We start from the raw sequence: 464,879 nt of genomic DNA on the forward strand, positions 1-464,879 counted from the left end.
ACCGATAGATCGGTGGTTGTGAAAATACCCGCTTTCTTCTACAATAATTATTCAGTACAACTTTTATTTTTCCATTAACTTTTCAACCACTGCCAAAACCAAAGCCATCGGCGCATCAACAATTTTTTCAGAAAAAATAAAAATAAATCCTGTTTTGGAATCATATTCGAGTTATTATCAGTTACCAGTCTCAGCGTTTGTGCGAGAACAGATACCTACCGATTGCGCGGTTTCATTCCAATGGGAAAAGAATCGGTTATCGGCTGTTTCGGGCAATAAAGTATTGGGTACAGCCAAGTATCTGTATCAAACTATGCCTGATACAACAAAGTCAGATATCAACTCCATCCCTACTACTTTTATTGCATCTCATTTCGAGTCATTTATCTAACTATGGTCAAAACGTCATCAAATGGCTCCCGCCTGCTTTAAAAAACGTGCCTGTGTGTAATTAGGCGGCTGTTGGCCGCTGTGTGAGGTTAGTATGCAGCGAAGATAATGGGAATGAAAAGAGGATGTCTTTCCGTTCATTGTTCTCTATGGTCGTAGATTAAAGAGGCCAGAGGCCTCGATTCTGTACCTTCCCGGTGACACGTCCTCTTTAACTGCATCGAGCGCATTTTTCCACTGTCAGTAGTGCAGAATACATAAGCATTTCTTTGCTCATTAAAATGGACGTTGATTTTAAAAATAAGGGGAGTGTTCTCCTCGACGCGTTTAGCGAAGTCATTTCAGAACCAAAATTTCATGTTGAGACAACATACCGAATTTCATATTTTCGAGGCATTGTGTTTTTTTGGATATCAACGCATTCACATTCAGATGGTCAACCCCTTTACTGATTTGATAAATATCTACAATTCTGATGAATTTCAATGATCTATCATTTTCCAAATTCAATTCATCCAAAATGTGATAGAAATATGCTATTTTATTGGGAAGATTGCATACCATGGTGCGTTCCTCTATATTTTTTTGAAGTGACAGAGAGTTAGTTCAAAAATGTGTATTTCAGTCTCGAGAATGTCCATGCGGTGTCTCAGATCTGTGTACTAGAAAAATAAGATTGCATCATGCTTTAGGAATTTCAACAGATTGTGGAAAGAAAAATGCGTGAATAATTAATATCGGTAGGAAAAATAGATTCAAAAATATTTCGGAAGGTCAGGAAAGAGAGAACGATTCATGTTTGTGTCTCCGGTAATCTGTTTCTGAAAACAAGAAAGGTGTTCTCGTGAATGACTTGTGTTGATTTCACTTGTTTTCCCTCTGAAATGAAGTGCGTTTTTTGCTGCAGCAGTCGCATTCTATTTGAACTCAGTTTTATGATTTGGCATAAATTTTATAATTTGCTTATATTGTTCTAATCATATCTCAACGATTACATATTGTACAAAATGATTCTTGTTTTACAAGACTTTCCCTTTAGATGCAGGTTGTCTCTCAGTTAACTGACGCGTTTCATCTCTTCCTTTCTTTCTTTCTTATTTTTTTTTTTTTTACGTGACCCATCCTGCATACGCCTTCAAGGAGAAAGGATAATAGAAGTTCTGAACTTCCAGTGCAGAAGTTTGGAAAGATTCTTCTCATTTTTATATTTCTTTATGTTCATGTTTTAAGTTGTACTCTGTCGCAATCGTTAGCAGAAAATGTGTTAGAAGGAATAAATCGGCGCGGCTGATGTTTAATATTTCATTTTGAGTTTGTGATTTAATGAAATCTAAGGCGTCTTTATCGATGCAGAATGATAAATAGATTTGACCTATTTAGTATAATAAATAGATTTGACATATTTAGCAATTAAAAAAAAGTGTGATGGCCGCGCAAAATATCTCTTGAACGAAGTATCAAATTACATTTTCTGATGACGATGATGATTTTTATGTTTTCCCGTTTTATGAGCTCCAGTGGAGGATGCCTTTAGCTCCGCTTCACTGTAGGATGGTCCGCCATTTTGGAAGGCCTCGAGATTAATCTTGTTTCTTCATTTAATTTACATAAGTTAACCCCGTGACTTAAAACTTACTTTTTCTTATTAATGGCTCGTCCTATTTGGGGCCATTTATTGTTATTTTAATTCTGATGATGATACAGTGGGCATTTAAGATATTGAAGCGTATCTAAATGATTTTTGCATTTTAAATTATATGACACTTATCTAGATAAGTTTCTAGATAATGTCAAAACAATTTTACAGCTATGTTATCATTTTGTTTAAATTTGTTTTAAATTTCATTCTTTTTCTCTTACCTACGAGATATTGAAATTCTTTTAAAGGTGATTTACAATTGAATGTTTTGTTATTTTAATTTTCCATACTACTTGTTATTTAAAAACTGTTCGCATAAAATTTATCAAAAAGCGATCAAATTTAGTCCAAGATAATAAATATGTAAAACATCTTATTAGGTTTCAGTATAGATGCCATATAAAAATTGCTTCAAATGGAAGGGCTGCCAACGTATTTCGGCTTGTTCTTGATAACCGTCGCACTTGTTATTCAGCGCAATGAATGAATGTCGCGATAGCATCGCTTCACGGTCCGCCACCTCTTCTGCGGGTCAAGGTCTCACACGAACGGAGACTCTTCACCTTCTTGCTTTTACTGTCCACTTTTGTAAATTGCCTTTTGACGTTCCCACCACCTCGCTTCTGTATGGAATGGGTTCGCGGGATGTAACTGTCAAGTCTTCTAATAGACAACATTTCGATTTTTTTTTTTTTTTGCTGCATTTTTAATGCAATTTAATGTTGTTCTTTCATTTGACTTGTAAATGCCGTGAATACGAATATTTTCAAATAAAAATTAAATGTTATTTAAATTTTAGAGCATTATTCTTCTGATATTTTTTCCTTGTCTTCCTTTAGTTAGCAAAATAAAATGGCTTTTTTAAATTTTAATTTGTGGAATTTTTACTTGGAAAAATTTGTGTTTGAATATGACAAATTCATTGAAAAATTGTATTTTTTAAAAATCATTTTAGTGATTTATTGATTTAGTAATAAGGAAGAAGAAACTGATGAGAAAGAAATTGAAATCTATTATTATAAAAGTAACCTGCAATGAACTGTTTTGTTATTTTATTTTGTTGTGGTATTTTTTTACTTAAAAACAGTTTGTATAAAATTTAATTTGAATTAATGGAAAGAAAATTATTGGAGAAAACTTGGGTGGAGAAATGGTAAGAGATTAAACTTTTTATTGCCACAATAATAACTAATCTGACCCTGATACTTTGTAATAAATAATTAACACATTTCGTAAGTTTCAAAATTTTTACTAAATTGCCTTCCAAAATATGCCAAAAGACTATTAATTTACTTTTTGTTTAATGGCCATTGTTTAAGGTTATGCTCTCTTATAATTAACGAATTTATCAACAAAGGTCCAACATACAAATTGATGAAATGACGTGAATGTTAAAAAACGAAATTTATTTCCATGTAGTTGCTATTCTTTGTTGACTTCGATTCTATACTTCATCTTTCGTATCATAAAATGGAACTGCTACTAATCAGTGAGTTAATTTTAGACTGAAATTGGAATTTATTGCTTTCTAAAATGGACCATTAGCTATCCTTTTTCTTTTTTTCAGTAAAACGTATTATTATAGTGTATCTTAATATTTGTTTTGTTTTGTTTTTAAGGCTGCAAAGTTTGATTAAAAAGTATCCGACCTGTATTCAAAAAAAAAAAAAAAAAAACTTGTATTGAAGGGAAATAATCTTATATTAATTTCATGTCAAGTCCCTTTGGACTGCTGTACATTTCTCCCAAATATTCTTGCCTCTTGAACAACTTCTAGAACAGTATGCTAAAAACAAAAAGAAAGTAATCGTAATCTGTATTATGTCTTATTTGGATTGACCGCTTTCGGGGAGGAGTCAGAAATCACACGGAAATATGTCGGAAGAGTAGAAGCCACGTTTGTAAGTTTGGTTTGGAAAACTTTGTGATAAATCAGTCAAACAAAGATTTTTTTTTGTGTATTTATCAAATGTATATATTAATTACGCTAAAAATAATCGGAATTAAGGGACGATGAAATCCCCTTTCAAATCTTAATTTCTAATAGTTGCAGATATCCAAAAACTTTTAGTACGAATGCTGATTTTTATAATGAGGCCCAATTCGTGTAATTTGATTTATTTTTCTATCCTCAACCGTAAGGAAGTTAAAGGGGAATGAAAATTTCTCCCTTCCCACCATTTATCTTCCCATGAGCACGATGATCCATCTGCAAAGCCAAAATTTTCAATCCTCCAACAACATACCGGTTCAAGTAGACTGTTGTATTTATGTAATTTTTGAGCGAATATTAATCATGATGACTGGTGAAGATGTGCAGAAATGTTATCGAAGTCGTCTTTTTAATTTGTAGCAGTCCCATAAGGAATGTCCCTAATTGACATCTTTGAAAGTTTTTTTTAAAGTAATGTAAAAATGGTTGTTGTAATGCCATTTAGAAACAGAGAATTTAATTTTTCTGAGTCAAAACGTCTAAACAGTCATAAAAACGAATTATAAAAATGGTGAAATGAAAAGTTTGTATTGAAATGTGTTTGAGTGTAAATAATTTAATTTGAATTTCTAAACAATATTATCACAAAATTATTTTTACCAATTGTGTTTAAAATTGATTAATCCAATACTTGTCTAATGTAGGCACGTTGCATTTGTATAACTGTAACTGTAAGGGCTCCTACGTGCAAGCGCCTTCCTCCTCCTCCTTTAATGACGATTGAAAAAAAAAATTTGTAAAAACTGACGCGAAATAATCAACTTGCCCGCTCACCCTTTTGAATGATCTATCATCAATCTGACAAAATTAGTTTGAATAAATTTTAATCTGAGAGGAAATCTCATTTTATAATGAGCCAGCACATTGAAGGGCCAACGGAAATATCATTATGACTTCTTAGTATGAGAATGTAGTACGGCGCGTTTCTTGTTTCTTAACCCTTTCTAGAGCCGTGGGAAGTATGCTTCCCACCAAATTTATCAATCTTTGTATGAAATTATGTAGGTTGGCAAAAGTTCTGACAAATTTTTTTAGAAAGACAGAAACTTAGAAGCTTCAGTTCTTTATCTTACACAAAATGATGTGTCTTTATTTGTTACTTAATTATTAATTAACCAAGTTAATTAATTAATCAAATTAAATTTATCTAATAAGCTAAATGAATCCCTTTTCTTATTCTAATTTCAAGCCTAAAAATATTTAAACATAATATGACTAGAAAAAATTGCCCTTTAAAAGGTTAATTAAATATCGATGCCCACTTTTTGATCGATTGGGTCCAATATATCTACTCGTCTTATCTCCAGACCACAAAAACACGAAACCATTGTTAACTGATTTCAAAGAAAAACGCAAAATGTACTCAAGCGGTTTGAAAGATTGTTTACTTTTAATGGTTATTTGAGAAAATATTTATTATTCTTTACAAATTCAATTCAAAGTTTCTATTGTTATGCGAAGAGTGTTGATTATTTAAAATTTGCATTTGTTGCACACAGTCTTTCTCGCACTGTAGTTTATTTTTAGAGAGAGAGAGAGATTATGACGTTAAACGAACGTCCCTTGTTTGTGTGTCCTCAGCGATTGTACTAAAAGAAGTGTCAAGAGAATTGCGTGATTCTTTTTGAAACAAAGAATTCTCCCCTCCCTATAATCGGAGGAATAATGTGGTCCGAAATTTCCCGGACTTCATTCTATCGCGTTCTACCAGGGTCGCGGCCTTGATTGTTTTCCCCGGTCACTCGAGCATGGCGAATTCGTTCTCATCACGCTATCAGAAGAGACTTGATGAATGCTTCATGATTTTGCGGACAAAATAAATTGCCGTATTTTGCCGTCAAAGCGAGAGTCTTGCCTCATGCTTTATCTTCGCCCGTCATCTGTAACTGTCTCTCTTTCCAACTATGCAGTCGTTTCCAGCTGTTTGGATTCAGACACCGCTTTCATTTTTTTTGTGTAAGTCGCTGGACCCCTTTAGTTCATCGAGGCAACTTAGGTTTTCCTCCAACCTGATCTTGGAACTGGTATGGAAGAGCTTAAATTGGTTTGTTCAGTCTCCTCATTCATGCAGTTTGGAGGCTCGACAACAGAAAAAAGACGAAGAAAATTCTTGATGAAACCTACGGCTTCCGAATTTTCCCTTGAAATCCCTTTTATGTATTATCAAACAGAGACTGTAGTTCAACAAATAAAATAATCAATTAATTTTTTTTTAATTAAAGATAAGATCCATCACTAAAATAAGTAAATTCCACAGAATTCTCTTGTAATATATCCAAAGGTGGTTTGCAAACAATATGACTGTTCGATTTCATCCTTTGCCTTCTTTTTAAATCTTTTATTTTAATCATCGGGCCATGACCTGATTTCAAATTACTCGAGGCAACCTATGTGTATCTGATGACCTAATCGTGAAACGGCGATATGTTTCTTTGACTGATCATTCTTGACATAAATTGGAAGTATTTTTTGAATCCGACCGAATTTGTTATTTTTTCAATTTGAATTCTGCTTTTTAATCTCAAGTATTTATCTTATTGGATGATGCGAAAAGTCATTTAGAAGTTAGTCTTTATTATTTCAGATAAACGATTGAAAAAACTGACTGTGTTGAGGAAATGCTTTTTAAGGGAAAACGGTAATTTTGCTCACTTTTGTAATTGAGTCAAGATTGAGATTGTGTGCTAAGAAAATTCAGTAAAAAATTAATTAATTTTTTTCACCCCTATAAGGAATCTTAACAAATTCATAATAGGGTTGAATTTTTTTTTTAATTCGATTTTTATGTTTTTGTGAATTAGACCACAAAACATTAGAATTTCCAAGATTCTACGTTTCTTAAGATACTTTTGAGAATGTTTATTAGGTGCTCTGCGAATTCATCTACAAAAATGGTATAAAAAGGGTTATTTCATTTTAACCTGTAATATTAGAATTACATTTCTTTTTAGAGAAATGCAGCGATGCAATCTTTTTCAAGTAAGCTTTGTTATATTTGTAGAGTCAATGAATTTAGATTGATGACTTTAGCCCACCTTCTTTTGACAAATATGACATTTAATACGCTTTTATTAGCTGTTTACAAATGAAAAAGCAGCTATGTTTTTATATTTAAAAAGTATTAGTTATAGGTCATGTATAATATGACACTTCCCAATTTTTGTCGCTTCCATTGTTGTACTGACTTTTACCATCCCTTTCTGAATGTTTTTGATTTCTGAAGTTCCAGTGTATCATGATGTTTTTCTCTTTCTTGTCTTAAATGAGCCATTAGCTTTTCAATGATTTTTTTTAAGGGACTGAAAATATCGAAGTCTTACTGAAAAATTTCAGGACTGTACGGAGAAGGTTTTACCTCGTTGAAATTTTGTGATTAGGTCGAACATATTTTTGGATACGCTTCCGAGAGGAACCTCATCTTTCCAAGTGCAAACCTCTTTTATTGTTCAGGATGGGCTATATAATACACAGCACTCTTCTGGTGCCCTTTTTAAAACCCTGTTCCCATCTTTTTCTGGCAGATTGAGATTTTAGATTTGGAAACAGGATCAGGCTGAAATGGAGATGCTCATTATTCTGAATGCCGCTAAGCACATCGATTGAAGACTGCGTTTTATTCTCTGTGAGATGATCCACGAAACGTTATTGCACTGACATCAATTAACTCTTGTGCTTGGGTGCAGTATTATTCATTGGATATAAGGGATCACTTTAAATAAATGTAAGTGTAAATGTTGATTTTTATTTTTGGAAAATGGTTTGCGAATGAAACTAAAATAATATACATTGTATATAGATTACTTCTTGTTGTAATTGAAAGATTTCTTGCATTCAGTGAATAATATTGCATTTAAAAAATTACAATGCAAAAATTACAATGCAAAGGGTTAATTAGTGTGGGTCTTCTTGCAGGTGATACAGTGTTGCCTTAAAAGGAGACATCTATCAGATTCCTTATTGGAAATGCCACTCTTGCATGATAAATTTGAAAAACCGATTATTTTCATTATATTAAAATAGTACATTCTCATCGAGAATTAACAAATGCATAGAATTCGAAAACTCAAGCTTATCTCGAAGCGACTGGAAATTCGATTATAAAATTTTATCTTACTACATGAAAAAACAAGAGCGCTTAAAAATGAATTCGTAAGAAATACGACATTAACTGTTTTTTTTTTTTTTTTTTTTCTTGCGCATGTGCTCTGCTGTCTCTAAGCTGCGCAGGAGTCATTTCTGCCGTCGTGGTGGGAGGCACTGATTGTTTGTCCCGAGCTTATTTTTAAGTGAGAGGAGAAGCTCCCCACAGAGTATTGTCTTTTTTAAAGATGCGCCTCTTCGTGAACCTCGGCCTTTTGCATGCCAGTGCTGCATTTCAACTTTTTTCAGTCAATGAGTGTTTGTAAATATGGATCGAGAATTCAAGCTATACATATCCAAAGCTAATAAATATTCACATTTCACTTACTAATATTGTGCTTGGTGGAGATTTTATTAAAAGTTTCTTGATAAATTATAAACATATTTTATATAAGAGGAAAACACTTTCATCCCGAATAATACTGACACATCAGTTATCTTTCAATGATCGAAATTTTATTAAATCGTCATATATTCATTCGCCGAAATACTTTTTCAATATTTCGCCTATATCGCTTTTCCTATCCTTCTCTGATCGCTGTACTACTTTGTGGTTGGTTACTAAAAGCTGAATGGCAGATTTTCCCATTCTTGTGCCAAGTTTTTATTTGACTATACTTTTATTCATGTCCCCAAACGCGAATCATGTCACGCTCTCTAATGAAGAAGCGCCGTAACCCCAGGCTATTAGATGCTTTCTCTTCGTCGTCGGTTTGTTTTCTAAAGCGTGTTTTGTTATTCTCCAACTGGCGCGGTCATTGCGCAACACTCCCCTCCCTTACCGGAAAGTGTGTGTCCCTATCCAAGGGTGTGGGGTCCGGCGAAGCGTGACGACTCGCCTTTCGCACGGGAAACGGTCTCCAATTAGGAGAGAAACAATGAAGTCTCTCACGAACAGAGTCATTTGTTGGGCCGGCGGCACTGCGATGACGCTCGACCAGTTCGGATGCGGCGACGTGCTCCTCAACTTCGCGTTCCCCGATTTCGTCATCGTGGAGGCGATCCCGGGACCCCTCATCCATTGTGAGTAGTTACTGCCCTTTGCTTTTTGTTGATTGAAAATCATATTGGATACCGATTCAACAAAGTGACGTCGTTATAAAATATTCTACAAGATTTTCCATTCACTGCAAAATGTCAGCATGTAGTAAAGTAGTACCATTCAAGTAATGATGTTAAATATTTATCATTGCATATTCATGTTCTTGAAGTTTTTGGTCGTTGAATAATCACGGAAATTAGACCGTCAATGTAAAAAGTGAGCCAAAAGTTAATTTTTACTGAAATCGTTGTCGATGATTGAAAAAGCGCAATGCGTGTGCGGTTTCACAAAACTAAATTAACCATCCAGATTCTAAAAGAATATAAACATTCTTTTTTTTTTTTTTTTTTTTGTCAAAGTACTGTATTGTCAAGACCCCCAAAGCACCCCGTCTGCGGGGATCTGCATTTCGTTATTTCCCGTTCGAAAAACTTCCTTCTAATTAGAGTGAAATGGATTTACCATGAACTCTATTGACTCTACTACTCTTGATCTCTTCTTCTTTTTGGATTATATAGAGAGCCTAGTTGTGAATTCAACAGTTGGTAAAATTGAAAGCTGGGATGCTGCCTTGTGTTCTTTAAGAAACGCTGCTCAGCATGTGGCGATTCATGTTTTTCAGTGTAATGGTTTTTGAGGAGTTGTAGTCAGGAAAGACTATGTACTCACCCTATGTAAAACTCGCCAAAAGAAGGTGGAATTTAATTCTAGCTATATTATTCTACATAACAGAATTTTGAAATGATTTTTTCAGAAGATATTTAGTGACGGGTTCAGTGCACTGTATTTAAATCTTCGTTCACTGAAGATTTAGATGCACTTGACATATGCAGTTCGTATGAGACTTACTATGTGCATCATAATAAAGTGACACGCTATGTGAACAAGGTAATCATACTTAATATTTGGTGCGAAATGTATGAATGATCTGCACCGTTATTTATTATTATAATTAATTATAATTTGATTTTGATGAGTATGTTTTGGAGAAGGAACTGTAAGCTCTAACGTTGATTGAATTTCATAACCTTAAAGCAGTTTCTACTCTTCATATAAAGCAACTCAGTGCGGAGTTGAGATGCTAATATTTAGATTTATTAAATCTTCCCGTAAAATTTTACAAACCTTACTTCTTAAAAATTTACAAAGCTTAAAATTTGGTTTATAATTACGAGTAAAAGAATCAGCACTGTTTACTCATATTTTAGTTTTCTAAACGACGAATGAAGTTAAAATCGTTCTTTTTACTCATCATTTAAATTAAGAAATTCATTGATGTGTACCTTTACTAGTTAACTTCTCTTTTTTCGCGAAATATATATATATAGTTATAAAAAACAGTCTTAAAGAATGTTAGTTAATGAATCAGTGCTGGTCTTCTTTCAATTCACGTATGAAGACTTTTTGATGAAAGCTCGTGCAGTGGAACCTGTGGATTTACTTCCTTCTTGTACAACTGATGATGGGAAGTGGCTTTTATCTTCTCGGTTCTGACTATCTTAACTCTCCGGCGTAATCACTTCGGTAAAGGAAACGTTTGTCCAGTCTAATGAGATAGATCTGAGAAATGTTATTCTACGCCTCCCCCGCCCTTCTTTTAATGATAGCCCTTTTCGAAACTGTCTAACGAATGGCTTTTTTTTTTTTTTTTTTTTCCCTTCGCGCGATTTCTTTGAGAGAACAAAGCGAAGCCAATTAGAGATTCTGAAATCTCTGAGGCCGCCCTGACATGTTTGTGAATTGATTTTTGTTCCTGACTGCAGATGGAAGTTAGGGTCGATAGAGTAGCAAAAGAATGACTGAATCCTTTGCATAATCGCGTTTAGATAATTAAAAAAAAAAAAAAAAGAAAAGAAAAGAAAGAAAGAATTGCATCGGATCAATGCTCTGAGCGCAGTGTAACGATTACCATAAAACGGAAACCCCAGCAACTTTATCTGCTCCAAATATATGTAATATCGGTAATATATGATTTTTCATAACGGTAAAGAATTATATTTGAAAAAATAATTATTTTACTTCTTAATACTATTTATTTACTTATTACTACTTTTTATTTGTTATTGCTACTATTTATTGCTATATTATTTTAGCTAGATTATTATATTGCTATTATTATTTTGCTAGATTATTTTAAATTCTTTTTGACTGCTTTTCAATCAGGAAAGTAGTTAAATGATTTTAGTATAAATTACAGCCAAATTATAAATAATATATGATAACAAATTATAATTTAGTATAAATAATAACCAAACAGACCAAGTAGTACTGAATGTCAATAAAAAGTCATATTTCCGCCAAAAAATACATTGATAAAAATCTTGGTAAAAGACTATTTACTTTAAAATAAAAATTTAATTTTTTAATATAATGACTAATTAAAAAAAGGTATTTAATTAGGTTGATTTATAAATAAGGCAATTGAAAGATTCTAGTTAAACGCATTTAGCATATTTTTGAACGCTGTCTTTCGTATATTTTTAATACGTGGATGTGGAGAGGAGAAACAAACCAGTCATTTTTTTATTTATAAGAAATAACTTCCTTTAAAAAAAAAGAGCTTCTATTTAAAATAAATATTCACAAACCGATAGGGGCCTTAAATAAGTCCATGGGCTGTTTCTTTAAGCAGATAACTGTCTATTTGTCCTTTTCTTTGTTTTTAAATTTTTAATTATTTATAGAAATTCTCATTTTGCATAAAATATCTGATTTTAAATTATATATATGCAAGATCTTACACTGTGATACATTTGATGCTTTTGATCTGAATTATCAATAATTATTTTATTTTGATTGCTAAAATTTCCGAACATTGATGATAATCCGACATTATTGTATTGCATTTAGAGATATAAAAAAGTTGTTTCACTTTCCATCGAAGACGGTACTTCTCAAATTGTAAAATTTTTTACGCAATTATTCAATTTATATTATGATTTCTATATTGGAAGCATTTTCTGCAATTGAATCTCTTAAGATAGAGATTTTTAAAAATGTGAATGGTATTTAAATTTATAATTTGCAATTTTTATAATTTGCCAAGCTTTATATCAAAAATTCGTATGCACTTTGAAAAAGAAGAGACATATCCTATTAATATATTTTTGAGAGGGATTCATCAGTCTCACGATTTCAGCTTTTAATTTTTGCTACATGTTTCTTGATGTCGAGCTTATCTTCATCTGGCTTACAAAAATGAATAATTTTAGGAAGAACACTGTCCTATTTTTTTCATATATTTCATTAAAGCAAGCAACGGTATCTAATTACATTCAAGATAATTACGATATTGTCTGTATTGGTATCTGTTATACATAGATGATGGCTTTAATTTTGATATTTCGAAATTTCCAATAGTATTATTCATATTTAAAACCATGTCAAAGCAACGGCGGAAAAAAAAAGCAAACACATCGAAAACCAGATCAAGAAGCAAAATTTCTAAGATTTTAAAGGGGACTAATTATTTTTACTATAGTAAAAAGATGATTATTCCAATAGGAATATTCTTCAGTCATCAATCATCTCTAATCAAAATGGGAAATACGCATTCTCTATAATTCCTCTAAATGCTCGCCAAGTTTCCCTGCCAAAGGTAAGTAAGCTCCAATAGAACCTACCTATAAGTAAGTGCAAATAACATTGTTTAATAAGAACAAATTTTCACAATGTATAGTCTATAGCTATGTAAAGCATTCCGGTGGAATTCACTTAGTAAATGTTAAAGAATTGAGAACACCATCAACTCATGCAAAATATCGCATGTTTTGGGGGGAACAGATGCCTAAAGAAATAGCTGCCATTACATAAAGAGTGTTAAAATCTGATTTCTCAGCGCCTTTGTGGAAAATGAAATTCCTTTTAGAAGAGAAAATTACTGAGATAAATGAAAGTTAATGCATTTGTTCAACAAAGAAGAGAACTTTTGTCAATTCTTTACGAACACAATCTAATGAATTGGGAAAAAATTTTTGTAAGAAAATTGAAAGATTTTGGAAAAAATTTTCAAAAAAGAGAACAACCTTTTTATTTACATGATTAATAAAATTAACATAATTTTTATGCTCGAACTTTATTTACTTATGTTGGTTTCCTTTTCTTTCAAGGAATTGAAATATTGATGAATTAGCGAGGCAATGTTCTTTCTTAATGTAATTATTAACTGTAATATAATAAAATAATTTTAGATATGGATGAAAGTGCTCTAATTTTAAACGAAACTTAAGTGTTTTGAATAATTTAAATGTTGGTGAAAAATATTGTGTAATTATTGATATTTTATAAATTTGGTTACTTATTTAGTTATTGCCCAATATAGTTCATTTCATCGGAACACGCACTTTGTAATCAATAAATACTAAATTAATGTTGGTTATTTTTCTTTAAACATCCTGATAAAGTAGTTATTTTTTAAGATAAAATTTGACTACGCACCCTGTGTATGCTATATAAGAAAATAGTTCTATAATGAGTAATTTGTCCAGATCTAACATTTACTGCTTGATTAAGTGTCAATTTTTTAAAAAAATATCTTATCTTTTGGAATTTCGATTGGCTTGTCGTCTGTTTCATATGAGAAACTATCCCTCCCCCACATTTCCATATTTCACAGTGTCGTGAATTCGAAATTTACCTTAACATCGATTTCGGTAACAAGTTCTTTTGCATCATTGAAGGGTTTTTTTTTTTTTTTTTTTTTTTTTTTGCATAAACTTGCTAATTAAATTAATGTAATTTTGAATTTTATACCAAGTAATTAATGAAAACAAAAACTTAAATTGTGGAATTTAATTTAATAAACCTGAAGCTTCCTCTCTTTTTAAATTATCAATGTCTTGTGTTTTTATAAATACTTTTATCCAGTCGTCTTATGCATCTCTCAAATAGAATCTTAGAAGCTTCGATTCTATTCTTTAAGCGAGCGACACTTAAAGATTTGAAAGATATTTCTTGAAGACATTTTTAAAGTTTTTCTCACCGAAAATTATATGTTCACAAAAATAAACTTTTTTTTTTTGTGTGCACTAAGTTGAAAAAAATTAGCGGCCATTAACAAAGAATAGTTACTACATGGAACACTGAATGTCTGCAGATAAAATGGTCAATTCTAGATAGTGCTTCTGCTTTATAGCCCCTCATATTGTAATATCCTTAACTTCTGATATCTTGCAATTAAGTTCTCCAATTATAATTTCAGATATTAGTTTCTCACTAGATCTTTAAACTTGTAAAAAGTCCAAAAAGCTTTTATTAATTTTGTATTCCGACCTTATTGGCAACAAATTTATTGAATGAAACATATCTAATTACATGAATTATTTGTTCTATCAAAATTCTAAATTTGAAATCATGAAAAAAAATGAGTTTAAAAAATAATCAATAATATGAGGTTTCACGCTTTGATATTGCAAGTCTATTATCACAATTTATATATTTTTTTCGAGAAAGTGACTTTGTCTTTTTTAGCACTCTATTTACATGCTGTTATTCCATAGTGGGATGAAATTCAGATAGTAAATAAATTATTTTTAAGAAATTACCTTTATTATTCTCAAGCAACTTGTACCTTTAAAAATAAGTTTTATCAAGCATTTTAGTGATTCTTAGAAGATCTTTCGGCAGTTAAAATTCTTTGGGTAACCGCAATTATAATTTTGCAGTACTTTAGTCTTTGGTTCACTTCTAGCCATGAATTATTGAAATTTCGTAACTTTAAGTGGGGAGTTTCCAACTTTTTAAACCTTCTTTTGAAATCCCACAGTCGGGAGAAAATTTTGAATCAGAAGTAATAAACGCAGCTTTTTGAAATAACGTTATACTATAAAGCTTTCTATCGTACACAAAGCAATTCCTATAGATGCTGTTCTATTCCTTATCAAGCTTCACCGTGCGTGCTGTTCTATGCATTATATTCTGCGATAATTTTTTAATAAAACAAATTATTTTATACAGTGCTTTTTTCGAAATTATGAAAATGTATTATATTTTAAATGTAATGCATTTTAAGTTTGTTCTAATGTAAATGTAAATTTATTTAGTAAATTTATAGTTTTAAATGTATTTATCTGTAAACAAACTAGATTCATTTATAAAACAAGAACTTAAAATACAAAATTCTTAAATATAAAAATTTCAAATAGATACATATTTATCCATGACGTTAAACATCTCTTGTCACGTCATCTTTCACAGGTTGTTTCGTTTTAAAGCAAGGGCCACCCTCCGTATACCTTTAAGCATTGTGATACACAAAATTGATACTGTGATCACCCGTCAAACATGCCACTCTTTTATAAATGTTTTTTTTAGACATGAAACAGTATAAATACGAACTATAATTTTTTAGCCAAGGAAGAATTTGATATGAATATATTATATATATAATAATTAATATATCAATATTTTTCTCACATTCACTGACAAAATGCTGCCTTCAGACAACTGCTCTGGGTACCCACTTCCTACTGTTTATTTTTACACCGCTTAGTCTTTTCATCCCATTGAATCTCAAAAATTATATGCAGTAATTCTGCAAGTGACGTTATAATTAATTCCTGGCAAAATGAATCAAGTCTTTGGATTTGTTGCACTGTTAAAAGCAGCCTCTGGGTCGATTTCCGTCGCTGCCATCTGCGGGGCCAACGGAAGGCTGGTGCATTTCCGCACCGCATCCGTCGGTCGCGAACTGGATCGATGTGTATAATAGATATCGAATATGCTAGTTACAGAAATTATTCAGTTTTTTTTAAAATATCATTTGGTAATTTTTTTCCACTTCAAAAGACCGATGGGCAATGAACATGGTTCCGTTTTCTTTATCTTGTGCAATAATAGCCGGTTTTCGCACGAAAGGCGAAATGTCCTATCGTTGGTTTGGTAGGCTTGATCCATGACCATCATGCGCACTCATAACTGTCTTCTTTCCTCTCCCCCACCCACTTATGGTTCCTGCCGAAATTTCCTTTGTTAAAAATCATGAATCGATTAAAAATATTTCGATGATTTTTCTATAGTATGATGCAGATAACTTCATTTAAAGGTTTTGTGGTAAAGCTGTACTTTGCAGCACTACTCGTTTCTGAACTGGCGAATTCGGTACTTGCTAATTTGCTTTTCCATTAATTAGCTTAGCAAAGTTTTGAAATATGTTTCAATGAAGTAGTCGGAAATTTAAATAACAACTATATAATTTATTTAGCTAAAGTTATTAATAAAGATGAATATGTGTTGACCTAACAGAAAGGTTGCGGGATATTATGATAATATTGTAAGAATAAATATTACAGAAGAGGAAGCATTGAAATTTGAAATGGACAAGGAATCTTTGTATTGGGCCTGGAGCACATTTGGCACAAATATACTTTGGAAAGTGAAAGTGGGCATCTTTGAACCATTTTTTGGAGATTTAATTAATTAAAAATTAAATGAAGTTTTGACGTTTTCTTCCTAAAACTACTGAAAATGTTATAAAACAAATACAAGCTCTATACTTACTTTTTCACATTTGAAATTCAAAAAAATTTTCTTATCAATAATATTAATTTAATTACCGTACAGTTGTTTGCCTGTTTTTAATTAATTTTTTAAAATATTTTTTAACTTATTTTACAACAATATACTTCATTGTTGTAAAGAAACTCGAATTGTTTTTACTGTTGCTACAAATGTTTCATGCTGGATTTTTCTTTCATTGTTGTTGATGACGATATTAAATCTGTTGTTTTTCCATAATGATTAGGTTTAAGTATGTTTTTAAAAAAACTTTTTGAGATTTTCTAATGCTTGCAATTTTAATTTAATTTAACTAAAAATTTAACTTTAATTAATTAACTTTATAATACTTTCATTTAACTTTAAAAGTAAGCAATGATGAAAGTGATGACAATGATGATTTTACAAGCTTCTTTCATGGCTTCTGCAAGAGCATTTTTGTGTTTGTTGAAGTTGAATTTACAGTTCAAATTTTAGATAAGATGATAGAAAAGTAAGAGATGCATAGCACAATAAACAAAATGATGTAAGGCTTCTAAAATATTACATGTTATACGTCTATCAAAATTTGGAATTTAAAAATTATTTTCTGAGGAAATCATTAAAAGGAAGCAGTATAAAATATTTCATTGAAAATTTTAGCTATCATCATTCCCGACCAATAGTAACAAATAAATGAATAACACCAGAAAAGTTTATTTTGATGCGAGGTTAAACGAAAATTAAAACTTTAAACTAAATCTATCAGAATAAAATAATCGATCTAAAAAGTGAATATGTTTTTAAAAAAAAAGAAAGAAAAAAACTACTACAAAATAAGGTTTTATATCGCAAGAATTAAAATCAATAAATCAATGATTTCCAATCATGTTTTTAACGGGAAAGATAAACTGGAATTACCGATTTGATAAACATCATATATGCATAATTTCACAAATAAATGTTCTATTCTGATAGATTTAAATTTTTAATTTTCGTTTTACCTCGCATCAAAATAAATGATTTGATGATATTGCAAAGCATCGTTAAAAAATTTCATTATTAATTTTTTTTAATTCCAAAATTGAGAACAAAACAATGCGACTTGTACCATTGGAAAATGTACCCATCAAGTAATGCTCGCCCCACCTTCCCTGTTGCTACATGGTCTCTATTTTCACTATTTTCAAACCTAGCCCAATTCTACTAACCAATTCAGAAAAACCTAGTCCGCCACTGCGTGTACTTATAATACCGCCCCCACTTCCCCTCATAAAGGGGGGAAAATAGATATAGTATAAATTTTTGTATAGTTTCCTCAACTGTTAATAAATATCACTTGTTACTGCTTGCATTTAAAATAAAATGTTTTTATTATATTTGTGGAATGATGCATATTTTAAAGGCATTCATTTATTTGCACTTGAAGTAATAAAAAGGAAGGGATTACGAATAGTGCGAGCGACAAGGAGCCTAATTCTACTAGCCAATTCAGAAAAAAATCTCGTTTCTTTTTTTAATCCGAATATACATATATTTGAACAATAATGTATGATTTTTGGAAGGGAAGACTAGATGCTTTTAATCTCACTACGCTTGTTGGTATTTAGCACTGACTATTTGTTTCTTGTCATAATCAAAATTATCATTATGTCTTTTAAGAAATGTTTCGAACATTTTAAAATAAAACTTAGAAAATGTTCACAAACCAGATGAAAACAATCTTTCCAAGAAAATATTGATTTTACGCTTTAATAAAATCAGAATTTGCTCTGTGGGATTACACTATTACGATATTTATTTAAAAATAATTTACTTGAATTATATCTAAATATTATAATTTATGTTACATTGGTTTTAACAACTACCATCGCAACTGCGAAAAGATCTTTTTCAGGATTGAAAATAGTAAAAAATTACTTGAGTGCGAGTATGATTCATATTTCCATAGTCATTTTATCTATCGGATCTGAATTAAACGAAATAAAAATTAAATTATAGTATGATATCATCAATAAATTTGCCTTAAATAATGAAGGAAAATCATGTAGTAATTCCCATATCAAGATATTTTATATTGGTTCTTGTGCCATAAAACCTCAAACCAAACCAAATCAAGATATTTTTTTCCATAATTTTATGAATCAATCAGTTTGTTTTTCAGATTTATTAATGGTACTTTTTACAACTGAAATATTAACTTTGATAAATAATTCAATTATTTTTATATTCTCATGTATTACTTTAATTCTTATTACACTTATTTGTGCAATATAATAAATTGTGAACTGCAATAAAATTATTATTTTATTAAACGGTGTTTGTTTCAAAGCCCTGAAAATCATTCAACATTTCCCCTGGGAAAGCTTTTGTTCGGACCTGCAATAATGTTCAATACCTTTCCATTAAATATAGAATGGAGGAACTGAAATGTAATGCCATTTAAGCGGATTGAACTGGGTATTTTATTTATCGTGAATTTTATTTATTTACTTCATATTCCGGAAATTGTTCACGCGTGTGTATGTGTGTGTGAGAGAGAGAGATTAAAGTAGGTTATGGCGAATGTATTCAAAGAAAAAAGCTGAACAAATGAATTTTTTTTCCTACATGACTTTGAATTTTATTTATTACATATTTGATTTGCAGATCATACATATGAAACTTATTTTGAAACTTTTTCCCTCCTGATCGAAGTAATAAGTTCTTAGCAGTTTAATTTTTATATACAATCTATTTCAATTAGTTTGTTCATATATATATATATAATATTATCCAGGCGTTGAAATAGCCCGAGTGTTGCTTTAAATTGAGACTTAAATATAACTAGATTAAAAAATTATCTAGGCTTTGATTTTTCCCATTTCCAAAATGTATCACACGAAGTGTTGGCGGTCGCCAAAGAACCCTTAGCAACCCTTTTCCCTTGGCGATGGAAGGTGTTTACAATTGATTCTGAGTTCCTGACGCGACGCATTGTTGATTAGCACTAATCGAGATAGTTGAGTAAAAAATTCGCACGCAGGACAGAGTTAATGGGTGAATAAAGCCCATCCGAATAATTTTTATTAATTTTATCTTTTATTTATATTGCTGCTTGAAACTTTTTTTAAAAAAACTTGTGTATACCAGACGGAAACAACAACTGACGTTGTTTCCGTGTATCTACAATGAGGTCATCGGAAACTTTTTAGGTCTTACTCGCTCTTATCATGGGTGTACAACCGGATTCTGGTGAGTAATGTACTGTTGTAAGAAGTACTTGATTAAATTCTTAACGAGTCATTTTTACATCTGAAAACTGAAGTAATCAGAAATGTACAAAACATGTTATCTGTTTATAAAAATACTATAAAATTTAAAATTGCATGCTTTGATCTGTTTTAGTTTTGTATTGAAAATATATGTTGTTTTTGATTAAAAAAATATGGCATACACATGTAAGGAACTGCCATATTAATTAATCAGAGTAAATTTAGTAATGATATACATTAGAATATTTAAAATTTATAGTAATATCTTATAAAGTGAAATTTGACCTGAATGAAGGCTTCTTGAAACAAATTCATTGATATAGATTTCTAATTCTGAAGTCATGTGTTTTGATACGAGGAATTTATAGAAATTTTAGTTAATTATTTTAATTTGTTATTCTCTGCATGTAAAATTTCTTTGTCCCAAATTGGCCATTTCATGAATACAGTGGCAGTTATTTACTAATTAAGCAGAATTTATATGTTTGTTATTGCTCTACAAGCTAGATCAATTGACTGAGAACTATGAAATTTGGTACAAATATACATTGGAAAAGGGAATGTGTATCTTGGAATGATTTTTTTATTGAAATTTTAATTAGGATAATTAAAAAAATGAGATTTTGGCATTTTCCTGTGATAACTTCCAATAATATTGCAAAAAAAATGATTCTGAATCATTTTAAAATTTAAAAAATTATTATTTCAATAATAACAATACAGCTTGTGCAATTATTTTTTTAAATTTTTATGTATATTTGCAAACAAAATAAGTTACATAATTTTAAGTAATGTTTTATAGTATTGTGATGAAATTGAAACCATTTTCTTTGTTTTATCAAATTTATTTTTGAGATGACTCTGTGGAAGAATTATCTGTGAGACTTGCGTGAGGAAAAGGAGATACAATACTGCAAGAAACAATTAAGAGATAAATTACCCAACTGGTATTGTTTTTAATAATACTCGAATGATTCTTTTATTGTGTACGTGAATCTTTCTAAACACGCAGGACTGTTAACATAACACAGACTTAATGTCTATCTCACCCTTATTGTCTAAAAATACTTTATTGTGGGAATTATAAGTGTTAAGTTATATATATGAATTGGATTTATATTAAATACAAGTAGTGTTATCAATAAAACTGTTAGTCATCAATGGCAACTGAAAGGAAGTAAAAGAAAAAAAATCTCATTCATATTTTTTATTTTATTTAAATCTAAATGTTTATCATTACATACTATTTAATAGTCAGTGCCATATGCTAAAAGGCTGTGTCATTCTTAATGACAAAATTATTTATCTGCTATTCTTTAAAGTTTTTAAAATTCATACCATATTTTTGAACACAGATAATATTTGCTTTTATGTACTATGGATGTATGTAGCTACTTTTTAATTTTATCTTACATTCAGTACTTGTTTGTGTAGCTGGACTAATTTATGTGAATAATCAGTTCATAAATAATATTTGTTTAATGAATAATATTTGTCTGCATGTATTACAATGATAGTCTTTTTTTAACTAATATATTTTTTTATAAAATCATAAAAGCTTAATTAATATATAAATTTCCCTAACTAATGTAGCATATACCAAGTGAAATATTAAAAATTAGCTGCATTTGGCAACTGATGATTGAAATGATTGTATAATTACCATAATATTATATCTTATCAGAAAAAAAGAAATTATTATTTTGAATTTTATTTACACAATATACATAAAGCATTATGATTCCTTAACTATGCTTGCAAGGTGATGAAATTAAGTGGTGAATGTCAAATCTAGTTTTTGAATCTGAGGTCTCTGTCAAAATCTCTGTTTGTTTTGTATTATCCTTTGAAGTGGTGGGAGCTAAGCCATCATTGATGACACATTTATGATTCATATGTTTTCATATGAAATTAGTCCCATGTTGAGGTTTGTGGACTCTTTTCTTTAAACAATTACATTGACAAAATCAGTTCTGATGTTGATACTGGGAATTCTGTTAGTCTTATTTTGTAGTATCTTTTAAAAATGAAATATTGTAGATAGCAAGTAACTATTGATGATAGATTTAAAGATCATGAGATTTTGCATGAAACAAAGATTAGTGAAATCTTACCAGTATGTGGTTCTGAGTCTTTGATTTCCCTGACTGTTTTCGATGTAGATAGTTGTAATATAAAAACATTTTTTATTAAAATTATTTATTATTTTTTAAATAAAAATATTAGTGATTGATTATCATATATAAAATATTTATTGCGAAATTCTTGCTATGTCATTTAACTTTTTTGTTATTAACCTGATTCAACTTGGCTATAATTACTAGATTTTCAGAAGTCAGATGGTTCATATATAAATTTCCTTTTCAGTTTCTTAATACAAATTACTTTGAGAATTCACTCTTTTTATTGCCAATTTGATCATTGTGTAGAGTTCATGGATATGGAATTCATTGCACACTTCAATTTTGGCAAATATTATAATTTATATTTCTTTATGTAACAAACAAGTTAACAATTATTTATATTGATTTTTTCTTTTACTTCAACTCCGAGATATTTTATTTCCTTTTTGATTTAGTAAAATGTTTTTATTAATTTTTATTGATTATTACTAAGACCAGATTAAGGTTAGTTGGGAACTGTAGACAGTTTAATTTCAGGGACCTGCCCTCTTCTATCCCTTTTCTCTTCCCAAGCCAGATATTTTTAATTGATTTTTATTTAATATTCTTTTAAGTAATTAAAACTTCTTATGCATTCTATATTTGTATTTAAAAAGATAGAATCAGTTAAAAATAATATTATGGCAAGTTGAGGTAACAAAACATTTTATTGTTTCAGTATTTTATGTATAAAAAAGTATATAACTTTTAAATGAAACAGTGTTAAAAATTACAGTGTATTTTAACATTATTTTTAGACTAGTAAAACATTATGGTTAATGAGCTAATAAACCAATTGCTAAGATTTGGATTACAATGAGTTGGAAGTGACTTACAAACATGAAATAAAAATCTAAGAAAAAGGTTTTGAAATTTTAAAGATTTATGATTTTTTATTTGAAGAAGTTTGATTATATAGCCATTGTAAATCAAACATGAAATTTATTTATCTTAAGTATCGCATACGTAATCAAGGTCTTGGAGCACTGTAACTTCTAGAGATCTTTATGCATTTGTCTACTTTATCTATTTAATATACCATTCTTGATTATATGCACATGTAGACTGATCAACACTTTTATAAAGTTTTATGTGTAAACAGATCTTGTTTTTTGCACCAACACATTACTTTCAAATCTTCTTGTTTCTCCTTAATAGTTTATCCCTAATTTAGTTCAGCACATTATAGAAATCCAAATCGTGGAACAAGTTTTAATCAAATTTTGCTGACAGGTACTGTGAAGTGCAGCAATGATCTTGTGACACTGAATTAAGTTATTTTTATGAATTAAAAACTGTTGCCATTTCAAAGATTAGGTAAGCCTTGTCATTAAAAAAAATTATTTCAACTTAAGGAAAAGATTAATTTTCAATAAGTTTCAAAAGTTGATTGATGTAACTGATATCTTATTTATAATGAATAATTAAGACATATATTTTTAAAGAATTTTATTTATAAGGTTTTTTTTTTTTTTTTTAAACTTTAAAAATATTGTATCCGTGTGCGCATATGTGCTTCAATTGGGTAAAAATTTCAGTTCTGCTTTTTTTAAATAATTATTCTCTAATGATATGAATTCAGACTTCACTTTAAAAGTTAGTATTTTTTCTTAACATCATAGAAAATAGAGAACTTGTAACTTGCTATCTTGACCAGAAAATTGATTATATATATATATATATATATATATATATATATATATATATATATATATATATATATATATATATATATATATATATATATATATATATATTTTCTAGCTTATAACATTTATACCATGTTGTTATTAATAATTGCTCTGCCATACAATACTAACAACCTTTGTTGCATTATACTATTTCACATTTTGCAAAAAAGTACTGAAGCATAAAAAAGATTTTATAACAATTAATCGCATTTTCAAGGAATATAGGTGTCTGCTTGTAAAACTTGCTCTAAAGAAACAGCCATGGGAGTTCTTTAATGATCTTTATTATTCATAATTTTAAGAATATAATCCAATGTTTATCTGGGTATCTTTGTCCAAACTATGACAAACATAGTATAGCATACCAAATTTTAAAAAAACGTTTTGAGAAACTATGCGCTTGTATTGTTTTTGAAAGGAATTTGTGGATACAGCATTTTCATTCCATGGGGAAAAAATAGACTGCACAAATCAGAAGTTAAAATAACAGCAAAGTATTTTTATTATTTCTAGCATGACACCTTTTTAGAGCATAGATTAATTAGTAAATATTAAATATTTATATCTTGAAAATAGTTTCATCTTTGGCAAAGCCATGTATATCAACTACAGCATAATAAATTTATATGCTTCTAATAAATAATGAAAAATTACTTTTTAAATCATATTCTATTTTTTTAGATTTGACTCCAGAAGAACAGCAGCTTTTGGCTGATATCAGACGAAGAAAAGAAGAGTTGCTTCGAGAAATCCAGGTGAGAGATTCGTAGCACAATTTTTTTTTCTTCTTAGCAATGGAAACCTCTTGATATAATCTTGATTGCTATCTGTTTCTTAATTTTATTGTGTTTGACTTTCTCAAATATCACAAATAATGTCTTATTTAAACAAGAATTTTTTAAAATTGATTTTGGGTGTTAATGTTGATTTCATAAAAGAAATTTGTTTAAATATATCAATCTGAGTTCAATATTTTTATGATTAAGGGTTTATGGTTACCTTTTAAGGTATGATTAGATTGCAGAAATCAATTTTATAATATAGCTATGGATTTTGTAGAGTTATGTTTCTATTTTCTTCCTCAGTTGAAAATTTCTACCTTCTACCTATTTCTGCCTACCTATAAGTTTTCAGACTTATTTGGGAGTGCAAAAAATAATATAGTTGATTTCTGTACAGTATATACTTTCATTTTTTTTAATGTTGATTTCATAAAAGAAATTTGTTTAAATATATCAATCTGAGTTCAATATTTTTATGATTAAGGGTTTATGGTTACCTTTTAAGGTATGATTAGATTGCAGAAATCAATTTTATAATATAGCTATGGATTTTGTAGAGTTATGTTTCTATTTTCTTCCTCAGTTGAAAATTTCTACCTTCTACCTATTTCTGCCTACCTATAAGTTTTCAGACTTATTTGGGAGTGCAAAAAATAATATAGTTGATTTCTGTACAGTATATACTTTCATTTTTTTTAATGTATATTTGCTACAAATACTCCAAAAGTATGTTTGACTGTTGTATGATTTGTTTTCCCAATTGTTGAAATAAAACATTAAAAATTTTCAAGCATAATACATTTTTTAAAACTCTAATGTGTGTTTTAGATCATCTTTTTGTTATTCTATGTGCCATAAAAATATAAATAACATTAATTTTCTGCTATTCTTCTGGTTAACATGACTTTCAGATATTCTTTCTTATATCCTTTATTTTCTGTATATAGTCAGTCCTTATCATTAATTTTTGTAGTTTGTAATGTGTACAGATTAAAATAGAAGTGAGAAAGTAAATTTTCTTTATTATTGATTTAGTAAGGAAAATATTACTCATAACATTATAAAAGGTTTAAGTATAATTTTTAGAATCTCCTTATTTCTTTTGTTGAAATTTCATTCTACATGGATTCTTAAAATGTTCTAGAATAAAAACTTGTTAAAGAATTGGAAGCCTTTGTTTGTGTTACAGGTAAGAAGACCCAAAGGAATTTGGAAGGTTTTTTGCCAATACATCAGAAATAATTTAGTTTTCAATTAAATACCTGCTTAAAATTTAAACTATTTCATAGCTATGATTTAATAGCCTTAACAAATCTAGTTTTATACCTTAGTTATATTTTTTGTTATCTAGTTTTATAATGAATATTTTTATTTACAACAAAGTCTTGTTGAAACAGTCATTGCTATTGAACTTTCAAACGAAAGAACATCTATTGTGTTAAGGATGAAATATCCTTTATTTTTATGGACTTGACCAAATTTAAATGTTCCTTCAAGATCTTTATCTATATCCTTATAAGACTGTTATATAGGGGGGGGGAGAAAGAGAGAGAGAGAGAGTAAGCCTGATTTATTAATTACTCAATATTTCTATAAACTTATTCTAGTTTGTTCTTTTTTGGTAGATTTTTATTTTCTCATTTGGCATTCTTAAAATGCAGTGTAAGATGGAACTCATGTATAACAGGGGGTAATGAATTCTTCAGAGTTTTGATAAAAAAGCCTAAATGTTGAAAATTAAATGAAATTTAAGGAGAATTAGAAGGGGGGAATTTTAATTTTAATGTAAAAAAAAAATTCTACATTCTTTTCTGCATTTATAGATTTTAGTTGATGATTAAAATGTCATAAATATCTCATTTTAATTACTTAAATAAATTGTATTACTATGTTCATTATGTTATATTAAGTCAATTTCTTTTTATTTCAAACTAAACAATTGATTTTCTTAATTGTAATGGAAGTTCAATAATCAGATATATCCATGATTTATGAATCTGATATATCTGTTGTGATCCTAACTTATGATATTTACAGTACCCTCTATCAGTGTTTCCTGTCTAGTTTATGTGTTAAGTATCAATTTGAGAATGAGCTCTCCGAACTCACTTGAATCATTAGTTTATGCTAATCATAAATATTTTATTTTAGAGTTATTAAATTAAGTATGCTATTCATTTTATTTTCATTAAGGAGTTCTGAGTAGTAATGATCAGATTTTTAAGACTTCATAGTAATATCCATTATTAACTTTTTCAAAACATATGATGGCTTCCTTCTTGTCAGAAATACTTAGAGGCGCATTTTATTTCAATTCATTAATTATTTAATCACTTTAAGGCGTTTCTTGCCATCTCAAGATAATTTTCTTCTGTTCATTGCTTTATTAAAATATTTAAAATATGCTTCATGTTGTCAGTTTTTTTGAATACTTACACTTTTTTTCCTTTGATTGCACCATTATTTAATAGTATTTATACAATATATATATAAACTGTAATTAAATTTTTTTAATTACAGTTTTTATAATGTAATTAATTTTTTTCAAATCTTTTGAATTTTTCCCAACATAATTTTAAAATATCCTCTGCCATATTAATTTATTTTGCCTAATTCCAAGTTAGAAGCAAGAATGAAGCATTTTCATTTCCATTTTTGTCATTTAAATATTTCTATACCTTGTATGTACGCTGAGTAATAGTAAGCAAATCATTCTTAAGACCCTCAAGGAATTTCTTGATGTTTGATGTATTCATTAAAAAAATTTTGTTTTTAATTATATAAAAATTGGACTGCAATTGTTTGATAAAAGTTCAAAATAATGAAACTTATTGCCTACCTATTCTATTCAAAGTGCATTAGATAATTTATTAAAATAATTTATAAATTGTAATTATTATTTTTAAATGTTTTAATTTTCATTACCTCAGCTATCAAATTTTTTTATAGGTATTGTAACTGAAGTGCCTTAAATAAATCTTTGCCCTTTTTAGTTTAAAAATTGCCAATTTATCTTGCAAAGTCAATCAATACAGGTTTCAAAAAAAAAAGGCTTAAAGCTGAATATTGTTTCTATTTATACAACACTGTTAGAGGAGCATTTTTATAAAAGTCTCTAAATTTCCTCTGCTAATAGCCATTATCTCTGTAAATAGTGATACGATTCTCAATGATCTACAAAAATAAAAAATGATTTACGTTAAACAACATAGTTTTTTTATTTTATTTTATTAATCTAGAGCATAATGAATCTGTGACTGAAAAAAAAGTAGGCCTTTTGCTTTCAAACTTTTATTTTACTTCCATATTTTTATATGCCATTTTATATAAGAATCATTTTTATGAAAGCTACATATTTTTAACCTACTTATAAATATTTTTGTGCTTTACTAATGGTGGAGAGAAAGCAAAAAACTTTGGTTTTTAACATAGCTGGCCAGTGACTAAAACTTGAATATCTGATTATCAAATTTGGGAATGAAGTAGATGTAATGGGGTTATATTTACCAGAAGACATAAGGTAGAGGAATGGCTTTATGTTATTAAATCTGCATCTTTAAACTGGATTTACTGAATGAAATAAAATAATTATTATGAAACTAAGACTTGTCCCAATTTTGATTCGAAGGATTTTTTCCTAACCCTTTTTCACTGGGACCATTTATTTTATATTCCCCCAATAAACATGCCATATCTCGGATCACAAAACCAGCAGTTGTTTAAAAGTAGCTACCATATGCCAGTTAGCACTTAATAGCAATGTAGACCACTCACCTACTACTAATGTACTATTATTTACCTTTTGTATGTTCTATCAATCAATTGTTTTTATATTTACATTTTATTTAAATTAGTTCCTTCCAAACATTCAATTTACATTTTATACAGCTTTATTTTACAGAAGATGAAAGCACACAATTTTTCTTTGTGTTAATAAGCGAGTTTAAGCATAACAATGCTTTCACATTGGGGAACAGAACAAATTGTCCTGATGCAGAAACTTTTGAAAATTTAAAACTTACATTTATTTCGTCCTGGGAAGCATAAAAAGCGGTAAGAGATATGTCAGTTTACATCGCGACACAAGAGTAGAAGAGACCGAAATTTTTCCCTTCGGTGATTTTTATTATGAGATTTTGTTAGAGATTTCTTTGACACATGTAGTCTTAGGAAAGAGAAATTTAGGTATCGCAAAAAGAATGTTGTAAGCATTAGATTTTTATCCTTTTGCTCAGAGTGTGAGAACCTGCTGAAATCAGCAGTTATTATAGAGTGCGTGTATAATTAATTAAATAAAAAAAGTGAGAATTGGAGCAGGAAATAAGAGAAGGTTTTAGAATGAAATTAACTGGGACTAATTTAGGACAAACATTTGGAAATCAATTAAGATTTAAATTAGATTTTAAAATATCATTACACACACACACACACACACACACACACACACACACACACACACATATATATATATATATATATATATATATATATATATATATATATATATATATATATATATATATATATATATATATATATATATATATATATATATACATGCGTCATTACATATAATAATACAAACATTTTTGCAAATGTGTGGCTGGAAAAAAGAAAACTTTGTGAGTAAAATTTAATTTATTCATATTTTATACACGTGGAAGAGCGATTAGACTCTTCTTTTTGCATCGCAATACGACCAAAAGCGACAATTTTTTTTCTTTTCAATGCTTTTACTAAGAATTTCGTTGACAAGTGTAGACTTAGAAAAGAGAATCTTGGAGATCTTTAAAAGTATGTCGTAATCGTGAGGGATATCCATCCCTTGGGGCCTGAGAACCAAAGAATCAGCAATTTTTTAAAGCATGTGTGTTAGAAATAATTAAATAAACACATGGGATTTGGTTCAGGAAATAAGAGAAAATTTTAGAATGAATTAATGTGGGCTGATTTAAAATAGAAATTTGGATTTAAATTAAGAGAAATCATTACATATATATGTATAGTAATGCTCTAGGAATAGTGCAAAACATAATGCAATTAAGTTTTATCTTTACCCACAATTGTAAAGTTGGAACAAGTGTTGTGGCTGTTATTACAATGTCTACATCTACTGTTATTATCCTTCATCAATGATTTCGATTTTCTGATCTCAGAGCTACAGGGAGGTTTTAATTTTATGGTCAGAGAAGACTTCTTTTGCTATAAAACTCTCTCTCATATATATATATATATATATATATATATATATATATATATATATATATATATATATATATATATATATTCTCGTATACGAAGTGCAGAGAAAGCATTGCTTCCCTAAAAAAAAAAAAAAAAAAATCTACAAGTTTTGACGAATCTGCACATCTTAGAGCTCTGAGTTTGAAAAACACATTTTTGACATTATGTTTCTCTTTGTCTGTGACAAAAATAACTCATAAACTTTTACACCAAATTTGTAAATTTCTGTCTTGTGCAAAATCCGTCTATAGGAAGTCCGACTGTGCGTCTAAAACACAAATTCGATTTTCGGATACTATTAACCGCTTGCCAGAGATGAGATTAATTGTCAAAAAACTGGTCAAGGGTTACACGTTGAATTCAGTAAAAATGCCTGTTAATATTCTGTAAATATGCAAAACATTCTCTGGGATAGCACACTGATTAGGAAGTATGCAAAAGGTTTTGGAAGGCCAAAACTTTCCCCCTGTTTTTTAAATGTAATATGGCGACCTCACTGTCGTGCTTTTAATTCTTTATTAAAGATATTTACTAAAACAATGACTGTATTTGCGACCATTCACATCAAGCTTCTCATCAACATCTCCGTGAATTGTTTTATTCATTTCGAAGAGAGATACACCATCAGATATTGATGCTGAAAATTCATGCTCTAGATTCAATTTTAATTTTTTGGAGTTTGCGCAGACACATAAAATGCAATTGAAGAACTCTTGGAAATTAACAATAATTTCTTTTAATTGGTACTAAAGGATTTTAACTGTACTTACGATATTTCCATGGGTAAGCCATTTCTTGAATCTCATAATTAACGTTTTGTTCATCGTATTGATATTCCAAGAAAAATTTCAACAGCATCATGTACTTTGAGGTATCCATTTTGAAAGCGTGTTATTGGCTGTGTCTTGTTCGTATATTAGATCTGCCACTGATTTCATAGAATGCTCGAAGAATGGTTTTATATACAGGCCAGATCACATTCCTGACTAACGTATATTTACACACTTACAGTAATTCTCCTTTCTTTAAAGATTGTCAAGTCTTGCTTGGTAATTTTGATTCAATTTTAATTATCTGTTCATTTTATAACTGAGCAAATTTCATATGGATTTGTGCCTGCTTGCCTGGAAATATGGATACGTTTTAATGCTTACATTTAAAAGGAAATCTCAGTTTCCGAGTTTGTCCCAAAAAATGAATCGCATTTAGAGGACAATGCACTTCAACATTTCACTCATAATTTAGATGTTTTACTCGAAGATTGAATATATTTTTAAAAATATTTACTCATTGCAAAGCGTCAATAATCTCAAATATTATTAGTCTAGGATTCAGACAAATCAGTGATGCATCGGATACGTGATTTCCAGCACATAATAATCTCGAAATGCTGAGTGAATGCTTGGATTTCAAAAGATTCCTTTGCAAAATATAATTTATTCAGATGACACCCGCTGTAAAAAGTAGTATACAAATGGCAATTTATAATATTATTTTTTTTTCTTTCGTATGTGCAATCGCTGTAAACGTCTGCGATAATGAATTGAAACGAAAGAAGCCACTGTGCTCAGTTATGCCTTCATAACTTGGTGATGTAACAGCATATGTGCTATATGCTTTATGTGCTTGTAAGCACATCGATGACCCCTGTTCCGTGCCTTTAGCCCCCGAATGAAATACGGTCATAAAGCAGTTCATGGTTGGTATTCGCGATTTCAAGAGAGAAGCTACATTTGCAAAGGAAAATCTTGGTTCAGATCCGTAAGAATTGTGTTGTACCTCAGTAAACTGTGTGAAAGGGGAAGTTAGAAAGAAGTTGTTCAGGAAGTATTGGTAGTAGATGCTATTATTTAAATGAGGAGATCTGTTATCTTTATGGGATATACTTTGTTATAACGTGTGAGATGATAGATTTTCTAAAAACTTATAAATTTAGATTCATTAATTATTTTCAGATTAATGAAAACCAGAAGAGAGTTACACTAACCCCATCCAAAGGATGCGGAGGAAATTTGAATGATCTATACGCCGCGATAGTATTGGCGGGGAACTATGGTTGAATTCTGCAAATCATCACCGGCCCGTTGTCTACTCTCTCCCATAGGAGATATGCAGTAAACAACTCTACACCGTTACTGTACCCATCAAGGTGACGAGAACCCATCATCATACCGGAAGTTCCTCTTTTTGTATTTGAAATGGCCCCCGATGGAGCAGTGAATAATGGTACATTGACTACTCCTAGCTGCCCTGAGGCATATGGTAAAATCTGAATGATTAGACCATTGAGTCGTAAGGGTCGTCACCGACCACGGAGTATTGGAATTCTTCCGTACTGGACATTTCCGTACGAGTCATAAACATCCAATAAACATTCGTAGCTCATTGAAAAAAGGGGCTAATGATTGATTAGTCTAGGTTTGCTAAAAACATATTAGCTGTTGACAAGAAAATGCATTGGTATTTTAACTAAACTGTGGTTCTTAATCCTAAGTAAAAGGAATACAGTTTGTATTGGATTAGATTATATTTTACCGTATTTGTATGACATTCTAATATCATCGGAAGCGGGGGATCAGTATACAAAACATGTTACGGAAGTATTTCGAAAAAAGTCAGGGAAAATCAAATAGCAGAAGTGCTGGCCTCTTTGATTATTGTTAATAAATTTTTATCGCCGCTCAAAGAAATATGACCTGCTGTCCTCGTCAAATTGTTGGTCTACTTGTATGTGGTTCCTCAAGGGTCTAATAAAACTTGCAGTTTAATTCAAAATGTTATTTATATATGTCCTAGAACTTAAAGAAATTCTTTGTACAAACAGAGAACGATTATCCAAAATTTTAATGATAACTGTTCTTTATTGTAGAAATGCTAAGTCCCACAATTTATGATTTTTTTTCCCCCTCTTATGTTTCGAGGTAAGGTATCTCTTTTACTGCTAAATTGCATTCTGTGATTCCTTGCATCTACGCTGCAGTATGAAAACGAAAATTGTCTTGCTGTTTGGACTAGAGTCCTCTATTTTTAACGAAATAGCCTTCATGTTTCACACAAGTTATGTGAATTATTATTAGTAATTATCTGTTTTGATAATTTCAACCAGATGCATTGGTTTAGTGCAAGTGTTTTCCATTCATTTCATTCAAGCCATTCACAGCTATTCCCAGACCAAAATGACAAGAGTCCGGCGAAAGTTGAAAAACTAATTGAAGCACTTATTATCGCTGAATTATTAGCAGAAAAAAATCTTTCTTTTATGCAAAGGAACCCATTTAGATTGGAATGTACTCTACTATAAATAAAACATTATTGAAATAAAGAAAATTGAACCTCGCCATAAAAATTTGGGAAGGAAGAAAGTCTGTTATTCCCTTTGTTAAAAAAATAATCCAAGTAAGTGCTAAGGTAAAGTATGAGTAAAAATCTGCTATATTATTTTCTCTATGGTTATAAATAGTATATGAAAAGTGAGATTTCGTATCTATTAGAAATTTTAAACAGTGAAAAAATATGTTTCACTAATATAAACAAGATTGATATTAGACTTATAATAGATCTTTTCTACTAAATGATAGAAATTTCAAAATTGCTCTATTTTTAGTACGATGTTATTCGACTAATATCCAAATCGAATACTCTGTATCGTTCTAATTGTTGTTAAGATGGGTATTTCATTCAGTGCCAAAAAAACGGTCACAATTCATTTTAACGAGCCACAAAAAGATAAAAGAAGGGGGCAAGATTACTAATATTTCATGTTTGGATAATAACTATTCTTTGAAGAATTCAGCCAGGAACAGTGAAAGTGGTTCTTTTCTTGCACTCCATTGCAGTAATTTAAGCGGGGCCCATGCTATATTCTAGCCTCTCAAATACAGGGCCAACTATTTTACTGCGGAATTACCTCGTTTCACGAAGAATCTTTAAAAAAAAAAGTACATTTGTTTGAAAAAAATAAAAACTGTTTGAGATTGCGAGAAGGAAAATAAGGCCAAATAAAATATTTAGAGCCAAAAAGCTTTGAAAAAATGCCAAAAAATTTGGCTTTAGAAAGGACTATGGAAAAGTCCACTCCGGAAGAGTGAACTCATGTTTTGATCAGCCTCGTCCCCACCCTTTCGCCCGCACTGCGATTGGGTCGCCGATGTCACGTGGTACTCTGTTTAGAGAGAGGGAGGTACAGCCAGATTGGGGAACAGTGGGGTAAATGCGGAGGGGGATCGGGGCATGTCACAAAGTTTCTTGAACAGTAAAGTATTTACCAATAAATAACCAGTTCAAAATAATACTGTAGTGTGATTTAATCGAAATCTTTGAATCGGGTCAGTCGTTAGATTTTGATAAGTCCGAAAGACAGAGATGTCTTCGAATTTAATGGTATCTTCCCTATCCTGCGTATGTAAGTCGAGGGGAGCACTTCTCGCTATCTCCATTGGAAGTGGGCGTTGTTAAGCATTATTGCGGAATTCTTTCGTGAGAAAGGACTTTTCCTCGACAATGTCAGAATAATTGAGTCATTTAATGTGGTTTTCTTTCCTCCGACTAACGGGATATGATGCGCCCTTTGCCCGATTCATGCAGTTTTGATTGTTCAAAATGTAATTGAATTTTCATGTGAAGATCACATACTAAATGTCTTTTATCAAACGCATTGCATTTTTTACATTCCCTCAAACAAACAGCACAACGGATGTTCGATTCATTGCCGGATTAGCTTAAAATTGTTACGGACGTCCTCAATATTTATATTAAATTCGGTGTGCGTAGCACCGTATGTTATGTTCGCTTACAATCGAACGTACGGACAGATGGACTGTGATTTAAAAAAAACAACAATTTTTGCGTGAGGATTCCAGGCCAAGTTCCATGCTTTGCTTGTTGCATTGTTGAGTTCACAAAAATATTTTCGGGCTCTGGAGATCTCGAAGTGGGGCGATTGCTGTGCGGGGGAATGCGCTTGAGATTCATTTCTGCACGAATAAAAGTAAAAAGGCACTAAAAGAATTTATCTCATCCATAATACCTTTCTATACGAATTTACTTTGTCGATTGTACTTTTTCTACGTGCGGGAGTCTCCAGGAATTGTGCGAAAATGGAGCGATTTGTACCAGACTAAATGTAGGGTGGGCCCCCTTCTTCTCATCTCCGAAAGAGAGCGCGGACTGGACGCTCTCTCACATCACAACGAAGAGGATGAGGCCGTGAAATTGACTCTCCTTTCGCTTACGCCACAAAGGACTTGGGTCCATCTTCCGAGACGTTACTCTGCCAGCTTTTCGTTTCCGTCAGGCATCTTCATGGGAAACAAAACGTCTTGTGGATTCGATTTTCGTATATCAGTGGGATTGTTTGGAACCCAACCTGTCTAGAAAAGATGAATAAGCGATTTATATTTTGGAAATCTTAACACATTTTTTGAAATAATATCTTTGTTCTTTAGAGAAGCGAAAATAGGGATCTGATTCTCTAAAGTATTCATTTTTGCTTGACATATCATCTTTGACTTCCACCAGTAATTGCACGATTTGTTCTTTTTTTCCTTTTGTTGATGGTATATTACATAGGAAAAAGAATAAAATAAAACGAATTATCATTCTTATTTTTGATATCATTGCTTTCATTGTCATTTTAAAATTTTTCCTGTTTATAAGGCATCACAATTATTTTGTGCCAAATGTTTATAAAGGGCTTAACTTTCTAAGGACTTGAAGCAATCAAGTAGAAAACTTTTAATTCCTGTGAAAAAATCAAAACTGTTATGCATATGTGTTGTATTGTGCCAGGTTATGAGAGACATACTTTGGATGATGATGATGAAGAAGAGGAGGTAAGAGCATATGTAGTAAAAGTGATCTAAATATGTGTTAGAAATATGAACATTGAATGATGTTGTGGAAAATATGTACTGTCATTCATATTTTGCTACTAGCACAAAATCGCAAAATTGAGTGATAAAGGGCTTTTTGGCATGATGGTTAATTCCCCAATTATTAATTTTGCAGCGAAAGTATTTTGCATTATAAAACTTGGAAAGAAATCCTTTGCTCAGTAAAGCTACAAAAAGAAATAAATTTTGGGATAGTGCTTTTAGGATGTATGTTGAATGTAATATACAGAGATTTAAAAAAAAAAAAAAAAAACTGTTATCTAAGTGTTGTTTGAATGTATATTTTCATAATGTTGAGACACAAAGATATGTTGTAAGTCCATAATTTTCAAGGATTGAATGGTTTTAAAATCTTTCTTGAAATTTTCTATGTATAATTATTTTGATGAAATGTAAGATAAAAACCATGGTAAACTTAGTCAGATATCAAAAGTGGTGAATACAGATTGATATTATTTTGAAAATAATTAAGTATCTTACATTATTTTTGCTATAAAAATCCGTGAATTGAAGGGTACATTTAGGCAAATATTATAAATATGGAAATCAGATTATTGAACATTCCTTTTAATATGTTCATTTTATTTAGTAGTAATATATTCTAAAAATAAATCTAATCTCTAATCAATTATAAAAATTTATCTGTATAACTAGGAGTCTGGACTTGAGTACATGTTTTAAATCTCTTATAAACTCTGCTTTTACTATATTGTATGATTTGAAAGTGATAATTTAATGTAGTACTAATGTATATTTATGTATGTATGTATTATAATTTATGTATTATAATTTAATGTATGTAGATAATTTAATGTAGTTTTAAAATAAATATTTTATTTTGGTATAAAGTGGAACTTTTTTCTTTTTCTATCCCTAATTTAGTAATTGAAATATTAAAGTCTTGTAACATACTTAATACACTTTTTTTAATATTTATACTAATAACTGATTTTTTAATTTGTTTTAGCAACTCAAAGATGAGATCACTGAAGTTACTGCAGAAATGGAAAGGCTGGAGGCACAAGATGAATGGTAATTTTTAAAATTCATTTTTGTTACAATTATTAAATGCAGTTCATTGTGGAAATGCTCTTATTTATTTATTTTTTTCATCTTCATAATGAGTTGGGTTAAAAGGATAATTAATATTATGATGACAAATCTCTCAATATTTAGGAATTATAATGCATACCCAAATAGAAGTAGGACTGTGTGTATAGTGATGTTATTCTAGATGGGAAACCTTTCAGATTTTTGTAGTAGATAGTTATAAAGATCAGAAGAAAAAAACTAGCATTAAAACCTTAATGCTTCATTGAGTAAATAAAAAACATTTATTGTCATGTCATAGATATTCCCAGCAGTTCAGCTGGCAGAATCCAAATTTAGTCGACAAAAGCTGTTAGTGGAATCAGTATTTACAACCAGATATATGCGAGACTGAGCGTATGGTATGAAGTGTGTTACTCCTAATGGCACTGCAATTTTTCATTAATGACCAAAGATTATTTATTTGCATGGATGTCTGCTGTGATAATAATTGATCAAACCTGACCATACTATGGTAATTTGCTGACATTGACATTTAAAATAATTTTCTGATATTAAATGTCTTTCAAAATGTGGTTCTGAAAAACTGGATATTTATTATCAGATGATCCTCATTATATGCAATTTTATTATTGATTTTGAGACTTTTTGTTTGTTTATTTGTTTTAGCAAAAGTAATACCAAGGCAAAACAACTTTCTACCGGAAAGAAGAAATTTAACATGGATCCTAAAAAGGTTAATAACTTTTCATATAGTTTATTGTATATATAAAAAAGAAGCAGTCATTGCAGTTTCTAATTAAAATAATTATTTTACAGGGTATTGAATATTTAATAGAACATGGGTTATTGAAAGATACACCTGAGGATGTGGCGCAATTTTTGTACAAAGGAGAAGGTTTAAATAAAACTGCTATTGGAGATTACTTAGGTGAAAGGTATGAATTAAATTCTATCAATTAATGCTCCTTTATTCAATGATCTTTTTATAAATAATTCTCTTGTGTTTATTTCAGGAATGATTTTAACATTAAAGTTCTCGATGCATTTGTTGAGTTACATGACTTCACAGACCTAATACTTGTTCAAGCATTGAGGTAATTTTTAATTTATAGTCATTTCTGTAATCTTCATTTGATACTTACTTTTGGTATATAAAAGACTGCTGGCAAATACTTAATTTTCAAAAAAGATATTAGAATTGTACTTTTAAACTATACACAAACTCATAAAAATAATTTGTGTTTAGTTTTTGAAACTAAAATATTATTAAATTTGCTAAAACAATTTATAAAAGACCTCTTTTTAAAGTTAAAAGTTCATTAAAATCCAAAATTAAATGGAATGGCAATAAAAAGTTTTTTAACATAAAAAAAAATTGTGAACATATTCTTGAACATTCTTTATGTAAATAAAATGGGCTTGGGTAAATAAAGTCATTTAAATTTCTTGGTAGTTTACTGCATTACAGGTATCTTGATTCTTCTGTGAATCTACAATTTTTGCCCCCCTCTCCCCCTTTTTGGATTTCTCATCCTTTTCCACTTTTTAAGAAATATGCAGTCCAGTTTTATAAAAAGGACAATCTTAAAAATAAAATGGAAAGAAATCTCAGCAAAACATGAATTCAACAATAAAGAATTACTAAGCAGAAGTATTTCTCAAAAAAAGTAGAAGTAGTTATTAATAGCTCTATTTTTTGAGAAATATAAAAACTTTTATTAAATTTCAAATTGTAATATTTGTTTGCCCTTGTCTGTAAGCTTGTATCTTAGTTATTAAATTAATGAAGTATATAGTTTTATCAAACATCTATTTTTAATAAAACTTCATGAATTATTTAAATGAAACTTAATATGGGTCAATACTAGCAGAGTTAGAACAATACTTGTAATGTTTTTTTCATTTGCTAAATTTGTTACTTTTTTATTTCTTATGCTTTATTCTTTATAAAGTAAGAATTATATGTATTGACAATTGCAGGCAGTTTTTGTGGAGTTTTCGGCTTCCAGGAGAGGCGCAAAAAATCGATCGTATGATGGAAAAGTTTGCTCAGCGATATTGTCAGTTAAATCCAGGCGTTTTCAGCAATACAGGTAAGTTTCAAGTGTTGAATATATATTTTTGCCATTATCTGTTGCTTCTCTGTTTCATCTAATATATACTCCTTCTTCAATAGATACTTGCTATGTTTTGTCTTTTGCCATTATCATGCTGAATACTTCTTTACATAATCCAAGTGTAAAAGAAAAACCAACTGTAGAAACGTTTATAACCATGAACCGAGGTATTAACAATGGAGGAGATCTTCCTAGGGAACTTCTGGAGGTAATACTTAAGACTTTAAGTAAACAAAGAACATGAAAAAATATTATTTTAAATTTATATTCCTGAAAATGCTTTAATTTGTAGTTAAATTCTAATGTTTTTAATTTCAGTTCATATACAGTGCAACTTGACTAGTTTGAAACTTTTTTTTTAAAAAAATTCATATTTGCTAGTGTTTTGGGATTTCCTTCCCCTACTCAGTCCATTGAATTATGTACTGATATGTTAACATATTCTCCAGTTTTTTTTTTTTGGGGGGGGGGGAGAAATAATTCAAATCAAAACTGAAAATTATAAAATCTTTAAAAATTATTCTCATATAAATATTTACTTTATGTTCTCAATGAGCATTAATAATTTATTGGCATAGTTTGCCCAGAGTATTCAATCAAAAATGCAATTAGAAAAATTCTCATTAAAAAAAAAAGCTTTGAAATCTTTAGATGTGAATTGTTTTATTTATTTTGACATTTTTAGTACAATTATTGTGCTCAAAATGTTGCATATTGTTAGTTTATTGGAATTATAATTATTTTTATAATTGTTAAAATGCTTTTAATCATGAATGCTGTCAATTTATTTATTAAAATGTTTCACTTTCTTATGTAAACTGTTAAGCATTAAAAAAAGTAAATTTTTATACCTAAATTTCAAAGTTTTGTCTTTTCTCTTGTACACATTTTTAGACCCAGTTCTTTATAATTTTTTGGGTTAAACAAATTTTTATTTGTTTCCGCCAACCTTGAATGATTATATGTTATATATATTATTTAAGTATTAATATGTTTCTTTTTAACAGCTAGATCTATTAAGATGCTTCTTTTGGTTTATTATTTTTAATTTCTTACTATTCATTATTATTATTGAAACAAAGAATACTTCTAGTAAATGAATATTTTATTCAAAGGTCTCATTCTGCTCTTAAAAACCTAATGAAATAAATTTCTGTTGTTTTCCCATTGATTTTTTTACTGTACATTTTAAGGATATCTATGAAAATGGGGAAGAGAGGATTGCAAGGAGTTTTTTTTCCCCTTCTTTAATACATATTTTAAGGATAATTAAGAAGAAGTTAAACCGTTATTTCTTTAAATTACATTTCCCCCCCCTCCCTTCTTTTTGACAGGGCTTATATGATAGCATAAAGCAAGAACCTTTTAAAATACCAGAAGATGACGGAAATGATCTAATGCATACATTTTTCAATCCTGATAGAGAAGGATGGCTATGGAAGCAAGGTAAATAATCCAGTTAAAACTTTTATTTTTGGTATTGACTTCAGTGGCAAATTTAATGTCATTTTTTTTTTCAATACTTTCAAAACTACTGTTTTTAAATATACTCTTTTATATAATGTATGAGAAAATGCTGTTTCTAATCTATATTATGATTAGCTGAAAATAGCTTTACAATTTAAATTTTTTTCAAATTAACAACTGCCATTTTAAATTCATGATGGGTGTTTTCTTCTTTACTGTAATTTTAGAAGGCATTCTTGGTGAATTCCAACTGAAGACCTCCACTTTACCATAATTCATTAAATTGTGAAGCTATATAATTTTGGAGGATTTTTATGGCCTTTGAAAATTACTTAAATTTTATTTTGTTGTGCTCAGAGGCCTATACAAGTACTTAATTTCACATTGGGTCCTTTGAAAATTCTTGAAAAATAGGCAGTATGTACAACCATTATTTTGGGAGAGAAGATGGAAAAGCCTGTTTGATTTAGTTTTGCTTTGAGAATTCCACCAATAGAAAAAAGATGTAGATGTAAATGAAGTAGTTAGTGAGAGGCTGTTATATTAAAAGATTTGAAAAATCTGTCCATCATTAGCCTTTTCTCTCTGTACAGTTCTGAAGAAGAGATAACAAGCAAGATTATCACTGCAACTTTCAAGGAATCTTCAACAGATTCAGTGGCTAGAAATAATGCTATTAATTGCATCTTCATAGTGCTTAGGTATAAAACTGAAATAGTCTTTGAAGTATGTGAAGATTTATTTCGCATTTAACTCTTACATAGAGATTTCAAACTTGTTCTCAAGTTACTTGATTGATTGTCAAAGAGCTATAATATGAGCCAATAAAGGCTTTAAATGTCTGATTCATCTAATATGCATGGCCTCATATTTGATGAAGCATTCAACAATCTTTACAAATGAAAATCTCATCAAAACTTTGTAAGCAAAGTACATTGGTTTACATGCTCACTTTTGGGGGGATAATGAAAAAAGAGTTTATAACCAGATGTGTGACTTGAACTTCCATAAGTCAATTTACAATTGAAGGTATCTAATGAGGTATTCAAAATTTTACTGAGAAATTGAATAAGATAAAGTTTTTATATATCTCAGTGCTTGACCCATCAGTAAATTGGTTCTCTGATTTAATAAAGGATAAAATGCAAAAGAATTTCTGGCATCTTTATTTGCAATAAAAATAAATGTGTGTGCATGTGTACGTGCATGCACTGGCACTCTACAAACTAGATTGTTTAACCTAAAGCTGCCAAATTTAGCACATACACTGACAGGAAAAAAAAAAATCCCTACACCAGGAAGGAGTTGTGCTAAATAAACAAAATTTGATAGGTATGTTTATATATCTAAAAGACATCTATTCAAATTTCACACTTCATGCATAAACTATGAACATGCAAATCAGGTTTGCTTTTAATGCATGCTGTAAAATTATTGAGCATTTTTTTTATTGTTGAGATTTGACATTGCGAGTTGAAATTAGTCAAGAATGCCTTTAAGAAGACAAAGAAGCCTTTATTTACACAGTTGAAAACCTTAGACCTATACCTGGTGATCTGGGGAGCAATTTTAAATGATAGCAAGAGTGCTCTCGTGGTTATCCCAGGCACCCTAAATGCAAATTTGTATGTCAGTCTGGTGATTCAACCTGTTGTGTTGTCCTTCATGAACACTATTTAAAGAATAGGATTTATCAACAGAATAACACTCTGAATAACTCAACAGAATAACACTCTGAATAACTCAACAGAATAACATCTAAAGTATGGATGTGTTAAAGCAGTGAACATCAGTAATAATTAGTTTGAACATTTTATTAATTAACAGTACAATTGTGTGCCTTTTGATCTTGAAATCCACTCTAAATTTTCAAGTTTTGGTTTGATGAACATAAGGAGGGTTCTTAATGCTCTCCACTTGATAATTATCTAAAAGTAAGAAGCAAGAAAATGCACATGGTCATTAACATTGAAAATATTTTATTTGATTTTATTTTCTTCATAATTTTATAGTCCTTGAATTTTCTTAAAAGGGTTCTTGAAAACTTGAGGAAAGGAGTCTATTAAGCCAAAAATATATAAATTCAGTGTTGTGTTTCAAATTTACTCATTAGATTCAAAAGGGAATGACACTTCTCCAAGTTACATTGTGATTAACTTAGATGAAAGTAAAATAATAATAAAAATTCATTTATTTATAAATTTTATTATCTTATCATGGATTCTATTTTTATACAAAAATAAGAATTGTGTCAGAATTCAGGAGTATTAGAATTTTCATTGAAGTAAAGGGGTTGCTATATTGAAGATTTCCTATTTGTTGATATTTCATAAATTATTTATATTTCAGCTCACTCCTACGTGCCCCTTTGGATACTTCCTCTTTTCACTGCACTTTAATACTTAGATTTTTATTGTGCACTAAAAGCTTTTTGTTTGCAGCCGCTCAGTACTTTATTTCTGAATAGTTGATGGCACATTTTGTTTTTATAGCAGGCACAAACTTTTGTTTATCCTGTAATGACATTTTTACATTGATTTCTAGTGCAATTTCCTTCCTTAATTCCTTGACTGTGCTGAACATTAACCATCTTTTCAGTTTTAGAATATATTGAATATTAGTATGTTTTTTAATTTGTAAGGGTATTTTAGTTTCCCATTCACAGTATTTGTTGCTTCAATAAGTGTGAATTTAAAAGGTGAAAAACTCACTAAAAATGTCAATTATGTGTTTATCATGTTGGTATTAGTTACATTTACTAATTATTTCAACAAGTTGAAGTAATAGAATCTTCAAAATATATTTCTCATAACTTTGTTTTTGAATATATTGTTTGTTTAAAAAGTAGGATATCTATAATGAAGACTAAATTAAAAAGTGGAGTAATTGTGTATGTATTATAGCAATTGCAGATTAAGAAGTATTTCTATTTTAACTGCCATTTAGTATATTGTTTAAATTATAAACAAACATTAATAGCATTTGCAAAATATGTGTAAATTGTAATTATCTGCAACTGTTAATCTCAAAATGTTGTTGAAAACTTTTAGCATGAAACAGTCAATGAAAGTTGGCTTTTTTGTTGTTCTGCAAAAACACCTCCTATAATCGCATGAAATTTTGTTTTTTAAGTCATAATTGTACATGTAATTCCCAATTGAAATAACTATTCAATGCCATTTTCATGTTGATTTATGAACTTCTTGTATTAATTCTGAAATTTCCTTATCCACAATTGCTACACTACATAATTACTTGCATAACTGGGAGCATAATATTTATTTATATAATTTACATAAATTTCTGTACTCTTTCAATTGATATTTATAAAGATATTACAAACAGGAGCAGATAATTTTTTCTATAATATTCTCTACTGCAATGTTATCATGTACAGCTTTGCTTTGAAATAAAATTTTAGAAACCAAAAATACACATGGCTATACTTACTGAATGATGTTTACTATATATATAATGATAGGTTGATAGATAGATTTAATAATATTTCCAGCAATAGATGAGATAACTATTTAAATGTTTTCTATAATTTTACAATACCCCTACTATTTGTTGGAAACTATTTTAGTATATATTAAATAATTTACAACTTTTTATATAATGTATATAAAGTATACTTTATATATGAAAATGTTTTAAAACTGTTTATAATTTCTCTCTAATTTTTGTTTGTTAATTTCATTTTAAAAACATTAAATTTTTGAATCTTGGTCATTACACACTCGCACACATAATACTGTTCAAGAATAAAAATTATAAAATTTAAATTAAATACTAATTTTTTTAATTGTAATCATAATGTGTGTATATTAACTAATTTTGTTGATAACTGATAAAGATCTCTTCATGCTTTGAAAAGAGATTTATTTTTATTTAATGAAAGATGTGTATATAGCTATACTAATATATGAAGGGAAAAGATGATTACATTTATAACTATTGCATCATATACATATTTATTCAACAGTTTTTGCTGGTATCATTTAATAAATATTTTCTTTTCAATAGAGTTGTAAAGGGAATTTTCAGATTCAAATTAGTCCACTGTTGGCCTTTTGTATTATTAATAAATAACATGTTTATCCTTTAAAAAAGCATTCATTTTAATTAAATATTTTTACTTGAATGTATAATAAAAAAAAATTCCCTTTCACTGCTCTTATTGATTTCATTTAATGTGTATATATCATTGTTTGAACCCTTGGTGCTCTCTCCATGCAAACTCAGGGAGTTCGAAAATCAGTAAGTTGATTGCAAAAAACTCTCACCTTGATGGCTGGCTGCTCTGCATTCATTTGCTTCTTTTGCTTTTATTCCTGATTTGGAGTTTTGTTTTGTCCTTTCTTCTCCCACATCCTCCATTGCTTTTGTTTTCTTAAACACCTAAGTGCAAATTGTATAGTGCATGTGCACAAAATATTTGAAAGCAGATGGACATACCATTTTTGTTTATAGATTGGCATTTTTCCCCTTCCTGATATTTATATGCCTTTAATCCAAAACATAAAATCTGAAAGCAAATTATTTTAGTATTATTTCTTGCAAGCATGCATTTTCAATATGAAGCATGCACTTTTGTACATTGATATTGTGTATATGCTTTAAATGTCATTCTTGGTGTGTGTGTTTTTTTATCATTATATGTCTGGTATTTATATTGTACTGTTAATTTGATTGGCATTAATGTATCATTTATTAGTAATTTGAAAATCATAAACAATTTTAATTATAATAAAGGATATAAGATCTTTATGAATAATAAGAATCTAAGATGGATCCAAAGGCTTTCAGAATTAATCAAATCCCAAGGAATTTGTTATGATTATTGGAATGCTTTTTTAAAATTCATATATTTGTCAGTTCTCACTAGGCATGCTCATCTTTTTTTGTCTCTATAAATTATATTTTCTCTTATATTTTAATACTTCATGAAATGAATTTAAAATTTCTTATTGAAAGTTTGTCATGTTGAAATTATGAAATGTTTTGAAATATAGCACACTAATCGAAATTCTGTCTCCATGGCTATTGTACTTATAAAATGCATTCCAAACCTAACAGTTAATTCTTCAGCTAATCTCTGGCATTTTCATCTCACCTTGGCAATTAAATCTGTTTCATATTTTTTGAAATGATGATTTATAAATATCTATTTTGAATTTGCAACAATTTTTGAAAAATATTATAAACCCATTTAATGCAGTGAATAAACGACACTTGCAAGAAATCAAAAATGATCTTCTAAATTATTAAGATCTTTGATTCCATCATTTTCTGCCAATTCAGTTTTATCTCACTCATAAAACTACTTTAAAATGCAATGAGAAAAATAAGTTTTCAAGAAATTAAAATTGAAATTGCCTTTTTTGAAAACTGCCTTTTGTAATTATTAAATTCTAAATTATTTGTATTACATATATCTTCTCTTATTTTATTTTTTATGTATGTTTATCATTTGGTTTATTTGTAAAAATAGGTTTTCTAATTTCTTTTAAAAACAACAGATGTCAGTGATAAGCATTATTTCCCCCCTCTCTGCACCTTCAGGATTTATGCACAAATTAACACTTTTCATGAAAATTAATCGTTTGTGTTCCTGAAAGGATTTTTAAAAATTGAACATAGTATCCATATTTAGCTTTACAGTAGTTATCAGCCACACTTATTCACATTTGTCCATATTGCATCTTAATTTTTGTACTCAAATTTACTGTTACACACAGTCTGTTTGGCAACTATTGCTGTCCCTTAAAATTTTTGAGTCACTGGACATTTTTTAAAATTATTTTACTATTATTTTAGTTTGAATATTTTTTATTTGAATTAAATATTTAATTGTTTTTGGAAATCAGAAATTTCCTAATCAAAGGATTAAGAAGCTTATTTCAAAATGTCTTTAAAATTACTCATTAGTTCATTTATCTTGAATATTATAAAATTTGGATGCTCTTTTAGGTGGCAGATATAAAAGCTGGAAGCGGAGGTGGTTCATTTTAAATGACAAATGCCTGTATTATTTTGAATATACAACAGTAAGTGCAGTTTGTTTTCATTAGGTTATTTGTTATTTAATTTTTATAACTGTACATTTTTAATGCATTTGGCATTTAAATTACAATGAAATATTTCTTGGGAATGTGTCATTGTGAAATAAGAAGCATTTTTACTTATTTCTGTTTATTAACAATGCTTGTTTCATGTTTGCAAAGCATTGATTTATAAAAAAAATTTTTCCCCACTTACTTTCTAACGTTAACTTATTTCTGTTAGAGTTTTAAAACGTATACTTTTTTTGTTTTTGATGACAGCATCTCGGACCTCATTTCATGTGATCCAAAAAAATTCATATTTCTCTATGTATGACTTCAACTATCGGGAATTTTTTTAGAACAAGGAATAGATTACAGCATTATATAATATTTATAATAATGAAACATGAATTGAGAACTAAAAAGTAGAAACTAATTAAAATAAAAATAAATCTACTTTTTAAAATTAGTTTCTATTTCAAAAAATGTCTGAAATTTAATTATTTTTATGTCAGAAAAAGTGTTGGTTTCAGTGTTTTAATATTTTGATGAAGAGTTGCTGTATTTATTATTTTATTGATTAAAAGTTACATATATTAAAATACAAGATATACTTTAATTGCTGTATATATTAAAAGTAATGGCTAAATCTTTTTAATTTTGAAATTTTCGTTAAAATATTTCAATTTCTCTCTTGGCAAATTTGTAGGAATATGAATTCTGTGAACTGCTTCTTTATAAAGCATACTTAATTTAAAATTTGATAGTGATAGTTAATTTACTTTCAAATCATGTTTTGAGAAGCAAATAATGGAAATAATTAATGAGAATTTTTTGAGAGGGGGTAATATCTAAAAGTATAAAAATTATTATAGCAGATTAATAATATTTAAAATAAATTTGAAATTTGGTTCTCTTTTGATCCAAGAATGTAGAAAAAATAATGAGCATCTCTGAAAGCAAAGTTTGAAATTCATTTAATAATTTAGGTAAGAACTTTTATTCATTAGAAACGATTCTAATATTCTTTACCATTCTGGTGTTTTATCGTTTTGAGGCAATCATTGTCCTTTCAAATAGTACTTGGTTGCAGTAGTTGTCTATTGATTGGCATACCATTGTTGATTTAAAAAAAAAAAAAAACTGTGCTTCATTTCCTACAGTCATCTAAAAAATTCATATATTTTGCTATAGTTTTAGCAGCAGTTTTTCATAATTACTCTAGTTACTTACTAATTTAGGCAGCTGAAATTAGCAATTCTCTTTAATTGAAAATTATTACACTAAAATAGACTTTTTTATTACTCTTATTCAGTGCTGTTTTTTAATTTTTGGAACTTCAGTTTATGAAGTGATAATTTTCTTATCTTTACAAAATGAAAATCTATGAAAACCTAGTACCCTAATTTGCAATCCTTTGTTAGTGAGCTTCCTGATAGTGGAAATATTAGTATCTACATTTTGTTGCAACTCATTCTTTAGATACCATGAGAAACTTATAAATAATACCAACTGTCCATAAGTTAAATTATATTTAATCTGAAATTAAAATATTAAAATTGTATTAATAAAATAACTATGCTTCAAATTTCATTGTGATCCTAATGATATTAAAATTTTGAGATGTTTTTAACTTGAGTGTAATTGAAGTTGGATCAATTGTGTGGCAATTGCAAGCCATCTCACTTGAGACAATTTTTTTTATAAACAATACCTGGTGATCTGTGCCCTAAAATAACTATACAACAATATCCATTAATAATTTGTACCCATACTATAAAATCATTGTTGACATTTTTCCTGTCCTTTTTTTTTAATTATTTATTTATTGACTATTAAATGCATAGTTGTTTAATATTTTGCTAATTGGTCTGAAGAATCCTTGAGGGCTAGTTTTTGGCCTTTCCAAATGCTTTAGAAAAGGTTCACTGCAGAGATTTTGTAATCTCCCTTTTCAGAAGGCATATAATGATTCCACTATATCCTGTATTAAAAGCAGTATCATTGCAACCAAACACTACAAGTTTATATCCTTTAGTTGAAGGAGTTTAGTATCATAGTTTTGATATTCTGTACTAACCAGGAAAGTGGTAATCCTACTTAAGATGCATGTTACCAAGTGTTTGAAAAATTAGAATGTATTCTGGACAATTATTTACCATCTTTTCCATCACCCAAGTGTTGGCTTTTCAGTCATGGTAATGAATATTTGGAGAATTTTTCTACCTTCCCTTAGTGATTGTTCTTGAAGGTCATGTCTAGATTTTGATTTCTCTTTTCAAACTTTAATTCTGTCAATCATTTGAAAATTTCATTATTTGTTTTTTCAATACTGAAATCATGTATTATTTCTGAAGTAAAAATGGTGGTTGAATGATCTGCATTCCATAACTTTTTCTATTCTTGCAAACTGTTAACTGTTGTAAGCTGTAGGCTCTTTTAGGGAGTGGATTATATTGAAGTAATTTTGCCTACAACAGCATTCAGAGCTCTTTAAGTTGTTAAAATGCTATTTCTTCAAAAGGTATAAGCAGAATGCTAATTCAGTTTCTAAAATTTGATCTTTCGCCTTCCTGGTTGCAGTTTAAAGTTATTCAGTAATTTTCAACTGCCATTGCTTTTTTCCCCTTTTTTTCCAGATCTCTGAACAATTATAAATTTTACTTTTTATGTCATTTTCTGTGATTTCTCACAATAGGTCAATTTAAATACATGCATTTGTATATAGAAATAACAAATGCTTTTAATATGGATAAATTTTAAATAGTTTCAATATTTATTTATGCTTTTTTATTATTAATTCCTACGTGATGAAGAATTAGAGCTGAATGTTTTTATTGATTTCCTTCAATTTTGATAGTGGTTTCTTCACTCAATTCAGACACTTTGTTTTGTAAATAATTTTAGACACTGTTTTTGCAACTTAATGAAATAATAGCATCTCAATACATTCTTATGTGTAAGCAGAACAAAGCAGCTAATTTTATTTTGGTTGCTTATAATAGATCGATCAATCTAGTTTTGAGTCTAAGCTATAATTCCAGATTTTAAATAAATTTGGATCATTGATGAAGAAAGAAAAGTTTAACTTAATAAAAACTGAAGAATCCTTTAAAAGTTTAAACTCACTAGAAATAAAAACATTAATAGAAGGCACAAAGTGTATATTCAGATGCAGATGAAACACACTCAAACAAATAGCCATGTTTTATACTTTCTGTCAAAACTATGATAATTAGGCATATTGTTTAAAAAAAGGAATTAGAATTTTAAAGCCACAGTTGGAAACATGTTTATTGCTGTGCTTATTGATAACAGATGACATAATGGGGGACTAGACTTGCATAGAATTCTTTCTACAGAGGCAAGAAAATCCCATTATCATGTGACCATAAGCTGAAGTTCCAGAATTGAAACTAATAATAATAATAATAATTCAGTGCTAAATAATAATTATAAGGAAATCTAGTTATATAATAGCCTATAATTGAAGTTAATTTTAAATTAGTAAGTAACCAGCATTATTACAGGAAACTGCTGTTAAATCTACTACCAAATGTATGTTTTTTTCAAGAAGTAAAATTTTGAGACTATTGCAGAGAATAAAGGTGATGTGCAAAAATTCAGCAGTGATATGCTAGTCAATAGTCAGCTTTTGCCACCTTGTATTATTTGATGCAGCAACTTTTTATTATTCAATCCACTCAAATGTGCACATTTTTTTTATAATGAAACACAATATTTTTGCAAATTTTATGAAAATTTTAAAAATTGATTAATTTTTTTTTAATATAATTATTTTATGAATTGCATTTTAGGATAAAGAACCTCGCGGAATTATTCCCTTGGAAAATGTGCAAGTGCGAGATGTGCAAGATCGCAACAAGCCAAATTGTTTTGAGCTTTTCTCTGTGGGCAGTGACGTCATCAAGGCCTGCAAGACAGATTCTGAGGGTAAAGTGGTAGAAGGGAAGCACACAGTTTACAGGATGTCTGCTGCAACACCGGAGGAAAAAGATGAGTGGATGAAAAGCATTAGGTAAGCTTTGTGGAATGCATAGCTCATTGTTTAAAATTTAAAAAGAAATTGTGATGTGAAATGAATTTGATTTTTTTTTTTTTTTTTTTTTTAATATGAGGATATTAATAAAGAAAGGTATAAAATACATAATTATTTGCCAGGAGAGAAAAAAAATGTTTTTTTTTTTTGTTGCATGTGCTTACATATAGCCAAAATTGACAACTACATTTCTAAATTTTATTAAATGATCCCTGATTTTGAGGTAGAAACAAATAGATATTTTACATGTGAATTGTTTCCCTAATAAATTATGGAGCATGTGATCTCATTTTTCATAATTCAGACTTTTTGCCATATACATTAGGCTCCATTGTCACTGCTTAAATCCTTCCTTTAAAAGTTATTTATTCAAACAGATCAGGCTTGAGATGTAAATGAGTGTAAAATACATGACCATCTGAAGTTCAGCTGTAAGAAAGGATTTAGGATGTATTATAGCTTATATGGAAATTTTATTATTATTATTTGAAAGGATGAGAAAATGAAAAAGCAGTACATAAAGGGTACATTGGGATATTAAAAACAAATATTGTAAATCTTGTGCCATTATTTGAAATTTTCTTGTGACCAAAGAAATATTCTCATTTGCATCCAAAATTATTCAAAAATCATTTTAAAAACACTAACTGCAGGAATTTTCTTAGAAAGAACCTTTCATTTATATATAACACCTGATCTATATTTTGATTTCAGAAGATGTAATCCTTTTCTAAATTGATCATTTTTAGTAACCATTTGGCTCACTGGGATTAATAGTTGCTATAAATTTCAAATAAATATTCTATGTAATTTGCATTAAAATTTCCATTAGCAACATATTTTTAATTTTAAAATTTTGATATGCAAAATAATATGCATATAAGTCATTCAATATTAGTAGTCTTACACTGTTTTGTTTATTTTACTATACTATATATTTTCCTTATTTTCTTTCTATTTTTTTAAATGCACCAAAGTATACATGTCTATCCTTCATAGTATATATGTGCCAAGTTTGATATCTCTAGGTCAAATGGTTGCCTATAGAGTGTCCACATACATAAACATATAGTCATTCATCTTTATAATTGATAGAGATGCCCTTCTGTACTTGTAACTCCACTTATGTTTATTTGTTCTGTCTCTCCTTCTCCCTCATTCTAAATATAAAGCATTTTTTTTTCATGTTGTTCAGTTTTTTTAATTCTTATATTCAATCCTTTAATATGCTTTAAAACTTTCAACCCTAATTTGGAGAATTGCACAAAAATTTTGTAAAATAAGAGAAATAGTCATACAGAGGTTAATTTAATGTGATTGAAAAGCTAATGCTTTAAATTTAAAAGTAGAAATAATATTTTTAATGTTGTACTCCAAAGTTATGGCAAGAAACCATAAAACCATTCCCCCTTCTCATTTCACTCTTTAGGAAATCATAGAAACTTTTTAATAATACAGTTAATCTTTTTAGGTGCTATGGAACATGTGTTCCTAATTTTGTTCTGTTGTAAGGTGTGGAATTGTATAATGCTAAACCAACTGAGAAGACATTAAATTATGTGTAGAAAGAGAGCGATAGATAATGATTAGTAATGTTCTTTTTATAGTATATTATATACATGTGTGCTAAGTACATATTAGAAGAAAAGGCTTCTAAGCATTAGATTTAAAATTAAAGATGTTCAGGTATAGAAGACAAAAACAGATTTAATATGGATAAAAGGATCTACTTGAAAGCAACATATTACTAGATGAGATATTACATTGACTCATACTAAAATAAAATTGGAACAATTAAAGTGCAAAACAAAGCAAGTTGCCATTTCTAGTATAAAATATATATAAAGTAGCTGGCATTTAAAAGTATCAGCATATAATACTAACACAGAAACTATTTGTTGATATATATGCCCATTTCAAGAAAGAGATTACAAATCAATCATTTTGAGTTTACACAAAGTTTGCTTCATAAGCATATAAGCAATATTGTCTTTGGGTAGGCTAAAATCAATCTGATATTCATAAATTAATAAAGCTTCAATTTTGTTTTTTGAAAAAATTTAAAGTCATATGATTTAAAGGTTTTGAAAGAAAACTTCAGTAAATCAATAATGCGTGTTTAATTTTTGTAGTCATACACCATATTCTGCATTTGATAAAGTGAGGGCAGCTCAATTCCACAATAGAAATTTCTAAAAAAGTTATGTGTATTTCAAGAATGATTGTCAGTAACTTATTTTTAAAATGTTAGAATGCACAATGAACAGATTTCCAGTGAATTATGCATTAGTAAGTGATGTTGTTTTGCGGAGAACAAGTAAGTGTGAAAAAATGAAATATGTTTTGTGTTGTGCTTTCATCAGAAAGGATAAAAAGATGAAGATGTTCTTTTCATGTAATTAATAGATTTTTTGGTCAAATCATCTTACTCAGTTTTGAGAATTTTAATGTCAAGAAAATGAAATTGGATGAGTTTTTTTTTTTTACACTTTATTTTAAAGCCATGAAAAAAAAACGGAAGACTTTTGAAAATTGTCATTTGTTCTTGAGAACAAGATCCATTGAAAGCATCTGTTTAATCTAAAAAAAAAAAAAGGAAAAGGAAAATTTTGAAACATTATTATTATTTTTTATTTATTTATTGATTCATTTTTTATTTTATTTATTTATTTATTTTGAAAAATATGTTTTACAATATGTAATCTGTGGTTACATAAAGCCATTTGATGGAATCCATTCAATAAACATTGCTAACATCAACCTGTTCAAAAAATTGGGAAAGAACAGATGGTGAAAAAAATAATTGCCTATGACATGAATAAACTTGGACTTTTGATTTCTTGATCAATTAGCAGGGAGGGGGGACATTTAGGAATAATTCCTCTTAATAAAGGAAATTGCTGAAATATAAAGCTAATGCACTTGTTCAACAAACCAGAAACATTTTCACGACTAATCAAATTTATTGAGTTGGGAATTTTTATGAATTTGAAGAATTTGGAAAAATCATTGACAAGAAATAAACTTTTATTTGCATATTCAATAAAATTAACATGTTTTTTTTTTTTTTTTTAATATTATTATGCGAGAACATGATATTGTTTTGGCTTGAGATTTTTGAAGCAGTTTGAAGGCAATAAATTGATGAAGTTTCAAAATGCCTAGGCAACAAAGTGGCGATTTATCCCTTTTTTTATTTTGGAATCAGCTTTCACTATATAGCTTTTCAATTATCTATTGTTTGCTGTTGTATTATTTTCCTTGGAAATCGCAGTGTTATTGCCTAACTCATGCAACGTTTTTTAAAAATAAACCAAACAAGCCAACTAAAGTTACAACTTGATTTCCAAATTATACATTACCTGAATTCTTACGAATTGTCTTAATTTAAGTCATTAACCAGTTTAAAGCAGTTTGAAACAATCACGAGACTATCAATTTATGCATACGTCGATATTTAGAAAAATCGGTCGAGCTCCAAAACTTTGTTTGCCAGCTAGAAAAATTAAAAAATTTTAAAAGTTATTTTATATATTTATATATATACAGAGAGAGGCCGATAAAGAAGTCTCGTGATTGTTTCAAACTGGTTAATGACTTAATTTGATTAAGACAAGTAATAATGTTCTCACATGATAAACTTGAAATTTGCGATAGTAGATTTCATTTTTTTTCTTTATTTTGAATTTGTTTGGTTATTTTCTAAACTTTTTTCTTTCAGGAAATAAGAATGTTAATGAGATTATTGTATAACTTTTTTTTTTCTTTATGCTACTGTAGTGTAAATTAAAAAATTTAAGATACACAATGACAGCTCTTTAATAAGATTTTTCAAATGGAACTTACATTAAAAGGCATTTTATATAGCATAGTTTTAATGTTCATGGAAAATTTTCAGCAATTACTAAGGATATTTTGTTTATATAAAATATGTCACTTACTTAGTTAATGCCCAGCTTACTTTATTTCTTAATTTTCCTCTATAGGTGCTTAAAAAGTACTTATAAAATGCTTATTCCTTTAAGATAAAATTTAATTACTCACTCTGAAAATGTATAGTCTTTATTTTATAGTATTTATTAGCAAAGCAATTAATTGGAATCATTAAATGTGGCTATCTCATTTTTAAAAAAAACATTTCAAACTTTTGCTACTCTTTAATACAAAATAAAATAATTTTAAAAAATGTGAATAATATAGAATTAGTAACTATATGTTTATAGCCGTTCTTAAATGGCTTGTCGATTGAATCGCATCCAGTATTTGTTAAAGATTATTACTATTTTGTTAATGTTTGCTATTCTTTATAACAGGGCTTCAGAAACTTTTCCACTCATGACTGTCATTCAGGAGAATAAACTTTTTACAACTTCAAAAGGAAAAATAATCTGAAAACCAAGCATTTTTTTTAATGGTAAATAAAATTAAACTTGAAATAGTTATTAAGGATATGCTTTTAATACGTCTGTTGTTTTCGTCTAATTTTATAAGCAAATACTGAAGAATTTGATAAGGCAATGCCAACATTTACATGCCTCAAATATCATTTTGTGCCTCCTCATCCAGGTTTCCAGTTTCAGAAGCTCTGCTTTATAGAATATTATATTTAAATTTTGACAGGAAATTTAGTCTTTATTTTCAAAAATTATACCAATTTTTCAACTTATTTTATCATCAAATGCTGATTATCAAAATAAAAGCTTTAATATTATATTTATTGGAAAGATATTTAAGTTTTGAATGGTGTTCTCAGTGTGTATTTGTTTTGTTAAATGGCCTGGATCAAGTCTGTAATGGAATTCTTCTATAAACATGTCTATATATACTACCAGAAACAAATGTTAAACTTTCAAATCAATCATCATTTATAGGAATGGAAGCATATGCATGCTGTCTTTTACAAACCCATATAAAAAGAAACTTCATCGATTGCAGTGTGTACCTCTATAACAAAAAAAGTTCTATTTTAGTGTTGTGGAAACCAAATTAATAGTTCTACATCATTGTGAACTTAGTGGCCAATCCATTAGAGTAATTACAAGTTATTGCGATTGTGCTCCCAATAGCCATCATTGTTTTGAAAGCCCCTGTAGCATCTGATATGCAGCATCAGTAAACCAAAGGTCTAGCAAGAATTACATTTCAAACTTGATGACAAAATGAGTGCACATTGGACATCTTGGCTTGCATTTAAAACTTCAATATTTTACTTCTTGAAATGTGTATATCTTTCAAATAAACATAATTTATATTTGTTACAGAAAAAAAGTTAAACTTTCATTTGATTTGTTTTCATTAAAATAAAAGTTTAGAAAGTGTTTAAAGAGACTGATCCACTTTAACTGTACCTCCTTTATTCTAGGCAAAGCATCAGTCACAATCCATTCTATGATATGCTTGCAGCCAGAAAGAAGAAAGCTCAACATGCCAAGTGAAGACCAGAAGGAGTTGATTGTTGGAATTTTGAAGAGGAGGGCTGCCACACATTGCTTTCGCTATCGGCCGAGAATCTGTCGGTTGTGTGTTGGTCTAGACCCTGCCTCTATTCATTATCTCTAGTGCAAAAACAGTCTTTCATTTAAACTTCCCCTTTTATTCAGTGGGATGAGTTTTATTTATCTTTCTTGAAGGGCTGCCTCTCTGCCTTCAGTGGATTGAATTAAAGAAACTGCATGCTTTAAAAGCAGGTCTTCCAAATCTTTTGACTTTGGAAGGTTTCTGTTTGGGATCCATGAGTGTGTATGTCCTGTAATCTATTTACAGAAAAATTCGTAATATGTGCAAATATTATCAGTCAAAAACATCTTGTTTTTATATTGTAAAGAAATGCTTTACTTTTGAGATGTATGTAATTATTTGTCATATAAATCAAATAAGTTGTAAATAATTTAATTTTATTTAAACTGTATATATATATATATATATATTTCTTTTCAAATTGAAAAATAAGGACTGTCGCTGATGTGTCTCACTGTATTTTGTACCAAAAAAATATTGATTAGTGTATTTTAAAGTGAGATCGTAAGCCTGTATGCTAAGTGTCTTGGCTCATCATTTACTACTATTATACAATATCAAGTGACTGTGAGTTATCTTTGTAAAAAATTAAAAGAAATTGTATTTTTAAATTATATTTATTATTAAAATGTTTCGTCTGTATTATGACAGTTATTCTTTGACTGCTTGTGTGATATTGTATTTGAAACAATTTGAGTCATTATAGTACTATTTAAGTCATAAACTAAAATAATTTGTTAATTGCAATATTTTAAACAAACCTAATTAGTGAAAATTTATTTGTTACAATAAATTCTGATTCCTTTATGTTGTTTATTTATTTGATCTTTTTTTAAAATTTTATTTTCAGATGGTTTGCATTATATTATTAGCAACAATATGTAAGATGCCATCTGTGTTATGAATTGTGATGCACATTTTTTGTAATTTTATTTTATGCATAGTTGATATCTCTTGAAATTATAATATAAAAATTCTATTTATTTTCTATCTACCTTTCTTCCAAAATTTGACTTTTTTTTCAACAACAGTTTTTATAAGACAAAAATTTGAAATCCTCTATATCGAAGAAAACAGAGGGAGATAAAAGTATTCCTGAACAGGAAAATAAGTATTAAAATGAAATATTAATGAAGCTTATAAACTGCAAATTTTAAACAGTATTTATAAAAATATCAGTAAATATATGAAGTAAATTTGAGGAAAATATTTTAAAATTTATTTGAATTGGAAAAGGGGAAAAAAGAGAAGAAAAAAACATTCTTACTTTGAGTCAAACTGGAAATAAATAAATTATTTAATTATTATAACAAATTTTAAAAGGATGTAAATGTGAGGGAACAAAATATACATCTGTGATTAGAAAAGTTTTTTTTTTTTTTTTTTTTAAGTTACTGTTTGTTACATTTTTATTTTTTGGTATTGCAGAATTTAATAGAACATGGAACTTCTAATACAAAATTAATTAATGCAACCTTATACAGAATATTTAAAGAGCAGTATAAGATATTGGTAGCCTTTAAGGTGAAATTATTTGAATTCCTCTTTTATTAAATATATTCCTCAAGTTTTATCCTCCAACAGCAAAATCTGAATGATTCAGATTTAGTTGTGCTGTCACTATACTTAACATGTAAAAGTAAATTATTTTTTTTTTTATTCTTACACTTTTTTTTTTTTTTTGTTTTTTTTTTTTTTGTTATTTTAAGCTTTATAACAGATACTTCAAGAAAGAATTGTTTGATTTCTAAATGGTGGAAGCTTTTTTTTTATAAGTATTTGGTCTTTATTAGTAATTTTGATTATAATGGTAACAAAAATTGCTATATTTGACAAAAATAATTAAAAATTCATACTGTTACTTACAAATGTTTTGAATTTCAAAATATAGGGATTGGACAAAATATGAACGCATCTTCATTAATGTTCTAAATTATAGTTTTTGCAGCTATGGCGGAAGATAGTCAAAAATAAGCAGATGCAATAAGCAGCAAAAATGCAACAGTCTAAAGGATACATATCGACTTCTACGAAAAAGTCACTTCTTGGAAATTGAAACTGATTGTGCAGTTTACCCTCTAAAATGTCTACAAAAGTTTCGATGCTATTCAGATCAATGGTTCACAACTAGTCATGTTTATTAAATCAGTCTTGGACAATTAAAGTCGTGTGAATGGAAGCATTACTGTATTCATACACTAGTTGTTTATTTGTGCCATTGGATGAAGATAGTGGATCAGAATATATACTTAATCCTATAATTTAGCCTGTCCAAAGTACAATAAGACATCGTGCCACCAAGGCCTTCTGAATTACTGCTGGCGCGCATTGCACTGGAGCAACGTCTAGACGGTATTCTCCCATTGTTATTGTGTCCAGTCAGAATATTCGGGACATTGTTATGGATACTTAAAGGCATTGTGGGAATTGCAGTAACTCTACCACTCACGCCAAAAACAACTTTCTGCAGATCACAGATGTTGCACTTTCTGGTCTGTTAGTCAGATTAGGCTGCCAATCACTGTTGTGTCTTTCCTTATTTAATTTAGATTGTTACCCGACAGCAATAAGGCTGGCCGGTTTCGTTATTGGGGATCGAGCTTTAAAGACCTCTTTTGAGAGGTCTGAAAAAAATAATTGTGGCTTGATGTATTTCACATCTGCCTGCTATCACTGCTAGTTATAGACTGGTGTGTGCAAATGCTTGGCCGCTAGGCTACTATTCTAAAAGGTGAGAACATGTTTCCCTCAATTATTATTGCTTTGTCGTTCATATTGTGTTATCCAATTCTTTTATCATTTAATTGGAAATTGATTCTGTTGTCAGATGAATTTTTTGATTAATGTGCATGACTTTGAAAGAGATTTCTCTATTGGCTGATTGTTAATATAAATGAATTGTATTCTCTATTGAGAACAAATAAATCTAACTTGTCAATATATATCTATCTGATGCTTTTAAAAATACACATAAATTAGTGTTAAAAAAGATACAATTTAAAAATCTATTTTCTTCTTTTGAGTCTTTAGCATATAATGAATTATTAAAATTATAATGGAATGAATTTATTATTATGGAATAATGATTTAAATAAATCTTATAACTTTAAATGAGCAATTCTTATGTATACACGCTTGTTTATTTATTTAATTCGTGCTTCTGGGAAACGACTCTAACGATTTTTATCATTTTTTTTTTTATTTAGATAAGATATTGTTTCTTAAGTTTATGGGTGTTTTTCTTGGAAAAACTCGATTTTGCACACACAAAAAATATTTTTTATATATAACTATTAGAATAAGTATACTCAACTTATGCTTCGAAGTATGAACATTGCAATGTAGTCGTCGGAACTATAAGAATGTCGCGTGTTTTATTTTATTGTGTATTTATATTTAATATTTTTGCTTTTTAAGTTTATCTATATAAGTGTCTTTCCTGGAAAAAAAACGCAACTTTACACACACAATATATATATAGTATAGGCATGATTGTTTTGTTCAAGCAGAAGCGACGAGCACAACACGAAATAAGGAAAAGCTAAAAGAGAGGGAGAGTTTTCTCAGTGCTTATATACAATAAGATTCTTATAGGGATTTCTCACACATGTCGACCACAAGCAAGGAAATCTCGGGGATCTTTTAGAAGAATGTGCTAAGCTTGCCATTTTTTATCCCTTCACTCGGAGCGTGTGAAAGCGCAACTTCAAGCATTTTTACAAATCTTGAATTAATTAAATAGAAAAAGTGGAATGGGACTTCCAGTTATTTAATGAGTTAATTGGCATCATTTATTTACAATATTATCAATCAGTACAAAATTTGAATGAAAAATCCATGTTAACAAAAATATATTTCTCTAAGTAAATATTAAAATTGCATTCTTTCCTTTATTCTTTTTTTTTTCTGCTTTCTAATAAACTTAATTCAAAAAATTTGTAAAAATTTTAATTATAGTTGATTTCCTTCAACTCAAAGCTATATCACAAGCGAAAAAAGGGAATGAAAAAATTTAAATACTTTTGCAGAGCAGAAGCGGCTGTAGCAATTTTCCGACGTCGGGTTTGCAAGTAACATTTCCCAAACTTAGCTTCCAGATATCACATAATAATTTTATATTTTAAAAATAATTAGAATATGTAATTAATATATTAGCTAATTATAATAAGCAGTAATTATTTGAAATATTTATCAAATAATTATTCTCAATATGTTTCAAGCAATTTTGATATCCAGACAGTAAGAATTTTCTTACGGTAAGAGGGGTAATAAAAGGAAATGTGGAATTTAAAGCATGGTTATAGTAATAAACATAATATACCGCTCTGATAGTGTAAATAATTTTGCATATTATTATTAAAATCTCATAACAAATTAAAGTAAATGCTGAAAGAACAGAAAATAACTATTGACTTATTATTTAACTCGTGTTACGATATAATACACCAAATATTTTGATAATCTTATCTAAGACAAGAATTTTCTTATGTGTGTGAATTCCTAATATCATTAGGCTTTTTAGCATTTTCTCTAACAGAGTAGTTCGTAAATACTTTTTTACCAGGTGCAGATTACTGAAACTCCTTTCGCATGTACTATAGAAATAGTACGAATACTGTTACTATAGTAATAATACTCGTAGAAATTAGAATAATACAGGCCACAAATAAATATTCCGCATTAAATTAAATTCTGTATATATATATATATATATATAACGAATGTTCCTTGTTTTAATATAAGTATCTTCTAGGAATTTATATTTACAGAGCTTTTTTAAGTGTGTTTATAAAAAAAATTATGTTTTTATAAATTAATAATTAGTACTACAAAAAATAAAATAATAAGAAAGGTCTTGCTCACCTCATTCAAAACAGGTTTAATTTATCTATACAAACTGTAGTATTTTTATTTCAATGTCTTGAAACTGTTTCGATTGAAGACGTTGGTTTTATTCTAACCCCTATCTTAAAGAACGTTGTCTTGAAGCCTTGGTAGCAGTTTGAGAATTTAACCGAGCTGAGGGAATAGGGTGATTTTACGTCTGCACTTGCCTCTACCAGAAATTTATGAAATAGTGTACTATCACTGATTGAGAACAAAGTACTTAACAATTTATACTAGAAACGCGCACATTTTACTTTGAAGAAAAGACACTCAGAAAACTTTATATTTTTTAACGTTAAAAAAATATAGATGTCTCTGAGTTACAGAACTATATATATTTATCCAGCTTAAGATACACAAAAAAAGTTGTCACGAAATGATTAAAAAATATATGTAGTTCTTCAAAAACATATTTAATCTTCTTTTTTAAAGATGAAATTCTTATGAACCATGCAGAATGCTTTTAAAATTTATAATGCTGACAAAAATCAAAAATTGCATTTTTTTAAAAGAAAAAAAAATTAAAGAAATGCTCTCAAAGATTAACATAATATTAATAATTTGTGTTATTATTGTAAGAATACGAGAGTACTTAAATTTCATGAAAGAACTTTTAACTGAATAATATAATATTCACTTATTTATGAAACATGTAACAATATATAAGGCACATATATATTTAAAGAGGCTAGATACTTCAGAATTTGAAGAATGAAGATATTTTATTGTTTAAATGGAATTTATTGAGCTTAATTGTTTGACAAGTTCCTTCCTGAAACTGAATATCTCTTACAAGAACTTCTTAATTGAGATGGAAATATCAAAAATCTAATTTTTTTTTTTTTTTTTTTTTTTTTTTTTTTTTAAGAAGCACAGCATAACAAATGGTTAAAATCTGCAACTGTTAAGCGCCAATCATTTGTTTTTAGTATTTGCTCTTTAATCACTTTTTTTCTATTATTATTCACTTCTTAATTCTTGTATTATAAATTACGTTGATTTAAAAAAAAAATTCTTTAAATATATTGAGAAAATGTACAACTGATGAATTCCCTTTAAATGATATAGAAATTAAAATTTTTAGAAAGGTAAATTTTTAATTTTAAAAATTGCATTTGTGTGTTCTCTACTCTTCAAAGGATGTTCGGAAACTGGCTATCTTCAAAAACTCGGTAAAAAAAATTACCACTATATTGAGGGAATTAAAAATTATAATCTTAATATAAATAAATGTCACTACAACTACGCATTATGGTTTGGATCTCCTAAAGAACTGAGTCGAAATAAACCTTGAGTACTTATTATTTTAATAACTGAAAGAATATTGTTAATTTTTCAAAATATAAATTAATTAAATATTGGTATAATATTGTAATTCATTTTTCAATTCATTTATAATTACTTTCCTCTTATGATTGCATTCATTTCCAAGTAATTTTCTTTTCCTTCGTCACTGGGAGAATACTTTGAAGTGAATGCCTATCATAAATCATATATCAATATGAATCTGTAAACTACAGACTCCGTCGAGGCTGTGTTGTGACCTAACTGGAACGCTGCCCATCATCCAGGTATTGACGCTCGCGATGCTTCTCTCCTTTTTCTTCAGAACGCTTGTGCACTCTCCTTGGTGAAGCTTGTAGTCAAAATCAATTGTTTCATTTCTTAAGTTTTAAATTATATTATTAGTAAATAAAATTATTTTTCTAACATTTCGCAATGATTGAAGACAAACACAACTACATGAAATCCTAATTACGACATTTCCAAATCTTTAGGAATGAATATTTTTTGGACAAATTTATCGGACATTTTTCTAAGTCCAATTTCTATCAATAATTTTTTTTTTTTTTTTTTTTTTAAGATGCTTGACAAAAATATCAGGTGGTGTAGGAGTTTTGCTATTTTGGAAGAATTCTACAGGTAAATGAATATTTTGTCCATAAACCATTTGAGCAATGGTGTATGCAGAATCTTCTTGCATAGCTGTGCTTAGGCCAAGAAGAACAGTTGAAAGTGTTTTAATCCGGGCTATATTGTTGTGTGCCATCAGTGCGGTCTTAAGACATCTATGGAGGCGCTCGACCTTCCATTAGCTTGGGGATCGTAAACAGTTGTATGTTGCAATTTTATCCCACATAGTGTTGATAGGTCGTTGAACAACTTTGACCTAATCTGCGCATCACGATGTGTGACTAGGCGACATGAAATACCAAATCTTGAAAGCTAATTAGAATAAAATGCTTTCTCAATTGTGTCTGCTCAAATGTTGTTAAGTGAAATCAGATCCATCCAATCCAGTCCTCATTGCAAGTAAGACAGTAAATATTCCCATTCGATGGTGTTAGGGGTCCAATGCGATCAATATGCACGTCTCTAAATTGTTCTGAAAGAAGTTGAAAATCACTGGAACTTGATTTGGGGGAAGATTAATTTTACTTTTTTGGCAAGTCATGCAAGATCGATTCCAAAGCTGTACATCATTACGGATACTTTGAAAAATAAATTAAAACGATAAGAACTTTACAGATGATTTAATGCCAGGATGGGCTTTGATGAAATATTTTCATACTATAATTTGCAAAAATATATGGTCTGATATTATTCGTCGAAGTTTCACACCACAAAGACTTCCCAGAAGGTAGCGGATATTGCTTGAAGTTCGGAAAAATTGCTGATGTCTTCAAATTCAGTAATTTTTTTATCCATAGTTTGTTCATCTGCTATTTTGTCGTAGTCAGTTAAAGAAATTTCTTCAATTTTAGATAAAGTATCTGCAACGATGTTATCAGGGCATTCAATATGCTGTAAATCAGTTACAATTTGAGAAATATATTGTAAATGTCCAACGACGAGGTGATGGCTTTTCTGGTTTTAGTTTAAATGCAAAGGTTATGGGTTTATGGTCCGTGAATATTTTAAATATTTTACCCTTTAGTAAAAATTTGAAGTATTTTATGGAAAGGTAAATTCGTAGTAATTCCTTATCATAAGTACTGTAATGTTTTTGTGCTTCGTTTAATTTTTTGGAATAAAATGCAATAGGTTTTCATTCATTATCTTCAAATTGCTGAAGTACTGCTTCAATCGCGGAATCTGAAGCATCTGCATATAGTGACCGAGTTAGTTCATATTGGGAAAAGATACGACTGCGGCATTGACTAAATCATTTTTGTATAATCTTTATTCCAACTCTTATAATCATACGCAATTTATATTTTCAAACACTAAATAAAGAAGGGAAAACGATATTAACTGTTATTTTAAAGTTGTGCATTTCAAGCCACAACATTGCTCACTTTATTTATCAATAAACAAATACAATATGATTTCTTTTCTGCTAATGTATTAATGAAGAAAATCAAGTAAGTATCTATCATTTATTTTCTTCGACAGTTTGGTCTAAAATTCGATATGTCTTTTTACGATTTAACAGAACACATGAGAAATTTTATGAATCTAAGTTGTTCTGCATTTGATTTATTCCATTTATATATTTGCTTAAAGACAACTACAGATCAAGACTTCTCACCCGGATTTAGCCCAATTTTGTCGTATCCACAATTCTGGTAACAAGATTATATGCTAAATTTCATCCATCCTGCTCTTTGAATTTCTTAGTAATGTGCTTCATATGCAAAAAAACAGACAAATGGATTTCCATAAATTTATTTCGTCGCAAGCTTGATTGCAGCCCGAAAATTTAGTGTAAAGGATTTTATTTATTATCTTCTGAATGCTAATAGTACTACAATCTTTAAATTTTATTTAAGAGGGAAACATTTGACCGGAAGTTATAGTGGTATCCGGAATAAGTAAATTAGCATAAAACGGAAGAGGGAAATAATTCCATTGATGTGACAGTATTGCGTAGTTGAAAAATACAGGCAGAAAAGCATGTGGTTTGATTGAAAGAAGTGTCAAATGTGTTTGAATCAATTTTAATCAGAAAACTCTGCGGGGAGGAATACTACAGTTTCACTAATGCACATGAATAATCGATCTTGTATAAATTATACTTTTTATTTTAGATTGCTGTTATCCACTTACTATTTATCACTGAATTATACTGAGGATTTTGAAAATTGCGCGCGTATTACTTTCAGATTTGAGAATTAATGCTTATTTATTACATTTAGCTAATCAAAATATACTTTTTGTATTTGAAGTAAGTTAATAGAATTACTAATTCTCTACAAATTTTCTGTGATATGTTTTTTTCTGTTTAATTTTCTGTGACGTTTAATGTTTAAATGGTAATATATACTTTAAAATGGTGCAATATTTAATAAAGTCTTTGTTTCAGATTCTGACTTTTTGAGAACATGTATGTACACAATCATGAAAAGATTTATTTCGTTACCTTCCTAGTAAAAGATGTCTTTTTTATTGAAATTGATATACAGTAGAAAATTAAGAAGAGTCAAAAATGCAAATAATTCTTTAAATGCACAAAACAACGAACTTTCCATTCCTTTTGAATAGTAAGCTTTATACTAAAAAGTTTCTTATCAGTAATAACACGAAATTAGATACATAATATTTTATTTCAAGCTTTTAATGGTGATAAAGAATAAAGATATGGATAAAAAAATGAGTGTAACAAGTTATTGGACCTTAACTTTAGTGCCTGAAAATTTTTTAGACATTTTATTTTGTTGTAACAAGTGTTATAAAAAAACAGTTCATGTAGATAGACCAATAAGTATTAATAATGTTTGCAATAAAAAGAAAACATGAGCAACTAACTTGATGTTCAAAATTGATTTCCATTTACTCATATATTGCAGTTTCACTTAAAAGTAAATTTTTTAATGGGTAATAAAAACATTTAATATTAAGTGATTCACTTTTGATTGCCCACTCCTACATGATGTATATGTATTATCACATTTACAATCCTATTCTAATAAAGAATATATTCCAAATAGGCCTCTGTTCCAACTCGTTGATTTTGTAGTGTCTAAAGCTGAAGGGCATAACTATATGATTTGCAACAAATTATATATGTGTGATAAAAATGCATTTATGTCCATAATATTTAAGACTTAAATTCCGCAATGTAATCTTTTACCAGTTAAAATACAAATAATTTTGATGAACTACTCTTTAGATATTAATAAGTCGCTTTGTTGCAGGTCATTGTTTCACATGTTCAATCTAATGGATCTGAAAAATTAACTTATTTTATTTTTACAAATAGTATTTTTTGTAATTTAAAGTTAAGTAATCTTTTATTCAATTAAATTTTATTTGTAGAATCATGACAGCATTGTCATAATTCTATAATAAATTTTGTGTTTCATAGGAATTGTTTTACAAGATTTAGTTATTAGTTTAATAATTTAATAATAGAAATAACAAAGTAATTAACAAGCACTTATCTCATTTCAGTATTGTATTTGAATTTTAATATCTAATATTGGATCTACTGTCAACTGTCTGCTTTTGAGGTAGTGCTAAAAATTCCTAATGCTTAATGGCATTAGGAATTTTTATTTTCTCGCACCCAAAATTTCTTTTTAAAACATAGAATTATTATATTTCTCAAATTTTCTGTTGGGATTACAGCATCATTCATCAAATAAATATATTGATATTATGATTGTATTATGAAAAAGTAAAAACAGAAAAAAAAAGAAAAAAACATTCTAATGTTACATTTTGAAAAATAGACTGATTCAAAAATTGATTGCAATTTTTATTGTTGATTGCAATTGTTGATTTTAGCTGCAAATTGTCTGAATTCGCACTCTTTTAATTCTATTTAATTAAATTCTATATCCAGTTATCTTTATAATAGATATAGAATTTTGAAACCAAATTTCAGTTGTAAAATATTTTAATAATTCTTGACTATTTATTGTATGATAATTATTATGGGCCCCCGATTTCATGCACTTGTTTTGATAACAGTAATTATCCATAATTTGCTTTTTTTATTAGTATTTTAATTATATTTTTTAAAAGTATAAATGCCTTTCCAGCGTGCATAGCGTCATAAAAAGGGCTTAAATTTGAAAACCATTTTAAAGTATCTTAAAAGTACTTAATTTTGGGAAAATGTCCTTAAAAAGGGCTTAATTTTCTGGTGAAGTATGAAGAAAGCTTTTTGTTTTGTCTTTTCCCCCCACAAATTGAATATGATAATTTGAAATCATGGTTGTAAAGGCTTGTTTACCAGATGTAACAAAAATGAAAACTAACAAAAAGGAAAGCATTTGAAGAAGAAATCCAGGGGTTCCAGCAAATCTTAAAATAATGCTTAGTGATTTTTTTTTCTTTTTTTTTTCTCCCTTTTTCTTCAACGATATTCATTGCCGTTTATTAAAATTCTAAAATAGTTATCCATAAAGGACAGTAGGAAATATGTACTGTGTCATACTTTTTGCGATTTGAAAAATGTTCGAACTTCAGTTTTTAATGTTTTAGACATTGAAGAATTTTTTAAGGTTATGCCTGGTAAGTAAGTATTTAAGCTTTAATGTGTTGTTAAAGAAGAATATGTAAATTTGTCCAAATAACGTAAATTAAGAAAACTGAAAGATGAATTTGGTGCACTGAAAAGATACATTGAACATTAGAGAAGCTTCTCTAAAAATACTTACGTATTTGATCATCATTTTCATTAATATGTTCTTTTGGAGCATTCACTTGAGCAACATGTTGCAGGTATTCAACTGCACTATATTGAATTGTAATTAATTTCGGTGTGTAATTACAGTACTCAATCATGTAACATCTAGTATGATAAAATTGAAGCCATAAATTTTCAATGATCCTGATATCTTTCATGGTGTTTTTTGAACGTCTCCATCCACCTGAAAATTTTTATTTATTGGACCAATCTCACCAAATTTTAATTTTAATTAATGAAAAGAAAAAAAAAAATGCAGGATCTGATACTTAAAAATTTTCAAAGAAATAAAAAAAAAGTTCTTTGAGTCTTTTATTTTCCACTGCTTAGGTTCTATACTTTTATAATGATTTTTTTTTCTTTTTATAATTCTTATAGAAATTTTTTTCTTCAATGACACCTTTCTTAATATATAAGCATTTGTCCTCAGCAATGCACAGCATAAGCCATTGATATTAAGAGCATGAAATATGGTAAGTTATTTTGGATGCATCAGAGGTCCACTATGAACAGATTTGGCAAACTTTTAATTTGAAGTTTAACTAAAAAATTAAAAACAGAATTTAATGCCATTTTAAAGGTTACAAAAATAGCTTTTTAATTATAAAAATTTTGAATGAATTAATTTTTTTCTATAGTTTTAATAATTTTTGAGAAATTAGTTTTGGATGGTTTATACATATGCATAGTTTAGAGATAGTATAGTAATTGAAAGAGAAATTCGAACTCGACAATTTGACGAATCTCCACATTTTAGACCTACCTAAGTTTAAAATAACACATTTTTGGAAAATATATGCCTCTTCATCTGTCTGTGACAAAGGTAACTCAAAAAAACATTTTGAACTAAATGATTGAAATTTGGTAAACAGCCTTTACACCAAATTTGCAGATTTCTATCAAATTTTGAGTAAAACTTGTTCAAAAGAAGTCCGGTTGTTCCAATATTAGTTAGCATGGTAAATATAAAATAAAGAGAGCTAAATATATTAAATTTGGTACACAGATTTTGTGTCTATAGTGTAGACACACATCAAATTTTGAGCCAAATCCAACAATGGGTTGAACGACTGTCTGTCTGTAGTTTCAGAATCAGGTAAACATGATACTTCACAAACATAAAGATTTAAATATATCAAATGTAATATGTGATTTTGGGGCTATAATTATAGTTCTGTGTTAAATTTTAGTTCCGATTGGTAGGAAAAAAATGCGTCTAAAACACAAATTGGATTTGCAGATACTACTAACAGTAAGCCAGTGGTTAATTGCCTATTACAGATTCAGTATCAATGATAGATTCAGTAAAAATAGCAAATTCAGTCCATAGGTTAATATTTCGTAATTATTGTGCACCAATGCCATGCATGGTATGTACACGCTAGAACAAAAACATAATGATTTAAATATATTAAATATAGTATGTGATTCTTTGGATATACATGTAGTTCTGTTTTAAATTCTGGTTCCGATTGGTATGAAAAAATGATTAAAACACAAATCCGATTTTCGGATACTATTAATGAATTCCAGGGATTGATCGCCAAATAACTTGACAAGGATGACAGAATAGATTCAGTAAAAATGCTAAATTCATGCCAAAAGTTAATATTTCTTAACTATTGTATGGCAATACCTTTAAGATGTTCTAAAGTTCAAGTTTATTAAAGAATATGCAAAAAAATTTTAGAGAACCCATTCCTACTTGTTGTTATAAAGAAATTCAAAATAATATCTTTGCTTCCTCAATTCATTAAATCACTTTATTCTGCAGGTGTTAAAGAGAAGGAAAAACGCTTCCTTTGCTTTTATTTAAATTTGGGAAATTTTTTAAAAAGTTCATTGAATAAAATTCTTTATTTTACGAGGTTTTTTTTAATTTTTGAAGCTATGAGATATATTGTCTCGCACTACCTTAAAAATAAATACTTTTTAAAAAATTTGCTCAACTTGCATTTTTACATTGTTGTATATGAAATATGGAGAAAGCTACGAGATTGTGACAAATCTCCATGTTTCAAACCTACTTGGGTTCGAAAAACACATTTTCGAAGATGTCTCTCACTCTATGAGAAGGATAACGCAAAAACATTTTCAGTTAGATGGATGAAATTTGGTATATATTTATAGTATAGACATTTGTCAAGTTTTGTGCCCAGTCATTAAAGGGCTCATCGTTTGTCGGTCTATATTTTCAGAAATATGTAAACGCAATAACTCAAAAATGCTTTGCCTTAAATATCAAATTTGGTATGTAATTTTGTGACTAAAAGTGTAGTTTTGAGTTAAATTTTTATTTTTCTCAAAACTGCTGTTTTAGTCACAAGATGTAATCAATTAAGAAGAATGCATCGAAAACCAAATTTGCTTTTTGGGAACATTCAACCACATGTCAGGGATTAATTGCCAAAACACTTGCCAAGGATCACATGACAGAATCAGCAAAATTGTTTTATTCATGCCTAAAGCTGATATTTTGCAACTTTTGTATGCCAATTGCATGCGGGGCATTTTCTGGTATGCAAGAATGTTTTGGCAAGACATTCCCAATTTTAATTTTACTTTTAACTGCAGAGCAGGTGTTTTTGACTTTATGAATTTGATTTTATTATTTAGGAAAACTATGGCTTATTTAAGCAGTTTTATTTCTTCATAAAACATATATAACATTTCTTCTGTAATTTTCTTTAAGTAAAAATTTTTGCTTATAGGTTAAAATGCAGATTTTCATTACATTTTAGGAATGTCAAAGATTTAAAAAAGGCTTTTATTAAACTTTAGAAGTAAGAGGTGATTAGACAATTTTTGTTTAGTCTGATTATTTGTGAATGCTTCTATTATTTTCTATTAAAAAATTATCTAAAAAACTAATTTAGAACATGACATTTTTCTATCATCAATTTCATGACAGTTTTGCCAGTTGTTTTTGATATCTACAGGGATGTTTTGGTTCTTAGTTTTATAAGATTGTAATTAATATTACTAAATAGAATGAGTTAGTGCAGGAAGAAATTTACTCTTTCCATCCCAGTCATGTTGAATCTTATTTGTTGTTGCCTATATAAATATCAGATACAAAATTTCCAATCATGCTATACTTCTACATCAGTACTGGCATTTTCAGAAATGTTTTATCTATCTAAATGAATTAGTAACTTATTAAATTTAATAAATGTTGAAAACAATCACACAGATTTTTATTATTAATCCTATAAAAATTGATTTAATTTTTTTTCTTATTGATAGTTTTTTTTTTCTTCAATTTAATTATCATTTTTATGTTTTTGTCAAAACTAAAATAGCATAATTTTGTAATAAAAGGCATTGTGCAAATACAGAAATAGATATTAAAATATAAAGAATAAGTGTTTCATATTAATAAAAAAATTTTTGTTTCCGTGAAAACTATGTATCATTATAAAATAGAAAAAAATCCTATGCTTAGAAAACGTATGAGTACTTATGCTAAAATGATTAATTTTTTTTTGGCTAAGGTGCTTAAAAGTGTTTAATTTTTGCAGCAGTTTTACGCTACACACCCTATTTTCAAAAGAACTATTATAATAAGTATATAATTCAAGTATATAAGTGCTTAATTTTTTAAATAATTTTATTGGAATATATGATGATTAAAATTGTGAAATTATACAATTTTACTGAACTCTGATTGATTTGTAAATTTTTCATTGCACTATCTTTTTTTATGCCTTGCAATTTTTTAGATTTTAAATTTCATAGAGTATAATTTAATGATCGCAAAATAACTTTTAAGATTAATACTTTGCAACTGTCTAGCAAATTTTAAAATTTATTTTGTTCATGTTATCAGATACCTTAATGTATTAATTTTGACATTCATTTGTATATTTAAGAAAACATTTCTTTTAATTAGCCATGGATGAATCTGATGAATTTGAAATTATCAAAATGGAAATTAGAGGTCTCCTCATATCAAATAAAGAAGGCTGCTGTCTTTCTGAATTCAAGAAACAATATCGAAGTATGCTGGGGCGAACATTACCTTTTGTACAATTTGGATATAAAAATGAAATTGAATTTTTGAGTGCCATGCCTGATGCTGTACAAATTAGTTCCACTGGGAGGGACTACTACTTATTTGGAATTGCAGATGAGAAGTCGAAGCATATACAGAAAATGGTTTCCAAGCAGAAGTCAACCAAGAAAAAGCCTTCGGGCCGCCTTAACCCAATGCTGCGATATGTTCCACCTCCTAAGAGATATGAATTGGTATTATCAACTTCTAGAAGATCAAAGGAATTGCTTCCCTCATCTGCTTCTAAAAGATCAAATGAATTGAAACCTTCATCTGCTCCTAAGTGGTCAAATGAATTGCAGCCATCATCCTCTTCTAGGAGATCTTATGAATTGCCTCCAAGGTTTCAAACAAAAATGAAAAAACAGTTACCACAATTAGTGATGAATGAAATTGTAGATCTTGTTTGTAAATATCCTACAGGTTTGAGCTTGCGGGACGTCTTAATTAAATATCGTCAAATTTACAATAAAGAACTATCTTTTAGAGATTATGGATTTTTTACATTACAAGATTGTTTAGAAGAAATTCCATCACTCTTCTTAAAGCCAAAAAATAATGATACCCTTGTCCTTTGCATACCTGAAATAGAAAGGCCATTCTCTGAGTCCTCAAAAATGAATAATTATAGAGGTCAGTTATAGAAATTTTTGTTCAATTTTTATTTATTGGTATATTTCTTTGTGGCTAGATTTGCTATTGATAATTTATTTTGATCAAGTAACAGTTATCCATTTCGTAAATAAACTTTTTTTTTAAACATATTCAACTTTCCTTAGTCTGAAAAAAATTCCTTGTCTATATATCTTAATATACAAATTTATTTATTATACTAACTCATTCTGTTTATTACATTTATTTTTATTTCAATTCTTATAAGAATTTAAAGAATACCTGTAAGCATGCCCATGATATTTTTATCTTTAAATTTAATTACTTTATTAACTTATTACAGACTTTGATATAAAAAATTCTGTAATTTAATGCTCAAATCAGATATGTCATTGTAATGGAAGTTAATAAAAAAAAAGGTGAATAAATACTTTAAAGCTAAACATTAAAAAAATAATAGGGTTTTCTGATATGATTACATTTTGAAAGTTGAAACAATTTTACATGTAGTTTTTTGAAAAATTCTTTGTGATTGCTATAAAAATTGAAACAAAGTTATGAAATGTCTACAGTTGATATAAATACATTGTTTAGTTAAATAGATTCCTTATAGAAATGCTACTTATTATAATGGTTCTTATTACCTGTCTCCAGAAAGATTTCTACTAATCTTCATTAATCTTCTTGAAGCCCAAACTCCATTCACCAAAAGATATATATATAATATGAAATATTTTTTTTTTTGTTCTTTTAAAAAGGCAGAAGATTTTTTAATTGAAATTTTTATTTTCTTTCATGATTATTAAGGAATAAATTTAAATTTTCAATTGAGATTAAATTGTCTTTGTTAAATCTATGACTTGTAAATGATATACTCTGATCAAAAAGGGAGAAACAAAGAAAAATAAAGAGTATAAATGCATTCAGGTATTTATTTTTGTAGCCCCAAGGTTTACTTGGTGATTTCCAGATTATGCTAATTATCAAGTTGGTGATGGTTTGTATTTTTTTTTTGCTGCTTTATTATGAGGACTTAAAAATGAGTAGGTGCCCATATTCAGGACTTATATTATTTCAAAAATTTTTTTTTCTGATTTTTGATTGAATTAACATTTATTTTATATCTGTGTGGATTGAAAAGTATGAGATAGAAAAATGCAGACAACTCAGAAGCGAAGTTGAAGTTTGAATTCATATGTTTAGAAAATAATTAATTTTAAAAATGCCATTAAATGGTAATTATTGCATTTATTTATTCATATAGGTGTATGTGTATATTTGTATAATACTTTGTTTGTATTATCTTGTAAAACAATGTCTAGAGCAATTTTGATTGCATTGAACCAGCATGGAATATATAAAGAAGATGATATAATTCTTAAAAGATAGCGAGTGTGTAATTTTCGTTTCCTTATAATTGAGGATAAAATGATAAATGGTGTTAGGTAAATTATTGTCACATCATTATGAACAATTTTTGTACGGAAAGTTTTTTCATAATTGAAATGGCTTAGAGGATGGAGCTGAGAAGTGATTTTAAAAGCAAACTTCTACACTTTTAACATGACATTGCTTTTAAATTGGATACTATCTATAAACTGTATGTTACACCATCATGCTGGTTAAAAAATCATTCATTGACAGTCCTGGAAAAACTCTTGGACCTATATCTACTAAATTTAAATTCTGATAATTGATACCCTTATGCATAATTGTGATACAATTATCACAAATAGGTATAAGGGTACAAATAAGCATTCACTCTACATTAAAGGTATGTACAGCACTCCCACAATTTCATTTCGGGAGCTGTCATTGTTATCAAATGTGTTAACTTATTATTTTTTCATAAAATCTATATACTTAAAATAATTGCAAAATGTAAGAATTGATTTACCAACTATTTATATTGCCAGTTTTTATATGAAAGTTTATGATCCCTAAATATGCCATCTATGATGGCCTGTTGCCCATCACTTTCCATTTTTGAGATATATTATGAAATAAAATTATAAGAAAAATCCCAGTCTCAAGAACTATTACATTCTCCATTTTACTTTGAAAGCACATAACTAACTAATCTAATTGCTCTATATGTATGTACACGTGTAATTAAATATAATTTGTTGTAATTTGGTCCATCAAAATTGGGAAGACATAACTGAATGAAATCTATTAATATGATAATTGAACTGCTGGTTTCCAAAGGTGTTCTACAATTATTAATTCTTTTAATGCTTAACCTTTTTTTTTTTTTTTTTTTTTTTTAAAGATAATGTATCTGCAACTTACGAAGTTCCTAAGATTTCTGAAGCTGTTTCTCCTGCTGTCCAGAGTTTTGAAGGTAATTAAGATTAGCGCTCTAATTCCTTTTTTTTTTTCATAAATGTTGACTTTATTGAATTTTTAAAAAAATTTTTTATAACTATATGAAGATGATTTTTTAAACCTTTGTTTTGTCATGTTTATTGTTTTCTTTATTTTCATAAATACTTGATTTTTATAACCTCCTGAACTATATATATATATATATATATATATATATATTTTAACTTGTATTGCCTGCATGCATGTCAGCTAATATTTTTTTTAAATGAAATATTTCCCTTAAAATTTGGTAGGTTTTTCTTTAACAAAAGCAGTAAAAAGGCCAAACTTTGAGTTACCCAGTTATGATCCTTTTTCAGTTTCGCATTATCCTTCAGGCAAATCATGTAGCTTGTGCTCGCAAGTATATAAACATTTGTACTCTCTTCTTTTACTAAACAGAAATAATTTATGTGACTTAAATTAATTATCTTATCATTTTTAATACCTTTGTTTTAAATGAAATATTCCTCTTAAAATTTGGTAGTTTTTTTTCTTTCTTCTTTTATGTTCATTTTAAACAGACAAAATTGCAAAATGTGCAGTTATTATCTTTTCCCATTCACAAATGTCCCATCAGGTAAATTGTATTTACTTGCAGATATACAAGCACTTACATATTTATTATTTTCAAAAATTGTTTTATAATGCTCAAAGTAAACAAATTGCAACTGTCACAGAATTATATTGCAATTATATGCGATATGTATATTTGGCTGCTCCCCCCACCAAAAAAAAAAAAAAAAAAAAAAATGAAGAAAAGAAAAAGAAAATCAAAAATTTCTTCATATTGTTATATTATGATAAATTTGTGAATTGCTGAGAAATAACATGGTGTAAAAGTTAATAGAATTAATTAATATCTTTCACTCTCGCATGTGATTTGAAAGTCATCAAATGTGATGAAATCATACAGATTTTAATTAGTTTTAAAATTTTTTTTGTCTGTTTATGTCATATAACATTAGCAGTTAAGTACACAAATTTTGTTTCATCAAATAACTTCCATTGCGCGCATGATCATTCTTTCCACACATTTTCTTGTTTATTAATTAAAATAGGCTAAAGCATTTTAAAAGGCTTGCCAAACTAATCTGCAAAACTAGAATATCATTTGTTAGCAATATGCAATATATAATCATAAAAATACAAAAACTAAGAGATCTTTAAAAAAAAATCACCATTAAAATGTCTTTATGTATTTTAAAACTTTTTCCATAGCTTTTCACTTTTTTTTTTCTGTTTCTCATCAAACAGAAGTTTAATTTACATTTACTTGAAAGAGAACTTGAGCATTCATCTAGACTTTACACAGTGACTAAAAAAATACTCTGCAAGAATGAATGGAATCACTAATCATCAATGGAATCCATTAGTTGGTTCTTTTTATTCCTTCATTTTCTTTGTTCCCCTTTTTTTTGAAGGAAAAAGTAAGGGTGAAAATTCTGTAAAAAAAGATTAGAATGTAGAACATTTTATATCAAATTAGCACTGCAATATACATTAAATAGATTTTGAGATCTCTGGAGGCATGAGTCAGCTGCCTCACAACATCTATATGGAAAACTGTCTCTAATGAGAAATTACTGATATATAGTTTCCTGTAAGTGGAAATGTTGATTCATACATTGTTCTGATTTTGTTTTTGTTTCTAAATATAAAAAAATTTCTTTATTTATGTAAGACTTTATATTTGTACATTGAGCCTCGAAATCAAAGGGGATAGTACTGATCAGAAATATTGCAAAAGAGTTGTGAAAAGTTTGTATGAACTGATTGTAAAATTGGCTCTGTTATCTACAATGCCGGAGTTCTGCCATAAATGAGACTTCCAAGTATCCTCAGATGAAAGCAAATATCACACAAATAAATAAATAAAACACACATTAAGTTGTTTTAATAACTAAATTATTTTAAGTTTTTTTTTTTTTTTTTTTTAAGTCTTTTGCATTTTCTACATTTTGCCCTTCACTCTTTGTTAACAAATTATATTCTAGTTTTGGGGAATTAATTTTGTGATGTGTTAACCTTAACAATGACATATTTTTTACCAGGCACCTGCTTAGGCCATAGGTAGGTCAATTAAGAAATGACTATTAGTCTAATAGCAAGCATAAATAAATTTGCCCAAATTATAAAATCTATGAATTGTAAGATATTTAATATTTTGTCAAATATAATTTTCTGGTTCCTATATGTTTCATTTTATTTGCTTATTTAATTGTTAGAGTATTTATAATCACTGTGAATATGGTTAAATAATATTGTACAAAAACATTAATACAGAGCAACCTTTAATTATAAGCAATTCATTTTTTCAAAATTACTGAGATAAATTAACCCCAGTTAAATTATTAACATGCTGAATTAGTTAAAAATATGTTGAAAGATGCAACTAAATTGTTTATTGAAAAAGCGATCTCATATACACAAGATCGCAAAATAACTAAATACGACACTGACCATAAACAAAGAGAATAAATGAAATTGATATTTTTTAGGCCTAAATAATCCATTATTATGCACATACATAAAACTAATGTAATTCATTGGCAATATCTTGATTGAAAATTACAATGATTATTTGGGGCCAAATATTTGACATTAAGCTTTTTTTGGGGGGAGGAGTCATTTTTGTTGTTTACATTGTGGGGTATGTACAGTTGAAAGTTATGAACTGATTTTAATAAAATAAATTTTATTAATCTTATTGAGCTTAATACTTAACTTCTAATCCTACAATATATATATATATATATATATATATATATATATATATATTAATGAAAAGCTTTCAATTTTTACCATATTTTATGAATTTTATTTTTCACCAATTTGAAATATTTCTGCATAGTAGTAGGATTGGGGGGGGGGATCCCAACTCATTCTAATATGCATGTCACTTTATGTTAATGGACCAAGCAGAGCTTTATGTTATAAACCACTGAAAGGTCCATTTTTTAAATTTATTTCTTGTTGTTCACTTCATTGTGTTATTGAAGCAAATCATTGTCTTAGAAAATGCATGTGATTAGTTATAAATGTCTAAATTCTATGCAGTTATAATAAATAAAATTAAAGTGATTGTAAAAGTTAAATTAAGAGAAGAAAATTATCCATGACATAGTAAAATTTCTGGAAAAATATGAGCAATTTTTCTTGTTTCCGAGACAGAACATTCAGAATTGTGTACTTTAAAATATAACAAAATATTTTATGCTTGTTATGAGAAAAAAACAATGGGAGAAGAGAGAATGGGGATTTAAATACTTTTATAAATTTCTTGAAATTTTTACTTGAACATTTTGATTTCTTGCTGAATATGTGCTAATTTTATTCTTGCTGTCTTTTGTTTTAATTCCATAAACATGAAACTATATATTAATGTGAGAAATTTGTTTATGTCTGATAACAAAGATTTACAAGCATGTATATTATAAAATAAGTGGTACTGTATAACTTTAATGTGATGTTTGAGTAAACCTTTAATATTGGCAGGCACCAATTAAGATTTAATAGGATTTTTTTTTTGGAAATCTGTTTTATGAAATTGTTATTACATTTGTTTCCTTCCATTTTGATCAGAATTTAACTGTGAACATTTGTTATAAAATATCTTAACATAATTAATTAACTGATAGAGGAACTTAACATTCAACTTAATGGGATCATATAGAACAGAATTGAATGGTATATCAAGCTTCATTTCAGAAGTAGAAGCAACTATAAGAACAAGAGTTTTTCTTCTTTTTTACACATTTTTTGATGCACTGGTGAAAAGATACAATGTTCATGAAGTCTTGCATAAATATTTTACTGACATTATATTTAAAGAAATATCATGGTTCTTGAATTGAGCTGAATGAATATAAAATTGAAGTATTTCTTAAATTCTAAGAATGCACATAAAAAATATATTTGAAATTTTATTTATTTCTTTATTAGTCTTAAATTTATCCTTGTGTATTCATGTATTTTTTTTCCACTGTTGTTGAATTACAGATTCATCAAACCATCTTCATCCTGAAAATCTATCTGGTATTCCTTCACCTCATGAAAATATTTCTAATTTTAATGAGTATGGTATGTATTCATTAAATTATTATTTTCTCATTTATAATCTCCTTGTAATTTGTTTATCACAAATGTTAAAATTTAACTCGCATATATTAATTTTTAAGCTTGCATGTACTGAAATTTACAGCCTCATGTTTTTACATGAAAACTGTATACATCTTTTAATAGTTTTGAAAAATAAAACCTACGTAAATTTTAATTTTTTAAATTTAAATTAGTTTCAAATGGCTTAGAACTAGACAAAGAATGCAAAAATCATAACAGTATATATGTGTGATAACATATTAATAACTACAAGTAATTATTGTTAGTAACTGATCAATGTGATGAATTAATTAATATCTTATGTGATAATTATTATAACTTAATCACTCTGTAACTATTAATCACACATCATATTGATAACAACATATTCATTATTTATATGCATTCATTTTTTTTTTAATAAATACAATTTAACATTGTTTTCTTTTGAAGAAAATCATTCTTCTGATTTCAAAATGAAAGTCAGCAGCTTGGATGATTTCAATTTTAATATGAGAAAAAGCCCTGAAGTTTCAATTATTTCTGAAAATATTAGGAGTAATCTTATAAGAGTATGTAGCCATATATTTTTTTTCTTCTAATTTATTTGTTTTGTATGTGTCATTGTTTATTTAATATTATTCCTGTTTTGGTATTCATCATTTTTAGTTTTCTTCACAAAATTGCCAAGTTTAAATATTGGCATAAATGTTATTTTCTCTTAGTACATCAACTGCAATGTTGCAATGTTTACAAATGTACCAAATATGATAAAGTTATTACTGATTCATCAAACCAATAATAAACGATTTCTATGCAACATACATTAGCATTATATATATATATATAATTAACCAATCTAAAGTAAGAAATATTTTGAAAACGAAAATGAATCGAAATAGTTTCGTAATCGCAACTAAAAATTATTTCTTATTCAAACTAAAAACAAAAAAGGAACAGGAAAAACATCATAGTATTTAGAGAACACAAATGCAGCTACTTCTAAAATTAGCTTCATTTGCAGATGAACTGAGACAAAAGTAATAAAACTCAAGTTAATAGGAAAATCAAATTAAACCAAATAATAAAAAAAAAGAATCCGGCTGAAGACTTTTTCAAGGGTCACCCTCAGGCAGGGATTAAAAAAAAAAGATTTTTTCTGTGAAGGAATGCAGGCTGAACAGTCTAATAATGATTGCTCGTGACCCGAAAATCCCCTGAAATTAGGCCCAAGAGATATACCATTTTAACAGAAAAGAAAATACAAAACAATGAAGTAGAAGAATACATCCACTAATAAGCAAAAATAACGATAATAACAAAAATACCATATAATAACACTCAAACCAGTAATGAAAGACAAAAAGGAAAGCACATACCAGCCGCATGCAAAGAAATTTTTAGCTATCGATTGTGGTTCCCGTTTTTTTAACACCTCCAAGCTAACACATTTAAGGTAAAAAAATAATTGTAGGGTCCCAGCGCCATCTATTGAGTTATCTAATATGCAAGGAAAGTTCTATTTTTATTTTAGGTAAAGGATTAATCCCAAATCATTCCTTGTTTAATCAAAAAGTTGATATTACAGTAGTTTCTGGGAAATTCATTATTAATTAAATTTTTAGTGAAGTTATTTGATGCTTCAATATAGGAATTTTTATTATTGCAAACCCTTTTAATCCGGTTCAATTGTGAGAAAATTAGATTTTTGGAAATTTTAGAGTTTAGATTGAATGATAATTACAAAGTTTTGTTATTTCAAAGTTGAATTCATCCCTTTTATCGTAGATACCAACTATTGTTTTATCATTAGCAATTTCAATTTTTAAATCCAGAAAGGTAGCCTCAAGTTGATTTTTATTTGTTTTTGTTAGAATTAAATCTTTTGGATAGCAAATAGTAACAACATTAGTATTGTTTAAGTTTATCAAAAGTAGGTCATTAATATACCTCCACCCATTTATTAAATTATATGTAATTATTTTTTTTCTCATAGTAATGTAGGAAAATATTAGCTAAAGCACTTGAGAAAGCTGTTCCCATTGGAATGCCCTTTACTTGTTTATTGATATATATATATATATTGTGAATATATTATACATATTATATATATATATATATATATATATATATATATATATATATATATATATATATATATTATGATCTTTTCAACTTGAGGTAATTATGGAAATGAGCATTATTATTTTTCAAAACTAGTTTAAAGTTAAGAACTGTTGCTTGTTGGCATAACTTGCTTAAGCATTTGGATAGAATAAGTAATTTTTCATGGATCTTTACTAATCTTCTTTTTGCATATTGAGATAGAAACTTTCTGAAACTTAATGTTAAGAAGATGTACATTTTTAATAAAGAATACCAACTTATTATTTTTCTAATTATTGCCTAGTCCTTTCAATGAAAATATTTTTTACAGGTTGTAGAAAATTGTCCCCATGGTATCTGGGCCAGAGAATTTCCAGCTTTATACAAAGTATGTTATTTCATGTTCATAATTATTTATTTACTGCAAGTAATTATAAATTAGTTATTGAAATATTTATTAATAAGAAAACATTGTTGCAGTTTTTTTCCCCTCTTTTTTTTGTATTTGTCTTAATTTTTAGTATCTTGATAATGTTTTATAAATATCTATATTTTTTCACAATTTTTTGTGACTTAAATTGAAAGCACTTATCAGGACTTCTCACTCATTTTTCAAAATAATCTGTTATTTTTGCAGGAAATAACAAAAACTGAATTTGACCTTCATGTCCTGGGATTCTATGATTTAGCCACTTTTATTGATTCTGTGCCTGATATTTTAACTCGAAGATCTCTTCCAAGCAGTAAAAAAGATTACCTGATTTATCCAGCTTGGACAATAAATGAAATGGGTAAATATTTTCCTCTTTTTTTTTTTTTTTTTTTTTTTTACGTAATAAAACTGTTATGACTAAGTGGTGAAATCTTGTTTTAAGAATCAAAATATTCCGTCAATGATCTAACTTGTAGGTGAGCCTAGTGTGTATTAAATTTGTCATTAAAAGGGAAGTATCCTCATTTTGATGTAGCTTGGTGATTTGGATTGTGGGATACAGACTTCGGAAAGTGAAAGAAGTTTATTATCTTTGTGTCTTCTTAGTGCTTTGCTGAAATAACTTGTGTTATTGAAAAATTATGCATTAGTCTGATTAATCTAATAAGAAAAAAAGTACAGAAAAAGATTTCAAAAATAGGGAAATGTTTTTAAAAAGTTAGTTGTATAATTATACGCTAGTTTTAATTTCGGATTTTTTTCTGTTTATCACGTAAACTGCTTTGCTACCAAAAAGTGTACCTTTTATTGAGAAATCATTTCCAATTTAAGTGCAGTTGATTGATAAGCATTATAGGCTAAAAGGTGTAATTTCCCTTTTTCTGTTCATTTCTTTCTCTCAATCTGACCCCCCCCCCTCCATATTCGAAGAGAATGTATTATAATCATAAAAAATTTGCATTCAAGATTTTGATGAATCTCCACATTTGAGATCTACCTGAGTCAGATAAACACAGTTTTGGAAAATCCCTGTCTGTCTGTGTCGAAGATAACAAAAAAAAAAGGCTTAAATTAGGTCAATAAAATTTGGTACAGATCTTTATATGAAATTTAGGTATTTAATTATAGGTATTTGTCGGTTTTAATGGTGAACAAAAAGCACTAAGACAAAATTTTGCCACTTTGGCGATTTCAATGATAAAACTATATATAGCATGTGATAAGCACATTCAAAATTTTTGATAATAAATAATAATTTACTTGATTATATTTTTATAATTTGATGAGATTTTTTCTTGTTGCTTCTTGGTTGCCATTAAAACAGCATTATACTGATTTCTATCAAATTTTGAGCAAAATTTGAGATTCAGAGGAAGTCTGCCCAGCAGTGTGGATATGTATTAACATAATAATTAAAAACAAAGAGAGCTAGATAGATAAAATTCAGTACATAGATTCTACATTTATTATGTAGACACCTATTAAATTTGAGCCAAGAGAGGGTCGTCTGTTGGTCTGTACTTTCAGAAACATGTAAACATGGTAATTCATAAATGTAATGATTTAAATGTACCAAATTTGGTGTGTGATTTCACAACTACAAGTGTAGTTCTGTGTTGAATATTTGTTTCAATCAGTTGTTAGAAACATGTCTAAACAACAGATTGGTTTTTCAAATATTATTAACTGCATGCCAGGGATTAATTGTCTAAAAACTCCAAGGATCACACAATAGATTCAGTAAAAATTCTAAATTCATGCCAAAAGTTTAACTATTGTGTATTAATGCCATGCAAGATGTTCTCTGGGATAACATCTTTATTAGAGAATGTATGAGAAAACTTTTGGAAGGCAACTCCCACTGATTTATTTTAAGAAAATTAATGTATTAGACTAAACATGACTCATTCATGCTTGTATTGTATTTATTTTTAGTAGTTTAGTTTTGATTAACATTTTTAATATAGGAAGACAAAGCACAAGAAATCATCTTCTCTTGAATACTTTAATATGAAGATACTTCAAAATTAACATAATTTTTTTTAAATGTATATCTGCATAAATGTTTCTCTTATAATGCTGTCAAAAAATGTATTATTCTGATATAGGATTTTCCAACAATGCAGCCATTACTCTTTCATAATGTAAATAAATGCAGTCTTCATTTTGACTATTTACTGTTATTATTTAAACATGAATCGCAGTCATGTTGTTAATTATTATAAAAAAAATTAAAAGACAAATTTAATGGGCAGTGAATCTATAGAAGAACATCTTGAAAGGTGTTGAAGAAGAAATAATGCATTCTTTCAAGACATTCAGCAGGCTTGCGTACTTGTATGTGAATTGCCAGATTAGTCCCCATAAGAAGTTGTTGAAGACAACTATCTTGGAATAATGACAGAAATTTGTGAGCTTTGTGGGGCCTATTTGTTAAAAAATGATTGGTAAGATGCATTTGTCGGCATTGTTGTGCAGTCAAGAATTGATGAAAAAGCCTTTTCACCTCTGATTCCCTTAACTACTGATTAAATATTTGCAAATATAATGCTGCATTAGCCTTTGCGTCTTTGGGGTCAGAAATAAGTATCCCTAATTTCATTCTGTGTTGAGGAAGGTGAAGACATGATAAGCAAATAAATTTAGGATTTTTTTTAATTCATAAAAATTTGCTTATTCATATATTTGCTTTTTTATATTTGTGCTAAGATGTTGCACAATGAATTGTTTACTATTAAATCCAAATAATCTGTTTTCAGGATTCTCTTAAAAAATAATCTTAACATTTTTATCTCATGTATTTTGCACTTTCATAATTTTCATTGTTATTTTGTTTTTAAAATGTTTCTTGATAAAACCATAAACTTGATTCAGTTCTGACTTGAACCTTCCAATAAACTAAATTAGGTTATAATTTGAAATAAGGCTATATAAGCAAATGAATTAAGCACAACCATAAATTTTTTTCACTTTTGCATGTGGACACACTATTTTCATTTTATCAGCCCAGTGAGTAAAGTTTATTTAGCATACCAGGGAAACCCTGGGGGTTTAGCAAATATCAACAAGCGGCAAAAACCTGTACTAAAAATTATTTTTCTTAATATTGTTGTCAAAATCTCATTGTCAGCTTCTTTTGGAGGATTTTTTGATTTAGCAAATAACAATTAATTAAGTATTTCATCTAGATATTTATCAGGAGTGGTTTCTTGAAATGCTCTGTTTTTTTGTATTGTGTAGTTAGACAAAGATATATTTTATCTTTCTTTAACCCTTTAAAGGGCCATTTTTTTCTAGTCATATTATGTTAAAATATTTTTAGGCTTGAAATTAGAATAAGAAAAGGGATTCTTTTAGCTTATTAGATAAATTTAATTTGATTAATTAATTAATTTGGTTAATTAATAATTAAGTAACAAAGCAAGACACATCATTTTGATTGAGATAAAAAACTGAAGTATCTAAATTTTTGTCTTTCTAAAAAAATTTGTCAGAACTTATGCCAACCTACAAAATTTCATACAAAGATTGATAAATTTGGTGAGAAGCATACTTCCCACGTCCCTAGAAAGGGTTAAAGTGGTTTTGGGTGGATCTTGAAATTAGTTTTAATGATTGTTGTAGTGGTGTTAAGAATGTTTGATTAAATGTGTTAATAATAGAAATAAAACCTTTTTTTTTATTTAGAATTATATTAATTTTGCATTGGGAAGTCAATATCTTACTTTTACGTATATTGAGTATATTTCATTACTTACAGAACAATTATTATAAGATTAAAAACTTTTTCTTTAGTTGGAAAAAAAAAAGCTAAAATTAACAAAACCATTTATATCCTATCAAAAAATTGACTTTGTGAAAGGAAAATTTTAGTTAAGGTATATTGGGGTTAACTTTGCTTTTAAAAAGATTGATGCGCATTGAATTCGATTCATTAATTTAGTATAGCTTTATAAACATTTTTTACATAGAAGAAAACTTAATTAAGTAGTAAAATTGTGTGTACATTTTTATATTTCTCTCAGCTTTTTCGTTGAGAATATAACAGTTATTTTATTACTGGAGTAGCAATTATTCAAGACTAGTCGCCCTTGGTAAAGAGTTGGTTTGCTGGAATTGATTGTTGCTAAAATTTTTAGTTAAATATTTTGTGTTGCTTGTCCTTGATGATTTCTTCATCAAAATATTTTTAAATTTCAAATTTGATAGATACACAGCACACACTATTTTAAAAGCCTTACACCATTCTACTCTTGTTCAGTGAATCTTCTTAACTTTCTGTCATTGCACCTAAGATATGAAATTTGATTTCAAAATCATTCATATGCTTTTCTGGGTGAAATTAAACATTTTTATTTAAGATACAAGAAGAGGAAATAGAAACATACAACATTAATGTTTTATGTATACCACAGAAAAATTTTAGTAATTTATGTAATGCATCAGAGGATTGTTCAAATTTGTCTAATTGAACAAATATTTTAGCACTATAAAATGAGAAAACTACTTTCAAGCAATAAGGACAATATATTTTCATACATTCAATTATGTTATAGAATAATACCATTTAAAAATCAAATCAGTTTTTTAAAATATTGTCATTGCTTACTTGTGCAGTTAAATCCTCAATGTAAGAAGTAATTGTAATACAAAAAGTATATTAAAAACATTCTTTTAAAACAATTTAAGAAGCATTTTAATAGTTACATATTCATAATGGAAAGATAAGAAATAACTTCATATTTACATCATCGACATTGAAGAAGAAGGCAAGCTGAAATATTAGTAGAAGTAATGAAAACGGTTTGGGTTTCACTTCAACAATGAAATATATTGTAAAATACATTATTATTATTATTATTATTTTTTCATGATTAAAAAATCGGAAGAAAAAATATATGTCAAAAGTATCATTGAAAAGATATTTTTGAATTTTAAGATGAGGTAAAAATCATTTTTGTTTTCTGTGAAATGCTTGGAAATTATTGCATAAAAAGGCAAAAATTTGCCTAATGTTTTATTAATTAACATTTCAAAACAAAAAAAAATCTTCCAGAGATGTGCAGTTGCATTCTCCAAAAAATATATGTGCCAAATTTGGTAGCTCTAAATCAAATGATCTGGAATGTAGAGTACCAAAACACACACACACACACACTTCTTTGTTAGTAGGGATTAATATATATTTAATTAATAAATTTTATCTGTGAAATGTTTAATGTGAAATTAAAACTACTGAAAATTTGCTAGAAAATTTAATAGAATAAAACTAGTCTGAATTTCAAGTACAAAAATTAATCTTGTAAATAGTGGACATGAAACAGAGAAGAAAATCTGTAATCTCATTGGAAAGCCTTATAATTGCAATGTTATATAAAAATATAGAATTACTATGTGTAAATTATGAATGACCTTAAAAAATTGTTCCTTTGTAAATAAGAAAGACGTAGAGATAAATGTGTATTTGTACTTAAAGCACATCATCCTCATTCATAAAACAGCATTTTTGAAAATTGTGGATGCATCTATTCTAAAAATTGTATGATTTAAGTTTCAAAGCAGATATTCCCTATCCCAAAATTCAGTCTATTTTCATTATAATTGTCTATTATATTCAGTCTATTTTTATTGATTGATAATTGTGAATGCTTCACTTATAAAGAGGAAAAGTGAAAAAAAAATTATGTAGCTATGCATCAATTTGATGTATGAATTTCATGTTTGCAAGTTCCATTGAATTAATTTAAATGATGATTTTGATTTTCATTAAAAATTTATGAGTTGGTTTTATTTCTTTCTTTTGATTTAAAATTAAGTTATTTTTTTTTTCATTGGACAGATCGTGAAGATCCCAAATCTGCTGCATTTGCCATTGAAATCATAATTGGTAATACTAGAAAAATTCTACAAGCTAATCAAGAAGGCATAACACTCAAAGATTTCCTGTATATTTATAGTGTAAGTATTAATCCATTGGATTCTTAATATGATAGTAATTTTTAAATACCTTTACATTTACATTTTGCATTTACATTACAAACCTTTTATTTTTTTATGGTAATAACATAAAATATTCATAATTAATTTTATGCAAATTGCACAAGAATATGGAAGACTTGTCAACTGGAAAAACCAGGAATGACTTGGGAGATTGAGGGTCATTCCTGGAATTTAAATTTAAGATGTGATATATTTTATTTTGATAATTCTTATTGGATTCGACAATTCAGTGGCCATTTTTCATCAGTCAAAAGTGATATTATTGGCAACCAATGAAAATCGATCATTTACTGATTGTTAGAAATTCAGGCTATCTAGATTTCTGCATATGCACCATGGGGCAAGATGTTTTCATTTAAATGTCTTAGAAACCAAAATTTTCTCTTTGTAGGATGGCATTTGAGAAATTCTTTCAGTTCTGAAATTCAGTAGTCATACACTTAGCTTATAATATATATGAAATACAAAAATAATTATAAATTATGCAAATGCAATAATAAATATTAAAATTAAACATATACATTAATAATATATACATTTTTCAATAAAAATTATACATTATTAAGAAACAGAAGACACCTACACTTAGAAAATGTGTGATTCTGCATTTGCTAGAAAATGCCAAATCACTAATGATTGCATGAATAAAAGATTGTAGTCTCAGCTGCCAAATATGAAACAGTACCATTTGTGATTGTCTAATGCAGAAACTCTCCCTTTTTCTAATCTTTCCCTTTTTTTTTTCTGTATAGATCATTTCAGCTAGGATTTGCAAGACTGTTTTTTTTTTCCCCAGTAGATTTCTGAATTGCAGTTTATGAGCATGTGCAAGACATCTGTAACTGTGTTAAAAAAAAGAAATATATTTCTCTGGCGGAAATAGAAATATTCAATCTGCGGTGGCAGCATCTTAACATACTTGAGTTTATTGAATGGTTTGTTTATTATTTGAGAAACTGTGAGCTTATTAAAAACAGATTAGAGAATTTATTTAAAACAATAACCTATTCAAAACCCATATTTAATATGAATTGGACAGATAAAAAAATCCTGATTTTGCTGGGTTTTAGAAGTTTTGTTGGTACAACTCACTTTGTTAGAAGATAATAGGCCTAAGTAATATGGGAAATTTATTAGTCATGCCAAAAGAAAAATATACAAGACTTTATGCCAGTTCAAAAGAGTCATCATTGATGTTAGTATATACAAGGAATAAAGAAGATGGCACATCAAATCCAAAAACATTAAATTTAATGTCTGAAAATAAGCCAATTTCAAACTTTTTTAAATTCAAGAACAATTATTTAAAGCAGAGCTTTTATGGATATTAAAACTTGTTGCGCCACTTTCATCCTTTATGCATTCAATGATATATCAGAAATATTTTAATATATGTTCACTAATAGTGAAATAGCTATTAAAAAATGTATATTAGTTTGTACAAAAATGTCGTACTTTATTTGTTAAGGATTAGCTCCATGAAACTGATGGCTGAAAAATTTGCAAAATTTGCATAAATTGTTGCCCAAATACATATATTGAATACAAAAGGAATAATTTTTTTTTTTTGAAAAGTATCTTGTTTTGTAACAATTTTTTACTGAGTAATCATTTAAATGATTTGTATAATGATAACAAAAATGTTTTGTGTTTTATTTCATCCAAATTCTTAATTTTGTATGATTTACAATTAAAGAATATGAAAGGGAATATATCCTACTCTTAATATATAAATTTTATCTTATTAAATTCTAGATAATAAATAAAAAGAAAATGTTTTTTTAATGTAAATATAATCTTTCTTTTAATATGCTATTATTTTGAATAATGTTAAATTGTAGCTTTCTTTCCTTGTTTTCTCCACTCCTTAAAATCATATTGCATTATAACTAGCATGAATGTTATTTGCGCATTTCCTTGTATCTTTAATATACGTGCACCAAAAACACTGGAAATTGTTTTTCCAGTTTTAAGGGACAACCTTGAATAAACTTACTTATCAAATAAATAAACAGGAATTGGATTTGATTAATCATTTTCCTTCCATAATTTCCACATTAATACTATTAATTTTATAAGTATGTTAAAAAGAATTATTTTATTATCTATTATAAAAATAGGATTTAAGATAAAATTTAGATTGAATGCTGGGAAAAGAAGATGTTCATCTCCATAAACTATATTCTTAAATTATGAATATTTTATTTTTCAGTTGAACTGCAGTGAACCTTTGTACTTTGTTAACCTTGGATTTGATAGCTTGGAAAATCTCTTGGTTGCTATAGCTGATCGTGTACCTCTTAAGTTTGAAGTGAAAGGAGGTATGGTTTAAATAATTTTTTATGCAGATCATGATAAAATTTACATTCTTGAATCTTCCATATTTTTATTTATTTATCACAAATGGTTTTTTTTCACTCTTTACTTATCTTAAATCATTTCTTTGATGGATATGGAAAGAATGCAACTCAAATAAAGAATTTCTTTTCATACTGAGCCAGTTGAAAAATTAATCAAACTTAAATAAAATTTAAAATATGCAGAATCTTGCATACAATTTAAATAATTTTGCTGTTAGATAGGCAGGGCTGTTGATGATATGAATAATATTGTATTTATAGTGTTATTTTTTTTTTTCATTTGTAAATCTTGTTGGCTTTAATTCCAGTATACCATTGTTATCACATCCATGTTTCAATGAGGAAAAGTTTTAAATGAATTTATAGAAATACTTGAATACTTAATATGTTTCAACAGTTTCATAGAAAACCTTTTAATATATATATGATAATTATGTGTATCTATATGTGATGTTGCATTCATCTTATTATTATTATTATTTGAAATCCTAAATGCATTATTTTCCCCCTCTAGGTGTAAAAAGTGTACATTTAGTCTCGTCTGAAGAGAAATCTACATTACAACTGCCTGGGAAATTAGAAGTAAGTATTCATTTGGTTGGTTGGCATAAAAATTGATTCAATAACAACTTTTATGAAATTCTTGAGAAGAAAATCTTACTTTTTTGAATTTATATCTTCTATTATCCTTAAAATATTCTGCTATATCTCAACAGTTGTAAAAGAAAAATAACTTGTCAAGGAATCATTAATTTATATTATTTATGCATTTTGTCTTAAAATTTTAAAGAAAGTGAATAATTTATATTAAATTCTTTTATTCATTTTATGAATAAGATGTTACTGTTGAAAAATAAATATATTTTAAAGTGTATATTTGTCTTATATTCCAATGTCAACCAGAAATGAGCACACTTCTGAATAGATTAGCTGTAGTTGCTTCTAATGGAGCTTTATAAAATGCTTATTTGCTATAATTTCAATAAAATAAACTTTCTCTATTATGATTTAATTATGTAAAAATGTTCCATTTTTTAAATATGTTTTGAGAGAAAAGAGAGAGAGAGAGAGAGATTGCTTTAATCCAAGAAACATTAATCCATTAAGATTAATTAATAAAGACATAAGGGTTTTAATCTGTTTTAGAAAGCTTTGGTTTTTCATGCAATATTTTTTTCAAATACCCCCCCCCCCCCCCTCCCCATTGAGCTATAATAAGTATTTGGAAAAAATTTGATATAGTGATTTCCATATGAAAACGTTTCATTATTATTTATTAGGAAATTGCTGAAAATCATGTACTCAAATTATTTTTATAATATTAAAAAATATTTAACCCATATTTTAAAATAGAATGTCTTTTTAAAATTGGATTTTTTTTGTTTTGTTGATAAACTGCAGAATATTATGAGGAGCAGATTAAAACCAGTAATCTTTGCACTTATTAATGAGCTCTCCTTTATCAAATCTATATTGTATTAATGTACTACAATTTAGTTGTGCATGTTGTATATATAATAAAGTTAATTAAAAAATGCATAGAATAATTAATAAAAATTAACTTTGGCAATTACATTTACTATTCTGGCTAGTATCATTTTCCGTTGAGGCAATTTTTAATACTTGTCATATTTTGGATTTAAATAAAAATGTATTTTTCATCAGTGTTCAGTTTCCCATGGCCCTTTAAAGGTTCTTGAATTTTATTTTGCTCTATTTAATTGCATATAGTTTAGTGTTTCATGAACATTCAGCCAATCCTTGAAACAAACCAAATGAATTTACACTTTCTGTTGTAAAACAAAACAAAAATCAAGGAGGGGGAGAGCCAATAAAAAAAATTTGACATGTGACTTCAATTTTAACGGACCAGTCCACTGTCAAACACATTTTATGAGACTTTTGTATTCTTTGGAAAAGTCGGATTTGACAAAGATTTTATCTAAGTTGATGAAAAGTCCATCAATAAATTGTAAATTCTTTCCATTCTTATGAAATGCAAGCATCTATAAAACACTATTTTGATAGAATTGAATAATTTTTTTAATGATACAGCTTGCAATTCAATAGATTTTAAAGTGTTTGAAATATCAAAAAATTGGAATTGACAAGTTTTCATCTAAATCTTGAAAAAGGCAAAAATCTTATATGTTATTGAAAGTAATTACGTTTCTGATGACACAATCCCATGGTCAGACATAGTTGAAAGGGAATTTTTCTTAATTTTTAAGTTGAAAAATTTTATAAATATATATATATTATTAAGCATTTGTTTCACCTGAACTGAAAAAATAAATAATAAGTAATGTTTGTTTAAATGTAAATAAAATTTTCTGAATTAGTATCTGTCTCTTGCATTCCCCTGCTCTCTACATTCTGTCAAGCTCTATTTCAAAGTAAGGTTAATAGATTCTTATGGAATGAATTTATTTTTAATGAGTTTTACTTCACCCAAATTGTGAATGTGTTTGTGAAGTCAGCACCCATTAATAGTTTCTGTGCTATTAGTGTCTAGCAATAGCTGTGTAATTGCTAGCCATAAAATCATTTGCATTGTGATCTCAAAGTTCATTTTGGGCTGCAAATATTAGCGTATTAACCGAAGATGAGCATAACAATTCTTCTTAGTGTTCTTTCTTTATGTATTTAGAAGTAGTAGGCAAGGAAGTAATTGCGCATTTAAAAGATAAGCAGTGAAAATATTTTATTTTTATTTATTATTTGCATTTCTAAAATATGAAAAAGAAGAAAGAAAAAAAAGAAGAAGAAATCTTTGAAATGTTTTTAATTTCCATCCTCTTCAACAAAGTGGGAGTCCTAGTGTTATTCCATTCTTATTTCTAATATACATATTTTTTGTGCTTTCAAATCAAAATGACTTGAAAGGCAGGAAAATACTTATTACTTTTAATGCATATATAATTTTAAAAAATAAAATGTTAATAATATAATTTTTTTTAAAAATAGGCAATGTTTTCTGTTATATTTAAAGTATACCAAAATCTTATATTTTTTCATTTAGAGCAAATATCTACATGTTTGAACAAAACTGCTAACATTTCACCTCATGAATTTTTATGTTGATTTAGGATTGCTTATTTTTATTGGATCTGATGCTACTCATATATCACTCATTACAAACTAGTAGGTTGTCTTAAGTTCTCTTTTGCAGATTTTGTATTTATGATTTTAATTCAGGATATTGCTTTCAGACTCTCCCTATCAACGCTGTCTCTCCATTCAAGCAATTTACTCAACAGACACTTCCTGCTGAAATGGATTTGAATCAATTCTTCCCTGTATTTGTCTCTTCAGTTAACAATGTAGATCATATTTATATTCAGCTTTTAGGTGAAGATACTAGTGATGTACTTATCAAGAAATATGAAGATTTGGAGTTAGTATTTCTTTCTTGAGTTGTATTTTTAATTGTATGCTAATGATATCCATAATAAGTTTTGAAAGAAATGCTTTTATATAGATATTCTCACCTCCAAGATTTCTTTTAATTAAGAAATAAAACTTTCTAATCAGTTTTCTATTATACATCAAAAGTTACTGCTGAAGTAATTTTGCCAAGAGAGTAATTGTTTTGAAAGGATATCAATTCTTAATGATATCAATGAGATAGGACATTTTTTTTTAATTTCAATATTTCTGGTTTCTTTTCAATAGAAAAGATCATGGGCTAATAAAAAATATTTTATCTTGGCTATAAACTATATTACAGGCTTGCTAAAGCGCCAGGAGAATACAGAGAATTTAAAAATCAAATAAAAAAAAATGGGCAAATGCAGGAAAATTTGAAAATTTCCATAAAAATCAGAAAAATACAGTGAATCAGTGAATTTCAAGTTTCTGAGTTCCTTTTATTATTTTTTCCCCCACCTAAAAAATAAATCTCTGATCAGTGCAAGAATAAAATATTGTAGCCATAGCACTAAAAATGGAATAACTGTGTGATCACGGAAATTTGGATCGCCCCCCCCTTTTTTCTGTATAGATAAGACTAATTGTGATTTAAGAGACTGTTATTCTCTTTCTACAAGATTCTTGAAGTGTAGCTAATGAGAATGCACGAAACTGCCATAATTGCATGAAAGTATAGAATAAATTTCTCTGGTGGGAATAGCAACATTCATCTGTGGCAGCATCACTGTGGTGTTTAGTCACTCTCATGTAAATTTATGGAATGGTTTGTATATTATTTGAGAAATTGTGAGCTTATTCATAGTAGAATAGATAATTTTTATAAAGCAATGAGCTACTCAAAATCTGTATTTAATGCAGATTGGACGGATAAAAATATGAATCCGGACTTTGCTGAATGGGTTAGAGAAGTTCTGCAAATCTGTTTGCTTGTGTACTGCTGGCTTTGTAAGAAGATAATAAGCTTAAGTAATATGGGAAAACAAATAATAGTCATGTCAAAAACGAAAAACACAAAATTGCATGCCAGTTCCAAAAAGTCAAAATTTGGTTTAGTATCTAAAAGGAATACAGGGGATATATGCTGTCTGAAAATAACAAATTTGATGCCCGAAAATAAGTCAATTTCAAACTTTTTAGTTCAAGAACAATCATTTCAATGATATATTGAAAATATTTTCAGATATGTTCACTGATAGTGAAATAGCCAAAAAAGTATACTGTAGGTCATACAAAAATGTACATTATTTATTAAGAATTAGCACCTTTTTTTCCCCCATCTCTTAAAAAGCATCAAGCAAGAAAAAATTTGTTATATTCTTTGATGAAGTTTTGAATTGTATTTGACAAAAATGCCAAATGGGTCTTATTGTAAAATATTTGTGTGAATCAACCAATAGCCTCCACAAGATATAGGAATTCAATAATTTTAAAGTACACCACTGCTTAAAAATTGTTTGAGAATTTTAAAAGAAGTTATATCAAGTTTGAATATACAATTCCTTTTACAAATTAGATGGACTAAATGTAAAATTAAAAATTTTAAAACATGTTGAATAAGAATTTCTGAATGAAAATGACCGTAAAATTTTAAATTTTGATACTTATAAACTACATATAATCCATTGAGCATTTCAGTATGAATATTATAAGAGCAATATCTGGGGGCACGGTAGTGCCCCCGCCAAGTCGAGCAAAAACAAGCGGCACGGCCGTACTATCCTTTTCTCGAAGCAGTTCAGGTTATTTTCAACCCCCTATAACTTCGTTGTGGATAAAACTAGAAGCCTGAATTTTCAGTAACCAAGCAGGCATTATATAAACACGGTATATTTCAAATTTCATTAAATTTGAACCAGTAGTTTAAGAATTATAACTAGTCAAAGTTTGTGAATTTTGTCACTGACTGACTGACTGACAGATCATCAAAACTCTAAGGCACTTCTAGCAGACATAGAAGCTTCAAATTTAGAATACAATTAGTGTTTAGTGTATAAATCAAGGAAAAACTAAAATATCCATGTAATAATGGACGGATCGATAAATTTTTCGAAGTTTCGAGCATTATCCATTTTGTCGGCAAATTCGTCGCCAAATGGTCGCCAAGTTTGTCACCAAGCTCTCGTATCACTGGCTCGGCATCCGGCAGCATCCAATACAGATTACTATAAAACGGTCTTTCATATGATGACAGTATTCTCGCTGGGAAAAATTAATTAAATCTCAAAATTACAGGTTTCTAACAATATCTAATTTGAAATAATTCAATTTGAAGCTGTGGAAGCTGCAAACGCAATGGGTGACTTTCAGAAAATCAAAAAAGAGTCTTCGATATGATCACAAATAAAATGGACACAACCGATAATAACGCTGACGTTTTACGCTGTTTTGTGAGTGGAACTGGTGGCACTGGAAAGAGCTTTTTAATAAAAACTCTGAAAATTTGGGTTAAGACTTATTTAAACAAAAAAAGTGGCAGTTAGTACTCCAACAGGAATAGCTGACTATACATAGAATAGATTGACTATACATAGACTATTGCAACTGCCTGTAAAACACAAGCAAATACCGAAGTACAAACAACTTTCTGATGAAGTGCTCCTTCTGAGATCAGATTTGAAAGAAGTAGTGTTGTTTATAATAGACGAAGTGTCGATGATATCCAATGTTTAACATATATTTACTTACGCTTATCTGAAATATTCGACACAAGAGACGATCAGAATGGGTAGTTTGGAAAAAAACATCTTGTAGTTTTCGGAGATCTCTTACATCGTCCGCCGGTAAGAGAAAAGTCACATTTTGAAAAACTCTCAACTGCTGAAACTAACAAGTTATTAGGTTCCCTCAGTGTACCGAATCTGTGGACTGAACTGTTCATATATGATGAACTTACAATTAACATGCGACAGCTCAATGATTTTGACTTTGTTGAAATGCTAAATAGAATAAGATTAGGTGTGACTACACAAAAAGACCGCGACTTACTCTCGACTAGATTAATAACTCTCAAATCCAATTCAAATGAAAACAGATTAATTGAAATAATTGAACCCCTCTTGAAACTTCCTGATGATATCGTTTGCTTATTATCTACAAAAAACCTGTGTCAACAATTAAATACTGCAATGCTTAAATCTCTTCTACATCCCAAAATAAAACTTACAGCTGTAGATAGCATAAATTTCCCCATATACCTAACAAAAAGAGCTCGTGAATGCATAAAAAAAATATGAAGACAATGCTTCTATGACTGCAGGCCTGGAAGAGAAAATAATTATAAAAATAGGAGCAAAAGTCATGTTAAGGCGAAATATTGACGTGAGTCTTGGTTTAGTTAATGATTCTATCGGTATAGTGCAAAGAGTAAAGGTTGATCAGAAAAATACAAAAAATAATTAAGAAAATATACATTGCATTTAATAAAGAACATGTTTACGAGCTTAGTCCGGTCAAAACTAAATTTGAAATTATTAATAGACCTTATGTTCATCGCGAACCGTTTCCCATATGTATAGCCTATGCTATAACTATACACAAAAGTCACGGTCTGAGTCTAAATAATGCACTGATGGATATTGGTTCTGCAGCGTTCACATCCGGTCAAGCTTACGTGGCACTTCCGAGAGTTACAAGTCTGGACGGCTTACATCTAATAAATGTCGACTTTGCAAGTATTAAAGCGCAAGAATCCTCAATTTGTGAATACAACAGACTAAGAAGCATTTACCGTCCAGACTTGTCAAAAATTGTGACATCAAAGCTTACGAGAAAAGCCCATAGAGACAGAGACTGGGCTTTGAGAAAAACTGTGGCTGAATCTCAAGAAGTAGTACCGGAAAAGAAAAAGGGGAAGACTACATACAAAAATAAGAAAAGGACTATCTACAAAAAGAAATGAGATGCCATCAAAAACATAACTTGTAAAAAAAACCAAGTCTCGCAACTCAGCTCTTCTATCGTAAAAAGTTGTGAGATCCATGTAATACCAAGTCGGTCTATTTATTCAGTCCCTACTTAAGGGTCCTTCTGTCTTAAGTTATTACGTAATTAGCTAACCTAACAACATCTTATGGCGACCATATCAATATTAAAAATCTTTTATGGTTTAAATAAATAGATTGACTTGGCAATCGCACTAAACAATCTAATTTAATATAATATGTTAATGTAAAGATACATTGTGTTTTCATGCGATGGCCAAGTCAATCTATTTATTTAAACCACAAAAGATTTTTTATATTGATATGGTCACTATAAGATGTTGTTAGGTTAGCTAATTACGTAATAACTTAAGACAGAAGGACCCTTAAGTAGGGACTGAATAAATAGACCGACTTGGTATTACATGGATCTCACAACTTTTTACGATAGAAGAGCTGAGTTGCGAGACTTGGTTTTTTTACAAGTTATGTTTTTGATGGCATATAGAATAGTCCAGTTAGATATGCTGATTTGCTGATTCTCCTGAATTTTCATTGAAGGTTTGTTCTAAAAATATTAGTGTTTGCAAAAGTATTCTAAAGATTTTCATAACATAAAGGACATGGATTTCAGTGGGGGGATGGGGACTTTTCCTGAATCTGCCACAAATGTTAATATTATAAATGCATGTCAGGATAAATTGAATCTAAAATTAGCTTATATCATATTTGCTAGTATTCTTCAGACATTTCTTTAAAAAATTCAGATATCTGAATCAATGGCACTTTTCTTTTATGAAAATCTTTTCAATTTGGTAAATAGTGAATGAAAACCATTATCAAAAGAAGCCAAATCGTAAAAGGAAAAACATTTGATACTTATTTTTGATAGAGCTTTGATGATCCTAAAAAAATCTAAGGCTGAGAAAAAATACCAATATTGGAATAGTGACAAGTTACTTGATTATTAGTTGAACTACTGGAACTGAAAGAAAAAAAACAACAAAAAAAAGAGGTTTTCTAGCAGAGTGTTTTATACTTGGGAAGAATTCTATAACAAATATTTTAATGCATGTTCAAAAATTTTATTGTTTTAAAAACTGCATCTTGTTTAAATCCTTACTTATTGAAGAATTTTGCTTTTTCTATTCACTAAAACTGTGTGGTATTGTTATTCCATTATTTCTAGCACATGAGTGCTGTTCGCACAATTCTTCTTTTAATGCATATACACGCAGGGAATTTTTTGTCTTCAGATTTTAGTGGCAATCCTGATGGTAAAAAAATTTTCTTTTAGCAGTTAAAAATTAATACAGAAAGCAGGTATGCATTCAGGAAGCAGGAAATTGAAACTGTAACTCACTATTTTTAAGGATATTATTTTTATTTTCCATTCAAAAATATTAAAATAAGAAATGTAATTTTTTTTTTCTGTGCCAAGATTTTTTTGTCTAATCCATACCAACACAATATAGCTAACCAAATGGAAAGATAGAAAACAGGGAAAAGAGAGAGTGTGAGGAATATTCTGGGCTCAAACTGTTTTTGAGAGGAATTTGCAACACGAGAAATAAATACAGCTTTTCTGCAAGTAGTAATTTTATAGAGACTTGAATTTTGAAAACTTGTTTTAAAAAAATAGTGTTAATTTCAAAATTTTTATTTTTTGCTGTAAAAGCCCAAATGCTTTCTTATATGGTTAGTAACAATACACATTCGTTTTTTGTAGTTATTGTTGAATTGTATTAGTTAAAAGGTCCAACAGTGTCAGATGTCTTCTAAAAATTTATTTGTGAAAGGCACCTGTTGTACTGAACCAATTTTTTCCCCATCTTTTTTATTAAGTTTACATGCAGTACAATGTTTAACTAATTCAGAAATGTCATAAATAATACTAAGCCCATAGTGTGAAGGGGTAATTGAACTAAACATTTTTTTTGAACACCAAAATGACCAAATTGATAATAAGTTTGATTTAATAATTTTTTTGGTGAAGGGGGAAAACTGTTTGATGCTAATTTTTCTTTTTAATTACAATGACATCTTTGACTTCATGATGATCACATAAATTATCATTCTTTTGTTGAATTTTGATTTATTAATATCAAATAATTGAATTGAATGTTGAAGTCAAGAAACTAAGTGTCTGGATTACATATCTGCTTCATTATTAATAGTCTTTTCGGCATTTAATTTCTTAGTAAACATACTTAACTTTAGGGACCAGTTAAATAATCTCTTAAGTTTATAGCATTTTTATGCCAAATCAGAGAACCACAAGTTTAGAAAGAATGATAAATTTTAGAGCATGAAAGGGTAATAGTAATATTTATCTAAAACATCAATTATGGTAAAATATTTTAATTCTATAATTGCACAATTGACTAAACATGTTACTTTAATGTTCTCTTAGTTCTAGATTTCTTAATGTTCTGGAATGATAGGCTATTAGGTGTGTCACATTATAGGATCAGGTTGTTGCAATAAGCTTCAGCACTGTTTTGTGATGCATCAGCAAAAATTTTGCAAGTTACATTAGGTTACATAATTTTCAAACAGGTTTTTTTCTTTTAACCTTCTAGTTCCCATTATGAGTCAAACAGCCCATCATATGAAATGCCATATGTTTGTCCTTGCCCCTTTTAATGAAAGTCAGAGTCGGACCCCTTTTTAATGAGTCAAGGTACAGAGCAATCTTATCTTTTTGAGAATGGTTACTTCTCCTTTGTTTTATTTCCATGAAAAATAAGGAGTAACTGGCGGTAGAGCAACAGGAAGGCCCTTCTGTTGATTGAGCATCTGCATTTAAATATGTATTTACGATTTCATAATGTCTTCTGAGGGCTAAAGGGATCCTTAGTCTTCAGAAGACATTCATAAAAAAAAAATGCAATGATTGCTGAATAACTGTACATACTGGAACACTAAGTCATTTTTTTTTTTTTTTTTCAGTTCTGATGGCTTCTAAGAATAACAAAAAAATAAGTTATTTTAAAAGTGAATTAAAAAAGAGAGGGAGAGAGAGAGAGAGAAACAGATGTGTAAAATGAGATTTTTTTGACATTGTAGTGAAATAATTAACATAAAAAATCAATGTACTTAATGGTGTTATGAGTGGAAATTTTATTTTAAATCCATATTAAAATAACTAGGATTTTGCAGATGCAACATTTTGATTCTGTGAAAAAAATATTTGCCTACACTTCCCAAAAATCACCATGAAACTGGAACTCGAATGATTGAGAAATTATTTTTAAATTTGTATTAAATAGAAATTATTACACATATATGTTTTTATTTGGAATAATTTATTTTTATTTAAAAAAATTATGCATTTATGGGACTAAATATAAAATGTATTTTTGATTTGGTTTGTGGGAATAATCTCCAATTCTTTTATTTTAGATAAAATATATTAATATATGTTTATTTGCAAATATTATCAAAATAAAACTATAAAATGACTTTAAGATTAGATGTTTTCAGAAATATTCTGTGTTTAACATAAATCTTAAGCTTATATGCAATCTTTGATTTTTGTAATGAATTCTTTTTCATAAGAGCATGATTTTTATGATGAATTATCAGTATTATTATTCAGAATTATATTTATTTATTTATTAGTTTGATTATTTCTTTCCTAATTCTAATTGTCATTTTTTGCTCCTCTATTGGAAATGGATTATCTAACCTATCCTTTTCAATTTATTGGTAGGTGTTTTTTTTTAATAGCTATGCAATCAACTATATTTAAATATTCATTAACATTTTGATGATGAATGGTGGAATCTCAAAATATTCATACAGAATTCTGTTGGAAAAAGAGGTTTGTTCAGATCGAGTTACTTTCAGCTGGCCATGGTAAATTGAACTGCTCTTATGTTTTCATTTGTAATGAATCCAGCCTTCACACATGGTGTGATATTAGTGATATTAAAAACGAATGAATAAAACACCATGGTGATTGTAGAAAAGATAAATTATTTCCATAGTGATAGGATATCCTAATGATATAATTGTTGAGGATTTGTACCAAACTAAGGCAAAATACATAATTCTATTGATTCAATGCCAGTTGGACCTTTTAAACAGTGTTTTCTCTACATAATAAATTATTTCTTTCGCCAGGAGATTTTATTCTTCTTCCCAAAGTAAAGACTATTTGATGAAAGATTTTCACATTGCTGCTGGATCTATTGGTGTTGCCCTGTGGCCTGTAGATATGCACTGGTATAGAATCAGAATTATGTCTGTGGTATCTTCTGAAACTGTTCAAGTAAGAATGATTGATTGGGATTTTTCTAAAAATTAATCTTTGTGATTTTTTTGATGAATTGATTGAAAAAAAAAAAGAGAGGGAATTGTTAGATAAAGATAAAATTGCTAAGAATAAAGATAAAATTGAAACGCAGCCTTCATTAAAGCAAATACTTTAAATACATGTTGTGAAGAAAATAATACATAATGTAATTTCACAATGCAGCTAACATGTAAATTATTCATATTATATTAATTTTGAAAAAAATTCAGTAAAATTAAATGTATTATTCTGTTTCTCAAAGCATATAAAAAAGAAAATGTTATTTCTCTAATTAAATGTTTAGTTCATGGATAACATTGTTTTTATGAAGACCACTTTGTTTATATAAAATGAAATACATTATAAAATTTAATATATATATAATTTATAGCATTATGCATTATTTTCTGATGTTCAAAAAATATTTTTATATTTCTCTGCCATAATAAGTATAAAATTAGCAGGTTAAAAATAATACCTTCATTGAAATTAAAATAGCATTTTACATAATTCTAATTGCAATATAATTACTAATAATTAATTACATAATTTTGTTTTGTTAATTAAAAACATCATTATTTTGCAAACAATTCTTTTTTTTTAGGTGTTTTATGTAGACTATGGCACTATTGAAATCATTTCTAAGAATTTACTGAGATATATTAGGTAATGTTGAATCACATGTTTTGAAATATTTTCTCAAATTATTATTTTATTATTTTTACAAGTGCTTCAATATTGTTTCAAATGTGCAATAGTTTAAATATCAATAATATATCTGTTGTTACTTTCTTTTATTTTTCATTTTCATCTAAAATGTCTTTTGTTACATTCAGTGACCTGTGTTCCACTCTTCTGCTAAATTTGTATTATGTGATCATTTATTATGTAAAAAGAATAAATGGAAAATTCAAGTGACTTACTTAATATTTCTGTATTAATGAAAATAGAATTTTTTTGAGGGATAAGAGGGGGAGGGGCATGATTATTTCCAAAGGTAAGAATAAAAAATATCTGTCATTTATAGAACCGTCTTTCAAATTCTTCAATATTTCTATGCAGAAATTTTTAGAAATTCATTTAGATTTAAAACAGTGACAATAAAAATTTATTACAATAATAAGGATTCATTCTCAAATATATATATGTAACATATTTTGACTGAAGTAGAATGCAGGTTCGAAACAGTGAAGAGACTTGGTATTTTAAATTTCGTTTTTATTCTATTCCGAGTGGCAGACATGATTTTATTCAAGAAAACGCAGCGTGGCACAAAGCAAAAGTAAAATGAGCGAAAAAAAAGGGACGAACCGATGATGACTTGCCTTATATAGTATAGGATTTCCGGCCACACACCGAGGGAATGACCTTTTCAAGGGTACCGAAGTATCACTCTCATTTGAAACGTAGCTCTCGATGGCACATTATTTTTACTAAGGAAAAATACTGAAAGTGGAATTGGATCACGAAATAAGAGAATATTTTAGAATGAAGTTAGGAAGGGTTAAATTAAGGTAAAGTTTTGGAAATTAATTTGGATTAAATTAAGAGTTTAAAATATCATTACACACACACACACACACACACATATATATATATTAGTGTCTTATTTATCATTAACTGAAGTGTCATTTTGTAATTTATTTTTATATTGGGGGGGGGGAAAGAATTATCAGAAACTTTTATGTGGTAGGGTGAGTCTTTTTAACATCTCTATATTGGAAAAATATTGTGAATAAAAAAGTTATTAAAGTTAGCTTTGGGAGGGTTTTTTAAGATGCAAAATATATTTGGGATATGAAGATGAATTAGAATTTTGCAACTGAGTTAAGATGAAATATTTAGATTTAAAATGTTATTTCTATATTAAAAATAACTTTTTAAACTTTGAATTAGTTATTAATATAACAAATATTTACATAGAAATTTAGGAAGGGATATTTCAGATTATAGATACATCTTTTTGGTATAGTTATTTAATTCTTAAGCAATTCTTTCACATCAAATGGAAGTCATGCACATTACTGTTATTATCTACATTATTTTTCCGTTTTTCTGAAAATGTGATTCAAGCTTTATATATAATATTAATGTTTCAGGGAAGAATTTTTTGATTTCCCAACTCAAGCGATAAAAGCTTCTTTAGCTTATGTGAAGCCATCCTTAACAGTAAGTACTTTGAAAAAGTAAATAAATATCCTTTTAATTTTTATTTGGACTTGTTATAAAATGTTTTATATGTTACTTTTTTTCCCCCCAGGATAGTAAACGGAACTCAGTTGCAAAAGCTAGAATTTTGGAATTGTGTACTGATATAACTGTCATGGCTAAAATACATCATATAAAAGTATGTATTTACTACAAATATTGTCTTCTATTCTATGTAAATTATTTGGGAAATGCCCCATCATTATGTTTACATCAATGATTTTCATTTTCCATTCTCAAATATCTTTTGTTTTCCATCTTGCATACCAAATTATTCCAAGTTTTGAGAAGCCTGATTGAAAACAGTGAAAAAGTAAATGTAATTCACAAAAAATAGTTACAAATTTCATATGAATTGAGTGAAAAGCAAGAAAATACAAAGCATAACAAATATCTGTAATTTTCTATTCAAATGATGTGTAATTTCGAATCTTCACAAATTATCTGACCAAACATTATAAGAGTAAGAAGAAGATGATTATCTTTTTATGGAAAAGTATACAATGTGATTGGATGACTTGTTACTGGTTTTTAGTTTTCAAGAAGGAAGTAATTTTCCTCATGATGGAAAATTTTCAGTATTATTAGATTAGTTATCACTAAAGCCTCATATTCATTATTTCTTTAAATGAATGCTAAAAGGATAAAATGCTTTTGATAAAATGGAAGTATTCAGTAATTCAATACCCCTCAGTCTTTCATAGCTTATTTTAACCTATTTCTGTCAGTCATGAATTCTCCTTTTAGTCATATAAGAATTTTCTTAAAAGATATTTTTCTTCCTTTGCCCCCCCCCCCTTTTTTAATCTAATGACTGTTCTGCAAGTAACTTATATAATTTTAGCAACACATCAGGCTTATTTTAATGTGTATAATTTGTTATTTATCTTACAGGGAAATTATTTAAGATTAACACTTTTGTTTTTGTCAAATGTTTCCACCTGAAGTGTTCATTATTTTGATCCTTTTAATTTTCATTTTTGAAAAATGCAGTTTTAATTTTGATATAATAAAACATTTTGTCATATAATTAAATCTTTAAAAATCCTAGAATTATTATTAGAGAATGAAATGTGCAAATAAATATACTTTAAGCTAATAATGCATATTTACTCACACATTTTCTTTGAATAATTAATAATAAAAATAAAATTTTAAAATGCTTTTATTTGTATTCTGGAAAGTTGAAAATATTGGTGTAAGGTTGAAATTTATGGAAACATGAGGTATTAATACACATACTCTTGTTTATTTTAATCACCTCATTGTATTAATTTTTTTCCAGTGTTTTGAAATTTTCTGGGATTTTTGTCATGACTTATTTTTCATATTATTTTGGTTGCAGTGCTTCATAACTTCTTTCTGTACTGACTCTAAGAATTTTCATTAAGAAAAATTATTATACTTTTCAGGCATTACTGTATTTTGTAGTTAATTATTATAATAATTAATTTATTATAAATATCTTTTCAAATTCCCTGTCAAATAGCCCTCTGTTAAATGCAATGAAAATTAAGGTAAAATCAATTGAGAATTGATATCTGAAAATGTTGAATTATTGTACTGTTATCTAAAATATGAAAGAAAATTCAATTTTAGAAAGGAATCAAACCAAATAAAGCATGTAAAAAAAGTTATTTGGTGGAATATTAATTTAATAAATAGAATGTTAATTAATTTAATGAATATAATGTTTATAATAATTTCACTAGATATAATAGTTCAATGTGTGGGTTTTAATTGATTCTCACCTTGAGTTATCACAATTTATAAATATCCTTTAAAAGAAAGAACTCTGTATTCTTTTGTTAATGAAATCATTTACCAGGTTTTATTTTAATAGCAGGATGGCTTGCTTTCTTTAGTGCTTTGTGATACTAATGGTAAAGAGGATGTGTACATCAATGATGTTCTTTTGATGGAAAACTTAGCTTGTTCATCTTCTGATAATGATAACAATTCTCAACTCAGAGGCCCTCAAGAATCTGCTCAGTGTCTTCCTGAAATACCACCACCTACTCTGCCTGCGATTCAAGTGAGAATTGAAATCTTGTTCTATATAATTTTAATTGCCAAAATATTCCATGAATAGTTTTCTGCACAACATTTTAAAAATTGATTTGATGTAATGTAAATGAAACACTGTTAGCAGATAATTTCATTTAATTGAAAAAAGATATATTGGCAAAAGTTGTTCCAATTAAATAAATTATATGCAAAATCAAACAATCATTTTATAGATTATTGAACATAAATGTAAGTTATAAAAAATTAATGGTGGTTTTGGTGCATCACCTATGAATTAAAAAAAAAAAATGTTTGTTTATAAGATATGTTTATAAAAAAAAATGTAATGATAAATGGAACCTTTTGCATTTCCCACAAGAGGCGAGTGAGGATTGATTAGCAAGATCTAATGAACGGTTTGAAAAAACAAAAATGTGTCCTCCATCCATGTAGCAACATCTTCAAAATCAAGTGAACTTCTTATATTTGGTAAGGCCTCTAGTGCTGTTCTGATTAAGGAGAATTTTACTACAAATGAGTAACTACGCCAGTTAACTGATGTTCTAAATAAGCAGAATTGACTTTATTTCAAATAATTCACTAGTTTCAAAATGTGCCCATTCTGTCAGATTTAGCATTGTTGGAAAAAACTGAAAACTATTTGACTGTAAATATAATTTTTTTTAACTCAAATCAAATCACTTTGTCTCTTAATCTTTTGGCTTCTGTAATTTTTTTCAATGAAAATTATTTCTTACCTTAATTCAATTAAATTCATTTTTTCTCAGATACTGCTTTAGTCGTAAGTTTATATTGCTGAATTTCATAACTGCTTCTGTAGTGTTACTACTTTTTTATTACTTATTATACTCTTTAGAGGTTACTTATATATTTTGTCTCAATTAACGCTCAAAGTAAATGATAACTGGTGTATTCTAATGTATAAACACCTTTCTGCTTGACTTTTTAATCTTTTGCGTCTTTAAAATGTATTTGAAGATGGGGTGCTTAATAGCTGAATGACATTTTCATAACTGCATAAATTGTAAGTTTTGTCCTTCATTCTATCACTTTTATTCAACTGCCCATAAAATCTTTTTGCAATTTTGAATGCTAGTAATATTATAAATATATGAATAAAAATTATATAGAAAAAGAAATATATATAGCTTTTTTTTTTAACACTTTTTTTCTTTTGAAATTCACTCCCCAAAAATTTCAGGACCAGTGTTGATTGATGTTTCATTAAAAGAGTAAATAAAGTATGATCTGTTTTGCTTTGAGTTTTTTATCTTCTTGCATGTTTATTCCTATGAAATAGAATCTTCTTATCTTCATTTATGTGCTGAGCTATTTTAGTGCATCAACCATGGTCTATGTTGACACAAAATATTGTACAATATCTTCTTGGTTTATTCGATGTTTTGAAAACTAGATATTATTGTGAAGTTATCCCAAAAATGTGACAGCATGTTAAATTTACTATTATTTTGTGTGAAATAAATTGTTGGGAAATATGCTTAGAATATTTTTTAAAGTTGATTTTAAAAAATGGAAATTTATATACTAAACAAATTGGTATCAATTGGCATTTGTTTTAATTTTAAGATGATGTAAAAATTATTTTTTCAAAATTTTTTATATAGTATTTTTTTTTAATGTTGTGCTTCATTTTTAATTAATTAAAATTTCCAAAAAATTTATCTGAGATGTTCATTTCTCTTTTCAAAGTATACATGCACTACGTTTAGTAACACTGGATAGGGAAAGCATGCCTGTAAAGTACTCAAAGATGCACAAGTGCTCATTCATTTTATTTTATTTTTTCTTTATAGTTGCCTTTGGTGACCAGCAGGTTCGCCGGAGATATTGGTTGTCTTTAATTTCATTTAAATCGTTTGAATATTATTTTATCCGTGATACCCTGGAATTGCCAGACATTAAAGACATGTTACTTCAATTGTATTACATATGGTAGGCTCATGAACCTTTCTAATGGAAACCAGTCCCATGTCATCATGATACTATTAAAAATGGGAATTTGTGGTTCATCTATCTTGTAAATTTCATGCTCTGATAATTTTAGTTTTTCTAAATGTCATGTAAGCTACACAGATATTAAATGGAATCCTTCCTTAACTTTCAACAATGGAAGAAAATCGTGTGATCAGCAAGTTGATGAAAACATTAAAAATAGTTTGAATTTCAGGATAACAGTATAATCTGTTGTTAGAGATTAGGCAAAAAAATAATTTTGAAAAATTGCTAAAATTCAACAGAAAATTGTTTGACTATTAAATTGGTGTCATTAAAAGGCTAGTTTTTTAAGATATTGCAGTGATATAAAATTCTTTTTTTTTTTTACGGTAATATTTTCGGAAGTTACTGTGAAAAAATGCTGGAATTTCGCTTAATTTTTAATTAAAATTTTTTTAAACTCATTCTGAGGTGCACATTTCTATTTTCCATGGTATACATGTGCCGAACTAGATAATATAGATTAAATAATCTGGACTATAAAGCACCAACATATGCGTGCACACATACATTCGTTTTTATTATTAATATAGATAATTTATCTGGAAAACAGATTTTTCTGTGTTGATTTGTAATAAATTGTGTTTTAAAAATTTCTATACATGGAGAGTGTATGTTCTCTTTAATGTTGCTCAATTTGTCTTGTGTTATATTTGAAAATCATCTGATAATTTTTTTAAAATTATTTGAGAAGACTTTGAGTGAAATATAATTTTATATACTCTGAAGTATAATTAAATATATTGTTATATATCTAATGAAATAATGCAGTGGTTTGGTTTAACAGTTCAAGGTTTCTGCAGGTTGTAATTTATGATATGGTTAATGGCTTAAAACTAATTTAAAACAATATTTTTATTGTTGTAAGTTTTTATATGATTTGAAATCTATTAAGAATACTAAAATGACTAGAGATTATGCATATTTAATCAGATTTAACATTAGATTGCAAAATAGTAAGTAACTTATAAATATTATGATTGGTATTCTGATTCTTACAGTGTAGATTGAGAATGATATTATTAATATAAATTGTGCATGTTTTAAATATTAATATATTTTTTATTTTTATTACATTTCTGCATTAGTTATTGCTTATATTTACATTTCCTTTATACATCATTCATCTCATTCCCTACTCCTACTCAAGGGGGGGGGAGAAAAAATTAATGATTCTCTGATGTTTATATGTACAGTTATTTTTATTTTCTGTGTGAATGAATGAAAATGCGTATTTTCTCTTTTTACAGGCAACCGATCCCACACAAGTTATTGGAATGCTTTTGCAGGCCTATTCTTCTCTGGCTGCATCCAAGACTTCACCAGTTGCCCCTTCTAACTTTCCAATGGATTCTACTGCCATCACTGCTGCTATAGCTCAGGCTGCTCAGAACCTCTCCCAAAACTCATCTGCATCTGGTGTAGATTTTTCTAAACTGTTTCAGGCTCCTTCTACGCACATTGTCCCCCCCATTCCATGTCCCAAACCTTCAGTTACTGATAGTTGGCAGCATCCGTCAACAGTATTGTCTCATCCTTCTTCTGAAGAAACTGCCTCTTGTTCCCTACCTTCTGAAGAGAAGTAAGTTCTTTGTGTGCTTTGTTTTGTTTATAGTTCAAACGTAATTTTTTCCTTTAAGGATAATTTTCATTCTTTTGCTACAATCAGGCCATCAGTTACTACTTTGCTGTAGAACTTTCACATTATTTCACTAATTAATGGCTTTATGTGCTTACATATCGCAGGGCTGAAGAAATTCGTTTAACTGCGCTTTAAACCAATATTATTTAAAAGCTGATTGGCTAATATATGCATGTCAGTTGCTGCAGATCACTATAAGGTTTATCACTAATTTTCATAAATCATGAAAGTGCATATAAAATAAAAATTTCTACAGAAACTTTTTTTTTTTTCATTCTTATACATTGAATCTTGATGTTGTTAGAAATCATTTATAGCATATTTGTTCTTCTCTTTACTATAAAGCAAACTATCTTGTCAACATGTTGATCAAATAAAAATGTGTTAAAATATGAAACTTAATTTATTGGTTTATCATAAGAAGAATTTCATAATGCACATGACATAAAATGCCTGGATCTGGATTTTCCTTGATATCTTTATCTATTGAATTATAAGTATATTTCTGGTTAAAACTTCTATATTTTTTATCTGTAATTTTTTTCTTTTTTATTTGCAATGTTAATTGCAAATTGAATCTTATTTTCATACGAAACATTTGTTTTCTGTAGTGAAGTTTTTGATGATGTTGATGATGCATTTTTTGATGAATTTTACCAGAAGGTGTCCATAGTTACAAAAAGATATGTAAAAAGGTATTTTTTTTCCTCATCCATTTCATTTTAGTATCGAATTAATATCCAATAAAGTTTCTGGAATTTCATTTAAAAATTAAATAAGGGTTTAGTTCCAGTTAAGTAATCATTTAACATTAAAATAGTCTTTAACTTGATTGTAAGCAAAAAGGTTTATAAGATAGTTATGTAAAGGATTTTTTTTTTTTTTTTAAGAATTAATGTGCCGGTGAGTGCAATTTTTAAAATTTAAATTATACTTATTGTGATAAAGTGTATATAAAACCGAATGAATGTGAATAAAACTAATGAAAATGAAACTTATAATGGTTACATAACTAAATAACTTTAAAATAGTAATCTTTTTACAATATATTACAATATATAAATAAGGCATTTAATTGTGATTGTAATACAACAAATCAAAGAAACTATTTACTTAATACATAGTGTACATACATTACATATTGAATGGTTGTCTTTCTGTCTGAAATATGAATTAAATCTAGTCATAGTTACTTCAGTTAAGCGTTAGTTGTCTCGATTGAATTCAGTCTTTATTTGTAAATTGCCAACATATTCTCAACACACTCCAAATAATTAAATTTATCATTGTAGTTTATTATAAAGGAAATTAAATTTGGTTAAATTATGTTGTAAATTTAAAAGAGATGAAGCTTTGCTTTTTGTGAGTAAAAGTAAATCTTATGCAAAATTGGTTTTATAGTTTGGTAATGATATTCAACTATTTGAATACAAATTCTTAAAGGTAATTTAATTAAATTTTAAATGCTGTTTGATAAAAAAAAAAAAAAAAAAACAGTGCATATTCAAATGAGAGAGCTTGTTATGATAATTTTAAAATGAATTTTAGCAAAGCCATCATATTGTAATTTATTTTAAAGTTTAATTCCTTGTGTTTATTTCATATTGATTATTAGTAGATGTTCATTACTTTGGTCTATTTCTAGAATAAGAACAGATGATGGTTACATGTTCCACATTTTGATCTATGAATCAAAACCATTTGTCTCCTGTGGAGACATTTGCAGTCTCATTTGGTACAACAAGAATTCTGATTATTTGCTTCAACGAGTAAGTCTTTTAAGCTTATTTCCAAGGTGGCTTAATGTTTCAAGTTTTATTATAAATTATATTTCTATTTTCACTTTTAGGAAACGTGTTTTTATCTTTAAGAATGATACTTATTCTTTCTCGCTACATATTTTGGAATTCTTTGCTTTATTTCTGGATTGCTATAAATTGTTATTTGGTTTAATTAATAAATTATTAAGTTTCCTTAATTATTCCTTTTTACAGGCATTTTAATTTATCATATAATGATTTTGCAATTTTTTAATTAACCAGTTCTTATAAAATTTCTTGTACAATATTATTTTTATAAAATCAATAGTTAAAAATGAATCAAAATCAGTTAATTACTGTAAATATTATGCTATATATTGTTTGATTATCCTGAAAGAAAGGGTCTTTAATAAAAAAGAAAGAAATCATCATTTCTTTAATAATAATTAAAAAAAAATGTTGTAAGAATTTGTTCTCTAACATGCTATCCAGTATTGTTTTCTGCCTATTTTAAAAATTTAGAAAACTCTTGTCTCTAAACAGTTAAAAAAACATTCAATAGTTTTTTTCCTTTTCACTTTTAGCTGCAGAATGGAGAATCTGTTTTGTCCAATACAGTGATATGGGAGAATCAAAATGAAGATATGTTTGATCAATTGAAAAGGTTTGAGTAACAATCGTTTTTAGTTTTGATTTAATAATTTGGCATATGTTGATTTATGAATTATCATGTTAGGCTTGAAAAGTTTTTACTTACTGTTATTGAAATTAGAAAGTTTCATGAATAAATTATTAGGTTAGTAAATCAACTACATTTCGTGTTTCTAAAATTGAATTAACTTCTTTCATTTTCTAAAAATGAAATTTTGGGCAATTGTATGTTGCTGATGACAACACAATAATTTCATAATTTAATTATCAATAATATTCCATTTAGTGTTCATTCCATATGAGAAAATACAATCTGATGATTTAATTGATTAGCTTTTTGATGTACTCAATACAGTTATTTTATCTCTAATTGTCCATATGCTATTATTAAGTTTTTATAAGTGAAACTTCTTTACTTTCTGGTGGGGGAAGAAAAAATAAAAGGACCATGATTCAACACTGAATAGGTCAGACATTTCATGATGATGATTGATTGCTTCTCAGAAGAAAAAGATCCAGTTGAATAAGAGTGGAGTGTATCCAGTTTTGTTTTTTTTTTCCCTTAAAATAATACTATTTTTTTGTATTTAGAATATTTTTTGTAAATGAATTGTATTTGAATTTTCTTGGTGAAAAAAGTAAGAGAAAAATGAATAATATTCTTAAAAATAAATTTACTTACTAAAAAATATTTGAAATGGTAGTTACTGTATTCTCTCTTACTATGATAATGAATTTTCAAATCATAATGGCTTAAAATTTTTGCAATTTGAAATCTTCAATTCTTTTCAATGTCAATTTACATATCAATATACTTTTTTGATAAAAGAAAATCATACAATTTTATAATGACTAAGGAAAAAAATATAAACAAAATTGCAAAATAACTATAATATTAAGTTGATATCTATATTAAAAACTAAAAGAGGGAAATTTATTTTTAAAAAATATGAAACATTCTTTTTAACATGTTTTGGTGTGAAAATCAATACTACAATAAGGAAATTAAGCCATGTAAATCAGAAAATGTTTAAAGTTTTATTGAAAATGAAAATATGAATGTAATTGGTGTTCCAATTTATTAAAAGTAATTTCATCCACATTTCAAATGTTTGTTATTTTTTGATCTGACATTTTGTTATGAATCTGTAATATTGGGTTTCTCTCATGTGAGTTTATCTTTGAAAAGAAAGATTTATAGATATTCTTATTACATGCACTAAATTCAGTGAACATTATATTTAGCAACAAAACTGAAATTGTAGAAAATGCATGATTTTTGGCAATATTTCTATCAGAATTTCAAATCTAGAGGTTCCTCTAAAAACTTCCATGTTTATTAGAACTTCTTTATAAATGTGAGTGAGGTAAAGTAATTCAGTCTAGTGAATTCTCATTGTAACATTGGTCGCAATTCATGATGTCTAGTTCTGTACTCTTAACATCATTACTATTTTCAATTTTTTTTTTTTTTTTTTTTTTTTTTTTTTTTTTTTTTTATGTCTACTTGCATTGTAAATTCCTACAAGAGCTATTCTTTGATTGCATTTTTGTTACTTATCTTGTAAGAAAAGACATTGTTTCCCGTTATCAAAATTTAACAATAATTGGACAATTTTTATCAAAATTTTGTTACATGTTAACATTACATAAATGACAAACATTATATAATGTTTGTCATTTTGTTTTATTATTTTTATTTGATTAATAATTTTATGATAAGCAAATTTAAAACTGATTCTAAAATTAATTTTTCTCTAATAAGTTTCTAAATATTAAATCAGTAATGAAAAGAATAAAATCTTCTGTTCTAAAAATTATTATTAAAAGATATTAAACATTCATCTAATGAAATTGGTCTATTTTTAGATTTCATGTCAAAGGATTTAAGGAACGAAATGAACAATTCTACATTTTAGTCTATCCCTTGAATACGTGAGTTAATCTTTTGATTGTTTTTTTTTAAAGATGCTTTTACTTAGATGACTTCTTAAAATTGTCGTAGAACAATTCTTTTGTCAATGGTATGAAAAATGTTAAAGATGTTTGCATTTATATATTTAAAGAAAAATCCACTTATGATGAACTATAAGTCTAATTCTTCGCCACTTTCTTTTTTTTTCTGCTTCCATATGATATCTGTATGTAAAATTGTGAAAATCTAAAATCCTGTATAAAAAGGTTATTACTTTCCTACATGCTATTTTCATTGTTTCCTTTCATCTACAGGAATTTTCAATATTTTATTAGGGCTACTAATCAAGCAATGGTGTTCCCTAAAAACATTTTTATAGATGTATTATTATTATTTTTTCAAATTCTTTTAAATTGAGATTGCTAGTCATTTAAAAAAGCAATAAAGAAAATTTTAATAACATTTATATAAATTGCAATTGATAATGGAAACATATTTAGCCCTTTGTGGTTCTGTATTCTACTATATGGAACACCTAATTTTGTTCACTTGTAAAATCATTAAATTCAATTATAAATGGAAAATAATAGGTGTAGACATCACTTTTAATTTTTTTTTTTTTAATATTAGATGACACTTTGAATCAAACAGACCCATAATTATTAGTTACAGTACACGTTGTAAAAGTCTATTTTTAGTTTAATTATTAGTTACAGTATTAGTTTAGTTTAATTATTAGTTACAGTACACGTTGTAAAAGTCTATATTTAGAGCATTATGCCAAACTTGTTACACAACGTAAAAAGATCATCTGTGACTTTGTTGCTTGTTTTTTTTCGTGAAAAATTGACTGAATTCAAGGAATGGGTGTGTTAAAATTCTTGGAAGTGTCCAATCCTTACCCTGGGTCTCTGAAGCTTTATGGTTTTTTTAAAAATATTCTTATTAATAATAGTAGTAGAAGTAGTTTTAATCATTTTTACTTAAAAGTTGCACAGAATTTTCTGTATTTTATTTTGAATTTCGCTACTTTTTGTTTTATATAATTGTGTAAATATTTTTAATTATATAGCCTATTTTTTTATTTAAAATAAAATAGTTAATTTTAAGATTTTCTTATAAATTAATTGTATTGAAAATGGAGCGTAGAGATCTTTTAAGTCTATCCGAATCTCTAAAGATATTTCAAGCTTTGCCCTCGAATATAGAGTTTTAGTATGCCTCCTTAAATTGCACCTTAAATCTTGCTAAATCTGCTACACTTTTTAAAATTCAAATGCAAGAGATTTTATTCAATTTCACATTTCACTGCAATGCTCACTTAGTCTAGCGGTGCAATGTCCTGATGGAATATCCCCAAATCAAAATGATAGAATATCCATCACAAAATTTAACCTGTGTACTCCTACAGGCCTAAATAGGTTACTTAAATCTTTTTTTTTTTACTTTAAAATTTAAAGGGTAGTGTGCCAGAAAAGTTTGAAGGATGTGGGGTAAAAAATCTGTGAACTAATTATATATCTTCTCCTTTTTGGTAAAAGATTTGCCTCCTTTTAAAATGTTCAAACATCAATTTTGCCAATCTGTCTTTATATAAAATAGACCATATTATAATCATGAGTGTAAATGGAAATATCCTTGTATTGACAATATAAGAATATAGATTTCATTTTCTAAATATTATGGAATAAAAATAAATTATTTCATTCATTAACTGTAATCAGATATTCTAAAAGATTTTTTTATTTTATTATTAATATGCATTTTTTTAAATATTTGTTTTTGCAGTTGATATTTGTTTTTTCGTTACTAAAATATTTTCAGTGAGACTTTTTTTGTAGAATCCATTAGTTTTACAAAATGTAGAAAAAGTTGTAAGAGAATTTGACTTGAACTATTGTGTTTAGATTGTAATATTTTTTGCTTATTTATAATCCCATTTTTTGTATTAAGAATAGTTATCATGCCAGTGAATATGTATATTGGTGGTAACAATTATTTAGTATAAAAAGATATTTCTATCTTTTTTATAGCAATTATTTGCAGCTATTATGTAATACTTTCATTTGATATATTTCATGCTATTAATTTGGATGCAGAATTGCATTTTATCCCTTTAATTTCTCTACTGATCTTTTTGTAGTCTTGTTCAAATCCTCAATGTATTTGGCCATCCATCATCTGAACTACGAAGTAGAATTCTAAATGAATTTTCTTCCTTCAATCCTGAGCACCCTATGTGGCTGGTAAAGAAAAATCTGATTCAATACTTTTCTCTAAAAGTTTATATTTCTAATTTCAATTAAAAAATTTTTTTAAATCAGAATTAATAAAATTCTCAGTATCTCTGGTCTGTGAATGTTTTAATAATTAGTAGATTTTCTAAGAAACTTCAACATTGATGAATTAAGAAATTAATTTGAGCAGATGGAATGAAAAGTTATTTTTTTACGAAAATAAGATAGTAGATGTAAATTTGTTTAAGTTTTTTGCAATTAATATATACAGTGTAAATAAATAAAAATAAGATAACTTAGTGTTATTTTATTTAAATGAAATTTTTACAGTTTGGGTAAATCCATATCTGGTATTAGAATTGAGATATTCTAGGCAGCATTTATCTGATAATAAATTTGCCTCCCCTCCCCCTTCCCCATCTGTTTCTTTTTTAATGAACTCATAATAAAAACTGACAAATGCAACTAAAAGATAGCTTATATTTTAGAAGAAAACTGCATAATAATTGTTAGTGCAAATATAAAGATATTCTATCAAATGCTAGAGTTTCGGTTTCAATGTAAATAATACCGAAAAACTCTCCTCTTTCTTTACAAAAATCTATTACCTTAAAACTTACTTTACCTGTCCCTAGCGCCCTTTTACTTTGAAAATTTTCAACAGCATGAAAATCTAGCTGATTTTTGCAGTATCTCAAAACTGTGCAAAATTAGATGAAGAAACCATTTCAACCAAAGCTTCTGGCTTGTAATTCTTGCTGAGGTTACAAAGAACACACTAGTAAAATTTCAATAGTATTTATTTCTTAAGTTTCCAAAGAACAAGAATTGCTAAAAGTATTTTTCAATTTTAAAGCATTTGCTGCATGAACCATTTTTAAATGAAATGCCCTTGTCATTATTATTAATTGGAATCTTCCAATTATTTTCAGGAACTGTCGGAAGTAGAAATTCCTGATGGGGAGGAAGAATTTGCAGGGAAGACTGATGATGATAAACTGAATCGCCTCTGTCTTTATGATCTTCAAACAATGAAGCAGGGCATACGTATACGACGCCAAAAGTAAAACCTGTTTTCAGTTCTGTATGTAGTATAGAGGAACTGGGATACTTGCAAAGTTGCAAGAACCATAATAAAAATTCAATTTAAAGGGTTATTTGAATTAGGGGATAAATAGGAGAATAGCAATAGAATTTTTAAGTGTAAAAAGATAACGAATTTTAAGAAATAGTGATTTTAAAAATAAACAAAAAATTGTGATAAATAAACGTTATACAGCATTTTCGTCACAACATTTATAAAATAAAGCATAAAGGAAAACAGTGTTTAAAGGTTTTTAAAAGTATAAAATTTATTGAGGAATTAAGACAGTCACTACAAACCCAAAATGTAGACACATTGAACCAACAAAAGCAATTAAAAAATGAAAAAAAAATGTCTTCTAATTATTAATATATTAACATTATATTAATCTAAAGTTTTAGAGACCGAAAGGTTTTAACGAGGAAAAATTAAAATTCTGGTTAATAATAATTTTAAAATTTTGAAGTAGCCAAGTTCAACTATATATAATTGTTTTTTTTTTTTTTTGTTATTTTATTTTAATTTATTTTGACAATGTGAAGTTTAGATTCTAAATTTTAGAAAAATCTTTCATGGTCATTGAATGTTCATGTGGACATTCCAAATTTACCTGCATCGGTTCAGTTGTGAAATCCATTGTACCTTTTGGAAGAAGTAAAATTTAAGACAACATACAGTTTTGCATTACAGAAAGTGTGCAATTATGTTGGTCATATAATTATAATGATTCCTTGAAATTATTTTTAGATAGTGGCTATTCTTGTATTTAAAAGTATTAGTAAAATTTTGTTTTTTATTTCTTTCTGGCTTGCAAAATGAAATGTGAATTTATTTCAGTAAATTTTCTTTTCTTTTTTTAATGTGCTTATTGTTTTCATTAAAGTTAATATTGTTTTGCTCTCTTCATGGCAATAAAAAAATCAGGTTTTATCTGTCCATTCTATGAATATATCAAAACTTGATTTTTTTTATTGCAATATTTTCTCTTTGTATACTGCATATATGAGAAAATTAAAGTGCAGCATTTTATATGGGTGAGTGGGTTAAAGTGTGTTTTATAAATGCTGGTTGTTCTTTTGTTCTTCAAATTAAAAATTGTTTAACATTTAAGTTTGGTAATGATTCTTTTTTTTTCCCCAGCCTGGAATCACAACGGTCTAAGAATCCTGAAGATGTGTCAGATGAAAAAGAGAAGCTTAAATTGTTATACAACAAAGTGATAAGAAGAATCAAAGAAATCGAGCAGATCTGCAGCAATTTCGCCTAGAAAGGAGATTACTATTCAATACAATTCAATGGAGAGGTGATATAAGTTTGTTTAGAATTTTCATTAGTAATTTTAATTCAATTTTTGCCTCTAATTTAATTTATTGTACATTAATTATCTTTGAAATTATAATGGATGCTTGTTTGAATTTTTTTTAATGTCAATCTGATCTTGTCTAAGAATACTTCATAAGATTTCAAAATATTTTCTCCAACATATATAATAGGTGGAATTAATTCATCATTTTTTTCATATAATCCTTTATTGAATTGTAATGTTGCATTCTGTATGCATTTTTGCTGAGTTAATAGTTTATCCTCAGATTTTAATTCATATTTTATGTAGTCCCCAAATCTTGTTTTCTTTTTTAACGCTTGCATCTATTGAGAACAATAAAATATTTTTAATATTTTCCTGCATCGTAACTTACCTTTCAACTTGAAGAAGTGCTTATACTTTTATGAATAAAGATCGTATATGAATATGAATCAAAAGCTTAGATGGCAAAAGATTAAACAATGCAAAAATAGCTTATATGCTTGAAAAATATATCAATAACTTTTTCTCCAAAAGATATGCAAATAAACTATATTCTAATTTGAAAGTAAAAATAAATAATTTGTTTCTAATTTCAGACCTTTTCTGTCATTTTGGATAAAATTGCAAAATAATTTATTTAATGATTCTGATATTATGCTGTTCATATGAATTATAAAAAAGTTTAGAATAATGCTATAGTTATTTCAAACTTTATAGGCTCACAAATTTCATTGTGATATGAACTAGGATAAAATTATGACATTGAAATAACTTTAATAATTGGAATTAATTTTTTTTTGAAAAATTGTGAGTAAAATTAAATTTTTTCAAATTAAACAAAAAAATTGGCATGTATATTTTTCCAAATTGAAAATAGAATACATATGTATTTATATATTCTTTTTTGCTTTACAGGTGTTACTTTTTTGTAAAATCATGGAACTACCAGTGTTTGTTTATCTTCATTTCTGCATTTCCTCTGAAGGTGATGAAGAAATAGAAATTATCTGTGATAAACAGAAATTGATGTTTGTGTTTAAAGGTGCTTTTTTGTATTGTAAAATTTAATGTTTGCTGTGTCTTAATGTTGTGTGATGGCCATTTTCTTTATCCTATAAAGACTTGCCTCCCAATTCATTACTTTGTTGCTGAAACCAGAATCAAATTTGCACATGCATGTATGTATGTATGTTTATGTTTATTTTATTTGTTTATGAATAAGAAGGCTTGAATCCATTGTGATAAAGGTATCCAACATATATTATTGATCTTCTGTTGTAGTATATATTTTTATACCAAAATTTTTGTTTTCATTTGAGTAAGTTTAATTGGTAACAGTTAAAATTATAAAAGTAACAAATAAAAAAAGAAAAGTAAATTTCTGATGATCATGTCTGTCAAATATCATTGGTAGTGAGAATTTAATTCTTCTAACAATGCATAATCATTTAACCAAAGAGCTTTAATTTTTATCTGTGACAATTGGCAACCAAATTGTCAGGCAATGCTGTTCTTTTTAATTTGACTATAGTTCAATGCAGAAAAATTTATAATTTTTTCCCACTGTTTAAGTGTTTAGTATTAAAGAGGATTTTTAAAATCTAAAGTAATGATGGTGCTGCTCATTTGAAATATCTGGCTAAAAATATCAAAATTTGGAATGAAAATTTTTTTTTAATTGTTTTTGTTTGTTTGTCTTATTCATTGAAATATAGTCATGTTAGTATTTTTTGTAAAAAAGTGTCAATAAAAAGTTAACTCCATTCCAACTTTTAAATACTTTTGTTTTATTGTTTTTTGTCTGTATTGTTTACTTAATTATCTTTGGTGACTAACTGGTTTAATATTGGTGCCTGTGAAGTTAAACCTTTATTGTTAGTACAACTAATTTTCAAAAAGTTTATTAACAAGTATGCATTAAGAAAAACCTACTAATCAGGAAAAAATAAATTGCGGCTTAATACCTTCATTATCATACCTGCATATTGATCAGATTTCTTTTTTTTTTTGTGGACATTTTCACTATCAATAATGGGAGAAAAATCTTTGGTGAAATAACAACAAAAGGAAACAAAACAGCTTTTAACAAAATAGAAAATTATTTGAATTTCTTTAAAAGAAGGAAATATATTGTTGTAAAATAACCTTGAAAATATTTTTGTAATTAAGTTTAAAATGGCAAAACTGCCCAGCAATTAATTTGGCATATATATATAATATTAATTTTAAGGTGATGTAACTTTTATTTTTATACTATAGTGTTTCCAATAATAATGGGGGAAGGCATTAAAATTTCATCTAATATTGTAATTAAAATTTTGAAGAAAATCTCCTGAGACATCTAGCATTTTTATTCAAATTAAAAAAAAATTATCCCTGCCAAATTTGGTAACTTTAAGTTAGTCCTATAAAATATCAGCAAACTGCATACATATATTCTCTTTAAAACTAACTAGCCATCTTTAACGTTTAGTTTGTCAAGATTAATGACTACTAAAAATTTTAATTAAATATTGTGTTTGAGTTTAATAACTAGCTTACTGATCAAAATAACTTGAAATTTAAATTCTTGATTGATATATAATCCATGCTATTTTTAGGGCCTTATTTTATTCTGTTATTTGTGTTGTACATTTCCCTAATTTTTAATTTATATTTTTATGCATCCAGTTATGTTACAAGAAGCTACAATTTAAAAAAAAATGTATGTACTTTAAAAAATTTTCACCATTTCTTTTTTCTGAAATTAAGCCTTAACTTTAAGTAAAATGAAATTTTAAAAGAAAATTTAGCTATGCCTTATACTGAAAAGTATGCTAAATCTTCACATCTTAATCTTCAACAGTAGAAAAAAACTAGGACGAAATGTTAGAAGCAGCAATTAAAATGATTTAAATTTCCACGATGAAATATATTGTTAGAGAATATTCTCAAAATATTTTTTTAAAAACTGATTAAAATTAGAAAAAGTATACACAGCAAAAGAATTGATGCCATTGGAAAATTAGTGTTTCAATTTTAAAATGATATAAAAATCAATCTTGAGCTGTATTATTTTTTGAAGTTATTATGGAAAAAACGCTAAAATTTCGTTCAATGTTTTAATTAGATTTTTTTTAATCGCTCTAATATGAACAACTCTTTTAGTCCTAATGAGCATATATGTTCTAGAGTTTAGATTTCTTTCCCTGTTGGGTAATTAAATTCACTTTTGTCTCTGATGGTCAAATACGTCAGAGATTAGACTTCATTCTCTATTGAGTCAGTAAATCTCACTTATACATGGGTTATCATAGAAGAAGTGTTTTTACATGAGCCAATTTTATCATTCGAAAATTGGGGCGACGAGTAATATAAATTTGCAAAGTTTAGTAGCTGTAGGTCAAATAACATGGCTTGTAGATTGACAATATATTCCCTCAATCATTTTAATTATTAATACAGTACACTCCCGATTCTACGAGGAATTCGGTGGCGCGGCCGCCGCGGATAACAAAAATCGCAGATAATCCGAAAAAAGCTAAAAACGGGTATAGCAAAAGAGAAAACAGTCATTCCAACTTTGAAAAATCGTTTTATGTACAATAAAACGTAAAATAAACAGCAGGAAATGTTTAACTAACGCTTAATATTTTAGTATATCACTCAAAACTAACCTAAAATGCATTTTGTTAATGAAAACAGAAAAGTGCTTTGTACTTACGAGAGGCGTCAAGGATACACAGAAAAATTAATACAATGTACTGTTTTAATACTGTAATGTATTATGTAATTACAAAAGCATAGCTGTAAAACGACACCTTTTTGAAAAAATCAGTCATTTGTGTTTGCTTCTTGCTTTGGAAGCATTTTCTCTTTCCTTGGAAGCAAAAAAAAAAAAAAAAAACTTAGTGCGGCAGGCGCGGATAATCAAGAGTCTACTGTAGATCAAAATGTAGTGCTTATTTTTCATTGTTATAAAATAATTTTGAAAAGGGGAACAGAAGTTTATGAACTTGCTTAAAGCATTTTTGCATTGTTAATATTTAATTTTTACATATATAATTTCCAATTGAAATTGACTGTCAGTTCAAATCATTTCTTATCAACAGAAGTAATTTTATAGGTTAAATACTATATTTCAATCCAATATATTTGCAATATGTTGCTATTTTAATAAAATTATTTTTTAGAGATTTTAAAATCATTGAATAAAAATTCAATGGTCCGAATTATTTATTATTTTTATTTTAATCTCAATTGCTATTTAATTTCAATTTTTCCTCCATCCTTTGCATCTCACTTTTATTAACTGAAGCATAATTGCGTAATTTTTCATGTAGTACAGATCATTTTTATGATATTAGAAAAAGTAAATCTTATATATATATATAAATTCTTTGAATTACGTTTCCTTGAACTTAAGCAAATATCTTGAAGATGATCGCCGCTTTGGACATTCAACATCAGCAGTTTTTGAAGGCAAACTGTTTAAAGTAAAATCAGAATAAATTTATTCAGTTACATTAATTTCCTCTTTAGCCAGAATCAAATCTCAGTCACAAATATATCATACGAAATAATATCTTTACAATCTTCAGTTTTTTTTTTTTTTTTTTTTAAATTTTAATTTGTTTATGCAATTGAATTTGCAATGGATAAATTATTTTAGAAATTACCCAAATCTTAAAAGTTTTGTTTTATCACTCTTTAGATGGTATTGTTATTATTTAATTATAGATATAAGGGAATGACAGTATGTCCAGTGTGAAAAACGAGGTCTTTACATCCAAATCATTTGTACAAAACATCGTGAGAGCGACTGTCTGGAGGATAATTTACTTGGTAAGATCTATCAGTAGATTATTTGTATTTGGTGACTATTTCATTTACCTAGAATCAGTTTTTCGTAGGTTCTTCTAGATTTAGTTTCTTTCTAAACTATTTAAAATTACACCTTTAGTGCTTGATAAAACTGAAAATATGAATTGAAAAACTAAAAATTAAGTAAACTAAAATTAATGCAAGATTTCTTTTTTGTATTGTTTTTGAAATAAAACGTAATGCATTGAAATAACCATTAAATCTTAATTGTGCCAATTCTATTGACAAATTTGGCAAGTTATTGCTTGAAATAGTTCAAATATTTTTATGTTACTCTTTCTTTCACGTAACTCTTTCTAGTTAAGATTGTTCTGTGTACAAATTTGGAAGAATTATGACTACTTATTTAGCAGTTGTGCATTCTTCAGTTAGTTGTTTAGAAAACGTTGAGAAAATGTCCTGCTTTTCAAGCTATGGCTTTTTTCATATTAAAATTATAATATTTATTTCAAAATTAGAATTTTTGATTTTGTTGTCAACTTACATAAAATTTTTTCAATAAGTAGAATAATAATATGCATCAGACGAAATAACTTTTACCAGCTTATTTTAAGAAATAATATTTGATGGACTAGTAATTTCCTTATTAAGTTCCAGCTATTCTGTGTGATTTCTTTTATGAAAGAACTATTTAAAAATTTAGTTAATAATTTGATTGCCTCTTATCTAAGAAAAAAGTCATTCCTTTATGGTCCTAATATCCATAGCATAAAAGAATGACATTTTCGAGAGTGACTCGTCCATAATGGATGCAGCATCCTTGCAATTATTTCAAGGCCCCTTTTATTGATTTGATTTTCTGTAATTGACGACCTATCCTTTTAAATGATTAATGGTCTTATAGAAATAAATCCGTTTGTTGATTATACCCAGTGACCAGAATATGCAAATATTTAATATAATTCTGCAAAATAACACAGCCAGGGCGAGTGCTTAAATTTAGGCTAACACACAGTCCTAAATAATTTGCACTCAGATTTATTTAGTATGCATGGCAAAATGCCCGTTAAGCAAAAGAAAAGCGATTTTTGCAGAACTAATAGTTCATCCCTAATCATAAGAATAATTACAACTTGATGACTTCCAACAATTTTTTTTGACATATTATTTATAGATTGATGTATAGTTTCAAAGCTCTCTAACACAGAATGTTCGATATAGAACTACCAAATGGGGCATATAATTCACTGAGAAAGGGCTTTTCAAAATTTTTTTATGTAATTAATCAAGATTGTAAATCTTTTCCTGGATTTCGTATCCTATCAATAATTTTTACATCATGGGACAAATATTTAATTTTGGAGTAACTATTTTTACACCACCATAAAATTTTGCATTTCATTTATACCATTTTTTTTTACTATTCAGTTTTAGTTTAATCTTAATGAATTCTTCAAAATAAGTTTAAAAAAATAATTTAGTAAAATTGCTTTTCCTATAAATATAATCATATGTGATGATACAGAGAGATTGGGAATATTCTAATAATTACTCTTAGTAGGCAAAATTCAATGTTAGCTTTTAAAGTTTACTAGCTGCTTCTTAAGTTAAGCAGTTTTGATCAATTATATTCTACCATACCAGAAAAAAGTTCCATTTTAAATAATATTTGCATAATAAACACAGCAGCATTCTATTTGGTTCGCTCTCCATGCAAAGTAGCAACTAAAATTGTAGTTATTGAGTTTGGGAATTTTGGGAAAATTTTATTTGAGATATTTCTCAAAAATGGGAGTTTGTAACCATGATGATTTTACCAAGGGTTACCATCTACACTAACAGTGAAGATGAATGCATGTGTGTGTACTGGCATTCCACAAGCCAGAACATTTTACCTACAACTACTAAATTTGACATATGCATATATTAGAGGTTTGGACTGTGAAATTTTAATTATTAAAAAATGAAGCTGAAGTTTGGTGTTTTTCTGTAATAACTTCCAAAAGAATTATTGCATACAAATAAATTTTGTACCATTTAAGAATTTTAAAAATTGTCTTTCTGATGATACCAATTTAATAGCTGTGTGATTTTTTTGCTGAATTTTGGAATTTTTTTTATTTATTTAACTTTTAACAATAGATTACATTGTTATCCTGAAATTCGAACCATTTTCAATGTTTTATTCAAATACTGTATCACGCGATTTTCGCCCTTGTTGAAAGCTAAGGAAGAACGATTCTGTTTAATATCTGTATAGTTTACAAAACAAAAGTGTTAAAGTTACAATATTATGAAATTTAGAAGTTAGATGAACCGGATATTCTTGTGTTAAATAGCACTATAATGTTATGGGATTGTCTCTATTAGAAAGATTCATGTACACCATAATAGAAACTAAGACAATTAATTTAGATAAACAGAACATAACTAAGACAATTAATTGTCAAACAATTTGTCTGAATCATGAATATGAAGGTACAAAAAACGATTTATCTTAAATCAAATACTCCCAACGAACCAGCTGGATGCTTTAGGCGACTTGTATGGAATAAAAACTGGAGAAATCAGAATAGTGACTGGGAATGGGGAACTTTGAGATGGTCTTTTTCTGCCTTTCATAGCGAATTTTCAATGAAGTAATTTTTGAGATTTATCGAAAATGGAGGGGGGGGGGAGAGAGACTGGTGATCTTGATGCCACAAGTAGAGATCTCGGGTTTTTATCTCTACTAATTATAAAGATGACTGTGTGTTGGTGCTTTATAGGCCAGATTATTTGACCTACAACTACGAAATTTGGCACATATATAATATAGTTGGTGGAAATGTGCACCTCGGAGTGATTTAAAAAAAAAATTAATGAACTAAAAGTTGAGTAAATTTCCTCATTTCTCCGCGATAACTTTCGAAAATATTACAGCCAAAAATTAAAACCACACCGTTACAAAATTAAAAAAATTTTTTTAATGGTACCAATTTAATAATCATGGGATTTTTATTTTATTTCTTCGATTTTTTTATATATTATATATTGTTTATTCTCACTGATTTATAACACTTTTGTTCTGAAATTCAAACCGTATTATTGTAACCGTTCAATCGTAAATATTGTTTCATCCAATATTTCATAGCTTGATTATCTTCCATTGTTGAAAGCTAAAGAAGAAGGGTTCGGTTCTTGTTCAGTTTACAAGATGAATAAACGGAATGAAGTTATGTTAAGAGAAATTCGGAAGGTAGATGAACCGGACATTTACAATTTTAACAATACCACGCTGCTACGAGATCGGTCTCTGGTAGAAAGATTCCTGCACATAAGCGAAGTAAGACAATTAAAATAATCAGACTGATCATTTGGCAGAATCACTGACATGAAGTTATATCTAAACGATTTGAATAGTATTAAATATACCATCGGCGATTTAGCTAGTCGGTATAGGCGGCTGATAAGAAGTGAAAGTTGACGAAATCGGATCAATACTTTGGGTTGAGAAACTGATTCTTTGGTTTTCCTATTTGTATTAAATGTGTCGATTACTAAATAAGGTACTAATATATTTCAAAACATTGCGTTCAATTTACAATGTCTTGCAAGGGAAAAAAATTATTTTTCCATGTAAGTAAAAACTGGCAAAACCAGAACAGTGTTTGGAACTTTAAATTTTTTTCTTCTCTCTGCAACGAAGTAGTGTTTTAGAGATTTCTCTCTAAAATAGCAGGTAGCCATTAATGATATATCTAGGGTAATATGAAATAAAAATTGTCGAAATGGGTCCAGTGACTAGGATTGGGAGACTGGTTTTATAAAATTTATTTTTAATATGTTGATATTTTACTAATGTTTTAGTATATTTAAAAGTATTAAATATTCCTTTATAATGGCATATTATTTTTAGGCTGACTTTTGTTTTCTGTAAAATATATATTGTAAAATCATTATGTATGGAATGCGAAGATTAATGTGATGCCTTAATGAAGGATGACTAAAAACATCATGTTAGGATGATTCGGGGTAGAAGTTCGTATATTAGAACATGACAGTATTTATAGAAATATTAACAAAAATTCTGTATGAAGGGAAAAAAAAAAAAAAGAACGAAGAGCAACAGAAATAAACACTAACCGATAACCAAAACGAAACTGAAAACGCGAATTCATTGTGAATATCGATTTATTCTATCACGATTTATCGTGAACTATTATTCATGATCATGATTTCGATAGATCAATATTTTTCGAAAACTGGCATCGAAAAATCAATTTTTTTTTTTTTTTTTTTTTTTTTTTTTGATAAATCGAAAATCGGCACAGCCCTACTCACAGGAATTTGAAAATTGTGCAATATCAGAGAAAGAGCGCGGATTATAAAACCGAAAGTTATACCCGTTTATGTTGAAGGAGAAATTATTAGTATTCGTAAAAATGTCTTTTTTTAATTCGAAAGGGCGTCATCAACCTGTTTGCACTGTCCTATATCAGGGTTCGAGCGTTGACCTGGAACGCTAATTTTCCCGCTTTATTTATTTATTTATTTTCTGTCGAAAGAATGTAGATTTCTCGAGGAGAATTTTCACAACTGGAATTCCATTTCAAGCGATTTAAAATAAATTTGTCAAGGAAAAAAAATCCAGCTTTTCAAAAGATTTAAATAACTGAATATGATCTAATAAAAGATGGTTATAGAAAAGTGTTATCGCCTGCATTTTATTGGTTTTATTTTTCCGAACAAAACGTTCAAATGTATTTTTAAAATTATATTTCTAATCATATAAGCTATAAATGCAAATACCATAACGATTTCGTTTTCCTAATTACGAATTTTTAGTTAGACAAATATATGTTCTTCTAAAATTTGTAGCACAGAAATTTCAAAATTTTTACTAACCACCTGAACCTAAATAATTATGGTCAAAAGAATTATTTTAGAAAAATACTTTTTGTTTTAATTTCATGTTTATATTGTACGAAATTTAAACCGCTTGATACAAAGTTTGTAAATGCCATAGATTTATGAAGAAAAAATCATTTTCTCCTTTTTGTTGCTCTATGATATTATATTGCTGTTGCTTGTAAAATCAATGTTAATGCTACTTTCTCTTTGAAGTTTCCTGTCAAATTAACAGGCTACTAGATGTATGGAACGAGCCTCGTTCATTTTGAATTATGTTCGGATATTGATAAAAACTTTTAACTGTTACTTTATTCTTCAGATTTGCATGAGGAGAGGATGTTATATCCGCGAGGATATATAAAGCATTCTAACTTATAGGCAGAGTTAGAGCGGAGCCGACTCTGAAAGTGCCGATCCTTGGATTAAAAATTCATATTAGAATTCTGTAAGGCTGTAAAGACCCCTTTGATTTAGGGAAAACATCAACAGTTGCTCAAAAAATGTGTGCAGCATATAATAACAGCATTTGTTACAGTTTCAGTTAGTTAGTTAATACAATAATATAGAACAAGATATGACAGAGCTGTTCATTTTCCTAAAAGAGACTCCGCGAGGAAATTTAAAACATTTTTATATTCTATAATTCTTGTTCTATATTATTGTAATTCAATTTTCAGTTCATATGTAATTACTCTCTTCTTATGATTGCATTCACTTCCAAGTAATTTTCGTTCTCTTTGTCATGGGGAGGAGGAGATACTTTGTAGTGAATGCCTATTATAAATCATCTTGAATCTGTAAACTACATGTTCAGCCGAGCTGTGTTTGACGTAACCGGCACATGCCCATCGTCCGGGTATTGACACGCGCAAAAGCTATTCTCGCCTTTTCTCTTCAGAACCTCGCGCACTCGCCTCAGGGAAGCCTTTAGTGTCAAAATCAATTTTTAATTTCATAAGTTTAAATGTAAATAAAATTATTTCTCTAACCTGTCACAATAATTGGTGTCAACCACAACTACACGCAATCCTAATTACGACAATATTAACACCCTATTTTAAAGCAACACTAGGGCTATTTTGGGACGGACTTCGTAATTTTGAACCACAGTCGGATGGCACCTGAGTTGGCATCCCACCTCTCCAAACTTCCATAACACAACAGCGGGGTTACAGTTTCAGATACAAACGCCAAATTGCGACTTTCTTTCGAATCTTTTAACTGGCTGATCATTTTTGTGATTTGTGCTAATCTTTGTGTGAATGCATCCGTAAATAGAGCAATATTCCTGAATCACCGAGGCCGTTGTATATATCTGATTAGTATATTATCCAAGACCTGTGAAGCAAATACAGGAGTGACATTTCAATGCTAAAAAAATGACCAAATTCCTTCGCTCGAACACGTGATGTTGTGTAAAGAATAAGATTATCAAAACTGCGGAACTGAATTATCGTTACTTACTACAGGGTGTGTAGTGAGAAATTGCTGCAAAAATTAAGTATTTTTAGGCACTTTTTTAAATACCTTAGCCTAAAAAAAAAAAAAAAAAAAAAATACTTTTGTACATGTACACATGTCTAAACCTGCATATTTTCTAAGCATAAGATATTTTCTTATTATAATAATGCATAATTTTTATTTAATTTTTTTTTATTAATTTAAAATGTGCAATCTTTAATTTTTGTATTTTTACAACTTCATCTATTGCTAAACATATGATGTTATTTTGGCTTTGATGAAAACAAAAAAGGGTCATAAAAATGAAAAAAACTATCAATACCAAAAAAATTAGAACAAGTTTTGTAAAATTATCAATAAAGACATGTGATCGTTTTTCTTCGTGCCAGCTCAGGTATTGTCGTCCTCGTCATCTGACCTCTGTTCAAAATTACAAGGTCCGTCCCAAAATAACTCCAGTGTTACTTTTAAACGGGACTTTAATATAACTAAACTCCATCTTCGAGCGGGCCGCCAGTAGTTTCATAAAGAAAAAAATGCGGTATGAATTAAAAAAAAATTGTTTATATATTTTTAAAGCTATGATTTCACACTATGAGTGGGAAAATGTCATCTTTACTATATATATTTTTTAATATTTAAAATTTTATATTTTTATTTAAATTAATTTTTAAAAATATATCAAGTTAATATTTTTTTTAAATTTAATTACCTTTAAACCAAACAGCAAACAAATTCGGTATCTTTTATCAATATGGGTGACCAACTCCTAGGATTTTCCCCATTCATATAAGAATATGATTACTTAAGGACAATTGCAAAGCAATGATAATTATGACAATTAGTCCCAAGTACAACAGGCGAATAGTCTGTGCGTTTATCTGATAACTTTAAAAATTTAATTAGATATGTGCAAATTTGTCTGGATTGAGCACCAGCATCCGGATCATACTATTGAGAATATACGTCGACTCAATTTTACATGGCGTATTTCACCTGCGTACCAATGGTACACATGAACATCCCCTTGCACTCTGCTGGAAATCAAATGTGACCGGGACTCCCAGACTGCTGTGGCTAGACTAAAAAGTAGACACCTTAAGTGCTTTTCCTTTGAAAGTGGTAGAAAGAATTCTCACTTGTAAAAAAGTTTGTGCCCATCCAGCTTCACCGGATCACATTCTGGATTACATCGGACTTTCTAAGGGAGACTTAACATCCGATTCTCTTATTATTATTTTTTGGCGGTCAACAATCTGCTGGAGCTGATCTGACATATGTCAAATCTTTTGAGGACAAGCAACGGCAACAGATTATAGTAACAGTATTTTTTTCTTTATCAGGAACGTGAGCAGATGTCACAAGACCATTGTTGATGCGGGGATTATTATCTCGCAATTAGTCATTAGACATTTTGTTTTACTATGTTGTTATTATAGACTCAGCTGAAAAGACTACATCACAGTTTCCCGATCACTATGAGTTGAACCCATCCAATCCTTCGTATGATACGTATATCATAGTTTCCCAATCACTATGAATTCAATTCAATTAATCCTCATATGATACGTAGGAAATGCATTGCACAGTTTTATTTATGAAATTTTTAGCGAAAAGGTAAAAGACCCAACGTCTCTACACTGATTCAGTTAGATGGCAGGTGATTGGATTGTTGTTGCACTTGGTTATATGTTTTCATTCACTTACTGTCAGTGAAAAATGTCACGCTTTGAGAACATGTTCGCTCGTCATATCATGAAAGTCGCTGTTCTGGAGAATTCACCTCTTTCATTTGATGCCAAGTTCAATGTTTATTGGATTCAGATAAATGAAGAAATATTGTCCGGATCCATATTCTTTTTTTTTTGGGGGGGGGAGCATTCTCACCTTTTTCTTTTAAAAAATATTTCTGCAATTTATTTCACGATAGGAATTTTCTACCGCAGAGAGAAAGTAGAAGTTATTCTCTCCTGCTGCATATTTTAAGCCGTGTTCTAACGACCTGTGGCGTTACGGATTCGGTCATAAATCTGCCAACTGACCCATTGTTGGACCACCCCACCTGTGGACGTCGGTCCGGAGCTTCCCTCAAGTTGTCGGTAAAATGAATAGACATCAAAGAACCCCGGAAAACCACAAGAAAGGGGAAAATGTGCCAGACTCAAGGTGGAAGGTCGGGACAAGTCGACGGAACGTGGCTTTATCTGGCAAAACTGTAGAGAGATTGCAGAGAAATGTTCAATAGAAAAAATGAGGTCCATGTCTGAAACTTGTACAACTTGAAACTGCTTGTTGTACAAATGTGACTGATGCTTAAAAGCAGATTATGAAATGTCATGTCAATGGGAGACCTGTAAAAAAAAGCACACCCAAATCCAGTAATGCGTTCAAGATATGCTGCAAAGGCCCAATGAGCATTGGAGAGATGTTTACTGAAGTATAATATTTACAGTAAAGTACTAGCTTTCCTCCCATATTCGTTCTTCTACACAGGGTATTCCTGAATTCATGAGTCAAACTTTAAGGGTAGGTTAAAATAAATATAAAGAAGCGTTTTTCTGTATAGCAATATGGAGTCGGATATGAAAAGTGCATGCGGAACAAGTAAGTATAAGTAAGTGCAAACAAGGCTGAAAAATGTATTGTCTACCAGATTTCCAATGATTCTAATAAAAACTTCATTGCAAAACTTTCAGTTGCCTCTGCAATTGTTCATGGAACTCCTGGCATCTTCGAAAGAGTATATGCTAATTATTTGCTAGACGCTACTAGGCCTGTATCGATGCTAGTGGCGGCACATTTGTGCACTTACTGAAATATTATGTAAGTAAAGAACTTTCTCTTCATATCCTCAGCATTTCTTGTTTTTTCTGCCGAAACTTTTCATTTTCGTCTTCGCATTGCTATACAAAAAATGCTTCTTTATACTATTTTACATATCCTTAAAGTTTGGCACATGAATTCGGGGACACCCTGTTTATGTACATTTGAATTGTCCTGGAAATACACTTCTTAAAGTTCTTTAAGAAAATCATATGCTATTGATTTCTTTGTTTATTTTAAAATGGGTATAAAAGCTAACTGAATTTGATTTCTTACTTTTATAAATATTTTGAAAGGAGTATAAAGACTAACTAGTGATTATTTTTTTTCTGTACACTGACTATTTAATTCAAACTTTTTGCATGTTTTTCCTTCGTTCGCTGTTTCTTAATGTATTTTTAGATTTCCTCTTTTTCGCCTTTTGGTCAATCATATTCCTGCATCTTTCAGATGTAACCTTATTTCCAGAGAAGGTTTTCTGAATATTTTATTCTTTTTTCCTGTTTGATTGGGCCGTTATGATCTGATTGTAAAGTCTCGAAGCCTGTAGATTTTATGTTCGAAACTATTCCAATGAAGAACTACTGTGTGAGCAGCATAATCCGCATTAAATCCATCGGAGTAAAATGTCTCACCCCTGATATGGCTCGGTAATAATCGACTCAGGGCATATGGCCACGGTTTAAAGTTTCTTCTTAGAGTAAAACTCGTGTTGCTTCAAAGCGGGGCATAGACTAAAGATTATGTTTAACTTTTTGTTTTTGCTTCTTGATTTAGAGTGAAATATAAGTTTGTTCCACTTCACAGCAAAAAGTACGACAATCTCAATTTTTATAGATTCATTTTTGTACTACAAAGAAAAAAACTTTCATCCTGCCTTAGTATCCCCCCCCCACACACACACACGTGTTAAAGTAAGCTCATTCTAAAAACAATTTGATCTGTGATGAAATTTGTAGTCAAAGGGTACAAATATGTATATTTATAAGGTTTTTAAGATAGAAATATTTTGCGCAATATTTGTTTTAAATCAAAAATTTATTTTTATGCTTTTTTAATATTACAAATTTTTACATTGTTAGTGTTACCATACTGACAATGAACTCAAAAAGATTGTGACTTAAAATTTTGTTCCTAAACTGCATTTAATATCTTCTTTCCTTATCTGTATATTGCTTTATTTCAAATATTTAAAGAAAGGAAAGGAATAAAGATCCAGTGATCAGTATGATTTAACAGCATATAATCTCTCGTCTGCTTTGAAAAACCATTTATATGCCAAATAATGAAATTCACAAATGCTTTTATTTTCTCTGATAACATAAAAGCTGCTGCATTATAAGACTCACTTATCTGAAATTTTGGGCCAGTTGAGCAAAAATTTTCTTCTAGAAGTCTCCAAATCCCCGATTTTCAATTTCTGAAAAAATTCGAATGGACGGACTTATAAAGTTCATATTGACCACGCGAATAGAATCTTTCTTTGTGGTCATCTTTATAAAACATTCGTGTCATGTGTTCTTTACGTTTAAAGAAGAAGTACGCACAAGTATAAAGAAATATATTTAATTCAATTTATTTACATACGATGTCTCACAGACATATATACATGCACGTATATAATTGGCCTCTACTCCTGAAAAAAAAATAAAGAATTTTGATGCATTTTTAATACAAACCCCAACACGTTGACAAAGAAGAACGCTGACTTTCAGAAGTCATTATGGAATAGATTAGAGTATTCATCTTATTTTATTGTTAATGTTATAACAACTGACGTTTGTGTGATGCAGTATCTTATGGCTGGGGGATTGAATGGGAGGAATATTCAAAAAGAAACGGAATGAATATTTTCAGAAAACGAGACATTTCTCGTTGACTTAGCTCGTGTCATTCTATTAAAAGCCTTTGTTTCTAACAGTCCCTTTCATGAAGGAGGTATTCCTTTGCTCTAAGGATGGGTACTCCGATAATGGTACCATTGAAGTTGAAGTTGTCTCGTTTACTGGTTCAAACAAGAATACAGAAATTCTTATGTGAATGTTACACATCTAGATGTGACTCGGTGTAGAAATAGAACTGATTTTTTTTGAACTGAAAAGATCACTTCCTGAAATCACTGGAAAAATTATTTGATAATTTCAAACAATTTCATCTGACATTTTGTTTATCTCTAAATTTCAGTTTTTTGTTGAAAAGGATACTCTAATAAAGGATTATTTTAACATTAATGGGATGAAACGGAAGATCACACTCCAAATATTCGTTGAGAATAAAACATTCCAACTTTCAACCATTTTTTCCAAATTGGCGATAAAAATTTTACATTACATTTTTTTGGAAATTGATTCACTTCTTTTGTTAAAGTTCTGAGTAGCTCTTGTCAAATGTCTGCATATTATACAAAAATTGTTCCATCATGTACAACGCATTTCACTTGATGATTTGGAGAATTAAAGGTTTGTTCCTACTTATCTAGTTTTTGAATTCTGCAATGAATGCAATTGGAAAATGCAAGTGAAATGATGCATTTTTTATATTGCATTTGTAATTGATTTACTCAGTGTTGTTTCAATTTCAATTAATGTTGAAATGAGATCTGAAGTTTTAATCTTCCAGTTGCAAATTTATTGCTGATCCCGTTTTTTTTTTTTTTTTTTTTTTGACGGATTAGTGGAAGTTGAAATCTGGCATAGGGACATCACCGAATTAATTTTTCTAATGGTACGATCATTATGGCATCTCTTTACATTGAAATGTAACAGCTTACATTTAGGTTTAATTTAAATGGTGTGAATTTTTAATGAAGTGTAGCTTACATTTTCCTTTCGAGTTCCTTTTTGAATATTCCTTTTTATTGATTTCTCTCTTTCCATTTTCCGTCCATGCTCATGCTAGTGTTTCACCAGGAAAGGTTAGCGCTATTTTATTTCTAAAAACCGCATTATACACATTGATTTAGAAGAAATACTTGTGGCACAAATTGATATTTCTACGCTAAGGATAGAATTTTTATAATAAGAAGGATTATGGAAATCTACCAAAATCTTCTAAAAGTTAAATTAATTATTATTTATTTTTATAGTAACTGCTTTAATTCGCGGATGAAAAAATATTTTGAGAAGTATGGATATTTTAAGAATAAGTTCTATTCTCCTGTCCTAAATGCAACATTGTGTACAAAAATATTGAATGCATTTCAACGCGTAAAAATATTGAACTGTCAATTAGATTATTATTTGACGATTTAGTAAATTTGTAGAAAATAATTGAAGAGTCTAAAATAGTATTAAAAATAAACCAGATAATTTTTTTAGTCATTCACGGAAGAAAAAAAAAGCACAAATTTTTGAAAACGCACATTAGTGCAATAATTCACCTCAGGAGATTGTAAAATAAGTAAATAAATGCGTGATACTGAATAAACAGGAAATGGACTATCATATTGGCGGATTGCCTTCGAAGTTCAGAAATACCGTGTGCCTTAATGCAAAACAAACTTTAAAAAAAAATAACTGCATGGACTGATAGTTCATAAATTTACATTGTCTATTAAAGGGCTTTCAAGACCTCCCGGGTCTGTTACCGATGGGGGGCCTGGGTCTGTTACCCAGGGGGCTTCTGTTTCTGGGTCTGAAGAGAGCGGAGAATCGGCTGGCCTCCGTCGTTGTAGGTTCCTCCTCTTCTTCTTCGGATGTCTCCTCCACTTCCTCTTCAGCTGTTGATGAAAGCTCATTGGCTTCTGGTGATGTTTCTATTTCCTCTTCTGGGGCGGGGGTGGTGGTAGAAGGCTCTTCTGGTTCGCTGCCTGGACGTGGTCTCAAGAATCCTGGTCGGGCTGGTCGATTTCTTGTGATCAAATTTGGACGCGGCCTGCTGGTGGTGCGAGATGTAGTACGAGGAGTAGCTGAAGTCGCTGATGCTGGTGCTCTGGTGGTACTTGATGCTCTGGAACGGCTGGATTGGAACCTTCCTCTTGTAGCGGCACCACCGAATCTTGAACGAGTGGTGGTAGTCGTCGAAGAAGCGGTTGTGGCTTCTACTGCCTTAGTTGTACTTTTATCCTCACTTGCTTCAGTAGTGCGAGAAGAAGAGCCTCTGAAACCACCAGGTCGAGAACGGAATCTATTATTGTTGCTTTGGAAGGATCGACGGGTGGATGGTGTAGAAGTAGTAGTGGTGGTAGATGTGGTAGAGGAGCTACTTGAACTGTCCCCTCGGGATGGAGATCGGTTCCTGGTGGAGCTGAAAGAAGGTCTGTTGGTTAATTGACGACGGCTACCACCACCAAGTGATGGTCTTCTGCGAGGCTTCTCTGTTGTTGTCGTAGTTGTAGGGATTTCAGTGGTAGTTGTTGGTTCCTGAGTAGTAGTAGTTGTTGTCTCTTCCTCCTTAATATCTTTCAGGTCTGGAGTACTGTCTAAGACATTGTTGAGAGTGTCATCTTCAGGTTCATCCAAACTGACTGGGGGAACAGGAGTGGTCGAGAAAATTTCATCAGAGAAGGCAGGTACTGTTGGCACAGTAGTAGTAGTAGGGGGAATAGTAGTGGTCTCAGACAGGACAAAGTTCGGGATGACGGGAAAGCGAGGTACTTCGTTGCTGCCATATCGGAAAACATTCGAGACAGGTTTCACGGGTTGCGGTGGAGGTTGAAATTCAGGTTGAGATGGCAGGGCGTCCGCCCGGATGACTGTGTTGTCCACACCAGCGGGAGCGATCCTTGGCTGAGAAGTGTTCTTAGGGTGGACAGAGTCAGTGAGCGCGTTTTCAGGCTCCTTCCTTTCGTCGTAGTTCTCGAGTGAAGGAATATCATCGAAGTTTAAGCTTGGATTGCTCTGATTGCCAGTAGTGGCCGTGTCGTTATCATAATAGTAGTAATAGTAGACGACGTACTCGTCGTTCTTATTGTCTTTTTCTTGGGCTGAAGGGAGCTTGTTGGGCTCTATTTCAGAAGCAGCGGCTGAGCCCAAAATTTGCGTATGTGTACTGTATGTCCTTTCAGCACTCAAGGCTGATGGGGCACTTGACAAGGGAGCAGATGATTCCAAGTGATGAAAAGGGGCTGGTGGAGCAGCCTGAAAGAACATATTTTAAAAATTAATATTTCCCTAAAATGTTATTTTGCTAACAAAATTTCTTGATGATTTAAAAAAACTCTATGAATTGTAAAAGAAATAGTGAACATTTTCATCATATTAATGAAAATTTTTAAAATGTTGAGCCTTCAAAATAATCAGTATCGTATTAATTGCATACTAAAAGTAATAATGTCTCATAATTTTTGTGTAAGCAGTAGATAAATTTAATTAGTTGCAACTTTTACCTTTTGTCACCTAATGGAATTTTCCGAGACAAATTTAAATGATGAATGAGCACTCTGTATTCTCTGAGTAACCGCTCACTCTGATAATTTTGAAATTTATTTTAACACTATCTTTATATTATTTTATTCATTATTAATATTTAAGTGGTACAAAAATTAAGTTAATAAGAACTTCTCACAGGTGGATAAATTCACTTGCGAATTAAATTCTATGAGACGATCATAGCATTCAACCACATCCGTTACCACTGAACTCCCGTTACCTGTAGATATTGCACCGCTCCTTTACCACTGAACGGAGCAATATCTACAGGATTTGTTGTGAACGACTTTTGTTCCATGTTCAACATCCAACTACACAGACAACCAAATCTCCTGATTTGAACAGTCTCATTAGAAAGGTCTCCCCTTTCTCCATAAGCATATTATATTTAAAAAATCGAGTGCCCGAAGTCATAATCCTCTAGCATTCCAACACAGTTGGTAAATACAGTTAGTTGTGCCACAGTGCACCGAAATCTTTGTTAGAAATAGCAGATTTGCAGGATATGGAAATTGCGATTGCAATGCGAAATGTAATATTTAAAAAAAAAAAATACCGCCAATTGAAATTCATTGTCAACTAATGAAAGTTTCCGGAGCCAGTGTAATATCAAAAAAACAGGTATATGGCTTTGATGCAAAAAATATGAGCGAGGCAGAACGAATACGAGAGACGAGCAGAAGTCAAGGGGCCAAACCTGTCTCACAGTGTCCACATATGACATGTGCTGTGTCGAAGGTCTAATTCGAGCAGATTATCACAATCGTGTGAGAGAGATTGCGCAACTTAACATCTTCATTATGTAGCAATGTATTGAATATCGCGCACAGAAAACTGGCCTACCGGAGATTAGGTTAATTATATTAACGTCCCATTTTAAAGCAACACTAGGGCTATTTTCTGACGGAACTCATAATTTTGAACCACAATCATATGACGAGCTAATACCTTCCTCTCTAAACTTCCACACCACACAAGCGGGAGAACTTTTCTGGCCAACCGGAATGTGTTCTCATTGGATACTATGGCAACGCTCAGATGACAATAGAATCACACGAATGAAATTATCACTTTAGTATTTAATGTGATATCAAGCGGAAGGTGTTTTGTTGCTACGTCGTATCGGTACACGATGGCGAAATCGGGTCCATCATCATACACCTGAGATGAAGAAAGTGTTTTAGAATCGATTCCAAGGTTCAGGAAGCCGCCAGTCATTGGCTCGGCCCTCTGAACCTAGAATTCTTCATCACCAGTTTTGTTTCTTTACTTCACTGATGATACAATTCATTGAAAAAAAGTATTCGCTCTTCATTCCGAAAAAAGTATTCTGATAGTGCTCTTTATTCCGAAAAAAATATTTGGATAGTGCTCTTTATTCTGAAATTGATTGCTGTACAATAAAACTGCGAACGCCCATCACTGCAGAAATAGATTCTCTAAAAGTGTATGAAATATTAAGTCTTCCCATTTAAGTTTCTATAAAACTCCTTTTTTCGAATAGCAACAACAAATTTCAAATTCATGCTTAAATTTTACTGAATACAACGTAAAACATTTTGTAATTTTGGGAAAACGGTTGATTAGTTTAAGACAATCGAAAATTTGAATTCCTAATGTTGAATAAGAATTCCCGTTTTTTTTTTTTTTTTTTTTCCCAATATATTTTAAGATATAATGAATCAAAAATAATTTATATTATGCTTTAAAATACTTTATAAACAAGACAAGCGTTAAGCATTTTTTGAAATATGAAAATATATTTTATGTTGTTAATTAAAAAATTTTTAACTTCGCAAGTTAAAAATTTTTGTAACTGAAACTCATAACAACTTTGATACCAATCGAAGGAGCAAGACCTAAAACTTCACTATTCCAAATCTTATCCACTTCCATCAAATGATTTTTAAAACATGTAGCTAAACCGAAAGCTTCCAGAGCAGCTTGGTTTTGCAGGGTTTTTTCTTTTTTTTTTTGGTGGGGGGGAGGGATATGAGCTCGAAAAATGATTTCGCTCAGGAGGACCTGAAACATTGAAATTCATCAAAAACTCGACTTCGAATTTTTTGATGATTATAATATTTTCTTTATGCTTCGCATACGAAAGTAAAAAAATTCAAAAGGTCGATAATAGTAACCATATGTTCCTGACGGAACATCATATTACAAATGAAATATATTAATCCAAATTTAAACAGTTCTTTTTCAAACAATGCTATTGTACTAAACATTCGAATTGTGTCAATCCATAAATGTCGCATATAAACTTTAAGTGCAGATTAGGCTTGAGTTATTTTGAATGTGGAATTTGAGACCGCATAAGCAAAAGGCGACCTCTTCTTGTGTACAGCCGACCACCCCGCCACTACTGAACGTAGCAGTATCGACACAAAAGGCAACCTCTATAGGGCACTTACTGTCGGTGAATTTAGTATAAAACAAAGATGCACCAAATAAATGATACAAATAAAATGTAATGAAATGCAGATTCAAAACAGCAAAACGCAGCTGCATTTTGTACTAAGCACAATGGCATGTAGCATATAGTATCAACAGCAAACCTGTGAAGCAACTGTGAAAAAGATTTGCTGTTTGAAGTTATGCACATTGTTATGTATGCTTCATAACCTGCATTGTATATTTTATGACCTTATTAAACACTTTACGATCTTGCAGGCACAAGAAAAAAACAACAGAAAGATATAGAAATAGTATTTTAAAATTTTTCTTCAGTTCACGGTATCTTTCATAACTCAACAATTATCACAAAAAGCTTCGATTTTTAGTTCTTTCATATTGCTCTGCAAATTATAATCTGCCCGAAATAATTTGCAAACAACCTGTTGAAGCAGGTACGTAATGTATTTTAGAAATTCATGGAAAAAAATATGCCCCTTTCCGATCAGCTGTGACATTATCGAGATTATATTCTCCATATCTGGATTCTATTCTATCCTCCAAAGGTGAGCACTTCTGTAAAAGTGTTTCTTCAGAAAAGCTTCTGCTGTTGTTAGGAAAAAGAATATTCTTGTAAATATTCTTAACTTATAAGAAAAAATGATTAGTAAACCATTTAAAATCAGGTTTTTATTTTCAGATTATGGCATTATTAATCACAATGAAATGAAGCAGCACTCAGAAGAATGGACAAAAATATTTTATGCGAATATAGCAATGCATCAAACTTAAGAGAATAGGCTAAAGGTTAGAGACTAAAGACACGTAAAATGGGTCATGGCATTATCAACAGTTTTTCATTGAGAAAATAAGAGAAAACATTCATAATGAATATAAAATAAAATACCAGAAAAATAATTAATAAATGAAAATTATTTGCATTTTATTAAAAATATTGCTTTTAAAATATTATGAAAATGCTATTCACATTTCACGACTTCAATGAAATAAAAAGGTGATCTAAAAGGATTTATCTTCGAGCATGATGAGTGATGCTGATGGAAATGTAACTCACCGCTTGCTGGGGCTGCGGCAGGGGTGGTTGATAGGAATTATGAACGATGGGTTGGGGAGGAGGTGGGGGTGGAGCTGCTAGTAGAAGTGGGGGTTGATAACCCTGTGCGGACGCTCCGGCACATAAAACGGCCAACACGAACAAACACCTGCAAAGAAAAAAAATAATTAACATTAATTAGCAATCATTTCGTCATGATTTAAATTTCCGCATCACATGGTTTTGACATGGATGCATATTTAAATAAGGAAGTGACAATTTATTTCAGTTGTTAGAGTTCCCCATGACGGCCGAAGTTCCTCAAAATAAAAAGCACGAAAATATTTAATTTTTAGAAATATCTAAAGTTATAATCATTTATGAATGTACTAATAAACGATGTTAAAATCTTTTTAAAATTTCTCGAATCTACACTAAGCCAAATTATTGATGGGAAAGAAAATGGCTGTTAATTTTTCAGTTTCATTTAAATATAATCTAAGTTTATTAAAAGTTATTTCGCATAATGAATTTCTTGATTTTTCTTAATTTTGTTTTATAATCTTTCACTGAAAATCTGAATTATTTTTTTCACATAATAATTAATTTAATAATCAGTATTTATGTGAGTATATTTTAAATCGCCTTTGAAAACTTAATAGGAAAAAAATTTTATTCCACATAACTTGAGTATTTTGAAACTTGGCAAAATATCATAAATATTAGCGTACAATTTTCAGCTCATAAAATGACATTGATACAACTTTACTTGTTCAATGTGGATGGGTAACAATCGCCCTGCGATACATTTTAAAATTTAGTTTTTGATAAATGAGGGAATTTTTTGTTTAAATAGGTCATTTAGTCTAGTGAATTGAATGAACATTGATTTAATCATTAAGAGGATTCTTTAAAATTTCTTTTGTATTTTTAGTTCAAATAATTATTTTCCAATAAGATTTTTTGAACCGGAAGGAAAGATCTCACCAAGACTTTCTCACATACCCTCTAATAAAGATGTTATCCCGAGAATGCCTCGTTAAAAATTGAGGATCTTGGCTAAGGCTGAAAAGACATTGCTTAACACTGCAGCTCAATAGTAAAGGCACATTCATCTTTGGCGCGAATTGAGTATTTCTACTGAATCTATCGTGTGCCCTTTGGTGACTTTTTTTGGTGTGTGGTTAAAAATATCCGGAAATCGAATTTGTGTTTTAGACAAGTTTTTTTCCCAACCGAATGGAGTCAAAATTTGACGCAGAACTATAATTGAAGTTACAAAATCACATAGTTAAGTCACTGCAATTTTGAGTTTTCGCTTTCCGTGTTTCTGAAAGCATAGACCGACAAATGGCCAACCCTTCAGTAGATTTAGCTCAAATTTGACAGGTATAGATGTTAAATGTTACCAAATTTTATTCACCCTACTCAAAATGTTTCTGATTTACGTTTGTCACAGACAGACCTTTTCCAAAAATGTGTTTTTCGAATTCGAGATAGTATAAAACATGGAGAATCGTCAAAATTTTGATTTCGAATCTTTGACGGTTACAATACTTTCCCCATACTTCATATACGAGAAAGTAAAAATTAGAAATGTTTCAAGTTTAGAATTATTTCATATGAATTAATTTAAGATTATTCATTCAAATTATTCAGTTGAATGAATAATATTAATTCATTCAATTGTTAATGTTGCCATTCAAATCCCCTTAAAGCCTCTTCAATTCAAATTATAAGTAGAAATGCATATCAAAGTAGATTACTTTTATAAGGCCATGTGGCATTACCAAAATGAAAAGGTTGATTTCAATACTGAATAACTGATCAGATAATCCAAGATAGTCTCCTTTCCCCAAACTAAAAAAAAAAGTAACTAGCAGATATTATTAAGTATCCGAATTCAGGCGGTATGGACATAATATAGATCAGAGTTCGATATTTGTGCATGATAAATTACGATATCCGTATGGATTCTTTTAATTATATAAAATGCCACGTAAGAATGATAATTCTAATTATTTTATCAAATGCATGAACTCTCTATCGTTTTCGATGAAGTTTTCTCCCTAATTTTTTTTAAAGGCTAAAGCTTTTTAATCGATTTTAATATATATATCAATAATCGATCATTGAACTATATATGGTGGATGTTGCTGTATATCTTAATTTGAAACACGCTTTTAAATATTTAATGGGATTTTACAATCTCTCACTCAGTATCTAAGTTTTCTTCTCTTAAATCAACAAGCATACAACTAGAAAATTCTGGAAGATTGGACATTCTTAATGGAGACAGTTGAGTAAGAAATGACAATGACCAATGATACCTTCCCTCTTCTTTTCTAGAAAATTCTGCTTTTTTATCGCAAAAGAAAAGACCTTATACAACCTGTTTGCATTCTTTGGTGCATTTGACACTCAACCAGAAGTGAAGCAGTTCACAGGCTGTATACATAGTTTTGAGTTTTAAAGAACTGATAATGGTATATTTGCAGCGGTTTCCTTCAATTTATCAGATACAATTTATTTATCAATTTATCAGAAGAAAATACTATTGAATATGAAAGGTTATGGTATTTACAAATATAAAGAGTTTCACTGTGACTGCCTGCTACATGAACACTTTACTACATCATAAATTTTTAAAATTCATCATGGCGAATTTTATTTTTGTTTCAATAAAATCAAAATAATATACAAACATAGTTTTAAAGATGATTTATTGCAACATCCCAAATGATGGTTACTTTTTCTAACTCGGGTGTAACTCACACAAAAACATCATGCTTATGAGATTTTAGTTGCATGATGTTATAGACATTTCTATGATTTCAAATTACATTTCGTTATGTTAGAGTATATTTTTACCGCACAAGCTGGCATTTTTCTTCGCATATTCTTAAAACAGTATAAATTAATTTTATGTTTATTGTTTTAATCAAGTTCTCGTAAATGTGGCTTAAATTCCTTTAAAGATTTATAAAGTACTGTATAAAAGTATGATTGCTGCCCGAAAAAGCAACAAGTAAATGACTAGAAATGAATATACGAGTACCTATAGTATGGTGACAAAAATATACAATGGATGAAAAGGTATAGTAATTCAACCGGATATCAGTATTGTCACATTGTGCAATCTACTGGTACAAAAATACAATGTAAGTACAAATATTTGGAATATAAATCGCTTGCGATGTATTTATTCCCTCCAAGATTAGAAATACTGCCTGTAATTTTATATGGTCTTAGCTGATTATAGAAAAATTTCGGGTTGAAATTACGTAATTATTTGGATTTTAAATCATTTCTTTTTTCTGTTGAATAATTTCTTTTTCTGTTCAATGCCTTGTATTCCACCTTCACATTTTTTCCCTGCAAGAAATTTAATCAATTCCTTTGATTAAATATATGTTAAAGGTATTCTTTATTGGTGAAACCCAAAGCTTCTAATATTGATTGGCACATTAAGAATAAAAATATTCATGTATTTAGAATTCATATGATGTGGCATTTCTATCGACTTTCGATTTAGGATTCTCTCAACTAGGTTGAAACATTTATGCATTTTTTCCTGCATTTGATTTAAAAATTTCTCAAGAGATACTTAAAATAATTCTTTGTATCGATGCATCTTTAGAAATCTTTCAGACAGAGTATAATCATGTTTTATCCGCAAGGTTGGCACATCTGATACGCTCGGAACCACTTAGAGAGGTCATCGACCCAAAACATGCCTCGGGACAATTCCAGCCTCTTTATTATCGGATAAAAAATCTTTACTTTCTGGGTTCAATTAAATGAGAAAAGTGAAAAACCAACGAAAGTTTTATTGAATCCGATTTCACAGCAGATTTTCCATGCCTTCGGGCGAAGAAGTCAAGACAGTAACTGAAATCGAGAATGGAACTTTTGCCAGAAATCCTTTGGATTCTGCAGATGATTTCTGGTACTTTGTGGAACAGGCTCGAACGGAATGCAGTGCCCCAGGCCTCTTGTAAGTCCTTAGGGTATGGAGAAGTAGTGAGAAAAAGTATTTCCCAGAAACACTTTCTAGCTGGCCTTGGTGTACTATCAGTGGATTTCCTCGTGCGTAGACGCGAGTTTTTAGTATTCAGGGCCAGAGTTGGAGTGACCGACTTTCGAGTTGCCCCGCCCTAGGGCGGAGAAAGTGTCGTTCCCCCGAGGGTCGTAGTGAATGAAAGCTTTCATTCTCTTTCGATGAACTTACCTCAATCGATTAGTGGAATGATTTTTTAAATGGCTTGAACAATGAGTCGGCCAGTAAACAGCCCGAGGAACATTTGGGTATTTTTGGACATAATTTTATGCACTATTCTTATTTTTTACAAAAATAAATAAGGTTGAATTGCATTTGAATTAATTCATACTTGGATTCCTTTAAACTTGTGATATCGTTTTTCTATTTTCAACATTTTGCTTTCAGTCTTAAAAAAATTGCAATAAACTCCTTCACAAACAAGAACTACGACTGCCAATGAAAATAACACTAAATATCCTTCCCACCCACAACTGCTCTACTGTTCAGGGTTGTAGCTATCCACGATATATTTCACGATCACGAATTCCTCCAAACGTACGTTTATCCGATTGCATTTTCAAAATCGTACAACCAAGCCAGTTGAACGTCTCTTTAATTAAATCAAGCTCATATAGTCACAGTTTTGCAACAGGGAACCAGCAGCAAATACACATTTTGAGAAAGAGTCGTTTTCCAATAATGTTAGAGAAAAGCATTTTTCTTGCGATATTTTTAGAAATTTATTATTGTCTATTGAGCAACGGATTGCAATAAGCTTAATTATTGCTTAGTAAACTACTCATTCTTAGTTTTCAGTAGTGAATCGGAAATCAGTAAAATGGTAATTATTTTTTCATTGAATACTTATTAAATTAAAAAGAAAAATTACCTTCTGTTTTAATTCAATACCTTTTATATTAAATCAGCTATCTGGGGAAGCAAAATTAATAAATAAGGCATTTTCTGCACCAATTAAAGTTGTAAATATTCCATAAATGAAAAAACCGAGAGAGAGAGAAAAATAAATTTATTGAAAAGGGATTATTTATTATTCAATCGGACTACTGTAGCTATACTCTGTTTCACCCTAACTTGGCAGTAGTGTATATTCTAGGCATGCCGAATCGCAGTCGTCGTCAGGGAAACAGGGTTACTTTAAAGTACAAAGTTACTAGAAATGCAGATCGCTGGCGAAACTTTATCTCGCAAATTTTTCGCCAAATAGTAAATATTTATTTACTTTATCATATTATCACTTTATGAGAGAATTAATTGTTTCCTTATTTTCATTATTTTTTTTCAATATTATTGACACATTATTTTAATAAATCATTAAAGTTATTTCATTTCGTTTCACCGTTTCTCAAAAGAAAACAATATATCTTTCAATATTCTGTAAAGCGTAGTTCGGCTAATGTTTTTCGAAAAGATATCTGTATCATCGTTCACATCTTTTAAAACTTTATCTAATGTAGGGATCTCATTTCTGCGAAAAAAATGCATGGATTTTTCGTCAAATACAGAATAATGTAAAATCATCATATTTTACAAGACCTGAATGTTTATCTTACTGAGCCTGGTCGCTTCTTAAAGGATGCCTTTATTTCTTTTTTCAAAAGGAAAACTGTTCATTGCGAAACATCTGTAAGATGCGAAACTTTATCAACGATTTGATTGATAGAATCTTAAGGGTTTTCTCGGAGTCCAGAATAAACATTTAATATGTTTTTACATGTTGCACTTTTTGTTGGTTTCACTCGTCTTGAATATGTGCACAGCGTAGTCTGTGAAAACACTTTCTCTTTTTCAAACATTTTAGAAGTTAATAGAAATGACGAATCGAATAAATATTCACCAAACAAAACTAATAACTATTAATGCGATTAATAGTATCAAAAATATCAGCTGCTAAAAAAGCGAGAATAAAAAAGTACGAAAGATGATAATGGTGGCGAACTGATTGAAGTTGAGTTGGCGAAGACATAAAAGAAAAGCGCGCCAAATATTTGACCTTGAAGACCGGTTCTAGCCAAAGTGGAATTCATTATGTCAATCTTTCAGTTTTATTCGTTCGCTTTATTTACAAAATACTTAACAGACAAGCACTTCTAACTTGAGAATAATTTTAAATGCATATTGATAAAAAAAAGTTTTCCGTAATTTATGATATTATTTGATAAATTCCTGCTCATTTTAACTATTTTAAAGTCGGAATTGATGGGGAACTCTTTCCCAACGCGGAGCGTCACATTTTCTACCTTTTACAATACTGCCAAGTTAGGGTGAAACAGAGTATAGACCACTCGCTTTTATATTTTAACAAAATCTAAGAATAACAACAGCAAACCATAGTCTTCTCAGAAAAGAAAAAAAAACTGGTGCACAGCAGATGAAAGATATTCTGAGAAAACTGCATTACGTGCACATAGAAAAGATCCTTTTCCGAGGATTTGGCGTATAAGGTGGCCACCTGTGAAATGGAGGAACGTAGACATGTGCTATTATGTTTCCAGAACACGGCAAATGCCCCAACGGCACATTTCCTAAAGCACCACGGTGCACGAAGGGGAAACAGTCCACGATTTCTCCACAGGCTTCTTTCAATGAAATTGAATTTGCTTAAAGTAAATGTAACAAGTGAAAGCATTCCAGGATATAAGAAAAAGGAACTTTAGCCGATTCGTCTGCAGCTTTAATTCCCATCAAACCAGCAAAGAGAAGGACTCAATGCATGTGGATGCTACACCCGGTTAAAATTTTACCAAATAGTATAAGAATACTTTTCCAGCAGTGCCATAAATAAACAAACAAAAGTATTCAAGCTCGATGCACATGTTGTGTTGTCGTCTTGTCATAGATAAGCTCGCCGACAAAGTCAGTGATTTCAAGCCGAGTTTTAGCGTCTCTTGTTTCAGTAGCTCCATCTAGGGCCAAGAATACGTCTTAGCTACTCATGCGTCACAGCCCTTTTTACGGGGGGAGGGGGAGACTACATTCATACATTGAATACACTCATCCACAGATCGCAATTTAGACCTGAATCAGAGGACGAACACCTCTCAACCAGTATCCCAAGTAGTATTGTCTCGACATGGGGGACGTTGTCGCTACGATAGGTTTATACGTGCACCAGCCACCAAATACACTGAGAGTCTTCGGTCGGCGAAGTTCAAGCTCACAACTCAAGGGATGCGAATCCAATGCCAGGTTATCCCGGCCCAAGATGTACATAATCCGATATAAGATAAATAACTTTGTTAGAATGGCATGTAAAAACTTTCTGTTTTCCTATTAAAGGATAATCTTTTTTCCAAGGAGTTGAACTCCGAGAGTGTCATTAAAAGGCCAGTACGAAAAAAACAACAACATAGAAATATATCAAAAATCCTGACCAATGGCTATTGGTCATTTATCTTCTCAATCAGCAATCCACTTATATTGAAGCACAGAACGATTTCAAAGCAAGTCAAACAAGTTCGATATTATTAATATTTGATATTGCATATAGCTTTTGAGATGAGAACATCTCAAAAGCTATATGCAATTTTCTTAAAATTAGTAAATATCGCGGTTTATTAATTATTTTTTATGCCTATAATTATAATTTTTTTTCGCTTATGATACATGCCTAAGCAGTTTTTTCTGAATACCAATATTTTAAATGAATATTTTAAAAGAAAAAGTTATTTATTCTTTTCAGGAAGATGAATATTTGCGGGAGGAGTTTTCAAAATATTGTTTATCCACATACTATTGCTTGCAATGCATTTTTAAGACAGAATTTTAAAGTTACAGCAAAATTACTCACTCAATTATTGAAAGGTCTTTTATTCTTAATGCAGTATGTATATTTCCGACTTGCCAACGACCGACCTTCTGTTCTTTGCTTTTTTGTTGCATAGCTGTTTCGGGTGCAGATTTATCGTTTTGACATTCAAAGTCAAAAGCAGATTAACAACTCCGTCTCTTCTTCATAAAATACGGAATGTATTGTTTCGGAAAATTTTTTGTATAAGTTACAAGGCTTAAAATGCAATACAAAACAATTTGAGGTCGATTAAAACTGAAAACATAAATCTAGTTTCAAACACAAGTGAAACTAGAAGGAAACTTTAGTATGAAAACAATGTAAATGGACAATTTTTGTCTCGCAAAACAAAGAAACGTAATCGAAACATTCAAACAATATATCTGAAGTTTCATATCAAGTTCACAACTAAATTTAATTTCAAGGCCCTCTTTAAGTTCTATAGTGACCTCAATATATACGACGCATTTAATATTTTATGCTGAAATGGGTTTATTTCCATGGTTATATCTATCAAATTGTCACTAAAAATTGAAGGAGAACAATTCATGGAAATCTTCTGAGTTCTCGTCCTCTTATGATATTTGTGATCTATTCCAACCTAAATTTTAATCCAATGACAATTTTGAATAAATAATATTTTCTTAACGGCTAGTTTCTTTTTGAAATCACTGGCCGCGCAGAATATGTCAAGTCACCATGACTGCATTTAGGAAGTCTAGTTAATATAACGCTGGAGCTGATGAAATATTAAATTATAAAATTATGGATTGCAATGAATGTTTATAGCTTAATTTATTTAGTTATTTTTTTGGAAAATCTCATGTTTAAAACTATACAATGTATTTTTGCAAAGTAATATTATTTATTCGAACAGTAAACAAAGAGGTATAATGATTAGTCTATGCAAGTTGACGTCTTTTCGTCTGAATTAGTGAACCTCTTCTGGAACATAGGTCACGTGCTAATGCTTTAGCACATTTCATTATTTATATCATGAACATGTTAAATATACGACTTTCCATTAATTTCAAGACAGATTCTAAAGGAAAACATAATGTCTGTTTAATCGTAAGTTGGCCGGAGGAAGAAAAACTTACAAATATTTATTGGAAACTCATACATTTGTAATACTCCTTCAAAAAAATAATTACAAACAAAAATAATATTCTTATAATATTAAAAATGTTTTGCCTATTTATCGAAATCAGCAACAACCTAGAGAAAATCAAGTCTAAAGAATTAGCGTCTAATAAGGATTAGTTTGTTTTTTTTAGTGCAAAGAGGCGATATTGTTTACAAAATTTATTATAACAATTAATTTTTCAAGAATTATTTTAACTTTTTATTTTATTTCTAAAAAGTGTAACATTCTTTATACTAAGAATTAAAGATGCTATTATAGCCTATAATTAGCATGAAATAGCATTCTCATACTAAATAACTGAGCGGTTTCAAGTTTACAAATCTAGTTTGAAACACCTACAATTCAAAAAATTAATTGCTATAAAAATAATTTTTGAAACTGGAACCTGAAAATTGGTTTAAGAACGAAGAATAAAAAATTTCCTATCTTTGACGTCAATTGTGAAGGTCGTTTGGTTTGGATGCAACCAGCGTTTCTAGCAAGGACGTCGAGGTGACAAGAGGCATAAGAATATATGAAATAACAAAAAAAGATAAAGAAAAAGAACGCAGACTTAAATAACTAAAAATACGTTTAGCAAATGCAAATTTTTCAACTGATATTTGATAAAATAAAGAAAGGTTTTAAAGACATAATTAGTTTTTTTTTTCAACTAAATTTAAAGCAGCACCGTTGAAATATCTCCACAAGTGAATTGTAAGCGACATTTTCTGTTTGTTACATTAATTTGAAATAATATTATTTTTCACTCTTAAATACAATTTAAATTTTTAAATATGTTTGATGATCTTTTTCTTAATAAAAAAATATTTAAAAGAATATGTTTTTGACCATAGTTAAAATTTGTGTTGAAAAAAATATTTGGTGGAATTAAGGGTCAGATTTCGAAATGATGCGCCTAATACACGTTGATAAAACATCATAAGAGAACTCATATAGATAATCTGACGTTTTTAATTTTTAAAAAGTCTATTCAATTTCATCATTGCTATTCAGATGATTTCTTGAACTTGCAAATTGATCATGTTCAAGATTTTCAATTGGTGTTAACCAGTATATAAGTTACCTAAAGAAACGAATTTAGAATTTATAAATATTAGATGCAGAAATTCTGCCTTACCAGAAAAGAATGCAAAGACAAACTGAAAAGCTAATTATATATAAGATCTGTAATTTTTTTTTAATGTTAGAATGCTGTGAACTTATTTTATGATTTTTCATTGTTGAATCTTCGCTTCGATTTCCTTTGAAACGTAAATGAAATAATCACTAACTGTTCATAATAAAAGAAAATCAAATAAAAAAAATCTAAATAATCACAAATTGTAGTTTCTCGACTACCCACTTAATGCAACAAAAAAGGCAGGCAGGATTTTTTTAATATTCTTCATTAAAAACATCCTTTTTAAACTAAAAGCTATATCCATATTTTTCGACTCCTCCCTCTGGTTAAATATTCGTTGATACGTTGATTCGTTCGTAAAATATACACGATACAAATGAATATATTTGTATCAAGTATTTTAAAACTGGATCGCAAAATAATTGAATTGAAGATGCAGAACATTGTAGACATTTTAAGGTGACGCATCTCAAGAAATCTGGCTGAAAAACAGGGAACATAATATCATTGCATCATTCGAATTGCCCATTATATATTCGAGTGCACTCACTTTTAATATAAATAGAACATTAACGTAGAAAAAAGCTTCATTTTTTGAAAGTTTTTCATATTTATTTTACCATTCTTTGATAAATGATTAATACTTACGCTAAAAGATAGGCCTAAGATGAAAGTGCCAGTTATAAAAGAATCGCTATTGATTGTAGCAAACACCCACTTGCAACAGCAGACGAAAGAAATCATTCCCATTTTATTACAGAAAATTAGTTTTTAATTAAGGCAGATAGTTGACAGCTGAGTTGTGTAGCATCTGTTGGACTTGGATATTTACTCCAAATCTATGTAATTATTGAATCCCATATTTAAATAATGAACCGATGATAGAAATAATATTTCCTTTTTAGGGAAAATCTTTTATATAATACTTTCTGTTCTGTGAATTAGAGTTTTGTTTTTCGAATTCTGGAAATTTAAACTCAAAAAGGGATTCTTTAACTTTTATCTTTGCTAAAATAGTATGAAAACAATGAGAGATATATATCCCTGTAACTTCTCGTATACTCTACAATAAAGACCAAATCCTTCTCTCCCAGCATAAAATTGTAGACATCTAGTAATGTCGTGAATATAACACGGGCACAGATTTTTATTTTCATAGCCTAATATACGAGAATTGTATGCTTCGTAGCCTAATAAAGAAAACCGTTATTTATGCTTTTCTCCTTGTCATTGGAGAACGATAGTTACGAAACAGCCAATTAAGGAGCGATCTTTGGCAATTAATTGCAAGCATGCAGTTAATACACAAAAACAGGAAAAGTGAATACGTAATTAAGACCCCTTTTCGACTGCGATGGTCTGATTATAAGATCCATCTTTGAGACCATAGAGATCCAACTTACAGAACCGATTCCGCCGTATAAGCTGCTCTGGTGTGCGCTAAATCCATCGAAACCAATTGTTCTCTCACTGATGTAGTGCGCAATTTTGAAGAGAAGAGTTCCAACTGGGAAACCGTTCTCATCATCTGATCTCGGTTCAAAATTATGAGTTCTGTCTCAAAATAAATCTAGTGTTGCTTTTAAAAGGTATGTTAATATGACTCATCTAAACTTGGACAACTTTTTTTGAAACGAAAATTTGACACAGAACTACAGTTGCAGTCACAAGAAGCTAAAATTTATTTATATAAACCTTATCATTTACAGGTAATCGTGTTTACATGCATAAGAAAGTATAAATCGACAAATGGCCAACCCCTTGACCGATTTGGTTCCAAATTTGATATGGGATTTATATTATGAGTTCCAAACCGGTGCACCAAATTTTAATTATTTAATTGCAAATTTAAATGGTTCAAAATTTTATAGAAATATACAAATTTGATCTAAAGCTCATATATAAAATTCCATCCTCCTAGTTCAAAGCATATTTGAGTTATGTTGGAATCTTTTGACGATTTTAAAGCTTTCTTTTTGCATAACTCGTATACGAGGAACTAATAAAAGTATATGAAAAAAATCACCTGAAAATGATTTTCAGATTAACTAGCAATTGACATTATTAATGAAATCGTTGCAACATGATCTGTGAAGTATTTTTAATCACGATATTCTAATCAGTACCTAATTGTACCCGACAGATATGTTTTTAAATATGAGATAATTTATTTCAATATTTTAGAAATAGAAAAAAAAATACCCAGCAATTAGAATATAAAATTGAAATTCTCATTTAAGGTCGAAATTTGATGTTATGTTTAAATTTTTGAAATAATTTAAATACATAGTTTTCTAATTTAGAACGTCTTCCAAAAGAAAAAGATTCCATACTGAAAAATTCTATTTTTTTTTTAATTAGATATAATAGTTAGAAGTAATTTATTCGATATAGTAGTTAGAAGTATTATAATTTTTGTGCGAAAATTAAATTTTTTTTATTTTTAATAATTTGCATCAATTTTGTTTGTCGCTTCTTATATTTCAGAATAATATACTGATTGCTAAAAAGCAATCTATTTACTGAAAATAAGTAAATGGAAAAATGAAATAAAAAACTAACTTAAAATTTAAAAAAAATTATCTGTACTTGATTATAAATAAAAACTGGTTACATATTTTCAAAGTGAATATTCTGTTTTTTGATAAAATTAAATTTAATCTCATACATGTTATATTCTGCGATTTCATTTTATCATCTCATTTTGATGGCTTCATTATATTTAGTTAAATATAACGAAATAAAAAACTTTTTCCAGTTTTTTGCAGTAGTATAAAGTAAAATTCGATTTTTAAAATATATAATATGGTTTCCGTTCAGATAAGACCTTAAAAATATCAAAACTTGTTTGATTTTGGTAGAACATATAAAGAGAAAAACGAGTATGACGGGCTAATTTCCAAATTTAAAATACCACACTGAATTTCTCTTGTTTTTTCTTTTTATCAAAGCTTACCCCTTTTTTGCAATTTTATATTCTTAAATAGTAATTTTATATTGAAATTCTTTTTTTTCTTCATTATAGATATATTATTAAAAATTGTAAATAATGATCATAATAGTGTTAGAATTTTAAAAAATTGCGCGAAAAAGATGGTCAATATTCAAGCACCGGCCTTCTGTTTAACCTTGAATTAATTCAAACTCGGAAACGACGGATTTTAATAAATAACCATGAATTCGTATAATTTCTTTCTTTTCTGTATTTCACTCACACACTAATGCTCTCTTATCACAGAAAGATGAAGAGTTGAAAAAAAGGATCCTCTGGGCGAAGCGATTGCAAATGAGTTTGATAGGAAAGGACCTGTCAAGGACTGATTTCTGTTTTATTTTCCACGCGAGCGCAATTCACATTTCCAGGTGTTACCACATATTATGAAGAGCAAGTCGGGTAATTTCCTTTCTGGGTCAAGAATTTACGTCAAAACAACTCTTAACGTAGATCTCAATCTTCCCCCCGAAATGGAACGCGTGCGTTGGACTACTTCAGAGGATTCTTTTGGCGGAAATCAGGCAAAATAAAAACGCCGACAGGTTTTTTTCCCCCATAAACAAATGCAAAAAAGTGCTTTAGTTGTAAGTGAGGATCAATTTAGTCCTTTCCCTGCTAAATATACGATGATAATTCATACTTTATTAAGTTTTTTTCTTCCATTGTAGGTCTTCATTGTGTTTCATTACTAGAAATATGAGCATTGATCTATATTTCACAAATCCCCACTACATTTATTTCACAATTTACCAGGTCGCATCATATTGAATTGAGAAGTGGGAGGGGGAATTCAGATTTTATTGATGATGATCGCATTTCTTTTTAATTAGAACTCTTAAACTACTCACTGTTTTATCTTCATTTTGTAAAGTGAACTGGTATTAACTGAAATGATCGATGCATCAAAAGAAACGCTGGTTTTATACAGGATGTCAACTAAGGCTCATTTATCCTCACGTGAATTTGAGAACGGATTGAGATTTTGTTCCAACAAACTTGGTGTTCAAGTATCGTAAAGTGGCAGTACGCTACACTGAAAAATCAATGACAGTGCCAGCTGGCGGTAAACAATGGAATTAATTTTTCTATCTCGAAAAGGGTGCAAGATGTCGATTTTCAAAATTGTAGAATTCTTCGATTTAGTGCAAAGAGACACTTTGAACACAATAATGCAAATAGCAAAGCACGTAAAACAAGCATTTGTTTGTTTGCAAATTTTCAATTCTATGAGGCAAACAATTCGTGACTGCAGGGGAAAAAATCACTGCTAAGCAATAAACGTCTACCCAGTGGCTGAACTGACGGAGAACATTTCGAGTACCGAAAATAAAAGGGCAGTCAAACCTTTCTTAAAGTGTATCTCGCATAATGAGCAAAACAGAACGTAAAAAAGTGAGTTGTTTAGCCAGCGATGTTTCGCAGAACAAATGGCGAGGAGATATGGAGACGTCACATGCTGTATTGGCCTGTATAAGTCTGTATTGAGCTCTTATCTGAAGAGAATGTCTATATGAAAGGAGTTTTGACAAGATAGTGTTACCGAACACGTCTCTAATGGGGTTTGAGTAAATGCCTATACAGACTTAATCGATGAGATTTTGTTTCTGGCCAAAATTATAGGCCTAAAGGTGAACAGCAACGACATCGATGAGCTTGTGGAAGAACATAGCCAGAATCACTGAAGAACTTGTGGAGCTGCTTTCTACGTCACAGCAAAAAGCTGCAGAGGAGATTTGGTCAGAAGAGGAAAAAATAATAGACGCAAGAGAGAATAACCTTCCGTTGAAATAAGGGAGATGCTGTAAGCACCAGGTAATTATTGCATTGTATGTCGAGAAATATCACCCAGATAAGCCAAATGTTATGCGCATTGCAAATTTCTTTTAATGACGATGCTGTCTATTATTTTCGGAAAATTCTAAAGCGTAGTCAATGTTTTTAGACAATTTTCTAGTTGAAAATGCATGCATTATAAATAATAAATTTATTTAAATATTTTTGTCGAAATGGTACTGTCGTACTGTCCTATTTTTCATGGATTCCTAAGGGAAAAAAATTTTTTTTAGCATTATAAGGAGAATTCGGGAAAGAATTTTGGCCTTTAAGCGAAATTCCATTGTATCAGCTTATAACTAATTGTTCTGTTTTATTTCTAACACTTTTCTAGCGTTAGGATGTTGAAATTCGTGACCAAACAGATTTTATTATTAATATTACTGCGCTCAAGGTGACGTTTGCTAAAAATTAAATTGAAAGAACTCTAAAATTTTGTAATTGGCATTTCCTTGTATCGTCTTCAAGACAGAAATGTTTACTCTGTTCTTTGCCACTAAATGGTGCTGTAACTGATTCTCGTCATTTAAATCACTATCACTTTATTATGCTTAGAGAAAATCTTTGTGGCAATGGTTATCGTTGTTCTCAAGTTAATGTGGGATAGAAGAACTTTAGTGGACATCCTGTATAACATTTTAATGAGCATTAAATTACTAAAGAGAAGAGGAGGACCCAAAATCATTATGATTGGGATAATGTGATTCGTTTCTGCATTTGTTGAGGAAACTATCAATTTATCATTTTAAAGATTTACCTAAACAATAATTCACTCGATGTACACATGACATAAAATCCATGGACATTATTTTTTCAGTTAATTGACTCAAACTGTATTAAAAGGACAATATATTCTTAAAACGGAATTGCTCTATTAAATTAGATAGTGGAAAAGATTGGATAGGTTTATTATTAGCAAGAGAGAAGATCCATCCGTTTGATAAACGAGACATTTTTTATTTTAAATAGAGCAGAAGTAACCTGTTAACAGAATTTCGGATTCGAAACATTTACTGAAAGACTTATCATGCATATGTGCATGTTAAATCCCGTCAAAAGTGAAATGTCATCTCAATGATATGCCGTGGAAGTTTGGTGATTTAAAGTACCCTTTAAATGCCATCCTTGTCATCTGACTAAGCTTCAAAATGATGAGAATCACCCTAAAATATCTCTTGCGTTACTTCAACACTTATTGTTGTTATAACTAAACTTGCCCCGTTTGTGGGAAAGGATGAGAGATCTTCTTGTAGCCATGCTGAATTTCTGCTCTTCAGCTAATCTGTTTGATACGTCATAAATGTGTCGAAATTATGTTAAAAAGATTAAATAGTATTTGACAATTTATTTTATTTTATTTGTTATCCAAAAATAGAAAACATCCGACAGCGAAAATTCTTACAGACGAATTTGTTCACAAAGCGGCAGTGGGAGTACAGTTAATTCGAAAAATCGAATTTTAGTATAGAAATCAACAGATTCATTGTTAATGCTAACCGGTTAGAAACTAGAAAGAGTAGTGATAAACAGGTGCAGAAATAGTTCAGTAGTTTCTCTTGAAACAATTCAAGACAGAAAATAATATCAAACCAAGTTAATGAAAAGAATGAAACACAAAATGCAAAAAGAGAAAATTTTGCATAAACTGAAAATATCGATTTCAAGATTTTTTATGCAGAAATATATTTAGGCAGAACTAATCGAGAAACTCATTAAAGAAATTTAAAAATGCCAGTTAATGAGGGAGTTTCTTTCTGAGATTTGCAAAGCGTAAATATCTATTCAGCTATAAAAACACTCTGGAAGGCAAAGGTAGATTTCTTATTATCAAAATATTTTCAAATTTCTTTCGATCCTTAGATAAAAACAATCCATAATGACTTTATTAATATTGCATAATTCAGTATTTATCTCAAAATTAAATACTTAACATGATCTACATTGCCACATTTAAAAATATAAATTATTTTTATCAAATATATTCAAAAGAACTAAAACACACTCTGCTTCTGAAATTTTCTAACATTGACTATGTTGCCAATAAATATTTCTATTCCTTTATTTTTATTTAATTAGAATTCTCCAAGGTATTAAATTTTACTCCATGTACATCTAAGCAATTTCAAATTAAGAAAAGAAAGTAAGCTCAAAAGTTTTTTTTATTTAAATATTATAAAAAGAACATATTAAAAATAGACAAAGCTGGGTTTGAAAATCACTTTTCAGGCTAAACTTAGAACAAACTGCATCTATAGAAAAACGTTTTATATATAAATGGTTTGTCCTATTGAGACCCTAATTTGCTTAATTTGATTTATTTGTGTGTTTAAAATCGTAAATAAATTACTGAGAAATGGAAATTTTGATTCTTCACTCCTTCATTACCAGACTCTTTTTGAATTAAATGACCATCTGCGAACTCATCAATGATTTTAACTCTCCGTATGGCATATCCCAAGCAAGTTAAAATCAAAAAATGCAATAAAAATTACTCTAGGTTTTTTTTTTTTTTTGTAAGTCTTTAACAAGATAACATATAAATATAACAAAGCGTACACACGCACACACACACGCATATATATGTAATGATATTTTAAACTTTAATTTCAATTTAATTAATTTCCAAGGTTTTATTTTAATTTAGCCCATAGTAACTTCATTCTAAAATATTCTCTTATTTCGTGATCCAATTCCATTTTTTCTACTTAATTAATTCAAGAGAAGCTTTATAAAATTGCTGAATTGACTAAACGCCGGCACATTCTCACGCTCCACGTGAAGGAGTAAAAAATGTCCAGTAAGTACATTCTTTTTAAAAGATCCCTGTGTTTCCCTTACATGTGATTGACATGCGTCAGAAATCCCTATCAGAATCTTATTAATATATTGGTACTGTAAAGAAATATTTTCCTTATCAAAATATCAGGTTATATAAGACGAGGGATAATTTATTTCATTCCTTCTTCCCCACTTCTGCATTTTGTGCCGCGCTGTGGCGGACGCTCAATGTCTTCTCAATGTTGCTTGTAAATAATTATGCTTTTCCGATGGATTAAAAAAAATTTAAAAATATAAAATGTATATTCAATGTCTTCAAAACTGCATCCTGCTTCACATAAAATAATGCTTACATATATTATATATATATATATATATATATATATATATATATATATATATATATATATATATATATATATATATATATATATATATATATATATATATATCATAAGCTTTCCATTCTTTGAAAAATAATTACAAATTCTTCTAAAAAAAATGTTGCTATGAAAAACCGACCGCAAAATCGGGCATTCGAAAATTTCTATGAAACAAAACCTGTTCTGCAACTCTTGTCCGAAGACTAGAATTCAAATTGAATTATTTGATGAATTTCATTCAAAGAATCGACTTACATTCCGAGACATTAGAACTTCATACCTATAGGATGCAGAACATACTAAACTTTCAAGAGGCTTTAATTCAATGAAAAAATTAGCATGATTTATTTCACTTTTAGGCATCATACTAGCGTTATAAATTTTTTTAAAAAAAATCAATTTTTTAAATATACAAACTGGATTTTCCTTTGTAACATTAAATTCGAATTACTTTTTCAGGTCTTTTGTATTTACTCAATAATTCCAGCAATTGACTTACAAATATACCGGTTTCCTTTTAAAAAATACATATATTTCTCTACCGGCGCAAAGAAAAATTGTAGTCAAGCCAAAAACGAAACTTGCAATCCGTGACAGAGTTTTACTGGCCATAACTCAAGGTTTTGTGCGAAGAGGAGCAATTTATTGAGGCAAGAGCGCAGAGGTCTTGATCCCTGGAACTGGGTCTCGTTCCAGAAGGCATCCTGTTTGTTATTTTACCTCGGAACCCGGTTTCTGTGAGAGAGAAAAAGGACGACTATTTGCATACAAACAACAACGCTTGGATTCTCAATTACCAGCTGGATGCATCTTGATGTCCAACAGAGGTGAAAGGGCAACCATAAAGCCTTAATTTTATTTTTCTGCTAAATAGAAATAAATGTTTTTTATCACTGCTAGGATGCTATTAGCTCAACAACATTTTGAAATAAATTTGTCATTCATTTGATACTGCCTGCTTAAGAGATGGGAGCCCTATTGAGAATAGTTTTCGATAATTCCTGGTTGTTAGTCAACTTTCAATCAAAAATAAAATAAATGTTTAAAAAAAACATTTTGAAAGCACATTTATTGGTGAATTAATAAATATATATTTTTTAAAACGCTTTTGACCTTTTAGTCATTAATTATTATTACATATTACTGAAGCTTGAAATTCTTTTTCCATATTCACTACTATATAGTACCACTAATATGCAGTTGCGAGGTGTAGATAAATGGTACCCTGACAAAATTATATTTTATCGTCCTCTGTCATTACTATTAATTTAGCAAGATGAATGATGGCCGAGACATGGTATTCATTTTTCATCCTCGTTTCCTTTAAAAAGCAGCATAATCACGATAATAGTTTGTTTCGACGATGTCTCCTAAGAGTGTGGGCTCAGTGCTTACCACCTCGTCACTGCTTCACTGCTCACAAGGATTTAAAATTTAAGTAAACTGACAGATCAATTGATAAGAAATTCTGAAAAAAGTAAAACTGCATGTAATCAGTGGGAATAGAGAACGAATTTATTGTTTCAAAATACAACCATATCAAGAAGTGAGGGAAAATTCCATTATAAAGTACATATTCATTGAAAATTCCAAAGTATTTCAGAAAGAGAAATAAGCAATGTATATCAAATACAAGATTTAAAAAAAAATTCCAAGATTTTAAATCGAAATTATTATTTAACTGACTCTGTGAAAAGGAATTAAATCGTATTTTTTCAGACTATCAAAATTGTTTTAAAGAACAAAAATAACTATTCTTATGTTTGCAAGCAACTGTTTCGAAATTCAGCTCACATTGAATTTGCGTCATTATTATTACATCAATGGATTCAAACGAAAAAAAAATATTATTTCTCATTCATATATTTAAAAAAAATTGTAATAATAATAATAAAAAAACGAAAGCAAACATCCGATAATAATTTATATTTGTATATATTTGCAGAACTATATTAGATCTATAATAATAAATAATGTTTATTTAAACAAATAATGTAAAAACTGTTAAATAATGAGGAAGACAAAATTTGACTAATTGAATGCTGCCACAAAAGCTCGATTTGTCCAAAAACTTGAATTCAGAAAGCTTCAAAAATTGCAGCAGGAGAAAACGATGAATCTTAAACTAAAACTGACAAAGAGAGATTCATTTACCATAATTAAATTTTTTTATAAATAACATATAATAAATAAATTAACTATAATTAAAAAAAAACAAATCTATAGTTATTCATAATTTTAATAACCTTACTTAAATTTTTAAAAATTCAGAATTGAAGAATTTTTTTATTTGGGCAAAAAACAGCAATCAAAGTGCAGGAGGGAATTAAGGCCTTAAAAATTTATTTATTCATAATCACAACGACCATAAAGTATAGTTTATTTAAATAACGAAAATAACCCAGAATTCTTTAAAAGTTACTATAGTATTGAAACCAAACAAAATAAACTCAACTTATATAGACGATATTTTAATATTATATTAATAGGAATTTCCGAGGAGTTTGAGAAAAAATTTGTATTGTTGATTATTTATATTTAAAAGTGTTCAAATCATATAGTACTACTAATGATTTTGCACACATTTTTAAAAATAAGATTAAAATATGTTACAGAAATCTTTTTCAGCTTCAAATCCCATTCTGTATTATCCTAATATGCTTTCCGATCCTTGGTAACAGTTTGAAATATTTCTACTATAAGTATTTAAAGGGTTCTGAACTACATTTCCAGACCATAAATCTACTACAGTCTGCCTATTTCACAAATGTTGTAAACTAAAGACTAACAAATAGAAATAATGGCGGACTAGTCGGTTTGATGGCAAGTAGATTCTCTTATATATAAGATGTGCCCCCCCCCACCAGGCTGTGTGTGTGAGAGAGAAAGAAAGGAATAAAAACTTGTTCATGCAGATAATTGTTAGAACATCCCACATCTTTTCTCCAACAAATAAAAAAATAGCAATGAATTTTGTGGTAAGAACATTCAACCTCTTTTGCGGAAGGCTTGGTCGCAAGGACCACTGAATATTTTTTAAGACCACTAAGGCCAGCAGCAAGACTGAAGGGAAACAGTCCCTTTATCCCTTTATGTTACTGTCCTTATGAGAAATGATCAAACGACGTGCTTTTTCCACATAGCATGAACCACATTGATCAGAGACGACAATGATGACCAAGCGAAATTTAAACATGAAATTTTTTTAAAAATAATGATCAGAAAATAAAATGATACTTGATTAATTCTAAATAAATTCGAATCCATTATCGTTCCCCTTAACCGAAGTCCCTTACTTACTGGGCACTATTAGAAGCAATCGGTTGAATCGGCTATAGGCCGGATGTGATTTGATATCTGCGTTGCTAAATTGGATTGGCATCGATTCATAACTGATACAATAAGTGCTTTCTATAAAAGGGGGAATTTTTAAATCTTGAGCATTGATTTTTTCTTATTCTGTAATAAAAGCATTTCTACCTATAAAAAAAAGCTCGAGGAAAATCAAACGAGCCAGACAGTGATCCAAAGAAAAAAAGAGAGAGAGATTTTTAATGCAAGTAAATTGCATGTCTATCAAGAGTCAAATGTTTTTTACAATTTTTTCGATATCTCAATACAGCATCTTCATTGAATCATCTACTGAATCATTCATTGAATTATCTACTGAAGAAATTCAATTAAGTGGCTCTGATTATAAGGATGGCATATGGATATTTTTTAAAGCCATGTGTGATTGTTTGATGCATATATACTGAATGAGACCACGCATGATTTTTAAAATACTACATATATACAAGCAAGGGGTCAGGAAACTTATGACCACATCAAATTTCAAAATGCGTCTCGTGTGGTCATTGGCTCAGGGAGAGTTCTTCTCCTGTCCACTTTGTCCATACATTTGGCTTTAAAAACTTGAGATAAAAGCAGGAATATTTTATTCCCAAATGGATATGATGGACATTGCTACGGAATTTTTTTTAAATTGCTTGGTTATTGATTGAAAGGAATTAAAAATATACTTCGTTTGAAGTTTGTGGGAAGAAAGAAAGAAATAGAAAGGGAAAATGAAAGACGAGTTTGAGAGAAATGGGTGTAGTTATTCCATTCCTTAACTGTGGCTGTTAGTGCAGCTGTGGCAAAAATCTCGTATATATAATTTGGAACGGGTTCAGCATTTCCACAGGTCAAGAGAAGTCGTTAGTCATTCATCACTACTTCGTTACGAACGTAAACTCTATCGCGAAGGAATTCTGCCTTTCAGGGATTCCACCTGGAGGTGATTAAAATCCAGAGGAGGAAACTGGACCTGAGAGTGAGATCAGGGGCTCAACCCCTGCCGCGAATGGGGACAGAGAGATGACCCCATTGAAGGTCAGTCAGCAACGAGGACGCGGGATCAGATTCCAAGGTGTGTTTATTCCAAAATCCTTCTGCCCGTTTGTACACATTGAAGGTGAGAATAATCAAACATCGTGGACAGGACCGGATCCAAATATAAACCGAATTTAGGAGAAAAAAAAATTATTGTCATCAGAACTATTAAAAGAGGATGAAACAGATTAGAGAAAAATCTGCATTTCTTTTCCCACTATTATTTTGAATTATAATTGAAATATTTATTCATTTTTTTTATTACTTCTTTATTTATTTAGTCGCATCATGGTGTCTCTTAAATTGATGATATGGCACAGTATAGCCAAATATGGCTTTTGCGCCATTCAATCTCACACAACCAAACCCAAACTACTAAATTGATTATATTTTTACATGGTTCTACATTATTCAGTTTGATTCACTTTAATCTGCGAAATCTAAGTGACTTTTAATTCCATTTTTCGTCTAACTTTTAACTGAGAGTAAACTCATTACGTTTTTCATGTGATAGCAGCATCACATAGATTTCTTTCACGATTGACAAAGCAGAACTTGTATGTTCTTGTATTCGTAAAAATTTCTTTTATTAGTGCCTTTTTTAAAATTATAGTATTCATATGTTGCTTATGTTTCAGTGCTTACCTGATCAGCACTGAAACACTTCAATAATCACGATTATTTTGATTAGAGCATTCTTTATATTTTATGAATTTTGAAGATTTACCTCACCCACCATTCGATACGAACAGCATGTATAACATAATAATAAGTTTCGTTTCAGTTGAGATTTTTCTCTACATTTTCTCTACAAAAGCCTATTTCAATCTTGAAGTCAGATAAATTTAAAGAGGGGCTCTTTTTTAAATATTCCATTATTTCAAAAAATGATTGAACTAAGATTATAGTAGGAACCATAACCTTCAATGAGAAGCTTGAAATATTTGTAAAACATCCACAACAAATAGTTTGTAACGTGACTACCTAGACGAATGAAGCTATGCATTATGCCCGAGCATTGAGTACAAGAGGTGAATAAAGGTCACATCAAATAAAATCCTCAAAAAATAAATTATCAAGGTTTGCTTATATTTGATTGATATAATTATTTTCAAAATGTTTCAGTAAAATTTCAATTGGGTAGAATATTTTATGAATTATAACTACAGAAGCTTTTCTTATAAGTCCAGAGAATAAAACATTAAAATGAGATTATCTTTTATCAAATACATAGATATTAAATGCATGCTTAGGAACTTTATGAGATGTAAACCATTTGAAATTGAGAATCATGATTCTGTAGCGGCTACAGTATCATAAAACCTCATGATTCTGCTTAAAATCAGCTTTTCAAGAACACTTTCTTTTTTAAACATTATTATTTTAAGAACACTTTTATTATTATGTTGCTATTCGTGGTTTACATAAAGTTGTGGGAACAAAGATTATATGGTTTGTAGAGGAAACAATACATCCCTTTCAAGCAAAATAGTTGTGGTATACAAAGAGAGAAACAATTGTTAATTTATAAATTCTTACACTGCAAAATATGTATATATATAAAAAAAGGCCTTAAAAAGCGCTCTTAGAATAATGATGTTTAAAAAGGAAAGTGTTTATTGAAATGTTATTTTTAAAAAGAAAAAATAATAATGTTTTATGATATTGCAACAAGTATAGTTCTACTTAAATTTTTTTTTAAAAATATGAACATTTTTGTTTAATAAAATATATTTTCCAACAATAATGTTGTTGGCATTTTCTCAACGAAATGTAACAACTTAAGTAAAATTAATTTAAAAATAAACTCAGCCCAAGAAGTAATAAATTCAAGTGTTGATATTTTTTGTGAGAAAGAAATGCTTTTAATCCTGTTCCTACCCATCAAAATGGCCCAAAGTCAGCTCCCAAAAGGGATTGTTTGATCATCTTCAGCAGAAAAGAAGTAATATTTTTTTTAAAAAAATGATTCCAAGATTCAATAATGGTTATGCGATTTAGACGAAGTATAAAATGACAAAGAAAAATGCATCTTTAAAGGACTAAGTATAAAATAAAAATGCTTATCTATTGCGCTGCCATATATTATGGAAAACATGGAAGTCACAAAATTTCCTTTATTCTTTGAAGTATATTTGCTAATGCTTGTATTAATTAGTCAGATTTATCTTTTCCGCCTGGTAGCACGAATGAAATTTATAATGTCTTTAGAATAGGTTCAGTTTATACATATGTCGTCTGTGGTTATTATTTCTTATTGTACGTTTATTAAATAATTTTAGTCAATTGCTGAGTGATATATCTCACAGCAGAAAACTATGAATGCACCTTGATAGCAATAAAATTAGAAATTGGCGATTGATATTTTAGTTATTCATCAATGATATTCCGATTAAAAATCCTTTTCTTCTAAGTTGGAAAAACATCCTTCAACGAAGCAAAAGTGAAAAATGACACAATTTTACACAGATTGCATGTAGTATTGAAGAGAAATAACCGTTATTTTACAGATTGTAAAAATAAAATGAAACTATCGATGGATCTGTGACTTGAAGGTGCAGAAACCGATTTCCTTATTTTTGTGTAAATCGAGGCTGCTTGCTTCAAGGCAAACAACATCACGAGTTGATTTCCGTCCGGAAACTGGTTGATTCTCTGATTTCAGAACGTTTGTCATTTACTTTTTCACCAAAATAAAAGAATCGAAGGATTTTAATAGCAAATGAACAGTATTCAGTTCTTAAAGAGGGCATTTAGATACGCAATGAAGGACGGTTGATTTTATATTACAAGGATATTTTAAATGTGCACTTGAATTGCATAGTAATAATTTCCATTAGGAATAATAAAAATGTGTCTTTTTTTTAAAATCAAGTAAAGCGAAATATGAAATTAGAGAAGCTCATACAGAAACTCAGTGGCATTATAATATGATAATACATAAAATACACTGTTACAATCTAATTTTGAAATCATTTGCAAATTTTTCGTTTATTACTTATAGTAAACATGACATTAAGAATTACATAATAGGAGCGTTTGCTTTTTTCATTTGATTGAACTTAACTTTTTTGTCAAAGAGATAAATTTGATAAATATTTTTTCCAAAGCAGCGGACAAAGATTCCTAAAATTATTTCATTTTCATTTCTAATTAAATAGAATGATAATACAATAAAACTAAAAGCAATTATTAACAGGTATTTAATAAAAAGTTTAATATAAATATTCTATAAATATCTTAAACCTAAAAAGCTTTGTGAAAAACTCTTATTTATTAATATAGAACAATTTGAAAGAATCTTCCGAACATTAATATTAATGCGACTCTATTATGGTCATGTGTTTAAAATGTCACGAAGATCTCCAACATATATGAAAGATATTATTTTGTAAAATTAAAAAATAATAATTTATAAAAGTAAGGAATCAAAAATCGATGAGTCAGAATTTAACTTAACTATTTAATTTACATTTGCTACAGCATACAGTTAAACGATATAAAAAACTATCAGTGCAGTGGTACTTTGAAATTTCATCACAGATAATTTTATACATATGAAATATAAAAGTACTAAAGCTCTGTTTTATGTCTTGATTTTCTAAAAAACTCACAAAGTCTAAAGAATAATTGAATATGAGCAATTTAAATTAAATGAAATTTTTTTAAAGAATTTAAAATGTTTCAAAATTTTAAAATCTGTTTAGCGACATCTACAAGAAGTATGGTTAAATATAATAATGTTGCCAAAACAATGCCAATTATAGTTGCGCATAATAATTTATTCTATATTAAATTAAACGTTTACTAGAACTCTCGGTATGGAATAAAATGAATCAAAGAAACAAGATGCATGGATACATTAAACTAATCCAGTATGTTGTAAATAGCTCATCGAATGAATAGATCTATAGAAACAATCCATGACCGTATTTATGAAGGAACATAATGATTTACGGTAGTTTTAAAAGAGAAATGCGATTATTTATTGTAAATATTTAAAAAGAAAGCTATAAGAAAACCATTAACTATATTTTAAATGAACAATGAACTAACTAAAAGAAACGGCATTCATATCAATGAAAAAAGCTGAATGCGTATTGAAACGAAACTTCTTTAACTTATGCTAACAATTTCGTCTTCCAAAGTCAACTGCTTGTATAGATGTATTGTATTTTATAGACTCATTGAATAAAATGACGATGCAAAATGAAACTGGCTTATCGGTCAAACGAGACCACTCCCTGCATTTGAATTTCAGATACAATGTTTATGAGCTGGCTAATGTTCGATCATAACGAGGCCTAAATTAATTGATGGGAAAATGTTCGAAAGCTAACGTCTGGGAAACTGCTCACGTACTCTTTTTTTTTTTCAATTGATAATTATTCAAATGAGAGGAGATTTCTTAATTTTTTACTGCCAACAACACTACTTAATTTGAAGGGAATAGTTTCTAGGTTAATGAAAAAAAAAAAAAAAAAGAAAGAAATTCTAAAAACTTGATCTGAAATATACTTGCCAGTGAAAGCAAAATTGTTAAAAATGGCAATGTAAAACACGGTCACACAGTCATTAACAATTTGAAAAACATGTAGCTTTCATTTTCATCCAAAAATAACTCTTTCTATTTTCAAATATAAGCAATGTGAAGTTGTGTAATTGTTTAACAAAAAAAAAAATGCCTCAGATTTGACAGAAAATATCGATCTATAAAATAATTAAGTACAGAAATTTACATAATTAATTACAGATAATTAAATACAACAGGTAATTAAGTACACATTTTTGAAAAATGCCTGTCTGTCCATTTGTCTCTCTGCTGTGCCTGTGTAGGCTTTACCGAATTAGTTTGGGTGATACTTCTTACTCTTAATTTCGTATACCATACCTCGTAGCAAACTTCACTGTGAAAAAGAGATGAAGGATTTCTTTTTCTTTTTAAGTTGATTATCAAATCTATTTTCTACCTTAAACTTTAGAGAAAATGCCTGGAGCTACCTAATGGTTTTTTTTACTTTCAAACAAGTACAACGAAAATATTGTAATCGTCAAAACGGATTTTGATAAATCTCTACATTTTAAACCTCAAAGAGTTCCAAAAATTCATTTTTGAAAAATGCCTGTCTCTCCGTCCGTTTATTTATCTGTGACAAAGATAACTCAAAAATGCTTTATGCTAGACGGATGAAATACGGTAAACAATCTTTACACTAGATTTGTAAGTTTCTATCAAATCTATTCAGAAGAAGTCTGTCTGTCCAGTTATACGAATATGAGTTAATATGATAACTGTAAAACGAAGAGGGCTAAGTGGATAAAATTCGGTACACAAATTTATCATCTATAATGTAAACACCTATCAAATTTTGAGGAAAACGCAAGAAGGACTTACACGTCCGTCGGTCTGTACTTTCGGAACTCAAAAAAGCAATGACTTAAATATATCAAATTTTGTATGTGGTTTATGATTACAATTATAGTTCTGAGTCTAATTTTGGTTTCAAGCGGTGGAAAAAACGGCATTATTAGAAAGTATGCGAGAAAGTTTTGGGAAGACCAGTCCCGTTGGTGAACTAAAAATATTTTTCTACCGACATTTTAACATTTTAAATCATCATACATTGGAGCAGCTGCTTCATTAAAAAATAAATAAAAACTTAAGCACCATGTTTCACACGTTTCAGATGTACACACCATTTCAAATGTCGATATAAACTTTATTAAAGAAAGCCTAGAACTATGGCTGAACAACAATAATGAAATCTGAACAAATCCACATGCTGCACATTTCAGAGTTTTATCATAGCTCAAACTTGACCTCTTGAAAATAATCCAATGTAAAATGCCCTTATTTCTCTGTTGTAGACCGTAGAACTAGATATTGTTGAGAATGAAAAAAAATAACATTTTAGCATGCATTTAAGATATTATTTCATAAAATTCTAACACTAATCACTCATCACCAAGCGACATTCAGTGTTTTTATCGAATTTTTGAAAGGGAATATGTATGAGATGAAATCATTTTGTTGAAATAGAAGCAAGAACATCTGAATGGATTGAAAATAAAAAAAAAGATATGGAATAGCGAGCTTTTTTGTTTAAATGAGGAAAAGTTTGATAAAATGAGAGCATTTTTTTTATTTATTTTGAATATCTGATGCATCGTCTTATCCTCTAAAATGGACAGAATGAGTTCTATCCGGTCATTAAACGGAAAGTGTTTGTGACGTATCAAGTATTTCGTGCGATTATTATGAATAGTCTTTAAGAAGTTGACGAGTAAATCATCCAAATAAAATAAAATAAATAACTGAAGTCATTAAATAATCATCCATCCAAAACACCTCAATAACATAAATAATAATATCTATTACGTGCATTACGGCGAAGTCTAGAAAAACAAGAAGAGATACAGAAAAAGTCTGTTTGATTTTAAACTTATTACTGAACATAAAATTTATAAAGCAGCACTGCGAAAAAGAATATTGCTACATTAAAGAAAAAAAAAGAATTATTCTTTGCTTATTTTTTTTTTGTCTCCAATTTTTAGTGATCACCAGACTCTAATTTTTGCATGTAAGAGTGACATCAACTTATAGAATACAAGCAACCTTGCATTTCTTAAGTAAAACAATGAAATATTGCGATAAACAAAGGGTGTTCTAATTAATTGCAGTAAAATATGATTTCTAAAAATAGAGAGATTTTTTTTTTGTCTAGGAAAAAAAATTCTATTACTGAAATAAAACAAAAACAAAATAAAACACTTGCTAGAGAATAAAATTTCGAAACATGATTTACAAATGGCACGTATAGTTACCGAATATCCTTTTTAATTAGTGCATGATTTGTCCCCCATTTAATATAATTTACTTATAATAAGCAGCACAAATAAAAGAAATTTTTTAAGGTTTCTTTTTTCAAAATCGGATGCGATTATGAATGCGAAAAGCCATTATGCACATAAAGCACACTCCAATGCGTACCACCTCACCGTGAAAAACCTTTCTACACGTGAACGGAATCGCCCAAGTGTCAGTATTTATGTTATCCACAGTTTTAAATACTTTAAATCCAATTAGAAAAGAAACAAACATCAAAGTAATCACCCCGTACTGCTTGCGCGGAAGTGTGGAAGGTGCGACTCCAAAATCCGATTTTTTTCCCCCTTTTCCGCTTCATCACCCTCAAAGAATTGTGTTTGGCAAAAATCCCTTATCTCTTTAATCTCTTTTTGTTTTAGTCAACGAACCATGAATGAAAATAACTCAAAGTGAGTGGGCGATTAAAATTTTGAGGCTGTATTAAGATTCCTTTGAAAAAATGTTTTAATCTTGTATTGGAGATTTAAATTAATAAGTTAAAAGGTCCATCTAAAAAGTATTAGATAAACTTTTCAGAGCGTTGAACTTTTAGTTCACGAGAGTTATCTAATATGCTGAAAAGATTACAATAAGAATTTAATATTATCAGATAAATACTTTGACCTAAGCGTTTTGATGTTGTTCGAAAGGGAGATAAATTTGCAAGGCCGACTTTAAGCCATTAGACATCCGGATTTGTTCGTAAACAATAGTTAATGAGGTTAAACATTCTTGCATGGTAACCTTTCCTTCAGATAATCATTCAATGATTCAGATTTCAATTATTAAAAATCGTTTGAAACTCGGGAAAACTCCGTAGAATTGAAATGATACAATCTCAAACTGCTTTCTCTTTTTTCGGTTTATTGATTTTAGCTTATTTTATTAAAGTAAACCGAATCTTTTCAATTTTCTTTAATTCTTAACTACGTTTGATTCGACGAGCCAACAAGATTGATAATCTCGACATATACTTTTTCTAACCATTTTCATTAACCAATTTCAATTTGTTCCTTTAGAATAAGGTTTCTTAAAACTTTTACTCTTGCATCTTGCAGAAATGGAAAAATTGAATCAAGTGAAATGTTAGTCAGATGAATTAACATTTTTTAAACTCTTTAATCAGCAGTTGAATTCAGTATCCTCCATGCCAAATTCATAAGCTGATTATAATATGATTGAGTTTAATTACTCTTTTCAGAAGAAAATTACTATTTTTCATTGTAATTATATTAATGGAAGCTATTCTATTATATTTAAAAATAACATAGTTTACAAGAGGAGACAATTATGATCCGAAACATTGCACCAATGCAGTATTTAGAATGTATGCCAATTAAGCTATATTTTGGCAAATCATCACTCATATCTTGCTAATGCTTCTGCGAAGTCAAATCAGCCTAATCTTTTCTCTTTCCAACTATTATGACCGAAAAGGGTCAGAAAGTTTGTGTAGTTCTTTTGTACAGACGTGCGATTATGAAAATATCTGAAATCATTTACGGTTACCAAAATTATTTATGTTTTAAATATATTTGAAATGTTCTAAATATTCTGCATTTAAGGTAAAAGAAAGAGTTATTTTGTTCGTTTTTTGGAGAAAGCGATTAAACTTTCATGTTAGAAAATTCATCATTTTTCACTAACACAAAGAACAGAAAAATAATTGTAAAAATTCTCCTTTTTTTAAAAAAAAAATATTTTTCAATCTTTTGAAAGATAACGGAGCATAGCATGCATTATGTAGCGATATTGTAATTAAATATTTAGTTCTGATATTTTTTAATACTTTTTTCAAAATATCGAAAATTAATTTTTCACTAACATTGCATATAATTTATTTAATTCATATACAGTTTTGAAAAAAATTCTTAAGATCATCGTCTCTAGTGCAGTTTACCTGTTAATCTATTATACAGGATTTAATTATTCAACTGCTTTTAGCAGTGAAAATATTTTTGGTTTTCAGTTACATTACTATAGCAAAACCATTAAAAACTAACAACACTCCCGTTACTCAACGGAAAATTTTCAATTTATCTCTAAAGCATTAGCATTAGTTCGTGAGCATTAGTTCGGATGTCGCCCCCTCTAAATTTTAAAATAACAGTGTCCATCTTCGATAAATAGTTTAAAGTGAGCTACTCCATGTTACTAATACCAATTGACATATCATATTCCAAAACATCAGATAAGGAATTTATTTATCCATTGTCTTTACTTTTGACTGCTCACGATTTTCCAATATTCCAACGTGCTGTTTTTAAAATCAGATTATTCGTGCAGCAAAAACTATTATAATAATTTCAAATTATCTTTCCGACAACATAATATTGTTTTCATTTGTATGTTTTAATATTAATGTAAGGATCATAAACGTGAAAAATAACGCTGCTTGATTTATATCTTACTATTTGCATATAAATGACTAATCGAAATCATTAGAGTGGAAAAACAGTTGTTATTATACAGAGATAGTTATTTTCCATCTTTAAGCGATTGACCTTAAAACCATACTGTTTCGAACGAATCTATCTTTACAGACAAACACGCTCATCAAAATTCAACGATAACTATCGAAGTATATTTTTCTCTCCCAAGAATTCACCAAAAAAATTTATAAAAATATGCATTCAACAAGCATTTTACGTAAATATTTTTTATACATTTTAAAATTATAAGTAAAATATTATTATAATAATATTTTAAGTATATTGTGTATAAGTATTTTTGTATACATATAAGAAAAAAACCCACCAGCAATAATTTTTGAATTATTAGAATAGATTTTGGGTTTAACTTTTACTGATATATAGACACATAGGTAATAAATTTTAGATAATGATATCCTGTAAATCATACTTATTAAACACTAAGATTTAACTGGTTTTATGTTTGCATAGATGCAAACATAAAACCATGCATCGATTTTTTATTCACATCTCGATATACAGTCGGATCAAATTTTGTGCATTTATGTGTTCGCGAAAGAAATTTTTAGATTTTGAAATTGAATTATTAATTATCGATCGAATAATTAAGTTTTTTTTTCATGGTGGAATTGTTAAGGAGTTTGAGTTCAAATTTCGCTAATATTTAAAAATAATCAAATTTCCCTAATATTTATAACGATATATAAATCTGATTCTAAAAGGTCGAAAACAATTAGAATATCTACATTTTATAACAATAATCAAGTGTAATTTAAGCGTATTTCTTAAAATTAATTTATTATATTTATTTTATATCCATATAATCGAGGAATTTTCTGTATTTCAATCAAATCAGTTAAAAATATGTTCAATATTCCATTAGGCTATTACAAAGTGTCAATAGTGCATAATACGATTCCATCATGAACAGAGGGAAAACAAAATTAACATATTTCACAACTTAGAAAGAAGAAAAATTATAGGAATAATCCTTTGCATATTTCAAGGCGTAGATGAAGAAATTAATACATCAAATCATATAACAATAACAACAAAGGTTCAATAAAAATTGCATAAGGTAAACTTGAGGAAGAATGGGGATTACAGCCATAATATTCTTAAGACAAAATAATCCGGATTGCAATTCAATATTGATTGTTGCATCTTGTGAAAAATTCATCACATTTTTTTTGCTGGCTGCTTTGTGTTTGCTAAACTAGATTATTGGAAAATCCACGGGTCTTTGGCATATGTGTTTGTAAGAAGATAAAAAAAAAACTCCAAAGACCAAAATTTAGTCAATAAAGTTTCTTTTTCGATGCATTAAAAAAAATAACTTCTTTGTAGTAACTTAAAATTAACAACAAAAAAAAAACTTCCAGAAACACAAAATCTCAACATAAAAATAAAATCCGAGATATCAAATCTGGGATATCTAAGCTTTTATTAAATTTATTTTCTGAGTAATAAAAAACAGAATTTTACTTACACAGTATTTTATTGGATGTGATAATCTTCTATTGATTAAAATATTTCATTAAAAAAAATCGACGGAAACTAAAACTCTTTTAATGACTAAATTTCCAATTTTATATTTCTAACAAAAAATTAGTCAGACGTTTTTAAAGTACTGTTTTCCTGGTTATTCACATAAATACCAAGAATTCTAAAGAACAGTTTGCAATTTACGAACATTAAAATATATAATTGAAAAAAATGAGAAGAATAATCAAAACATGCTTATTCAAAACTTGATATTTCTATTTAGATAAATCGTGCAACAAAAGAATGCCATTTTTAGATAAAGAAACATTTTTAAAGTGATTGAATAACGCTGATATATAACATATTTGATTGAATGAACAGAAAATAAACTGTAACCTAGATTTTTGTAATTCAGTATTTTTATAAACATGAAAAATATTAATAAATTAATATATGATACTCAAAAGTTTTAAAAAAACATAAAAACTTAGTGTCTGATCCTTCGATTTCGTTTTCATGAGCGGATTTCAGCTTTGGAAAAAGAGCTTTTCATATCAATGTTGATTACGAATGTTTAGAAATTTATATTATTGGAATGGGAATGAGAATTAAAAAGAAAACAACAAAACGAAACCATTAATAAACTAATTTATTTTGGCAAGTGGTGAATTTTTGAAATTCCGAAATGAAAACAGATATTTTTTTACTTTATAATCTGTCCAGAAAAGAAAATCAATTTGCTTTAGATTAAAAGCGAAAGAGAAGCACTAGATATGAAAGAATCGGAAACACGATTTAATAATAGTATTAATAAAGTATAAAAATAATTTCCATTCTTTTTTTCCTGCTTTTAACGTTCCCTCTTCCTTTTTGCACCATCGAAATGTTCATTTACCCTTTACATTTTTAATGCACTTTTATTTGATTTGAAAAGTTTCATATTTGTAAAAACAGAATTTTTTAATTGAATTTTCAATCATTTTATGACATGCCTCAGTTTTGAAATTTTGCAAACTTATTTATTTTCTTAAAGACAAACACTATTTAAAAACTTTCATGGCTTCATTAACTGTGAACTGAATGATTAAATTCCAATTTCAATCCAGGCCACTTTTGAGAGAAATTGATTTAAGAGTTCCATAATATTTTTCAATAATAAATTATAAATTCTACATTTTAATTCATCAATAAAACATATTTTTAAAACTCTTTTTATTATAATTATTTTCTCTCATTTTGTTTTCAACAATAACTTTTTTTCTTCCGAAATTGCTTTTTCAAGTTATCCCTTCTGTCCATATGGAAACACACCCCTACGTTAAGAATAATTCCTTTTACTTGACAGTTGTCATATAAATTAAGAAATCAACAAATTTAAAAATGTTATGAATTCGAAAGGTGCAAACACTCAAGATGCAGGTAAGCAGCATTCTGCTGTTGAAAATCGGGCTCACAGATCTGGTTTATAAACTCGGCAATTTCCGCTTTCTTGATTTACTGCCTCTTTCTTTGGGGACAAGGTCTCGACAGCAAATGTCATACCAGCCAGATTTTCCTCCTCGGTACCGCTTACCAGCGTTTGTGAAACTTGGGCGTGTATCGAATATGCTCCACAGGACGTGGGTAACAGCAAAACAAATCTCGCCCTGCTCATGTAAATGACAAAGTTTCACATAAAAACTTGATTTCTTTATCAAAAAATATAAACGTAGATTCATCTGTCGAATCAATCAAAAAACATTTGGTGCCTCACCCGTGCAATCAGATAATTGAAGCGAATTTTCTAGAGAAGACACTGTCAACTATTAAAACAGCTTTCTCGACCTTCAGCTTAAGAAACCGAAAAAAAAAATCTTACGTTTTAAGGTTATTCTTGTGGATATTATAATTATTTTTTTCAAAAAAAAAAAGATTTTCTTTATTTATACTTTGTATGTTTCAGAATCTGGATTTTCAGATGTGATTCATTGAAAGATCAAAATGATAGCAAATCATCAAAGAAATTTTTAAACCCCTTAAGTTTCAAAATATCTAAAATTAACTTTAAAATATTAAAGTATAATTCACTTCCTTGCTAAAAATAATAGGAAAAACTATTTTCATCGAGCTTATGGCATTTAAAGAATGACAGAGTTTATAAGGTAATGAGCAGCCAGGATTCAAAGAGTTGAATTTAAGTCTGTTTCTCTGTTCTTCTATAAATAGTTCCATCGTTTAACCATTTGTTTCAATTAATACTTCTATAAGTGAGGCTATCAAAAGTACAGCATTTCTTTTTCTTATTTCATCTTTATCATCAATTTATTCTGTAATTTCAAACGTTGTACGAAGTAATACAGACACATTTTTCGATTTCTTTTAACTTAATCAATATTCTCAATTAATCACGTTAAGTAATAATTAATTAACTTAAAATTTTAACTTAATCAACAGTGCTCGTCTTCTTTTTTAATACTTTTTTGTATGCGAAGTATATAGAAAGTATTTTAATCGTCAAAAATTCAAACTCAAGATTTTGGCAAATCTTTACTTTTAAACCTCTCTGAGCCCAAAAAATACATAAATACATTTTTAAAAATGTCTGTCTATGGAAAATATACTCAAAAACGCTTTGAACTAGAAAGATGAAATTGAAAAAAAAGGCAAAATTTGGTATATAATAAATCAAAATTTATACACCAAATTTTAGATTTCCATTTTTTTCTACCAAACAAAATTTGTACTTTAAACCTTATTTGTAGATTTTTATCAATTTTTGAGCATAATCTGTTCGAAGAAAGTCTGTCTGTCCGGCTGTTCGAATATAAATTTACACTATTACTATAAAACGAAAAGAGCTAGATGAATGAAATTCGGTACACAAATTTAGCATATATAATGTAGACATCTATCAAAGTTTGAATCAAATCCAACAAGGGATTGAACGTCTGTCTGTCTGTCTGCACTTTCAGAATCAGGTAAACACGATAGCTCAAAAACATAATGATTTAATATATTAAATGCGGTATGTGTTTCTGAGGATACAATTGTAGTTCTGTGTTAAAGTCTGAGTCCGTTCTGAAAAAACGCATCTAAAACACAAATTCGATTTTCGGATACTATTAACAGCAAGCCAGGGATTAATCGTCATAGATCACATGATAGATTCGGTAAAGCAGTAATCTTTTTCAAAACTGATTCTCTATCTCTTTGAATTCCGTCTAATGGATTTTTGGCAATAATAAAGTGTTTCAAGGTTTTTAAATTAATTCAGAAACACATGGTAAACTTGAAGCAAAATTTGCAACAAAATGCGACGCTCACATCGACGGGCGTATCATGCTGATATATAAACATTTAAACTTGAGGTAGTGTTCATGGGCCATAATACTTTCCTTTTTCATTTAAACTCTTATTTTTAAAAAAACTGCCTGCTTGGGCTTCATTTTTTTTCCTTTAAACCCTGTTTACCGATGTCAAAATAGTTTCTGATTTCTCTTGCACCTTTTCTGACCCACTGTTCTGACAATAGTTTCACTTCAATAATTAATTGCGTGGGCATGCCAGCTCAGCGTCCAACCCGTTGCGAAGCCACTGTTTGGGTGTCGGCGACAAGGAACAAAAAACTGCATTGTTTTAAAATTCTTGACATACATTTAAAGAAAATTCAAGGAAAGTGAAATGTTGTAAGGTGCAAATAAATTTCCTGTTGACTAAAATGATAATCTTGAGTTGCTATTAATATATACTAAACAGAAAACTTCTTTCCACTTTAGATAACGGTAAAACTGATTCAGCTGTTTCGACACTTCTTAATCTAACGTTTTGCTTTTCTACTTTCCTTGTCTCAAGTATTCTTTTTAATCTGAAAGTTTCCGCACCCAAAAGAAAAAAAGAAAAGAAAAAAGAAAGAAAAAAAAAGAGAGAAGAAGAAGAAGAAAGAAAGAAACGGAAAAAAAGAAAAAAAAAATCCATATGCAAATGACAATTTACAAAGATAGCATTTTCTAAATTTTAACATAAATTAAGATCTTTGATTTTAATTATGTTAAAATTTTAAATTGTATTGGTTATTGTTAGTTCGATAAATTATTCAATTTTCATTTAAAGCAGTTTTAAGTAATTAAAAATGATTTTATAACTGTTATTGACTTTTTATTTAGCAGGCACACATTTCTATTATATATCCTTACGCTTTTGAAAAGATGAACTTATTTCTTTAAAAATATATCGTAGCAACTACATTAAATATTATATCTTGCATTTTTACGAGAAAAACCAATATCATTATATCTTTCTTATTTTTGATAATTTTGAAACAACTAATATTTTAACTGTGTTACAAGGTATTTTTGTGTAGTGTAATTCAAATCGCATATTTGCGGAAAATGAAATGTCTGGTTGCCAAATAATAAAATCTCAGATTCATGGTCATTTAGCCTTTGAATCAAATTCATAGAAAGTACGAGTTTAATATGGTTTAAGATCAAGTGTACCCAGTTCGTGAGCATTAGTTCGGATGTCGCCCCCTCTAAATTTTAAAATAACAGTGTCCATCTTCGATAAATAGTTTAAAGTGAGCTATTAATGAATGAACGAGAAGTGCCATCGTGTATCAAACAAACGATATCCATGTGAAAATACTGACATTTGTTCAATTTGAGATTATCCATTGCTATGAGGAAACGCATCAACTGTTTCATATCCGCAGCATTGAATTCAGAACAAAAAAAAATGTATTCCGTTCTCTCCTTTAATTGAATACAAAATTGGGAGCTCATGTCAATTTCCTGTTGTCTAATCTCCTCCTAATCTATAATGATTTAGATTAACCAGCCAAGTCCATTGATCAGAGACTCGTGATAGGTTCTTTTTGCCACAGAAACCAAAGAAAATTGGCAGTTTTTTTTTTGTTTTATTCGAGAAAGTTCTATATCAATCAGTTTGACCACACATTTTTTTTTTTCGCCAAGACATTCCTTCTATTTAAATTCCACGAAAGTGCTTTGAATCGTCCAGAAACATTGTTAGACCAACTTTAGCAACTAGACAACATAACTTAATATCATTACGCATAAATTAATAAACTTATATATATATATATATATATATATATATATATTACTCTAATTGCTGAAAAACAAGAACAAGAGCATACTGTACGATACCCCGACCTAGCCAGAGGACATGGGGCCGCTGAAGAGCAACCTTATCTAGCACGAAGAAACAAACGACACTTGATGACATTGGACCAGTGCTAACGATTAAGAACCCTCTAGAGAAAGCGCATATTGTTACAGAAAAGAATAGAAAAAAAAACATTACATTTTACATTACATAATAAGTTGTGAAACGTTAAAAATGCATAAAAAAAATTAAATGAGTATTAACTTTTTTCATTAGAAGAAAACTAAATACAAAAGATTTGACAAAATGATAGATGATTTAATGACTGGAATTTTTATGAGTTCTTCGACTTCAAGAGACATCCAATTTCTTGGCCATCTGAGTCCGTGTACAGACCATAGTGCACAGACTTTGATCACGTGGTTTATAGATCCTTCTTCGGTGCCACACTGAAGTGTGGAACTTTGGTCAAAGAAACGACTTTGATACACAGAGAATACACCATGGTCAGTCTATACTTGGTTAACATAAAAATCATCCTGAATTCGATTATTTTCCATTGACGATATACCACAAATTAACAACATTCCAAAATATTTTCATCCTTATCTTCGTGGAAACTCATATTCATTATATGCATTCCATCACATTGTAAACAAATTATTTTTACAAAAAAAAAAAAAAAAAAAAAAAAAAAACCTGTGAGGTGTTTTATTTTAAGAACAATATATCTCACGAGATTCATATCAGATTTTTATTCTTTTAAGTCAAATGAGACGCATCCACAGCAGTGAGAAGCGAATCACGTCGCTGATCAAATTGGTTCATAACTACGCCGCGTCCGAAATAGAGCCGTGAGAGTTATAATCATGTCATCAGTAACATCTGTTTTCGCTCTATATTTCATAATTGCTTCCACACATTTCATAATTGCGAGATGAAATCACCCGAAACTTTCTTCCTCTAAGTATTTCTATGGAAACCTTTTTCCTCCATTTTAGCTTGAAAGGGGAGAAATGAATGGCAGCAACTGCTATTTCTGTTTGATCCAGACCATCCGCGACGGATCTTATCAGAAAAAGACAGAAAACAGCAAGAAAAAAAAGGGCCATGTTTTTTTCTTTAGCTCCAAATCTTCGCACAATCAAAAGATACAAATGAGGCGTGAAAGATAGACACAAAAGAGAGAGCTTACAAGCATCCATAACTTTTGGAATGCTTCAGTTGATATGAGATTGAGATGTCTGATGATTTCTGACAAATTCTCAAACGTAGCGACGCTCGAATGAAAACCAAGAATGAACTGTTTGCTAAAAATGAAGAAGAAAAAGAATGCTTTTAAAATAACTTTATAAATGAAGGAATGGAATTAGGTATTGGAGCTTTCTTTATTTTCGAGAATTTCATTGTAACTACTGCTTAAAACAGCTGCTGCTTCGTTCCCAGTCGTTTTCTAAAATGATTTTGTAATGTTGATAATGATTGAGATGCATTTAAATATTATTTTTATTTAACTTTTCAGATTTTTCCTTCATTGATGAAATCATAAATAAGTGAAAAGTGCTTTCGCTTGTTTCTTTTTGGACCAATGAAATCTTTAGAAGAAAAAAAGAGAAAGATTTCTGACCGATTAAAAGAAAAGTTGATAGATATTAGCTAAAGAAGATCAATCCAGTTTGGTTCTTTTTCCTTTTTAATTCTGAGCTCAAAAGTATTGAATCGCATTAAATGAGGTGAATTAAATAGTGTCAATATACTTCTACGAAAATGAGCTTTTTCAGATAACGATACGAGAAACCGATACATGTTTAATAAGAGTTTTTTTTCTACTGCAGGTAAAAAGAGATAGCTATTTTTTTTTTCTTCTGATAAATAGCTATTTTAATAGAGGAAGCTTTTTCTAACCTATCAATACTTTCTTCAATAAGAAATTATATTCGAATATATGCAATTTTCTTTTAATAGAATCGAATCTAGATGAGCTCGATTATGGTTTTACTACAGAGTTTAGAGGCAAAACTAATTATTAAACATAGGAAAATGAGAAATAATTAAAATTAATGAGATCAATACATGTCAAGTGCACTTTACAAATTTAAGTTTGTGTGGTGCATCATGTCTTTTAAACTGAAGGGTTTATATATATATATATATATATATATATATATATATATATATATATATATATATATAATCTGTTTTGACGTACATCTATATCTGTGTTTCTGAATTACCGTGGACGTTTTGACCTAGCCTAGTAATTCATCAATATATGAAACGTGGTTCATTTTTATAATTGGAGAATCTGAACGAATTTAATGACTCCAAAATCATCCATCGAAGGCAATACAAAGGGGTCCAAGAATGCTGCAAAAAGTATGCAAGTTTTTTTAAATTAGAAATATTTATTCAACAGCAATTTATTGTTATTATTAGTTGACGCAGTTTTTATTTATGACAATAAAATTTTTATTTTTTTATTTTGGCCGACTATAAAAAAATTACACAATTTGTAACTCAGATTATGGTTTAATTATAGAGCGACAAGATGAAACTAAGAGTGAAGTTATAAATCTTAACCGAGTATAAATCTTCTCAAAATAAATCAATCCTTATTCAGCTAATATATGCGATTATTAACAATATCCTCTTCTTGAAGATATTTTTGCTCTGTAAATTAAGTTGAAATGCAGAAATTCAAGAAAACATCTCATACTGAGTAGAGAAGCGGTCACCTATAAGTTGCCAAACATATTTGAAGGATCAAAATTAAATCTTTGTATAAAGCTTGTGAAAGATAAGTTATAGCTTTACCCTTCAGGGAAAAAAGCCAACAAATTTTCCAAATGAAAACGGCAAAAGAACCTAAAAAGCGGATGCAAAGTTATTTTTACTTCACGTTTTAGTTATTTCAAATAAGTACACCAGTATATTTCTTTTTACAAGATATATAAACAAGCGGTTTTGCGTCATATTATTATTAAAAGTAATTTTCAATAAACAACTAAGACGATAAATAAAATGTCAGAATTCTGGAAAATATTATACATATATATTCAATGGTATGTCATTATGACTAAATTATGCAATGCAATCAAAATGGTCATTTTAAATCAAGGTTTTGTTTTTCTATCAGCAACCGAATAACATTGCCTTATCCCCAGCAACATTATCATGGTGCTCTCACGATATTACAGATCATTCAGAATAACAAACAACATAGTGGAAATATCATACAATATCTTGTACTAACTTATTTCTTAATTCTAAAAATCGTAATCTTTTTCTTGCAAAGGAAAAGTAAGATATCATATTCACAGTAAAAGAGAAATAGAAGGCATATCTGAAACATGCAATAAATATTTCCTTTTTCTTTTCTTTAAAATAATGGCAGGAAACAATGAACCATCCTTCAAATTTGCATCGAAATGCTTCTTGTACTTCTTTTCACAGATTTATTCCATGTTTCACAAATTTTATTTCAAAAATATTTACAATGCTCCATTCAAAAGACTTATAACAAAAACGGAGGAAATCGAAATGCCACAAAGATTTTACAAGTGATTAAAGATTATCACCCTGATTTTATTTATAATTCAATACATAAATGGGTAGATATAAAAAAGATAATCTTTTTTATTTCAGGAAAAATTTAAAATTCTAATAAAATCACGAAATACATTCGAATTTCAGTGGCTAATTTTCTTAAAATGGTCTATTGTTTATACAAGAGTAATTCAAGTCACATGCGGCAGATTTTTTTTCAACATGTTTCGTTATTTCGTTTAAATGATAAGAACAATGATTTAATTCTTATTGCGTTTTTTACGTTATTTTATGGCCCTGTACCCTACATATCAAAAACTTATCCATTGTTTTTTATTATCTGAAAGTAAAATTATACCTCACGTCTCATTCCCTATACTCTGCGAACCATAAGTGGGTGAACTAATTGTATATCATAAATACATTGTTTGGAAATGATGGTGGCCAGCTATTTGAAAGCTATCATATTTATGTCTCACAAATCATTCTCAATTTAGGTCTGCCGGATGATCTTACAACAAAAGAATTATTGATTTAAAAATAATTGATTAATTCAATTCCGTTTAAACAATGTACAACTCTATCGATATCGAATAAGCGTGGATTTTGCAACAAAATATTATTTTTGAAATGTTCCAGAAAAAAAATGAAACATAATTAAACGATTATAATAATATAAGAATAAGAATTTAGCCCTTTTAACATAAAAACTGAAAGAAAAAAACAACGGAATCTTTATTGCTCTTTTTAGCTGTTTATTAATGTCATTGCTTTCAAAAAGATGGAATAGAAGTTGTTGCTTTTATTGATATTCACTACTTCGATACAAATAAGAAAGTAAGATCATCATAATGTGAGAAATAATCATAAAATCTTGAATTGCCTGAAAAAATTGCAAAGCCTCCAACCTTTACGGATAAATAAACAAAGCGATTCGACGGCTGTAATTCGGACTAGGAAAAGAAAGTTCCAAATGCGATTAAGTTGAAATTTATCAGGGATTAAAATAGCTAAAAACACAGTTTAATATAACAAGAAGTAGAGAAAGCATTTCTCTAAAATGCAATAAATGACTGAGAACTTATTTCTGAGACTTTATTTCTTTTATTATTATAAACTAAGTCGAACATAATGTTGCGAATGTATTTCGAAAATGTGGAAGAAGAAAAGTTCTGGCAAATCAAATTGCTTAAATAAACTGAAGTGATCGGATTGATTCTTTATTTCAAATTGGGAAAAATGTAAGCATTGAAGGATTTAAAGATGAAAGGAATGATTCTTCAGGAACTCCATTTCAGTGGGGATCATTTTTTTCATTTTTATTTTTAAATGTGATCTATATCCTTGTAGCAAAAAGAAATTAGATCACGTATTTTACTCTAACCCTTAAAATCAGAAGTAAAAACCTGTAACGGTACCTACTAAACCAAGAGGTATGGTCCCTTTTTACACGAGTTTTTTAAAAGAAAAATAAAGGTTTCTGAAAGTAAACGAAACTTTAAAAACGAAGGAACTAAGTTTAATACCGCTCCCTCTCCTTATCAGTAAACATCCATATTTTTTTTCGAATCATAAAAAAATAAACCTCATCATATGATGGAAAAAATTTCATTTTCTCCCGCTAAATCAGAGTGATCATATTCTAGATGTAGTGAAACCTGAGAATAATTTTTCAAAAGCCAGTAATTTTATAAATCTATATAACTATAGATTTAATGACTTCTTATTTATACCAAAATCACGAGACAATCCAGTATAAAGAGTGAAAAATTGAAATTGTTCAAGCTAATACAGGACTTCCTACCACTTTAGATAAATTGAGAAAGGGCAAAAAAAAATGATAAAACGGTATTTTTATTAATAAATCATTGAATACCATCACTTCAAGGTCATACTGATTTTAGCCAACTATATTTCAAGTTAGTTAACGATCATTCGCTAAAAGTAACCATTCAAGAAAAAGCATGAACCTGATTTTCACCCCTCTCGTAGGCGCCTGACTGCATAATGAAATGCAAATCATCTCTGAGTGGAAATTCAAGAAGTGATTCACACAACTGTCTTCAGTACTAGCTTCTCTGGGAAACCATCTGAATTTCGACAACCTTACCGACTAGACAGTTAAACCCCCATATTATTGGTACGATTTCTTTTATATCATGGTTTCTTTCCTTGCTTGATGCCAGTGTTTGTTTTAAAATACCAATTTATATTTAAATGCAACGCGACTAAAAATGACTTATGTATATGTAAGTCCGTCAGACGAAATAGTTGATTTAGTATTAATAGCAATACTTCCAACAACTTTAAACATATATAAGTTAAATGCTAAAGTTAGCAGCTGTTATAAATTTTCCTGTAAAATTGTCGAAATTATTCGTTCTTAAATCAGGAAACTTGATAAATTTGGCTGAAATATATTTAAATTTCTGATAAAAAAAGGAAACAAGTACAATTTCTGGTTAATAAATTTCATTTGAAAAAGCTAGAACTGATGAGCAGTGTTTCAAATAACAAAATTCTAATTATTAGATAGTAATCCGAATTTACTATATAATTCCACAACCAAACATAATTTATTCTCTTTGACTTTTGCCCTTTTAAATCCTCTCCTCTCTCCAATCCTAGTTCCTATCAAATTTTTTTTCAAATTTTTATTTATGATATTTGCATTTGCTTTTTTTAAACTTGAACAAAACAAATGATAACATTTACATTTACAAATTTAATGTTATCGTATAATTTTTAATAGTATAAAAAAAGCAGGAATATCAAAAAAATGCCATCATGAGATTTTTAGCACTAAAGTATCGTAATAGAAATTCCAATACTTAAGAAACAGAAGCTTTGAAAATTCAGCGATCTTAGAAATAATTTTATGTAGATAGGCCACATTTAGTGACTTCAGGAAGGAACACTTAAAGCATCTTAAGATAACAACCCATTTGGAGGCAACATCTAAGCAATTTTACTTTAAAAAAACATCAGGCCCTCTGGAATAGATTATACAGAAAATACATTGAAAATGCATGGATCAGCCTTAAACAACAGCCGCACTGTTTAATCAATTCGTAATTTTACTACGTTCTCAATGAACTTCGGTCTTAAATTAAAGCTGTCCAATTCCAATATGATACTCCTACATATTCCATTGATTAGACAGCAAATCGAAGATCTAGCCACTCTGGCAAGCATGGCTGAACTCTTGGTAAGTCTCACATGGCGTGAACATAGCAAGTTGGTTACAAACTTGAAGAGGCCTACCTGAAATAACTTTTCTGCACCATCCTGGAAAGCTGATGGGGTAGATCAAGAACGACTGACGGACGGAGGATGGAATCAAGTGTCCATGCTGGAACAAAATCCACGAGTTATTCACGAGGAGACACGGAGGAAGAGAGTGCCGAACAAAAGGCTCATCGAGTTCGACTGACTGGTTATTCTGGAGTTGAAGAACCGAGTTTTTTTGCTGCTGTTGTTGCGGTTCGTGCTTGCCTTTCCTCCACACACGGTGGCCTCGTTTCTTCGTTGGGGAAAGGATTAGATGTGGAAAACTAGTTTCTTTCTTTCTCTTCACACCAAGACCCGCTTTTCGGTTGACCTCATTTCGCCTATCGTTTCCTTTCGTTCTCCTCCCTACGTTCGAAAATGGGATTTCGAACAGGCTCCGGAGGGGAGGTTTTGGAGATTCCTCCTCAGGGGTGGGTTCGAAAGGGAAAACCAACCTTCTGGATATAGCTAGCCTGGCACAGAAGCGAAGATTCCCACGTTCCAAAGAGATGGCATCGAGATTTTAGCTCGCAAAAACAAGAAAGATTATGCTCATATAGGTTGATTTTTCAGAGATAAAGCATCTTTTTATTGAAAAATGGCGAAGAAAACATGAAAAACATGTAACTAGTAAGAGTGAAATATGAAGTTCTAAACATTCCAGTGCAATCGGCTATCTTCAAAAGGACGAAATTAAGACATTAACAACAGGGACGATGAAAAGATCTTCTATTCTATCTATTTCTTCTGTTTTCTATGTATTTCCTGATCACCGAACATGAACTATTCCTTTACCGTCATTTGATAGTAACTCCTTAGACTGACATGTTCTTTTTATTCTTCAGAATTCCTCAGCTTGAATGTTGAAAAGTCAGCTTGAAAGTCAATTTTTATCTACCAATAATGAGTATGGTGGATGTTTTTTTACACATTTGGCATGGGCATGAGACTTAAAATCAGATATTTGTACATCATATAAGAAACAATCATGCTTATTTTTGAAAAGTTAAGACAAGTGATATTGCTAGCTAAACTCTAAACTGACATATTCCTTTTATTTCCCATAATTCTTTAACTTAAATGTTGAATAGTCAGCTTGAAAGTCAATTTATTTTAGTTAGCTTATTAGTAATTTCGAGTCTTTTAGACTGAAAAAACGGCTCTTATTCTTATTTTATTTTAAATTGTAAGTCTTAGGTCAGAAAAGAAGGTATTCTCTTGACAAATCTATAAAACCATGCTAATTTTTTTTAATCATTAATCTTTCTTCGCGATTTTTAAAAAAACGATTTCAGAACAAAAACCCGATGACAGATGAAACTGCATTTATAAATGAACTATCAACACATTTCGATCTACACGAATAAATTTAATTCATATTCATGTAATAGGTATGAATATAATATTAGAATTCATTGTGTATTGCGAAAGAGAAAAAAAAGTAAAGACCACACAGCGGATAGAAATAAAAAATGCATTTATATGTTAAAGTTACGTTTATAACATTATTGAGAAAACACGTGATTTAATTCAACTTCCTGTTTCAACAGAGGAGGTAAAGTGCTCTAAATATTACAAGGAGACCTTATATGCCTGTTTCTTTGCAAATTTTTTTCCTCAGTAAACCAGATATTTGCATCAGAGTCTTATCTTTTGGCTGGAGATATTATTGAAAAGCATAGAATCACGTAAAAAACAACATCGCGGGTTTTTTTTTTTATTTATTTCCTTAATTTTTCAAAATAGAAAAGAAAGCTGAATCTTTAGCGACCAGTAATGAATATAGTGGATTTTTTTCCACATTTGGCACGGGCAAGAGACATGCAACTGGATATTTCTACATCATATAAAAAGCATTCATATTTGTTTTTGAAAAATTGAGACAAGGATATTGCTTGCTAAACGATGATTATATAACGTTTTCTTTTAGGAAATGTTTGTTACATTGAATTTGGAGCATTAAGTGATCATTTATAAAGAAACTGCTTGCTTACCAAAGTATTTAATGTACCTACATGAGAAAAAAAAAAGAATTATTTCAAATATCAAATACAAAAAAAGGACTGCAGAGGATTTGTAGGTATTTAAAAATACAATCAAACCTCACTTAACGAGCACCTCCTATAAAGAGTGGTTCGCATTATGAACAAAATAAAATGTAAAAAAGTGACTCGATAAACGAGCGATGTTTCGCAGAATAAGTGGCAAGGAGAAATCATGACGTCATGTGCTAGATTGGCTTGCATCAGTATATGTTGAGCTATTGTTTGAAGAGAACCTTTATATCTACATTGAAGAAGTTTTGGTCGGATAACGTTAACAAAGTGACTCTGTGGACTTTGAACCTTAATGAATGAGATTTTGAGGCTAGGTAATTTGACGGAAAACATTAAAAAATAAGGAAGATATTTATAAATTCTAATACAATTTCTTTACAAATTTTTCTTTTTAAAATATCTTCCACCTTTCTTGGTCTCATGGTAGATCTTTACGCTGGAGTATGTTTAATTCTTAGGTATGCATTTGAAATTTATCATTTTTTAAATTTTTATCTAATATAAATGATATGTCATGTACTGAATTATTAATAAAAAATAAAGATAGTTAAAAATGATTGATACGTGTTTACGATATTTAAATTCATGCTAAAATGATGTAACATCTACAATTTCTTTTCTTTTCTTTTTTTTTTTTTAATTTGATTTCAGTCTTTTATTCTCGAGAATATTTTATAGTTCTAAACTAAAAACTTAGCAAACAGCATCATAAGAAAGAAAACTTTCTAATTTCAGCTGAATTTTGACCTGTCGTGTTGATGACTTGCCCACAAGCATTAAACTTACTTTCATTTTCAAACAAAGTCTAATCTTTGTGAACGATAAGCTGTTCGATATTATTTTACCTTCAGGTCTTTGGAGACATTCGCAAATGAATCATTTTTACCTACTCATCCATAACAATTCCACTCTTTATCAAAGTGTCACAGATTTCCCTTTCTTTTTATCTGATGTTTGTTATGCACTGGAAGTTAGTCATTCTAACGAACTTAAAGAAATTCAGTGTCCTTTTTTCCATTTAAAAGCAAATGTGCTTTTTAAAGTTCCTTTTTACTGCCAATAATTTCTCCGTGTTGATGTTTATGGAACCTTTTTGCCATCCATCGCCCTTTTCTCAGAATAAAATCCTTTGTGACGCAGGTGGTGGGCGGGCCGGTGCGTAACGCCCACTATTCTGTTAGTTATAAGGTTAATTCCAATGCCATCACATGAAGAACATGTGTCTGTTTCTAAAACAGGTCCTTGATCATTTTTCATTTAGAATAACTGAAAATTAAAATAAAATCTCATGTTGCTTTCTGAAATTGTGTTAACAATATAATCTTCAGCTACACTCCCTTAGGGCAAAAAATTCCAAATAATATAATGGAAATAAAGTCGGGATTTTATTCGTATTTAGATTAAAATCACAAAGCATCGTCATAATTTTTTTCTTGTAGCCAAAGAGAAAGTAATAAGTTCTCAGAAGCTCTTGAATTTTATTGAAATATACAGGGCGGTTATAGTCAAACTTCCGCAATAAACAGCATCCTACAAGGCAAACGGGTGAACGGATTGCTATGAAATTTGGTATACACATTATTCACGAGACGCACTCATGGAATTTTGAAAAAAAAGTTCCAAAATGCCTACCAGAGGGAGCTTTTTCCGGAAAAACATTAAATTTAACTGAATAAGCGACCAAAATGGAATACAGAAACAATATTAACAATCCAGAACAAGTATTATGAGTAATAAAATGAAAAAAAAAAAAAAAACGGGAAAAGCTAGAAATTCCATAACGTTTCATGTGCGAAGCATCACAACTGATCAATTACGGTCTGCTGTTGAACGCATTGTCCGTCCACTTGAAATTTTGCAGGTGAATGAGAGTGGTCACATGGAGCACATTTCCTTACATCGTCCTGGACATGAATAATAACTGCTCCTCTTGTGCAAATTCGTCCTAATCTGTTCTTGTTCCTGAAAACAGAACTGTTTTTTTTTTTTTTCTTTCTTTCTTTCTCTCTTTCTCAAGCAGCGTGCTGTTATTTTTTCCTTATCTTTACTTAATGTGGTTCGATGACAAGGTGACCAGAAACTAGTCAGTAAATTTTAATATTTTTTCTTTATGTTTATTCTTCTGGAATGCAGCACGTTTTTGTTGGACAAATGGGAACAACATTATCGTTTCTTCCTCAATTGCGCACTTTTAACTTTGTAGCAATCTTTCCTTGAAAAAGAAATATGTTTTGTGACCGTTTCATCAGTTTCTGACAGAAAATCCATACTTTGTCTAATGCTTTAATTAGGATTAACACGTTTTTAAACGAGACTTAATAGCATTTGATTTTCATCGTTATTTTAGTAATTTCCATACAGACAGGCGACAAATCACGAACTAAAGTAGCACTGTATTTTAATTCCTGCAATCGTGTTTCTCTCTTTTCAGTACAGTTTAGAATCTTTCATAATGCCTTTATTGTCCATCTAAACAATAGCAATGTAGTTTTCTCTTTTTTTTCTTTCTAATATATTTTTAAAAAGAATTTCAGCAGTGATAGAAATTTAAATTATTTTTACTTTTAAATGAGTCAGCGACACATTTCTGATGTTTTTGTTCGCTAGCAAAAAATATACAAAAAGTAAGGAGTAATAAAAAAATCACGATTTTAGTTTTTGATATCGTGAAGAAAAATTGTTGCTTGTGTGTTGTTAGTAAAAACTATATTGGTTTTAATAAATGGATTATGATAAACATTTCTTATGATATGAGACATCTTCAATGAACTTTTACCGTCTTTCACAAATAAATGCTAATTACTAACCCAGAAAAAAAGAGGAAATTTCGATAGCATCCGAGAAATAAATTTCTAGTGACAATCAAGAATATATTTGCTTAATTTGACAAAAATTTCAGTTGAATAAATTAGAATGGAAAAATCAAAAACTCCAATCTAAATTTTTTCAGAACGAACTTATTTTAAATATAGATGTGCTCTTTTCTTTCAGATTTGTAGAAAAATCTACTGAAACACTGAGCGAATTTTAACAAAAATATTTTCATAAATTAATATTATTTTCCTGAAACTATTTACTTATTATGGAAAGAATTTATTTATTATGCATTAAATACTTTTCAGTATTTTTCATATTAGAAAAGATTATGGTTCAATTGATTCTACAGATAAATATTGACTCTCGTATTTACCAGAAAGTTCAGATTTCTGCTTTTAAATTTAACTTTTTAATTTTCTAGTAATTGTCGATGAATCAGTTCATTCTCACGTGATGCATGTTCAGTATACTACGCCAAATAATTTTCGCTGCTATTTTGCAGAAACAACGCTAAATTAGGGTAAGTTTTGATATACAGTCAGTTGGCGCCTTGCGAGGTGGGCAATTTTTCGGTGGCGCTTTCTTTGGGGTTACATTGCCGTCGTTTTCTTTTTTACTATTGTTTGTTCTTTGCTGGTGACATTTGTTTTGTGTACTTATTCCTACTTATTTATCATTTATCTGTGTATGTTACTGTATTTCGCTTACTTTCATGATTTTCGATTAAATTTTTTGCGTGCATTCCATTTTATTGCATTTTGTTGATTTTTTTTTTTCTATATTTCCGTTAATTTGCTGCAGCGTTCATCGGAGCCTTACGATTACAAACGCTATTGCTGCCATTCGCGCCACATTCGGCCATTTCGAGATAAACTTCTTTTTTTTTTGGCGAAAATGGCTGTATATCAAAGATGTTTCCTAATTTATGCCATTTCACGCTAATTTTAATTTAATTATATTAAGGTTCCATTTTAAAGCAACACTAGAGTTGTTTTGAGACGAAACATTATTTTGAAACTCTCGGATGGTGAAGGCGACACCTGAAATGGTATTCCCTCTCCAGGCTTCTGCACCACATTAGCAATAATGTGCTTAGCCCTGACTAAATTAGAATACATCAGATCTGCCTACATGGCCGTTCTTCGAAGCAGAGCTCTCCGGCCTCGAAACTGAAACCTTACCACCAGGCTATTGCAACCTTATCTTTTGGGGAGCAAAATAACATATAATTATATGTTAGATGATATGCAAAGTTATATTATCATACGATTCTGACGTTACAACAAACAACTTCAGTCTATCATCGACAAAGCTAATAATTCCTGTGGCTCCCACACATAAATAAGCTTAAAGTTTTTTTTCAATGCTCTATTCTCCGTTTCTACAGTATCATCTTGTTAAGAAGTGTGACTCAACGAAGAAAAAAAAATCCCAGTAACTTTCAGAAAATTATATCAGCCAATATTGCATCTGTTATCTGCGTCATTTTAAGCCTCCTTTTCTATGTTAAGATGATATAAGTGCTTGAAAACATCCTCATCTCAAAATTTGAATTCCTTCACATAGATTTATTTTTGCTCATCCATGATTAGAAAGTAATTTTCACGAATCAATAAGGCGTGATGTCTCTGCTCAGCCGAGCGAATGTCTTCCTATTGGGATCCGTTCTTAGGGATTCGTTCGAACACTAGCGTCTCCATCGAAATCAATTTTCAGAATGAGATTTCTCACAGAATGCAAATTCGAATCTTTATGCGTGCCATAATTATTATCAAATCAACAGAGAGCGTAATTTCAGACTTTTAATTCTAGTCAAAATATTTTCTTTGCAAGAATGAAACTAGACCAGATTTTCAGGTTATTTCTTGAAAAGCTGCATTTAAGAAAGACGAAATCTGGAGCTTCCTTTCTTCTTTTCAAATCATAAGTTGTTGAAATATGTTTGAAAGCGGAAAAATTGGAACCATGTTTTTAAATTGAGCATCTCTTTTTTTTGTTGTTGTTGTTCTGTTTCGGTGGTCCTTAACCTTCATACGTCGCTTTTTTAGTAAAAGACGAAATTTAATGATAAAAATGATCCAATACTGGAAAAAAACTGAGCAACAAAATTATATCGGTATGTTTTAACTTCACGGGTAAATGCATCAGTGGTTTGCAAATTTAAAATGAAGTATTTCAATTATTTGCAATTTTGAAATAACTTTTACTGAATAACTTTCTTCTGAAAAATATCTAATGCTTTCCCAGAAGTAGGTCAATGAAATTTTGGCAAGTGTTTTTTTATAAAAATGCTTTACAATCATATGTCTGTAAATATATGTTGTAATTGTATTAAATAACAAAAAAACTCATCATTTTCAATATAAAAAAACTCTCCGAAACAATATAGCTTATTGCACAGCACAAATGCTCTATTTTAGATTATTTTAGCCCTTTCCCTAATAAAATAAATAAAAATTTGTATAAATTTTTAATCGTTTTTTACAAATACTTGAAAATTTTGGAGTGACTTTAAAAATTTGTAAACATAAGTTATACATTAAAATTTTTAAAAATCCTCGCATAAGGTGTAAAACAAAACACAAAATATAAAAAATGACTCACTTATCAAGGCATGTTACGCAGAATGAATGACAAAGAGGTACTATGACTCAAATGTTGGATTAGCCTGTATTAATAAGTGTTGAAAGCTTGTTTCAAGAGAGCCCTTATAGCTATATGGAAGATGTTTGGGCCGGAAAGCGTTGTCGAACGTAACTCCAAGGGTGTTGAAAAGTGCCTGTGGAGTCTTAATCTGCAATTTTGTCTCTGACCAAATTTATGTGACTAGAGCAACGATACCGATGAGCTGGTGGAAGAACATAGCCAGAGCTACTGAAAAGCTTATGTGTCACGGCAAAAATCTACGGAGGCGATTTTCTCAGAAGAGGAAGAAACAATACTGTAGAAACTTCGTAATAAAATAGAAGAGAGGGTAAGAGAAACATGGGAACTTTTTGCTTCTTATAAGCAGAAACATCGCCCTAATAACTGTTCAAGCTACAAATTCATTTTATAATAATGCTGTGACTCGTTTTCGCCAAATTTTGCAGCGTAGGCGAAAACAAATGTCTTTAGAAATGTCTTTATAAGAAAATTGTCATTTTTATAAGACAATTTTCTTATAAAAAAGGTATATATTATAAATAGTAAATTAAATTATTATAAATTTGTTTGAGTATTTTTTTCGGAATGGAACGCATTGTCCCTTTTTACACAGATTATAATGGAAAAAATTATTCATTTGACGAACTAAAATTCAATACGAATTATGCTCGTTAAACGAGATTCCACTGTGTATATATATATATTATTTCACTGATGTAAACAATACATCTTCATTCCTTATCGAGTGTCAATCACATTTAAAAGCTCCACATAATGGTGTCAAATAAGGTAAGCACAGTCACATGAGAAACGGAACTACATATAACATTTAATTGCATAATTCCGTTTCTTTATTATTATTGCATTATTTTGATATTTCCAACAGTCATTTCGGAAACTTTTACCCTTAAAAAATGTGGTTTTTTTCACCATCTTTAGATTTAGCAAATAAACTTTCCAATAATTAATTATAATGGCATGCTAGTTTTTCAAAAATTTCGAAAATTATTATTATTTTTTATTTTAGTAGAGATAATTAGAACTCAGATGAATGTATTAATATTTTCAATGTATGGTTTAGTAACTCTCTCGAAAATAACTGTAATAATTAAAAATGTATGAACTTTCATTCAACAAACGCAAATGGCAAGAGACGCGCTAGATAATCTTCGTAAATATGGCATTTGATTTTATAAGTACACGAAAGAATGGTAAATAATGCCCAGGAAAGATGCATGATAAACGAATTTGGTCCACAATTTGATTTAGATTTATAGTTTATTGGGTTTTAGCTTGCATATTTAGCTTCATCAACTTTACTGCGTTTTTTAACTATCCTATTCGCATCTGAAAACACAAACACATATGATCGTCTGCCTGGGAAAACAATTTATCTCAATTTTGCAAAAGAAGGAATAAAGTTAATTTTTGGTAACCAATAGCGAATATTTCGAACCTCCTTTCCCCATCTGGTAAGAAAATACCTTTTCATGTTAGTAAAAAAAATTGGAAGTATTGGTTATTGTTTGCGAAAAATTCAGTACCCCCTCACTCTTTTTAAACTGAAAATTGTAGCAAATGGTGTTGTTTGTTAAGCGTGAATATATAAATACTCCATAATTCCAAAAATATGGAGGGTTGTGTTTTTTTGTCTCGAGTTCTCTAAAATGTTGAAACTCCTTTAAAGTCCGCAGATAAAATATTTGATGCGTTCATTACTTTTTGTATACGCTTCATATAGAAGGAGATGGAAAAAAAAAATACTTTTTCCCAAATTATCTGATAATTTTGACAATCAATTTTTCACCAATTATGAAACCAATTTTTTTTTAAATTTGGTTTTATGAAAATCCTGTTATTAAGTTGCTTTTCACATTTTTTTTTTTTCATTTTCATTTATGAGCATCGAGTTACTTAGCAACGAATTTTTTTTGTTTGCTAATTCTTTTATTACATTCTTTTCTATCCTTCATTTAGAAAAAAAATACTTAGCAGTATTTCTTAACAGCAAAGAAGCTCTATAAAGAAATTCTAGGAATGATAGAGCAAGATATATATATTTTTTAACTCATCTATACGATAAATCTAAAAGACACAATACAGGCATAATCTATAACTACTGAGTCATGAATTAATTCTAAAATGGAAACTTTTGTGATGGGAACTTTAAAAAAGATGTATTTTTTGTCCCTTATGAAAATTGTTGTGAAACTGTTGTCTTATATATTCACTAATCGATTTCCTACTTTTTTTTCATTGCGTACTATTGTCCCATATATAATAATAAATGGTTATATTTATAATTTAGGTGCCAATTCCGTATTTTGATGCTTCGCACATTTTTCTGTTCTTGTTTTTACTTTCTCATATGCGAAGAATAGAGAAAATATGGTCATCGTAGAAAAATTCCAACTCGGGATTTCGACGAACTCCATGTTTTAGACCTTCCTCAGTTCGATAAACACATTTTTTTGGAAATTATCTGTCTATCTGTGACAATAGTAACTGGAAAACACTCTGGGCTAGACGAATGAAATTTGGTATATAGTCTTTATATCAATTTGTAGATTTCTATCAATATTTCGAGTAAACTCTATCCAGAGGAAGTCCGTCTATCCGAATGTTCGAATATAAATTAACACGACCACTTCAAAACGAAGAAAATTAGACGAATAAAATCCAATACTCAGATTTGATATCTACAGTGTAGGCATCAATCAAATTTTTAGCATTAGATTAGTCTAATAAGGGATTGACGGTCAGTCAATTTCTACCTTCAGAAACACGCAATGATCAAATTTGATATGTAAACGCAATGATCAAATTTGATATGGGATTTTGTGACTACAAGTGTAGTTTTGTGCCAAATTTCAATTTCAATTAGTTGGGAAAAACAGGTCTAAAGCAAAACTTTTTGGATCCTAATAACCGTATACCAGGGATTACTCGCCAAAAAATTCGCTAAACGTCATAAAGACAGATTCAGTAAAAATACTAAAGATTCATTTCCTAACTATTGTGAGCTAATTCTTTTGGAAAATTTTGGAAAAACCACTCCCGCTGATTTTTTTTTTCAATTATAATAATATTCTACTAGCCATTTTATTTGTTTAATTTTTCTACTTCATGAATATCCATATTTATATTGTTTGACGGATATTTTGATCTTTTTTATCATCAAAGTTTTCATTTCATTAGAAGTGCATTATCGATTCATTCTCGCATGATAGACATGAAATGTGAAGCGTCGACTTGGGAATTCATTTCATTTTATAACAGAAAAAAGAAGGGCGCGAATTCACAACATGCGCAGTTACGCTCATCACGTGACTGTGAAATTGTGTGAATCAATTCCATTATGTTATATAAGAAAAAGAACTCAATTAAATTGGTTTAAAACATTGAAGGTTTCAAAATTAATTTTTGAAAATCATCATCAGAGAAAATAAACTGCCACGGTTTTGTTATTTTAAAAGAAATGATTCATTAAAAGAGAAATTTTCCTGTGCATCCCAGATAAAATAATGACAAATAAAAAGCAAAGGAAAGTTATCTTTCCGTTCTTTCAATTTTATGATAAAAATAAAAACTTCTGACATGAAATATTTCTGTTTTCCATTTTATCGGAAGATTCAAATCATAAGAGAAATTGTTATTTTCTAGAAACACTAAGCGGCCTTGTTTGCTTAAGTAAATGAAGCAATTGTTAAAATTTGATGAAGAAATTGAATTTCGTAAAAAAAAAATGATGTGGCGAACGAAAGGAAGAAACTTTGCGATAAAGAAGAGACAAAAGCAAAATAATAACTCTTTTCCCTTTTGAAATCAAAATGAGTCAAACCTTTCACAACACATTCCTATACTTCGTTCTAAGCCAGCTCTTAATGAGAATTTAAATGCTCTTTAGCTAAATTTCTGAGTTTTTCATAAGTTCCCTTTTTACGACCAGGCTGAGGAAAAGTGCATTGACACTAGCACTCAAACATATATCAAAATCAAACAAATCAAAACTTCGTATTTGAAAATCAATTACTAGAACTTTTTAATTTTAATTTCGATAGATAGCCAGAGTTTAGATCATTTTAATTTCAAAAGATGGCCACATGATAAAAATTCATACCGTGTTTAAGATAAAAAATAATTTCAATTCCATCTGCAAAAACATACGACATTATTCACTCTAACCAAGTGCTTTTCGAGCAGAAATTTTAATCACAACAACCGCAGTGTATCAGGAAATCAGCTTTCATTCCTATCAACCCTGATGGCCATTGAGCCGCGAGAGAAAGTTGATTTTTTTTTTTCCTGGCGTATAATCGGATATTTCTTAAATCCTTTTTTAAAAACTTCAATAAGCTGCCTTGTCATTCCATTTACTATTAGTCGTCACACGATTATTTTTGCGTATAAAAATAACTTTACAATGATTTCATTTTATTGTAAACTAGCCGTCTTGAGTGACCAGCTTGTTCGCGCAGATTATTGATTTTTTTAGGTTGTTAAATGATTTATATGGAATACTTTTTTTAATATGTCAGCTCATTTGATAGAATTTAAAATTATGAATTTAAACAATGTTAGTAAATTATTGTGAGCAGAAATTAAAAGCGTATATACTAGGAAATAAAACCTTTGCCCTGGCGATTGAATAAAGTATTTGATACGGCAAGCAGCATTTATGATAATGTTTTTCACATTCATTAAATACCGAAGTGTTGAATTTAGTTCAGCTATGAAATGGCTGAATGAAGAAATCTGAAATGTTCATATATCTGTATGTTTACATTTGACTGTTTTTTTTATTCCACAATAAGAAATAAGATATTTCTGTGCCACGTGCATTAATGTTTTATGTACATAAAACATTATGCATTTTTATATTCTTTTATGCAAAGGGAAAATACTGCAATGGTCAAAAAATTCGAACTTTGACGAATCTCCATATTTCAAACCATCTGAATCCGAAAAAATATTTTTGGAATGATATCTGCCTGTGAACACGATAAATAAAAAATGTTTTGAGATAGACAGATGGAATTCGGTATACGTATTTAATACTAAATTTGAAAATTTCTTTAAAATTTTGAATTTAATTAATTCTGAGAAAATACGATTGTTCGAATGAAAATGAACATGATAACTTCAAAATGAAGACAGCTATAAGGAGAATATTTAAAGTGTAGTATTCGTCAAAATTTTAACCAAATCCACCAAAGGTTGACCATCTATTGTTCTATACCTTCGCAACCATGCAAATGCACTAGCTCAAAAATGCAATTAATTAATTACACGAAATGTGGTATGTGATTTTTCAGAATTCTAGTTCTGTGTCACTTTTTGATTGTCTGTAAATATGTATTCAAAATGCATATTCGGGGAGGAGGGTTCTAGTGTTTTTGTATCAACCGCATTCCAACGATTCATCGCCAATAAAATCGCTAAAGATAGCCCTCTAATACGCTCTTTTGTAACTATTATTTGTCAATGGTATGGGATTAATAATACACAGTTGCATTCAATAGAAAGTATGGGAGAAAGTTTTGGGAAAATCACTGCCGCTGGTTATTGTACAGGTTGCACATTTCATTGTGCAGGTATGTAAACATTACATATATAACGTAAAAAAAATATTTTTGTTAAAAAGTTTCATTATTGAAAACTGTCATGCAGCACATGTTTCATTTGAATATAATAGAAGGACTCTTCCAGAAAACAATTTCTTCGTTTTCATCCAATGATCAAATGGTAGTTTTTAATGAGCTCAAAGGTTTCGAACCCTATTTAGAAGGGAAAATTAATTTTCACTACTGCTTTTGCTTAATGAAAGAGATACATTTTTATCAGAATTAGGAATCAGAGGACCTATATTCAGACTAAAAAAATTTTTTTAGTTTCAAGACTGGTTTTTGATGGGGGCTTCTCGAAAGAATACACAGTGGAACAGAATTATATCTTACTTTTGCATCTGAACTAAAACATGAACACATTCAGCTCTATCAAATAAAAATAAATGGTGCTAAATATGTGTTAAAGTTTCCGATTTTACGTAAAAATACAAGAATGAAGTTTGGGAGAATGAATAATTGCCCTTATCAGCCTCTCTTTCGGCAACATCGCAAAATTTTTAAACTATTCATAGCAAATTCTTAGAAGGCTTAAAATTCGATTCCTTAACTATTCTTAAGCTGCATCCATGAATGAGTAACAACTCACCATGTTATATTTCAAAGCTTTCATAAAAGAATCCATATTTCAAAAATCAAAAACGGATTTTTAATTGTATCACAATTGAAAACAAGTTCGGCACGATATAATTAAGTAAAATATATTTTAGAGCGGATGATAGGTTGGCATCTGAAGTAACTCGCTACGAATCTGGGTAATTTTCCGAAGAACGTAATGGATGTTCTTTTGATAGATTCCGAAACAGGTTCAATTTGGAAGTCATCATGTAATATTTTCCATCTGACGTACCAGGGGGCTTTAACAATCTTCGTCAGATGTTTATTTTGAAAAATTGATGCAAATAAAACACGCTTATGTTTAGTTTATATCTCCTTGTTTTAACCCGTTTCCACTGTATAAATCGCCTGAGATTCACACCTTCTATCTAATTAGATATTCTTTTCTCTATTGTAATTAAGAGATAGTAATGAAGTTAAAATCTTAGTAAATAGTGCTCATAATCACAAGCATTCATGGTAACAAACGTATTAAAGCAATGAGACATATCGTGTCACAATTGCTTCCTTTGGCCATTATTGAACGGTGCAAAAAAATAAAGGTTTCAAAGAAACTATTACCAGCGAAACTAAAGATACACTTTTAAAAGAGTTGTAGGCCTTTTGAAACCGATGTCATAGAACAGCTAATATATACACTTGATTGTTTATATGAACATAACTGGTCGTAGCATAGTTCGGAAGAAACTTATAGGGACACCCTAAAAGTTGGTGCATTTCGTCAGCAGCATTCTGACACATCTCAATTACATACTAACTTTCAAGAAAAAAGTGAAACCTGCTGAAGGATCTAAATGTGTCTTGAGGTAAATTGAAGGAAAGCCCAATATTTCTCTTGCACGGTGACCTCAGAGAAAGCGCTCTTCATGAGGAGAGCCGACACCTGGGAGGATACCTGCATAACCTGTTCGGTACTGCAATTTCCGAAATTTTAATTTTGTTCGAATGGCACACTCACTTCGCAAACACTTTCCATCGGGGCGGGAAAACAAGATGTTGTGAAAGCGATTTTAAAAAACTGGAATTACAATAACTCGATTTCAAGTGGTTTGAAATGTTGGTAAATTTTAAGAGTTTTATTTAAGATTCTACGCAAGGAATGAAATGGGCCTCTTTGTAGTAAATTTATTTTGAAATTTCAGAATGATTTTATTATTACTTTTTGCAGTCATTGAAGTGATAATATCTATTATATAAAATGCTAATGCACAGGGTACAGAAATACCTTTTATTTATTTATTGGCGAATGGTGACAGAAAATTATAAACAAATCACTATGCTTCAGACTGAAAGTTATTACAGCTGCATTATTTCAACATTTGGCAAAATAATGGAGCTGCAGTTTATCAATAGAAGAACTTTGAAGAGGGCTCGCCGCATCCCCAATACTCCAGTCAGTCAAAGGAAACAAGATTTGAAAGAAACCAAGAAGTGTCAAAGTTTAATCGAAAGGAAAAATAGGCTGAATTGTTGCTAGATGAGGAATTGCAATGACTTATCTACAGAAATTGATGACCATATATTTCAAAACTATTATCTCACAAAAATTATGTTTATTTATTTTATTATTTATTATTATTATTATAAAATATTTATAAATTATTTCAAAATTCAAAAAAGTCTTTTTTAATTATATCAATATCATTTCTATACAATTTTTTCTTTATTTTTGATAATCTTTTAAAACTTAATACACAATCTAACAATTCTTCCGTCATACTCATTCATCAAAACAATCAATCGCGAATGTTAAAACTAAGATTTTTAAAAAATATTTTCCCTGGCATTAACTTTTAAATAGTATTTCTCTTTGGCTTTTATTTGATTTGCTGCTACTATAATTCGCAAACTATTCATTGAATTAAATTCATTTGTTCATCCTTTCTTGTTAAATTCCTGCTTTAAAAAATGTGTTCCATATAACAGCATAAAAAGTAAATAATCTGTGAGGACAATGCTTTGGAATCTGTGGTTGCCAATGCCGGCTAGTTGATTATACTTCATAAAAATAGGCTTGTTTTCAAGCAGCTTCTCCTCTCGACTGACATTTTGTAATATATTTTTTATTATATATGTGGGAACTGCTAACAGATCTCATTCCTGTATAGCGCCATGTTGGCCATTTTGCGTAATGCTGCTTTGCCGCCATTATTAGCAGATGAGAGTTGGGCAGTGAGACTGTAAGACGTACAGCTCACGCTCATGTATCTTTATATGTTTTATGTTAGTAATGTTTTGTCCTCTGTCTTTTAATCTTAATATATTTCACATATTAATGCTGGTCTTTGCCTTTCCCCACATATAATTTATAGAAATGCGAGCATATCGTTGCACTCTCGCTACCTGTAAGAAGGAAAGAGGGAAAGCCTAGACACCCTTCACTCCCGTAGAAGGAACACGTATTGCACCGGCACTCTCACCTCTGCGAAGGTGTAAAGGCGTTAAGTGTGAAATCAGTTAAGGGATGAGGCGGCTGCATTGGTTTTGTGGTAAGTCCTCGGCACTGTAATCTGAAAATTCTATGGTCAAATCCGAAGAATCGCCATGTCATCGGGACTACTGCACGATGGCACGGCCAGGTGTCGTCGAACCAAGTGTCCTTCAGCTATCTTGGTTTCGAGAGGGTGTGCCAGTTCAGGTATCACTCTTGTCACGTGACAGCGATTCAAATTGACATCCCAAAACAGCCCTAATATGGCTTCAGAACTGGAAGTAAATGTAATTAAACTAAACTAACTTCCCCAAAGACTGAAGTAAACTATCAGTGTGGCGTCTCGTTCCGGGTGATTTAAATAAAATCAACTGACAAAGATTAATTATACGAATGAATTGATTACAACGCTAGTTCAGGAACTAAGAAATATATTCATTAAACTATTCTGCAAGATTCTGAGCAAATCATTTGATAAACTTTTAAACCAGGAGGTTCTTGCTTTATATCTTTTTTTAACTATAAATCTCGCATTTTTCCTCTTTGACAGTTGGTGCGTATACTTTAATTTCCTTGCTGTTCCTTTTAATCTATTTTATGCAAAATTTCAAAAATACTGTAACATTTAACATTTATTAAAACATATTAAAACATTTTTCAAAGACTTCATCTCAAACTTAGTCACATATCTTATTTTAGATAATGATGTGCAAGCGTTCAGAGGCGCAGGCGCTAAAAGTATTTTACAGAGTTAATTTGTTTGTTAATGCTCGAACAGGTTTTGTTATAAAGCCATTTCAATTTTTATCTAAATCCATTTTTTGGGAAGTTGCATTAAATTTTATATTTGTATTTACATGCGTTTAAATACTATTTTACATCTTTCGATGCTGTTTTCTCAAATTTTCTCTTTGGTAGAATTTTCTTATGGGAAAACCTCATAAATTAAACTTTAATGTATATATTTTTTCAAATTTGGTATAATAATTTCTCAATATGTTCTGGAGTTCCTGAGCTAAAGAATAAGTAATCTATTCATTTAACAAATAATTATAATGCTTCACAGTGTGAAAAAAAATTGAAAATTTCATATTATTATTAAGTAGCACCTCATTATTTAAAGAATGGCTCGAAATACAGCTTATTTTATAGTTGTAGAATTAGATAATATGTTTCTTAAGCTATTGTCGAATTTTAAGCATATTCTTTAATAAAGCTCTAAATTAAAACATTTTTTTCTTTTAAACCTCTTTTTAGCCAAAAAAAAGCCCTTTTATAATTTTTTAAAAGCTTTTATCATTTAATTGGTATAGTTTGGTTTCATAGATGTTTTTTCAATCTTTTTTATGCAAAAAATCAAAAATATAATAGTAAATATATTTTAGAGTGTTTTTCAAAAAAATTCATCGCGAACGTAATCTCATAGCTTAATAAATCTTTTAGAGGAAAACTATATTATCATTTTTTTAACGTGCATTGAATTAATACTTAAATTTATCAATATATTTAAAGATCAAAACGATTTAAGTTATCTTAAAAGTCGGATTATGTATATTCAAAACGACATATTAAAGTAAATATATTAATATATTGCAAACACCGAATCTCTGCCTTTAAAAGCCGTATTGAAGTAGATAAATATGCTAATTTTTTTTCTATTCTCTTTGCACAGATGTGAAGAAAGACACTGCTGATAATTTTGGTGGAAATTCCTTTTTATTTGAATTGTTTACCACGAGATCAGTTTGATAATTCAAATTTAAATCATTTAAAACTGATTTTACACGTGTTCGATTATTCCAATAATTTTCTAGTATTATCTGAATCGATGTCCGCCCTAAAATACTTCTGGCATCGTTTCAAAACGGAATGTTCATTTCATAAAATCAAATCAAATAATTCAGTTATGTAGAATATTACAGCAAAAATCTTACTTCATTCTCAAAATTTGAAATATTTCCTACAAGTACTGTGTAGTCGCTGCCAAGTGGTCTTATTGCTTAAGACATTGAATGTCTGAAGAATATGATACAGAAGAAGAAAGTTGTGAATTTTGATCGCTTTAAAACTTAGCACAGCGATGTTCGTTTCAGCAGCAAACTCGCTGCTGCCAAGGTGCTTGAGGGTGGTTTCTTTTCAAGCGGAACACAAACACGGGTAATTTTCCCCAGAAAGTCCTCCAGCAATTCAGTCTCTCCCCCCCTATTTATTAGATATAGACTTATACCTTAGATTATTGCTGTTTGCTCGAAGCACATTTTGGACAACAGATGGGGTCAAACTCCTCTTTTATTATGGATCTCTATCTATCCGTCTGCCATATACAACACAGCCAAGGAAATGATATTAGAGATACTTATCTATTATTAGTATCTGTAAGATAAAATCTTAGTATTCTAAGAAGCTTGAATGTAAAATGTGAAACATTATATCCATAAACTAAATATCATACTTTTAATCAATAGATTGAAAAGAAGTATTTCACTGCCACAATACCGCAATTCAAGCAGTCACTTTATATATTGTTATGAATTTGTAATATTGCTTCCCTGTGCCGTCGGAAGAAACTCCTACAGACAACTCTAATGGATGCCGAATGCAGAGTCAATGACCCCCGACTTAGGCAACTATTTGGCGACTTGGTGGCAAAAGTAAAGAACCCAGAATTGTGAGAATTTAGGTGATACCTCGATAAGGAATGAAGATGTGATATCTTTCTTACAGGTTTTCCTCATTTAAGGAAATTTTAAAAATCCCGAAAGACAGTTCTAATCAGTCGCCGAGTAGTTGAGTTGAACAAATTCTTTCTGAGAACTTTGTTCAGTTATTATCAATTGGATGCTTGGATGATATTGTTTACTGTACGCGCTGTTTTATGTATGCTTCATCTGGTTTTGTTACCTGTGTTACGAGTTTGTGTAGAATAAAGCCTTTGCTAAACCTATTGGAACTTTTCCCGTATCACCTACGGACAGTTTTTGGGAACATGCCTCAATAACATTGATTTATAGTAGTGGAACTAATACCTATTTACTATCAATATCAGTAGAAGTCAGAGTAGTAATGAAAATTATTTGCATTTTAGGATGTTTCAGTGTAAAATGTCAGGCTTTATACTCGGACATTAATTTAGATACTTTTAGTAAATAGTTTGAGTGAAAAGATTTAAAGCTACCTTAGGTGTTCTTTCGAAGAAAACCGTTGACCAAATCTGAATGTAAACAATGACTTATCTGATTCAAATATCGGATTACAAAATATTTGCTATTTGCATCTGTAATTAATTGAATGAATAAATTCAAATGAAAAAAAATTACACTTAGATATCTCAAATGTCTTACATTTTTATATAGATTGAAACAACAAAAATCTATCGAATGGCATGTATTATCTAATTCGCAGAACAAATAATTTCGTGGTTGATTTAATTCCAGAAGTGAATTTCAGTAATTTGTACTAAAAATAAAAAAAATCACTTTATATATTTAAAATATTTCTTATTCCGCACTGGGAAACAAATGAGATTTGCCCATAACACGTAAAGTAATGGCAAAGTTTTCATTTTTTTTATAGATATTGTAATTTCAAGGGCTTGGGTATCGAGTCGTTACTCATAAGAAAACAATCCCAAATCATATTGGAATACGTATCTGCAGTTCGATGGTTGGGTACACACGCAGGAATTCCCAACGCCGATGAGAAGACCGGTCAAACGAGGGGGCGGTGCAGGTCTGGCTTGTTTTGCATGGTAGAATGCGGCATGAAATTGACCCACTTGCTGATGATTCTGTCGTTTGGTTTTCTTTAACCGACCTATCGTGACAGAAAACAAAAAGAAAGAACAACGGTTCAAAAGCCGCAGACATTGAACCCCAAAAAGAAAATTGCCTTTGACAAACTTTTATGGCCATCGTTTGGAGACGAGGTTTAAGCAGTTGTTTGGGAACGTTCTTAAAATACATAGCTTCAAATGAATAAAACAGGTCATTTTACAATTACAGTGAGGATCACAATGAGGTGACGGATGTTTTTTCTAAATGAAGAAAGTTCGGGGATTTTCAACGAAAGAACGGGTCAAAATGAAGACCTTTAAATCACGATAAGTACAGAGAACAATATGAGCATTATGTCGCCATATTTATTAGTGAATGTCAGTGGAATCTATTCATACTTCATGCTCTTACAAAAGTTCCGTTCTTATTCCATCTATTATGATGAAATATTTTTGTGTCTTCCTATCCATTAACACTATCTATGATAAAGAGCTTGTTAAATTTTGAATTATTATATTTGGATAGAAACTTTTTTATACTGTAACAAGGTAACTCAGAATTTGAGTTTCATCCAAACCATTTTAAATAATTTATGAAGAAATTCTACATATTATTAGTAAAGAAAATCAAAGACAATGCACTTAATGAATAATATAATAACTAAACTACATTTTTAATGGGAAAAAGACACGAAATGTTTTTTAAATGATCATTTATGTTCAATTTGTGATAGTAAAATTATATTAACTTACTTTTTTTCTCTGATTTCTGATAAAATACAGAATTTATAAGACTTGTAACTATCAAATAGGAATAATAATATTTGGATACTGGCAATAAAAAGCTTCGGAGTAGATTAAAGTAGTTTTCTTCATTTATACTGGGCTGGTTTTAGTTTTTCTAACCGGGTGTTTAAAATTTTCATTTAAAACATCATTAAAAATTTATTGCACGAAACAATCTTCAAATTATTTTGAGATTCAGCAACATTTTAAATATATTGGGTAAACTGCCTTGATTCTTTAATAACTTGAGTAAATTTTTTCCCAAAAATAGATTTTTATATAATTTTCTATATTTTTAAGAGCTAAAAAATCATTTCATTATTTTATAAATAAAAATTAATCTATTATTTTTTTTAAAAAGAAAGAAATGCATATTTTAGCTTATTCTTTTGATGACGATTTAAAGTAGATTTCAATTAAAATTTTTCTTGGCTTCGTTGTTGTTGTCATAATTTAAGTGCAAAAGTGATGCACGAATATTTTTACAAATAAAAAAAATGAAAAAAGTAAAGAATATAGGAAAATTTGTCAGATCTTGACAGATTTTTCCATCTTTTCTTTTTTTTTATTTGAATTTCCTTTTTATTTATTTTACAATTTTATAAACTTAATTGTTTATTGTTATTTAAAATTTTCGGAGAGGCCTTTATCCAATTTTAGCTATTATAAATGGTAAGTGACAAAAATTAATCAGTAATTAATAAATTGTTGAAAAATTGTTTATTTTCCTTTTATATTATCATTTATCGTAAAATATGACAATATTTCGAGATTGTATCAAAGAGGAAATTTTAGATGTAAAACTGTTGAAATAAAAAAGTTGTAGCATTAAGTATGCTTATAATATATTTTAATTAATATTTAAATAATTCAGAACTATTAACCGACATTATTTAAGCAGTGGTTTTGCATTATACTAAAGTACAAACTCAGCTTATTAAAGAAATAATTAATAAAAATTTCCCAGCTTAAATTATTTATAATTTTTTTTAAAAAATAATTAATATTTAATAATGATAATTATATTTACATTGTAATATAATTATATTCTTTTTAGGTTCATTACAATAGACTTTTATGACATTTTATTTTTTAATCTTTAAATAAATTTGTAAATTTTTTTTCAGTTACACACATACAATTTGCCATTAAAAAGGAACATTTGAACTAAGAACTCTAAAATCAAAATATTTTTTATAAAATTTGAGAATAACATTCATAAGAAACATTTATGCATTTGGCATGCTATGCTTTTGTTGATTTTAATTAACAAAAAGAAGTAATATCAAGTTCATTTTAAACAAAGAGCAGAAGAAGGTGAAACAAAATACTACAAAGGAAACTAATAAATTCATTTCAGAAACGGGAGTAAAAAGCAGGAGATTTTTGTCACGAAATTCGTTTGAAATAAATCCTTGAATACCATTTTCTGGCATTGTACAAACCATGAGAGGTTTCTTCAACATTCTTAAATTTATTTTTTTAAATCATTGGCGTGTGTGTTTTGTTCTGAAGTTACAATTTTTCCGTCTCTGGTCTTTCTCAAGGTTTCATGGCATGCTTTGTTCAGAGACGCCTACGCGGCTTGCTTTCCAATCAAATAACTGAGCTTGTAAAGAAGCAGCTTTTACAGGAAATGACATCTCCCCCTCCCCCCACATACACCTCCACCGATTAAAAATATTCGCGGCCTCATTTTTCACCTGGAAGAATTTCGTTATGACCTCATGGCAGGGAAAGTGTGAAATCACGAGCACTTCAAAGCCTTACTACATTTTGTGGTTTTCACAATGACTGTAAAATTCAACTTAGTCATTTTCATAATTTTTCATTAATTCAGGTTACATTCAACCACAAACAAACAAGCAAATAAATAAATAAAAACCTCAGGCCAGTAAACGGTATTTGCTTAGAATTTCCCACCTTTAAATAATTCCTTTGTTAACTGATTCATTTATACAGGCATTAACTGTTTTTATTTATAAATATAAGTTTAAAATTTATAAATGCAAAACGCTAACATACATGGCACAGAAATCGCTCTTATTACTTATTACAGAATGGCAGCAGTGAAATGTAAACAAGTCACTATACAAACGTTTCAGACTTCTTTATTGAGTGTTTTTACATCTGCACTTAATACGACGCTTCGTTCAGCTAATTAATAGAGTATCAACATGATATTAGAAATTTATTGGAGAGAGCTGGAATTCTATTAAGTCAGATAAAACACGATATAAAATAAAGAAATAAGCATCAAAAGAATATTTTAAGAAAAGCACTGCCGTCGCCAAATGGATAATCTTTATGACTTAACTATTCCATATCAAACGTTTAGAAGGTCAATAATCTGGGCGAAAAAGCTGATAGCCAAAGGCGGCTAGTATAGAATATTAAATTATGTTTCCTCGTATTTTATGGCATAATAAAATTCAATATACTATTTGTTAAATGATATCGATTGAAATTCCACCTCCTTTTGTGTGTATCCCTGTTCTTTTCTATTCTTTAATTCCTTTTTGTAAATTTTTGATATTTTTTTTCGAATAATCTTTTTAAAGATAAAGTGGGGAGGGGTGGCATCTTTTGGGTCTAATCGATTAATATTTTCATGTAGGGAATTGAATGTATATTAATGTTAATGTACATTTTGAATTCAAAGACATTTCGTTACCCAATTTATGAATAAAAATTAACTTCTGCTGCCCTTTGTATCCAAAAATGTATGAAATGGCATACAAAAAATTCTTAATTGATACGTTGAATGGATCATGAAATAAATAATGAAATTAAAAATGAAATTGCTCAAACCAGAGATGATTGAATTAATTTTCCCTTACCAATGTTAAAGAGAATCTGACGAATCTACTAGCAGATCATATTTCAGTGACTCTAAAAATATTTTACACTAATTGCCTCAGGCGACCAGCTTGTTCTCTGGCAATATTAGTTATATTTGATTTCAGATAAATCGGGTTTTTTTTTATAATTTCATGTTTATTATTTCGTCATATTGTCTGACATTAAAGCTGTGTTATTTCAGCTGTCTTACATATGCCGTGTTCATTGTAATGGAGACAGGTCCTTTGACATTATAGTGTTTGTTATTAAAAATATAAATATCCGATTCATCTATCTTCCAAAATTTGCAGTATTGTAACTTCACTTTTTAATCCATCTCGTAAAGTACTTAGATATTAAACAGAATCCTTCTTCTCAAGTTTTCAACAATGGAAAAATTCTGGATTAAATATTTGATGAAAAAATCAAAACGGTTTGAATTCCGGGACAACAATATTAACCAATTAGATAAAAAAATATTTTTAAAAAATGATGAATTTCCAGTGTTAAATTGGCGTAATTAAAAAGACAATTTTTATACTTCGTAGCTGCGTAAAACTCATTTTTCTGCAATAATATTTGCAGAAGTTATGTCGGAAAACGCCAAAATTCTTAATTAGCTTAGTTATAAATCCTCAATAAAATTTCAAACAACTCGCTCTGAAGTGCCCATTTCCACTCTCCATGATATATAAGTTCCAAATTTAGTAGCTCTAGGTCAAAGAATCAAGTCTGTACAGCGCCAATATAGACACACACACATTCTTTGTTATTATTGTTGTTAGTATTGATTTTTTTACTTAGGACTGAAAGCCTTAGTTTAAGATATCTAAGTTTAATGCGCCACTTTTATATTTAATGACGTCATTTACTCCTGTTATGTTCTTCAATCAAAAATTCTCTATTCGCCAAAATCGAATTAAGTAGCGAATGGTTATAGAAAATTCAGTGTTGCCAGCCAGCATTCAAAATTGTGGAGATTTCTAATAAGTCTTCGTAAGAGCTTTTTGAATCCCAGTTTATTTTGATAATGGTCTCATTTTTTAAAATTGCTTTTTTATGACTTTTCTCTTTTCAATTCTATCATAATTCTTCTGAAAATTGGTATTGGAAAAAAGAATTGATTACTTTCCTCAATTTAGAGAAAAATGGTGCTCACTGATGCAAACGATTATCCAATACTAAAAACTGCCTTTTTAAACAATTGAAAGCCATTGACTGAGCGGAAGAAAGAAACAAATTATACTAAGTGAAAAAGGAAAGATTTTTTTTTATTAATTATGTATTATTCATTGAAGTAAAACTTTAAGAAAGTTATTAGAAACTGGTTGTTCTCAAAATTCAAAAATGTTTTTTTTTCGTTGTTGTTGTTCCATGGGTAATTTAATCCGCATTTGACAAATTTTAATGTATTAAAGTTCCAGGTTATTACCAAATCATCATCTGAAAGAAGTATATTTAATGACTTGCATAATTTGAACATCACTTACTGCTGAATGAAAAGAAATTTATCAGATTCTTTTTAAAATATCAGATTGGGACTAACACAAAGAAAAAAATAGTTCAGTGCAGTCAGTGATGTAACGTATATTGATAATGTTCCTTTCTAACTAATTAATTACTTGATGAAGTGTAATTTTATCTGGTTATTAGCTAGTAATTAGTGATTTACATTTAATTTAATGAAAACTAATTAAATTTTATTAAATTTATAATGACTAATTAGATTTTATTTTCGACCCAGCTCAAATTCAAAATACTTACTGATTAGACAATTTATTATAAATTGTTTTTAAGAATATATAAATAAAAGAACGTCGTACACTATGCATTCAAAAATTTGTTCTTATACTCGATACAGTGAAAAAAAAATCATTCAATAGTCAAAAACAAAAACAAAAAATTATATTCCTTTAGGATATTTTAGGAACCCATAATAACTGCTGAAAATGTGCAAAAAGGGATCCAATGCTCTATGCTACAAAATGCTCATTAATATTCTCTTGGGATTTTTAAACTCTTACGCAATAGAATAAACAACAATCGTTAAAAGAACATCACCATACATAATTTTTCAAGACTATCAATTTCTTCCATTTTAAATGCGTTTTAAGTACGGTGAGACAAATCTCCTTGTAAAAAGAGATTAACGAACGTGAACTTGTAAGAGTTTAATCATTTATTGTATTTCATTTAAGTACATACTTACTTTTTTTAATTGCTTTTATTATTTTGTTTGTTTTGTCTCATGCACGCGCGTTTCATAATTGTATATTTCCTTATCATGTCTTTTCCACAAAAAATAAAAACTGATCTCCATCATCCGTCCAAACTGAAATGAAGCAACATCTTCTTAAAATCAGATATGAAAGTGGTATAATGTAATGCAATTATATTTAATGTATCCCTCAGCTTAATAGCAAGTATAGGACCAAGTCTACATGAAATAGGCAGTTTTGATAGGGTGTATTTCGATTAGAATCTTCGATAAATGATTAAAAAATGTTCAGAAAATAAATTTTATCAAATGAATATATTTTAGTTAATATTTAATTAAAAATTTAACACAAAATCACCAATCATAAACCATCCATTTTTCAACTAATATGTATTCTTAGAAGAGAAGGCAAATCTTCAAATACTCATGAAATCGAAAAAGCTGCAATCACTGTCAGATACAGAGAAAAATATGCAACATATGCAACGTTCTTTAATTCTACTTACTATCTTAAATTATTTTATATACTTTCATTTCAGTAAAAATATTTCGTCTGAATTTATACAATTAAAAAATAAAACAATATAAGATGCAGACGATCCCAGATCTTGCTATGTGACAATTAAAATGAAAGAATATTAGCACATAAACTTCTACTATCAAAGTGAACACGATTTCTGTCATAAATATAGCATCAATGTAGGAGAAAACAATCGCGTTTTACAATACTTTTTCCATCATATTCTTATTAAAATTTTTAAAAATTCGGTCGATTTTAGTTTCTTGGTTATTTACCATTGGAAAGAATTCATTGCTATACCTAAGAAACACGTTTTTGATTATTATTATTACTCCATAATTTTGCTTTCCCTTTTGTTTTGATTTCTAAAACACTTTAACACTACTGGTGAAAGGGGGGGGGCGGAGGTGCCTTTCCTTCTCCAGATGGTAGTAGACAGGTTCCTTAATCGCATTCCGACGTTTGTCGCGAAATCGAATCCTGTCGGACCGGATTCGATCCACTTTAAAGTCGCTTGCTCGAGGGTTAAAATGTCGGAGGGAATTAAATCGTTTTCTCACCGTTTGATAATCGATTCCGGGTTCCCGATCTTTCGTTCGCCGACGCGCATTTTCACTAGAGAACAACACACCGAATCCCGAACTTCAGAATGAGTGCCGAACTTATGTGTGTTGTGCCGCATTCTGAAACGGTATGCGCACCCGGTTTTTCGAATTTAGTAATAGAATTCTTTTGAGTTCAGTTCATTTTCCAGCAAACATTTCAGACTCTTTCCCTGATAAGCATGGAAAATTCTAAGGATAATTAGATCTCCATATTCACGATCAAAAGTTTTCATTGTTCTTATATTTCTATATTAATTTTTACTTTCTTATGTATGGAGATATATAGAAAAAATAGGGTATTTATTTAAAAAATTCGGTTAGGATTTTAACGCAATTAAACATTTCAAATATTCTTCAACCCAAAAGAATCGTTTTTGGAATTTAATCCGTCTATTTATCTATTCGTAAATGCGATTCTGAGAAATGAAGTAAGTAGATGAATGAAATTTGGTTTAGGGTTTTATAACCAATAGAGTACATATTATCAAATGATGATTGCGCCAAATCCATGTATTCAAATTTGTATCGAAGCCATTCTTTTGTATGTGGATTCTATCACAGAAACAGACGACTGAATAATAGTATACAACTCTATAACTCCATGGTAAATTATGGATCAGACAGATTAAGGGGAAGAACTGTTGTTCTAAAATGCATATTCGATTCTCTTTATTTTACGATGGTTAAGAAAATGCAATAAAAAAATTCCTCTCGGTAAGCAAGGCAAAGGTAGATTTCTTTTCATCTAATATTTCATGAATCTAATTTCTGGCAAAATTAGGGTTTGAAAATCACTTTTTATATCCTTACTTCTGAGATATAACGGTTATCAAAAAATTTAAATACAAAAGTTGCCCGTCATAATAAGGCTGTAATTTAGCTAATTTAATTTTTTTTTTCCATCTTCAATATTAAGGCAGTTATAACGAAATGAGAATGTGGACCTCCCACCATTTCCACCCCCCTTTGAGTTATATGACCCATTTATGAATTCATGAACTCACCCGAAGTTATATATATATATATATATATATATATATATATATATATATATATATATATATATATATATATTTAAAGGATGGGTGATTTGGGTTCTAAGGACTATAATCGGGGAAACTTTGTGTAAATTTTCCTAAAGTCGTATCATGAGAACCATTGCAATAGGTAGTCTTCCTGTAGGAATCTACCAAATACAGAGAATCCTCTGTCTGATTGAAATTGCGCTGTGTAGCATGTGTTCTTTGCATCATAATTTTAAATCCGTACAAAATGTTTGAATCAATCAATAATCAAAAATAGATGCTGTTTCAAAATGAATACCCTTTTTTTCTGCAATAAACTCTAAATATCTTATATTGTAAAAGTATATGAAAGAAAGTATAGTGGGGAAAACATTCCTATCAATTAACGATCCGAATATTATTTTTATAAAGAAAATTATTAATGCTTAATTTAAAGAAATTCGAAGAGCAACATTTGGAAGGGCTTCTTTTTACTTTCTCGTGTTTTTCCATTTAAAAAAAAAAGGTCATTTATAAAGTTCTATTAAATAAACACAAATAAATTTTACACAAATAAATTAATTTAATATTTCCACTGACCGAAATGACAAAACTGGAATTTATAAAAACAATTATGCGATGTTTTCAATGAATACCAATAGAAACATTCGGGAAAGCGGTTAATATAATAAAAAATATTTACATTTTTTAGACGTGTATTGCAATGCAAGTGTTTTTAAAAAATTGCAAATATGGTTCTTTACTTATATAACCTTGCCATAAAAAGAACAAAAAATGGAATATATATTTTTCAAATGGCCTTAGTTCAAAATTTAGAGTAGGTTTTAATATTTAGTAGTAAAATTTTAGTAAAGTAAAATTTTAATGATGAATTCATAAGCTAAATTTCATCTACGTAACAGGTTTTTTTTTTTTTTTTTTAAACAGGAAGATCGATTTTTTTTTTTTTTTTTTTTTTTTTGTTTCTTAAGATGAAAAGAACCTCTAGGTATAAAGATTTTACTTTCCGATATCAACTTTAAGTTGAATCGTCTGCAACGTTGAGAAAAGCATTTGCCCCTAGTGTATTCTATATATTTTCTATAAAATTCAAAGCAAAAAAATTCCGCTGAAGGAAATGAAAATGACATCTTAAGTCAATCATTTTCGTTTTTTAATTGTTACCATGACCTAATTTTTAAATCAAGCACAAAATGAAAGCATAAACAAAAAGGAAATCATTTTATTTAAGCTAATTAACTTTAATTCAGTTAACTCACTTTTAATTAAGAATTTAGTTAAATCAAGGAAATGAAAAAAACTTAAAATGGATGATAGTAAATACAAACCAAAAATACTAAATTAAAAAAAAGAACGAAATAGAATAAGAAAAAAAATATTTTGAGGATAAACAAATAATTTTTGAAGATTAAAAAGATGAATTTTAAAATTACACATAAAAATGAAAGCACTTAAAGGTTCTTTAAGATTCTAATCATCGCTTGTTATGCTTGAGTAGCAAGATAATATTCTTTATACACAGAGTATCTACTCTAATCATGACCGACAGCTAGTTTCTAAAATTTAGAGATAGACATATACTCTCAACAGAAAAAAACAATGCTTCAGATTTTATATGAAATAGATCAATGAAGCGAGGACAGAAAATTAAAGGTCATTCAAATCAAAAATTGATTTGGAAAAAGTTCAATAAAATGCAAGACTCTTTAAATGTAACATATTTGATCTACATTCCATTTTGAAGCGACCGTGTAGCTGCTTTGGAAAAAAATCTATAATTTTGTTTTATTACTAGATCACACCAATTAAAATTTTAATCCAAGATGGTGCCTTTAACTTGCACCAGACTCATAAACATGACATATTTTTGGTGTTCTCGACTCATATTCATCCAATGTGGAGATTCTACACCTAACCGCTACACTAAGCCTACTTTAAAACTTGAATCTTTTAGGACAGTCAGTTGAATGAATATCAGAAATATAGAACAAAAAAAATTTACGATCTTATTTCTCATATAAAGAGAATGAAAGCCCATGTTTAGGCACAAAATGTCCAATCTAATCGTGGTACAACAGCCAATATCTGAACCACTAGAGGCAAGCATATACTTCTGCAAAAATACTTTAAATGAATGATATAAAGATTTAAATTCTACATTGTTTGTGCCAATAAATATTCTATTAAAAATTGCAAAATCTAAATATTTACATAGTTCCTCAATCATAATTAATATAAAAAATTTACGACGAACTCACATTTTAAAACAAAAAAAGGGAGGCTCTTTTTTTAGGATTAAAAATGATCGAGATATGAAGTTTTGAATTTTATGAATTATTTATGAATTGTATGGGCTATTTAACAGTTTTCCGAGGAAAAACGCGTTCATTCGCTAATGTTTCTTTAGACGACTGTGGGAAAATATCTGAAATCGTCTGAAACAGTTACATTCAACACTTCGTAACTCGATCAAATTTAGTCACATACGTTTATTTATTTTTTTATTTTTGTTTAATATTACAGTACGTCAAAAATATTTCATTAAAAATGACTCATTGGACCAAAAAACTGCATAAAAAATTAAATTTTGAAAGTTTTTAATAGTATCTTTACAGATACAAAATATATAAAATAGAACTCTTTTCACCATTTAGAGCATTTTCTCACCTTGAAGTGTACATCTCTAACGGTCAGAATGAGCTCTTTTAAATAAAACTTCTAATATTTAACGTGACTTAGAAGTTCGGATATTAAAATACCGGTTCAGATGTTGTCCTCATCATCTAATTGTAACTCAAAATTAAAAAGTTTTCCCCAAATGAGTTTACGTAACTTCAAAATAGGGTGTTGATCGATCATGAATAATCTAACTGTGTTTAAGGGAGTTATTTTAAATAAATTCTTCATTTGAATATTTTGCAATTATTTATTCCATTAGCATTATAACAGCAATTGAATTTGGATTTTAAAAATTATAACATATATAATGTACAGCATATAAATTATTCCAATTCAATAATTTTTCATTTTAATGCAGCTCAAAATGAAAATCACGTGAGAATGCTTATTTTATAAATCATCTCTCTTAAAAAAATTATTTTTTTTTTAGTTTCATAAAAAGCTGATATTTACATAAATATTAATGAATAATTGTAAAGATAACACTTGGTATCAATATTATCTATATAAGTAACTTATAGGCGTATCTGAAAATCAATATTTTACGTTGATGTGCGCTCATATGTACTTAAAAAAAAGCAATGAAATCAGTGAACTTTAACTCGTTGCCGAACATTAAAAAATTGTACTCCATCCGGTGAATTTTCTTCGATATATCGTTTTAAAATTCCATTCTTTTTATATCCTTCTTGAATCGCATCCTCATAATACGAGCTCCGTTTGTTTTTTCATTTTTTCGATTCAAAAACAGAATCTTTTAATGCAGCTCATCAGTTTATTACTTATGAGTATCCACTTCATCATTTTCGACAATGAAACGATAAATTAAATTTTTTTAAAGTTCTAATTTTTTTGTACGAACAGTCACCGAATTCTGAATGACACTGAATATTGCTAATTCCTTATTTGCTCATTTTTGTTATTTTTCAAGGATTTTAAAGTCTCATTTTTTAAAGAAGCCTAGGAATGGTCACATATTCTGCTAATATTTTTAGGTATAATTTTTTTTCGTGTTATTTATTTTTGTACATCTCATTACGAAAATGGTTATTCTTAGATAAATTTAATATCTCTTACAGTGCTAAGTATTAGTTCATTAAAAAATAGCTTCCAATATAATTTATTGGAAATTTCAATGTTTATCCTAGAGACAGATTTGTTTGCATATAAATTGCAAAAACCAATAAACTGATGAAAATATTTTTGATTGATTCCAATATTTTCTCCATAATCTAAACCAAAACCCCTCCTATTTAAATACAACGATTTCTCATACGACTTCCTCGTTTAGAACACAGATAACAATCGTAATGATGACACGAACAATGTCACATGGTCGCAATTGTGGCACTGTCACTCAAATCATAGTGAGTGACAGTGCCATAAAAAAGCAAAACCAATGTGACCAAGCGAACGCTTTGTCACAGATCCTTCCCTGTCTTCCAATACTGAGTGGATACATCGCCCATTACATCGAAAATAATGTCACATAGCCACTGTTATGGCACTATCACTCAAATCACAGCGAGTTGCAGTGCCATTACAGAAAGAAAACCAACGTGTTGTCTCTGACCATACGGTCACTTTGTCGCCATTCTTTCCCTGCCTTCCAGTGTTAAGTGGGATATCACTGCCTCACCTACCATCACTTCCATGTTGGCGACAAACGAGTGTGTCGAGCAGATATGATACATGATGGGTAAAGAGAAAGGGGTAAGAAAGAGGGGAGGGAGGACTTACCTTAACCGCATTTCGAAGGCCAGCGTATCCGAGAAGGTCCAAACGGGATCTGTGAGTGGATGTAGGTTAAATAGCCGCCGACTGACCTCCATACACCGCCGCAAACCGGTCCCGATCAGCTCTCCCCATAAGCCTGCCTTGTACTTTTGAGAACAGCCTAAAAATTGCAATAAAAAATGTCAAAACTTAAAATAACAATAATAATTGAATTCTAAATCCTGATGTGCAACAAAACAATTAATAACAATACAGATTTATGTCTCATCAAGGTGCAAACTTGTCATGGCATAGGATAGAGATACGAAAGTGATACATGCAGAAGAGAAAGTGATACCCAGAAATATTTTTAAAAATTAAAAATATGCTACTGACGAAGTAAATGCTTAAACCTATACATACACTGACCCATACATACCATTACAACCATACCCATACATACATACATACATACAGATCAATTTTAGGAAAAGTAGGTTCATGTGGAATCTTTGGAAAAAAATTCTAAAGCAACTCTGAGACAAATATTTTCTTTTTATAATGTACTATAAGAATAAATGATCATTTTAGATTATATTAGACATAAAATATCACCATCATCAAATGGATTATTCAATACTGTCTTTCGTTATTAGTGTTAAAGATAATCTGTTTTTAGGGAGTGTGCGCGTGCGTGTTTCCATAAAGTGTATAATTATTTCGTAAAATTCCTGTTTAATTCATGAAATAACAGATTATGAATTATCAGTTATTTCACAGAGTATCTGGTTATTTCATGCAATAACCGATTATCTCTTAACTAACGAATTTCGACTTAAATGACAGCATACACAATCGTCGTTTAAAATGAGCAAGCACCATACTCAGATAATAATATAAGTTCATGAGATAATAGTATAATTGCGGAGAGGGGGGTGGCACTACCCAGAGATTACATGACAATTTTATTTTATTTTTACTCGGCATATAGAATTTTAAGCGATCCTGAAGCCATTAGAAATTCATATCGCGAGTGGAAAATGTCTATTTGTTCAAGATAAAAAGCGGAAATGTTTACTTTAGCTGATTCGGTGCTGACGTGAGGAGAAAATCAAAAAATTGTGAAAAATCCTAAAGCAATGTTTTATTTCGGAAAAGAATAGGAAAAAAATGCTTGCTTATCTTATTAATGCCTTGAAACAAAATTGAAGCATTTATGGCAATGTGCTTCATTAATTTCTTTTCCTCATATTCATTTTTTAATAATTCCTTACCAAATTACACTGAAATAGCTCTATTTAATAGTCCAAATTTTTTTTATTTGATCTTTCCTGAGATTAACTTTTGAACCTTTTTTATTATCATGCGAGAACATATTTTTTTGGTTTGGTGTTTTTGCCGCCTCAAAATGCACGGGCAGAAAATTGGTGATTTATCGCTTTTGAGGCATTGATTTTTCGGTTTTGGGGTTATTAGAAAAAATAAAGAACAGTTGGCGACTTATCACCAAAAAAAGTTACAACTAGCCGCGAATATCCGTCATGTACCCGATTCTCCAGTCTGCCCAATAAAGGGCAAGGCTTTTGAGATTCAAGAAAAAAAAAAACATTGTTTTCCAAATATTGACGCATGCGTAATCTGATAGTCACGTGATTGTTTCAAGCAAATTTTTCATGAGGAAAAAAATTCTAGCCCCGAGAAAAAAAATTTTAGAACTAAATTCGTTTTGAGATGGTCAAAATCCACCGCTTTACTAACTGTTGATGATTGTGAAATAGAGTCATGTAAGAACATGACTTCTCTGTCGGATTGATATTACGAGACTTTAAAAAAATAATGTTCTCGGATAAAATTTGCGATGGCAGATTTCATTTTTTTTTTTTTTACATTTGTTGTCTTAATCTGTATGAAAATTTACAACGGTCATTCATACACATCAATTACTATTTATTTATACACAATCTTTTAGAATATCGTTACATCCCCTCAAAACATAAATTACAGTCAAATTCGCTCGCGATATCTTTATTATAAAATCCAATTTCTCATATCCAGAAAAAGAAATCTATAAAAATGAGCGTTTTTGTATGTACATATTTGTTTAAGATTAGATTACCGAGACGTTTTAGATCATTGATTTCCAGCGGCGAATGTAGATGGTTTGCAGCACCAGACAAACCCATTACAAAAGACTTTTCTTTTAATTATCTAATCATTATTCATTTTTACTTTTCATAGCATTTTTAATTTCTTGACTTCAAAATGCTAATAATTTATTTTATGTTCGTTTTAACTTCTTCGTCTACAAAATATAGAAGAGATAATGTAATCGTCAAAAAATTCGAACTCGAGACTATTCGTCCTATATTCAAAATTAATGAATATAGGACGAATCTGATTTATTACCATTCTGTCTATAAGTAGGAAGACTTGCGAGAAAATATCTGAATCTGTGTGGCTAACTTACGTGCTCATAAAATTGAAGGAATCTGAAACGCTAACATAAGCAGAGATTAATTTTACCCCAACCCTCATGTAAAAAATGAGATAGGTCTTTTCTTTTTTTGACGAATATCTGCGTTTCAAACATCGATAAACACATTTGAAAATATCTATCACTTTGTCTCTCCATCTGTCTATCTGTGACAAAGAAAACTCAAAAATACTTTGAGTTATACGGATGAGATTTCATATGCGGATTTTACACTAAATTGCAGATTTCTTTCAGATTTTGAGTAAAATCGATTCAGACGAAATCTGTCTCTCCTGCTTTTCGAGAATACAAGTTAACTACAAAATGAAGAGAGTTAAATAAACCAAATTCGGTACACATATTTAACATATATAGTACAACTTATCAAATTTCGAGACAAATCCAATGAGGAGTTCACCATCTGTAGTCTCAGAAACATGTAAACTCGATAGCTCAAAAATGCCGTGACTTAATCATATCAAATTTCTTACATGATTTTGTAGCCACAAGTGTAGTTTTGTGCCAAATTGTGGCTTCGTTCAGTTGGAAAAAACGCAACTAAAACCCAACTTGGGCACTGCTAATCGAATATTATCCCGGAGAATGTTAGGATTTAGTTTAGGTTAGTTTAGTTAGTAAATTAACAACCCGTTTTGAAGCAACATTAGGACTATTTTGGGACGGATCTCTTAATTTTGAACCGTGGTCAGATGACGAGGATGACACTTGAGCTATCACCCCCCCCCTTCTCGAAACTTCCACATCACACCAGCAAGAAGACGCATGGATTTAACGTGCACCAGACCCACCGACAAGACGCTTCTCGAGTGAAATCGGGTCTCGAACTTGAAATCCTCCAGTTTCGACGCCGAGACCTTACCACCTGGCCACCCAGAGAATACCAGACATCAATCGACGCAAAACTCACAAAGGATCACACTATATTATATATATATATATATACTCAACAAAAATGTTTAATTCAGACTGAAGCTTAATATTTTGTAATTATTGTACGCCTATGCCAAGCGAAGTATTCTCTGGAGTTACCACCTTTATTAGAGAGTACGCTAGAAAGTTTAAAGATGACCACTCCTGCTGATATCATTAACTTTCTGAATATTATTTATTTACTTATTATTAATCGTTGTTACGCAGCAACTAAGTTGTCATTCCTCTGAGTAAACTAACCCAAATTTTAGCAAAGTTGACAGTGAAATTTTATGTTAAGGAGGCATAAAGTTTAAAGCAGTTTCCTTAAAATAACTTTTATTGATTATTATGAATAAAGTCAATGCGCTCATTACTGGAGCAATCAAAATAATACGTAAAATGTTATAATCGAAGTTTAAATTAACATTACCAAACAATGGTCAACCGATTCGAACCATTCATTCCTTCTGTTTGTCAACATTTAAACAAACGGAAAGAATCAATCTTAAAAATAGTGAAGCAACAAACCAGTTGCCCACATCTAATTTCGCTTCCGCCTCGACCGAAAAGCTAAAACCACTTCTCATACTCCGTCTAAAAAAAATACTTAGCGAGGCGAGTTTAAATAGTAGCAAAATTTTCATTGCAGTTGCTGCCAACCACAAATCACGAAACTTGCAAAAAAAAAGGTCGGGTTCGAATCGGTTTGTTTACTTGAGATCATGGCGCGGAATTGGAAAAACACAAGGACACCATAAAAATTCGGATCCGAAATAAATTTCTGTATGGATCTTTTCCAAATGTCCAACATAAGGTTATGTACAATTAATATTTAATCAGAAGCCCTTTGCTTATAAATACCATTATATAAAAGTGAACCTAATGAAAGAGATACGTATTTAATTGCTTGTATTGTATTTCTGTATTTAACAAAATGTTGTATTTAACTGATGTAATTGATTTGTTGTATTTAACAAAATGTTAATATTATCTTAATATTTTATAGTTCGTAGAATTTGTAATTTTATTAATTTATTTATTAGGCAATAAGGCTAATAACATTTTTAATTCTTATTAGTTCGACAATCTTTTAGTTCAGCGGCCCCAGGCAGTTGCAAGTTTCCATGCGTTAGTGATCCTTCAGTGTGACCAAGTTCGTAAAAACTCCTTTAACTGTTTTCTAGAGATTTCTTTTAAGTAGTCCGTTAATGAACAACATTTAATGTTTGATTATAAGTACCAAGTCAATTAAAGTGTTTAGAAGCACTCACTGCCCTTTCTCGGTTAAAAATGTTTCATGGTCTATTCGCTTTTAAAATCTTATTCGACTCTCTTTCCGTCCTATACGCCTAGCAAGAAATGTGACAAGCTATTTTTCATACCATTTTTGCCAATTAATTGCAACAGAAGTTGTTACAAACCAATTATCAGTTTATTACTATCTCGTATACGTAGTATAGAGAAAAGATAGCAATCGTCAAAAAATTCGAACTCCAGATTTTGATTAATCCCTACGCTTTAGATCTCCTTGAGTTGGAAAAACACATTTTTGGCAAATGTCCGTTTGTCTATAACAAAGATAACTCAAAAATTATTTGAGCTAGACGGATGAAATTTGGCAAACAGGCTTACAACTAAATTTCCAGATTTCTATGAAATTTTGAGCAAAATCTGAGGAAGTCTGTCTGATTGTTCGAATATAAGTTTGCACGAAAGCTACAAAACGAAAAAAGACATCTAGACAAAATTCGGTACACAAATTTAATATCTTTAGTATAGACACCTACCAAATCCAACAGCATGTTGACCATCCGTCGGTCTGTACTTTCAGGAACATGTATACGCGAAAACTCAAAAACACGATGACTTAAATACGTCAAATTTGATACTTGATTTTGCGACTTTAAGTACAGTTTTATTCCAAATTTTCGTTTCGATTGGTCGGGAAGAACGCGTCAGAAACCCAAATTTGATTTTTAGATACTTTTTAGGGCATGCCAGAGATTCATACGCTTGGCGAATATCATTATAATTACCCTCGCCAAAGATCATATGATAGATTCAGTAAAAAGGCTAAATTGTCGCCAATGGTTAATATTTCGTAATTATTGCATGCCAATGCCATGCCAGGCTTTCACTGGGATAACTTCTTTATCAGAGAGTGTGCGAGAAAGATTTGGGTAACTTATGCTGATAGTCCATTTGAGGCTAAGTCCATTTTAGCTATGTGCCAAACTGTTTTTCATCCATTTTTGCCAATTCATTAGAACAGAAGTTGTAACAAACAAATGTAAATGTTTACCTTCATCTGAGTGCTTATTCACAATTAAATTAAATGCAAATAAAACTATCTGTGTGTTTAACAAAGCATTAGCATCATTATTTTATAAATCAATCCGTCAACAGGGCGTGGTTAACGAACATACTCAATGAGCCTACTTGTGAAAGAAGAAGAACTTTAAGTCTTATTTTGGGGAAATAAGTTTTATTATATTTATTTAAGTAATTAGTGAATTGCCAAAAGTCATACTTACTTTTGTATTGAGAAATGATTTTTGTATTTTTAGATTTGGCATTTAGTGGAATGGATAGTGAATAAAGCTCAGGAAAATTGCTCTTAAGTACCAATAATTTTAATTTTATTTCTTTAATAGACTGGTTAAATTTTCAATCAAAAATGAATTCTATGATCAAAGTTTTTTTCATTTATACGTTTACTTAAAATTTATGAAAAAAAAATGCTCATTTAGTAATGTTTAACATTGAATTTCTATAGAGTTACTGAAGAACATAAGAGCTTACATATAGTTAATCTTATTCTTTTAAAAAGCAAATTTTTTTAATAAATTTAATTCTTTTAATAAGAAAACGTTTTTGGAACATGACTTATTGGATAGTTACATTTTTTTACCATCTCGCTTTAAACGAATCTTTCATTCTGCAATTTCAATCTACAAATTAATTTTATGCCTAAATGAATCCTTTCGATTCTGTAAAGTTTTCATTTCATTTCAAAACGTTATCACCACAAGACAAAAATGACAGATGCAAACCTGAAAATCAGCTCTATCTAAATCTGTTTTCGATTACTCAAGATCTTTTCTAATTAAGGACGATCTCTTTCGACTTGAAATACTGTAGCTGAACATTTCGTGCGAATTTTTTGAATTTTCATTGCTTTAATTTTTATCCATATTTCTTCATTTTTTTTATTTGTAAGGTCCATTGTTCCATTTTTACTTTCTCGTGTGCGAGCACGTGTATAGCTGTCTGCCTGTGACACAAAAACACTTTGAACTAGACGAGTGAAATTTGGTTTTTGGTCTTTACACCAAATTTGTAAATTTCTAACAAATTTTGTACGAAATCTTTTCAGAGTCTGTCTATCTTTCTGCCCAGCTATTCGAATATAAGTTAACATGATGACTACAAAACGAAAAGAATTAGATAAATAAATTTTTGTATACAGATTTAACATCTATAGTGTAGAAACCTATTAAATGTTACTCCAAATCCTACAAGGGGTTGGCCATCTATCGGTTTGCACTTTCAGAAATTTATAAACTCAAAATATGTCAAATTTGGTATGGGGTTTTATGACTACAAATACAATTTAGTGTCAAATTTTTATTTCAGTCGTTTGGAAAAATGACGTCTGAAATCTAAATTTGAATTATCGGATTCTTTTAACCGCATGCCGAGGATTGATTGCCAAGAATCACGTGATAGATTTAGTAAATATGCGCCAGTGCCATTCAAGGCGTTCTCTGAGATAATACCATTATTAGAGAGTACGCGAGAAAGTTTTAAGGAAACCCCTCCCACTGGTTTCTCTCCTTTTCTGAAATACCTCTCATGTTTTAAAAAATCATCATTTATTTCACTTCATTTTCATGAACCCGGATCTGAAGGGTAAAAACCCTTATTCCTTTTACCTTTGGGCAGATTTCATTCACTCTTCTTCCTCTCGACATATTTTATTTCTAATTAAATATAAATCGAAACTTGTTTTCTGTGAATATGACATTCAAGGAAAATAAGAAGAGAAAGAAAAATCGGGAACGAAGAAAATTATTTAATTAGAAATGAAAATATAAACTTCGCATTCAATACTCCCATCAATAATGAATTTTAAACTACAGAAATTAAAAAAAAAAAAAAATGTTTATGTGTGGAAATGAAAATGGAAATTATGTGGAAAAAATGTGTAGAAACAAAAAGTTTAAAGCAGAAAGCGTTGGCTCATTTGCGTTTTATTAATGAAATATTTGAACTCGGTAGTTTTTAATTTTCGCGCATTACTATCTAAAAACAGTTCCATTTTACTTTTTACTTTTTCGCATACAAAATCAATCGCAAATCGTCAAAAAATTCAAACTCCGGACTCCGGTGAATCTCTATGTTTCTGATCACCCTGAGTTTGAAAAACAAATTTTTGGCATTACATCTGTTTGTAAACACAATAATTCAAAATCGCTTTGATCTGGATAGCGTTCTGATGCAAAGCGTTCGCGACCTTAGGTAGAGTCCACAGTTTTATAAGAGATGGACAAGATCTTTGTTGGAGAGCATACGAGAAAGCTTCCAGAAAATCATTCCCGCTAGTTAGTTTTACATATGTGGGGCTCATTCCAGCACTACATAACAGAGTGTGTCGAACTCAAAGAAATTAGAGGAAGACTCATTATGAATGGTAATTTTAACTCAATATTTCAATACCCTGGAAATTTTAAAATATTAAAAGCAATGATGGAAACATTTCTAGCCTTTTGCCAATAGTTTGAAGATTCTTTGAACTTTTGTTGGCCGTTGTTTTCTTATGCAAAAGTTGGATAGTTATAATGATCAAAACAGCCAGTCACAATATTTATACAGCTTAGTTCTGTGGTGGCGAGGTGACTAATTGTAATTTTTTTAAATTAAAGTTAGTATTACATAATTTGCAATTATTTGATTTATATTGGAAGGTAATAAAATTTTATAAAAATAAAAATAAAATAAAATTTAAACTCATTTATGGAATAGTTAATCTGTAATGAGTCAGTCTCTTAGATCGGCTATTTGTTCAATAGGTCTTTGACACATGCGAGGTTTTTCTAGAGACTTCGTTACTGTTTTTTCTTAAACTATCTTCTTCAATGCGGATAGAATTGCAAGACTACCAAATGAAACTTAATTACATTAGATAGAAAAAAAAGTATGGACGTCACGTAGCAAAAGTAGGCGCAGAATCAATTCAATTTTTCCATCTTCAACTCTCCATAGAAAGGCATTACCTTAAGAAGTTTAACTGGCCTTTATAAATGAGTATTTAATTTACTTACATATTTTTAATGCATTTTTCTGACAGAAGGCAAACAATATTAGAAGACTTTTCGTGCAGAATTGGGCAAAATATCATGTTAACCTATTTTACATTTGTTTATAAGTCATACATTTCATTTCATTTTTAAATTTTGTATTATATTAAATTAAACACCCATGCTGGCTCATTTATTATTCTTCCTTTTTTTAGCATAAATCAGGGGCAAAACTGAGATGGTGTATGTGTGCTCTTTCTTGTTACGCACTCTATAATTACTCGTACCTGTTGATTAGGACACGAAATCTTTAGAATTGCTATAATTTCAAGAGAGAAATTCCCCCAAGAGCTATTTCAGTTGCATCGACCATTTTCAAAGAGTGAAAGGAATTTCGCGGATACAAATCAATTAAATGTTAACTGCTCTCGATCAAATGCATGCCAAATAGATTTCAGGAGACCCAATACAAGCAAAATTCTTTAAAAAAAATCAATAACTCATCAATAAATGTCCAAATGTAGAAAAATGTTCACAAAACTAAATTCAAGGATCTGCTTATTGTAAATCTTCAACACATACAGATCAGTGACCTTCAAGTCAAAATTTTTAAAAATTTCTCATTTGTGGGTAAAAAGCAAGTGCGGGTCCATTTTTTTCTCCCATTTCTATACAGAGCTTAAACTATTAAAAATATATAGAGCATTTGCAGCTTTGTTTGGGAAATGTCTAACACTTCTGTTCCATTTATACTACACTAATAAAAGACTAGAACTTTATGACAGTATTATCAGACAAATAATTGAAAAAAATAATTCTAGTTAGCTTTTTACGCTACGTTTAATAATGGAACTCCTACAATTTATTGCAGCATTTTTAAATGTTCCGGAAGAAATGAGAACTCGTGCATTGGTTGTGCAGACACGACTTTGAACATATGTCTTTGAAAAAAGAGAGACAAGTGTGTTTACGTTGGGTCGGCTAACCCTGACCCTGTGACGGAAATGCTCGCACGAACGAAAACCGCTGCGCTCTCTTTCTCTCAATTAGCGACATGAATGGGCACGGCCATAAACAACACCCCAGAAGAGTGGGGAGGACGACCCGAAACTTGCAGTACTAGAAAGAGATCACGTTTTGTGCGCCAAGAATGATTGACTTAATAACAGCCATGGTTGTCAGAATGTGAAAAACTATTACCGGTAAAATCACAATTGAATGATTTAATATTTGCTTAGAACGAGAGTTTGCACCGTGAGCGAAGAATGATTGACTCAATAAACAGTCCTGGTTGTCAGAATGTGACAAACTATTACCAGTTAAATCACAATTGAATGATTTAATATTTGGTTTTCACGCATCTTGGGATAAGATTTTCCTGAAAATAAACATCATTCGTCGGAAATGCAGAGTTCTGCATCCAGTAGTAGACTCACGACGATCTGGTATTATGTGACAGAAGAGCAAGCCAAAAAACTGTGTGCAACTATTTATATTCACACACACAGTTTACTGCTGTGTGTGTGAATATAAATAGAATGCACCAAAAACCTGGAACGAGGGTTTCTTTCCTTAGCTATTCTAACTTCCAATTGCGCGTTTCGTTTAGTTAACGTCCCGTTTTAAAGCAACACTAGGGCTGTTTTCAGACGTACTCGTAATTTTGAATCGCGATTAGATGACAAGGACGATATCTGAACTCACCAAACTTCTTTTGGAAGTTTGGTGAGGGGGGTGCCATTTACTTTTTCATGTCAACGGGAGGACGTTTGGACCCGACTGATTCAGGGTGTACCAGACCCGTTTACACGGTGGCTTCGGGTTTTGCACCTGAAACTCTCCGGCTACGAAGCCGAGACCTTACCGCCAGATCCCCGCCATTAGCTAAGTCGTCTCATCAAATAAGGTACCATAATACATGAAAAGACTGACTTCTGTAAAAGGGAACAATAAAATGTGACTTCGACTTCTGTAAAAAGGAGCAATAAAATGTTAATGTTATTGAAATATGTCATTCTAGCACACTAGGGCGAGCAAATAATTTTATTTTCTTGCTTGTCATCCCAATACTTCTCCAAGACAGTTTAAACGTCGAGTTTCTCAAGCTGCTTTTCTCTTCTTTACTAAATCGATGCTGCAAATGTCGATCAATCAAAAGGAATAACAGTATGCATTTTGAAGTCATGATGATTGGATGGTGTATTTGTACAGAAATATTTATATATGGCAGTTTTTTCTGTACTGAATAAACTTGCATTTCAGAACTATGTTTTCATCCAACCCATTACAGAATATAGATTTTTATTTATTTTTGTATGCGATTCCTGCATATTTTTCAAATCTATTTCCGTAATATATACCTTTCTTTCCATCAAACGAAACCAAAATTGGACAAAGAACCACAGTTATGGTCACAATATTACATATTGAATTTCATTGACTTAAGCCATCGCCTTAATAAGTTATTGTAATTACATGGATGCAAAAGAATGAAATGATAGGACAACTTCTGACAGATTTGGTTTTATATTTGAAAGAAATCTACTTTTTAAATGTTCAAATTTTATCCAGCTTTTCACATTATGCAATTCATTAGACCTGAACAACCATACTTTCTCTGAATAGATTTCATTCAAAATTTGATAGAAATCTAGATTTGGTAAAAAAAAACTATATAGAAAATTCCATTCATCTGGCTCGAAGTGTTTCTGAGTTATCTTGGTCAGGTGCAGACAGGCATAATGCCAAAAATGTCTCTTTAAGACTCAAGAAGGTACGAGATGTACAGATTCGTCAAAATATTGAGTTCGAATTTTTTGATGATTAAAGTACTTACTCTATATTTCGTATACAATAAAGTAAAAATCTGAGAACAGAACTCCATATTAGGTGTGTAATTGTGCTGTTTCATGTATTTGTTAATAGAAATGTTCATAACCTAAATTTATAAATCTGCCTTAAAAGTGTTCATTATTTGAAATCCAGTTATCCACTGTATTACTTTTTCCTATTTCTCTCTAAAATTTCCTCTGTAATTCTTAACATTTCTCCCCATTATCGGGGCTATCAGATCAATTCAACTATGTACATGAATAAATAAAGAATAAATGAATATTAAAATTGCTATATCAGTTAAGACGACTTCAGAAACTGCATGATTGTAGTGTATTTCTTTCGATAAGACATTTTTTTAAAAAATATGTGGTTTCGCACTAAAAATATGGAACTTATCATAAGCCAGAACAATCTTCAGATGGCCACTGGATAAGGCCAGAATATTTCACTTTCCTGTGCTGCTGGAAGGAAGTTTAAAAAAGTAAGATATTTTCTCATTTCATTGAAAGATAAAATATGCAGCCCCTTTTAACAATCCATGGGGATTAACACTTTTAGTTTTCTTTCATTAACAATCCATTTAGTCATCATGCATAAAATTATATAATGGAAGAAAGAAATTAAACTATCTTTAAGATAATTAGATACCTCTCCCTGAAAAAAGGGTGAAATCTTAACATTTTTTTCCCATATTTTTTATATTGAAAAAGGTTTTTAAAAAGCCTTTTTATAATAAGAGCCCAATAGATAATTTTTTACACTACATGTTTGAATTTTTATACAATAAATATTCAGAAACAGGTTATTTAGTAAAAAACATTTTCAAATTTTTATTATCTACTCATATTAATCACCATGTTATAGGTTCATTTTTCTCTTCTAAAATGAAGCAAAATTTTTCGAATTCAGCAAATATATCTTCATAAAAAAATACTAGAATTCTTTTAAAATTTTATTTAAAGACTATTGATTCTCAATAGAATGGATATTGTCAATATGTTTTGTAATTTAGACATAACTTACATTTCAACTTTTATATATTTTGAATGAAAATTAATGCATATTTCATGATGGTAAATAATCAAAGTATAGCATATGTTATAAAATATTTGAATGAAAAAAAAAACAATTATCTGGTAGGAAACTTTTATTTTATACATTACAGAAAACAAAATCTTATAGAACAAATTAACCAATGCAATTTATATATTAAATAGTTAGGGTATGGTGCACGAAGAACTAAGCAAAATGAAATATCAAACCTATGCAAATATTGTATAAATAGCACTTAAGAATAGAGGGGAAAATTTGTAGAAAAAAAAATTTATCATCTGATCATTCTCATTTAATTATCAAAATATAAATGTACACAAAATCTTGTGTTTCTTCTTTTGCACTGAAGTTATGCTAACAGTCATGATGGTTTATATTATCTTCTAGAAGCATTTGAGTCCTCACTCAGTGTTTATATATAAATATAAATCTTATTGTTTCGTTTCCCTTTTTTAAGACACCAATTGAGCTACGTAACTGAAATCGTTACCAAGTAAGAAATTGATACTGAGTGCTATGATAAAGAAGTTTACATCCTTTTTATAAGGTTATGTGGGAAAAAATATATATATATATAGAATATTTCTTTCATTGGTTTAATTTTTCATTTTTACAAGTTGATTTAAAGCAGCTGCAGAATGATTCTACTCAAGAGACTTCAAAATAAAATTGTTGCATTGACAAGTAGGATTCCAATAAATTATATAAATCCTTAACAGGTATATATTTACACTATTATACACTCATTTATATCAAGACCAAGTAAAATATCTTAAAACTTTAACCACACAAAATCTTGCTCCATAAACATGGTAAGGATGTTTTTAAGTTTGCACAAATAACAAAAAAAAATTTTGTAACAGAGGAGGAACTAACATATTCTGCTTCTGAGTTGTGCAAAAAGAAAATAACACTACACAAATATATAAAAACATTTCTTTCACATATTCTATTAAAAAATATTTTTTTTTTCCAAAACAAAAAGTTTTCGATCAATATACTTTCATATTCAGAACAGCCATTTTTTTATTAAAAAATATGCCAGAAAAGAAAATCTGCTTATGTCATGTAGAACGAAGATAAAATCAGACACCCCTATGCACTGTTCCAAAGGAGCGTTGGAAAAAAAAATAAAACAATTATTCCAAACAAATTGGCTATTTACAAAAAAAAGAGATGCATCCAGGCTGAACAAGTGGCTCTTCATCAGGGTTTAAGAGTGACACGGAATGAAGAGACATGGTCCAGGTTGAATTTTTTAATTTACAAGATTTTGGAGCACAGAAACGAGATGTTCGCCTGTCTTCACATGAAAAAAAGTCAATAACATCACAAGGCAAAATCTTCATGCCACATATGTGTAGATTTTCCTGAAACATAACAAAAGTTTAATTATAATAAAAAATTAAAGAAGTTTTTACTAATACAATTAGCATAAATGTAATACAATTTTCGTAGCAGTATAATTTCACTTACTTATTCCTCATGTAAATTATTTAGATGTTAAACAGAATCCTACATCTTTAGCTTTAAACAATGAGATAAAATCATGCAACTAAATATTTGACAGAGCAATAAAAATGGGTTGAATTTAAGTTTAATAATTAAATCTATTGTTGAAAATTGTGAAAAAAATATTTGAAAATTTGCCAAAATCTACATAAATTGGCATCATTAAAATGAATTTTTTAAATATTAAATTGGTGTAAAAATCAGTTTACATTTTTGGGAATTAAGACAAAAAAAAAATGCTAATATTTTGCCTAAATATTCTGTCATTAAAATTTTTAAAAACTCTTTTTGAAATGCAAATTCAGATTTTCCTAAGTATATCTGTACTAAATATGATAATTCTAAATCTAATCAGTTGCTTTGAGGAATACTAGCATATACACATACATATGACTCTTTATTATATGAAGAAATAAATAACCTGAATACCAATGCATCTTTTTTATATACCAAAAAGTTTTATTATAAAACTCCTGATGTATCATTTTTTCAAAAAGCCCCTCCCCCCCCCAAAAAAAAATATTTAAAAACATGCCACAGAAGACATTTGAAGTAAAAATTCTATGAAGAACTTTCTTCTCTCCAGATATTACTCAAGATATGTAGATTACTAAAGAGCTTCATAAAAATCTAACTTGTGATCTTAACTTTTTATTTCAATGAATTTAATTATTTGATGAATCTGTTCTAAAATAATTAATCCAAATACTGTTCAAATACAGTAAAAAATAACATCAATTCTAAACACCATACCAAAATTCAGAATTAAAAGTGTACTTTCATTTTCTTGGCAATATTTGAATATAAATTTATATCCTAAACTTGAAATTATTCACACCAGTTTTAGTTACCAAGACTTAACAATGCATTCAAAATGACTCAGTGGACACCATTTAAGTCACATATTGTGGATATTGAAAAATTACCAGAAGTAAATGTAAAAACATAATTATCACAAAAAAGTTCATTCTTTAATTTCTATTCATCTTAAAGAGTATCCTCTGTTCTCCTATAATAGATCTTACCTATCTTCTGCAGTCCTGGCCAGGTATTCCCTCTCTATTAGACCTTCAATTCGTTTCTTGATTACTACAGGACTTGGATAAAACCTAGACTTGAGCTGTTCAGTCACCTACAAAATCAAAAATAGTCTCATTGTATGATTCCACCAAATGTTAGGACAGTATTAATTTCATACTAATATATAAATCAGATTCAAGACCCGATATTTGCGGTTTCCACATTTCATATTTTAATCCTTAAATCTAAAGATATTAATCATTACGATACGAGAAAAAAAATTTGTACAGGATTTTTATTAAGTTTGCAATTGGCCACTCACCACAAAATATAAAAATAGAATTATATTTATAATGAACAATAAGCAATAATTTATTTTTATAACTAAGCATAAATATAAATTCAACTCAACTGAATAAAAATAAAGCTAAAAATTAAACATTGTTATAGTATTCTATGGTAATACGGAAAGTAGTTAAAAAACAATCCACTCCTTAGTTGCATTCATTGCACTTAAGTTTTACAATTTCCCAAAAATTTTTAATTTGATCTTCCCAAATGGGAATATAGGACTGTAAAATGCTAATCTAACTGCCGCAAATATTAAAAATTCTTTGAATTGAAAACTTTAAACAACCACAATTGTAAACTATTTCACATAACTGAGTATTAATTTATTGAATTTTAAATATTATAGTACAAATGATAAATTTTATAAAATCATTAATTAATAAAGAAGGTAATTTTTCAAATAAATTAAAACAGAGGCAAGTTTAATAATATCAAGGGCTTTGATAATTTTAAATAAATCAGCTAATAATAGAATTTGTTGAAAAAGATCTTTTAAGAATTTTAAAAGCAAATAGGTGAATTCAATTATCAAATAAAATTAAGAAAATTCTGAAAGTACAAACAAAAAAAATCGATAAATAAAAATTTTTAAGTTATGCAAAGAGAATTCTAAAAACAATTTATTTAGATTCATTAATAAAAGATTTGAAGCATAACATCTTTACACAATTATAATTGAATTGGTGAATTTAAACTGTATTTAAATGAGCAATAAAATAAATTTATGCAAAAAAAACTTAAGATATTAAAAATATTGATGAATTATTATGAAATAAAAATTAATAGATAACAAATAAATTACATAAAATTTGTAAAATAAAAACCATGACCAAAATGAAATAAACAAACAAACGATACATATTACTATGATAATATAGTCAAATAAAAGCTTTATTTATGCACAACTTTTAATCTTTTTATTTTTATACTTTCAATCAAAAGTATAAAGCTTTCTTTTATGTTTCAATCTGCTGTTTTCCTCCATTTTTAAAATTCTTTCTTTCATGGAGAATTGTTCTTTATTTTATTTTTTTCCCCCCTTCACTGTTATTTTACTGCAATCAAGTTCTTCCTAATAGCATTTTCTCCAAGATTTTAAATTTTCCACAAACTGCTATCAATAGTATCATACAAAATATCTTTTTTTCTTCTCATGATTGTTTCCTTCCATTTTTGTTTAGTTTTGTTATATTGTGCATTTACTTTTGTATTCATACTATTATGTTTACTTATCTTGTAGCACATTTTTACAACTCAGATTTATGCTTATTTTCTATTATTATAGCATATGGGGTGAAGACAATATCATTTCACTTAATTATCAAATATTGTCAGCAGAAAATGCTATAATTCTTTTTATGATCCCCGTTAATTTCATCCCTTGATGAGCAAATTAACACATTGGCCAAGCTTAATATTCTGTTTTTGCTTTATTTACAATTTATTTCCACGGTGTTTCTTGAAATGCAGCATTTTGTGCATTCATTTCACACTGTTTTCTAAAATCCCCTCCCCACAACCTCTTCATCATATGTTTTAAGAATTCTACTTCTTTACTTTGGTTTACCATCGAATTTCACTTATTTTTGTCATATTTTTAGTTTTGCTTGTATAATATTTTGTGTGTATGTGTGTGTATATTATATTATATATATATATATAGAGAGAGAGAGAGAGAGAGAATAATTAAAATATAAATTTAAAACATAACATGCTCACAGTCATTTAAATAGTCAATACACTATTGATCTAAGAATGAATCTAAGAATTCTCAAAAATATTTAATATGCATTAAAATATTAATATAAATGAAAAATTAACATAGATGACATATTTGATAAAACAAATGAAATAATAATGATAGAACATTCTGATTGCTAGGCTATGCTTGCATAGTAGCAAAATTAATTGCTGGTGAAAATTGGTGAAGATTTTGTTTAAATATTATTTTGCAACATCTTTTGATAGATACTCTTAATAATGTATCTAGAGGTTAATGAAAATTGGCAAAATCGGTCAATTAGATAGTTTACTTAATGGCTGTAACAGGGGAATTCTGTTTCAGTTTTTTTTTTTTTTTTTTCTTTCCAAGAATGTACAGTGAAATGGATTTCTCTCAAAATGCACTGCAGTTGACCACTGATGAACGTTTAAATGTCATTAAATTTCATATGAAATAAAAACTAGCAAAGTGGCTAAAGCTAACAGATTGGCTCTTTTGTTTCGCCATTTATATTAAATATTTAAATGGTGAGGGAACACAGCTGGTCGTGGAATGCAGCTAGTTAACAATAATATTTAATACTCTGAAATTTATAGTTTTAATAATATTAACAAACTTTCCATTCAACTGCTTAAAAATGTAACAAAATAGATAAAGAATAGAGAAAAAACAGTTTTGCTAGGTCAAGGTTTCCTAAAAACAAAATTTCTTGCACAAAATATGATTTCAAAAACAATCCTACAAATGAAATACAAATTTAAGCATAAATACTTACCTCAGCTACTAAAATAGTATGAGCCATCCGTTTTCTGGCTTTCATTATTCTTACTATAGCAGCTTCTATCGTGATCATTAGTTAAAGAAAAGAAACAAAACTTGATCTTTCCAGAATAAAATTATTACTTTACTAATAGAATTGCACATCAATTTTAAGATATGGTAAATCAAACTTTTTTTTCTTTAATATATAATTAACTACTTTGAAAAGACTATTAATACCTTAGAATAATGCTAGAATTATAAGATGAATAAATAGAACTAAAAAAATGGCTAATTTCACAAAACATCATATTTAACTAAATGCAAAAGATTCTCCTTTTTAAAACAAATTTGAAAATGAACCATTGTCATGCAAAATTAAAAAGAAAAATGATTAACTTTGCCTGAAAGATTATGATTATGAAAAAAAATCATTATTTAAAATTATTCAAATATACAAAGCATGGATAAAAAAAATTGCAGAGTTTTCTTACAACTTAATGAGCATTTCATATCACATATTAATAACTAATGTATAAATACAATAAAGCATTATTTCTACTTCTTTCAAAGGATTGATACAAAACAATGTAGAAAGGCACAATTTTAAAAAACTTTAATTAGTGTAAATTTTATGCTAATAATGCAACTCATTTAAATGTGATAATTTGTTTTAATATAGTACTAATATAAACAATGCTATGTTGTATTCATACTGTTGGAAATATAAAATTGGGCAGAGAACGTTCAAGTAATGACTTATATATCTTTATTTTATAAAGTTAACATCTTCAAGATGTCTCTTCCTGTTTTCTGATGTTTTGTAAAATACAGAGAAAAAATTAAAAGAACTATAACAAAAAAAATCCTTTTTAAGTGGGACTTTTTGATTTATATTTATAATTAGTCAATCACTTTAAATGTATCACTTGATATAGAACTTGCATACTTAAAAACCAAAAATAAACTAGAAACCTTTAATAATAGTTAATTGAAAAAAACTAGTCCTTCAATAAACACACTATAAAGGTGAGAGGAAAATAACTGTAGAAATGCAATATAAAAATTAGAAAAATAAATAAACCAAGATAGAATCTTTAAATCACTAATTTCAAATTACTATTTTCAGGTGTAAATCTCAGTCTGAGTCATTCAGTCTCACACACTATTTCATATCCATTTCAAAATAGAAACAAAAATGAAATATAAATAATATAAAATATAACAGTTACAAAATAATTATATAAATATATCAGTTACATTACAAAATAACCGAATGAGTAAATCTCTAAATCTAAACAGTCATACTTCCTGTATGCAGAGCAAATGAAAATGTATAGTAAAATAAAAGGGAAAATGAACTTTAAATTCATTAATGTCCACAATGTTATTATAGGCTTAAAGTAACTGCTCACAAATCATGGTATGAATTTATACTTATGATTCACAATTAAGCATAAAATAAAATCATTTTGAAAATGCATATTTAACAACCAAGATTTTCTAATGATACAAATTTCATAAGAAAAGACAAAATGACTCGCTCTTCAAAAGAAAATTGTTACAAGTTTTTAAAATCAAAATGATTGCAATTAAAAATTAGCAATCACTGCTTCAGTAAGTACCAAAAAAGACAGTGATTACAAGTACAAGACAAGATTACAAGTACAGATAAATTAAAAGGATATTCATGCTTTCTATCTTCATCCACTTTACACCTGGTTTCTTTCCTTTCTGGTTCTGACTCACCCTTGGCGGCAACTAAAAAAACCGGTCATTAAAAATAAATGTGAAAAATATATTTAGCAAAACATTTTATTAGCTATATATAATAGAATCTTTATAACCATTTGCATTTACAAATATATTCTACAAGTACCAAATAAGGATAGTGGGAAAAACTTCATATCACTACTTAAATGGATTTTGTTGCCAATGTTTCAGATATCATTTGTGGATGTAATATGCAGTATATAATAGAGCGGTGTGTTCCTTTAACTATGAAAATATTGTCTTATTACACTTTCATTTTATTCCTCTGTACGGAAAAAAAAAAAAAAAATTCAGGTTAAATATTAGTATATTTAAACATTATTTAGAAGTAACTCAACAGTAGAAAAGTTTCTAAAATATTCGCAAAATTTATTTCGAAAAGCGAAATATGCTACATTCTGCATTATTTTATAAATATCTATTTAAATTCTTAATTTAAATTCTAATATATCTTTAATATTTTAGATATATCCTAATCCCATTGAGAGACAAACAAAACTGTGAAATAATGCTTGTAAAGTTAACCAAACAGTGTCAGCTTAAAAAAAAAAAAAAAAAAAAAGCATTGAAATTTATCAACTCAGCAAGCAAAGGAATCAGCTTTGGTTTCTAAATTGGGAGATCTTTTCAATGTTGCCCATGCTGACATTTTAATCATCAAATCAGAGTTGAAGAATAAATGGACTTTTAAATGGCACAAAAGAAGAAAAATAGGTGTGTATCAATGGTAGGAATTGATAAAACACTTACTATAAAAGAAGAGAAAGTTCTGAAAAAACAGAAAAAACAAATGTCTGAAAGTAGTAAGAGAAAATTAGGGAAAAAGATTCTACAACTGAACTTGAATCACCTACTGATACTGATATCGACAACAACTCAAGCTCAGCAAAAAAAGGTGGAAATTGAAAGGGGAAAATATCTAAGAGACAGAAAAGAAAATAGGTATGGAAAATGGTGTTAAGCATTTACTTAATATATTAGGCATTTGTATTTATTGCCTTGTCCTATATAATAATCTCTCGGACAATTTTAAACAGAGGGATCTGCAAATCATACAAGCAGCGTATCTGGTTTCATGATAAAAGAAAAAAAGAAAAACACTGTTCCCTTCCCTTCCTTTCTGAGGAAAAAGTATATTTCTACCTGCATTTATTTGCATATTAATTGACTTTAAAGCTGCTAAAAATAGGAATAGGAATTAATCTGAAGTTAAGATATGAATTGTTTTATAATGTATCAACTAACACTAAAGGCAATTAATTTGAAAAGTAAAATCATAATGTTTCACAATTATTAAATGATACTTCTTTGTTGATTTTCTGTAATGCTGTCAAAAGGATTTACATACATATTTGCATCATAATTCAAAACTTAACAGTCATCTTCATATATATCAGTTTGCAAATAATGATCACTCAAATGGTCAGAAGTCATAAAATTTAAGTTAATAAAATTAAAAATTAAATAAAAATAAATATACTCTTTCAAATAAATCCTTCAAAGTTAAACTTACCAGCTTGAATTTTTACTCTATGTAATCTAGATGTGAAAGAATCATTGACTGTAAATTGATGTGTAGATTCTGAAAAAGAAATATATAGTTCCTTTAACTACATAATGGTAAACACAATATAATTTTCTAACATAATACCAAATGACCAAACACTGAAAAATAAGATCTTCAAATAACCCTATGATAACAAAATCATAGTGATAATCAACGTAGTTGTCTTTTTCCTGTACTTTTTATTATGATCATAGGACAACTTACAACTCAGAATGATATTAGCATGGAAATTTTAAATAGATGAGTAATTTTGATGGCTAACGACTATTCTTTTTCTCAATTTTGTAAACATACATTGTATAAATTAATAATTTGGCTTAGTAAAAGCACCCTCAGCAATTAATATATTTTTCAATTCTAATAAATATATTCTATGACTGCCATATGTATTAATAATTAACATTTTTCATTAAATATTTTATTCTCTTATATAAGCAATGTTCAGTTTTCACTGAAAAATCTTTACACTAATTTTTGCACATTTGTAATATTAAGTTTTTATCTTGCCATAATTTTACACTTTAATTTGGTGTGCGAGTCTATGCAACAGTTATAAAAAATATAAAATAAACAAAAGATAATTTAATCAGCTAAGTAATGGAGTATTATTTAAATCTATTTCATATTTGACCAAAATAATAAATAATTTTAAATGTATATTTTTTTAAGGAAGCCATTCTGTTTATGCCTTTTTCAAAATTATACATTAAAGTTTAAATCATTAGTTGCATATGCTGCAAAACAGTCAGTTCATTTTCATTTTGTTTATGTTTCAAAATCTAGTATTAATAATAATAAAATGCTGTTGTTGTATTGTCCTTTTTAAAAATTACAATTTTCAGCACAGCAAACATTAAATAAGTTCCGTAACTAATTTAAAACTGACTGATATTAAAAAATTACTATAATTAGTCAGCTGTATTTTCAAATTAATTTGTATTTATAAATACTTATGTAAGTATTTAATGTAAATCTATTAGTATACAACATCAATGGTTTATACATTTATAATAAATATGCATGAATTAGTGTGCGAGTGTAATCTGCCTGGATTTTTAGAAATTTTTTTTATGACTACGCTGATACTAAAAAAAGGCAATTAATGGATAATGTGTATAGTTTTCACATAATAATCAAAGGTCTATTTTCATAAATGTTCTAGTGCCATGGCACGTTTTGAATTAGAATATAATACAGATGTTAATACTAGAATATAATACAGTTATCTCCTGGATGCCATAAAGATACAAATAGTAGATAATCATGGTACATTTTTTAAAAATATAATTACAAATCGATAATAATTAAATCACTTGATAATTATCAATTCATTTCTAGAAATTAAACCAGCTTTTAGAAAAAAAATTTTAATAAACATTAAAGATAAATCTTTAATTTTAATTTTCAAAATAAAAACATATGGAATTATGAAATATAGAACACATTTTAAAACAATTTTAAAACTGACAAATTTTAAAAATCAAATTAAAAATCAGAAGTTAGTAATAAAAAAAATGAAACTGAATATTAATTCTGAATTTTTTTTCTTTTTTTGATTCAGAATCAAAGATTTGACTGATACAACTTTGGGCAGGATCATTTGCGATGCTTTGTAATAAAAAATATATATATACTTCAAAAATTACGATTTATTTTTCTTCATTGAATAAAAACTAAGAAAAAAATTAGCAATCAATATCACAATTATTAAAAAAATGAATTTAGAATATGAATTAAAACCCACACTTTTTATGCTATGTAATAAATTTACAGAAATTATAAAATTTATTAAAATTTCAAGAATTATACTCCTATCTTTACTACTAATAAAGATGATTGTTAGGTCTGTTGTGTGTGTAAGTGTGTGTGTGTGTTTGATGTTCTACAAACCAGAATGTTTGACCTACACAACTGCCAAATTAGGCCCATATCAACTTTTGAGAGTAGAAAAGTGCGCCTCATAACGATTTTTTTCTAGAACTTTAATTCAACCACACAACTTTAAAATAAAGCTGCGTTCTGGTGTTTTCTCACTGTAATTTGTAAAAATATTATTTCACAAAAATAAATTTAAAATAACAGGCTTTAATGTCAGAATCATGACCATGAAATTATATCTAAATGATTTATCTGAAATTAAATATAACCAATATTCTAGGTAAATAAGCTGGGTGCCTGATGCGACTAGTATTAAAGACAATGAGATTAGAAAACTGCCTTTTTCTTAAACAAATGAAAAATTAAGGCACTCAACTTCAGAATATGAAAGTATTTTATATTCTAAATTCAGTGAGCTTATGTCACTAAAGAGAAGTTGTTTAATAAAACAGTTGTCAAATACGGTGCAGTAATGAAGAGATAATAAATTTTAAAAGAATTTCTCAAAATGAATCAGTAATCAGTAAGATAGGACAGTCTCTTCATCAAAAAAGCACAAATCGAAAAAAAATTATGAAAGGAGACCACAAAAACTTTCTTGGCTTTTCTGTGATTCTGTGTAGCTTATTTTAGACATCTCTTACTTTTCACTGTGTGTTGAATTTAAAGAGAGCAATAGGTGACAAAAGATCTGTTATAGACAAGAAGATAAAATAATTACCTATTTCTTTAGTTTTTGGTGCTTTAATAAGTATTCTCTGGTTGGTTTTGCCCATAGCTAGAGATTGTAGAGCTCGGACAAGGTCCTTCTCTGGAATATCAGTCTCATTTGCAATTTCCTGCATAAAATGGTAAACAAGGAAAAAATTATTTTTTCCCCCAAATTTTACTTCAGACTTAAAAAAATATAAACATCAAAAATTAACATTGTTAAATAATAAATAACAGTCTTTAAAAAGTCAGTATTTAAAAAAATTAGAAAAAATTTTAATATTTTAAGAAAAAAATGAATTTTTAAAAGAACTTAAAGATGAAACCATATATTCATATTTTTACTGAACTATTTAGAAAAATAAAATAATAAAGAAAATCCAGAGCAAATAAATGTTTTCTCTGAAATTTTTTTCAATTTGTAGTATGCCAAAGGAGTTTTCCAACAATATAACACACTAAAAGTAAGAAATTAATCATGTTCAAAAAATTCATGACGCTTTTTTAAAATTAACAAATATCTAAAAATAATTTATTAAAATAAATTTCTTCTTTAAAACTTTTTAAATTCATAAAACATTTTTAAAACTTTATAAAATGTTTAAAATTACTTTTATTAAATCAAACATACAAATCCTTTGGAAGTAACCAAAATGTGGGAAAGTAACAAGAAAACTAATTTTGAAATAAGAATGGAACTTAATAAAATCAAGACAAATTATGAAAATATCAAACTGAAAAAAACTAAAAATGATTTACTTTGTTACTAACATTTAAGTTGAATTGTTTAAAAATGTCTCATTTAAAGTTCAGATGTTTATTTATTAAAATTTGACATACAAACCTCATAAGTAAGCCTCTCCCGTGCATTGAACAGCATGAGGACACACATTTGGTATGTGGACACTTGAATTATGTGTTTACGGGCCCCACATGTAGAACTTGGCTGTGGTTGCTGTTGGTCGGATTCTTCACGCCTGGGGCCGTAGAACACTGCATTCAGATCCACAGAACCAAGCTGTGGCTGAAGAGTCAGCTGCCGGCCAGAGTGCTTGGCAAGATAAAACCTAAAAAATGGCATTTGTAAAATACAATGCATTTATTATATAGATAGCTATAAAAAAACACTTTCAAATATATCATTTCTAAATAAATAAGTTACTTTAAATTATTTCATTAATAGCAATACTTATGATTATGGTATCAAGCATCAAAAATGCCATATGTAATTCTGTTTTCACAAAGCAATATCGTAAATAAACATTTGAGTGAATCTTAGTAAAAATAAAACCTTCAATTACATTTTATAAAACCTTCAATTACATCATTACTACACCAAAAAAACAAACAAGCAATACTTTAAAATAAATTTTCAACAGCTCTCATTTCTTTTGTAAGTATTCATTACTGTTGCAGCCAAAGCCACCCAACCTTTAAATGGGGATTCCACACCATCGAATAAACAGAAAGAAATATTTGGAATTTTAAAGTGATCAACATAATGCTTTTGCAAATATCCCATTTTCCTCTCTTTAGCTTGATCATATTATATCCCTTTGGGTAAATATTCAATTTTTAGTTATAAGATTTGAAGCTATACTATGCAGAAATAATGATTCAATTGTTTTTACAACCTTTTCCTCTCAGACTTTTTTAAATAAAATATTTTCAAATTAAAATTAAAAAGTAAATCAGAAATTGACATTTAGAATAAAAAAAGCACCTATAAATATTTACAGCCCCTCCTTCTCACTTTTATTCCAAGGTAAACAAATATTGCCAAAGTATTACATTATGTATGACTATCAGCTCGAAACAGTACAAAAATTCCAGTTCCTCAAAACCCAGAATAGTTTCTCATGTAGTTACGCAAATTGGAATCATCCCTTTCTTCAAAGAAATAATAGCAGATGAACACCTAGCATATTATAGTTGAAAAATGCAATTACTTTTTAACAATGAAAAGACTCCCTATTGTTACCATTTCCAGTTTGAGTGAAGGATTTAATTTATTACTAAATTTATAGTCACACAGGCACTGACGATTGTGAGTACACTTTTTTGTGTGCATATTTAGTCTTTATCACTGCTATATAATTAAAACAAATTAAAAATAAATAAATAAAATCAGGATAGACAAATCATCTAAATTATTCTAAACTAGAGATTCAAATTTTTTAATGTATTTGCTTATTTATCAAATCCAGTATGAAATCTTTTAAAAATAAAAACAATGCTGATATTTTAAATTCATTAGGACTAATAAATTTTTCATACATTTTAAAAATATTTCTAGTATCACACATAAAAATTTATCCAAATATAATTGATTATAAATATATAACAATAAACTTAGTTCTTTAAATGGCAAACGATGAAACGTTGAAGTAAAAAATTTGGAGGTGCACATACTAAGTTAAAAGGATATGTATAACATATTTATGTGTTCTTTGAAATTTTTAAACTAATTAATTCATTCATTCTCAGAAATTTACATTAATTTATTTTAATTATTATGTAGCCATTTGTGTATGAATCCATGCTTACAATTTTAATCCAGAAAAACATCTGGAGTTGTAGATATTTTGTAAGAGTCAAAGGAGAGCACTGCTCCAGAGCAAGAGTGCCAAATAAAGGATTGAATGTTGATATAAAATATTTATGCCAACATTCATTTCTTTATTTGGCAAAACACATACATTGTACCGTCCAAGATAATAACAATCATCTAAAAGAAATGTCTATGAACTAAGAATCCATAATTAATTGACTAATCAAGGACGATACTAAAGTTTGAAAGATTAAAAAAAAAAAATAATGGCTTTACAGAAAATGCAACTTTTATAATTTAAAGCATTGATTCATCAAATGATTTATGGTTTTTCTCAATATTTTTTTATAAATTTATTTAAAATTCATTATTATGAAGTCTAATCAACAAAAGTTAAATCTCAAAGGAATATACTGATACTTATTTTATGTGTGCTAGTAAATTATTTATAAAAAATAGAAGAGGTGGTGGTACATAGAACTAAAGAAACTAGATGCATAAAAAAGGCCACTATCTCATATTTGGTATATCTTTAATATTCTATATCAATATAAAATTATTGAATCAAAAATAAGATTAAAGAACAAAAATTGAAGGATATTTGAAATATTCATATTCTGAGCACTGTGAAGATACAGAGAATCAAATCACAGTGATATGGGGGGAGGGAGTATAAAGTAATAAAGAGAGAAATAAAGTAGTCAAGTAAAACAAAACAAAAAAAAACATACACACGTCTGTTAAAAATAATCTTTGGTAATGAGCTATTCATTATATGTTATATGAATTTATTAAATGACATTAGAGTATATACAATAATTTTAAAAATCTATTGTATTCATACTGTATATAATTTGTTACTCACATCACACATGTATTTGCATTTATATCAAGCATTGTTCAACCAACATCCTCTACAGAACATTTCATACATCATCCCTTTTGCCATGCTTTGGGATTCAGTTAAAAGATTTGTCATTCTTAGGACTATCAACTTTTCTGGTGTGATCTGAATAGAGATATTTAATTTTTAAATTATTGCACACACCCCATCTTAAGAGTAAAACAATAAACTTCACCACTTTTCCTGACAATAACAAAAAGCACCAAATTAGAGAACAACAGAATATTATGCAACTACAGTACACCTGTCAAAGCTCTATTCAGCCTATTACTGAATATACAAAATACAATTTCTTCAATAAATAAGAAATGCTTACCGTCGGAAAGCTTCAAAAGCATTCCTTGGTGCCATAGGAATGTTGCATTTGGGTGTAGCTGATTGTGTGGGCCAAAAACCTGTTGTCAGCACACGTACATTCAGGTCTACATTATACAAATTTGTCTGAAAAAAATTCATTTTTACATAATCTCCTTTTTTGGTGCTTTCTTTAATAAAAAAAAAAAAAATCAAGAATTTATTACAAATTGAATAGAATAAATTAACATTCTACATTGAAGCAACAAACAATATATATATATATATATAAACAAGCATACCCCAGATGAAGCGACATGGGTTTTGAATTCTTCCATCATTGTGTTAGATACAGACATATCTTTGAACATGCCTTCTAATTTGGACGTGAACTGGCAACCACACTCAGTCTGAAATCATAATATTTATATCAGAAGCAAAATAAAATATTGATATTCATTTTATTATTCTAAAATATTTTGAGTTTGACACTTTTAAGTAAACAAAACAAGCTTTTTTATTTGATTGCAACAGATATCCCAGTTTTACTTATTAATTGTATACAGAGAATAATTACTATGAAAAAACAAAATACCCAATTGACCAAATGATATAAGTAACAGATATTTCAAATGCGAACGTAACTTTGCATCAGTATTATTTTGATGAGCTTTTGCATGAAAAAGGCATTTAGAAAGCATTTTATTCAAAATAAATAAAGTAAAAATATTCAATTATTAGAAAGTAAATAAAAAATGCATTTTACATTAATAAGCATTAAATTATTTAGAGTATATATAATTCAGTATATTTTTCTATAAAGCATAGTTCATGTTTAAAAATTTCATTCCTACATACCATAAAAAGTAATAAAATGAAACTATTAAATAAAAGGGGGTGGCAGCATATTTAGCAAAATAAAATTTTAATATCATCTGTTTTTTCTATAACTGTTTAGATTAGAAAACATACTTAAAAAAACAATAGTTATTTAAATTCATCAAAAAATTCTGAATCTACATATAAGCTGATATAAATAACAACCATATTTATAGTTATCAAAAAAATTTTCATATATGCCTGATCTAATATCTAAAAAATCAAAAATTTTTAGTAGTAAGTACAGATTACAATTTAATTTACAAATCACAATAAAGATTCAAAAATAAAAAAATAAAAAATTTCCAAAGTTGTTTACAAAGAAATAATTTTTCTAAATTAACTGATACAAAAACTGCAATTAATTTTTTTTTAAAATCTATTCCCAATTAGATTACATGATGACACAAAATACTTACTAGATTATTAAAAATACATGCTGTTTAAGAAAACAGAATTTTCAAAATTGCTTATGCAGATTTAGAATCTAACCAACTAGTAATCATAGCCAAATATTTCAGAATTAAACATCGTATATAAAAATTGAATAAAAAGCATTTTTTTTAGTACAATACTTAACAAATTTGCTTCAAAAAGCATATTGCTTCCTTGAAAATGCCCTTTTACAAATCTTAAAAAGATGGATGACAAAGAAATAAAAACATTTAAGTGATTTAATTATAACAGATAAATTATTTTTGATTAAAAACTGTTCAGTTTGATTATTTACTGCAAAAAGCTATCAAATTTCAATCTTATAACATTTAACATAGCATGTTTATTTTATTTATTGTTCCAATCTCTTTAAACTATGTAGTAATAAAAATATTCCCACCATTAAATATGCAAATAACCTTGATTTATTATGATATTCTTACATCTCAGATATATAGTGACAATAATTAACAATCTCTTCATAATTTTAACATTTTAAAAATAATTATTTTACATTTTTTAAACAAAAGTAAATTCTGAAAACATTATGAATAGTGCATTTCACATTACTAAAAATTTTAATTAATAGCACTAGAAGTTTAAAAGTATAAAACCTTGAGCTTGCTGATCATATTCTTCTCAGAATCATCAGAAACACTCTTATTGAGCAGCAGTCTCTTGGCCAGGTGTTGTTTATAGTAACGCTCAAAGACATCTTTCTCTTGGAGATAACGGAATAAAACCATGGTTTTATCCAAAACTTGTTCAATTTCTTGTTCAGTCATCTTTAAAAAAAACAAGAAGAAAAAATTACATATATTATACAAAATAATCATAATCTGTCACTGCTTTCCTTATAAAGGAAAAATTTAAACAAAAAGCTGTAAAAAGGAAGCAAAACAATTAATATTAAATCAAACCAAGGTTTAAATTTTGGACAGATAACATTCTGCTTTGCAAAATGGATCAATGAATAATATCTCTAACAAGCAATCTAACCATATAAATTTGGACTCATTTAATCAGAGCTTTTGGAAAATATAAATATGTTCAAATTAATCATATTTACATGAAACTAAATATATTTTCTTAAAAATTGAAAAATCTTGAACAAATAACAAAAGTGTTATGGAAAAAAAAATAACTAAGAAACTTAAAATTCCCTGTATTTTCCCAGGTTTTATAAAAAAATTTTAATTTCCATTCATTTTTCTGGGCTTTTTGGATGATTTTTAAATTTCCTGAATTTCCCTGTTCTCCCAGTGGCACGGCAACCCTGTGTAAGATTTCTTAAATAATCTACCCTTTTAAAAATGCATTATTTTAATTTTTGAGGAGTGAAATTTTTTATCATTTAATAATTAATTTAGTTAGATGAAAAGTTTTAAGAAATTTAAATCCAGTTGCATGACTTTCCTTGTACCTCTAAAAAATTTCAGTTAATGCACATTTTTCCCAACTACAAATTCACTGCTCACTACCATGGAAATATATATAGTACTTAGTTCCTTTCAACCTCAAATGGCTGGTAACATCCTGAAAGGATTCAATATTATCCATTTAGCATTAAACTTGAAATAATCATAAATACCCATTATGCCATGAAGAAATTTTCAAATATTTCTCACCTTCTTTTATAATAACAATAATGACTTTTAAATAAGTTCATACTGTTTCTGAATATTAAAAAATAATTGAAAGCTCGTTCATGCCATACATCAGATAGAATTTAATATATCAAGAAAATTTTATTGCAGCAATCCAAGGGAATAGTTTATAGACAATTTAATTCTATAGTAAACATTCATTTTACTTACTCCTTTCACTCCTTTCTTAAGCTTGTCATCAATGAAGAGCGAGAGGTACTCAGGAGACTTGGGATTAAGGTTAAGGAAGCACTCAAAATCACTGGCTATCATCTGTTTGAAGAATCGGTCCTCACCAAAAGAGTGATTCAGAAAATGATCAAATCGGTCCTTAAGATCCAGAAGATTCTGAAATAGACATTCAATTTTCATTACAAATAAATTGATATTTAAGATAATTCTTTTTAAATTTTGATTTTTTGTGAATATTATAAAATGGAATTTTGTATCTAAAATCCTTTCTAAGAATCTACATAAGAACGTCTATGAAGTTCAAAGGAAAGTAAGGCTTATTTTAAACCTAAACTATTTTATAACATTTAATTTAATTAGCTTTAATTTAGTTAGACTAATTGAAAATATTAAAATCTAAATCCGAGATTTTTTTTTCTATTTATAAAAGAATCCCCAGCCCCTAATGCCAAACATATATACACAGCGATATATACATTATTGTGAAATGACCTAATAATGTATTAATATATATATTAATGCCATACATATTTGCATTGTTATGATCACCTATCTAATAGCTGAAGTAACCTCCTCTTGCAGTCAAAACAGCAGCTAAGCAGCAGAGAATCGATTCAATGTGTACTTGGAAGGTGGTAACAAATATCTGTGACCACACGAACAGCTGATGAAGATTCTAAGGAATAATGTCTTTCTGTCTGATGTGTCAATTGAAATGTTTCCACAGATTTTCACAGGGATTCAGATCATAGAAATTTGGAGGCCAGGATAGTAACTGAAATTCTTCTGCATTTTCCTCAAACCATACACAGACCATTTTAGAAGCATAGCATGTAGCATTATCCTGCTGAAACATGCAATCATTCACAGGAACGTAATTGCCATGTAAGGATTCACCTGATCAGCAAAGATGGATAAATCCGTTCAGCTATGAGTATACCTTCCACAGGAGTTGTGGAAATAATGCATGCCGAAAAAACATATCCAAGGCATCACATTGCCTTCACCTTACAGGTGCCCAATAATGGTTTTTAGGTTTTTATTTTATTTTATTTATTTATTCATGTGTGACACCAAATACAACAGTGCCCATCGATCACATGCAATAGCGAACAAGACTTAACTGAAAAAGCAACCTTTGTCTACTGTTCCAGGGGCCAATGTTTGTACTCTAATGTAAATGCATCATCTTTCTTGCAATTCAACTTATCAACATGGGTGCAGAAATCTTACATATGTTGCAGAGGTCAATATATAATAATGTGTATTGAACAGTTATCCTGGAGAGCTTTCTAATGCATTGTTGATTCATTTAAGCCATTAATGTATTGAAGGAATGAAACATAACAAGCAACATTCACCCCCGTCATTAACAACCTGTGGTGCTACACGGTTTGCATTACACACCCTCTTGGTAATTCCAATTATTGCGCACACCCATCTAAGTGAACACAGAAGCTGTGGTTTTAGAAATGCTACCAACATGTGCTCTGTACCCAACGATCATGCCCTTTTCAAAGTCTATTAAATCATGTGACTGACCCATTACGGAAACTACTGCTATGCGAACATGTATTCTGAAACCACCTTTATATGTTTTTTAACAAACAGGTTTCTCAGTCCTACTTGTGACTACTCACAACTATGTTTATATCAACCTGTTTGGTGGTCATAATATTGTGTATGCTACATTTAATTAGATGAATTTAAACAAGTGAAAGGCAATTTGGATGGTCAAGCTATTATCATAAAACAATATAAAAAATTTAATTTCTATACTTTTCAAAATTAATGTATTATAAGTAGTTTATTGTATAGTTTGATGAATTGTTTACATTTTGTAACACAAGCTACACACATTATTATACATAATGATACAAAAAAAGTAAAATGATGGTATATTTGCAATTATATAATACTATATTTAAAAGATGATTTCATTCAAACTCTTTAATATAAATTATAACTAAGAGCAAATTTTCAATTGCAACTTTACAATGTTAATAAATTAAAAATTCTAAAACAGAATCATGAAATTTTAACAAAGTGTCTTTAAAAAGTAATTATTTGTACGACTTTTCGAAAATCAGAAAACTCTTTGGACTTCAAAACATTAGAAAAGAAATCATGAAAACAAATTTCTTCATCAACTGAACAAGCTATTTTTCATATTATCTTTTTAGTTTTTTTTTTTAGGAAAATTTCAAATTGAATCTTTACATGTTCTGAACATGCAATGCAGTGGAAATTTGTGCTTTGGAATAAATAAGTAAATCAATTATTCATTTTTTATATAACACTGCATTGTTTTTCAATAAATAAGCATTTAAATGAGAAACAGCTTTTAAAATAGCATGTTTTAGATATGGATTCAAATATTTTTTTTTTCTTTAGTGTTCTTTACAAATATTACACATTCTGCTAAAAAGTACCATTTTTTTCAATTACAGTAGCTCCACTAGTATTCAAGTAACTGTAGTCACAATTCCAACATTATTATTTTTTCACAATCTTGGAAATTGGATTGGTCTATGCAGGGAAAAAAAAAAAAAAAAAGAAAAGGAGTAGAAAAAGGACGAGATTCCACAAATGGTGTCATTTAGTTTTTAGAGCTATGGCGATCTTTTATTCATACAATGTTTAAAGAGAATGGCATTTTTTTTTAGATATAAAAAAAACACCTGAAAATTTTTTAATTTTCTGTATTTTCCTGGATTTTAAAATTTCAAAATTCCCTGCATTTCCCTGGTTTTATATATTATCTTTAAATTCTCTTTTCCCCCAATTTTCTTGATGCTGTTGCAAACCCTGATACATAATATCATAAATCAAATCACAAAATATTATTATGTTTAAAATCATACATATAAAAAGAAAAATATATGTCAGCTATTAAAATAATTTTTCAGTCTGGTATTTCACTTAATGCTTAAGCAATGAAATTTTATGAACTTTTTTAATAGAGAATTTAAAATTCGATGAATAGATAGTATATGGCAACATATATCAGTAATTTGCATCTGTTTTGCACACAATCAGCAGGCTTATAATAATATTTTGAATCTCCGTAATAGTTAGTAGTAATAATTATATCCGTAGTTGCCTATGTAAAATGTGGAATTAAGTGCAGCAGTAAAAATATTTCATGGAGCAATGGTTTTTTCATATTGAGGTTTGCTACATTTGACTCGCCATTTGACATAAAATAATAAGTGCAATTTCTGCACCACATGTTAGTGTTTTATAAATATAAATGTTTAAATTAACTGATTTATTGGTGTTCTCATAAAACTCATAATCCCATAACTAATTTATTATTCATGAAATAAAAATTAAGAATGTGATTGTAAATATTACATTTTATTTGCATTTTTTTAAAATACTGGATAGTAGTAAAGGTTAATGAGTTGGAAGGAAATTGCTGCAACTTTTATTATTTCATATTTATACTAATTCATTAAGTTCACACTTCGCAGATAAGTTGGAAATTATTGCTAATATTTTCTTTTGACAATTTTTTTTTATTTTATATTTCACATTGCACTTTTTTTTTTTAACTTCATGTATAGAGAAGGCCCCGTTGCAAGAAAACAAAGCTTAGAAAGAGAGAGAATTGCATAATGAAGAATGAAACATAAAGAGATATTAAATCAGATTTAAGATATTAACATGATAGCAACTGTCAATATGAGCCATTTTCTAGCATGTTCAAACAGCTCATTGATCCTATGTTACAAATGGTTATTTGCAAGGAGGAAAGAAAAGAACTTACTTTGACAAAAGTGAGAGCATCACTTTTTCCACCTTCATCTTCTGTGACAAGAGCTTTCCCTTGTTCACGAAGATAACTGCTCACACAAGCCACCATTGTTTTGAGACCATCATGCACACGACTAAATAGCTTATACATGCATGCAAGATCTGAAAACAATATTATTTATTAAAGATAGAATTCTTTCTAATTTACTCACAAATATGAAAGTAAGCTATTTATTCTAAAAAAATCTCAAATAAACTAAAAAATTACAAAAATATAGTAGATTCAGAATCAAAAATAAACTAAAAAATTACAATAATACTTAAAACAATGAGAAATTTTTTTAAGTTAATGAAATATTTTTAAAATTACATTTCAAAATGCTAGAAACTTTATTTGGATGCTAAAAATTAAATGCAATAGGTAAGAACAATGAAAAGTTTAAAAATTCTGATTTTAAAAAATGAGATATTAGAATATAAAATTTTTAAAATTTATATATATTATTTTGACAATTCATAAAAATACATCAGTTCCAAAAAATATTTTAAAGAATGTCGAAATTCTGAAATTGATTCCAATTTCACATATAAAAATAAACCATGCCTATCACTTTTAAGCTAAAAAAATTTGATAGAAGGAACAAGAGTTCTAATATTCAATTTAAAAGATACTCAAGTTGAAAAAGGAAGTAGAGTAATTATTCTAAATAAGAATAAAATTATTTTTTTTTAAGTCTCAAGAAAATATTTTGTTAAAAAATTATCGAGAGAAGTTGTAAAAAAAGCAAAAATACTGTACAGAGAAATATGATTCAAATACATAAAATCCAATGTGGTGTATAAAACCAATCTGGTGTATAAAAGAGTTTGAATATAAATTAACTTATTCTAAAAATGAATTTAACACCCTGCATTACTCATACAAAATTATCACACAAATTCATTATATTAGGCAACAAAAAAGTGAATAACACAACCAGATAAATAAGCTATGCCACTTTTTCAAATAATCAAGATTATGCCGAAGGGTCAAGGAATATATAAATACTATAAGCTCACAAACTTTGGTTATTATCAAGGAATATTGCTATGTGCAGCAAGTAAGAAGGAATATAAAATTAAAAGCTGTACTGCTTAAAATGCTTTTGTTAGATCTGATGCAATACAATGCTTTAGATTAAGGAAAATTTTTATCCTTACTTACTACTTCACTATTATATAAAAATTTAAGATAATCAATTTTGATAATTTTTCAAGCCTTATTCACTCACATTTAGTTCAAGTTTAAATGTTCAAGGTTTTTTTTTTTTTTTTTTTTTTTTTTGTCAAATTAAATGGCTTCAAAACATTAAAAGAAGCTTATTTCATCATATTTATTGATAATATTTTTGGTGAAAATTATTTTCTAGCCAAGATTATGTATAATATAATGGCATCGAGGTGATGAGGGAAAAGGTGAGGCAAAGCAAATTAAAGCAAACATACCTTCAGTTTTTTGGTTCTTCAGCATATGTACAACACCAGAATTTTCCATCTATAAAATAAAAAGTAGCATTAATATAAAATAAATTATTAAATTCTATGAATACTTCCCAGAAGAAAGAAATACTTTGAAAACTATAACTGGAATTTTGAATTTAACATCTCATCCTTTCATTTCAAGCATAAATTGATTTTAAAAACAGTTACAGCTTGAAAACTGGAGGGGGGAGGGGATTTTTTATGAGGATGAGTTTTTGCTTAGCTCTTTTAAGGTTTCATATTAATGGCTCTAAGCACAAATAATTGTCCTGCTTTTAAAAATTTTCTTTTTAAAACACTCCTTTCTATAGAAGTTAATGCTTATTATTATATCCTTAAAGGAAAAAAGAAAAAAAAATTTTAGAAATCTAAAATTCTAGATTTTTAATTTTTTTTTTTTTTTCTTTTCTTTTTTCCATAGTACTAGTACATGAAAAGCTATGCTATTTATTCTTTAAGCTAAATTAAACAGTTCTACACAAAATCCTCAAGTAGTTGTAAGCAACTGAATAAAGAATTTGAATGGAATTCAGCTTTAAACACTAGTGATCAATATTTTATGCAATCCAATCCTATATCTGATATTGTCTATATTTGTCTATATTATTGATTGGTAGAATGATTTTATAAGAATCTTTTCTTTTGTGCTGACAATTTTGAATTGCTACTGGCTATAGGTAGAATCAGATACTATGATCCAAAGTTATTTTAAACTATGAACCGAAAAGTGATTACTTCTACAATGGTTTTCATATGCTTGCTGATGAGCTCTTCCTCTACAACTTTCACAATAAGTTTCTCTGTGGACTCATCCAAGTAGTGCTTGGCCCTCTCCGCCTCTTCGTTAATGCGCTGTTCTACTTTGTTAATGTAGACAGATGCACTATTCTCCTCCAGAAACTTTTGGCTTTCCATCTGAAATCATAATTTCAAATAAGATTCAATATGTTTTCAGCTCATGATTGAGAAGTTTACTTTTATAGGATTACTGCCCCACCTCCACCCTTAAGTAAACAGATTATTTCAGGATGTATGAATTGCACTTATATATATATATATATATAACACCAGGATTAGCATCTCTTCTCAAAACATCCGCACCATACCAACAACAGATGATTGATACAAGTAGAGCTAATATATACCAGGTCTATATACATTGTAGATCTTCAGTGAAATCAGATATCAAAGTTGCACTTTTCAGTCTTAAAGATTGAAATCACCATTGTGCCAGTTTTAGTGACAAACAATTAACATTTCTTCACAATTTAAATCTGTAAAAGTAACAAAAAGATTTACAGAAATTAAAAAGTAATATTAATACCCTAAGTATGTTTGAAATTAGGTTTAATTCAGTAATTAAATAAAAATTAAAAATACAAAAGGCATAGTAATTCTATTTATTACTTAAAATAATAATAAACAGTCATTAAAAAATATTTTTTGCACAATCTTAAAAATAAACATCTCTGCAAACTCATATATAATAATTTTTTTGTTGTTTCAGTCTGGATCCTCTAGTCTTTTTAATGTAAAATATACTCCAGAGGCTATTTAAAATAGTACAGATTTTTAAAGCTTCTATTTTCTTACTTCACAATTTCTATATCCAAAAATAAAAATCTTGAATAATCCTATTGATAATTACCTATATTTTTAAGTTAATTTCTGAATTTTAAGTATTTTTAAATGTTTGCCATGTACATTATTAAATAATTTTATTTGGCAACTACAGCTTTTATTTTAACATGTTTTAATATATAACAAGATTGCTATGCATTTTAACATGTCCCTCTAATAAAAAAAATTATGTAAATAAAAAAACTTCAGCAAGCTATCTAATATTCTGATACTTTAATGTCTACTTCAGTGAATCATTATTTTTGAATATTTCTGAAGTCTTTGAAATTTTAATATTTGAATGATTCAGATGATGAACAATATACAACAAATCAAATAACTGTTCAAGATATATCCTAAAAATATTAATTTAAAACATTAAATTCAGTAATGTTTCAAACTATTCAGATCTGGTTTATGTTATGTCCTAATATATATATTTTTTTTTTAACTCATATGAAAATTCTTGTTTGAGGAAGATGCAAGTTTTATAACAATAACAGGATTAGTTTGTTTTGTTTTTTATTCCAAAATTTTTGTTATGAAACTCATTCAGCTTTCAAACAAATTTAAAATCAATAAAAATCATTATATAAATACTTTTTAAATAAATATTACCAGCTAAACATTGACAAAAATAAATGCCTTCTTTTTATGATTTGCTCTTAATTTACTAGAAAAAAACAATTTTAACTTTTTTTTTTGTAAAATAATTTTATTTTACATTTCATATGTTGTAAATAATTGTGAAGCTTACTTATTTCAGTGGACTTATACCAGTATAGAAGCATTTGAACTTTTAAGTTGAAAATAAGAAATTCCAATATTTTAATGATAAAAGATGAACCTCTAATAAGCTGAAATTCAGAGACAACTTTAATTTTCTATTTAGTTATGAGCTAGAAAGTTTGTTACTGAATTGGTATCTGAGAGAAGCATTTTAAGCCTATTCTTAGTGATTTCTTAAAGAAGCAAGTCTTCATTCAGCTATTTATAGCACATATTCTTATTTGCTTTTAAAATAAATTGTTATTCATATTACTTGATTATTATTGATTATAAACTGAATATATTATAAAATATCATCAAAAAATAGTAATTTACTTTTAATATTAAATTTTTTATAATGTTATTAATAATTTATGGATAGTGAAGAGTAGCTCACTTTTGGATCATTATCTTGCTAAATGTTCCAGTAGACCAAGTATTGAAGCAAATGGTTTCTCTCAATACTTTTTATTAAGTGTAATAAAAAAGATTACATCTTGTAAAGTTTTTTTTTTTTGTATAATTCGATTTGCTTTATTTTTATAAGTACCAGTACCAGTCAGTGTATCAGTAATGAGCCACATGGCCCACATCTGATAAACTACTGAATTTTCTGACTAAGTACTTTAATAAATATTTTATAGTAAATAAAAATTTATTAAATTTTTATTTAGAATAGTTAATAATTGGTGAATTTTCTTTTTAAAACAATAGAAAAGAAAGAAAAACATTCAGAAGATAACTTACTAGCTGCTATTAATAAGATAGAAAAAGAACATATGATTCGCTCAGTTGCTTAAAAATATAGCATTGCAAAGTAAATTAAAAGGTGAAGTAGTATTTGCAATAAAAAATGGGCCAAATCCAATATTTTAACCAAGAGCAAAAAAGTAGCATTCATTTTCAATTTACACCAATTGCCAACACTCAATTCCCAACCATGAATGAATGAAAGAATGTAATGAAATGAGATGTAAAAGAATGGAATGAAGAAAATGTACGGAAAGAAATGAAAATGTAAAGGATTGGAATGGTCTTACAAAACACTGAGATTTATACTGTGTATGGTTGGAAGCAAAGTCTTTACTCAAGTTACAGGTAAGCTATAACAGATATAAATATTAATGAATAAATTCAGCTATAAATTCTGCAGTTCTTTACAGCTTAATGTTAAAACTATGGAGAAGAGATTGGTTTAGATGCTCAAAAGCCAGTATCAGATTTTACAGACTCTGTAGAATCACTAGAAATCATTCTTATAGGTGATCCCAAAACAGTCAGTAAATATATCAACAAAAGTGTTGAAGAAAATATTGATATTCAAGAATCAATTAAACTCTGTAAAGAGGCAGACAATGATTAACTGATTATTGCAGAGTCATTAAAAAAATATTCTGACACCGTTAAAAGGGCTCTTCTGAATGCAAATGAAAATACAAAAGAAAAACTTCCTGCAGTGGTTACTTTACAACAAATTATTATCTATTATAAGTAGAAAAAAGAAATACAAAATACAAAAGCTGATGGGAAAGAAGATTTGAATAAAGAAGGAAAATAGAGAATGTTAAAAAAAAATTAACTACACAAAAAGAATCAGAAAATCTTCATCACTCTTAAATTTCATCATGAATAAATTACACTGAGAGAAGAAGAATTGACCATCTATAATGAATCAAAGTTGAAGGAAGATCAACTCTGGTGTGAGGTAAAAGGAATATACAAAAATATGTGTATTTGTGCACAATTCAAAACATAAAAAATAAAGCAATAATATTGAGGAGCTAAAATCTACAAAAACAAAAAGAACTTAATAATCATTAAAAATGATTCATTCAACATATCATTTAATATCCATAATGCACCAACTAGATTTAAAATGAGATAATGGCAATTAAGATATAGTTTTAATATAAAAAATTTTAAGATGTTTAAAAACTTTTTAATGTAATGTGACAAAAATCTATCAATAAAAGATTTAATTTTTACTGAACTTTTTGTTGCACTTTTATAATGAATAATATTAATGTATTGCTGTTATTACTATATATAAAATGATTTTATTCTTTTTTTTTCTTTGGCACATTTGACAAATCTGAGTGGCCTACTTTTGGTATGCCATACTCACTTTAGATGCAAAGCAGTCATCCAAAAGTAATTTTTAAAAAAATTGCATAATAATTATTTTAATACTTTAGGTAAATATTATTTCAGATAAGAGTTTGAACAACCATCAAAAATACAGATTAATAACACTACTCTAAAGTCTAGATGATACCCAAGGAAATATCTTAAGTGGGTGGGCCACTGGAGCAATTACCCTAAAAGTCAATTCTTGTAAAAAAAAATGTTTCAGTTTTCATTTTTTTTAAATAAGTTATTATTAAAAAAGTAAAAATACATTATTATTATTATCATAATTGAATTCTGTATGTAAATATTAAATTATATCTCACCCTATAAAACTCAGCCGACTGTGCTAGGAAAGGCTGTTCGAAATCTTCTTCATAGACACACCGGGAATCTATCCCTAATACCATCAACATCTGGCATGCATTCTTAATGGCCAGTCTATAAGTAAAAATAAAAAATATAATGAAAAACTTGTTTCATTTGGTATTTCTAGACTGAATCTATCTACAAAATTATGCTGACATTTTTCATTGCTAAAAAAGATTTAAACAAATGCATTACATTATGTAACAAAATGAAGTAATTTTTTCCAGTACACAAAAGCACAGTAAATATATATATTTTTTAAATATGTAATTCTACTTTTTTTTATCTGTTTGTTATGTTTTTTTCTCTAAGACCTTTGAAATATTCATATTTAAAATAATTTACAAATTTCATTTACCAATAGATATATTGCAACTAGTGACCATACCAATGGAATGGTACAAATTTACATATTAAATATTTTATCCAGACAGGCCTCTGGATAAAAATATTTAATTGATAGAATAAAAGCACATAAAACAAATAAGAATTTTTGAAACTTTCTAGACAAACAATACTTGCTTGTTAAACAATATAAAAAATATTTTTATACCAAATGTTATTAAAAACGAAATTCTTTTATGATTTGAAACATTTTAAAATAATACGAGATTTCAAATGTATCAAATAATTCTAAAAATAAAGGCAATAGCAAATCAGAGGTAAATTAATAAAAGCAAAAAATATGGTTATAATTTTTATTCAATAAGAACTGTATGATTAAAGATAAAACAGTATTTTCTGTTTAAAGGAAAATATAGTTTTTAATTAATAAGATATGAAATGTTGAATCAGTTGTTGTAAATCTTTTAATACTCCATGATGTTTGAAAGCAAAACTTGAAGAAAATCTATTCAGTAGTTTCAATTTCTATACAGTACAAATTATTTATGCATTTTGGGGTTGTTTGTTTTTTTCCCTTTGCCCATTATGTTATGCAAATAACAGAAGTTCATATTATTTTAGTTTATAGTACCATGATACAAGGTACTTTTAGTGTTAAAAATTCTACATTGTGTACTTGCATCTTTCTAGATAGAAAAAGCCCTAAATAACTTTGAACTTGCACACGGGTTAATAACATCTAAAAATTTTTGGAAATGAAAAAAAAAAAAAAAAAAAAAACTTTTCATAGTAGCTAAATTAACATTAAAGAAATGATAATAGTTGTTTATTAAAATAGTATATAATTATTTTTATGTAAAGATTATTTCGGAAGTCAATGACAAAAAAACTGTACAAAAACAAAGGTTAATTTTTAAGATTAAGAGCTTAATTATTATTCCCTAATTAAATATCTTAAATAATAAATAATTTTGCAATTTGTAAATAGCAAAAGGAATTTAGAAATTAACCTCAGATTATCTATACATTGGATGAATTCTTATAGAGGACAAAAAAGGCCTGTGAATATTTTACTTTATAGGCATATTTAGATATTCGAATGTATTTTCAAATTAAACATTTGAAGCTTGCATTCTTTAAATAAAAATCAATATCTAATAGATCTTTCTTTGAACTATGTAGTTTTTTGGTTTCCTCGGAAGTCTCATTTTTCATCTCTGAGCTCACAGAATTATATGTAAATCGCACGTTTACTTTTTCTTCTATAGCTTATTTGCTATTTTTAATGCTTTGAGGTGTGATATACTATATTAAAAGCTTTTTCTTTTGGAGATCTATAAAACAAATAATTTTAACAGTTTAAGAAAACTCAGTGATTGATTGTATAGGCATATATTATTTGATATTTTATCAGACAAAAAAAATAAAGAGGGAGAAACTATTTATAAAAATAAAAAAAAAGACAAATAAAAATAAAATTGAATACTGTAACAACTAATCTGACTAAATAAATCTCACCTGTCAACCACTTCACCTCGCCTTTCCCGCATGACCATGTCCAGGAGTGTCTCCCGTAAATGGTCTCTAATGCAACCATAACGTACCACTTGGTCTCGGAATATGATTAGTCCTAAATTATATACATTATTCACAGAATTTTGTTGCACATAGACACGGTCCTGTAAGGAGGTAAAATAATAGAGGAATTATAATTTGATTTGGCCCATCAAAAAAGATCTACACTGCTTGCTACTCGAAATCTAATTATTGCACTAATAATAAACATATGAATCAGAGACAACTGGAGAGATGAGATCTAAACTATTTCAAATGTTATCAATTTCCATAAATCATTAAGATTTGCAGTTGGGAAATTTGATAATTATGCAAAATGCAGATGGTCTCTTATATGAGTGCAGTTGATACAGTTTTAAAGAGGATATACTTTCAAAAACCATGCAACATTTTTCTTTAATTTAACTTTTAAAAATTACAAACAACAATAAATATCTAGATACTTTTTTTGATGGATAGTTTCAAAAATAGAGCTCAGTAAGAAGTAACAAAAATGGTTCCATTAAAAAAAGGGGGATCATAATAAATGGAATATATCATTCTTAATATACAAACAAAATATATTAGAAAATTCAAGACTATCTAATTAATTCCAAATAAATAAAGGAATTTTATCAGATGCGTACATACTGATAATCAAAATAATTAAATAATATTTTGAAAAAATGAATATAGGTTTTGCAATGGTTAAATTGCTGGAAAGCGGTTTATATATATATATATATATATATATATATATATATATATATATATATATATATATATATATATATATATATATATATATATATATATATATATATATTTAATGAATGACAGTTCTACACATGATGATGAGTAAGTAGCACCTTTTTTTTTAAAGAAAACATTTGACTTATTTGTCTATAATAGAAATTGAAAATTCTTAGGAGAAAAATGAAAATTTTGAAAGACGCCCATGTTGAAAAAATTTTTATGCATATTGAATACGAATATAAAAAAGCAATTAAAATATTATTTGAATAATACTTTTCTATATATTCAAATAATTAAAATTTAAGAATTCTACTTACTATTTTGTAAATTCAGGAAAATTACAACTTAACAGCATGAAAAATAATTTTTTAAAAGAGTTGTAATATTTTATACCACAACAGGGTGATATTTTGTTCAAATTATTGCCTTTGCTACTACAAAGAACATCAAATATAGGAATCTGTACCCAATTCAATAATCAGACATGAGAAAAACACTTTACGGTAAAATATTTCACTTGTGATATTTCCGGTGAAAGGCACCATAAAACTCAAATACTCTCTCAATCTCAAATATCTACAGGCTTAGCATTTTATCTGATTTCAGTCTAATCAAGACTGTCATCAGATCAAATGCAAAGCTTCTATATAATTGTGTTCAACACAGTTTTGAACACAATGAAACAGTACAGTAACCTAGGATGTACATCTTGAAAAATTAAGTATAAACTACAGATTATTTATCTAAGAATTCCCTTGGAAATATATACAAAATGTCAAACTGTAATCATCTTTCAAAAATATACAATTTTACACAATCAAAAAACATTTTGAGACTATATACATGGAAATATAATGACAATGAAAGTTTCTCATTTTTTTGAAAAAATATGGCACAAAATTCAAAATTTTGGTACTATTAAAGATGTTTAAAAATCATTACAGAAAAACTGAATAGAAATCAAATAAAATTAATTTAGTAATTACAATTATATACTACATCTTTCCCACAGTAAAAAATGTAAGGAATATTTTATAATTTACCATATACATCAAGATGTCTCGAATCATAACCATACTTGTTTGATGGTCATTCCATGCTTGGTTCAATGTTTGTAAGAAATTATTTCTCAAAGAACTAAGTACATCCACTCGAACCTAAAAAGACAATTTCAAAAAATAAAAACATTTTTAAAAATATTAACTAAAATGAGTATTGTAAAAATAAAGCAAATTCCAATATAGAATAAAGTAAATCAAGATTTGGATAGTAATAAAGAAAAAAATAATTATTAAAATGTAGTTATTTTTATTAATGAAAGAGCTTATTTAATACTGATAGCTGAAAGAACAATTTTCTCCACATTGTTATTTCTATAAATCAAAACAAAAAATAAAGTTATTAAATTTTTTATTTGATCATTATCTTATTAACATTAAAACAATTATAAAACATGGAACATTTAAATCATTTTTGTTTTCAAAATTTGTTAATATTTCAAGATAAAATTAATAAAAGACTTTAGTTATATTAGAATGTCTAAAAATCCTACACATAAAATACATTTTTATGGCACAACTTTTGAATCTATTCTACAATACTGAATAAATACATTAAAATCCTTAATTTTTGTCCTTTAAAGAGTCCTGAAGTTATTAACATTAATCCATTTTAAGGCAGGTCCTTCCAATAATTCATTATTCTTACCTTACCCAATCTGCATGATAGATTCCAAAATACCAAGCATCAAGGTCAGCTTAACTGTATTTATCCCAAATGCCTAAACCTACTGAAAAGACCAGTAGCTGAAATAAATTTCAGCGGAAAATCTTACTGGGATTAATGCAACTGTCAGATTTTAATTTCTAGATAACCTACATACTCAAATCTGGAGGAAAAATTCTCTAGAAAAAGTTAGTGGATACAAAAATGGTTTCAAATTTAATCAAAAAAAATTTTCAATTGACATATATTTTTAGAAAAAAACAAATAAACCTAACATTTTTTTTTAACTTTTAAAAGAGTATTTGATTATTTATGCTTATAATACTCACAATAAAACAAAACAAAACAATTCTAATTTGGAACTTTTTTTTAGCCAGTGGGAATGGTCTCCCAAGAATTTTCTTGTATATTCATTAATAAATGTTCGTATGTATTATTAACTGCACACCATTAGTGAAAAATAATTATGAAACAGCCTATTAGCATGCGATCTTTAGTGTGTTTTTTTTAAGAAATTAATTGATGGGCATTTAATATGCAAGTGCCAGAAAATCCAATGTGTATGTATTTTGATTACTTTTTTTCTGATTAAAAAAGAATTTGACACAAAACTACAATTTTCATCGTGAAGTAATATAAAAAATTTCATATATTTTAGTCACTGCATTTTTACATTTTTAAATTATTCTGTTAACATGCTTGTGAAAAAGCAACACTGATAAACCGTCTATCCCTCGATGGATTTGGTTCTAAATTTGATATGGACTACTTTAGATGTTAAATCTGCATGCCAAATTTTAATCATCTAGCTCTCATTTTGTAGTTATGTTGATCTATATTTGGACAGATACGACTTCCTATGAATGGATTTTGCTCAAATTCGAATTTTTTAAAAATCTACAATTTTGGCATAGAGATCATTTATGAAATTTCAACTGTATAGCTCAAAACATTTCTCAGTTATCTTGACATTTCAGTGGCAGCAATATCTATACAATGATGTTTCGACAGTACTTCCCATCTAAATTGCAACATACTTCAAGTGAAGGATACAATGACGCTTCAAGTAATGATGGCATAATATGAATACAATTTTATCACACTAAGCTTTTAAAAGCTTAGTGTGCAATACTAAATACTTGCAATAGTAATAGATTATATATATTATATATATATATATTATATATATATATATACAATTAAGTGGAAAAAGTATTTTATCACCTGATTAAATGCATTTCCAAAGTTTAAAAAGAATGGCAAAAATATACTAAATAAACAATTCATATGGAGTTTTTATTTTTTTTAACAGTGTATAAACAGAATGAAAATATTTTATCATGAATTATTGATTTAATAGGGTAGCTACAGAAGCTACAAAAAAAATTTCCCTGATTTATGGCTACTAATTATATTAGTGTTCTGGCTTTCTCCCTATTCAGATTCACTGAGTGTGTGCAATATACCTAATTAAAAACAATTTTAAGAGTTATTTAATATAAAAATAATATATTTTCATGAAATTTAATTTTTTAAAAAATGGAATGAATACTCTAAAAATATTATTAAAACTGTATATTACATTTGTTATATGGAAAAACTGCAAGTTTTAATAAAATACTTTGCTTCTATAACTGGATAAGAATTCTAAGAAACATTTAAACTATTCTTTGTAATACAAGTTAAATCATATTAAAAAAGGTAATTATGATTCTTCCTCAAAATTTTAAAACAGTCCATCAACAAATTAAAACTCTTTGCATAAGTACCAGAATTTTAATTTGTAATGAATACTGAGTGGTTGTGAGCACATCCGTCATTTTAGCTTATAAAAAAAAATATTTCATAAATTTTGATTGAAGATATTGGAACATTCTTTTAAAAATATTTTTATTTTTGTCAATGTATTAAATTCTAAAAGACTGATTTCATTTCTTTATTAATTGCAATACTTTTTTATATATCAACAAAAATGTCAAATCATATGATGGGGCAAGTTGTAACAAAATCTTTTGAAGTTGCGACATATTATTAATTGCAAGATTTATCTTGATTTGTGTTTGATTCATACAATTAGACATTCTTCTTTAAACATCAACAAGTGTCTTCAAAGAACAGATCTCTAAGGTAATAACAGAAATTCATTTAATAACTTAAACTTAAAAATGTAAAATAACTTAAATGTAAACTTTTTTTTAATTTCTAATTTATCCGCCTTATAAAAAAACAATGGAAAGCAAATATTATGTGCTTAGAAAGAAAAGATAACAACAAAGGATAAGAAAAAAGGGTAAAAAATGGTTAAAAGAAAAAAAAATGAGAAAAGAGGATTTTGAACTAACAGTCAGATTCTAAAAAAAAAAAAAGGTTTTGTTTTATCTGCAGAGATGCTGCAGTAACCGTGATGATATATTATTTTATAGCATACTATGTAAACAAGTTATGTAATTTTAAGCAACAGTTAGATGCCCCTTCATTTCGCTTTTGTGTCGCATTAAGGTAGGAAGATATTCAGCCTCAAAATTATTAGTACATGCTAAACGTTCTTAAACAGCAGTTTTTTTTGTTTGTTTTTATTGCAATAGGTAGTTTGGTGCAATACTTAACTTGGATCCTGAGGTGAAGATATTACAAACATGACACTGCAGCCCACAAATTTGATGAATAAAAATGGATTCAATTTTTAATTTGCAAAAATAAGAGTACAAAATAAAGAAAGCAATCTATGAATTTCTTGGGTTAACGGCAATTCTGGTGTAGAGTTACTTTTAGCTTGATTGACCAGAGAATTTTATCATTTTACTGTTATCTATTTGACATCCTTTATTACCACTATAACAAATGATAACAATTTTCAAATCTGACATTACTTTAATTAACAAGAAAATAATTTTGGTAACAAGAAAATAATTTTGAATATTGTTATTTTTATTGCTAAAACTTCTCCCACTTTTGTTACAATTTGCCCTATATCCGGCACAAATTGCAACAGCTGGCAAGTTTTGAAAATATTTGGTGCTAAAATTAATAAATTTTTTTTTAATATTTTTTTAATGCATTTTATGAATGAATAGTTTAACTATAATAAAAAACAGAATCAAAAAAATAGCAAATACATTAAAAATGTAACAATTTTTTGAAAAATTTTCATAACAAGCTCCAGTCTTTCTTAATAATAAAAAAAAACTCAATTTAAAACAACCAGTCCTATTTTAAATAAATTAAAATGTTTTATAAGCTTCTTTTTAAAAAAGTCCGAGATATGCAATTCCTTCCTCAAATCTATACTTTCTTTTTTAACTGCCTCAAGATTTTCTTTTTTTTTTTTAAAGATGAAACTTTTTTCTTTTTTAAATCCAAATTTTTACTTACTTCTCTTTCTTCATTTCATTTCTTATATTTATATTCTTTATATTTGGCTTATGAATTTCTCATACAAAAAATAAATTGTTCTGATAATTCAAAATTACTTATTTCACTGTTTGCCTTGATTGCTGTCACAAACAATTTTTCTTACAATGACAATTTGTTCTTTCATATCCCCTCATAGCCAATCTTCATTGATTGAAAATTCTTTCTCAACATTACACTTGCCATGACAAAGTATCATTGGCATTTTTAGCAATGATATGGCACCATTTCAAGATTTTGAGTTGAGAGCAAGTTGAACTAAAATTTATTCTCTTTCTCTCTGTTTTTTGAAAAGTAAAAAACTGGTCTTTCTGAAAATTTCATTCAAGCTGCTGTTAGACATATTCATCAACATATTACTCTTATCATAATGATATTCACAAAAATTATCATACCTTAAAGGAAAGCTGCCCCTGATTGGGGTTGCTATGATAATTTTCTTAATATTACACTTCAGATGTAGAGAAATAGCAGCAGAAATTCATTAATTGCACACATGCTTAATGCAAAATGCTTTTGTCTGCAGTTTTCCTTACTTTTTAGATATTTTTACAAATTTTCTTGACTTTCTCATGATTTTTCCAAATTGATAAAATTCTGCGATTTTTTTTTTATATCCTCAACTTACTGGTTTTGTCGCTTTTGCTTCCAAACTACTAATTGAAATGTTTATTTAAAAAATTTGGATAAAATATGCATATGAATTTCACTGCTCATCATTTTCAAACAATTTAAAGAGCTCCTAATAAAAATATTTTAGTTAACAACTTTTTTTTTTTTTTTTGCGTGTAATACATATCAAATGGATTTCAGACAGCCATTTTAAATGAACATAATCAATCAAAACTCATTTATTTTCACTGCAGCCCATGCAAATCGTTTAGTAATTATCAGTAAAGTCATAAACAAAGTCAAATATTACTGGTTCTGTTCATGAAAGTTAAGAACTTCAAGGGTGCTTTTCAACTATACTGAAAAGGTTTCAACAGGTCATTAGATTCTTGTAATTCTTTCCACATTTACATAACTACTCCATGTCCCATGAAAGAACTTCCTACATTCATTCATATGATATAGCTATAATAAGTTTAACATTAAAATACTTAAAAAACACAAATTTAATTTTAAACAATAAACAGCTCATTTTTTAAAATCTTTAATAGTGGCTTATACTGGATAAATCTGAAATACATGTTAAAAAAAACACTTCAAATATCACTTCAATACAATATTTCTTATACTCATCTCATTACAAAATCAGATTTTTCAGTTTCCTTCATCCACATTCAAATTTGTGTCTGATATTTTAAAACATATTATATGCATAAAATATCTTATCATTTTAAATGGTAGCCAAAATTATTCACAGTTTACAAATAAAATGAAAATTCCACCATCAAGACTATTTGAGAACCTACCTTCATGACGAGATGGTCGGTGACAACTTCTGTGAGACCTGTGTAGAGTCTTTCCCCATGCTTATGCAATACCATAGTATATGCATTTCGATAAAGTTCCTCAAAGCTGAGGCCACTGTTGTTCTTCTTTTGTATTTCTTGAATAGCATTCTTTAGCAGAGACCAAATGTTCTGCACGTATTTCTCATCCATGGTCATCTAACAAAAATTAGTTTTAGCGAACGCAAACAGTAAAGATCAAAGATATGCTAAGCTTTTATATCTTTGGTAAGATAAAATGTTACAATAATAATTTTTCATGCAATTTTTTTAATTCGACAGTTGTTACCAAGCATTAATTACAGCAAGAGATACTGATTTTCTATTATGTAGCATTTATAAACTTATAAACTTAACTTCCAACATCTTCTACAATGTAACATCTGAATTAAAATTAATTTTTAAATAGCACTGCCCAACAAATTAACCAGGCACCTAAATTTCTGCAAAACTTGAAAATTTATAAAAATATAGAATTTAATATCAAATTATATAAATGGAAATAATTCAAGATATGAATCGTCATAATTGATCAATCTCTCGTCAACATTTCTTTGCCTAATTTATATCTCCACATACATGATCATTGAAAAGATCACTTGCTCTTTTTCAAATTTCATAATATAGTAATTAATCTAACTTTGGAAATATAGATAAAAAATTTAATCTTTTTTTCATACCTGAAGTGACCAATACAATAATGAACGGTAAAGAAAATGAAAATGCAAAATACAAATTTCAAATCATACATCACAGGTTTATTATTTTTAATAGAACATACTACTTTCTAATAAAGTTATCAAAGTATATTAAATTTCATTTAGCACCTGCTTATAAAGCACAATTAGTAAAAAAAATTATTATTTTCCTCTTATAAATATCAGAGATTCATCAGAAACTCTTTAAAGATTTTTTATTAAACAATGAATATACTTTTAGATGTTAAAATATTCCAATTTAATATGAATATTGCAGCACAACTTAAATTTTCCACGTTTTTTTTTTTTTTTCTTTTTAAAAATACAATGCCTTTTAAAGAATTTTAAGCAAAATGAACTTTTTTAAATATCATTAGTTTTGAAGGTATAAAGAAAGCCTCTAAAATATTCTATTCTGGATAGCAAATCATGCCTAACAATTTCTAACCTCTTGGCAATCCATAGTAAACATTTTAGAATCTAAAATTTTATAGGAACTTTTAATTAAAATAGTAATTAATTATTACAAAGATAGAAAAGTTTAAGATTTTATAATTTTTTACATTAATACAATATTAAAAAATATGAAATCTACAAAGTTACACTTCTTAAATTACCAGTTCTAAATGACGGGGGAAATTGAGTCAATTCCATTGATACTAAGCTTTAGAATGAGATTTTTTTTTTAAATAAAGTTGACTGGTCAATACTCAATAAATTAAAACTTAAAACTAATACATGCCATAACTTTAATAAAATAATGCCATACTTTAATTTCCTGCAAGAAAAATTAAAAATTATCAATCTGATAGAATATATTATAACATAATAAAAACTATTAAGATAGATTTGGACTCAGACAATTAACTGACAGGCAATTCTATTCTTATCATGAAGTTTTTAATAGAATCTGACAATTATTCTTCTTTAGACTGTTCTAATCAGCAAGTAAAAAAAAAAATTATAAAAGATTTCAATAAAATTTCAAAACCAATAAAAAAAATTAATGTTAAATCTTGTATGTATAATACAAACTACTCTAATCAGTTATTAAACATCTACAATCACATTCAATTCTAACAATTTTTTCAAATGAAATAGCATTAAATCAAAATCACCAAGAGTGAAAATAAAAATTCTTCCTTTTTTCTTATCAATTATATTTACTCTAAATACCGATACACTGTCAAATATCCTGAATCTTAATGGAGAGAGAATAGAAAACTTTGCCAAAAAATATATGTTGATGATTAAGATAAAAACAATTTAAAAATTTGTCCGGTATATTTCTGTTTGCTCATAAAAATCTTATAATTAAGTACATTCATTACACTCTAAAAAAAGTCATGTCTTTTTTAAAAAGTATATATAAGTTGTAAATATTATAATTACAATAATGCTGCCTTCAAGTTTCACACTCCATACATTTCTGTTAGTTACTGCTTCAAGTTAATTTTTATGAAACTTACTGAACTAAATTTTATAAGCACTTGAAAGTGTTAATACGGTAGGTAAATTATTATTAAACCACAGTTTTTGCAAGTGTTGCTAATCTTTTACAATAACTAAATATTCAGTAATTTACATAAATTTAAATAATAAGAAAATATATGTGTGTGTGCATTTTATATAAGCTTAAAACATCTTATTTATATTAGTATTAGTGCATAATGCAAATAAACAATATAAAAATCCTAACATTCAAAAAATTTCCTACATGGAAAATATTATCAACCTTTAGTTTTTTTAAAAAATAATCATCATCACAATAAAGCACATAGAATTTATATTAAATAATTTTACTCATTTAAAGGGAAATTCCCTTCACAGAAGATGTATTTTATCACAGAATAATAACAAATAAATTTTCTTGTTATCAATAATAAAGCAGTAATTACCATAATCTTTTACATGAATCTTTGATAAAAGTATTAACATTATATTGGATGAAAGGTTTAGTAATGTAGTTCCAATTATATATAAACAATACCATGCTATTGAAACAAAACAAGAATCCTAATAAAATAAATTGCTCTTTATTATATTACAACTAGAATACGTTTAATTTCATTATTTTTTACAAAGAAATTTATATTTAAATACATAGTTAAAAGAAAGTTTCAAATATAATCCAAAATCTCAAATATCTTGATTTAGTTAATAATACATAATTACTTATATATTTATCTATACAGTTTCTTTTTCACATATAATTTACAAACACTAAAAATAATTCTATATATTAACTGATTTTAACATAAAAATACAACATATTACAATACAAAACCAAAAAAAAAAAAAAAAAATCAAGTTAAAAATTTTCAAAATGGGAATTAATGCATGTAATTATAAATTGAATTTCGTATCGTACGAATTACTTCAAAAGTAGATAAATCATAAGTTTAAAACACATGATGTTATTTCATACTCTTTCATGGTTCCGTTGCCGCAGGTATGGCAATACTGAGAAAAATGTTTACACAAATTAAAATACAAAGACAATGCAGCAAGGTCGGAGTTCCAGAAGATTTGGGGTCGGTACAAATTTCATTTTACAAATGGAACGAAAAATGTGGCTATGTTTGAAGTTAACGTAAATTGAAAAGTAAAAAAATTGTGGGCTCTGATTGCTATCTCTATAATGAAACTGAAACTTTTCTTGGTCACGCAGGAAGTTATCAGCCATGTAAGAAGGCAGTATAAAATAATACCAAAATATTTAACAAATAATGTCAACAATGCAAATTTCTGCATATGTGTATTGAAAACAAATAACAATAAGCAACCAGAAACACGAATTTTTTTCTTGGTGGATATATATAGTATGATTCTCCATGCAATATAAAATGCATGCCGAATAAAACATAGATAAACGAAAAAAAAAAAAAAACATCAAATTCATTTATCGAAAAATTTTAAAAATGATTTCTATATGTAAACGTCTGTGATGTATTGAATTTAATATATGATAAACAAAGAATCGAATTTAGGTTGTATATGTAGATTAGTAACTCATTAAATTAATACACTCACTGGAAAAGCTCGAATGCGCATCTTTGTATCTTTCTTTCCTTGTTTTAGGCTCATTTTGAATAGTGTAAATTTTTACTTTGAAAGGGTCATACAGAAAAATTAGTTAAAAAACAGTTAATATTCAGTATCATGGAAATCTTGTCAAACAACCATTATGCTACTCTCACTTCACTACACCGAAATCGAACTCATTCAATTCATTGTGCTGTCACCACTTTTGATATCACAATTTTGTGGACAATTAAGGTTAATATTGATACTTCATCGCACAAGCACGTATAGCAAGTATATTTTTTATAATATATTTTTTAAATAAAATTTCTATTAAAAAGCAGATAAGGCTTTTGACAAATTTGTCTGTAATAAAATCTGAAAAAAAAAAAAAAGAGGCGATCTATCATTCAGCGTTAAAACTAATTTTATCAAGAACTTGCGCAATAATCATAAACTGTATAAAAACATATAAACTGTAATTATATTATAAATTTATTTCATTTTTTTGAAATAAACTTTAATAGATGGAAATTCATACTAAAGTCAAATTTAAAATTACCACATAAGTATAAGAGTAAAGCAAAGGGAAAAAAAAGAAAAATCTGGGAACTGACTGATTCAAAAGTTCTCAATATGCTTATCTTTAACAAAATATTTTTAAAATAAATTTCGTACATGAAATATAGTGATTTTTTTTCCTTGTTTCAATTCTCGAGGAATATCATAAGCTGGACGTAACGCCGGCCATCGGGGAGGGAGTACGGTAAATGCTGTGCACCGGGGCTCTGAATTGTGGAGCACCCAACGGAATCAAGAACAAAAATAATATTCTGAATAATAATTAAATTAAAAGAAGAGAGAAGAAAATTAACTAAAAATATTGACTGCTTGGAAATATCTGAAGTTTATAGATATACTGCAGTTTACTGCAAGTGTGCAATATAAGATAACTAAATTAACGGTCATTTACCTCGGCTACTAAGATTGCATATAGTATTTCGAAAATTATACTATAAAATTTTTAATATTGTTAGATCTAATGATGCCCATGGCATGAAAATATCCCTCTGGGTGTCAAAAAAAATAGCAGGAAAAAAAAAAGAAGAAAAGCTAAATTTCAAGTGGTCACAAGTAGATCTATTTTCTTTCTACGAAATAATTCTGGCAAAGAAATCGCCTCGACTTCAGAAATTACAATTCAAGCTTCAACTGGACAAGAAAGTTCCGGAAAAACTACACAATCTTGTAATGGAAATTTAGAAACTGTTAAATTCGTTAAGAATCGTATGTTTCTACAAGTATGATCGAATCAGAAAATAACGACAAAAATGATCAAGTGAATATAAGCTATCCAGGTTTATAGTTAAGTATTATAACTGATCAGTTAAGAATGTTGTGTTAAAACTAGACCTGTGCAACACAGAGAAGGTTTGCGAAGAATACTAAAGGTAGATCATTTTCCAGTACGCATTACTTTCAGAAAAATGCCAAATGATGAAACCCAGCTATCAGTTGGTTAATATATTCAAAAACGCAAAACTGAGTATTTTGTTTTTGTTGTATACCATTTTCAAAAGAAAAGGATATGAAAAGTCTACACGGTTTATAGATGGCTATCAAATGTAATTCGAGATCCTGAATGTTTTGTTTGTCACTTTAATTCGTTTACTGATTGGAATTAATAACTAAAGCGAGTAAATTTACGTTCGACCACTGATAAAACAAATCAAGTTATTATAAATAAGGAAACGGAACGATTTAAATTACTATTTCAAAGAACTGTAAATGTCATTCTACTTTTAGCATGTAATAATCTTCCTCTTCAAGGAACCCATGAAATAATAGGAACTCCTAATAATGAAAATGTTTTAAGTTTAATCGAACTATTAATTAAATACAAATCTGTGCTAATGGATTATATAACAGAATAAAAAATTCGAAAAATAGAATTGTGCATCATTAACACATAGATTACAAGAACACATTATTCCAGCATTAGAAAATAAAGTCTAATAAAATTAAAGACGATATAAAAGCAGCTAAGTATTGTACTATAGTATCGAAATGGATTGAAGTTCTGCTTTTTTCCATAAAGAATAAACTGCAATCATTATTAGGTATGCAAAGTTTGAAGACAAAGTTTAACTATAATTGAGTCATTTATAGGGATTATTGAAGTAACTGATATGATTGGAAAGGACCGGCAAAAACTCTTGAAAACATTAAGTGGTCTTGATTCAAATATTACGAATTGTAGAGGACAGATATACAATAATGGTAACAACATGAAAAGGAAATATAAAGATGTATAATCTAGAATAATTACTCTAAACTCTCATGCAATTTATATGCGTTGCCTTGCCTATCACATTCTTTTAATTTATTAATTTGCCGCTTTTAATAGTACACATTATAATTTTTGGGGAATATTGCAATCTTTACATTGCTTATATTCTGATGGGAAATTCTGCAAAAACATTTAAACATTACTATTAAACCATTATGCGACACTCGTCATTGAGAAGCCAAAATGGATTCGTTTAAAGCAGTTTATACACAGCTTTAAAAAAACTTGTAATGCACTGGAAGAATTTAATGTTGCAAATACCGATAATTCAGCGGTATACGAATCTAAAAGTCTTGTTGCAATTTTGGACAATATTCAAATTATGCTATTAAACATAAAATAAATGGTATTTCTTGTAATGAACCCCTTGAGATAAAGTTACATAACATTTTTAATTGAAAATTTTAGCAAACATTAATCTCAGCCAACCAGATGGTCGTCCAAGGTTGCTAGTTTATAACTATGTTAAAGATAATTATATAAAATTACTTGCTTGATAATTTGTAATTTTACGTTGAATTTTACAGAAATTATTAAATTTTCTTGAGATAAATTATTAAATTTATTGTGATAAGTATTCATAAATTGGCCATTTTCAATGAACAAACTTCGATTTCATGGCTTACAGGCTATAATAATTTTTCGAATTATATATAATCTTTATTCACAAAAATAATAAATATGGAAAGAAATATCTGTTATTAGGATAATTTTTGATTAAAGTAGACATTATTAAACTAGACAAATTCAATACAGTACACTCCCGAATATCCTTCCTAATGTGGCGGAAGGGCGGGCTGGATAATAAAAAAGCCATATATGCCGGAGTTCTATGAACTCATTTCTTTGTCTACCAATACCAGAAGATAAGGTTTTTATATTAAAACTCATAAAATTATTATTTATCACTTCCTGTTAAGTGTTCATGCCATAAAAATAAAACTTCCTCAACTTTTTTATGCTTATCTTTCAGCATAGTTTTTCTTACTTTTATTCTATTTCAAGCTTGTACGACAAACCTCTTTTCAATTTCTACTCGATTTTTTTTCCAGTCCTCCACTGTATTTCCCCCAATTCCTAGCTCCGAAGCTATATTTTTTGCTATTGCACTAAAGTCTAGTCACTGTACAGCACGTAATTTCTTCTCCACAGTTACAATAACTTTTTCGTTTATCACCCATTTTGAAATCTTTTCTGTGATACACTTAAAAAAAACATTAAGCATATCCCAAGAACAATTTACGAATATTTGTGCAGTTATAATCAAGAAAAGCGTCAACAACTGAGGTCCGTTATACACTGACGAAACAATGAACAACGGGCAGAACGCTGCTCTTTTCTTCTCATAACTTGTATTTTGCACACGATGCGTAGCAGACTCCCTCTTGGCAATGTTTCTAGTGCAACACTTTGCCTTCCACATTTAATTACGATAAAAGAAAATTACGCCTGATAATCACGAACCGGATAGTTAGGAATGAACTGTACAAGTTATTGACACGATGAATTTGCTCATTCTGAAACTAACGGAAACAGGCTACACTACTAAACTATACTTAGCACCATTAACTATGTTTCAGTTAATGGTGCTGTGAAAGGAGACAAGAGAGAATTTTGAAGGCATGGATCTTTGATGTTATGTTTTGGTAACATATTAAGACCATATCTACAATTCAAATTCTCTTTGATTGATTCGAAATCAAAACCGAAATTATTTTTTTTTAACTTATTTATTTCTCAATTCAAAAAATATGTATGATATCCCTCCCCAAAGTAAATTGCATGAACAAATATGGTTTCTGTAAAATTTTTAGGGGTTTATTTTGCTCTTCCTCTTAAGTTAGTTTTCCTGTTATCACCTATGGATTTTATTGCTTAAAATTTGATATGTCCAATCAGTTTAACACTTAAACTAAAATTTTATCGTACTTATGATAGCCATTTTTCAAACAATAAATTTACTGACCTTGATCTGCATTATTGGGTTGCTTATTTTTTCAAGCGATATTTTTAGGAAAATTGGATATTTTTAAGTAACTGTAGTGAATTCCATCTTCATAAAATAAGTTGCTATCAAACAAAATCTTAAAATGATTTTTAAAAGATTGTTTTTGGGATTATTTTTTACTTCCTCGTATACAAAGTATAGCTATCGCCTAAAAAATTCGAATTCGAGATTTTGATAAAATCTCCACCTATTAGACTTCCCAGAGTTCAAAAATACATTTTTGGAAAAATTATTTTAGTCTGTAACAAAGATAAATGAAAAACGCTTTTGAGCAAGATAGGTGAGATTTAATATACGATCTTTACGACAAATTTGTAGATTTTTGTCCAATTTTGAGTAAAATCAGCTCAGAGGAAGTCTGTCTGCCTGGCTGTTCGAATATAAGCTAGCACGATAACTACAAAACGAAGAGAGCTAGATAGATAAAATTCGTTTACAAATGTAAAATCTAAAATGTTTAGCTTAGACGGCTATCAAATTTTGAGCCAAATATAACAAGGGGTTGATCGTCTGTCTGTCTATACCTTCAAAAGCATGCAACGCGACAATGGCTTAAATGTTCAAATTTGATATGTGATTTTGTGACTACAAGTGTATCGCCGTGTTCCATTTTTATTTCAATTAGTTGGGAAGAACGCGTCTGAAACCCAAATTTTGATCGTATGCCAAGGAGTAACCGAGAAAACATCCGCATCCGGTCGATAGTTACCATTATATAAAATAATAAGGTCCAAGAAATAACGTCCTTTATTTTTTAAGTGCTAAATTAAAATAAATAATTCATATCAGCTCATGTGATATTTCACATCATAGCAAAGTAGCTTTTTACATGTTTTCTCATTCAAAATGTTACTATTATTATTTAATTTTAGAACGACCGGTGAAGAAAGATACGACGATAGTTCTTTTAAATTTAAATTCTTCTTTTCTGAACAAATGTTGGGCATTCAACCTTTTAAATTCTCAATACTTTAGTAAAGAGAGAGAGAAATGAATCCCTTGGGTCGGCATCAGCATGTAGAAAAAAATTTAAAAAGTAGTATTACGAAAATTGTAAAGTGGGTATAGGTGAATGTAGTCAAACATAATGAAAATTGACACTTTATTCCAAGAATATTCTAGAAAACACGAATGTAACAAAAAACGTAGATTAGATGAACACATACACACACAAAGAAACAAAAAACAGCACTTGTATAAAATTAACACAAGTTAGACAACAAATTACTAATTAAATAACAGTAACAGTTCTATCAATAGCTCTCAACGACTAACAAGTGACCATCTTACATTATATAAAAGGCCTTAGAGAGGTTAACTTGCTTGATCACATTGGGTATCTATTTCTTTCTGACAAGGCGTAAAGTCACAGTTACTTCAGAATTTCCTGATCCAATTCCCTAAAGAGATAGGATGATAACTCTTGCATTTTGCAGAGCCTTCATTTTGTTTTTAAGATCAAAGGGATCTTTGCCTTGCCATACATTAGGAGTATACGAATCAGAGTAAATCTCTTTTTCTTATTATAAGACTAACAAAGCAGGGAAGCAATATTACAGATTCAAAACACTGCTTCACTCTTTAAAGGATGCACGTACTGGTAATTCCATTACATAGAACTTTAGTCAATAACCCGGTATGGAGATATTTAATAGATTTGGATAACTTTTGGTCTGGTGTTGGGTGATTTCTAATCTTTTAATATTATTCAGTTTCTAGACAACAGTATGAATTCCTTCTAGTTCTGTTGCAACTTTTGGTTACAATCCAGATTTAATAACTCGCCTTAAAATGGTGGCATTCTACTCTAGAATCCTAGAGGCCTTAATGCGTACTCTAGGTAGTTCCACTGGCTTTTTGGAAAACGTATGCAAATTTCTAAATATGCCTCTGGATTTTTCATTGCTTCATTCGGAGAGGGAGGCACATTATTCGGTCATCCAGAAAGGATATCACTTGGCATTCGTAACATTCGATCAAAAAATATCTCTGATGGAGTCCATCCATCATTTTATGAACCAAGCTCATAGAGGCCAAGAGAAAAAGTCGTGAATGTGTTTCTACCAATTAGTCTGATTCTTTGAAACTTATAAAGAAAGATAATTTAAAACCATTCGATTAAAGCTCTTGACCACATCACTGGACTTAGGATGCAACGCTGTCGTTCGAATTTTCACAAATCTCAAAAGTTGCAAAGCTCGGTAAAAGACGTCGAATTAAACGTTTTATCTTGATCCGAATGTAACACCATAGACACGCCATAATGCGGAATCCAGCTTCGAAAAAGTTTTTTGACTACAGTCGAGGCTTCGGATCTGGAATGAAATTTCTTCAGTCTTCTTGAATAAATAATCCATCAATACTAAGATATACCGATTGTTTTTTGAAATACGGGAAAGCTACTGGAATATTTAAAGTCATTCCTTTAAATGCATAACAATGCAAGTGAGCTTTTGTTCTTGCTTAGAGTGTCTTTTTTTGGCTCTGCAAGTTAGACATTCTCTGAATCATATCAATCTCAATATTTCATTTTTAAAAAAATGTATCATTTTTTTAAACGTACATGAATCATTTTCATGCCTCAACGCTAAAAAATAAATTTAAAAAACCTTTGTTAGCTATTCTAAACCTGTGAAAGATAATGTTTCTTTCTCAACGTGAATGTGATTGCTTTTGTATCATAGTCATGTTACTGGGCTGCGAACTACAAGGTCCCAGATTCTATCCTCGCTCATACCAATCCGCCACATTGGTGACCTCAGACGATGAACCTTCAACTTTCGTACAGCTGTTGTGGCGCCATCTACTCACAGCAAACCAAAGTCGTCAAACTCACTTGACGCAGCAACAGCAACCACAAACACTCGCCATAACGCTTGGCGCTTCTCAAATGGGTACAGGCACATTAGAATCAACAGCTAATACATCACCACTCAACAAGCCATATCGTTGGTCTCACCTCCGACTCACTGGAGGGAGAGCCTGTGGTGAAAGCTTATAAGCCAGTTAACAGCTACGCTACACGAGCAATTGCTTTTGTATCGTGGTCAGGTTACTGGACTGCGAACCACAAGGTTCCAGGTTCTATCCTCGCTCATCCCAATCCGCAACAAGTCGGAGACAAATGATCGAAAGGAAATTATAGCTCACTAATTATACAATTAAAAAATTGTCTTTTAATTATTCCGAGTTATTTGGTTGGCATTCATAGGTAAATTAATGGCATTTGATGTTTTTTCTTGATTAACTTTTTTTACGTTCTTGTGTGCAAGTATTTGAATCGTGAAGAAATACGAACTGGAGACTTTGACGTATCTCCACGTTTTAGACCTTCCCGGGTTCGAAAAACATATTTTTTAGAAAACGTCCGTCTGTGGCAAAGATAACTCAAAAACGATTTGAGACGGCTATTTGGTATATGAGCCTTAAACCAAATTTGCAAATTTCTATCAAGTTTTGAATAAAATCTGTTCAGAGGAAGTCCGTCTGTTCGAATATAAGTTAACACGATAATTGCAAAACGAAGAGAAATAGATAAGATTCGGTACACAGATGCAAGATCTATAGTGTAGACATCCGTCAAAGTTTGAGCCAAATTCAATGACTGTTTGTCGGTCTGTACTTTCAGAACAGTGTAAACGCGATCATTTAAAAACGCAATGACTTAAATGTACCAAATTAGGTAGGGGATTTTGTGACTAGACTACGTGCAGTCAAGAACGTGGAGATTCGTTGAAGTTGTCGAATCTCCACGTTTTAGATCTCTCTGAGTTCGAAAAACACATTTCTAGCGTCTGTCTCTGACAAAGATAATTTTTTTTTTTTAAAGCTGTGAGCTAGACGGATGAAATTTGATATAAGATATATTTAACATCTATATTGTAGACATCTATCACATTATAAATTAAATCCAACAAGAGGATTGATCGTCTGTACTTTCAAAAGTAAACATGATAACTCAAAATAATTCATTTGGTATACGATTTTGTAACAGCATTTATAGTTTTGAGTTAAATTTCAGTTCCGATCCATTGGGGAAAACGCGTCTGAAATCCAGATTAACTTTTATTAGAGAAAATGCAAAGTTTCGTAGAATATATATATATATACATACAAACACACACACACAGGGTGATCGGTAAAATCGTTTAAATAATCAGGGGCGTAACATTTACATCTATGACTATGCTTAATTTATTCAGATAGGATCCTACAAAAAATAAATGAGAGCAACCAGAAAATCCAATGAGAAATACGTATGCTGGATGACTTCAAAACAATTTTCGCGGTTTCATACTTCATGCCTTATGGAAACGCTGGCTTAAAATCTTTTGTTTCAATCAATCTTGTTGAATGTTGCATCTTTTCGTCACCGATAGCTTCGACGAAGAATTGGACTGCAAAGCTTTCCAAGACATCCAGAGGACACTCAGCTAGAACCAAGTAAATGAGTCACTCCACATCGCGGCTAATAATTGGACTTTCTCTAAGCTTCTATTGTCTTATGTCCAGTTCTGTAAAAATGGTTAAGAGGGCTGTCTTCAAATACTAGAAATTTTTCGATGGTCATTAGAACAGTTAACTTATCATCTAGCAGTTCTTGTTAAATCTCTGAAGTTGATCCTCTTAAAGAGTTTATAAATTGATTGACTTTCACAAAATCCATCAGAAAATTGAATTGAATCTTGAAAACAGTGCAAGAAGTTTGACAGTTGTATGAACGAGTTTTGAACCTGCCCGGAAACTCTTTGGAATATCTTTAAACTCCATTCAGTTTATCAACTTTAGATAACTCAAGTTATACATAGAGTTTTTTTTTTTTTTTTGAAATCTTTGATTGTATGTTAAGGAGATAAGCACATTCTGGATTTAATATTTTGCTGAATCATACAGAAGCTGGTGCAATTTGTACAACACAGGACCATAATTTGGCAAAAGTTCAATGGATGACAGAAAATTTCCCTTATTACTAACTAGTCGAACAAAAAAAGAAATTGTATCAGGATCAAAGCAAGAACTACATTCAGACTTTTCTTAGTAGCTTTGTGCTAAAACTTTTCATTCTTTATCCAATTTTATCATATATATTCCCAAACTGTTGCCACATTTCATAAACAGCACAAACAAAAGCAGAGATATTACATTCTATGCTGATACTGCGATTCAGAAATGTTCTTCCAATTTTGTATTCCAGTATTCTTTTTTGTGTTTAATACAACTAATTTCTCAGCTTAAAGTATAAAAATATAATTATCGTTAGAGAAGTTTAATTTCTTTAAAATAAACATTCTAGTATGAAATTATAGATATATTCTCTTTCTTATTCAGTTGAGGAGGCATTTGCCATGGTGATAGGTATATCTCGGCTCTAAAACTGAAATATTCAAACAAAAAATAGTTTGTTAAAGCATAGTGCTCTTTTTATTAAATAAACAATCATTCAACAATTTTTAAAAAAAATTTATTAAAGTTTTTTCCTTATACAAATATAACAGTAAACATAGCACAGTCTTAAAAATCTAGAAAAAATATTCTTACATATGACTATAAATATATGTACAAGTTATTCCTAAATAAATAAAAGGCTTAAAGAAAAAAATTTTTAAAAATTCTCATCTTTCATAAAAATTATCTGCACTGTATTCAATGTAAAGACACTTGTTAAAAAATGATTTAAAATAAATATTATTTGCTATTTTCAACATTAAAAAAAGAAAATAGCAACAACAAAAAGCAATGAAAATGATTGAAAAGTACAAAATAATTTAATTTTGAATGAACAATAAAATTTTCAATAACTTATTTTATTTTATCTATTAAGAGTAGAATAAATTTTTAAAATATAGCTGTTAGTTTTATATAAAAAAATTATTTTCAAGCATGATTTTACAAATATGATCACTATCTCAACTCTGGCAAATCATTCATCATTGAAACCATTCAATTTTTGGATGATAATAAATTTAAAACATAAGAATTCCAAGATAATATTTAAAACAAAATACAATTTAAAAAATGATTATAGGCATCAAATTAAATCAACAAATTTATAAAATACATTAGTGCAATGCATTTCTACATAGAAAATTTAGAACAATAGTTTATAGACAAGATGGCATCACAATTTAAAATTGCCCATGGACAAATACCAATTAAAAAATGGTAATAATTCTTATGCTCAAATCCAGGGAAGCTGACTTTACATCAAATAATTCATAAGTAATTAATGAATTAAATGTTAATAACTTAATTCACAGTAAATTAAAATAATTTAATTAAACAGGCACTGCATTGAATTTCATCAATTGCTATGATTTAAAAATTTTGCACATTTTCAATTAAAAGGCCTTTGAAAAACATGTAATCCCATACTTTCATCAAGAAGGACATCTTTGTAACATCATTAGAAATACAGTCTTCATCAAAAATACGATATTTAGTTAAACTTTAACAGTCAAATCTGTGTGATGTTTTTCAGTCTTGCAGGTATTATTATTTGGCATGCATACCCAAATTCACCTAAAACACAATTTTAAACAGGATACCAAATAATAATAAAAGCAGACATTAATTTTAAGCATTTGGCAAAGAAATATTGAAGTTTTTATATTAAGCTTGAGTAAGTGAAGTTCTTTGAGTGTCTCCTTTCAAACTGAGTGCAGTTCACAAAGAGCTAAAATCTTGCTGAAAGAGTCCCTCAAATAATGAGCTCAGATTCACAATTCCATAGCCACTTTTGTGCAGTATTTTGTCAGCAGAAATCTTCATTTTATCATAAAATTCTTTCTCTTCTTTCCCTGTTCTCAGATAATCTGTAATAAAAATATATGAATTTTTAGTTTAAAGAATTACAGAATAATTTTGTAGTCTTAATATTTCCATATAAAACTAATGCAATAGATAAAAATCAATGAGTTAGATTTACAGATGAAATTTAATTTTCCTTCAATAATATAATAATCAAATAAAATTCTTAATTTTATCTTAATTAATCTTCTTAAATTATTTACTTATTTTTACTATTTTTTTTTCAGTTTTCACCTTAGCAAGATAAAATAAATCCTGCAATTTAAATAATTAAATCGATAATATAACTCTCATTTTGCTAATGAGATTCATCAATCACTTTTTTTCCCACTACTGCTATCTCATCAATATGACATGTAAAACTTAACAAAATTAAAAACAGCTTTTGTAATTTATATCATTAATTTATAAAATTTTCAAATGAAGCATTTCTATTATTTACATGATATCTATTGAATGGCATTAAAACTGAGTTTATTAATCACTATCGCATATTTGCAAATTACAAGTAAAATTAATAATTGGCTGATAGATAATTGCAGTCAGACATATTTTTGAATTACTAATAAATCTGTCATAATAGTATCTGCAATATCTTATTTCATTTGGTTTCTTAAGGCTAAAAACAAGTAGAAAAATAACTGAAATGAAAAGATGATTCATAGTTGAATCTTTATTAAACTAACTAGAAGATGTGACCTTCCAGACGGGCCGTTATTGCATTAATAATATCTCAAATATGATGTCACAAATTTATTTAAAATTGTAATAGAAAATTTCCTGCTGATTGGCAGATTGTTTAAGGGAAAAAAATTATTTGTAGTACATAGTAGATGTAAATATATAATAACATTAAAAGTCCCCCCCCCCTACATTGGGACCTTCTCTATTCAGAATGTTAACAAACATTGAAATCAAAACTCATTACTAAATTAGGTTTGAAACAAATAGTGTTTCACTAACAGAAAGAAAATCATATATGAAAAAAGAAGTTGAATACATGATAAAGAAAGTTTAGAACAAAAGAAATTGAATTTCATAAAATAATGAATTCTGCCAAACATAAACACCAAAAAGTAAAAATACTATAAAAAGAAGAATAAAATGAATAAATATATACAACAAGTGCTTGAGATATTAAAGAAAGAAAATATTAGTAAGAATTTAAAATTAACATAAAAATATATTGAATCAACAGACGACAAGTTTATTACCTTTATCACAATCCATAATAAGAAAATGCAAATAAAATGTGAATTTACGATCCCACAACAATACAATATTTACAAACATTCAAATTAAAAATAATTACTAAACTTGTAAAGTAAAAAAGTAAAATATAAAAAGAAAAAAAAAAGCTGAAAAAATAAATAATTCAGTTTTATCTATATATGCATTCATAAACACTTCTAGGTTCAGGATAAAACACAAGCTTACATAATAAAAATTAATAATTATTCATGTTTCCATAAAACAGAAAGTGGCTAGATGTCAAATGAATATGAGACGTCTATGGGAAACTCTTATATAAGGAGATTAAGATAGTTAATTTCTATTTTTAAACTAAATAATATCTGCACCATTTGAAACCTAATGAGGTTTACATTGAAATTTAAAGTAAATTACATTGCTAATTGAAGTTTTGAAACATAATTATACAGTCTTGAAATTTAGACTAAAACTGGCATTAAAAACACCTAAGAGATATAAATTGAATGTAGAAATTGTAAATTGTATTCAAAGGAGACTAAATTAAGATATTACATAAAAGAAAACTTAATAAAAAATGTGCATTACTTAAGCAATTCAAAAGCATGACTGATGAAAAAAGAAAGCGATTCTACAAATCTATTCAAAGAGCAGAAATGATAAAAAGAACATTGACTTTTTCCTATCAAAGCAGAAAATCATTTGATAATATTGCAATACTCAAATTCAACAAAATGAAAACTTTCATCTTTACTTTACACAAAATTTATGTTTTTAAGATCAGATTTTTCACTGTAATTTTAAATATCTTTAATGTTATTTATTTTATATTTTGATACAAAAATGCATAACTTACTTTTCTCTTCACTAGAAAGATTATTTACAGCTTTGTTGTAGTCAAACAAACTTTGGAAATAAGCAAGCTGAGTGTAAAGTTCAGCTTCTGAATACTATAAAAAATAAGCCATAAGTCAACATATAACATAAATTACGACAAATTCTTTTTTTAAAAAAATATGGAATGATTTTAACTTTCTTCTTCTTTATTATTTGTTTATTTTTATTATAAATAATATTAAATGACCATTTCAATGTGATTTGTATGAAGGAAATAAGCCAACTTATCTTCACAAAAAGCAACTAAAAAAGAAAGCATTTATTGAAAATTCAATCCTCTCATGCTGTTCCAACAAAGCAAATGGATGACAATAAACCAAATTATGGAACAGCTTAAATGATTAGTCCACTATGTATGTGACTGTAGTTATTTATACTTTGACAATACTTCATTTTTATTTTTGATGATAACTCTTTTATTAAATAATGTAACAGAATGAAGTGACAGTGATTTCTTTTGATTCTTTAAATCTTCAAACTTTTAGAACATGATTGGGTTTTTTTTTTGTTTTTTGTTTTTTTTTTTGTAGTCCACTTTTTGAAAAAAATTGGTTACAAATTTCGTTTATTTTTTAAATTGGACCCAGGATAAACCAGGGTCCTGAATACAGTAAAATAAAATTCAAGGACTTTCCAAAGAAAGCAGGAACCCTGTAATAACTTTTATCCTCTCAGAAATTTATAATCTAGATTTTGGTTTAAATGCCATAACAAAGAATCATTACATGTTTTAAAAAATTCTTCTTTGGGAGGGGGGAGGTCAATTAATAGCTGTAAAAAAAAAAAAAAAAAAAAAAAAAAAAAGACAAATTTTTTTGAAGGGGAGGGGAGAAAAAAAAAAGGCCAATATTCTAATTTTTTTTTTATTTCAAATCAAATATATGGATAGACTTTGATCACATAAATATATAAACTGGTGTTTTAATTATAAATTTTATGTTTTGTAAGTAAATTTATAATGCACAATAAAAAAAAAAGATTCACAATAAATAAATTTATTTATAACAGAACCAATTTGCTTTCAGTTTCTTAATTATCTTAAGAGCAGGTAGCTGTAAATAAAGGTTCATGAGATAACACATAAATCTACTTTGATAATGGAAGAAAAATCACCACAACAATTTTTCATCCTTTCCATTTAGCAGAAAAATGAACCAATCTGCCTAAGGTGGTTATCAACTTTTTGTAACAATAGCATGTAAAGAAGTAGTGTGAAAAGTAATGCAGGCAGTTGGGTAGAAGAATAGTGATTCATGGATTCTCACAATATTTTATTAACTACATATTTTATTATAAATTCAGATGAAAAATCAAGCTTTATATTATCAATTTTTTAATAATACATTTTCTTTTTGTTTTTACTTTATATTTTTTTCCTCAAATAGAAGGTAATAAATTTGTTATATTAAAATTATCAGACTTGCTTTATAATTCTAAAATAAATAATAATAATAAAAACATCATTTTGATACCAACCTCTAAGTGTAAATTGGAATTTCTACATGCAGGGCAAACAGGACCTCCACTTGTAAAAATAAGTGGCATCTTCCTAGTTTGGTATGCACAACCTACATCATCACATACAAGAGTATGCTAAGGAGGAAAAATTTACAATCACAAAGTAAATTAAAGAATGAGAGAAGATATTCTGAAAATTTAAATATAAAATAATTTACAGCTGAGTAAAAAACACAAATCACTTTTTAATCAGAACTATTGCAATGAATAATTATAAAATTGCATATATAAGCTCTAGATATAGTTACAAAATTATTCAATATGTAAAAGACCTATAGATTTTTTTTTGATAAAAACTATAATAAAATAAATGAAAGTGAAATTTCAATCTGTATTTAAAATTTTCAGTTCATTTGTAAACTCTAATAAATCTTCAAGCTTCCTTTCAGCCTCAAAACTTTTCATAGCATTTTAAAATAATATAGTAATTAACATAACTTACTTTATAACTTATTTATAGTATTTAATATAATATTGATATATAATTCCATAGTATTTAAAATAAAAGCAACAGTAGGTAAAAAAATAATAGGTGTTTATAAAGCAATTTAAAAATGCTCACTTTGTAGTATTTAGAGATATAATTCCTCATAATCTTCTCTAGTTGATTTCTGAGGTTGGCAGCAAAAGGCAGCAGGAAAACCTTGCATTTGGGACAGGAGTGCAGTTGGCATTCAACAGATTTGGGCTGTATAACAATAATATACTAATAAGTCAACCAATCTTGAATAATTAGATTTATTGCTTTGCTTTCATATACATCTATTCTTAAGAATTATGTGTACATACATGTCAGTATTGATGCTATAAAGGATAATAATTCCACCTTGAGCAACAAAATTTGGCACAGAATATAATTTGAAGTGTGCAAATATACATTCTGGGACCTTTCCCCCTCTTCTTTTTGAAATTTCAATAAGAATATTTAAAAATTAAGAAACGGAATGCTTGTGCTTTTTCATATTAATTCTGAAAATATTACAGCACAAAAATTAATTTTACACTATCTTTAAATTCAAATATTATCTTCTCAAATATGTCAGTTCTTTTTCCATATAATTTTTAAATCTGATCTTAATCAATTTTTCAACAATATATTTTATTGTTAAAAATTAATTGCATGTTTTTCTTTTATAATTGAAAGTTAAGGAAGAAGGATTCTGTTTAAACGTCTATGTAATTTATATGAAGAATAAGAAAGTGAAGTAACAGTACTGCAAAAATTAGAAGAATGGGACACTTACATTTTAATAGTACAATGATATCATGGGACTTGACCCTGATAGGACATTTCATATACACAGTTTCTCAAAAAGTGCAAGACTATTAAAATAACTTGGCGATATTTAAAAATATGAATTTTTTAGGGGAATATATATGAATATTAAGTTATGCATAAAGGATTTAATTGAAGTACAACCAATATTTTTGGTAAACCAGCTGGTTGCCAAAGGTGACTAGTTCAAAATAGAAACAGCAATATAAATGAAAGCAGCATTCACTGAAATATTTTTTGAACATAGAAGGAGGAAAAATAAATATATTTGAAGCCTTAAAAATTTCACCAGATATTTTATGCACATAAAAAAAATATTATATGATAAATATAATAACATATCTGGGATATAAAATGGCTTTAAAGTTGCATTAATATAAATGGAATAGTAAAATCAAATGGAATACTGGATAAATCAGTGATAATTTATCCAGAATTCAAACACAATTTGACATACTGGATAGTTTTTCTATTCATTAAAGTGTGAGAAGAAAAACCAGATTTGGACGATGAAATAAAACTAATCCAAATAGGGTTTTTTTTTTTTTTCATATGTTAAAATAATATATTGAAAAATAATTTAAAGATCATAATTGACTTGAAAAATATAATATATAATTAATTTTCATAGTAACAAAAGAACCCAAAAGTTTTAAACGTCTAAAATAAATAGCACTTTTTAAGAAAAAATCAAAGTTGAATTTTCTCCCATTCATTATTATTCAAAAAATAACAGCTTTCCAGGTTAGTATCAAAGCCACATTTAGATTGTACTAAATACTATCAATAGCCATAGCAATTTCTTAAAAAATAAAATTAGTATGATTTATAGGAATTGTTTTTAATTCACCTGTGCTCAAATTTAAAAAATTAAAATCTCTATCCATTTTATAATGAAGAATGCATAACAATAATTGTTACATAATTAAAAATTATTTGTACAAAGGCAACAATTGATTTAAAAATTAGAAGTTACTGCTATGAGAAAAAAGTAATGGAAAATGCAGAACATTCAACATGTTAAATTCTCTTCAAAATAAATTTACTTCTTTTTTAAAAGAGCTATCAATCACAATTTCTTGGGAACACTGTGCTGCAGGACATTTCAGAACCAACTTATCACAATTTTTGAATCGCTCTTCATCATCAAAAAGGGAAGACGGATTCATAAGTTTGTCTTCCTCATCTTCTACATTCCTAATAACTGACTGGTACTTGGAAGCATCTAGACCTGTAATAATACAGTACAGTTTAATTTTTTTTTTATTAAAAAAAGTGATATTTACATTAATTTCTCTTTCATAGAATTTCAGCCATAAAAACATTTATATTGTTCTCCCATATATGACTTATATAGATGTAAAAAACTTATTTCAATCAAGTAACAGTATTTGACAATAAATCTGAAATTGCAAAGTGTACAAACCTAATAATTTGGCAATCATAGCAGCATCAGCACCTTCAATTGGTGCACATAGACGAGAGACGACAGGATGAATCTGTTGTGTCAAGTAATAAAGAACATCTAAAAAGTATAAAACAATTTATTTTATAAAAATTGGTAGTGACAAACATGAGCACAGAATGAAAAATAGTAAATAAGGAAATTTATTCTTAAAAATTTTTTGAAATTTATATACAAAAAAAAAAAAAAAATCAACACAAATTTCCTCACCAATTTTAAGTGCTTCGTTAGTTTTCAGTTCATCTGGGTGATAGGCCCTTTGTGTGGCTGGAAGCTCAGACCCATCCTGCAAATATTAATTAAAATTAGTTTCATTTAAAGTCAAAAGTTATCCTTCAATATTTCATGATTTGGCAAAACATGTGAATTGCATGGTTGTACAGATACCAATCAACTAGAGCCTTAAGAAAATCATACACAGTTCATTTCCTTATCTTTATAATGAGAATTAAAAGAAAATTGTAAATTGTTTCTAAATAAATTATTTTCAAAATATAAATTTGCTTTTTGGTAGGAAGAATACTTATACAATATCTAAACCCATACCATCCAACCTTGGTTACCAAGTCATCAGTACATCTTACAGATATATTATATTTAACATAGCATCAATAAAATTTTATTATTTATTTTACGGAGAAAGGACAATTAAATATTGTGATATATGAAAAAGATCTTCCACAGGCATTCAGGTTTGGTCAGTTTTCTTTTTGGATTATCAATCTAACTAAGAATGAATAATTAAATAATGTTTATGGTACAGAGCAGTGTGTGTTTTTGTTATTTCTATCAACTACTACAATAGTTTGTTACATAAGAAGGTAAAAACCTGAAAGAGTACAAAGCAAATAACTGATAGTGAATACACAATCTATTTACACATAATATAATATAAAAAGACATACAAAATATTAGAAATTGGGGAAACTCACCAAACAGATGATATAAGCTACAGTATCTCCCATTTTCAACTTTTTCGCACCTTTAGCATTTATTCTCAATGCAACCAGTACATGAGGAAGATTTTTTGCATTAGAGTAGTCTTCAGGATTTTTGGTTAGTTGCTGGAAAAGGTAATATGAATGCATAAAAATCTATTCTACTGAAATAAATATGAATTATTAAATAAAGATTTGAATAAATGCATTGAAAATTCAAATATAGCATTAAAATTTTTCTATCTTTCAAGTTTCATGAGAAGGTGCATTTTTGCACAGAGGAACTATTTCTCAATTCTTAAAATTAAATTCTATATCATTCTATTCCTTTCTAGTAACTGAGTGCTCCATCAAATTAAGTTGTTCCAGCTTCTTCACACTTATTTTTGTTTTATATATCTAAAAGTGGACAGGGGGAGAAAATATTGCAAGTACTACTTTAAGACTAAAATATTCCTGATGTAAATTAGATGTAATAGTGATAGTTCAATATAATGATATATTTTATCTAGGTTTTATCTTTTTCAATCAGGAACCATAATCTCTTTTCATGAAAAAAAAAAAAAAATCATTAGCTTCTAACTTTTGGTACAATCTGAATGTGCAATTTTTGCCCTCCATCTTAATGCTCATGAATTAATCTTGCATCACTTTTCTGATTAATGACATTGAAAAAATAAAAAAAAAATAAAAACGACACAAGCCAAATTAAGAATTTTAGGTGGAAAAACCAAAAGTAACAATTGAAATATAACTTTAATAAAATCTCAGATATAGAGAGACTACCATCTCAATAGACAAACAAAATATTACCTACCTTATAAATGATGTAATCAGTAAGAGGTTTCTTTCCTTGAGTGACATCTTCTCCTAGGGTGATGAGATGAGAATGAATATTATCTACAATCTCATCTTTAGATTTGTTGGACAGAATCTCTTGAATAATGTATCTAAGAAATGAAAAAAAGCATTCAAAACATGATGCAGAGAAATTCTTTTGAATAATTCCATCAATTATACCTAAAAGACTTGATTATTACAGTAGACAGATTTAACATTACATAGTGTAAAAGTTCCAACATAATTTATGCTCTTCATGATGAATAAAAGGCTAAGATATTTTCCCTTAAAAACAATTGAAAGTTTGGGATGATCAGCAAAAATGCTCAACCCATAGATTAGAGTTTGAAATATGCATAGTAATATGTTAAAAGAACACATAGTAAAAAAGAATTGATTTATAAAACTAAAGAATTATTATTATTTTTTACTGTATTTCATCTGTTTTTTATTTACTGTATTTTGTTATTTATACTATATTTTATAAACATCTTTGTAATAGAATCTAAAGGACTGTCAAACCCAAGATTTCATATACACCTGGACTATCCCCACTTGACATTAGTGCAAATAAAGAAATCCAACACTCTATTATAAAAATCACAGAAACAATTATTGTCTGAATGATATATATATATATATATATATATTCAAAAATAAAATCTGAGAAGGTAATGTGTCACATTTGACATACTTGAAAAAAAATTTCAATATCAGAAAATAAAAGCAAATCCATAATTCCAACTACATTCAGATCAAAATCACCTCAACTATTCCAATTGTTCTTTGAGGTTTGTTCAATAAGACTTTAGAAGTGTTCATTGAAAAATACTATTAATGGAAAGAATTTTTTAAACTTAATTTGAGAAAAAAAAAAATAAATTGATATCATGGCAGATAGTAAAAGAATTAAATGTTATTCAAAAATAATGCTATTAGAATGCCAATTTAAAGCATGAAATATTAGAAGAAAAAAAAAAAAAAACACCTAATACTGGAACTAACTGGAAAATAATGTGCAAATTACATTATCATATATAAATTAAAAATATCTTGAAATGCATTTAATTTAAATGAGACAAAATACTCACTGGCCAGCATCTTTAGCCAGCTGAGACCAATCTCTTCGTACAATGTCCAAACCTTTGATTTCCTCTTTGGTCAAAACTTGACCATTAGGCAGAGTGGTTATTGAAAGAGCAGCATATTTCTTTTTTTTCAAAAGCAGCATGGGTTTATAGACACCATCAATGTCAATTTCTAAAAGTCTGTACAGTTTATTGATTTCTGCCTTTACCTACATAGAAGAAAAGAGAGATAAGAAGCAAATAATTTGTCAATAAAAAATGATAATAAAACAAAGCATTTCACAGAACATGCATTCATTCTACATTAGAAGTTTAAAAACATTTCATTTGCAGCCTTTCATTCTCGAAACAAAAATTTCTTGAGATTTCCCACTTTCAAACACAAGATTTTGTTACAACTTCGAAATTAGAAAAAATAGCATATTATGAATTAAAAAATGAATTTTACTTACTATTAGTGTTTAACATATTTCAATCAAACTTCTAAGGTTATCCACAATTTTAGAAGGATTATGAATAAAATAAAATTAAAATTATTAAAACTATAAATATCAAGATATGCATAAGAGATTTAGTGGAATTAAATACAGTCAATATTCCCAGCGAACAAGCAAATCATTAAAAGCAACTTTTAATGTATGCAGAAAATTTTTAAAAATCTGGATATTTATTATTATTAATAATACATACAAAATAATTCTCAGTTGTGGGTTAGAAACGGATATATAAAATTAAATTATAAAAATCTTAAAATATACCAACCTTATTTCCTAACTGCATAACATCTTCCAATTCTGTTTGATTTGTGTTGATCATGATAGAATCTGTATCACCATAAATAACATCAAGACCCATCTATAAAAATATAAGTTAATCTTTAAACAATATTTTCAAAGAAACATCTAGCATTTGCACAAGATACATAGATTTCATAAATACTATCTGAGAGAAAAAAAAATCATTAATTGTTATAGTTTTAAAAGCATGATTGAGAAAAAAAATTTAAAGGGAAGTAAATGAAAAAATTTTCTCCTTCAAGGATCAAATTAATTTTTTGAAAATTTATCTTCAGTTTTCATTTCTAATAGTCAATTTAACAAATGCACTCAAAGTAATAAAATTTCTTTAGGATATAAAACTGACAAAATTGAATATTAAAAATTATTATATCAACAAATAATAAAAGGTGGCAAATCTTATAACAGTTTTTTTCATATAATAAAATTTCATACTAGTTTTCAAATTAAATAAAGAAGATTATGTAACAAAAGTTTTTTTTAAGTTATTCTATTTCACAAATGATGAAAAAAATCGGTTTCTAATTCGAAATTTACTGCTTTATGAAGTATATGCTAGAATTAGGTGGTCTCAAACATTTCCAAATATTATTTCTTAAGCATACGATTATGAAAAGTAAGACATAAAAACATACTAAAATAATTCTTTTGTAATTAAGATTTTAAAACAATAAAACATACCTTTTCCACTAATTCTTTAGTTTTCAACAAAATCTGCGGATGAAAATGAAAGAAGTTAAATAAAGATTTTCCATTTAAAAAATTGGCACTTCAGAATTGTTAGGAAGATTCTTTTAAATTACTAGTTAAATTAAAAACTGATAAACACTCACATGATACTAATACACAGCTAAAACATTAAAAAAATTAGTTATAAATGACAAATAATTTAAAATCTTAAACAATACAAAAAATTTATATTTTGCTAACATAGATTATTTATAAATATTTACAAAATTTGTCAATTCATTTTTCAGAACAAAAATCAGACTATTACTAAACTTTACTTGAAATCAGTATTCTAATATTTGTTCATTGTTATGTCCAAAATAAAGTAAAACTAGTGACTTAACCATACTGAAATATGGATTTAATTTTACAGCTTTCCATGCCTTTTAAAGTGAAAAGTATTATTTATAGCATTTAAAACACTGTAGCAATTCACATTTAAAATTCACAATAACAAGTATATATTAATATAAAGACAGTATATATAAATATAAATCTAGAGTTCCTAAGTATGTGAAACTTTAAAAAAGCAGAAATGGAATATACTCTTTTAAAAATATTTATTATAAGAAATAAACTTTAAAAGCAAAAATTCAACAAAATAAGAGATAAATAAAATAAAATTTAAAAAAAACATCAATCAAGAGAAGTGAGAAAAAATCCAAACCTCTCGTCCTTTGCGAGTGATGAGAGCTGCCAGAGGTTTGGCATAAAACCTGGAATGTGTGAATCCCAGGCACCCATACATACTGTTGGCTGTTAGCTTCAGAGCTCTTTGACGAATATCATACTAGGAAGGAGAAAAACATCATATTTTATTATGAAACAGATCAACTTTTTTAATTGTCTTGCTTTACGACTTCCAAGGAAGAACATGCACATATGTTTTAGATAATAATTTGCAACATAATTTCTGTTGCATTCGATATTTGAGCAATATTAGAGTTAAATAAACATGCTGATTTCAAAACTGTAGTTAATTTCCTTCTACCATGACAAATTTTTTCTTTAAACCTTCCATGAACGTGACCACTCTTCATCGGATCATGGGAAGCACTATTTGCTCTCTTATTAACTTACATAAACCTTATCCAATTGGTGCTGGATGAATGACACTGTAGGATATCAGTGACAAGTATCTACTTCTCTATACTAGTTTAGCCTGAGATACAGCAGTGAGACATTGTTTGTCACTCCAATAAGTGAAGCACATTATGTTATAGAGTTTAAGTTCTTGTTTGTGTTAAAGGTTAGCAGTGTTCCTTTTTTTATTTATATATGATCCAAAACCTCTCTATCAAGACATAAAAAGAGTCATTTATTTGTTACAATATCAAATGCATCATTTGTGTTGACCTTAAAATGGTCTACTTCCTTCTTGGCTAGCAGCAAGGATATACAGGAATCCCTGTTTTTTGTGGGAGGGGGACAGCAAAACTCATGAGAAGCATTGGTGTAGTCAAATTGGCCACCAAAATTGTCTGATCTGAAACCTGACCAGATATAAACATTCCATATCAGCCATTTGTTGAAAGAAAGAACACTTTTTTATCTCTGCAAAAAAAGTCTCCTCTTATCAAAATAGTTGGACTGTACTTATCAAGACTGCCTATTGTTGGAGCATCAAAAGAGAATCTCCACAGTTTAAACACTCCAGAAAAAGCTGAAAAGTTTTATCTTATTTGTATGTTTCTCATTTGGTTAAAAAAAATACTATTTGTATATACAACATTTAACTTGTAGTAACTATGCATAGATTCTGTATGAATAAAACTACTCTTTGCAAACAATATATTTGATTTTTGAATTTTTTCCCCTTTGACATATTATATAACTTTTGAGAAAAAGAGATGATGATACCCTGTAGCTTAAAAAGTTGATATGATAGTAAAAAAATTGTGGTTATTTTTGAGTCAGTCAAAAGCACAGTTGAAAGTTGTAGAAAGTTGAATACTCACAGAAAACAATAATATTGGTTCTAATGAAAGGCATAATACATTTTAAATCCTAACTCAATAGGCATTTGGTTCATTCATTGAAAGAAAAAATTTAGAATTATCAAAATTAGAAATACTGATTTTGATTACTGAAAATTACAAAATAAAAGAAAAAAATTTAATTAAAACTATTTGTAGATTAAACAATAAAAAAGTTCAAAATTAGTCATAAAAGTTTACAATTAGTTATAAAATAAATTTAGTTATAGAACATAGAATTAAAAAAAAAAAAGAATCTCTGTGGGAAAATTATAAAAGGTCATAGAGCTAAAATTATTCAACAAATCTTTATATCACTTCTTAACTCTCAGAATGGGATGAAAATATTGTTATTTGCCAATTAAGAGAATTTTCTTTAATCCAAAATATCATGTTAGAGTCAGCAACATAAAGTTGGTCACTTTATAAGCAAGAAAAATCCTGTTGATTTACCTGAGCATATCGATCTTTGGTGATATCACTTCCCTTCATCATCTGCTTTACTTGTCTACGGCTCTCCACCAATTTACGGATTTCAGTCGGAAGAACACCAGGTTCCAATGTGGAATCGGGCAAACTCACTTCTATCTCCTCCTACAATTAAAATATTTATACTCTAAAAGAATACTAGCTTCTGGAAATGAACTAATTAAAATCATGAATTATACTTTTTTGAATACTATAAACACTTAACAAACATTTTAAAGGGAAGTAAAACAATAAAACTGATGAAATCTAAATAATTAATAGCTATCCAGATTAAGATGATAAAATGAAATACTGATTAATTTATTTAATAAAGGAAATGGAGAAAAAAAAATTGTGGTTTTTGGGAAGATTGTTTCAAATACTTTACACATTATATTCAGACAGTTGTCAGAATAGCAACTTAAGATGCAATGAATTGCTTTGTATTATTTTTCAAGATACTCTTTATTTTTGAGAAAAATATTGTTGTAAAAACAAAAGTTTTTGTTCCAATAGAAATGACTCACCTCATCCTGTGAAACTGGCACTCTTGGAATAGTTGTGAAACAAATGTTATACTCTTGTATAATAGATGGATACAAACTATTAAAATCCATCAGAAGAATAAATTTATCATAAAAACCTGCATAGAAAGAAATATAATTAAGAATTCAGGTGAATGAAAAGAATATAAAATAACACTTCTTGCTTTCTCAGCATTATTTTTTTTTCAATGTTCACATGGAAAATACAGCTCTAAAGTAAAAATTTTCTACAATAGGGCAACAAAGAAATCAAATAAAGAAAATTAAGTCATACACATACTTTTAAATATACAAGAAAAATGAGAATTTACTTCCTTTTTATTGTATAATACAATGCATAAATGCATGATTAAAATTTAAAACATCTTTCTTTGACAACTTTTATTTTGCCCTAAAATAGCTTTCAGAACAATAAACAGCTACGTTCATATAATGCATTTTACAAAGTGCTAAAAATGTTGCTGTTCAAAAGTATAAAAAAAAAAAAAAAAAAATGCTAAAAATGTGCTATTTGAAAGTTAAAAAAAAAAAAAAAAAAAAAAAAAAAAAATCACATAGTGGTTTTAGAAAACATTTTAATTTCTATGTAAAGGCAAATTTGGTTTTAATTCCTCACTTATATTTTCTAATCTTCATTGAAAAACATTACTATTTTTTACTTAAAAACAGTCATGCAAAAATTGAGAAACCACATAATCTATTGCTAATTCATTTAAATTCAAATTTTCTACCTTAAATTTAATTTTATCTATACAACAATTACAGATAACACATTTCTTTCGTTATTTGTAAATATGCACAAATAAACTTTTATGCACTTTGAATTAGTTTTCCTTGCACTAAACTAAATTATATACTACATACAAGATTTTGAATGAAATATTTTCGAGTATTAATATTTTACTATATTTTTAATATGCATTCAATAGATTATTGTTGAAAGCTTATTTTACAATATATTTTAATGGCAATTTTGGTTTAAAAAAATAAAAAAAGATGGCAGCTTATTTCATTAAAGCATTTTGTACAACAGCAAAATAGTCAAAAATTAATATTAATTGCACATTTAACATCTTTAAAAAGATTAAACTCGTTTCATTAATTTATATTTTTTAATCTCATCAGTATATGCATCAGTATATATGCAAACACTATAAAACTTCAAATCATCTGTAAATTTAGTCTCAAATTTTACACTCAAGTATAGCAATTTTGACATTAATATCTTAAACTATATAAAATAAATTAAAAATGAACTAAGAATATACTACTTTTTCAATCCTTCAATGAATCAATTATTTTTCTGAAATGATTTAAAACACTGAAAAATGTTTATAAACATATAAATTGTCCTCTTTGATATGCAATCAAAATTTGAATCTAAAACAAAAACTTTTTTTTTTTTAATTTCAGAATCTTAAGAAAATATATGTATAAACATGAGTTATTTTTCTTAGAAGTAAACACAAGAATTACAAAAAAAAAAAAAAAAAAACCTACATATAAAACTTATAACTACAAAAAAATGGAAATTAACCTTTTTTAGGTTCTAAAACTAGACCTCCCTCATAGGCTGGTTTCTTTCGTCCTTTTTTATTGCTTAATTCTGACTGTTCTCCATCTTCAGAGGATACCTAAATACAAATCAATTAACAGAACAATATTAATCACAAGAGTAATTAAGTATTGAATAAATTAAGGAAAACAGATCTGATAGCAGACAAAGATTCTATCAAGCCTGCAAATCTTTAATAAAATTAATATTGTTTAAAACACTAATATAATCAATACATTTCAGCTGGAACCAAATTATGAAGAAATTTTAATTCTATCTGTTTTAATCTCTAAATAGAAAGAATTTTTACAGACTTAAAACAGAAACTAGTACTAACAATAATAGAATTGCTTTCCAGAAACAAAACAAAGATTTAGACATTTTATCAATAAATACATTATCTTTCTCATGTAACAATACAGAACTATCTACTTCTGGCAAGCAGTTGTTCGCCCATCATATTAATACTGTTAATTAAATCATGGCTCCCATACTTGGAGAAATATAACTTATCATTACAAAAGAAATTTTTATTTTAAATTAAAATTGTACGATACATTTAGAGAGAATGCACATTGAAGTAGAGCTTTTGAAATTTCTCTTGAAAATGGGAGGGAATACAGGATAGGAGACCATTAATGCTACTGTAGAGATTTGCTATGTTCTAGGGATTTGGTTGATTTTGCTACGCTAAATAAAATCAAATTCAATTGTCTGTGTACTACAAGATTTTTAACTATACAATAATTAATTCTGGAAAATTACAGTATTAGCAATTTTCTGCAATGTTTTGTATAAACAATTCTAATTAAAATTCATATTTGTGTTAGTTCCCCTTTATAACTATCCAAATTCACTGAGATTTCTAGTTTATTTTAAAATATGGCCTCTCCTATAATAATGGGGTCTGTGTGGATATTTCAAAACTTAATAAAATAAAAAATTCCTAAGAATCACAGCATCAAGCAATTGCTCTATATTAAGACAACATGATCAAAAGACAAACACTCATCGCTGATGCATTGTTATACTGAAACTATGTAAATTATGTCTAACATTATCAAACTATGTTCTTTATCAAAATAGAAAGCATTAAAATTTACCTGATTCTTTTTTCCTTGATATTTGGGAGGATAAATGAAATTCTTTGCATGAAATGCATGCAACAAAAGATATTCATTACGTTCAGATCTTCCACCAAGTAAAGTATGTGACTAAGAGAAAAGAATCATACAAATGTAATAAGGCATACAAGAAATAATTATTATTTTTGTCTTTATTTATAACATATACCATATATATACCATATAAACATACCATTATGCATCCAGCAATATTAGTTATCTGCAAAGCCAGAGGAAGTACATTCAACTCGCAACAAATACGTAAAATCAATTCACTTCGTATCATTCCATGATCCAAAAGTTTAATTAAATCTCTGGAAGATCTAAATAATAAAGACACAACTAATGAATTGAGAGTTGCAGCCACTTAGCATACATACTAAAAAACTTCATTATGGGCTTTCAACTTATGTGATTTAACAATAGCACATGCTTATATTTCACAATAAAACTTGTTCTCTCAGAAAACATTTAATAATAAAAGTTAATTATATAAATCTTTACCATTTAAATGATGAAAGAAAAAAATTAATCCATAAGCATGACTGATTCAAAATAGTTATAATAGAAAACTTACTATGAAGATTACATTAATAAATATTGCTTACATAAATAGAGTGTGAACCAACTCTGAAGTTATTTCAGAATATTTTTGACTCAAAATTTGATTAGAAAGCTCTTCTAAATCATAACTTTTGCACCGTAAGAGTTCTTTTGTTGATATTTTGATATCACACAGCAATCGACCGCAAGTAGCATTTTTTTCAGCTATGCCTCCTTGAGCAATCTAAAACAAGAATATCTATATAAATAAATAATCCATAGATACAAATGAAATAAGAAAAAATCATAATTGGAAAATCTTGTATCTCAAAGTACAGATAACAAATAGTTTTAAAAAAATGTGTAAAATAAAAAAATACTAAAATACAAACAATATAAATAAAATTAGATTCCTTGAAATGTTAGAAGTACAAAATTAAGCAATATAATCAACTGAATTCTGTCTTCCATTTCTACCTAGTTAAATATCCGATTATATGTTTCCTAAATAAATGTGTGCTAGAGAAAGTATACTTTCTTTAATAGATTGTGTGATGAACTATATATATAAATCAAAACTGATTATAAATTATAATCAAAGTAAAATTTTCTACTTCACAGCAACAATAAAAATCACTATAAAAAATATTACCATGTCTATAATAATGAAATCTAGTAACTAAACAACAAAATCAAATATATATTTTTTAAACAGTTCAAATGTCAATCTTTTTCAATGCTGAAATGAAGTATAGTCATTAGAAGTCTTTATCAGCAAGGACAAGGTTAATTTCATTTCAAGGTGAATTATTAAATATAATCCATTAATTATGAAATATTTTTAAGAAAATGAAAGGAAAATAAATTATCTACTTAAATTAAAAACGCTAAAGTATTAGTAGGGATCAAATTAGGAATATATATTTAAAATCATAATAAAGCAATAATAATAATAACAAAAACTTACATTCAGCTTTGGTTGGCCAGTTCTCTTCAAACGACCAACACGTGACCAGTTGGGAATTTTCAGCACCACCATACGGTGTAAAAGAATATCCAAATCAAATCCCAAGATGTCATGACCCTTAGGAACACATAGAAGAAAAACTAAATATAATACTGCAACATATTTCTTATTCTACATTCTTCTTGTTTATATCTAAACAAATCACAAACCTAGCCCCTTCCAATATTGGAGATAAAAATATTCGCTACTGCCTACCAAAAGAATAATTAAAAACAAATATTTACAGTAAAATTCTTAAATCATACCTTTCAATTGAAGTTAGAGTAATACTAGCCTTACTAAATTTAGAACATGTTCTCTAAAGCCATGAACATAACAAAAATTACAAATGTTAATCAGGCAAAAGAAAAATTGGTAATTTATTTTTCCAAATAGGTATAAAGTACTTAGAATAAAAACAGAAATAAAACCAATAATGATCACATGAAAAAAATAAAATAAAATAGGATCTAATATTGATAATTATTAACAATATTTATGAGAGAAAGATACACATGTAATTTATGGCCATCATATTCATTAAATTTTTTTTAAAGTAATAGCGAGAGTATGATGCACATCTTTAAACCTTCAACCAATGATTAAGATTATATAAAAGCTAGTATGTTAAAAAAAATAATGGAACAAAATAATATATTTTATAAGAAATGACAACAATTATTCTTACCACCACAACATCAGGATCCATTTTCTGCAGCTTTGCCAGGAAATAAATCAGTAAACTTCGCTCTGAATCAACCCTTTCCACTTTTGTATTTTTATATCTGGTGAGGACCTCTTTGAAGTCATAAGGAAATATGCCATTGCTTGGTTTAGTAAGTACTGTAAAAATAGAGTAACAATTTCATCAAATTATAAACCATTGCAGAAATAATCTCATTTAAATAAAAATGTACCCTTGCAAAAAACTTAGTACTCTTTATTATATTTAATTCATTTCTACCATCAATGATTCTATTGTTGAAAATATTTTTTATATTCATCTGCTATAATAGCAGACAGGTCCTTTCTCATTTTTTTTTTTTTTTTTTTTATCATTTCTACATCATGAAGTTGGTATCCTTCATGCTCCTTCATATGCAAAAATAAGAAGAATCATTTATAGCTGTCAGGTGCATAAAACAAGGAAGTCATGTTCTTTTAAGTAAAAAATTGGCACACCATGACTACAAAGGTGGCCATGTGAGCAGATGCATTATCACTGTGGAAATACAATCCCACATCTACCACATGTTTATTTGATGCATATTATGTAATATACTAAGAACCTCCAAATAGAAAACTTGATAAATGGTCTGAATTTGTGAAACAAACTCAAATTATACTATCCAATTTTAAAAAAATAGATGAAAATTCTCTTGACTGTTGTTTGGTTGCAGCACCATAAGTTTAGCACTGCGATAAAAAAAATAAATAATGACAACAATAACGAAAAAAATATTTAAAACAGCTTGGAACTGTTCTTTTGAAGTATTCCATTTAATCCTCTTTTTGCCAATCAGTAAGAACCTGGTGAAAATATGGCAGCCACACCTATCTCATTTCTAAGTTTTCTGTTAAAATTTTCTGAACTAAGTTCCAAGACAAAGTAAAGTTTGTCATATGTTCAACGATCCATTGTTGAATTAAAAAAATTTCTAAATATTTTTGTCTGCTCAGTTGTTTAATGTATATCTAGAATAACACCACTTTTATAAAGAGAAACTCAATTGGATACTTGGGTTTTTTCCCCAAAAGTCATCTCTATTAATAAGTATTTTAAGCACAATAATATCTGCAGTGTTTTTCCCAATCAGGAAACAAAATTTAATGGTCATTCATTGCTCATTTAAATGCAAATTTTTCCTGTAAAAAAAAGGCAGAGAATACAAAATAATTACAGTAAAAAGAATCAGGATGGATGATAGATAAAAACCTTCCTGTGCAATACCACACAGTACTGAATTGGTAAGGAGTTGCATAATACATGCTTAGTACAAAATATATATTCTACAAGCTTCAAGCAGAGCATAAAACTATGGGTACCCCCTTCATATTTTGTTATATTTTTAAAAAAATTGCAAAAGCTATAGTTAACTCAACTAACCACAGAAATGAGACTGATACTGGGGTGATGGAGCAGTTTTATCCAATGGAAAACCCTGATGCAAAAGGCAAGATACAGCAACTATCTAAAAAATAAGCAAAATTATTTCTTTAAATACATTTAGCATATTATTTAATGAATTACTTGATAAATAAAACGTAATTATTTTTATACATTTTACAGATAACTCAGTTTTAAATTAAATTAATACAAACAAAATGTTCATTAAATATTTTAAATTTATATTTATATTTATTAAATTTATCAATAATGAAGCCAAAGAATTTATTGCATATTGAAAATAAAACAGAACAATTCAATACAGACACTATCAATCAGAATAATACATAATATATAGTGGCTCAAACAACTGAGAATACGCCTTACTTTTACTTGATAAATCCGACTTTCAATATAAATAACTCATTACCGAGAAGCGCAAGCATGTTTTTAGTTTTACACATAACAAATGGTTTAATTTAAAGTAAAAACAAATAAAAATCAACGAACAATTTCTAAATTGAAAAGTTTCAGAAGCATTTGAAATAAACGTATGCAGATTTTTATCTCAAAAAATTGAGAATACACCAATGAAATTTTTGTAATTTCTTGCATAGAAAGAAAGTGTCAGTATTTAGTTGCAGGTCTTTTGGTTTTTATAATGACCTCTAAACGTCGTGGTACCATTTCGACCAATTTTTGGTGGTATCTGAAGATATTTTATTCCATTCTTCTTGCAACACTTGCTTTAAATGGGCTTCTTTTGTAATTTTGTATTTTTGGACCCCTATTTTGAGTGTGGCCCACAGATATTCAAAGGCATTGTTGTCGGTGGACTGTGGTTGTGTGTGCAATTACTGTTTACAATGAAACGTTATTTTCGTCGTGTGTGTTGCATGTCGTGTGTGTTCATAAACCACAAATAAATTTTAAAGAAACAAATAGTCAATAAATAGTGCTAACTATGGGTAAACAGAAACAATAGTGCTCTTCCAAAGACAGAAGCAACAAACAACTTGCACATTAACTGCTAAGCATAACCTATTTTTTGTGGAGAGAGGATAAATAGTTGCTTTCTGGATAAATGGAAAGAAATCTGCATAGAAGTGTACCAACATTTTACAAAAGTATTATTATTGTTACAGAAAGATACATCTGGATACTGTTCAATGCTGTAACCATATCAAAATACATCAAGTAAATAAGAATTCTACTGGGACAAAAGAAAATATCATAATAAGCAAATTTATTGTTACAGCTAGTATTGTTATTCAAAAGTTTCATTGTAATAAAATATTGTTTGCATTTTATTCCATATATTACACACTACTTAAAGTGAATGATCATTAAATAATCAATAACCTCATTTTACAAGGAAACTTACTTCATTCTGTTGAGTTTTAGAATTCACAGCTGTTGTCAGATTTAGGCACATGAGTACCACTGGTGGTATGGGTAAATTCTCATTCACACAGACAAGATTGCTCATTTTAGTAGTGAAGGCCTAAAATGTTAAAAGAAGAATACCTGATGATGTATAAATTAGTAATAATTTGAACTGAACAATAAAATTCAGTAGTATCATCATAAATGGAAAAATATTTTGTAGCCATAAACAAGTTACAAGATAACTGATAAAATAGCACTGAAATAATGTAATAAAAAGTAAAAAGAAATTTTGGATTGCATGATTTATTTATATATACAAACTAGACAAAAAAAAAAAAAATCTCCAGAAGCATTTATGCTCCCTCCAATACAGGTTGCTGAACAGTGACACCTATAATCAATTATTTTCCTTCCTCTTTTTATAAATCAATTATTCAAATAAAAGTAACAGTTCAACAGAAAGAGATATTTTTTGCAGTAAGTTTTTAAACAAATGTTCAAGCATCGTGTGAGATGCTATATTAAACCGTTAAGAGGGAGGAAAGTATTTTTCAATAAAAGTAAACCTGTTTAATTAATAACACCAAAAAGCACTTTCACTTTTTTTTTTTTTACATTACAAAATGAAGCCTCCATTCTATTCCAAAAAATTAAAACTGCACAACCATTGACTACAGTAAAATACTTTATATAACACTAGAAAGAGGGTAAGATTGTGTTTAATTTCACTTCCCCAATTTATACAACATAAAAATCTGGATTATGCAATGAGCTACAATAGCTGACAGGATATTTTCCCCTAACCCTAAGGAAAATATATTTATAGAGCATATAAACATTTAAATGCTGTTAAATTGCCTTCTCCACTACTATATGCTAACAGTAAAAAATTTTGGACTCCAAGATATATATTTAGATCAAATTGCTCTTAAATTTATTTTTAATTTCGATTAAATTTTTAAATATCACAATACTGATACTTAAAAAATTTTTTTATCAGAAAACCCCGAGAGGAAGAACTTTCTAATTTTTGAACTAGAGGTTCAAGATTTGTTCATTCAGTTTTAATAAATCTTGTACTTCTGTAGAATCTAAAAATACATATTGTCCCCCTGATTTATATTTTCATTATTCTGTATAACTGAGAGAGAGTGAAGGGTGTTTAAGAACTCATATACCATTCCAATAAACAAAATAAACCTATAAAAGCTAAAAGCTCGCATTTGAACTTCTGTTGCTTGAACTTGGAACCGAACTTGCTGTTCTGTAAATAAAAAGATCAAATATGTTCCAATAAATATGGAAGAATATTGAGAAAGTATGTTTCTTTCTATTGTATAGATCTCAATGAATGCTAAAAGCTACCATTCTAAACATTAGACACAATCTCAGCATCCTGCAATTTAATCTAAATGCATAATATTCATTTCAAAAAATGCATATAATTATAAATAAATATATATACTTTTAATATGTAAAGAATCATAAAAAAAAGAACAAATTGCATTCTTTTCTAAAATATTAACTTCTGATCAAAATACAAATACATAAAAATTAAACATTAATCAAATGATAAGGTTTCAAAGCATACCAAAATTAAAGAAACTATCGAAAGAAAAATTTTCAGTTAATGATTGAAAAATAAACTACAAACCTCAACTTTACACCAGCTCACAGGAGGAGATGAAGGTTCTATATGTAAAAATTGAATTTAAAAGGAATTAATATTCATTCATATTTACAAAAATCTACAGATTAAGGAAAAGTATGATAAAAATAAGGTAATCCAAAACAGAAAATTATAAACTATTAGCAAACACATCACTTTATCACAAACTAAAGAAATTAGGTTTTTTAAAGTATTTAATCATATCATAAATAGTATCAACAGCAAATTTGAAAAATTGCAAATAAAAAAAGCTTTTAAAAACTTTTTAGTAAAAAATATATAGTAAAATTTACAGTAAATTTCTACAATTACAAGGGTGACACCAAGTTCAAAAAAAATATTCCTTTTATTCACAACTCAATTAATTCAGACTGATTGTTAAATTTGTTTATTTACTTAATTAACATTAAAAATTATATTTTTAAGACATAAGTGTAAACTCACGTGGACAGTGCACATCTATCCAACAAGGTCCTTTGATTTTTTGCTCTAGTAGTAGAATTTCCAGACTAGAAGAATCTGTTCCCAGAACATGACTGAAAGTAGACCCTCGCAAATTGCTGGGAAGGATGGGATGCTGAGACTATGGATACACCAACTAATTATAATTTCAGACATGATACAAAGTTAGGGTACATACACAACATTTTTTCCACTGACATCAAGCTTTCTTTAATAGTTTCTCCAATATAGATATATCAGTTTCTTTTTTACCACATTTTTACTTATTTTTACCAAGCTTTTACATGGGAAATTCCCCACATCCATTTTTATCAATATCACACAATGCCAAATATTGGAAATGATAGTTACCATCCTCAGATAAGGTACCAAAAACAGACAAAACTGAAATTGAAATAACTAATAAACACATAGGAATGTAAAAAAGAGTGCAAATATAAAATAGCTGTCTTAACAGAAAGCAAACCGTCTTTTTCTTTTACAATCAAAATTGTGCATGTAAGTTGCTTCCCTTCATTTCAAATATTCCTTGATTGGTGGAAACAAAAGAACACAAGCTTTATGCATTCCTACCAAAATGCTGCCAAATGCAACCACCGTTCCCCATTCTTTCCCACATATGTTCACTCACACTAAAAGCTTCTGCCATGATTATGCAATATCCTAAGAATTTGAAATTTTAACTTTGAGACGCAAAATCTGAATAGAGTATAAATTTTTTATTGTATGTCACTCATATCTTTTATGTGCACCCCTACCCCCTCCTCCCCCCCCCCCCACAAATACAGATTAATAAAAAAATTTATGCAGAGGTGTACTGATCTAATAGTGCATTAGGTTCCCAGAATGCCAAAAATCTCTGTTTCCGCAGAAAAGTGTCATATCTATCACTTTATTTCTTAAATATGCAATGAGAAATATATGACTTTATTCCTTAAATAGTGCATATAGCATCAAGAAAGCTTTAGTATAGTCAGAGAATGATTCAATTTGATAAAAATTAATAAGTTACAAATGAATGGTTCCTAGATAAATGAAAAAAAAATAAGAATTTTTATAAGTGTCATGGTTATAAAAAGAATTTCAATGAATTAACAGCTTTTATTTAAAATATAAAATTTGTACACAGAATATTAATTATTAGTGTTTAAGAGACTAAATTCTGTTCAATTATATCAACTACTTCCTAATACATAAATGTAATACTTAGGACCACTTAACTGAACATAATGATACACAACATAGATATTCTCATAATTTGGGAATATCTATGAGTTATTAGCATTAAAATATAAATCACGGTAATAAACTGTTATAGATTCCGTTAATTAATGTGTAGATTTTAACCACATTCATATTCATGTACGACAGATAATATAAAACACATTTTACACTCAAGTTTAAAAACTGAACATTGATTAATCATCCAAAAAACAAATAATGCCGTTCATTAGCTTATTGTCAAAAACGCCTATTTCCAATATAAGTTAACTACTTTTGTAAATCATTGGTTTTTTTTTTTTTTTACAAATAATTTTTAATTTTTTTACAAAATTTTTTTTCTCAAGATTTTAAATTGAATATATATATATATATACAGCACTATAAATATAGAACAAGCTATTTAGCTTTTTAATAGAAATTTCAAAACTATATTTAATCCCTGGAACTGAAATGATAAATAAATAATACATAAAAGCTTTCAGTTTCCATATCTATCCCTCCTCTTGAAACTAAAAAAAATAAAATTATCAGCTTTAACAATGCTACACTGAAAATAATTTGCAGTCCAAGGGTTAAAATTGTAGATTCTGCATAAAAAACAAAAAAGCTTTCCTGCTTTTCAAATCCTAACAAAAGAACTGAGGCCATTTTAGACTACCCTTAGGTTTAGTTATAATTGATCTTCATAACTGGTAATAAAACTCCATCATATATAGGATGACATATTAAAGCAATAGATTAATTCTCCTCACAGGACAAATAGATTATTCCAAAAGGGCAAGAAAAACTTTGTGTTTTAAGCATGCATCATCCCAAATGAAAAAGGAAGTCTATAGTATTTGTAAAACCCTTAAGGGAACACATTAAATAAAAAATATTTGTAAAAATCAAAAAATAATTTAACAAAAATATTATTTAGAAATCAAATTAAAAATCTCACCGAATATTGCACTTCCAGATATTCACAAACATCTGGTATGTCAGTAACACTAAAGGCATACTTTTTTGTAGTTTTCTAAAAAAAAGGGAGAGGGGAGAATTAAATAAAATATATTATGAATAACAAGATAAATATTCAATGTTCCATACAATTAAACTGTAAGATGACAAACATTTTAAAATGAGCCTGAAAGTAAAAATTATCTTCATACATTTAATCTTGCACATAGCTTTCAGTTACAAATAGAAAACTGAAACTATGTCATCTACATCTTTGAAACAAGATGAGTGCAAAATAAAGCTACAGAAATTTAGAATTTTATGCTCATTAATTAGCTTGATAACAATCAAAATTATCAGTAGGTTCACTAAAGTAGCTTGATAATAATCAAAATTATCACTAGGTTCACTACAATAGCTTCTTTTGTCAGATGAGCAGTGTTTTGCTAACTTTACATTTGTACATATCAATATATATTTTTGTGAATTCCATGCAAATAGGAAAGTGTATTTCAGCAATATTTGGGTTTGAGAAAAACTATTGTTCAAATATGAAAAAAATATTTTGTGAAATATACACTCACTAATAACATTCTGGAATAAGCCACATTAAAGGATAAGTATGAAATAATAATATAGATATATATGCATAAATAATATTTATGTTATTTGAAGCTATGTGAGCATTTTTTAATTTTTGGTATCATATTCATGAAAAAGGAATGTTTATTTGAAATGATACTCCCATATTCTATCTTTAATTTAAATGTTACTAACTAAAAAGTATCTTTTCATAAATTTTATTCATAACAGATACTATTTTAACCAAAAACAATTCAAAATTATAATTTAAATTCCATAAATGTTAACAATATTTTCAACTCAAATTCATATTTTTTCTGCTTATAAATCTAGAAAATATTAATAAACAAATAATAAATTTTCAGTCCTTTAAAGGTATTTTTAACTGTCAGGAAAATATAACTAATCTTAGTTCCTTCAAACAGATTAACTTTAATGATATAGTATGTTTTTTTTTTCTTTGCATAACAACTGACAAAAAAAAAAAAAAATTGAGACTTAAATAACAAAACAGATTTTAAAAGATGTTTTGCCTGGTTTATAAGGCAATAAACCAATTTTATAAAAACATTTACAAAAACAATCAAATTGAATAAAAGTGCATATAAGTAAACTTGAATAAATTTTTATAAATAAATAAGACCAGACATATTTTTCTAAGTATACCAAGCATATTTTATTATTCCAATAATATATATTTTTTTAAATGATTTAAAATTGTGGAAAGGGAAAATGCATGAAAGGCCTACTGTTATGATCTATCTATTTTTGCTCAAAACAAGGCATAGAGCTTCGTGAGGCTATTTACATATGGATGATAGAAATTGATCAGAGTATTTACAAGTTGAACGAAAGTTTACGAGTTGATTGAAATTGATCAAACCATCTATACATCAATAAAATGAATATCAAACGAAAAAATTGCTTTTCTTAAAATACATAATTCCACTCAATTCAAAACTGGATTACCAGTTGAATAAGATGCAAATCTAACTCTAAATTAAAAAAAATAAAAAAACAGGAAATATAAAACTTATTAAGAGTAGCTACACCTACCTTGCTTCTGAATTCAGCTATCTTCATTTTTTGCATTATTCCACTGATTTCTGAATAAACATCTTGCATAGATACTGGTCTTCCTATATCTGTTTTTGTTTTAGTATCATATTCCTATTAAAAAAAAGGACATAGGTTTGACTTATACACCATTCTGAAAGTAAATGATAGTTTCAATTGAACCGAGTTTCAAATCTACTATCATTCAACAAAAAATGTCCTTGTTAAACAATCAAAGGGTAAAAATTTATAGGAAAGAAAAACAAGCAGAAAAATTAAATAAATATACAATTTCTAATATTCTAATCAAACAGAGCATCAATTCATTAATTTAACAAACATGGAAATTTTGTTTAATGTATAGGATCTATATTAAACAAAGTTGAAATGTAGAACCTATACAATTAAAGATATTTTCCAAAATTATTACATGAAATGTACAAATTTCATATTTCATTCTTTTCAGCTCTCATTTAGAACTCTACTTGATTTTTGCAGTATATTTATTCATTGTTTGAAAAACTACACACACACAGAGAGAGAGAGAGAGATGCTGTTTTGGAAGTATATAAAATTGTGACCTTCAATTATATATATATAAAATTTATACTAATAGAAAAAATTTATGAAACCAGAATAAGCTAATATATAAGTTAGTCTAATATATGAGTAACATAAATTATAATACTTTTATTTGCAGATTAATTTTTCCATAAATACATTTAAATAACAAAAATATAAGCAGATTTTTAAAAAAATGTTAGAAATTTATTTACATAAATTATTATGCTTACTGTTTCTCTTGGAAGGATAAAAACACGGCGTGGAATATTTCTAACTATAACACAGCAGCTGAGATACCTCTTTAAGTCTTCTATGTACACTTTTCCAAATAAATATACAACACCTAGAAATACACATGAAGAACCAATATAAATAGCTGCTACCTAACTCTTTCAAGCTTTATTATTCTATTATTGCATTCCAGTCATGGCATCAGAAAAACTCAGTCTAATCTCAATTCCACTCTTATGATGTCTGTGCATTTGCCGCGTCATAAAATGACTTTTAATACCTCAAAAACGCTATATGCTGAGGATTCATCCTAAATCAAGTGATATTAAAATAATAAACATACTGAAACATACTTAACATCCTTAAATTCATCTCTGGTTGAGACTAGGGTGCTGATATTAACATTCTAAGAACAACTTATACCTTTCACTGTGCCTTACCCTTATACCTTTCAGCTTATCAACCAGCAACTACCCTTCACTGTGGTTGCTTGAATGATGTATTATATGATATTGATATTCCAGTTCTTTCCTTGAGAAGTTACTACCTTTAAAAATACTATAATACTCTTTTCAATTATCGTGATCTATATAGAACTTCTGCTTGTTTTCATTCCTGACATAATAAGCCTCACTTGAAGAAATAGTCATTTTCTTTAGCAAAAGAAATGGGCAATCTCTCAAATAATATGGAACTATACTCCTTGAAATCCATTTTGGACTTCAAGTTTGATCCTGATAAATAGATATCCATAATGAATTTTTGGCAAGGGTGAATAAAAAAATCAGAGGCTGCTGAATTATCAAACACATATTTCTAAAGATCATACACAGCATCCCACAATTTGCTCTTAAAAAGCATAATGATGACTGCAGGGAAAATGGAGGTATTTCTGGTAATGATATGAAAACAGAAAGTATAAATATAATTATCATTAAAAATGCTGATTACTGTTCTGTATTCAGGCTTGAGCTTATTGTAATTTATAAGAGTCTACACTATACTGATACTGTTGGCGAACCGGATTTTAAAGATATATGGATTTATTTTAACAGAGTTGTACCTCTATACAACACCTTCCAAATTAGACAAATGTGGCAGACAGTACAAGAATGGATATTATAAATCTTATTTCTCAATTATCTTTGGGACTTTCCATCCACATTCAATGGGTCTCATCCCATGTTGAGCTGAATAGTAATGAACTAGCTAATGTGTTGGCTAAGACAGTGTCTGCCGAAATCATGCATGGAAACAAAGCACTCACTTCCAATAAAATCTTGTAAATTAAAAAAAAAAAAAAAAAAAAAAAGGGAAGTAATTAAGCTTTGGAAAGCTCCACTCAACCATGTATAGTGCTTTGATAAAGGCCTTGGTGGAATTGGTCAATTCCAATTGTAAATTTATCAAAAAACAGCACACACCTTTCTCACAATTTATTAGCAATCACACCAAGCAGGATCAGAAACTCTTTTCAGAATGGTGTAAAACTGATCAGGCATCTCTCTTCCACAATCTTGACTGTCCAGGTCTTATTAAAGATGGCATTTTAAAAGACCTGATTTTTATCGAATTTTTTAAGATTTTTTAGATTTATTCAAAGCTAGACCATCTCAGATTAGTAACAACAACAATAACCATACACAAGCTACCCTTGATTACCAATGCAAGTTACACAAATTCAATATTTTGAAAAACATAATCATGCTGTCACATTTAATAAATTCATTTATTACTTAAAAGTAAATATTTTAAAGTTTTAGACAAATTAGTAAATACTACAAGCAAAGCAGTAGATATTAGTAAGAGAGTATTTTACCCGGATGTTTATAAGGATCTTCAAAACAATCAAGCCAAAAGAATCGAAATACAGATTTCCCATCTGCTGTCTTTACCAGAGGCAGAGAATCATAATCAATATGGATATCAGCAATAGCACTGAAATAAATAAAAATGGGAAATTCTAATATGAATCATCAAATCAAAAAGAAATATTGCAATTTCCGCTAATGCTTTCCATAAAATGGTAAACACAGAATTTATATATATATATATATATTTATTTATTATATAACACATATGGCACAGAAATCAATCTTATTAATTATCATCAAATGTCTAATCACTATATGAACGTTTCAGATTACTTCATTGAATGTTTTTAAAGCTGCATATACTGTTATGCTTTGATAATTAATAGAATTAATCAATTATGAAATTATATATTGCTACAAATATTAAATTACCTGTCAATCTCATTGCTTAATGATCCTTGAAAGGAAGTAGTTATCACTGGTATATTTTCTTGGGCCTTTTCAGGAGATAGGGGTTTCTCAACAGCAGCCATTTCTTCTTCAAAAATATCACCACTAGGATCTAATATATATTAAAAAAAAAAAAAAAAAAAAAAAAAAAAAAACTTTTGTATATATTGACATTTGATTTAACTGCCTCAAAACCAAACAGGGAATCAATATAAGGGTAGTAACTAATGTATTGGCTTCTGTACGCTTCATATTGCACTTTTCAAAAATTATCCCAAAAGATAAAAATTGAAGGAATACTTTAGTTTAAATATATATATTTATTCAACACTTTGAAAGTTTAATAATTATTGACACAAAATTTTAACATAATACACATCCCAACTGCTTTTTTTTTTTTTTTTTTTTTTGTATTTGATACAAAAATACTTTTAAACAAGTCAAATATAATGCTTATGTAATTTTTAGACAACCAATGCTCAGAATTAAATACAATAAATTACAATATATTTTAAGGCATTATAGTTTTTGTTCAAATTCACTTCTTAAAGTTATTTTCAAAGTTATTATGTAACCATTTGAAGATTTATTAAAGAAAAGGTCTTCTTATTATCTAATAAAAACATTGAAGGCAATATGATTTCTAATATTTTCTCTTATGAATTTTTACACCCATTAACACTATTTCTGTCAAAAAAAAAATAACATATATCCCCAAAAGTATTAAAAAAATATTCCTAACTCTTTCTTATATACATATTTTTTCAATCTATTCTAATTATATATAATATAGCATTCAATATTCAATTCTGCAATTTGACTTTCAGACAATTTGCCCATAATACCCAGAATTGAAAGGAAGCAAAACATAAGCAAAGTTTCATTTACTAATTTAATTTAATTGATATTATAAATATCAATACTTACCAAAATCTAACCCTATTGAATCTATCTCCCCTATATTAATCTCTTCAGACTTTTCTTTTGTCATCAGTTCTTGTGATACATCTTCAATAACAGGACTTTTGGTAATCTCTTCAATATGATTATCAAAATCCACAACTTTGGGCTGCAGTGGTTTTCGATGAACAGAGTTTGATTTTGGAATGTCTATTTTTGGCACATAGCTCGATGCCAATGGAGTCTTTTGTCTGGAAACTTCAAAAGGATTTGGAGAAGATCTAAAAGATAATGATATATGAATCTATAATAGTTTTTTCAAAGGAAAGTTTTTCCATAAAATCATCTAAAAAAAATGTAAAGCATTTAAAATACAATTTATATTTTATTACTTTGTATTGAAATTAAATACTTATTATTAAATATAATTATTTCCTTTTCCAAATATAACTTCATGTAGTTATGATGCTCTCAATCATAAAGCACCATAGCATATAATAAATTTCAAAGATTCCATCAACTTTTTAATTCTCTTAAAAAATACAAAAGATTGAAATCAATTACTTTACGGTCAGAAACAATATACCTTTATTCAAAATATTTTAAAGCATTAAAAGCAAACATTCAAGCTGCAAATTTTTTAACCTTATGGCTTTTAATGATTTAGGTCAAAATCTGAATGTAGTTCCATAAGATTGTTTATATATATATATATATCATGGACTCACCCACCCCATCTGAGCTACAAACTGAATTTTGGTAAATAAATTCTTTAAAAGTTTTTAATTTAAGTGAATTATTCTTACAATTTAATATTTCTCATATTTTTCAATACTGAGTTTAATAACAAAAATTTTTTAAGTAACTTCATAATTTTATTTTGAAAACTCAAAACAAAATTCTGAATTTTAATGCTCAATTCTTTCTGTAAACTTATAGCATAAGGAAAAGCATTTCATCACTGTTAAGTATCAATAGTTCAAATTTTTCTCTTGGGGACGTTTTTGACATTACAGAAGCATTCTGCACCCTTTTTTTCAAACAGAAACTGGCTTACTAATATAGAAATCACAATGCCGACTGAAAGGTTAAACAAATATAAAGTTAGGCACAAGTAGTATACTTTCAGAAAAAATTTTTCATAAATAAATCAAAGAGAAATTTTTAAAAATACCTCTGAATAGGAGATTGGTGATTAAATTTATGTTTTTTTCGAAGTACCATAGGTTTAGGAGTGAATGAATTTATATCAGTCTCCTTGTGCAAATCTTCCATGATACTACCCAAGATATCATCATCTTCTAATTTAACATCTTGCTATTGAGGAAAAAAAGTTACTTTAAAAAGACTAGATTAAACTCAGACAAAAGAAACAAATGTTCTAAAATGGAATTCTATCCACTTAAACAAAATTTAGAATGACAGAGAAAAATAAAACAACTCAATTTCTACATAATAACTGAACATATAGCAAGCTTCAGTAATGAAATAGGAAAAGTCAGAACTTGTTTTTTCTATCCGGAATTAGTATAGGATGCAAAAGAATATTGCAACTTATATAATAACTAAATTAATCAATATTATTATAGTGAATAATAGAAAATTTGAGCATTTTTCACTCAAATTCTTCAGTGATATAAATTTTTGCCTAGCCCCTTGAATTTCCTATTGTTTTCATTAATTAAATATGTTTGTGCCCCTAATGATTAATAATATGTTTGTGACCCTAATGATTTTTAAGGCTGTTTATTTGCTTCAACAATTTATATACTTCAGAATATATTAAAATCAGCAAATTTTGAGTAAAGATTTTTAAATTTAAATTTTGGTTAATCAAATTCTTTGCAATATCCTATCAGCTTCCAATCAATAAACTTCCACTGTTTTTTTTTTTTTTTTTTTTTTTTACTTTGCAGTGCTTACTTTTACTTTTGTTCCATTATTTGCTTTAAACAGATTTAAGGCAATTCTGAAAATATAAATTGATATAAATTATAAGTAGATGTTAACAGTTAAGTGCAAAAGAATTTTTAAAATTTCATTTGCAAAATAAGGGTATTGTTTCCACTCCAATATTATTTACACACCATTAAATGTAATACATATTCTGACACAATACTCATGTATATCAGACACTTTAAAAAATATTTTTTTTGATAGACAACAAAACTCATTATTAAACACACCATTTTATTTAATTTATCCATTTAACCAGATGTAAGATACTTGCCACATCCCTGTATTCAGATTATAAACATCCATATTATTCACAAAGTTCAAACAGCTTACTTTTGTGAAGTAAGAACCACAGATTTCTCCTCACTACAAAAGAAAACTTACTTCAATTTTTCTCTTAGTGGGTAATGCTTTAAACATGCTTTTGATGTCAGTGGATTTGTTTTTCTTCTGAGGTCCTTCAAAGCTTTTTTTGGATGTTTTCTTGTTAGTTTTTTCTGGCAATGAAAAACAAAGGTTTAAGGAATATGATATATGACAAGTCTTTAAACTTAAAAAACAGATATATTAAATCTGATATTTACTTTTAAAAATCTAGTAACTGCTGCAAATATATTTTTTGTTAAAATTTTGTTTTTTTCTATAATAAAACAAGATTTTAATAATGAAATTTTTTAAAAAATGCTCATTTATCCAAAAAAAACCTTACTGTTATGTATTATGACTGCTAATCAACTCATTTGAAGTCATTAAAAAATTTTTTGGACAAATCAATCTTTTAATAATATATCTGCTAATTATATATGCACTTCATTAATTCTTTCCATTTCTCCAGTAACTTGCATATCATTTAAAATATAAAGTATATACAAGGTGATTCTCAAATCATAGGACAAATTTTGAGAAGTGATAGAGCCCACTAAAACATACAATTATTGTATAGGAATATATGGGTAAAAGAGATCCATTGAAGTACAACTACTAAAAAAAAATAACACATACGAGGGAAAAAAAAAACATAGTACAAACAAGTATAAAAAATAAACATAGTTCATATAAAACTCTCCAAACGGTTGGTTGACATGTAAACAACATACTACAGCTCTTGTAGTTATGCCAGATGTTTCACCCACATGGTTCAAGATTATTTCTTCCAGGTGTTGTCATCGTATAGTCCTCAATCAAACTCCTTCCACCAGTACTGGTGCGAAAGTACAGAGTTACCGATGTAATCACTCATTCACTTTGTGATTCAGCATGCGTCTACTTGAAAAGTGTTCCGGATACAGCTGTAGTGCTGCTCTGCTGCTACAATTTGCAGCACCTACTTTAGATGCATATCTGCCTTTTCATTATTAGTAAAACCACCCATCACAGCTGAAATCTCAAGTGCAAATACTTTTTTTTTACTGATGCAGCAGATCATTGGCACTCCGCTTTACTGCCCTCAACTATCACCAACATTATCAGCCTATCAAACCATCAAGGTCACCAAGCATGCATATTGATGGATGGAATTTCCAGCAACAGTTTAACAGCAATATTTTTTTTACGGAATCACTCGTTAAGTATGCTGCTAATGAATATTTTATTCTTCCGTTATTTTCTTTTATGTTTGTGCCGTATCGTGACACTTCTGCCTATATATTCCTGTGCAACAGTTGATTGTTTGAGTGAGTTGTAATACCTCTCAAAATTCTTCATTTTTGTTCAAAGTAGTTCACTTTAGAATCACCCTATATATATATATATATATATATATATATATAGCGAGAGAGATAGAGAGAGAAAAATATTCGGTTTTTGAATTAAAAATGAGTAGCAAAATTTTTAACTTATTAATCGGCACTTCAAAGGGAGAAAAAATACATCTAAAAAAATATAAATACCTGTATATATATCATCACCAACTTCTTCATCAAATATTTCTCTTCCATCATCAGCATATCCAAATCCATCTAAAAAAAGGAACTTGCATTTATTTATTTCAAATAAACATAAAAAAAGATATGCAAAAGATATACTTAATTGTGTAACATTCATTTAAATTATTGTGCAACAAAATATACTAAGACATATTAAAATTATAATAAATGCAATTTCCTATTTGGAAACCAACTTTACAATACACATTTTGAAACAGAGCAGATTTCCTAAAAAACAGAAAAAATTCTAATATTGAATTTTTTTAAAAAAAATTTCAATCAGTTTTTAATAGCATATTTTAATAACATATACTAAATAATTCTTCTCCGATTTAATTGCAGATGGAATAAATAGATTACTGGTCAAAAAGGATCTGTGAAATATGAGGGGCAAAAAAACAAGAAACAAATAACATTACTGTCATCGACAATCCATTCATCTTCTTGCCTTTGTTGAACAATGCGAGAAAATTCTTTCTCAGAAACTTCCTCATAAACAGGAGCCTCTTCAACAACCTGTAAAAACATTATGGAGTGTTAAGAGTCAAAATTTAAGTTATGAACTTTTTTTGGATGTAATGATTTATTATGAAACAGGTCATTACAAAAAGTGCAATATTTCATTACACCAGACTTAGAAATTAAATTTTTCAGCTGTTTAATTTTTATTTTCTCAGCTGATAACATCAATAAAGTTTAAAATTGAATATTAATTCTAAATACTTTTTTTCTTTTATGGATTACTTTTTGTCATGTTTACTAAAAATAATAAAATACATGCAAATTCTCTTTCATGCAAATATAATCCAAACTCACTTCATATTTATTCTTTGTCCCTTTAAGAGACTTGAGTCTTTCAAATGCAGCTAGTCTTCCATGCTTGTCATGTTTGACACGGCGAGAACGACCAGTTGCTCCATCTAAAAAATATTTACAATTTATTTAAAAAGCATTTGAAGACTTATTTTACTAAAAAATTCAAGAGTATAAAAAAATTTAATAGGATTTAGCACTTTGATTCTTTTTTAGATTAGACTTACATCTAAATATTAGGAGGTGCATGCAAAATCAGAATTAATGAGTAACAGTTAAAATGAAAAAGTGTATAAAATCTGTATATAAAAATCAAGCTGTTTTTATATGCAGTATCTGATGGATAAATCATTCTAGTTATAGTACACAGAATATGAGAAACCAAATCACAGGTGAACAATTGTAATGTATTTCCATGCATCATAAAATTTAAGAAGAAAACTCCAAGGAATGGTACTTGCGTATTATTATGTCGTTTATTGTGTTTCTCAGCAATTAAGCACCCAAAAAATATTAAAGATAGTTTTTTTGGCCAACATACCACCATTGCCAATGATAGGTGATTAAGCTAAAAGTTCACCAATAATATGTGGTTAAGATACAAGTACTCATGGAATAAAATAGTTTTAATTTTAAATATAGTTTAAATGTTACAATATCAATATATCCCCATAGCTTTCCCTGTTTCATTGAATTTTCTAAATATAATATCATAATTTAAAGAGAAAAGAGTTATTTTTTAAGCCATTAGAAGATTAAAAGAGGCATGAAACTTTGAATACAGAATACCATGAAAGAAATGTAAAACTCATTACATCTATTTTAATTTATTTAAATATATTCATATTAATTATCAAGAATGAATCCTCTTATTTTGATAAACTATTGTATCATAACGATGACATCAGAGCTGGGTTTCATCCTCCAAATTTCTACATTACATCAACATCAGGATATTTCTGTTAACATCAACATCAGGATTCCACCCTGAGTTTGAAATATATAGACCAGTCCTCTTTGGATCAATTTACTGCTACAAAGTCTTATTTCTAGAAGAACAAGCTTTAAAATTCATGTTGAAAATCAACAATATAGAGGTGCAGCCCAGATCTAATTCAAAATTATAAAATAAATAATAATGCAAATACAGAACAACAAAGAAAAGAAGGATCTAAATGCATCCACTTGCATTTCCTTGCTTAGAAGTAGTCATAAGCAAAAACAAAAATGATATTTTAGAGTGCCTATGCTTAAATAAGCAGTACAATCATCAAACATGAATACTTCCTTGGAGACGGATCTTTCAAATATAAAACTCAATTAAAATACCAGTTGAATATTTGACAAATTTTTTTTAAGTCAGATATGAATTTGGCAAAAAAGCGCTATAAAGTAATTAACATTATGGAAGAATAAAACAATTAAGAAACACAAAAATAATATGAAAAAGAAATAATATTTTTGTTGCTGTTGTTCACTTAAGAAAAAGTGAAATTAAAAAGTGATTTTAAATATAATATTTTTATCTGAAATTATGGAAAAGAATTTTTTCTGAGTAGCTACTTCTTTTACATGCCAAAAATAAATAAAAAAAACCATTGAATATTTTCATATATAAATATATATATTCCTGGCCATGTGAAAGCAATAATGTTCAGTTATTAAATTTCAACAAGAATAAAAATAACAGAAATAATAATTTACTTTTAAAATACATAATCGATCAATGATTTGACTAATACATGAATGATAAAAAACATGATCCGATTGAATAACAGGATGAATTTAAGATATTGTGCTAAGATTATTCATTTCAATATACTAAGTTAAAAAATTTACGAGTCTCAACAAACAGTTAGAAATAATATTTAGTGAATGTATAGCTACTTGCTAAAGAATAAGATTTTTATAATCAATATTAAAAATATAAGATTTTCAAATCTAACTATCTCTTGCAACGTGAAAAAAAACGCAAAATCAAATCGGAAAATATTTATCATTTATTAAAAATTATATCAGAAATAAACCAAATATTTTAAAATTTAAAAATAGAAAAATTTTACCTGCATCTTGACTGTCCATCTCCCTTTTAACCTTTATTAAAGGTTCGATAAAAATTTAATATGAAAACAAGAAAAAATGTTGATGATAAACACGCAAATTTGGCGGGAAGTACTTGTTGCCATTAAAGAGGAGCATCGCATACAAGAATTGTACCTTTTTCGCGTTAAAGTCAAAGTAGACAACAAGTATAAACAAACAATTTTTCTGTTGGAAGTTTTTCGGTGGCCATGATGGTTTAAAAATTAGAAGCTAAAAAAATGATTATCAGCCCCTAATTTAAACAATTTCTAATGTGATTAATATATCTATATAGTATAAATCTATCTATCTCTGTATACTGTAGTAGAATGACCAGGTTGCCCGATTGTCCCGCTCAGTTGCGAGACAGAACCTCTTTAGTGGAATTTTATGATCCTATTGAGAGATAAATAAATAATATGATTTTTATAGGTGCAGTTTATTGTCATAAAATTGATTAATCAGCAAACTGGTCTTTCAGAAGTCTTCTTCGGATCGCTAAAATCATTACAAAAGGGTAGAAGAATGATGAATTAGATGCAAAGCCACACCTGAGAAAAAGAGTTTGGGAGCATTTATTTGATCGTGTTGACAGTGTCGTCGGCAAAGGAAAAGGACCATAATTTTATTGAATAGAGTTCCTAATATTGTTTCGCCAAAAAGTGCAATTATTTGTTGATCAGCCCAGAAAAAGTGGGAAGTGTTTTAACTTTTAACACCGCATTAGAGTTTGTGAAAAGAATATAGCACTGTGCAACTCATCTATGCTGACCCTTCATTCAAGCTTCGAAGAGAGATCTTAATCCTATTATCATAACCTAGTATGCTCTTGATAGTCCAAGATTTATTTATTATATTATTTGCATTTTAAAATAACAAACTTATGAAATGATTAATCATGTAAGTTTCAGTAGAAAAAGTCAAGGGGAAAGTGAATGCGATAATCTCTCAAAATACATCAACTAAATTCATCCCTCTTGATGGAATAATTCATGCATAATCTTCAAAAGCTTAAGTTTTATTTTCTCAAAAAAGCACTTAGGAATATTTCTGAATCTCACAAGATAAAACAAACCAAAACATTTTCGAAATCAATGGGGTCAATTCATGTGACGTAAAAGTCACATGTCAAGAGTTATCCGCGCATGGCATTTAAGTTTCATCCGCACCGCTTTCGTCGATTAGTCTGCCATTAACGTTTTCCGCCGAGTATGAAGTGGATTTTTTTGTTTACATTTGAAGTTATAATTTTTGAGTCATTTTCTTTCCTCTTATTATGTGTTAAAAGAGGAAATACTGGTGTGTTGATGGATGCTTTAATGCGAAACACAAGAGTGACTGTCATAATAAAATGTTTTCTTATTTTCCTTTCAACAATCCTGCCATATAAAAAATTCCATATAAAAAAAAGCCAGCAGTGAATATTGGGAAAATTACAGTAATAATTCGAAATCCTAGATTGCTTTTAAATGCATTGAATAGATTTTCAAATTACACTAAACCAAATTCTAAATGTAGCAATGTAATCCTCCAAAATAATCGTTATATTTTAGATCCAAAGTTAACGTTTCACGGGTCACTTTTCGCACCACTGAACCCATTCTATTAGATTTTTCTGGTATAGTATCTTCTCTCTACAATTTTAAATTTTGGGAATTAATTAAAAGCCATTAACATAACTAAGAATGTGCAGATAATATTTCAGCCATCTGGTTTAAAATCCTGAATTCTTTTCAAATCAGTTTAAATTTTTCCCTAAATCAATTTGACTCTGCAGCCAGTTACCAGCAATGAAAACATTCTTTTATTATCTCAAATCCAATTAAAGATGCGAAAATACACCCTCATATTATCCATTCCTCAACTGTAAAATCTTCGAACACATCCTTTCTCACAGAATTATTCGATTTGGTTTGTTAAAAATTCGCATTATAGTATAATTATTGATTTTATTCCTTTTCGTGACTATCAAGCCGCAATTAATAACATTCACATGAATAAAAGAAATCTTTTGTAGGTATAAATTTAGATATTAAGAGCGCTTATCAATCTACACTGGTGAACTTATTTCTAAATGTTTGAATTTGGTTTTCAGGTAAAATGGCAAGATGGATTTTCAACAATTCAAGTACATTCGAGAAATTCCATCTCTAAGCCCGGAACATTAATTAGTGGCTTATCCCAAAATAATGTTCTCTGACAAATTATGTTTATCATTTTCATGAGATCATGGCATATCATCATCATAAAAAAATAAAAGAAAGAAAGAAAAAAGGAAACACTTTACAATGGAGCAATTATTGGAGACTCAAAATCAGTCTTGAGGAAAGCGCAATATCGGAGTTACCAAAGAAAATGAAATAATTCTCTTGCTTTATATTTAGACTAATACCAGTTTATAATGGAATGAAACGATTAAGATTCTTGGTATTGCTCTCTCAAAAAGAAACATCCTTAAAAATCAGAAATAAATCTCCCAAAAATTCAGGGCCCGATCTAATTTATCATAATTGTAAACAATGGTATTTGTAGTCTATTCTGATATCATACTAAACAAATTTTTTGAAACGAACTTAAAGCATGTAATATTATTTAAATCGCTTCTCTACGGATTGCTTTAGGCCTTTCTATCCGAACTCTTTAGAATTGCACGATATCCTCTTGGAAAAATTAAAATATTTGGTTGTGCCAATTTTTCATTATGCTATTAGCTTCCATTCCATATTACATAAAGCGACTATCCTTATCAATCAGAAATATAATATATGTAATATATAATATGCAAAAAACAATTAGTCTTGAATGTGTCCAAAAATCTAAATATGACGAAATGATAAGTCTAACCAGACAAAATTCCGAGCAAGTAAGCCTCAGTTAAAAAAAAAAAAAAAAAGAAGAAAAAAGTTGAACATATTTACCCCAGCATAGAATATTCAATGATTTGCAATGCCCAATTACAATTTTTCTATGCAATGTTTTTTCGTTTTACCTTTGTTGTTTGAATTGTTTCCATTACAGCATTTAATTCAATGACTTTTAAAGAAAATGTTTTTAGATCAATTATTTTTTGCATAGTAAAAAGACAATTTGCAAAGATACTTTTATTCTACTTTTTTTTCTAAAGCATGCGTGTTATTTAATAGATCAACAAATTAATTTTGTTTATCAGTATTTTTAGCCTTAATATCAAATTTTTTAAAAATCAAATATATTTTATATTGTTTTATAGTGAATGCGACTCCATATATGTGAACTACAATCAAATGATCAATTTTAATCCGAATAAATAAAAAATTATATTAACCTACAGCAGGGCGCATAGTGAGAAACTGCTACAAGAATTAAGCATTTTTTAAGTAACTTTTTACATTCAGGCATATATAAAACTCTAAGCATTTTCTAGGTGTAGGATGTTTTCTATTTTATAATAATGCATTTTCATAGAAAAATGTTTACATAGAAATGTATTTTTTGAAATTAATTTTACGTACTTTTAAAATTTTAATATTTATTTCTGCAATACAGCAAATGTACATCTAATATAAAACAAAATTTTACATTTTGACAAAACCATAACAATGAAAAGAGAGAAAAAAAAAAAAGCTATCTTTACCAAAAAATTAAATCAACTTTTATATTAAAAATAAAAATCCGAGATCTTTTTAACACTTAAAATTTACAAATTACTAGTTAATTTGGATGGATACACCATTTCTGAAAATGTTGACACTGACATAGAAGCATACGATGACCAAAAGTTTTGTATTTGATTTTTACATATGCAAGAACAAATAAAATCCGATATGGCTAGAATGGAAAGTATAAATTTCTCTTATGCCAACTCATAATATTTAGCAATGCAGAAAATTTTATTTGCAGCATTATAAAGTTAAGAGCCAAAACATTCCTGGATGGCTACTATAAGATTGGCAAAACCGACAAAGCAAAGTCATGGCTTAACTGAGTTTTTTAAGTCACATTTTAATATAAAATAATAACAGCATATAGAATTATTCAAATTACAAAAAATTACCTTATTTCTTCATACTTCTGAAGTTTAGTAAAAGGCTTTTTTTAACGTTTTAAATTTCAAAAATTTAATAAAAATCTGCCTTTTATCATATATTGAAAAATAAATAAAATTTTCTTCCTTTAACTTAAAAAAAATTATAGAAACGTTATATAATTTACAAAAAATGAAAATTTCCTAATTCCTAGTTTCCATAAGTAACAAATGCACGAAGTTAAAAAGATACCAGCCATTAATTAGAAGTAAAATGTGAAGAAAAAAAATTACAGTTAATGCATTTTTTTAAAGAATATTTTTTGAATATATCCCATTGTTTTCAAATTTAACACTCACCAAGTGAATAATTCTATTCAGTGAACGGCTTTAAAATTATAAATTGAATCAAGAAAGCATTTTTCTTGTCACGTTATCACATTTAACAGATTCAATGAAGAATGAATTTGTTTTGAATGTCCAAAAGTAATCTTCCAAAAATTACCATGTTGAAGAGGAGAAAAAATACCATCAAGTGTCATCTTAATAAATGTTGGCACCCCTCAAAAAGTTTTCCTTGCAATTCTCGAGAAAATTAAGCACTTTTCATGATGCTATGCACCTGTAGCCAAAATGATTTATTCCGAAAGTAATATTAATACAATCTAAGTTTCAAAAATTTCCCCATTTTTTAGAAAAATTATAAGTACAGCCCCCTGTCTAAAAAATAAAGATATCAGTATCAAAAACTTTAAACAGAGAGAATATAGGATTTGTATCTGTATTTATACATGATTATCAATAACAGACAAAATAAGATTCATGTTTTTTTTCTCTTTTTTTTAATTTTATTTTCAATTTATTAAACAGATTCTAACACAGGAGGTTCATAGCCTTCTGGTCGATCTATTTTTGTCCCTTCTTCACCAACTTTGGCAGGAGCAGCAGATGATGATTTTGTACCCTCGCCATGTAACTCCATCAGTTTTCCAACTGTAAAAATAAATTAGTATATAAAAATTATTTTTGCACTTCATACTAACTACTAAAAAGAAACTTTAAATAAACATATTATAATAGCTGATTCGATCAGCTGTATCGTAAAAAAACAAAAATGTTCCTGCTTTTAGTAAAGAGAGAATCCTCCACTAAAAAACAATTCTATAAAGTTCAAAGATCATAAAATTTCATATGTTAGACATAAAAATGAAAATGACAAATTTAATCAAATATTTTCACTACTGATATCAAATGTTCCATTGTTTTTGTGCTTATTAGTCACAGATATTTAATAGTTTCCTTAGTCACTATAACTTGGTCATCGAAAGCACTTTACGAATTAACTTACGATTCAAAACAGACTTCAACAGATAACCTTTTTTTTTTTTTACTTATTCTGAACTAACTTATAATGTGTTCTGAGAATATACAAGCTTTATGCCAAGCCTCTTCTTTACATTTTCTTTAAACAGATAAACATTCAATCTATGATTATTAAAATTTCAAATTATTTTGAAATCATTTGTGTTCATTTTTAACAAAAACATTAACATATTAACTTGTGATAATTATTTACCATTTATTCTGTACAATAAATATTAAAAAATACAAATAATTAGAAAAATATTTGTAAAAAAGTTTCTGCAACTTAACAGGATTCTTAGAATACTATATAGTGAAGAGCACTGAAGACATTTATGAAATTTATCTTGCAATTAATAAGCTTAAAATGAAAGACAAGCAGATATGCATTCAAAATCACAAGCAGCACCCTTACCACTGGCCACTAAAGGGACACTATTAGATGATAAATTTACATTATACAACTTAATACTTATATTACAACATTCATACTTAAAGAAACGACATTCATTTTCTTAGAAAAAAGCAACTTACCATAGCAATTCCTTTTGACTGAGCTTAACAAACTTTTGACTGAGGTTAACAAAATGAAGAGGGAAATTTAAGATGCAGAATAAACTAACAAATCTTAAAGTACATCTTTAATAATCTTTTTCATTTTAAATAATTGATATTTAGTCATCAATAATGCATTTCCTTTTCTTATTCTTTGTATCATTTTGAAACTGTAATCTTTGCTCGTCAATGTTTTTGACATATTTTAAATTTTAAGGGCACTTTTTTCCCCTATATAATGATTTGTATATTTTCTATTTCATATTTTGTCAATTAATTTGGTTAATTAATAATTAAGTAACAAATCAAGACATCATTTTGTCCGAGATAAAGAACTGAAGCATCTAAGTTTCTGACTTACTAAAAAAATGTGTCAGAACTTATGCCAACCTACATAATTTCATACAAAGATTGATAAATTTGGTGGGAAGCATACTTCCCATGGCTCTAGAAAGGGTTAATCAAAACCAAACATTTTGCAACATATTTCTTCCAAATTTTCAGCTTCAATACTGTTATCATAAGAATTTTTTTCGAATATGGTCTGACAATAAGAAGCATCATAATCTTAATCTTTCACAATTACTGGTAAGAATTTAAACCTAAAAACCTTTCAGAAAATCTGATCAATTTTTATCTTAGATAAAATTAAATTAAAAAATCTAATAAATTGCAAGTTCCAGCATTTAAATAAAATTAAAATAAACACATGTTCTTTAACTAGCAGTCACTTGTAATTTCACAGGAAGAAAAATGAAGGCTTTATATCTTGTAATAGCAGAAATGGTCTGGTTCACAGCCATTCTCTTTGTATCAAAACAATTCATAATCTTGACAATTACATACTTGAAAGGGGATTTATAAATCTCTATGGTAGAATCTTAAAAATATTTGGATACTTTTAATCAATGACAAACAAGTTGGATGGGTTACATTTGTAACATATTTATATAATCTAAATGTTGGTGTATAAAAATCCAACATTCTTTACAATATTCATAATAATTTAGATATATCATGTTCCATATTTCAATTGCTCAATTACTAATAAGTGCATTTTCTAGTCATCTCTTCTGCAAATTTTTTTGGGAATTTTTCATTCTCTGAAAATTTTGATTAGTCCCCCTTTCTCACTGGCAAATTTTTCAATAATTTATTGGTGCATTTCCAAGGTACCAAACCAAGTCCAGTAAAATAAAACCAAAGGAACCCCACAAGATATTTTAAAAACAATGTGCATAGGTTTTGGTTAAAACACCTTCAATTTTTGTTTTAGCATTTTTTAAAACAAAAATACAAGTTTGTTAATTAAGTAAAATATTTCAATACTTCATAAATCTCATTATTTGACAAAATAGTAACAGTGTTAAAAACAAATTCATTTTTTTAATAAAAAATAAATTTACAATTTTAATGCAGACAATGAGGAGATAAACTTTTTGCTTATAGGATACAACTGTTACACTAGCGACAAATTAGGATTTCCTCTACCCGATTAAATTTTCCAGCAGTACTCTAATTACCCCATAAAATCATTTCCCTACTATGTCATACCCCATAAGGTTAGGAGATTTCCTCTAGCAGAAATTTAAAATTGGTGTTTTCAGAAGTTTGGTTCCCAAAACCTAAAGGTTAACCATAATGAATTTTAAATCTAAATCTAATGGGGGAAGGGGGGAAGTGAGGGAGCAAGTTTAGGTAATAAATTAAAAATACACAAGAAACTAATTTCATCAAGCATTTAGAAAATATCCTGTAATTAAAAGAATATAAAAAATAAGAGGTTCTTCTAAGTTCAGATTTCTTATAATATTTCTTTTCACTATTTAAATACACGCCAGGACAGATAAATCTATAAATAACTTATGTAAGGCAAATAAATACAATTTTATACTGCAAAATATAAAATTTCAGTATTTTCCCAAGAAAGTTTCAAAAATTATTTTTACTAAATTTAAAACATTAGATTAATTTTTTAAAAAAATCTCTTAAGACTAGATGAGAAATTAGACATATCCAACATATCAGAATATTATGCATTTTTTGGCCCATGTCACATCACTTTCTGATATATCATTGAAATTAAGGCATGTTCAAAACTGTCTAATTTAGAGAAATTTGATCAGTAAATAATTACAGTATTTTGGTGAACTTAAGGATAGTTTCATAAGGGTGTCAAACAAATATAAAAAAGTAAAATAAAATTAACTGAACAATTAAATACAAAAAGTGTAGGCGATAATAAAAATAATGTAGAAATATTACATAAAAGAAAATTAAATCTGAAGAATGATAAATCCAATTCAAACCCACAGAATTGTTTCATATCTAAATAATGATAATGAAATAATATAAAATCATAAAAAGCATACTAACTATTTATCAAACAGTGAATGAATCTTCTCAAAGAATTTAAGAAGAATAAGAAAATTCAAATTCAGAGGGCACTATCTACTTGCTTTGAAAAATGCCACATTTCTAAATTAATAGTTCTTTTTTTTTTTTATAATAATGATGGTCTCATATTATCTCAATGTCATGTATTCATATCAGAAATTTTTGCTTTGCTTTTTCTACTATTTTTACATGTTCCAAAAAATTAAAATTAAAACAATTTCTACAGAGCAACATTAAACAATACTCACTATCAAATTTGGGCTTTTTAAGAACTTTTACTTTCCTGATCATAACATCGTGAAGTGGATAAATACCCTGACATGCTTTTTCAATATCACGACCAATGCTGTCTGGAATTCTACCAAAAAGTAAAAAATATTAATTGAAAACAGAAAGGATATAAGTTAACTATTCAATTGGTACACTGAACATTTACTGAAAATGTTATATAATTGCAAGTCAGAAATTATTTGCAAATAACTCATTTTTATTTTAAAAGGCAAGGAATAAAAATAATTATCCATTTCTATAAATACATACAAATAAATTCAAATTAGTTCAAAAATTTAATCAATTAACACAACTAAATGTTTGTTAGAAAACTAACTCATATTTTAATTAACATGAAAAAATAAAATTCATAAAAACTTACAATTTATTTACAACTTCTTTTAAATCTGAGGATGAAACTTCACGGACCATTGTTTCAACCATTTTTTTCCTAATTAGTTTTACCTATAACAATAAAAAAAATTAATAAGAATATAAACATTTTTCACAACTACAACTAAACCATTTGTTAATAAGGCAAAATACAGTTTCTAATGTCTCAGATTCTTCCAAATGACATCACTTAAAACTTTTCATTACATATTTTTTACAATCTTCACTCAAAAAGTAGTTAATTCTCAGTAAAAGAATCAAAAACTTAGTCAGCAATTACTCTAAATGCCTTATGCATAATTTCTTAACTTCAGTAGTTTAAACAAAGTATAAAAATAAAATTTTTAATCCTTCATAATAATAAACAACAAAGAAATACCATATGTAGCAATATTATAATGCATTAGTATAAAAAATTTCCTTTATCATGCTGCAGATATTCAGAGAATTTTATTTCTGCCAAAATATTTTCTTTTAGAGATAATTACTAATAAAATAAACTAATACCTGATAAAGAGACATAGAAGTCTTATAAATATAACAATCAACAGAAATGACTGTATTCTAGTTATAATTAATTCTTTAAAAATAAACTCTAGTAAACAATGCCTATATACTAGTCGCAGTCTTTACAAAGAATTTATTTAACGAAAATTTTTAGCTTCCAATTAAATATTATATTTCAGTGGTAAAATAACTTATAATTTCAAGATGCTTTCATAATATTTTCATAATTAAACAAAAATTGCGCTGAAAGAACAATTCAAGATAAATGCTTAAACTTACTTGTGCATGTTGTGCATAGCATGTCTTTTTAACTTGGGTGGTCCATTTTTTAGTAAAACCAATACAGAACATACGTAATAGATAACCATCAGTAGTTTTTACATCAACATTGGCTTCAATTAATGTTTGCCATTTCTTCACCATTGATCTTAATTTGTCAGTAGTTAAATCCATTCCATGGAAATTTGTTAGAACATTCCTTCCTTGTACTTCTTCAGCAATCAAGCGGAACTTACGGAAAGCAATTTCATCATTTTGGAGATCGGCTAGTGAAATTTCAAATACTCGTCCTTTCAATCCTTCAGATGCAATTTCTAAAGAGAATAACTGAATTAAAAAAAAATCTTTCCCTTACATTTTTCTATTACAGATACATCAATTTAAGAATTCTCAAAAAATTATACATTTTAATGATAAATAACACAAAATATCCTAAAAAAGTAAAATCTTTAGAGATCAACTTATACATATATTAATATTTATGGTTAATAAATTAATATTTATGATTTATAAATTTTAGAGGAAAATTTATTAAAAAAAAATAATATAAATAGAAAATTTTCTTAAAGATTAGCTCAGGTAAACTTAAATATTTATTTTACAAAGCCGGATTAAAGTGCAAGAGAAATCTGTCTTTGATTTGTTTTATATTTTAAACTAATCTGTTTCTATTAAGAAAAAGAATCGCTATGTTACAATAAAATATCAAGAACTTCACCCACACAATCATACAAAATATATTTAAAAAACACTACAAAATAAAAATAATAAATGAATGAACACTTAAATATAACATTCTTCAAATTTTCTCGATGAAGTTTTTGAAATATTGATCAAAAATAACATTTTAACATTTCCTTTAACATTTCCAATAAAAAGCTAATTTATTTTGATAGCATTGATAAAATAGGCATATATATATATATATATATATATATATATATATATATATATATATATATATATATATATATACACATACAAGCTTTAAATACATGCCTTATTTCTTTTAACGGTATTTCACAATTTATGCTTAATTATTTGACTAAAACACTTTATTCATTGAAAATTCACTTAAAAATTATTACAATGATTACATTACAATTGTAAATATATATTTATTCAATAAATATACTGAATTTAAAAAATTAAAATACAAATTACTACAGAAACAGATTAAAAAAAGCTTTTTTAAAAATTCTTGCACATAACTACTTCTAGTTCACAAAAGAGTTCAATAACATCAAAAATAAATTTGTGTTGGAAACCAAACTACTTTAATAAGGTAATAATGGAAATTGTTATTTAATGGTATTTTAAAATATTTTAATTAAAAAATATTAAACTTATATGAAAATTTGAATTAAATATTATAGATATTGCAAGACCATTCAATATCTTGGCCAATAATTTAGAAAGCCCTAAAATAGATGTTTTTACACAGCTTTTAAAATATATTTCAAATAAAAAAGAACTCAATTAAAAAAAAAATGTAGATTTTCTAATCACAATCAATTATTTAACTTCCAGGTGTTTTTTTTTTTTTTTTTTTTTTCAAAATATTACACTTACTTGTTCCTTGTGTTCTGTTGACAAGTGTCTTTCCAACGTTTCGAACACTGAACATGGCTGGAGCTTTAACATCATACCAATCCTTGCGAGTGAATGGATCAACTCTATAAGCAGACATTATTATTATTATTGTTGTTAAAGATTCAATATGGTAAATAATTAAATAATACTAAATACAACAATGAAAATTAAATCTGCTATCATATACACTGAAGTGCCAGAAAAATTGGTACACAAATTTAATATAATAAGGCTATTTAACATGGCTGGGTAAAATTCAGATAGTATTAGCATTATGTCCCTCCCCTTCATCAGCTAGATTTTAATGCTAACCCTGTTAACAATCTATAAAGGGTTAAACATACATAACTAAGATAAATCCTTCACCATTTAAAAACAAATAAGTTTTTTGAATCATAGCAAGTCTGTCACAATCCATATCTTGTACTGCCCTTTCGGGAAAGTTATAGCAAATTTTCAATATTGTTTCCTATAGTTGAAAAAAGTAGGAGTAGAAATAAAGTCAATAAGTTATATTTAAATATGTGCTCATACATGAATTCTTTTTCCAAATTCTTCCCTTTCATCAGCTTTCTTGATTTGATTCACTCATTAAACAAAAAAAGAATATTATCTATGTTATTAAAAAGAATGGCTGAGCTATTAAACAGAAAAAAAAAATATTTTCTTTTCAAAACTAAGCATTTTTTATAGTGCTACTATGTACCTTGTTCTTTAACAAGAATGCTAATAAAACAATTATAAATGAATATATTTCTAGTATTTAATTTAACAATCAAAGGATTAAGGAATTGAAGATTTTTTTTTTTTTAAAAAAGCCAATCATTTGAGAAACAGCGTAACAAAAACTTTTAAGATACCTTTTTTTTTTTTTGGTTGTCTGTAACCAAATATTACATATTTTTTTAAGCGTCTTCGCTCACAACTTATGCATCCATTTGAAATTGAGATAAACGGAAATGATTTTTTTTTCAAAATGACTTATTATAGTCAATAAAATTAATTATAATTAATTTTACACAATTTCGAACTGAGAATATAAAAACCAAACAAATATCAAAAAAAATGTAAGGAATTCGACGTCATGGTAAATATAATGATTGATATCAAGATCCAGAAGGAATGCTCTGTAATTTGAGTCAATTTAATTCTCATACATTATTCCTATTAATTCAATGTACAAGTAAATCTACATTTATTTATAATTTCGATCAAATTCATGCTTCACACGAGGCCTACTTTCACCGACAGTTGAAAGGCTCTACTTTTCCTAATGTCAAATATATGAACTAATATAAATACATAAAAAATTCATGTCAAGTTCTAAGTTATTCTTTTTCATACTTACACCTTCTTTTTAACACCTTTCTTTCCTCCTTTAATTAAACCCTTATTTTTTCCAACAGCCATTTTCAGTGCTCAAGACTCCACGTGAAAACAAGATTGAGAACGGGCTAGGATTATCAATTCACTTCATTACACCAATTTCTACTTCCATGCGGCTCAACCGGGATAGGCACATATTTTTGAAATAAGCAAATTCCTCCAGCCAATATTATACAATGCAATGTAATATTGCTACATTATGCTATATTGTATAATGTCATTCATTACCTAAATCTAAAATTTCTCTATTAGAATTTAGAAAAGAAATTTAAGCTTCAATCTTCCGTACATCTCTGCATTGCTCTTTTTATATCTCTCATTAACGACATTAACATTTCCAACTTACTTTCAGTTTCGAACCCAAGACCTTTCGGTTGGTTGATCGAGAATCTTATCCACTAGATTTGACAAACACAGTGATAAAATTATGGTAACGAAATATCACTTAATCAGTTAACTGTTTTTGACGAGTATACTCGTCATGGAAAAAGTACAACATTTTGTTTTATGACGAATTTATTCGTCAGGAGTAATAAGTAGTGACAGTTTGCAGTTTAAATTACAATTTTAGTAAAACTCAAACATATTCGTAAATTTCAAGATGTATAAAATATTTTGAAGCCAAGTCGAAATCAAAGGAACAAATAAAAAAATCATTAATAATTATTATAAAGAAAACCCGCATATAATTTGAATTGTTTTTCTTAAATGTATCGCTGTGTTGTATTAGTCATCTCAGAAGCAACTAAGCAACCATTTATGGTAAAAGATTATAAGCCAGTTAACAGCTCCGCTACACGGGCAATTGCATTTGTATTGTGGTCTAGTTACTTGGCTACGAATCATAACGTCCCAGGTTCTATCCTCGCTGATACCAATACGCTACACATTAATTGTTTTAAACTATTCAATAAGTGGCGCACCTGTTAATAAAAACCGGAATGAGGATTCTTTTGTATCTTTTATACATGTTTTCAAGAAACGGCATTTTTTATGGCTCATGTGCGGGCTACATCCAAAATAAACAGTGGACTAACTACCAATATATTTCCCTGCACATTTTTGTATATATTCTATTACGGGTCAGGAATTCGTTTACAAAAATAAAGGCCTGTAATGTTGCGACCTACTCTAGATAAATGCAACGGTGGGCATACTTTGTAATTTTGTATTTCGGTGAAATATAAATATACGGAATGCATCGCGATACTGGTGTTCAACTTGCAAAGTCTCATTATGAGTTGTATCATGCTTTGCTCAATACTATTCACTGACAGCAAATTAAAATAATATATAATTTTTTTATGTTTCTTTTTATGCTTATTTTATTTTTGTTTGTACGCAAAAAAATGTATGCTAGTTTAATTAAATATATAAATGTGATTATTGAAATAAAAAAAATCAGTCATTCTATTGCAACATAATTTCATATTACACATGAAACGACGTGTTTGACGAGTGTACTCGTTTTCGCTAAATTTTTTGCGACACAATTTGGATACGCATTTTCTGAGGAGGTCGAAACAGTTAACTGGTTTAAACGTTCTATTGCAAAGGAAGTAGAATGCAATTTCTAAATCTAATTTTCTAAATCTAATTTAAGTAAATTCTATACAATTTCTGGCTCAGAAGGATTTTTTTTTTTTTTTTTTGTGCTCAAAACCATGATTTTTTTTTATTAAAGTAAAGTAATATAATATGGACAAAAGTAATTGCTTTTAACAGAAAGATTTTTTTTTCTGAACCCATTTATTGCTTTTTGAATTTGGTTTATTTTATAAACAAAAAAATTCAAAATTTATTAAGAGGTGAAATAATTCTTAGTAAAACGTGCATTATTAGTCATTAAAATAAACAACAGAATGATATAAGATATGGTTAATTTTTATTATATTTTGGAGGCATTGCAAGCCATTTTTAGTATTTATAATATTCTTATTCAGAACTGTATTAAAAATTAAATAAGTTTGGAATAATTATTAAAAAAGCTAAACTTTCTTAAATTTTTAAAAGAAAAAAAAAGCTTTTCGAAATCAAAGCGAAAGATTCTTTCTAGAAGTGAATTTATTTTTACCGTCAGCAGTTGGTAATATATTATCTCTACAAAATAACAGAAATGATATTTTAATTTCGAAGTTTATCAACAAAGATCGGTATGAATTGACATTTATCTGCATCGATAAACATAACATTTATAATACCGTTTTTATTTTATTGCATTTGAATAACATGATATTTATTATCGTGGAGCATATTTGCCCGGTGGATTTTTTTAAAAAGAATAATAACACAAGTTACAAGATATCTTGAATTAAAATTAATATTATTATGTTTACATTTACAGAAATTTGAAGATTTGGAATACTGGAAGTATTGTATATTCGTCAACAAAAAGAATCGAATACCTCTATAACTTTGTTATTCATTATCGTGTTTTCTCAAAATTTGTGTTGATGGAAATGGCTTAAGGGGATAGGTTTGTTTAGACAGACAAATTGATAAATCGATTTAATTAACATAGTTAATTAACTGCTATTTCGAAATTTTTCCATCACAGAAGTCGAAATTTTTAATAATTTGATTCAGCAGATCTTTTTATGTATATGTATCAAATTTCGTTCCGAAATTCGTCATGGGAACGAACTTCATCAAAATCTCATGTTTGAATTTGTTGATGCTTATAATATTTTCTCTTTGTATATTTCGTAATGAGAAAGTAAAAATGAGAATTTCTGAAGGTGAGAAAATGACGTACAACCGGAGCATTGTGCCCTTTGCTTCTTACGAATGATATGCTACTTCGTCATTATTATGATTACGAATGATTCGGAAGTATGATGAAACGATGTATAAACCGTACTTCCGTAAGTCGCATAAAGGTTACTTTATTACATATCAATATTTCTAGCCTTTCAACTGGATTTTAATGATGACAGCGTTTTTGTAACTTAATTGTAGAAAGTTGCATTCTTAATAGCTTTAAACATTTATTCTATTTATGAAATTTACTCACTGTTAATAATTGAAGATGTTAGGAACTGCGCTCTGTGGCCTTGATGGATGTGATGGAACAGCAGAACTTTTGGAATTGCTGTATTAAATTTTTAAGTCTGTTGTTCAATTTTATTATCACAGTTTTCATAAAACTACAGTCATAAATTCGTTGATTTTTTTTGTTAGCAAATTGATTATTAAATGCAAAAGAAGATTCTAAATTGAAATCTGATTGAGGAGTTTCTTCAATGCTAATTGTAGCATTTAAAATAATTTAATCCTCTTCTCTAAGGGAAAAAAAATGTCTTCATATTTTTCTGATAAAAAATAGGGTCATATGTTTCTTAATTCTTGTTGCACTATATAAAAAAAATCAAACGATTAACCATCAAAATAGCCATATTTGTTTAAATAATCATATACAGGGTGTCTCAAAAATTTTGACCGCGACTTTTATTCCTTAAATATTGATCATAGACATATACGGTAAATTTCAACGTTGCTTAAAAAAAGGTGCAAAATGTTATGAAATCGATTAAAATTTTCAGGTGATTAAACATCAAAAAATATAAAATTTAAATCTTTATACAGACCCCGTACAAAAAATTCCCAGTGAGTAAAATGTGCCCCATCCTCTAATAAGGTCATGCACAAAATTTTAGCAATTTATCACAAAAAGTCTCAAAGATATGATACTACACTATTATTTACACCACTTTTCGATGCCTGGGTACGAGTTCGCAAAAAGGAAAAATCATGTCAGATGTTCGTGTTTTTGGGGTCGTACACAAATTAACAAAGAAAGTAATGATTGAATAAATAAATAATAATTTTGCTATTTATTGGTCCAAAAGTATTAAAAATTTGTAGAAATAATAACTTAAAGGAAAGATTAGATACGTTTTTTTTACATGTACATGTACATGCTATTTTTAAGTTATATTCTGTAATTCATGATATAAAATTTTAAATTATATTTCAGAAAGCATAGATTTTAAAATTTGTGTTTAAAACTAAAGATATAAAGCATATTTTGTGTCCTTATGATGCATTCCTGCGTCGCGTCATCTGCACTGAAGCTCTAAACATTTGCATTTTAATTTGTGATTGATCCTTCACCAAATTTGTTTTAACATATCTGAAATTTTGTACATGACCTTATTAGAGAATGGGGCACATTTTACTCACTGGGATGTTATCTGATAGAGCCAATCAAATATATTTATGAAGCATAAAAAAAATCTATGAATTGTGAAAAATTAGGTCTGCAGTATGTATTTACATTGGATTATAAAATCCATTATTAAATCAATTTAAAATAATAACTTATTTATAATATATTGTAATATTAATTATCCACGTAACTGTTTCCTGTATCTTTCACTTGGCAGGTCCTGTAAAATCATAATTTTTAATGTTACATTTGCTTGAAGTTTATTAGTTCATTGTAATTTATAATAAAAATAAAATGCTTTTCTTTCTTACTAAGGAAATCATTAATTAATAATCATGGTTCATTTTTCAGTAATTTTGTTACATTGGTCCTTTTCCAATTAGTATTTTCGATAAATTCTATTTCCCATTTTAAGTCATGATCAGTTACTTAAAAAGGGCCCATAATGCGATCCACCTATGGCCGAAAATTGTCCCAGTCTACTTCTGGCATTGTGCAATGGAAGCATTCTAAACACAATAGGATATTGTATAAGGTGATACACATTAGAATATCGTTAAAAATAATTTGGAATAATGACTTTGTTGGAATTATTCACATCGTAGTATATTTAATAACAAAAGAAAAAGTTGTGGAACATCATAATACAATTATATTTTGGCATTGATTCCTCTTTCTTTATCTTTAAACATATAGTCATAATTGTATGCCAGTGAAAACATGCAGGCAAAAATATATTAGACATCTTTGCGATGGGCTGTGTTTACTTGCAATACCTAAAATAATGAAAATTCTTGTTTGTAGAATATACCCAAAAATCTTTTGAAAAAAAATTTAAATTAGAGAAAAACCGTACCTAAATAAAATTAGCATCACTGAAAAGTTATTTTTGTTTAAATTTTCAATTAGTATGGAAAGAGTTTTTGTTAAATTAGCCAAACTTACTGATGAAAAACGTTATTAAACATTCGATTAACTTCCAATTGAAAATCTAGGCTAAATTTAAAAAAAAAAAAAAAAACTTTTTCAGTCAGCACTTAAACTCAAGTAACTATCTGCCAAATTTGGTAGCTCCGTTTCCAAAAATGTAACCCTGTGTAGTTCTTTGAACTATTTTTGTACCCCATATATTGCAATTTACTGAAAGGATGTCAGGCTGTAACTTTATCTATTTAACAAAAGCAAGTTTCATTTCCTTCATATGAAATAAAAGACACAAAAAAACACTTGAAACATTTTCATTCATTACATTCATTTTATTAATCACATTTTCAATTCAAATACTTTGGCACGGTATTTTGGCCAAAGAAATACTGATTCAATGTTTAAGTACACAAAGTCGTTGCACAGAGATATTTATAAAACATCACACTCAGCAACATTAAAGTTTCAAAAAGTATCTATTATTTTAAAATATTGCCACCAAAATTTAATGCAAAATACAATTTAAGGATATAGTTATTATTGCGTTTAGCATTCTACGCAACACAGCTGCTATATTTTATTTTATATGACTTATTATTTTCACAATGACTTCAAATATTAAGAATAACAGAGTCAATCCATGTCATGTCTCAGTCCTTTTAACATCTGCCAGCTCATCGTCTTACTTCCATACTATGATGTAAATACCACAAGCAGCACGTTCATGTGATGAATTTCAAAATTATACCGGGACATTGGCATGTATTACAAGACATGGATAGACTCCATTCATTCCAAGCATCTTGAATAGATTAAAAATGAGAGTAAAATTAATATTCTAACTATTTATTAATACTTTTAAAACAATAACAGCTTAAATCGGGATAATTTAAAATATGTACGTAAAGTTGGCTTGCTGTTAACGGAAAACTTTTTATATTATTAAAATAAATTGAAAACATTTTTAATGAATTTCAATACATTAAAGAAATAGAAAAAAATGTTTCTTTTATTTCCAACCAAAGTAAAAGAAATACTTGTAAATGTTTAATTTGGTTGTTCTTTTCTAATGATTATTTGGGTGATAGAATTAAAAATAAAAAGTTCATTTACAAATAGGAACTATCAATGAAAGTATCAGAAATTCCGAAGAAGAGTTACAATAATTTTTAAAAATTTATATTCGAATTTTAATAAAAATTAACTGTTTTTGACTAAACATTTTTTTCTTAATTCAAACAAATCTGTGTTCAAAATTAAAATATAGTCAAATAAAACACTTAATATCTTTTATAATATATTTCCTATTAGAGCATTTATAACTTAATTTAGAATATCATTAAATGTTTTTTATTGCTCTGCAAATCTTTTTAAAAATCGTTTGCTTTGATATTATCAAACTTTCACCGGAATTTTTTCCCCCTGAAAATATTTAAAATCGGTTTGAATCATTTTCGGAAAAAAAGTAGCGATTGAAAATGATATTTCAAAAAATGTTTTCTGCACAAATATTACATCAGATTTCCACTAAAAAAATGGCACTATACATTAACTAAGAACATTTCACAATGTAAGAATTACTATAAAATCTGATTAATTTCGTAACAGTTTTCTCCCTTATAAAAAATAGTCACACTTATATTTAAGTATACGTTTAAAAAGGTGTTCTTCTTAAACAAGTGAGATGAGAAAATAAAATAACAAAAACAGCGCATTATGGAATGCGATATCGTTGAAAATATATATGCAAACTAAAAATTTCAAGATATCAACAAACTATTAGTAAAAGACTTTCATTTACTAAGATCTACTTTAAATAGGCACTATACGAGACAAATACTGAAGTACACATGAAATTCTCGATCTATGTACAAAGATGAAACTTTTTAAACACAAAAACTTGCACACAAATACAACACAAATAATATTGCGAAACTGGAATTTTTTTTCTTCATACAATTAAATAAGCTCTGTACACTCGAAATTTTAATTCAACAAAACATTTCGTTTTTAGGAGAATTAAGAATGTTTAATAAGAAAAACATGCATGAAATATTAGGGAAAAAAAAGCACTACTCGTTAAAGTTTCTTCAGAACAAAAGAATTGTTTTCGCAACTTTAAAATCATAATTAAATGGGTCAGATTTCGTATTCTTTTTTTAAGGGGAAGTTATGTTTATTTATGTATTTAGAAAGTTTTAAATGTTTTTTTAAAATCCAATATAGGAGATTGAAACTATTTGAAGCTATTTATCTCATTAGATGTCAATACAAACAAGGTTTATGTTTTTATTATTCGATAAATCCCTCATTCATCATCTTTAATAAGATATTCTGTATTAGATCACTTCAAGAGTGAAATTATCAAAAGCTATGTTGTGTATTTTGAAAAGTATGCGTTTCTTTTATGCATTATGCATCTTTTTTATGTTTTTTTTTACAGAAGCAATTACAGATTAATTGGTCAAAAAAGAATCCATGCCATAAATTGATAACAGAAAACATTTAATTGGATATCAAGAAATAGAGCTTGCATGATTTTTAAACAAAATGAAACACAAAGAAAAATAATTTTTTAAGCGGGATTTTCTGAAAGGGATGAAAAGGCCTTAGTTTTAATTTATATCAGAAAATAATAATAAGGAAATAGAAGCGAGATGAACAGTTTGTTAATATTTAGGATATCGTCTCAATAAATATAGCTGAACTATTCTAGAAACAGTATTAGTTTTGTAATTTAGAACAATACAATGTGGTTACATTAAACTAGCGAGTAAAGAGATCCGTTATTTTGCTATAAAGCCCAGTAGAGACTTTACCTGAAGAGTTTATAATGGAACTATTTATTTGTTAACGAATTAAAATAGTTGTAAACAAAGAGATTAATAAAAAATTAAAACAAAGAGATCAATAAAAAATTATTTGGGTTATAAAAACGTCTTGGTGTATTTCTTATCTGAATGTATTTTTAAATATGACCGGTTAGCGGACAATAATTGGTATGATTTTTTTTTTCTTTCTTCTTTCGTCCAAAAAAAAAAAAAAAAGAACTGGAAGCCAGAAGAATTTTTATATTCTGAGGTAATACCGAAAAGGGAAAGAAGGAACTGACAACTTTTCTTTGTCCTATTTGAGAAATGGAAAACCAATTTTTTGTAACAATTTTTACTGGAAGCTGTTGAAAATTAAAATTGCTTTAAAAAAAATGGGAAATCATCTGATATTTATAAGAAAGGTCTCAGAATATTTCGTGTTTTTCTTTTTGTTGAGTTAGAGTAGAACGTAGAAATATGCTTTACGAATGTTTAAACTAACATTTAAAAAACAGCTTTAAAACACTTAATAGGATGAAACGTTTAAAAAACGCTTTTAAAACAGAAACTGGCCCGCTAGGATCGAATTTTCTGGGCAGTTTGGGTCGGATCAGTAATGAAAGAGTTAAGTATTTTTTTATTTTTTTTATTTAACAAAAAGATGGGGATAAAGTGAGAACAAGAAAGAATTACTATAGGAATGTTAGTCTTGAGGAGTACCTAGACATAAATTATTTTCTTTTGTAGACTGACTTTACATTTTTACAACCAATTTGCACAAAAGGAGATAAAAAGATAGAAAGAAGAGAAAAATATTATTATATCTAAGGCGCTTTTTATTTTTGCTAAACCACTGCCTGTTCCTGCACCATCCCTTAACACGGAACGGCTATTTTCGTTGTAAACGGTATGGTATTTAATCTGCGTATAATTTTTTATTAACATCTTAGAGTAAATAAAAGTACTAGAGGTGATATCCCTTACAATATTGTGTCTTGCTATGGGAATATCAGAGGCAGTTTTTCTCACAGGAGCCAGCTCTTGCTTTGATTCTGAAGTACCTCAGGTATATTCAACGAACCACGTATTAAGCCACTGGATAGTGGAAGAGCATTATGTTTGCTTTTGGGCTGAAATTTGTCACTGAATAGCTGGTAAATAGCTTTGTGAATAAGCTTAGCAGATGTTTGGAATTAAATTTCTTTGCAGTGGAAAAAATCCAAGTTTCCACTCTCATTCACTCAAAGATTTTTGTAACATCTGGGAATATCACTTTGTTAGGGAAGTCATTGAAGAAATCTTATTTATTGTGTAAGTCGCTCCAAGGAATCGATGTAATTGATAATTTCTGTTGAAATCAAAGCTAATAAGGCTGAAATGCAGATGATCTGTCTGGTATGTACAAAAGGCCGATCAGAGTCATCATCATTTCTCCAGAGTGGTACAGCAGCTCATGAGTATGACTATGTCTTGTCTAATCAGCACACATATGTTTAATAATAAAGAAGAACTATTGTCGCAACGATTCGAGCCAGCTGTCAGCAAAAAAATGTCTCAGATGAATAAAGAAGCTTTTAACATAAAACCAGTAAGATCACACATGTGCAGAGAAAAAGAAACACTGTTGAATAAGTATATTAGTTCAAAATTTCAAGTTTAACCCAAATTAACCTAAATAAATATTCATAATCGGTGGTTCTGTAAATGTTTCATTTTTCGCATTTCCGATTCCAAATCGTAATTTTGTGGACGCCAGTTTTATCTTCATTTTATAGATGAAATTTTATTTTGTTTAGTCGAATATCACAGCCAAAACAATACTCATCTGCCCCTTGGGACAACCTGAAGCTTTATTGTTCGTGACGTTCTATGTTTAATATATAAATAATGTTGTTTCTTTTATATACTGAAAATTAAACATCTCCTACACGTTTATAACAAGAAAAAATATCCCGTTTTGCTCATAACTGTATATTTAAGGAAGAAATCGTGGCTTCTTAAACTCTGCGTCACGACCCAGACTTTTCAGCATATGTAAGTAGAAATACAACAAGGCTTAAAAAGTTTCCCAAAAATTAGCTAAATAAGTATTTTAAATGAATTTTATTTCGGTATTTCATTTTTTTTATTTGTTTTACTTCGCGACAAATTTTTCTGACCTTTTTTTAGCTTTCCTTAAAAAGGGGATATGGGACCTGGACAAATTTTGAAGCCTTGCATAAAAATATTCCCTGATTCGTGAGATGTTGTAATGATGTTAAAGTGATTTATCATTTTAGAAGCTCATATAAAAATTCGCTTCAGAAAAATTTACCCCAAGACATTTATTTGATTACATGTTTTTTTAGTGAATAGTTATTAAAAATGCATGTTCTTCATTAATTCCTTACCTGTGTTATTTTCGCTACTGTCTAATTAAATGAAATCTTCTGTTTTTAAAATGTATTTTAGCATTGATTTAACAATGTGTCCATAAAGCACTTGAGATTGATTTTTCATGGATTACCGGTCATTTTTGTTTCTAGTTATAGCATTTGTGTATGACTTGATATTAGATTATAAGTTTAAATTGACAATAATTCGTTGCACGAACCACGATTGGGCACCACAGGTAAGGGATTCATTTTTTAACAAACATCAGCTGATAATATGAAATCACATACAATAATTTTAGTTATTATGATTAGTAAGCTTTAGATTTAATGATGAATATCAACAGGAGTAAATTATCAACAATTTATGAAATGAATTATCAACATCCATGAATATGATATAAATTATCTAGAAAATTTTTTAAATGTTTATTACTTGCAATTTAAAAAAAAAAATAAGATAGCAGTATATTTTTATATTGATTCTTCAAATAGGTTAAATTTGTACAGATACTTAGAAGATTAAAAAATTTAATTATTAATAGCTAAAAAAAGTCACAAACTTCAGGCTGATTTATGGATGGCGTAGCTAGAGTTCATACTTCTGGAAATGGTTATATTATTATGGGTATACAGTCTATCCTATACAAATGTAATTTAATAAATTTTATAAAAACAGTCTTTAATAATACTGTATTTATGCTAAAAAATAATAAACGTTTTATTCAAATTATTTCTACTTTTTAGAATTTTATTTTCAATCCCTCGTTATATATATTAGAGAATCGAATTAATTTATACTTCAAATTCACTACTAAGTGGGACCACTAGTACGGAATCGAAATTTAATTACATTAATCAATTTATCAATAACAAATTTCCAAAAAAATATAAATAATATATATATTCTAGAATACATACGCTTTCTGGTATTCAAAGTTTAAAACTCTAGAACATCAGAAGGCGAATGTAAAATAGATTACAAAATTCCATCTGTACAAAAATGAAACAAATCAAGTTAAATAATTAAAATTAAAATAGAATATATAGCAATATATAAACATTTTCTTACAATTAGTAATGATTTTTTAATAAAACCTCGTTTACTAATAAATGAGATAAAATAAGATTGTAAGAATGCGACGAACTATAACATAAAATGCAATACACGAGCTCCAATTTTATACATGTTCAAAATACAGTCAAATATTACGATTGTATTGTTAATCAAGAAAAAATGCCGCTGCAAAATCATCGTCGTTTAATTTCTAACGAAGGCACTGATTAAACAAAAGTAAGCTTCCCCAAAACGTACTTCCTCTAGCTGGGCCACTGCGATTTAGAGAATCAGGGAATTCACATCGAAATATCAATCTAAAAATTTAAGAATATTCATAATAACATAGAGTTAAAAAAATTAAATTCATATTATCTTAAAATATACTTTTTAAATTTTAATGAGGGTTGGGTCGAAATAATTTTACATACAAAAATTCGATTTTAGCATTTGTACATATTTTTGCGATACGTTTGTACTATTTGAAATAAGACACGAACCATTTATTGCTATTTAAAGCGGAACCGAAAACAACGTTTCTTGCTAAAATCTTACAGACTAATGGTTCCGTTTACTCTAACACTTTCGTTATCGTCGGACGGTCCTCATGGATGCCGTTATAAAGAACAAGATATATATGAAGTCAACAGTCATTCGATGTAGTTACAACTTGAAATTCGCAGAGAAGAAAATCTTTATGGACTAAGCCTACAAGAAAAAGTCACAGGAAAATACAATTTTGTTCACATACACAGAGTAGAAGTCCTTCTCTTCGTTTCTTTTTTAACGTTCTAAATACAACTTATTGCTTTTCCGTTGAGTTGAATGGAAATTTCGAACACTTGGCATAGCTGGAAGCACTAAATACATGCCGACGTCTATCCTACGAACTAATTTTCCTAATCCTGAAAAAAAGAAACATATACATATTAGAAATCAGATTTAGAATGAAAGCAAGAGAAATCACATCACCAAAACAATAAATCAGTTTTCAAAAGTTTTAATTCTTAACCTTAAATTAACTATCTAGATTTGCTTTTCTGCGACCAAACGTCCTCAATGTATTTGCCCTTACTTATCTTAGGGTGGCGAAAATATTGCCTACATTTAAATATGTAAAATATAAAGCAGAATGTTATTTTGAAATATACATACATATATATATATATATATATATATATATATATGTATATGTAGTGACGAGCGCCTGTTGGCGAGCGCCATCTGCTGGTTGTTAGACGGAGTTGACGCTGGTTAGACGGAGAGCAGATCAGACGGATCTGGACGAGAGTGAATACGTAGCAGATCAGACGGATCTGGACAAAAGTAAAGACGTGTCAGATCAGACGGATCTGGACGAAAGTAAAGACGAGACGTATTCGACGAAATCTACTGAATGTTCAATTCTTTTATGTTAATGTATATATATCCTAAATGTCCTAATCGTCCTAAATGTAATTAAATGTGCGTTCTAAAATAGTAGTGATTTCTGAGTCCTACATATATATATATATATATTTTCATCAAAATTATTATATTTAATATTATTATTATTATTATTTATTTTATTATTTATATTTTAATTAACTATCATATATATTAATAAATCTGATAATAATTAATGATTTTTTTAATATGCTTTTACTTGAGTTTTGTTTGTAAAGGTAATTGTAATTAATTTTTTGTTCATTTGCTGGAGTGCAGGAGTTTCGAAATTTGGAATTCACGGGAGTATTTCTTGATGAAAATGCCCTTTTTTAAGGTTTTCTTAATTTATTTATCGATTAATTTAACTTAATTTTAATTCTGCATATTTTTCGCCATTTTAGAAGAAATGAGTTCCGAGATTCTACATTTATTACAGTGAATTATAAATTAAAGACGTATAGATGCAGAAAAATAATTTAAATAAATTTCCACTTTTTAGTTCACTAATAAAAACGCGATTTCAAATTTTTTTTCCAAATTTTATTATTTTTATTTCACTATCCTCTCCTCTACCATGCTTAATTGCAAACATAAGGTTCTCAAAACACCGTATCTGGTTTTCTCCATACCATTTACGTCTTTTGATGTCAAAGATATAGAATAAGTGGAAATTTCCAAAACTGCGGAAGATTATCAATATTCTCATTTGCAAAATCTAAACGCTTTTGCACTTTGACAAGTGATATGTGTGGCATTCTATGAGTTAAGCGACTATGGTACCCAGATTTTCACAAAATTTTTCGTATTTCTCATCATGAAGATTTTTTTCTTTTTTCAAATACATTTCTAAACCCATTTTTAATTTAAGATGAAGTTATCCTAGAGTTTAGACGTTATCTTTAAATGTATCTTTTTCATGGACAGCCAACTTAGATAGGAGTCATTAGAGGCTTCAAGATATCAATCATTACAATTCGTCGAAATCCGTTACCTCTTTGGATAGAAGGGTGAATTTTTCTGACAGTGTTGCCAATTTTCCAAAGAAATTTTGTCTGCATTCCTTAATTTTAAGATAATCACTCTTTTCCTTTCATTTCAATTTTAACTCAATTCTCCCAAAAGTACTTTCATTTTTACTTGCATTAAATAAGGGACTGTAAGAAAAAGGAAATTTAACTTGAGAATATTTTTTTAATTCTATTAATATATGTAAAATTTTGTTGGGGCTTTAAAATTTAATTAATTAAACATAACCAAATAAGTTATCTTTCTATAATTGTTACAGTGAATTGTGCAAGGAATAAAATAAATAAAAATGTAATTATCATTAAAATAGGTTTTCTTTTATTCTTGAATATTTGCTATATGTTTATAAACAGATTTTTTTATCCTGGCAAGCGTACATATTATATATTCTCCGACTTGCTTCAAATTTTAAGGGCGTTAGCCAATAAGAAATTAACTCATGATTATGTTACTCAAGCGAAAGCCACAAGTACTCATATACTTTAGGCGGCATGTGTTTCTGTCGTTTGAAACGGCCCTGCTTTATAGCCCCAATGTGTCTCAACGTATCACGTGAGTCATTCTCAACACAATTATAAGTACCCAATCTCCCTGAAGACCGCCACGTGCCGGCATTCATCAAAATCCAGTCGACCGCTTGGTGAACGAATATGCATTGCAGATGTTACCGATACAACATTAACATACACTTGAACGAATCAATTGTATTCATCACTTCCTTTTGAATTCACAAAAATCTTTTTTCTAATTCGCCGATAGCATTTTTGATTAAAATAGAGTGCGGTGGTAGTTTGTTAAAATACTTCAATTTAAATAAAATACTCAACAAATAAAAATTCATACCAGTTAATTTACTTTACTTGATTTGAAAAGATTTCGAGTGCTATTTCAGACTTAAAAATTAACAGTATCAATTTCAATTTGCGAAAAGTAAACAACAATTAAAAAAAAAAAAACTACTCATATACTTTATAAAATATTTAGCCAAACTAGCATTCTGAAAAAAAGATCATGTGATGCAGAAAAATACGAAAGTTATTTTAGAAAATGCAAATATTTTACTATTATTACATCATTAAAAAATTGAAAGCTTCAACATTTTAATTTTAAAAAATGAATTTGTAAATTAGGAAAGTAAAACCGATTATCTTAATTTATTAATTTTACACTATATAAAAAAATTGAAATGTATGCTAATTCTGAGAATTTTGCTTCAACTAAAAAAAATAATTCCAATATAGTTTTGCTTTTTTGGTGGTAAAAAGATAATTTTATGATTAAAAATGCAGTTAGAATGTTCTGGCATATATTATCTTTTTATTTTCTAAATATTCTTTTGATACTTCATTCATTCTGAAGAAAGCATCGGATACTCTTTGGCATTCCGATATGTATGCTTGCCTTTTATAAACTGTTGATTCATAGTTTTATCACTAAATCGAATTCTGATTAATTTTTTTTTTTTAAGTTTTAGGCAATGAGAGTTACAATATTAAAGATATTATGAAATGAGATTTTTAATGTATAAAAAGTTAAAGATATGAGACATGAAGCTATTTTCATCATGAACAATTCGAAGTAATCTAGTTAATATTACTTGATCAAATTTGAATAAGTATATATCAACTAAAAAAATTTAACAAAATTAGCAAAAATAATAATAATAATAATCATACCACCATCAATAACATTTTGCTAGTAATTGTACATTTAATTTTAGTAGAGAATCATGGCAATAATTTTGGACAGAAAAAAAAAAAAAATTCTTCAAAAATTAATTTTTACATACAGCGGAATCAAATTTCATAAATATCTTTGACTTTCGCAATTTCTTTACTAAAAACGATAATCAAATCCAAATTTTCAAAAAATCACTCCTGTAGGTCTTTTCTGTCTCTTTGAGAGACAAAGTAAATAATAGTAAAAAAATCCGGGTAGAATTTTCAAATATAACCTAAGGGTACGTAAACACATCTGTCAAAGACCAAAATGGTTATTTATATGGTGCCAGATACCACAGAAAACATACGAAAACCTTTACGAGGATCGTCTGCTATTCCTGGAGGGAACAAAAGTGCTCCAGCTGTTCCCACCAAAATAAAACTGTAGCTCTACACCACCCCTAGGGGGCTGCCGAGAAACCATTCCTTTGATTGCTTATTTAGCGATTCGGACGGATGGTGCAGGTGCAATCCTTTGGATGCCACGTGAGCCGCCCGAAGAAATACATCTGGGACTTCCTTTTTTCCTGCCAGCGAAAATAAAACAAGGGAGACTGAATTTTACAAAATGCCATTCGTCACTTCCTCGGTGATAATGGATTTCCTTAAAATACTGAGGTCGTTGACCTTCTAAATGAAAATTCGTTTGATAGTCAATATTTAAACCAGCAGAAAACAATGTGAATTGCATCGTCGTTCCGTTAAATTTAAACAGTCGATAGAGTTTGACATTATATGTCATGATGCATTTGTCTAATTGATCCAGATTTTTTTTTAATTACAATGAAAAAAAAACTTTAAAAATATTAATATTTTATTTTGGTTTTAATGAAGACAAGTATTTTATTTTTGTAAAATTAACTGTAGACAGAACATTAAAAAAAATCTAAAATTTTGAAGAATGAAAAAATCTTCCCCATTGCATTTGAAACTAATTCAAATATTGAAATAATCAGAAATAGGCAAAAAATTTGAAATAATGAGAAAACAAAACAAAACAAAAAACCCTGATCATCTCCACATTGCCATACGTGAATAGATATGAATTAAATATGTAAAATTAAGTCGAAATTCTAAAATATTTTCCCTTCTACTTTTTTTACAAATACTTTTCATCGTTAAGTATGAAAAAAAAAAATTAATTTTTTTTGAGAAATTAAAAAAAGTTTATATGATATACATCTGGGAGAACACGTTTCAAAAAAGATATTTTTTTTTATCAATGTTGACAAAAATGTTACAATAATTTAACTTCAAACTAGTACGATATTTAATAATCTTTAATTTGAAAAGAAACTGACAATCGAGCAGAAAAATCTGATATTATCCCGTCCCCTCCAATTGTTTGGAAAGTAGTCTAGTAGTGCTGCCATCTAGAGGAAATGCTGACAATAACTTTATCATTGTAATAAACTTTTTATTACAGAATATCATCGAATATAATTAATTATTAAATCAAGAATTCATTCTCATTATCTAAATAAGTTACTAGCTCTAAAATTGGTTGTATGTTGAAGTTTGATGAATGGGTAAATTTTCTAGGGACTTTTCTAAATTTCGTCAAAGAGCCTGAGATAAATACATTTTTCTATAGATGAAGTTCCATATATGATGTAATTCATATTAGGATTTAAAGGTAGAATGAAGATAGTTTTTTTTTTTTTTACTAATCCATTTCAATCTTTTTTTTTTTTTTCGTTTTTCTTCTACTGTGGAGAAACAATCTTGAACGATTCAGTGAAAAGTCTTAGTCACCATCAGGAATTATAGAAAGTACTTATAGTTGTTATATTTTTTAGAGCGAACAGAAAAGGAAACTAAAAAATTGTTTAATTTTTGTTTAAGAATTTTTGGAGCATACATGAATATTTTTAGTGTATACATATTTTTAAAAATATCCGATAATATTAATATGGGAATAATTTTTGGAATTCAAATACAAAACATTTATATGATCAATCAGCAATAGCATATAATTCCAAAAATTAAATATATAGCAACAGCTTCTAGAAGGACATCGTTTTCTTATTGTAAACTATAATGTCAATGAATTAGTTAAATTTGTCGTTATTATTATATTAATGCTTATAAACTTTAAGTAAGTTAATAGAAAAAGAAAGTATCATGACTAAGTGCCAAATAACTTTTGTATACAAACTTCACCAAAATCAAAGCTTCTTAAATGATAGAATCCGATTCAAGGTCAGTGCAAGGGGATAGCTCGAAATAATAAATAAAAGTCCACAAATTATTTCCCAAGTGCATTTATTAATTGAAATGTCCGGGCAAAGTTAAGCAAATGTAAACAAATTTGATACCAAATATGCAGAGTGCAAATTCAAGCGTTTAAATTCTACAAAAAATGAAAATTAATTTTCAGTACTATCTATTCATTTGTATTTTAAGCATCTATAATTAATTAACGTAATAATATATTTACAGTTGTTACGATTCTCCCAGAAGGGGAAAAGGGCGATCTCCACTTCGTCAAATAAAGCACAGGGTAACGTAAAACGTAACGGTAAAGTAAATGTCGAGAAGTCGTCACATAAGTAAACGGGTACCCGCTAGTCCTAGATTAACAGAATACCTGACGGAGCTGCAATGATTCCATTTTCGATGACGATCAATATCTCCTGCCAGAGGAATCAGCATCTGTGCCTTTGATGACAACTAAGTAAATGTTATAGTCGCTGCGGTCCGAGTATTCGATGTCACCCAGGAGCCAAGACAGGACGGATGCTATCATTCAATATTTATAATGAGGGGTAACAAATAACACTGAGTCTTGAACGTCTTATAGCTAAATCTGCCTTGCCTCGACCTTAAATAGCTTAGAATACACGAATTATGGAGTCAAGAAAAATTAAAAGCAAGCGTTGCTATTGTTTCTTTAATATTCGAATGTAAAAATTAATCCAGAAGCTATTTTGAGATGAAGTAAATATGTTTTTTCATCAGTTATTAATGGCAAAAATATTTTTTTATTCATATATGGATTCGGAGAAAAAACGCCATCACAGAAATTAGGCATCTAGTGAAAAAGTAACAGAAATAACGATCTCAATGTAGATTTATTTTCCAAACTATAAAATGACACCAATATAACATAAAATGAACCAAAATAATATTGCATGTAAAAAGTTAAAAGATGAATCATCTGTAAAAATTAAATATACTTTCTGGTATACACCTTTTTTTTTTTTTTTTTCTTTTTATTATATTAATTTATACGAATAGAATTAGCTAAAAAATTTTGAATATCAAAATGATTTTAAGTTTCATTCTTTTTTTTTTTTCTTCTTTTTTTTTCCTTTTCTTCTTTTTTTTTATCTCATTCGTAAGATTTTATTTCATATTTCAAATTTTGTTTATTTTGTTCTAGATGCTTTGACTATTATTATTATTTTTTATTAGATACTTCTAGAATTTTTGGAATTCTTATATTTATATAAAATACAAAGCATACAATTAATATTATGCGTTCTAACTCCAATGCAAAAAGTTTTATATACATATATATATAATCGAAGAAAACTTTTTGTGTTCCGCAGATGCAAGTCATAAATTTTTACTGTTCACTTTTACTTGTATTTGATATTAAGTATTGCCTTTTGTAATAAATACGATCACTAATCATTAAGTTAATGATTCTGAAATTAGGTTTATCAGAAATTTTAACATTGAAGCGACAATTTTAGATTTATTTTGTTGGCGGTACTTTACACTTTCAAAGTCACATGCTAACATCAAATACGCCGCACCAATTTCATTTTAGAATCACCAACGCCTCTTGCAAAATAGAACAAAAAAAAAAAAAAAAAAAAAAAAGTCATAGCTCAGCGAAAGCCTACTTACAGATAGATGTCATGCATGTATCACGTTGCTAAAGTGGCAAGTAAAATCCATCCATTAAAAAAAAGGGGGGAATAAAATGTCATAAAATCCATAACAATTATTTTTTTTATCGAAACCTATATAATAAATTCCTTAAAATTAATTTAACAAACGCAGTCATTAGGCAACATTGACTTTTCCTCCACTTTATTAATTTTTGACATGAAATAATGGCTAAGCGATCGGTATTCGCAATTAAAGCAATCTTCCGCCAATGAAGCACTTTTTTCCTTCATTATTATAAAGACCCTAAAATGATGCTGCGGACGATTTATCAGGTGACTTAAAAATGATGAAAATAACGTCCTGGCGTCGATCGGCTCCTTGGCGATCGAAATTTAAACCGATTCACCAGTCTTTAATTACCAATTATTAATTATCTTTTCGCCGCTGCAAATATCGATGGTTGCAGTTGGAACATCTGCGTCCCCTCGACCTTCGTTCAAGCTTGACAAGCGATCGAACTCCTATCCACCCCACCCCCTCCGACATCCCTCAGAGGGAAGAACAGGGAATATGGATTGGAAAAGGGATGGTTCTTTGCATCGTGGAACAAAGGATCTGAAGAGTTCATCTTTGTCCAATGAATGGCTTCTTAACTTAGTGGAGTCTTTTAAAATATTCATATTTAAAAGACTTACCCCTTTTTCAAAGTTTGTAAAAATGGAATTTTGTTATCGATTTTCCCACTTCTTAAAGAGCTTTTTGAATTTTGTGTAGTTTTGATGACAATGTGCTATTTTATTATTTTCAGAATGTATTTATGAATGAATCGATTAATATAATTACATTTTAGTTTCATATTCGTGGCGCCACTTGCAATGAATTTGTGAAAACTCCGCTTTCAAAGATGGTGGAACATTTAAAATAAGGCATTAGAAATGAAACACTAGATGATAAAAAATAATTAAAATAGACAACTTTAGAAGCATTTAAAATTTCTAACTATTTAAAGTGCTTTATTAAAAATCGTTTTTAAATATACCTAAATCTGCTTTGAAAAAGATTCAATTAGACGGAAACTTTTGGAAAATAAAAGTGAGTTCGAAATAGAGGAAAACGCAGTTCAATTCTAGAACAACAAGCGGAAAATAAATGAATTAATTTTTTTTTAGTTAGTGATTGCCATGAAAAAGAAAGGAGTATTTTCATAATCAACAAATTCCAAAATTCGCAGTTTTCGATTTTCTTAATACCAAAAAATCATTTTTGGAATTATGTTTGCGAATCTGATTATCGAAAATGACTCAAAAATACGAAGATTAAACGATGAAATTTGGCATGTGGACTTAACATCAAAATGGCTGTTCCGTATAAATTGGGCAAATTCGTCAAAAGAAAGAAGTAATTTTCCAAAAAAACTTGCTGTATCATGTAATTACATAAAACAGCTATATATTATATACCAAGATATTTTTTCACGCATGCATGCATTTTCATGTTTTAATAAAATTGCACATATCTTAAAAAAATAATATTATATATAAATTAAAATTAATATTAATAAATTACATATTAATATTAGTGTAATAGATATTAATTATTCTTTAAAACGTTTTTAAACTTGATTATTATCAAATATTGGATTTGAAATATGGTTTTAATTTTTTTAACATTAAATATATTCAGCTATTTTTATATATTATAAGCTTTACATTTTTAATTAATAGTTTTAGATTACGGCATATATATATTAAATTTAGCCTTTGCCACTAAACCCTGACTTAGAGACTTACTAGATCTAGAAAGGCAATGAAATCGTAATCTTTACAACTAGAGTATAGTGACCTCGAAACGGAGGAGGAGAACTATGCCGTCATCAGCTACGTATAAAGCCCTTCCATAAGAGGTATGCCCCGTCACTGGAGTTGCAGTAACTCTACCTTACATCATTACTATGCCCAGGAAAGAAAAATCCAACCACTGAACTGGGAACTTCCTAGTTCTATATCAGTGATAATTTTTGGTGATATTTAAATTGCCATTATAGGATGGTTCAGAGCGTTATCTACAAATTTCTGGGAGTTGTGGCCTGCGTCAAGACAAACAACATTTGCAATTGCCTATGTAGGCACAAATGCAAAAGTTCAATCATCACAAGGAGCTCTTTGTCATTCAATTATATAAAAACAGATCGTAACTTAGACAAAGTGTACAAAACATGTTTAATGGAATATAAATTCAAACTACACAACATTAACTAAAATGAATGAAACATCAAAAGCCATAACCAAAGTAATAAATACAACAACAAATAAGAAGTTCACATCAACAACAAGCCTTTTGAGTAATTTAAGACAAACATTCAAAGGATTTGCCGTCCGAAGCGATACAGGTTTTGCGTGCTTTTGTATGAGTAACTGTTTTGCAAATTTATTCTCAATGAAATCTATGTTGTATATAATAATCCTCTTTTATTTAATTTACTGGCTAAGCAAACTACCAGTTTTTACTTTTGTCACCACATATTCAATGGAAAAAACTTTGGTCTTGATGGGTAGGATCATTCCAAGAACTTTATCGGGAAATTTCTAGATCACCTCATCAAACATAATTGACATCTTGCCATTGATTGACTTCTTTTGAAATTTCATAAAAGATTAAGAATTTCTATCTTTACAAAGATTCTAAATTAAAAAATTATACCCAGAATTCGGATGTTATAAAAAAATATTTGTTCATATTCAAAAATATTAAGTAATTTATTTTTCAGTTACGCAAAATTTCTCTGAAAACAGCATAGGCTTTTGAACCAAAGTGAATTTAAATTATAATTTCTGAAAATTATAATTTTTGTATTTGCTGCTTCTGTATTTATACAAAAACATTTCGTAATCTAAAACCTAAATAAGTAGCCATTAATTTATTAAGAGTAAACGAAGAAATTTTATTTAAAATGATTACCACTCTCATTATTTCTGTAATCCACAACAACAAAATAGATGCGATCCTCAACAAAACATATGCACACATGAGTAACATTTCGGCTACATTTTCACAGGGGAAATTCTTGCGGGTGAAGTGGTCATATTTGACACGAAGATCACTTCTGGCACAGATATCCTCAGATAATGAGTTATTCTAATGGCACTGACTGCTCTCTTTTGAAGAAGTATCTGTTAACCGGACAGGGATGATCAGTTATGCACCTGATCACTATCCAAATGGACATCTGACTGAGCTTGCTGCAGTGCAATGCTTGATTGTTCTTAATCTCTTTTTAAGAGATCCCTTCTGCTTTAACCACCTGCGGTGGCAAGGAACTCACAGAGGCGCGTGCCAAAACAGTATATTGTATTTCGCTAAGTAGCAACACAGAGTATCTTGTATCTTATAGAAATATGAAAAAGATTTATAGCTTTTAAATGAACTAATTTTAGACTGCTCTTGTAAACTGTGTTCCGACAAGCGAACTGATAACTACGGGTCGAAGAACATCGTTTTTACTTGAATGACAATTGCCTGCCGACGTGTGTAGCACGTCGTTGGAGATACTGTGCAAAAATATCTCGACGTACGTGACAAGTCTTCCCACCGCAAGTGGTCAAAAGTGTGATTGATCAAATTGATTCAACTAAGACTTGATGGAGCTCTTCAGATGTTTAAGGATTGTGTGTGTTCAAATTGATTCAACTAAGAGTTGATGGAGTGCTTCAGATGTTTACGGATTATCTCATTGATTGGTCACATTTTATAATGTCTTTGAATGACGTAATTCAATGACTTGACTAACAGTTCATAGAGCACTTCAAATGTTTAAGGATTATTTCACTGATTGGACATGTTTTATAATGTCTTTGAAAGACTTAATTCAATGACTTGACTAAGAGTTCATGAAGCGCTTCAGATGTTTAAGGATTATTTCACTGAGTGGCCATGTTTTATAATGATATAATTTTCAGTCATAAGATTAAAAATAATTCAATGTGCGAATGGATCCGATTTATTTCAGAAAAGGACCAACGCTGAAATGGAAATGCAGAGTTGTGAAGACTCTACAACAGAAAAACCTACTGCAGTGAAAGGAAAGAGTATTTCTTCTTTCTAGCGATGCTTTATTTGGTCCCTGGAACCAGTTCTTTCTTTCTTTCTCTCCCCCCCCCCTTTTGCTTTATAAAAACCGCCAAAAGTTTGGAAAAGAACTATCAGGATCAGGAGTCAAATTGACCACATGTTTATACTGAATTGAAAAATCACCATTCCAGAGTTAAAAGAAATGTCATCAACTGACGACTCAGCTGGGTGATTATTTCAAATCCAGACATTTATTACTATACAATAATTATCTTTCAACAGATTGTTTCTCGAAAAATGGCTTGTATGGCCTACTGAAATCGTGCTAATAAAAATCTATTATTAAATATACGGCAATTCAAAGAAATTGTTCCGATTGAAAGAAAACAAACGAACTCAATACAAAAGAGAGTTCAAAATTTTCTTGCATATTTAATAATAGCTCAACGTGATTATTCTAGCTCACAGATACAACATCCAAGAGGTGGTGCATCCTATTAACTGGAAAAGCACTTTCTCATTACATTCAATTTATTACTACTGCATATAAAAAAGAAGTTAAGTCTAAGTAAATGCGATATCTGAATAGAATGAAGATTCAAGAAATCATTTCAGGCGATTCAGATAGTTGTAAGCAGAATTAAATTCAAAGAAATTGTATATAATAATAATAAAAAAGATTCTGTGCCTAGTAAGAGACATTATATTCGCCACGCCAAGCGAATGATTAAAAATCTTAAACTTTCTTTGAACAGTCCGTCCTTCCCCAGCAGCGATTGACATCCGAGATTACCATAACCGCCTAATTTCGTATTCCTAATTTTAATTGAACCCAAACCAGATGAACAACACACCAAATTGTGCGGGAAAAACACCGCCCAAATTCCTCCTGCAAAATAAAACCCTTACAGGGGCAGAGATCCATTAAGAGCAGGGGCGCACAGGTTCCTCCAATCCACTGCAAATTAATGCACACGCATTCCATCTGGATCCTCTCCTCTGCCGCACATCCCAGAGAGCGCCGGAAGGATGCGGAGGAGAGAAGAAAGGGAGCATCAAGAGCAAGCGGGATCGATCATCAGTGTCTCTCCCATCTGCATTCTCCCGCCGAACACCCCGCCGCCATCCACCACCCACCCATTATTGACAAGGGGAGAAAGAGGAGGGATGCCCGAACGCACTTCGCCATCTGCATTCGCCTCTCTCAAACACGTGGCCGGGAGAAAGGAGTGCGTTCCCCCCTTTTTTACACTCCCTTTCCAGGGTGAAGGGCGGGCTGCGATGCTTACAACCCTCCTGCTATCCTGAAGAAAAGAAGGGATGCTTTTTGTCCTTTATTATTATGGAAAGGAATGGACAGTGGATGGTCAGCAGAAACTAAATGGCGTGGAACTGGACGATCACTCGATGATGAAAGTGGCTTTTTTTTGCTGTAGTTCCTTTTAGGGGTTGTTGGAGTGACACTGGTGTGATTGCGTCCTTTTTTATCATAAAGAGAGGGAGTCCAAAGTAGGTGTGGATACGAGAGGGGCGCAAGTCAGTATTATAGAAAAGGGAGTTTTAAAGGTCTCACGAATGTCGCTAATTTGATTAGCTTAATGACTTTTAGTACAAGAGCAAGTACTAAAAAGGTCGGTAAAATTTTCTCTTTGGTATTAAGTATCTTAATATTTCAGAAAAAAACTTTAGATAACTGTAAAGAAATGAAAATAAAATTATTAAATCGTATCACTTGATCTAAAACATGCAAAAAAAGTCTTGATTGAAAAAAAAAAAATAAGAACACTTTGCAATAAGTATGTCTTCAATTTAACACAATCTTTTTATAATTTCACAAATGAAACATTATGTGAAATTTCCAAACAAATGGGAACCAAAGAATTGAACGTGGAACCTGCAATCGCTATTTATAATACGAATATCATCAAGACTTCTTTTGCCTAATACTAAATCACAGGATCCACGAGAAATATCTTCATTAGTCTTAAAATAAATTTTTAAAAATGCAATGATGTAAAATGAAACACAGTTTAACGCAAAATAAAAATAAATCTGTTTTTTCTATAATGGTTCATCTCCATAAAGTAAGGATAAAGAATGCTCTGAAATTCATCGCACTTCCGCTTAACACAAAACAGGTCTTTTATACAGCGCTGTAATCGGCTTGGTTTTTCTTTGTGGAGAAAACGATGTAGAACAAAATACAAAATGTTTACAGCCACACACACAATTTCACAATTTAAACCTTGAGGTCATTTCATTAAAGTGAGGCTTCTCACTCAATGAACAAGTTTTACATGTTAATTACTTGATAGATGCTTTTCAGAATAATGAATTTGTAGTGGAGGATTTATGAAATGTCTCCGTGAAAGCCCGACATAACTCCACTGGATTTCTTCTATAAGATTAAATAAAAGACAAGGTTTATCAAATCCCTTCTTTCTGTTATTTACATTTTAAGGTTATCATTAGCAACTTTCATTGTGACATCGCAAATGTTAAAAAAACACTTAGATGGACTAGACATTATCGTGTTAATAGAAAAGCTCAGATTGAGGTGCAGAAGAAAAAATAGATTTCTATTCTTTTGCTAAAAACTTTCTCGGACACGATGCTTGATTAAAAACTGAATTAATACCAAAATGAACAAATCAGATTAAAGAAGAATCCTAAAAGCATTATATTTCTCAATATTAATACAGCGGATTCACTTTTCTAAGTGAAAACGATATAAACATACTTGGGGAAAATAGGTTTGGAAAACGACCGATATTTCAATTTTGAAAAAAAAAAAAACGAGTACTTTTTAAAGCAATTCTAATTTACTAACGTTGTTAAAAATAAAAAAAAAACATTGAACAATTATAACTTTAATAGAAATTAACTGGTGCAAAATTTAATTAATTAATTGCAAGCAATGTGCGAACCAATAAAAAATTTTACACTCCTTGAGCTGGATTTTTTTTTCTAGTATGTTTTTGAGTGTATTAAGAATACTTCCAGTGAAATTTTTCAATAAACACAGCTCAGTTTCTTTTAAACTGCAACGTGCTCTTTTCCTTCTGATTTATAATACCGCCTTGTTTTCGCAATATTTGATTTTATTATTTTGTGGCTGTCATTCATCGCGACATTATTGAAAATCGGAATTTTAGAAAATCGAACTTTCACATGATTCGATAACCTCATTTTGAAAAACTATGCATGGCGATGTGGTCTCCCAATCAAAGCCTAAATGTTAGCGACCGCAAATTCAATTCCAGGACTCAGAATCTATTGCAATTAAATTGAACTGTTCTTTCGACCCATGAATTTTTACAAAAAAATTTTTGTAAATAAAACCCACAGAGATCCGCAACATTTTTTTAGATTGGAGGAAGGGCGGGGGAGAAAATACTTCTCTTTAGTGATTGAAATGAGTTAATTGAGAAGAAAAAGCGTTCCTTTCTCGAATACAATTTTTTTTTTCCCTCCCTGAAAAGTATATTCCATTTCCAAAATTAAAAAGAAAGAGAATTCGGCCCAGATGCTGAGGGATACTAAAATGCATCTGGTTTCTCCATGCGCATACATTTTCCTTAGCCGACCCACAAATGGTAATTTATACCATAACACACAAAACCACTCCGGACTACTTTGCAATATATATTCTTCCAATCTCTTGCGATGGTATCTTTTCCCTTCGCTTTTTCCACTGACTTAAAGGGGAAATAAAGCGCCAAGGGGAGGAGCAGGAGGAAAGGAGGAGGGGGATGGAGGAAAGCAGGAGTAATAATAAAAAGGGTGGGGGAGGAGGGAAGGGAATAAAAATACAAGATAAAATTCCCTCTTGTGAGCCAAACGGGTGACTCAGCGGAATGGTCGATTCATTATTGCGTCAGCTGGTTGAGATGAACCGGCACGGATCGAAGAAGGGATGGGGGGAGGACTGAGGTATTCTCAATGGAGGGAACAGTGGGACGAGTCCATTATTTGAAGTGTAATGATATTTAAAATCCGCAGTTTGTATTCCTTGGGTATACAGAAATAGATAGTTCAGGCGCCAGGATTTTTAGAAGCAACTCGTGTTCACATACAATTATCAGAAAGTACTCTAGAGAAAGGCCCCCTGTACCAGACGACGTCTAGTCATTTTGTTTTGAGTAACGGACATTAATGACAGTGGAACCTCGCTTAACCAGCACAACGACTACGAAAATTTGGCGAAAATGAAATATAGCACTATAATTAAATGAATTTGTAGCACGCATAGCTATTGCCTCAATATACGATGCAATTATTTCCCACGCTTACACCATCTCTCTGATTTCTCTGAAAGGCTATTGCTAAGTTACATCTATTAGTTTCTTCCTCTTCTGACCAAATCTCTCCCCAACTTTTTGTTGTGACACAGAATGTAGCTCCATAAGGTCTTTAGTGATGTCGTTGCCATCCACTTGCAGCCCATGATCTTGCCCAATCTTCGATTAAGGTTCCACAGACACTTGCTCAAACCCCTTAGAGTCGTGTTCAACAACCCTAACCGCTCGAACAAGCGCTCGACGCTACCTGATGCAAGCCAGTCTAGCAGGCGATGTCATGCCTCCTCGCCGCTCGGTCTGTGAAACATCGCTCTTTCAATGAGTCACTTTTTTACATTTTGTTTCGCTCGTTATGCAAGATGCTCATTAAATGAGGTTTGAATGAGAAAAGAATTGTTTTACTACTAGTCACAGATATCATGGGAATGATTTTGAGAAGCTCAAAAACAAAATTTTTGTATTAACATTATGAAGAAGTGTTTATGTTACCATAAGGCAACACATAAATGTAGAGAAAAAAAGTGTAAAATAAAAAGTTCTCCTCAGGTACTATCTACCCTCGCAACGCCACTGAACTAATATCAGATGACCGCCATTTATATATGACGAATTCTTAAACTGCGGATTGAGAGTGAGTTAGTGAGCACTACTGAAGTTGCGAATATGACACCAGTGATTAAACTGGTTCATGAAAGTACTTTCTACAGTTTCTTATAAAAAAGTTTAACATCAAGTACCGGCCACTCCTAAATTCATCTTATTGAGAGAGATATATAAAAAAATTAATTCCTTCTTCTGTAATTTAAAAAGGGTCGAAGTTGTTGAAATAAAGATTGATCGAAGAGAATTCACCTGATTGTACAGAGTGATTATAAATGAATATTCCAACTTTGCAGAGCTATTTAAGGAAAATAAAGCAAAGTATAACCTTGTTGTTCGTTGGAAATTACAAATAACAGCTGAAAGTTTAAACTCAACACAGTTCTAAGTATTCTTGGTAAGCCCCTCCATACACGCGAAGGATATCGATGTCATACGATAGCTCAGCCCATACTTTTTGAGCAGCTTTCATCTGGCACTTTGAAAAATTGTAGATACGCATGTCTTAAGTTTATCAACATCATTTGGTAATTGTAGAACAAACACCTACTAGCCCAATAATAATAAATCAAATTTTGCCTCACACGCATATCTGCATCCTTTCAAAGCTTCATGCCAAACATGCAGAAAAAATTGTGGGAATGATTATCTGAATTCTTCTATATCCTTCGCATGTCTGAAGGGGCTTACAATGAACACTTAGAACTGTGTCGAATGAATACTTTCAATTAAACTTGGATTTCTATCGAAAATTGAAATATTCAATCGAAAAAATAATAATAAATAAACTCGAAAAATAATAATAAATAAACTCGAAAAATAAACTTGATAAAAATAAAAATCTTCTTCACTGGTATGACAGCCCCTAATGGACCCTGGCCATTCTCTGAATTTCCATCTCATCCGTCCTGTTCTTGTCTAAGGTTTTCAATTTATCACCATAATAGTTTCCAATCTTTTTCCAGGCATTCAATCCAGGAAAGTTTCGGTCCCCCACTTTTTTTTTCGGGTACCAAATGGTTTAGCCAAAAAGGTCTTTTTATTGGCTCGATTGTCACCCCATCTTATTAAGTCTCCGGCCCATTTAATATTCTGAAATGCAACACATTTCATGAAATTTGGTTCTTTATATGTGAAGTTCCGAGTTGGCACTTCTCCAATAATTATCATGTTTCAAAAAGAAGAAAGTTAATTAATACTTATGAAATTCACGGCTTTGCCGACGATTCTCAGTTTTTAGCGAAATCGAAAGGGAAATAAATAAACACTTTTATATGACAGTCCGCGAGAAAGTTTCAGGTAGATAGATCCCTCTGGTTTGAAATATGAACTTTTCATTTATCAATCGAACCATTAGAGAGGGGCTTTCACGCTGGGAGGAAAAGCTAATATTCGGTACTGACCAGGCAAATCGATCACGTCTGGTCAGTTTAGGTCAGATTTACTGATTGAGAAGCGCCGGTTGACGAATTTTGTAAGGATTTAATAACGTAAAACACACATTTATAAGTTTCTTTGTAAGCTAAAGTGTACCGAAAACCATGCATATCCTGTTAAGAGATAGTGTCTGTTTTAACGATACCTTCTGCAAAAGAATCCAATAAATGTTTACGCACTCAATGTAATCATCTTATCGAGCATAAATTACTATTATCCCATTATTCACAGTTTGTGATTTTTAAGATTTCCTTTTTCAGTCTGAAGAATAAACCTGACTTATAGATTAATCAATAAAATTGCGACGAATCAATATTTGTAAACATGATGGTCTGAATAGTATTTACAAAAGTGATCGCGTTGCAAATAAAGAATTGTACGTTTTCAAGCTAGTCGCACGCATCAAAGGGAGTTATGGAGTGCATAAATAGCATATTTTTAAAAAAAAGTAGCGTGAAGGTCGACTGAAAATCAACTTTTGTGTTACTTTTTTTATTTCACTGAGTTGATACGAAAAGTTTCGTCAAAATGCATCCAATTATAAAACGATACATTACCACTTATAAAAAGTTCCAACAATTTAAAAATATTTTCAAAATTTGATTGAACTCGTCATTTTTTCTTAGAATAAGCAAAGAGCATCCTGTGACTGGCTACTCAGAGCACATTTCATCCAATTTAAATAAGTACAGCACATTGAGAAATCAAATGGGAGGTGCTGCATCATAAAGAAATTCCAATTTATAAATCTCTCCTGGTATCAAATTACCTACTAAATGAAATCATAAAGATATTTATGCAACGATCTTATTTTTCTGATCGGATCCTCCCCCTCCCCCCCTTTTTTTTTCCGAATGAAGAATTTACCTACAGGACTAAGATTCTCAAGTTCCAAAAAAAGTGCAGGCACTGCAGGATATGGAGAAACAAGCTTGCATTCCGCATTCTGAGTTTTTTTGTGCAAACTATGGCCGAAATGCATAGTTGCAAAGGGTGGTTACTTCGAAGGAAACCTCAAATAAACAGTTTATCTGTGCGTAATAAAATAAGTCCATGGACTTTTTGAAGGAAGTATTTCTCGAGCATGAAATCCATGACTAAGAAAAAGAGCTATTCTCAGTAACTTAAATAAATGGCAGTTTGCCAGGGCAAATGACTATTCTCAATTTGTCAATCACACTTTCTAGTAAATTTTTTAATGTATCTGATTTGCAAAGTGTTTTTTTAACAATATTGCCACAGAATTTGTTTCTGCGGATTTCAATTTTATATATTAAGATTCAGTTCGGTGATTATCTTATTACTATTAGAATACTAATTACGAAACACCTGATTAACTTTACTGTCATTTATGTGCAAAAATGATAGTGTTTTAGCTCAAACAGCGACGCTATCGGCAAAGCGAGGGAGGAAAGCATGCCACTGGTATAAATATAAAAGACAAGTTGTCATTTTAAGATGACTATTTTCCTTATTTTAATTCCTAGTAATTTTATTTTTTTTTTATTTTTTATTCTTTACATTAAATCAAAACTTTCACAAAGTCTTTTCAAAACTATCAACTTCATCAACCTACATTCACCGTGTTTACAAGCTGGTGTGGTGTGGTGTGGAGAGGGGGGTGCCAGCTCAGGTGTCGTCCTCGTCATCTGACCGCGGTTCAAAATGACGAGGTCCGTCCCAAAATAGCCCTAGTGTTGTTTCAAACGGGACGTTAATATAACTAAACCAAACCATGTTTACAATCCGTTACATTATATTTAAATGAACAATCACAGAGGCTTAAAGCATGAGAGATTCTAAATAAAAGCAATTTTGCTTATTTGGGTGTTTTATTTTTAAAAATCTACAGAACCAAGAAAGAAAAATCATGTTTGCAACTTTTTTGTATACGAACACAATACAGCATACTTCGTGCTTCGCAATTGAAAAAAGAGAATACATATTTTGGACATCTTATTTTCTTCTAAAGAGGTCAATACTTGGACACAAGTCTATCATTCTGATGGTAAAAATAAATGCTAAATTTCATCCTTCGAACTCTTAGTATTTTTCAGCTATTATTTTATTTTTCCGGTAAATATTTTACTCAAAAATTTGATGCAAATTAATATTTTAGGTGTTATGGCTACATGCTAAATATCATTTAAGCAACATATTTAGTTATGAGACAGTAAACAAAGAGACAAAAAGAAAAAAATTAATTTTTTTTCTGAAATTTAATAAATTTAAATTTAATAATTTTAATAAAATAATTTGAATTTAATAAAGATTTTAATAAATTGTAAATTTATTAAAATCTCTGAGGTGATTTTTTTTACGTTTCTAGACTGTTTCTTCAGATACTTCATACACAAGATTTTTTAATTAGCTCTCTTTTATTTTTAAACCCAATTTGCAAACTGTGCCGAACACCTCGGACATGTGCACCATCTTAGTTACGCCACTGGACTTGGAGGAGAATGATAGAATTTTGGCACTGTTGACGATTGAGAGCAATTGGTCCACTCGATTAACGGCCGACCCTGAACATTGATAAGATGTTCAAACAATAACATAACTAACTCCCTTAACTTTTCAGTCTATTTTCATTCAGTGAAACAGTACAATTGAATCAGATGACTTGGAGAGATAGATTTCATTTTGGTGACTTTTGATGGTGACGATTTCATGTTATGGAGAATCTTTCAAACGTTCAAATTATTTATTACATGGGGGATCTGGCATGGGTTTTATACAAATGACATCAAAGTTACATTATAAATCTAACTGTTCAGGTTATAAAATACCGTGGGGCGCTGTGCGTGGCTAGCACTTTTTAAGATGTACAATAGATTTCAAAAATGACATCGGCGTTGTGAGTGTGGCATGTATCGTTTAAAGACGAAACGAGTTCATTTTTCATTAACGAGTCCATTCATAAACGAGTCCATTTTTCATTAAAGGGTAAATGTCTTAAGTTAAGGCATCTCTTTTGCAGCTGATTTTTCTGCAATATAAAAACGCTTTTTACGATTTTACTTACAACATAATTTTAAAACCTTTTATTTATTTATTTCCTATCTCGTTTTATTTTGAATGCAAACTGACAAAACCCACAACGTCACACCAAAAAAGAAAAAGAAGAAGAAAAAAAAAAAAGACTTCTTTCCAAACTCTTTACTACCTATATTCTATCAAGAATTTCATCGATTATCATCGCAAGAACAATAATCGATTCAATCCTCAATCCCACATCATCCTTTCGATCCCAGAATCCTAAAACTAAACCAAACCAGTATCGCTCTCACATCCCCCCCACGCCGCAGTGGATGCCGGGAGGAAGCGAAGCAGTTGGGGGGGGAGAGTAAAAAGAGCAGGAGGGGGAGTAGAGAGCTCCCAGATGTTTTCGGAATTAGAGGGGTGGTGTGGAAAGGGGGAGTGGGTGGGTTTTGGGTAACTGTTGTAGCTCGCGTGGGAGGAGGGGGGATGAATTCTTTGGCAGGGGTGTTCCCAGCCGATTGGGAGGCTATTTGCCAGTTTTCATGGCGTTTCTTTGTCAGAACTAATTTTTATACTTATTATTTTTCTTTCTTTCATATAGAACGGTGGTAGCATTTCTTTTCTCTTTTTTGTTATGACGCGATAAGATGCGACAACCTGTTTCGTACGGCTCTTTGAAGGGCTGGACGAAATAAGGAGAAATCGATTGTAAGGTTACACTTGGGTTAGTTAAGGAGGATAGTTTTTTTCGGGGGTGGGGAGTAACAGGGGCACGAACAAGTTAACTAAAGGAATTAACTTTTCGAAGAGCGGAAACAAGAGTTTTACCGATAAAAGAAAATTGGATTAGTTTGTGTACTGAAAATGACTTGAGAAATTGAATTATGCGTGAATTTTTATGAGATGGTAATAAAAATGTTTTCGAAGATTTTACTTCGGTCGATATTGAAAAGATTAAAAATTTATTCCATATAATTGTGGCAGATTGCTTTAAACTTCCGAGGAAAGTTTTGCAACAGCGTAGTAGTTATCATAGATTACTTTTTAGCCTTTCAACATGGAGTCATTTATATGCAAAGCTATAACAGAGTAATATAATTAATTTTAATTAGTATATGTAAATTGTCGCTCCACAAGCTATATAAAATTAATAGAATTCCATTTTTACATTTTTTTTTGTTGCAAAAGAATTAAAAAGTTTTTTAAAGTGATATGAAATGGCCGAAAGAAGATATGGTAATATTAATTTGTTTCATTAATATGCTTGATTATTAAAAGAATTGTTAATTATTAAAAAAATTTTTAAATGTTAATAATTAAAAGGGGAAAAAGATCCAACTAGTGATTGATTTTCTATTCCATAAATTATCTTAGCACTATTATTATATTCCATTATTATAGCACAAATAAATTTATAATTATATAAAATATAGTAAAAATCAAGCAGAAATGTGTTTCCAGAAAAAAAAAAGTGTTAAAAAATTAATTTTACATTTCGTCAATAAAACGAATTAATATTAAGCATAAAAAAAGTATAAAAGTTTGAAAATTTTTTTATCAGAACATTAAAAAGGAAAATTGTTGTTGTTTCTTATGGCACTTGCATTGGACAAGCCCGCTGTTTCATAAGCCGGTGGGGGAGCGTCTCTTGTTTTTTTAGTAGCGTCAACTAGGGCCAAGAGTACGACTGCTACTCACGCATCAGTCATTCGCTTGTACAACCCCTTTTTACAGGAGGGCACATTCACACATCTCACAAATGGAAGAACAACCATGCTCAAACCGGGACTCGAACCCAGGAGGCCCAGATCACGGGGAAGACGCGCTATCCCTATGCCAGGACGCCGGCAGAAAGGAAAATTTATTTTATTATCAAAGCTCTAAAGAATTAAAAAAAGAATCCCACAAATGTGAAACTCAAATAGAAAAACTAAGTAAATTGGAGTCGTAATCATATTTACAATGTATTTTAATTTTCTTATATACTGAAAGTTAGGGATATTTGGCTACTTATGATATTCATTCTGGTTTTATAGCTTTCCGCGCCTCGTAGTTTTAAGATTTTTGTTTTGACATCCAAATTTTTTATTAAATTTTTTTTTTTCTTTTCAATACGCATATAAAGCATTTCGAAAAAGTTGTTAATGTCTACTATTTTCAGGATTTTACTCTTTATTTTTATCCATAAATTAGGACTTTAGTTTTAAGTAAGCTTTTATCGAGAATTGAAAGGCTTTGACGCCGCCCCTGCAATGCTGTACACGAAACATCATACTGTACGAATCTTATGAAATTTGCTTTTATTACATCTCCAAGAAAGAATATTTGATTCTGTTCATAATCTATATATGTAAAATCTACTAGAACAGTAAATGTTTTAGATCGCATCAGTAATATTCCTATTCTAAGAATAATTTATTTAATTTTTAACTTTTTTTATAATAATTTTATGTTTTTTTTAAAGGGATATTTTTTTATACGAATAACCAGACAATCATAAAAGGCTCAGATCGCAATAGAAATATGCTAAGTAATTGAAATTTTCAATTTCTAATACATTTAAATTTAATTAATATATCTAAGAATCTTCTTATGATATGATAATATTGCTTCCGAAAAAGAAATATTTTCTGCTTTTTACTACACTAATAAAACGAAGTTTAAAATTTTTCTTACAGATAGTTCATACGATGTTTAAAATATTTTTATTTTTATTCTTTATTTTTTTATACTTTAAATTCACAGTTTTATAATTCACAGTTGCAAATATTTTAGAATCTCAAAAGTAATACATTAATTAATAATTAAAAGTTTCAAATTGTTAAATATTTTATTTTCTGAGATTTATAATTCAATATATGATGAAGTGAATGAAAAATAGTTTAGAAAATTCCATTTTTACAAACATAAAATATTCAAAGTTAAATAAACGCACTTTAAAAAAACAAATAAAAAAGACCTATAGTTTGAAAACCCTAAAAACTTAAACAAATTTAGAATAATTTTATTTAACTCAAAAGAATCTTTACCGAGGCATTTATTCAGAAATTTTAATATTTTTTTTTTTTTAAATTCGAAAGCAAATCATCCAGTAGAAGTTGGTCTAAAAATTATATCTGGATCTTTTTAGATTTTTTTCTAACATCCTTTCTTTCAGATTTTAATCCATTGTTCCAAATTGGGAAAAATACCCAGATCACCCTCGCATGTAAAGAATGTCTCTATTACCCTTTTGTTACTTCTAGGTCAACGGCTCATTAAAAAAAATGTAAAATGAATAATTAGATTATTTTTTGTAAATTAGCTTCTGAAAAATAATTCTACATATCTGTCAAAGAATAAAATTTATTTTACAAATTGCATTAAACATTTCTTCTGTTGAATATTATCGCGTTTCTTCGTTAATTACATTATCCTAATTGAAGTTGAGATATTTGATTCATTATTTATTGCCACAGTTTTAAGACTACGACTTCAATGTAGTTAAGATGTACTACTGAACAAAACTGCATATGAACATCGCATCTATTTCGAAAGATCCTGAAACAAGAAGCACACTATGTAAAATTAATGTCACTGATCGCGAACAAAAATATCTTCCCACTTCCATCTTTTGCTTTTTAAAACTCCAATCACGAGACAAAAAAAAATGCCAAATGAAAACCGTTCCAAAACACACAATCTAAGTGAACTAAAACCAGGAACCACTGTCACTTCTCATCCAGTGAACGGGGCGTTGCGAGGAGGCGCTGCGAAAAAAGAAGCGAACCTAAAGAAAATAAAGAAGGCAAAAAAAGAAGAGAGGATCGCATCTGGTGGAAGGGTGTATGTTGCTCCCGAACGCCGCAATCATGCTACGGGCTCATCTGGCGCGAAAGTTGGCGGCGTTGACAGAGGAGTTGGCTAAAAAAGAAGATGGCCGCTGCTCGTACATTGCTGCTTATTTTTGCTCGCTCCTGCTTTTCTCTTTTGTGTGTACTACTTTGTAGTTTTCTTGGGTAAGCAGCTGCCTTTGCCGTTTTGGCAGGATGGGAGTTGATTCTATTGGTTTTTCTTTCCGTTGCAAGAAAGATGCAGCAGACGGGATTTATGATGCTGTTAGGATAGAACGCGTAAAAATCGAATTCTGTCAGCAATACAGAATGAATGAAAGTTCTGGATTAGTGAAGTTTCATTTAAAAGAATAGTATTTCAGTATCAAAATCTATGATACAAGAATTTATTTCATCTTTAATAAACTATCTGATAATCCTGCCAGTTCGAGGCCTATGTTTCTTTTTATACAGATATCATCTCTGATTTTCCACAATAAATGTAAATCTCTTTTGAAACCTTTTATGTTGAATGACACTTTTCAAATCTTATTTGTAAATAAAGTTTTTAAAGTTTCAATTGGTTTTAGAAATAAATACAAATGAATTTTCCCGAATTAAATGTACTGCTACTCCATTGGACATTATCTTTTCAGTATTATCTTCTTCCTTCAGCTTGAACTCATGTTGCTCGTCAGTTCTCGGTTGACTTCCTTTCCAGCATTCAACTAAACTCTATTTTTGCTGTTCTGTAGTTCCTCGCCGTTCGTTGTTCTGCATTTCTTGCTGCCTCACAAGGGCAGTTCTTTTTCCGTTTTTACATCTACGTTCCATTCAATTATTGTCTACTTCCCTCTGTTTTTTTTTTAAATTTATTTTTTCGCAATTGAATTACCAAAAGAAATACATTTAAGTTAAGATTAATTTAAATAATTTAATTTAAACTACCATTTTGTAGCAATCCCTTCATACTTTTTCTTTTATGAAGTATAGAGAAAGTATTGTAATTGTGTAAAAGTACGAACTTGAGGCTTTGACGTATGTGCATATTTTAGACCTCTCTGATTTCAACAAAGACATTTTTTGAAAATATGTGTCAGTCTGTGACAAAGATAATTCAAAAACACTTTGAGCTGGATGGATGGAATTTATATCAAATATGTAGATTTCTATCAAATTTTTAGACCAAATTTATTCAGAGAAAGTCGGCATGTCCAGTTGTCCGAATATAAATTAACACGATAACTATGAAACGAAGAGATCTAGATGGATAAAATTCGGTACAGATTTAATTTTATAAAGATTCAGCTCCCTTGCCCTGAGACACCTGTTAACCACTGTAACGTTCCCTAATTCCCAAACTTGATAATTGGCATTTCCGGCCAGCTGTGTCAAAAACACCCCCACATTGTTAAGGACCTCCAGACTGCTAGATGGGGATCCTCTTCCCTAGTAAGGTCATCTGGTCATTATAGTTGTGTCCAGATACAGAACCACACGAGCGTTTTTCGTCGTTCCAAGGAAATAAATCGTATCTTCAAAGGGGAAGAGTGTCAAACTCTTCGGGTGTAAATCTTTATTTGTTCCTTGTGAAGGGTCAGCTACGAGGATGTATCATTAATGGACATTCCCACGACTGGAGGCCATTGAGGATTTTTCTGAACAGCTATTGGGTGACAGGGAGCTCAAGTGCACCAGTGTGAAAATGAGAGGAGGAGATTTTTGGAAGAGAGAGTCGTTTCTAAGGAGAAATCAGAGAAGCTTCGTGTGATTCTTGCTTCTGAGTTAAGATTGTAAAGTCTCGATCCAATAAAAGGTAGCGTAATGATCAAATTCTTTATTTACATAAAATTACAGTTCATCATCTAGGTTAAATGTTTCTTATTTGACACAAAAAGGATAGTTCCTCGAATACTTTCGGAGAAACCTTCCAAGGAAACTGCTCGCCGACTCTTAGCGTTCTCGCAAACAGGCGTAGCTCCAGGGATCCACCGAATCTTTTCGGGTGGAATTCTAGTCGGACACTCCGCTCTCTGCCTCAATGTCCACGATTCTCTCTCTTCTCTTCCAGTCTCCTCGCACTTTTCTCCTGTTCCCACCCTCATTCACATCGGACCCTTTTCCCGGTTATCCAATAATCGTTCAGCAACAACTTAACTGGTCTACCGTCGACCGTGGGAAGCCACCCTCCACAATATAAAGAATGCAGGTTTACATATGTTTCAAATACAATGCAGGTGGGGTCCCTTATCTGGACTCGCACTAATTGCCCAGATGTCCTTACTTTAAAGGGGTTGACCACCTGGCACTTCTGGAAGCACTTACACTGCGGTAGGGCGTCGCCATTGCTGATACTGCTGTCTGGATGCTAATTATGGAGCGTGGGAAAAGAAACGTCACCATGGTCAAGCAGGGAAGAAGCTGAATCATTACAAGATCCACCCGATGAAGGTCGGTGGATTCCTAGACCTACCCCTGTAGTAGCCGGATGCACTAACAGTCTGCTAGCTTTCCTTGGCAGGTTGTTTCTCCGAATGAATCGAGGAACCATTCATGTTTAACTTTCAACTGTGTTGTAAATATTATCAATCATATTAACTGAGATGAGAAGGAGTTGTTCTTGTGTACATAAGGCTGCAAATAAAGAAATTGTCTTTTGACGCTACCCTCTAATTTGATCGGTAAGGATCAAATCATTACAATATTTACAGTGTAGCACATCAAATTTTGAGTCAAATTCGGGAAAAAATAGATGGTTTGTACTTCTTCGTAGCATTCTTCAGAATAAAAATATTTTCCTGTTTTAACAATTAATTATCTCGAGACTTTCACTAAAAGTGCCCCAGTTTCTGCCAGTAAAATTTGAAATAGTTATAGCAAATGCTTACAGCCAAGATTACAGAAGTTTTTAATTTATCGAAAAATTGAGAGATCGCATCAAATGATGTTTTAAAAACCATTGATAGTTATATTATTTCAAAGATGTTAGAAAATTTATTTAAACAATGCAAGAAAGAACAAAGAAAAATACATAAAATGATTTACATCATTTTTAATACTTTCAATCATTAAGAATGTCAACACGATAATGACAGAATAATTTTTGTATTCAAGAAAATGAGAAAAACATCTATTAACTAATTTAAATTTCAAGACAATCTGTATCCTTTTCCGGGTATTGTATTCAATAGTATTTTTTGAATCTCTAAAGTTTAAAGTTTTTGAATCTCTAAAGTTTAAAAAAAAGGTTTAACTCTCTTTAACGATCTAGTAAACCATAATTTATTAAAAGTTTAGAACAATTTATTATAATAATGAACTACTAGCAAGATGTGTCTCGATAACTGCAGCTAAAAAAATGAGAAATGATTGGTGGATGATATCGATTTTTATATTCACACTAAGTTGTTAAACAGATCTATAAAAATGTGTCGGTCAGATAAAACGTCAGACACATTTATAATAATAGTCAAGTAAAAGGCAGGAAGCTAGATTAATGAACTGAATTGAAAAAGCCTTCTCCACCCTTCCAACAGGTGCGTAGGTGTTCACTGCCGGAGACCTTGAACCTATAAACGTAAACCGAGGCTTCATCTATTTTGCACGCCTTTTGTAAATGAGTGTTAAATGATGGAAGGAATGGAGGGGACAATAATTGACCACTGCAAAGCAAAGGATAGGTGGAGTTCATAGATTAATGATTAATATTCAAACTTGTAATCGAAATATTTAACAATGCTGCATATCAGATACGTGAAAATTCATTTTATGCATAACAGAAACGGCTTCTGCTATGACCATCGAAGAATGGAAATACAAATGAGAATTTAATGTTGAAATAATAAAGGAAATAATGAAATAAAATGACAACGATATTTTCACAAATTACTGCAAAAAACATTTATTGTCAGTAAAACTTAATTTTAATATTTAAATTTATAATTACAGTTAATATCCGATTTTTTGAAAACTATACATTGAAGGAAAAAAAAAAAAAACATTCAGCGCTATGATCGATTTCGGCACAAGAAGAGTCATCAGAAGTATTAAGAGAAATTACATTTTAAATACCACACTTGAGTAGTTTAAATAAACAAAAATATATGAAGGATAATTTTTAAAAAATTATATTTTCTACTTCAGTTATTACTGCAAACGGTATAATAAACAAAGGTAGATCAAAAAAAATTTCAGATTTTCAAACATAAAAATATTATTGATACGGAAAAAAAAAAAAAAAATATCTGTGAAATGAAATCTGAGAAAATTAAAAAAAAAGAAAAAAAGAGTAATCTAACATTAATGTGCAGAATAAAATATTCCAGTTACACTAGATTTCCAATCAGACTAAAAAACGAATAAATAAATATTATTAATAATAATAATAATCTTTTAACAAGAATATATAGTGGCCTTTTGAATTTTAAGAAAATAACCAATTTTCAGAACCAAATATTTTTTTTATCTAGCACAGAAAAAAAAATACATATTGATTAAATTGATCTATGCTCTACACTTGGAAAATCAGTAGTAACTCGTTCTAAAAACTTTTTATTGCGAAATTAGGAGATAATTCATTTTCTTTAAAAAAAACCCAAAATACATAAAAAATTGATAAATAATTTAAATTGAAGCATTTCTACTGTTATGTTCATTGAATGTTTTATAAAATACTCGACGTTTTCGGCACTTATTTTGTTTATACTACAGCATAATATAAAAATTTAAAAAAAATGTTTAAAATTTTGGAAGTTAAAAAAAAAAAAGAATCGTTTCTTAATTATATTGTTTTTTAAATTCCATTCTTATAGAACAGCATTTCTTTAACCGAAACTGCCAGGAAAAGTGGAGGAACGAAAAGACTGCAAATTTACAAGATTTTCTTTCTTTCAGGTTTTTTAACATTTGTAAGTAAAAATAGACAAGAAGATTCTTTTAACTGAAATATTTTATTAAAATTTAATTTTTTTAAATCCCATTTATTTAGTAATCGCACATTTTTTTTGCAATTGAAAATGTTGCCATAAGATTTCAAAGAAAAAAAAAGTTCATAATTGTGATACAGAACAAATGGAACATACAGAACAAATGGAACATACAGAACAAATGGAAGAAAGAAAACGATTTTTATTGATAACTACTTTTCTTATTTTGCCGGCAAGGAATGAAAAAAATCAATCTTCACGAAAAAAAGTAAAAAAAAAAAAAAAAAAAAAAAAAATCCTATTAGAATGAAAAAAAAAAAAAATATATATGTTTTCAAAAAAATAAGTTTCAGTTTTAGTGACTGGAGTGAAATTAAGAACACACGAATGACTCAAGCGGTTAACTCAAGACATCCATCAAGTAGGAGCGCTAAACCAACGGCGCCGAGCAGCATGACGGAAACACCTTGAACTTCAGGTTCATGGTCAAAAACAGAAGGGACACATTTCGACAATCCACAAGTGGCTGTTTACTATTTTCAGCTGTGATTTGGTAACTGCTGTTGCCGGAAAACTCTAAAAACCTAATCATGAAACAAGTTTGCAATATTTATTTAAAAACGAAAAAGAATTACCCTCACATATGTAAACTTTTATGATTGCTACTTAATAATTTTATTACCTCAATAAATCTTATTAAAAAAGTTCCATAAATGCGTCATATAGGTTAGAGAGGTGAGATGTAAGTAGGACATGAATGGCGAAAATATCCTTCAAACCGATGATTGATTTTCAAGCATTGAACTCCTGAATACTTGACTAACCACAGGCAATCTTTTACTATCTCCTCATTTAAGGGGGGAAAAAAACTTAGTACAATTAGAACAGGGATTTCTTTAAAATTTTCTACTCGCGTGAAAGCTAAAAAAAAAAAAAAAAAAGTTTTGCGATCTAAAGTGGAAAAAAATCTAAAGTATCTACTACCCCTCAATAAAAATTTTAGGGCCGCGCATAACTTGGTGGTAAGGTCTCGGCTTCAGAATTGGAAGGATACAGATTCTAGTCCGGATTCTACCGAAGAACTGTCGCGTAAGTGGTTTGAGTACATGTTAAATGCAAGGTGAATGTCCCTTCGCTGGTGTGTGGCATACTTGTTTAGAGAAGGGGTGCCAGTTCAGGAGTTAAATTAAATGTTAATAAATTTCTAGGGATTTTAAGTTGCTAGGGGCTATAAATTATATTAAGGGATTATCAAACATACGCCAGCATTCTGCCCCGTGAGTAGCCTGTCTTCCCCGTGATCTGGGCGTCCCGGGTTCAAGTCCCGGTTCGGGTTGTTGTTCTTCTTCTGTGTTCTATGTATATGTGATTGTGCCCCCCTATGTAAAAAAGGGGTGTGCAAGCGAATGTGACGCATGAAGTAACTAAGTCGTACTCCTGGCACTAGTTGGCGCTACTGAACAAACAAGAGACGCTCATTCGGCTTAAATCGCTGACAGATCTGTCAGCGGGCTTGTAAAGTGCCATAAGTAACAACGACAACAAAGATTCCTATATGCGTCATTACATGCAGTCAATTGTTAGATTTATAAATACCAGACAATTGCTTTCAATAATACTGTATACAAACGTGTATGACAGGCAGTCCGGAGTCATAATAAAAAAGCATAATTTTAAACAATAACAAAAACAGTATAAAAATACTTTTCACACAGTTGAAATTAAAAAACAAGATTAATCTAAAATAAATCATTCACATGTTAGAAATGCTTTGAATTGTGACTAGTTTACCGCAATTGACTAGTTTATTAAAACAAGGGTCTCATTATATGCATTGTATAGAATTGCACAATACTAAGGTCCATCACTCAGTAAGAAACTCCGTTTTAGATGACTGGACGCAAAAGGGAAAAGTATAAACTATCAGTTTTTTTAAATGATGTCCGCAGAATTAGCGTGGAAATTTAGAGAGGAGGAGGAGTCCTCGTCATCTTATCATGATTCAAAATTACGAAATCGATTTCGAAATAAATCCTCGCTTCCAAACAGAACATAAATATACGAAGAAACTAAATTTGCAAACATTATAGAAGCTGACAAATATTAGTTATCCGTGTTTCTATGATTCTCATAATTTAAGGAAACTAGATTTCATGAGATAAAATTGCACTAGCCTAACTTCAAAAATTGGGTTCATAAACGATTCCAAAACAGCAAAATGCAAATTTTTAGGTCATATTTTATCAGAAAATGATAAAAAGTTTAAAATGCGATGGCAAATGCTTACATTTTAATAATAATAAAAGAATGAAAAAGAAACCATAACATCGTCAAAAAAATTCAGAAAATCAAAAAAAAAAAAAAAAAAGATGATGATTTTATTCGTGTTGACGATGAACAATTTATGTTGCAATAAGATGTCACGATTATCTAAGGATATTCCTGACGCCACATCTCACAGCATGCGACCACTTAAAAGAACAGATGGAACGTTTCTAACACAGCGGGTAACACTAAATCTTGCATCAAGTTCACATCATTTACCATAATAAGTAATTTGACTCAGAAGAAGGAAGTAAATAATGCGATGCTTTTCTTTTAATATTTAAAAAAATTATATAATTAAGCAAAGTTTTTTTTGTAAATTCGGATTTTTAAAAAAAAATTTTACAAACTTTTTCACGGGCGACAAGAAACGAGTGAATTAAATTAATTTGTGCATGTGCGTACCCTTAACAAGATATTTATTTTTTAAACTATTTTATAAATCAATAGAATTAAATTATTTTTATTTACGAGTGGAGGTTCAAAATTCCATAATAATTAATTGTAATTTTAAGGCTAATTTTAGTCTTTAGCTTAAAAATATAGTTAACGTTTTAAAAATCTCTTCGATTTTGTGTAGCAATGTTGCCTATTTAAAAATTGCTTTCATTAAATTTATGTTCTTTATTGAATATACCCCTAATATTTATTTTGAAGTTTCGCTTAATTTATTTAGGATTTCGTCTCTGTTTCAGAATTAAAATATTTGAACTAATAGTAATACGATATAAACACAAAATTGTTAAAATTTTAAAAAAATGAAATGTTAATGTAAAATATCAATACAAGAAGTTCTTGGATGGGGCGACTTTTCGCCTTCTGCTGTGTCGCATAGAACCTAAACATATCACCGATAAAAAAAATAATAATGTGTCTACAGCATATTTAGAAAGCTTCTCATTTCCACTAGAAAAATTTTAAAAATAACTTTTAGAACGAAATATATAATGCACTATGGTAAAAAAAAAAAAAAAAAAAAAAAAAAGTTAATGATTAAGATAGTGAAAAGAGTTTAATTACCAAAAAAGAATCGAGTACAATATCTTTTCTTTGAAGTTTTGTAATATTTTAAAAAGCAGTTGAGAATGTCACTTTGATGTCATTTAGAGAAGAGTTGAGAAGAATCACACTTTGCTGGCGTTATTCACATTTACGAGAATCTCAAACAGTTTTCAATCTTGAAAACTTCCTTTTTCCTTGCAAAATTAATATGTTTATACAAGGAAAAAAATTATTAGATGAAAAATAATTATACCAATAACTTCGTAATACATCTACCTAAATCACAGTATGTCAAAATTGCCCAATAAAAAAAAGTTAACTTTCTAACTACAACGATATATATATATATATATATATATATATATAAACGATAAAATATTTTTTTAGTAAAATTTTGATTTGAGTTTTTTTTTTTTTTTTTTAAATCTGAAAATACGGCATATAGCACATCATATTTCATTCGAAGAGTTATGCTAGAATTTAGTTGTTATTTGTTTACCTCGACGAGGAATTTTTTTTTCTTTTCTTCTTTTTTAGTAATACTTAAAAGGGGAGTTATGAAGGAAATTGTCCATTTCTTACTCAAATGTTCAGTTATATTGGAAGCTATCAAAACATTACCGAGTTAATTAATTATTTAAAAATCAAGTATTTCAATAATTTAGCATAAGGACGCCGCAAAACATTTTTTTTTCTTTTTTGTATAAGAAAGAAAGCTAATGTATATTCTTATAAAGCAAATTTTTAATAAAGTGATAAAAAAAAAATAAAAACAAAAAACATAAAAAATGAAAAAAAAAATGTTTATGAAAATAACGCTGCACTAAAACTTCTAAACATCTACAATTTTATTTATTGATTAATATAAGAAAAATATTTAGAGCAAACGATTTTTTAAAATAGTCAAAACTATCTTTTATTCCATACGTTTCTTAAAAAAAAATTTATGAACAATAAAAAATTTAATTTAGCATTGGAAGTATCAACATTAAAAATATAAATATGTATTAATATTTTAAAAAATAATTTGTTGACAAAAAATTTAGCTAATTAACTGTCACGAAACTTTCGCTAAATCCTTCCTTATAATTCAATTATTTGTGAGCAATATTTGAAAAAAAAAAAAAATCTTTGAATAGGTTGCATATCCAAGGCATAGAAATTCTGTATTTTTCTTCTTATTCATAAAGATGAAATTATGGTTTCCACTTTTTTTAATCTAGAAAAAAATTCAAACACACACAAAAATAGAGGAGTATGGGAACGAATTCATTACACCTAGTCGTATATAAAAGCGCACTCAACAATAACATTGAAAATAAAATATGGCTTTTAACACATAAAGCAGATATTCTATTTTGTGAGAATTGACACTCATTTGTTGAATCACATTTTTATTCCTTTAAAGATACAACTGTATCATACCAGTACAAACGTCAAAACGTCATGCGATACTCGTTTCTCGAACACACATTGCGCATGTGCGCGCATGTGACACACGCAAATGATATCAATCACACTAAGTGAAGAGCAGCTGTTTTATAACAACATTCCGGTTATGCGAGAGAGGCACTACTTTTCATTCTTTCACAAAAATAACCGATCTTTTTCAATTGAAAAAAAGAAAGAAAGTATTTAAAAAAAAAAAAAAAGAACGGTGCCCCACACAAACGAAATTTACGCAGAAATATTCTCTTCTTTCAGCGCGACGCCCCGCAGTCGGATGCGCGGAAATAAAATAAGAGAAAATAAATAAATAAAAAAGCCCTCTCGTCACACAAGGCATCTGGTTCGTTAACTCTACTCAGTGCATTAGAATTTAATCACAATCATTTACAACAAGTGATGGCAACACGAGGCATGAAAGAGCTGTTGTCGGTGGTTGTTGACGTTAATGACGTATATGGGGAGGAGGGGAGGGTTGGAAGCCTTACATTCCACAAGCGGGCGTAGGAGTGTCATCCAGATGGCCTGAGCGGAGACCCTTTCCCCCTCCTCCCCCCTCCATTGCACACGTGATTCGAGTTGAGTCGTGTGAGAATAATTCGGCAGTGTCTCACAGGTGTCTTGTGCCTTTTTAGGGGCCACCCAGATTCTCTCGGGTGTCTTTCTGGTGACCTCTCGAGGTCGCTTTCTTCTTCTCTTGATATCCCTTTTTTTATATCGTGTTTCTGTAGGGGGAGGTAACCTACGAGTTGAGCTGTCTACTTTACATTCCGCAGATGATATGTATTTCTTTAGTTTTTTAGAAATTGCTAAAAACGCTTTGATAGCATCAGTTTGGTTTATTGAAAGTTGGAACTACTTACTATTTTTCGCATTTACAGTATAGTTTTTTTAATATAAAATATTTCTTGTGAAGATGATAAAGCTACAAATCATTTATTGATATATTTACGTTCTTCTCTTTGTAGTATTAAGCATCTTTGTTATCCAAACAGTCAGACAAAATTCAAATTTGGGCAATTAACTTCAGTGGTCAGTCCCTCAGCGGTTGGTAGAAACTACCGGCCACAGGTTTAAGGTCCAAGGCCGAAGAGAAGATGATTCGAAAAATCGCATTCATCTTCGAATAGAAAAGCAAACCCCTTCGGAAAACATTTAAAATATTCAAATGAGCTCATCAGCGAGAATTGCAAATCCTTCGCCTCTTGTACTCTGCTCAACAGATGCAACGTTTTTAAGAGTTAATGAGTAAAACACAAATAAATTTGCCAATGGCCTAGTTGCGGTAAGTTGAGTTATTTGAGGAAAGAGGTGTAAAAGGTCAAGGTATTTATGATTTCAGTTTAATAATGTAAAACAATTGACTAGCATAATCAGTTAATCATTTAATCAGGTTATATTTTAATAGTCTGTCACTGAGGTGCTGAAATAAAGAATTGGATGCCTACACATAAAGATGAAGCTGATATGAAAATGACAATAAAAGATCAAAGGCCATAAGAAGCGGATGCATTAATAAGAGGATGAATGACAACTATTAAAAAGATGTTGCTGTATTATTTATACCTATAAAAAAATCTTTTGGAAAGCCCCAAATTGCTGATATCGAAACAGGTCCACTTTTGATCGGTTTCAAAAAAATCACTGCGAACAAGATTTCCGCCGAATGGAGAAAAATACTTATGGCGAGGATAGTTATTATAGTTATACACATACACATGAATTGAACCACTGCCTCTTCTACTGTTTTATACTGCACCTTTCGAAATAAATTTCTATTTCTATAAAAAGGGAGAGGAAGATCCCCGACTTTTCAAAGCTTCAGATTTGCTTGTGTGGCCACTACTGACTTTCAGATTTAACACAATTTAATCTTAAATGACAAACGTTTCTGGCCATCAAACCAAAACATGGTGAAAATCTGAGACCCTATTTATGGCGGATATCAAAGTAGAGTTAAAAGTCTTTTGAAGTAAAAAATGCATATAAATTTTCGGTAAAAAATAAAATAGCGATTTATAAAAATCTTCAAAAGAAAAAAAAAGGGGGTGGGGTGGTGTGGGGGTTGGGATTAGATAGTGAAGCAGAAATAATGGACCTTTATGTCACACACTTTGTTGCCACTCCTAATTAGTTTTATATTTCCTGTTTATTTTCATTTTAGAGTTTGCGTTGTATCTTATTCCAGCTTGGAATCTAGCAATCTGGTTTTGATTTAAGTAGAATATGTTGTGTTTACTTTAAGAATAGAATTTTTGTACGTTACGTTATTTCATCTCTTTGATGTACGGATTATTTGATCAATTTCAATCTACTTCATCTGTAAATACTCTGCCAAGTTTCTATCAACGTTATGTAAATAGCCTCATGAAACTCTCCGTTTTGTGTTGTGCAAAAATAAACTGATTTCAAAACGAAAGTAGTGTTCCGAATCAAAACAAACTTTTTTGCCTATCAAAGTAATTAGTCTATATAAGCCATATTAGGAATAACGTTATTTTATAGAAAGTTTGAAAGGCAGAATGTTTCAAAAATTATTTTTAAAAGAAATTTATTTTTATTCTGAATGAACAATTGAATAGGGCACTTAATTTAGATTCGAGACATTCTTTTAATCCAGTACAAACTAAAAATTTAAATCATTCTCAATGAATCTGGGACGCCATTCCATTTATTAAAATTTACGTACATATAAAGATGAAATTCCCCCCCCCCCAAAAAAAAATCCTTCAGAAAAGAAGAGTTAAACAAAAGAAAATAGGAATATGCTTTATTGCTATTATCAAATCAATGAAAATAAGATCTGTAGTTTCCTTTGGTCGCCCGGGGGATATTTTTCCTTTATTAACTGTAAATTTGCCTAATTAAAATTTAATTTTAAATTAGGCATCATGGTGGAAGGATACTGTTCATTCGTGGATTCTAAAATCTCCGCGCACTGACGCATGCGTCAAGAAGCATTTATTTCATCAATAAACGAAAGAGAGGAAATGTTCACATTTAATAATAAAGCAAGGTACACACGTGGCCAACTACTGGCTTGAATAGAAGGTCACGCCTACTCCAGGAAGATCATGTGACCGCAATGGCACAATGGCAAATAGTTGTCTCGATGAAAAACCCATTCGCCATTGTCCCATGGTCACGTGATGTTCCTGAAACAGCCATGGCCTTCCATTGCGCTTAATAGTTGGCCTCGTGTGAACGCTGCTTAAGGCGAAATAATATTATTCTAGGACTTAGGAAAGTAATAACCGCTCATCTTTTTGCATACCACTCCTTAATGAAGTAAAACCATCAACAAGTGATAGTTTAGAGAATCCAGAAACGAACAGCATATTATGATAAGAGACAAATTAAATTCGATAAGGGAATCAAACATTGATGATATAGGGGCACAGCATATACACCAAAGCATACGCAGTGAAGATTCTACAGATGCATCTGTACCGTCAAAAAGAAAAAAAGTATCCAGAAAATCTATTTTATCAAAAAATAGAGATGAAATGTATTAAAAAAAATTCTTCAAGGCAATTTTTCACAGTAAATTAACGATTTTGCAGATAAGTATTTAGGATATTTTCGGAATGCAAGCATGAAGGAATTTCGCAGTTCCTTTCGCCGAATTAAGTGGGGGTCTGGAAAGAACTTAGCGCGAAGCATTTCTCTAGACGGGGGCTGGGGGGAGAAGGACTGTTTGCGGTGTCCCACTACAAACAGGAAGCAGTCAGGCGTGCACCCCTAAGTACTCGCTCTCCATTAGAGGATTGTGGGGAATCAGATAACATAAGCAGTCATTTCGGCGGAAACGGAAGTATCAATAGTGTTTGGATTCCTCGAATTTACTTTCATTTTGGTTTTAGTTTTAGTTTTCCTTTTGCAGGTGGTTTGCGAAATGGCAAGAAAATATTGAGTAAGTGAAATCAAAAAGTGTATCCGTTAAAAAATGTGCAGCATTTGTAAATATTTTTTAGTCGTCATCGGTGACTTAGTGCGTGTAAAAGGTTAATAAGTATCTAGAAAAATAATTTCATTTTTCTTCCTTTTTTCGCAAATTGGATTTAATGCGTTAAGATTGTCTTTATGGCTACCCCTCAAACAGGCAACCGGGGGCATCTCATCATTACGCCACTGTGTCGCGATGACCTAATGACGGGGTCTAGGCTTCGGGATTGGAGATCGACAAATGCCTGAAAACTCTCACAATCGGCGGTGTAGATTCGGTATACTCTCAATCGGACGTTAGCGTGGCGTAGAACTTAGAAGAGGGGATTCAGATGCAATCTTTGTCATCTTGCCACGATTTCGGAGAAGACGATTGTAATAAAATACGATTTTTACATATTTAAATATGTTTAGATGCGTAACAAAGTTTTGTTGGTAAAATACGTTTCTTTAGTTTGTTTCATTAATCCTTTCGTTCCTTTATGCAATCAATCCTTTCGTTCACAATGAAGTGTCCGATTCGTACCTTGAATTTGAAATCTATAACTAACCAAAGTAGCATAAAATAATATAAAATTAAAAAACATAAATCACTTGTAGAACACAAATATCTCTAATATTAGATACGGTTTCGGAATTTTAATAAAATCATAAATAATACATAATTTTAAAAAACAATCCTCAGCCCTTCAATCCGTATCCCTCTATCACTATGTAGAGCCCTAAGAGGAAAACGTCTTTAGAAAAATTCGTCTAAAAAATCAATTAGGCTATTCATTGATAATCTTGATGCAATGGTTCTTGAGCAAAAGCTTTAATAATTGTAACGTCCAATAAGCCCGTACGAAACTTTCTATTCAACTTCCCTTAGCCCCCCCCCTCAAAGAAACTTTTACAACATCCTTTGTTAAGTTGTTTAAATTAAATACTAAATAAATAAAGACAATATATGGGTGAGCTTAGTTTAGTTATATTAACGTTCCGATTTAAAGCAACAATACGGCTATTTTGGGACAGGATCTCGTTATTTTGAGTAGCGGTCAGATGACGTGGACGGCACTTGAGCTGACATCCCTCTCCACGCTTTCGCACAAGACCAGGGGAGGGCATTTGGCCACACAGGGATTTAGCGAGCACCAGGCTAGCTTACCGCGACCCCAATACTTTGGCGAGAATGTATTTACAACATCTCTTTGTATACAATATTTATGTCAAAATGCAATCATTTTGGAATTTTTTTATTGTCATTTCTAGTAATTGATACAAAAATATTGTTAGATTAGGCGATAGTTAAAATCTGCATTCGTGAAAGAAGTTGCATATCAATATCCTACGTTAGTTTAATGCTCCTTCTAAATTGAATTTTAAATAACCAGTACTTGTAATGTACCAGTCTGAGTACTTGCTTTAACATAAAATGAGTATGTTACATTTAAAATCTGTAAAAAAAAAAAAATCCTTTCTACTTTTAACTTTTTCACCATTGTGGGTTTTGTATTAGACAGGAAAAAATGAAAGAAGGCAAAAGAAATAACAAATAACATTAACTGCCTTTGCCGAACAGCTTCTTCGCACAGATTATTAACTTTTGGGATTGTTAAATATTAATGTGAAATGTATCGATGTTAAATTTCACCTTGCTACTTAATAAGATCAACAAACATGAAACTATTTGTATAAGTCAAAACGAATTATAACTCATGCAAATCAAAAAGTATCTACTACAAAATAAAAGCGGAAGTAAAAGTCCCTATTTCAGAATTTATGTCCAAAGAAGATAGCTTTTAATTTTAATTTTAACACAGGCCAAAGCACGTGATTGAATGTTTTGATGGATAAGTTTGAATCTCATGACATAAAAAAATTGTTACAAACTGCGTATTATATTTTAAAAATTCATTAAAAAATATGAGAACATAATACAGAAATGAAATTGATATCATTAAAAAGGTAATTTAATGATTTGAGATAATGAAGGATATCATCAGTTTCGGTGGAGATATCACCCATTTTCGCGAACGATTAAATTTTGACGCTTATTTCTAGATTTCTTTCACATCTTTTCTGTTTCCATTTTTTTGCCAGTCTTACTCGGAACATTTCTAATAATATGTTTCAACTTCTTTAATCAGCGAAGCGTTGAATTAAATGCAGCTATAACGACGCTCAGTGGAATAGTGTAATGATTTGCTTACATTTGATTGTTGACATTCGACAATATGTTATAAATATGTATGATTTATGTGCCCAGGGCCTGACTTTGCCCAATTGGAGCCAGGGGCAAAACTTCTTTGGGGGCCCCCTCTGTCTTTTTTGTCTTTGAAAAGCAATGTTAAAAAAAGTTCATTAAAGAAGGAAACGTAAAATAAACTTTCTATTCACTTTGGGGACCCTCCTCTGATGTGGGGCCCGGGGCAACTGCCCTGTATGCCCCTCAGGCTCTGTCTGTGCCACGTACATTAGCATCTTATACATAAAGATAATTATTACTATAATTAAAACTCAAGCTCCTAGAAATAGCTCAATTCAGATTTTCTACTGCCCGACCGTGCATGGTCACGCTTTCTTTTGTTTTTTCATCCCGCAGTCTCTTTTGTTTCTTATTGGCGAGCAAAAAGCGAGACACTAAGTATGGAATCGGATCGCAGCGGGCCCTTGGCGCCGCTCTGACAGATAGCGCCGCGCCCTGTTCTCTCAGCCTACCGGCGACTCCGACATGTCCCGTTACCGCTGCTACTTCTAGGAGAGGACAAAAAAAAAAAAAAAAATAAAGAGAACGGGTTGTGGGTCGGGTCAAAGAGTTTTCATTTTATTGGGTTCCTCGCCTCTATTTATTGGGAAAAATTTGCATGAGATGGCCGTTGGACTCGCGTGCTTTGGAATTTAATTCGGCACCAGAGGCAATGCGAAATGAAACCACCTGTAAGGACAAGAGCATCATTAATGAATGTTGCAAGTCTGGGTAGAGACAAAAATCAAAACATTCTTTTCGCCAAACTTTCTTTATTGGCACTGAAGTCATTTTGCATCTAGGCTTTGACTTGTTCGTATTAAGTAATACAAAATGTTTATATACATAGATTCTTTACATTTACGCATCTTATTATTTTTTAGGAGAAAAATATGTTGTGATTCCATTTTTTTTTTATCGATTTTTTTAAAGTCTCAAATGTATAGAGAAGTTATGCGATAAATAATAAGCCGATAAATAAATAATAAATAAGCTATGATTAATAAAAATGAAATAGTATCAAATTTTTTATTGCAGACTAGTGCAAGTTAATCTGAATGCAAAACTTTTAAAGAAAGCTGAATTTTAAATATTGATGCTTTATTAGTATAAAATGTAATTAAAAAAAGCTCATTATTTTAAATGTCCTAAAGCGGAATTATGATCTATAGCATAAAACACGAATTTGGGCAGGATTTCATGAAGTGTGGTTTTCGACTCCCTGGTTTTCTACTCAAAATCTTCTTCATTTTTCACCCATTAAATCTTTATCTGCTTATTTTATTCTTTTTTGTAACTGAAATTTACAAAGAGAAAGTTTTGTAGTGTCAATAAATTCATCCTCAAAATTTTGACGAATACCTCCTTCGAAATGGGTGCATTACTGAATAAACCTGTCACTCGATCTGCACAAGATAACTACAAAAACAGGATGAGCTGTATTAACTGAATGAGCTATATGTGCACTACGGTACGTTCCCCAAATTATAATTTTACTACCTATAATATGACAAATGACCGATAGAAAAATCGATTAAAGATCGATTATATTAGGCAAATATGATAATTCACAAAATATCAGTTGTAAGCTTTCAAAACGAAAATCGAACATTTTTTCTAGAAAACTTTTTTTTGCTGCCATCCAAAATGTCTCACATTTGATAAGTATTAATGACTGACGAAAATGTCATGCGTTTAGTGATAAAACTATACTTCTCCACAATAAAAAAGGATTAAAAAAATAATTAAAATTTGACACGAGAACTTGATGTTCATACTGGACAAGAGAAAAAATTAGAAAAATTTATTATTGGTACCACAAAATTTAATTTTTCCTTTAGCAAAATTTGAAGAACTGAAAACGAAGGAATTTCTTGTTAAAAATGAAACGTTGGTTCAAAAAGATAAAATAAATAAATAAATCAAATCAAAACGACACATGGTTTTGCATGATACGTGAGAAAAAAGTGAAAAAGTAATGATTAAATGCAAAAAAAAGTACTCTTGGATCCTTGCAATATGTGCCAGCATGAATATGAGAGTCAAAAAGTACTTTTGCTTTAATTGAGCTGAAATACATTAAGTTGTACCTTATTTTGGAGAATCAGTTGCTATCATTGGACCCCGTGATACAATTTGTAATAATTTTTTACTGTTTTATAACCCTTCTGTCCGAAAATATGAAATACATTTTAAAATTTTGAAACTTTTAGAAGCAGGCAAACATCCTGGTAACCTAGCAACGCAATAGTGACAGTTTATGAAAAATAACAGATTTCAGAGGGTACATACATATTTTTTTGAATAAGTGAAAACCTTTTATACCAATAAATATATCTTACTTATGTAAGATAAAATAACACCGACCATTATAAGAAAATGAAGGATTTTAATAAAATGAGTATCGGGTTGCATAGATAAAACATCAAATCAAAGCAACTCACTAATAACAAGCATAATGTTGTATTACAAAGTTTAGAAGAGAAATCATAACTATCAAGCAGTTCAATTCCATATAATGTTTGCAACATAAAGCTTCGCCAAAATGCGTGAGTCAGATAAAGACATGTTTGATAAAGTTTTTGTAACATTATAAATATGCATGAAATCGAGTAAGTTGACCCAAAGAGGAAATTCTCATAAAATCTCTCAAATAATCTCCCTCATCTCCCCTTTGCGAAAGACGGTTATCAACAAACATAGCACGTTCAAACGATATCCTGAAGAAGGCTAGACTTCACTCCAATTGAATTTTATTTCGTCGTTGCTCAACTCAGAAAAATTATATGATAATATCGCAAATACATTTTTCAATTTTAGGATGGACTCTTTTTCAAGTCACAGAATACTCATAATTTTAATTACAAAAATAGAATAAAAATTTTAATCTATTCATTTATTTTATAAATAACCATATGAAGAATCGTCGTGTAAGCGGGCCTGGTGTACGTCTGGAGAAGGAGGTGGCAGCGCAGATGTCGTCCTCATCATCCGACCACGGTTTGAAAGTACGCGGTCCTTCCCAAAGTAGCCCTACTGTTGCCTTAAAACGGGACATTAATGTAACGAAATGAAACATTGTTTTGATAATAAATAAGCTACAAAAATTTCGTCAGCCTTTGTTTTTTTTTTTTTTTTTTTTTTTGTATTACTATGTAATAAAAAAAAAGTTTAGATTATACAAATGCGGCAAGCTTCTCCGATAAACAGAGACAGATGAGGGCGGGGGAGGCGTCAAATTTCTTTTCAAGCACAGGAAATTATTTTCCATTTCTTCTCAATATCTGCTTGACGGAGAAGGGGAAAAATCGTCACTCAGTGATAAACCACTCTTGCAAGATCAAAGGCACGGCGAGAACGATGGCATCACATGACTGGCACAAAACAAAACAGCGCGAGCGATGATTATTATATCCCGACGACCCGTACTCGTGTTTATCGTAGAACAGGTGGTCAGGAAATCTTCTGACGTCACCATCCATTCACATGCCTCGACACGGCAAAGGACATTTATCCGAAAACTGTCGGAACTCTCTTGTGAAAACTGAACAAATAAAGCGTTATTCGAAATAATTGTACAGCACTGTTAAAATGTGACGCTTTTAAGCTTAAAAAAGAATCTGCATTTCTTTATATGACAGATAGACTAATTCGAGGATGAAAAAAAATCGGAACTCCATTTAAACTTGGCATTAAAGTCCGTACTCTTCTTCAAAAATTTTTACTATAACTAAAATAAATAAAGGAATATTGCCTGATAGAGTTGATAAACTGCGTCGAATCCAAATTATTATTATAACAGCTACATTTTCATACGGATGGAATTGCTTTATTAAAAAAATGAGCAATGTTAAAAAGGCATTAATATTTTTTTATGTATTAAACCTTTAGAAATCGGGACATAGTCATAAAGAAGAAGCAAGCTTATTGAAAGAATTGAAATTTGACAACTCTTATTTTTATGGAACGGAAAAACTATGCTTTGCATCCTTACTCGCAGTTTCTTTCTTTCGAAGATTATTTCAATTTATCTAAAAGTAACCGATGCCTTTAATAGAAATTTAGTTTTAAAAAATCATTAAAAAAATATTCTGTTACAAACTCCTGTTTTTGAAATTAAAAGCATATGAAATTCTTTCTATAGCTATTAGAGACTTAGAAACACTCATTACACAACTCACTGGTGACGTGCACTTGCATTGCTGTGCCTGAACATTTCTTAGTCTGGTGGTTGAATTGAACTCATACTCACAGTCAGTTTGAACAAAATGAAAAAAAAATCGAGAAAAGATTTGAGAAAAATTCAAAAATATTCTGTACTGCACACCGTCCTCCCACTGGGGGAGGGGGGGGGGCATCTCGTAATTGAGGATGAAAAGCTTTCGGCATGGTGGTTGGTTCTAGCCACCCTGGTGGGTGCAGAAAAAGATGGGAGGCTGGCTCCCCTCATCAATAACGGGACACAATCCCAGAGGAAGGGTTGTACCGTGGCCGGTGATGACCCTTAGGGCTCAACCACAGTTCCCGCCAGTTTTGCTGTCACGGCTGTCCGGTCATTCAGATTTTTCCGTGTGCCTTCGCGCGGGTCGGAGTAGCCAATTTAAGATACTGCGTACGATCAATTTAATAAGAATGGTTGTTGTTGTTTCTTATGGCACTTGCCACGGACAGTCCCGCTGTTCAAAGACAGCTGATTTAAGCCTAAGGGGGAGCGCCTCTTGTTCGTATCGTAGAGCCAACTTGGGCCAAGAGGACGACTTTGCTACTCACGCATCACTCATTCACCTGCACAACCCCCTTTTTACAGGAGGGCACATTCTCACATCTCACAGATAGAATAACGGAAGAACAGCCATGCCCTAACCGGGACTCGCCCCCGTGGTGCCCAGATCACGGGGAAGATGCGCTATCCCTATGCCAGGACTCCGGCAATATGAATGGTTCTTTTATTATGCCGAACGTGCAAGGGCGTCCTTGTTTCCTTTCCTAGGGAGTCAGGACATGCTTTTTCCATACCTAGCTCCACCCCCAAGAAGGGCAGAGAGCATGCAAACTGACTCAAGATCTGTAAAAGTCATGTAGGATTTTTCTTCTTGCAGCAGAGGGATCTTGTTTGGAATCGAATCATGATGACTCAGTGTTTCTTTAATACAATAAGATCCGATTCAAATATATTTCAATTGCTGCGCTGATATACAGCGTAGACCCGTCATGTTTTCCAGGAGAGCCGACTAGAGTAATCACAGACTGCAGTGGTCTTCTCAAAACTTCATCGCATAGTCTCTTGTAATCTTGTGTTATCTACCTCATAAGAAAATGAGGATCTTGGGTAAGGCAGAGAATGCCTTGCATGGCATTGGAGAACAATAGTTAAAAATATTAACCTTTGGTGTAAATTTCGCTGTTTTACTGAATTTACCGAATTTTTGGCTATTAATCCTTGACATGCTGTTATTAGTATCCGAAAATCGAATTTGTGTTCAAGATGAGGTTTTCCAAATTCGATTGAAACTAAAATTTGACACAAAAATATAACTGTAGTCGCACAATCACATATAAAATTCGATATATTTGAGTCATTCCGTTTACATGGTTCTGAAAGTACCCATCGAGTAAATGGTTAACCCTTTGTTGGATTTGGCTCAAAATTTGATAGGTGTCTATTCTATAGATGCTACATCCGTGTTCCAAATTTTATCCATCCAGCTCTCTTCTTTTTATAGTTATCGTAGTAACTTACATTTGAACAGCCAGACAGACGTGTTCAGAATAGACTTTGCTCACAATTTGACAGAAATCTACAAGTTTGATGTAAAGGCCATATACTAAATTTCATCTATCTAGCTTAAAGCGTTTCTGAGAATGTTTATCACAGACAGGCAATTCTTATTCCACGAAATCGGCAGCATCGCACATAAAAAAATTGTGAAGAATGCAGCAAGCGGTTAATACAAAAAATGCCGCTGCGGATTCTGTTACCCGATAATGATACAGTTAAAATTACAGATCAGTTCACTTTCAGTGAATCTGCAATAATAATAATAATAATTTTTTTTAAAAAAAAAAGAAAGAAAAGAAAGTGGGAAAGAAAGCGGAAAAAGAAAAGTTTTCACCTGCTCAGTAAAGAGGGGGGGGGGGTAGTCACTTGACCTTCACTTTTGATTACATGATAAAAGAAATAATAAGGGAAATGGCGCAAATAAGTATAAAGTTACCCTTTTTTTTCCCTTCAAATGAATGGTTGTAATTACCATTTGGTACAGAAAGCCTCTTATTATATCACTTTAAAACTTAAAATCATATAATTGAATCGACTGTACAAGATAGGAAGAAAAAAAATAATTAAGTGCGAAACATCAGTAAATCATTTTACGTATATAATATAAACCAATGGGTGTGGTCTCCCCGGAGCTTTCTCGCACACTCTCGAGTAAAGATGAATTTGTGCTTTGGACGCGTTTTTTTCCCAACAGATTGAAACCAAAATTTGGTGCAGAATTACAGTTGCAGTTTCAATATTACATGACAAATTTGATATGTTTAAGTTTTTACGTTTTTGAGTATCGAGTTTATATGTTTCTGAAAGTACAGACCGAAAAATATTTAACCTCAAGTTGGATTCGACACAAAATTTAATAAGCGTCTATAACATAGATCTTAAATCTATTTACCGAATTGTATCTCTTCATTTTGTAGTTATTATTTCAACTTATATTCGAACACCCGAACACCTTTCTCTGAATAGATTTTGCACAAAATTTGATAGAAATCTACAAATTTGGCTTAAAGACCATATACCAAATTTCATACATCTAGCTCAAAGTATTTTTGAGTTAGCTTTGACATCAACAGATAAACAGAGAGACATTTTCCAGAAATGTATTTTTCGAACTCGGAGACGTCTAAAACAATGATTCGTCAAAATCTCGAATTCGAATTTTTTGACAAATACTTTCTCTATATTTCACATAGGAGAAAGTAAAAAGTTGGCAAACTCTTTCTTGCACCACTCTTTGACCCATTTGCGTTTTCTTTGATGGATGATTTTGGTATTAGATTCGTTCCATCCTGACCAACCTTGTAAATTCAGAAAATGAACGTATCCCATATTATTTATACGCTTCTATGCTAATTCTATAGAAAGGAACTTTGGAAGGATACATTCATTTGAAAGTTTACAAACCGAAAATGTAAAAAATGATGAAATCCCTGCCAATTAGCATACTTAAATGTTAATTTAATATTTGCAGTTTTTCAAAAACTTTTTTGTTCACATTGTATGCACTGGATCAATGTTGCGGCTATCCGTTGTAGCTCTTATTGTAGAATTCTTCCTTTTCATAAGAAAAGTTTCCTCAGTGGTGTTTAACAAATGAATATTTGGATAGGATTTGAGAAATCGCGCAATGGTTGGAATAAGCAGTATAAGGATGTAGTGGTTATATAACTCTATTAGCTTCTCCTTTGATGCAACAGATGGCGTTACCTTATTAACATCAAGGTATATTTCCCATGATCTTTCTTGGGGGTCATTATTAGATTGTATTTCTAAGTGAATGTCGTGTATTTTCTTGTTCGTGTTTGTTTTGTCTTGTGAAACCTGGAACTGAGAAAATAATGAAATAACTGTTCCTGAAACTCGTCTATTATTTTCATCTACCTCATAGTGAAGTTATAAAGAGTCTCGTGCCTCTACAGTGAGATATTTAAATCAAATAAAGTTGAATAAAGCAAATTTTAAACTTTAAAGTTAGAATCATATTCTTCGCATTAGCATTCTTTTAAACTGATTATTTTTTCTTCTTTTCTTTCATTTTCACTTAAAATAATTCGATAAATAAGTCTTCCATCGATTTCTCGATTAAATTTTCTTTTTCTTTTCTTTTTTTTCTTTCGTTCTTTTTTTATCGATGTAAACGTAACAACACAAATATTCTGTCAAAATGGGGTCGCAAAAGCACTTTTTATTCGGAAAAAAATTTGCATTTTGACACGGAAAAAGAAATCGAGAAAAGAACGTTTTGTATTTCTACAGATATAATTATGAAATGAAAAAGAGTATTACAAGTTAAATACGATTTATTGAAAAATAGATTTTGCAAATAAAATGCTTTTAAAAAATTCAATAAAACACCTCCTAAAACAGAAAATTTTTATACATGCAAATAAGGCCGCAAAACATCTTCATAATTTTTTCATTTCATAAATGGAAACATAATTATTTTACACTTTAACTTCACGCCATTAAATGCCGAGAAAAGGAACTCTGTTCAACTTTTCGCCGCCAAACACAAAAAATATTTGTTTCATCCTTTCCAGTGATTGGTAAAAATCTGTAAATCCGCAAAGTGGTTACAGACTAACTGTCTCTACAACCACCATTTATTGAAAACTAATATCTAACGGTTAACAACCCTGTTTACAACAACATGACAAGAGATGTAGCCAGAGGTACGTCACCCAACTAACTGGTATGGACTGCCACAAGCAGACATTCAGGATATCAAACACATACTTCTACAAACAAGAACAAAGGTGTCTTTTTTTTTTTTTTAAAGATGTTTTCCATCACATACCTTTTGTGTAGCCTCACGCACCTTCAGTTTTAATTTTTTTTTCTTTCTTTTTTTTACGTTCTTCCTCATAAGCTCGTGGGTTCAAGAAAAAACACCACGGCGCCGGCCCTGAAACGAGAGGTTTTGAACTCACCTGTTTGAGCGGAACTGGATTGGTAAGGGCGCACCTACTTAGGCACCCCGGGCACGTTTCTTTAACAGGTGTCAATACGTTTGCAAGCTCAGTGGAAAGAGTGTGGATTTTAATTAACACATTAAATGTAATTATGGGATTACGGGCACGATTTTGGCAATCGATCCATTTCGAGCATTGCTTGACTGATTGTAGTTTTTTCAAAGATATTTTCAGCACAATTTAAATCAGCAGTTAACTAAGGTGTTGGAATGAAACTTATTTCAAAGAGTTAGTTTCAATCCCCAGAACAGAGGGGGTGCTCTGTACTTGAGTCTTCCGTATGCTCACATTATACAGCTGATATTTTTAGAATAATTATGAAAACTGAACACGCCTTTTGGATCTCTTCCATTCTTGCGATTGAATCGAAAATCTGAAATAGAAATTAAATAGCGGTTGCAAGACCACGTACAAGATTTCATTTATCCACATATCTACATTTTTCAGTTAATGTTCACAAACACACGAACGTACAAAAAAGGTGGTCAATTTTTTGGAGAATTTCGGCGAAAATGTGTCACAAATCTACAATATCACTGACTCGTAGCCTCAGGTTACCAACTGGTTCGCCGGGAATATTAATTATATTTGATTTTAGATAAATCGTTTTTTATATCGTCATGCTCTTGATTTCGTTAAACTGTCTGATATTAAAGCCATGTTACTTTAAATGTCTTAATTAAGTCCTGCTTATCGTGTATATGAACCTTTTTGATGAAGACATAACATCATAGCTCTGTTAAAAACGTAAATATCCGATATTGTAACTTCACATTTTTTTTATTTGTTTTGAAACTATACAGATATTAAATAAAATCCTTCTTCTTTAGTTTATAATAATATAAGAAAATCGTTAGATTAAGTAAGTATTTGATGAAACAATAAAAACAGTTTAAATTTTAGGGCAGCAAGGTAATATATCGTCAGAAAAACGGGCAAAAAATTATTTTAAAAAAATTGGAAAATTTTACAATAATTCACAAGATTATTAAAATGGTATAATTAAAATTATATTTTTTTAAAATTTAAGATGATGATAAAATTATTTATGTGCTGAAATATTTTCGGAAGTTATCGCGGAAAAACGATAAAATTTAGCTTAATATTTCATCAGTTAAAATTATAATTAAATTTCAAAGAATTGCTCTAAAAAAATCACGCATGCTCCCAACTTTCAAGATATACATGTGCCAATTTTGGAAGCTGTAGGTTCATACGGCCTGACTTGTAGAGCACCAACACACACACACACACACACACACACACACACACACACACACACACACACACACACACACACACACACACACACACACACACACACACACACACACACACAGAGAGAGACACACACACACACACACACACACACACACACACACACACACACACACACACACACACACACACACACACACATTCATCTTTATTATTAGAATAGATAAGACTACGTCATATTTCAATCATGAAGCTCATTGTGTTCTTAAATTATTGTACTACATGCATATGGACTCATACGCAGACGGGCTTCTATTAGATGTATGTAGTATAAAATTGATAGAATTTGATACCATATTAAGTTCTCATGTTTATTGACAGACTTTATCTCACAAATGAAGGTTTATCTATTTATTCATTTTTCGGACTCTGGAAGATGACTATAAATGCAGTATTATTAAAATCTCGAGATCAATTTTTCGAAGGTTGTATTGCTTTCTCTTCAAATAGTTCCTCTTAGATGAAGTGATAAGGGTATGACGGTCTTATTATACTTTACTTTTTGGTAATCTGGAACCCATTTTCCGATTCAAATTTAATCACACATCTTTCAAATAAATTTTACAGGCTTTATGTTTTTCTTTTGTTGCATATACGAAATTACTGCAATGTTAACATTTTGTACAAGAAATTTTATTTAGACTGTTAAAACGATGACTAAGCAAATGAAAATGATTACTAGAAATCAGAACAAAGAAATTCCATCTTTAAATGGAATGACATTTTTTAACGAATAAATCGGATAATAATATCGAAACTTTAACTTTCGGTTAAAGCTTGACTTTTCTTTCTAAACAGCATTCTTTCTCATGTTTTATGTAATAAGTTAGTAAAATTTGGTCGAATTCAGCCCACTTGTTGAGGAGGAGATGTGGAATATGCAGAGCCACGTAGATTTTTAGAGGTTATTTTTGTGGCATCAAATAAAGACATTTTTCTTTTCTGCCAGACAGAACTGATACTTTGTTTTAAATAATATTTAAAACTTGAACAAATAACTGGGTCGAACCGAAAGCAGGTATAGAAAGCAGAGCAAATCAAAAACTGCTTTAGTGCGTCTAAACTCGCCAATATAAATCATCATTTGAATTTCTTTCTATATGCAAGGAGTTAGAGAAAAATATATGCTAATTTTTCTGCACGGGTGTGGTGCGGACGCATTCCAACATTTGTTGATGAATAAAGTTAGTTTATAATACCTCAGGCCAAAACACTTAGGATGTGTTTAAAAAAAAATCTACTAAACTGCGGAAGTATTCTCCTCTTGTTTTTCTAGTCTACTGCCAGTGTAAGTCGCTTAAAAAAATAAAATGTCTCGATTTCCAAATAAATAAGTTTGTAAATAACACATATTCCATAAATTATAAAATATCAAGATAATATTAGCCCTTTATCAAGTAAACTTGGTCAGATTCCTATATTTACATTACGCTCATTGTATACCCATTACGTTCACTTAGTTATCAGAATATTTATAAACACGGAGCTTTTGCTTCAATAATGTTATATACAAAGTAGATAAATAAATTCTAATTCCTTTCTACTAAGTTGATACAAATTATAAACAGATTAACCTAAAATATATCATTTACCTGTTAAAAATGTGCGAAAATGTGAACCTAAATTTACTACTTTATTAAAAGAGAAGTTTCATGAGGCGCATCGCCAAAGGTCACAAATTATCTTAAATTTAATTGAAATGTGAAACTAAATTCACTACTTTATTAAAAGAAAGATTTCATAGCCGAAGGCTACAAATTACCTTTAATTTAATTGAAATGAGAAATTAAATTTACTACTTTATTAAAAGAGGGGTTTCATGATGTGCATACCGGAGGCCACAAATTACCCGACTAATTCGATTTTCACGTTCACTTAATTATGATGTATTTTGGATCAGTCGGATAGTGAAAAGAATAGTATAAAGTTTGAGAACAAACTTAAATCGTAAAAAATATACTTTTGTTATATATTAAAAATAAGAAATGTTTTGATCTGACTTATTTTCTATTTTTGAATTTTTCATCGATTATTATAAACATTTTGGAATGCAGAAATCAATTTTTTTTTCACAAATTCACTATCAGATAAGCTTCACTTGTACAGTATCAAAATTTGATGAATTGATTTGTTGATCATTAAGTTTCGAGAATATTGAAATTATTATGAGCGAGAACACACAAGTGTATGAGATTCTAGATTTTTAAGCCTCAGCAAGCGAGAGAATAGCTTACAGAATTCCATTTTTACGAGTATGAAACAAAATAAATAAAAGTATATAATTTCTTTTTTCTTATAGGATACGATGTTTTAAAGATGAACCCTTTGCTCTTGAATATCTCCTCCCAGGCATCATTCAAGACGGTGCATCATTTTGAAGTTTTAATTACTTATTTCTTAATTTGATGTTTAAAAATACTTGTAGAGAGATAAGAAGATATAGATTAATTTAGGAGGAATTCAACTTAATTACATATATATATTTTTCGGAGTAACAAACAAGTCCTTGAATTAGGTGAATGGTTATGCAATCGAATTACTTTAGAGAGTGTAAAAGGTTAATAGGATCAATAATTTTAGTGTAATGATCACAAACAAAATTTCACTCGTTTTACATTGTTTCTTTACTTTTCTTTTTCAATTATTGTGTCTTATATAGAAAGAAAAACAATCTACCTTTTTATGGATTAGATTGAAAAATTAATGCAGATCAGCAGTTGTGGTGATTATAGAATACAAGAAAATGTGTCCGTTTAGATGGGTTGTTATCCTATTAACAATACTTCGGAGATGATTGCCAAAAATTAACATTAAATGACGAAAGTTGTAGTAAAAAATCTCATGCACATTGGCAGAGTGAGTAAGAATTAATATATATACATATATATATATTACTGTATTATACTTTAGATTTAAATATATAATAACATTAAAAGTTTTATTTCCTTGCAGGGTGATGTTTTTTATCCGTACTGTTCACGAATATTCAAATGAAAACTAATCACAAAAATCAGTTCAAATATAAAATAATAAAAATTGAAGACCCCAATTAATGGATCCTTGCTCAATCCACCATAAGAAAAATGAAAAATTGTGACTTACGATCCCATAACTAATTTTTATTCATGTTTAGCTTTATTCGTAGATAAAGATTTCATGTAATAAATGGAATTTTATGTTCAGAACTAAAAACTCTCTAAAAATCATCAGTCATAGGATAACGCATTTAGTGAGTGGTGTAGGGAGCAGATGATGTCAAAATTAGGAAGGGGCGAAGATTATATATATTTTTAACAAAATATACTTCACATTTTTAGTAGACATATGTTTAGTAGACATATGTTTAGTAGACATATAGACATATATACTCGAGTAATACCTCAGGGATTATTAACATTTCAGCACCACCAATGATATGATTAAAATTAACATACAAATAAAGATCCAAATATTAAATTGCTGGAAGTATTCACTTTCTGGGTCGATTCTAATCTTACACAGTTCCAAGTAATATCCGCAATGCATTCATATCTTAAAAGAATGGAAGTCATCACTTGTCAAGACGGCTCCCCTCAATCCACAATTTTTTTTTTTCTCGAGGTAGCAGCATTTTCATGGAAAACCCCCTTTTCAGGCCTCTCGAAATCTCCCCCATCTAAGATTCACTTTCAAAGAAATCTTCTGCACGAACAAGTGTCTGTGCCTCATAAACTTCCCTTTCAATTTATTTAGCCTCTCGCTTTTATTACTACTTCTGGTTCGTGCGTTTGGTTTCTTTTCTGCCTAATACTTCAGCTTTTTTGTTTCTCATGCATTGGAATGGACTCTATTTGAAGAACTCAAAAGCTGTGTGGGGTGTAGATTTCAGCTTTGAAACTTTTTCTGCATTGTTGTAGCTGTAATTGCAACGCATTAGAAACTTTGCTTTTACACTCTTATCTTTAGTTTTTGACGATGAATCATGGAAATTCCATTATCTACAACAAGGCTTTTGAAACTTTTCCAGGAGGGGAAAAAAATTCGTGGTCCCAAAAATGAAAAATAAGTACGAATAGAAACATTAAATTCAATTAAAAATAACCCTTTGATAAATAAATGTTAATGAAGTCTTAAAGCCAAGATGAGTTTCTATTCTAATGTTTCTCAATAGGTTAAAGAATTTGAAAACAGACAACCATATATAAGTAATTTAAAGAATTTTTAAGACATTCCTCATAAGTAGTGTAAAATTATAAGGATATGGAGAATATAGATGCCTTGTACGTCATTAAGATAAAGCCTTTATGTTTATACACTTTTTAAAGACAAAAAGTGATAAGGGTGCAAAAAAATAATATGTAGGTATAAACATATGTGCATACTTACACTGGCCTTAGGTACAGTTCTACGTATCTAATCTTATGGTCGCTTTAAGTATCTTACGACAATACATAATAAGGCCCTTCTTTTAATAATCTGAATAATTTAATTTCATATTTCAACGTATTTTTAATATGTTAATGCTTCATTTTGGGCTGATTGTTTTTTATTTTCTGATATACGAAATATAGAGAAAGTATTGTAATTATCAAAACATCCGAACTAGAAATTTTGAGGAATTTCCTCCTTTTAGACCTCCGTAAATTCTAAAAACACATTTTTGGAAAGTGTCAGTCTATATGTCATAAAGAAAACTATATATAAAAAAAACGTTTCGAGCTAGACGGATGAAATTTAGTATATAGTCTTTACACATTTTTATTTACTCCTCTATTAGAGATTATGTGTGAAAGTTTTAGGCTAACCCCTCCCGCTGGTAATTTTATTAAATTTGGGAAAATATATTTGTTTTTATTCATCTTTTATAACTTCCGATTGCCCGGCATCTAGATTTATACATAATTATTATTTAGTATTTAAAAATGATCAAACATAACAACTTGACCAATTGTGCTTAATTTTATAAGCTTATTAATTTGGCAACTACGAAAATAGAGTTGTTGCGGTTCTCCTCCGCCTACCGATCCTTGGTGGTAATTAGAATTCCGCCTCCGGCTAAGTTCCTGGGGTGTAAAAAATAATTTTGTGCAAGGCGTCACTAATTCTTACTACGCCGCTGTTTCGTTTCGGATTGTGAAATACAGTTTAAGAAAAAAACGATCTTACAAAAATTAATTTACCGGCCAATACATGAAGTTAAAAAAGTAAAGTACAAAAAAAAGTAGTAAAAATCAATCTAGCAGCAATGGTATGAAATTTAAAAAAATTAAAAGTGGGTGAAATAGTCATTTTTTCAACAACAACAACAAAAAGATACTGCAAGCTTAAGGCTAATTGCGGAGCAAAAATTGATGAATTTGTTCTTTAGTTATTATATAATGCACAGAGAAGTCATTTTTTTTAAAAAATAGTATTGTGTAAAACTTTTGGGCCCAGTGTAATCATCAATAGGGAATTCATCCCAGCGAGTTATTTTTCAAGAGATCCAAATCACAGTGGCGTAGAGAAGTCATTCTCATATTTTATTAAAAATTTCCAAGATTCCAGCCGTCATTAGTAGCTCAGTAATAATAAATGGTGTATATGACAAGATATTTTTCGCTATCTCACGATATTTTGCTTTGAAAAGCAACAAACCCACAAATGTTTTATCTCCAAAACGCTCCATACGGAGGGACATGGGCAACCCCCTTTTTTCCTTTTGCTACTTCACCGCCTAAATTAAAAAGGCTTTATGGCGCTCTGTTGGTTCATCTCTGTTATATATGCGATTTGAAATGTATTTCAGAGCAAAAATAAACACATTTACGAAAAGATTGTTAAAAAAAATGTTTTCCCTGCTATATATTATACGATTAAATCAATTAGAAATAATTTAAAATAACTGATAAAATAAATAATAATAATAAATGAAATTATGTTTATTTATAGGAATTGCATGCATCTGTTTTCATTGCATATTTCGACCCATTATAAATGAAACTTTAAATTGCAAAACTTTTCAAAATTTGAGAAATATATATTGAAGTTCTAATAACATTATTCACATCATTCAAAATAAATTATGATAAATTTTTAAATATAAAGTAATGATTCAGTGCTAAAAAATAATTGAATTTTTCACTCCAATCCCCTTTTCTCCCCTCCCTTCTAAAAAATGTCAAAATATTAGAAGAAAAAAATATATTCGTTTTCATAGCTATCGATAAGCTCAGCCGCACTTTAAAAGGAAGAGAAGTGCTGCTTTTCATCAGTGGCAAAATTTTTTCAATCAGATTTTCTCTTTTTAATCTTTGCTTGATTACGAATTGGATTATTTCATTCCAATTATTATTCGGTTTTCTCTTGCCATGTAATTAGAGAATACTTTTTGTCTGTGAATATATTGAGGTGTAGATGCTACAGAAGGTTCACAGTGCACTTGAGATTTTTATAGATTCAATTTCATTTTAGGATTGAATGATAGGAATAATTTTAATTTTAAGCTTTAAAAAAACAAACAAAGTATAATGGAAATATGACATAAGAAGCAATTGAAGAAAGCTTTTTTTCCCTTACACAAGAAAGTTTTTCGAGTCTTGCAGAAAAACCCAAACAATAGCAAAAACAGGTAATTTTCTATTAAAAGTTAAGATTTAGATTTAGATTTGCTATTATTACAATGTTTTCAAAACCATTTGAATATTAAACTACGGCCAGTTTTCAAACAATTGTTTCCCAAAACGATTTGTATCAAGCTTTTAAGTAAATTAACTTGAGCTACGAAACATCATAAAAATTTGTATATATACAATTTTAAATAAATGTTAATCAAAGAAAAAAATTAGAAATTATAATTCGAATGCAAATATAAAAGTAGAGCCATGGATAAAATGTTTCTTGATTAAAATTATATTCTATAATTATATATTCTTATTATATAAAAGATTAAAAAATCCATAGTACATATGATTATGGATTTTATTTATGAAAGAATTGATGATATTGATTCATCAATAAAGTAATTGAATTGAATTACTTTACTGATGAATCAGTATCGTAAAAGACAAATATTAGAAGGACAGACGCAAAAAAATTAACAAAGTAAAAAAATACTTAATTATTCACAGTATTGGAAAATAAGTGAAATAAATCAAGATTTACAATGGAAAGCCGCCAGAATCATTGAGTGAAAGAAAAAAATTACTAAATTTGTCATAGAAAACAATTGCATGGCATCCTTTAAAATAAATTTACCGATCATTGCATACTATTCTTTCATTGAATTGAATAATGTAATTAAAATTAAATTACATTTAATTGAAAATTTTTTTCTTTCTTTGTCATCATTACACAGAGATTCCGTCATGTTTTGGTAGGGACAGGGGGAAGGTAGAATGTTTTCTTACAGCCCTTCTACTTCTCTATTTTGACAGTAAGATGTCCTGAAGTAATTATAGTTTTCCTTTAATAGGGAGTGCGTTACAAATTGAATACTTTTTTAAAAAAAAGATGCTTTCAAAACAAACCATAGCAAACGAAAGACGAAAGACATGATAATTATGGTTTCGCATGTTTTACAAAATAAAACGTACGCTATCTTAACGGAATCATGTGTCTTCAGTTCTTTCTTCCTCCGTGCGATGAATTTCGAAACTAAATAATGCATCTTGTGAATATGGTTTAATATCATTGAAATCACTTAATTCTTTAGCTTCTCTCTTCTTTAATAAACATCATTTTTTGCCACTATGTTATGTACTGTTTCGGGGGGTTTCCTGCATTTTTTTTAACAAAACGTTTGTGAATGACAATTTTAGTTTATAAATTTAAAAAAATCTTGTAGTCATATTAAGTACAATTATGGGAATTAAAGTCTGTTTGGGATCTGTGGCACAAGAGCCAGTAATGGATAAATGACATGAAGTATATGACTAAAAAAAATTCAATAATACTTAAAGGATATGAATAAGAGTGTAGTCATTAACATACTTAAAAAAATCAGTAAAAATATGAAATTTCTGATAAAATTATATTGCGCATGTGACAAAGAATTGTTCAATATAAAATTAAAAAAGAAGGCACTAAATAATGCAAACTAATTGGAGAGTCAAATGCATGCAAAACAAAACAAAAAAATATTAAATAAATAAACTAAACCATTAGGTGGTATTAAAGACTCACCATGTCGTGCAGGTTTAGAGAGGACGAATGAAAAAAAAAGTACTGGCGAATTAAAAGCTGCACATGCAACTAAAATATGTTTTACTAAAATCAATTTGACATGTGGGACAAATCAGTGTTCCCTCACCGGTAATTAACACTGGAATTACTGGACCAATCAAAATGACTGGTAGAATCTATGTTTATGTCGTCCTTTGCAGTTCTAATGTGAAACAGCCAATAAATGATGATAATAGTAAAGATAAAAGAAACTCACTTTCGATGTTCTGCGCCTGGACCTTCCCTCGGCTTGTATGGTTCTAGTACACTGTTCCACACAGTCCGCTAGAGTGGGCCGACTCTGCTCTTCGCTGTAATCCTGCTCACTCAGACACGCCAGGGCCACAATGTAGGCACTCGCGATCCTCAGAATGGCCAGCTTCGATAATTTCTGGTTGTGTGCATAAGCTGGAACGGCTCTCCGCAGATTTTCGAAAGCAGCACTGATGGTGTGGACTCTTGTTCTTTCCCGAGCGTTGGCTTCAATTCGCCGCTGTCGGCTCATGCTTTTGTAATTCCTCGGCCTTCCCACCGCACGGTTAGTCCTGCCCGATGGGTCGCAGCTGGACTCCTCGGAACCCCCTACAATCCCATCGTATTCACTTGACTTCCCTATCGGAGAGATGCAGATTTGACCATTCAAACAATGCGAAGTAGTCAGAGAGCAGCTCCCAGAGCTCGATGACAGAACTGAAGTGGATTGCAAATCTTGCGTTGATGAATGACTATGTAAAGTCGATGTGGAACTTGCATCGTGCTTTCGGATCACAGACTGTCTGAACGTTTGCAAGAGAGTCTCTTGCTTGACAACAGGGGCATCTTTTTCCACTTTGGGCTTCCTCCATTGTCTGGATCTCTTTTTCTTTTCTTCTGGGGCTTTGGGTAAATTCGTTGTCGGCGTTGCAACCTGGCAACCACTGTCTCCACTGCTGGGCCTCTCCCGCTCAATAGCATCGAAGACGTCATCCACATCTCTAGGGTCCTCCACGTTATCCTCCTCATCAGAGTCCCATCTGAATCTTTTCATCAAGAGAACGTCTTTCCTTTTTTTGGGTTCAGATGATTTCCGTTTGTTGCGCTTACTGGATTCGGTGGTCATTTCTGGCTCGTGGTTGAATTTCAGGAACCTTTCGTGGGGTTTCCTGCATTGTGGTTTCACGTCGACCCCACTGTCATCACTCAAAGCATCCGCTTCCTGGAGATCTGTCGCAGTGGTTGCTGTGGAAGTGGAAGGACTAGTTGATGAACAAGACGGAGAGTTGGCCATGGTCACTTTAATATACTACCACTGATTAACAAATGTAAATATAATTTGCAGAGTCACGAATAGAATAACTTGGTGAATTCAAAATGCACATAGTGCTTTACAGTTAAAACAAATCAATAGAATAATCCTTAATGCACAATCACTGTCGAACAGCTATAAAAGCTACTAAATAAATTAAAAGGGTCTGGATTATAACACTTGTTGGCATAAAGGCATACATAATCTCTGAGATTTCTTAAAAAATTTCAAAATCCCCAAAATCCGTAGTGTTGCTGCAGTAAAAAACACTCACAAAAATTATATGGACAGACTGCATTCATTTTTCAAAGATCAACAAGAAAATCTACAGCGTATTTTCCCTCTTGTTTTTCCTTATCCATAAGCATCACCATTCAAAAAAATAAAAATTCAACTTTGAATGTGTTGCATTACCGAAATCTTTTTCCCTAGAAGAATAATCCAACACAGAATATGCAAAAAACCAAATTGCAGGCTTGAAAGCGAAACTGATGATGCGCGCGGAAGCAATTAAGCAGTTTCTTCAGAGGCACCATAAACACCGGTGATGCTGATCATGGTGTGCGAGCTTTGGCGGTAGGTCACTGCTTGTGTCTCGGTGGCAGAACGTAGCATCTCGTTGAACGGCCACACGAAACGCTCCGCCATCATGATCGGAGAGCGGGTTACCGCAGCAAGTCCTCGCCGTCGATCGCCAACTTTATCGCGCCAAGGAGAGAAGAAATTAATTTCTCTCTCCTCTCCCATCCGAGTGTATTGCGGCTCTCCCTCTGCCGCATCAGTCACTGTGTTTTATTAGGTATCCCGTTAAATAGCTACGTAAATGCGATTAAAAGCGCCCGCTGTTTTCTTTTAAGAAATGTTTTTGTTAAGAATAAAATAGATGATAGCGTAGTTGCGTTTAAAATTAAAACTGGTTAAACGTAAGAAGACCTGCATGCCATTTAGCGCTTAACTTATCGATTTAATGTGATTTAATTATTCGAAAACTTTTTATTCAGCATTATTCATCGCAATCACATTTTTAATAAGAATAAATTTAATGAAAACAATTTTTAAAAACAGGTATAAGTATATAACAAAACGGAATTATTTGTCTAAATTGTTTAATAATTGTTAGTTTATAATTTATTTTTATAAATATTATGGATTCTCGAAATCATTATTTCGAAACTTCATTACCAGGTGGAGCCAAGTGTATGGAATCAAATTTTAATTGAATTTATCGACCAAGACTCTGTAAATATTAAAATAGTTTATTATCATCGAAATGACAATACTGCACAAAATTTCAAAATTCTTTCACACTAGAAAATGAATGTAAAAGTGATTTAAATATTCCATCTACACAAATATAAAATAGATCCATTTAATAAAAGTGATTAGTAATTAAAAAAGCTATTTGTGCGGCACTTTTGACACCCAAACATGTCTTTTATCACAATTGGAAACTTCCTCGGTAACCTGCAGGTTAAATCAAGGTTTCGGGACCAGAAGGTTTCAGAATTGGCATTCGAAAGCACCAAAGATCCACGTTGAATGTGGTCTCGATGTTTGTTAAATTTGACATCAGTGTGGGAATTTGTAGCGGGAGTGCCAATTATGTGTCGTCTGACTACTGTTACAGAATGACGAGACCCGTCCCAAATAGTCCAGTGTTTCTTTAAAACGAAACGTTAGAATAATTAAATTAAACTAAACTTGTACGCGTCATAAAAATTATTGAAAAAGCATTTTGATTCAAAGACGCACTTTAAAATTTAGAGATTCATGAAATGTAAATATTACTGGTAGTGTTAAAAAAAAATGCAAATACATTAATAGATTCCATACACCCTGGTATGTTCACATCTATTTCATTGGACGTAATGATATACAGCATTCATTTCACCCTTCTGTCAATTCTAGTTATCAATGACTACAGAATCACATATTTGTGAGTGAAAGTCTCCTTAGTGTGATAAGTAAGTCTAATAACATGAGCGGCCGCGGTGGCCTGGTGGTAAGGTCTCAGATTCGGAACCGAAGGGTTTCAGATTCGAGACCTGACTCCACCAAAGAACCTTCGTGTAAGCGGACCTGGTGCAGGTTAAATCCATCGGGGCTGAACGTCCTCCCGTTGGTGTGGTCCGGAAGCTTGGAGAAGGGGAGTGGCAGCTCTGCTGTCTTCCTCTCCATCTGACTTCGGTTCAAAATGACGAGATCCGTTCGAAAATAGCCCTAGTGTTGCTTTAAAACTAAACTAAACCAAACTTAATAGTGTGAAAGAGGAAATAACATTAAATTGAAAAAACAGAATGAAAACAATGATTAGGTCTTTTGAGTTAAGGGAAACTCTTTGACAATTTGTACATTTATAGAAAAAAAGAGCTTAAAAACATTCCTTTCAAAAAAACTTTTTTTAGAAACTTTAATAAGGAAACAGATTTTCTTACCAATTCCTCCGCGGACTCTCAAAAATGTTTTCAAATGAATAAATAAGAAATATCATTACCAGTATTATAAAACAGAAAGAGTGAATTCACAATTTATTCTCAAGTTTGCAAACAATTTGCATCAGATTCTATTTTAGATATCAAACAAACTATAATGAAAAATAATTTACTTCAGATTTTATTTGATCGATTCATTTTATTATTTTTATATTACTTAAAAATGTCATCAATATTGTGTTAAAATGATAACGTCGGAATAGTCTCGCCATTTGATTTTGAAATCCGTTGAATATTTTGCAAACAGAATAAAATAATTTTATGATGCTGACATTATATTTATCACGTGAATGTATTCTAAAATTAAGAAAATACTTTACATTTTTTTCTCGGGGGGTTTTACCAATAAAAGAATTAAATTTAAACTTAAGCAAATCTTTTCACTACGTAAATATTTTCTCTGTAATCCTGTGTGTCACTCCTGAATAATAATACATGAAATCTAAAACTGTCATTTCACAGTATTTGTGTTGCGTGCTGTGATGTCCCCACAGCAGCAAATCACTCTACAGGAAGGCCATTTCCTGTCCACGTCAGTCATTTCCTGCTTTACGAACTGGACCGGATGTTGATGGGGATGGACAGTATCCCCCATGAGAGTAGACGAAGAGGGACAGAACAAAATCGCAATCGAATCCATTCCAGAGTTACGAAACATTTCCAATTTTAAATCCAATTTTGTAAGCACCATTATTTAACGACCTCCTTTATATGCAAAACAAGGTTATTTATTGTAAATGTAAATTATTTTATACTATAGCCCTTCATACTTTTTCTTGCATCACCTGATCGATGATTATGTGGAACCTTATAGATGATTTTGATGTACTGTTTGAAAACGGATTGTAACACATTCCGCGCTTTTGCGCATGCGTTAGGATGGATTTAATTCGACAAAATAGGGGTGAGAGGAAAGATGAAAGGAGATGTTTACATTTAACAATGAAGACTCGCGGTTTTATAAGACGTAAACATTACACATAATTAATAATACAGAAGGAAAAAGGTACCAATGATTAGTAAAATATTTCGGAGCAATTTTTATTTAATATAAGGAACATAAATATTAAATTACGAAGAATAAATGAAAATTTTCTGTTCTTAAAATCTGGTAATTACTTTTTTACAAAATAATAATGATCTTTTTTATATTAAAATATTTCTTTTTTATATGTTATTAAATTTTTTCAGGAATATTTTAATTCTCCGTTTTCTGCTTCTTAGTCACAATATTTAATGATATTATGCAAAATTTTCTTCGCACCATTCCTGAAAGATTTTTTATCACTTTTGGCTACACATATAAATTCGAAATTTTGAGTTAAAATAAAATACTGTCAGAAATAATACAACACTCACATACACGTGAAAAAAAAATTGAACTATCTAATGGGGAAAATCCAAGGTCAAAGGTGAATACCGGAAATGCGCTTGTCGTTCTGCGTCTCACCCCTTAATGAGATAGAATCGTCGAAATGTGGTCTCAGAATCCGTTGACGAACAGTAGTTGCATTCTCCGTCACCGCTATCAAATCAAAACATTAGCATTTGATACATTGGTAGATCAGGTCATTTTTTTTTTATTTTAAGATTACGGAAAGGGTCGAGGGCCGCAATGTTCCTCAGCCATTTCTCGGTTTCAGGGAGGAGGTCTCCAAGTTCGAGTCCTGATACCACCAACGGCCTGCCGCGTGTGCCGGAGCCGACACCCCTGGCCAAACACACTCCACCACCGACCTGGCGTGTAATCCCAGAGTGGGGGTCACTAGCCCAGCCGTCGCCATCGTCGTCTGACTGGGGCTTACAATTAAGAGGGCAGTCCCAAAATAATCCTTGCGTGGTTTCCAAACAGATTATTAATTTAACTAAAGGAAAATAAATCACTCAAATGGATTTCGAGGGGTACTCGTGAATGGCTGTTAGTATACAGATGATGTAGTTTATCCTTGAATCCGCTTCAGTTTTAATAATTAGTTATTAAAATATTAGCAACCATTCCTCGTTATTCCCATTGTTCATCCAATGAACATGCTGACAAACTAGTAAAACAAATAATATAGCAGAATAAACTAATGACGAATAAAAAATTCAAGTTGAAATAATTATTTGTTAAATTTGATGAGTTTCAAATTAAGATATTTTGTTAGATTAGACTCTTCCACTGTTTTTTAATTTTAATATGAAACATTTCATTAATTAATTCCGTTAACTAATATATTAAGAATCTGGTAACCTAATGGAAAGGCCGGTTCTGGAATCAGAGCATCACGGGCTCAGAACTCGTTTCTACCCAAGGATCCGCTCTGTTCTATGTCAGTTAGATAAACTTTAAAATTCCGCTAAAAATCAAATGTCTTCTATACTTGTCCTGTTTGGGATGTTGGATAGGATGACATTTTCAGAATCTGGCCATGATTCAAAATGCTAAGATTTGTCGCAAGATATTCTTCAAGTACTTAGAAATGAGATGTTACATAATCTACCTAAGCTTAACGAGTACAGAAACTGTGAACTCATTTTTACTTTCTCGTATGCGAAGTGAGAAGATATTGTAATCGTAAAAACACGAACTCGAGAACTCAAACTCAAATCTCCACGTTTTAGACCTACCTGAATTCGAAAACCACATTTGTGGTATTATGTCTGTCTATCTGTCTGTGACAAACGTTTTTAGCTAGACGGATGAAATTTGGTATACGATCTTCACACCAAATTTGAAGATTTCTATCAAATTTGAGCAAACTTCATTCAGAGGAAGTCTGTCTGTCCAATTGTTCGAATATAAGTTAACACTATTATTACAAAGAGAGATAGACTGATAAAATTCGGTACACAGTTTAACATTTGTATGACAAACACATATCAAATTTCGAGTCAAATTCAATAAGGGACTGAACGTCTGTCGGGTTGTACTTTTAGAAGCATATAAACATGAAAACTCAAAAATGCAATGACTTAAATATATCGATTTTAGTACTACATTTGTTAGTAAATCTGTATCGGTTGTAGTTCTCTTCAATCGGTTGGGAAAAAACGGGTCTAAAAAAACTGAACAGTGAAATTTATCTCTAAAATGAAGGTGGTCTATTTACGTAATATGAATAACTATTAACTTAAGATTTAGGCTTGTTCCTGGCAAAAAAAAAAAAAAAAAAAAAAAAAGAGAGGGAGAGAGAGAGAACCGAACATATATGATATATTTTAGCTAAAAGCTCCAATAGAAAATTGCAAATGATATTACTTTGTTTATCAAAATGAACATGAATGTTCCAATCACTTCAAGAGCTCTGAGAAAAAAAAAATAATCAGAGGAAAAAAGCTCTTTAAAGGAATTTTTATGACTTTTGTCAACAATTTTTTATTCAAAATTTTACGATCGGAATTCATTTTTCATCTTTTCCTATATTTCTTTTACTTATGATGATTTATACAACTACTTTATCATGCGGTTGAAATAAGGATTCATGGTATGAAAGGGTAGGAAAAGGTTTAAGTTTTTATTTCGGAGTTAAAATTTTATTATTGTTATTATTATTTTTAATGTAAGAACACGATGCTGTTTTTGTTTAGGGCGTTTGAAGCCTCAAAATGTACAGGCTGAAAATTGGAGATTTATTACAAAATGACAAAGAAGGTTGTAACATTTGGCGATTTATTACCAACAAAAAGTTATAACTTGGTGCGAATATCCGCAATGTATCTGATTCTCCTGTCAGGCCAATAAAGAGCAAGTTGTAAGAAGTATCGTTCGAAGAAGCACAGAGAGGAAAATAAATCCTAATTAATTTCTTAATTTTCATCTTAATTTTACCCATATTCACTTAATTCTAAAATATTCTCTTATTTCCTGATCCGATTCCATTATTTTCATCTAATTAATGCTACAAAAACTTAGTAAAAATGCTGAAATCAGCAGTTCCTTCACTCCTTGTGGAAGGATAAAAATCTGTCAAGGTAAGCGATTTCTTTTAAAAGATACCTATAATTCACTTACCTAAAACGATACGTGTAAAAGAATACCTATCAGAATCTCATAATATAAAATCATCGGGGATAAATATTTCTGTCTCTTTTCGTTCTTTTCTGCTCTTGTATCGCCTGTGAATGAACGTCAGTTTAGTCAGCGCTTCTTGTACATAAATTATACCTCCCGGAATGGAATAAAAGCGAAGTTTAAAAATTCAAAGTATCTTCTCTTCTCTTCTGCCACGAATCTGCTTAAAAACTTTGCGTTTACACTATAAAGTATGTAATTTTTGTTACTTTTTTTAAATGTTAGTTTACATGTTAGCGAATGCTATAACATTCATGTTCATTCCATTCCTCAAACCAATCTATTCAATCCAAAATTTTTGAAATCTTTATCTATTTTTATTCCATTGTAAAATGATATGAATGTTATAGCATTCGATTTTTCATTTAGACAGAATATAAAAATAAATCGTTTGGTCTGTTTTTACATTTTATGAATTATCTGTTAGCAAATCAAGATAAAATAAGTACATATAGCGATAAATATTTTTAGTGTAAAAGTTTTACTTGATATCAAAAGTTTGGTAAAATCATTGAGTAAAAATATTTCAATGAATGCAAGAATAAATATCAATCAATAAAACTGAACTTTATCTAGAAGGCTTTACTAGTGCTGTTTTGTAACAGCACACTCATTAAATGGTTGAGTTGAATGGAATCTGCATCCTGCGATATATTTTCTTTAAATTCACCTGCCTCCTCATCGAAATCGTCTGACAAATGAGATAATGATCGTTTGCTTATCACCTGCGTCAAAGCACCGGTCTCGAGGGACATGCTTCGCATCTGACTCGGAGCAGCATTTCGGAAACATATGCGCACAGTAATTGATGATTAGCCTGAAGGATAAACAAGAGGTAAATGTTTTGTTGTCTTATCCTTCTGATGTTTAGGAGAGGTTTCTTATATTCTTATTATACATGTTCTTCTAATTGCTTACTTCTATGCAAGCTAATGAATGTTTTTATTCATAGCATTGTATTTTTGTAAGGACCTCGGAAATTTTTTTTAATTATTCAGTGTTACTATTTAAATAAAATAATTTTTTTTCTTTCTGTTGGTGGACTAAAAGGTTATAGAAATACTCTAAGCAAAATATTAGTTGCTTTGTTAAAACTCATATTTTCATAGAACATTTCTTAGAATCAGTTCTAATACGAATTTTGATTTTTGTTCTGTTAGAATTCTTAATATTGATAAACTTGATTTCAATACTTTTAGAATTTTTTAAACAAATAAATTTGTTCTTAAAGTATTTTCATATGAAAATAATTATAATTTAGAATAACATATCACGATAATGATATAAAAATGTAAACTCTCATAAGACAATATATGACTTATAAAAGTCTTGTCTTATGATAACTATAAATTTTCGGTAAACAATATTTATCTTATTTTTTTTAAAAATTCATTTCATATTAATTGTTTTCTTTTTTTTAATTTCTTTTAAAATCTATAAAATTCATGAATATTTTTCTTTTTCTTTAGCATTCATAAAATATGTGAAAATCATTTAAGTGCTTTTAGAATTTTTAAAATGTGCAGATTTATTTTTAAAACATTATAATAGAATGAAATATGGAAATAATTATAATTTGGTATATATAATGAAATATAAATTTTTTTTTATTGATCAGAGTTTCACAGTTAGTTCTTAAAGACTCCACAACTATCGAAAATATATTTATCATTCTTTTAGAATTTGTAAAATATTTGAAATTGATTTCAACATTTAAATTTTTTAAAATTATTAAACTTATTTTCAAAGCTTGCCATTTGAAATAATTATTATTTGAAAGAAATGCAAAATTGAAAGAAAATGCATATTTTACGGATGTTCTATTCAAAATTAGCTTATAATTTCATTTTTTTTAAAAAAATTATCCTTAAAATTAGAAATTAAAAGAAATTAAATTAGAATTTAGGTCAATTTTTAATTATTCTCTTTAAAGAAATCTATCTCAAATATAATTTTTTTGAAAAAATCCTTACATTATAATAAAATACTAAAGCAAAGAAATAAAGCAAAAGCGCTAAAATCAGCTGCAAAAATATGTTTTGAAAAATTAAACAAAAGTAAATGCTTAAATAGACTTTACTTAAAAGGCATGATATAGTCACGAAGATTAAAAAACCCTCGAAGATTGCGCAAGTTTGGCTTTAGAATCCATGGCAGATCTTACTGATGGGGGGGGGGAGGAGGTACGTGATGTCACAACCGAACTTAAGGCAGCTTCCAGTCAGATATTAATTGACAAGTATGATGTCATTTCTCATGCGACTGTGATGTCATTTGAGTCAAATAGAAAAAAAAAATTATATAAACATTTTGTTTGATCAAGAGTTTTACGCATTATTCGAATTTTTCTATTTAATCTAAGCATTTTATAGATGTTATGTATAATATTTCTCCTTGAAGTTTTGATAAAATGATATACGGAATCATGATTCCAGAATTTAAATCATGTTTTTATAAAAAATGGATGTTTATTTTTTTAAATATTAACAGTGCATTTACATTTATTTTACTGTCTGTTATTTTACTCTTCTTTTTGTACGTTATTGTATTATTTTTAACAAAATTATGCAATCAAATAATTTTTTCTTAAAAAAATGAAATACATAGTCTGATAATCATAATAATGTCGACGTAATTTTATAATAATTATTTTGCATTGAACTCAAAACAACAATGGGTTCTTAATTTTTGTTCTAAATTATCTAATTCAGTTAAATTATGTATTATCTTTATAAATCTTACTTTCCGTATGCCTGGAATTTTTTATTTTGTGGTAGTTAGCAGGAAAAAAGAGACAAAAAAAATACTGACAAATTTTTTTTCTCATTAAAAGTTATTAGTCTCTTTTGATGATATTGGTTAAATCGTTAAGATGTAACATTATGATTCCGTCAAATTATCTCATATTAAAGTCGTACTATTATAATTGCCTTTCATATTCTCTCCTTATTATGAGCATGAATCTCTCTAATGGAGACTAGCCCTATTGTATCAGAATGCTTTTAAAACTGTAAATACGTGATTAGTTTATTTTCTAAATTTCGTTGTATTGTAATTTCATTTTTTTAAATTCATTTTGTAAACTATGCATAAATAATATAGAATCTTTTTTTGTTATTTTTCATGTGATTGAAAATTTAATGAAACAATGAAAATGTTTGAATTTACTTTCAAGTTTATAATCGATTGTTGAAAATCAGACAAAAAAAATATTTTTAAAGAAACTATCAAAATTAATAAAAAATTTCGATGATTATTAAATTGGTAGCATTAAAAAAGACAGCTTTTAAAATCTGAAACGGAAAATATAATTACTTTCGAAAATTATTACGGAAAATTATTGCTCTTAATACTCACTCTGCAGTGTGAACATTTCCACTCTCCAAGGTATATATGTGTCAAATACGATTGCTTTAAATCACGTTTCTGACTTGCAGAGTGCCAACGCACACACATAAACATTAATACAAAGACTCGTATTCGTTTTTATTATTAGTAGAGATTACTAAATAAAAAATGAAGGTTTTTTTTTTTTTTAATTTGAGAACTTTAAGAATAAAAAAAATCTTTAGAATTCCTTTTTTATTTTTAAAATTTATTAAATAATATATTAAAAATGTTGAGATGAGAAGATTAGTACAAGAAATTGTGTTAATCATTCGTAAATAAGGCTTAATATTTAGAACGAAACAATTGAAAAATATTTTGTTCTTAATTTTAAAAGCATTAAAACGATTTAAAATAAATAAATTGATTAATAAAATATTTTTACTCTATATATAAAGATAATTATTGGATTGAATTTTCTATAAATGTCTGCAAATTTATTAAAAATTCATATTTTTTTATTGTTTACTTCGGAATATTTTCGAATTTGGAATTACACTTTGCTTAGTTATGAATTCAAATGCGAAATTATTTTATTGACTGCATAGTTGAAACGCAATATTATGATGTGATATGAGTTCTAGAATGAATACAATAGTAGGAAAATTATTTCGGAGCTAAATTATTGTATTGAATATAAAGTAAATTTACTCAATGTCAATATATCCACAAAGAATCGATACGGAGAGGTTGCTAGGGGTAAAACTGTGCTATTGTTATCGTTAAATTTTAAAAAAAGACGGGGGGGGGTGATGACAAGAGAGAAGCTATTCTTTTCCTCAAAGTAATAAAAAAGTATTGTATGGCATATTCTATAGGTCATTTATAAACGTTACCTTTTATTTTTCAAATAAATTGCTTTCTCTAATTCTTTTGTTTAATGAAAGTCAGAGGTTTTTAGTAATTTGTTTCTAAAAGTTTTGTAACAATTTAATAATTTCTTTCTAAGAGAGATGCTACAATTTTAATTGCATTTAACTCCAGAAAATTTTATTACCAAAAATCTCGTTTTGGTTAACTTTATTGAATTGTCCATATTTATATAGCAGGAAATGAAATAGATTTTTCTTACACGTTTAGAATTTTACAAAAATTGAAATACTATAATTCAAATTATTTTCATTCGAAAAAAAAATTGGAAAAGTGTAAAATTTCTGGCTAAAACTAAGTATAGATATTTAAAAAATGCTTCATCTTCCACGTTTTATTTGTTTCAGAATTTTTTCACAGATTTAATTGAAATTTAAATTCTTGAATTTACAGCATTAGAATTCTGTCGATATTCTTGAAATTTTAAGATCCGTGATTTCCTTGCATGTCAAAAAATCTCCAGTTTCGGGATTTTGCTTTGATCCCCAGAAGCTCTAGATAATTTTTCATAAGGAATTGAACGGGACTTCTAATTACTGCTGCTCTAATAATAAAATTTTGCTGCATAATTTAAAAATAACTGATTCGAATAATAATAAAGCAATACAAATTATTTGATGATGCTTTTTCATAAGTATAATAAAAAGTGTACTAAAATATGTAGAAGACGTAAAATAAAACTAAACATAAAATATTCTGCGATACTTTATTTTTGTCAATTTAATAACCATTTGCAACTCATTAGATTTTTATCACAAAGAAAAAAATTTCTACGACTTTTTTTTTTACATGTTTTAATTTATTTGAAGTAACCTATATAAATCGTGAGCCACAAATTTGGAATTTTTAATCATTTTGTATTGTTTATTGGTACTTCATGAAATATCGCTGTAAAAGCTACTGAAAGAAATCAGATTCAAAACCTTATTCCACCAATGATCTGCCAAGATATAATGACGAGCATTGGATGTATTGAATTTGTTGGAGCGAATCTCTATTTGCTAGTGTGGTGTGGTATTTTGGAAAGCGGGGTGTTGATTCAGATGACTATATTCTTAAGTCACGAAAGATTGGAAAAAATCTATTGCACCACTAACTATATGATACTATTTTTAATCATGTTTAAGCATTAAAATACTATTTTTTAAGCATTTTTTTACATAAGCATATTTTTGTAAAGAAAATGTCAAAATAGAGAAAAAATTGCCTACAAAAATTTCAAGTCCAGAACATAAAATTTTTTTTATAATTACGGAAATAAAAGAGAAACAAACTTGATATCAGTGAAAAGCTAATTTTTTTTTTAAAGTTGTAAAGGAGCATAAGAATGGTTTTTATGCAGTTCATACACTCTGAGGTTAGAGAGAAAAAAAATCATTAAAATTTTGATTAAATTTTACTTAAAAATCTAATAAAGATTTAAAAGTCAGCTTTTACAACCCAATAAGTAATTACCTCCCAAATGTGGTACTTTTAGGCTGAACTGTTTGCTCTGTAAAGGGTTTTGAAAGATTTTTCCATTATGAAGCCGCACAACGCATTTTATAGATAATATGCTTACATTACTCCTATAAATATTATCACTTTAATATTCAATAAAATGTTACAAACAAATATATTTCTGTATATTCTTTACAGTTTATTAAAAACTAGCTGTTTTTAATTTTTTTATGTTAAAAATATAGAATTTCATAACAATTTTTTTTTCATTTGATTCCTGACCCTATATTGAGTGTTTTTAATGACATAACATTGTTTTACAAAAAAATTTCAGCGCAAAATTAGGAATTTAGCAATTAATTTAATTTAATTTTAATTCTTCACCCATTGGGCCATCTGGTAGTGGATTTGAGAAAAACTTATCTTCGCCATTCCTTCGAATTATATTTATTATTGTGCATTTCAAATTAAAGACTGAAAATAAAAAAATTAAAATTAAAAAAATGTCTCCTTTATATATTAATTAAAGTATATTAAAAAACGGGTTGTTAAATTCATATATCATTACAGTCATTTCACTTGTTTCGCTTTTCTGTTTTTGTATACATTTAACCTCGCAAATTCAACTCTCATTCATAGAAAGAGCTGTAAAATATTTTTATAATTAAATGGCATCCAAAAGTGGAAAATGCTTGCATGCTAATATTTTAGAATGTTTGACGCTTAACCGCTTTTATAGTGCGTGAGGATACTCATTTTAAGATAATTGGTCGCCAACCGGATCGCTAATCTCGCCAAGTACGGCGCCCCTCATCTCACCAGCCGATTCCTCTCCTCACTGGATGCGGGTCTCCATGGCAACGGACAGACGGGGCGCGCTTCTGACCAGATGTGCATCTCGCGACCAGCTGACGGGGGAATCAGAAATCATTCCTCCCACTATTATTCCCAATTCCCAACTCCCGGAGAGAGAGAGAGAGAGAGAGAGAAACGGGAGCAGCGGGATTAGGCGGGAATTTGTTCCCAACTTAATGGCCGCTGCCATCCGCACGGCGCGGGGGAAGTCGGCGCAATTAAACGATTTAATTGAAGCACTTGTTTTCACGAATGGTTATAAATTTCGGCGTGAATTCACTTCGGGAAGAAAAAAAGAAAAGGCGACCGATTTCGGTGGAGGTGCCTTCGAGCGGCTTGTTAGAAAAGGGATGAAAGTCATAACACCGTCATTGTTGGGCTATTTTTTTATATCACCCCTCTCTAATATTTTAATGGGGTTAGAAAATATTTAGATAAAAACGAATGAGTGAAAGGAGAGGAGCATTCCGTGTTTTAATCTCTTTTCATAACTTCGTTTAATCGAAATCGTTTGATTTGTGAAGGCTTTATGGAAATCGTATAGAATCTCCCTTTTATTTTATACGAATATGTTAAATATTTTCAACAAATTTGCAACAGAGGTGTTATTCTATTCTAAACAGTAAATAAAAGTTATAAAAATATCTTTGTTATATTTGAAATTATCTATCTTTTTGATAAAATATACTTTCAAGTTTTTAATTGCCTCTAAACTCGTTGGATACATTTGACGTAACAGAACGTCCTGTATTTATTTGAATTTATGTTTCAATTCTTTTGTAATGCTAATTAGCTTAAATTATTTCAATATCATGTAGCAGTATATATTTTGAATAATATGAAATATATTAATTCTTACATAAAACCTACTGCCTTTTCATGTTCAAAAAATTAAATGCGTTCCAAATATAAATGGCGCTTTCAAATAAATCTGTAGTCAAAGGGTTAAAAAAATATCTTTTTTTTTTTGTCCTTCTTTACGAAGTAGAAAATGTTATTATCGTCAAAAAATTCGCAAAGTTAATTCGATTTAAATGTGTGTGGGGAAAGGCAACGACCAGCATTAATATAAAAATATATTTATTATAATTAAAGGACAAAACATTACTATACTCACATAAAACACATAAAGATACATGAGCGTGAGCTGTACGTCTTGCAGTCTCACTACCCAACTCTCGTCTGCCAATAATGGCGGGAAAGCATCACGTGATTAATGACGTGACGCCATACAGGATACGGGATCTGTCAACATGTGTCTTTTAAAGAATCCCTGAGCTCGATGTTATATATTCACAGATAGATATTATATATATGTCTGTGAAACACGATCAATAAAAAATGCAGCAAACCATAGACACGAATGTTTTGTGACTTTTACGTAGAATGCGTAGATTTCTTTCAAATTTTAGTGAGTCAAACGAACTAAAAAACTATATTAATATGATCCGTCTATTTATCCACATGTATCTGTGACGGTAATTGTGATGACTATATATAATTACCGCACATTATCCATGACCACCGGTAATTATACACAATCTCAGTTTATTACATTTACCGTTATTTTGCATCCATGATAACACGATAATTCAAAAACATAATTAACCGATGGATGACTAAAAAAAAAAAAAAAACAGATTGGTCATCGGGATTGTATATCAGAATCAAAATTTAAACGCAATCCATCAAAGGGTTGACTTTCTGTCTGTCTGTTCAATCACGAGAATAGGAAGCATAAATGCTACTACTTAAACTAATGAAATTTGATATGTGGTTATATCGACAGTTTTTGTAGACCTGTGAGAAATTTTTCCATTTGTGGAAAAAGAAGACATCCAAAACCCATCGTCGATTTCCTCAACTGTATCATAACGTTTAAAATGCGCCATATTGTGTTACTGTACGAGAAAGTCAAAGATGAGATGCTTCTACTGGCTAATAGATCGCTATGATCGCCTGGTGGTAAGGTCTCGAGATCAGAGAGTTCGAGGCCGGATTCCACTGAAGAACTACCGTGTAAGCAGATCTGATGTACGTTCATTGCTTTGAGGCTAAATGCCCTACCGCTAGTGTGGCGCAGAAGTTTAAAGAGTTAGACTCCAGATCAGGTATCGTGCTCGTCATCTGACCACGATTCAAAATTATATATGTTCTGTATATTTATATATGTTCTGATTTTTCTTCTGTTTCCTTTAATAGCAGTACTATAAATTTTTATAAGCGAAGTTAAATACTTAAATAAAAATTGTTAACTACTTGACCAAAATTTATTTTGTTAAATTTATCTTCCTCTAAGAAGTCTAATTATTAATTTCCATTAATAAATTATTAAGTTATTCTGAATTAACTATGAAAGAAATGCTTAAAGCATGCAAAATTGAATCTTTTCTCAAAATTGATATTATAAATTACTGAACCCACGCGATAATTATGCACGCCATGGTTTGAAATGGTATATTGAAAGAAAATTTAATCTTAAATATTCAACACTGTTATTCTTCGGTTAAAATAATAACTTCTAATTCCACACTTTTCTTTGAGATCATACATTTTGAAACGCATATTACGTTATTCGTAAGTGATATAGTTACTCACGGAACTTATTCTGTTGTCATTTTATATTGTCACTGATTTTAAAAAGATTAACTGATAATAAAAACGAATGTGTACGTATATATGCTCTGTAACACATGCCAAGGAAATAAGAGTTAGAATTTGACCCAAAAGTTTAAAAATTTTAATTCATTAAAATTTGATTTTCATATAGTTTTGCCAATATCATAAGACGTTAAGTAAATGAAACTGCCCAGACTTTATTTAGCAATCTTTTTTGCATTTTGAATAAGGAATAAGGAAACGTCATTACAGAATCACGCAGGGCAAGCCATAATTAGATGTTGAATTTCATGAACTATTCATTTTTTAATGCGAATTTGGCTCTATGTGAAGTTGAATTCATGCATATAATAAATAACGAAGGTATAAGGCCTCTAAAATAATTCTGCTTAAATTTCTATAGCAATTTAAACTCATTAGAGATTTCACTGAAATTCAGCACAAAATAATATATTCTCATCAAACAAAGTGATCACTAAAAACGGTGAGATTCATATAAAACAATGTCACTGATAACTTATTGTTATTAAAATGCTGCCAATTTTACACATCCGACACATGCAGTAAAAAAAATTAATTTCTTTTTTTCTTTTTCAGATTTAATGAGTCATTTTATTTTAAAAGATTCAAGAGATTCATAGTATTTAAATTACCCGCATATTTTTCTTATTCAGATAATTGGACCCAATTTGAAGCCTTATCGCTTAGAACATTAAACAGCGCAATTAGCCTATATTTAATATAATATTTAAACTACTTTAGAGGAGAATTTGATGCCCCTTTATTTTATCAGCGTTAATCCTCATTTTTTTTTTTATTTCCAAGGATAACTTCTTTTTTGATTAAAACAGATTACGCTTTCTACACTTTCGCCTGCTAAATTAAGTACTTAAACGAACACCTGTTTTATCAACCCTCACCACTAAAAATCATTTCCTGTTCTTCTGGATAACCCCACTTTTCCCCAGCTGCCTGTAAATGGTCCTTTGTTTCTTTTCTTTCTTTTGTTTTTTTTATCCCTGATTTTTTCACGCTCTTGCACTAACCATTTTTTAAGAAAATAAACTAAATGCGAATAACTTTTTACTTTATTGGAATTTAAGTGTTTAATTTAGGTTTTGTGGTAATTTTCTGTGAAAGCTGGTAAGAAAAATCGTGCAATTAGTATAATGTTATTTTTAAGACAGTAGTGTCATGTTTTTTCCCCTCTCTTTTATGAGCATTCAGAGTAAGAGATGTTTTATGTCATTTCATGAAAGAGTTTCTTCATAATGATGCAGATTATAACCGATGAATATTTGCTTTTTCACTCTTATTTGACTCTCACTTGTTCTTAACTTATTGACTTGTTTGTAAAGTTGCAACTTTGTAATCTGTTTTTCATTCTGTTTAAAGAAATATGAAATTTTGCACAGCGGTGTTTTTTCCAAAACGATATAGATTCAAAGATTTTTTTTATAACTGAAAGTTTTATAAATACTTATAAAATTGCTATCTTATTGCCGAAGTAGTATTATAAAATGATTGGTTGTATCTCATTTTTAGTGAAGTAAAATTCGTTCAATTCGGAACAAGATATCCGTTTTCTACGAAAAATACTCGAAACACTATATAAAGAACTTCCATAGATTGAACATCTTTATATCTATGTTTTGTTTTTCAAAAAATATTGGATTTTGAGCAGAAAATTTCTGTGCATCGAATAAAATCTGTATATCAAACACAACTTTTCACATAAAAGAAATCATATATACACCTGTGAATAAAAATGACATTTTAAAATATATTTCTTCAATCTTAAATTATAAGCCTAGCTACTGGTTTTTGTTTAAATATAAAATGTATACCATGATAATATGAGATAATAGCTTTAATAAAGTTATATGCGTCTTTTTTTTTTTTTTTTTTTTTTTTGTAAAAAGTGTAAAATTTCAGATTTTCAAAAAGGCGAAATTACAGGAACTCGACTAGCTGGAGCATCTGGGGCCAAAACACTCCAGCTTTTAGGCGTTTCTAGAGTTACGGTTACAGCTAACAAACAAAGCGGCCAGACAAGCGCACTAAAGCAAAATAGTGGGCAGAACGAGGAACTGACGAATAGTACCAAGCGACCAATGGTTATTGAAACAGATTGTAATTCTAAAAAGGAAACAACGGTAGCCAAAGTGACTACAGAGCTCGATCAGCATCTGGATTCTCCACTGTCAATAATTAAAGTTAGGAGGCACCTTCGTAAACAGAACATTTACAGCGGAGCAGCAATTCCCAAGCCACATGCCACCGATGTTAATTCTAAACGTCGTCTACAATGGTATCATAAACACAAAACCTGGCTGATTGATAAGTGGAAGTCAGTTATATGATCAAAGGTATCATCGTTCACGCTTTTCCCTACAACAAGACCGGTCCACGTTAGAAGGATACTTGCAAAATCATATCATCGTGATTGTCTTCTTCTAGCTGTTAATCCTGGAGATAAATCTGTTTTGGTATGGGGGGTCATGTTGAGACTTTCTGCTGGCCCAGTGTCCGATATTGATATCCTTCACCGACATCTCTCCTGAAACTTCCTAAATATCTCCATGAAGAATGGTATAAAATTCCCCTAAAAGCTATTCAGTACTTTTATGATTCGATTACCAGGCGAATCCAAACTTCATAACATGCCAGAGGCAGCCCTACACCTTATTAAAAATAGTTTAGTTCTTTTAAGTCATTTTTAACCCTAAAATACATCATTTACACATAATCTTTTTTAAAAAAGAAAAAAAAAAATGTAAAAATTTACGGAACATGTTTTATGCCAGCGTCCTGGCCTAGGGGTAGCGCTTCTTCCCCTTGATGTGAGAGTTCCGGGTTCGAGTCCTGGTTCAGGCATGTTTGTTCTTTACCCTGTGTCCTATCTGTGAGGTATGTGAAAGAGCCCCTCTCCCCCCTATTTAAAAAAGGGTTGTGCAAGCGAGTGTGTGCGTGTCATCTTCATAAGAGCTGGAAGTCAGACTTGTGTCCTCGAATACTCATGGTTATTTACCCTCAGAAATCACTGCACCCCTCTTCCGATGTAACGCGGATACGACATCATCATCAACATATTTCATAAAGAATATTTAAGTTTGATCTATGTTAGTCCGATTATGTTCATAAATGAATCAAAAGCCATCCTCTGCAATTATGAAACAGCGTAAAATAAAATGTTAAACCGCATAAAAAAACAGTTACACAAACAAGCATTCATTAGAAAACTGTGTAATGCCATTTGTACAAAAAGAAGAAAATCTATCAAAGGCACTGATGTACTCGTCAAACTTTCCTTTCCAAAATTTGATCCAACACGGAGGTACAAAAAAAAACCCCTCTTTATCTTGTAGAAACAACCATTTAACAAGAATTAGGGAATTGATACGTAAAAAAATGGGGCCCTATAGGGCGTACAAGAACTTCACTCCAGCAGGTGAAATCTCAAAGAAAGATCTTAACCCTTGTAGCAAATCGTGACATGAACAACTGTCTTTTTTTCCCTCTCTACAAGTGAAAAATATGTTACCCTTAGTGATTATTTAGAATGATGATATCTTGAAATGCCGCATCATTTGTTTAGAAGGATTGCCTCATTTCAAAAACAAGCAAACAAAAAAGTTCTTTGAACATGGAATATGCATGGAATGTAGCTCAATTGTTCTATAAAACTTGATAAAGTAACCACCTAAAATAGTTAATATAATAGCCTAGTGAAGTAAATGAATAAACATTTTGGTAAAGTAACTTAATAAAATAACAAAAAGTAAAAATGTGTAGAAATCCATTGCACGAGCACTTTTAATGAAGCAAAAATAAATTACAATGCTGAAATTAAAACATTTAAAAATATTTTTAATTATTAAAATTTTAAAATTCTAATTACTTCTTTTTTCTGTTATTCAAATTTTTTTGTTAAAGCCATTAAATGTTGTATTCGATCATCATTATTTATATTGCCCTGCAGATAATTATAGGTGATATCTTATTAGAGTACGAAGAATTTCATTTATATTCATTGAAAATTAAAAAAAAATTATAACAAATCAGTCACTGATTACATTTAATGACACCTCTGAATGAAAGTTGAATAGCTAAAAACTGCAAAGTATTCAAAAATTAAATCTTTTTATTGCTATAATATTAATATAACAACGCTGATGATCCCTCGGAAAAAAGTAGTTGCAAATTATAGCAACCAAATTAAATGATTTCAGCAATCAAAAGAATGTTGTTGCCAAAAAAATACAGTTAATACGACGGTTGTAATAATTAAAATAATAAGAAAACTTTTTAATAAAAAATGCAGGTAAGCAGAAATTGATAAATGATTACTTTTTTTTGGCTTGAGGTAAATAAAATTAATTAGTAAACAAGATTTTTATGTAAAATATTCATATATTATTTGAAAATATTCCAGTTCACTTTTGCTGATTTATTTTGTACTAGCCGCCTTTGGCGACCAGCTGGTTCGCCAATCTTAATGCACATTAAAATTTTAATAATTGAATATTTTATAGAACTCTCATTTTAATTGCTTCTTCATTAAAATATTTTAAAACTTCAAATTTTAATAGTCATATAATTCACTCGTAATATTATAAAGGCCTTCAGCCATAACATAATATGTATCTCTCTAATTTTCTATTAGCTCCCGTAGAATTTACGCTTTAAATTAAAGTGGAAATGATTAAACTGCAATAAATATAATAATATTTTTTTTTTTTTTTTTTTTTTTTTTGCTGAAACGAAGCATTTTTTTTTTTAAATATGAGTACTGAAAACAGAGTCGCTGAGTATTTAAACCTTATGGACAATAAAGAATATTTTTCTGAATTTATATAATATCTCAAGAAGTTTTCAACAAAATTTTCTCAGATTCATCATGAACAGATCGATTCATCAACAATATTTAGTTTTAAATGCATCAAACACTAAAAAAATAAACAGAATCGTTTGAAATAATCTGTCGAAAACATATTAAGCCTTCGAAACCAAGTCCGTATCCGTTGTCAACAATCAGAACACAATGCGCATGCGTGAATTTTCAACGCCAATTACGGTAACACAAATGCGTGAATTTTCTTCGCCAGTTGGGGAAATGCTATGCAGATTAAACATTTTTAATTTCCTTTATTCTGTTTTATTGTAATTCAAAAGTACTTCAGAATGAATCTGAAAGATCGATTCATTAACAACTTTTAACTTTAAATGCATCAAACCTCAAGAAAATAAACAGAATCCTCTGAAATAATCTGCCAAAAATTTCTTAAGCCTATCCTCTTTAGCGTGGGAAAAAGAAAAAAGAAAACTGAAGAATTACTCATTTGGCGGTGGGGAAATGAAAAGATTTTTTGGCGGGAAAGTTAATTTTTAATTAATAATTAAAAATCTAATTAAAAATTCAAAAAGGGAACCCCAGGTGCACATTCCCGAACTCCAAGGTATGCATGTGCCAAATTTGGTAGCTGTAGGTCAAATGGTCTGGCCTATAGAGCGCCAACACACACACACACACACACACACGCACGCACGCACACACACACACGCACGCACACACGCACGCACACACACACACACACATTGAGCTTTATATAAGTATAGATTTTTATTAATTTCTTTATTTATTACTATCTTGCCAAATTACTTTTTGAACATTAAATATTTTGGTTTAAAATAATAATAATAATAAAAATAATGGTGGTAAAAAAGGTATTGTAGTATAATAAATTCACTTTCATTCGTATTGTTAAACTCAAAGTGTTGTAGAAAACATTTTGACCATAGAAAAACTAATCTAGATGTTTGAATACTAATACGGAATGCGGATCTTTGAATGCTAATACGGTTTGAATACTAATACCGGAATCTACTGTTTGTTTTATCATAATTGTATCGTAGGCCACTTATTGTTAAATTAATTGTTTTAAAATTTTTTGTTGATCTTTATCGTTTTTTGGTCCTTTATGAGAACAATTCGCAATGGCTGCGCTGTGCGGTTCCTCAGATACTGAGGAACTTATTTGTTTTTAAACATGTGAAACTATCTGGAATAAATCTATTTATTATTAAGACAGTATATTAAATTTCAAAGTATTTTTTTTTTTTTTTAATAAATTTCATATTCAAATATCTTGGTCCGTTAAACAGATAATGAGTTGTAGAAACCTTGGTAAAAAAGAAAGATATTGGTTTTTAGTACGAAAAAATGTTATAAATTATTTCTGAGAGATATGTTCCTGAACTACTCATTGCTTGCCGAAAAATGAATTCACAACTTGGAAATTCTATAAAACATCATGGCATTTATGTTTTAATTTCCTACAGCGAAGGATCTGATGAACATGTTTACATTTTCGCATCATTAGAATTGGCGATTCAAGTAATGTAATGTTCCAGAAAAACCTGGACGGTACAAAATCTAAACTCTTTATCCAGGACTTGAAAAGCTGTCCTGCATTTGAATTAAATGCCTCAAATCGTCTTTGTGCTTATTTTAAGCAGCGCTTGGTAATTAAAGACTAATGAGTTAGTATTGAAAAAGTTGATTGAAATTGTTAATTCTATCTGGAAGTTCAATGAATTCTTCGTTTTTACTTTTAATTTCCGTATAAAGATATTAATCGATGCATCTAATTTTGAATCTTCTGAAGAAAATATTCTGGGATTTGTATTAAACGTACTGAATTACGTCTTCCTGATTTATTAGTAAATTGTTTTGATTAAACTAGCGAGAGTTCCCCCTCACCCTCCTCCACTTTCTTGTAAATGAATACAGAGCAGTTTTGTGTTTCATCACGCAATGAAAAAAACCTGAATGTGGACTATGGGACATGGCACGTTTTGCTCTCCATCGTACAATGAAGAATATGGACTATGGATATCAAGCATATGGCACGTTTATGCTTCATCGTACAGCGAAGAAATTTTATTATAGATGTCTTACTTTGCAACAATTGGGCACAAAATTTTACATAGATCCACAATGTTGATGACTAGACCAAATACCAAATGACACTTCCCTATCCGTATGTTTTCAAGTAATGTTATAAAAATGCTTCAATACGCACACATATAGATCAGTAACCTGTTACATTAATGATCTGATGCTGATCCATGATTCTAGTTATAAATCTTTATGTTTAATTTCGTTCATCTGGCTATTAGCGTCTTTGAGTGAACATATTCACATGACGTAGACGGACGAACAAGACGAACTTCTCAGCACCGAAGCGTGAAAAAAATAGGACCATTTTGTGAAAAGGCTGCATAAAAAATTTCATACCTGTAGCTTGTAGCGTTTTTGAGTTATCGTTTCCATAAACCGATAGACAAACATAATTCAAGAATATGTTTTTTTGGACTCGGTGAGACCAAAAATTCGAAGATTCCTCTAAATCTCATGGTCATTTTTTTTTTCTTTTTTGACAATTGCAGTACTTTCTCACCATTCAAGTGAAGAAAGCAATTAAAATAGTGTTCTCCTTTTCAATGAATCGTGTCGTTTAGTACTTATTAGCAAACATAGAAAAAAATATGTATTGATAAAAAAGGATTAATACGATCTTGTTTTTCAGAGAGTTAGATTCTGAAAAATTTTACTGCGCATTCATTGGGTCTCTTTAATATAATAAGAGTAAAACAATTAGCCTGGAACAAAAATATGACGATAATAGCAATATATTTTAGTTTTCATTTCTTCTTATAATTTATATTGCTATACTTTATTGATCTTTATTCTACATCTACATCTATTTCTTTTTTTTTTGAAAATTTTTGCATTTAATTGTTGTATAATGTTCATTTTTTACTTTCTCGTATGCGAAGTATGGAGAGAACATTGTAATCGTCGAAAAATTGGAATTCGACATTTTGTTGAATCTTCACGTTTCAGATCTCCATGAGTTCGAGTAACACATTTTTGGAATTATGTCTTCCATCCCTTTGCCTGTGACAAGGATAACTTAAGAATGCTTTGGGCTGGACGGATAAAATTTGGCATATGGTCTTTACGCCAGATTTGTAGATTTCCATCAAATTTTGAGCGAAATCTATTCAGAGGAAGTCTATCTGTCTAAGTGTTCGAATATAAGTTAACACGATAACTTCAAAATAAAGAGAGCTAGATGGATAAAATTCGGTACACAGATTTAACATCCATAGTATAGACATCTATCAAAATTTTATCCAAATCCAAACAAAGGATTGACCATCTGTTTGGTTTGCACTTTCAGAAACATGTAAATGCAATAACTCAAAAATTAGATTTCTAACATAAATGAAATTTGGTATAGGATTTTATGATTGTAATTACACTCAAGAGCCAAAACATTATGACCACCTGCCAATAACGAGTTGGCACACCTTTGGCGCGCAACACAACTTCAACCTGCCTTGGCATGGAGGCCACAAGTCCTTGGTAGATGGTCGGAGACAGATTGTACCAAATGTTTAAGCAACGGTCACGCAAATACGAGATATTGAGGTCTTTGAACTCTGAGCTGTCCCATGTCATTCCAAAGGTGTTCGATCGGATTGAGATCCGGTTAGTTAGGCGGCCAGGACATTAACTGGAATTCAGCATCATGTTCCTGGAACCACTCCAACACAATTTTAGTCTTGTGACACGGGGTGTTGTCCTGTTGGAACATTCCATTTCCAGCTGGAAAAACAGAGGCCATGTAAGGGTACAACTGATCCTCAATGATGTTCAGATACCCTGTAGCATTCATGGTATGCTCTACCACAACCACGGGTCCCAGAGACGCCCAATAGAACGTCCTCCAAAGCATAATACCGCCACCACCGGCCTGTGTATGACCTACTGTACATTGAGGGAGCAACTGTTCGCCTGGAAGACGGCGTATCCTGACACAGCCATCGGCGTGATGCATGACAAACCGTGATTCATCTGATCAGGCAACTCTCTCCCACTGATCCATGGACCAGTCGCGATGTTCTTGGGCCTAGCGCAGGCGCTGTTGGCAATGACACTTGGTCAGCAAAGGCACACGAGTGGGACGTTTGCTGCGCAGCCCCATATCCAACAGTGTGCGCTGAAAAGTGTGTTCCGATACTATTCTACTTGGCCCTGCATTGTATTTTGCTGTCAGCTGAGCCACTGTCTGGCTCCGGTTTTGCTTCACCATGCGAGACAGTCTCCGATGACCTTTTTCTTTGATAGCGTGTGGACGTCCAACACCATGTCGTCTACTGCAGCTTTCACCGTCATTCATCCACTTTGCATATGTACTAACAACTGTAGATCGCGCACAACCCACGAGTCGTGCAGTTTCGGAAATACTTGTTCCGAGCCTTCGAGCTATTACAATCTGCCCTCTATCAAAGTCGCTTAGATCCGCAGCCTTTCCCTTCACACACAGAAGTAAGTGAAAGAATGATTCTTCAGAGTCTCCAGCAACAGTTAAATACCACTTCCACCTGATCACGTGCCTTCCACGTCATCCAGGCGAGTTCATTGCAAAATGTAGGGGTGTTCATAATGTTTTGGCTCTTGAGTGTATATTTATGTGTTAAAGTTGGTTTCAATCGGTTGGTGCAAACGCGTCGAAAACACAAATTCACTTTTCAAGTGCTATTAATCGCCGAAAAACCTCACGAAAGATCACATATAGAACCAATAAACGTTAAATCCACGCCAACGGTTAACATTTCGTAACTATTGTACGCCAAATGCCAATGCAAGGCGTTCTCTGCCTTACTCAAGGCCCACAATTTTTTGAAGAGAGTAGGGGGAGAGTGTACGAGTAATTTTTGGGGAAACCATTCAAGCTGGCTTCATTTACTTTTTGAATTTTGTCAAAGATCTCCTCTGTCTTCATCCAGTAAATTTTAAGGATGTTGAGCATTCTGAATAATAATCGAGAAATGTATTGAAGAGGTAGTCATTGTAGTCAAAACCTGTAACGCATTTTTTCAGCGAATTCTTTCACGTTAAAAAAATTCGATAATTGATTTTTCAGGCATTTTGCAGATTCGGCTCAATAGTGAGGGTGATCTCTAAAGATCAGAAGTTCAGTTATGGTTAAGGACGGACTAGTTAAGTTACTAGTTCTAGCAACTTAACTAGTTCCAGTTTAATAATAGATTCTAGTCCAGAAAACTAGTTGCTGAATTCCTTAAACTGATTCCGAAGAATACTCTACGCAGACATATGATATTATTCATGATGTCCAGAAAACTGGTTGTTGGACATTGAATTCCTCAAACTGATTCCGAAAAATTCTCTACCCAAATGTATTATCCTGCAGTCACTCAGTTATACGAATTTTTGTTTCTCATCTTGAAATATAATGAACACATGTTTGTAACATGTTTTTAACAATCCTGTATATATAGTGTAAATAAATTTTAACGCTAGATTTTTGTAGCTAAGCGTACTGAAAAATGAACACACATCAAAACCAATCGCACTTTAGATTTGCCGCTTGTACGAGTCTTGAACATGTCCATATTCTCGCCACCTTATCATTGATTTGCTCTCTATTCCTTTCATGGCCCTACTTAGGAGCTTTCATGATTAGTTTCGAGTAGCTCTAAAATGCAACGTCAATTTAAATAGTTCCCAGTTTGCTCCCCCCCCACCACCACCACAAAAAAATGATCGGAATAAATTTCTTTCAAACAGATAAAAACGAAATAAAGCAGAACAAAGAATGTTCCTTTTCATATTCAGAAAATAGAACTGCAAACGCATTTCAAAGATTTCCCGAATTCATCCCTCAGAAAAACAAATCGATAACATCGATCTACATATCAAAAAGGCAAAGAGGCAGATATTAAGTTTTTCTTTTAAAAAAAACATTTTCTTTTTTCCTCCATTCACCTTCGAACTTTTATTTTCTTCCTTCACACAAAATCCCAAAAGAAACAAATCAAAATTTTGCAAGCTACGAATGAATATACAGTTTGTTTACTTTTTTGTTTTATTTCATTCTTCCTCCTCTTCTTTTCTGCTGCAGCCATTCCTCGAATTTTAAGTCACGTTTTTGTTGCGCTCCAGTTTCTTGAAAACTTTTCGACTTCTGGCGGAATTTTCAATCACATTTCCATTCGCAAATTAGTTTCTTCTCATGAATGCTAAAGAGGGGGGAACCCTATTTAACAGGTAATGAGATGGGTGTCGACAAACTGCGAACGAGCAGATGAGCAAAGCAAAAACTTTTAGGTAATTACATTAGTTTCTCTTCTAAAAATAAAATGTTATTCGAACATAAAAATTTTATGAATAATTTATATTTAACTGTTATTACTTCTTTAAGATGGAGTAAAGAAATTTCTTTTTTTTTATTTTTGAGTTTATAAGGAATATAAGCAGCAAGCAACCGCAAAATGCCGCCTACTTGAGTATTTTTACTGCTTTGTATACGAAGAAATACGCAAATAAGAAATATTGTTATCATCAAAAATCTGACCTTCAAATTTGTTTGAATTTTCACGTTTAACACGTTCAGAAGCCCGAAAAACACATTTTACGTATTGTGCCGTATTTGGTATTGTGTTCGAAAATGCAAGAAACTAGAGCAATGATTCTTTTCATTCTTTGCTTGATTTATTATTATTTTTTTGAGCACCTACTAATGTTATATCCTCCTCAACCATTTTTTTTGCTCAAAGAATTTGTTTATTTTCCCGTATAGGAAGTGTAGAGAAAATATTGCAGTCGTCAAAAATTCGAACTCGAGATTTTGACGAATCTACACGTTTCAGACTCCCTGGTTTTTTCGAAAAACACATTTTTAGAAAATATCAGTCTGTGTGTGACTGCTTCGTATATGAAGCAGTCATATATAAAGCAGTCAAGATAACTCAAAAACGCTTTGAGCTACATTGTTGAAATTTTGTACACGGTCTTTACACCAAATTTAGAGATTTCTATCAAATTGTGAATATAATCTATTCAGAAGAAGTCCGTCTGTCTTGTTGTTCGAATATAAGCTAATGCGATAATTCAAAACGAAAAGAGCTAGATCGATAAAATTTGGTACACAGTTTTAACATCTTTAGTGTAAACACCTGTCAAATTTTGAACCAAATCCAATAAAGTGTTAACTGTCTGTCAGTCTGTACTTTCAGAAGCATATAAACGCGATAAGGCAAAGATGCAGTGACTAAAATATATCAAATTTGGTATGAGATTTTGTGACTACAAGTGTTGTTTTGTTTCAAACTTCGGTGGTCGGTTGAGAAACAGATCTCCAAAACACAAATTTGATTTTGAATTCTATTGACGCATGTCAGGGATGAATCGCCTAATAATTCGCCAAAGATAGTACGATAGATTCAGCAAAAATGCTAAATTCACACCAAAGTTTAATATTTCGCAATGTTTTTCATGTTTTGTGTTTCTTACCAAAATTCACTTTCGCGCATCCGCTACGTATTTCCAGGGTTTCACGTACCAGAAAGTGGGAACCTCTAAACTAGGTGGATGAAATCTGGCTCGCAGTTTTATCACTAGAACTACAAATTTTTAATATAATGCATAAAATCGTTACACTCTGTTTTTATATTTATGCATATGTTAATAGTATAACTAAAAAAACACAGAAAACTATATCTGTGATATTGGGTATGTGATTTTATAACCAGAATTGCAGATATCGAATTTTTAATCCAATCAATTAAACGAAAGAAGCACAAAATGCAAACTAGATATCTTCACCATACTATGAAGATAACTTCAAAAAAATATAAAATATTAATGATATTCTCATTTAATTGAAATGATTTCACTTAAAACAAAATAATCTTTTTCATAAATTAAAAAAAAAAGATTTTTAGTCAATGAAACGTTAACTATAAGATTAACTGTCAAGAAGCTTTCACTAAAATATTACCAATTATATCAGCAGTTATATAAAATTCAAATAACACGGCTTTTATGTTAGAAATTTGATGGAATCACGAACTTGAAGCTATATTTAAAGAATTTATGTGAAATGAAATATAACCAATATTGCCGGCAAACCAGCTGGTTGCCAAAGGCGACTCATTTCAAATAATTTCAAGATAGTTGTAGTAGATACTATCAGAAGTTTACTTGTTTATAAGAAAAGGATAAACATAAAAGTGTGAATAACAAGACAACAGCAACAACCACAACAAAAAATGTCATTAAAATTGTTGCCGCATGCTCAGTGCAAAAAAAAAAAAATATTGAAATACGCAGAGAGCGCCACATCTGTTTTATAGTAACAACTAATTTTACATTAATTTACTCTTTTTTTTTTCCATGATGGAGTCTCTTTCCATGGTATCTAGTCATAACAAATGTATTGGGTATGAGTGTATTTCTAACGACAAATTATCTTACAACTATGTCATAAGACGTTAAATGATGTTTAATGTCGTTTGTGCTATTATGACATCACTTGTAGCGTAAAGACATTCTGCCAAAATGTTTTCTCTGCTTTGAGATGTGATTATAATGGATGTCAAGGTTCAATTGGCGCGGCACACTGAACGTGTGCAACGTGATTGTAGTTGACTGTGTTAGTATTCTATGTACAACGTGATTTTTTTTTTTAAACTGACACTGTTCAGAGAGCTCTGTAGCTGAAACTATTGGCTGAGAAAAAATTTCGTTTGGGAAATATTGACGACATGGGAAAAAGAATTCTACGAAAGAAAATTAGTTCCAAACTCACCGACATGTGAAAATTTGGTGCTTTTCGCATAAATTGGAGATTTAAATGCAAAATAAAAATGTCTGACTATATTTTAAAAAATGCAGTAAACAGACAAAGGAATGAAATAGCAGTCATTTTGCTAGAAATGTGTTTTATTCAAGAAATTCCCCTAATGGTTGAAAATAACAAATGAAAAGCAAATTTGGAATTAATGTTCAATTTTATTTCTTTCTCTGTTCATTTTTCTTTATTCAGTTGAGAATTAAAAAATGAAAAGAATTTAAGGAATGAAAATAGTTTTTTCCCCAATAGGTGACAAAGTGGCCGTTTACTTTTTATTTCAACTGAAATTTTGCATGAAAAAGCAAGTAAAACTGCAAAATACAAATTCTTGATGACGTAGTCGACAGCAGCGCCAGTAATCTGGATTATAAAAATAAGCAGCGATTCGAAATCATTAGTTGACTGTAAGATGGGTCTCACTTTACCACAAAGTGCGCTACTTGTGAAGCTCTTTTATCTTGGCCCTTGTAATGCTGCGGCTTCTCTTCGTAAATTTAGAAGTTTAAATAATTTGTGTAAAAACCCTTTATCGATTAATGCATTGAAAGCCATGATTTAGAAATTTGAAGAAACAGGATCTCTTGCACTTCGCCAAGGTAGAGGACGGAAGCCGGTGTCACAACAAACAGTTACTGACGTTGCTACTGCAATTGTTAAAAACACCCAGGTTACCACTGCTGGCAGTAGAAACGCATGAACCGTTGCACGACAGCTCAACTTAAGTGCTTCAACAGTAAGGAAAGTTTTGTGAAAAGTTCTCCAATTTTATCCTTATAAAATTACCCGCCTGCATGAATTAAAACCCAACAGTTATGGTCAGCGATTAATATTTGCTTTGACTTTTCTTGCCAGGATGGAGGTTCACGATTCTTGGCCGTGGAAAATTCTGTGGACTGATGAGGCCCATTTTCATTTGAATGGGACTGTTAACACTCAGAATTCCAGAATCTGAGCATCCGAACATTACCATGTGGTTAATGAAATCCTACTCCATTCGCACAAACTAACTATTTGGTGTGGTTTTACTGCAGACTTCATCATCGGACCATTCTTTTACGAGACTATTACCCAATTAAGACCACAGACCTGTACAGTCAACACGCAAAAGTATCAGGATATGCTGAGAAGTTTTGTAATTTCACAACTGCAACAAAGGAAGTGCTTGGATAGGATAATCTTTATGTAGGATGGAGCACCAAAACACAGTGGTCTATCGACAATTATTGCGGCATCACTTTATAGAAGAAAGGGTTATCAATTGCTGTTTTCCTGTTGCGTGGTCGCCTCGCTCTCCGTATCTAACTCCATGTGATTTTTTTTCCTGTGGGGTTGTTTAAAATCGAAGGTTTATGTTGGTGGAGTGTTGAACTTGTTGAGTTTAAAAAACAACATATCGAGGAATGTCATTAACATTCCTAGTGATTGATATGTTACGATCAACCGTAGAGAATGTTGTTTACGGAATGGAATGTTTGAGCCAAGAAAATGGTGGTCACATTTACAATTAACGATCCGTTCGCAGAGAAAAGGAAACTACTGAGTAAAGAAAAATGGACAGAGAATGAAATAAAATTGAACATTAATTCCAAATTTGCTTTTCATTTGTTATTTTCAACCCTTATAGGGAATTATTTTCTTAAATAAAACGCATTTCTAGTAAAATGACTGCTATTTCATTCATTTGTCTGTTTACTGTATTTTTTTAAACAAAGTCAGACACTTTATTTTGCAGTTAAATCTCCAATTTATGTGAAAAGCGCCAAATTTCCCCCTGTCGGTGAGTTTTGGAACTAATTTTTTTTTCGCGGATTCCTTTTTCCCGCCGTCATTAGACCCCAAACCAAATTTTGGGATTTTCCAGTCAATAGTTTCAGCTACAGAGCTTTCTGAACAGTGTCAGTTAAAAAAAAATCGCCCTGTATATCGAAAGCTTTAGGGAGAAAATAAAGTAGTAAAGGTTCTGCGCAAACGCAGATCGTTTGGAGCCCCCCCCCCCCCAAAAAAAAAAGCTACACTGAGGTAACTCAGGAAATCTTTCTATAATAGATTCCAAATGTCTGAATAAACATTGAGTGGAAATGGCAGAAAAGATTTTGCAGTATCTTGTCATGCATAAAGATAAAAAAAGGTTCTACTTATTGTTTTTTCTCCTTTACATAGAAAATTTAACATCGAATATGAAACATCTTTGACTTTAGGTGAAAGTGACCTACAGTTACATTTTTCTTCATCAGACATCGCTTAATTTGTTGGATTGATATTTTGTTTTGAAGCTATATGAAAAATACAGGACACGACTTGCAACCATGATTTGGTCAACATTTTAATTCAGTTCATGGTGCAAAGACTATTATTCCATCATGCTGAATAAAAATCTAAGGTTTGATTTCTTGGAAGTGATATAAAACAATAATTCTTCATTTTCGGAAAGGTGAAAAAAAATGCGGTCCGGTTACTGATCGAAAAATTTTGTTAATCAGTTCAAAGTACAAAAGTAAATTAGAAAATGAAATTTTAATAATTGGTCTATAAAAAAATTAAATAACATTTATTATTTATAAAAAAGATTTTCTGCTATTTAAAATTTTGTGTAACTCAAATAACAGCCAAAAATATATATACCAATATAAAAATAATTTCCAAACAAAAATCAATGCACCCTGAAAGAAATACTCATAATGGAAGAATAAAACATTTCAAATTTACATCATGCAATATTATAATTTTGAATAACATTTTTTAAATTATAATAAAATATAAATTTATCATATCCTATAATAAACATTGGGATTATAATACCGTATATGCATATTAAGATTTATTAGTTATGAATAAGAAGAATCAGTTTCATTGTAACCAATTTCAATATAATGGGAATATATGTTGGCATATTCCCCTAAACTCTTCTACCCCACATTAATTTGAAAATGGCGATAACTATTGCCACAAACTTGGTATTTAGGTTTATTAAAATGATCATGTGCTATACGGTGATATCAGTTATTGCGCCCCCTGGTCGTAGAAAAGGGAGTTATCGTTCTTATATATATATATATATATATATATACACTGTTTTCTTCAAATGTTTAATCGAAATCTTTATTATGAATTTCTTTTAATTTTCTCAAAAATTAATTTATTGGACAATACAGATTATAATGCTATTTTTGCTTAATATAAAATGTGTCTATTTAATATTCATTATTTGGTGATTTAGCGATAGAAAGAAATCTCATAATTTAGTCCATTTTTGCTTATTTCAAAGTCTGCTGTCTCATTAAATATATTAACGAATTATTGATGTAAAATAATGAATGTGACTGAAATTTGTTTTCTTTCGGCATGATTTAAATGCGTTAATTAAAAGAATTATAATAAATTTGTGTATATTTGGCCGTGTGTGTGAGTGTGTTAATAGGCCTTTTTAAAGAGTGCGAGAAATTTTCTTCTCCATGAGCTGTCCTTGAATTTATGTGAAACCAAATTAAAAATAACTGGAAATGCTAGATTTGAATGTAAAGATATTGAGTTAGGAATTTAAATACGAATTATGTTTGGTGCCAATTCGACAAGTTTTAACTAATCATCGCCTGCAAACGCTGAACTCGGATTTTCGCTGTCACGAAATTTCCCATGACCGCTAATGTCAGGCAACCACCAAATTCTTCGGAAAAAAACTTCATCGTCTAATTGCCCAAGACTGAAGACTCCCGTCGCCAATCGGGCAACCCAGATCACCAGATTCCACTACCCCAACTCACCTGTCCGACCGCAACGTGAGCACGTATGCACAGGTGCTACGCCCCAAGGCTCTTCATACCTTCGCTTCCCGCTTCGATTAACCCAAGGGCCAAAAGGGGAAAACACAGAAAAAAAAAAAAAGAAATTAATAAGTGAAAAACAACAAAACTCTCCTCAGTCGTTGCGTCACCTTAGATACTCGAGTCGTTTGCTGTGAAGGTTGCCGGTTAGGTGGAAAGATTTCGTTAGACTTTAGTGGGGGTGCACCTAGATGGGGGAGATGAAAACATAGAATGTTTCATCTTAAAACATAAACTCTCAATTTTTTTTAGGCACTTTTTTTTAAGGTAAAATAATTTGTGATTATTGTCGGTCGTAAAGCTTTCCCCTTGGCATTCCATTGATGCTCTTGTGTGTTCTTCCACATTAGACAGTTATTTTACAGCGTGGATTCTTTAAATGGGTTGAGTAAAACATGCTTTAAAGTTTTGCAGGAGACGTGATTTATTTATCTCGTTGTTAATTAGCATGAAAACGACATTCGGCGAAAACATACAGGATTCTTGCAAAATCTATTTATGATTTTCTAGGAACTCTATATGCCTACAGATCCTTTGGACAATCACCTCTTTGATTAACTGGGATTCCTACAAATTCTATTGATGATTTTGTAGGAATCCTATTGTAAAGATTAACTCCCTTGCCCTGAGACATCGGTTAACCACTGTAACGTTCCGGTCATCTGTGACATCAACTGTGTAACAACCCCCCCCCCCCATTGTTAAGTGCCTCCAGACTGCCAGATGCCGGATTGTCTTCCCCAGTACTGTCATTGCGTCTGGACATTAGTCGCGTCCAGATAAAGAATCACACGTGCGTTTTTCATCGTTTCAGGGAAATAAATCTTCAAGGGGGAAGAGTGTCAAACATTCTGATGTTAAACTTTATTTTTTCATTGTGAAGGGACTATAAACAACATGTGTTCGGGAAAGGTCAGCTACAAGAATAGATCATTAACGGACATTCCTAGTATCGAATGGAGACTATTGAGGAAGGATTGCTGAACGGCTATCGGGTGACAGGGAGCTCAAGTGCACCAATGTGAAAAGGAGAGGCGGAGATTTGACAGAAAATAAAATGCGGAGATTTTTGGAAGAGAGAGGAGAGGAGAGAGTCGTTTTGAGGAGAAGTCAGAGAACGTTCGTGTGAATCGGGCTTCTGCTTTAAGATCGACCCAATGAAGATCACTGGATTGCTAGAGCTACCCCTGGAGTAGCCAGATGAGTTAACAGCCTGTTAGTTTTTCTTGTGGTGTTATTTCTCCAAATTGACCGAGGAACTATTCTTGATTAACTTTCAACTGTAGTGTAAATTTTATCAGTCATATTAACCTAGATGAGAACGAGCTGTTTCTGTGTATATATATGAGGCTGTAAATAACTGTAGCTGTACGCTACTCTCTTATTTCATGGGTCTGGATCATTACACCATATGTCTACTGATCCTTTGGACAATTAACTCTTTAATTGGGATTGACTAATTGTAAGAACTCTATATATCTACAAATCCTTTGGACAATCAACTCTTTGTCTAATTGGGGCCAAAATCTGATAAATATCTACAATTCTACGAATAAATATATATTTTTTATTCTGTTCTGCTTGTTATTTTGAGTTACTGCGTTCCCAGACAAAGAAACATAAATTTAAAAATGTATTTTCTGGATTTTATCAAAAAGGATTGTGTACCCACTTTTCTCTTTATTAATACAATGTGAAGAGTTTATGTCAGGTAATAAAGAAAACCGAATATGGACTTCGAATATCTTATTTCCCACAAAACGGATGCATAATTTGTCAAAGACCTACACTACTGGGACATGACCACATATCAAATTTCATTTGTCAAGTCACAGATCATTCGTCTGCTAAAGTATATGTAGAGTGACCGACAAACAACTCTATGACTGATTGGGCCCAAAATGTGAATTGCAAGGATAAATATATGTGTTTAATTTTATTTTGCTGGTTGTTTTGTGTTTTTGAGTTACTGTATTTTCAGGCCGATACAAATAAATTTAAAAATGTGTTTTTGGGGCTCAAGAAGATTCAAGATTTATCTCAATTTCAATGTGGAATTTTATTCTGTTGTTTGCTTTGAGTACTTTCTAGTATACGAAGTACAGGGAAAGTATTTTAAGCGCCAATAATATCTAACTCGAAATTTTGACGAATCTCTACGTTTCAGGCATGCACCTATCTGAATTCGAAAAACACATCTTTGAAAAATGTCTGTCTGTCTATGACAAAGATAACTCAAAAACGCTATGAGCTAGAGGGAGGAAATGTAGTATATGTTCTTTACACCTAATTTATAGATTTCTAACAAATTTTGAGGAAATTCTTTGCTTAGAAAGACTGTCTATCCGGCTATTTGAATGTAAGTTAACAAGATAATTGCAAAACTAAAAGGGAAAATTCGGTACTTGTAAGCACATATTTAATTTTAATCCAAATAAAATTAGGGGGTCTGTCTGTCTATACTTTCAGAATTATATAAATGCAATAACTCAAAAACGTAATGATTTAAATTTATCAAATTTGATATGTAATTTTGTGGCTACGATTGTAGTTCTATGCCAAATTTTATTTTCAATCGGTTGCGAAAAAAAATCTAAAAGACAGATTCATCTTTATTAGAGAGTCTTTATGAAAGAAAGTTTTTGAGAGACCATACCTGATGTTCGAGTTATTTTATTCCTGTTTTTTTCCTTCCTCATATTCTGTGTAGCATACCATCAGCAATGAAGCAATTGTATCAATTCACTTCTTTCTAAATTCAATATTAGCTCTGTGCACCCATCAATGTATATGATGCTGAATGCTTCGTACAATTAATCTTGCGGTTTCATTGAGCGTGTATTAAATTTTTGCCAATTGTCCGCGATGCCCGTAGTGTCTTTTGTTGATCAGTAGTCAATTTTAGGAACTTTATCATCTGTTCGTCAGAGTGCCTGAACCATAAAAATTTAATGTAATCACAAACTTTGGGAGAGATCGGGTTCATAGAAGATTTATTTATCAGATTTTGTTATTTGCCTTTTTAATAATTTATTCAAATTATTAAGATCATATGTGTACATTGTAACGACGTAATCAAGTTTGGCCACGACTCGTGAGTGAACAATTTTCGATGAGTCAAGACAAATTTTCTGAAAATTTATTAACAGTTAATCAGTTTTAATAAAAAAAAAAACATTGTAAGAATAATTTAAATCTTGACTATTGATTTGTTTACAAAATATGCAAGAAAAAATAATCTCCAAAGGGGACTGCAAGTTTGTAGTGTTCAAAAATTTGTCCGTCACTGAATGACGAAACTTTAGTACCAAAATTCCTTTTATCTACCTACATCTGTGATTATTCCATGATTACTGACTGCTCTTCTTTCTCTAATGAGAAAAATCTAATCATAAATCTCAGGGACAGAACTGCAACCTTCAAAAAACATTGGTTAATCTTACTTCTTTGTCGGAAATTCAAAGTGAAGGGACATTCCAATTCTTAATCGGAAGGATTTGTTTCTACAAGACCTCTGGTTGGCTTTCCTGCTTTGACGAGAATCAACAATGCGACATAAACAAATATACTTCTTAAATCCAAAACGACGACTGAGTGTTTTAAAATGTATTCATTTTTCCTATTATAAATTTAAAAAAATATTCATCATCCATTAGATCAAACCGTATTCTAACTTTCTTTTCTTTTATTTCAAATCCATCAAACTCTGCCTTGCTGCCCAAACTTGGAAAAAAAAAAAATTAAATTGCCTCACCGGCTTGCGAAGAGCGAGAAGACACCAGTTGGCTATGGTCCTTTATAGGGAACTGAAAATGGGGTCCATTCGTCTTTGGATGGGGTGCCGTTAGATTCGTAAAAGAGCTGAGATATGTCTTTGTATGGGATATATGCTTTTCGTTTTCCTTTTGAAGCATTGGTTTCACCAAGAGTATAAAACTCGTGGCCCACGGGCCGTAGGCGATTAGCAATGAATATTTTTGTGGCCCGACTAACATAACTCTTACGTATTAAAATTTTTAATACAAATTTCTTAATTAAGTATTTAAAATTCCTAATTATGAATAATTATTAATAATGAAACAATATACGCCAGTGTGAGATCACAAGCATGATACATGTATATACCATTTTCCCCAACAATATCAGGGAACATTTTAGGAATAGATGAGAATGTGATATCAAGTCGTTAGTACTTTAATGCGCTTACGGAATTCCTGAATTCAGCACACATTTGCCATCCACATTTGAAAACAATCGAAAATTGACGAGTGATCCCTGTTCTATGGGGATAGAAATTATTTCCATTCAGGAAATAAACCCCCTGACAATTCCAGAATTATTACATTCAAACTAATTCTAGCTGCGAACAAGCTATCGGGCGAAGTATGAAAGGGGATGGCATAGAAGGTAGACCAAGAATCGGGAAGAAAATAATTAAGTTTACACACGTTCTTGTTACAAACGTTAAATACGTTTTGACACACGTCATTTCTATTCTTTTTTATATTGTGTTTTCTAAATAAGCCCTGCTTCTCTAAAAAATATTATTATTATTATTTTATTTATTTATTTCTGAAGAGTCTTCATTTACATTTCGCATGCTCATACGATGATCAAGCACAAATTTATACTAATACTGATATTAGACACATAAGATAGACACAGAAACACAGACAGAGGGCGCTATAAATATTATATTAAGTTAGGCCGTCACACACCTTATTTGAGTCAAGATTGCTTGACAAGTCTCACACTTTCCTAATATTTTGAAGAAAATACTTCAATTTAAATAGCACAAGCTTGGAACAGGGAAATACAATGCGAATATTTTGCAATCTGAATTTAATATTTTACACTTAGTACTTGAAGCTGTAATTGGAAACTCATTTGTATTTTATGACTCGGAAAAGAGTATTAAACAGAAGTATTTGAAAAAATTCAGCTTTTCATAATTGATATGCTTTAATTTACTCATCGGGCCATTCATTCTATTAGATAATTACGTGAATAAAATGAAAGAGGTGGAAAAGGCAAAGTCGCATGCAAAGTTGAAAGTAACTATTTTGTAAAGGAAAATACCCGTAATTAATACAAGCCATAATATGTTGAACAATAATATGATCAATGAGACGACTGATAATAGCATCCATACTTAAATATCCTTTATATTGAATAAATTTAATCATAGTGATATAATTTCTTTCTCCTTTAATTTATTTGTTATAAGTGAATATTGTTTTAACAAAGTGAATATAAGTTAAATCTAAGCGCAAATAGTTTAACAACCAAAATCAAAAGAAAGGAACATATAGGTTACCACACATGACTAGATTATTTTTTGAAGAATATTGTCTGATTTAAGTAAGCAACTATTTTAGGTAATTAGCTTTCTTTATTCCTTTATATATATATTAACACGTTAAAATTAATCATTGAATTTTCTGAAAACTGCAGCTCCTGCCTTTCATGTTGCTTGATACATTTTGCGTTAATGAGGTCCTAGCACTGAAACCACAGGATTGCGGTTATGGAGATGATGCTAATCAGTGATTCCATCACTTAAGATGCCAGGTGATTCACTGAAACCTATCGCTCGAGCACGTGCGTTAAGATTCTGTTTGGTAAACAGTTCTCTAGGTTATTTGCCTTTCCTCGAAATCATCAAATACTCGATTATCGCTGCATTAACTTTTCTTAATGATGCAATCAAATGCACACACACACACACACACACACACACACACACACACACACACACACACACACACACACACACACACAGTTTCGAGTGCAGAATATATTTTCAATACATTAAAGTGAGAATACATTTTCTTTCTTATTTATTTTCTTGTATACAACGGGAAAGCATCGTAATTATATAGATATATGCACTCATATAAATTTAATTTGTATTTGAATTAATTTCTCGTTTTTTTTCAATCTTAAATTAATCCACGTTAGTCTCAGTTATAATATTCTTAAATTTTCTCTTATTTCCAGATCTAAATCCAACTTTTTTATTTAATTATTTCTAACACAGGCTCTAAAAAATTGTCAAGTCAGTAATTTTCAGTCTGCAAGCGAAAGGGTAACATTGCTTAAAGCCCATGGCATTTTTTTTAAAGATAACTAAAATTCCCTTTCCTGGATTGATCTTAAAGTAATCCCTGAAATTCCTGAAATAATCTCTTAGTAAAAGCATTAAGAGAAAACTTCGCATACTTCCGCTCTTGTGACCTGGTGCGGACGGACGTGTTCCACCTTTGTTCCCCTTGTACAAACTCTGTCCACCCATGGAAAAATAAATTGAAGTTAAATTTCCAATTTGTCTTCTTTTCTGCTACTCATCTGCAAAACTATATATATTATAACTGATTTAGAGATTTTGATGAATTTCCACATTTCAGATTTGTCCAATTCAAAATATATGATTAAAAAAAATTTTGGAATAATGTCTGCTTGTGACCACAACTTAATATCGGAATAAGCTAAATAAATGAGATTTAGTACATGATTTTGATATCAAATTGGTATATCTATGAAATGTTATGCCTGATCGGTTAAAAGAAAAATTCCAAAATACACACTCTATCTTATTCTAACAAAAGAAATGCACCGTCTACGACCACCGTCTCTTATACGCATCAAACATGTCACGTTATGTGTTTCTCAGTGCCATAAAGAAACTCGAGTTTCGGTTAAGAGTATCTTCCGTTTCATCAGTTGGCTTCAAAATTCTGTGCATGTGTTCTGTGCTGGTGACAAAACCTATGCCAAATTTTGCTTGTCTAAGTTGTTGCGTTTTGTGTTATCACATTCACATCCTTGTAATTAAACTGGCCAAGAAGTGGTCAGATTTTCGGCAGAATTGCTCTAAAATTTCACCAGGTCTATAATTTTAATGATAAAATCTAAGTGTTTACTTTTAAGTGCTTCGCTGTTTGCTTTGATAAGTATATTCACGCGGACTATATATTCAACTCACTTTCGAATTCCAGTTCTCTTGTTGCTTTGCCAAGCGTGACACTTACCTCGGGCCGCTTTTGCCGAGCATCTATTATTTAATATATATTATGTTGTAGAGGGACGAGACTCTTTATAACTTCATTATGTGGTAAATGAAAATAATAGACGAGTTTCAGGAACAATTATTTAATTATTTTCTGAGTGCCACATTTCTCAAAACAAAACAAACACGAACACGAAAATACACGACACTCACTTAGAAATACAATCTAATAATGACTTCCAAGAAGGTTTATGCAAATATAATAAGGTAACGTCATCTGTTGCATCAAAGGAGAAAGTAGTAGAGATATTTTACCGCCACAACGTATTTTTTTCCGTCTGTCCCTTTTTTTATGATGTTTTACTCTGCCCGTATTTCCAAATTATTCCTTTTTATTACTTAATGTGAAGTTTTTATTTTCTTGTGCAATCTTTATTTTTCTTATGTTACTGCATCTATTTGGTAATCTCCTCTCAACAATGTTAGGCCCGGAGGTCAAGAATTTCGAGTTCAAGTATTTCGCGATCTATCCCTCACATCGGCAAATTGGTAAGTTATCGTATTCATATGGGCACTGACGCACTGACACACAACACCGCTTCATGCCTCTGCAACTATAACCCACTGTTTATTTAAACAGTATAATGAGTATGAAGTGGGAGAGACATCGAAAGACTCTCCTGTTCTATCCATCGCTGTGACTATTGTTCAACGTCTTACATTTATTGATTAAAATTTGGTAAGGGGAGTTTAAAATTGGATAAAAGAAAGCCAAGAGCAATGAGCTGTTTGAAATTCAAATGAGAAATATCTTTGGCTCATTAAGCAAACTATCAGAGAGAAACTGAAAACTTATGCTACTTACAGTTTGTTTATGATTACAAAATTCAAAATAACCATTAAAAATAAAAAGGATTTGACACTTTTTTGGGAAGAGGCAACACTACGAAACCAAACTCGTTCTAGCTCAGATGTTGGCTTGGTCATGTGACGCACTGACAAACAGATTTCTTCCTATAAACTGATTTCGTTCACAGTTTGGAGGAAATCTAAACACAATCTACAAAGTCCTCACACCAAATGTCATTGTTGTAGCTCTCTGTGTGTTTCAGTTCTCTTATTCTCAGAGAAACGGACTTCATTCCGAGAAATGTGTGTTTTCAGCCAACGAAGTCTGAACGTGGAGATTCATCAAAATGGAATTTTCGAGGAACGAATTTTTTGACGAATTCAAGACTTTTCCTCTGTGTGCCTCACCTAGAATAAAGTAAAATAACCATGATGAGAAGATTTCTGATAATTTGAAGTCCGCCTTAAACTTCTTGTGCACAGCCGACCACCCCGCCAGCACTGAACACAGTAGTATAGACAGGATTTCTTGTGGCCAACTGCTGTTTTAAGCATATTCTGTCCATAACACCGGCCGATTCACCATTCTCTTCGAGGTAATTGATCCCCAGCCACAAAGTGGTCAATCACTGTCCCTCCTCCTCATCTCCTCATTCGCTTATCTTCCTATTAAACAAGGAGCATGCCATCACTTAAAGAAAAATCTCCTCGAAATACTCAGTATTTCTCCAAATTCTCGCTTCGCAACAGCAGAAATCAGGTCCATCTTAAACTAGCTGGAAAATAAATTACCTTACTAGTAGTCGGGTAAGAATTTTGGAATCCTTTCTTTCTTCCCAAGACTAACATTAAATTTATCATTAGAGGAAATGCATTCAATTAATTCACCCACTTTCGTCATTAAATCATTATTTTTAAAACTGTAAATCATTTAGGATCGCTTAGAGCTTCCCTACACAGCGAATAAAAATCATTTAGTTTTTTAAAAGCCTTCTATACATCTTCAAGTTCGCCATGGAAGGAAAATTCATTACTGTTAAAATGAATAGCGCGTCTTAATCATTTGTATCGATTACATATAAAATCGACACCGGTTCAACTTCCATTAAAAATATCCCTAATAAATGGTTATTAATTAGTTGCCATGCTATTCATCAATTTCTTCATGGGTGTTAAAAAAAGAACAACGTTTAATCTCATTTCGTTTTGAAGGTACTTGATTTAATGCCTCCGGGTACAAGTATTACGCGGAGTGCAGGAAATTACCGGGAGTAGAAAATTTAATGTGAAATTTCATGGAGTAATTCATTCAATTTAATTCATTCATTTGTTTTGTTTTCTTGGAATCATTTACGGTGGTCGGAGAATTGTTTTTAAAAAGTTAAAATTCTGTTAGCAGTGCTATTTTTAGGTGTTTTAGTATAAGAAGATTATTTTAGAAAATTGATTGAAAAATCTTAACTTATTTATTAATTGTCTATAAAATATTTTCTTAATATTAATTTTTTTTAAATTGCTATTTTTGACTTTTTGGTATACTAATAAAACCTTATTTAAATCTATTTTTATCAATTAAACTAGTTTTGATTGCCACACTGATCCTATATGAGACATTATTTCTTCAATTGAAGTAGACTGCTTATTAAATTTTATTTTACGATCTATAATTTCTTACTACAAACCGTTTTATTGGGATTTAGACTTAAAAAATACACTCTATTTCTAATAAAAGTTTTGCGGAAAACGTAATATTTCTTTAATTATTTTCCTGTCATTTTTTTTTTTGTTGTTGTAATGAAAAGTTCACATTTTGCCAATTTGATTTGGCAGTCGTATTAAATAATATAGAAATCTGATACAATAATTCTTCAGCCTTATAAAAATCAAATACTTCTTTATTATTCTCTGCAGTGATAAATGTTGTTAATAATAAGCATTGCTTAATTTACAATAATGATTCAAAATCAGAGAATAATTCTATTTAAAAATGCATCGATTATTTTTTTGCAGTTTTAAACTTCGGATAAATGGGCATTTAAGCTAACAACAGGTTTGAAATGTTAATGTATTTTATACTTATAATGTGGATTTAATCTTTCTTATAGCAGGTTATTTTTAATAACAGAATTCCAATATGGAAAACAAGCATAGCCACAGATGAGCACAGCGGGGGGGGGGGTTGAAGTATTTTGCTATCAGAAGTAATGAACAAAATGATATCCCTTTTTAAATAAGATAATCAAATATTTTCACATAGCAGCAAATTTTTTTAACATTTTAATGATTTCATTTAAGGTATTTTTTATTTTATTAATTTTGTAAATATGTGTTTATATTTATTAATCTACTAGCCGTCTTTGATGACCAGCTTTTTCGCCCTGATTATTGATTTTATAACTTATATTTTCTTTTTAAAAACTTATTTTTAAAAAGAAAACTTTTTATTTGAAAAGACCGAGAAACATGAATGTAAAGGAAAAAGTCAAAACAAATTTTAACGCATGTAAATTAAAAAGTGTACATATTACGAAATGAAAACGGAACTGTCAATCCTACTTCAGAGTCAATGAAATAATTCCAAAGAAAGCATTTTTTGAAACTTTATTTTAACGTGGTTGAATATTTTGATAAAGGACATTAAAATTTCATAACTTTGATAATTGTTACAAATTATGATCTAAAGGAAATTAAAAATAAGATAAAAATTGTACAGAAATGAAATTAATATCATTAAAAATTTAATTTTTTTTAGTTTTAAGATAATGTAAAAACTATTTTTATCAGATTAATAATTTTGCAAGATATGATCATCAGTTTCCATTGGCAAATCGTATCGATTACCCGTGTCTAACAATGGTTAAGCATATTTTCGTACTGTGGTGGAATGAAGATCATTATGATTCGTCCAATGGAAGCAAGAGGACGTATGTTTTCGGGAACATTTCTTTCATGATCACATTTCACACGAAACAAGCACAAAACACGAAAAGACAAGACATTGACGTGCGCACATCTGTAACAGAACAGTATCACATCTCCTTATTATTTACTATCGCAATGCACCATGGGATGCGTACCTAATCAAGCATCACCATCTATTATCCAAAAGAGAAGAGTAATGCAACTGCTACAGTACTCGTTTACTGACTCCTCTTTCTTGATTTCTTGTGCATCTTCTTTCCTCTGAGTGAGTGGAGATTTTAATGAAATTTATCTAAAGCATTTCAAATAATATTTTTTCAGTGTTAGTAGTTAGCGAAGCGTTAAAGTAAGTGTATCTGTAAGTGAAATAGTCTGAAACGTTTGTTTAGTGATTTTTTTTTTTTTTTTTACATTTGACAGTTGCCATTTTTACAGTACGTAATAAAAGCAATTTCTAGGTCACGTACGTCAGCGTTTTATATGTGTATATTACGGCAGCATACTTCTTGGATTGTTCAAAATATTATTGAAGCAGACGTTCGGGTTTTATAAATATTCCAATAAACGAAGAAACGTAATGAAGCAGATAAGAACCTGAATAATTATACTTGATTAAGTATTGATATTAAGTTAACATTTTATTATTCATAGTTTTTACTATTTACAAATTTATTTATTTAGCAATTAAGAAAACAAAGATTTTTAATCCAATTGCTTACAATCCCCCTCTTACCATGGCGAGTCTTACCCAGTAGTTGGAAATCCGTTGCTGGACGAACTGAAAACTTCAAAGAATGAAACTGCTTCAATGACGGATGCTTTTACCTCAAATGATATTGAATTTATAGAAAAAAAATTCAAACGATATAGTATTAAACAAGGATTGGATACAAAGTAGTAGCAATATTTTTGTATTTCAAATAACGTGCACCAGACGGCGCTGGCATCATCCGAGCTTATGAAAGACCGTCACATGAAAGCATACCGAGAGAACATTCATTCGCGTTCTCGACTCGTCCTTGTAAGAATCAGCAACGGAAGGAAATGTCTAAAAAGAGCGTTATGGCGAAAAGGCAATGCACTCACCCTAGTCCTGCCAACATGGAAATTGAATCCGTTAGCTTGGAAGGCGAATGTCAGTGCATTAATTGTAAAAGAAAGAAAGTGACCAGGAATCAGATTTTGAAGGATGAACTTCGAGTGGAATACTTAACAACAGTGATAGGCATACTCGGAGATGATACTCGCCCTGAATACCAAGAATACACGGTGTAGAGGAAATTAGTCATGTAGTAACTGGAGCACTTGAAGGATGAGCATGAGTTAATTAACTGTCTTAAACCCCATGGCTGCCTAGAAATTGAACAGGTCGAGGATTTTAAACTCTCCCCGAAAAGAAAGTTAGCTGAGTACTTAAAAGTAAGTGTAGAACAATTCCGAGGAAGAAATACTAATCCAATAAAGATCCAATGTCCAAATTATTCATATTTGTAAGCTTAATTTCTCAAACAGTAAATGTAAATTAATTTAAATCTAAATACTTTAGAACCTAGGTTCAAAATGAAACGTCTATATCTCTCCTTCGACAGCAGCCAATGGGAAAGTAGTTTTGCAACCTCACTCACCCTCCCCTCACTAGGAGGAAACAGACCGAGTCAGTCTGTCCGCAGCAGCGTCTACTACAACTCCCAGGACAGGAGGTAGCCCGTTACGGCGGGCGGGTACTCCGTCAACCTTGCAAGAAGAGCATACATCGAGCATAACCTTCATCCCCATTGAAAAATAATTTACTCTCCTTAAATTATTCTTAATTAAATACTTAACACTTATTAATTTATATGAATTAAATTACCTTAAATAACACTAAAATTGTAACTTAACCATTACTTAAAATTTTCTAAGTCCAGTGGTTGCATATACTCGCACCCCACACCCTCTAACAGCCAATAGAAATGCTTCCTGATGTTCTCCACCTGCCCTATGGACAAGACTGGAAGGAATCAGTTCCACCCTAGCTCTTGATGGAGATGGTCGTGGCAAAAGATTGAAGGCCAAGCACTTTGAAGTCCATCATTATTGGGGGTAAGCATATAACTCATTTTCATACGGAAAGCTATGACAGGAGGTTTACTTAGTAGTATTGTGACATGATTTTATGGAGTAAAAAACAAAACGCCTTAAAATATACTTACAAAACAGGAACAACGAACGCTATTGGACAAAATCAGTATTTCATTTGACTATAATGCAGTTAACTGTTCTCAGGCCCTGCAGAATGCATATAGTGGTCCCTGCATTGCGTATAATGAATGAAAAGGTTATGTGAAGGATGTGTTCTCACTCAGGATCAGCATCGTTGCGGACAACCCGAAGCTGGCAATTAAGCAATTCATCTCATGGTTTTTTTATTTTTATTTTTTTGTCGACAATAGATTTCGCGAGAGCCGGCCACTGAGAGAGGGCCATAAAACAGTACTCCACATTCTATATGGCACCCTTTGAAGATTGAATTTCGATATCCTTTATGCTGTTCGACATACAAAATTGTCTCCCTGAAAAGGACCTTTTGAACTGACACCAAGGAATAGTTTTATCTATACCAAAGGAACAGTTTCAACGGATGTGTCGTCATATTGATGAAAACGTAGGATCGCTCCTATGAACCAAGACATCTCCAATCAATTGAAGGAATCTGATTTGCCACGTCCACAAAGGATGCTTGCAGCGTGGTTTCATCTGAAGATTTTCTGTTTATTTTCATTGTTGCATTAAATTTACACGGAGTAAAACTGCGCCAAACTATAGGATAGAATGATGATTAGATGGATGAAAAAATAGGATAGAAACTTTGAGGATAAAATGTTCATCCCGCCTATTGCTTTGAGTCCTTAGGCATCACTTATACTCAGCACTCAGGAAAAAGCTCCCCACTTTTTGATTTTAATCATCCTCCATAACAATGTGCAATTATAGCCGCTTTTGTAATAATAACAATAACTGACTGATGACGTCAGAGACAGCGCCCCTTGATGTCTTGTGGCGCAATGACTCAGTCAGGCGACGGCATGTGCTGCATGCTTTGATCCATGCTCTTGTTTTTGTTTTAAAAATTTTAAATAAAAACTTGAAATTTTGTACGTAAATTGTCTGTGTGTAACGTAACCTGTAAATAAATAACTGTTACACTAATTCGAACTTTTTTTACTGAACGGCCCCACACAGTATGAATATGTAAACGCTGTTATGGATTTTCATTGTGGTGGTAGAGTTACTGGAACATCCATCATATTCATCCTATATGAGTTAATGTGACCATAAACTCTTCACCAAAATGAAAGAACACTACACGGAATCCATTTAAGTAGTTTGGTGGTAGTTACCCATATTAAGGGATGATTGTTGTGGATCATAAACAGAAGCGGACGTGCTGATGGATTGCGACAGCTTCTTGAATTTGGGAAAAGGTGGTAAACGTAAAACGTGATTACTATACTACTAAAAACATGAATGTGTGTGTGTGTGTGTTGTCGCTCTACAGGCCAGATTATTTGAGGCAGCTACCAAATTTGGCAGGTCTAATTTGGAAAATGGAAATTTGTAACTCGGAGCGATATTTTTAAAGTTTTATTTAATTAAAAATTAAGCTGAATTTTTTCCCATAATAATCCCAAAACATTATCGCACAAAAATAAATTGTACATCCTTTCAAAATTGTTTTTATAATGATATTAATTTAATAATCGCGCAAATTTTTGCTGAATTTCGGTAATTTTTTAAAATATTATTTTTGTCTACTTTACAAAGGTAAAATTACATTATTGCGCTGAAGTTTAAAGCGTTTTCATTCTTTCATCAACTATCTGATCTCATGATTTTTTTTCCATTATTGAAAACTAAAAAATGTGGTTTCTGTTTAATATCTCTGTAATTTGAAAGGCGTATAAAAATATAAAGTTAAAATATCCCAAAATTCAGAAAATAAATCAGAATGATATTTACGTTTTTAACTGAACCATGATATCACGGGACTGATCTCCATTAAAAATGTTCAGGTGCACAATAAATAGAATTATAGAAGTGACAGTTAAATTAACATGGCGTTAATATCTGATAATTTGGTGGAATCAAGAGCATGAAGCAAATAAATTTCAATTTCAGTACAAATGAAAATTGTAATATTTGGAAAAAACTTCCAAGAAACAAAGATCGACATGCTTTTAAAAGTTTAAATCCTGCTGCTGAAGACGGTTGATAATTCGCCAGCTGCAGAAAACATATCAGCTGAAGAAAACTTGTTCACATTTTATCATGATAATGTCATCTGCAAAATGTGCCATAATTTAAAAAAAAAATATGATAAAACTGCCAAGAGTATCTCTCTAAAACTTTCTCGCATACTTTCTAATGAAGGGGTTATCCCGGAGATCACCTTGCATGGGATTGGCGCACAATAGTTACGAAATATTAACTTTTGGCGTGATCAGATAATGTTGTCGAACGAAACTCCGAGAGGATTGGGCAATTGCTTGTGGAGCCTGAATCTACGAGATTGCGTATTTGGCCAGGATTATGAGCTTAAAAGTGGTTAACAACAGCTTGGATGAGCTGGCGGAGGAACATATCTAGAACAACCAATGAGCTCATGAAGCTTCATTCTGAAGCACAGCAAAACGCTGTGGAGGAGATTTGGTTCGGGGAGGAGGAAAAAATGGATTCAACAAAGCAACAACCTTTCTGTGATATGCTGAAAAGTGAGGGAAATCATTGCACTCTATGTTGAGAAGCATTACCCAAATAAGGCAGCTAACGATGCGCACTATAAACTCATCTAACGATAATGTTTTCAGTTTCGATAAATCTTGAAATATAGTTAAACCTGGCTTTTAAATAATATTTTGTAAAACCAGCGGGAGTCATCGCCCAACACTTTCTCGCATACATCCAAATAAAGGTGTCATACCAGAGAACACTTTTCATGGCATTGGCCTACAATAGTTGCAAAATATTAACCTCTGGTGTGAATTCAGCATTTTTACTGAATCTATCATGTCAGCCTCGGCGATTAATCTCTGGCGTGCGGTGGATTAATCTGGCTTGGGAAAAATGCAGTAAAGCATAGATTTCAATATCCGAAATCTGTGCTTTACATGCATTTTTTCCCAGTCGATTGAAACAAAAATTTGTTCGAAAGCTTATAGTCACAAAATCTGATACTAAATTTAATATATTTAATTCATTGCCTTTTTGAGTTATCGCATATATATGTTTCTGAAAGTATAGACCGACAATCGGTCAATCCATTTTTGGATTTGACTCAAAATTTGATAGGTGTCTAGACTAAAGATATTAATTATGTGTTTTCGTTTTAAATTATAATCAAACAGCTAGGCAGACAGACTTTCTCTGAGGGGATTTTGCACAAAATTTGATAGAAATCTTTCAATTCGCTGTAAAGACCCTATACCAAGTTTCATGGGTCTAACTCAGAGTTTTTTTAGTTATCTTTATCACAGACAGACAGGCAGATATTTTCCAAAAATGTGGTGATGGAGGTTTAAACTCGTGGTGATTCGTCAAAATCTACAGTTCAAATTTTTTGACGATTACTATGCTTCCTATATTATGATACTATGATTCACTGATATATGAGGACGATTACTTTATCTGTTGTTGTTGTTTCTTATGGCACTTGCCACGGGCAAGCCCACTGTTACGAAAACAGCGATTTAAGCCGGAGGGGGAGCGTCTCTTGTTTTTACAGTAGCGCCAACTAGGGCCAAGAGTACGACTTTACTACTCGCGCATCACTCATTCGCTTGCACAGCTCCTTTTTACAGGAGGGCACATTCACCCGTCTCACAGATAGAACAACCATGCCCAAACCGGGACTCGAACCCGGGAAGCCCAGATCACGGGGAAGACACGCTACCCCTATATCAGGACGCCAGCAGGCCAAATGCTATACTTCCTATATTATGATACTATGATTGACTGATATATGAGGACGATTATTATACTATGTATACGAGAAATTAAAAAGGCCTGCGTTGTAAATAATATAATATATTATAAATTTCTTTGAAGTCTTTTTTTTTTTTTTTTCCAAAATGGTTTGCATTGTTCCATTTTACATGGGTTCTTACGGGAAAATAAGTTGTTCCTTGAAACGAGTGCTTTGCATTACGAGTAAGATTCGGTGTTCGTTAAGTGAAGTTCGAATGTACTCAAGTTTCCTTGTCTATTTGTGCTTCTGCGTAATCATAATCATGTTCACATGTTCATAGACGGATGAGCATGATTATGTTCAAAATTTAATAAAGAAACCCGCATATTTGTGAAATCGTCTCGTGCTATTTTTATTGTTTAGCTCGTTGCGGCATTTGTGAGTCATTGTATTCTGAAGCAGACAGACATGCCGAAAATGCTTTTTCTAAACTCGGGAAGGTCTGAAAGATGGACATGAACCCTCTGACTGCGTAATTCTTTCAAACCACTATTTAGATGCGATGCTTGAGAACAAGTTCAAATATTTTTCAAAGAAAGTGAACTGATACCATATATTACACGATAATAATATAATACAATAAAAATCTGTAATCGTAAAAACATGCACTCTAAATTGCGAAAAACGCTGGATGCAACAGAAAATGGATAGATCGCCAACCCTCAGAAATCGGGGGATAAGCAGCTGGAGGTTTAATCAAAATCTTAAGATATTTTTTTTATGATGACTGCAATCCTTTCTTTTTGTATATGATTAAGCAAAAAAAAACAAAAAAAACCCGTATTTCTTAACAAATATTAACAAGCATTTAAATTCCATTCGAAGAAATGATCTAATCACTTATTCATCTACGACCCTTTAAATCAAAAGCCATAAAATCGAACTATTGAATTAAAAACTGATGAGATTGAAAACCGAAGAAATCTGCGAAAACGATTTAAAAAAATAAAAAGCGTGACTATCCGGTTCTTTGAGCCCAGGTGTCGGCCTGCACGGTCTTAACAGGTGGGAAGGGGGAGGAAAGAGACCCACACCTGACCCACGGTCTGATGATGAAGTTGACGGGGGCAGTAGAGGGGGGAAGAGGAAAGAAACGCAACAAAATAAAGCGTTCTGTTTGCGGATTATTATTATTTTGTTCTTTTTTCTTTGACGTCAGTATTGCTCACCGCACTTGCTGCAACAACTTTCACAGGTGTGTTCGGGATCTTGGAACGAGGCACGTAGCCTTTTATTGGACGTCGCAGGTGAAGGGTTATTTGCATAGCTGCAAGACTCGGATCGATAGTTTATGTCCATTCCCGGTTCTTCGTGATGTCCATATTAAAAATAGTTTTTCTTCTTTTATCTTCGTTTATTTTCTTCCCCCCCTCGAGGTTTTATATACTTCGGCTGTGGAATTTTCGGCTGAGCAGAGTGGATTCGTGAGACGGAGCAGCTGTGATTTGAAAACACCGAGCAGATTAAAATAAAAAAATAAGATGTGCAGATTGATTTCGTTCCGATATTCGTGCCCGTTGTCAGATGGAACGGAACAGGTGGTTTATGTCGTATGAAATTTGAATCTAATCTGAATAACTACATAAAACTGGAGCGATGAAATGCTTCTTCAGTGTTACTTTGTTTGAAAAAAAAGATAAGTTTTAATTATAATGAAAAGTTCTTAACAGATTCTTGTTTTAAAAGAAGGAAAAAAAGGACAAATGCAATATGATATTCAATGTTTTTTTTTTTTAAAACATTAAAAAATCTTTAAATGCAGCAAGCGACTGATCGACGAAAAATTAGATAACTAATCTTTTAAAAAATAGGAATTTATTGTTAGTGGCATCATTAAACTACATTGTAGTAATAACAATTTTTTATTTATTATTACTAGGAGATAAATAATTTTCTGTAAACTCTATGCTAGACAAAATATAAAAAAAAAAAAAATTAAAAAAAAGTAAAAACAGTCAACAACTATGAAAAATTTAGATTTTTTAAAGAAAAAATATTTCTGCAGACAAATTTGAATTTTTATTCAGTTTCTCGTATGTGATAAAGTTTATAATTATTACAGTAGACTCCTGAGTATCCGGTTCGGGACTATCTGGTCTAGTTTTCTTTAGTCGTAATTAAATGAGGAAGACAAGGCGTTGCAGTGGAAACATTGCCAAGGTATCGGAAGCGGGCCTCTGCTACTCTCCTCCTACGTGTCGTGTGCAAAATACAAATTGTGACAGGAAAAGAGCAGTGTTCTGCTCGTTGTTCATTGTTTCGTCAGTGTGTGACGGACATTTATTGTTACCGCTTTTTCTGATTATAACTGCACAATACGTACAGCATTCGTAAATTGTTCTGGGGCTGTGCACTCTTAATGTGTTTTTAAGTGAAGTGACCACAGTGAAGATTTCAAAATGGGTGATAACCGAAGAAACGCTGTAGTGACTAGGGAAAAGAAATGACACGCTCTACAGCTACTTGTCTCTGATGTAACAGCAAAAACCGGCAACGGCCTCTATAATTCAACGGGCCGCGTTCACTTTCTACTTGGCTTGAGCTAAATGGAGGGTTTAATACTCAATAAAAAGTGAGAAAATACGTATTATTCGGCAACGGCAACGTCGTGATGTTTCAGAGTTCCACGAAGTGACAAAGTGGTCACGAGCACCTCCACATTATAATTTGGAATAAATACTTTAATTTGTTAGTTTAGGGAAAAGTTAAAATGAATTGAAACTAGTTTGGCCGAGCGCAATAAAGCTCTAACGTCATGAGATTTGGTATTTAATTTTTTATTATTATTATTTATGATATAATTAATTAATTAAAAATAATATTTAGATTATTTATGGAATAAATATAGAGAATTTTAATGGAATTACGTTGCACGTGCCTTACTAACTACTGGGACTGATTTGTCAATTTTGCTTATTTATTTTAAGATAAAAATTCTAGAAATTTTACGCGTGTAGCTCATCATAGCTATCTGAGACCTAAACAAATAATTTTGAGAATTTTATCCACCAGATTGGTAACAGAGTTAATTAGTTCTCAGTTTTTTAACTGAGGGAAAGTGAATGTAAGCATTATCTATCGCAGCTCTCGGCCTTTTCCTCGAGCTGGATACTGCTGGATCATATGCAGGTAAATTGAGTAACTTGTCGTATTATAACAGTGAGTTTTGGCAAAAAAAATTTTTGTCTCGTGGTATTGGTGGGCAAAGAAATAAGTTCATAGAACTCCGGCCTATCCGGCGTTTTTGTTATCCGGTTTAGCTTTCCGCCACATTAGGCCGGATACTCGGGAGTGTACTATATTTCCATGCTGTAAGAAAGTTTTCTACTTTAATTCTTTTCTTATGCATCTATTAAAATTAATTCAGAATCCAGATTTAATGGAAGAAAAATTTTATGACATTGATCGTGTAAAAAAGCAAATTAAATTTACTCAAGTTTTTTTTTTTTTTTCCACTTATGAAAAATTTGTTGTTAATTCAAAGAACATTTAATGTTTTATTGGAATTTTTCTCAGTATTTAGAGAGATTGAGTGAATTCTCGACACTAAAAATAACAGTTAAATAATACATTTTTATTCAAGCTAGAATTCATCTTTGTCAAAAATTATCAGTAAGACTACTACATTTTGCGTTGAAATAAAGTGACATTTTTTTCTCTGAAATAAAGGATTCCAATAAGGAAGTAGCGTTAAAAAAGAAAAATTTAGAAAAGAAATAATTAAATACGAATGAAGGCATATGAAAAATATCAATCTCTAAAGAAAAAATTTAGTTTCTAGAATGATTTAAGGATTTATTTTAATTATTTTTTTTTGTATGGAAACGTTTGAAATTATTATTTCTATTTTTTTTCAAAAATCATTCATTTTTATTCTTATTTTCTAATATTACTTATGAAAAAATTAGCTAAGAATCGACGGATTTTAATATGATAATATCGGATAATCGAGACGGAGGATTAAAATTAAATTCACTTGAGCCATTAACAAGTGGTAAATAACCAACGTGCTGCCATTTAAATGACTTAATCTTATGCTGTGTTGCGTGACATTAGTCATTATGCGTGACTCAGCATAATTTTAATTGATGTTAAACTAATTTGTATTAATTGGATAAGGCATATTAATAAGTTATAGTTTCGTCTTATATGAGGGAGTGTATATACATAGTGTGCTATTAATTCTGTGTTTCATTTGAATTTTTGTTTCAAGAAATATTCGACGAATCATTTATTGTCTTTTAATAAAAGAAATCTAATAATGTTTTTGTCATTTTTTTCTTCGTTTAATTTGGGCTTTGTTACGTCAAAAATTGGGATAAAAATGTTGTATTTTGCTCAAACATTAAGTGTTTTGCATCGTTTATAAGAAATATAAAAGTTTGGATAGAAATAGCTACGCTCTACAAAGATTAAAATCCGAAACAGTATGACTTGTATTTATCCCCTTTTCGATTTTTTTTAAATATTTTTTCTGCAATTTGCTGCAGTCTGTATATTTTATAAAGAAAATAATCTTTATTTATTAATCATACTTTTGATACTACTTATGTTTTATGATATGAGCTTATATACGCTTTTATTAAGCTTAAGCGCGTAAGCTTTTATTCGCATTGTTACAGAATTCTGCTAATGCATTCTGGCAGCAGTTCCTTGTTTGTATTCTTGCTCTTGTTGTTTCTTTTTGTGCTCGTATAATTATGCTATCTAGAAATGAAAATAAGCTTATCCTTTTTTTTTTTTTTTTTTTGAGAAAGCGAGGTTTATTGCTGAAGCCGATTAAATGTACAAGAATTAAAAGTAATAACAGCTATATCGCAAAAGCTTTACTTTCTTACTCTTACGTAGAAGACGCGAATAGGATCCGGAATGACAACTCCTCAGGGATAAAGGTGTGATCTACGAGGTAGTTGTCAGACCTGATGTTTTTACAATACACTCTCGGGTATCCGGTTCGCGACTATCCGGCTTCCGTATTATCCGGCTTAGTTTTTCAAAAACTGAAACAGTAAATTTTGTCTCTTATCTTATGGTTACCTTTTCATATCTGTATGTCGTTTATCAGTGAAAAGTAAAATAAATTTGCGTCAATTTTCTTAAGAATTAGGCCTACGATTAACGTTAATGTTTTGTTTATGTTTGCTAGGCATTACAGAATTTATATTAAAATGTGAACAGTTTATATCCTTTAATTTACTTTTTATCTTATAAATTCTTGAAATGAGCAATACAGTATATAAACTTCCAGTACGGAGCTTCTATTTAAACTCGACATGTTACTGGCAACGGCTTCTATGATTCACCGGACCACGGCAGCGTTCGCATTCTACTTGGCTTGAAATACATGGAGGGCTTAGTACTCAATAAGAAGCGAGAAAATACGCATTATAACAGTGAGTTGTGGTATAAATACAACTTTGTGGACCAAAAAAAAAAAAAATGAGTTCATATATGTATATACTAGCCGCCTTTGGCGACCAGCCGGTTCGCCAATCTTAATACAAGCTAAAATTTTAATAATTAAATATTTTATGGAACTCCCATTTTAATTGCTTCTTCATTAAAATATTTTAAAACTTCAAATTTTAATAGTCATATAATTCACTCATAATATTATAAAGGCCTTCAGCCATAACGTAATATGTATCTCTAAATTTCTATTAGCTCCCGTAGAATTTATGCTTTAAATTAAAGTGGAAAGGATTAAACTGCAATTAATATAATAATATTTTTTTTTTTTTTTTTACTGAAACGAAGCATTTTTTTAAATATGAGTACTGAAAACAGAGTCGCTGAGTATTTAAACCTTATGGCACTAAAGAATATTTTTCTTAATTTATATAATATCTCAAGAAGTTTTCAACAAAATTTTCTCAGATTCATCATGAACGATCGATTAATTAACAGAGATCGATTAATTAACAATGTTTAGTTTTAAATGCATCAAACACTAAAAAAATAAACAGAATCGTTTGAAATAATCTGTCGAAAACATATTAAACCTTCAAAACCGAGTTCGTATCCGTTAAAAATAGTTATCAACAATCAGAACACAATGCGCATGCGTGAATTTTCAACGCCAATTATAGAAACGCAAATGCGTGAATCTTCTACTCGAGTTGGGGTAACGTTATGCAGATTAGAAATTTTTAATTTCCTTTATTCTGTTTTATTTTTATTCAAGAGTACTTCAGAATGAATCTGAAAGATCGATTAATTAACAATGTTTAATTTTAAATGCATAAGACATTAAGAAAATAAACAGAATCGTTTGAAATAAGCGGCCAAAAATTTGTTAAGCATATCCTCATTAGTGTGGGAAAAAAATTGAAGCCTTACTCATTTGGCGGTGGGGAAATGAAAAGATTTTTTGGCGGGAAAGTTAGTTTTTAATTAATAATTAAAATTCTAATTAAAAATTCAAAAAAAATGAGCCCAGGTGCACATTTTTGATTTCCAAGGTATGCATGTGCCAAATTTGGTATCTGTAGGTCGAACGGTCTGGCCTATTAGAGCGCCAACACACACACACACACACATTGAGCTTTATATAAGTATAGATATATATCCACACGAACACTTTAATAAACAACACGAACAAAATTACGAAAGAACCGTTTCCAGAAAGCATTAGCAAAATTCTGTCGGAACACAAACAGAAATACGTTTAAGCAGGTAGACCACCTCAAGGCATTGAAATTTCCCAATACTAGTTTTAAGAGTTCAACCTTAATTCGCGGATTTTATAAAGGTTTTGAGCGGAACAGATTCTAATTTGCTAGCGCCAAAATATCGATTAGAGATAAGTAAAATCAGACATGAAACATCCATGGCGCGACCACAATAAAGATCACAAGACGTTTATATATATATATATAAAGCAACAACAACAGCAAAAGAAAATGACAAAGCGTCGCGTCGTTACGGCTAACGCCCAAATTGAACTTGAATGAAAATAGAATTGGGCTCATCGCACGTGGGCGATTCCACTCCGTTCCTTCTATTTCACAGGTGGCAAGCTCTGTTTGAGAGAAAAGAAGAAAAGAAGCAAGAGCAGGAATTTGAAGTGAGCAAATGTTTCTTTGTATAAAGGTCAGCGCTTCCTCGTGGCAGCAACAGATGCAAAGTATTGTATGCAACGCTCAAAAGGAGAAATAAAAAAACAGAAATTCTCCAAAAAAAGTGCGTCAGTGTTGACATTCAGAAAAATAAAGTGAAAATAAAAAGAGCGCAAATGCAGAAAAACAACCCTATAAAGTGACTGGAGATACTGCTAAATTATTTCGATTTCTGTTGCTATTTTTATCCTGGTACTACTTGGTACCAGGTACTATTACTCCAATTTATTTCTAAAAAGCCGGCGTTACATAGAAAGAAAGTAGTTTCATGTTTTTTTCATTAAACACACAATACATTATGGTCATGAAACTTTGATTAAAATACCCCTACCTTACGCTTCGATATTTTGGAGCAAAATTTGAAATCTTTATTTGTTTAATACAAGTTACAGCAATCAAAACTCAAATCAAATTTCCACGACCACAAGTGGGGAACTTATTTATGGGAAATTAAATATATGTTTAATTGTTATGATATATATGTCTACCATACCATGTTTTGTCTACCATTGTTTGAAATGAAATCTTCATACTTTTTCTAATGAAAAATTAAAGTTTTAATAAACTGCCACAAATTCTTCATTAAAACGTTGCTTATACTTTCTTATTTGTGGATGAAAAAATTTAATTACGTATAATTTTTGATACAGCAAAAATCTATTTTACATTATGCTTTGGGGGAATGCCAACGCGATTGTAGGTAACTGTTTTTAATAAGTTATTATATTTATAACTTATTCACTCAAAATTCGATAGAAATTTACAAATTTAGAACAAAGACCATAAACTAAATTTCAGCCATCTTCCTCAAAGCGTTTTTGAATTATTGTTGTCATTCACAGATAGACAGCTTGTTTTCAAAAATTAGGAAACTCAGGAAGATCTAAAACGCGAAGATTCGTCAAAATCTGGAGTTAGTATTTTTTGACGATTACAATATTTTCTCTACACTTTTATTAAACTTTTCAAATTCATTATGAGTTGATACAAATATAGTGGACACAGTTAAGCACATCTTTATAATGCTGTAAAAGCAAAGGGTTTAGCTGACTTTCCTGTGCGTTAAATGAATGTATGAAAGAGCACCATTTTAACCTTTCATTAAGAATTTAGAACAATACTTTTTTTTAAAAAAAATGTTATTAAAGACTGATCAGTTTTATAATTTGAGCCTCGGTTCAATTAAAAATGAAAATTTTAAAAGTAGAAAAGTCCCACCTTTCATACTCTACCTACCTCCTCCCAGTTATAAATCTAAGGATTCTCCAAGAAACTGAAAGAAAAAAAAATTCCATGAGAAATGATACTAAGAAAAAAAATAAAAAATAAATCTCTTACAAAAAAAAAGTAAATAAAAAGAAATGAAAATAAAGGGGGGGGGGGGAGGTGGAAGAAATGAAAAATATGTGTGCAGGCCAGTCATTGTGGGCGTCCGAGCACGGAGTGAAAGGCATGG

At 29.5% G+C, this 464,879-nt stretch overlaps 7 protein-coding genes across 14 annotated transcripts; 2 read left to right on the forward strand and 5 right to left on the reverse strand.

The window, feature by feature from the left end:
* Positions 1-9,042: 9,042 nt before the first annotated feature.
* On the forward strand, positions 9,043-58,904 carry LOC129989224 (cytohesin-1-like). 5 transcript variants are annotated; one of them, XM_056097605.1, is made up of 14 exons: positions 19,607-19,911; positions 24,466-24,539; positions 36,669-36,733; positions 37,421-37,487; positions 37,571-37,689; positions 37,768-37,848; positions 38,735-38,847; positions 38,931-39,079; positions 40,206-40,317; positions 44,584-44,598; positions 46,312-46,388; positions 50,204-50,424; positions 54,759-54,859; positions 55,808-58,904. In XM_056097605.1, the coding sequence occupies exons 1-13, from the start codon at positions 19,890-19,892 to the stop codon at positions 54,835-54,837; spliced, it is 1,194 nt and encodes a 397-aa protein (XP_055953580.1). In that variant the 5' UTR covers positions 19,607-19,889; the 3' UTR covers positions 54,838-54,859; positions 55,808-58,904. The 5 variants fall into 5 exon arrangements, with proteins under 5 accessions (XP_055953577.1, XP_055953576.1, XP_055953579.1 ...); XM_056097602.1 differs by lacking the exons at positions 19,607-19,911; positions 44,584-44,598 and adding an exon at positions 9,043-9,185; XM_056097601.1 differs by lacking the exons at positions 19,607-19,911; positions 54,759-54,859 and adding an exon at positions 9,044-9,185.
* A 5,827-nt stretch (positions 58,905-64,731) lies between these two features.
* Positions 64,732-119,781, forward strand: LOC129988439 (tudor domain-containing protein 5-like). 2 transcript variants are annotated; one of them, XM_056096666.1, is made up of 25 exons: positions 64,732-65,017; positions 71,379-72,173; positions 74,425-74,496; positions 78,522-78,602; positions 79,074-79,192; positions 81,058-81,114; positions 81,364-81,517; positions 86,999-87,117; positions 89,372-89,480; positions 90,034-90,101; positions 92,732-92,916; positions 101,000-101,147; positions 101,776-101,837; positions 103,271-103,340; positions 103,432-103,518; positions 105,223-105,414; positions 108,674-109,005; positions 109,677-109,760; positions 110,711-110,834; positions 111,410-111,489; positions 113,346-113,411; positions 115,535-115,637; positions 116,561-116,691; positions 117,853-118,015; positions 118,934-119,781. In XM_056096666.1, the coding sequence occupies exons 2-24, from the start codon at positions 71,381-71,383 to the stop codon at positions 117,977-117,979; spliced, it is 3,363 nt and encodes a 1,120-aa protein (XP_055952641.1). In that variant the 5' UTR covers positions 64,732-65,017; positions 71,379-71,380; the 3' UTR covers positions 117,980-118,015; positions 118,934-119,781. The 2 variants fall into 2 exon arrangements, with proteins under 2 accessions (XP_055952641.1, XP_055952642.1); XM_056096667.1 differs by having other exon boundaries at positions 105,226-105,414.
* A 13,767-nt stretch (positions 119,782-133,548) lies between these two features.
* LOC129988888 (uncharacterized) lies at positions 133,549-218,908 on the reverse strand. Of its 3 annotated transcripts, none has more exons than XM_056097169.1 (4): positions 218,803-218,908; positions 218,388-218,544; positions 140,840-140,987; positions 133,549-137,076 (listed from the first exon to the last, which is right to left on the reverse strand). In XM_056097169.1, the coding sequence occupies exons 1-4, from the start codon at positions 218,864-218,866 to the stop codon at positions 135,562-135,564; spliced, it is 1,884 nt and encodes a 627-aa protein (XP_055953144.1). In that variant the 5' UTR covers positions 218,867-218,908; the 3' UTR covers positions 133,549-135,561. The 3 variants fall into 3 exon arrangements, with proteins under 3 accessions (XP_055953144.1, XP_055953145.1, XP_055953146.1); XM_056097170.1 differs by having other exon boundaries at positions 218,827-218,851; XM_056097171.1 differs by lacking the exons at positions 218,388-218,544; positions 218,803-218,908 and adding an exon at positions 186,003-186,247.
* A 12,131-nt stretch (positions 218,909-231,039) lies between these two features.
* LOC129988300 (cullin-3-like) lies at positions 231,040-272,498 on the reverse strand. The gene is made up of 19 exons (XM_056096493.1): positions 272,296-272,498; positions 268,526-268,723; positions 263,015-263,128; positions 261,180-261,340; positions 259,274-259,388; positions 255,168-255,347; positions 254,397-254,445; positions 252,925-253,073; positions 249,132-249,308; positions 247,929-248,099; positions 246,303-246,410; positions 246,023-246,147; positions 243,096-243,318; positions 242,262-242,379; positions 239,609-239,677; positions 238,011-238,083; positions 236,339-236,408; positions 233,495-233,601; positions 231,040-232,327 (listed from the first exon to the last, which is right to left on the reverse strand). Exons 1-19 carry the CDS (start codon positions 272,347-272,349, stop codon positions 232,303-232,305), a joined length of 2,286 nt encoding a protein of 761 aa, XP_055952468.1. The 5' UTR covers positions 272,350-272,498; the 3' UTR covers positions 231,040-232,302.
* Positions 272,499-282,423: 9,925 nt separating this feature from the next.
* On the reverse strand, positions 282,424-321,685 carry LOC129988231 (DNA polymerase alpha catalytic subunit-like). The gene is made up of 37 exons (XM_056096402.1): positions 321,570-321,685; positions 319,510-319,613; positions 319,113-319,209; positions 318,658-318,726; positions 317,153-317,265; positions 315,987-316,129; positions 314,840-315,093; positions 313,895-314,024; positions 313,468-313,586; positions 311,648-311,760; positions 310,854-310,967; positions 309,217-309,291; positions 307,035-307,173; positions 306,576-306,613; positions 304,917-305,036; positions 303,533-303,617; positions 302,114-302,268; positions 301,387-301,503; positions 300,485-300,663; positions 300,070-300,199; positions 299,856-299,966; positions 298,735-298,831; positions 297,180-297,295; positions 296,638-296,778; positions 294,876-294,998; positions 294,161-294,193; positions 293,445-293,537; positions 292,686-292,891; positions 291,572-291,704; positions 290,749-290,880; positions 290,027-290,102; positions 289,778-289,876; positions 289,398-289,582; positions 287,638-287,763; positions 287,034-287,150; positions 285,517-285,610; positions 282,424-283,456 (listed from the first exon to the last, which is right to left on the reverse strand). Exons 1-37 carry the CDS (start codon positions 321,586-321,588, stop codon positions 283,308-283,310), a joined length of 4,344 nt encoding a protein of 1,447 aa, XP_055952377.1. The 5' UTR covers positions 321,589-321,685; the 3' UTR covers positions 282,424-283,307.
* A 4,725-nt stretch (positions 321,686-326,410) lies between these two features.
* Positions 326,411-334,444, reverse strand: LOC129988374 (40S ribosomal protein S3a-like). The gene is made up of 6 exons (XM_056096590.1): positions 334,296-334,444; positions 332,927-333,030; positions 331,355-331,668; positions 330,558-330,640; positions 330,154-330,263; positions 326,411-326,584 (listed from the first exon to the last, which is right to left on the reverse strand). Exons 1-6 carry the CDS (start codon positions 334,355-334,357, stop codon positions 326,454-326,456), a joined length of 804 nt encoding a protein of 267 aa, XP_055952565.1. The 5' UTR covers positions 334,358-334,444; the 3' UTR covers positions 326,411-326,453.
* A 5,292-nt stretch (positions 334,445-339,736) lies between these two features.
* LOC129988556 (uncharacterized) lies at positions 339,737-406,846 on the reverse strand. Its single transcript, XM_056096806.1, has 2 exons — positions 405,186-406,846; positions 339,737-346,572 (listed from the first exon to the last, which is right to left on the reverse strand). The coding sequence occupies exons 1-2, from the start codon at positions 406,233-406,235 to the stop codon at positions 346,567-346,569; spliced, it is 1,056 nt and encodes a 351-aa protein (XP_055952781.1). The 5' UTR covers positions 406,236-406,846; the 3' UTR covers positions 339,737-346,566.
* Positions 406,847-464,879: the final 58,033 nt, after the last annotated feature.

This window comes from Argiope bruennichi, chromosome 10 (assembly GCF_947563725.1).
Source record: "Argiope bruennichi chromosome 10, qqArgBrue1.1, whole genome shotgun sequence".
Classification (NCBI taxonomy): domain Eukaryota; kingdom Metazoa; phylum Arthropoda; class Arachnida; order Araneae; family Araneidae; genus Argiope; species Argiope bruennichi.

Bases quoted from the DNA above. Each gene is read 5' to 3' on its own strand.
- LOC129989224 (XM_056097601.1), top strand. From the start codon at position 9,089: ATGACGCTCGACCAGTTCGGATGCGGCGACGTGCTCCTCAACTTCGCG. The intron at 38,848-38,930 runs GTAAGTTTCAAG...CTTCTTCAATAG, and splicing joins AGGCGTTTTCAGCAATACAG to ATACTTGCTATGTTTTGTCT. The intron at 39,080-40,205 runs GTAATACTTAAG...TCTTTTTGACAG, and splicing joins TTCCTAGGGAACTTCTGGAG to GGCTTATATGATAGCATAAA.
- LOC129988439 (XM_056096666.1), top strand. From the start codon at position 71,381: ATGGATGAATCTGATGAATTTGAAATTATCAAAATGGAAATTAGAGGT. The intron at 90,102-92,731 runs GTAAGTATTCAT...TATTGCTTTCAG, and splicing joins AACTGCCTGGGAAATTAGAA to ACTCTCCCTATCAACGCTGT. The intron at 103,341-103,431 runs GTAAGTACTTTG...TTTTCCCCCCAG, and splicing joins ATGTGAAGCCATCCTTAACA to GATAGTAAACGGAACTCAGT.
- LOC129988888 (XM_056097169.1), bottom strand. From the start codon at position 218,866: ATGAACCTACTTTTCCTAAAATTGATCTGTATGTATGTATGTATGTAT. The intron at 140,988-218,387 runs GTAAGTCCTCCC...TTTTCTTTGCAG, and splicing joins GCCTTCGAAATGCGGTTAAG to GTGTTTGTTCGTGTTGGCCG. The intron at 137,077-140,839 runs GTGAGTTACATT...ATGTTCTTTCAG, and splicing joins TGCCGCAGCCCCAGCAAGCG to GCTGCTCCACCAGCCCCTTT.
- LOC129988300 (XM_056096493.1), bottom strand. From the start codon at position 272,349: ATGAGCCTAAAACAAGGAAAGAAAGATACAAAGATGCGCATTCGAGCT. The intron at 261,341-263,014 runs GTAAATTATAAA...ACCTCCTTACAG, and splicing joins GAGACATCTTGATGTATATG to GACCGTGTCTATGTGCAACA. The intron at 232,328-233,494 runs GTAAGATCTATT...GTTATGTTTCAG, and splicing joins GCCAGGACTGCAGAAGATAG to GAAAATCTACACATATGTGG.
- LOC129988231 (XM_056096402.1), bottom strand. The intron at 290,881-291,571 runs GTAGGTAATATT...TACCTTTTCCAG, and splicing joins CTGATTACATCATTTATAAG to CAACTAACCAAAAATCCTGA. The intron at 287,764-289,397 runs GTAAATTTATTT...ATTGTTATACAG, and splicing joins ATAGCTCTTTTAAAAAAGAA to CCCAAATCTGTTGAATGCCA.
- LOC129988374 (XM_056096590.1), bottom strand. From the start codon at position 334,357: ATGGCTGTTGGAAAAAATAAGGGTTTAATTAAAGGAGGAAAGAAAGGT. The intron at 333,031-334,295 runs GTAAGTATGAAA...GTCTGCTTATAG, and splicing joins AAAGGTGTTAAAAAGAAGGT to AGTTGATCCATTCACTCGCA. The intron at 330,641-331,354 runs GTAAGTTTAAGC...TTATTGTTATAG, and splicing joins GCTATGCACAACATGCACAA to GTAAAACTAATTAGGAAAAA.
- LOC129988556 (XM_056096806.1), bottom strand. From the start codon at position 406,235: ATGGCCAACTCTCCGTCTTGTTCATCAACTAGTCCTTCCACTTCCACA.